Source organism: Lissotriton vulgaris, chromosome 4_1 (genome assembly GCF_964263255.1).
Source record: "Lissotriton vulgaris chromosome 4_1, aLisVul1.2, whole genome shotgun sequence".
Classification (NCBI taxonomy): domain Eukaryota; kingdom Metazoa; phylum Chordata; class Amphibia; order Caudata; family Salamandridae; genus Lissotriton; species Lissotriton vulgaris.
Window position 1 is genome coordinate 1,823,866,310 of NC_141691.1, and position 576,716 is coordinate 1,824,443,025.

A 576,716-nucleotide genomic window follows, 5' to 3' on the forward strand; every position below is an offset into this window, starting at 1 on the left:
AAGTTCGATATACGTTCTAAAGTTGTGCCATTCAGGTATATTATGTTCTTAAAGCTTCTGTGTGGCCTCATAGTCATGTAGTTTGTTTTGGTTGGATTAACCTCGAGACATTTTGCTTTACAATATTTATGGAGGCTATGAAGTAGATTCCATAGGCCACTAGGTGTTTGGGACAGCGGGATACTATAATTCGCGAATGTTAATGCGCAGACAAAATTACCTCCACGTTTTGGCGAATCACTGGAAACATTTGGGAGATGTTCAACCAAGTCATTTACGTACAAGAGGAACAGAGTCCGTAGCTACGAAACCTCCCAGCTACAATTTCTAATAGAATGGAGCTGGCTGCTATCTGAGAAGCACAGGTGCTTCATGGATCAGGCAGTTGCAGGCTTTCATATACGAAAGAACTCTGACTCTAAAGGAAACAAAGGGCCTGGGTCCATATTCCTAACCGGTGACTATATCCAATTTGTTGGCACCATTCATTCACATACTATCACCTGAGTTCAGTAAATTAACATGCCCAACTGATCTTAAATTACTCTGTTTACTCCTACCGACCAATCCTACTGAGCATCATTCCCCCTCCTAAGTCTCACGTTTCTCTTGACCACTTAAACTTTCACCATTGGCCTGGCATCTTTCTATCTTAGATCACTTAGGACCATGTGTAGGTGGCCAAATAGCGAGCGCCAATGCTGAAATTTCAGCGTTTGCGATCGCTATTTGGCAGTGAGCAAAGTAGGTAAGTTGAAACCTACTAGCAAAATAAGCAATCGCAAAATTGCGATTCCTTATTTCGCTCTTGCATTTAAGGAATCGCAAATTGCGATTCCCTAAATGCAACATAAGTAGCACTAAAGAAGTTGCCCCATGTATCTGGTCTGATCACTACCTAATTTCCTGTGAGCTACGTATTAAGGGCCAAATAATCAAACCAACATTGGAGGCTAGGAAAACCCGCAAATGGGCAGAGGTCGATTTGAGGACCCTGACCGAGGTATTCCTGCCCAGAGATTGCCCCCCGAACTTAGATCATAGTCTAGATCAGCAATACGCAGATTTAACGCATTCCCTGACACTAGCTATTGATCAGATAGCGCCAATAAAAATGAAGGCGCTAAAAGGCCCGGGTAAGGATGCCCCTTGGTTCACGCCAGCACTGAGGGACCATAAAAAGAAACTTAGAGCCCTAGAAAGAAGCTGGAGGAAAACTAAACTGGACTCAGCCAGGAACCTCTACCGTGCCTCCTTGAACGCATACAAAAAACATATCATCCTTGCCAAAGCCGAGTACTACGAATCCCGTCTAAGTAAGGCAGTCAACGTGCAGAAAGAGACTTTTAAGATCCTGTTGGAGTTGACCAAAAAACCAGACAGCGTTCAGTCTCCCATAAACTGCAATTGCTTTCAGGATTATTTCTTGGAGAAAGTAAGAACTATCATCCAGGACATAAAAAATGGGCCGCTTAATGGAATGGATACACCTATAATCCCCCAAAATCAAACTGACTGTGCTATCACACTGTTTCCAGAGATTGACATCTTGAGCCTGCAGCAGTTGATGGCCAGAATCAAATCTGGATCTCCAGCGGACCCTTGTCCACCTAAAGTTTTTCAGGCAGCCCGTCCACTATTGGAGGAGCAAGTCATCCATCTCCTAAATAGATCTCTGGAATTAGGACAACTACCAGCAGCACTTAAGGAAGCGCGGGTAAGACCGCTGTTGAAAAAACCTGGCGCAGACCCCGCAATACTAAAAAACTATAGGCCGATCTCTCAGCTACCATTCCTCTCTAAAGTACTGGAGCAACATGTATTAAAATCTTTGTCCATGTACTTGGAGTCCCACTCCCTGCTTCACGAACGACAAGCAGGGTTCCGAGCACACCACAGCACCGAGTTGGTGATGCTCTCGGTGCTGGATGAATTGAGAGGCTTGGCTGACGGTAAAAAACCGAGCGCCCTGATTTTATTAGACCTTTCAGCGGCGTTCGATACCGTCAGTCATGCGCTGCTACTGGAAAGGCTGAGTGACTTTGGCATCAAAGGCCGGGCTTTCGAGTGGTTGCAGTCCTTTCTGTCAGGAAGGACACAAAGAATACAACTCGGAGAAGAAATCTCCGCAGTGGGAGAAATAGAATGTGGGGTACCTCAGGGCTCGGCCCTATCCCCACTGCTGTTTAATCTATATCTGCAGCCTCTGATTGCCTCCCTGGCGAGTATGGGCTGCACCGTATATAACTACGCAGACGACACGCAGCTGCTGCTGAGTGTTGACAATACAAACACCGCCCAACTCCACACTCAGAATATCTTGAGACACACGGTCCAGTGGATGACAGGAAACCTCCTAAAAATCAATCCAGATAAGACTGAGGTCTTGGTTATTTCATCTACCACCTCACCATGGTGTGACCTCTACTGGCCCGCAGAGTTAGGTCCAGCCCCAAAACCCAGTTTGAACGTGAAGAGCCTGGGGATCAAACTGGATTGTGACCTCTCTATGGTCAGCCAAATCTCTTCAGTGGTGGGCAGCTGTACTAATATCATCCGACAGCTACGGAAATTAGTGCCTATCATTTCCCAATCTATGCTACGTTCCATCGTCGCAGCTACTGTGATTTCACGCATAGATTATGGAAATGCCCTCTACCTTGGCCTACCAAAAACCTTGATAAATAGACTACAGGTGGTGATGAATGATGCCGCTCGTCTTATCTTCAGACAGCCAAGACACACTAAAGCTTCCCCCCTGCTACAAAGCCTCCACTGGCTCCCTATTAAGGAGCGAGTGGAATTTAAAAATCTGTGCATCGCCCATAAAGCCATCTATGGCATGGCACCTGCTTACATCAAAGATCGCCTGGCAATGTATAGCCCAAAGAGAGCTCTTAGGTCCTCAGACTCTCAGTTATTAGTCTGCCCTCGGTACAAACTTGCCACCAAGGGCGGTAGAGCCTTTTCGGTGCTGGTTCCGCATTTATGGAACACACTACCTGAGCCACTACGAAAGGAAGGAAACCTCCTACGTTTCAGAAAGGGGCTGAAAACGCTGTTGTTCAGGAGAGCCCTGTGAGCCACGTAGGCTAGTGGATGCCCTCTGTACTGTCAAAGTTGTTGTTTACCATCGATTCCCGAGCGCTTAGAGGCCTGTAGGTGATTGAGCGCGCTACAAATCAAAAATAACAATAACAATAACAATAAAGAAACTTTAGCCTTAAGGAATCGCTAATTACCACCAACTTCAAGTTGGTGTTAATTAGCGATTTCCTTTAAAAAAGCACTTTTTTGCTTTTTTATTAAGTGCCATGTGGTACACATTCATGCCCTTAGGGCATGTATGTGCGCCACATGTGCACACATGCACATTTCAGGGGTGCAATAGGGTGTTCTTTTGGAACCCTGGCACCCTTGAAATTGCTTCCGCAATTTGCGAGTGTCTCTTGGTGATTCGCAAATTGCGAGAGCAAATCCTATTCATTCCTATGGGCCACTTGGCCCATAGGAATGAATGTGAAGGTATTCCTTAATTGGAATCTCAATTTGCGATTCACAATTAAGAAATTTTAAGGAATCGCAAAAAGTGTTGCGATTCCTACCTACACAGCATTTTGCGATTCCTTAATAGCGATTCACTAAAAATCGTTATTAAGGAATTGCAAACATGCATTTACCTACATCTGGCTGTATGTTATGAATGAATATGGGGAGGTCGTATGTTGGGGTTTCATTGTGCTTACTAAGTTAATTTTGCCTCAGTAATGCTACCAGCCCCAGGGTTCTAGGCAAACAGCTGTGTAAGTTTTTACTCTGGTGTTTAATTGACGTTGCCGGCTCACTGTTTGTGGGCAACTATCTGTGTATGTGCACGATTTGCTGTGGCTTGATTAAGTGAATTGATCCATAAATGAATCACCACATGCCATAGAACCATTAATAGTCATTGTCTCTTCTTTCTTCAAAAGCTCATTCTGCAATATCAAACTGAGGACCAGCAACGTTCTTTCAATACCACTCTCTTTTACGTATCAAAGATTTAGAGGTTATGTCATGTAGGTGGAGCTTTTTTGCACTGCTCATTGCACAACTGCAACTCATTACATCTGCCCTTGATTTTAGAAACTCAACATCTATTTGTTTAACACTCTAGGTTCGATCATAACTGCCACATAGTTCTAGCATTGTCTTTTGTCGTAATTGAGGTATTTCTTTCCATAGCTTCCACAATCCATCTGTCAGCACCACAATATCTCATGACGTTGCAATGCACTTTGCAAATCTTTATTTGTTCTCTGCTTTTTAAGAAGCAAGTTTGAGTAGAACCCTACTCAGTCTAGTCACTTATTAGGTTATTTAACATGCAGAACAAGAGATCATTTGTTGACCCCAAAGAGGTGTCCAAGGAGTGTTAAACCCGCCTTTCATTAAGATGGATAAGGTTTCATGATTACACCTAATTAAGTGTTTCTTAGAACCCTATCCTCAACCCATATACCGGCAGCATGAAATAGTGCCACACACAGTGGGACATACCTGGAGGGTGTTGTACTCATTCTTGTCAATCAACACTATTCTTAGCTGCCGAATAGCAGCAAAGAACAGCACCAACACAGGTGGACACAAGTAGCATACTCCCTACCTCTCTACAATCTGCTGCCATAACTCCTTGATCAGTGCGAGAATTGAAAGCATTCGGCTTGCTGGTTATCCCAGGTGCACGGAGATGGTGATCTGCAGTTGTTACTGACTGATGGGAGTGTTCTTTCCACTATTAGTGGTAGAGAGATGCCACCCAGGTACATTTTTGCTATCTTTTATAAACTTCGGCAGCTGCAAAACTGAAGAAAGCTGGAAAAGGTTTGGAAAAATATGCGAAGTTGTAAACTAACAATCACGTATACTGTTCTTGATGCAATGGACTGCTGCATGAAAGGTTGGAGAGCTTCTTTGCAGCAAAATAGTGCAGCAACAGATTTGGCAAAATCTGCCAATAACATCATCAGTAGAGCAAATGCTCAAAGTGGCTGCTCTGCATGATGTGCAGTATGGTGCTGTCTCACAAAGTGAACACGCAAAGTCTACATTGTATTTGTATTGAAGGGACACTCTCCAGTACAAATTCCTATGTGCAGAGCATTCACGGGAGTCAGACATGTACGATATATGTTTTAGTGTAAATCACACATTGAAAGTAGTTTTAGGCAGTACACTTCTTTGCTCCTCACTTGTACCTGGTATTTGCCCTATTCAGACTTAAACGTCCTTTTGAATACATTAAATGTGGCTGTTTAGGCCAAGAATATAGGTCAAATTGTTGTGCATAAAGTGTTAAAATTTGTCACTGCACAAGAGTCATCTTTCAGTGGGAAAAGTAATTAGCTTCTGAAAGTTGTTTGTCACTGCTGTTTGGACTGCTTTGTGTTGCCTTGTGTCAAACCAGCACAACACCTAAGAAGATTTGGGCGCAAGTGTCTTAGGGACTTCACACATTTACAACGACAGGGCAGTGCTGTAGCAACAAAATGAAATGTCAAAGACACAATAAGACACATAATTACATTAAACAGTTATAACAGGTTTAAATAAACAATATTAACAATGAATTACTAGCTGGTGCACCAACTTCAAGGACAATATGCTTCTGAAAGCGCCCCTTTCATGCAGTACCATCTTCCTAGCAGAAAATGACCTAGGACAGGAATTCCACAATGCCCTAACGGGACATGCCTCTCTAGGAGTAAGGAGTACATAAAAGTAATGCCACCTCCATCTGCCACCAGCCACTAACATGCAAAATACAAATGTATGCACAAATCACCAAAAGAGAACATTTAAAGCTGCATGGAGTGGTCACACTTTACCCCGGTATTCTTGCTCTACCATGCCACAGAAAAAAGTAAAAATAATCTAAATTTAAAAATAAAAAAGATCCACAAAACCAAATCGAAAAAATATAAGAGAAAAAAACCCAGAAATTAGTGGTGAATGGACGGAAACCAATTAGGAAGGATGTTTGGAACAAATACAAAAAAAAATGGCAGGACGCTGGAGGCTGCATAACACATGGCAGCAGCTGGTGACAGAGGTCCTCCTCTGCCTGCTCTTATTGTTCTGTAATGCTGTTGGAAAAAATGAACACAATAATGCTAGAAAGTTAAAACAAAAATACAAAAGTGAAAAACTTAAAAAAAATATTCAACAGTTTATGAAGAAAAGGGGCTGTACTAGTGAATGGGGCAAAACAAAAGTACAAAAGCAGGCTGCAGGTAAAAACAAGAGAACATTTCAACTCCAGCAGGCAAACGTACGTGTAATACAGAGGGGCATGAAGTATGCACACTTTGAGAATTTCATATATTTTATGTGGAAACAAAATCATAGTTTGAGCCTATTCATCCGGATCGTGTATGTTCTGACTGGATAATTTTGCAGAAACCCGCATTTAACACCTTTAATCCTATGTGATAGAAGCCACTTTCCATAAAAAGACCTCTTCTATCTATAACAGAGATAGTTAGCTCATCATGAACTGAGTTACAAAGACACAAATTCCCTTTTAGGACCCTGCTCTCCTTGAAAGACACGTTGGACTGTAGGAAATGGGTCCTGCCCATTTATTCCACCTTGATCCATTTAACCACAGGGTTTTAGACTTTTTCTATGGGTGAGTCTCACCAACTGAGTCTCATGATAGTGCAAATGCCAGTGTCCGCCTTATAAACTAAGGCCCCTGCTGAGCAGCTATAGTAAGGGGCTCTGGGCTGGTTATGCATGAAAACTTGAGCACACATATGTGCCCACATGTGTTGCCTGAAACTGTAAGAATACCTTACCTTCTAGCTCAGCTCGGTGTCTAAGCACGCCTTCTAATGAGAGTGAGTATACATAGTGGATATCTGTAGTGATTACTGAAAAGGCTTATTCCTGATGAGTAAAATTTGTGCTGGTGCACAGTTTTGCCACACTCAGGCTTAGAGATACTGGCAAGGCATGGGTGTTAGCATTAACATTTACCCTAAGTGCAAAGCCACTGTCACGTTTGTGATCTCTATACTCCTTATGGCACCTTAAGCATTATAATATATACATGGCCCAACCATTATCACATTTCAGACCTCTTCCCTTCAAATGTGCCAAGTGAATTACCCTGCTGGCTAACAGGAGTATCAAAGGCATCCCCACAAAGTGGAATCATCAACAGTTCTTCACCGGGTTCCTGTGAATGGAAGGTGTGGGAAGTAAATCTATATGTGTTAAGTAACTCTTCACACTGCACCTGACCGGGGAAAGCCAACCACAGGGATAAAAGCAGAAGAACCAAACCAAAAAGAGAAGCGTAGAGGTACTGACAGAATCACCCTCCAAAGCGAAACTTGTATAACCAAAGAGATTCTATCAAAAAAGTGAATAAGTGGTGTTTTTTTATTTTTTTTTAACTGTTTTGGAAGTGGTACTAGGCTCTCTCTTAAGCATGGAAAGATGGGAGCACAATGTGCTTGTTAAAATACCCCTCACACACTAAAAAACCGTTAGTGTCATGCTTCATCATAGGGGTCTTCCCGCCCCTATAACGGGACGGTGCGTGCTACGACCAGACGAAATACGTGGGAGCACTTAAGATGTGACAGAGGCTATGTGTAGGTGCATGGGTATCAGTGAGAATGTAGGGACCTAACACTAGTGAGTGTGGAAAAAGTGAAAAAAATGAAAAAAGTTTAAAATTTCCCTGGCTTAGTAGAAAATAACAGATTTATTAGCTTCTCTAGCTGGGAACATTAAGAAGGGGTTGTGTGGTAGAGCATTGGCTACTACCTAGTCGACATGTTTCGTAAGCAGTCCCCTACTGCTTACTCATCAGGACCATATAGCGATCCCTACTTGTTACTACTCAGTTCTATGAGGTTGTGCCTACTGTCTTACAAACAACCAGCAAAAATAAGCTGGCTGTTTGGGCTTCGGGGCATGAGTTGGCCCAGGTGAAGCAGAAAAAATTGACCTGATGTGGTCTTTATCTCAATAATTGTCATCGCCCCATGAGTTTGCAGGCGAGGGGTATTCTGCGCAGTTTAATGTCTGCCAGAGAAAGAAATCATTGTTCCTACCCCCGTGCTCCTCCGACGATTCATCGTCGGAGGAGCAGGTCAATTTTTTCTGCTTCACCTGGGCCAACTCATGCCCCGAAGCCCAAACAGCCAGCTTATTTTTGCTGGTTGTTTGTAGGACAGTAGGCACAACCTCATAGAACTGAGTAGTAACAAGTAGGGATCGCTATATGGTCCTGATGAGTAAGCAGTAGGGGACTGCTTACGAAACATGTCGACTAGGTAGTAGCCAATGCTCTACCACACAACCCCTTCTTAATGTTCCCAGCTAGAGAAGCTAATAAATCTGTTTTTTTCTACTAAGCCAGGGAATTTTTAAACTTTTTTCATTTTTTTCACTTTTTCCACACTCACTAGTGTTAGGTCCCTACACTCTCACTGATACCCATGCACCTACACATAGCCTCTGTCACATCTTAAGTGCTCCCGCGTATTTCGTCTGGTCGTAGCACGCCCCGTCCCGTTATAGGGGCGGGAAGACCCATATGATGAAGCATGACACTAACGGTTTTTTAGTGTGTGAGGGGTATTTTAACAAGCACATTGTGCTCCCATCATTCCATGCTTAAGAGAGAGCCTAGTACCACTTCCAAAACAGTTAAAAAATGTTAAAAAAACACCACTTATTCACTTTTCTGATAGAATCTCTTTGGTTATACATAAAAGCAGAAGAGGCCAGCCCGCTGAAGCCAAACAAAGGAGAGGCTCCCTTTTGAAGATCTGGTGGGAAGAAATTGAACAGCCCTATCAGTTGGGGGCATGGTAAGGTTCCCAGAGAAGCTCTTTTCATAGACCACTTAATGTCACTATCATTACATGTCCTAGAATGCTGTGCATGAGAGTTGTAGCAGGGGTGAAGTGGTGATGTGGCACCTTAGGAATGGGCAGTAGTGCCTACTTTTGAGAACATGTGCTGCTGTGAAGCCGGAATAAAGGCCAGCAGAAGACCCCCGAACCTCTGCAAGGGCGGACTAAGGTACTCTGAAACATCAGCCTGCACCCATGACTAGGATGGGTTTTGCTATGACCAGTGGTGATGCTCCCTTGTGTCCCCTGAGGATGCTGCAGGACCTATAAAGGTTCCTCTATGACTCCTGTTGACTGGCCCCTGACTCCATTGGCACACAGGTGACCTGCAAGAAGCCAAGAGGCTAGGGGACATGTGGATTCAGGCAGGGAGAGTGTTCTACTTGTTTAGGGGATGTGGAAGACTTCCACCTAGCTGGAGAGAGCATCAGGATCCCAGGCAGAGTGCAGGTCTATCGAAGGGAGCCATAAAGATCCAGCTACAAGAAATAAAACAAAATTTACAGGCCAGAAGCCTGAGGAAAATACTCCTTGTGGCTAGAGCTGGCTACCGAGAGCAAAACCCCTTTCCTATGAAAATCAAGACTACTAAGCTATGGACAATTAAGAAAGAAGCCTGGTCCCCTAGGGAGACTAGCCGTGAATGAAGCACAGGGTGCTCTGCCATCGGCCTGGGGTTCAGCTCCTCCTTATTTTTACCTAATTGTAATGGAAGGAGGCGTGTTTAGGGCCCCCTCTCCAAAAACATCAACAGCCCTATGTATCTCATCTCCCATGGAACAAAGACCTGAATAAGGAGGCTCCCAAAGCAAACTCCGCGGAGCACGACGGACGTGTCACCCTTCCCCAAGCATTTCTTAAAGACAAAGCACCTTCACAACTGCTGCCTACAGAATAGCCCGAATTTAGTTTGCCTTGGAATCTTCTGTCATCAGCGGGCAGGGTACACATTCATATTCACTCTAATTTCCTTGCCGGCACGGTTCGCAGCGTCTCAGAACAATCTGCACGAGACGCCGCCACAAGAAAGTGAGAGAGCGACAACGGCAGGTCAAACCACCAAGCCAGGCTGACCCCACGTTCCCTTCCCCGGCGGAGATCAATGGCCGACGGGCTTGCGATTCACGTGGCTAAGGTTAACAGCCTTTTATCATTACCTGCTTCAAAGTGATTTTTCCTGGGAATTCGAATTCCTCAGTATTTCCTGTGTCCGAGATCGTGACAGAGAGTGGAAGACTGCTCCCGGAGGAGCTCTCCTCTTGTCGCTTTTCACTTGGGCGTTTCCTTGCAGACAATTACCGGCACACTGAACAGCATCTCCTGCTGGGGCAAGGTAATTAGCGGCGCGTCTTCAGGAGTGGTAGACTGCTCCTGGAGGAGCACTCCTCTCGAAGCGCGTCATGTTTTTTCTTTACTGAATTTCGTTTTGAAATCCAATACTCGTGACTAACGGTGGCAGAAAGACAACACCACCCTGAAGCTTTATATTTCATTTTGCTTACGAACTAACTGCAAAGAAAACATACTTTGGTAACAGACCACAGATACCTTCCATAGCCTGGCTCCTAATTGTTTTCAGTTGCCAATTCGTGTTTGGATTTAAATGAACTCTAAAAACCCTTAATTGTTATATTTCCTGGAACCTGGAAGGAAAGGGGAATACAGTTTTGTACGAACATCAAAACATTACCTATGCTGAAATAGGGGTACTTTGCAAAGGTAATTATTCCTACTTTTGCCTTCTTATCTGTGATCTTCAGGAATCCTTGGGAGATTAGTTTTGTGCTTTAGTTCTGTGCACACTACGTTACTTTCATCCCTCCTGACAAAAACGCCCAGGTGAGGTAGGCGCTCCCGTCCAGGCCTGTGGTGAAACAGGATCTTTGTTCATTGTTTTTATCCACTTCCCTTCTCCTCCACCCCTGTGCATTTACCACTCTTGACAGGACAGGAGTGTAGTCCCCCCCCCTGCTAAACCGGCGACCAATACCTCGTGGGCCCGCAATGGAAAACTCCAAGCAACTTAGAAAACTCCCACGGAGGAAGGGTACTACCCTCCGCTCCGCCTCCCCCGGTGGGGTTCAACAGGAGTCGCCACCACCCCAAGAAAAAACGTCAAACACAGGCGGCCTACCTTCGCAATCGCAACCTCGGATTAGCGACTTCTTTGCTAAAACCCCTGTCCAAAAGGGCTTCTCCCCTACCCAATCATCTCAGCAGGATACAGACTTAAAAACTGATGTCCGGACCTGCCTACATTAAAAACTCAACTCCGGAGAAACCCTCTCTACCCTCACCCAAATCTTCCATCACTCACGAGACACTCCATGAGCCACTTCATGAGACACATCAGTTGCTCATCCTCTCCCAGGAGGTCGCCGTCTCGACTCATGACAGTTCTTTCATCTCACTGAGTGCCTTCTCTGCAGCTCCAGGAAATCCATCCTCACCAGTCTTCAGCTCAGACTCTACAAACATCACCATTTTAAACACCGTGACTAAGCTAGAAGTCCAAGCCCAAGTACATGGCAGTATCCCGTTTACACCGTCTGAACACACTGGCAACTGCTATATTGCAGACTTAACACCGAAGACTCTATTACAACCTAGCCCAAGCGCATGCTCAGGGGCCCCCCCAACTAGCTGGGATGACCCCCTACCTTCAACCAAGAGCCCAGAAAAAGTCAGCCCCTCATTATCTCACAAACTATCCAACTGATTCCTGGCCTCCCTAGAAAGCCGAATTGAAGAATCACTCGCCCACTCACCGGGCTTCAGCCCTTCCTCAAACTTCTTCAGAATCCCTCCAGAGGACCAGGAATCATCCGTGTTTATTTTGTCGGACCCTACAAACTCAATTTCGGTCTCACTGACATCTCTCCATGCCAAACAAGACGCGATTGCCAAGGCAACGCTATGGCAGTCGCAGAAAATGGAGCTGCAGATCGATTTAATGCAAACTTTGGCCTCAGCACTGTCGGGTCTCGGCTCCAGGATAAGTACCCTCGAAGGTTTGGCGGGGACAATGGGCAATAATCAACAGCCCAATAATCAACAAACTCTCGCCCCTCCCTGAAATCCTGGGCGCAATCTTGAACAGCGTAGGGTGCCACAGCATCAGACATGGAACATCTCAGCCCACGCCCACGCAAGAGTCTCAAACTCCATCCATCCTTGAAGAGCCTTTACGCTCCGCAACACCAGCCGGCCCATGCACTGTGAGAAAAAACAATTCCTCTTGCGCCAACCAAGCTATCAAAAGTGCGGGCAGCCTTGAAGTAATTCAGGGTTCCCAAGGCCTACACACTCCAAAGATAACCCACTTACACTCAAGAACTGTTGGCACGGAAGCTGTAAAAGGCAAAGAACAAGTTTATTAAGACCCCATGAGGTGGTGGTACACTAAAACAGCACCCTTCGGTAATGCTAGAGGTATCACACCGAACACTGGTGTGACCCCGTTTATATACAGTTTTGGGGCAATAAAAGATAGGCGGCACAAGTTAAGACACATTTAAGGACATATATGGGCATGTTTTGGAATACTGCCAGCTCATTGGAGGGGGCACAACTCCGCTGGTCAGTTTGGTGCACATTCCAGGAGGATTACGGGTCAGTGGGAACTGCGCATGTGCGACTTGACCAGTACTAAAAATAGTCTGTTGCTGGGCAGATAGGAGTGGTCAGCGGAACGGACAACGGACTAAAGGGCACGTCGGCCACGAGGCCGCTCATGATCTAAGATGGCCGCTGGAACATTCAAAATGGCGTTTTCATATACAGTCAAGTTAAGGAGGACAACGTGTAGGTTCAGCTAATCGCTAACGCGGCCGGGCCAATTACAACAGACGACCCTTTTAGCGGTTAGCTGAATCTACCTCATAGTGAACATAGTCAGAATGTTCGTCCTCGATGTCTATTAACATTATTTGTGTTACCTCCTTGTGAAGCATCACTTTGTCATGGGCAAGAGCTCGTCTTGATGGTATACAAGCTGATAAACACATTGAACATAAAGCTGGACCACATTGAATACATAAACATATGGAAAACATTGCTCCCACAAGTATACAGAGAATTGTCAACAGTTTCCAGCCCCAGGTTGCAATCGTAGACCAGAACCATCCTGAAAGTGTCCAAGTTCCATTGTCCGGGTGTATTTCAGAAGCTATTTTATGAAGCTTGGAAATAGCATCATACACAGATGGAGAATTGTCCGGGACGTATACGCAACAGCTGCTTCCGATAATTCTACATGCCCCCCCACGATCAGCCAAAACAACGTCCAACACCATTCTATTTTGGAGGGTGACAATTCTGGAAATCTGTAGTTCCTCTGTAATATTCCCCAGGGCAACGGCAGTGTCATTCGCAACAGCCTCGACAACGCGTGTCAGTCGTCTGATTTTCCGGCTGTTCAATGCAGCCCCCACAAAGGAGAATAATCCCAGATTAAAATCCACATACTGTTGTAATGCAGTGTCCGTTTGATCAATGTCCTCTAGGGCAACAGTTCGTTTAACCCTGTTCAAAACGAAATCGTGATACAATGTATAATCGTTGTGGTACATTGGAGGAGCAATGAATACAGGAGGTAGCACAAACGATACGCAGCACGTGCCCAACCACCCCACTGGAAGCTGATGGTACCCCTTCGTTCCACAGATAAAGTATGTGTTTCGAGATGCAACAAATGAAATGCCATTCGGGCTATCAAACGTGAGAGTAATGTTACATTCACTCTTCCCCACTGCAATCGTGCCCTTGTTTCTAATACATAAATCGGCTTTGGTAGCAATAACATTTATGACATGAGCACTAGATACATTAACATTCCGCTGATTGCTGTATACACGCGGGGCAGATATATTGTCAGGCCTATACTCTTCCCATTCGAAACGTGTACCCTCAGCCTGGGGAAACCCATCTTTGTCATGGAAACATACTTTATTCAAACGGAAAAGCACCCCCCCTTTAGTTGGCCATCTCAAAGTAAAAAGGAGGGTGTACCAAGCGTTGCATGACCCATTGTGTGAAAACGGAAGTGGAATAAGTGGGGTGCCCCCTCTTTTCTGGTGCCCAGGTAACATTCCACACACCCAACAATTAGAGGTATTGGTCATATTATGCGTGTGGTGAAGAATTTGAATGAAGCTGTTATTCAAATACGTTTGGCGATGGCGCTCTTCATGGAATGGCAATGTAAAATGAAAATGTTCAGACGGTGCCGGGGTAGTCGGCAGCAAATGTTCACGTACAGGAACCACAAGTTCGACTACCCAGGCTATAACAGCTATCACCACAATAGTCAAGACAAAGAGAAAGGCACCCAATATTTTCTTATCACGAGATGCCGTTGATGCCATAGCTCAAGAAAGTTAGTGCAAAGTCACAAGTGGCACAAATTGTTCACAAATTGTTCCAGATACACGTGCGTGTATACCTAAAAAAGAAAAATGCGGTGCTGAACTCCGAGGTAGCCGTTGTTTTCTTCTCCGGGCCAAGACGGGTGTCGCTACTCTGGCAGAACTGATCCCCCCCCCTTGGAATTCCCGGTTTCCGTTTCACAAACCTGGAGCGGTAACCAACCAGTCATTTAAAAAGGACACAAAATCTTCTTATCGTGGGCGTAGGTTGTAGCGCTCTCTCCCAATCGCAGTTTGGTCCGGGAAGGCTCCCTCCACTTCGGCCGACGTCACAGCTGGGCTCTTTTCTTTCTCCAAAATCTCCTTGTAATCAGTCAACACAGCAAGAGTCACCAGATCCGGAGAGACACGGCGACAATGTGTCGAATGCACCCACCGCTTCCTGTTTGTCACTCGTACTGCAGTGCGGGTCGCCAAGAGGACCTGCTCGGGACCCTTCCACCTGGGCTCCAAACTGCTTGCTCTCTCAAACGAGCGAACCATTACGTGATCACCAGGGCGAAGATCATGGCCTTCTCCAGTAGAGTTGTCAGGGAGCGCTTCTCGAACCTGTTGATGAATAGAGAGCAAATCATTTGTTAATCGTGCCAAATAATCATTCATCATAACACAAGGCACATCATGTATTAATCGCGGCTTGGGCACCCCCCAAATATTCATAGGGCGGCCAAACACCACCTCATAGGGCGTAAGGCCGGTTCGTGAATGGGGTACTGATCTAAGAGATAGTAGTGCTAGCGGCAACGCATCTGGCCACTTCAATGATGTAGACGCCACAATTTTGGCCAGCTTGAGCTTCAACGTGGCATTGTACCGCTCGACCAAACCTGCTGACTGAGGGTGGAATACAGCATGGAACTTCTGCTGAATCCCTAACCCCTTCAGTACATATTCCACAATCTTTCCAACAAAATGGGGCCCATTATCGCTCCACAAAAATTTGCAAACTCCAAAGCGAGGAAAGAATTCCTTAAGCAACACCTTAGCTGTTGTCAAAGCTGTATTGTCTTTCGTGGGGTAGGCCTCAACCCATTTGCTAAAAGCACACACCACCACTAAGACGTACTTCAGGTTGTTGCATCGCTCGAGCTGGATGTAGTCCATTTGAAGCACTTCAAATGGTGCCGAAGGTGGAACGAAACCTCCTTTCGGAGTATGGGTCCCCTTTCCAGGATTGTGTTGCAAACACACCAGGCAGGTCTGCACTACTCTCGTTGCAGTATTAGCAATCTCGGGATGTTCCCAAACTCGTGTTAAAAGCCGAGTTATTGCAAGAGCTCCGACATGAGCCAGTTTATGTGTCATCTGGACCATCGCCTGTAAGTAAGCCGCAGGCAATTTCCACTTCTCCATGTCTTTGCTTCTCCAACAACCCTCGTCATCTAGTACCCCATCTGCTGCCCAAGCCGCAACTTCAGATTCTGTGGCTGATTTTTGGATATCCCGTATCTCTGCTCTAGCATCACTCTATCGCTCAGCCTGTGATTGTACCACGTACATGGGGGAGCTAGTTCGGGACATAGCCGTTTGCCTTGCTATACTGTCTGCAAAGGCATTTCCTTGACCCACTCTATCCGTAATCTTTTTATGGGCACTGCACTTTACTATCGCTACTTTCTTAGGGCCAAGCAACGCATTTAGGAGATCGCGCACTAGCTCTCCGTGCATAATGTGCTCTCCGTGTGATGTCAGAAACCCGCGTTCTCTCCAAAGAAGCCCGAAGTCGTGGGCCACTCCAAAGGCATACCGGCTGTCCGTGTATATGTTCACACATAATCCGGCACTCAATTCACAGGCTCTTGTTAAAGCTATCAGCTCTGCTGCCTGAGCTGATTTTTGTGGTATCCTAGCTGTTTCTACCACTGTCTTAAGTGTCGTGATCGCATATGCGGCAGAAGTCGTGCCATCTGGCAGCCTAAGGCACGATCCATCAACCCACAGTTCCCCATCCACATCTGGAAGTGGCACATCCTGTAAGTCAACACGACCCTTTGTCTGTTCCTCGGTCAGGAAAACACAGTCATGATGTTTTTCTTCCTGACCCTCCTCGACCGGATAGGGCAATAAAGTGGCAGGGTTCAAAGTAGCGCATCTTTTCAATGTAATATGTGGCGCCAAGAGTGTCAGCTCATATCCTGTTAGCCGTGCACTCGTGAGATATTGGGTCTTAGTTTGGTTTAACAGGGCGTCTACTGCGTGAGGAACTAACACCAACAATTTGTGTGATAACACTATTCCCTCACTCTGTCGTATGGCTACTGCAGTTGCTGCTTCCACTCAAAAACACCCTGGCAACCCTCGTGCTACAGGATCCAAAATTGCAGAGAAATATGCACATGGTCTCTGCTTATCCCCGTGTAATTGCACTAACACTGACAACGCGCACCCATCATTCTCGTGCACGTACAATGTGAAAAGTTTCGTATAGTCTGGTGTACGTAACACGGGTGCGGAACAAAGGGCCTGCCTCAACTGCTCAAAAGCTTTCTGACATTCATCTGTCCACTCAAGAGGCATTGGTGTAGCTTTGGACAGAAATGCTCGCAATGGTTTTATGATATGCGAAAAACCCATGATCCATTGCCTACAAAAAGATGTCAACCCTATAAAAGCACGTACATCTCTCTGGGTGCGAGGGACTGGTGTGTCTAAAATTACTTGAATTCGATCAGATGTTAATGCACGCCCCTCCTTAGACAGCAGATGACCGAGATACGTCACCTGGGGTCTACAGTATTGGAGCTTCTTCTTCGAAACCTTGTGATTGTTTTGCGCCAAAAAGGAAAGCAACGCAAGTGTACTCTGTTCACATTGTGCATAGGAGTCCGCGGCAAGCAGAAGGTCATCCACATACTGGATGAGCGCTACGCCGGACTGCAATTTAAACGAATCTAGCTGCCTTTTCAAAGCCTGGCTATAGATGCTAGGACTTTCAGTATATCCTTGGGGAACACGGCAAAATCTATACGATTTATTATTGAGCGTAAAACCAAACAGATATCTGCTATCAGGATGGACAGGGATGGAAAAGAACGCATTCTTTAAATCAATAACGCTAAAGGTGGTGGCTGTCGGTGGAACTAGGGTGAGCAAAGTCGTAATATCAGACACCACCGGATATTGGGGAATGACAATTTTGTTAATCTCTCGCAAATCGATAATAAATCGATAGATCTTGCCATCAGTGTCTCTCTTAAGAATCGGTAGAATAGGGCTGTTACAAACATTATAAGGGACCTCCTCCACCACCCCTGCAGAAATCAAATCCTGAACAATATGTGTCAATGCAATTTCACCCTCTTTCGAAATCTTATACTGTGGCACTCGTGGTAGAGGGGCCCCCTCCTTAACAGTAATGTGTATCGGTGGAATACGCATCTCTCCCACATCCGTATCTGAGGTTGCCCACAACGTGTGCGGCAGAGAGGCCAAAGCGGGAATGTCTAAAATGGCATAAAATCTGTCAGGGTCAGGGCAATCATCAGGGTCAGGGTAATTGTCATTCAGAATAACCCGCACTCCCTCTGGAGCGCACCGTATTGTCGCCCGAAAATATTTAAGTAAATCAATGCCCAGGATATTGTCTGGGGTATGGGGTGATAACAAAAATTGGCCAAAACTGAAATATTTGTCAATGCATAGTGCAAGGGGCTTGGACAATGGGCTGGGAGAGGGTGTACCATCAAACCCTACACACGTAATCATTTCGCCAGACAGGGGAGCCCTCGGAACCAAGTTTTTCGACAGAGCGCTACGAGTAGCTCCTGTGTCGACTAGAAATTGATCAGTAGAACCCAAAATACCCGCTGTTACATATGGACCTTGCTGATCTACCGGCACTTCAACTGATTCCTTACCCCATCCTACGCAATCCTATGCATGCACATAATCCTGGTGTTCCACATTCGCTCCTTCCAAAATCTGATATTGATTCCGTCTATCAAACGTATTTCGTTCGTCCTGGCCACGGCCCCTCTCCTCAACCTGTCTACGATCACCTCCGCTACCCCTCGCTCCAGTATAACCTCCTCTCGACCTTCCACTTCCTCGACCACGCTGACTACGCTGTTCACGAAGTACCGGACAATCTTCGGCCCAATGCCCAAACTCCTTACAATAAGCACACTGATCTTCCGCAATATCCGTACGACCATACGATGCGTTTCCTCCACCTCGTCTACCTCTATCATTCCCTCTACCCTGTGTTCCCCGAACTTGCGCCAACATCACCTTCGTTTTCAATTCCTTCGCCTTTTTCTCTATACTTTCTTTAGCCTCCACTTCCTGCCGCTCATAATACTGAGCCATAGTTAACAAGGACGCAGGGGTCACCGTGGCCCAGGAACTTTCACTCAACTTCAATCGCTTTGCAATCTCTGGAAGGAGATTAGCTACATACTTATCTACAAACAAATGCCGACCCGTATCATCTGTTAAAGATTGACCACTGTAATCATGAAAAGCTTCCTCGAACCGTGTAAAGAAATCTGAAACCGTTTCATCGGGTTTCTGCTTGCACGATGTTAGCAAAGTCCAATCAATCTTCTTGGAGGGAACAAGCGTTTTTAATTTATTCAAGATAGCTGCCGGCAGATCTAGAATTAACTGGCAAGGCTTACAGGCTGGTTCTCTGTCTAAATCTGCAGCATTTATTTCCTTCCATGTTCCCCCCAATATCGTTTCGTCATTATTTTTACGAATCTGCCTCCACATATCAGGTGGTAATATTAGCCCAAAAAATAAATCTATGTCTACGAGAGTCATCACACAAGACGATATAGCCCCCTCCACCCCTTCATAAAATGCCGCCGGATTCTTTCGAAGATCAGGTAAAGAATTTTTCAATGCCATGACATCCGCTCTATTCCACGGCGTATATACCCAATTATACAGGAAATACCCTTTCGCATCCTTCGACAATTTATCATCATCCGTACCTTCCCCTTTTGGCGGAACATACAAAGGTGCGGCTTCACGCATAGGCATAACATGCAACGCAGAACTCTTATCTGAACCACGGAGAGAACACTCTTTGGCCTGCCCATTAGTCTCCAATTCGGACTCCTTTTGCCTCTTTTTCCGCTCCTCCCGCAATCGGGTTGTCTCATCCCGCAGCTTGATCAATTGTGCAAACAGGTCATCAACATCTGAAAGATCAAAATCACCTTTGGTCAAATTTTCACGATACACTGACAATGCTTTTGGTTCAAACGTATCAGAAAGATCACGATATGCGCCTACAACTTCATCCGCCAGACTAGACAAAAAGTACATCAATTCAAGATCCGACCACCCTTTCTTTTCTGTTAACAATTGCTCCTGAGTAATACTACGCTTATTCACTTTACGAGCCCAACTGCGCAGATGAGCGGACCTCTCCGCAGTGAACCTGAGAGCGGATATACCCTTCTTTTCCAACTTATCCCGTCCGTCGTCCCCTGAATCCTCCTTCGGAGCCGTCGGCGAAACATACGGAGGCGGTGACCGTTCTAGCAAAGAAAAATCATCTATATCATTATTAAGGACAGGATAGAGTGGTCGACGAATAGGAAATTGACCAGTCGTTTGCAAATTACGTTCCCGTTCCTCCCTTTCTTTCTTCTCCTGAGCCTCCTTTTCCTCAAGCTGTAAAGCCTTATCCCGAGCAGCCTTACGCTGCTCTTTGTCCGCCAAGGCAACTTCACGCTTCATTCGCTCACGCGCCGCTTTCTCCCACATTCGCACACAATCAAACATATTTTGTCTAGACCTACGTTGAAACAAACATTGCTCTACAAATTGTATTTTAATTAAATCAAACGACCCGTGTAGAGGCCATTGCAATTCAGGATCGGACTTGGTATACTTATGCCATATTTTACTGTACATAATAGGGGGAAGGCCAAATTTTATGTACATGTCCCTATTTGGTGTTCCCTCTGGGGGAGCCGGCTGTGATTCCGCTAACCTAATTGAGGTACTTTCTCCAAGACAGCACATTCCTCGGAGTGTGCTGAAAACAGGCATGTTCGAAAAGTATCACGAAAGCGTGACACCGGACAAAATGGCACTTACAGTTCTTCACACGATTGTGCCGCTCAAAGGAAAAAAACAAAGTTAGAGAAACATCTCTACATGCCTGCCTATGTGAAGTGCACTACACATATAAGTTCAAAGATCACAAATTCACAATGTTAGCTAACTCAAATCAAAGATCATAGGACTTCGGCAAGCGTCCGGGGACTACCTTACCGATCACAAAGCACAGATTTTTCAGTAAGCGTCCGAAGACTACCTTACCGAACACAAATCATAGGACCTCAGTAAGCGTCCAAAGACTACCTTACCGATCACGAAGCTTACCCAAATTCCCAAATGTCCAGATTCCAACTGCCAAGGTCTTGTAAGCCAAATCAGCCAAACGGCACTTTCTCAGCGATGCAGACACTTCGGAACTCAGTCGGAGACCGGCGCCACCTGGAAGGTCAGATCGGAAGGAAAGGAAAAACACCGTGGCAGCCAAGACTCGGGTCACTCGTGGCAGCGCGCGTCCATGGCGAGTTTCCAAGCCTTCGTCACGACCTCTCCTTCGGGCATCCGAGTCGCCGATGAGTCCCTTCGTGGTCGCCAATTGAAGTAATTCAGGGTTCCCAAGGCCTACACACTCCAAAGATAACCCACTTACACTCAAGAACTGTTGGCACGGAAGCTGTAAAAGGCAAAGAACAAGTTTATTAAGACCCCATGGGGTGGTGGTACACTCAAACAGCACCCTTCGGTAATGCTAGAGGTATCACACCGAACACTGGTGTGACCCCGTTTATATACAGTTTTGGGGCAATAAAAGATAGGCGGCACAAGTTAAGACACATTTAAGGACATATATGGGCATGTTTTGGAATACTGCCAGCTCATTGGAGGGGGCACAACTCCGCTGGTCAGTTTGGTGCACATTCCAGGAGGATTACGGGTCAGTGGGAACTGCGCATGTGCGACTTGACCAGTACTAAAAATAGTCTGTTGCTGGGCAGATAGGAGTGGTCAGCGGAACGGACAACGGACTAAAGGGCACGTCGGCCACGAGGCCGCTCATGATCTAAGATGGCCGCTGGAACATTCAAAATGGCGTTTTCATATACAGTCAAGTTAAGGAGGACAACGTGTAGGTTCAGCTAATTGCTAACGCGGCCGGGCCAATTACAACAGCCTTTCATTAGGGACCAGCCCCGGCTCGCTTATAGGGGGCTCGGAACTCACTGAAACCCTATAGTCGCAAGTTTCAACCACGCGACCCGATTGCTCCGACAGTACCCACACGGGCCAGACTCTCAGCGTTTCTAAGCCTCCAATGAAAACTTCACTGTCAAGGAGGGAGAGAAAAAAACTTAAAAAACAATCTAAAAAACAACGCTTAGCGTAAAGAAGACCGGGGCTTGAAGGGTTAGCGGCACCCAGTCTACCAGTCAATAAACCAAGGGGTTTCCCCTACTTCCCCATTTTCAATCCACCTCTAAAACCCGATACAAAAAACATCGAGACACATATGACCCCCGCGGGCTCAATGGTCACCAGCGAGCAGACCAGGTCATCAACCCTGGGCAGTCCCGGGATCACAAGAGCCATTAAAGCGCACACCACAACCACAGTAAACGTATTACCGCCAAACAAATCTACAGGAATAAGTATTCAAGATTACAGTGCCGGGATCCAGAATAACCCTGCACAGATCACTGAACCAACAATGGAAGACCCGAACTGTCCACCTAAATCCCAGGGAATGGTAGAAATCACGAACACGGATCTTCATAGTTCAATAGTGGGCAAGGCAACAGACCGCGGTCCGCCCCGTCCATTAGAAGACCCAACTAAAGCCTGCTGGGACATCCACATGCAGCTGCAGAGGCATTTTCTGCCTCAAGTGCCACAAGTCTTAGGAATGACAAGTCAACCGGGGGGACTATTCACCCACCTGAAGCACGCTTCCAACTGTTGATGGCGACAGATCCTTCACCTGGAACAGCCAAGAGTCCGGATCACCAGAGCCCGGTAAAGAGAGCAGAACTAGTCTTTTATCCACACTACGAGCACAAGGGCCCTCATGACACTCTTAACAGATGCAACCTCCTCCGCCTATTCAACTGCGTTCCAGCGCTGGCCGGGGTCACCTCCTCAGATCTTACATCAGTTAAGTTCTCCACAATACCTGGGAAAGGGGGCTCAGAGGCCACCATTACAATGTGGTCCTAGGAATCCATTAGGAATGCAATGTTCAATGAAGCCAATCGATTTGAAAACTGGGGCATTGAAATGTGGGTTCCTACTCAACAAAAGTACCCCCATGTTCTTCTCCCACAGGCCCCCACGAAACAGCTTACCAGCGTACTGAAGGTGTCCCGGGGCGCAACCCACGCCTGGCTCCCAGATGCGACGAAAGCTGACAATCTCCTTAACATTGCATGTTATAATAATCAACGTATTATAAGCTGCAAATTTAATTGCTCTGTCCCCCATGCCAACGACATGCGCCACGGAGACTCCATCCCAGAGCAGTCAATCAACTCAGTCCAGCAACAGCGATCCTCCTAACAAGAACACCAACTGGTCCGACTCCAAACTAACTATCACATCTTGGAACACGGGCGGGCTAAAGTCAACCCTTGCTTCAAAATCAGCCTTGGAATTCCTGAACAAAAGCGACATAATCTGTTTTCAGGAGACCTGGTCTCTATCTCCATCGCCTCTGCTTGGCTATTATGAACTCTTTCAACCGGCTGCCAAGGTAAATTCTCACGGAAGACCCTCAGGGGGCCTTTCCATTTTCATCAGTCACAGGTGTAAGATAACGGCCACACCTATCCTTCGGAACCTGATGGCAGGGCAGACGGTCCTGATCACCGGTCTATCATTTTCCGGCAGGGCACGCTCTATCCTCCTAATTAACATTTACCACAATACAGCAAAAACCGCAAAATCAACTGTAACTGATCTAATGATAAAACAACTGGAAGATCTTTTAGTGGAATTTGCATCCACGGAGGTACTGCTACTAGGAGACTTTAACATCAAAGACCTCGCAACCAACGGCCTCTTAGCAAGGAAAAATAAAGAGCAAGAAGCGATGATTACTTTTCTAAAAACTCATAACTTCCGCTCGGCTCAGCAAATTGTGCTGGAACTGCAACCGGACGTTCATTTCTTTCCAACATTCAAGATAATCTCAACTATTGATTATATTTTTCTTTCACCGCTTCTGGGAAATCATCTGGCCAGGATGAAAATTCCCTATCGTTTGGAGAGCGACCACAACCCTATAATGGCTACACTGCACCTGCAAGTGCAAGTCGCCCTCGAAACGACAGAAGTGGGGCACTCAACGCGGGCTGAATTGCACACCATGGTTAGAAGAATTAAATGGGACTCACGGGGATCTGCCAAGATGGGAACCTGGCTCAAGGGCGAAACACTTATCTTTAGACATAGCGCTCTGACAGAATCATACTACCGGTGGGATAATGCCATTGGTAGGCTACAGGATCTTCTGGCAGGGCCCGCGGTTCATCACAGAACACTCGGGCCACATCCGAAGCAAACCCATGACCCATTGTTAGCCTCCCAACGTAAGACCCTCAGGAAGGCTGTCCGCTTGCACAAACTGACTGGAACCGTACACACTGCCAACAAGGTGGCATCGCGGCGGACGACCTACAAGAAATCTTTATGGGAGACCAATAGACTCAAAGAACAGTCTGAGTGGGCAAACATTTTCGCCCTACTCAAGGGCAAAAGTCAGTCCCGGTTTTGGAATCACATGAACAAACTATGCTCCACCAACAAGACAAGAGGAAACGTAGTCTGTGAAGAAGCCTGGGCCCTGCACGTGTCCGATCATTATCGCAGTGACTTTGGGGACCCCGCGGTGACAGAATTAAGAGATCGCGCAGTTCAAATAGAAACTTTCGAACTGACCACTGTAGCCGAGGTCGCCAAGTATCTGCGAGCCATGAAAAAAGACGGAGCTCCAGGGCCCAACGGACTCCCTGCCGGGATATTAAAAAGTGCCCCGGAAGAGTGGGCGGACCTTCTGACTCCCCTATTTAACAATGTGTTTGTGACAGGCCAGCTACCAGACTCTTGGTTAGGTTCGACCCTATGCCCCATATTCAAGAAAGGAGACCCTGCGTCACCGCCTAACTACCGCCTTATTGCCCTATTAGATCTGGAGGCAAAGGCATATGCCCGATGTCTCCTTCGGTTGCTTGAAAAATGGGTCGTAGATAACAACATAATTCCATACTACCAAACTGGGTTCCGGGCTTCGGCCTCCACAATAGACAACATCACTACTCTAGCCATTCTGAGTCAAAACGCAAGACAAAAAAACCATCTTCCACTCTATTGCTGCTTCATAGACTACAGCGCGGCTTTTGACAAAGTGTCTCGGAAAATCTTGTGGAGGAAGCTGAACAAATGGGGGATTCCGCACAACCTACTAAGAGTACTAATTTCCCTACATAAGAACACGTGGGTGCGATTTAAAACCGGCCCAAAGACACTTTCTTCAAGAATTGCCGTCGAAGATGGGCTAAAGCAAGGCTGTGTTCTTGCCCCGCTGTTGTTCAACCTCTACACAGCTGATCTCGGTACATTCCTGGAGAATAGTAATCTTCTCCCGCCAAAACTAGGACCCGCCAAAAAGCCTCTTCACATATTACAATACGCAGATGATATTGTAATAATGGACCAAGCAAAATAGGATCTCCAACGGGCATTAAGAATGCTTCATATATGTAACACCGCCAATGCTCTGAAAATAAATCAGGCTAAGACGAAGGTACTGGTTTTTGGCAGATGCAAGAACAAGAAAAGGCTGGTATGAAACATCGGGCCTGCCAGGATTAACACAATAGTAAAATATAATTACTTGGGAGTTTGGTTCAATGAGACGTCCAGGCCTACAGCTCACCTAGCTGCCTTGCAAAAGAGAGCAGGTTCCATTACATACTCCCTGACCCGGCTGAACCAAACCCTGAGCAGCCTCTATGCAGAAGCCATCCTGAAGGTGACTAAAGCCATTCTACTTCCTGCATTAACCTACGGACACCAGGCCTTTCCTGATGCATGCTCCCCCAGTCTTGAGCTCGCCCAAATCTCCACCTACAAAAAATCTTTCCATCTGCCAAATTTTTTCATTCAGCGGGCAAGACTACGATTGGAGCTGGGTCTACAAAGACAATCTCTTTATTGCGAGGCCGACATCCTGAAATATTTTATAAGGACCTTAAAAGCAGGTGATAACACTCTTAAATCCCATCGGGCCCGCCAGGATTAACACAATAGTAAAATATAATTACTTGGGAGTTTGGTTCAATGAGACGTCCAGGCCTACAGCTCACCTAGCTGCCTTGCAAAAGAGAGCAGGTTCAATTACATACTCCCTGACCCGGCTGAACCAAACCCTGAGCAGCCCCTCTGCAGAAGCCATCCTGAAGGTGACTAAAGCCATTCTACTTCCTGCATTAACTTACAGACACCAGGCCTTTCCTGATGCATGCTCCCCCAGTCTTGAGCTCGCCCAAATCTCCACCTACAAAAAACCTTTCCATCTGCCAAATTTTTTCATTCAGCGGGTAAGACTACGATTGGAGCTGGGTCTACAAAGACAATCTCTTTATTGCGAGGCCGACATCCTGAAATATTTTATAAGGACCTTAAAAGCAGGTGATAACACTCTTAAATCCCAGCTAAAAGGAATCCTGTCTAGTCCTGGCAATCCATGGAACACCCAGATTGTAAAGGCCACAAGAGTGTTAGAGATTGACAAGTCATCCCTCCTCTCAGTCAATATTCCATACTCTGCCTGGAAAAGCACCATCAATAAGCAAGTCAAACGTATTTCTCAGTCTATGGATCTGCAGGGTCTAAAGCCATCAACCACTCTGCTCCCCTTGAACTCTTCGTATATTCCTGGGATCTGAAGGACAGGGTTTTCCTAACGACCCAGCGGTGCCAGGGACAACACCTGAAACCTTCGTGGGTTACCTGTTCCGGCGTATATATGACAGAGACACGGGACACTTCCTTCGGCGTCAAAGATTCAGGGTTTATTTACTGCAGGGAGCACAGAAGTCACAAGAAGTACATAGCATGTAGGTTCAAGGAGACTGCTTCAAATTGTATCTGTGGATCGCTCCTTTTATACAGTTTTTCGTCATAGGACAACATGACAAACAAAAGATTACAACCTGGTTCCCACAGTAAATTTCATAGGGGGTTGCTTTCATGTATTCAGGGCACGGAACATAATTACAGTAGCATTTGCCGGTTCCCAACTGTAAAAGTACATCTTCCCACCATTAGTGCATTCCGTTCGGCTGTAAACGAATCAAGGAAGAGTCAGAAAACAGGTGCAGAGAAAGACAAGGATAGGGAACAGATTGAAAAGAGTGTAAGGGGGTGCTATCAGAGACACGATTGCAGGGATCAAAGGAGACGTGCCTAATGAAACGCACAACTGAGACAATAGACCGGCACGGCAAGATGAGCCTTGAGCGGGGCCATCTGCCTTACAGTATCATCCCCCTCGTCATAAAGACATCCTCAAAGGAACACGTGTCTTCCGCAAGAGTTTGGGAATCCCAGGGTCACGAAGCGGACAGTGTCCGTTCGCTGGCTACTTGAGGGCAAGAAACAAAATGGATGCCGTATCTAAAATGGAACCCGTGGGTTCAGATGAAACAGAAGAACGGTTTAGGTTAGCACTGCGAAAACGCGTACACCCACTAAACTCGTCATTTGCGGTTCATAGATACCAGACTCGGCCATATTCGGGCAAGTCGAAAACACCACTTACAATTGTCACGGAACCTCAGACGCTCCTTTTGCCCTCATGTAGGCAAGCACTAGTCGTAATCAGAATCGATCTCGATATTCATCAGACCATCCAGATGCTGCTGCAACATTATTCTATCCATCAATGCTTCCTTGGTAACAGGTGGCCGTCTTATACACGTTGTGGCACAGAGGCCACATAAGGCAGGACCACACTGCACACAAAGACAACACGTGAACAGAAATGCTACAACAACCCCAATGATCATCAGAATCTTCTAACCCCACGTCGACATCAGGCCCCAAAACCACCCTAGTAGCGTCCAATCACCTACGTCCACGTGTATGGACTCGGAGATCTTATGCAACTTCGAGATGGCTTGATAGACAGTTGGAGCGTTATCAGGAATGAAAATGCAGCAACTCGAATGGATCACCTTACATACTCCACCTCTATCTGCAAGGACAATGTCTAAAACCATACGATTTTGTAACGTCATAAGCCTGTCAGCCTGAAGCTCTGCTGTAATGTTACCAAGGGGACTTGCGGTGATATTAGCGGTCGATTCCACCACTCGAGTCAACTGTCTCAGGTTCCTACTATTGATCATAGGTCCCCAAAACGGCAAGAAACCCTTAAAGAAGTCTCCCGCCTCTTGACCGGCAGTGTCCTCTTCGCTAATCACGCCTCTCACAACTCTGGTCTTGTGATAATCTGACCCAACAGTAAAGGTCGGCGGCAACAGATTCGCAATATAACATGTGCCTGAGAAGTCACAAGGCAACCATGTATATGCGCGGTCATAACAGACAAAGTATGTACCCTTGGCAGTCAAAAGAACAGGGGAAGAGGCCGTCGGCAAAACATACGTTTCGGTACAGGCACTCCTCCCGAGCTGAGCTCGCGGGCTTCGGCCAAGACCTTTCAGACAGAAATTACCGAGATGGGGTACGATCCAGATCGGAGACGAGCTTTTAAGCTGCCGATCACCCACTGACATGCTATACTCAGCCTCACTCAGATCTCTGTATGCTCGCACCTCTTCCTCTGGGATAAGCGATGCATCGAAGATATCCCTATCTAAATCGGCAATCGCTCTTGCCAAAGTCTTGTGGTACGGGCCAGGACCATGATCTGCAGTGCTTGGCACTCGATGGGGGTAGGAATCTAGTGCGCTACGAAACATTGTTTGGAATGCTCGAGCTGAACCCTGGGAACTGTAAGGAAGGACCAAGTACAGAATTCCCCTATCAGTGGTATGTGGCATTAACCCACACACCCAACAGTTGGTAGTGTTCATCACCAACTGATGTTGGTGAAGGAGCTGAACGAAGGAATTGTTCATGAATTCCGCACGTCTAAACTGCTCATGTTGGGGTAGGATATGAAAAGAATGAGGAGAAACAGTGGAAGTAGGTTTTGGTTCAGAGGAAAGAGTAGGTGAAGCAGAAGGCAATAATGATTGTATCGCATAGTATACTCCACCCACCACTAACAAGGAAACAGTTAGGAACAGTAGGAACACCTGAAACATAAAGCATTTGGTACGTACAACCCTATGCAGTTCGAATCTTTGTGCTTGAGTCTTCTCCACTTCCGACAACTTTGAGAATGCCATCCTCTAAAACCGTCCGCAACGTTCTTGACGCACTTCGTTCTGTGTAGCAATGGTCAATCCCCAGGAGTTCCCAGGAATCGACGGCCTCCGACCTAGTGTCAGGACCTACTAAACAGAAGGAAGTACCCGCACGGCCTTACGGTCAACCTGGATGTAACAAACAACATATACAAAATCTCCTAGCTGTGGAAAAGAAAACACACATGTGTGGAAAAGAACTCAGAATACAAACAGAAACCACAGTTGTTCAAAAGTGTTCAGAGTGATAATGGGGTAACGTGAATTTAAAAAAGGAAAAAGCAAAAACTGTTTATTAGTCTCTGGTATTGGAACGAAGAAAATATCTGCTTCTTCCAGGACAAGTCTGTTCTTCAAACAATTGATCGGATGGTGGAACAGAGTCCTGTCAATCAGACAATAATTCAGATCTTGAATTCTCCAATGACAAAGGTTCAACAGAGCTATCTGGCTGTACTGAAGTATCTCCCACGGGCTGAGCGCCACTGAATGGCACAAAGTTCGGCAAAGCTTCTGTTTCTGATGAGGCGATGCCTGTCCTCACCCACGAGTCCGCTGGAAAAGGTATTGGTACCTTTTTGGTGTGGGTGGCGTGCACCCAATGCTTGTGGCCCTCCAAACGAACAGCGGTTCTCGTGGCGAGTAGCACTTGGAAGGGTCCAACAAACCTCGGCTCGAGGTTTCGCTTCCGGCCAAAATTCCTTGTAACCACCCAATCTCCAGGTTGGAGCTGGTGGCCTGGACCCTCCGTCTGCGCCGGCAGTGCTTCAAAGACCTGTTGATGAAGTAACCTCAGTTTAGCAGTCAGATCATGAAGGTAATCAATTAGCATTGGATATTCAAGATTTGTAAATGAACTGGGTCTAGGAACCCCCCAAATATTTGCAGGACGGCCGAACACAATCTCATACGGGCTGAGCCCTACTCGAGAGTGTACAGTCGTCCTAGTTGACAGAAGAGCCAGAGGCAAAGCATCGGGCCACGACAGACCAGTCGAAGCCTGAATCTTTGCGAGTTTTAGTTTTAGAGTACCATTGTACCCTTCAACCAAACCTGCTGACTGGTGATGATTGGCGCTGTGGAATTTCTATGTAATTCCAAGGCCCTTACACATACTCTTCATCACACTCCCCACAAACTCACTTCCGTTATCAGACCATACAATCCGTGGCATTCCATACCGAGGAAAGTATTCCTTCAGCAGGACTTTCGCCGTGGACAGGGCAGTATTGTCTTTAAGAGGGTAAGCTTCGATCCATCGGGAGAATGCGCAAACCACAACTAAAACGTATTTTAGGTTATTACATCGCTCCATATGGATGAAGTCCAACTGAATTACCTCAAAGGGACATGTAGGAGGAGCGAAATGGCCAGGGGGTGTAGGAGTGCCCTTGCCAGGATTGTACATCATACATATCATGCAATTCTTGACCAATCTCTTAGCACACTTAGCGATGCCATCATTCTTCCATACGGGGAACAACAACTTGCAGATACCTTTCGCGCTAATATGTGACAAACCGTGTGCCATGGTCACAACAGCTAGCACATATGCATCCGGCAACATCCACCTTTTATTCTCTGACAAATCAATCCAACATCCATTCGCGTCTAACTTTCCTGTGCTCTCCTTCCACTTGGTCTTTTCAGTCTCGGTGGCCTCATTCTGAATCGCTTTCACACTTTCAACAGAAATCCTCACACATACCAGTTTCTGCAGGCCACCTTACTGAACTCGTCACATACATTCTAGTTGCAAGATTTCTCGCAGTCTCCTTAGCAATCTCATCAGCGAACGCATTGCCACGACCAACATCATCCGTCACCTTACGGTGCGCACTGCATTTAATAATCGCCACCTGCTTGGGCAATGTAAGTGCGTCCAAAAGATCGTTCACAAGCTGTCCGTGCTGGATTTTCGTACCATGCGATGTCATAAAACCTCTCTCTCTCGCCACAATCGACCAAAACTATGGGCAACACCAAAGGCATACTGACTGTCAGTAAACACATTTACCTGCTTTCCTTTCGACAAAACACATGCTCTCGTCAAAGCAATTAGTTCTGCCGCCTGTGCAGAATTCTGATTCGGTCTCGCTGTTTCCACAATCGTACTTAACGTTACCACAGCATACTCAGTCGTCACATCACCATTCGGCAACTTAAAACACGAACCGTCCACATACAAAGTACCATCGGGTTCTTCCAATGGAGTGTTTTTTAGGTCAACACGACCCTTCGTTTCTTCCTCAGTTCGCAAATAACAATCGTGTGGTGGTACCTCGTCTGATTCCATATTGGTTGGCAACAAAGTCGCCGGATTCAGGACATTGCAGCGCTTTATTTGAATGTGACTTGCCAAAAGCGTCAACTCATAACCAGACAACCTTGCACTCGTCAAGTGTTGGGTTTTCGTACGATTCAAGAGAGTATCAACTGCATGCGGAACCAGCACCGTAAGCATATTATCCATGACCAATCCTGCAAATTGTCGGATGGACACCGCAGCTGCCGCTGTCGCTCTTAGACAACTCGGCAACGCTCTAGCTACTGGGTCCAAGGTCGAGGAAAAATATGCACATGGACGTTGCTTACCGCCAAATTGTTGCGTCAAAACACTCAACGCACAACCTTCCCTCTCGTGAACGTATAGTGTAAACGGCTTGCTGTAGTCAGGAGTATCTAACACAGGGGCCGAACACAACGCATCACGCAATTCAGAAAAACTTTTCTGACACTCTTCCGTCCATGGCAAAGGAATTGGAACATCCTTGCACGTGAGGGCTACCAATGGTTTCGCTAACAATGAAAAATTTGGAATCCATTGCCTGCAGTATGACGTGATACCTAGAAAGGCACGCACATCTCTCTGAGTTGTTGGCACAGTCATTCGAGCGATCGCAGCAATTCTCTCTGGGGTCAACCTTCTTCCCTCCTTTGACAATAAGTGACCTAGATAGGTTACTTCTTGGCAACAATATTGCAGTTTAGAAGGTGAGACCTTGTGATGTAAGTCACAGAGATGTTGCAACAAAGACACTGTAGCAGTTTTGCAAATTTCTTGTGTGTCCGCGGCCACCAATAAGTCATCGACATATTGGATCAAGGCTGCACCAGCCGGCAACACAAACGCATCAAGTTGACTCTTCAGGGCTTGGCTGTATATCGATGGACTCTCACAGTAGCCCTGAGGAGCGCGTTTAAACCTGAAGCTGCGACCACCTAACGAAATGCTAAAGAAAGCATTCTTCAGATCGATCACTGAGAACCAGGATGCAGATGCTGGAATCAGAGTCAGTAAAGCCGTAATGTCAGGCACCACAGGAAACTGAGGAACCACAATTTTATTCACCTCCGGTAAATCAATGACAAAACGATAAACAGGAGGCTTAGATGGATCAGTGCGTTTCAGAATTGGTAGCACAGGACTATTAAACACGTTTCCCCGAGTCTCCTCGATAACATCTTTCTCGATCAAGTCATAGATGATCGCTAACAATGCTCGCTCACCATCAAGGGAGATACGATACTGGGGAATACGTGGTAATCGCACATTCGATTTCAATTGGACAACATAAGGGGAGATATCAAGCAGGCCCACGTCATTGGGACCTGTTGCCCACAAAGATACAGGAAGAGAACTCAATTCCGGTGGGAGCTTATCAATTGACAAATACATAGGAGAGATTACTCTCTCATCCAATGTAAGCTTTACTCCCGCAGGAGAACAATACAAAGTCGCATACAAACGTTTCAGCAAATCCAGACCCAAAAGATTTTCACCACAGCCAGTAGTCAAAATCAAAGGAGCTTTCAGCTCACGAGGCCCAATTGTGAGGGGTAAAGGGCGAGAAACCGGATTGCTAACAGGGGCGCCAGAGAAACCAACGGAAACATTTGTTAAACCAGACAAAGGTGCGCCAGGGAGTTTCGAATGCATGATGGAACTTTTCGCTGCACCAGTGTCCAACAGAAAAGGCTCAACTACGCCCGATGTGGCAACTGCGACGTAAGGCCCTCTCTGATCAACCGGAACTGATACTACTCCCTCTCCTTGTCTATGGCTGTCCTAGTAATTACCGTCATCAGTATCCTGATTGTCGTAAAAATCGTCCACGTTGTACTGTGCGGATCTACCTGACGATGACCCACGCTGATCAAAACAATTATTGGAATCAGATGAATTATTAGAACGCTCATTTTGATTTTGAGTAACCCCACGACCTCTACCTCGTGAAGCCTGTTGGGGACCACTACGACCTCCTCTAGATACATTGCCATTATTTCGATCGCGCAGCACCGGACAATCAAATTTCAAATGACCCTCACCTCTACAATAGGCACACTGATTGTATCCAAGCATAGATCTCTGCGAAGAAGAGTCATTCCGCGACTGCGACCTAGCGGGCTGCGATTGCGATCTATTCCGTTGCTGAGAATCATTTTGATTTGAGCACGGAGGATACGCTTGTTGCAACAAAACTTTCGTCTTGAGTTCTTTTGTCTTTTTATCTGAACGATCCTTCTCCTCCTTTTCTCTATTTTCATAATATTGGGCCGTAGCCAAGATCTGAGCAGCGGTCGAAACAGCCCACGCACTTTCTGAATTTTTCAATTTGTTGCTAAGTTCAGGCAACAAATTTATCCACAAACAATCTCTGACCTCCCTAAGTGCTCATATCCTGACCACTATGATCGATGAATGCCTCCTCAAATCTCGTAAAGAAATCGGAGACACTCTTGTCCTTCTTTTGCTTGCAGGCAGACAATTTATCCCAGTTAACTTTCATCGATGGCATAAGTGTCTTCATAAGGGTAATTATTCTCTGGAGAAGATCCGTAATAAGCTGTTCAGGCTTTGCCCCACCAACTTGTCGTACGTCAGCCGCCGCAAGAGCAGCCCAATCACCGCCTAACTCGGCTGCGTGATTTTCGTGACGTATTTTAGCCCAAATCGGTTGTGGCACGACATTGCCGAACAACATGTCGATGTTGGCAAGATTCATTATCGTGGCATCCACTAGTTGGGACAATTCCTTATAGTACCCTGCAGGATTTTTGCGAGGGTCAGGCAAAGTTTGCTTAACCTGCAAAACTTCCGATCGTTTCCATGGAAGGTGTATCCACACTCTCTGGAAGTGTGGCAGGATTGGAGGAGCAGCACCAGGGTTACCTGGCATCCATACTGGTGGAACTTCACGCATGGGATACTGACCAGGCGTCGACATCCATTCCTCATGTTCGTCTTTAAATAGTGCACGAGGCATCACAGTGGGACGAAAAGATAGTAGATGCTCGACAGCACGTCGAACATTGCTACCCACAATCATACCACTCGAAAACTGAAGCTGAAGTTCAGTTACAGCGGCCAATACATCATCTGCCGCGTCAACTGATATCTCGTCGCGTAAGAATTTGCACATTTCTTCAAACACGAATCTCTGTGTTGGTTCATTAAATTGGGAGAAAGTATCAACAACTATGCGTGGAGGATTCTTAAGGGGATACCTGATCCAATTTTTCACCATTTTAAATAGCGTATCACGTTCCCTACCACCAGGAAGCTGACTTCGTCTTTGGGGAGCATCAGAATCAACAGACCCAAGAATTGGTCCAAGAGGAGAGTAGAAGTTAGCAACAATATTAGGAATACGTCGCCAAACAGACGGGGAAGAGGAGAGAAGTAAAGGGGTAACAACAGGAGGAACAGGAGCAGTAGGAGTAGTCAAAAGAGTGGAAGTAGCGGGAATAGTAGGTTGAGAAGGTATAGGCAGTGGAGCAGTGGGGACAGTAGCAGGTAGAGGAATAGGAACAAGAGGATTTGCAAAGACAGGACCAGCGACAGGCTGGTTAACAGCTGCCGGAACAGCAGGTCGAGGAACAGGAGGAACCACAGGGGCTGTGGTATCCTGTGCATATGGAGGTGGCGACTTCAGTAGATAGGACAACAAAGGGTCCTCTACTGCTTCCTCTCCCTTCTTATCAGTACCCGTCGGTAAAACGGGATAACATTTATCCACTGTCATACGTTGTAATCTATCAAAAATTTCCTTTTCCTTCTCTTCTTTGTCTTCCTGAAACTGCTCTGCATTTCTCATCGTTGTAACGATACCTTCTCTCTTATTACGTTTAAGCTGTTTGATTTCTTTCTGCTTGGCATTATTACGCCATAACCGAAAGGAATCGAACATGGCCGGCCTTGCTTTCTTTTGAAACAATTTAGCTTCAAGATTATCTAGAATCGGGGTCTCAAAACTACCATGAGGTGGCCAACTAAGGACACCATCATTTTTAGTGTAACGAACCCAGCAATCATTGAATGCGATAGGACCCACACCATGGCGACTATATAATTCATGAATTGGAGTTCCAACTGGAGGTATCGGACATGAGTCCTCCAATCGGGAATCCGCACCACAACCTCTAAAGCAAATGAACAAAGTACTACGGCCAGGCATCGTGCACACTAACTGAGTTTCACAAACGTCAAGGGTTATTGGATCACAATGTCCCCGCAAAAATGCAAAAACCCTCGGTTTTTGGCGACTGCAGACGTCAAATAGAACAACTAAGAACAAAATACGAAGAACCACAAATGCAATGGAACCATGCAACAACTAAGTATCCACAACAACTAAGGATTTTGGGAGCGACCCACAAGTACTTAACTCAAAGAACAATGGCGTCACCAGGAAGGCCCGTCAATCGTCTCGCTATACCAAGGTCTACGCCAGGCGCCAAAACAGGTCGACAGTCAGGGCAGCAGTCCGTCGCAGCCGTCAGGAGGCGGGGATCTTCGCGGGAAAAGTCTTCGGGCCACTTATTTCGACAACAGGATCGATGAAGCGGGGTGCACCTTCCCTCGGAGATTTCACACGAAGTTCCTCACGATCGTCGGGCTTTGGACCGGTACCGCTGATGCCGCCCGACGTTGGGCGCCAACTGAAGGACTGGGTTTTCCTAACGACCCAGCGATGCCAGGGACAACACCTGAAACCTTCGTGGGTTACCTGTTCCGGTGTACAAATGACAGAGACACGGGACACTTCCTTCGGCGTCAAAGATTCAGGGTTTATTTACTGCAGGGAACACAGAAGTCACAAGAAGTACATAGCATGTAGGTTCAAGGAGACTGCTTCAAATTGTATCTGTGGATCGCTCCTTTTATACAGTTTTTCGTCATAGGACAACATGACAAACAAAAGATTACAACCTGGTTCCCACAGTAAATTTCATAGGGGGTCGCTTTCATGTATTCAGGGCCCGGAACATAATTACAGTAGCATTTGCCGGTTCCCAACTGTAAAAGTACATCTTTCCACCATTAGTGCATTCCGTTCGGCTGTAAACGAATCAAGGAAGAGTCAGAAAACAGGTTCAGAGAAAGACAAGGATAGCGAACAGATTGAAAAGAGTGTAAGGGGGTGCTATCAGAGACACGATTGCAGGGATCAAAGGAGACGTGCCTAATGAAATGCACAACTGAGACAAGAGACCGGCATGGCAAGATGAGCCTCGAGCGGGGCCATCTGCCTTACAGTATCATCCCCCTCATCATAAAGACATCCTCAAAGGAACACGTGTCTTCCGCAAGAGTTTGGGAATCCCAGGGTCACGAAGGGGACAGTGTCCGTTCGCTGGCTACTTGAGGGCAAGAAACAAAATGGATGCCGTATCTAAAATGGAATCTGTGGGTTCAGATGAAGAAACCCACGAAACAGACGAACGGTTTAGGTTAGCACTGCGAAAACGCGTACACCCACTAAACTCGTCATTTGCGGTTCATAGATACCAGACTCGGCCATATTCGGGCAAGTCGAAAACACCACTTACAATTGTCACGGATCCTCAGATCCCACGAGCATACTGCCAGGAAAATTTAAGTGCAGTGGCTCGGAAGAATATAATATTTATGCGACTTCTAGGCCTGCGCTCAACGGCCTTCAACAAATGGGCCCCAACAAGCAAGGGGGGGGGCTTGTAGGCTGTGCAAATACCACTCTGAATCATGGCTGCATCTCCTGTGCTGCTGCCCGGCACTAGCAGCCCCCAAAAGGTCCCTCTTGAAACCCTTGTTTTTAAAATGGGGAGCTAGGACGTGCTGGGAGGCCTCGGCCTTGTGCTTTACATCTACTGACATCCAAGTGCTCGCAAGGTTTGGTAAATTTGTGAGACTTTTGGACAATCTTCTATTACCCCCCTTGGCCGCCATGCTTCCTCCCCCTCAAAGACTTATTACAGACTTTTTCCGTCCTTTGGCCCTATACCCGCTGTCTGAATTATTTTTATCTGGCCAAGCACAGCCAAACGCTCACACAGGCAACTATAACGCTGTTCCTCAATAAGTATACCGGTCTCTAAGCCTTGAAAATTGTTTTTTTAGCCTTGTTTTTAAATGATAAATGTGCTAAAAGCTAAATTTTATAATTGTGCTAAAGTAGATTTTGTTTAGCAATGGTTTTAAGTAACTGTGCTAAATTAATAAAAACTTGAAACTTGAAACTTGAAACACTCTAATTTCCCTATCCAGAGACTGTATGAATTCCCCATTACTTCCTCATACACTTCTTTCTGTATGGTCAATGGATCACTGCACGCGTCCTTAGATAATGGTCTGATGGTCTTCCTCTGATGAGGAGTTGGTGATCATGTGACTACGCTGATGCAGGTTTTGTGCTTAAATGATGTGAAAAAATAAGGCAAAATTCACAGATAAGCATGCCTATTTATACACTAACATAAACAAAGTGGAATCCACTCAAGTGATAGTGATCCCTAGAGTGATGGGGAACACACAGTGTTGTTAAAATGCCCCTCACACACCAACAGGCCCCTTGGTGTCATGCTTCATCATCGGGGCCTTCGCACCCCTCTACGGGATGCGGCGTGCTGCGACTCGTGAATACGCAGGAGCACTTGGAGTGAACTATGTGTGGGGGTGTGTGTTATATACCAAGATGTGAGTGAGGTGAGGTGAAAAAAGTGGATAAAAAATACCTGGCACGTGGGAAGAAAAAAACTTTATTAAATCCCCGGCTGGTATTGTTAAAATTAAAAGTGCAAGGCGTGGTTTTCAAAAAGATACGTGTTAGGGTATCAAACCACTGTGTTAAAAGTCAACATGTTTCGGAGGTCAAGGCCCCCTTCTTCAGGACAAGGGTGAAAAGCACTTATCCTCGCCTTACTCACATGTAAGATGTCAAAGTGAAACTCAAAAATTACCACAATGTGTAATGTTCCTCACTATGTTTTTTATGTAAGTGAGTGTCGTTGCGCCCAGTTGGCGTAAGAACCTGTGAAAACAAAATCATAGATAAACATACAGGTCTCAAAATCACAGTTTTTGAGGAGAAGAATAATGCTTCTCTAGTGAAAACATCAGGTAGCACCCAAAAAATGATTGGAACCTGAAAAAATTTAAACAAGAAAAGGGGGACACTACAAACATACACACACGCAAACCAACACAGCTCTCTGCTCAGATGGAATGAGAGCAGAGCAGTAAGGACAGAGAGATCTTACTTTAAGTTCTCAAATACAGGACCTCATGAGCCTTTAAACGTATATTGGGGAATCCTTCCTTTCTAATCAGAAACCTAAGGGATCAATATTAGGGTTTTAGTAGGGGAATATGATCAGCAAGGTGCTGAAGTCAAAAAAGACAGGTTTTTACTCTTAGATGGTCTTATAACTCACGGTTACAGCAACAGCTAATCGCCTGCCTTCCCTCAACGCGGCTCCGATGAAGTGATCGCCACTCGGTACCAGGCATCTAGTCCTGCAACAACAGCTTCGCGTAGTTCGCTAAGCGTCTCTGCCTAGCGCAGGCGCGGTTGCGAACTGAGTCGCGCATGCGTGTAGCTGGCTTTCCTATGCGCATGCGCGGGGGATCAGCGCATATCGCTAGCGTCTTTACCGGACGCGATGAGATTTCTCTCCATATTTGGGCATACACCGGCTTGCATTATTCAATCAATCCCCACTAATTACCCCCAGGCAAGCATATAAAAGGGCCTTAGCCCTCTGGCAGCTCACTTCATCGGAGCCGCGTTGAGGGAAGGCAGGCGATTAGCTGTTGCTGTAACCGTGAGTTATAAGACCATCTAAGAGTAAAAACCTGTCTTTTTTGACTTCAGCACCTTGCTGATCATATTCCCCTACTAAAACCCTAATATTGATCCCTTAGGTTTCTGATTAGAAAGGAAGGATTCCCCAATATACGTTTAAAGGCTCATGAGGTCCTGTATTTGAGAACTTAAAGTAAGATCTCTCTGTCCTTACTGCTCTGCTCTCATTCCATCTGAGCAGAGAGCTGTGTTGGTTTGCGTGTGTGTATGTTTGTAGTGTCCCCCTTTTCTTGTTTAAATTTTTTCAGGTTCCAATCATTTTTTGGGTGCTACCTGATGTTTTCACTAGAGAAGCATTATTCTTCTCCTCAAAAACTGTGATTTTGAGACCTGTATGTTTATCTATGATTTTGTTTTCACAGGTTCTTACGCCAACTGGGCGCAACGACACTCACTTACATAAAAAACATAGTGAGGAACATTACACATTGTGGTAATTTTTGAGTTTCACTTTGACATCTTACATGTGAGTAAGGCGAGGATAAGTGCTTTTCACCCTTGTCCTGAAGAAGGGGGCCTTGACCTCCGAAACATGTTGACTTTTAACACAGTGGTTTGATACCCTAACACGTATCTTTTTGAAAACCACGCCTTGCACTTTTAATTTTAACAATACCAGCCGGGGATTTAATAAAGTTTTTTTCTTCCCACGTGCCAGGTATTTTTTATCCACTTTTTTCACCTCACCTCACTCACATCTTGGTATATAACACACACCCCCACACATAGTTCACTCCAAGTGCTCCTGCGTATTCACGAGTCGCAGCACGCCGCATCCCGTAGAGGGGTGCGAAGGCCCCGATGATGAAGCATGACACCAAGGGGCCTGTTGGTGTGTGAGGGGCATTTTAACAACACTGTGTGTTCCCCATCACTCTAGGGATCACTATCACTTGAGTGGATTCCACTTTGTTTATGTACATGACTCGGGAGACTGAATCCACCGACTCTCTCTCTCTCCCCCCTCTTGTTAAAATTTATTTATACACTAACACTGACTGATGTTGCAAATCCAAGAAGCAATAAGATAAGCAGTCTACAAAATCAACTTGCCATCTTTCCAAATTATCTTTCTGTTTCCTCTTTTACCACGCTCCATCTATTTCTCTACATCCCCCTCATGTCGCATAGTGGCGATCTGCATGCAAATCTTTGTCGTATCCACATTTGTTGATAGTCAGTTTAACTTCTTCCAAATCTTTTCAAGTGAACATCGTGTCACAGTCTTACCCATCTATTTTGATTCTTAATTAGAATATATATTCGGAAAATATTGGTCGACAGCTGACAATGACAATAAATCCCATTACAATGCGTGAACAGACAGAAAGCACATTCAACGGTAAAACGTGAAAAAAAGGAAGGCACGCCACAGACAGGAATCACTCCTGGGAAAAGAAACGGTTCATGTACCAGTGCAAACACTTCAGTAACAACGTGTGTTTTTGCATTCAATAGCTGCTGTTTTAATTAAAAAGCATGCACACGAAAGGAAAAAAAAATATGTTGATAGGCAGTGATAACAAGTATTTATTTCACACAATCCAATCAATAAAAGGATAACATTAATTTTAAAACCAGAGAAAAATAAGGAAAAACAGGGTTCTTCAGATGATTCTTCTTTTAGCCGATTATACAACTTCAAAAGGCAGTTCCGACAGAGAGAAGGAACACCACATGAAACACTGAACCATAAACAATATTTTCTCCTGGCTAAATTTGTCTTGCGCTCCTATTCTTTTTTTCTATCCAGCCACAAAGAAATGTTCCCACTGAGAGGTATGCTAAAAGATTAAATAAATACTACAAATGTAGACAAGGCATGTTCCACCATCAGACAGCTTAGGTATGCAAGTGAGTGAAAGACTTCCCCACCTCTGTAGTCAGAGACAAAGAAAATCATTTAGCATTAATTGTAAGCTGCTTTACAATAAAATCTATATTTGCTTTCTTAAATTTGCAAACACATTCGTGGGCAGTATGAAATCGTTTTATTTTGCAGTATTTTGTTCATCATTAGTTATCGTTTTTGAGTGTAATCCTGGAGTGTTCTATCGATGTCTAACACTAAAAAAAGAAGCATTGCAAAGAGGTCAGCAGTCCCAGTGCGTTTTTGTAATGTTTTTGTGGTTCTTTATTGCAAACGACGAGAGAGGATTGCAAAGATAGATAGATAGATAGATAGATAGATAGATAGATAGATAGATAGATAGATAGATAGATAGATAGATAGATAGATAGATAGGTAGGTAGGTAGGTAGGTAGGTAGGTAGGTAGGTAGGTAGGTAGATAGATAGATAGATAGATAGATAGATAGATAGATAGATAGATAGATAGATAGATAGATAGATAGATAGATAGATAGATAGATAGATAGATAGATAGATAGATAGATAGATAGATAGATAGATAGATAGACAGATAGATAGACAGATAGTTAGTTGCAAACACACAGTCACATAGACAGAGTTGCAAATATAGGCAGCGTTGAAAAGATAGTTGCAAAGGCAGATACAGTTGCATAGATACATGTCGTTGCAAAGATAGGCAACAGAACAGGAAACTGGAGTAAATCGCACAGCTTCAATTAGTAATTTAAAAGTTATGCATGTACATAAGCATAATACACAAGGCCAGGTGAAGTTTAAAGATTTAGTTAAGACATAGATTTCTTTCACACTCATTTCTTTCCCAGGAACCGGTCCAGGCACTGCTGATGGCTCTACTGTGAGGGGATGCTTTTGATGCCCATGTTGGTCAACAGAGTAATTCACATGGCCCAGTGGAAGGGCAAAAGCCTGGAAAATGATAACGCCTGAATTAGGAAATGATATGATAGTACTCAGCTTGTCATACGGAATACAGTTATCACAAAAGGGACAGCGCATTTGCATGCAGGGTATATGTATACCCTAATATTCATACCTTACGAGTTCTTCTGAGCCTAAGTGTGGCACAGCTGTGCAGCAGCATAACTCACACTCATCAGGTATAATGCAAAGGGTGCGCAGCCTTTTTAGTAATCACTACAGATGTCCACTATGTATGCCCACTCACAATAGAATGCATCGAGGGGGTCAGCACCCATGCCTCAAGGCGCACCTTTGTGCCAGCCTACCTGAACACAGATATCAAGCTGAGCTAGACGGTGGCCTTGCATGCTCAGCCCTCACAGCTACACCATTGTGCGTGTTCTCAAAAGATTTCATTTTCATAATCAATTCCCTATTAAGTGAACATAGTTTCGTAATCTGTGAAAAAGGAGAAGTCAAATTAACAAAGACAACTCAAAAAGGAATGTACAAGAACATGAGCGGCAAAGATGAGCTAATAATGTGCCCTGTGGTAACATCAAAAACAACATGAAGAGATGGCAGAAAGAGATAGCCATCACGACAGGATCTGAACACAAATGCAACGCTAAAGTAATAATAGAGTACAAATGAAAACACAGCCAACGAAAGCAACTACTTTGTGTCTGGACTGCTCTCTACGAATAAGCAGAATGATGACAGCGATATTAGCCAGCGACTGAAGTGGAGCGACCCACTGCCTGGTGCTGTGTGCAGAAGTGAGGGGAAGAACGATGTGAATGACACAACTTAAGACCAATGAATGACGAAACCTGCTGAAAACCTCTTTAATGAAATATTATATACATAAAAGTTTAGCACAATCAACTAATGCCAGACCTAAAAATATTCCATCAGTTAACAACATTGCTGCAAAGCCAGACTGGGAACCACAAGCAGCCCTTACAAATGTAGTCAGGCCAACTCATATTGTGTGTAGCAAGCCAAGCTACCACAGCATGCAGGCGCACCCACCGAGGGCTAATTTCATATTTTATTAAGTAAATGAAGGAGTTGAGAGAACATTAGTGCATGGTCATCTCTAGTCCCAGGCATGCAATAAGGGCAGTGGCATAGCAATGGGTGATAACTTCTAGAGCAAGTAAGCAAAATGGGCCCCTTAGGTCGTAAACTACAGCAATAATCAGTGTTCATTGGGCCCCTCTGGCCTCTGCACCCCAGTACTATAGCACCTGCTACACATTCATATCTTCGCCTCTAAGTAAGGGCTCAAAGTGAGGGGAGCCATGGAGCAGCGCACTATCATTGGACAACACAACCCCCAGATCAGGTGAGCGCCATGGGTCTCTGAAATGTAATTGGAAGTTAATAACAAGGTTTTTTCACCCTAGGCTACTTGGAGCTTTGGCAGGGGAAGTGGAGAGCTTTCCAGAAAAAGATGTGGAGGTAGTCATGATGTCACATCCACTTCAGAGGCGGGCACCAGGTATAAATATTGGACCTCCTGAACCACCTCTTGAGTAGCACTCATGGACCGGTGGAATATTCGGAAGGACTGCCTGTTAGCCTGCTACCAGAAGGACTGCCCTGCTGCTGGAAAGATGGAAAGACTGCCTTGCTGACCTGCTGACGGAAGGCGTACAGGACCTGCTCCTTGAACTAGGGTCACTAGAGTGAGTTCAATAGTTTGTTGGCTGAACTCCTGTGCGAGCTACATGGTTATAACAAGCAACAGAGAACTTGAACCCTGCACTCAACCTCATGCATGGAGTGGACCTAATCCCCAAAGTCTTGCCCACCAGGTTCTGGACCCTTGGAATTGGTGTTAGAGATGCTACTCGTGTCTAACCCTAAAACCTGTGACTTAGAACAACATCTAGTATAAAGTACCAGAAATACTGACAGAAGCCCAGGTCTTACCTGCTAGCCAATCCCAAATAATGTGCATCGCCGGTCACCTGACTTTGTGGTAGCTCCCACTATGTTCTTCTCTACAGCAGCAAATCAAGTTCAGCTAATCTTCTCACCGAGGTATTCAGCCCTGTGAAACCCTCATCTGCTAAAGAATGCAGCTTTGTCTTGCTGAAGGTTTTTGATTTTCAAAAAAGTAACACAATCCTAAGTTAGAAGTCTTCACCACAACTACATCTAGAAGCTCCTCAATGATGAATCCTCCTCGGACTCTGCCCATTGCCTGGCCCAGCTGAACTTTGCTTTCTTCCTCTCTTGGAGTCATTTCCTTATGTATTTTCGCATGCTCTGCTGCTGATGCAAACATTCCTAATGAGGTGGGAATTCTTTACTAACCACTCTCCTCAGCCTATGAGATCTTGTTTGCTTTTGTGCATGCTCATTTTTCACTTATGGAGGATAAATGTTAAAAAGTCAGCACACTGATATTTATGCTGAAGGACTCATTTAGACATTAGGCATCTGCCAACAATTGAGGAATGTCATGCCGCTGCTCTGGGAACAGCTATATTATTGACAACACTGCTGTTGCACTTACTCTTTGATCTTCCCATCTACCAGCATCATTCCTACAGTTTATTTGCACTCAGATAGCACCATCAACTCCACATTTGCCCTGGATTTCAATAACCCCCAAATATCCATTCACATTTAAGGACAGCTGTAAAAGATGGCTTGGAAATTTTCACTCACAATGTCCTGCAAAACTCTGATTTGGACTAAAACCATACATTTTCCTCACATTTCTGGGAACCAAAGCAATGGAATTTGTGTGGAAAAACACAACCCCTACCACACAGCATTCCCATGGGTAGTGGGGTGGCCGCCATTACAGCACATGTCCAGATTTCCATGTACTGAATTTCAGGAAAGTAATATAGGGAGACGAGGTAGGGAAACCCCGACCCCCTGACACTTCTGGAGGGAACTCAGAGGGCCAAAACAATGAAATGTTTTCACACAGTATGCCTGCATGACTCATAATGCAGGTCTATACAAACGTCACTGGATGAAGCTTGCATGGACCTGCAGTACTCTAGGGTGAAACTTGGTTGTGGTACCACAAAAGTAATGTGGTACTGCAGAAAAATATTTAAAAAAGTAAAATCCGTGATATGCATGGCCAAATGCTGTGCGCAACTGTAGAGTGATCAGCGCAATTCATGTAATTTGGGGAATTAATCCACATTAGATAATTGCTGACATTCACAGTGTCAACATATAAGAAGAGCAGGACAAGAGAAGCAGTTCTTTGTGGTGCTTTTGATTTTTGCGTGAGAAATACATCCTTGGATTAAAAATTGACAAGAGGCCACATTTCAGGATATAGTGCTAAATGTCAGATTTGCATTTTGCATAATTAAGCATAATTTCACAAAATTACACAAAATTAAAGTGCACTAATTTCTCACACCCCTAGAGAAAACTTACTAGATGCTGTGGCCAATCCTTGCTAGGGACAGCCAAAGGCCATGTGCAACTTGGGTCTGCCACTCTTTGGCAGGGTTGTGCACGGTGAGCATGTGGTGAACACATCTGTATGTTATGACAGAAATGACCAACAACAAACATTTTTTAACCAATAAAGGTGATTCTAACAAGAACCACTTTTTATCCTCAACAATTTTTTTCTAGAATTTTTCTGTTTTGGGGAATTAACTAAAAATAACAGGGAAACAAGGTGTTACAAGTTGAGTAAAAATAGTTCTTGCATGTAGCTTCATATGTATCTGCCTGCTTGCCACAATATGCAGCACTCTGTTCACTCATAGATAATATTTTGCCGCAGTCCATACATAACAGTCAAATCCTAAAGTAGGAATGGTTCAAGTCTTCTGTTAGACAAGAAGATTATTTGCTGGTAGAGTATTTCCACCTTGGAGACTCTGGAGGACCACAGACGATGGAAATGCCATCTCATGTTCTTGTTATTTCTGTTTCACTGGATTGAACTGTTTGGATTACAATGTTTTTATATGTGTTTGCATCCCGGAAGTGCTGAGAGAATATTTTTTGTCAGTCCCATGGCTAAAAACTTTCTTGCATATATTGCAAGTCAACATTTTGGCAGAGATCTTCGTCTCTCTTGCTTCACAATAGACTCAGGAATGAGAGAGTTATGCTTTATTGTTCAATTACCTAAAATCGTTACAATATACTATTATTACAATAATCTAAAAGAGAAAAAGAGTTAAAATCCCACACAACTTGCTACGAAGTATAAGAGAGTTTAAAACATTAAAAACAGCAGTTTATGCAAACTGGCAATAAAGTGCAAGTGCATAAAACTTTGTGGGAAGTATTGTCAAAGTCTCTCTTGCTTGATGGCCAGCTGGTTTCTTTTTTATGAATCCATTTTCTGTGACAGGGATTCTCTGATTAATTCTGTAAATTTCCCAAGCCGTGCAATGGTTTGAGCTGTTTTGGCAGAGAAACACAGATCTGAGACTTCTCTGCATCGTACCAGGCCGTAGGACCAACAAATGAGAAGAAGCAGCCGGTGCCGCTCGCTGGCCAGCTTTGGGCAGCAGCACAGCAGATGGCGCCAGGATTCACAATGATAACAACAAAGACGACATGCAGCTGAATTATCCTTCCGGGCCCAGGCTTGGTTAAAATTCACGATAGGCAGTACGAGAAGTCTCATGTAGGTGATTTTTTTCCTGGGCCAGGACTGTCAATGCTTGCTCAAAGTATGGCTGTGGTTTGCCCACTGTGTAGGAAGTGTCCAGTGCTGAGAGATTGGTATGATGGTGTAAGCTTTCCAGATCTCTTTCGTAGGATATTTTCTTAACTTGTGTATTCACTGTTCTTTTCCATGTGGTTACTGGACATTTTTAAATTATCCAAATTTTGAGCATCTATTTCTAGTGATTCTATGGCATCTGCCATCTGAACCTACCATGGAGATCGTCCATTCTTCAAAGATTGTTTTAATTAGCCTTTTCAGGGAGGTTACTGGAGCACGCAGGGTGCTAATGTAGTATTTTAGAATATCCCCAAAGCAGCTGATATCAGGACGAGTGAGACCCAGCTCCAACCTTATTCTTGCTTTCCTGGCCTGTCGTGGAAGTTCTAGAACCTTCTTGTAGGCAGAAGTTTAGTCGTTTATGAGAAACTTAGTGAAGGCTCCGGGGAAGGTTAGGTGTCCGTAATTGAGAGAGGGGACTCATTTTGCTTTCAAAACTTTCAAGATGGTTTAGGCAGTCGGACTCTGTAGACGTCTATTGAGATTTGTCAGGCTGTACGCGATGCTGGCCCCCTTTCTCCCTAGATGTTTCAGATGGGCAGTGGGTTTGGCCCCGTCCGAGAACCTGAGACCCAAGTAGTTATAACTTCTGCATGTTCTAATTTGCAGGCCTCCTAGGCGCCATTGTACTGTCTTCTTTCGTGGTACTTCCCTAAGATAATTATCCTGGTCTTCTCTTGATTCACCAAGAGATTGTTATTTTGGTTAAACCTTTGCAAAGCTTCTAAGGCTTTCTGTAGGCCTGTCCTGGTGTGATCCATTATGACTATATCGTCTGCGTATTGGAGGATTTGGAGTCGCTCATTCCCCAGCCTTGGTGTTAGTAGATTTGCCCCCTCCAGGGCTTTGCCGAGGTCGGCTGTATAAAGATTAAAAAGTAGAGGAGCGAGAACGCATCCTTGTTTGACACCATTATTAGTTGGAACCTAAGTTGTTACAGACGAGTGACTGGTTTTGATACAAACCCAGGGCGATTATTGCATTTAACAGTTTTTGAGAAACACCCCAGGAGTCCAGTTTTTCCCACAGCTTCCCACGGTCAACTTGATCGAAGGCTGCACTGTAATCAACAAAACAGCAAAATAGGGGTAATTGTGATGGCTGGGTCGCACGGAGTGACAGGTGTCCCAATGCTAAGATGTTATCTATAGTAGAACTTTGAGGCCTGAAACCGGATTGGAAGAAGGGGAGGATGTTGTTATCCTTTACCCAGGTTTCTAGTTCTATCAGCAGAATTCTGGCATATGCCTTCGCTTCCATGTTCAGTAGGGCAACAAGCCGGTAGTTCCCAGGTTTCGTGCGGTCCCCTTTTGTATGAATGGGAAAAAGTTTTGAGCCTTTCCATGACAAAGGAACAATAGAAGTGGCAAGTGCATACTTAAAATGTGATGTTAATTGTTCTGCCCAGAATCCTTGAGAGGCTTTGAACTATGCTGCAGGGACTCTGTTGGGACCTGGGGCACCATCTGTTCTCGTTGTTTTAATTAGGTTGACTATCTCAACCTTAGTGATGACAAGAGTCTTGACACCTTTTTCCATTTCTAAGGGAGTTTGTTGTGTTTGGGTATAAGACCTGTTCTGATGTGTTGAATATAGTTGCTTTGCGTATTTGACCCACTCCGAGGCTGCCACCCCATTTTCCTTGATCTGACTGCTATGGCTGTGTTGCTTAACGTATCTCCAAAGTTGGATATGTCCCTTTTCTTTGAGAAGATTAACATTTTCAGCCACTCAGCCTCGATTTATTTTAGTCGTATTTCCCATACTTTCTTTCTTTGCTCCCTGCGAAGCGCCGTTATTACTGGTGTTTGTGAATTTGTGACTCCTTTTCTTCTTGCCTTCAAGGCATTTGAGAGACTATGCCTGGTCTGGACTAAGGCCCTTGGTTTTATTTGTGCTGGTGGGCATTGGGGATAGGAGGCTTGTGCTTTAGAGGTTCCAGTACGTTCCCCAAGAACGGATTTTTATTAATCTAAGAGTGTTTTCCATCTCTCCAAGGGGATTCAAGGCTTGTGCCTATGGAGCTCGATCCTTTATGTTTAATCCAATCCAGGAGTTTTGGACCTAAATTTGCAGACCATTTTACTCTCCCCAAAACTTGGTGCTCTTCTCCGGTTCGAACCCCAAGTGTTTCCAATTGTTTTGCAAGTTCTCCGTTTAGCTGAAGGGATACCCTCAATGGTCTATGGTCACTCTCGTTCCTGTTTCCCACTTCGAAGTTGTTAAATAATGGTACCAGGTTATCCGCAATAAAGATGCATCAAAGAAAATACCGGGAGCAAACGGGCAGATTCTCAGAATCTGGCCGTTTGCTCCCGGTATTTTTGCATTTGGGAGGAATCATCCCAAATGCAGAAATCGCAATTTAAGGAATCTCTAAATAGCGATTCCTTAAATTGCTCTTGCATTTAAGGAATCCCAAAATGAGATTCCTTAAATGCAATGCATGAAACCCAAAAACAATAGCGATTTCGCTAATAGGGGTAGCAAATTACCATGAAGTTGAACTTCGTGGTAATTTGCTAAAACTTTGAAAAATGCACTTTTGTGCATTTTTCAAAGTTACATGTTGCGCACACACATGCCTTTAGGGAATGTGTGTGTGTAACATTTGTGCACAGGTCCATTTCAGGGGTGCAACAGGGTGTCCTTTGGACACCCTGGCAGCCTTGAAATAGCGGAACATTAGCGATTCGGTAATAGCTAATCGCTAATAAGGAATGGCTTTCCCATTCATTCCTATGGGCCTTTAGGTCCATAGGAATGAATGGGAAAGCCATTCCTTATTAGCGATTAGCTATTACCGAATCGCAAATAAGGAATCTGTAGGAATCGCTAATAACATTGCGATTCCTACATGCATCCCGTTTTGCGAGTCTTTAATAGCGATTCCTTAAAATTCGCTATTAAGGACTCGCAAAACACATCTGCCAGGTAGTCGTTTGTGGACTTGTCCCTGAAGGTGGGGAAAGGGAACCAGAGGGGATCCGCAGCTTTTTTGATTGTATGGGCAGAAATCATGTTGTGAGTGGAAAGGAGCCACGGCTGAGGGGCCAGTTTGGTCTGGGCAGTGGCGTCCATTTTTGGGTGCCCCAACTCTCGAATGTTCATGTCCCTAACAATTATTGGAAAATGTGAGACGTATTTATTTATGATGTGCTCCATTTTTATTGACAATATTTTTAGTACTTGCTTTTTTTGCTGGGAGGTAGGGTTGACGTAGCACCCAAGCAATCTTTTTATCCCAGCATTGTTCCAGAATATGATGGACAGCTGTATGTTGTTTCCCGGTGTTCCAGTGGTGATCTGATGATGAACAGCCTTAAGGCTGTTAGAGGTGCCGTTGTGGTGGCTGTCCATCTGGACCAGTACGAGTGCCATACGTGATGGAGTGCTTTGGCCCACTAATGTGGACTGTCCTGTGGTCAAGCGTACATGTTATCCTGTAGGCGTTGTAAGGTCTTGACTCTGCAACTGGGCTTTTCCCTGACTTAGGACAGAATAGACTTCCTTCGTTGGCGATGGTGCAGCTAGGAAGTGTGGATATTTCTCAGGCACTGCTTAATTTGTAAAATATGAAGTGCAGGTGCTCAAATATTCGTCGGAGGCCACACCCACTTTCACTAGGCTCCAACCACTTCCTCCACTGGCTCCACACACTCTCTATTGGCTCCACCCACATCCTCAACTGGCACTGATGAAAGGCAGATGTGATACCCGATCTGAATTTCAGCAAGGGAGCCTTGCTCCAAGTAAGGTTTTGATAGAAGGGTCCCCTGCCCTGTGAACATTTTGAAAAAGATTAAATTAAAAGTGCATTTAAAGCACAATTTTGGAATAAATGAGCTCAAATGACTAGTGCATTGAAAAGGGACATGTGAAACATTCCAGTGCTCTATGTGCTGATTTAGGGAAAGGACAATACTCACATGCATTATAATGCTTAGCCCTGGCATTATGGTGGCGTGACACGGTGGTGGCCAGTGTTCGGATATTAGCATCATTGTCAAATTAAGGTAGCCACATGTTGTATAATGGTGGCCACCATTGACAAACTGAGGGCATCCTTGAACTTATGATGCCACTCTGGTTACCGTTTTTAATATATGTTGGGCATTAATAGTATTAATGGTGTCGAGACCTGACACAAAGGTGGATTCACGCAATGGTACCCATTATTGGCCTATTGTGTGGTCCTTGGCTTTATGGTTGCTATCTCTGGCATAGCACTTTACATGCAGCTGAAACCTTTGATAACAGTTTTAATGTTACTGTAGATTAGGATTGAAATGTATGAATTGCAAGTAACAAAACAATCTAGGAGACAAAAGCAGTAACCCTCTGAGCTACCCACATAAAAATACTGTTCTGTGAAATGCGGAATAGACGTTCTTTGCATCAGGCATGTTAACTCTCTCTCTCTCTCTCTGTGCTACTGCAGAGTCAAAAGTTGCATGAGACAACTCTGATCTCTCTGCAGCAGGAATATGATAAATCATCACTTTATATTTCACTTACCTACAGAGTCACTGAGTGTTGGGAAAATAATTCCTGCTGCTCAGCTTGGTCGCTGTAGCTGGTGTCTATGGGGGCACTCACTGCAGACCGGTGATCTGACTGATAGTGTTGTGATGTGCTGGAGACAAGAGAAGACTGGCCCATCTGCAGCTTGTATGGAAAGGGGCGACCACTCGGTCCCCCCGAACGTATGGCGGAGTGCCTCGATCCCCCCGGGAAGCCATTTTTTGGCGGGAGGCGCGTCTCGGCTGGTATGCCCGAAGCGGCGTAGCCGGGGCGCGCTTTTTCCCGCTCTAGAGTGGGCTGGCCTAGACACCGACGTAACCAGCCCCGCCCCCGGGACGGGCAGGGGCGGGTTTACGCCCGCCCTGAAGACGGATAAAAAGAGACGCAAGACCAGAAGACGTCCTCTTGTTCTTGTGCTCCGAAGCTGCACCTCCTCGCTACACGTGAGCTCGGGACAGAACGAAGAGCCAATTTTGAGTGTTTTGATCTTTTTCTTTGTCTTCTAGATACTTCGTCGGTGAGATGCCAAAGAAAGTCGCAAAGAAAATGTCGACCGACCAGATGGTGCGGGCACTTTTCAAAGATATGGCAGACATAAAGAAACGGTTGGCAGAGCGAGACGGGGAGGAGGGTTCGGGCCCTGCGCCGGCTGGAGGGAGACCGAAGAGGCCGAGAAAGGTTCCAGCCGGTGGAGACATCCCGGTTCCCCCTGCACCGCTCGAGGCGCCGACCCCAGTTCCAATAGAGGGGAATCCGATCCCCGTTGTCGTCACCCCGACGTCCAAGGGAGATATGCCCCCCGAGCTGGCAGCACAGCTAGCAGCTTGGTTGGGGGATAGTAGTGATGGCGCCACGGCTGCCGAGGCACAGGCGCTGATAAAAGGGCTTCGGGAGAAGAGAGAGGCAGCGAGAGTGGCTGCGCCATTGGCGGGGATAGACAAGCCGCAAGCGGCAGAAGCTGCGTCCAGTTCAGGTAAGCGGCCATTGCCGATTGCAAGGGACGAGTCAGCACCCTCTCGTAGAGAGAGATTGGGACAACATGTGCCTTTAGCCATAAAGGAAAAGATCTGGGCAGGGGAATACGTGAATATTTTTTCCTTGCTTGTTGATCATTATGATGTGGAGCATGTGAAAAGTCAGAAGGACTTAATGCATCCGAGTGTTTGGCGCGCAAAAATGGCCGCCTTTAAGGTAAATGAGAACATTGGCAATTGGGGCAATGCCTGGGGTATTTTTACATCGATTTTGGGGGAACGTAGGCCCGAGTTGCTCCCGGAGTTTCCCGTTTATCAATCACGGATTATGGGTTACTCGACAACGTATCAAGGTAACCATTGGTTTTGTTACGACAATCTGTTCAGGAAGGAAAAGGAACATAACAAGAGTTTGACTTGGGATTGTTACGATTCTCTGACATGGGATAAAATGAAGGAATCGGGAATGTTAAGAATGCCATTGGTCGGGAGCAATGTTGTTGATTACTCCCGCCAAAATGTGGGGACGCCCTTTCGACCAAGTACGGGCACCGACGACCAGTCGAGGCCCGCGGGCAATACAGGGAGAAAGGGTTTCTGTTTTAATTTCAACAAGGGGAAGTGTACTAGGCCACCGGGGTCGTGTAAATTCAAACACGAATGTAGTATGTGTGGATCATCCCATCCTGAGTCATCGTGTAGAGCCAGAACGAGTGAGAATGGGGGTAAGGGAGGCGCCAAACAGGTCTAAGCTAGGCCGAGGGGCGCCTTTACCAACCCCGATTGATACCCTGGCAATGATTCCCTGGCTCAGCAACTACCCGGATCGGACTTCTGCCGGGGTGCTGCGGAACGGTTTTACACATGGTTTCCGCATCCCGGTAGGGGACTTTCAGGGTGTAGGGATGTGCAAAAATCAGCTTTCCGTTTTACAACATACATCTGTAGTGCAAGAAAAAATCCAGAAAGAGGTTAGCCGGGGTCGGGTCGCCGGCCCGTTTAGTGTACCCCCGGTACCAGATTTCGTTTGTTCTCCGTTAGGGGTGGTCCCCAAGAAGGACCCGGGTGAGTTTCGTTTGATCCATAATCTGTCTGCTCCCCATGGTCTTTCGGTGAACGACGCAATTGATCCAGAAGTTTGTTCGGTGCGATACGCATCGTTTGATGAGGCAGTAGCCATCTTGAATCGCCTGGGGCCCGGGACGCTGATGGCAAAATCAGACATCGAGTCAGCGTTCCGGTTGCTCCCGGTACACCCAGACGATCAACGTCTGCTGGGATTCGGGTTCCAGGGGTCATTCTACATGGATAGGTGCATGCCAATGGGTTGCTCTATATCATGTGCTTACTTTGAGCAATTCAGTACTTTTTTGCAATGGGTGTTCACTAAGAAAACGGGTTTCCGAAATGTAATGCATTACCTTGACGACTTTTTGTTCCTTGGCCCCGTCGGAAATCCCGCATGTGCACAGGCCTTAGCTGAATTCCGTGTGTTGATGGGTCATTTTGGCGTACCATTGGCACCGGGTAAAACTATGGGTCCCACGACTCGCCTCGAGTTTTTGGGGATCGAGTTGGACTCAAGGGAGGGGTGTTTCCGTTTACCAGCTAACAAAATCTTGAAATTCAGGGCAGCCCTCCAAGTATGTTTACATGTATCCAAGGTTACACTACAGCAGTTGCAACAATTAGTGGGAAAGTTGAACTTTGCCTTGAGGGTGATCCCAATGGCTCGCCCCTTTTCCCGCTCAATTGCACGAGCGATGGTTGGCCTAAAAGAGAGTCATCATCGCACGAGGTTATCGGCCGAGGTCCGCCAGGACATGCGGATTTGGTTAGCATTTCTGGCGGACTTCAATGGCCGAGTCGTCTGGAACAAGCCAGCCGTGTCCTCCGAAGAGCTTGGGCTATGGACAGATTCAGCAGGGAGCATAGGCTTTGGCGCCATCTTTGGCACAAAATGGTCGGCACAAAGGTGGCCCCTATGGTGGCACGAGAAAGGGCTGACGAGTAATATTGCCTTCCTGGAACTATTTCCCATTCTGGTGGCCCTGAGAACCTGGCCAGAAGGGTTCAGAGATCATTCTGTGGTGTTCTGGTCCGACAACATGACCGTGGTAGAATGCATCAATAGTCAGGCAGCCCGTTGTAAATTGATTTTGAGGCTGCTTAAGGAAATTGTCCTACTGTGCATGCAACTGAACGTGATATTCAGAGCAAAACATGTCCCAGGGGTGTTGAATCAGGCTGCTGATGCACTGTCTCGTTTTCACATGCAGGCTTTCTCGGGTTTCCTTCCTTCAGCGGACCCAGAGCCGGCACCCTTCCCCGAAGCTCTCTGGTCTCTCGGTGCCCCGAACTTCGTCACCTCGTGGGAGAGAGTCTAGCACCCAGGACAAGGAAGGCATATGAAGGGGCGTTTCAGGCCTATTTAGCCTTTTTAGGGGCAGAGAGAGGGGGACTTTGGGGTCAGGAAGAGTGGGTAGTACTTTTTCTGATGTCCTTACGTAGGGCTGGGAAATCGGTGGCTACGGCTCAAAGGCATCGTGCCGCCATTTCCTTTGTTGCCAGGGCCCATGGCATCCTGGACCCAACAGCGTCTTTTACAGTACAGAAAGCGCTGCGTGGGTGGCAACGTCTAGAGGGTCGCAGAGTGGACATAAGACGACCGATAGGTTTTGATAGATTGTCCCAGTTACTGGCCACACTCCCTAGCACATGCTCGTCCCCTTTCGAGACCTGTTTGTTCCGGACTGCATTTACGCTGGCATTTCACGGGGCTATGAGAGTTAGTGAGCTAGTTGCAAGAAACAAACAGGATGTGTCGGGGGGCTTGTGCAGGGAACATGTTCAGATCAGGGGTGATGCGATGGTTGTCTCCTTTCTCAGGTCCAAGACTGACCAAGATGGGAGGGGGGACTGCACGATCATTCGCAGGATCCCCGAGTCCTCCATGTGTCCGGTACAGTGCTTAGAAGATTACCTAGCACGAAGGGTGGCATCATGGGGGGGGACATTGTTGAGGCATATAGACGCCACCCCGCTGACGAGGTTTCAGTTTCAGCGGGTGCTTGCAATGGCCATTGCCGCAGCGGGCTTGGACCCGGGTGAATTTGGGACCCATTCCTTTCGTATAGGGGCTGCCACTGAAGCGACAGCCAGGGGTCTTAATGTAGAACAAGTGAAACGTGTGGGGCGTTGGTCCTCCAACTGTTATAAGAGGTACGTGCGATTGCACATGTTGTGAAGCTGTAATCATGTACTCACGCTTCTTGTCTTTTGTTTGTTTTCAGTTGCGCAAGCCTACGCGGCAGGGCGGACTGTGCAGTTGACCCAACACCAGGCCAGCGGTCACACATCACCGGCTGAGAGAAAGGAGGTGTGGGTCGTAGGCCACTCATACGTGAGACGGGCCGCAGACGTATTCAAAGCAGGTGATATGATTCATGTACCTGGGGAATACGGGTACAGAGTGTCCTTCTACGGTAGGGGCGGTCTCTGTATTGACCAGTTTAAAGCATTCTTTGAGGGTTTGTTAGAGCGGATGAGGTCACCGCCGTCCATAGTCATAGTACATGTGGGGGGCAATGATTTAGTCACCACCGGTAGACGACTTCTCCTGGAAGCTATGCTTTCCACGGTAAGTTGGTTAGCAAGGAGAGTTCCGGGGTGTATAATTGCATGGTCTCATATGATCCCACGAAAAGTGTGGCGGGGGGCTATCTCGATCCCTGCTTTGAATCATTCCGTTAAAAAATTGAATAACAAAGTGAGTAGGTTGTTCCGTTCCAAGACATTGCATTCGATCTCACATAGTTGTATTAATGATGACAGTATGTATTTGGGGGATGGTGTGCATTTGTCGAGGGTGGGCAATGAGTTACTCATAGGAGACTTCCTAGCTTGGTTAAAAACGGTAAAACATGACCTTTAGGTAGGAGTTTTGTGGGGGGTCCGGATAGCCGGTCAACTATCCGGACCTGTGGCGGTAAGGTCATGATCGGTGAGCACTAATTGGTAGATCCCTATGAGTGGGCGTCACCCAACACGGATGGGAGCGCTCGGGGGAGGTGGCCATTGGCCCCTCAATGGGGAGGCGGTCCCGTCTAAGGGCGGGTCGCCGGAAGTTAAGGAAAGGCGGTCAAGGCCCCTTCCTGTGTAGGAGGGGTTACAGCCCCCTCCTGAGGAATTTCCCGGGGCCAGTGTCATCTGCGACGGCAGATGCGGTAAGTTGTGTGGGGTGGGGGGAGGTCCACGATACCTTCTAGATACCACACACAAGTATTCGAACGACCTTTAAATGGCGTCGAGTCTTAAGTGCCCCCGACAAGTCAAGGGAAATTGTTAGTAGTTGCACTTGAGGTAAGCCTCTGTGCTGTCGCCCTTCCCAAGTGGGAGGGGTAAGTCTGGTTAGGGATCTTGACACCGGTTATGACCTTGCCGTTGGCCCTTAAACGTTAGGATGTACAATTTCAATTTTTATAGAGAATGTTTTTGTAGGATGCTAGTTCGGCTAGGAGAACCTCTGTATTAGAGAATATGTTAAGATTAGCCAAACATCGCAATGTGATAATGAAATTGTACATAACATGAAACGTTTAATGTTTAATTTTTTGTTTTAATAAATACGGCCGCGGGAGGGTCACTCCCTCCCACATCCAAAAACTTTAAGAACTGTTTCCGGTTTCCCTCCTTTTGGGATCGTGTTGAGAGGGGGTGGCGGGTATCTCAGCCATATGGAAAGGGGCGACCACTCGGTCCCCCCGAACGTATGGCGGAGTGCCTCGATCCCCCCGGGAAGCCATTTTTTGGCGGGAGGCGCGTCTCGGCTGGTATGCCCGAAGCGGCGTAGCCGGGGCGCGCTTTTTCCCGCTCTAGAGTGGGCTGGCCTAGACACCGACGTAACCAGCCCCGCCCCCGGGACGGGCAGGGGCGGGTTTACGCCCGCCCTGAAGACGGATAAAAAGAGACGCAAGACCAGAAGACGTCCTCTTGTTCTTGTGCTCCGAAGCTGCACCTCCTCGCTACACGTGAGCTCGGGACAGAACGAAGAGCCAATTTTGACCCACCCACCAGCCCCTGAGGACAGCAAGTTGTTGTGCAATAAAGTGAATTTTCTAAGTATGTTTTTGCTGTTTTCGTTTACAGGTGGTGAAAGTTTCAGTTTTGTTGTTTATCATAATAAAGTATGGTGAATATCGTTTAGGTTGTTACGATTAAAGTGACTTGATGTAGTGTTGCATTTTAAGCATGCTCTTTCGGTCGTAGCGACCAATGTTTTCAAAGGTTCGAGTAAGAATTGTCGTATTTATTTTTGGTAGGCGGTAAGGTCATGATCGGTGAGCACTAATTGGTAGATCCCTATGAGTGGGCGTCACCCAACACGGATGGGAGCGCTCGGGGGAGGTGGCCATTGGCCCCTCAATGGGGAGGCGGTCCCGTCTAAGGGCGGGTCGCCGGAAGTTAAGGAAAGGCGGTCAAGGCCCCTTCCTGTGTAGGAGGGGTTACAGCCCCCTCCTGAGGAATTTCCCGGGGCCAGTGTCATCTGCGACGGCAGATGCGGTAAGTTGTGTGGGGTGGGGGGAGGTCCACGATACCTTCTAGATACCACACACAAGTATTCGAACGACCTTTAAATGGCGTCGAGTCTTAAGTGCCCCCGACAAGTCAAGGGAAATTGTTAGTAGTTGCACTTGAGGTAAGCCTCTGTGCTGTCGCCCTTCCCAAGTGGGAGGGGTAAGTCTGGTTAGGGATCTTGACACCGGTTATGACCTTGCCGTTGGCCCTTAAACGTTAGGATGTACAATTTCAATTTTTATAGAGAATGTTTTTGTAGGATGCTAGTTCGGCTAGGAGAACCTCTGTATTAGAGAATATGTTAAGATTAGCCAAACATCGCAATGTGATAATGAAATTGTACATAACATGAAACGTTTAATGTTTAATTTTTTGTTTTAATAAATACGGCCGCGGGAGGGTCACTCCCTCCCACATCCAAAAACTTTAAGAACTGTTTCCGGTTTCCCTCCTTTTGGGATCGTGTTGAGAGGGGGTGGCGGGTATCTCAGCCATAGTGAGGGGGAGAGGTCATGGTCTGGCACGCTTTCAGACCTGTGGCCTGCATTTAGACACACAGCGCCCACTCTCAGTCTCACCATGACTGACATAGCCACCAAAGAATCGTCACAAACAGGCGAGAGGAGCACTGTTCAGGAAGTCATGCAGGTCGTTGAATTGTGAATTTGGTCGGCGGCAAAAGCAATTCTTGGTGATGGTAGGATCTTGAAATGTAAACATCATGCTGCTGCTCAGCCTGCACGGACCAGAAGCCTTTCAGTTGTAGTGGCTACACCAGACATGAAGCGGCTGCCGAAGTTCCAGCAGAGCTGCCGGCCATGAGTGTCCTTCCTGTGAGTGCAGCTCTGTCTCACCTGAGCTGACAGGAGCGCACATGTATGAGCTTGCGCCAGCCACAACAGAGCTGTAGGTGTGGTGAAACCATGATGTCCTGGGTCAGGTGCTACGATTAACGTTGCCGAGATCAGATAAAATCTGATCAGCACGCGCTGGGCCCAGGCTGCACTCGGCAAACTAAAAGCACTTGAAAATGTGTGCACATGCACCAGCGCAACAAGGTCTGAGGCCTTAACAAAGCTGAAAGCACACCGCAAGTGAAGAATGTTTACAGTGCACAGCACCATGGTACGTCGGTATATGTGTGTCTTTCACAGAGAAATAATTAGCATTTGAAAGATAGCTATTTTCTGGCGTACAGGCTTGAATGATAGTTTGTCTGTTATGCCATTCAGTCACACTGTGTGCAGTTTCACGGCTGGAACAGGTGGCACCACAGTGACGAATGAGGCAGAACACAGAACATATCCCTTACAATATTTTGCTGCATCACATTCCATTAATCAGACTGTGCTAAGATGTTGAGAGAGCGCAATTTGAATAAAACGTATATCCTAGTCATATTTAGACGCATATAGTATAAACGTAGGAATGAAATGTATATCATAACGTGAAGTTGACGTCTATAGCATGAAGGTCAATAGAAGTGACAATGTGGTATAAGAAATGTAAATGTATTCACTGTTAAACATGCATTAGATTTAGAAGGCCCGTATATATAATGGGTTAAGGTAGAAATGTTTATGAAATGTAGAACGTGCAAAGTAGAATTCATGTACGTGTGTAACTTTAAATGGAGAAACGGCGAGAAATGTAACGTGGAGAAATGTGCAGAGAGCATATATAAGTGCCGATGTAACGAACGAGAATACAACTTCGTATTCTATGTATTCTATGTAAAATGTATTCACACATGAGCAAGGGATTTGCTAAAATGCGATTATATATAAATGTATGTTAAAGGTTATACCGTGTAGAAGAAGTTTTGTAAGAATGTTAGAAGAGTTTAGGTCATATGTGATTATAACCTGACTGACCAAGGGTTCGCAGGAATGTAGTCCGCTGTTGGTAATTTAGTGGGCTCACAGGAGTCGTGAATAGTTTGATGTGGACATGAGAGCCAAGGAGTCTAGCACTTGTTAGATTTAAGGTGACAATGCCGGACGGAGTTTATTACTTAAACGTGAGAAGAGACGCTTGGAATTTGAGCTTTGTTTTGGAATGACCATTCGCAGGACCTAGTAAGGTCAAGAATCATAGTTGTAAGTTAAAGTCTTGTTTAAGTTCATTTGACTTTTGATCTGAAAAGTGTCAGTTGAGGTCGCCAACAAGAAGATGAAGATGACATCTAAGAAGAAGGGTCAACCTAACGGACGACGCAAAGAGATGAAGCAATGGAAAGAGCCAGAAACTGACATCATCGGGGAAAGTCCGTGGTGGGCGTCAAGGGGCGTTCCACCCACACTGTGATTTTGTATTTTAGGGACAGCACCCCGGGGAGAAGATAGCGATTAGCGGGAACAGCGAAGAGCTCAGGGCAAGCAAGAGAGCAGATGACTTGAGCAGATGCGCTGAGAGAGATCAGAGCGCAAGGGAGCAGTAGGCCGAGGACCCTCAGAAGAGCAGATGGGTAGGCAGAGAGGGTACTGCTTCTTAAACTTAAGTTACCTTTAGAGGCTAAGAGAGTTTGAACTTCTTAGGGAGTCAAACTGCTGACACCTTTTTAGGGTACTAGAAACTTGCGAAGTAGGGATGTCACCTAGTATAGAGTAGGGACAGATTTAACTTGATTATTTTTCTCTTTCTGTAGATGACGCAGAAGAACCACTTCATATCGATGCTTTTTAATTTACTGATTTTGGAACTAACTTTAATTGTATTCGTTTGTAGACTGAGGTTCTTTAGGGAATATATGTTCCTATTAGTTCCTGTATATTTGATGAATTTGATCCTGAGAGGATTGTATATGCAACTTTTCTTAATATTATATTAAACCTTTTAAACTTTATCAGTTGTAAGTGGTTCTTTAGAGTGGTGTCCGTATATGGGGTTTATTTTACCTGAATGAGGGTTGTCTTTTACTCAATGACAGATACCAACGGTCCAAAATTGTTGAATGAGATATGTCATCAGATTAATCATAAAAGAGATCAAAATCTCATTCCCCGCAGTTGGTAGCAGAGTAATGATGGTTATCTTCTTGAGGAAGACGACCTAGGTCAGGTTTAGTTTACCCCAAGGTCCCTAGCCATCGACGACCAGAAGAAGAATCCCTGCCGAAGACGGTGCTGACGGTACGTCGAGAGAAAAGCAGCAGAGTCGGTCGAGAGTGAGTATAAGGGTCATGCGTTGTAAGATTGCGGTGTTTTATGTTGTTCCTGTGTTATAATGTCAAGCGGAGTTGAATGCCTGTAGTGTGATTGAGGGAAGGTTGTGAGCGCGCGCAACCGGATAAAATCTTATGTCCAGAGAGGGCTTAAGTGGTTCGGGTGTATCGAACACCCAGAGTAATTTGTCTACCATTTAAAGGGGGTCATGAGGTACCATTGATCGCCCGCAGACCGATGATAGGGGGAGCGTTTGAGTGAGTGTATGAGTAAACGCATGCTGGTCGTACGTTTACTGTGTGTAAGTAACCTATCAGTTAAGGTGAGCGTCTGACCGTAAGAGGAAGACGTTTCGCCAGTTGAGGTGACAATTACAGTTAGACTGTGGCCGTACAGTCAGAGAAAAGTGATCGCTTGGACGGAAGTAGTCATTTTTCGGCGTATGAATGAAACGCATGTAAAACCGCGAGACGAGTTGAGAAACGAAGGAAACTGCTGAAGAAGGGACGAGTGACGTCAGCGTAGAGCCGCGCTGAGATTGGTCGGTTAACGTAGAACAGCATTGGGATAGGCTGATTAGCGAGAGTCGCACAGGGATTGGTGGTTTGTCATCGGGACATAAGCAAGGAAGAGAATTAATAAAGAGAAAATCGTAGATTATCAAAAATGAAGTGCTTTAAGGGTTTAAGAAAAATCTTTAGGAGGAATAGAAGAAACTTATATGCTGGAGAAGAAGCTCCACCAGAAGGCACACCAGCTTATCATATGGCAGTAAATGTCGGCTTACACTCGATATTATGGATTTCCGAGTGGAATAGGCTAACGGAAGGGGAAAAGGAACTGATGTTTCCGAGATTCGGAACATTTAAGCTAGACGCGTTGAACCAACTGAAAGCAGTAATGCTTGCAACGAGACCTCTACCGAGGCCAACACAGTTCGAAGCACTTAGTGCATGGTTTAGAGCAGCACACGAAAAGAGCGTAAAGAGGTGCCAAGAAAGAGTGAGACAATCAGTAAAGGCAGTACAGGATGCGAAATGGGATGAGGAAGCTAAGAAGTGGAGAGTACAAAAGATAGAAGCAGACAAACTGTTCACCATGATAGAAGCTACGGGAGAAAAGAAACCTCTAGAGGAAGAAGATGAGGAAAGCAAGACGGAGGAGGATCTAATAGATAGGCTGTTAACAGATAGACCACCTCCATACAGCGGTGAATCCGCAAGTCCCATATTACAGCAAGGGGACGGAGCTAGATGGGGAGAATATAAATCGATCCCAGTAACAGAGTGGGACTCCAACAAGAGTGAGGAAATACCCCAAGCTAGTTCCGAACAGAGAGTAGTGGGAAGATTCGTGGTCCAGAAGGCGCCAGAAACACAATGTGTAAGGTCGTACCAAATGCCAGATGCTCTACAAGTACCTGTTACCATAGGCCCTATAGTGTCAATCTACAACCCAGAAGGGGTCCAGCAGGAGGAACAGGCACGATGGGACAGGGAAAGGGCAGAGATGGAGAATGGGAATAATGCGGTGAATCCTCAGAGACAGAGATTAGCACCAGTGAGTCGGAGTACCCCATTAGATTCCGCAACGGGTCCCTGGATAGAACAAGGGGGTCAAAGAGGATCAATGGATCTGAGGGGACCAAAACCGAAATCCTATAAGGAATTAAGGGAATATCTGAAAGAATGGGATACTGCTGAAGAGGCTCGGAATAAAAGTTTAGAAACAGGAGCAGAGTGGAGAGACCAGGATAACAAGATCCTCTCTCATTGTGGAGCTGGCGAAAGCAGCCCGGAGTGGGAGAGAGGGAGTCAAGGAAGCAGGGGTGATACTTGCCCTACTACTAGTGGCAATAGGCAAACGTGTAACGACAGGAGTGCAGGGTGTGGGGAAGTGCCTCGCGTCACCTTTAGTGAGGGAGAACGAAGGACGCAGGAGTACCGAAACACTTTTAGATGCACACACCATACTCCGGATGAAAATGTGCAACATTGGAATCACGGGAACATGGAGAGTCGTGAAACGTCTCGACATGCCTCCGGTGATAACGGACGGAATCACGGGAACATGGAGAGCCGCGAAGGGTCTCGCCATGCGTCCGGTGAACAAGAACGAAGTCACGAGAATATAGGGAGTCGCGAAACGTCTCGCCATACATCCGGTGATCACGAACGAGATCGCGGGAGCATGGAGAGCCATGAAGGTCCTTATCGTTTGTTGAGTGATACCAGACAGCAAGCGAGTTACAGTGGTTTAGAACAGCACGGAGGATCTTATCTCGTATCTGGTGAAACTGAGCCGAAAAGACGGAATGTAGGATTAAGGGATGGAGCATTGTTCCACCACACCCCAAGGGAAGATGGAAAGGCTTGGGATTTAGAGAGGTGGGAACAAAGAGATGGAAGGAAAATTCCTCATAACTCACCTGTGCTTAGGCGTAGGGCGCATAGTGGAGGTGAGAGGGATGTAAGAGAACAACCTAGGACTGACATACTGAGAGCTGAAATAAAAGCAAGACGCATAGATGTAATGAGTTTAAAATCAGACTTAGATGAAATAATTGACGGCACAGTGGCAATTGAGAGGCTAGAGCTGTACGCACCAGATGAGATACTGTTTTTATCCAAAGACGTTACACGGAAAGCGAGAGCAGCCCATGAGAAGTTATCTGAATTGGCAGAAAAGTACATGATAGACATATCACGAACTAAGGCTTTACAGGCCAACCATAGGTTGAATTGTACGGATCAAGATCTAGATGAGCGCAGAACGATTGGGCTAAGAGTACACATAAGGGAATTGGTCATGTGTATTAGGATATGGAGAGATCTGGATAGATGGGAGGAAAGATGGTCCAAGAAAGGATCTGTTAGACGGAGTACACTTGTGAAGTCTCAGGATACAGACTTAATGCGAATGGAAGCTTTCCCTTTGCGAGAAATCGCGAACGGAAACTACGTGCATGTACCATGGAGTAGGGGGGATTTAGCGGCATTCACTAATTCCTTCCCGAAGCTGAGAGAAAATCCCGTAGAGTGGTACAAGCAGGTAGAGAGATTCGTGAAGATCTCTAAGGTACTGTGGATCGATTTGAACACACTGTTCGATATCGTGGTACCCGGAGATTTGTGGACGGCATGCAAACTTAGTATTGAATGGCCCGCTTTTGAGCCTCCGAGGAATACACAGACAGGCGGTCCATCAGACAGAGTCATGGAAAAATACGAGAGAGTAATAACATGGCTAAAAGAGAAAGTACCGGTGCAGGATATAGACTGGGTTAAGATAGATCGAACAACTCAGGAGCCTAAAGAGACAGTTCACGAGTTCTATGAGAGGTTACTGAAAGCATTCAAACAGTACAGTGGATTAGACGTAATGGATCCTAAGGACATAGGACAGTTTGTGTCGAAGTTTGTTCTCGGATTGAGGCCAGACATAAGCCTGATGATTCAACAGCATTTGATTTGCTGGCAGAACAAACCTTTAGATGAGATTCTGAGGTATGCAAGGTACTGTAGCGATGAGATAGATACAAAGGCAAAGAAGCTTAAGGAAAAGCTGATGTTAGTACAGATGCAAGCAGCCGGAAAGGGTGGACAGCGACAGCAGGGAACAGGAATGCAAGCAAAGAAACAGAATAATCAGAGCAGAGATGAGGAAGAAAGACCGAGACCGAGAATAGATATTGCGACACTGAAAAAGACAACGAGGTGTCATCAGTGTAACGAGGTGGGACATTGGAGACGCGAGTGTCCTTATAATATTGAGACAGGGGAATTAGAACAGGAGGAGGAAGAGGTACAGAATAACGTGGTTAAGGGAGCAACAGTCCAGAAGGGAAAGTTTATCAAAGGGGGGACTCAGACTCCTCGAGCCCCGTTTCCTCAACCGCCTCGCATTACAAATGGAGGGAAAACCTATAGACAAATGCCATTGTTCGTAGGAGGAGAAGAATGCTACTACGTTGATCCTCTTACAGGGCAACGAGTGAGTAGGGAAGAAGACTGTACTTTAGGAGCAGCCCTGGAAGTAGATCAGAGAGGACCATACGTAGAAGCTGAAGTAGCTGGATGTCCTACGACCTTTTTGGTGGATACGGGAGCCACTAGGTCCACGTTGAGATCAGCGGTAGTCCCAGGTCTGCCAATATCAGGAGAAATGATTCAGGTGGTAGGAGTCGCAAACAAGAGGATGACGAATCCTCTGACAGAACCAGTGTCAGTGAAAATAGGGAATTACAGTGACGAACATCAGTTTGTGATCTGTGATTCTAGCCCGGTGTGTTTGCTAGGACGAGATCTGTTGTGTAAGCTGAATTGCGCAATACATTGCACACCTGAAGGAGTAGAAGTGCAGACCAATGATGAAGATGCCGATTTTAAAGTTGTAAATTCGCAGGAATGCGTGGAATTATATCCTACCTTAACAGTGGAGGAGCTTCCACAGGATTTGAGGGAGAAAGTGTCAGCTGAGGTGTGGGATTTTACTGGAGAGGAAATAGGATTGATCAAAGGGGTAGAACCAGTAAAGATCATGGTAAGACCCAATGCCGAGTACCCAAGAACACCACAGTACAAGTTGACACCGGAGACGATTGCAGGAATAAAGCCTGTGATCGAATCCATGATCAAACAGGGGATACTGAAGGAGATCGTGGGTAGCCCATGTAACTCACCGATTATGGGTTTGCAGAAGCCTAGTGGGAAATACAGAATAGTGCAGGATCTTCGAAAGATTAATAATATTGTTGTCTCATGTTGTCCAGTGGTACCGAATCCATCAGTGATATTATTTCAGATACCGTTCCAAGCTGAATGGTTCACCGTGATAGATTTGTGCCAGGCTTTCTTTTCGATTCCTTTAGATGAAGAGAGCCAGTACCTTTTCGCTTTTAAGCTGGAAGATCGCGTTTTAACATGGTGTCGTATCCCTCAGGGGTATACAGAAAGCCCATCGATTTTTAACCAGCTTTTAAAGAGAAATCTTGAAAGTCTAGTGCTGCCCAAGAACTCAGTTCTAGTCCAGTACATAGACGACCTCCTAGTTGCGTCAGAAACTGAGGAAGCTTGCAGAGTAGACACCATCACCTTGTTAAATCACTTGGCCGAGAACGGGCATAAGGTGTCTCCAAGTAAATTGCAATATTGTCTTACCGAAGTGCAATACTTGGGCCACAGGATTGAAAAGGGGAAACGGAAGGTGTCTCCAGACAGAATAGAGGCGATTATGAAAATGAACGCGCCTACAACACAAAGAGAGGTCAGGATGTTTCTAGGCATGGTCGGTTATTGTCGACAGTGGATAGCCAATTTTTCACTGAAGGCAAAACCGTTATTACAACTGACGCACAAAGGAGTAAGTGATCCGGTGCCATGGGACAAGGATTGTTTGATGGCATTTTTGCAGCTGAGGGAGGACTTGTGTCGCGCCCCGGCTTTGGGAATGCCTGATTACACAAAACCATTTTTGCTTTACTGCTGTGAAAGAGAGGGATGCGCTTTAGCAGTTTTGGCCCAGATTCATGGAGATGCGCGTAGGCCAGTAGCGTATTTTTCGGCTACATTAGATCCAGTAGCCGCAGCGTTGCCCGGATGTCTCAAATCCGTAGCTGCAACGGGTGTCAGCATTGAAAGATCTGAAAGTGTGGTAATGGGACATCAGTTAGTGGTGTACGTACCGCATTCTGTGGAATTGTTAATGACCAGGACTAAGACTCAGCATCTGACGAATAGCAGGCTCACACGCTACGAGCAAGTCATACTGGCTGCCAAGAATGTGACCCTAAAAAGATGCTCCGTCTTGAATCCTGCAACTTTGATGCCACTTCCGAATGAGGTGGATGATGAAAATTGTACAGATCATGATTGCCTTGATGTGACTGAACTATGCACCAAACCGAGACCCGATATCGTAGATGAGCCATTGACTGACCCCGATGAAATTTTCTTTGTTGATGGTTCATGCGTAAGAGACGATATCGGTCAGCTGAGAGCAGCTTATGCAGTTTGTACAATTACCAGAGTTGTAGAAGCCGCTTGCCTGGAAGGAGTACACGCCGCTCAGGTAGCTGAAATTATTGCTTTGACGCGTGCCTGTTTAGCAGGTAACAAAATTCGAGTCACCATATACACCGATAGCCAGTATGGTTTCGGGGTAGTTCACGATTACGGGCAGTTATGGTCTCAAAGAGGTTACATGACCTCCTCGGGTTCTCCCATTAGGAATGGAGAATTCGTGAGATTATTGTTAGAGGCATTGCAAGGCCCGACAGCTATCGCAGTAGTCAAATGTGCTGCGCATACAAAAGGTATAGATTTTGTGTCACAAGGTAACCGCTATGCGGATGAAGTAGTGCGTTACTGCGCAGAGCAAGGATATTCTCACACTGATGTGAAAGTGGGGGGAATTCAAGAAAGAACTGAATTGACAATGTTGTTAGACACTGTAGATACGTGGGATGAGCTAAGGAGTGTTCAGGAAAATGCACCAGAAGATGAGAAAAAGGGCTGGGAAACAGCTGGGTGTATAAAAAGCGAGATTAATTTTTGGGTCTCTACCGATGGGAGAGCAGTTTTACCAAATGAACTTGTTAGTCCAATGGCAAGGAAATTGCATGGATCAGCACACATAGGTAGAGATGCCATGGTGAGAGTATTCAGACAAACGTGGTTTAACCCTAAGTTTAGAGTAGCGGCAGAAGCAGTATGTCAGCGATGTGCGATCTGTCAGCAACTAAACGTGGGAAAGAGAACACCAGTTACATTGAGTCACATTGGGAGGTCTGGGGGGCCTTTCAATAGAATGCAGCTTGATTTTATAGAAATGCCTAAATGCAACAAACTTAGATATGTTTTAGTGATTGTCTGCATATTTTCTAGATGGGTTGAAGCTTACCCTACACGTAGATGCGATACACTTACAGTAGCAAAACTGTTACTTAGAGAGTTAATACCGAGGTTTGGGGTGCCATCCTCTTTGGAATCGGACAGAGGAACTCATTTCAACAGCGAAATAGTGAAGATGTTGTGCTCAGCTTTAAGTATCGATCAGAAGCTCCATTGCAGCTATCGACCAGAAGCTTCAGGGATTGTAGAGCAAATCAACAGCACAATTAAGTCCAGACTTGCCAAAGTCTGTTCATCAACATCCCTGAGTTGGCCAGACGCACTTCCAGTGGTTCTTATGAGCATACGTAGCACACCAGATAGAAAAACAGGTCTCTCTCCACATGAAGTGCTAATGGGGAGAGCTATGAGATTGCCATCGGTTCCGACTGCAGCGTTATTGAACATCACAGACGACTTGATCTTGGACTACTGCAAGGGACTATCTGATGCCATTAATTCTGTGTCCCTCCAGGTCCAGGCTGCAGAGGTTCCATCAGCACAAGACTTGTGCCATGACCTGAGTCCGGGAGACTGGGTTTTGGTGAAAAAGCATGTCAGGAAGAACTGCTTAGACGTGCGTTGGCGAGGACCGTTTCAAGTCATACTTGTCACGAACACTGCAGTGAAGTGTGGAGGCCTGCCAAATTGGATACACGCTTCACACACTCGAAGAGTGCCAACACCTCTAGAAGAAACAGCTCCTCTCTCGGATGGGAGTCCAGCGGAAAGCGGAGAAGCCATAGAGGGGGAAAGACAAGCTGTAGAGGTGATCGAAGAGGCTGAGGCTGTGACAGAACAGGTCGACGAAGGTCAGGACACTAGGGAGACCGAAGTCGCCTCAGGAGAAGAAAGTAACTGGGAGAGTGAATCGGATACTGAACAAGCTGAGAGTGACCAAGAGACGGGTCCAAGAACAAGGAGCAGGAGGACAAGGAGTGACGAAGCCAGTTGGCCAGAGAGAAGAAGGAGGCCAAGCTTAAAGGCACAACCGGAGAAAACCCTTGTCCCAATTTCTGAAGAGTCAGACCAAGAAGAGGGAACTACAGACTCAGGAACTGAGAGTCCAAGAAGATCGAGAAGGGTACGTGTGCCCTGCAGAAGGTACGCCACCCCAGAGTGGACTTATCTAGCAGATGTCTTGGGGACAGAAATCTGGGAGAGTGAAGAACGTGAAAGTAATCAATCTCGATCCATTTGTGGCAGTGGAGATATGGATGTTGACGCCTGGACTCGAGACTGAGGGATTACTGACTTTCACACTTCCCATACCCCCATACTTGAGTCAGATCAAAGATTTAGTGCTAAACAGATTACAATTTCCAACATTTGGTCATCAAATACCAGAAGAAGAAGAAAAAGTCATTCGTTTTGAATTATTGGAACTTGTTGCAAGAGCTGCAGGTACGAGAATAATTGTTGATGCATAAAGACTGTTGTATATAAGTTATAAAGAAGAAGATAACCTAGCGCCGAGTGGAAAGAAGAATAAAATTAGGGATTACATGTAGAGGACGGAGAAGGGTTAGGGTTGTCTGTTGTTAAAAATAAAGAGACATTGTTGCGAAAAAAGAGACTTTGTTGATAAAGAGCACTTTACAAACTGAGAAGAAAACAAAGCAAAGCAAGGACTGGAAAGGAAAAGAAAACTTTTTTCGCAAAGGAAAGAGTTACGCTGTTTTTGACAACATGGAGAACGGCAACCCAAACAGAAAAGCTAAATGTATAATAGGTACACTTATAGCTGTAGTAATATTTCTCATAATTACAGTAGTGACCATATCATACATAATAGGACATGAAACAGATAAAGAAATAGCAGATGTAAAGCCTGTAACGACTTTGAAACCTGCTCTTGATGGGAAGAAGGAGGAGAGCAATGTTATACGTGAAAAAGCGTTATTGGCAGATGAAGCTCGTAGATTACATGTAGATGAGTCACAAGGAAACTTTAGGTCAAACGCATATGCTAAACTGTTATACGAGTATATCGATGCCATGAAGGCCAAGGATTGCTATGTATGTATGCAATTACCGGCTTCTGTAGATGAGGGCATCAGATACCATCATCTCCCATTAACTTATGGGATAACATGTAGTTTACTGCTTAGTATATTTTATGGTAGAGAAGGTTTTGAGTACTACTTTTCAAATTATGATTCGGTACTGCCTGAAGTTCCGAATTATAAGCAAATGAATAAGTGGGACTATTACAAAAAGGAGGATAGACTAGCTAAATTCTTCCTTCCTTGGGATACATTAGATACATCATACGCACGCATAAATAATCTGACTTGCAAAGTGTCAGAGATTGAGAAAAAGTTTATAGGACAAGTAGATGACCGATACAGAAGGCAGAAGATTCTAAAAATGTCAGGACAGTGGAAAACAGATTGGACCGAAGAAGAGAAGGCACATAAAAAGAAAGGTAGCAATGGTCCAATAGCATTGGATAGAACGCAGAAAGGAAAGTTATGTTTAACTCGAAGCAAGACATATTATGAGAGTGTATTTGTAGGTGAAGTTAATTGCGAACATGCTTTTCGATTAGAGTACTACACGAAGGATTTCATGAAGGAGATGCAAGTGATTCCTAATGTATATTTTGTATGCGGGAGAAATGCCTATGTAAAACTGCCTGACAATTGGTATGGTTCGTGTTACTTGGCAATTGTCTTCCCCAAAATATACCATGCAAAGGATTTAGCGATCATAGAAGGAAAGGCTTCGACAAGAACGAAAAGAGAAGTAGGAGATGCAGAAGTAGTAGGAGACGTATTTGGAGCGATGTTTCCTATGTTAGGTTTAATACTTAACGATGTTAAGATCAGGAGACTAGCTACAGTTGTAGATAGATTATCTGCAAGTACTGCAAGGTCATTAATGCTAATAGAAGGAGAGATGCAATCGATTAGAGCAATGGTTCTTCAGAATCGACTTGCTCTTGATGTGCTATTAGCAAAAGAAGGCGGAGTTTGCAAGGCTTTGAAGGTCCAGGAATGTTGTACATATATTCCTGATAATTCAAAACCACTTGAGAAGGTCATAAGAAACATTACACAAATTCATCAAGAAATCGAAGATTTAACAAAAATAAATGTTTGGGAAAAAGTAGGTAATGGAGTAGGAAAGGTTGGAAGTTGGTTTGCCAACCTTGGTAAAAGTATTGTATGGTACATATTAAAACCTGTATTAATAGTATTAATTTGTATAATTACATTGTTAGGATTAGTAAAACTATATAAATGGTATAGGACGAACCGGTTACAAAGGTCTATGAGAGAACAAGAAAGGAGATTAGCTGCTTTACAAGATCAACAGTACAAAAGCTTGAGAGCACTTGAAATGATGAAAAGAGGAAATGATGTAACTAGTTCTGTTTAAAAGTGCTATTCAAATTGCATTTAGTGATGACTCCTAAAAGTCATCAAAGGGGGGAACTGAGAGAGCGCAATTTGAATAAAACGTATATCCTAGTCATATTTAGACGCATATAGTATAAACGTAGGAATGAAATGTATATCATAACGTGAAGTTGACGTCTATAGCATGAAGGTCAATAGAAGTGACAATGTGGTATAAGAAATGTAAATGTATTTACTGTTAAACATGCATTAGATTTAGAAGGCCCGTATATATAATGGGTTGAGGTAGAAATGTTTATGAAATGTAGAACGTGCAATGTAGAATTCATGTACGTGTGTAACTTTAAATGGAGAAACGGCGAGAAATGTAACGTGGAGAAATGTGCAGAGAGCATATATAAGTGCCGATGTAACGAACGAGAATACAACTTCGTATTCTATGTATTCTATGTAAAATGTATTCACACATGAGCAAGGGATTTGCTAAAATGCGATTATATATAAATGTATGTTAAAGGTTATACCGTGTAGAAGAAGTTTTGTAAGAATGTTAGAAGAGTTTAGGTCATATGTGATTATAACCTGACTGACCAAGGGTTCGCAGGAATGTAGTCCGCTGTTGGTAATTTAGTGGGCTCACAGGAGTCGTGAATAGTTTGATGTGGACATGAGAGCCAAGGAGTCTAGCACTTGTTAGATTTAAGGTGACAATGCCGGACGGAGTTTATTACTTAAACGTGAGAAGAGACGCTTGGAATTTGAGCTTTGTTTTGGAATGACCATTCGCAGGACCTAGTAAGGTCAAGAATCATAGTTGTAAGTTAAAGTCTTGTTTAAGTTCATTTGACTTTTGATCTGAAAAGTGTCAGTTGAGGTCGCCAACAAGAAGATGAAGATGACATCTAAGAAGAAGGGTCAACCTAACGGACGACGCAAAGAGATGAAGCAATGGAAAGAGCCAGAAACTGACATCATCGGGGAAAGTCCGTGGTGGGCGTCAAGGGGCGTTCCACCCACACTGTGATTGTGTATTTTAGGGACAGCACCCCGGGGAGAAGATAGCGATTAGCGGGAACAGCGAAGAGCTCAGGGCAAGCAAGAGAGCAGATGACTTGAGCAGATGCGCTGAGAGAGATCAGAGTGCAAGGGAGCAGTAGGCCGAGGACCCTCAGAAGAGCAGATGGGTAGGCAGAGAGGGTACTGCTTCTTAAACTTAAGTTACCTTTAGAGGCTAAGAGAGTTTGAACTTCTTAGGGAGTCAAACTGCTGACACCTTTTTAGGGTACTAGAAACTTGCGAAGTAGGGATGTCACCTAGTATAGAGTAGGGACAGATTTAACTTGATTATTTTTCTCTTTCTGTAGATGACGCAGAAGAACCACTTCATATCGATGCTTTTTAATTTACTGATTTTGGAACTAACTTTAATTGTATTCGTTTGTAGACTGAGGTTCTTTAGGGAATATATGTTCCTATTAGTTCCTGTATATTTGATGAATTTGATCCTGAGAGGATTGTATATGCAACTTTTCTTAATATTATATTAAACCTTTTAAACTTTATCAGTTGTAAGTGGTTCTTTAGAGTGGTGTCCGTATATGGGGTTTATTTTACCTGAATGAGGGTTGTCTTTTACTCAATGACAGATACCAACGGTCCAAAATTGTTGAATGAGATATGTCATCAGATTAATCATAAAAGAGATCAAAATCTCATTCCCCGCAATGTCGTTTGATATTACACTATGTGGCACAACATGCACCAGTGCTGTACACAGTCACACTTGCTCACTGCCCGCGGCTGGCAACCTCACCTGCAGCTATGCCAGGGCTTCTGAACTACAGTACTGTAACACACCCGGCACCCAATGACTGCCTGTAAACAGCTGCCTGCTCGCGCGCGGCTTTTAAAGCTTTAAAGGAATAACTTAATATCTGTGTAGTTCTCATGTACTTGTTCATGTTAAAGAGGAACTGGGATTCCAAAGAAGGCAAACAGAAAAGGATGTGCTGAACAAATGACATGAAGAAAGAACATTTTCCAGAGTGAATTCGCTAATTGACTCACAGTCAGATCATTGTCAGTCTCCCAATAAACATCGTTTTCCGTTGTCCTGTCAAATTCAACAAATTGCTTTGAGCAATTTCCCATTTAGATGTGGTGTTACTGAATATTTTTAGTTTTTTATCTTTAAAAAATATATACATATGTTCATATTTAGAGTGGTTTCAATCAGCCCTCCTCTATTGATCTGTGGCATTCGTATTTTGGTTACTCTTACCACAATACTCCTTAAGCTCATCTGAGGATCAGTATGCTTCACTCGTTGGCTTCCAGCACAGTGAGTGATGGCATTTTACTTATCCTCAACCATCATAAAAGTAGTGCACTTTTGTGCCAATGCTTCAGGGACAATGTTTCCTTTTAAGATATATTTTTTAAGTTTGCGAGTGCCTGCCAGCTGCCTTCTCATTGCTTACAGGCTACTTGCTTCTTTTCTCTCTTTTTGCAGCACGTGCAGGCTATATGTTTAAGGACATAAGGCAGTGCTAACGGCTTGTGGAGAAGAATATATTATTGGGCTGACTGGCTCGCTCTTTCAGCTGAGTGCAGCATTGCACAGCAGCACTCTTTTTCACAGAGGGACTCCGGAGACAGTCTGTACAAGTGTGTAAAGTGAACAACACCGCAGTAAGGAAATTATATTTCATTTTCTCTTTGATGCATGATGTAAAGACTGCAGTACAGTTGTGCAGTTATTTTAAGTTGTAGACCCGGCCCTAATAAAAAAGTGCTAAGCACCGGAAAGCACCGTCACAAATTAAGCACTGTTCTCAGGTCTGAGGAAAGCGATGTCAATACCCCAATCAACCATTTTGGCTATTTCCTCTGTTGTTAGCCCCACCTGAGAGTGACAACTCAACCCGATTGAGGTAGACACCCCATGAGAGTCACTGGAGAGACACAGGAACTTAACCCAGGCTAGGTCGTTTGAGTGTGTTTCAGAGAGGGACAGGATATGCTGGAAAAGTCTAAGTATGTTGCCCCTGTTTAGAATGTCATGTTGGCCTTTGATGAAGTATCTCGGGTGAGGATTACCTCATGAGTGGTTTTGGTGTCGTGAGGAACTGGCAATTATTTTCATGTATACTATGTGCATAATCGATATTTTATATTTAGCATGATGTACCTAAATGTTACCTTATATGTCCGTAAACATTAGCATGAAATCATCTGTCGTATTTTAGAACTCCTCCTTGCACCACTCCCCGTATTTTACACTTTCTTAGCCTGACCGGCGCTATTTTGTGGCCTCGCTGGAAGCCATACAGTAACAGACCGCACTCATCCCTTTCCCTCTGTCAGCGTTCTCCTGGGAAATAACCCAACTGTTGCAGAATTGCTGCTTCAGCTCGTTAGGCCTGTCAAGGTTGTAGGTAGCAGAGGAAGGCCTGATAAGCACATTCCAGGAGGGAGCGGGGTGGGCTGTGTCGGAGCCGTCAGAAGGGAGTCACCCATTCGACCTTGCTAAACTGAGATGAGCTAAATCAAAAGTTCTTTGTGTGCCTTATATGGTTTTTCCTTCCTGCACCAACCTGTACCAGCTTGTATTTTTCCATGTTGGACTATGCTTTCGCCAATACAACTGTATGTATGTGATGTTCTGACAGTGTGCCAGCAGTCTTCTTGGCGGACCTCGTGGGGTTAGGTCGCAAGGAGCTCCTCTGGCAGGGTTTGTTTGTTCTAATAAATGCTTGGACCTTCTATACTGCCAACTGACTGATTATTGGTAATGGGAATGGGATTGTTTATGGGAATAACTAGAATTGGGGGTTTGTAAAGAATTTTCGGTACTTCAGTTGGCGACTCCGCCGGGACTCCGCGTTGGGGTCGTCCCTCTGTATTTCAGAGAACAATCGGGACATTGAAAGGGGTGCTCTAGATCGGGGAAATTGCAGAATAGACCAATGAAGATTTGGGGTTTTGCTCTGCCCTCCCGGTCGCGAGGACCGCAGCCGCTAGTGGCCCCACGCCGGAGTCCTTCGGGTGTGACCCGAGAACCGGCCACATTGGCCCAACCGGGAGTTGGCAGTAAAGAACGTGCAATCAGACCTGTGTGCACCAGGTGAGTGTTTTGTCCTGTTTTGTGTTGGATTACGTCTACAGATCTGGATTCGGTACTTAGCATTTGGTGGCCTGTGGTCACGGAGAAACTCTGAATAGGGGGTCTGACGGGGCAATAGTGAGATTGCACGTGCAGATGCCTCTTGTTTGCTTTGTGTAGAAATACTGGAGATAAGGATTATACGCCTTTGGGGAACTGCGGTTCTCGCTCAGCCGGACTGTTCTCGGGAATGCCGATGGTTGAGATTGGGTAGCACTCGGACAGATCTGGAGCGGCGCTTGAAAAAGCGGGCTTAGCCAGCATAGTCCGGGAGGTGAACCATGAATACTGTTGGATGGCCTGTAGGCTGGTCTGTAGTTTAAAACCTGTGTAAGACAATCTCCAGGCAGTCTAAGGACAAGACTGTGAGTTCTTTTCAGCTTTGGATATTTGCATATAGAGTTCTCCAAGGTGGGAGTCGACGGGCTCCACCTTTTTCTTTGCATTTCTTGTTCACTGTTTGTGCGGTTTCTGTATAGTTGGTGTGTCTTGTTCAGTGGTTAGTTTGCGACGTAAGGATGATTCTGAATGGAAACATGGCCATGTGTTTGAGAGAACTGTGATTGACGATATTTAAAATTGTTGATTTGAATAATAACACCTGATTCCTTTCCAGCTCACATAGGATAGAAAAAAAAAGAGAAAATGCAGTGCTTCAGCAAGTTATGCTTTGGCTGTTTTCACCGAGGGGGCGTGAGACTGGATGAAAGCCAGCCTGCCCCTCCCGAGGGAACACCCAGCCACAATATGTATTGCAAACACGGTATTGGCCCCCTTCTCTTTAAATCTTTGTGGCATAAGTACACTAAAGATAACGTAGAACTACAGTGGCCGAAAACTGGATCCTTCGATGAGAAGAAAATTCAATATTTGCAAGAGCACCTTTTTATCAAACGCAGCCGGCAGGCCATGTTTGACACTCTTAACCAGTGGCAGAAAGAGGCCAAGAGAAGACGTATTAGATCAGAGAAATTGCTTAAAATACAGCAAGGGCAAACCTTTACACAGAAAGCTATTGCCCACGACAAAAATAAAACAGAAAAGAATATTGAAAAGGAAAATAGGCGATTTCGGCTACAAGTGGATAAAAGTTATGTAACACAAAATGAAGCTGAAGATGAGATTGAGGACCTGTTAGACAAAAGACCTCCTCCCCCATATGCCCCGCAGAGCATATATCCCGTGGTCCCTGTCCAAACAGCGGCTGCACCCCAAGCATCCGCGCCGGAGGACCGTGCCTCTGCTGCCCCTACACATGACGCTGGCATTCTTTCTCCCTCTCCGGGGGACCTGGCTACCCGCGTCTTTGACCCTAGACAGTCCCTTTCATCACCCCGTGTACAATTGAGCCTCCCGAGTCCCGTAGGGGTCTCTCATTCAGCTAGCACTACGCCCAGCATGGTAGAAGAGACCCCGAGGGGGGCAGCTGGAGGGTTGGATAGAAAAAATGTATTCACTAGATCGTCTGTGGCATATGGTGAGAAAGAAGTCCTAGCGGATCAGGCTGTTAAATGGATAAGAAGTGACGTCTATACGGTAGAGGACATATGGAGTACAATGAAGGATTTGGAGCCAGTAATGCAGCAACATGTGATTTACCAAATGCCTAATTCCCTCATTTGGTCTTGGGAGGCCAGCTTCCATAATGGCAGCGCTCCGCAGATATTGTACAAGATTCGGGACTGGGCTTATAAATTTAATTTGACCCCGCAGGAGGTGTACAAAAATGTAGTCACCTTAGTCCAGTATCGAGGCAGATTATTCCTGAAAAGCCCTCAATGGACTTCGGAGAACCCCCTGCCTCAGTGGACTTCGCAGCATCCCATGCGCGAGGTCCATCCTATTTATCATCCCGAAGTTCCAGAACTGCGTGATGCTCAACAACAAGTCATCCAGGCACGAATAGATGCCCGATTCCAGGAGCAGTGGGTGTACACTCCATGGAACAGGAGTGAGGTCCTTTCCCTGAAATCCCAACTGCCCGACCCCAGAAAGAACCCTACCGCCTATTACAAAGAGTTGACCGAAGCTGCGGCCTCTGCCATAATGACATTGGCAGATGTCGAGCTATTCTTTGGACTGCTTGTGCCCGTTGATATATGGCAGCAGGTGCATGACTCTGATCATGCTGAACTGGGCGGGACATGGGACGAGTTACGATGGTGGGACCGAGATCGTAAACCAGGAGATAAGCCTAGGAATGAAATAACATCCTTGCCTGCAAGGATTATTGTCTTTATGCATACTTTGATACCTCTGAGGAAGGTTGATTGGGACAAACTGACTGCGTGCCGACAGAAGAAAGACGAAAGTGTGTCCGACTTCTTCACTAGGTTTGAAGGAGTCTTTATTGACTTCAGTGGGCAGGATTTGGCTACGGAGGGTGGAATTAGGCTGTTTGTGAATAGATTCGTTACAAACTTACCTATGTAAAAGGGGAAGTGATGGGGACTTCTGAGAATTTCCTAATTGACACGGGAGCAATGAATAGTTCTGTTGCTCGATCATTGGTTCCAAGGGAGGCTCTGTCTGGGCAAAATAATGTCTCAGTGGGATTCTTGGGAGTCCCAGTTGTCAGTCCCATCTCCAGACCTCTCCTCTTCTCGATCGGTCCCGCCACTATTGACACCCCTCTTTTGCTGACCTCACATTGTGGAGAGAACTTACTGGGTTTGGGCATGTTGAAAAAATTAAACGCGACAATACATTGTTCTGCTGATGGGGTTTATTTGACAATTCAGCCCAGCACCGAACACCTGAAACAGTGTTTTGCCAAAAATGAACCCTTTCCCCCAGAGTTTGATGGCATCCCAGCCACGCTTTGGGCAACGGGGGATGCTGATGTGGGTAAGTTGGATATTCCCCCGGTTCACATCACGCTGAAGCAAGGTGCGAAAATGCCGCTCATCCCGCAGTACAAAATAGCACCTGCTGGGGAACGGGCTTTGTTGTCAATTATTCAGGACTTGATCGACAAGGGAGTAGTTGAGGAAACAGCTGCTAACGTTTGTAATAGCCCGATTCTTCCGATTTTGAAAAGAAGTTCTGATTCTGGTGAAAAGGGTCAGGGTGCGGCTTATCGTTTTGTGATTGACCTTAGAGCTGTTAACAAAATTGTGGTACCACAGTATCCCGTGGTAACAGACATCACCACGATCCTTACCATGATTTCGCCAACTGCCCAGTACTTTTCGGTCATTGATCTGAAGAATGCCTTCTTCAGTATCCCCATTCATCCTGATAGCAGACAGATTTTCAGATTCTCGTTGTCTGGACGCAGCTTCCGCTTTTGTCGCGCACCCCAAGGCTATAATGAAAGTCTGAGTATATATAGCCAAGCTCTTAAGGCCCTATTAGACGATTTGGACTTGCCAGAGGGTAATGTCCTACTGCAATACGTGGATGACCTACTGATTGCCTCGGATACGGAAGAGGGTTGCAAAATTGCAACCGTTAAATTACTGCACCATTTGGCTACTAAGGGGAACAAGGTGTCTCCGTCCAAATTTCAATACTGTCGACAGGAGGTGACCTACCTTGGTCATCTACTATCGAAGGAGGGTAGACGACTAACACCTGAACGAGTTACTACCATTGCTAAAATGTCTATTCCTTGCACGCAACGTGAAGTTTGCGCTTTTCTTGGCATAACCTCTTACTGTCGCCAATGGATACCTAACTTTTCTCTTCTTGCTAAACCCTTGTTGCATCTGACTACTAAAGATGTGCATGAACCCCTCCCCTGGACGGATGAATGTCAGCACTATTTTGATTCTTTAAAAACTGCTTTATGTTCCACCTCCGTCTTGGGCACTCCTGACTACCGTGAACCTTTTGTACTATACGTTCATGAGGTCGATGGTTGCTCGCTTTCGGTGTTAACGCAGGACTTTGGTGGTAAGCAAAGACCCTGCGCTTATCTGTCAGCTACATTGGATAATGTCGCAAGAGCACTTCCAAGCTGCCTGAGGGCCACAGCAGCTGTTGCGGTGGCCATCCGGCAGTCAGAAGGACTCGTTCTAAATTCCAATTTGACAGTGATGGTGCTACATGCTGTGGACACATTGCTAAACAAAACAAAAACACAGCATCTCACAAGTACACGCCTCACTGGATATGAGCTAACATTATTTGTACCACATATTACTATTACCCGATGTGCAACATTGAATCCTGCCACGTTGTTACCACTCCCTACGAGTAAACTTAATGATGACATACATGATTGCATTTATCGCACTGAAGAGGAAACTAAGGGCAGGATCGACTTGACAGACACTCCTCTAGCTGAACCCCAGGGGGAGTTATATGTAGATGGGAACTGTTTTAAACTAGCAGATGGAACAACAACAGCTGCATATGCAATTACGACTTTGAAGACAGTGGTCGAAACATTCCGAGTCCCTCACCGGTCAGCCCAAGCTGCTGAACTCATGGCCTTATTGCGAGCCTGTGAGTGAAAGTGAAGGACTTTAAGTCAACATATACCCAGACAGCCAGTACGCCTTTGGCGTGGCCCATAGCTTTGGGAGGCTGTGGAGGGAGCGGGGTTTTCTTACTTCCGATGGTCAAAAGATACAGAACGGTCCCCTGGTTTTGCGGCTGCTAGATGCCCACACTTTACCCAAGAAACTAGCCATCATCAATGCAATGCGCACAAAGCAATAGTGGACGAGGTGGGGGAGGGAAATGCCTTCGCAGATCAGGTGGCCAAGCAGACAGCACAATCCCCAATGTCAACAATGTTTGTGAACTCTTCCGCAAGATGGGTGCAGGAATCTGAATTGGTTATTAACACTATGGAGAGTGTGCGAGTGATACAGAAGGAAGCTACACCCGCAGAATTAGAGAGATGGGAAAAGGAGGTAGGCAGATTGGATGAGAATAATTGTTGGGTTGATTTGACAGAGAAGCAAAGATGGCTACTGCCCAATGCACTGGTACAGGCAGTTGTGACTATGGCGCACGGCCCTGCGCACATAGGAGCAAAAAGTATCTGTGGGCTTCTGGACCCAGTTTGGAACAACCCTAACATTCAAAGGACGGCTGTCCGGTTGGTCCAATACTGCATGGTTTGTCTACAGCACAATCCGGGGAAGGGAGAGAATGTCTTGAGTGGGAATTTTGCACATCCCGACCATGCCATTTGAAGTACTCCAAATGGATTATATCCATATGGAGCGTGTCAACAATTTGAAATATGTTTTGGTAGTGGTTTGTGCTTTTAGCAAATGGGTTGAGGCCTACCCCACTAAAGAAAATACTGCCATGGCCACAGCTAAAGCCCTTCTCAAAGAGTTTGTGCCCCGCTTCGGTTTGCCCCGCTTGATCTGGTCGGACAACGGGGGGGACTTCCATGGGGCCCTCGTCAAACATATCTGTGAGGGCCTGCAGATTAAGCAGAAGTTCCACGCTGCCCGGCATCCACAATCCGCAGGGCTCGTGGAAAAATATAACGGTATTCTCAAGCTCAAGATGGCCAAAATACAGGAAAGCACAGGGTTGAAATGGCCTGATACCTTGCCTCTAGCCCTTATGTCACTACGTGTTACCCCACATTCCCGATCTGGCCTTTCTCCATATGAGATTGTCTTTGGTAGGCCGGCTAACGTATGGGGGTACCCAGGCCACGGTCCATTTCTGATATTGAATATCCTATGTTGATTGATTACCTCTATGCTTTGACTAAAGACCTTCGTTCTGTTCATCAGCAGGTAGCCTCCGTACTGCAGCCGCTGCCAGAGGGCCCCGGACATCGGCTACAACCCGGCCAGTGGTACTGGTGAAGAAATTTGAGCGAGACACCAGCCTGGCTCCAAGGTGGTCCGAGCCTCGGCAGATCCTCCTGGCTACTCGGACGGCGGTCAAAGTGGATGGGAGAAAGCATTGGATACATGTCTCCCATCTGAAAAGGCTGCCGTTTACACTTCCCTATGATCAGCAACGCTCAGGGGGAATTCTGACGCAGGAAAGTGAGAGAGCTGCTGCATTTGTGCCCTTTTCTGACGCCTGTGAGATCGAAACAAGGCTAGAGGAGGGAGTGGCGAGACCAGACGACTTAGTCTCTAATGAATCTGCAAGCGCTTTGAATCCTGTTCTCAGTACCCCTGCAAACGAAGATTTTCATGTGCAAAAAGTACCTGGTGTACTATTCCCTGATCAGGAAGTGCCGGGTAATGTGCGATACAACCTGCGGCCAAGGAAAGAGAAAAACGGTGCCTCAGACCCCAACCTCAGGAGATAAGGAAAGACTCGATTGCATAGATAGGGCTTGCTAGTTGGTCTGAGGTATGAGCGAGACACTGGACTGAACACGTTGAGAGCTGGAACTTTGATCATTGTGCTCTGTTCAGAAAGAAGACCAGCCAGTGCAACAGGCCTGGTTGTACAACGAGGTAAAAGTTCGACCACCACCTTTTGTGCTTGGATGAACGATAGGAGTCTGCCTGTGAGACTCTGACGGACACAGGGAGAAGAACCCACTGGCAGGACGGACTGCTAGGTCCGAGTTTATTTTTGGACTTTTAGCTAGGAATGTACCCTTTTGGCTGCATTATTTGAGACGAAGAAATTCCCATTGCTCCACGATATATACCGTTTTATGAGCCAATGTTTTTCACGTGGACCACAAAGGTCAAAATAGCATTTGTAGCGGTTATAGCTGTCATAGTAGCTGTGTTTATTGGGTTATTTGTATATCTGGAACATAAGTACCCTTTGCAAAATTTCCTACCGACTACTGTTGCCCCATCTGAACACTTGTACACATTAGCGCCCCACAAAGAACGACATCGCCAGACTTATGCTAAGAATGTTTTTGTTGAGATGCTGCATCAAACACACAGTGTTGCTAACACCACTGATTGCTGGGTATGTGGGCTTCTGCCCTCAGTGGTTCATAATTATGATCTATTCCTTTCATTGCCTCTGTCCTACTTAGGAAGCTGTGAAGTATGGTTTTGACTGTTTTCGCCCATATATCGTCATTGGGGTGAACAGCGTAGAGATTTCGATTACAATGAGCACAACATGGTTATGGATTATATCGATGCACACTATGGTTTCAAGAAATCGGGTAATGGGGGGGCGGGGATCAATAGACCCACAAGCCTATATGCAGAGGTATCTGGCAGTTAGGGATGAAGCCTGGATGGAGGAAGAACTTTATGATTTTAGAAATTTCAATGCCTCCCAATAGTTCCAACTTTTCATCGAACGGAATGTTACCAGAGACCGTGTTGTGCCCATTCCTATTTTGAATGTTTCCTCAGTATTCTGTGTGCAAGGGATAGGCCGTGTACATGTTGGAAACAGCATCTGCAATTACACCTATCGTCTACAAAAATGCATCAGCCCTCCATTGGTCACCCCGCCCAATGTTTATTTTGTTTGTGGTGAAAATGCATACACTTGGTTACCACGTAATTGGGCGGGACGGTATTACATGTCCTTCCTCTATCCACCTGTATACATAGCTCCTTCCGACTATCACCGAACACACCAATTACGTCCCATGGGTCCCTCGCCTTCAGCGGTACCTCAAAGGCCACGTAGACAGCTTATTAAGACTGAGGTCGACCAAACAGACACCTCTTTACAGCAATTTACAGATTTTAGCAAAGGTTTAGTGCCATTCTGGGGCCCCATCTTCAATAGCAGAGAAATAAGGAGGTTATCCAGGATAGTGGAAAATGTCATTAACATAACCACTGATATCATGACTAACCTCACGGTTGAGCTTCAGGCGACGAGGCTTGTTGCGCTCCAAACCCGTATGGTTTTAGACGTCATCTTAGCTGATCGCGGTGGAGCATGCCGCGTGATCGGCAGCTCTTGCTGCGTGTATATTCCAGACTCCGCCCCCTCCGTTCATTTGGCAATCCAAAAGTTGCATCGCATTGCCTCTGAAATGCATACCGATAATAGGTCCTGGTCATTGTCTGGGTGGTTCTCGGGACTCCTCTCCACCTGGGGTGGAAGATTTTGCTGATCCTGGGCGGAGCAGCCGGTATCCTCTTTACCTGTTGCATTATAATGCAGTGTGGTCCGGCTTGTTGCTCCTATTGTGCTTCCCGCATTACTACACTATGTGTACTCACCCCAGTCCCATCTAAAACTCAAATGCTGCAACAAGAGATCCGTGAATTAATGGCCATTAATGAAGATGTTTTTAAAGATTATCATGCCTGACCCGGGTATTTAGCTACACCACGCTAAAAGGAGGGTTTGAGGAACTGGTAATTATTTTCATGTGTACCATGTGCATAATCGATATTTTATAATTAGCATGATGTACCTAAATGTTACCTTATATGTACGTAAACATTAGCATGAAATCATCTGTCGTATTTTAGAACTCCACCTTGCACCACTCCCCGTATTTTACACTTTCTTAGCCTGACCGGCACCATTTTGTGGCCTCGCTGGAAGCCGTACACTAACAGACCGCACTTATCCCTTTCCCTCTGTCAGCGTTCTCCTGAGAAATAACCCAACTGTTGCAGAATTGCTGCTTCAGCTCGTTAGTATTTACAACAAGGGGCTTCAGCTCGTTAGGCCTGTCAAGGTTGTAGGTAGCAGAGGAAGGCCCGATAAGCACATTCCAGGAGGGAGCGGGGTGGGCTGTGTCAGAGCCGGCAGAAGGGAGTCACCCATTCGACCTTGCTAAACTGAGATGAGCTAAACCAAAAGTTCTTTGTGTGCCTTATATGGTTTTAACTTTCTGCACCAACCTGTACCAGCTTGTATTTTTCCATGTTGGGCCATGCTTTCGCCAATACAACTGTATATATGTGATGTTCTGACAGTGTGCCAGCAGTCTTCTTGGCGGACCTCGTGGGGTTAGGTCGCAAGGAGCTCCTCTGGCAGAGTTTGTTTGTTCTAATAAATGCTTGGACCTTCTACACTGCCGACTGACTGTTTATTGGTAATGGGAATGGGATTGTTTATGGAAATAACTATAATTGGGGGTTTGTAAATAATTTTCGGTACTTCAGTCGGGAATTGCTTTGGGCTGAGAACTAGGACCCTTCTGTACAATGCTTAAGTTAGAGCTTGGATCTGGGTCCCGTTCACATAGCTCAGGGCAGTAGACAGAGTTTTGGAGTAGCTACACGGTTTGATCACTAGGCCTTTGGAAGTCCAAAAGTAAGAGGCCCTGCGCTATATTGTCCCTGGTGTCAAAACACAATGAAAATTTCAAGCTAATCCCCTTATTGAGGCAGTCAAGAAAAATACACGGATTCGTATATTATATATCCTTTTGCTAGACAATTGTGAGAATGATCTTGAGGCCCAAAATCATAAATGGGATATTATTCTGGGGTGCTTTGGAACTCGGCTAGAAACCTCAATTGAATTCGCTGGGAGACTGTTTTTGTCAGCAAATCTTGCTGTCCAACATTATAAGACAGTTTTTGATCTATAATATACCCCAGCTAAAATATCTAAATAGGGGGAATCTAACGAGGGTAAGTGTTTTCACTGTGGGTGTGACGCTGCTGATGTGGTACATGGTTTTTATATGTGTAGGCACTTAAGTACTCTGTTCGGACATCTAGAAAAGTTTCTAGCGAGATTGTGGGTGGGCCTGTACAACTATCTGCCACCCAGGTATTGCTGGGGATTGCGGGGGGATCTGCAACCGATCAACTATCCCGTAAATCTCTTGATTTTTTTAGCTACAGCTGTGGCTAGACTTTGTATCGCCTCAATGTGGTTGCAAAAGGACGCTCCTTCTTTCGAACTGTAAAAAACCCAGATTCCTATCAATATTTGATATTGAGTACATCCTGTATGCTGTGAAAGGCAGACGGAAAATTAAATTAGGTCTTGAGATTTAGGGACCAGTTCTGGCCTACATGGATGCTTAAATTCTGCTAAGTTTATTCTATCTGTTTGGCCTGAATAGTCCCTTTTATAGTAGTTGTACTCTCTTTATATGTATATGTACTGGCAAATGTTTCATTGTTATGATTTTATGGTTAATATGACCAAATGCATTATAGCAAAATCGTCTGCCCTGATCCTAATATGTTTTCCTTCTTTTGCTGTATTGCATGTGTCTTCATGGATTTTTAATAAAAAAATTTAAAAAAAGAGTGATATCAATGTTTATTTGTTCTTTATTTGGCTCAAGAGGTATGCTTTAGAAAATGGATGCATTATAATTTGGTATCCCTGTTTTCGGTTTTTATTGATTTGTACAGAAAATACATAGAGAAAAAGATTTATTTTCCTCTCTGTATTTATTTTTAAAGGTGAATAAAATTGGAAATTGGTTGTTTTTTTGGAGTGATTCTAAAAGCTGTCAATCATGGCTATCAGGCCAATATCTCACTTGATCAAACGTTACAAAATTAAAGGAATTTCAGTAAAGAGCCTTATACAGCAATATATATGTACAACCTTGATATTAAAATGTGCATGTTTTCTTGTAAAAGCATATTTTATCATCTGAGTGTGTATATCCCTGAAACCTGTCAGTCGTTCAGGCAAGAGTGCATACTTATTGCTCAAATAAATGTAGAAATATACTCATTTTAAATAATTTTTTTTTCACAAAATAAATATGAATAAATACTGATAAAGTTTGCAAAAAAAATGGGTAAATACAGACGGAAATGTCCCAAAAAATTAATTCCATAAAAGAAGGAGCCCTAATATAATCCAAACATATTGTGCTCAGTGGGAATATATGGCCGGCTCCATAATGAAAATTCAAAGTACTGCAGTAGATTGAAGTTATCATATTTTGTCTAAGCCCCTTTTTCATAGAAATTGTACAATTGGATGAAATAGCATTAATAGTTTTTCATGAACACTTAGGGAGTCGATTCCGATTCGGGAAAAAGCGCTCCAATTAGCTGTACGGAGCGTTTTTCCTGTGGGAATCATACAAATTCAACGTCCCGGTACGAACAAACAAGTACGATCCGAACCCAAATTGCCACTCCGTAGACTCGTACCAAACACCATACAACTAGAAAGTACATACGGATTGTATCTGGCTGACACGGTCAACTACGTCCGAACGTAAATAGGCCGCTCTTTCCGGACCAGGAAGTACGATCCGCGTTGACGACCCTATAAACAGCGGTTTTGCTACGAGAGCTGAAAACTGCAGTAAAAGCAGAGTCTGGCCCGAACCGCACCCCGGTATGCGACATACACGACAAGAACCCCATCCTCCGTGTCATCCCATTCCTGTACGCCTACGACCTTGTACATCGAAACCGGCGATGGCGCAGACGGTGAGTACAATGTACCACAACAACCTAAGTTTACCTGTACGGTGCACCACACGCCCATGTCACTATTGCAATAGCGAAACGTGCCTCATATACGCCATCAATGTCGGGGTACCTTGCGCCACACGCACGTGCATATCACCATTGCAGTAGTGATACGTGCCGCACATACGCCAATACTGTTGGGGTACGTTGCACCACACGCACGCACATATCACCATTGCAATAGTGATACGTGCCACACAAACGCCATTAATGTCGGGGTACGGTGCACCACACACTCGCGTATATCACCATTGCAATAGTGATAAGTGCCGCACACATGTCCATAATGTATGTGTACGGTGCGTCACATCTGAGTGTTGGGTGCACAGGACTCCCAGCAGTGCCCAGACATAGGAGGGGTGACTGGATAGGATTCCCAGCAATGCCCAGACATAGGCGGGGTGGCTGGATAGGACTCCCAGCAGTGCTCAGACATAGGAGTGGGTGTTGATAGGACTCCCAGCAGTGCCCAGACATAGGAGAGGTGGCATGATAGTTTCAGCAATTGTAAAACCAAATACGTAGTCTACGGCATCACCTGTCCGTGTGGCCTACTCTATATTGGGAAGACCAATCAAGAAATCCGCACTCGAATCACTCAACACAAATCCAGGATAAAGAACGGAATTGAAACTGCCCCATTGGTTAACCATTGGAAACGTTGCAAACATTTATTGAGTGATATTAAATGGACAGTGATCTCTCGAATTGAAAAAGATCTACGAGGAGGAGATATGGATCAAAAACTCTCAAAAAGAGAGGCTTATTTAATTGTTAAATTCGATACAGCAGTTAGAGGGCTCAACGAGATATCGGAGATATATAAACTGTAAGAGGTACCATTTCCTTTGCCTGTATGAATCTTGCAAAAAACTGAAGTCACCACCTTTTTAGACTTCACGCATGCGCAATCAAGTACTACATATAGAGAAGCCGCAGCCATCACACCACACTCCACGCATGTGCGCGAGACTAGTGCTATTGGAGACGCCGATGATTCCTTCGAATACATCCTTGGCTCTATACCGGTAAGCAGCTATTTGCCTAGGTTTAACTGAAGAGTCACGTTCATCTAGACTCCGAATGCTGACCTTAGAAGCCTTCAATATTATTTTTCTTTCCCATCAGAGGCTGGAAACCAACGAAGTCTGATTCTTCTAAATTCGCGACCCTGCGCTTGGACGTGACCATTCACAATCCCCCGGTAAGAATCCTGGCTTAGTGCCCGACAAAAAAACTCAACCACCCGTCACTAGTCCATAATAAATGGATATTGTTCCTTTCCCAGGCCATCCAACTTCTTCTCGCCGCCTACTCTTCGACTGGGATTTCTGCAACAACGTGGCTTCCGCACACTCCTAAGGTAAATGTTTTGTCCGATGATAGCTACACAAAGCCCCCGACAAACATCTTCCTTTACTCATGTAGTCTTTATTGTTTTGTTGTCACACAGGTGTTACCTCTCTCTCGGATTTTCTCCTCTAGTGGTAAGCAGAAGGAACCTTGGGTGGTTCTGTACTCAAGCTTCTTGGTGTTTTAAGTTTTTAAGATGTACACTATAGAATTCTCTTCTTCTTTTCTCCCTAGAGTTACCTGGCCCTGATGAAAATCCCTTTCAACCCATAGGGATTTGAAACGCGTAGGCCCCTCCATGTCCAGTGTCTGCTCCTTTTTGGTCCTTCCCGTAGTGTGAACATATTGCCACATTACCGGCCATAAATTGTTGGATACATTGTTTTTGATTATATATTTGATTTTGTTGATTTATTTGACTTACACTTGTTCAATCACTGTAAAAATTGTATATATAATTGTACATATTGTAGCAGACCTAATACTTAGCACATTTACATATTCGTATTTAACCGTGTTGAGTATTTGTAGATGTTTGGTGTATGAATGGTGAAGGATGAATGTGATATGAATGAACTCGATATGCTTGTTGGATTTTAACATTTTCACTGTTTTCTTGTCCATAATAATTTTCCTGGTGTGTATAAAAAACTGTATTTTCTGTTCGATTGTATATGATTAATACAAATATACCCCTCGCTTTTCTTTGACCTAGACGTTAAAAATAAAAAGCAATTTATAAGCACACCCCAGTTCTGAAGATTTCTCTTTTCTGGTGGTAAAACCCCTTGAAAGTATTATCAGTATAGGCACTTGTTCTTTGTTGGTTATAGATTGGCTCAGCCTTGCTGATTTAGGGCCATCCCCATTTGTTTCCAGGTCAATAGTGTGTAGTCATGTAACAGACCAACAAACAAATGAAGCACAAATGGACTAATAAATTGTGAATGTCCAGGTGGTGAAACATGTACTCCCTCATGGAAGGAAGACGCTACAAAACCCCTAGATACAAAGCACCCAAATGTGTTTTGTGTGCACTAAGTTCTAAGTTTACAATCTGAATCATGAGGTCAAGGCGGATAACATTGTCGAGCATAGTGTGAAAAATTATGAGGGACCCCCTGAAGGCAGTACTATACATTACAAACCCAAGCACAGGGAGTAGCATGGATGGCAATGACCAACTATCTGATTTAATTTGTTAGCACACATGGCCATTGCCGAAGGGAAAGTACAATCCTAGGGGAAATCCATACAAATGTCAGTACAACAATTGTGCAACTGTCTGTAGTGAAGATCTCATGTGACACTGAGGAAGGGACTGTATGCAAACATACACACACCAATCTAGATAATGTGCTGCTACATTGGGATAGCTCAGAGATACCATGGTCCACCTCATTCCCATCAGAAAAATAGACATCTTTCACAATACCAAAACATCAACATTACACCACCTCATAGGCACACAGCACCTAAAGCAATTGCCTGAAATGCAATAGTTTAGAATTAAAAATAAAATGCTTTATTCAGCGCCATCATGTAAAACAATAAATAAATGAGTCCAGCCTCACAGAAGGCCAATGGCCAGTCCAAAATACTGTTCACAACAGTGGTGACGTTGTGGAGGTTGTCACCCCAAAACTTGCCTGCACATGGTGGAGTCAGAGGTCTGTGGACACATGAGGGGCATCATCTGAGTCAGTGTCCGGCACCGCAGGGACAGTAGAGGGAAGGGTATATGTGGTGGGTGCAGTTGGGGAGGATTCCTCCACAGTGGCAGGTGCAGCGCAAAAGGTGGCAACATATTCAGAGCTGCACACTTCTTCCAGTTCTGACAGGCTACCACCTGAACACGGGTACATAATGGGAGTGGAGGTAGAGGGCTGTGAGTCAGGTGTAGTGTGTCTGTGGGTGGGTGGGTGATGTCTGTCCCTTGTCCCTGTGGATGTGCGTACATCCCCCTGAGATTGGGTACCTGGAGGTGTGCGTTTCGACTTATGTGTGGGTGTGCTGGGTGTTCCTGTTGGGGTGTGTGATCTGGTGCGTCTGCGTGTATGTTGGACAGGTATGGGAGAGGGGTATGTGGATGGGTCGGAAAGAGGGGGGTCGACGCTGCAGGATGGCAGGTGCTGCCGTCAGTGTTGAGTCTATGGACGACAAACTCCGACGTTGGTCAGATATGCCAGATAACATGTTCTCCATGAAAGACAACAACTGTGTCATGATCTTGGTTTGTCCATGGAGGACAGTCAGCACTGACGCCTGACCAACTTGAATCTGCCGGAGTATGTCCACAGACTCAGCACTGAGGGCAGCAGCGGAGACAGGGGCAGGGGCTGCGGAGCCGGGGACGAAGGAGACACTGGGGGCAGCACGGACCAAAGGGGACCTAACAACTGGGAGGGTGAAGATGTGTCTGGAGGAGGAGGGGACAGACATAGTGGGTGCAGATGCTGTTGCTGCATATTCCCCCTCCTCCTGGGAGTCCGAAGCCGAGCCGCCCACATGGTATGAGGTGTCTTGCTCATGACGTCTGGCCGCCTGACTCCCTTTACTCTCTGTGCCACTGCCTCCTTCCAACACCTCAAAGCTGGTGGCACTGTGGTTGTGTCCCTCTATCTGGTCCGTGCTTGTGTCTCCTCCACTTTCAGGTGATGTTGCTGTTGGCAAGGAGAAAGAAAAAATATATACCAGTCACCTGTACACATCAGACATATGATCAACAAATCATTTGGGGACATTTCTAATCATGACATGCATCATGAGTAACCCTGGGCGAAGAACTACGCTCCGTTTGCGGAGTTTGCGGAGTTTTGGCAACTCCGCGTTCCGCGGAGTTCGCGTAGCTGCCGATAACTCCGCTATCCGGTGCGGAGCGTAGTTGTCGCGCGCTAAATAACATTGTCGCGCGCTAAATAACATTATCGCGTGCGCGGCAATGGCTTACCTTGGTTCTGCGTTCGCTTTTTCCCGGTCGCGTCTGCCACCATGTTTGTAAACCCTTCCGTGCAGCTGTGCGAACGCGATAACGTCATTGGAAGCGCGATAAAGCCATAAGGACGCGCGAGTATGTTTGTTGGTAAGATCGAGTTGCCGAACACGCAGAACCTGCAATCTTGCACAGAATAACTTGCGAGCATGTTAAAAGTTAAACCATAATAATAAATTACCATTTTGGTTAGCAAACAAGTGAAAAACCCCTCAAAGTTGTACCTTTGGATGTATTTTTTGGGGGGAAGGAGTCCTCTTTCTGTTTCTACTCTATTTTTGAATATTAAGGAGGAAGGGCTCTGGAGTTTACAACTTCCTGTTCCTGTCCACCAGGCTCCTCCCAGTGCTTTGTCCATGAGGTGGTCACTTTCATTTGGATTTTGAGCTGGCAGGATCACTTTCTGTGTGTGTTGGCTGCATTACTGCTTTTTTTGAATCTTACTGAGGACTTTTGGATTTTGAATTCTCTTTTTCAAGTAAGTTCAGTAATGTATGAGTGAGTATGATGTTGTAGACTTGTGTTTGTTTGATTTAAAATTTTTTAACTACAGTATTCATTCCTTGATTTAAATTATTGATGGGTGCCTACTTTTATGAGGTCCCAACTTGTATTTCTTTTTAAATTTCATCCAGGCTACATAGAGAGGTACCCATTGGTAAAATCATAATTCTGTGTTTAAATTTTTATTCAAGTTTGTAAACAAACATCATGGCTGGCATTGGATTATGGTCATCATTATGCAATAGCAATGTCTGCTGTGGAATTTCTGTTTGTGTAATGAAAAAGTTTTTTATTTTTTTAAGCCAATAGCTGACCCTAGTACTCCATGTAGTTAGTGTGTAGGCATGTTTGAGTTCATTGTAATAACTTTCTGTGGTTGGCCTGGCCATGTGTTGTTGGCGGCCATTTTATGTTTCCCAGCCACTTTGGTCTTGCCATAGGCCTCCAAACTTGTGGCCTACTCTTCCAGTAGGCCAGAGGTACTAGTCATAGGGTCATGAAAGGTAATGAACTGTTTTTCTGGTGTACCTCTAATTAGGAAATCATGGATGGACTGGTTTGATTTAGAAAATCTTATGTTTATGTGTAGGGTATGTCAGGTTTCGGGTGTCTGTCAATTTCTGCCATTAGGTAACCCTAGGAATACAGCTCGGGTAGTTTTGGTAACGTCGCACCGTGTGAGAACGCGACCTTACCTTTTTTGTCTTGTTCGCGCACTCAATGTACTGGCTCGGGAACGCGATAACGACTTTTCACTCGATTCGCGTTGCCGAACACGCCGATTTTGCATTCTCGCGAACAATATGTCCCGAGTTGCATAAAAGTTCCTCGAAAATGTTTAATGTGTCCCCTGTGCTACAAAAAAGTCCTCATTTTTGTGTTATTTACTTATTTGGTTGTAGTTTTGTCTTCCTGGAGCATGGGCCACTCCCAGTTCCTTTCTGTCCTCTATGTAATGATTTCTTGTTTATGGTTGGGGTGACCAATTTGGGGGGTGGTGTCTGGTGTGTCCATTTTGTGAAGCTAAGCATTGTCCCTTTGGCATAGGCATTTATTGTCTGTCCTCTCTTTCTTTTCATGTAGTGGTGAGGGCCATTTTGTGTGTACTTACTTCCTTTGTGATGATTCTGCTATGTTGTTGTTGGTGGGCAGGCCATGTGGTGGCGGCCATTTTGTGTATGCTTCCTTTGTGACTGATTTTGCCATGTGGTGGAGGCCATTTTGGGTGCATCCCCTTTCCATGTTGTTTTTGGGTGTCCCTGTCCTCCTGGCCCTATGGAGGCGGCCATTTTCTGTGTCCTTCCCTGGTTCTCTTCTTTTGCCATAGCCATCCAAGGCTTTTGTAGGTACTACCACTCACAGCCATAGGTGCATTCAAGTTAATCAACTATTTTTGTGGTGTAACTTTAATTACACCGTGTATGGCTTTGGATTGCTTCACATTTTTTTGTAATGGTGGTACTTTTAGTTTTTTGGATGCTTGTGTGTAGCTATTATGTCACTCCCTGCCATTAGGTAACCCTAGGAATACAGCTCGGGTAGTTTTGGTAACGTCGCACCGTGTGAGAACGCGACCTTACCTTTTTTGTCTTGTTCGCGCGCTCAATGTACTGGCTCGGGAACGCGATAACGACTTTTCACTCGATTCGCGTTGCCGAACACGCCGATTTTGCATTCTCGCGAACAATATGTCCCGAGTTGCATAAAAGTTCCTCGAAAATGTTTAATGTGTCCCCTGTGCTACAAAAAAGTCCTCATTTTTGTGTTATTTACTTATTTGGTTGTAGTTTTGTCTTCCTGGAGCATGGGCCACTCCCAGTTCCTTTCTGTCCTCTATGTAATGATTTCTTGTTTATGGTTGGGGTGACCAATTTGGGGGGTGGTGTCTGGTGTGTCCATTTTGTGAAGCTAAGCATTGTCCCTTTGGCATAGGCATTTATTGTCTGTCCTCTCTTTCTTTTCATGTAGTGGTGAGGGCCATTTTGTGTGTACTTACTTCCTTTGTGATGATTCTGCTATGTTGTTGTTGGTGGGCAGGCCATGTGGTGGCGGCCATTTTGTGTATGCTTCCTTTGTGACTGATTTTGCCATGTGGTGGAGGCCATTTTGGGTGCATCCCCTTTCCATGTTGTTTTTGGGTGTCCCTGTCCTCCTGGCCCTATGGAGGCGGCCATTTTCTGTGTCCTTCCCTGGTTCTCTTCTTTTGCCATAGCCATCCAAGGCTTTTGTAGGTACTACCACTCACAGCCATAGGTGCATTCAAGTTAATCAACTATTTTTGTGGTGTAACTTTAATTACACCGTGTATGGCTTTGGATTGCTTCACATTTTTTTGTAATGGTGGTACTTTTAGTTTTTTGGTTGCTTGTGTGTAGCTATTATGTCACTCCCTGCCATTAGGTAACCCTAGGAATACAGCTCGGGTAGTTTTGGGAACGTCGCACCATGTGAGAACGCGACCTTACCTTTTTTGTCTTGTTCGCGCGCTCAATGTACTGGCTCGGGAACTCGATAACGACTTTTCACTCGATTCGCGTTGCCGAACACGCTGATTTTGCATTCTCGCGAACAATATGTCCCGAGTTGCATAAAAGTTCCTCGAAAATGTTTAATGTGTCCCCTGTGCTACAAAAAAGTCCTCATTTTTGTGTTATTTGGTTGTAGTTTTGTCTTCCTGGACAGGCCATGTGGTGGCGGCCATTTTGTAGGTACTTCCTTTGTGCATTTATCATTGGCCTCCCTGCTTTTGGTCTGATCTGATAGTAGGCCAGAGTCCCAGAGGTGGTAGTTACTAGTTAGCGGGGCTGCTTTATGTAGCTGTTTCTATTTGGTCTATTTAATTTTTACCATCATTACGGCATGTGTGTATGCCATTGCATTTCCAAGTTTGTTGTCTGGGCAGGGGGGTAGGTAACTTTTTTGTGTGTGTAATAATTTTATGGCTTGTATGTGTTTTTGCAGTGAAGTTTTACAAACTCTTAGCCATGGGGTATTTTGATTTTCCTTGCATTAACCTGTCATGACTCATGTGTAGCAGGCATCCTCCTTTTTCTGTCCATATTGGTATATGATAGGCCTGCTTGACTTTATAATTGGTTCTTTCTGGACTTCATGTGGCTGGGAGCTGTGGTGCTGGTAGTATTAGTCTTCTTTTTTGTGTTTTATACATTGGCCTGTGTGTCTTTCAATTGTTCATGTGCTGGCTTGCTGCTTGTTTCACTGACGTGTTCTGTCTTCTTTGCTTGTAGGTGCACAGAAAAAGACTGAGGAGGTGCGGGTTGTTTTCATCCATCGCCCGTTCAACTGCCAGACGGACGTCCTTCAATTGTACGCCACGTGTGGTCTGTGACTCATCTGACCACACATCTCTGCAATTTGTGCTACTGAGTGCTGCTGTGTGCTGACATCAGAAGAAGATGGGCCCTAAGAGAGCAGGTACCAGGTCCTCCACCACCAAGAAAGTTTCTGAGAAGAAGGTACAGAAGAAGGAAGTGTCACTTAAGGCTGGTATGGACCCCCAAACCTTTTTTGGGCCCCCAAAACGTACGCCTGCAGCAGCGGTGTCCGTGGTGCAAGCTGGGGCCAGCACATCCGCATTAGCGGGGGCAAGCCACCAACCCAGGGCCAAGCACATGAGGGTCGAAGAGGTAGCCAGCCTAGTGTTACAAAGCAGTGATACTGAGCCTGAACTTAACTTATCGCTGTCTCAAAGTAGCACACAATCCACGCAAGATGAAAGTGCTCAACAACCGCTGCCAGCAGTAGATGTTCAACAACCACAACCACTTCCCGCAATAGTTGTTGAAAAACCACAACCACCGCCCGCAATAGTTGTTCAACAACAACAACCAAATCCCACAATAGTAGTTGTTGGAGAACCACAGCACGCTATAGTACTTCCTCAAGAACAACAACCACCGTCTCCACACGCAATAGTAGAAGTTGTTCCTCCCAATGTCGGGGCAGTTCAGGAAGTAGAGCCTCATTCCGAGCAAGAAGAAGAGGAAGCCACTTCTGGAGGTGATCTACTGTCTTTAAATTTACGAAAGGAAAGCAGTGTTAGTGGCAGTGCATTGAGTTCTTCGCATAGCATCCCTTCAGATGACCTTGATAACGAATGGCGTCCACCACGAGTAACTGAGCATTCAAAGGAGAGACATCCTAAGACCAGGCTTGGAAAAAGGAAGGATCCGGCAAGGCTTGAACTTCCGGAGTTCGATGTAGGTGAGCAGGATACTGATGGTGATAAAGACGGGTCTGACACTGACAATGTCATCATCACAAGCGTTATTCCTGGTGCAGAGGATGTAGAGACCAGCATTTTCACCCTATCCAGAAGGGCTACGATTAGTGATGAGCAGGTAGCACGTGTAACTCCTACACACTCAGCGCCCAAAGTAACACCAGCTCCCATTTTTGCATCAGCGAAGGCCCGGCAGCGTGCGACATCCAGCGCAAGCACCACCTCAACAGAAGGAGGTAGTGGCAGTACTAGTACTGAACTGTCACATAGGGAAATTCAACAAAAAGGCTCCAGTTCATCCAGGATTGGAAGTGGGTCCTCCACTTCCTATGGCAGGAGACAAAAGTTTAGCTCCCCAGTCTGGGATTTTTTTACGGTTCACCCACATCAGGAGAACATTGCTATATGCACCATTTGTCACACCAATGTTAGTCGTGGTAAGATTGGTACAAACTATGGTACTGGAGGCCAAACGACCCATTTGAAAAAAACACACTTAATTCAGTGGGAGAACCACCTTGCAAGCTTAAAAAATGTAAGCACTGGTGTTGGTGGGGATACAGAACTACAAGGTCCACTCATGGAAGAAGAGGGAGACGATGACCTTCTATCTGGGAGTGGTACACAAATGAGCCCTGTCACCAGCACTGGAGTGGTGCAGTCCAAATCCTCAGCATCAGCAACTTCTCAGTGGCACCAGAGTCAGCCGGAGACACCAAGGGCAAGGAGTGAAAAGTCTGCGTTGAAAGGTGGTCCGTCTAGCAGAACAGAAAGAATTACCAAGCAGCTTACCATTACTGGCATGTTTAGGCAGGAGGGAAAGTACGAGCGGAACCACCCAACAGCACGTTTGTACAATGCGAAACTTGCAAAAATGTTGGCACTGGACCTTCTCCCATTTTCATTTGTTGAGGCAGTGGGATTTCGGCAATTAGTGGCAACACTCGCCCCAAAATGGGACGTTCCCAGTCGCTACTATTTTGCAAGAGTTGCTATTCCAGCACTACACCACGACGTGCTGGGATTGATTGGGAAAGCCTTACAACAGAGTGTTGTCCATTGTATCCACCTGACAACCGACATGTGGAGCAGTCGCGAAGCCACAGCAGATTACATGTGCATCACCGCACACTGGATCTCTTTTGCAGGTGTGAAAGACAAGTTAACATCAGGCCTTCTTGACGTTGCTGGGATTTTCAATGACACTCGCAAACATGCAACTGTAGCCATGTTTGGAATGGAGAAAAATCATACTGCTGACAACATTTTGTCTGACTTTAACAGCAAGGTCTTTGAATGGCTGAAACCAAGAGGCCTTAAGATTGGTTTTGTTGCCACCGACAATGGCAGTAATGTAGTGAGGGCAATGAAAGATGGACAGTATTTCAGGGTACCCTGTTTGGCACACTGCATTAACTTAGTCGTGCAAGACTTTCTGAAAAATGAACTCCAAGTCAGCACCATACTGACCATCTGCAGAAGAATATGCACGCATTTTAACCATTCTTTCAAAGCGCGGAAGCTGCTACGCGTCATTCAGTGGGAGCATAATTTGCCAGTCAAAGCACTGATCCAGGAGGTCCCAACAGGTTGGAACTCGACTTATTTCATGCTTGAGCGTCTCTTTGAGCAGTACATACCACTGAATGCTTATGTAATGTCAAGAAGATTAGTGGATCCTACTGTTAATCTTAAAAGCCTGACCGTTGAGATGTGGCAGTGGGACATCATTAAATGCTTGACAGAGATGCTACAACCTTTTGAGGTGTTCACACGTGCAGTTAGCAGGGAGGACTGTACTATGGGCCAAGCCATCCCATTGTTGTACATGCTCGAGCAACAGCTGAAGGAGGTCTGTGAAACATACGGAGGTGACGAAGAAAAAGTTGATGCATGTACCTTGGCCAAGGCCTTACGCAACCGCTTATCTGTAAATGCAAGGCTTAAAATGATTGTGTCAGATCCAAATTACATAACTGCAACAATCTTGGATCCACGGTACAAATTGTTTGTCAGCAGTAGCGCAGTCATTCCTTTTTCAGATGGGGATGTTGCCAATTACAAAAGTTCCATAGCTGTGGAAGCTAATGATTTCGAAACTGAACGGCTGTTACTTAAAGGCCTGACAGTGCCAGCCCAGGACAGTCAAAGTACTCCAGGCCATCCTCCTGAGGCAACTCAGGCAAGTTCATCACAGCATGAGAGCGGTGCGTCCGCTTCCCAGCAGGCACCAACAGTACCAAAAGCAGCACCTACACGATCTGATTCAGCAGACACAACCAAAAGCATAACTGCTTTTTTTCTACAGAAGGGAATGGGTAAGTCCGTTGCTGTTGCAAAGGGGAAAGAGGAGCAGCAAAGCCGAGCACCAATGAACACTGAGCGGATGGTTCAGGCCTATCTGGATGACACAACAGAGGTGTTCATGGAGCAAAGCCAATTGGTCTATTGGTATGAAAGAAGGAGACAGTGGCCAGTGCTGAGCAGGCTGGCGATAAAGTATTTGGCTTGTCCTGTAGCCAGTGTCGCCTCTGAGCGGGTTTTCAGTGCTGCTGGTGCCATTGTGACATCGAAAAGGACCAGTCTCTCCCCCAAAAGCGTCGAGAGGCTGACAATGATAAAAATGAATCAACACTTCATACCACCAGACTATACTGTACGTGAATCAGAGCAGGATGAAGAAAGCGAGCCCGAAGAATTCATCACTGCTGGGTTACATGACCTACTGCTGTCCGGACCCGCAGAGTTTGAGGACGAGCACCTCTTCCCTGACCAATAGGCTGTTAAATTGTGACTTTTTCCCTTCTTTTATTTGTGTTATTTATTTTCTTATTAAAAATGACTTTCTGGTGCAAAACTGCTAATCTTAAAATAAAAAGCTCAACCAAATCCATCCCCACCACTCATTCTTTTAATGTACCTACTGGAGTTGCACACCTGTGCATTTATTTTCGCTGTATCTTTTTTAGTTACCTCCTGGAGTTGCACGCCTGTGCATTTATGTTTCATGTTGACTGCACTCCTCAGAGTCTTGCTGCATCTTCTTGACTCCCACTCAAGTCAATACAATTCCATCTTGGCAGCCATACATTTGATGTTGTAGATGGAGTATAGTACAATAACAATAATGTAGCCTCTAACAGTCCCTCCATAATAAGTGAACCGTACATGACTACAGCCATCCTCTATTTCATTTGAAATCTGCAACTCATAATAACTGCCTTGCTGAGTCTTACTGTTAAGGCTACCACCTCTGTCTGCAGGCATTCAGAGACGACTCTTCTGTGTCAAAAGAAACTTGAGCAGGCATCCACAACTGAAGTCAACTTGTTGTGATGACTCGCATTACAAAGGCTCGGCAGCATCTGTGATCAATCTTCTGACAGTGAAAGAGAAGAAGAGCAAAACAGGTATAAAAATGAATGATGCCATGCATTGCATTGGATGTATTTTTTGGCTGACTCTGAGCTAATGTGCATGGAGTTGAAGTATACTAGTAACTTCAGTTCAGACTCACGTGATAGCCAATTCTTCCATGTTATTTACTAATAATAGAAATTATTTACGCACTTGTGTTCCTACTACTACAGATGCAGTCAGGACTTAATTTATCGTAGTCACTCACTACAGACTGAGTTGCTGATGATAATGATGGTGACCACCATATCTTTGCTGTCAGGCGGTTGGATCTGAGCTGATTGATGCACGATGTTTCTTGGAGTGGAATACAAGGTAATAAATAAATACAAATAAGAGTCACAGCACAGTAGACCCAGGCTACTACATGTTTGTGCACAGTGCTGTGGTAGAGTACAATAGTGGTATGATTGATGACTGAGAATGACGCATTGATTTTGTTGATTAATTTTGTAAATGCTAGGTTGCTTTTTCAATTTCATTCACCTTTCTGTGGCTCTGAAATTTTTAGGGAAATGCAGTTTGTATAACGGCCAAACCTGTGTCGTCGTGGGCCTGTTGTTGTGTGCTGGCTCCTGTCTTTTTTTGTACTTCTACATTAAAAATGATATGCAACTAGTAGACTTATACAAATTGTATCCAAGCCGCCTCAGTCTGAAAGTCCTCTCATACGACTACTCCTCTTGTATTGTTTTTTTTATCTTCACTGTATTACAATTTGTTTAGGTCATTCACATTCTTTTGTATTTGCCTTTTCTTTTTCAGGCTGGACATCTTTCACGGTTCACCCACTGCTTTATAGTATGAGCATCAACTCTCATCCTTACCACAGATCCTCATCATCAAGCAATTGGATTGCGGGAAATCAAGAATCATATTCAGCGTGTCCTTTTCTTACGTCCATTGCTTACAATCATTAGCTAGCTGATCAACATCATAAATCATCGTCTTCATTGTTTTGCTTTTGTTGTCTCCAATCTCCATGCGTACTGTTTTTCTTTCTCAAACCTTTCCCAAAACCCCCGTACCCATCCATTAAACAATCCCTAACCCTCTTCCCCCGGGCTGCGTGGTTACATTGAGGTGTGATGTTTCTTACATTAAATATACACCAACAATTTGATCACGCGCTTGCTGGGGCAGATGTGGTCAAAGCAACAATAGTGAAATGTCAACAAGGCATGGCCAGGATCTTCTGCGGCTTCCCAACTCAAGCTCTGTGTATAACGCCAAATAATTTACCATTAACATCAAACAACGAATGCATCTAATGAATTGGCGTAATTTTTTGGGTTTAAAGTGTAAAGCATTATGATTTAGAAAAGTTTGACGTTGCCGTGAGTACTACAAGTAAAGTTGAACTTCTTATCTTCTCTTGCACTTTGTTTCCAGTCCCCAAAACCATTGTTTTGTTTCAGTTTAGCAGTTGCAATATTGGGTCACCCATGCAATGTACTGTACTTACTTATACTACCCCCACATTGTCTGTCACGCAAATGACTGTCTCTTTCTTTTTGTCGCTACTGGCAGGGTCTGTCTACTACTATCACAGAAGTTCTGATTCTGAACCACAGATTCTTCGCCATTGTCTTGGAAATCAAATGCAGCCCTTGCAGTGCCACACTTCATGATAAATCATCATCATCTCATCAGCAATCACAGGTAAGATAAGTTTGCAGTGAGGTATAACGCAAGACAGACTGGTCGTTCTTCTAATACTACAAATATAACTCAGTGAGGGTTTACTGCATCTATCTGTTTGCATGTTAAAGATGTGGGCAATATATTTTATTATTAAAAAGCACTGTCCGCCGACCTGCATGGCCAAATTAAACCTTGCGAGGTTGCACAACGTACATTATTTGGTGAAACACTCCCCCCTCCAACCCCACAAGAAACGCAAATGAACTTCAAATGTTTTCTTTTTAACATAACTTTGTGTCTCGTTTATTTTAACATAATGTAATATATAACTAAAGATGATACAAAAATAAAATATATATAAATCCTACACCAAGCTGTCCCCCTACCCGCCTCCCCTAACCCCAACCAAATTCCCACGCTCAATGTCATGTAAAAAAAAAGTAAAAACCCAACACCCAATTCCCACCCACCAACAAAAGGATTGAAAAAGGGGCAAACAGGGTCCATCTCATAGCCGGCGGGCTTTTAAGTGTTGATCCACCAGGATCTTTACACGCTCCTCTATCTGTTTTTTAGTCTGACTGCTTTGAGCCTCCAGCCTGGCTACCCGGAGGAGAATTTTTTGCTGGAACTGGCGGCACCTACATTGGCAGCCATGTTGTTGTGGGGGGGTGGACGATGCGGGGAAAATCTGGCGGCGGGCGGCTGCCTGAGCACGCCGACGTACTCCTGCAGGCTTGGGGGCCGGGGCATTGGAAGAGGCAGCAGCTGCTGCCGCCGCCTCCTCCTCCTCCTCCTCGGCCTGAGCCACCAGCCGGCGGTAGGCCTCAACGATGGCCTGCAGTTTCCGCTGACGGGCCCGGACTGCCAGCTCCTTCCTCGTTGGTTTAGAAGGAGTAACTATAAAGAAAGAGACAGAATTGTTGTAATCAAAAATCCCAGCAAATAAAGAACGCAAAATGGATCCAACACATAGTGGGCGGCACAGTACAGTAGCAATAGCAAGCAAGTTGAGTACCTAAAATGTTGTTTTATCTATCTTGAACATTCTACGCCTTATATACTTCATTTGTCTGCCTTTTTGGCACGGCATTATGCCTGCCCTAGTAACATAGCATGGGTGTACTTCAACGGTCACATACGAACACCTGTCTTTTTCATATCTCGTTTTTTTATATCATATACTCTGTGCTTCCGGGAAAAGTGACAGTCTCAAACTAACATTAAATTAACAGTGGCCAGCTAGTACTAGTAAATGTCTACTCTAGAGACTATCATTCTTTATATCGCCAACAAACGTTAGGTGGTTTGTGTTTCGCCAGCAACGACCCGGAATGCATCCAGTCATCCCCTCCTTCCCTTGCCTTTGTGTTTAACCAAAACACCGCTGCCAACACTAGTATCCACTATCCACTAACCACCAATATTGGATGTGTCTCCCACCCACGCAGGCAGCTGTGTTTTCCACTTTCTATGCTTCCACAACAACCCACGCATCCAACTGCTCTCAAACACCTGCATTGCTGATTCCAAAGTATCCTTCTATATTATATGATTAGAGCTTTTTCCTTGCACCTTTCATCATACTTGAAATCAATCTCATGTTAATCCATCGCGGTCATGTAATGTTGTGGATAAGACTTTTTTAGTCTGCCACCAACCTTTCACAGCTGAGTTGTAGTCACATAGAAGAGGCATGTATAACTAATTTTATCAATTCTGGCCGGTGGTAATGCTTTTGCTAAGCTTGGTAATGAGAACAGTGGCGTCATATATTGTCCAGTAGAACTTCAAGTTCATTATAAATATCAGAGTACAGTGAGGAAGTTTTCCCCACCCACCAAGTAATGCGGATCACTATTGAATGTAACTTACCATCGCCCACCGTTGTTGTCTCCTCCCCCGCTGCTGCCGGTGCTGCTGTAGGTGCCTCTGGTGGTCCTCCATTCCCCTCCGGGATCGCCTCTGCTGACGGCGTTGCAGCGCCGCTGCCCCCGTCGGCACTGGTGGATGGTACCGGTTCTGCAAAAATAAAAATAAGTAATTAAGTACACCTTTTTAGATGGATGCACAGCCCCCATTGTACTTGTTCACCAAGAACGGAGTTCTGCAAAACAGTTAAGTACAACGTAATCACTAGTAGTCCACATTGCCTAGTACAGCAGAGTAAGTAACACACTACACATATCAGCATTTATTTGGTATGGTATGGTACCCAAGCTCATCTCATCTATACTGCTACTCTAGTCCTTGGAAAGTTAGACTGAACCATGTAACCTAACCAGTTTACTTTGTACATCAATGACATGTCTACAGTTTTGCGCATGCTACCTCACAGATTGTTGCGCAGTACGAGAAGACGCCTTTGAGGCCACATTATAGTTCAAAGCATACACCTGAAGAGTTTGGAAAATAGAGGCCCGTATTTACTTTTTGAATGTGGATTGTGGAATCCAGTTTCCTTACAGCCTCAGGTTACACCTTTTTTTTAGCATGACAGCTAAAAAGTTGAATAAATGTATGTAATGTTTTCATACTGTCTAACGTGCACCACTTTTGTCATTATCTTTCGGCAGATGAGAAGATTTACTTCTACGAAGCAAAGATTTGCAGAGCTTACCAACAAGAGGCATATGCAACCAGTATACGTTCAATGGTGAGGGGTCTCCGACATTTCCCACATTTCCCTATCGTGCACTGGTAGCTGTACAAATGTAGAATACTTTTTATTGAGCCTTTTTTAACTCTGGATTTCTTCTGGTGGCCCTGCCCTTGACGTATTTGACAGAACAACTTAAAAACATTTATGTTACTTACTTAGTTACTTCTAACAAAATAAAGGTTTTGAAGTACCACATTGACTCGGAAGTATATTTTCAGTGTCTGTTGTCTTGTAGACTTACACGAGAGAGTGAGAAAAAGGGGGTTACTTAGGTTATGGATTGTGTAATAAAAGCATTTGGCATCTTCATATTGGGGTTCAGGAAAGGGGTAATTGAATAATTGACCAATGACTGAGCCCATATAGGTTGTCGTTCATTGAATTGTGGGTTCCTCTGAGTTCTGTGACTGAGGTGTAAGACTGTAAGTAAGTAAGGTCCAACCTGCCTATCAACAACAACATCCAATTTTGGGGTGCATACATAGTTATGTATGTCACTGCATAGAAGAATACCCGCAAGAGTAGTAGTGGTATTCATTACTAACGCTTACAAAATAGTAGACCAACATCTGCATGCATACTTGGTTGGTGTCAATTGCCAAAGAAGAGACATTACAGAGGAAAAAGCATAAGACAGGAGTGGACCCTGTGCCTTCCGCTATTCGATCACAGATTTTTTGAAAAGATTGATACCTTAACTAAACAGTTAGGTGAAATGTCATTAATCGGTTGGAAAAAAAGCTCCGTTTGAAAGTTAGGGAAATATCATTGTTCCAAAAGAAAACACTGTTGGACTTACTAGGGACAGCAGCAGGATCCTCAGTAGAGGAGCTCTGTGCCTGTGGTTCACAATCACGTTCACCGGCCGACTCGGTCCCAGCCTTCTGCTTGCCCCTGGGTTCTGTGGTTCATGTAAGAAATAATAAAGAAAGAGAAAACATTGAGTGCTGTGAAACATAGACAGCAAGCATTTCAAAAACCACTGCTACAACATTAAAAGAAACAAACATTGGTCTACCAAATGACTACTGCCTTGCATGATTCACTGACTAGTGTACTTGGTGAAAACAAATCAAATGTTCCATAAACATTCTGATTGCAGATTACTAAGTAACACAGAGGCAGTAAGACCTGAACAACACCACAGATTCAAGAATGGGGTAATCAATCAATTATCTGTAAGTAGCCATTTCTTTTTCATTTTTTGCCAGCAAAATGCATAGATCGCAAGGAGGAGACATGCTTAACTTTGTGCATACTAACTAACACGGAATTGTACGTTCATGGCATTGTACGTTCATGGCATCATATTTTGTTTTGCTACTGACTGAATGCTACTGCTGCCCTACCCACTCAATAAACAAACTACATCAGTTCTATGGAGGGCTGAGGCAGGGGCGGCTATAGGCTCATGGTGGTCCTGGACTCCTGGCCAGGGAGCGTAGGTGGGGGGCCCGGAAGAGGAGGTCGGGGCGGAGCACGGAGGCCAGTGAAGAGGGGGGAGTCAGGGTGTTTGGAAGTGGAACAGAGCCGGAGGCACCAAATCCCTGCCAGGGGCCGCCACGCAAATATGTATCCATCCTCTGAGGATTATTAAATTAAGGATATATATTGGTGGGGTGGCCCCTGGCGTTTGGTGGCCCTGTGCAGTTGCACAGCTTGAACATGCCTAAATCCGGCCCTGGCTGAGGTAAGAAGAACAAAGTAACTTTTGCATTCATTGCCAGAGGAGTATTATTCATGCAGAAGAGAAGGCCGTGAAAAAAAGATACAATATGCATTGCAAACACGTACAATTATCCATCAACGGCTATTTCACTGACGGACAAAGGAAGGACAAGACTCTATTAATAGCATTAACTAACTTCAGTTCTCTACAATAAAGAAAATCTCACACCAATAAACAGCAAAAGCTAGCGCCAAATTGAACACGCAAGAGTCAGTGAGGATGAAGAAGCGCAGCATAGAACAGTGTCATACAATTACAGTAGATATAATAACGGAATACATCGGAAATGTAACTAGGAGCACCAGTCATCGCGTTACTTATTCAGCAAAGATTTACAAAGATACAACAACAATACTTATACTACTATAGAGATATATTATACACACACTTTTTTTTTTTGGGTAGCCACTCACCAAGACCCACGACCTCGACGCCAAGCAGGTCCAACAGGTCCTGCTCCCGGTCCAAAATGTCTGCCCAACGGTGGGTCAGCTGGTGGTGGGTACGCAGGATACCGGAGCAGCGGAAGACTGCCCGGCGCACCTTCACCCACCGCCGGAGACGCTCCTCAATATGCTGGTAGCCGGAGCCGGGCCTGCCACCTGCTGCCAACATCAAGGGGAGGTAGCGCTGGATAAAGAAAACCAGGGCAGCCACCTCCTCCTCCCCAAAAAGTTGGCGGGCCTCACCCCTTGGGGGCGCATTCTGCCGCAAGGCAGCCTAGTTTTTTGGGGCACTGGCGCCTTGCCCTTTGAGCCGCCGCTGCTGCTGGCGCCCTTGACCATGGTTCTGGGTGGAGGGTAGAAGAAAACTAAAAGTTCAAGACAAAAAGGTAGGGGAAAGAAGAAGCAAGGTAAAAGAACAAGAAGGAAGAAAAAAGCAATAGAAAAGTTGTAAAAGTAGAAATAAAATGAAAAATATAAACCTAGGCACAGAGAGAAATAGGTAATAACTAAAGAAAGTTAGAAAAAGTGGGTAAAAAGACAAGGATTAAAGAGATTTTAACAGGATGCAAAAGTAGGCCCAAAACCATAGCCAGAGTGTGTGATCCAAGATGGCTGCGCCCATCGCAACCGCATGGGTAGGTTCGCGCGATATTTAGCGCGATCACGCACTTTTGTAGTGCGAACGAGAAGATGAGTTCCCGAACATGTCTTGCACAACGCGACCACGTTAATTGTGACCCGGAACAGGAAATAAGGGAACGCAAGCAGGCGGGACAAACCTCTGGGGTAATTTAGCGAGCTAGCCATCCCGAGCATGCAGGCAACGCCCCGAACACGCGCACCGCGCTCCCGAAGACGAAAAACGGCGCGCGAACGGGCCCAGCAAGCAACTCCGCATGCTTGCGGAGCTACGCGTAGTTCGCGGAGTGCAACTACGTCTTCGCGTAGCTCCGCGGAGTCCGACTCCGCGAACTACGCCCAGGGTTAATCATGAGTCACACGCCACATACCTCAGGACATATATGAGTCCAGTACTGCGCAATTTTAATGGACACAACGCTCCCTGTATACAAAGATACACGTAATAGACCAGGCCACAATTTGAATGAGAGTCACAATGATGAGCCACTGTATGTCAACAGCTCAGGTGTTGATCCATCACCGTTCTGTTGCCCACTCTGCCATCCCAGTCCATACATGGTCATGCTCAAATCTGTGTGACCCTGTGCCACATGGGAACAATCCTGTCGAAACTGCCATGTAATGCCATCCCTGGACCTGAAACAAGCTTTCTATCACCTCTCACTGGCATCACAGCCGTCTACAGCCAGGCTTGCGTGAAACACAGATGTGTATACAAACAAGCATGGCTGAAGACGGCTGTAATGCCAGAAAGTGGTCCCAGGAACCTTGTTTCCAGTCAAGGGAAGGCATGGCTTGACATTTTTGACTGGACTGTTCCCATTAGGCACATGGACAGACAGATTTGCACATGACCATGTTTGAACTTGGGGGGCAGAGTGTGCAACAGAAAGGTGATGGATAAAACCCTGACCTGTTGACTGGGTGTGAGTATATGATTGGTACAGAGACACCCTCCATCACCACACACTATTGTGACACTCCTCACAGGGACATCTATTACCAGATCATACAGTTCCAAGTACATAACACACACTGGCTGTCAAGTGAAGTAGCCCACATGTCCAAAATCCTGATAATGCCTAAACTAATCTGCCTGCAATTGTGAATATTAAAACCATCGCTGCATTGTTGACACACCCTCAACCACATGGGAAATGTGAATACAGTAGTGTGCACACCAAGACAAAACTGCGTTGCACCACCAATACATACATGTTGCACAAATCTATGTGGAACAATCATCTCTGTGAGCCAACAACATAGCCTCTAAATCCAACAATGACAGCATTGTCCAGCATCACAGGGTAAGTGCATAGTGATGAGTTCACATCAGAAATTACATACACAGAACCTCTAAAACATTGTGGAGAATTGCCGAACACTTTGGCATCCTGTACCTGCGGAGGGCGAGAAAAGGCAACAACAGCTGGGTCCGCTTCTGTCCCCCTCCCGCCGCCGCATTAATCACCTAGCGGCCGCCGAGCGGAGGGGGGCGTCTGGCACCGGAGGATTGCAGGGATCAAAGACTGCAACTCCCGCCAGCCCCAGCGGCGAGAATACCGTGGTGAGAGCGCGCCAGGCGGCGCTTTAAAGAGGCGTCACCCCGGAGGAGCAGGGGAACCTCTAAAACATTGTGGAGAATTGCCGAACACTTTGGCATCCTGTACCTGCAGAGGGCGAGAAAAGGCAACAACAGCTGGGTCCGCTTCTGTACCCCTCCCGCCGCCGCATTAATCACCTAGCGGCCGCCGAGCAGAGGGGGGCGCCTGGCACCGGAGGATTGCAGGGATCAAAGACTGCAACACCCGCCAGCCCCAGCGGCGAGAATACCGCGGTGAGAGCGCGCCAGGCGGCGCTTTAAAGAGGCGTCACCCCGGAGGAGCAGGGGAACCTCTAAAACATTGTGGAGAATTGCCGAACACTTTGGCATCCTGTACCTGCGGAGGGCGAGAAAAGGCAACAACAGCTGGGTCCGCTTCTGTCCCCCTCCCGCCGCCGCATTAATCACCCAGTGGCCGCCGAGCGGAGGGGGGCGTCTGGCACCGGAGGATTGCAGGGATCAAAGACTGCAACTCCCGCCAGCCCCAGCGGCGAGAATACCGCGGTGAGAGCGCGCCAGGCGGCGCTTTAAAGAGGCGTCACCCCGGAGGAGCAGGGGAACCTCTAAAACATTGTGGAGAATTGACGAACACTTTGGCATCCTGTACCTGCGGAGGGCGAGAAAAGGCAACAACAGCTGGGTCCGCTTCTGTCCCCCTCCCGCCGCCACATTAATCACCTAGCGGCCGCCGAGCGGAGGGGGGCGTCTGGCACCGGAGGATTGCAGGGATCAAAGACTGCAACTCCCGCCAGCCCCAGCAGCGAAAATACCGTGGTGAGAGCGCGCCAGGCGGCGCTTTAAAGAGGCGTCACCCCAGCGTCGCGGGAGCGCCCGGGGCGAAGCCCGGGCAAAGGGCGGGCCGTCTGTGGCCGTCCGGGGCCGACGGCGGCCGGGCTGGGCTCCCCCTCTAACAGTGGATTGGTCACACTCTCCAGGCACTCACCTAAGGTACCGGTGAATGAGTCATGTTCATGCTGGAAATTTGCTGATCATTGGTCTAATTCCATCGCTGTTCAGGGGTTACACAGGTCTGCTCAGCATTTCCAACTACATTGAAATACCCACGTAGGGCTGGCATAATGGCTGGCCTTGAACTGAACTCCTCGTTACCTGCAACTATTGGAGTGAGTATACTGGGCCCTCTTGATAAATTTTTTGCACGGGCAAAAAGGGACATAGACAGAGAGATAGAGTTGGCTGAGCGGAGAGCAGAGCGTCGCCTCTCTATTGAACTGCTAAAACAGAAACCCTTAACACCCGCCATAATTGAGGTTACTCCAACGCCAAATAACTCTATAGAGGGAGAGACAGATATAGACCTATTTAATACAAATGACATCCCCTTGATTTTCATAGAAGGTCTACCTGAAACAATTCACAAGGAGCTTGCTAGCCCCATCAACACCACCCAAAAACTATTGCAACTTCCAGAGGTTATTGCATTGAACTCACCAATAACTCAGGATCTAGACGTGTTATGCCACCCCTTGCCCGTAGGGATCTCTATCACAGAAGAAGGGACACAAGGAGGAAAACACATAGATAATCCACCAGTTGGAAAGACACAGAGTAAGAGAAGTCATGAAGCTTGCCATTCTCCGCCAAGGAAAAAAGCGAGAAAGGCAGGGAGTAGAAAAAGGTCCACTACTACAAAAGTAACACCGCTAGCAAAAATCTTTACCGATAAAACTAATAAGGCCACTGCGAAAGAAGTACCAAATAAGCCACAAGCAGAACTGAGCGTGCCTCTATCTAGCAAGACGCACGGGGGACTTGTAGAGGACATTGAACACCTCCTCAGATCCTTCATGCTTCCTATTTTAGAGAGGGTGAAAAGGTTGGGAGAAACTGTGGAGCGTATTCTGGAAATACAAACATCCAAGGTAACGGGACAAAGTAAAGGGAATGATAATGGCCAAGTAGATACACACCCCCCACAGAACACCTTGATTCATACTAATGACCAGCCAAAAAAAAACCCTACCTATAAGGACAAAAAGGTAACACCAAAGGGAATTCTGGTACCCCAGGAGGGAAAAGCTAACATCATGACTAAAAAGGTGCCAGAAGCGGTAGAGGCGAGGAAAATAAATAACCCGCCACAAAACCAGTACACAACAAATCAGAAAAGAAATGTAAATCTACCCCCGGAGTCACTAAACTATGTCATCATATTAACTGGGGTCCCCAAGATACCAGAGGGCAGTATAGAGCCAGACACAAGCCTAAAAAATAAAGTAAATCATTGGCTGCGGGCTAACAGACCTCTCCCGCCACACCTAAACGGGGAGATAGTATCTGTTAGACGTTGCGACTGGGTGGGAGTAAGACCAAAAGACATAGATGGCGATGTGATCATCATAAACTTCAGGGACTATAGGGTGGTTAACCATATCTCGGACTGGTTTTCAGAAAGGCAGGAGGGGACTGTAACCACTCGAAATCTGAGTTACTTTTATACCGAAGGTTTGATGAGGCCCCGTATCCATCCCTCAAAGTGGGGTCACCGCAATTCACGTGCATCAGCTAACTATAGACAACAACCCAGCCTAGTTAGGCATAGGTATCATGAGCAGCCACCGGGCATCTTGCCGCATTATTCTAATAGATTTGACCACAGCCTAAGTAGGCACAGGTACAATGATCTGCCACCTATCTCCGTGCCGCATTATCCCAATAGATTTGATCATGGCCTAGATAACAACTATCATCATATAAACCCAAATCCTTTCTGGAATATTCCACTCCATAATCTCTATGAACCACTCTCGGGTCTAGACCAAAACGATTGACTCGATATACCAAAAAATAAGCCAAAATATAACCAGGCGAGGGGAAAGGAAAGTATGTATAAGAGTCTCTCATCCGACCAAAGAGTAGGAAGTAAGAGGAATACGACCCCAGTCTATGATATAGGGATGAAGAACAAAATTTTGGGAGGTAGTCAATTCACCATTCATGAACAACAAGGTGACAGCGAAAATAGAAATTACTATTGATGGAAATGCCTGGGTGGAGTTTTTTTTTCTAAACTGTACTGTAACACTCTGACAGAGCAACAACTACCGAGTAAACATCACCGGATCCCACTAGAGTTCGAACTTGAGGAGGTTAAGGTAGCTATTAAGTCCTCTCAGAATAACAAAGCCCCGGGCCCAGATGGAATCCCAAGTGATCTTTACAAAATGAACATAGATCTTTGGGCACCTATCTGCTTATAAGTAATGGGGCTTGTTGTGATATAGGCTTCATTAAAACCTGGGCAGAATCACTGATTATCCCAATATACAAAAAGGGGGATAGGGGAAGCCCATCAAATTATAGACCAATATCACTTTTAGACTCGCTAGTAAAAATAGCAGGTAGAGTAGTCCTGACTAGGCTCCAGGACTGGGCAGAAGAACAGAATATCTTGACCTCAGTACAATATGGATTCCGGCTAGGGATGGGTACTGTGGAACAAGTGCTTAATTTTGTTCTTTTGCAAGGGAAATATACCAGCGCAAAAGAGGGGTGTTTTTATGCAATCTTCGTCGACCTTTCGTCGGCGTTTGATTGTGTTATACACGATAAACTCTGGTCAACATTAGAGGAGATGAAAGTGGATTCTTCGATAGTCCTCTTTCTAAGACAACTATACTTGAATGCCTCTGCCAGAGTTAGATACGGTTTGGGAGGGGAATGCACAGGGTCTTTTCGCATACAGAAGGGGGTGAGGCAGGGATGTGTGCTGGCCCCATTTCTTTTTTCTTTATACACTAACAGCTTGGAGAAGGAACTGGGTGCCAGCAATATAGACTCTCCTAAGGCCGGGAACATGCAGATCAGCTCCCTTTTGTATGCGGATGACGCTGTGTTGATGGCAAGAACAAAGGTTGGCGCACAAAAATTGTTGAATAGATACATTACATACATGGAAGAGAGGGGCCTCAAATTGAATGCAAAAAAGTCCTTTGTGATGGCATCTGGCAAAGGTGGAGCCAGATGTAAACAATTGAAAGTGGCAGGCACCCTACTACAAGCCACAAAAACATTTCCATATTTAGGAGTTACTATTGAGGCAACAGGGGGTTGGGGTCCCGAGGTAAAAAATAGAGCGCTAGCATTTAAACGTTCAATTGCGGCTATAAAACATTTTGCTAGCAAATTGGGCAGAAAACAACCTGGCATAATGCTCAATATATATGTCGCCAAATGCAGAAGCATTGCCCTGTATGGGGCAGGGATATGGGGGTACCATGATGTGACGATGCTCCAGATTATCGAAAATAATTTTTTTCGATATCTTTTGTCTCTCCCAAAAAGCATATCAAATTATAATTCCCATGCAGAACTAGGTATGGATTATCTGACAGATTTGATTAAAACCCAGCCAATTCTACTATGGAGGAGAATTTGGGCGTCGCAAGAACTGGGCCTAAACCGAGAAATAATCATTGATGTCAAGTCATTAGCCAATGTTAAAAGAATTAAATGGCTTGAATATGTGAGGAAAGCCCTGACGGACATGGAAAGGCCAGAATGGTATTATAAACCTGAATTAATTGGGAAAATCCCTAAGAAAGCCTTAAAAAACCTATGTATGGAACATTTTAATACCTTAAGGCTTGGGAACGAAGTCAGCAAAAGAACTGTGCTCGACCATCAGCCGCTGCTGACTACCTACAAAATGCAACCGTACTTAACTCTCATCACTTTGGGTTTTGAGCGCTTTGTCCTGACTAGATTCAGGTTTAATATTTTTCACCGACTGGTCTCATATCCGGATAAAAACGACTGGAAAAGAACTTTGGCCCTATGCTCATGTGACAATTTATCCACCCAGTCGACCTTTCATCTTGTACTTTTTTGTAAACTGTATAAAAAAGAGCGCGTGAGATGGCTGAAACCCTATCTAAGAGATGGGGATTGGAGGCAATGTAGGCCGGCTTATTTAAATCTCCAACAATTAGAAAACCCTCTTTATATTAGTTCCATGTCAATGTTTTTAAAAAGTGTTGTAAAACTAAGGAACCTATCAGGAATTTATTAATTATCGATTAATCACCTAAACTTGATTTAATATTGTTTTTATAACTATTTATTATATGTATTTGCAATGTGATTTTTGCTTGTATGAACTGCTTTTATGATTTTTTATTACTTGGTGAAAATCGAATAAAGCAATTGAATTGACATACACAGATCTCCACTGACAAGGCGAAACAGGCTGGCCCATCACACCTCCCCTGCACAACAACCCCATCACCCCGTCAATGTGAGTGATACAGCTCAAGTAGTGAAAAGTCACTATCAGGGTATCAATAACTATGCAGCAATTTAAATTAACCCAAGGTCACCTCGTGTGGTAGCCCATCCATATTAGTCACAAACAACCAGCAACATATTCTTCTGACTATGCACACACGCACTGCCCAGTGTGAGTATGCACAAGCCAAACATTGTATACATGGACATTGTGCACATGTAGCTAACACATGAGGAATACAAAGTATACCAGGTACAAATGCCACTGAGGCAGACCCGTGCTGAACTCCATGTTGAGACTCATGATCAGTGCCGAAAAATCATGAAGGGCTAACAGTGCACAGGTCGTGGAACAGGTAAGGTACCAACACGAGTCACAGACCTCCCTCCAACATGATGATGTGCTAAGCAATATGCATACTAATACATTTCATCCTAGGAGTACATGCGCAAAAATGAAATACCCAAAGCAGGTGACACATGTGGAGGAGGGGAAGGGATGTAAAAGAGCATCAGCTGAATATGGGTCATCAAAATGACAATGCATAAATTGCCTGTCTGACCACACCACCCCAACTGTAAGAGTGTTACCAGGCTTCTGACCACTGCAGGTAGCATGGGACACATATGACAACAAACAGACATGTACCTACCCCCTCCTTGCTGCTGTCCATCCTGCAACTGCCTATGGAGGTCTGGAAAAACTACTTCCAGGACCCGGAGCATGTGGGGGGTGAGGTGACGGGTGCCGCCATGCCGGCGTGGAGCTTCAAGCTTCAGCTGGACCCGAGCGATACGGCAGGTCCAGCACTGGATGTCCTTCCACCTCTTTCTGATGTTACAGATCCTTTGGCGAGGGACCCCCTCACTCTTGACAGCCCTGGCTATGTCCAGCAAGATCTCCCTCTTCTCATAGGCAGATACCTGTCAGAAAGATAAAGTGAAACAACATCAGTACACCTGGTCTATGTCCCAAAGACACACACTTATATAACATTGATGCTGACAACAGGGCATAGGATGCGGACCGGACTTGCATCATTGTCCATGTGAATGTGGCCTGTGAGCAAACACCAATGCACTACATGCCTTTGAAAGGCAACAGATGCCATAAGGGGTGCAAACCACTCACTGAGCATGGCACATACTGAACAAGATATGCTACTTCAGGGTGGTGGACAGAACGTGACATGTTGTCACATATCCTACTACACCTAAGAACCCTCAGCAGACCACACATGCACACCCTGGCACAGATCATTTGCTTGTCATTGTCAACATCACTTTGCACATGTCACACTTTAGAAAGATGTGACACAGGCGTCATGCTAGCTGTCCAAGTCATGCACATGGCACTGCATACTTGTCACATCAGATGGGTACAGCTGTGGCATACGTCATGCATCAGTGTTGCAAAACATCACATACACAATTAGTCAGGTTACAAAGAACATTCACACTCTTCAATGTCCATGACTTCAAAGAATGCATTTGTCCAACATCCACACAGGTCATGAAAAACAATCATCAACAGTGAGTACATTCATCTGTTGCTCTGCGGAGAACACTGTTACACCTCAGTAAATCATGCCAAAAAACATGCAAGTTGTGGCACAGCAGAAAGCGTGATTCACATTACATTGAATGTCACAGTTAGAACAATGCAGGTAAGCAGTAAACACTATTTAACCACATCATTCACTGCATGGGAGATACCACAATGTACACACCTGGCACTCACTCCAAACAACATTGCATCTCTGTTCCATAAATACACAATGGCTGTAGTGTCACACACACAACAGGTGCACAGTCCAAGGTAGTGCAGTCATCACTCACCTGCTCCCCTGGTCTCCCATACAGCTTGCTGTAGTTTTTGCAGTAGGGCATCCAGCAGGGCATTGTTCTCCTCCTCACTGAATGCAGATGCCCTCTCCATGCTCAGCAAAATCAGGGTCCAGGGAATGCAGAGACAGCAGCAGTGTTGTCCACTCCAATGTTGTGCAGGCAAGTGCCCTCTCACAGCCACATGCAGCCTTAAATCAGTGCTGCTGAGGGGCTGTCAGTCCAAGGAGTACAGTTTGATAGGCCAGATTAGTTTGCATCCTATGTTTCATCCAATCCCATTACACATAAGGCCATGACACACATTTGCATGATTTAAAAATTGAGCTTGAGTACCACAACAAATTTTGCAACATTGTATAGTTTTGCCCAACTGAATTTTTCCTGAACACCTATAGAACACACTCAAATCTATGTTTCCTTGACAACTAGCCTGCATTCTGGGCATTCTACTCGTCCCCTAGATGTTCCCTATGTATTTTCTGGGATCCCCACACAAGTACGGTGCATTTTCCGTCACGAATGCGACTTATTCAAAAGTGAAATGTCCCGCACACACGCACGTACTATTGGGGTATGCTCCGCTCCCCTATGGCTCAAATGCAATTGTGAAATGACCCGTACACACGCATGTACTATTGGGGTACGCTCCGCTCGCGTATGGCTTGAATGTAATAGTGAAACGACCCGTACACATGCACGTATTATTGGTAGCCGCTCCGCTCGCGTATGGCTCAAATGCAATTGTGAAATGACCCGTACACACGCATGTACTATTGGGGTATGCTCCGCTCGCGTATGGCTCGAATATAATAGTGAAACGACCCGTACACACGCACGTACTATTGGGGTATGCTCCGCTCGCGTATGGCTCGAATGCAATTGTGAAACGACCCGTACACACGCACGTACTATTGGGGTACGCTCTGCTCGCGTATGGCTCGAATGTAATAGTGAAATGACCCGTACACACGCACCTACTATTGGGGTACTGGGCGTTTGACACGCTCTAGTAAATGCATGTGTACGGTACGTTTTACGAGCTCAAGCATGACACCATTACAATAGTGATACCAGGAAAACACATGGCAGGGATGTAGGTGTAAGGTCAGAATGAGGATGTCGATGTATATATTGGCATGGCATCCTCACATCAGCAGGCCCTAGGTGTGGCAGACAGTGATATAGCACAGGGCATGTGATCATGTGGCACAGTTGAGGTGTGATGAGCTGCTGAGACATGTCATTTGTAATGGGGCACTATGTGGGTCACATGACCTTTACACTTGTCACATAAGTAACCTCATAAACATGTTGTGATGCACATCAACACTGGGATAGCACACTATTCAGTACGGGCATCTGTCACATGATGCCAGAAACAGGGGCACTGTCTCACTTGTAAAATTGACGCCCAGCATGACCCTGTGGGAATGTAATGTGTGTGCCATGTGAAAGATTAGTCATGCTGTTTGTATCCTGTATACTTAATCTGCTGTAGGTGCATCTATGATGGGTCTGTGTCGTGATTGGAAGGGTTTCCCATGTACGCACACCATGCCACAGGGCCATTTCAACTGCTCATGTGTCTGATGGCATCATAGAACTTTTGTCCACAAACATACAGGTTTGCATTCTGATAATGGCTGTGGTGTAGTTTAGTCAAATGCATACCTCATTCACAATATTCCAGATTTGTGCAATTGTTAGCAAATGTGACGTGGGTGTGTTCCGTGCAGTCAGCTGTCTGGATGTGTTGACAACCTTCTCATGAAGGTCACGTGACGTGTGTCACAGACGTGATACATTGTCCGGCTCACTCAGACCAGTCTAGCAGATCATTAATGTGCATGTCATGTCCATTTCACAGACAACAGGTGTGTAAGTTCTAATAGTGGAGTGCCAGCCAGCTGGCATATATGTCCTTGATGTACAGCCCATGCCAGACTCAATGGTGATTTAACGTGTTGAAGAATTGTTGCTTGTGCTATGTACATTGTAATAGTTGTTGGCTGACAGTTGTACACCTTTTTCCACAAACATGTTGTGCAAAGCACCCCCTCTGCCAAGGCCATTGCCAGACTTGGATGCGATGAGGGAACGTGATTGCATCCGCCGATACCAATTCACTCAACAGTTGATTCAGGACTTGACGGACAGGCTGGAACCACATCTCCTACCACGACACAGGTATCCAACTGCGCTGACACCCAAGGTAAAAGTGATGACAGCCCTACATTTCTTTGCCACAGGTACGTTCCAATTTACCATAGCTGATGTGGGGGGGATGTCACAGACCACGTTCAGCCATGTACTACGTGATGTGTTAGCTGCTATGTTGAGTCACATTGATGAATTCATCAAATTCCCTACTCCAGAAGAGTTGACAGGTGTCAAGGGTGATTTCTATGCCCTGGGTGGGATGCCACATGTAATTGGGTCCATTGATGGAACACATGTTTCTTTGGTGCCACCACAAGCTCAGGAGCAGGCCTAATGCAACAGAAAACATTACCACTCCATAAATGCCCTGGTGGTGTGTCTTGCTAACGCACTCAAAAACTGAACTCAGACCAATTGTTTGTAACAAAATATTTCTTTGTTGTATTTTATTTATAGAACCAAGAAGGACTTGGTACGGGTAATATAGCAGTATTTTTCAAGACAGATTGTTCAAAAGCAATCTGGATGAATAATGACTTTTCTTACAGGATTGTAAATTGTGCAAATACCGTTGTAGATACTTTTGGATTACTTTTGATTACTTTTTAGATTAGTTTCAGGATTACGTTTTCTACTCAGTGTGATATGTCTAGATGTCACACTGGGACATTTCCTGGATAAAAGGTAAGTAAAACAGTTTTTCTCAACACACAGTTTCAAAGGTTTCCATACAAAAACACCCTCAACACTTAAAAGTTGTTCAGAGAAAAGCAGTCAATGCAATCCTAAGGAGAAAATGGGTTCTCTTTTTTTCAGATAAGTTAACATTTTTGTCAGTTATGTTTCTGGGGTTAGAACAAGGTAACCCCCCAGGGTCAAGGATGCACTCAAAAAGCACCCTTAGCGGCACTATGGCAGTCGGGTGCTGAGTTCCAATGTTCACCTATAGAGCTATAGGGCCATTGGTTGGTCACAAGCAAGTCAAAGGGTTGAGGGTGCAAAGCTCCTAGGGTTAAGCTCAGGGCAAAGGGAGATGCAATTTAGCACATAAGGCGTCAATATTTAACAAGGACCCCCTGAGTGCATGGAAATAGAGTTCCTAGACCAGGGAAAATCAAATTATTTAGCACATAAGGTGCACTCACAGCGGCAACGGGGCAGCAGGGTCAAGGTCTTTGTCTTTTGGTGCCCTGTTGTTTTCAAAGGGAGTTGCCCGTTTTGGGTTTTGGGTACAGGCTTGGTCCAGGAAGTCATCCAGGAGGAACCAACAGCTGGGCAGGTATGTTGGAGGGCTCAGGGACATAGGTGCACCTCAGGTCCTCTTCTCCAGGGCACAGGGTGGCCGAATGCAGGGGTGCCTTCTGAGGTCACATTTCACCTTACCTGGCCACTCGCGGTTGGGGGATCTCCGTGCAGATGCTACAGTCGAAGTTGGAGAGTCCTGGAGGGGTTAACCCACGGTGAATCCAGACTCTGGGGTGCTGTGGGACCTTGCTGGGACCTGTGGGCCACTCGGACTCGGGCTGTAGGCGACGGGTACAGTGGTGGTTCCAGGCGTCGTGTTTCTTTATCTTCAGGAGGCTCGGTGCTTTGCTTTGGAGATTCCTTTGAACAGATTTGCTGTTCACAGGAGATCCAGTCTTTGTTGAAGTCACTCAGTCCTCCCAGGGGTTCTGAAGGTCACTGAATGCAAGACAAGGTAACTTTTGTAGAAACTGAAGACGGGCTATTAGGGCTGGAGCCAAGTCGGTTCTTCTCTGTAGTTTCCTCTGCTGTGCATCTTCTTTCATCCTTCCTTGTAGGTTGTGGGAATCTGCCTTCTGGGTATAATGTTGCCCCCTAAATTCTGTCTTTACGGGGCATTTCAGGGGTCTCGAGATCAGTTGTCACTGGGCTACTGACCTCAGGGTGCCTACACCCTTAGTGTGCTCAACCCACGTGGAGGAGTGGGCACAATACTAAACACCGATTGGAGAGTGCCTGCCATCTGCAAGATGGCGGGCACAGAAGAGTGGGCTTTACTTCCCCTTACCGACATGAGGGCTGGAATTGCCAGAAATTAGCACACCTTCTGGGCTGCTCTAAGTGTTCCCTCCTATCCTCCCGCAGAAAAGAGGGTGATATAGGAAGGGGGCCTGCTCCTGGGGGTCCTGTTACAATGGTGGCAAGGCTTTTGAATCTCCCCAGCCACAGATGGCTCTTCCTGACCTGGAAAAGGTGTGACAACCTGTGCCTAGGAAATACTTTTTTTTGGGCCCATGGAGCGAAGGCTCCCACTCAAGGGGTCTAGAAACATGTCGCCTGGTGGTAAGCTGCTGTTTACCAGTCAGGGAAACCACCGGAGGCTGGCCATTTATCAGTGGGCATCTTTAAGATGCCCTCTGCGTGCATGGAATAATATATCACAAACTTGCATCAGTGTGGGTCAATTATGCTTAGACGTTTCCACCAAACTTCCCAGAATTCAGTGCAGCATTATGGTGCTGTGGAGTACGTAATCTTTATGCAAATAAGGGGAGTGCCGGGGCTCGAATTTCATTAAAGGCTGCTCTTTGCAATTGTCGCCATAAGTGCGCTGGGGATGCTCAGACGTGGGTCCCAGGCACTCCACACCACTGGAGTCAAGCGAGCCGGGCTGATGAGAGGTGTTACCTCGAAACCGGTCCGGTCCTCGGATGCTTGATTCCGTTCTGGGAAGGACATGGCTTTTGTAGTTCGGACTGGACTGTTCCCATGGGGCACAGGGTCAGAGCTGATTTGCATATCGCCATTGTCTAACCCAGGGTGGTGTGGAGTGCAAAAAAACGATGGATTTGGGCCCAGATCTTTGGACTGGGGTGAATGTGGGACATTGATCCACATTCTGTCCATCGCCTGTTTTGTTTGCAATTGTCGCCATAAGTGCGCTGGGGATGCTCAGACGTGGGTCCCAGGCACTCCACACCACTGGAGTCAAGCTAGCCGGGCTGATGAGAGGTGTTACCTCGAAACCGGTCCGGTCCTCGGATGCTTGATTCCGTTCTGGGAAGGACATGGCTTTTGTAGTTCGGACTGGACTGTTCCCATGGGGCACAGGGTCAGAGCTGATTTGCATATCGCCATTGTCTAACCCAGGGTGGTGTGGAGTGCAAAAAAACGATGGATTTGGGCCCAGATCTTTGGACTGGGGTGAATGAGTGACATTGATCCACATTCTGTCCATCACCTGTTTTGTTTGCAATTGTCGCCATAAGTGCGCTGGGGATGCTCAGACGTGGGTCCCAGGCACTCCACACCACTGGAGTCAAGCTAGCCGGGCTGATGAGAGGTGTTACCTCGAAACCGGTCCGGTCCTCGGATGCTTGATTCCGTTCTGGGAAGGACATGGCTTTTGTAGTTCGGACTGGACTGTTCCCATGGGGCACAGGGTCAGAGCTGATTTGCATATCGCCATTGTCTAACCCAGGGTGGTGTGGAGTGCAAAAAAACGATGGATTTGGGCCCAGATCTTTGGACTGGGGTGAATGTGTGACATTGATCCACATTCTGTCCATCACCTGTTTTGTTTGCAATTGTCGCCATAAGTGCGCTGGGGATGCTCAGACGTGGGTCCCAGGCACTCCACACCACTGGAGTCAAGCTAGCCGGGCTGATGAGAGGTGTTACCTCGAAACCGGTCCGGTCCTCGGATGCTTGATTCCGTTCTGGGAAGGACATGGCTTTTGTAGTTCGGACTGGACTGTTCCCTAGGGGCACAGGGTCAGAGCTGATTTGCATATCGCCATTGTCTAACCCAGGGTGGTGTGGAGTGCAAAAAAACGATGGATTTGGGCCCAGATCTTTGGACTGGGGTGAATGTGTGACATTGATCCACATTCTGTCCATCACCTGTTTTGTTTGCTCTTTATTTAACAGCAGCCTTGGAACTTCGTTTTTTGGATTGCGAAGACTCCTGTATTAATTCATACATTACATTTCAATTTACATGAATTCACACATTCGCCTTAAGTCAGAGGTTTTAACACACCTATAACTTAAAACAGTTAATACAGACATAAATCATATACATAGTGATATGTGGATGCATAAATGACAACATTAAGGGGGTCATTACGATTGCGGTTTTTCCGCATCCTCGGGGCCGGCGGAAGCCACCGCCGGCCCCGAGGATGCGGAAAAACCGCTGCGGACTGACCAAAGACCCACCGCCACATTAGGATGGCTGGTTGCTCCTGGTTTCCGTCCGCAGCTTTTCCGCCGCGGTCGGATTACAACTGCGGTGGAAAAGCTCTAATACGGTGACGGTGTCTTCCAGACACCGTCCACCATATTAGGATGGCCAGTGAGTTATGCTTTTCCGCGGCGGGTTTTCTGCCGTGGAAAAGCATACGGAACTTCACTGCGGGGGCCCGTTGCGGGCCCCCTAGGTGAAGGGGGGTTGGGGGGTGCACATGGGGGGTACCTATGGTACCCCCCTGCATTTGCATGCAGAAAGCGGCAGGCACCGCGCGGTGCCTGCCTCTTTCTGCATGCAAATGCAATGCGTGCATTTTTAACATTGCCGCAGGTGCAGCTTGAAGCTGCACCCGCAGCAATGTTAAAAATAGAGGATATGACCGCCAGGGTGGCGGTCACATCCTAATTGCACAGGAGGGAACTCCGCATGCCATGCGGAGGTTCCCTCCTGCTCTGGGGTCGCGGACGGACGCAAGTCCGTCCGCGATCCTAATCGACCCCTAAATGACAATTAAACATATTGATTAAACAAAATTGTGTAAATGAAACAATTTACACAATTTTGTTTAATCAATATGTTTAATTGTCATTGAATGTTGTCATTTATGCATCCACATATCAATATGTATATGATTTATGTCTGTATTAGCTGTTTTAAGTTATAGGTGTGTTAAAACCTCTGACTTAAGTGGAATGTGTAAATTCATGTAAATTGAAATGTAATGTATGAATTAATACAGGAGTCTTCGCAATTCAAAAAACGAAGTTCCAGGGCTGCTGTTAAATAAAGAGCAGCCTTTAATGAAATTCGAGCCCCGGCACTCCCCTTATTTGCATAAAGATTCATTGTCCAGCCAGGGCCTGTAGGACAAAACCCCTTTAGTTTAGGAAGTGGAGTACGTAATGACAAACTCCTCGACCATATACTCTTTATGGTTTTACTATACTTACAAAGTCTAAGAATGGACTTGGACACTGTAGGGGTACAGTGCTCATGCAACTGTACCCTCGCCGTTTGTATAGTGCGCCCAGCTAGAGAGGTGTCTTACCTATACCATAGGCTGTGGGTTGCAGGCATGGCACACCGGTATGTTTGCCATTTCGACTCTTCACTTTTCTCTGCACCAAAACACGCAACCTGGCAGTGTGTGTTTGTTAAGGTACAGGTCCTCTAAGGGTGGCACAATATGTTCTGCAGCCTGTGGAGGTCTTCCCTGGTCACGGTGCCCTCGGTACACATGGTAACTTTGACAAGGGACTTACATGCGGCCAGAGTGGTGCCAATTCGATTTACAAATGTACAGTATGGGGAAAGAACACAGGCCCTGGGGCCTGAAAGGCAGGGACCCAGGGCACATCAAGTCAAAAGTCAAAGTGCATCATAAATCCGGCAAAAAGTGGTGGGGCGTTACTGAAACAGAAACCCACTTTCCTACATGTCATCCCTAATGCCTGCTTTAAACAGGCATAAGGATTTGATGGCATGAGGCTGTAAAAGTGGCACAGTAAAATCTCATAGATTTCACTGCAACAATTCTACGAGTCTTTTCTGCGCCAAAACTCCCACCTGGTATACATTATACCTGTTACAGGTATAAAGTAGCTCAGGGTATTTACAACGTGACACATCTGCCGAGATGGGTCACTCTGTAAATATGGCTCAGTGTGGAACATTTTTTATTCTGCTGCGCGGCGTAAGGGCCTCATAAATAGGACCCTGAAAACCACAATATGAAGAAAGTAAATGTGCATAGGAAAGTGTACACTTACTATACCTAAAGTCACAAGTATTCACCTTGATGATGAGAAACAACATGTGCTCTAGTTCCTCCTCCTAAAAAACGATTGTCATCTCAATACAAATTGCTAACCCCACAACTGATCTTCTAAGTATTCAATCGTACATGATGCTTTTAGCCTTCCTGCATTTAAATATATGGTCCTCTTTCTGTCATTTAGAATAGCCTTCTGTTTCAACAAGGGTGTAGAATTATCAGCATGTTATACTTAAAGCATCCACAGGTGTCAGTGCAAAATCCTATGACGTCATTGGACTTCTAATCACCTCATAAATGTTTGATTTGGCGTGAGTTGCTCTTGGGAGCTGGTGTGTGAGTGTATATGTGTAGTCTCTACTCTGCTACCGAACGACAAACATGACATACCTATCAAATGTGATACATGAAACCTTATTATAGGGTTTTTGGAAAACCTAATAACTGTCCATTCTCAATTGCATATCTTGGGGTGAGGGACAATGGAGCAATAGTACAATTCACTCTCCCTTCAAAAATTCAGACATTTTGAAATATTCTGATTATTCATCAATCAAAACTGTTGAAAGTGTTTGAAGAGTTGAAAGAATTTCAGGGCAGCATTGTGAAAAATTAGGGAGAGCTAACATCGATTCTAAATAGATAGTTTCAATGCTGTGTGCACTCTAAAATGTATAACTAATGAATTTGACTTTTGCGAACAACACGACTTCTGTACCTTAATACAATCACAATCTTTGTACCTTAATACGAATAATGTCATTCATACCTTGCTCTATGCAGACGATTCCATATAAGGGGAAATGGTTCCAGCAGAAACAAATGAAAAGTACATCCATTAGTTTCAATGGAAGTAGAATGTATGCTAGTTATATGACAATAATGGTAGTGTGAAATGTGAGTGATTTGGGGACCACGGAATCTGAAAATACGATTCATGCATCAGGGAGGTTGATACCCATGTGGACTGGTGGAAAGATGGTGAGGTAGAGGGCATCACTGGTTTGCAAAACGGTTAACTTACTGTGCCTGCAGAAATGCATATTTTGAGCTATTGATATACCCTGATATATTGGGTTTATGCTCTCTGTCAGATGCCAACACATCCTCCTCCTAAAGTGCTTACTGCAGAGGTCAGTGGGTACCATGAACATAGACTGATGTGAAAGATCCGGTGAAATGCAGATGCACGAATATCCCTACTTCCATCCACACTGTGTATAAAGAGTTGCAGAAGGATGCCGTTATTTGTTAGTGTGAAACCAGAAGCCGGGTGGTGGCACTGCATACATCCTTTACTGTACACTGGCATTTACCAGTTCAGGGTGGTATGTTTATGCCAGGGTGGCTATTGCTATTGCAGTCATTGCAAGTGAAAAACATTTTATAAAAGAGGGAAAACATTTCCAGCTCATCCACGTGGTAGAACGTCCCTTTTAAAATGCCAGCATGTGAAAAAATACAGAAATCAGACCTTCACTAAGGGTATTGTAAAACTAGACCAAACTGAGAAAATACCTCATGTACAAAAGTCGAAAGGAGATAAGGCAGTTTGTACTAAATGTACCTTAAAACATAAAGGAGCAGCACAGCTGAGCAGCAGCAACAATTTATAGGAATCATTGGCCAGCTGAATAAACGATTTTAGTATTCGCAAACCCTCCAGATCGGTAAATAAGGGGTTTGCAAGTGCTAAAACCCTTTTACCTATAGAGTAAGAGCATTTAGCGATTGGAAAGGTGTTTCTGAATCGCTAAGTGCGTTTATAAATGGATGCTGATTTGGTATTTGACGGACCTAATCAGTATTCTATGTATCAAAGATTTGCTGGAGTCTGGTTGCAAAACATTAATCTTTTACCCACACTTTAAAGGCGGTCATATCCCATACACAATAGTGAAGGGATCCCCATGCGACTCGTCCCCCTTCGTGATTGTTCCAAATAAGTTTGTCAAAGAGGAGGCAGTGGCTTACAGACCCCCCCCCCCCCCAAACAAGAAAATTCTTCCTGAGATGACAGGGAATTGTAGTGAGTTGCAATTTGTGCCCTACCTCATTGAAATTTGTGGGGAAGGTTGAATCGTGACCCTCTATGATTCAGTATTTTGCAAGCCAACCTGCATAGGTTAGTTTGCAAAATTGCACACTGGTCTCAAAATACTGCTTGTAAATTGCGACCAGTATTTTGCAACCAGTGTTTAGTATATCTGGCCCCATGTTCTGTAAATCAATGTAATGGAGGTCGGAAGAATTTTGCTTTGGATGGATAGTTGTGGCCAGCATAACATGGATGCACCTTATGATTATGATATATTCTCCATATTTGATAAACTTACAGATGTATTCTTCATAGCGTTTCACTATTACATATACACAAAGGCGCTAGACTTATCTGACAGTGGAGGACCAGTTGATTGCTTAAAAGTTGACTGAATTATGCAGCAAGTACAAGCAAATTATGCAGCATACAGCAGCACATCTTAGACAGTATTACTTTATTATTTTGTCATTTTAGCACCTATCAGCACAGTTTGAGTTAAGTGTTCATAACTTTTTAATTAACCTATTTGGTTAAAATCAGTAAAATATGCAGCGTGTGTTAGATTATGTGGCAGACGCAGCAAATCCCTAATTATGTTTAAAATGCTGTGGCTGAAGAAATTCATAATTCCAGTGGCCCTTAACTACGATTATATATATGTTTTCCTATTTACTTTCCTGTTTATTCTAAGAGAGTGAATTATTAGTTGAGGTGGATGGAAGCTCATCACAAGTAATGAAGTCACTGACCCCTTCAAAACCGTCATGAGAACCATACCTCACACACTAGTTATAATGTGCATGGATTCACTCTTAATGGAACAAATGCAATGGTATAAAAAACATCCTAAAAATGACCCTTCCTACCTTGTCAGAGACCACTATGACTGTAATGTCATGAATTGGATTGATTATGATGTACTTTAATTACATGTTGTGTATATGTTATGATTTTATGCGATGTACTTTAATTAAATGCCGATTTTGTTGCATTGCATTTGGTGTGTGAGTCATGGTTTGCATGGCTGTCAACAGAGTTGTACTGTGCGTGTTTTTACAGCAGTTCATCCCATTCATGGCTGCTAGAGCCATACCAGTGGCGCAACATAAGCCTCTGCAGCCCCGCAGTGCAGGAGGGGGAGGAGCTTCAGGGGGGCCCTCAGCATAGTACCCCGGCCTGAGAGCTCCTGATTGAGTCTTGAGAGGGGGGGCATGTACCTTGCAGGGGGGGCTCAAGTTCCCTTAAACCACTGAATCAGACTGTTCATGGCTACTGGAGTCATACTGAGTGTGTATGAACAAGAGCCATTAAGAAAGGAGGGCTGGGTAATTTTCCCACGTCCTCATGCTTCTAACAGGTTGAAGGAACATGATTCATTTCCAGTCTGCCAGGGCTGAAAATAGCTATTCTCCCACAACATTTATCCCATTCTCGCACAACAGTTAACATGTATAGCGATGTAGCTAAAGTAGCTCCATTTAGAGCCACTTTCAGGCGCCTCTGTATTGCATTGAATGAAAATACGAACAAGGGAGTTGAGAAGAAATCTAATTAATTCGAATAATCAAATTAATTAGAATAAATTAGAATACAAACAGAAATATATTATGCTAGAAATCCTATTTCACATAATTTAAAATCATAACTTTTATTAATTGTTAAACACCATAGCATAAACCGCACTATAGATCAACATATATCAATTAAGAATTGGGAGATTATTAAAGTTGATGTATAAGTGGGGATTTCCATGATACATTTAGCTTATCTGCAATTAATTAGGCACATCCAATTCATAGGGTTGTTCTATATTTATTTATTTGAAGAGTGTATTTATTTATCAACTGTACAAATAATTAAAATCATTGCAGTAAAAACAATCGACCTATTACAGCTAAAACAACGATACAACTTCAGTTTGTAGTAAAGATAAAAAGTTTTTGATAGAAGGGATTTGCCGCCCCTCCCCAGTTCCACCGCGATCAGCCCTCCCCAGGGTTTGTGATCATGGACGTGTGGCCTTATTCACAATTCATAATACCGCATTGCTCTGTGAAAGCGGGTAGCATTATAAAGCTGTGACTCATAACCCTTGACAACTGGTCGGTTACCCTGTAAGGCGCTATCCTTGGGGGGTACTGGAAGTGCAAAAAGGCATCATTGCTCAATAGAAACCCCCTCATCTATCTTCCTCTGGATTTATGTTGCTCTTCTCCGGAGTTTTATTGTGTTTGTTAGCCGTTTTTAAGGCCCTCCTGATGTAGTGGATACATTTCCCCAGTCTTACTAGGGTCATCTTGCTAGAATTAGAAATCCACATGGCTGATGCATCACTGCAAGATTTTATTCCATTGTCGTCACCGACGTTCGTCGATGAGATTGGGGCAAAAGCATAGAAGGTGCAGCCACGATTCTCTCTTGTAGGGGCACAGTCTACAGTTTGTGGCTTCCCCCCTTAGGGCCCATGCAGGATTGAATCCGCGATTCCTAAATAAATTAATCTCATAGACAAAATTTTTACTTGGGCCAATGGAGTGAGAGCTTCACTTATGTAAGGCTGAGCTTTGGCAGACGTGTAAGAGTTATTCAGTGGACCTAAGCGTGAGCTTGAACAGAGAGATTTGTGGTCGAGATCAAATGAGATTTCACGCACTTGTTTGTTTATGGCTCTTTTCCAAACGTTCAGGGGAATTTCCGTCCATGATATAGTCTTTTCGACTATCTTCAATGTTTCAATCGCTTTTTCAAGGCTGGTGTGCCAGGTCGTGCATGGCTCTTCAAAGATAGATCTCAGTTGGTGTTTATGGGCCATATGTATCAAGCCTTTTTCCCATTTGCAAACAGGCAGATTCTCAGAATCTGCCCATTTGCAAATGAGAAAAAGCCTTTTGGGATGTATTATCCCAAAAGACCATTGCAAATTAAAGAATCGCTAAATTTATGATCCTCTATTTTGCGAATGCAATTAAGGAATTGCAAATTGTGATTCCTTAAATGCAGTTCTGGAAGCACCAGAAATTTGCTATTTGGCCTTAAGGAATTGATGTGCGCAAAATGTGCACACATGCATATTTTAGGAGTGCAATAATGTGTCCTTTTGGCACCCTTGCAACCTTGAAATTGCATTCTCAATTTGCGATTCTCTAATTGGTAATTGCAAATTAAGAATGTCTTCCTATTCATTCCTATGGGCCTCCTAGCCTGCCTGCCTGCCTGCCTGAATTCAGCACAACTAGCACAACTAGGTTGTGCTGAATTGAGGCAGGCGTGCCGTGACCCGGGGAAGGCCAGTGTCCATAGCTTATTGCTGGTAAAAGTTTATCTTTTACAACTTTTAGTATTGGACCAGCAGTCAGACTAATTAGGTGGTGGCTTATTTGCTTTGGTAGGTCTGTGAACTTGTTAGCATTGGTGCTCTGGTGGGTCGAGTAGGCGTTCGCCTTGGCCCGTACCGTCAGCCAAACTCCTAGGTAATTGTATGACGCCGCTGTCTTAATTTGCAAATTATAATAATACGAAGAATGAAGAAATTCTTGAAAATATTGAAACATTAAATATGAATGTGAAGTAAACAACGGTATTACTCAACATTAATTGGATAGCCCAGTTGGGAAGAATGAGCTGTGACTAGGGGACGTCTCCCAGCCGGGACACGCTGTTGGTACGTTAATTTGCAAATTGCCCGTTTGCCATTGTGCTTTCTTTTTCTGGTGGTCGGTCCAAAAACTGCAACCTTGGTCTTTCCTTGATTTACTGTCAAGTTGTTGATGTGTTGAAGTGGTTTAGTAACATTAGGGTTCATGTAGGCCCACCTTCGTGTGGTCCATTATGGCTGTATTGTCTGCGTATTGGCGCACCAGCAGCCTCATGTTTCCTAGTCTAGGAGCTACTAGGCAATCTCCTTTAAGGACATCCCCCAGATCGGACGTGTATAGGTTCAAATAGATGGGTGCCAGTACACAGCCTTGCTTCAGCCCTTTCTCTGTGGTTATTTTAGGGGACACTGTGCTGGCGTTGGTTTACTCCTTACCCACGTGTCTTCATGAAGCGATCTTATTGCCTTCAGTAGGTTTGGTGGATTGCCCCAATTTTCTAGCTTCCACCATAGTCTTCTACGAACTACTTTGTCGGAGGCTGTGCTATAATCCACGAAGCAGCAAAAAAGTGGAGGGTGGTTCTTCAGGGTTGCCTGGGCTGATAAGTATGCTAGCGCCAATACATTGTCCATGGTTGATGCCTGTGACCTGAAGCCAGTCTGGTAAAAAGGTATGATGCTATCATCTTCGACTCAAGTCTCCAAGTACTTTAGTAGTAGGCCGGCGTAGGCCTTGGCTTCGAGGTCAAGTAGGGCGATAAGCCTGTAATTTGATGGCATTGAATGGTCTCCTTTTCTGAAAATCGGTACCAAGATGGAGCCCCTCAAAGAGTAGGGAGTTATGGCTGTCTGGAAAGTGTAGCTGAATAATGGAGTTAGCATTGCTGCCCAGACGTCGGGTGCCTTTTTGAAGACCGGTGCTGGAATCCCATTTGGCCCAGGGGCCCCATTGTTCTTCATGTTCTTGATGGTCTTGATGATCATTTGGGGATTTAACTGAGCTGGTGATGTGCAGTATGTTTCCACCGGAGTTCTGTTGCCCAGAGACCAGTTGCATTGGCTAGCAAACATTTCTCCTGGCTTGGTGTTTGGTTGCAATTATGGGCCCACCTCCTCCACTGGCCCTTCTGTGCTATCTTTATATATATAAGGGGGAAATTGCGTAGAGCTGCTTAACATGAATCAGCCACTCCTTTTCTGCTACTCAGTTCTCTCTAGAGATTCCTTTGCTACTGCTGGTTTATTTGTCTCCACAGATGCGCAGGGTTATTCTGCTTAATCAGGGAGAAGACTTTAAGCCATTCCCTTTCTGTGGTGGCATTTTTATGTTCCCATAGTTTCTGCCTTAGTGCTGCCCTCACTGAAGCAACCGACGGTCCCTCCGATCATCCGCCCCCTCTTTTCTTTTTTGCGAGGGACTTAAACAGGAGCCGTTTACAATCTTGTATGTCTTTGTTTGGCCCAGTGCTGCCACATCTTGATTGCCCTTTGGGCCTGGGTGTTTGTGGCTGGGAGTTACCAAGCTTTGCTTGTAGGTCCTCCATGGTATCTTCCTAGTCCTTTATGCGTGAGAGAGACAAAGGCAGGCTGCCTTCCTGTTTCTCATCCAGCCACGTTTGGAGCATGTTGCCTATCTTGTCAGAACATTTGATCCTCATCAAGACACCATATTTTTCTGTACCCAGGCCCCTTCTAAAACTATTCCCTCTTGTGAGATCTTACTATTCCCTCTTGTTGTGTGGTCGGAAGAAACGGACACAGGGGGCAGCAGCGAGCAGTGAGCAGTGAGCAAGCAGCAAGCAGCAGGCAAGCAAGCCGTGTGCCACGAGCTGCGAGCCGTTAGAGGTGGCAGGAGACCGCAAGCAAGCAAGCATCCCTACGGCAGCGGTGGAGAAAAAAATCTTGAAAACCTTTGGCTTTGCAGCAGTACCAAGGCGAGTTAGGAGACTGTGGTGCCTCTCCTTTGCCTCTCCTTTGGTGATAGAATTCACGAAAAACCCTTCGGCAGCAAGAGGCGCCTGGCAGTAGGAGACCGCGAGTAGAGGGAGTAGTGGCGGTGAAGACTCACGGGGGACGCCAGAGACCTTTGAACCGGAAACCGGACACAAGACAATGGTGAGAGCGCCGTGGCTGCGGCTGCGGTGGTTGCAGTGGGTGTTAGCAGCCCCCCCGAATAGTTGAGCTTTGTGGGGGGGGGGGGCTGCAATTACAGAACACAGCGCGCACCTCAGCTCAGCTCAGACAAATGAGAAGTGCCGAAAATAGTGCTTCACATAACAGCGGTTGAAATAAGAACAGTGAGAGTCTTAGTTGGTGCTGTTGGAGCCTCAGTTTGTGGTGCAGGGCTGGTGCAGGGTGCTTAAGTGTGTTCAAACCAGCACCAAGGCCCCCTGAACTTTCGATTCGCAGTGCTGCACTTTGGAACTGCACTTTGGAACTTTCTTTTTTTTTTTTTTTTTTTGAACAACAAACTGCTAAAACAGCCAAAGCACTAACTAAACACAAGCACATGTGATTTGCACAGGCTAATAAGCCAACAATTTGCACGACTATCCCCGTAAGGACATATACCCTGCAAGAGAACTGTGGGCGATTCGTTCTGTTGCGGCTTTGATGCTGAAAAGATGCTAAAAAAGACTCTGTAACCACGGAGAATCTGTGCTTTGGTGCTACAATACCATCAATACCATTAAGGAGCATTTAAGAACCATATAAGATCCCCGATTGCGAATAGCGAGAAGCAGGAAAGCGAGAAAGGAGAAGCGGGATTCTGCAGAGGGGTATTGTGGCCCTATAAGTGAAAGAAGTGTGCACTTGGAGTTGGAGTACCGGGTCGCAACCCATTCTCAGAATAACAGGCACCATGAGATCGGGCAAAGAAAGACGGAGCGTTTCATCACTAGTGAACAACCGGAAGAAAAAAAACAAGATTCTTAAGGTGTCCTCTGACAACAATGAGAAACTATCAAGCCAACCGAGATCTGGCCCTGAGGATGATACCCTAGTTACTTTGGCCAGGGACGCCGAACTAGTGGGATTAGTCTCAGATCAATCTAATCCACAAACCCACATCAAACAAAAACTAAAAAGACCTCTTTCCCAACCAAAAATCTATTCCAAATTTGCCCTTATAAAAGATGCTGGAGCAGGGCAAAACTACTTGAACTTCACGCAGAGGGACCTTCCCTTCCCTCTGCTTTCGGAGAAAACTGTCACGATAATACCAGAAGGCATAGGGCCAGGGAGAAGCTCTTTACCGGCAACGACATTGGCAACTCTCCCGGATAATGAAAGTCCTCTACAGGCCGGCCGGGCCCCCACCTCCAATTCATCTATGTCTATGTCTATGCTCAATTCAATTACAGCAGCTACCATTTATCAACATACTGAAAAAGATGGAGCAAGCCCCATAAAGCAACCCACACGATCAGAAGCCAAGGAAGTGAGCGCAAAAAGAGGCCTTGAAGTAGGTGAGCATGACGACCAAGGCAAAGAGTCTTCCTTCTATGAGCATCTAAAACAACCCCCATTACAAAATCAATCGCACCACTCTACACCAGTTAAAAAACCAGAGTCGGAGCCCCTCGAGCAAGCTCTGGAGAAAATAACTCCACCTCGACCTTGCCTCCTTGGCACAATTCTAACTGAGCAGGCCGCAAACTGGCAACAAACCAAAATTGCTACTCCACAGAATAATGTCCTCATCAAAGAGCAGACTCGATCCCTGGGGACAGTTGGAACCAATTCAATCTCCCTGACATCTGAAGAATGGGAGAAGATGGTGGACACATACTCCCAGGGAATAGGGGTGACGCTATCTCAAGACAAAGAAAGTAAACCTGACGGCCCAGCAAAGAATCAAAGGATAGAAGAAAGTGGTCTATGGACGTCACTTCTAAATACCATGACCCTCGTGACAAAAGCAATGGAATACCATTCAGACAAAATGGACATTCAATTAAACTTGCTAACCAGACTAACCACTCATGTCATTAACATTGACACTAAGTTACTAGATTTGAATGAGCTGATTAAAAGAGTTCAATCACAAACCACAATCAGCCCACCCAGCTGCACATGTTACTCTATCATCGACAAGTTATCCACCTTACCAAATGCAATGAGCGAACTTTTAACAGACCTCAAGTCCGTAAACAACCTGCAAAGAGAGGTGTGGGTAGCAGCAAGTAACGAGAGAAACAATCCGGTAAAGGAAAAAAGTGACATAACTGAGGTCATGACCATCTCCAACTCTACCACGGACCAAAATAACTTAATTGATCACCCTAAAGACTCGAACGAACCAAGACTCCAACAAGCAGGATGCTTATCTGATCACTGGCCAGAAGAACATCAGCAGGCCAAGACAATTGTCGAAAGCCAGGATCAACCAGGCAATAGACAACTGACTGCTAAACAAAGAAGGAAAATGAAGAGAAAAGGGAGAAATAAGACAGGTTCCATCAAAACTTATTTCCTAGAAGTAAAAAAATCCCTGGCGGAAATAAAGGAGGATCAAGGGAGTACAAACGAGGAATTAAGCCCCAGGTCTGGTGAGAACACCCTCCCTGCTCCCGATCTTAAGGGTTTAGCAACAACTTTTCCCAAGATCAATCATACAGAAGAACAGCCCACGAAGGGGACAGACGAAGAAGGGCTAAAATGTGACGAGCTGGTGGCGACAAACAAAAGTGTAAAAAAAACCCAGATGGCGGACCCACTTACAGTATACAACTCGGTCGCCCAACCGACTGGAGGCACTAATCCCTGGAATCCCACCATCAGTATCTTTTCAACAGCCAGTAAAAAAGAACTTAATGTAAAGCTTGACATGGATTCTCGGACCCGGAGAGTCCAAGTCCCTGGACCAGCTGAAAATACTGCACCCGAGATTAAATCTGGTCCATTGCCCGAGAACAACGAACATGACCCCTGTGATCCTATAGTCAACTTGTGTCCCTTGACCGAGAGAGAGCAAGGTTTACAAGCCCAGAGAGTGCCGGGCTTACAAGCCTACGATATACATCAAAGCATGGGACGGGCAGCAAATCATGAACTACCACAGGAGGCTACCACAGACGACGAGTATAAAACAATACTCTTCATTCCTGACTATAGATCCAAAGGCCATGATGACATTTTAAATCGAGGCAACATCCTCCGTGTGTTGAACTCGATCATATCCTTAAGCGCACTTACTAGCAAAAACTTGGAATCTATTGAATTTATTACCATGAAACACCTATCCGAACAGGAAATAACTAAAACAACCTGGAATACAGGAGAAATGGGGAAGAAAATGTTAAAAGAAGAAAAACAACTGAAAGAATGGGGGATTCGAAGCAAAACATACCTCATCCCCGGCTACCCGGTTCCTCTACTCCGTAACTCTCAAGAAAAGATTATATCGACCTTGAGTAAACCCCAGCCAGGGACATTCAAAATATCTATACTAAGAGGCGCACGTGGAAGCTCAGCCGAAAGAAAGGCCGGGGCATCCTCCCAGCAAAAAAACAGAAGCCCACATCAAGAATAGGACTGGATTGCAAAAACAATCAACACCAGACAGCCCGACCAATGACAACTTAATGAAAGAAACAGCACCATTCCAAACATAAGGCCGCCACTAAAACTATGTTCCTGGAACATAAATGGACTAGGAGCAAAGTCCCTTAACAAAGACCTACTATCATATTTTCAGCAATATGACTTACTTTTGTTGCAGGAAACCTGGTTAGCAGAACCATTCCATCTTCAGGGTTATAAAACATTCCACCTCCCAGCAAGAAGAACCTCAAAATTTGGTCACGAGAAAGGCGGCTTAATTATATACACCTCGATACAAACAGTAAATCACGCAAAAGAACTCCTTAACAAAAATACTTCGGGGATCGCAAACGGGATCATTGCAGTCCAGCTGGAAATATCAACATCGAGAACCATCAGGCAGGAATTAATCCTGGTTAACACTTATTTGCACCCAAAAGCCAAAAAAAGCGGGGCTAAATACCTAGTAACAGAATTAACAAAATTAATAACGGAAGCGGAAAACTCGAACCTTATTGTCTCAGGAGACTTCAACTTGTTCCTTTCGAAGTCATCTGGCGAGAATCTGCCAATGGAAGATCACCTGCTTGTCAGGGGGATTCCCCCACTGGAAGCATGTCCATGGGGCACTTCGACAAACCTATCAAAAAGGTTAATGGAAGATATATCAAACCTGGGCCTGATTTCGATAAATGGCCGGTCCCTGGGGAACAGACCCCCGGCGGCAACTTTCCACAACACCGTGGCCAGCTCGGCGATCGACTACACCTTTCTATCTTTCTCAATGTTCACATTAGTACAAGCCTTCAGAATTGGCACATTCGACTGCAGCGACCATCTCCCGCAAGAACTGACACTATGGGCTCAAGGAACAGCTTTGACATTTCCCACCAATGGCCCTAAGTTATCGACAACTACAAAATGTAAAAGAATCAAGTGCAACATCAATGACCCGGAGCGACTAGCGGAAGATGTGAAGAAGCGCTGAGAAAGTGCTGCAGACCAGAATGCTGATAACATCATTGCCTGGGAGTCCTTCTTGAAATCTTTTGCCCTCTCGAATTCCAAGTCCAAATTGCCTCAAGAAAGTGATGTACAGATAGCCCAAAAAACACCCGTCCGGCCCATCAGTGTTTCATAAAAACATCCCCAGACTCTTTTATCTCTCGATTTAGGGGCAATAGAAACGGCCATAAACAGAACACTGCACGAGCTGCGGAAAGCCGGAAGTGATAACGACCTAACTACCAAACTGAGAGTATTAAAGTGTCAAAAGAACAAAATCCTGTGGCGAATCAAGCAGGAGTCCAATGAACAAATTTGGGCGAAACTGCTCTACGATTCAAAAAACAACAACAGCGCAAGATTAGGGAAAACCATCAATAAAATAGAGAATCTGAATGCTCATGGTGTGAACTCTCATATTACTGAGGACACCTGGGCAAATTTTCTATTTAGACACTTTAACGATGATGGTCCAGGTAGAAACCTACACAGCCCTGAATTTCGTCAAGCGATACAGACGGTTTCAAAACCCTTAGCTGAGGAGTCCGTCTTCCCAGGTTCAACAGTCCAGCTGAAGGGCAGAATTGCGAAAGGCCGGAAGGAGGGAGCTCCTGGCCCAAATGGAATTCCCCCCATCCTCTACAAGCAAGATCCGACTTATTGGGCCGACCAATTGCTCCCCCTTTTTGTAGAAATCTGGAGGGCCGAACAACTCCCATCCTCTTGGAGGGGTTCAATATTTGCCCCAATTTACAAAAAAGGCAACAAGAACGAGGCGAAGAACTTCAGGCTCATAGCCCTTATAGACATAGACGCCAAATATTTTTCGGGGCTTCTCTTAGAAGAATTAACTGCATGGGCATCACAAAAAAAATTAATCCCCATTAACCAAACCGGTTTTCAAAAAAATATGGGGACCACGACAAACATTTTAGCCCTTTCCCTGATGACAGATGCTATAATCAAACACAAAAAACAACTATATGTGTGTTACATCGATTTTTCTGCTGCATTTGACAGCGTTGACAGAGAAAAATTGTGGGCAAAACTTTCACGGTGGGGAATCGACCCCAAGTTGCTGAAACATCTGATGTTACTACATACAGATACCTGGATCCAAGTAAAACTGGGGGCCGGCAACTGTCTGTCAAAAAAAATACCAACTACAAAAGGGTTGAAACAGGGGTGCGTTCTCGCACCGACCCTGTTCAACCTTTTTATGTCCGACCTCTCCAAAGATCTGGATAACTGTAACCACCATGCCCCAAGGTTAGGGGGTTTTCCGCTGTCCAACCTACTATATGCAGACGATCTGCTACTAATCAGTCAAACACCAGTCGGCCTGCAACACCTCATTAACACCACAACCAAATTTGCCGAAAAGAATGGGTTAAGTGTAAACAATGATAAATCGAAGGTGATGGTACTAAATCAAAAATCAAAAAGGCATGTTCTCCAATGGTCTCTCCAAGACAAAAAAATGGAAACAGTTCAAGAATACAAATATCTGGGCATACATTTTGATTCAAAATTATCCTTCAAGCAACAACTAACATCAATAAGGAACAGAGGGATCTCATTGGCCATAACATTAAAAAACATCAAAAATAAAATAGCGGGCCCAAATTTAATCCCCTTGCTTGACATATTTCGTGCGAAATTGCTGCCGTCAATTACATATGGCAGTGAATGTATGAGAGGGAAGGATGAGACCATCTTAGACAACGTGGTCAGTAAAACATTGCGAATATTATTTGCGCTTCCTCCATACACTTCGCCAGCACAGCTAAGGCTCGAGTTTGGCCTACAGAAGCAGCAAATCGCACGTAAAGGTGCATATGCAAAATGCTGGCACAAAGTAAAGAATGCGGAAACAGACTCTCTGAATGCCCATCTTTGGAAAGAATTGGAAACAAACAAGGACTCCCCTGCAATGGTTTACCTCCAAGCAGCCATAAACTCCCTTGCGCTAAGAGATCTTTGGGACTCGAGTTGCACAGACAAGTGTTTTAAGCGTCTGGTCAATAAATGTGTGAAAATTATTTCCTTGGAGGAGGACAAAACAGCACTAACCAAGAGGTCTCATGGGTGATTTGTGATTCAAGGCTACACCAGCGCCTCACCACAGCCATACCTTAGCACCGGCTTTTCAAGGAAGGTGAAGGAAGACTTTTTGCGGTTGAGGATGGGGGTAATACCATCCCAGCCACATCTTGCTCCCTGGAAGCGCGTGGACTGCAACCCCAAGTGTAGGCTTTGCGAAAATGCTAAGGACGACGTTCTGCATCTGCTGTGTAGTTGCAAAGCTCTAGAGAGTATCCGAAAGAGCTTACTAACAAGGCCTTGGAATCAGAGACGTATGCGAACCCGTAGACAAGCTCTGTTGATGAGCTTTAAGGGAGAAAACATCCAACTAGCATGCAGGCTAGTGCGCTTTATGAAATCAGTCAACACGGCCCTAAACTCAGCAGTTAGTAATTAAATTTGTCGTATTGTGAATGGCTTCTGCTCTCAAGACTATTTTCCTTTGATAATCAAAGTCACAATTGATCGTGAAAGACCTTTTTTCCTAACGTAAAGTACTGTACTTCCCGCAGGGTTTTTCTCTCACTTTTTAAATTTTCTAAATGTTTTGCTTTTTAAAGGCTTTATTCATGTACTTTTCTTTTTTCTTGTTTTTACTGCCTAATTGCAAAGATTTTAATTAATCATGCAATAAAGATTATTATTATTATTATCATCAAGACACCATATTTTTCGTCCCCTCTTGACACACCAATGGTTTGGTGGCAGAGAGCTGACAGAACTGTCATCTGAAAGACCACTCTCAATGGTCTATGATCGCTTTCCCTCCTATCTTCAACTTCAAAGTCATCCAATCTGGCCGCCAGCGCTTCGCTGGCCATGATGTACTCAATTCTTGAGATGTCTCTGAAGGTAGGGAGAGGGTACCATGAGTTCGAGTAGGCTTTTTTCAGTACGTGAGTTGAGATAAGCTTGTGGTATTTGAGGACGTTGGACAGGGGTGCTGCACTGCCAGATCCTGGGGGTGGCGGGGTTTGGTTGTATCCAGAACATTTAAGTTGAAGTCCTCCGCTAGGATAACCTGGTGAGATTATTTTTGCACAAGAGGTCTTCTAGTTTCCCCAGCAATCCCTCCAACTTCTCTTTCATGGTGAACTGCGCGGGGTTCTATAATGTCTTGAATGTTTATATCTACCAAAAAACCCCATCTGGCTCTGCTCCAAGTCCGTTACAGGCAAAGGTGTAACGAAACTTGAGGGGGTGCAAGGTGCATGGAGGGGCCCCTCCAGACTCAATCAGTAGCGCTCAGGATAGGGTACTGTGATGAGGAGGCCCCCTACAGCTGCCCTCCATGCTGTGGGGACTGCTGACCTGTGTTGAGCCTTTGGTTACAGGCATGGGTGGGATTTGATCACCTGCACCGAATCTGTGCGCACAGATTCTACCTCGCTAGAGCTCATCAATGCATTTGGATGTCTTTACCACTTTACCAGAAGAATTGTAATTGTTTGCAGCCCTTTAGGCAGAATATTTAGTGGGATTACCATCAGTTTTGAAGGAGCTCTCAAGGTATAAACTCAAGCCGCCAACCTGTTAGACAATGTATGCATATGTATATCTATGAGGTTATTTATAGGGCACACTGTGGGCAGAATGGTATCTAGTAACGGCATGTCCTCCTTGACGCACTTTACTAAATGTCTGTTCTTGAACAAGATAAAGTTTAGCAGAGGATAACGGTCTTTCTGGGTGGTATTTTCTCAGCCTAACCTGCACTAGTTTAGGGCCCTTGGTTTGGAAGGCTTTGAATGCAATGCACAGTGATATAAAAGTAACCTTCTGCTCAACAGGCAGCCAATGAAAATCTTGAAGATCACAGAAAAAATAAGAATTCTGGGGTCTATTTAGTGTTAATTTGGCTGTGGCTACCTGAACTCATTAGACTTTCTTGATAAGGTAATTAAGAGCTCCCAAAAGGAGGGAATTGCATTAGTCCAGCCTACTGAGCACTACACACCTGGCAATTAGAGATCTTGTTTGAGCAGACAGTTTTGAAAACAGTGCCTGAAGAAGAGCAAAACAGACCCTGCTACTCCATTCACATGTTTTTCAAGTGAGAGATTTTCATCCAGCATTACTCCAAGATTCCGAACTTCTCTGAGGTGATACCAGGCCAAATATTGGCAGGTACACATATCGGAATTGTAGCCACAGAACAGTAGAGGATCTCAGTTTCACCTCTTATTCAGCTTCAGAGAGTTTACACTCATCCACTTGGAAATGTCTATTATGCAGGCCTACAAATTACTGATTGAGTACACCTGGTTGCTTTTAAGTGAAAGAGTCAGTTGAGTATCATCTGCATAGCTAATAACATTAATCCTATAGGTTTTAGTGACCAACATTAATGGCTTAAAGTAGACATTGAACACAACTGGACTGAGTGAAGATCCCTGTTGAGCACCATTTTGAGTTATTCTGAATTTAGAGCAGAAAGGGAGTATGGTTGCAGCCTGGCAGCTGTCTTGTAAAGTTGATTTTAGCCATTCTGACACAGGACCACAAACGCCTAATGAAGATCATATAGAAAGTAGGGCGATTGTGATTCACTTCGTCATAGGCTGCTGACAAGTCCAGAAGAACAAGCACCACCAAATTACTGCTATCTATCAACCACATCAGAGTAGTGCGGTTTTGGTGCTGTGGCTAGGTCTAAAGCTGAATTGCTCCTCCTCTAACCATGATTGATCCTCAAGATGCATGGGAGGATTTTGCTGACATGTCTGTCCAGTATCTTTACTGGAGAAGGGAGAAGAGATACGGGTTTGCAGCTGGCCAAGATTGTTGGGTCCACTGAGGCTTTTTTTATTAGTGACTTGACTGTAGCCTTTTTCAAGCATCACACCAGATTCCAGGGACTAATTACAGAGTTGTAGTAATGAAGATGATAATTCAACTTCCCATTTCCTCCATTGCTTTGGAGGAAGAGGGTCTAAAGGGGGTCCAGACCTGACAGATCTAAACAATGTGTTAAAGACCTCCTGAGTGATTGGATCGAAACAGTCCGACCTTACATTGGAAAGGTACAAAGATTGTGGTATGTCATTCCAAGACTTAGTAGGCTCATTAGTGCCATTGTTGCGAAGACTGGTTTGCAGAGCTAGGCAGTTTTTGTCAGAAGTGAGGGTATCAAGTTCATGAGAGCTTTCAATATTTTTTAGGATCAACTTTATTTTATTTTCAAAAAAGTCCGATAGGTCATCACATATATTCTGTGATGCTGTAATATCTTGTTTTACACAAGATGGATTTGTGAGATCGTGAAGTAATTCGAAAATCTGTTTTGCCTTGTTAGAAGTGGCCACAATTAGCCAGTGGCAATAGTCAGCTTTCGTTTTTCTACCTTGGTTCTTAAAGTCATTTAAAGAGATCTTAAGATAATGCTTATCTTCCTCTAGGTAGTGCCGCCGCCATTTATTAAGTTGCCGTCTTTTAAGTCTGCATTGTACCAGGGAGCAGAATACCCTGAGTGAGTTAATTGGGTCACTAAAGGAATCTGCTTATCAAGTACCCCTAGGATTTCATACTCAAAGGTTTGACAATTTATTTCTCAGCCTAATCTAAAGGACTGAACGTCTTGGAAATGTTAAAGGTAGGCCCTGAGCAAGGCTCAGGAGGTTAGTGCCAAGCCCTGTTTTTAATTTTGAGCATAATAGTATTCTTGTGATGAGCCTGCTTACTCACATGCAGGTAAAAGGAAATAAGTGAATGATCTGTCAAACACAGAGGTGAAATTCCCTCCACTGACATCAGCCCCTCTGGGGAGGATATTAGATCGAGAGTGTGACCACCTATATGTGTGGGTCCTCTTACCAGCTGGTGGAGACCGAAGTTCTCACAAGAATTTATCAGTTCCCTCTGTGCTGGGGATAAGTCTTCCCCCACCCAGAGATTACAGTCTCCTAACGTGAAAAAGTTTGCATGCATCAAAGTCATGTTAGTTATGGTATCTAAACAAGGAAGAAGGGATGAGGTAAAGGTAATCAGTGACCGATAGCAAAGGCCCCTGTTGTTTCCTTAGCGTGACTCCAGCGCTGGAAACTTGCTAGTTTTGTGACCGCTCACGCTGCTTTGCAGGACCATGCTGCGCCACAGCAAAAGACACAGACTCTGGTTGTACTTTCAGAACTCCGGCCACAGTGCGTCTCCTTGACGTCACATCCGCTGGGCTCCCTTTTATTAGGAACATCACATGGTCACGGGACCACGGTATTGTAAGCCAAAACCAAGGGGTCTGAGATATGCTCTCCTCAATCAGTGGGTTGTGCCGTGCCGCACCTATTGCATCACAGGGCCGTCACCTCAGGCACCAACAGCAGCATTTTCCTTTTGTCCTTTCACCTTGAAGCCTACTATTTCGATTTCGATCAATTCATCCATGGGAAAGATAGAGAAGTTACACTTATCCTTATAAAGAAAACCAATAATGCCCCCTTTCCATATGGGCTGAGGTTTATGGAAGATTTGAAATCCTTCGGGGCAGGCTCTCTCAAAAACAATTGCAAAATCAGGGGTACTTACCATGTTGGTGATATATAGAGTATCAACATCCCACCCCCCCACTAATCATGCACTATGTTGATTTCCTCTGCATGTTTTGGAACAGATCTCGCATTCAACAATCCACATTTCAAAGGACCCACAGGCCAGCTCTAGTAGCCTTACATATTGGATTGGCTATAACAGCGGTGGAACAAAAAGAGGGCATCGTACCAATATGTGAATCTAGGACATTGTTCTGCATTCTGTCCATCAATTTTTGTTTTTGCATTTGTCACCGAGTGGGACGGGTATGCTCAGAAGTGGGTCCCCTGCTCTTCATAACACTGGAGTCAAGCTATCCTGGTTGATGAGTGCGGAAAGCCCGAAACTGGTCCTAGGATACTTGTTTCCAATCAAGGGAGGACCTGGCCTGGCAATTCAGGCTGGACTGTTCCCATTGGGCGCTGGGTCAAGACTGATTTGCATATGGCTTTGTCCAAACTGGAATGGCATGCTGAGCAAAAAAACAATGGATTTAGGCCCAGATCTCTGTACTAGGGTGAATGTATGTCATTGTTCTGCATTCTGCCCATCAATTGTACTTTTTGCATTTATGACCCCGAGTGGGACGGGTATGCTGGACGAATATGCTCAGACGTGGGTCCCGTGCTCTCTATGCCACTGGAGTCTAGCTATCCTGGCTGATTAGAGCTGAAGGCCCGAAACCGGTCCTTGGATGCTTGTTTCCTGTCCAGGGAGGATCTGGCTTGGCAGTTTGGGCTGGACTTTTCCCATTTGGCGCAGGGTCAAGACTGATTTGCATATGGCTAGGTCCAAACTGGAATTGGATGGTGAGCAAAAAAACGATGGATTTAGGCCCAGATCTATGTACTAGGGTGAACATATGACATTGTTCTGCATTTTGTCCATCAATTGTTATTTTTGTATTTACCAATATTTAGCAGTTTGTCATGGGTATAGCTAATCCAAGAGTGTTGAGATAGATTCCCACCGGCAGCATGGCTGGCGCTGAGCATGTTCGAAGCGTGGACTGGCAAAGACTGGCTTGCTTGCCTTTGGCGCACCTTTGACTAAAACATGTTACACCCAAGGAGGTGCAAATCTACACAATGATAAGGCCTACACTATGGATTCTGAGATATGGGACTACCTTTGTGAATCAAACAAGTGACTTTACACCGACTTCGGAGAACAAAACAACATTTATTTTCATGGGCCTCTTTCAATGGTGGTGGTGGTTTTGTGTGAAAAAACCCCAATAATTAATCTGAAGGTATTTCCCAAAAATTATAAATATTCCTTATTGCGTATATCATTTAGCGAGGTAGGGATTAGAGCGTGCAACATTTTTTAGAACGCCCCTATGGTGCTGATAAAACGGTTTACGGAAAGACAGAATTATTATTTCTCAAATCATGTATTGGAAACATTTCAAAACCATCCTAGTATCTTGTATTCAATTACCTTTAGAAGCCAAAGAGTCCAAGTTCACGAATGCTAAAAGTAAAAAAAAGGTTAACAAACGCTAGCGTTCCTTGTCTTATGAAAGGAGTAATTACAATTACATATAATTACATTTTACACGGCAAACATAGCAAGAGGGAAAGAGGGACGCAGTGGTGGCTACACATTAAAATAATGTAAAATTCATTGTATTGATTATTTTTGGAAGACAGCAAACGCAGAAAATGTACACGTCACTCTAGTACCCATATTTAAGACCATATCTAAAATGGCGTGCGTCAAGAGGGTTTTTCTGTAATCAGAATACTTGAAAAGATTCGCCAACCTCCCTGGCCAATATCCTCCATTATGTCCTGAAGGCAGAGCCTAATTAATGCACGATTATCTGAAAGACTTGGGGAAGCGCAGAGAGCTTCATACCGTTATTATTCCCACACGCCAGTTCAAACACACAGCATAATGTTTCTAGGCAGCCTTGAGGAATTACTGCTCACTTCTACTTTTCATCCTTTCCACACAAAAGAAGGGTTTTAACAACAAAAGACGTGTATTAGAACTTTTGAAATCGACAATCCCATGCGTGAGGAGAAAAAAATGCTGTGCAGAGCTCCAATTGATATATTCTGCACAGAGAAATATGTGCCACGTTTGTTTCATTCTGGTGACTGCTTGAAATGGCGTACTGACGGTAATGCACACCAAAATACTCCCCCCCCCCCCTTAATTGAAGTCTCAATAAACGAGGGTGGGGTGTGTGGGGGGTGTTCACACACACCCCACCCTCAGCCGTAGCCAGTGTGTCGTGACCCTGGCCCAAGGAAAGGAAATGGACTCTTTGGCCGCTGTTTGAGCTGTGAAAAACATCAGTATTCAGGGCACCGCAGGCCTTTGGGCCCCGGTGTCACTGCACCTGCTGCACCGACAAAACCTACCCCCTGTAGCAGTTGGGCACACAGCTTCAACCAGTGCATGTAATGATTCATAGAGTGATTCTGGACATGCCCACAATGCACTGATGGAGCACGGTTTTAATTTTTTTCCAAAAGGCTCCCGGCACACCGTGTACTTGGGATGTGGCAGGTGCTGCCTATTTGAACCAAGGGGTCCACCTGTAAACGTTCTGTTTGATAAAGAGGACCTCACTCCGAGCAGAGCAGAGCTTAACTCCCATCACTGACATGTGCGGAAAATGCCTCCTCGGTGCTCTTTGCCCAGCTCTACTCTCGGTGGAACTTGACGTACAAAAGCACCTCTGTACCTTATTAGATATGTGCCCCCAGGCTAGAGATAGAAGCGAACCTTTACAGGACCTTTAGCACCTATGTACCTCAGTGCTGCTTCCACAGGTGATAGGGGAGTGCGAATGGTGACACCTGTGACACCCAGGGACCCTCTCCGCCATGCTCGCGCGGTTCATGAGAGTCCCTGTTCATTAACGCAGTGGACACGTGACTGATGTTCTAATGTCCATCCTTGGAGGCCAGCCTAATTCTAGGAGCGCGGTATTTGCACTGGTGGCAAGACCCTCCATTAGAACAGAGGGCCACGGTGTGAATAGGGGCCTGCAGAAAGTGTGGGTGTATATTTTGAAGGTGCATTTTACATCCTATAAATTTGTGGTCACATTTTCATAAATCTAGTCCCAAAACTCTCTCTATATATACACACTTCCTATTCATCTTCTTTCTCCCATGGTCAGAATCATTTACAACCTTCCCGCCTATATTTCTTATTCTCTAGCTTCTTTTTTAAGCGTTTTTAATAGCCTGTGGAAATGTTTCATTATGGATCTCAAACACACCAAGCAAAGATATTTGCTATGTCATACAACTCCCAAATGATGCTGCAGAGGAATCTGTGGTGATGATGCAGGGAACTCACATCCTGCATAATTAAATGCACAGCAATAGACAGAAGACAGAGAATGTACAGTGTTCTTCAAGTTTGAAGGATTTTTTTTTATCACGATCATGCTGCTTTTGCACTTTGTTATAAAAATATCAAATGCGCACAATAAGCTGCGCTGCTCATTGATCCAAGAGATGATTCATTTGAGAAGCTGCCTCAACTGAACAATTAACCCCGCCTGATTCAACGGTGACAAGAACATTGAATGTGGAAGGCATGACAGACAGCTCCATAGTCAAAGGAGGGAAAAATGCAAACGAGCAGCAGAAAGGCAAGATCAGCTTTGTTAGAAAGTGTACAGTGCACCCATAAATGGGAAAATAGAAGAAACTCCTAGACAAGCCCTCGTATTGACTAGGAAGACAAACACTGGATTCACTGAAGACCACCGGGACCCATAGATGAGAGAAACAAAGCCTAAGAAAGCAGCTTGCACACTGTCGGTGTATATTGTGTGCTGAGTTAAAAAGATGACTTACATAAATGTGCTTTTAGCCAAATAGTGTTGGAGACTGTCTCCCACCTGGTTTGGAGAAAAGAAGTGTTCAAGGTAAAATACCTTTTACAGAAGCAGATACAACAAAGCAGGGCATGTCTTCCAAATGAAATCACGTAAAGCATTACAAGATTGCTCCCTCCGACAGATATTGAGATCATGAACTCCTGAGAGGTGCAGAATAACTTTAGCAATGATAGCATGGGACATCCTATTCCCAACCGATAAACGTATTGTTTTCAGAAAAACTGGCATAGGCCCAGAGCAATAGTTTGCGAGATTTACTGACCTTGATATTTCACTTGGGAAACACCAGCCCTGCAAGATTCAGCAAAACCCTAACGACATTAGCTTTAATGAGCTCGGAATGCAGTTTACGATTTGCACATCTAATTACAACGCTTTGCCTCTCTCTGACCTTTCTATCCAATGCTAATGTTGTCGGTTTTTTTCCTTGTCAAAGGAGCTTGGGAATAACAAGTTGGGAGTGTGAAATGCCTTAATATGCGGACATCTTCCAAAGAAGAGAACAGTGTTTTCCTAGAAAACCAGTTTTGTTCAGATGAACTGGTCTGAGGTTGGTTGTGTTTCCATAAGGATGGCTCCTGCCAGGCTGTTCCTATTGAAGCATGAATACATCTGTCTTGCATATGGTTGGTCTCTCTCTGGAGTGGTGCAGTGGTTGAAAACTAATGTGATGGAATGTGGCAAGAGCGATCACCAGTAGCTCAGATGAACCCAATAATTCCTTCCATCCCTTTGATGTTTGTTGCTTTGATAACCTAAGTGCAGTATACATAAGTCTCATGTACGCTGTAACACAGGATTTAAGTTATACCTCAATGGCGAGGCCTCAGACAGGTCAAAAGGTTGCCTCGGGATGCTTGTGGCCCAGTCTAAAGAGGGCCTGTGCTGTATGTCCTGTTGGGCTGCGATAATTACAGCAGGACCAATACTAATTTTCATTTGACTGGCCTATGTCTCAAGTGGCACAGGAGATACAAAATGATGGACTTCAATGTGGAGGTGCAATGACCTTTGGCTGATAATAATTCAAGCATTTCTTACATCACTCTGTTTATTATAATATAATCAAATAGTGCTGTATGGTTGCTAACAGTAGTGTGCCTTCCAGGGAGGCCAGTAGGAGTCACGCCCACTTTGCATAATAAAGTGTGCAGCATTGGAAGCCTTCATATTGTGCTTGAACACTAGTGACTACACAAACTGTGGTCAAGGTTGGTCTACTTTTCTCAAGTGATTGTTGGTGCATGGTTAAGGGCATAGAGGGTTTCTACAAGGACTTGTAATTTCCTTTGTAGCCTGTTGACTCATCCAGCATACCTACACAATAATGTCTTTCTCCTCAGCAGTCAGAGGTTGGAGCTCCAAGGAAGGACTGTATCGGTGGGGGTGCAAATCATGAAGCACTGTGTCTGTACCCCGGTTTTCTGACACTGGGTCGCAATTTCACATAGACAGCTGTTGTCACTGGTATTGTGGCCAGGAGTGAATTGCACATGTGCTAGTGTTTGTGTGACATCATGCATTGGCCTATTGTAGTGCTGTGGGTGCAGGGGTTCCAGGGAGATGGAGTTTAGGCCGAGGTTTATGTTTTCATGCAGAGCTGGGGATGCAGTTATGAGGCATTGTGGGAGTTCTCATGTATTGTGAACAACTCATGTTTTACCATCATGTGGGCAGATGGATGCTCATTTTCTTTGGTGGGGTTATATGCCAAAATATTGACCATGCAAATATAGTGGTGCAAACATATAAATGTGAAAATATTGACGATTATCAAAAATCTCAACTTTACACAATTTAAAAAAACAAAATATTGACTACAAAATATTGTATTATATTATATTGATATTGTATTATTTAAAATGTATATTTTTATTTGTAAATATATTTTGTAAAATGTAAAATAACATTTAAACGTTTAGCAAAAATTGTACTATATTTTGTAAAGCATGCAGAAAACATCCAAAGATGTACATTAATTGAACATATTTAAAACATTGTGAAATCCTTATTACAAATACATATATCACAATTTTTAAAACAATTTATTAAAATACTTTTAATTTTAATACGTAAATTACAATACGTTCTTTACAAATAGCATCATCTAACATGGTAGATTGATCTAAAAAAAAAATAACAAAACGTATGAATATTTATTAAACAATTCGAAAAATCATCTTTCATAGTTACACATGTTATCTCTAGTTATTAAACAATTTGAAAAATCTTTATTCATTGAACCATTCTAAAACATTTTAAAAGCAGTAATATAAAAAATAACAATTTATAAAATACTAGCGATGGTTTAGGTCAAAAAGTCCCAGGGACTTTCAGTGCCCGAGTGTCCTTAGACATTGAAAAACTCTTACCATGCAGGTTGTGGTCAGGAGGGTCCTTTAAGTTGAGGCTGCAGGTGTCAAGGAAGAGTCTGGCATGAGTCAGCCCACAGTGGACTCGAGCTCAGAAGCACTGGGAAAACTTTGCAGGACTTGTGGGCCACTTAGATTCTGCCCGTGGGCTTCGGATGCAGTGGTGGATCTGGAGGCGAGTTTGAGGTTACCCACGGCAGAGTTCTTTTTCTTTGCAGATGGATTCTTCTGGAAAGGTCTGCTGTCCGTGGGGGATTAGGAGCCTTGCTAGAAGGTAGGCAGTCCTCCCTGGGATCTGGAGGTCACTGGTCTGAGGGGTGAATCGCTCTTCTTCAGTAGGGCAGAGGCCAAGTCAGTTGGTGTCCTCAGTAAATGGTGCTGCATGGCTTCATAGATCATTGAGATCTGATTTCAGGGTACCTTCCTAATCTTCCTAAGTTTTCACACCAGTTCTCCAACCAAAAGTGGGGCTTTGACCTGGTGGCGGCGATCTGCTGCTAGCAGCAAAGTCTGAGTTTGTATTACAGTGGGTCAGATTAGTAAAGCGGGCACTCTGGCAATGTGCCAGTATCCAAGTTGCAGCTGTGGGCTGCTGTTTTTGGACAGTTTGGTCGCCGAATTGTGCAGTATCTGTGCTGTTCAGATGCTGCCTGTGGCCCAGGGGGGCCTAAGCAGCCTTTCCGCAAGCAGATATGCCTCTATTTCCTCCCTTTTACCAACAAGTTTATTTTGTCATTCCCAGTTGCTCTCTGGGCTGGCCCATAATGAGTGCAGATTGAACCCGTTTTTGCAGAGGGGAGACCAGGACCACAAGGCCCAGCCTGCCTAGCGGCCACAGTGTCCTCATCAAGCCCACTCCTTGCGCCCGGAGGCCCGAACCTCTGGTGGCTGGGCCCCGACTACGCTGGAAGGCCGATTTTGTGGAGGGGTGACCAGGACCACAAGTCTCAGCCTCCCTAGTGGCTGTCACGGCCTCAGTATGCCCGCTCTTTACACCCGGACACATGTACTTCTGCCAGCAGGGCTCCCGCTGCACAGGACGCGACCATGCGCGTACCCGGGCAAAGCCAGGTCTAAGAGCGAGCCCATCTGTGCCCGTCAGCCGCCGACAGGGGCTAGGCTGGGGCTATTCTCTTTCCAGTGACACAACAGTGCTGGCTTTGAGGTCTGAATCAAGTGTTTTCCCGGAAAAACTGAATTAGTTACAGTTTGGCTAAGTAAGCTACCATGGAAAAACGTACTGGCCCACCGCCTGCACGACCCTCTGTTACTCTTGACAGCATGTTGGAGAGGGTGGTTAACATCGTGTCCAATGGGATTGAGTTAATAGAGCATAGACTGTCTTTGGGAAGTGTGGTAATACAGACTGGCTTTGCATCTGGAGGGGTTCTAGCTGACACCAGACCTACTATTGCACCTTGTTACCTCTTGCATCCAGCGGTCGGCTCTAATAATGTGTTGATTCCCTGTGGGAGTTCCCCTGGTGCTTCAAGGCATAACCTGCCCGAGACACAGACAATTAAGGGGTGCACCGATAACTGCACCAGCCTTGGCCACCAAACGCAAAAGGATGGCAGGAAAGTCTAGCTGTAATAAAAAGAAACAATGAAATAACCCCATGTATTAACCACACAACTGAATCAGTCTCTGCCACAGAAAACAGTAACTGTTCTAATTGTTCAATATGTAACAATGTGTATATTGCGTCTTTCATGGACATTAATTTCTGTTTATCAGTCAAATCATATAGCAAAAACAGTGCAAGTGCATTCAAATGATCCCATGGCACTTTTCTATTTGTCCAAGCAAAGTGAATTACAGAACGTAAGTTATTTTAGACCATGATACAAAACAGACACTTCATGTTGGACAATGTCAATGACGGATGATACAATATTATCCAAAGTATATATGCAGGAGGACAGCATATCAATGCTGTTATCGACTACTGCAAGAACGTTTTCTAAATTAGCCTGATCAATTTGCCACAGACGCACTGCAGCTTCCATCTGTGACACTTTCCAAAATTCATTATACGCCAAATAAATAAAACGTTTTGAGCGAGGGGACTTTGGACCTAAAAGAAAATCAGCAAGATTGATGACTTCAGATGAAAGGAAAAGATGCTGTTTAACAGATGAAAATGTAGTGAGAAGTGTGGCTCAATGATTAGAGCGGCAGACCTGATGCAGAGGTCTAGCCCGGGACCAGGGTTAAATTCCCCACCTCGGTGGGTCTTGGGCTCAAAATTCCACGGACCTGATAATTTTCGCCTCGGTGCCTATTCCAATCATGGAGTCCCACTCTGCAACTCTGGGCAATAGCTTGCTTAATCTCCACAAAGGCCCCCACAACGCTAAGGATGCCTGGCCTCCACCTTGGGGGTGCCCAGAAGTGGACGCCTCACAGGGAAAGCTAGGATGGGTTCCACAGTGGTATTCGTACAAGCGCCTTGAGACCCTTGCGGGTGAGTAGTGCGCTATACAAGTATCAATTTACATTTACATAATGTAGAATGTTCCAACCATTGTTGACATAATTTACCCACATAGTATGTGGTAACTGTATGGGAGTGTGTGAAGATAGGACCAGGTCTGCTTTGTGCAAATCCTTTTGTAGTAGTCAAAAAACGTAATTTATTTTATTTTATTTTATTTTATATTCTTATATAGCGCCTGATTCGACCCCCGAAGGGGTATCTCCACGCTTTTGCCGGTGGAAGAATATAACTCATGCTGATCCATGGTCAGAGGGATAATTAGACTTTGATTATGTGGTTTAGATGTTTATGAATAAATGAGTTTTGAGGGACATTCGGAAGGTTAGGTGGTTAGTGATTTGTCTCAGTATATGAGGCAGTGAGTTCCAGAGGACAGGTCCAGTGTGGGCTAGGGCGCGGCCTCCCTGCCTGGATTTTTTAATTCTGGGTACCTGTATTAACTGCAGATTACTGGAACGTAAGGAGCGTCCAGGAACATAAGGTAAGAAAGCTTTTGTCAGATACTTGTGACCGGTACCTGACAGACATTTTTGAATAGTGCATAAGATTTTGAACTTAATGCGTTGCCACACTGGGAGCCAGTGGAGTTCAGTCAGCAGAGGGCGGGAGGGAGTCCTAGGTGGAACGTTAAGGACAAGCCTCGCTGTGGTATTTTGGACTATTTGCAATTTGTTGAGCTGTTCTTCATTAGCTGATAAGAGAAGACCATTGCAATAGTCCAATCTGCTGATGACTAACGCCTGGACCAGTGTCTTCCTATGACTGTCAGGTAAGTATGGAAAAACCCTTCTCAGCAGTCCAATGGCACGAAAACAGGTGCCAACCACTTGGTTTACATGATCTTTCAATGTTAGTGCTTGATCTAATAGCAACCCCAAGTTTTTAACGGTCTGTTTAGGACTGGGGGACAGGTCCCAGTTCCAAGGGCCACCACTCGGGGGACCATAGTGTCGCTGCCTCCCCAAACAACATTACTTCTGTTTTTCCTACATTACATTGTAGGCAGTTCTTAGCCATCCACTCTGACACTGCCCTCATTCCATCTGCAAACGATTTTTTTAGTGCAGGCGTGAAGGTCTTAAAAGGGAACAGAAGTTGGGTGTCGTCGGCATACGACACCGGGGTGAACCCAAAGGATCTCACTAAGTCAGCCAAGGGGGCCAGGTACACATTAAATAATGTGGGGCTTAGGCATGAGCCCTGTGGCACTCCCTTGGTGAGCTCCCTAGAGATGGATTTGTGGGAGCCCAACCTGACTTCTTGAGAGCGGCCTGAAAGAAAGCTCTCCATCCAGGACAGAGCCACACCCCCTAGTCCCACATCCCTCAGACGACCGAGAAGCACCTCGTGTGACACCGTATCGTAAGCAGTGGATAGATCCAGCAGCACCAGAATCATGGACCCCCCTCCGTCCAGCGTCATCCTGATGTTATTGGTCACTGTTAGGAGAGCTGATTCGGTGCTGTGGTTGAGCCTGAACCCAGATTGTGAGTAGTCCAGGCCCTCTGTTGCTTCGATATGTTTGCATAAATGGGTGTTCACATGCTTCTCGGTCATCTTACTGATGTACGGCAGGAGGGAGATGGGCCGGAGATTCGAAAGATCTGTCCATGGGGATGCCGCTTTTTTCCTTATTGGGTTCACCACCGCTTTCTTCCATTCCATTGGGACCTGTCCTTCTGTCAGTGAGATGTTCATCACAGACTGAATGGAAGGTCCTAAGAGGGTGATCAGAGGGGTGACCATTTTGGCAGGAAGGAAGTCATTGGGGGACCCAGATTTTATGTGGCTGATAAGAGGGGGAAGATCTATGTCGCAGATTGGCGGGAAGGATAATAATTGATTTTTGTTTTGTTTGGATGAGTTATGTGGGAGAAAATTCTTATTCCCAGTGCTACTAGAGGCCATTATTTTATCATAGATAAGATTGATTTTATTTTCAAAGAACACCGAGATCTCATCACAGAGGGTCTGAGAGAATTCATCGGGGCTCTCACAGGCTGTTGGTTTCACAAAGCTTTGTAGTATTTTAAACAGCTCCCTTGGGCAGTTACCCGCCTCCGCGAGTTGTTGGGTGAGACTGTTTTTCCTGGCTTGTTTTATATTTTTATAGTAGGTTGACTGGGCCTCTTGATATATTTTCTTGTTCTCCTCAGTTCTCAATTTCCTCCATACTTTTTCCGCTCGTCTGCATTTCTGCTTCTCTATTCTGAGTTCCTGTGTATACCAGGTTTCTTGCTTGGAGGAGGGATATTGTTTATGTAGCTTTAGTGGGGCCAGAGTGTCGATGGCTTGCTTAAGTGAATCATTGAATCTAGCTAGTTCAGTATCCGCTGAATCCTCATCTGTGAAAGTTGGTTGTTTCCAGCTTTCTAGCAGCTTCTCCACCGATACTTTATGCCACTGTCGACGCCAAATTGGCGGGAGTGGCGCTTTATTTAATAATTTTGTCGGGCCCGTTAAAATGAACTCTATCAGAAAGTGATCTGACCATTGAATTTCTTTAGCAGGTGAGCATCTTACTTTAGTGCAATTAGAAAAAAGTGAATCTAGAGTGTGGCCACCTATATGGATAGCACCGCTATTCTGTGCTTTTAGTCCCAAAGTGGAAAGATCTGCGATTAATGAGATTGTTTCAGGGTGTACCAGGTTGTCCATGTGCACATTAAAATCTCCTAGGAGGATGAAGTCCTCCCTGGATTTAAAATGGGAGGCTAGTAGCTCCAAAAGGGAGAGAGCAAATTCCGGATTGGATCCTGGTGGATGGTAAACTAAAGCACTTTTCCAAGAGATGTGGCCTGCCGAGGCAATTTTAAAAACCATTATTTCAAGTTGTGAACTGTACCTTTGTTCTACAATTGTGACTTTATGTGCATCTTTATATATGATGGCTAGGCCCCCACCTGTTTTATTGGCTCGATCAAAATGTAGAAACTTGTAACCTGATGGAACCCCTAATGTTATAGCTGTAACCGTGTGAGGTTTCATCCAAGTCTCGGTTAGGAAGCAAATATCTGGCTGTATGGTGTGAACTAGATCCCATACCTGATGTTGATGCTTTGGAAAAGAGCGAACATTTAAAAGAAAGCTCTTCAGTCCCTCTGGAGGTGCAATTTTAGGTGTATTTTCCTTTGTAATCGCCCTGACTAAAGACACTTCATACATGAGAAACAGCCCTCAAGACATTGACAGGGTATTTTAGTGCAGCATTCTCCAGGTGATTTTAAATCTAGTAAAGATTGAGCGGAGTATTTAATTTTGCAGATACCTGTGATAGCGGGGTCCGAAGGAATAGAGCCCATTGCCCCTAGGCCCCGTCCTGTTGCGGACGGGCGCAGACGGGCAGCTCTTTGGCTGGTCTTCGGCGTGTCTTTGGCTGCGCGCGATCGCTGCGTGCTCAGGGAGGGCGAGGGCTAAATAGCCCCAGAAGTTGAAGCACTAGAGCGCTAACCGCTCCTAGTGCTACCGGAAGTGCCTGCTCACACCTGTCCGCCCTCCGCTCAACGGTGCTAGTCACCCTGTCGGAACGAGGCGGGCAGGAAGGAAGTAGAGCCTTGGCAAATCAAAAGTCTAATAAAACAAATACAGCTACTGCTCACCCTCCTCGTGATCAGGTAGGGAAGCGGCTACATGAAGCGGCTATGTGGCGATATTAATTCCAATCCTAATAGTGCGGTGTGATGTGAATCTCAGCAAGCACAGTCAATGTGAGTTTAAAAACACAGAATATCACAATGTAATGATTAAAAAGTCTCAAATCGCATGGAGCGCAGGATAGCCAACCTTCCCCGGCAGTGTGTCGGGGACACCGCCACCGTCACCTTCCCACAGCGTCTCTCTGTTGGTGCTCCGCCTAAATAGCCCCAGAAGTTTAAGCACTAGAGCGCTAACCGCTCCTACTGCTACCGGAAGTGCCTGCTCACACCTGTCCGCCCTCCGCTCAACGGTGCTAGTCACCCTGTCGGAATGAGGCGGGCAGGAAGGAAGTAGAGCCTTGGCAAATCAAAAGTCTAATAAAACAAATACAGCTACTGCTCACCCTCCTCGTGATCAGGTAGGGAAGCGGCTACGTGAAGCGGCTATGTGGCGATATTAATTCCAATCCTAATAGTGCGGTGCGATGTGAATCTCAGCAAGCACAGGCAATGTGAGTTTAAAAACACAGAATATCACAATGTAATTATTAAAAAGTCTCAAATCTTATGGAGCGCAGAATAGCCAACCTTCCTCGGCAGCGTGTCGGGGACACTGCCACCGTCACCTTCATGCATTCAAAGTTGTCTGCCACACCAACCATCCCAAGGGGTCAATAGATGAAGAGTTGAGTGTGCCATTTTGAAACAAGACAGCTAAGGCTTCGATTGTGTAGTTAGTGTGTGTTTGCCATATATCATACGGAGCCAATAATGGAATGAAGGGAACATTTCGATTTCTGGCCGTGGCTAAACCAAAACGATGAGTCTGTTGTACCGTATCATTCTAAAATAAGATTTGGGACGGTATCAGACATGCCCAATGCAACGCTTCAGTACTCTGCACTTGTCAATCTCTAGTACCCCAAATGGATTTTAATTCAATTGCGTCATTTCAATGCGCATAAGCCTTCATGGACTAATCATTCCTGAAGGACATGAGGTAAACTTATTTAGTTTGTGTCAACATAAACTTAGTTTGGGGCAGCATCTTCAATTTATAAAAATAGGACTGTGGGCCTGACAGATTGTAACAAGATAAACACATACATTTACTTTGTTGGGTCTTTGAACTTCCCTGTAAGGGTGTTGGGCAATGCTCCCAATGGGAATAGTTAAAAAATGGTCTCTGGGTTTTGGTCTTGGGTAAAAAAGGATTGCCATATTGTTGATAACAGAATAAATGTGCTTAATTTTCCAAATTCAAATACAAATCTTCAGTGTCAAATGCAGCTTAATATTTTAAATCAGAGAACAATGAATGAATGGAATGACCATTCCAATCATCAGAATGCATGTCAGGCAAAACCAATAAGGAAATGTGGAAAACATTTGGAATGTTCGAAATTTCAGTCAGGCCATGGCTATCGAATGATGCTTTATCCCAAACAATGCCATCAACAACAGGAAATGCTGATATACTGACAAGGACTTGGTCTCTTTTCATGATATGGGGCGACGTATGAGGGGCCAGATCTCCTTTAACAAAGTTTACAGCAGAGCGTTCAGGTAAATAATTGCCATTAATCAAGAGGAAAAACACAGTCACAAACCCAATCCACATGAAAAGGAATATTATCGTAAGCACCATCTAGATATAAATCCAGGCAGGGGTCAAGTACGTTTTTTTGAACCAGAAGATGAAAAGACTGGTAGATGTAGGGGGCTCTGCCACAGAAGATGATGAGGAAGATGGGTCAGAGGAAAAGCTAATACAGTCCATATAATAACCATTGGACCCCAGCTGAAACAATAGGGGGTGTGTTGCATCGGATGTTTCAGGTATGTTACTCTCAGGAATGTTAATTATGACCTCAACTTGAGGAGAAGCATATTCAATATCCACAGATGTGGATGTAGAAGGAAAAACAGGTACTAAATCAATTGAAGATTCCATCTCCCCTCCATTCGCTTTGGAGTAGTCGAAGAAACAGAAGCCATCAGATTCAATCAAAGATCTCGGCGTGGAATGCTTGGAGGCATACTATTCAGCATCGGCCATATTGTGTAGCTTGACATGTTCGATGGAAATGTAACGATTTTCCTTTCGATCTGGTAGTAGAGGCAGAATATTTGAATGGGTTCCTTTTAAGCCAAGGACTCTGTCCCATGCACGGTAGGATGGACCAAATTCTTTTGTGTTCTCCACCTTTTCTCGGACCAGGTCTCCAACTTTTGGAAGCCAGCAAGAAACAGGAATCAGCACCCCGGGATCTTTGGAAGAGGGCAACTTGGCTTTTGCTTGTGAATCACAGGCTTTTCATAGATCCTGTAACATAGCACAATGATTATCTACTTCAAAGGTTGTAGCAGCCACCACAACGTCTAGACCATCAAGGTCTGGCACAAACATTTTAAAGCTGAAGAGCATTTTGTATGGAGTACACCCACCCAGAGATCCTCCAGGGAGATTATTTAGTGAACGTTGCACTCCCTAAAGATGAGGCAGCCAGCCCCTGCCAGTACCTAAGACTCTAGCTTTCAAATATTGCTTTAAGTCACGGTTCATCTGCTCCACAACAGAATTGCCCTCAGGCTGATATGGAGATGAGAATTTCACCTGCACCCCCAGAGACTTCATCACATCCCGGTAAGCCTTAGAGGCAAACGCAGGACCTTGGTCAGAATGGAAGGTGCCGAATGTAAATGTCCTGACAAAGACACGTAAATCTTTTGTAACAGTTCGAGCGTCAGCACTGCTTTGTGGCTAAACCCAAGGTAATCTAGTGCACGAATCCACTGCAACTATGTGTTTAAAAGCAGTGTCAAATGTCAAAGGACCACAGTGATTAAGATGAATGCAGCCAAATGGCTGATTAGAGATGTTAAGTTGAGTGTGGGGTGAACGTGCAACAGTAGAAGGCTTAATTTGTTGACAAATGTCACAAGAAAGTACATATTTACATGCCTGTTGATTTAAACCACACCACCAGAAACGTTGCTGTGAAAGTAAAATTGTTGCAGTTACTCTGACATGCGCAGAAGTCACGCCTTCATGAATGACAATAATCAACGAATTCTGCAGTCGTCGTAGGGAATTAGCCGATCCCAATGTACGTAATAGTTGCAAACAGACCTTGATCAGAAGACTTGTAACAGAGTCCCCTCTTTTGTTGCTGTGATTGCCCCCAAAATATCATAATCAATTTTCGTAATAGACCTAGTGACTGCTCCTACTGAACATGTGGCTACTGTAGATTTGGCTGCCTCGTTAGCCATCAAATTACCAACTGCGTGTGCTCCCATACGTTGATGGCCCAAATTATGGATAACATGTGTGAGCGGCAAACGCTCCTTAGGAGCGGCCACTCGAACCCAAAGCGTTTTAAGCTTTGTTGCTCTACCTTTAGAATCAGGAAAATCATTTTGAGTCCTAAAGAACATCTTGCCATTGAAGGATTGTACACAGTAAAAACAATCGCCCACTACCAGAGTCAAAACCTTGGGCTCAGCAAATTCAAGAGCTAAAACCAAAGCACGTAGCTCTGCCAATTGAGCTGTGCAATTACCAAGAGACTGTGTGTACACCAAGGAAGATTTTAAATCCCCACCAACAATTTTTCCTGTGACAATCGTGCAGGCAGCAGAGCAAGCATGCTTAGAACCAATGGCTGGCTGCCAAGAACCATCAGTGTAAATTACGCATTTGTACTGATGAAGAGGGAGTAATGATAAAGGAGGAGGAGATGAACATGTTCATATTGCAAACAACTTCATTGTTTGCAAAGAAGGGTCAAAGATAAAGTTGGCATCATCAGACATCAAAAACCTAGCCCATTGTATCCAATGTGGACCCAAGGCTTTGGAATTTGGTACACTAGCCTTTGTAACTACTTCTAAAGCAGGTACTGGCGAAACCATGAAAATGCGTTTACCCTGGGAAAGATGGCGGCCGCTTGAGTCGAGTGAGAGTCACTCCCTGTCTCACCTGTGCGTTTAGATGGTTTGGAGCTGCTAAGGAGTCGCCGAAGGAGCTGCCGTGGAGAAAGGCAGTAGCGGTAATTGAAAACGGGGCCCAGGATTCACAAAGAGACGGTCCGCAGAAGTGCAAAAGTGGCGTTTGAACACTGTTTGGCAAAATTAATGCTGAGGGAGATCCGGAGGCTGTGGTTGCGGTCTGCACGGCTCGCTTTCACCATCCTTTGGAGCCGCGCACACCTGGGAGCCTGGTGGGCGTGGTCAGCGGAGAAAGCCCAGCAGTGTTGTCTGGAGTCGACCGGTGTTCAGCTCAGCACAATGCCGCCGAGGAAAAATGGAAATGGGAACGGACCCGCAAATATGGTTAAACCTGCGGGGAAGTGTCAACCCACGGGACAAAGAAACAGCACCCCTCGGGAGAGAAAACGGAGAGGCGGGGTAAACAGGATAAATCAGACAAAGCGGATAAAGTCGACAAGAGTGGCCCCCGAGCTATGCCGGTGAGTGCAAAGAAAGTAGGTTAATTAAAGGGAAACCTCCTCCCTCCGCAGGCTCCAAAGAGAATGACATTGTTGGCACTAAAGACCATGGGAGACCGGGGATTACTGCTGCTGCTGTACCAGGGGCAATTACAGTCGCACCGGAGGGGCCAGAACAGGGGAAAGCAGTTACAGTCCCTGCTATGTTTTCTGGAAAGACAGAGGGGAAGACTGTTGGTGGTGGTAAACATCCTAAACCAGCGCTGGCACTAAATTAGCCGGTCAGTGGGAGTGCTGTTGATATCACCAGGGACCAGCGTACACCCAGGCTGCAGAAAACAGGGCCTGGGGGTAATTTGAACTCCGGTGGTGAGGGGGGAGAGAAGAGTGACAGCCTTGAAAGTGGGCCTCTCTCTCAGACAGTGGAAGAGCCATGTGCAATGGGACGACAAGAGACCGTTAACGTGGAAGAGACGGAGGGGATCAGCAATGGGACTGTGGCTATAAATCTTTTTAGTGGGCAACCACACCAGCGCACTATTCCCTCTAGCATCGCGCCAGCAGAGGAGATTAATGGTAAAGGAGCTCCCAGCTCAGTGGACCCCCTGGATGGAGACCGTTTTTTTTCCCTTGCTGAGGAGTCAGACATCGATCTCACGGCTAACTCTGAGAGCGGTAGCCTCACCTCAGAGGAGGAGGATGAGGAGGATGGCAGTCCCCCTAAAACAGCTGACACTCTTAAAAAAACCACACCCCGACATAGACGCAGTAAGGCCAAGCTAACTCCCTCGCACAGTGATGGGTCTGAGATCAGCGACAACCTTCAGTGGGACTACGCACAGGCAGCGATAATCCTAACAGGCTCAGGGGGTTCAAGGGCGCGAGGAGGTGATCGTAAGGGATCTTGGGGCGAATCTCATTCACCTCCATTAAATACCCTGATATATGAGATGCTCAAATCTATCCAAAGCGAGGCAAGACAAGAGCACAAGAGGGCACAAATGGCGACTATGAAGATACGGGGGGCCATAAGGAAGAACACAAAGGCCTGCTCAGAAGTCATTGCCAGAACTGCAGCCTTGGAAGAGAGGATTGTTGAGCTTGAGTCTGGGCTTCAGAGTACTGTCAACAAAACGACTGGGTTGCCGATGCACTCAAATATAGTATATAGATTGTTAGGTAACAATACAGCAACAGTTTAGCAAAATAAATGACAGAAGTATTTCAACAGAACTCCAATTGAAGAGTAAATCGTGGAATCTTTAATGAAGTATACAGCCAGCCGACACGTGTTTCATCGCACTTGCGATTCCTCAGGGCTGAAACAAACAGATAAGTAACAATGGAGCATGTGTCTTGTATGGATACAGTTACAAACAAGACCTTGGTATGTGGTCTGTACAGACTTTATTAGCTTCCTACTGCAGTGAACGCACAGTGATTCACCTTGCATCTTCTATGTGCCACCACAACACATTCGTGTCGAGAGTGTGTCCAATGCCGATCTTTTAAATGGACGTGCTTGTGACTGGTGAGTTTGTGATGACACGGTGAAGGAACCTAAATACCGTTCCTGAGATGAATGATATATAGCGTCATGATTGTCGCAGCGGAGAAAGTGTACTATCCGTGCACGACTCATTCATACTTCATGCTTAGTGAGTAGTGCACAGTGATAGAAACTGTGACTTAATGCACAGAATGAACACATACCTAGATGGCCGTGTCAACGTCAAAAGGTCTGTATATTCAGATAAGAAATCAACAACAAGAAAAAGGGGAAAAACCTCATCACTACATGTCCTAATTGTAATAATGAGGCAAGAAAACATAACAATAGTGAGGCTGTCAGAGAAAGTGAATGGAGGCTCACCGCTCAGCTGGTGATAATTCCGACCCAGCCGGGCCCGTGACCGATGGCACTCGGTATGAGTATATGCGACGAAGGTTAAAATTCTTGATTCTGTAACTGGACCAAATAGGATGAGTCACTACACATAAGTCGGACTCTCGTTATCAAAACTTTCACAAGTAGTCATCTGAACTATGAATCAAGTTTCCATGGCTATTATATAGAGTATGCCAATCAAAAGAAACATCGTAACCGACCGTTGACGGACATAATCCACTCGTGGACACTTTTATTTCCTAATTATCAGTTGAAAAGCATATTTATTGGGACAGAATCTAGATTATCCCTCACAAACAGGATTAAGTAGTTTGAAAAAGACTTACATATCTGCAGTGTAGCAGTGTCTGAGAGGCTCTGAGGTCACAAATATATAGTAAATCCAGTGTTGTAGACAACATCGAACAGGGTGCTGTTCTGAAAGAATTAGGGGCTCCGATAAGAGTATAACCAATATGTACTATATGTCACAGGATCGTAACTGGGGTGAAGATTAGTGCAGGCTTACCTATTCAATTGTTTCAATCCACGTTTTCTTGCCGGGTATGGCTCGAAAAACGACGAAAACCCCAGGCTGAAATAACAGCAAATTTGAATAGAGTCAAGCTCATAGTCTAATTTAACATGACAAATTCCTGGTAAGGAATATCAGTCACAATATCCATTCTGTTTTCCTGTCTTACCCGTGTGAGGCTCTGAAGCGGCGTGCAGCGCGTCCTGACTTCCGAGCTCCGTTCCTGTTTGGACACGTGACCGGGTCCCTACAGACGTTATATACGTCCTGACGTTGCGTGCCCGGTCAACTAAAGCGATTGTACTTGTTGTGGTCATCGATAACAATCACGTCATATAATAAATGCTTCAAATGACAATCTCTGGGCTCAATGGGGAACCCAACATGGATGCGACCACAACAAGTACAACCGCTCTAGTTGACCGGGCACGCAACGTCAGGACGTATATATCGTCTGTAGGGACCCGGTCACGTGTCCAAACACGAACGGAGCTCGGAAGTCAGGACGCGCTGCACGCCGCTTCAGAGCCTCACAGGGGTAAGACAGGAAAACAGAATGGATATTGTGACTGATATTCCTTACCAGGAATTGGTCATGTTAAATTAGACTATGAGCTTGACTCTATTCAAATTTGCTGTTATTTCAGCCTGGGGTTTTCGTCATTTTTCGAGCCATACCCGGCAAGAAAATGTGGATTTAAACAATTGAATAGGTAAGCCTGCACTAATCTTCACCCCAGTTACGATCCTGTGACATATAGTACATATTGGGTATACTCTTATCGGAGCCCCTAACTCTTTCAGAACAGCACCCTGTTCGATGTTGTCTACAACACTGGATTTACTATATATTTGTGACCTCAGAGACTCTCAGACACTGCTACACTGCAGATATGTAAGTCTTTTTCAAACTACTTAATCCTGTTTGTGAGGGATAATCTAGATTCTGTCCCAATAAATATGCTTTTCAACTGATAATTAGGAAATAAAAGTGTCCACGAGTGGATTATGTCCGTCAACGGTCGGTTACGATGTTTCTTTTGATTGGCATACTCTATATAATAGCCATGGAAACTTGATTCATAGTTCAGATGACTACTTGTGAAAGTTTTGATAACAGGAGTCCGACTTATGTGTAGTGACTCATCCTATTTGGTCCAGTTACAGAATCAAGAATTTTAACCTTCGTCGCATATACTCATACCGAGTGCCATCGGTCACGGGCCCGGCTGGGTCGGAATTATCACCAGCTGAGCGGTGAGCCTCCATTCACTTTCTCTGACAGCCTCACTATTGTTATGTTTTCTTGCCTCACTATTACAATTAGGACATATAGTGATGAGGTTTTTCCCCTTTTTCTTGTTGTTGATTTCTTATCTGAATATACAGACCTTTTGACGTTGACACGGCCATCTAGGTATGTGTTCATTCTGTGCATTAAGTCACAGTTTCTATCACTGTGCACTACTCACTAAGCATGAAGTATGAATGAGTCGTACATGGATAGTACACTTTCTCCGCTGCGACAATCATGACGCTATATATCATTCATCTCAGGAACGGTATTTAGGTTCCTTCACCGTGTCATCACAAACTCACCAGTCACAAGCACGTCCATTTAAAAGATCGGCATTGGACACACTCTCGACACGAATGTGTTGTGGTGGCACATAGAAGATGCAAGGTGAATCACTGTGCATTCACTGCAGTAGGAAGCTAATAAAGTCTGTACAGACCACATACCAAGGTCTTATTTGTAACTGTATCCATACAAGACACATGCTCCATTGTTACTTATCTGTTTGTTTCAGCCCTGAGGAATGGCGAGTGCGATGAAACACGTGTCGGCTGGCTGTATACTTCATTAAAGATTCCACGATTTACTCTTCAACTGGAGTTCTGTTGAAATACTTCTGTCATTTATTTTGCTAAACTGTTGTTGTATTGTTACCTAACAATCTATACACTATATTTGAGTGCATCGGCAACCCAGTCATTTAGATAAGTGGTAGTTCTTTCTACTCAATCCGAGTGGTTAAAGGTTTGTCCACTCGCCGACTTGCACCTAGGATAATATTGTTCTGAAACCTGTGTGCGTATGAACAGGCAGTGCACCCAGAGCCTAAACTGATTAAAAAGCCTTCAGACTCCACATACTGTCAACAAAACCACAGCTAATGATGATAAGCTAGCGGACATAATATGGAAACTCAAGGACTCCGAAAATAGGCTACGGCGGAATAACCTCCGCCTCCTCGGGATTGAGGAGAAAGTAGAGGGCCAGGATATTAGAGGTTTTGTCATTAAGCTGTTTCAAGCCTCGTTCCCGGAGCTCTCTCATTGGTCTTGGGAAAGCGAGATCCAAAGAGTTCATCGCTTTCCTCTAATGTTGAAAAAAAACCCGGACCACGGAGCTAAACCAAGGGCCATTCTGATTTTTTTTGGCAATTTATTGTTAAGGCAAGCCATCTTTGAGAAAGCCTGACCTGAGGCTAAGCGATCGGCAGAGGGACATTTATTTTTCGTCCGCCCGGACTTTTTCCACGCAACTGTGGAACGCAGGTGGCGATTGCGCCTCCTGATAACTCCATTCCAAAAGAAGGGCTGCGAGGTCTTCCTAATGAACCCTGCACGGTTAAAGGTCATCTTCAAGGGCAAGATCCGGGTGTTCACCTCAGAAATACAGGCCGAGGAGTACCTTAAGGAACTTCCTGATGTCTGACGTCTGATGTTTAGTGGCCTGTGGATCTCGAACTGGGGTTTGGGTGGCAAGAGCAGTCTGGGATTGAGCTCTGAGTACTTGGTATAGCTTATCTGCTACACGCTATATGCTGATATTTAATTGGCTAATTTCTTCTTTTGGTTCTCCTTTTTGCTCCTTTTTTTCAGGAAGGATATATAGACAGGGAGTGACCTTGGGGCACTCAGGAAGTGGGAGGCATCATATGGGTTGGCTGACCTATTTTGCCTGTTTTGGGGGTTGGGGATGGGTTCAGGGTGTGGTGGGGGGAGGGCGAACCAGGGTGGGGGAGGAGCTGTGGGAGGAGGCATGTGCAGGGTTTGAGGTTACCTTTGAAAACAATCGAAATGAAGCTAGATTGCTATAGGGGACTGGCTGTTTTTTTTTCTCTCTCTCTTCCTTTTCCTTGCTGTTTTTTTTTCATAGGCATATGTGTTAGGAAGTATGGCTAGTATCTGAATAGCCACTATTAACATTTGTGGACTAAATGACCCTGTTAAACAGCGCCGGGTTAGAGAAGATCTGCGTTTCTTACGGGCAGACATTATCTGCCTTCAGGAGACTCACATCGAGGCTAGCCGGCACAAACTGCTGGACATTTATGGGTATCAATTAGTTTCTTGGACCAGATTGGAGGCTAAAACCAAAGGCTCGTAGGGGGAAGATGAGTGTAATTCGATCCTCGGTGGATAGTCTCGGCCGTTGGGTTATAGTACATGGTAGATTTCTTGATAAAAATGTTACTGTGTGTTCTATTTATGGCCCTATACTTGATGACCCAGAACTATATAAGTGGCTAAGTGTGGAGCTGGTTGGCTGGCCTTCACCACTCATTATTTGTGGTGATCTCAATATTAATTTGGGGTGCGATTGGATGAATCAACCTAGGGTGTCTTACGTAAGGAGAAAACCCAAAGTCTATCAGGCCCTGCCATATCTTATGGAGCTACACAGGCTGATTGATGTATGGGCTGTACTAAAGCAGAAGGACCCGGGATTTACTTTTTTTTCGGCACCACATAAGACTTGTTCCAGGCTGTAATATTTTTTTATCTCTCCTGCTCTCATGTTAGGCTCTAGTATTACGAGGTTTCCAAGAGTCATGTCAGACCACAATCCGCTTGTGCTCGAGGTCATGGTACAAATCTGTAGAAATAAACCGGACGCTTGGACCTTTAATCGTGGTTTTTTTACGGACAGTAAATACACTGAAGTTATGGCTCCCTGGATTTCGACATTTTTAGAGGAAAATTTAAATAGTACTGGGGTCCAAAATATTTGGGATACGCTCAAGGCTAGAATCAGGAGGGAGACAACTCGGTATGGGTGGGAAAGCCAGAGAGAAGAGAAGGTGAAAATGCAGAGATTGTATAAAGACCTAGAAGAAGCCGAGATATTATTGGCTCAAGTAATACTAGGGGGTAGAGACAGTGATTCGGCTCAAACTCAGACCATCATAGTCAAGTCAGCCATCACAGAATTGTCACAGGCTAAAGTGGCTGGGAAATTTATGGGATGGCGTTCCAGAATGTTTGAAAATAGTGAAAGAGCAGGACAGGTATTAGCTGCAAGAATTAGAGAAAGAGAATCTGCCTTTCGGATTAATGCTATCCTGGATCCTGATTCGGGTTTGGGGACAGAGGAGGGGGCAATTGCGCTAGCTTTTCAAAAATACTATCAAAAATTATATCATGAAGATACTCTTGATAATGATATTTTGCAGGCTGAGATTCAGGAATATTTAAAAGATGTCGAGGTTGATGCCTTGTCCACTGAGGAGTTGAGAATTTTGGATGCCGAAATTAGAATGGACGAGCTCTGGCAAGCAATAGACTCTCTTCCGGCGGGCAAAGCAGTGGGCCTGGATTTTATACCGGGCGAATTGTGCAACATGTTTTTGCAACAACTTACTCCTGTTATGCTGTAGCTGTTTCGTAGGGTCCAAAGGGGGGAGGCACCCCCGGAATCATGGCGAAGAGCCAGAATTGTTGCCTTTTTAAAGAAAGGCAAGAATCCAATTGAGACAGGATCTTATTGGTCCATTACGCTCATAAATAGTGATGTCAAAATTTATGCCAAGATCCTCGCTAATCGGCTCTCCGGGATGATCAAGAAGCTAGTATCCCCACAACAACACAGGTTCGTCCCCGGAACAGAAACGATAGACCATATACGCCGCACTATTGCCCTTTTTGATTTCACCAAGGTTTCAGGAGACCCTATGGCTTTAATTCTGCTGGATGCGGAGAAAGCAGGGTCTCCTGGCCTTTTTTATGGGCCGTTTTACCGCATTAAGGTCTAGGTGATAGATTTATCTGCGCTATTCAAAGCCTGTACCAACAGCCCACAGCTCAAATTTCGGTCATGGGAAGACAGACAGGTATAATCCCCATTCTAAGAGGCACTCACCAGGGTTGCCCATGTTCCCCCTTATTATTTGCCATTTTTATTGATCCTTTAATTAAAAAATTCCTTTCTAATATTTTGATACAACCGGTTAGAGCCAAAAGAGGACATACTAAAATCCTTGGGTACGCGGATGACCTTGCCATATTGACTGATTCCCAACAGATTGCTTTGGCAGAAATCCAGAGTTTGACAACAAAGTTTGGTAAGATCTCAGGATACCATCTTAATGACTCCAAAACACAAATAATTTGCAACGAGAAAATCAACTTGATAGACTCACGTGTGGTTGGCAAGGCAAAATACTTGGGGATCAAGCTGAGTGCCAAACCTGAGGAGATCGTAGAGATCAATCTTGTTCCTTTATTAAGTAAAATTGAATCTGAGGCGCGTAGGATTAATAATTTGCATTTAACTCTGATGGGAAATGCAATGTGGTTAAAATGATTTTTTTTACCAAAGATTTTGTATTTTTTCAGAGCTATTCCTTTGTTAGTTGATTGGATATGGTTGAAGAAAATTGAGCGAATTATTTCTTGGTTTGTATGGGCCGGAAAAAGACCCAGACGGGCTATGAAATATTTGACGCTACCTAGGGAAAGGGGAGGCTGGGCGCTACCGAATTTTCAATGCTATTACTGGGCAATAACGTTGCGGCATATAGGTTTCTTATTAGATGGCGATGAACCAATCGGTTGATTTACGGGGAAGAAGCTAAGGGACTGCTTTTCAGACATATTGATTTTGCTTATTTTAAACGGGTAAGGTTTAAGACCTTGCTGGCAGCCTTTGAGGTGTGGACACCTGTGAGAAAATTATTTAAAATTTGAAGATTACATATATATACTCCTGTTACAGGCAATACTCTTTTGCCAGAAATTTTCAGGGATAGTTACTTTAGAGAATGGAATACGCAAGGAGTTTTGGCAATAGGGGACATTGCTTTGGAAACAGGGGTTATGTCTTTTGAATGTATTAGACAGAAATTCGGTATAAACAACCGGTACTTCTTTAAATCTTTGCAGATACATGATTTTTTGAGTCGTAAAAGGGTTAGCTGGGTCCATATTCCGCTGGTTGATGCAATCCAGGGTGGTCAATCAACTATCTCCACGCTGTATAAAATGGTAAATGAAACCAGATGTGACGATCTGGATAAACACTTTGGTCATTGGCTGAATGTCGTACAAATGAAGTATTGGAAGGGGTCCCAGTAAGGTGAGGACAATAACCAAAAATATACAAACAATCAAACAGACATAGCTTCAAGCCACATTGTTTTATTCACAATGTGGTGATACGTTGCATATGTGATGCTAATTCACATTCATTAGTCTGTAAATATTTACAGTGCCCCAAGGGTGGGAGATATGGGAGGAGGTGTGATAGTGTTGGGAGTTAAGTGAAGGAGAAGGATTCATAGGTGACAGTAAAATCAACGAATAAAACTTATTTCACAAAGTTACATATTAATGTACAAAAAACCGGACCAACAGGTTCATATGAATTCTTTTACACCCAAATCATACTCCAGATGTACAGTAAATGAGAAAAATGGGGTATGGAGTTGACAGCGAAGAACAATCTGTTGTCGACGTTTCGACCCTCGTGCTCGCAGATATAAGTGTTAATCTTGCTGTGGGGTCTTCCTCAGGACGGGGGAGTAGGGGACACGTGACCTATTTGGTATACAAATGTATATGCGTTACCACCATGGGAAAGAAATTCACCCTGAATAACTCGAAAATAGCAGTGCACACCATCCATATAATGGGAATGACTGGAGGTAAAAATATGTATCCCGCCCAGTGGGATGCGACTGAGTCGTAATGATCAACTTAAGCACATATTGGTTTATCTATAGCGCAGTGAATGCGTCCAGTTAATGTTAATGGCATGTCTTACTAAATCACTACACGGTGGAGAACAGGAGCGGTCTGAAGATAGGTTAAACACGCAGAGGTGGACAGTCAGCGATAGAATGAGAGCTACTGATAAATTCAACACAAATAATAACAATCCCGGACTGAGTTACAGGTCGGGGGTGGTGGGAAACTAGCATAGCGGATTAGTGCTTATTAGTACTGTTGTTAAATTTGTCAAGAAAAGGAGTATTAAGACTTACCACATCAGTGGTATACACCGGACCCGAATGGATGGGGGTTCAGGGTTGGTATCAAGAATGAATCTGTAATTAAATTATACAGTTCTTATTGTTTAGAGAGTGCTAAAGAGTTTAATAAAAAGACTGGCCACACAGTGAAAAACTCACCGAAATCTCACTTGAAAGCGTGGTGTATTCTGATTCTACAGGGTCCGATATGTCATCAATAGTATGTTTGCTCTAAACAGATGAAGAGCACGGGCAAGCATTAGAGACTCATTACAAAGCTAAGAAAGATTAAACCAAACACACCCGGAATAGCAGGTAGTGGACTTACCCGTCAGCCGTGATCAAATTACGTCCGGCGTGGGGTCGCATTCAATCGCGCTATGGCAGTGTTTGGTTGAAGGGCTGTGTCGGGGGACAAGAGGTTGCATCGGCGTTAAAAACCGAGCACTCAGAGGTGTGATTAGAGCGTACAAACAGGTTCAGACGTGTAATCATGCTTACCGGTCGTGGATTGAATCCTGTGCCGATCTCTGCTCGCAATCGCAATGGCGAGGCAGAGTTCCGCTTACTGAGATATCACCTTGGCAACAAGTCACATGATTGCGGGACATAATAGAAAGACTAACTTGGTTACTAAGTAACATGGGGCCTGGCTGACGCATTGCGATGCGCGACTAATCGGGTCAAAGTGCGAGACGAATTAAATTAAAAGGGTTAGACAAATTCCGAATAATTACAAATGCCGGTTTGAAAAGTCGACAAACCACGTGTGAGTGCACATACAGATGATAGCTGAGCCAATAGGGGTACAAGAGTTGACGTGTATATACAAATACAAAATAATGGCTGAGCCAATTAAGGTACCTAATTGAACACCTGGATGTCAGTTATTAGGCCACCACAATGCCTACTGTCACACTCTTAACTGGAATTAAAATGAATTAGGATTAACTGTTTGAGCCCGTGGGAGGCAGCATCTACAGGGCCACATTAGCTGTTCTGTACGTATACATAGCGGATAATATGGACAAAAAAGACCAGTAAAGATATCATTATTTAAAAGACAACCATCAAGTTGAAACAATACTACAATCGATGGCGTACCTCACACATGTGGGTAAAAGCCAATGATACTCATAATATGGCAGACTTACAGACAGGAGTAAGCATCTATCTCAATGCATGAAGTGAACAATGATAAGGGAGTTCACTGCCAAGGGTCAGAGGGTGGCTGGTTAGAGTGATTACTCCTTATAGACTGTCAGGGATATCCAATCTGTAACTGAAATTACTGAAACATTGTAATAATGGCGTACCTCACACATGCGGGTAAAGGCCATATGCATTCGGAATGAACCAAACTTCAGGGCAGAGTGGCCAATTGGGAGAATATGCATTCGGAATGAACCAAACTTCAGGGCAGAGTGGCCAATTGGGAGAATGAACTATCATGCTCATTAAGCCCAGATTCAATCGAGTTAAAGGTAAATATCCACTTTAGCTCCCGGGTGTTCAGGATGCTGGAGATGTTTCCCCCCCGGGGTCCGAGTGTGGCTTTCTCAATGATTACCCATTTTAGGCTCTCTGGTGCATGACCTGCTGTGGAGAAGTGATCCACCAGAGGTGCGCCCTGTGTCTTGCATCGGATTCTACTCATATGCTGGAGTATCCTTACTTTTGCTTTTTGTTGAGTCTGGCCAATATATGGAAAGGGGCGACCAATCGGTCCCCCCAACGTATGGTGGAGTACCCCGATCCCCCCGGGAAGCCATTTTGGGCGGGAGGCGTGTCTCGGCTGGTATGCCCAAAGCGGCGTAGCCGGGGCGCGCTTTTTCCCGCCCAGAAGTGGGTTGTCCTAGACACCGAAGCCATCCGCCACGCCCAGGGAGGCGGAAGGGGGCGGGTTCACGCCCGCCCCGAGAAGAATAAAAGGAGCCACAAGCCAAGAAAGCATCCTCTTCTTCCTGTGCTCTGAAGCTGCACCTCCTCGCTGCACGTGAGCTCGAGACGGAACGAAGAGCCATTTTTGAAATTTGTAATTTCTCTCTTTTCTCTTCTAGCGCTGCAAAGCATGCCGGGCAAGAGAGTCGCGAAGAAGGTCAGCACCGACCAGATGATCCGGATGTTGGTGAAGGACATGGCAGAGATGAAGAGGAAAATGGCGGCCAGGGACGGTGCGGGAAGGCCAAAAAGACCCAACTCGACGGAGGCCCCGGCCGGCAGAAGGAAGAGGGCCAGGAACGGGTCAAGCGAGGACGAGGTCCCAGTTCCGGAGGCTCCCCCGATGAGCCCTCCTAGACCGGCGGAGATTCCCGCGCCGGCTCCTGCCGAGGGTCAGCAAATCCCCGTTGTGGTTACCCCAGTGGACGAAGGGGACATGCCCCCGGAATTGGCCGCCCAGTTGGCGGCATGGCTGGGTAATAGCAGCGGGTGTCCCGCGGCCCCGGGGGACACGGCTGAGGAAGCCAAGCAATTAATGAGGCAGTTGCGGCAGTCTCGAGAGGCCGCGAAACCGACCTGTCCGTTTATTTCCCCGCAGGCCCCAGTAGAGCAACTCACAGCGGGCACGAGTTCGGCAGCAACGGCGGTTGCATCTTCTAGCTCAGGTAAGCAGCTAATGCCGATTGCGGGGAAGGGGTCGGTACCTTCGAGGAGGGAGAGATTGGCTCAGCATATCCCGATGGAGGTCAAAGAACGGATATGGGCAGAGAAATACGTAAACATGTTCTCCTTACTAACCGACCATTATGAGATCGAGCATGTGAAAGTTCAGAAGGAACTCATGCATCCGAGTGTTTGGCGCGCTAAAATGGCCGCCTTTAGAGTCGATGAGACGATAGGTAACTGGGGTAGGGCTTTTAGCATATTTACTTCAATTATGGGGGAACGGAGACCCGATTTATTGACCGAGTTACCTGTGTACCAGTCACGTATTATGGAATATTCGCAGACATATAGTGGCAACAAGTGGTTTTGTTATGATAATATTTTTCGTAAAGCCAAAGAGTTTGATGCATCTATGACGTGGGATTGTTATGACTCCATTTCTTGGCAAAAGATGGAACAATCAGGCATGTTGAAGGCGCCACTGGTGGGGGGGGGCGGGGGTGAACTTTCCCGCCAACCATCCGGGGCGCCCTTTCGGACAGGAGCAAGTAACGAGCATCACCCAAAGCCGAACGGCAATACAGGTAAAAAAGGGGTATGCTGGAACTTTAACAGGGGAAAGTGTACGAGGCCCCACGGGTCATGCAAGTTTAGACATGAATGTGGGGGGTGTGGACAGTCTTCGCATCCCGAGACCATGTGCAGAGCCAAAACGGGTGATAACGGCAGTAGGGGAAGCGCCAAACAGGTCTGACATAGTCCAAGGGGCGGCTTTACCTACACCGGTTGATACCATGGCAATGATTCCTTGGCTCAGCGAATACCCTGATCATGTCTCCGCTGGGGTGCTGCGAGATGGGTTTTCTTACGGTTTCCGCATCCCGGTGGGGAATTTTCAGGGGAAAGCACAGTGTAAGAACCAACTCTCGGTCCTACATAATACGGCAGTAGTGCAAGCAAAGATTGGGAAAGAGGTAGCCCGGGGTCGGGTGGCAGGACCTTTCAACACGCCACCAGTTCCTAATTTCATTTGTTCACCTTTGGGAGTGGTCCCCAAGAAGGACCGGGGTGAGTTCAGACTGATACATAATTTGTCAGCCCCGAGGGATTTGTCAGTTAATGATGCAATAGACCCAGGGCTTTGTTCGGTGAGGTACGCATCCTTCGATGATGCAGTCGCCATGTTGAATCGCCTGGGGCCCGGAACGCTGATGGCCAAATCCGACATCGAGTCCGCTTTCCGGTTGCTCCCGGTACACCTGGACGATCAGCGTCTCCTGGGCTTTATGTTTCAGGGGCGCTATTACATGGATAAATGTATGCCAATGGGCTGTTCCATATCGTGTGCTTATTTTGAAAAATTCAGTTGTTTTCTACAATGTGCATTCACAAGGATTACGGGGTTTCAGCATGTCATGCATTATCTGGACGATTTTCTGTTTCTGGGGTCAGCCGGGGACACAGAATGTGCACAGGCTCTAGATGAATTTTGTGATTTGATGAGACAGTTTGGTGTGCCATTGGCACCAGGTAAGACTGTGGGGCCCTCAACTTCGCTCGAGTTTCTTGGAATAGAGCTCGATTCCAAAGAAGGTTGCTTCCGCTTGCCAGAAGAAAAAGTGCGGAAATTCAGGGCTTCCCTTGAAGCATGTATTAGAGAAACTAAGGTGAACTTGCATCAATTACAGCAGACTGTGGGACAGTTGAATTTCGCCCTTAGAGTGATGCCAATGGCCCGCCCCTTTTCCCGTTCGATTGCACAAGCCATGGTCGGTCTTAAAGAGGGGCATCACCGCACGAGGCTCTCGGCCGAGATTCGCCAGGACATGCGCATTTGGTTGGCATTCCTGGCGGACTTCAATGGTCGGGTTGTCTGGACGAAGCCGGCGGTGTCCTCCGGAGAGTTGGGGCTGTGGACAGATTCGGCGGGGAGTATAGGCTTTGGCGCCATCTTTGGCAATCACTGGTCGGCTCAAACGTGGCCGTCATGGTGGCACGAGTGTGGACTTACAAGTAACATTGCTTTTCTTGAACTGTTCCCTATTCTGGTGGCTTTGAAGACATGGCCTGAGGGGTTTAGGGATCACTCTGTGGTGTTCTGGTCTGATAACATGACCGTTGTTGAGTGTATCAATAGTCAGGCAGCACGATGCAAGTGGATCCTGAGGTTGCTCAAGGAAATTGTTTTACTATGTATGCAATTGAACGTGCTCTTTAGAGCGAGGCATGTGCCAGGGGTACTGAATCAGGCTGCTGATGCGCTTTCTCGTTTCCGTATGCAGGCCTTCTGGGGTTTGCTGCCCACAGCGGACCCGGTGGCGGCACCATTTCCCGAAGCTCTCTGGTCTCTCGGTGCCCCGAACTACAAAACCTCGTGGGAGAGAGTTTAGCACCCAGGACAAGGAAGGCATATGAAGGGGCGTTCCGTTCCTATTGGTCCTTTTTGGGTTCAGCTAGGGGAGAGCTTTGGGGTCAGGAAGAATTGGTCATAAAGTTTTTACTGTCTCTACGCAGGGCAGGAAAATCGGTGGCCACGGCCCAGAGGCATCGGGCTGCCATTTCCTTCATGGCGCGGGCTCATGGTATCCAGGACCCTACAGCGTCTTTTGTGGTACAGAAAGCGCTGCGTGGGTGGCAACGCCTTGAGGGTCGCAGAGTAGATGAAAGACACCCGATAGGGCTGGATAGGTTGGCCCTATTATTGTCCGTACTCCCTGCTACTTGTTCATCCCAGGCGGAAACAGTGTTATTCCGGGCCGCTTTTGCATTAGCATTTTATGGGGCTATGCGGGTAAGCGAACTGGTGGCAAAGAATAAGCAGGATACGGGGGGTGGACTGTGCCGAGAGCACATTCATGTAAAGGGGGAGACGATGATTGTCTCGTTTGTCAGGTCCAAGACCGATCAAGGCGCGATCGGGGATAGTGTAGTAGTCCAGCGGATCCCCGGATCTCCCATGTGCCCGGTTGCATGCGTTGAGGAATATTTGGCGCAGAGGGCGGCATCATGGGGAGGGACCTTGCTGAGGCATGCAGATGCCACCCCACTGACGAAGTTTCAGTTCCAGCGGGTGCTTGCAATGGCAATCTCGGCCGTGGGCCTGAACCCGGCCGAGTTTGGGACTCATTCCTTCCGGATAGGGGCTGCCACAGAGGCTACAGCCAGGGGTCTGAGTGTTGATAAAGTGAAACAGTTGGGGCGTTGGTCCTCGAATTGTTACAAAAGGTATGTGCGGTTGCACATGTTGTGAAGCTGATATCATGTACTCACGCTTCTTGTTTTTGTTTGGTTACAGTTTCGCAAACCTACGAGGCGGGGCGGACTGTGCAGTCGGCCCGACATCTGGGAACCAGCGGTCAGAGATCACCGGCTGATGAAAGAGTGGTGTGGGTCGTGGGCCACTCATACGTGAGGCATGCCGAGGACGTATTCAAAGCAGGTGACATGATTCACACAGCTGGGGAATACGGGTACAGGGTGACCTTCTACGGAAGGGGCGGGCTCTGTATTGACCAGTTTCAACCTTTTCTTGAGGGTTTGTTAGGGCGGACAAGGTCACCGCCAGCTATAATCATAGTACATCTTGGGGGCAATGATTTGGTGACCACTGGTAGACGACTACTTCTCGAGGCGATACTATCCACAGTAAGTTGGTTGGCGAGGAGAGTTCCAGGGTGCACTATTGCATGGTCCCATATGATTCCACGAAAGGTGTGGCGGGGGGCTAATTCAGTGTCTGCTATTAATCATTCAGTGAAAAAGATTAACAACAAGCTTGGTAGACTGTTCCGTACCAATACTTTGCATTCGATTCCTCATGGTTGTATCAGGGGGGACAATATGTATCTAGAGGATGGGGTCCACTTGTCCCGGGTGGGAAATTCTTTACTAATAGGAGACCTCGTAGCATGGTTGAGGAGTTTGCAACATGACCTTTAGGTAGGAGTTTTGTGGGGGGTCCGGATAGCCGGTCAACTATCCGGCCTGTGGCGGTAAGGTCATGATCGGTGAGCAGTCATTGGAAGATCCCTAGGGGGGGGCGTCACCCATTACGGATGGGAGCGCCCGGGGGAGGTGGCCATTGGCCCCTCAACGGGGAGGCGGTCCCTTCTAAGGACGGGACGCCTAAAGGAAAGGGAAGGCGGTCAAGGCCCCTCCCTGGATAGGAGGGGCTACGGGCCCCTCCTGGGAATTTCCCGGGGCCAGGACATCTGCGACGGCAGATGTGGTAAGTTGTGTAGGGTGGGGAGGGGGGTCTACGCTACCTTCTAGACACCTCACACGAGTCCTCGGACGACCACGTACATGGCGTCGAGTTAACAGGGGCCCCCGTCAAGACAAGGGAAATTGGTATGGCACACGAGGTGAAGTCCTCTGTGCGACCGCCCCTCACAAGTGAGGGGGGAGTTCTGGTTTAGGGATCTGACACCGGTTACGACCTTGCCGTTGGCCCTTAACGTTAGGATGTACAATTTCAATTTGAAATGCAATGTTGTAAGGATGTTAGTATCGGCTAGGAGAACCTTTGTATTAGATATATGTTAAGGTTAGCCAAACATCGTAATGTTGATATGAAATTGTACATGATATGAAACTGTTTATTTTAATGTTTTGATTTTGTTTCATATTTTAATAAATACGGCCGGGAAGGGTAACTCCCTTCCCGCCTTCCAAAAGTTCAAGAACTGTTTCCGGTTTCCCAATTCTTGAGGATTGTGTTGAGAGGGGGTGGCGGGTATCTCAGCCATATGGAAAGGGGCGACCAATCGGTCCCCCCGAACGTATGGTGGAGTACCCCGATCCCCCCGGGAAGCCATTTTGGGCGGGAGGCGCGTCTCGGCTGGTATGCCCGAAGCGGCGTAGCCGGGGCGCGCTTTTTCCCGCCCAGAAGTGGGTTGTCCTAGACACCGAAGCCATCCGCCACGCCCAGGGAGGCGGAAGGGGGCGGGTTCACGCCCGCCCCGAGAAGAATAAAAGGAGCCACAAGCCAAGAAAGCATCCTCTTCTTCCTGTGCTCTGAAGCTGCACCTCCTCGCTGCACGTGAGCTCGAGACGGAACGAAGAGCCATTTTTGAACCCACCCACCATCCCCTGAAGACAGCAAGTTGTTTGGGTGTAAAATTCGTTTTTCATAATTGGTTTTTTCTTGCAGGTTGTTTTGAATAAAGTTTGATTCGATTGCAATAAAGTGGATAATTTTGTACGTATACTTGATTAAAGATATTCATCGGAGTGTTTTTCAAGGTTTAGATGTTTTAGGTAGAGATGTGATCCGTTTTAATTAGGTATGTCTCTTGTTTTTAGTCATTTCTCTTGTCGTATTTATTGTCGGGCGGTAAGGTCATGATCGGTGAGCAGTCATTGGAAGATCCCTAGGGGGGGGCGTCACCCATTACGGATGGGAGCACCCGGGGGGAGGTGGCCATTGGCCCCTCAACGGGGAGGCGGTCCCTTCTAAGGACGGGACGCCTAAAGGAAAGGGAAGGCGGTCAAGGCCCCTCCCTGGATAGGAGGGGCTACGGGCCCCTCCTGGGAATTTCCCGGGGCCAGGACATCTGCGACGGCAGATGTGGTAAGTTGTGTAGGGTGGGGAGGGGGGTCTACGCTACCCTCTAGACACCTCACACGAGTCCTCGGACGACCACGTACATGGCGTCGAGTTAACAGGGGCCCCCGTCAAGACAAGGGAAATTGGTATGGCACACGAGGTGAAGTCCTCTGTGCGACCGCCCCTCACAAGTGAGGGGGGAGTTCTGGTTTAGGGATCTGACACCGGTTACGACCTTGCCGTTGGCCCTTAACGTTAGGATGTACAATTTCAATTTGAAATGCAATGTTGTAAGGATGTTAGTATCGGCTAGGAGAACCTTTGTATTAGATATATGTTAAGGTTAGCCAAACATCGTAATGTTGATATGAAATTGTACATGATATGAAACTGTTTATTTTAATGTTTTGATTTTGTTTCATATTTTAATAAATACGGCCGGGAAGGGTAACTCCCTTCCCGCCTTCCAAAAGTTCAAGAACTGTTTCCGGTTTCCCAATTCTTGGGGATTGTGTTGAGAGGGGGTGGCGGGTATCTCAGCCATATATCTATTGACAGGGGCACATGATGGCGTAGATAATGTTTACAGAGTTGCAGTTGGTGTGTGACTTGATAGGAATTTTGTGCTGTCGATATACAAATTCCTTTGTTTGAATTTTGCTGGCACAAGCTTTGCAACAACCACATCTGAAGTGGCCCACAATTGGAGATAAGTTCCACAGAGTAGTGATGGTTGGATCCTCCGGTGTTTTTAGAAAGGAGCGCACTACGTGATCTTTGACACTTCTCGCTTTTTTGAATGCATGTAGTGGCAGGTCAATTTGTTGGATGTCGTCCGAGATAAGTTCCCAATGGTGGTTGATTATCCTTTTTATTTTATTGCTTGCCGTGTTGAATGTGGTGACACAGACGATTCTTTGTTCTGATTGATCTTTGTCAGTTTTAGGGACCAATAGTTCTTCTCTAGGATAAAACCAGGCCCTTTTCCGTGCACGCTTAATCAGTTGTTTGGGGTAACCTCTATTTAAAAGTCTCTGTTTGAGTTCTTCTGATTCAGTAAAAAAGTGGTCTTTGTTGGAGCAATTCCGACGTATGCGTAGGAATTGCCCGAAGGGAAGGTTGTCTCGGAGGGCACGTGGATGGTGACTGTCGTAGTGTAGAAGTGAATTTCTTTCAGCCGGTTTGCGATACAATGTGGTAAGTAATTGACCTGAGTTCTCATAAATGGTGAGATCCAAGAAATTGATCTGATGGTTGTCTGATTGGATTGTGAACTTTAGGAATTGGCACTGTTCGTTAAGCCAACCAAAGAATGCCGTTAATTCTTGCAAATCGCCATGCCATATCAACAAGATGTCGTCTATATAGCGCATCCAGAGACTGAGATGGTCTCTGAATGGGTTGATCTGATTAAGTACGGTATCTTGCTCAAAGGCTGCCATATACAGGATGGCTACATCGGGAGCAAAGGGAGCCCCCATTGCTACTCCCGACGTTTGCATGTAAAATTTGTCCTTGAAAATGAAGAAATTCTGGGTCATAGCTATACGGAGTAGTGCCACAATAAATTCGGTGGGTACTTGGACAGGGGCAGGTCGCTTTTGCAGACAACGTGTAACAACCATTAAGGCTTCCTGTTGGGGGATGCACGTATACAACGATACAACGTCGCAGGTAGCTAGCCGTTGTCGATCCGCATCAAAGTTGAGACCTTCCACAACATTTATGGTGTGCATGGTGTCACGCAAGTAGGCTGGAGTGGCCTCTGCAATAGGTTTTAAGAAGAAATCAATGTATTTGCCCAGGGGCTCAAGGATAGAGCCACATCCAGAGACTATGGGGCGGCCAGGGGGATTAGTCATCGATTTATGAATCTTTGGTATCGTGTAAATGGTTGCTAAACGTGGGTGTGGTTTATTCAGGAAATTAAACTCCAATTCCGATAAAAACCCTTGATCAAGACCCATTTGAGTTATTTCTAGGATGTCCCGTGCGATGGCTTGTGTGGGATCCGATCGTAATAGTTGATAACTCGTAGCGTCATTCAATTGACGGAGAATTTCTGATTCATAAGAGGTGACATCCTGCACCACGATGGCACCACCCTTATCTGCCGGTTTGATAACGAGTTGGTCATTTTGAGCCAAAGTTTGGAGGGCCAATTTCTCTTTTTTGCTAGTGTTGAATCTGGTATAGCATCTTGTTCCCAGAAGTTGTAATATGTCTCTTAACACAACCGATTCATAAGCCAAGATCTTGTGTGACATGGCGTTGTTGAACGGGACAAACGTAGATGGAAGTCTCAGTCCGGTAATCGATGATTGGATACTTGGTTCGGAGTTACGGAAAAAATATTTTAGCCTTATTTTGCGAAAAAATTTACACAGTTCGGTGCGAATGATGAAGGGGTCAGGTTGACTGGTGGGGACATATGATAATCCTTTTCCCAAGACCTGAATTTCCTCCTTATTCAAGGTGTATTTCGAAATGTTCACAACCGGGCTATCCGACCCAAGGGGGGCTCCTCCCAGAAGTCTCAACCAAGGGTGGGTTCCAAAGTTTGTTCCAGTCTGTGAGTTTTTAGAGTATGTTACCATCTGTAGGTTTTGTTCCGGGTGACACGTTCCCCATGTTGTGGTTCTGGCTGGAAATGTACCTGCTTCTGCGGTTGGCCACGTCCTCCATTCCAATTGCCGGTGTTTTGTTGAGATCCACGTTGTTGGCCGCGTGGCCAAGTGTTGCCTCTGCCTCGGGGTGGACGCCATGTTCCCTGGCGTTGCCCTAAAAAAGGGTTGTATTGAAATTGCTGGTTATAACCAAAGTCAGGATAATTCTGCTGGTAGTTGGGACCCGATTGGTCTTGCTCACCCTCTGAGCTATAGGAAGAATCAGAGAAAGTATAATAATTATTGCGTCTGCCTCTCGATGTTCCTCGGCCGGTAAATCTGCCTTGGTTATCTTGACGATAATAATCTTCTTGTAGATAAGGGTACGTTTTCTTCTTATCGTACAGTCTGATGTCGTGTGCCAGTTTTTCGAGTTTGCGATTTTGAGTGGTCAAGTCAAAATCCTTGAGTGTGGCCTCTAGGTTGGTGATAGTTTCTTTAGCACTGGCGAAATTGGCGTCCGCTGAAATTTCTGCCTTTAAAGTTTTAATTTCTGCAGTAATTACTTGGATTTGTTCAGCAGCTGTTTCCACGCCAAGGACCATCCAGTGACGGCTGCAATTATTCGCAACGTGGCTGAAGCCTTCCCTGAATTTTGGTACCTCCGCACACGCACACGGTGGCACGGCCATCTTCTCACTAAGTACCTCAAAGAAAACATCATCCCTATTGGATTACAAATAAAAATCGAACCAGCCATCTTTGTGGAGGTACCAAAATTCAGACTGGAACAAACTTTGGAACCCACCCTTGGTTGAGACTTCTGGGAGGAGCCCCCCTTGGGTCGGATAGCCCGGTTGTGAACATTTCGAAATACACCTTGAATAAGGAGGAAATTCAGGTCTTGGGAAAAGGATTATCATATGTCCCCACCAGTCAACCTGACCCCTTCATCATTCGCACCGAACTGTGTAAATTTTTTCGCAAAATAAGGCTAAAATATTTTTTCCGTGACTCCGAACTAAGTATCCAATCATCGATTACCGGACTGAGACTTCCATCTACGTTTGTCCCGTTCAACAACGCCATGTCACACAAGATCTTGGCTTATGAATCGGTTGTGTTAAGAGACATATTACAACTTCTGGGAACAAGATGCTATACCAGATTCAACACTAGCAAAAAAGAGAAATTGGCCCTCCAAACTTTGGCTCAAAATGACCAACTCGTTATCAAACCGGCAGATAAGGGTGGTGCCATCGTGGTGCAGGATGTCACCTCTTATGAATCAGAAATTCTCCGTCAATTGAATGACGCTACAAGTTATCAACTATTACGATCGGATCCCACACAAGCCATTGCACGGGACATCCTAGAAATAACTCAAATGGGTCTTGATCAAGGGTTTTTATCGGAATTGGAGTTTAATTTCCTGAATAAACCACACCCACGTTTAGCAACCATTTACACGATACCAAAGATTCATAAATCGATGACTAATCCCCCTGGCCGCCCCATAGTCTCTGGATGTGGCTCTATCCTTGAGCCCCTGGGCAAATACATTGATTTCTTCTTAAAACCTATTGCAGAGGCCACTCCAGCCTACTTGCGTGACACCATGCACACCATAAATGTTGTGGAAGGTCTCAACTTTGATGCGGATCGACAACGGCTAGCTACCTGCGACGTTGTATCGTTGTATACGTGCATCCCCCAACAGGAAGCCTAAATGGTTGTTACACGTTGTCTGCAAAAGCGACCTGCCCCTGTCCAAGTACCCACCGAATTTATTGTGGCACTACTCCGTATAGCTATGACCCAGAATTTCTTCATTTTCAAGGACAAATTTTACATGCAAACGTCGGGAGTAGCAATGGGGGCTCCCTTTGCTCCCGATGTAGCCATCCTGTATATGGCAGCCTTTGAGCAAGATACCGTACTTAATCAGATCAACCCATTCAGAGACCATCTCAGTCTCTGGATGCGCTATATAGACGACATCTTGTTGATATGGCATGGCGATTTGCAAGAATTAACGGCATTCTTTGGTTGGCTTAACGAACAGTGCCAATTCCTAAAGTTCACAATCCAATCAGACAACCATCAGATCAATTTCTTGGATCTCACCATTTATGAGAACTCAGGTCAATTACTTACCACATTGTATCGCAAACCGGCTGAAAGAAATTCACTTCTACACTACGACAGTCACCATCCACGTGCCCTCCGAGACAACCTTCCCTTCGGGCAATTCCTACGCATACGTCGGAATTGCTCCAACAAAGACCACTTTTTTACTGAATCAGAAGAACTCAAACAGAGACTTTTAAATAGAGGTTACCCCAAACAACTGATTAAGCGTGCACGGAAAAGGGCCTGGTTTTATCCTAGAGAAGAACTATTGGTCCCTAAAACTGACAAAGATCAATCAGAACAAAGAATCGTCTGTGTCACCACATTCAACACGGCAAGCAATAAAATAAAAAGGATAATCAACCACCATTGGGAACTTATCTCGGACGACATCCAACAAATTGACCTGCCACTACATGCATTCAAAAAAGCGAGAAGTGTCAAAGATCACGTGGTGCGCTCCTTTCTAAAAACACCGGAGGATCCAACCATCACTACTCTGTGGAACTTATCTCCAATTGTGGGCCACTTCAGATGTGGTTGTTGCAAAGCTTGTGCCAGCACAATTCAAACAAAGGAATTTGTATATCGACAGCACACAATTCCTATCAAGTCACACACCTACTGCAACTCTGTAAACATTATCTACGCCATCATGTGCCCCTGTCAATTGATATATATTGGCCAGACTCAACAAAAAGCAAAAGTAAGGATACTCCAGCATATGAGTAGAATCCTTTGCAAGACACAGGGCGCACCTCTGGTGGATCACTTCTCCACAGCAGGTCATGCACCAGAGAGCCTAAAATCGGTAATCATTGAGAAAGCCACACTCGGACCCCGGGGGGGAAACATCTCCAGCATCCTGAACACCCGGGAGCTAAAGTGGATATTTACCTTTAACTCGATTGAATCTGGGCTTAATGAGCATGATAGTTCATTCTCCCAATTGGCCACTCTGCCCTGAAGTTTGGTTCATTCCGAATGCATATTCTCCCAATTGGCCACTCTGCCCTGAAGTTTGGTTCATTCCGAATGCATATGGCCTTTACCCGCATGTGTGAGGTACGCCATTATTACAATGTTTCAGTAATTTCAGTTACAGATTGGATATCCCTGACAGTCTATAAGGAGTAATCACTCTAACCAGCCACCCTCTGACCCTTGGCAGTGAACTCCCTTAACATTCTTCACTTCATGCATTGAGATAGATGCTTACTCCTGTCTGTAAGTCTGTCATATTATGAGTATCATTGGCTTTTACCCACATGTGTGAGGTACGCCATCGATTGTAGTATTGTTTCAACTTGATGGTTGTCTTTTAAATAATGATATCTTTACTGGTCTTTTTTGTCCATATTATCCGCTATGTATACGTACAGAACAGCTAATGTGGCCCTGTAGATGCTGGCTCCCACGGGCTCAAACAGTTAATCCTAATTCATTTTAATTCCAGTTAAGAGTGTGACAGTAGGCATTGTGGTGGCCTTATAACTGACATCCAGGCGTTCAATTAGGTACCTTAATTGGCTCAGCCATTATTTTGTATTTGTATATACACGTCAACTCTGGTACCCCTATTGGCTCAGCTATCATCTGTATGTGCACTCACACGTGGTTTGTCGACTTTTCAAACCGGCATTTGTAATTATTCGGAATTTGTCTAACCCTTTTAATTTAATTCGTCTCGCACTTTGACCCGATTAGTCGCGCATCGCAATGCGTCAGCCAGGCCCCATGTTACTTAGTAACCAAGTTAGTCTTTCTACTATGTCACGCAATCATGTGACTTGTTGCCAAGGTGATATCTCAGTAAGCGGAACTCTGCCTCGCCATTGCGATTGCGAGCAGAGATCGGCACAGGATTCAATCCACGACCGGTAAGCATGATTACACGTCTGAACCTGTTTGTACGCTCTAATCACACCTCTGAGTGCTCGGTTTTTAACGCCGATGCAACCTCTTGTCCCCCGACACAGCCCTTCAACCAAACACTGCCATAGCGCGATTGAATGCGACCCCACGCCGGACGTAATTTGATCACGGCTGACGGGTAAGTCCACTACCTGCTATTCCGGGCGTGTTTGGTTTAATCTTTCTTAGCTTTGTAATGAGTCTCTAATGCTTGCCCGTGCTCTTCATCTGTTTAGAGCAAACATACTATTGATGACATATCGGACCCTGTAGAATCAGAATACACCACGCTTTCAAGTGAGATTTCGGTGAGTTTTTCACTGTGTGGCCAGTCTTTTTATTAAACTCTTTAGCACTCTCTAAACAATAAGAACTGTATAATTTAATTACAGATTCATTCTTGATACCAACCCTGAACCCCCATCCATTCGGGTCCTGTGTATACCACTGATGTGGTAAGTCTTAATACTCCTTTTCTTGACAAATTTAACAACAGTACTAATAAGCACTAATCCGCTATGCTAGTTTCCCACCACCCCCGACCTGTAACTCAGTCCGGGATTGTTATTATTTGTGTTGAATTTATCAGTAGCTCTCATTCTATCGTTGACTGTCCACCTCTGCGTGTTTAACCTATCTTCAGACCGCTCCTGTTCTCCACCGTGTAGTGATTTAGTAAGACATGCCATTAACATTAACTGGATGCATTAATTGCGCTATAGATAAACCAATATGTGCTTAAGTTGACCATTACAACTCAGTCGCATCCCACTGGGTGGGATACATATTTTTACCTCCAGTCATTCCCATTATATGGATGGTGTGCACTGCTATTTTCGAGTAATTCAGGGTGAATTTCTTTCCCATGGTGGTAACACATATACATTTGTATACCAAATAGGTCACGTGTCCCCTACTCCCCCGTCCTGAGGAAGACCCCACAGCAAGATTAACACTTATATCTGCGAGCACGAGGGTCGAAACGTCGACAACAGATTGTTCTTCGCTGTCAACTCCATACCCCATTGTTCTCATTTACTGTACATCTGGAGTATGATTTGTGTGTAAAAGAATTCATATGAACCTGTTGGTCCGGTTTTTTGTACATTAATATGTAACTTTGTGAAATAAGTTTTATTCGTTGATTTTACTGTCACCTATGAATCCTTCTCCTTCACTTAACTCCCAACACTATCACACCTCCTCCCCTATCTCCCACCCTTGGGGCACTGTAAATATTTACAGACTAATGAATGTGAATTAGCATAACATATGCAACGTATCACCACATTGTGAATAAAACAATGTGGCTTGAAGCTATGTCTGTTTGATTGTTTGTATATTTTTGGTTATTGTCCTCACCTTACTGGGACCCCTTCCAATACTTCAATTGATAACCCAGGTCCCCGTAACTTTATCTGGGTACAACCCCCCTACTAATATCCTGAATGTCGTACAGGCAGGACTAGAAATATGCAAAGTGTCATTAGGCTTCAGTCAAACAGCAACCATATCTGCAAACCTCCAGGTTCAATGTTTCAAGACCTGGTTAAATCTGTATGTTACCCCACATCGTATGTATCAATGGGGTGGGGTGGATGGAGTTAATTGCCCTAGATGTGAGGAATTTGCTGTTGATAGTGTTCACAGGTTCGCCTCATGCTCCAGTCTGACCTCATTGCTGGTTGCGGTCGAGCAACGGCTGGAACAGATGTTTGGTTACTTGATCAAACTTTCACCACTGCTGGTAATGTTAGGAATAGCGGATATGGATATGAATGTATCAGAAAGAAGGTTATTATTTATTGCGATGGCCACACTGAGATTGAGCATTGCAACGGTTTGGTTGGATCCTGCCCCCCCAAGATTTCACGAATGGTTTAGTAAATTTATAAACATCGAGAAGTGGGAATTGTTGGTCTTTAAAAGAAGAGGCCCGAGGGCTCGTAGGGAGGGGGAACGGATCTGGGAGCCCATCTCCAAATGGGTGAACTCTAGCAGTTAAGGATCGGGGTAGAATGTCAACTTTCGAGACCCAATGGGTCTAGGGTTATCTTTCTTGTGCTGGTTCTCCTGTTTTCTTTTTGGCTTTTTGATTCCTCTCCCTTATAAGCTTGATATGTATAGTCGGCTGGTTCCGCAAAGTGGTTTTTTGTCTATTTTATGTATCCTGTTCTGCGACACTCCTGCAGCCCCCGGGATGGGGGAAGGGTGGGGGAAAACTTGTGAAAAAGATGGGGAATGACAAAGATTTAATGTATGTTGATTTTTCTTTTTCTTTTTTCTATTTCTGAATATGTTCTTTTGTCATTTTTCTAATAAAAATTTTAAAAAAGAAAATGCGTTTACCCTGAGCCAAAGATAGTTCCTTAAGAATTGCAATCTGAACAGCTGTCAAAATAATTTCTGTAGAAGAGACACGCATCTCAGCTGGAGTATACAAATGCAATTTACAAGCAATGGGGACGTGTGCCCCTCATTGAACGTCTAGCATGTGTAAGTTAACATGCCTGGTACATTCCTTATGACCAAGTTTATAGAATTGTCACATATTAACAAGAAGTTTGTCGCAAGCAGATTAGATTGTAGAGACCGAAGAATTGCAGTATATTCTGGAAGCCAAAAGGAAGCTGAAAAAGAAGGTTGTATCAATGAGCAAAGAGATTTGATATGTTAGGCATGATCAGTAATGTATGTCCTCACAAAATAAAAAAAAAACAGCAAGGATTGCTATTTTTTAAGTGTAGATTTCTCCAGAAAGTGGTGGATGGCAGCCCTCTACCTTCATTATTTAGTTTGTAACCAAGAAAAAGAACCTCCAAGAAGGAGTTCTGAGACTTATTAAAATTGAATTTGTAAACAAAGTTTGCAAAATGTGTGATTATGTTGTCCACACTCAAGAGATGTGGCTGAAATTCATCATCCCTCAAGTATATGTCATCGATATACAAGAAGGCATCGGGTTGATTTCATGCAAAAGGGACACTATGCATAATGCAAACACACCAGAGCTATTCTTATATCCCATTGGCAATCACGCTTATGGCGCTGATTTTGAAAGTGAAAAATTCTTTATTGTATAGTTAATTAAAACCAAAACAATATTCCAATACGTAAAATTCATTATACTGTCATGTTAAAACTTGTAAATATCCCTGTTTTTAAACATAAACAATTTAAAAGTTAAGGGTAACAGCTGATACACCACCTTCTTTAGACAGTACATTAGAATTTGGTTAATTGTTTGTTTACAATATTATGATTGTTAAAAGGCAGAGGAGGTCCGCTGAAAGACATTCAGACAAATTTTCATTGTGATAGATTTTCTATAACAGATTAAAATATTTATCAAATGGCAGATTAATTTCGGATCATTTGAGTCCAGGCTTTTTAATAAAGCAGATCTGCAGGTGCGGATGCCTCCTTCATTAAACTGTCTCCTCATTAGATGACAGCGGTAAGAACCTAAGGTTGGGAATATACATATTAGATGTATGAAGTCCTGAATTGGTGACCCACATAGGCTGCATGCTTTTGATCCTGTGTACTTCCAGCTGGGACAGTCTGCATTGGAGGGCAGCTTCCCCATACGTAGCTCTAAAAACGTGTTTTCAGGTAAGGGGAAAAGGCAAGACCCGGATATGCTGCAGGCTCAGACTTAGTGTAGGAGTGTAATCGCATCCAAGCGTGGGCTAGCAGACTTATCATTGCTTTATCGTCTTGCAGCGAGTGCATTTTTTCCGCCTTTTTTGTAATTAGATGAATAATGCCAGGGGTAATTTCTGCTAACAGAGGTCTGCAGTCCTGGTTATTCGTAGTGAATCTTCTAAATACTTTGCGTGAACGGACTGAGGGTCACTTTGCAAGGAGTTCCAGAGCTCCTTATTGATCTCAAGACCACAATTAAGCCACATTTTATACCAGGTTTTGATTGCCTCATACCTTTTGCATAGTTGTTGTTGTTGCAGACCAAACTCTAATCGAACCTGGGCTGGCAAGGAGTCACATGAATACCCTTTTATAAACACGTGTTTGAATGTTGTTCAAGATTGCTGCGTTGTTTCCATGGTGAACAACTCTTCCTTATGCAATGATTGGGAGCAATTTAGCTTTGATGACTGCCATAGAAGGGGTAAACAGTGGACCTTTTAAGGTTTTTGATATGCTACAAAGTGCAAATGTTAGAGCGTTACCATTTTTTGGTATGGCCTCGTTCTGCGTTGAAAAGGAGAGCCTTCGATCCAGATACATCCCGATATATTTATAACTGTTCACCACTTCTAACCACGCGTTGTTGATTGTGAATGTCGTTAGGTATTTTAAACTATGAGTTATGATCATAACCTTTGTTTTTGTTGTGTTTATTTCCATTAAGTTTGTTTTAGCGGAGTCAGCTAGCTCCTGAATTGCTCTTTGCAAGTCAATTTGCGTGCGGCTTAGGAGAACGACGTCGTCCAAGTAGGACAGGTGTGTTAGTGGCATTGTGCCCAGGTGCGGTGGATGCAAATTAACCCCATCTATCCTTGGTGTTAAGTCAGCCATAAATAGGTTGAACAAGTGTGGGGCCAGGACACAACCTTGCTATAAACCCTTGTTAGTGTAGATCTTCCTGGTAAGCCTCTGACCATCAGTGATTTTGACCTGCATTCAGGTGTCAGTATAGAGATCCATCATTGGTTTCAGGATTGAATCTGATAAACCCTCATGCTTTAATTTGCCCTACAACGTGCGTCTATTGACACAGTCAAACACTGCCTTAAAATCCACAAGCATAGAGTTTTTGTTGTTGTTGTGTGCTTTTATCAGCAATTAGCCCTAATGCTAGTGCTTTTGTGATTGTACCTTTACCCCGTCCAAAAGCCCGACTGTTTGAGGGGAAGCTATTTGTTCTTGTCAGACCAATTTATCAGGTCTGCTAAGATCAGGGATGCATAGCATTTGGCCTCAGAATCTATTAATGTGATCAGATGGTAATTAGCGGGATCAGTGAGCTCTCCTTCTTTAGATATTGGATTGATTATTGTGCCTCTCCAGCTCTTCCTGATGCGACTAGATGGGCCTATCAGTTGAAACAGGCAATACATCTTACTTGCCCAATAATTGGGGTCTTGTTTGTAAATTGCTTGGGGTACTCCGTTCGGGCCCGGCGCCCCATAAAGCCTTTCTTTTTATTTGTGAAATTTCTACTACAGAATAGGGAGGATGTGGCTCTAGTGTGTCCTCATTCTGCTGCATACTATTTCCTTGTGTTTTGTAATTATGGGGAACTTCTCCTTCCTAATACTGTGCTTGTTTGAAGTCGCCCACACTGTTTGCTCTCCCTTTAGAATGGTTTCAGTGGAGTTTATCCCTCCCATGTTTGTTACTGAGAATGTGGTGATTAGGTCTTGTACTCATGCAGGCTCTGTGACACAAGTCAAGTTGATGAGTTTCGAAGTTCTGGTCAAGGAATTCACTTGCTCCCCGAAACTCTGGTGTTTGATTTCTTTGCGTTATATTGTAGCCTCAGCCAAAAGTTAATATGTTGTGTTTTTTTGTCGTCCCAAATTTGTTTTTTGTATTTTTTCTTTAATTGACATACTTGCTCCCACATTGTTGAGGATGGGCTTTGTTGATGTGCCATCCTGAGTGCCCTTCTCAGTTATTTCCTTAAAGTTCGGGCTATTTGACTAAGGTTTCTGTTGTAATTTGTCCTCTTTTTGCTTGGCTGTTTTGTGGCTGCCCTTGATTGTTATAGACTAGTCCATGTTTCAATCGTCAAATTTTTTTGTGACTCAAGGGTTGTCATTCATCACAGTCGTTTCAGATTTATTGTCGATATGGACCCCTCCACTGCTGGGGCTTCTGTGTGTTTTTGAAATGTTGTTTTAAGTTCAATGTACTGAGCCATGTGATCACTCTCGGTGGAGCATGTGATCTGGAAGGTTTCTATTTGCCCTAAGAGCGGGAGAGTTACTATTGTATAATCCAACTCTGAGCTTTAGCGAGGGCCGTTATATGTACATGCAGTGGGTCTATCCTGTTTTATTCTACCATTTAGTTCACGCATCCCTAGATGTTCGAGGTCTATCCCAAGTTGCTGTCCTACCTTGTCCACTAGTTTTGGATTAGGATAAGATTGTGTTTGTACTGCCCAGATTGCGATTGCTGCAGTAATATTATCTTCTTCTTCTTGAGTATACAGTAGATTTAAATTGAATTCTCCGGTTAGAATTATTTCCCAGGTTAGTTGTTCAAACCTGAATTCTGCGATAGTGGCGATGGGTTGTTTAAATAGGTATTGTTTTATCTTTTGTTTTGGGTGTGCGTAGATGTTGATAAAAATTATGGTGCTTACCCCTGGGTGTGAATCCAACTCCATTTTTTGTATTTGCATGGCCGATGTTGCTGTTAACAACTTGACTGAGGACATATTTAGCGCTGTTGAAATATAGACGGCTAAGCCACCTTTAGGTATTCAGTATTGCCATATTTGTGTTACATTCACATGGTGAAGGATCCTCCCTGGAACCTCTACTAGGGCTGTCAGCCATATTTCCTGAAGGGCGATGATTTTGTAATTATCCCAGTTCTCAGGAGGCCCTTTCTCCTGTAGGCTTCTCTTTGCTCCTGCTATATTCCAGGACAAGATTTCGAAAGGGGGTAGACTATGGTGTGCGTGCTGTAGTTGCACATCATTCTCCTTTCTGGTCGGGTCTATGATATGCTATTTTTTGCCACTACTGTTGTTGTGGATTTGTACCATCTGGACCTTTTGCACCTCGCAGGACCAAGGGGACTATGTTTACGCTTGGATTACTATTTGAAGGTGTATTTGATGTCTGACACCATTTCTTCCGACTTCCAAATAGCTAAGGTTTTTTCCTTTCCTGTATTATTTCAAGGCTGATGAATTCTCTTGCCAACAAGTCTGTGGTTGTTAAAAGTTTTAATGTTGGGATAACTGCCATGAGATGCATGACCTTCCCTGTATTTAAATATTCTTGTGGTCCTTGTGAGGAATAGTGTGGTGTGAAAAAGATCCTGTTGTTCAGGCTTCGTTTAGGCTCCTTTTTTTGCAGGTGCGTTGTTGATACCTGCCTTAAGCTTTGATTGGTAACCAGTTTGTATGGTTCATTCCAGTTTGCGTTTTCGCGTTGAAAGTTTATGTTTATATGTATCTGGTCTCTCTTAGCACAGCCTGATTGCTGACCTTTCCTTGGGATAACTTCCCTCTCTCCTCTCTTGTCCTTGTTATGAACTTGTAAAAGGGACCTCCTATGGGGGCAGTCACTTACTTGTGTGCTTGGGGTCATTCTCCGTTGGAGGCTTGCTGGTCCTTTAGGATTGTTTGTTTTGTTTACCTTGTCCCCTGGGCATCCCACTCTTCTCACACCAGTTTTGAGTTCTTCTATATTTCTTCTGGCTGATGGAAGGCCACTACTCTCAAAGCTCAGGTTCATCAAGGCTGGGCTGTTTGGCACTGGGGATGCCTTTTGCGATGAGTCTGATGATTTAGTTGTCTCCGATTGGTCCAAGAAGCCTGCCTCATCTTCCCCTTTGGGTTCTTGATGCAGCCTACGGTTGCTAGTAACCGGTCTTCACCATCATTAAAATTAAATATTAGAGAGTTATCCTTAACCTGTATTTTTGATGTTTAGTTTATGTGAAGAGGATTTCTCTCTTTCTTAGCCCGTATTTTTGTCTTTTTGTTAGAACAGGGGGAGGGGATTGATTATTTGATTTGCCTGGTTGGATGGTTGTTGGATCGCTTGAGATCGTGAGGTGCGGGTCTGAGTAACAGGGTGTGATGCAGGAGAATCTACGATGGATTAATTGTCACTTGATTCCATCACTTTTGACTTGTTTCCTATTGGCAAAAGGGTTATCTGTTAGGTATTTGGTAAAACCTTGTTTTGGAAACTTCTTTCCCTGATCAGTGGCTCTTTGCCATTTGCTTTGTTTATTTCAGAAGGACGAATTGCCTCTTTGCATTCATGAAGAATACTTGTTAACATTGTTGGAAGGTCCCTTAGTTTTCCCAGAATGGGACAGCAAGCATAGTTAACTGCTTGCACCCTCGTACTTTTTGTGTTTTTATTGATGAATGACAGTTGGCCCATCATGACGTCAAGTTTGGTGTTTATGCCGGAGATGTATTCCGCAATTACGTTCATTAGATTAATTTGAATGTTGAGTTTGTTTGACTGCATGTTAAGGGTACTGATTGAGGTTTGCAGTGCTTTGACTAGGGAAGCATGTTGATTTGAAAGAGCTTGCAAGTTATTTTCTGGTTCTTGTTTCAGCTCCATTAGGTGCTCAGTGATGTTATAATGTACCTGATGGTTCCACTCCATGGCATTACTGGCTAAGTAGCCAGTGCTGTTTTTGTCTACTGCAATATCCGTGTGAGTCCACTGTTCACTGATGAATTTGGTCAGTGTTCAAGGTTCCCGGGGTGGCGGCTGTACTATTGCTATGTGTTAAAACTTCATCCTCGGAATGTACTTCTGCTTTTGTGTGTACTTGTGCTTGGATGACTTGTATATTGTTGCTTCAACAGTATGATGTTTTAACCTCTTGTTCGGTAAGTTCAATCATTTGAGGGGCTTCTTTGTTCCTGGCGCTGATTGCCCAACACACTGAATTCAGTCAAATCAATGCTCTTAGGATCCAAAGAGTGACTGAAAAATTCATTGGAAATATCCAAAGTGGTTTTGTATTTTTTGAGAACAATGTTATTCACTAACGCATAGCTATGCATGTTCTGAACGACAGAGGTTTGAACATGACTGTTCAAATGTCTGCAAATCTAAAGAAATATGATATGAATGGTCCAGCCTAATTATCGAAGAAAGTGGATTATTAATTGATGAAGCACAGGGTTCAATCATGCCCTGATATTCAATTGGGACAAGATTTCACTTATGGACTCCTTAGGTCTCGTTTGATTGGATACTTTGGTTGGGGCTGAGGTGTAGAACACAAAGGAGTCACATGAACTGGAGAACCCTCATCCCAACCCATCAGGAACCTTTTGTGAAAAACAGGGAAGAATAACATCTTCCCCTCTATAGGAAGCCAGGACAAAAGGGGGAGGCCAATCGACCTCTGCCAATAAAATTTCATAAGAAAAAGTGAAGTTTCCCCAAAACACTGCTTTAAATGTTCATTTAATATCACCTTCAACTTGGAGGGTTACTTCGTAAAGTCTATCTGGAGGAGCGACTCGAGTATCTGCTGTCTGTACTGTAATAAAAATGTCAGTTGCTTTTGCCTCCAGATGCTGGTGGAATGTCTGCCACACTATGGTAAGCTCCGCTGTGCTGTCCAGGAGGGTTACCACCCAACTCCTGTCGAGGGGCAGGGTTACCTCCATCTCAGGCATACTTTACAGTCAAAGTGGCAACTTTTTTCTTCTGAAATTGGGCACAATATTGAGATGGTTCCACCTGCTTGACATTTACTTCAAACTGGCACTCTGGGCGCATATTGCTTGCACAGACTCGCCGTCTCAGCGATCATGTCATCCACCCCCGCCAAACTGCTGATCGGACGATTCCTGAAAGGAACGAGGAGAACAAGGATCAGTAAACTGGCACCTCTCAGGTGTCTCAATTTTAGAGCGGTCAAGAAAATCATATCTACGTTCAGAAGCAATAGGTGATGGTGAACCAGCACGTGAACCAGGCTTCTAATTTTGCTGCCGCTGAATATTGTTCCAAGCCTTTTTAGGAAAGACTGGACACACCTCCTTCTCAAGAGGGTGCTTGTTCTTTACCTGAGTAAAAGGTCTTACTCCCAAATGATTGTGTTCCAATGAGATATACACCTTCGCAATAATAATCGTCAACTGACGCTGCCTGTCTACATCCGCCACAGCCGATAGGCGTTGGCGCACTTGTAATCAAACTGCCTCACTTTTAATGTTGGCCAGAATCATATCGGAGACAATAGGGAACATTCTCACAAATTTTATCCCCATTTTCAGAGCTGGGCCAGCCCCGTCTTCATCCTGTATCTTCTTTAGAACACTCAGTACAACGCTTATGGAGGGGGTGCCAAAGCACAGTGTATATGCTGAAGCAAATACCATCCCCCAAGTGCTGCAATCAGCTAAAGCAGGAATAATACCACTAGGTAAAGTCATTGTGAGAATCCTGTGTTTCTCAACAGGAGAGGATGCTGAGAAATAGCTTCAAGTTGCTAAACTTCTTCTGTCAGCCAATATGGTAAATCATCTCTATTCTGAGGACATTTTCCCATCACTGAATTCACAACGACAGGGCTTATGACAAGGCCACTGCTGTGCTCAGGCGGAGGAGGCGCAGATCCAGCCAGAGCCACTTGAATTGTGTGCGACATAAACTGTATGACACTTCTGTGTATATGAATCAATGATGCATGTAGCTGACGTAATTTGGATGCGGTGTAAAACCCACCAAAACAGGCTAACTGCCCTATCAACTGATAAGGGGCCTAAACGGACCACAGAAATAAGGTGAGGATGGGCGCCATTAAAGCAGATGATGGATGCTCCCAGGCCATCAGTGGATGCGCTATCAGTAATGCATAAGGGCGATAAGCCCACGGTACTGGGGCTGATGTATATACATGAAACAAATTGCCATTCCTATCCACTGCCGGGAATGTAACCCAAGAGTAAAAGATCTCAAAGTCCCTAAAACTATTTAAAATATGTGTGACCAAGGTGACAAAATCAATGTTAGATATGTTTTTGAAAGACCCTGAAGAGGGACATCTGTCCATTGACCAAAGAATAGCAACCATAGTTGCTTTTCATAAGACAAGCAAACCCCCTCTCCAGTACAGCTCATACCATCCGTGAGATCTCGGTGTGGAATGTAAACATGTATGTTGATAAGGGCAAGACTTTCCTAGAATTTGGTAATCAGACACTCAAATGTAAACTGTCATTTAGTTCCTAATATGCTATTCTTTTACAGCTCCATTTGTTACGGAACTTAAGGAACAAATGTATGCACTGTCATGTATTGAGCATAATGATGATAATGTTAAATAAAAAAGAATTTATAAATAAAAATGAACAAAAAAAGACCTTGAAGCAGTGAGCTGCGTCCACCTCAACAATAAAGATAAACTTAGCCCCTGCATTGGGGACTCCACGTTGAGTCAAGAATGTCTTAACCTCCGTGCGGTTAGGTGCTGGAATAGCGACTGCCATAAAAAAAACAGAAAAGGATAAACCAAAAGAACGGTAGTGCAAAATCGGGTTAAAACAGAGTAACAAAACGTTTCAAGCTTCAAAAACCTAAAAAACACAAATATAGGAGGCTAAGCCCTCCCATCACGGACGTGTCCTGGAACCAGTGAGAGGGTATTATTGACAAGCACAAGCGCGAAAATGTACCACACCAAACATTGGTGGCGCCATGTTGCATGGATTCTGCACAAATACAGAAATATGCCCAGGAGTCTTCCTACCATCTTACTACCCATGAGCCAGGAACGACTAGCTATAGTGTGTCACTTGCTCTCCTATTTAACCACAGAGAAACAAATGATTCAATACCCCAGAACACAACCCTGCCAGATCTCTCAGGAATCGCGGTAAAAAACACACTCTTTCACTCACACTCTTGTACTTGTCCACAATAAGATCTGACAGAGACACGAAATTGTTTAAAATATTTATTTTAACTAACGTGCCCTAACATGCAGCATACATGTCACAACCATTAGGAAAATGCATAGTAAAATACAGTCAGCATAGCAGCTAGTCCATATAGTATGAAGGGAAATGTCATCATAGAAAGACAATGGAAAATAAACAATAGTGCCTAACCTTCCTCCCCTTGCTAAGAAGAAGTATTATTATATAATAGAAGATCTCTGGACTATGTCAGTAGACCCCAGGCTAAGGCCTATCGATGGTAGATCTACATCATAGATGCTGTCTCGCTCTTCTCTCTGGAAAGGTCCCTCTCCAAGAGTGTGCCACCTATTCATGTACCTCACTAAAAACCAACATTTTCCAATCAGCAGCAGCATTGGTATGTTTTGTCTAAGGGCTAAGATCTTGGAAGAACAAAATAACAAGGGGCATTGTTGTTCAACCTTGCACATAATGTTCAGTCAAAATCCCAGGAACATACAGAGAGTGAACACAGCGATGAGTTCTCATGTGAAAGCAGTCTTTGAAATTATTGCAAAAATAAAGACGTGTAGTAACATGTGCAAAAGCAGCAAGCAAGCTGCAACTTGCTCATGCTAAGTTAGTGAAACATGACAATGTCCCTATGGGCCACGTGACATTACCATTGGGCTGCTTCTTCAAACCAACCCCCAGATGTCCTTTTAAAGACCCTGCCCTCCTAGCCATTCAGAATAAATTTGCAGCACTGTCTGACCTACTCAGGAGTGACTACCGCTGCCCCCTCAGACTGGTGGGGTTGATCAAACACCCATATTCCCAGCACATATATTCAAGATACATAATCAAGTTGCTATAAATGCACCTAAGGCTCGTAATAATCAAGATCTGAACATACTCAGATGAAACATTGCTGGCCTGCAATCTAAAATTGATCTAGCAGATTGGCCAGAGCTGGTCGGGCAGCAGGACATCCTAATGTTCCAAGAAACCTGGGCCACTAAAGACATATATTTGGAAGGGTTCAAATGTTTTAATGCTTCATTTCCCAAATTTGGTCGTCCATCTGGTGGCCTTTCAATTTGGGGGACCATTGCTGCAGGGTGTGGCGTTAAGGTTTACACACCCAAAGTGATCAATTCCAAAAGTTACAATAAAAAAGGGGGTGTATCTTTTTCTTTGTTTAATTTTTATAACAACGATTTTTATAGCTCCGCTAACGCAAATTGTATAAATTTGATTTGACTTTGTCACCACCTTAAAGGATTTGAATGGTTCTGATAAAACAGCTGGCATCTGTCTGGTTGGCGATTTTAACGCTAAGCTGCCCAACAATGATACTGCCATCCCCAAGCCCAGCAGAAGTGGTCACACTTGTCATAGGGAAGTGGAGATTATGTAGCATTTGAGAACCCATGGTTTGAGTAATGTTATGGATTTTGCTGGCCTTACTTATAATAATAATCTATTCAAACCAATGTTTAGAGGCAAGGACTAGGAATTTGGTAGCTTCAACAGTTAAACTAAGATTTGTGTGGCAAGGGGTTAATAGCACTGATCTGTTCCTTAGGGTAGTCAGGGAAAATCTGAGAATTATCGACTCCTACCTGATAGTGCAAGAACCTAATCTTGAGGTAATTAGCGCATTTATTAAACTCTGCAAAGCTATAAAATGTGCATTATCGAAACCCATTGTCACTACACCCTATGGGCCTAGATGGTTTAACAGCGAGTGTTCAGAGATAAATATTCAGTAAAGCATGGCTCTATCCACTAAACCAAGGTGTCACCTTACAATTCAGTTGTTAAGAAAGAAGTGTAAGGTTGCTATCTCCCAAAGGAATGAATAAAACTAAATGAACAATGGGATGCCCTTGCCAGTGCTGCTAGTTTAAAGAATGGAACAACTTTCTGGGCTGCTATTAAGGATATGAGAGCAATGGGACAAACATTAACACCGATCAGTTGTAATATAACCAGTGAGGCTTGGGAAGCTCACTTTTCTATGATATATACAGCCCCCACACATGGCAAAGATTTGTTTGATTTCCCAGCCCCTACAAGGATATCAATATACATTTCCAAAGTTTAGGAAGGTATACACCAGAGTCTGGTTACTAAAGCTCCAGTCCCGGATGGGCTACCTATTGACCTCATCAAGCATAAACCTGATTTTTTTGGTTCCGCTTTTGCTAAATGTTTTTAATAATCTAAACAATGTCCCGTTACCAAGCACCTGGTCAACCAATATTATTGTTCCTATTTTTAAAAAGGGTGACCGCTCCCAACCATGTTGTTACAGACCTATTTCCATGATTTATATCACCCTGAAAATGTTAGGGAGAGTTCTAGACAATAAGATTAAAATCTGAAGAGAACTCTATACTACAACCCTGTCAACTTGGTTTCAGGAGTAAGGTAGGAATTATTGAACAATGCCTAAACCTTAACCTAAAAATCAGGAAGTATACTATTGTGCAGCCGTCACCAATATATTTGGTCTTCATGGACTTGACCTCAGCCTTTTATTATGTAAGCAGGTCACGTCTATGGACCATTTTATTGGAATATGGGCTGGGTGAGGTTTTGGTAAACTTTTTTAGCATATCTGCATGGGGAATTCAATGCTTGGGTCAGGATCAACATAGGTGGGGCAGTCTCTAATGACATCAGAGTTTGTAGAGGTGTCAGGCAGGGTTGCCTTTTGGCCCCGTTACTTTTTATCTTATATATTAACAACTTACACACATCCCTGACAGCACTCAATAATGATGTCCCTAGAGTTAATGGTCATATACTCCCATCCCTATTATATGCTGATGAAGCAGTATTAATGGGTTGCACACCTAATGCCCTTACACTTTTAGTGCAGGGTTTTGTTGATTTAGTGGCCTCTTTAGGCTTATGCACCAATCTTAAAAAATCTTTTATAATGGCTTGTGGGCAGAGAAAGCGCTCCCTAAGAATCATCTCTGTGAGTAACCAAAGTTTACTATGCACAAGCACTTCTACCTACCTGGGGCTGGTTTTTGCTGCTAACAGTGCATGGTCTGATCATATGGTACATTGTAGTGATACATTTTCCTAAGCTATTAAATTGGTTCTAAGTCTCCTCCAACCCAGGAGGTCAGGAGCTATCCTAGCTATTTCAAATAATTGAAATCTCAGTGTATACCTACGTCAACCTATGGCGCTGAGGTATGGGGCTCCTCAAAGAATTGTAACATCCAGTATGAGAATAGGTTTTGAGAGAAACTCCTAGGAGCCCATTTTATTTTAATCTCTGTTTTATATAGTGCGGACATGACCCTATTAGGGTATCAGAGTGCTTCAGAATTCCATAACCAAGAACGTTCGATGGCCGGTTTGGCACAGACCTTTAGATAACAGAAACAAGTGAAAATAATCAGATTAGGCCATTTGTGCTTACTACAAACATACATACATGTCCAAACGATTACTAGGGATCTCGGGGCCCGATGTAGATGCCCTAATACCGGTCGGAAACGGCCGAATTCGGCCGTTTCCGACCGGTATTAGGGTTTTTAGATGTAGGGCATGCATTTACAGAATCAGTATTTTACCGATTCTGGATTTACCGATTCAGTAAAATTACCGAATCGGTAAATACAGACTCGGAAAAATACCGATTCTGTAAATGCAGATGTAGCTGGCACATGTCAGAGTGCCACAGGGCTTTAAGATTCGGTATTTTACCACCCAATCCAATTGGGTGGTAAAATACCGAATACAGGTGTGCATGCAGGTGTGCATGTACAGGTGTGCATGCACATGTGTGCATGCACACCTGTGCAATGTGACACACAGACATGCCCTTAGGGCATGTCTGTGTGCCACATGGCACACAAGTCCGGAATTGGGGTGCTAGACGGTGTCAAAAATCGGCAATTACCGAATCGGTAAATACCGATTCGGTAATGACCATTGATTCTATGGGCTTCAATGCCCATAGGAATCAATGGGCTTTACCGATTCGGTATTTACAGAATCGGTAAATACCGAATCTTAACGATTCGGTATTTACTGAATCTGAAATACCTACATCCCCCCCCCTCCATTTTACCACATCTTAAATACCGAATCGGTATGATTCGGTATTTAAGAAGTGGTAAAATGAACTTACCTACATCGGGCCCTATCTGTGTTAACATAGCCTGTGATCTAGAAGGTATCATAAGTGTGTCTGGACTTTTATTTTTTATGGTAGGAACTTGCTCATAAGAAAAGTCTTAGCTTCTTTTTTGAAAACTTCTGTGAACCGGATCTTTCTGATGCTCGGGGGGAGTGAGCTCCAGATTCTTGGTGCAATGCCAGAGAATGCTTTGTCATAAGTTCTCTTCTTATGGAAGAGGGCAGGTTTCAGTAAGAGGTCTCCATTGCTCCGAGAGCATCTGCTGCCTCCTGACAATGTGATTTTCCGGGCTAGTTATAGTGGCGTTTTGTAGTGTATCGCTTAGTGTGTGATAGATACCATCTTTAGCTGGATTCTTGCCTTGTAAGGAAGCCAGATAAGCGCTTTCAGATGTGGGGTGCTGTGTCAAACTTTCTGGAGGCTGTTATGAGTCTTGTGGCTACATTGAGGCAGGAATTTAGTGGAGCTGTTGAAATCTTGGGTGGTCCTGATAAAGTTGTGCATCTGCACTCAATCCTCGAGATGACCAATGCCTATACTGACGTTTTGAGGTCTGATGTAGAAATGAAAGGTTTAAGTTTTCTAAGATAGCTCAGATGGAACCGGGTAGTTTTAGCCATCGTAGTAATGTGGGATTGCATGTTCAGGTTCTTATCAAGCGTGAATCCAAAAGACTTGGATGAGTCCGCTATCATTGGAGAACAGTTAACGCAGTGATCAACTTGGTCCATTCCAATATCCTTGCTGAGATTTTCTGGGGTGAAATCAGAAGTAACTCTGTTTTATGCGGGTTTAGCTTGAGATGATTATTAGTTAGCTAATGAAAGATCTTTTTCAATGCTAGGTACATGATGTTGATCTCTTCCAACAAAGTAATGTTGATATATATCTGTGTGTCATCTGCATACATGTGAAAGGAGATGTTTGCCTGCTGTAAAATTTCTGTTAGAGGTTCTACATAAAGATTGAAAATAGATGGGGATAGTGTTGATACCTGTGTGACTCCAATAAGATTAGGGGTTGAATCTGATAGTATTTGTTTCACCTTGAATCTTTGCGATCTGTTCTTTAGGAAGGATCTGAGCCATTCTAGGACTGTGCCTGATAATCCCATCCTTTCCTCCAGCTGGTCTAAAATTTTGACATGGTTTACTGTGTCAAACACAGACGAGAGGTCGAGTAGTACAAGGAGACAAGTTTCATTGCGGTCTAAGGCAAGAAGAGGGTCAGCTGCTATGTGAAGAATTGCTGTTTCGATACTGTGATTTGGTCTGAATGCCGATTGGCAGTCGGTCAGAAGTTTGAATTTAGAAGTGTGTTGGCTCAGTTGCTGTTGAACACATTTTTCCAGGACTTTGGCTAGCTGGAAAATGTTTGTTCCCGTTCGAAAGTTATTAGGGTCTGGGATGTTCTCTGTAGGTTTTTTTTGGGAATAACCTGCCCAAATTGGAGGCAGTCTGCTAATGAACCTTGCAATAGCGAAGCATTAATAAACTTAGTCCACAAGGAGATGAGCAAGTGGTTGATCTTAGACCAACATTTTGGTGTAAGTGGGTCATTGAAATGGTTTTATGGTCAAAAAGGTTTTAGCAATATCTTTGTGGTCATAATACTTAAGTTCTGACCAGAGAGCATTATTTTTGGGCATCGCCTGTACTGGTTGAGATTGAAGCTTAGTTGAAGTGAACTTTTGAATCGAGGGGGTCTCCGTGAATTCTTGAGCTCGATCTCCAGGAAATTGGCTTAGGCTGTAAAGAAGGATAAGAATTCTTCACAACTGATTTCTGATTGTTATTGCTTTTAGAGATGATTTAGCCATTTTGTTAGATTGATCTTTTAATAGTTCGAAGACTTTCCTCCGTATGTTTTTTGCATTATCCAATTCTCTTCTGAAGAAGTTTTTTTTATTTTAGAATACTTTTACTGTAGGCATGTCTGGCCTGTTTTAGTAGTTTTCAGTGGGTGGAGGATAGCTGTTGTCTCCATTTCTATTCTGTTAGTCTGAGAGTCCTGCTTTCTTCATTGAGGGTTCTTTTAAAACAAGGATTCTTGTCTTCAATCAGCCCCTATCTCCACGTCTCAATATGTTTGTCATAGTGAATTAAATCTATACTATATTGAAGACTATATAAAGGCTCGCCCTGCTTTACTTTGGCTAGCCATTTGGAAAACCCCAGCAGCGTCTCTCACAAGAGACATTGTAATAGATTGCTTCAAGTGTGAGAAGGTAATGGATATCCCATGGCTAGCTGGGGTGAGATCGAGTTTAAGCAGGGCTTGAGAGCCCACATAAGACAGATACTGTAAGTAAAAAAGTTCTTCGGTCAGCACTTTATATGCATTATAGCAAGGTTACGCTTGATAGGAAGTCCAGGAAACGAACTGTAGCCATTTTTTGTCTTTTAAGGAAACAAATTATCAGTTGGTCAGTTATCTTACTAAATCTATGGGCTGTTGGGAGCAGGGACTCATTTTTTCATCTAAGGGCCGGCACAGTGACATTTTTATTATGTTTTCCTCTTGGCTTTCATGCTAATCTCTATCCTATACCATGTCCGTGTGATGGCCAGACTAGGAAAACCACATTACATTTCTTATTCTTTTGCAAGTTCTATATACAAGCCACTTATAGCATTATCCTTAATTTGGAAGATGATGAATTGATATTTCGGGTGGGCGCTTTCCTGAAAACTGCTGTTCATGCCAAGCACATGATGGGTACTGTATGAATGATATTTTATTGTATGGATTTCATACATGGTAATTGAATTTAATTGAAAGGTGGCAGGCCTTTGAAGCTTTCCTCTCGAGCACTGTGCCCATCTTGGGGAAGGATGTTTGACACCTCCGCCCAGGATACCCTTTGTTTTTGGCCTCATAGAGCAGTGGCTCTCGACCCAGGGTCCAAAAACATGTCTGGTGGTAGCAGGCTGCCTAAAGCCAGTCAGAGACCAGACCTGGGTTAGTAAGTTTTTAGGGGGCACCTCTAAGGTGCCCTTTGACAATATGTTTTAATAATTCCAGCACTTGCATCAGTGCGGGTTTATTAAGAGGGCTGTTTTGGTACCAAACACTCCTGGACTCAGTGAAGCCATCATGGTGCTGGGGAACTCAAGTTGTTGAGTTTACAGCCCATGTACTGTTTATGGCTTCCCTGCCTTACAATATTAAAGAATATACGTAAATATTGTAGAGGCATATCTGCTCATGTAGATGTGCCCACACCTGAATTAAGGTACACCATGCCTTAGTACTGGTAAGGACTGCTAGAGGGCTGACTTACCTATACCTCGGACAGTGCTGTTAGACATGGCACACAGGCAGTGTGCCATGTCAACTTTGTTGTTTTTCACTGCACCAAGGCATGCAAGCTGCAGTTGCATGGCCCTGGTGAGGGGTCCGTAGGGCACTCTCAGCAGTCCCCATGCCCTAGGTACCAAGGGTACCATTTACTAGGGACTTACAGGGAAGCTGAAGCCAATAATGGTACAGTTTTAGGGAAGGAGAACTGGCACAGTGTACCTAGTTGGGAGGAACCCTCTGCACTACAATCAGAACCACATCATTTTCAAACAAAATTGGGGGGGCTAACCATGTCAAAGAGGCATGTTCTCACACCTTCTATCAGGAATGCCCAGATGTAGCTGTACCCCCTAGCACCCAGATGTGTATTTGAGACAGGCTGACAGGCACACAGAGCCACTAGCACAGAAATACCCACTTTCCCAAAGTGGCATTTCCCCATTAGTAATGTTGCACGACCAGAGAGAATTTGTCATTACTAACCCCTCGATATCAAACACTATACTGCTGCTTTTCTGCCTGTTGTAAATACAGCTCAATACCCTTTCCTCTGGTCCCCCATGTTAATCAATGTGAGAATCAGGCTCCACTGTACCAAACACACCATTCGGTGCTATTTACTGCCAATGCGCTCCAACTCCCTATTTTTCCTAGAAACTCCCCGATTTAAGCGTTCCCGTGCTGGTGGAAAAACCTTTGAGGTCTGTGCCACCAAGCACTGGAATACGCTTCCGTTAGCTCTTCGCACATGCCAGACAGAACCAACATTCCGTAAATCCCTTAAAACCCTTCTTTTTTCTTCCTAGTTTGGTACCTCTGACCTGTCCCACTAGTTCTCAGAGTCTCCCAGCGCCGGGATGCCCCGTTGGGGCCGCTGCGTGCTTTACAAAACACACTAATATTAATAATAATAATAATGCCTATATCGCACCCGCACCCATTCCCTCTCTCTTCCTGACACCACACCCTGCCCCCAGGCAGTACTCTGGTGTAGGGAGAACCTTGTAAAGTAGCTTTTAGGTACCCAAAAGGAGCAAGGCAGAGAACCACCAACCCTCAAGCACCACAGAGGTCTAAGTAGGAAAGTTTTCAGTTCTTTTTTAAATTTAGCTTCCGCAACAATAAATCTAAAGTGTGCAGGCAGCTTTTTCCACAAGCCTGCTACTTTAGCAGCCAAGGAAAAGCCACCCCTCTGCTCAAAATGAAGTGAACCACAATAAGTCCTGCCAAGCTAGAACACAGTGGCCTTCCGGGACTGTATACTCTAATGCGTCATTAAGGAATAATGGCCCCCTGTTGGCACATTAGGGTCAGTGCCTTATACATTATGCATTATCGAACTGGCAGCCAATGAAGTCTTTCTCAAAATAATAACACTGAAGTGCATTTCAGAATTTTATATAGTAACCGGACTGCAATATTCTGCATAATTTGTAGCCGTTGGATCAGATATTCTGGGAGATCTAGGTCCAGGGCATTGGCGTAATCCAACTCAGATAAAATCAGTGCCCTGACCACAATGACTTGGGCTTCATGAGGAAGAAAGTACAAGAACATCTTGCAGGGGGCAGCCGGTAACTCTGAAGGGCCAGGCAGTAACCCAACCTTGAAGTTGATCCTGCCCAAACAATAAGATTTCTGTCTTGCCTGGGTTGTACTGCAATCTATTGACCTTCAGCCAATTGAGCAGTGCCAACATACAGCATAAATGCCACCCTTGCCTTTGTGGGATCTCTATCGTACATGAGAAGGAGTTAGGTATCATCTGTGCATGAGATGATCTTGATGTTAAAGGATACGCCAAAAGAGACATAAAGATGTTGAAGTGTGTGGTACTTAGGGAGGAATTCTGAAGCCCCCCCATTCAACCTTTTGGCTACTGAGGCATACAGTTTCATCCAAACCACCTGCTCATATCTATCAAGAAAGAAGCCAGCTTAGTGGAGAGCCTGTAACTTCCAGATGTTTTAACCTGTGCAGCAGGATATTATGATCAACAGTTTTGACTGCCGCTGACAGTTCCAACAGTACCAGAGTCACATTGAGGCCAGAATCCAAAATAAACTTAATGGACTCTGAATCCTCTAGTAATGTGGTCTCAGTGCTGCGGCAGACTCTGAACCCTAATTGAGGAGAGTGGAGTAAGTTGCTATTAGACATAAAGGTGGTAAGTTGCTAGTTCTGCAACTTCTCCAACACCTTTGAAGCTACTGGAAACAGCAAGACTGGTCTAAAATTATCTAAGGATTCAGGATCAGCATTAGCCTTTTTAGGTAGTGGAATCAAATTAGCTTTTTTCCATTCATCGGTTAGAACACCAAAATAAAGGATGGCAAACAGTTCATGATATATCGGAGAGATAATATCCGCAATGGACTTCAAGATGTGAGGAGGAATGTCATCAATTGGGAACTCTGACCTACAATTCTCAAAAGAGGTCATCACATCTTCTAAAGGTGGGGCCAGAAATATTGAAAATATCAATGATGATATCGGAAGAGTTAAATCCTCCCTATAACCGCCCTCCTTAGGCATTGTTCATCCCTGACAAATTACACTGCATTTTGAGGATTTTCTACTCAAAAAGTCACAGTGTCGGGAGCATAGTGATTGATTTAGTTCCAGCTGAGGGATGTAATTTTGGGTCCATAAAGTTAGACACAATTTGAAGAATCTCCGTCCCTTTGGTTTCAGCCTCTTTGATGCAATGTGTGTAAAAAAGACTCAGTGATCCTTTTTGAGACTTTTGTGATATGTTTTCAGGGCTAATTTGTAATGAACTTTATCAGATAAGAACGTCACTGGACTCTTTCTTGAGCTAGTTTCTGTGAAAACCAGCATGATGAGGGTTTTAACAGCTTTTCTTGCAGTCGTAATTGGGTCTACAAAATCCATCACTCTCCTGAGCCTTGAACTAATAAGCCTGTTTCCTTCTGAAGGGGTGACTGGAATGACTAGTTTAGAATCCAGCAGGCTGCTCCTTAGGACAGCTATGGGCACCCTACTCCAGCATCTACTCTCATTTTGTGATAGGGAAGGTTGAAATTCATTTAAATAATTAAACTGCTATGAAAAAGGCAGTAAGGAGTAGGCTAACTGTGGCACAGGCTGGGGAGAATCCCCTTCTGCAGCCCTGCATTTGAAAAAAAATGTAATCAATAGCATGGCTTGCTGTATGGGTAGGCTCCTTAGCAATCCTTACTAAGTTGAAGGAGGCTGCAGTCTCCACAAACTGCCTTGTTAAGGGCTTCTCCCCATATCTAAGTGAATATTGAAATTACAGAGCATAATAAAATTGCCACAGGAGCTATATTAAGGCACTTGATCAAGGGAAGCAATAACATCTCCTGCATAACCAGAGGGGTGGTACATCAATATCTCCTATAAGCAGTGGTGACAATCAGTGGATAAAGTACAGCCCACAGCTTATGCTCCCATTATCCCCTCAGGTTTAAAGGACTTCCAATTATAAGTTATTTGTAAACTATTGCCACCTAACTTCCTCTTCTTCCTACCCTATTTAGGTGACATTGCAAACATAGGACTCAGGAATGGCCAAGCGTAAATCTGGGCAGGCCTCTTCATTCATATTAATTTCAGTCATGAACAGCACATCTAGTGTCTCATCTTTTAGCAAATCACATATGTCTAAAGCATGTTGATGCAAAAAACATACGTTGACCAATACTGCCTTCATTTCCTTTTAACTTTTTCTGGGGACAGCCACATTAGCGACCTGGGGGTTGAGGGGAAAAAGGCTGTGACTACATCTGCCACATGAAAAGAGGTCAACAGAGTGTAACAGAACAGGACCTCCACCTGTTTAGTCCCGCTTCATACCTATAAGTTCCCCTGAGGTGTAGGTCCTGCTAAGCAAATCCTCTGTTGTGCAACCAGCATAGTGCCTGGCACTGGATTTGGTCATGGACAGCCTTGTCATAGGCATGCCTTCGGTGCGACTGTGCTGCTGCCATGATTTTCTTGGTTAAAGCCTTCTCCTGCATAACACAAAACATTAGAGCGCACACGACAAAAGATGGAATCGCTCCAAGTCCCGATTGTCCCTCCCCACTCAAACACTGTCCGTCCCTCAAAAGTGTACGCAGGTAAATACTCCATTAAAATGATTCTATGTCCTTTTAGCAACAAAAGGTTAGTAAAAAATATAGAGGCACCCTTAAAATTAAATTTGTGTTTTTCTTCTATATTTAAAAAAATTCTAGCAGCAAGTTTCAGATGAAATCTGTGCAAATTAGTGCAAACACTCCAATGCGGAACAACTCTTACAACAAAAACACTCTCCCAACAGAATCAGCATGACAGGAAATGCCAACTTACTCCCTGTCCCTAAAGAATATCTAATAATAGTGCATCTATGCTGCCGCCATGATTTTCTCAGAGAAAGCCTCCTCCTGCCCATAAATCGGCAAAATGAACAGACCCAGACACTTGTTTAAAATAGCAAAAAATGCCACTTTTATTTTAGATCAGTTAAACTCAAATTCAGGCAATTCATCAACAGTTTAGTATAATTGGGCGAAAACCTTTAAAATTCTCATATGTTTAAAATATTAGCATTTCAGACCGAAACCATCAACCATATGTTGTAACCATTCCTTCAAACCATGTGTTTCATATCCCTTCATTTGATACCGTTACCTCTTTCCTCTTTCTTTTTCCCAACTGGAGGTTGGGTAAGCCCGCTCCAGACTTACCCACCCCAAAAACACCGCACCTGCGCTATAAAAAACGCCTGAGAGCAACCTGTCTAACAGTGGCAAAATGGATACATCAGTAAACAACATAATTTTTTCTTTTTTTACATAGGGATGGGAGGGTAGGACTTTCAAAAGAAGCGCACCTCCCGCCACCCGCCTACCTCCCTCAGAATGTCGTTAAGCAATATCTGCCTAACTAAACACCTGTGTGGGAGCGCGCCGGCCATAGTCCTCCTACCCAATCCTGTGCTGCGACCTGTCCCATCCGGGCGATAGACCCCGGGGGGAGACCGCTTGCGCTCTGCTCCCCCCTGGGGCCCCCATGGAACACTAGAGCCCGCCCAACAAAAGATTGCGCTGCTCGGTGTCCCGATCAGCCCTCCACCCTAAAACACTGTTTGTCCCTCAAAAGAGTACGCAGGTAAAACAAAACCCTATAAAATACTTATATGTCCGTTTAGCAATAAAAGATGTGAAAACAATATAGCAGCAACTTTTAAAAAATATTAGGTCTTTCTTCTATTTATTTTAAATTTCTAGCATCAAGTTTAGGACAAAATCCGTGCAAATTGGTACAAACACTCCAATGTGGCACAATTCCTAAAACAAACAAAAGACCCCAACAGATTCAGCGAGACGGAGAACACTGACTCACTCCCAGTCCCTAAAGAATACCTAATAGCAGTGTATCAGCACTGTGGCCATTATTTTAAATTTCATAAATGTTTTGTATATTTATCTGACACATTTTTAATAATAAAAGTAACAAAAAGAAAATCAACACATAAATAATAAACAAAGAAGTACCCCCAAAAAATAGACCAGCATAACAGACAAAAACATAGACAGAAAGCTCTCATTAAAAAACATATCAATGATTGGTGGTTCAAATTAAGACAAGACATACAGCAGTAACCTACTAGCAAAGAGAAAGATAGATATTTGATAGGGTTATATGTTCATTGAGAGCCTCCTGTAGCTTCAGAATCCATCATAATAGGACCAAATTGAAATCTTTTGGAGTAGAAAAGTTTCTGGATTTATCATTTTTTTGCATCTGCACTGCTGATCGATCAAAAATTCTATATGTACAACCAGCATTTTTTCAGTTTAGGTCTCAAATCTGAAAAGTGTTTACATATATTCACCGTCTCTTTATCAAAATCTTGATAGATTAATACTTTGACGGAACAGGGGCTTTTCTTTGCCATCTTTTCTGATGAGGACTCGATGATTATATCTCAGGACTATAAAGATAGTCTCTATAGGTATGGATCGGTTACCTTTCTGCTGTGAAAGATGTGATGAGCTTTATCAATCTCAGTTTTTTGGGAAACTTTGGGGCATATTACCAAGCAATAGCGATAATTATCGCTATTACTTGGTTAGAGAAATGTTTTTACAGCTGAGCAGCGTCGATTTTTATCGCAGATAAACCTTGGTATTACCAAGGTTTATCGCAAATGCGATAAAAATCGGCCTCCATGCATGAATATCGCTGAAAAGTCAGCGATATTTATGCATTACCGAGCTAATACTCTTAGCCATGTTATCCACCTCCCATTGGATTACATGGCTAAGAACTGCTCAGGGCAGGTGTTAGCTTTTGGAGCTTAGCGCGAATATCTCCAAAAGTTGGTAATAGGAGATAGCGATGTTAGCGACTGTTTCCAGTCGCTAACATCTTGGCACGCCCACTTTGCATGTCATTAGGGATAAATATCACTGACATGCAAAGTGGGGCCCAAGATGGTCGCTATCTCCTACTAGCTGTCGCTAACTGGTGTTAGCGACAGCTAGGTAATAGGGAGATCATTTTATCTCCGCTTTCTTGGCTTTTAAAGCCAAAAAAGCGGAGATAAACCCCCTTGATAATATGCCCCTTTATTTTTAATAGTTTGGCAGAAAATTCTCCAAGTAAAACCTGTAGTTTTGACATTTGATATGGTCTGGTATAGAAAATGACATAGATTACACTGTTAGTTTTTATTCTCCAAGTCTAAAACTCATTTGACTGACTAACGGGTGATGTTTTCGAGTGCTGCTTCTTGTTTTTTAATTTAATCTCATTATCAGTCACTTTAATTGATAGAGCAGCAATACCTCTCTGAATATGCTTAATGTCAGAGAGGCCCATAGGAATACATGGGAAGGCATTCACTAATTGCGATTAGCATTTTGCGAATCGCAATTTGTGAATGCATTTTCAAGGGTGCAGAGGGGGTCCAAAGGTAAAGGTCCACTGAAAGGTAACTTTAAGTGCAAGTTTCACAAACACAGGTCCCAAGGACATGCGTGTGTGTAACATGAAACTTTAAAAAATGCATTTTTGTGCATTTTTGAAAGTTTTCACAAATTAGCATGAAGGTCAAATTTATTATTATTATTGCAAATTTTGATTCCTTAAATGTATTCACACAATAGGTAATCGGAAAAATTGTGATTCCCCATTTTGCAAATGCCTTTTGAGATGATACATCCCAAAAGGCTTTTTACAGTTCGCAAACGGCCCAATTTGCGAGTAAAAACTCTTGATACATCTGGCCCTAACTGTTGTCTGCACTACAAGAAATGTTTAATGCTTCTCTTTCCCTAGGAATTATTCCTATTTCTTTTACAACTTGTTCTCTCCTCAGTGCTTCCCTTCCTTTGCAAGTGAGGTCAAACACGAAAAAATTATTTAAGCGAAGGTGTTATTTTATTGGTTAGATTATTGGCGTTTTAACTCTTCCCCTATGTTTTTCAATGGGGATTTACTAGTTTTCCAGCTTTGCAAGACACTGGTCGCCACCACTCATACCTGTACTCATGTCCTTTGCTTCCTGCACTGAACCCAGAGGGGTCTCCGAGGGGAAAAGAGGTGCCTGTCCGTCCTTACCACCCTGATATTTCTAGGTCACAAACTATACCTCAAAGGATTTTCACTGACCTTGACTTCCACTGAGGCACCTTTCTCCATAGGCAGAGACTTCAAACTTCTTACCCGCTCTTCCTTGTTACCGTTATTTCACTTTCCCCACCTCAAGTCCCCAAGAGAGGGAGACCGTTTGCTGCTATCTGCCTTCTCTGCCATTAAATGCTGCAAGCTGCTTCGTTCTGCAGCCTGACTTTGCTGCCTTTGCCACCGGACCTTACACCAGCCAATCTGCAGTGTTGCAGCTCCCTGGCCGCCTCTCTCCACCGCCGTCCCGGTGCCTCACGCCTTGGCATTTCGGTATCCTGAAACTTAGCCTGGAAGAAAACTGATCCCGGCTGTCAGCCTCTCATCGCCCAGTAAGCTGTTGAACTACGCGGTTAGGAGCATTTACAGTGCCCGCAGTTTCATTCCTCTACTAGCGCCCATGGCTGCCTTAACACACAGCCGTCATTTCCCCCCCTCTAGTGTTTCATATGACTAACTATTCCCAGTATGACTAACTATTCCCAGCTATGACTAACTATTCCCAGCTATGACTAATAATTCCCAAAGGAAGAAGTTATCTCTGCTAAGTGTGCTGGAATGGAGGCACCTAACGTGGATTTCAATGCTATCGAGAGCAGCATGAGTGGTACCTCCCCTCGACCAATGACAAATGAGGGCGCAATTAACCCCGGAAGAGCCCAAAAGAACACACTTACAGTCCCCTTCAGCAATAGGTTTGAAATGTTGGCATCACCTGACCCATGTGAGGATGCAGAAGATCTTCATATAAGAAGGGATTAAATTGGCGAAGGAGGAGGGGAGTCCCTGGAAGTGTAGAAGAATAATTGACGAGTATCATATTGGGGCTAAGTAATGACATCAAGGGTCGCTTCAAAGTCTCGGAGGCAAATCAGGTTGGCATACAAGTCTCATGCTCCAAGTTAGCACAAAAAATTCGATGAGGTTGCCTCTCGTACCAAGGCCTTGGAAGATGAAGTAGGTTTGATAAAACAATATGTGACAAAAAATGCTAATGAGATCTGTAAACTGGCTAAACAAAATCAAATGTTAAAAAGATGATTTCGAGAGATTGGAAAATCACACTCGAAGGAATAATTTAAGATTCTTGAATATCCCTGAAGCAATGAAAGGCACAGATATAAAGGCCTTTATAATCAGTCTACTTAGGAGCATGGTCTTAAAGGATATTACAGATGTCCATCTTGAGCAAGAGATCCAAAGAGCACAAAAGGAGCCTTTTCGGCGTAACCCCTAAAGGACCAAACCGAGGAAGATCTTTGTGAATTTCCTTTCTTATACTGTTAAGAATGCATTTCTTAGCAGGGCCCTAAGAGATAGGCCATATACACTTAAAGGTGTTTCTGTTACAATAAGATCAGACATCTCTAAAACTAAAGAGCAGAGGCAATGCGAGCTAGGTAACAGGATGGAGGATCTGCCGAAGCTTGGCGGTAAGGTGCAACTAAAATTTCCTGCGATGCTTTGCATAATGTGGGATAACCAAATGTGTAATTACTGTGCTGTTGACGATGTCGATGCATTAATAAATTCAATAAACAAGAAAAAGGAACCTACTAAAAAATAACCATACGACTACGAATCGATTGAGTATGGAGGACGGAAGAAGGAATTTGGAGGTGCTGATGAACTGCAAACTTGTTTATTGATATTTTGCTTACATCTATTCCCACAATAGGCAGCCCATAAGGCATATTGATGCCTACAAGATAAGGAGGGTCCCCCAGGGTTGGGTTTGGAGGGGTGGGATGGTAAGGGTGGTGATGGTACACAGGTGGGGAGCAGAGGGGTAAAAACAAAAACAAAGCCCTCAATATCACTTAGACAGAAATGTCTATGAAAGTTGAATCTGGAACAGGAGATGAAATTAGAGTGGGTGGATTTTGGCTAAACTTGGTAAAGGTATTGATATCCTCATATGGAATGTGAAAGGCCCCAGGTCTCCAGCCAGGCAGAGGGGGGTGCTGAGGAGAGTCAGACCCATATTATGGTCTTGGGGGAGACCCACTTGTGGCAAGTCAGAGTAAGGAACTATTCCGTAGGTATGGGTGGGTCCAACATTTTTTAGTTTCTGACCAAGAGCAATGCTGAAAAGGGGTAGCAATTTTAATAAGAAGGGGCTCTGAAGTGGAGGTTAAGTATTCTAGAACTGAAAGTTCTGGTAGATGGGTTTTAGCTGGAATGAAATGAGTAGACTTTGACTTCATCTGTGCCAGGTTTTACGAGCCAAATGAGGACGATCCACAGTATGTAGTGGAATTGGAGTTTAAGCTAGTGGAGGATTCGGTTCAGTTGATTTTGGGCTGGGATTTTAATATTTTGCTGGATCCCATTTTGGATCATTCCTTAAACGGAGGAATGGTGCTCCGGCACCTATAGCGCGATGAGAAAAAGATGATGCAAGACCTAGGGCTAGTAGATGTATGGAGAAATCTAAAAGGATAATCGAGTGGGTATACTTACCATAGTAAAAATATGGACATTACTCCAGATTACATTATTTTTTGGAGGAAATGGGCCTAGTGTCAAATATAAAAGAGATTATATACCTTCCAGAACAACTCAGCTGTTATTATGATGTTTCAGGTTCCAGGAATCAAGCACAATACAGTGTTGATAATGAAGTGTACCCTCCTCTCCGATGAGGAGGTGGTGTCCACCCTTAAAAAGGCTACAGCTGAGTATTTTTCAACCAATACTGGTTCAGCTTTTCCAGACGTAGAGTGGGATGCTGTTAAAGCATATATCTGGGGGGTATTAAAAAGCCATGGTTGTTCTAAGGAAGAGAAGAGAGGGCAGAAAGAAGTTGGTATTCTTCAGGCCTCTGTACAAGCCCCAAGGGGTTGGAAAGATATAGAGAGGGTGCTAAAAAGACATGAAGAGGTGCAGTTAAATTATAAAATTAAATTAGATTCCAAGTGGAAGGCAAGATGGCAGGCTGGAAGTATGACACAGTTCCAGTATGGGGAGAAAGCTGGGGCATTACTGGCTTGGAAAGCCAGGGTAGAAAGAACCGGGAATATGATCAAAGAATTGGTGGGGCCTCAGGGCAAGGTGCTAGATAACTGGGAAGATATGCAGAACCACTTGATTTCTCTTTTAACTCCATATATATGGAAAATATCTTCCCAGAACCAGGCCTGGGCGTAGTTCACAGAGTTTTGCTACACGGAGCACCGCGAAGTTTAAAAAAAACTCTGTGAAGTTCTGCAGGTGGAGGAGTGCAGTGCGAACTGCAGTTTGTGCTGGTATTCCTGACGTTCGGGTAGAAATTCTATGCAAGTAGCAGCTCCGGCTTGCAAACCTACCATTCACTGTCGCAAACTCCCTGTTCGCGATCGCGGTCGGGGAAAAGCCTGCATATCGCGGAGTGCAGAAAACTCCAAAAACTCTGTGAATGAAGCAAAGTTCACCACCCAGACCTACCCAGGACCCCAAAGGCTTAAAGGCTGGTTGGGGGAGGTAGGTCTTCCTATACTGAAGAAAGAAGGACTGGAGTGTATGGAAGCCTCGATCACTCAGAAGGAGATTAGAAGGGCCATGACTAGAGCCAAGAGAAGGAAGACTGCCAGTCTTGATGCAATTCCATCGGAGGTCTATAAACTCTTAATAGAGGAAGCACTTCCAGTTTGGGAGATCCTGTTTAATCTCGTGTATAAGGGGAGGATGTGGGTACCTGGGTGACGGAAAGAGGCTACTATAGTCTTGGTCCTAAACTTAGCAAAGGACCCTAGGAAGGCGGAATCGTATCATCCGATATCACTACGTAACGTAGATTATAAGATTTTTGTTAGTATTTTGGCAAGGAGATGGACTAAACTAGCACCCTAGCTTATACATCCCAATCAGAAAGGATTTGTACCAGGGAGGAAGATCCAGGAACTTACTCAACAATTGATTGGCAGTATAGACCTTGCTACAGCTCACTTGATCCCCTTGCCTGTAGTTACATTGGAAGCCACTAAGGCTTATCTATGGAAACTCTTGGTGATAATGGGGTTTGGCCCCTGTTTTAGGACAACATTGAGAGGACAAGTTTGTTCCACCAAGCTCCATCAGATGCAAGCTATTACTACTCATTCATGAACGGAATCTTGGTATGACTCTCAACAAGAGAAGACTGAGAGAAAAATATTGGTGGCTAGGTATGGACAGAATTTTTGATTGAGAAATAATTGTTGTGTTAAGCAAATGACTTGAACCTTACGTGTGTTACACCACCTATGGTGAAACGTGTCAGTCCAGGAAGGGTGTGGAGTAGAGTGAGTTTTGATTTTTTTCCGTCCGTGTCATCCACTCCCAAGTGTCCAAAATGTTGCTATAGTTCGGAATGATCATATCTGATGGTGGTCGCTTGGTTGGATAATTTGTCTAAAGTAAGGTCTACTTTTGATGTTAATCAACACATTGGTAAGATGCATTCAAACATTAAAAATAAGTGAAATGAATGGTAAAACCAGGTATGCTATATCTAAAAAAAAATCATTTCTCTTGAAAAAGAAGATTGGGTTTGGCTCAAACTGCCTATTGCTAAAATAGTAAAAGGCAGCGTTAATTTTGGGGAACAATGCCAGGTTGCCGAAGTGAGTCTGAATGGGTATGCTGTAAGATTGGAAAAATCACAGCTCGTTTAATGAAAGTTGCAAACATTTCAAAAAGTGATGCCTTCTTTCCTATAATTAAAAGTAGTGTGATCCAACACTCTTCCATGTACTTTTAGAGCTGATGCCTGCCACCTTAAATGAGTTTTTTTTATTTATCACATCGGTAGATCAGGCGTCTTTTATATTACTTTGGAATGAAGGCTGGCACACAGGTTTCCATCTCTTAATGCACCTTGCTGCACAGCAAACCACGAAATACCGACTGGTAAATGAATGTTGTACTACTTCAAAATGAAATGTAATTGGTAATCTTAATGATTTCATTTTCACTCCGAGCAGAAATTCAAATTTCCCAGTGAAGAGGTGACAGCTAGATGACTACAGTAAAAAATGATTCTTGGGAAAGCCTGCTCGCTTACTTATGAGATACTTTATATGGTGGAAGTTCCAAATGCCTAGATTGTCCTCTGAGTAGGTAGAGGTTCTACAAGGCACTGCTCAACGCTCCGTGTAATTTATAAGATGAATGATTTTCCCTTTGCTTCCAGCCCTGCCTCTGTTATTGCAGTTGTCTGCTGACATGGAGCCAAGATACAAGGGGGTCGTCGAAAGGTAACTACAGAACGTATGTCTGTCCTATAACATTGCATGTATGTCCACTTAGTGAGATAAATATATTTTTTTAACATCCACTACACTATATATATTTGCCTCTGTGATTTAGAGTGACAGACTTCAGGCCTGCCAATCTGCAACATTGTAATACTCTATAGCAAAAGCTAAATTAAACTCTAAACATATAACTATTATAATATGGTAGAGATTACGGTGATTTTTTTGGCATACATATGATTGATCACCTATGGTATATGCCGTCACCTATAACGGCATATACCAGCAGCTTTTTAGCCGGCATTTCAGTGAGGATTGTACTTTATTGGGAATGCCTTTATTAGCCTTCCTGTTTCTGAGTTTCTTTGGGAGGACTGTATGTGGATTTTTGACAGGGAACCATAACCGTCCACGTCAAGCACTCACCCGCACTGCCGGACACTACACTGTCAGTGCTCCATAGCCATGTTCTGTGACATGCATGCACATGTGCCATGCTCAGAACAAGACCACACACTTACTCACTCACCTAAACACTTGCGAGGTTTCCCAAAGAGTGCAGATTCAAGGATCATGTTGGACATGGCCGAGCTATAAAAGGCCAGGCCCAGCACACCATGATGCTCGTTCTATAGAATTCCCAGTGGGAGCGGGAGCTCCACGTTCAACAACAGTCAAAAAAAAAAACTCTTCTGCATCATGCTTGATAAAATGACTGACTCACCGGTGTCAATTCCAGACACCCCCACCTGCTCGGCCACAAATGTAACCTGAAAATAAATCCAAAAACAGTAAGAGCTGTTAAGGCACACACTGAAGGTAAGGGGCAGGCATCTATTTGCATGGTTAGAAATATCTACGTTAGCAACTTATCTGTCCAGCTCCAACGAGGGTGCAGAGTCCAGGGACCGTGAAGAAAAGAAAGAACACTTTAAAAAAGGAAAAAGACAAAGCGTAGCAAGCTCAGCTAGGCACACGTGGAAACTAGTCACTCTGATATGGGTGTGCATGGAAGTAGTCAGTAGGTGCATCACTGTGGTTCAGCATGGAACGCTGTCCAGGATTGTCATAGACATTGCATTTTAGGTGTGACAAACCACCTCAAGCTTTCAGGTAGAGCCCTTAATGGGAGCACAGGTACTTAAGGCTGCATGATAAGGGGGTGGGAAGCAAGCTATAGTCATAAGTAATTGTAGCAACAGGATTCAGTTGCATGTACACTCTTGCGAACTGTCAAACACATGAAACCGCAGCCTCCAGACTTGTATGTGAAGAAATAACTTGATGTTGGAAAAGGGGAACTACACAGTGGGTCCAAGCTGAGTTACTATTCACTCTAGTGGACTCAAGAGGCACACCACAGCGTAAGGAAAGGGTCTTAAGCACTACTCTACTCTGGAGAGTCAATGTATATACCGCAATGACACCCAACAAAGATGGTATCTCACCCAACACAAGCAAGGACACTAGTGCACAACTCTACTTATTCAAACACCCTTCTACTACTTGTTTTACTTCCTTTCCCCTACTTTCCTGTTATACTAGGCATCGCAGGCGGATGTGTGTCACCCCTCCAAAATAAAAAGAGCAGGTTGGTGCCTATAATAAGAGCAGGTTGGTGCCTCCTATCCATTTTTTTCTTGAAGTAGAGTATATATGTATAAGATTTAGACTCTATGTAGTAAAGACAAAAATCACCATGATGTCATGAAACATTAGGAGGTACCATGCAAGTTCAGGAATTCTATTACGTTGAATGTACCCAGTGGTTTCATGAACATTGAGGAACCATAACGACAAGAGGTGCCACTGCGCTGTGGGGGCTAACTGCGGAGTGTGCTTCTGTACCATCCTGTTGGGGCTGCCTGTCTCCCTGAGAGGTGCCTTGCTGGGGAAGAATGCCACCTTGCTCCGCGCACCTCCTGATTGCCGGGATTCTAGGACTCGAGTCCCATTAGCCCCAGTGTGTGACCCAGCGCCCGGATCACCTGAGGCTCACCTGAGGCTCGTTAGCCTCGCAGCTACATAACATCTTGCCGCACCCACTGCGGCGGGTGCGACTGCGCTGTGGGGGCTAACTGCGGAGTGTGCTGCTGTACTATCCTGTTGGGGCTGCCTGTCTCCCTGAGAGGAGACCTTGCTGGGGGAGAATGCCACCTTGCTCCGCGCACCTTCTGATTGCCGGGATTCTAGGACTACGAGTCCCATCAGCCTCAGTGTGTGACACAGCGCCCGGGTTACCTCAGGCTCGTTAAGCCCCTTCCCACTTGTTATATGATCAAGCATCCATCACGCGACGCGGGACGCGCGCAGGTGAGCGTCGGGCGAAGCCCGGGCCAAGGCGGGCCCATCTGAGTCCATCCGAGACTGTAGAGGCTGGGTTGGGCCAGAACCCCTGGACAATATTTATTGGTAAGACTTTGTAATTAGACTTGGGCGTAATTGCCATTAAAAAGGAGCCTTCAATTCACCTGGTGGATAAGACTTTTAAGGAACATTTTTCCACTGGCCTGGTTTGGTTCTCCCTCTTATGTAGTATCCTCATTATAATTTTTAAATCTGTGTGCAACAGTTAATGTGTATAGATACTTCATAAGCTTTATGATAAAAAAATTTATTTGGTCTGTTTTAATACATTTTTACATTTTCTGTCTCTCACTATGTCTCGTCGAAAGAGAAGTAAAACTCCAGCAAAGCGTGTTAACGCCTCCCTTGATAATTATCTTGTTAAGGCAGTGAGTGTTATTAACGAGCAAATAAATAGAACTGAACTGTGACTTTCGCTTGGCTTAAACAATTTGTTAGCAGCGACCCCGATCCAACTAGCAGTTGCAGAGGAAAATAGGGTGAATGTTACCATTAATATGACACCGGAACCTAATATAGTTGAACAACCGGTAGACACCCTCAGCAGATCCACACCAGGATCGCCTGTCCCTAGAACGAGAAGAGGATGCAGGAATGCCCAACCTAAATGAGGTGCAACCAATCTGAGCAAAAGAGGAAATACGCCAACTGGGGATATATCACTAGTTGCTGTCCCCCAGGATACCTACACAGTAATACTAAATGATATGCAAATAGAGCAATTGATGAATTTATTCGTTGCTAAACTAGAAGGATCGCTTAAACCCATATCTGACAGACTGGATAGCCTAAAAAATGAGGTTGAGCGGATAGGGGGCGAGATTGTACTCCATAATGAAACACTTAAAACCTGCTGAGTACTCAGGCTAGTGGCCGGGCCGATTAGGTAAATGTGGAAGATGCCAAGCCCGAAGAACAAAAAAATAACGGGAGGGTCCAATCACCTTTAGGAGAGCAGAAGAGACAAACTACTATTGCCGTATGCAATAAGACTGTCCCTGGAAAGCCAATCCCGCACTGCTCTATTTTGAGCTGGAATGTTGCGGGTTTAGCACCCAAAAGGGATTCCCTGGGATGGACGGAGTTCATGAAGTCACACAACATAATCTGTTTCCAGGAACCTTAGTGTCAAGACATGGTCAACTTTGAAGGTTGTGTCCCCTTTAACCTGCCAGCCCAAGCCTCGACGTTTGGCAGAGCTAAAGATGGACTTCTGACTCTGGTCTCTGTCGACCTCGCTGTTACTGTGAAAAAATATATGGAAGTTGGGGTCCGTGCACAAATTCTGTGGTTATCTCAGAAACAAGCCCGCAATGTTCTTTTAATTAATTTTTACAATAATATTTTTGATAGTACACGGCACCAAGTCGTTAAGGATCTGGAGGAAGTTGTAGGTGAATTGACAGCAGGCGAGACAATTATTTTAGATTTTATCTGGGTGGGAGATTTTAATATCCCTGTCTGTCCGATGTCCTCTGGGGGTCTGTGGGGTAAAAAACAATATTGATGAAGATGACTTGCAGTTTCCGCACAATACCTATGGCGAGTCATTAAATAAATTATTGGCGGACCACGACCTAGAAATACTAGCCCATGTCAAGAGAGAAAATGGAGATATTATCCCCACTTACACGGGCCGGAATGCAAATACAGTTATTGATCATGTATGTCTATCATCCAGTATCGTATCACTGTGTAATGCCCCCAAGATTGATGAGACGATGCTAAGCGATCATAACTATTATTCTAGAAGTCATTATATGGGAAACTAGTTCTGTAGCTGTCATGCGCACTGTAACGAATATTGAACCTCATAGGCCCAATGGAGTTAGAATAAGGTGGAATGGGGAAAGATCTGAGGTGGTATTAAAAGCCATTGTTAAAGGATTCTCAGATGAAATTAACGCCATTTTAAATATTGATAACAATCCAGCGGAGATTCTAAGGGTTTTTCTGTTAATTAATAAAGCTATCGACATTATATTTACCAAAACCAGCACGCGGAATTCCACCCATAAAAGGGGATTGTTTCACCATGCATGCACTGTACTGCTCAAAGAACTAAAATTGGCCCTGGCAGCCGGGCCGAGAGATACGATTCTGGTGTCTAAACTTAGACAGGACTATAAGGTGGCCTTAAAACGTAGAAAGACAGAACTCCAGCAGGAGGCCTGGGAAAAACTATCATTAGCTGCTGAAACCTCAAATAGTTCATTATTTTGGGCAACAGTGAATTCTCCTTTTCTTAGAGATGATATGGCCCCAGTACTTACCTCTAATGTTACCAGTGAGGCATGGGTTGCCCACTTTTCTACCATATTTAAGTCAGACAAATCGCAATGTGATAATTACACTCCATGGCCGATAGTGCCATTAGATTTCACTATTGCTGAGGTGGAACATGGCATTAATATTAGTAAAGGGGGGAAGGCCCAGGGGCCAGACGGGGTCGCCATGGATGTCTACAAAACGGTCCCTGCGATGTGGGGCCCCGTGCTAACTAATGTCTTTAATGCTGCGGTATGTAGTGGAGCCCCGTCAACATGGGGGGAATACATTATTATCCAAATTTACAAGAAAGGGGTTAGGGGGATGTTAAAAACTACCCCCGGTCTCCCTTTTAGATTCATCTGTGAAAATTATGAGCAGGGTTTTATTAACAAGGATTGAAGATTGGGCAGTAGAAAACGGTATTATGGCCAGCACCCAGTATGGCTTAAGGTAAGGCCGCGGAACCGAGGACCAATGCCTAAATTTTAATTTGCTTATTGGGAAGTACACTCAGGCCATTCGACCTGGGCGATCATTCTATCCTCTGGGCGAAGCTGCTAGAAATGGGGGCTCCTGAGGGTATTATTTTCTTTCTAGCTAGGCTATACGAAAATCTTCAAACAAGTGTCCGATATGGGAAAAAGGAGAGTGTACCGGTAAATTTAAAGTTAGGAGTGGGATAAGACAAGGCTGTGTATTGGACCCCCTCCTTTTTACACTTTTTATAAATGAAGTAGATGCAATTTTAAAAACAATAAATGCAGATGCTCCAAAGGTAAATGGCCTTGACATACCGGTATTGTTATATGCGGACGGTGCCGTGTTAATGTCAAGGACCCCCATCGGTCTTCAGCGGCTAATAGATAGGTTTACAACTTTTATTAAAGATAGGAAACTCCTTATACATAAAACTAAGACTTACACTATGACATGTGGGTTTGCCGCAGGAGATCTAACTCCTTTTTTATTGATGGACATAAGGTATCCCATATTGACAATTTTTGCTATTTAGGGATTACCTTTGCCAAATCAGTTCCTGAGCAAATGAAACCATTAATGTGAGGGCCAAAATGGAAAAAAGTGCCCATGGGATCTTTAGGTTTGCAGTCAAGTTCAAAATACTTTATTCGGTTAACACCATGCGCGCTAGCGGAATTCCGCTCGCACGCTGGGTTTTGCGAAAACGCACTTTGCGTGACGAGCTGGGCTCGTCATCAGCGTGCGAGGTGGCTACGCCATGACGAGCCCAGCTCGTCATGAGCGTCGAAGAGGTTAAAAACAGAGAATAACCATAAAAGTAGCATGAAAAGTACAATTTACAATGGGTCAGGTGATCATTATTTAAGATCTCAACAAAAGAACATGTTAAAAGACAGAAACATAGATACAGCATAAGAATTAATTAATGTGAAGGGTTTTACGACACTTAAAAACTAATTTAAAAAATGCTTTTATGCTACCATAAAAACAGTATCCATTTTTTGAAACTCTAGGCGACATCTATATACATTTAAGTCTTTAAGAATAGGGATAATAAGTTTTCTACGATAAAAAGTATAACATTTACAAAAGAATAAAATATGAATATCGGATTGCGGGGACACATCATCACATGGGCAGGGACATAAGTCTTTCGACCAACAATTCATCACGGGAAAAGATAATAACCTGCAAACGATGTTAAATCTAAACCGGGTTAAAAGGAAACGTTCATGGTTGGACATGTATAAAGATAGATATGGCTGTAGTTTCTCTCCAATTTTAATTGCCTGATGGGCAGAAACAGTCTTTTTTTTCACCTCCTCCATTTGTCTTTTTTCCATGAGGTGAGCAATACACAAGTTTTTTAGTCCTCTTCTTGAGATGTGTACCATAGATAATGGATCCTCAAAATATTGAGCACAGCTTAGTTCTTCAAGAAAATTTCTAACATAGCATATCCATTTAAAATTGTTAATATTATCCAGTGCTAGAACGTCCTTTAAAATGGCCCGGTTAACCACACACTCGTCATTTGTCGAAACCCTGTGCCAAAGAAGAATCAGCTGAATCTTGATTGTGTCAGTGACAAACACCAAACCCAGTTCTGCATGGCATATAAAGGTCGCAGTGCTTTCAGGGACGGACAAGATGGAACGTAAAAACTTATTTTCCATGGTTTGAATTGTACTGACATTTGAGTAACCCCATAATCCTGAGCCATAAGTAGCTACTGCTATACAAGTGGCATTATAGATGGTTAAAATTTCCCTTATGGGTTTTTTCCCTAGCTTTTTTATAAAACACTGTAAAGCCATAACAGTTTTGGAAAATAACAGGGTTCTAGCATTAATTGCAGTAGTCCATGAGCCACTTTCATGAAACAGAATGCCCAGATATGGGAAAGTAGAGGTCTTCTCTAAGGGATTGGAATTTATAAAAATAGGCTTCAAATGCCTGCTTGTTCTTGCCCCGTAGTACATAGACAGTGTCTCGGAGCAATTGATTTTCAAGTCCAAGCTAAGCATGAAACTATTAAAGGATGTAACCAGAGTTTGAAGTGCCATTGGGGTGCGTGCCATCAGGACTGCATCGTCCGCGTACAGTAGGGCAGGGACAGGCCTCTCACCCACCATAGGCATGTCCCTGCCCTCCTGCACGAGGCGATGCTCCAAACCATTTGTATACAACAAAAATAAAAAGGCACTAAAACGCACCCTTGGCGTACACCGCAGCCAATCCCAAAGTGTCTGCTACCCCCGACCCACAAAAGTTGGAACAAATGATATTGTGTGGTTGGCTATCTCATTCGTAAACCCAAAATCATAATTAAAAATCATCTCGTTTAGTGAATCTCCAAGTAGGGTATGTTCAAAGTGCGTTAAATTAATATCCTGTTCCAACATCAGGCCGCATATACCCTTTTGACCCTTTTTACACAGTGTACAATTAAAATCACCCCCCCATAATATCATTACTTCCCCCCTTTTTTTTGTCAATTTCAGACTGCATATCTACAGTTATTGAGGCGAGTACTTCCTTAATCATGCTACTTGGAAAATTAATATAGAAGTTTAAAAGGACAATCCTTGGACCCTTCCTTGTATCTATCACTATTTTCTGATAGTAACTGGATCCAGGGGAAAAGGGAATCTTATCATATACTAGCAGGTTAGATATATACATAATCAATCCACCCTTGGGTCTACCATATGAACCCCCCACCGCAGGAGTAAAATAGGTTTTGTAGCCATTTAAGTGTATCGGTGCAATGGCCCAAGTTTCTTGTAGAGCTAGTATGCCTACACCAGTAATTACATCATCCCAAGATGGATTGGGGATTTTTTGTTTTATACCTGCCACATTCCAAAAGACCACCTTACAGAATTCCTCTTTAGGCAACACCTCTACAGAAACCCCAGCTTGACCACCCAGCATCCCTTGTGTTATCCCGGCCACCGCTCGAGTTTCATGTGACACATCATGCCCTGGTAGATTAATCTCCCCCAAGTTTACAGGAGTTGATTGCCTCAGGGAGTCAATCCACCATTTCTAGGCAGTCAAACCGATTATAACAAGGAGTAATGGGAGGAAATTGCTGATTACCAAACCATCCCAGATCATACCTTTGCGGGAGAAAGTGAGGAATCCTCCCCCTATGTTTCACCACATTCCATCCATCTTCATTCCCCCCTCCCCATTGTGTGTTATACTGATTCCTATCATAATCCACACCATTTCCGCCTCTTGGATGTCGGTTGTCCCTAGTCCAGCTCCATCTATTGTCCGGATGATCCCCATCAGGGTAGAAATAGGATAATGCCCTGGCCACAATGGACAGGCCATGGTTTCTTGGGGCCCTCATTGTGATATATTCCGCAGTACGCGGATTCTCAAAAGTTATCACCACACAGTCACCCTGTGTCCTTTTTTTATTATACCCAATCCATGATACCCTTTCAACCATTAAAATGTTGCTTTTAATGGCTGGCGGGAGAGGGTAATTATTATTAAGCCAATGGATGGTCTTATTTACAAGTGCCCCGTTGTTTTCAATTGATTGTGCATCTAGTTCCGGCACTCCAGTCAAAACCACAACATATGGTGAGGCTTTTGGGGGTAAGTTTATACTTCTGCGCACTTCCCTTTTAGCTGATTGGCCTTTGTCCTGTAATAGGATAGGGGTTTGTGGAGCTAATGCCTCCTTGGCAGGTAGGGCCGAATTTTTAGGTATTGATACAGTTTTTAGCGGTTGATTGTTAGGGTGTTTTCCTTTTTCAGGATTAGTTGTACTTAAAGAAGTACTATTTGGGACACTCTTTGTCAGTGTAGGGCCAGGTTTATTAGATGTTGTTACACTAGCTTTAACCTTGGACGCGCTTACATTGACTATTTGTTTAGCCAGATTCTCATACTGCATATGTGTGTCTTTTTTCAGGTCCTGAATTTGTTTCTCCAACTCCTTGAGAAGTTCTATCAGTGGGGTTAATAAAGTTTTCATTGAGGTCTCCAACAAATATAGCATCGTACTCTTTCTTACCCTGCTAGCATTAAGACTATCCTCAGCAGAGCTATTTCTAGAGCTATTGGAGATTAAATCGGCCATCGAATCATCCAGAATGGTATCATCTGGGATGGCTAGGCACACTGTGTTGGGGGGCAGGGCATCTTCTCCTTGTGTATCATTACCATTAACAATAAGTGCATTACTTGTGTCTATTAATGGATCTTTACTGCATGCGTTAGTAAGCATATTTTGATTTGTCCTCTTTTTAGGGATTGCCCCTTCCTTTATCCCCTGTAACACAACATTTTTTGTCTTTAGGTGTGGCTGCTGTGTGTATCAAAACACTAGTCGATGCCTGAGTGGATGTTAAGGTTTGAACTAGGGGAGCCTGAATAGGATTAGGTGTTTCAAGTAGAATTTGCGAAACCGCTGTACTAGTCACATCCATAGATAATATGTTATTCTCTCCTCTGTTAGGGCTCTGTACATTAGCAAAATGGCCCATAGAAGACCATTTAGCATGTTCCAAATCCTGCGATACCCTTCTTTCCATCAAAGAAATCCCCTCATCGATCAGTATATGAGTTCTTACAATAAAATCATCTAGGGTGCCTGTTAGTTTCTACCCCCCTGCTGCTGCCCTACTTCTTGTCTCACGCATCTCCATACTATTATTAGAGTCACTTTTTGAGATGTCTGTAGGACAGAGAACCCTGGTCTATAAATGCAGTAAAAGACAAGAAGAAATAAAAGAGGGGTATTATCACACTACACGCAGCTTTTTTAGCATATAGATGGGCAAATGTCAAATGTAGGTACCCCGACAGATTTTACGGCAGAGTAACTGACCCGGTCCGTTCTCTTCTGGCCGATGAGGGCCGTAGAGCGCCCGCCCTTTGCCCGGGATTCGCCCCGGGCTTCCTGCTCGCATCCCACGACGCTGGGGGCTCAAGGATTTAACCGCCCCTCCTGGCGCTTTGCTCGCGTCAGGGTAGCGCGCCCCGGAAAGGCTGCCGGGATGTGTAGTTTCCTGGAGCGGCGGCGCGGTTGGTGGCATAAGGACCCGGTGCTGGCGCTGAAAATACCTCTGGCTGCTCTCTCCTGCTGCTAGGCGCTGCAGGTAGTTTCTCCTGTGTTTTTGGTTGTCCCACTGCTCCACGGAGGGCTCAAGGATTTAACCACCCCTCCTGGTGCTTTGCTCGCGTCAGGGTAGCGCGCCGCCGCAAAGGCTGCCGGGATATGTAGTTTCCCGGAGCGGCGGCGCGGTTGGTGGCAGAAGGACCCGGTGCTGACGCTGAAAATACCTCTTGCTGCTCTCTCCCGCTGCTAGGCGCTGCAGGTAGTTTCTCCTGTGTTTTAGGTTTGCAGTCAAGATAGGGGACAGACGCATCAGAGATATGTTACAGATATATCAATCACGCTGTGTGTCTATCGCCCTATGTGGGGCGGGGCGTGGGGACACTGTTGTTACAATTGTCTACAGATATCGGAAAATACTTTCCTGAAAAAACTTCTGTGTCTACCGACCTCCGCCCCCAATGACTTAATACACAGAGAATTAGGCATCAATTATGGGTCAGATCTGATAGCTCTGAGACCACTGATGCTTTGGCGTTCAATCTGGCTGAAAGACGAAACAGCCCTGAATAGAGATGTTATTAATAATTATATCTCCATTGACAATCACCTAAAGATTCCCTGGTTAAAATATATCATTGGCTGTTACCAGGAAGTTTATAATATTAATGTTGTGGCTGACCCTTATGCCCTTGTAAAAATGTCTAAACGGGAAATGAAAAGTATGTTTATGTCTCATATGGCAGATAGGAGGGTGATCAGCACTGGTAAATTAGCAACCTCTACGTTTTATATTACATTTGGTAGAAGCGAGGGGTTCCGACCGTATTTAAGTTCTGTGAACAGACCCTCGCACAGATTTATTCTTACCAGGCTGAGGTTTGGACTTGTACATCAGGTAGTGGCTTTTCCATCTCTTAAAATGCATACAGCAGGCCCTTGCGACGGAAAATCTGTACAGAGCGCCATGCACTTTCTCTTGATATGTACCCTTTATGGGTATTTGCGTATTGTCTATTTAAAACTTATCTTTATAAAATATGGAGTTTGTACAATTAATGATTCTATGAAACTGCTTTTAAGCATAGGTAACTTGGACGTTTGCCTTTTTACTGCTACCTTTTTATACAAATCAATTCATCTAAGACAAAGTTTAATATTTTAATACTATGAGTACAGTTGATACATATCTCCTTTATATTGTTTTTTTCCTCCAAATGTGTATAATATTATGTGCTTTTATGGTCTTTGTTTTCATATGTACCGAATAAAGCTTATGAATTGATTGATTGGGTGACCTTTTTTTGAAGAGTTTAAAGTGTCTTCCCCCAATCAGTAGAATTTTACTTTTCATCCACCAATGTAGAGTTTCTGTCATCCATCGAGTCGAGCTTAGAATTAAACATGGACATTTCTGAATTAATGTTTTTCAATTATTTCATTGTTTCAGTAAATGAGTGTTCCACCGTTTGATTGAATAATTCAATTCCTGCACTGACATTTTCATTCCCTCACAAGTGTCCCTAGGGTAATGGAGTGGTCTGACAACATGGAATGTGGTGATTTCCCTCTTGTGCCTGTTAACTCCTACGAAAATGACCCGAACGATTTGCTCCTCGACATTTAGGAGGGAGTCAAAGGAAAAGGGTGGAGAGCAGTTCAGCAGTAACCAGCAAACCAAGTAAGTTCTGTAACAAAGGTGGGTGTGGAGCAGAACAATTATTTGACTTGTGGATAGAAAGGGGAATGTAATCTTGCTCAGACAACTGTAGAGGACCTGGAGCTTAATACAAAGAAAGTAAGTCCCATTGCTGTACAGAGGAACATTGAGAGTAGCACTTGCATCATAGCATAATCCAAGATTGCTGCTGTCTATTAACAATGGTTAACAGTGAGTGTGTGAGTGATAAATGCAGTTTCATAAGAGGGCATAGATGAAGGGCAAGGTCTCAGTAATAAGATGATCTTTACAGTGGTTCTGTGATTGCTCCCTTGTCTGGTGCCAAAAGGTTACTGCACAGTGTTTCCATGCCACTGCAGTCAGCACTCGACTGCAAGGCTGTTATTAGGCCTATGTAAGATCCACCAGTCTGGAGGCAGATTATCGCGGATTCTGTGTGCAGCAGCACCAGCACCGCCAGGCTCCACTCCCCAGAAGTTGTTGAGATATCAAAGTGGCACTGTGCTCTACAACTTTCCCACAACGTGCACCTACCTGGGGATGTAGGATCAGAGTGGGATGGCTTGCTGGTTCAGCAGTAATAAAATGAAGGTTAGCATGGAGAGTATGAATTTTAATAGCTGGTGAGCTACAGGCAGCATGGTAAGTGTGCAACTCAGCATTGGTACCTTGAAGTTGGGCAGATTCAGTTAGGTTGAGGTGCATGGGAGCATGAGTGGAGTCAGACACAGAAGTGGGAGGTTGCTGGCTCAGCAGGGTGGTGGTTGCAAGATCAGAAGACAATCTCAGTGGCGATGGTGCAAGCCTATCAACACTGCATGTTCAGATTAAAAGTGCACAGCTCTCAAGTTCCCCCCCCAAAAACATATATAACTTATTCAATTCAATAATTGTATTTGAATTGTGGTATATTTATACTTAAAATTAAAACATTCTGATTGCCCCCGAGGCAGTGACACAGAGTGTGGTCATCAGCCCTTTTGCAGTGGTGATGCACTCACCTCGCATTGGGTTTTGGGTACAGCACAATGAATAACGTTTGCAAAAGATTTCAGAGCACCTTCCAGGAGGGTCACACCCACACAGTATGAATGACAAAATGTAAGAAAAGCTTTATGCAGCATGATCTAGACATAACAACACATTTACAGTGTTAAGAACCTGACAATGAACATGATCCTGCATGAGTTCTGTACAGAAGGTACATTTTACGGCCTCACTTCTGAGGTCAGAGCGAGGTAGGGCAGATGGGCCATGGGGACGGCTCATGTTGGGCCCTCAGAGTACCCTCCTTAGCTCACAGATTCCCAATTCTCCTCCTCAGTGTCTTCTCACTTTGCGGCCAAGAAGCCTGAATCTTATGACGCCAGCCATTCCTGACGTTCTGTCCAACAGCACTTTGATGGCTGAGATAAGAGAAATTGGAAGCTACAAGTCTCTGAACGCAAAGTGTGGTCAAAAAGGCATCGCTGGCTGCAGGTCTTATATGTCACACAAGAAAAGAGCCACGGGTCCGGATTGGAAGGAGGTTAATACACGGTTTGAATGTGATCTGCCGTGCAAGACAGAGGGGTTCCCTTTTCAGGTCGGTGTGGGGAGCTTGATTTCCCTCTTACAAGAAGTTAGCACGTGGGAAGCGCATTACTTGTGGCATAAGCGTGTGGAGTGCAGCTGTGGAGAGCTCTTTCCTTTTCAAAAGGGAGCACCTCTTAGTTCGCTGTGAGCGCTATTTGCTCTATTTGGCATAGCAGAGCATCCGGATTTGGGAGCGAATAACAGTTTAGTGCTTTGTCCCCCCTGAGCCTGCTGTTGTATACCCAGGGAGTTACGCATCTACCACGCAGGTGTCTGCAGGAGCAGCACGTCTGGCCTGGTGTGCTGAAGACAGGGAGAGCACTGATCTGAGTTTATTTTCAGCCCCACCTGCATCAGTGAGCCATGCAGTGGTAGTGCAATTCACCCCCTAGGGATGCGGTCCTACAGGATGACCGCGCAAGCTGGGTGACACAGGAAATGGCTATCTCGACTGCCCGCCCCAGCCCGTGAGGCCTGATTGCGACATAAGGTCCCGATGCCGTGCTGGGGGCCCAGGGGGAAATCGCCCTGTATGGCCCACAGCGGTAATCGCTACTCACTTGACATTTCACCAATCGTAACTATGCGGTACCAGCAATTTTTCTATGTTCTCACTTGAGGGTATTTTCCTTCTCTGGGTTTACCTGGGTCCCAGGGAAGCAGGTTGAGGGTAGAAGTACCCCTGTTCACCCTTAGGAATTGACTGCATTTCTTTTTGTTGGATTCACCATATCTCTGCGGACGTGAGTTCTGCCCGCAGCTGCACCATGTGTTCATGAGCAGCTGTCTCTAACTTCCCAGGCCACGGGGTCCGCCCGCTGAATCCTGAGGTGTGTGTTCCCACCTGGTGATGAGGACACGGCTTGGGGCTCTTACGCTATGGGGGAATCATCATTACCGGGCAGATCTTCGACGGAGGCCTGAGAACATTGTAGGGATACTGACATTTTAGATGTAGTAGGCCTGCAGGGGTTCCTGTAGCCTACATTTCAAGTGAAAAGTACACTTGTTGCAGGAAGGTTCACATATCCACCGTTAACCTGGTAATAGGAGTTCAGATGCGCTGGTTCCCAATTGTTCATGGCTATATGTGGACTCCATGTGCTTAGCCCTACACAAGGCTGTCTTACCTGCAGAGTATTTGTGGTCTTTCTGTGACATGGTGATTTATGCATTTCCAGCCTTGCCAAACTTCTGATGTTATGATGTATGTTGGTTTACCTATCAGGATTTGCATAGCATGCACAACAGTTAGGATTCATGTGTATCCATGCTGCATTTCATGCCCTGATATCATAATGTATGTCATGTAAGTTCTTGTCTTACTAGGATAATGTGTAATCAGTGGTATAGCTAGACCATGGGTACTCACAAACTTTCTCTCAGGGGCCAAATTTACAGTGTGGTTTGTGTCCGAGGGCTGCACCGGTGGGGGCGGGGTCAGTGAGGGAGGGTGCGGGCTAGATCAACAAAAAAAAACTATGACCATGAGGTTGATCACAGGTCCCTGCAGCGGATGCCTTCGTCCACTGAGCAACCAGACCCGGAATACACACATCTCTCTCCCTCCCTCCCTCACTCACTCCCTCTCTCGCTCTCTCTCTCTTCCTCGCCCTCGCCCTCTCTCTCTCCCTCTCTCTCTCCCTCCCTATCTCGCTCCCTCTCTCCCTCCTAGGTCCCTGTCTTGCTCCCTCTTTCCCTCTCTCTCCCTCTCTCTCTCTCCCTCTCTCTCTCTCTCCCTCACTCCCTCACGCACTCCCTCACTCACTCCCTCACTCACTTCCTCACTCTCTCCCTCTCTCTCTCCCTCCCTCACTCCCTCCCTCCCTTGCTCCCTCTCTCCCTCCCTCTCTCGCTCCCTGTTTCGCTCTCTCTTGCTCCCTCTCTCCCTCTCTCTCCCTCCCTCGCTCCCTCTCTCTCTCCCTCGCTCCCACCCTCCCTCGCTCCCTCCCTCTGTCTGTCTCTCTCATTCCCGCTCTCTCTCACTCCCTCTGTCTCTCACTCCCTCCCTATCACTCCCTCTGTCTCTTACTCCTCTCTCTCCCTCCCTTTCTCCCTCACTCCCTCTCTCCCTCACTCCCTCTCTCTCTCCCTCACCCCCTCTCTCTCTCCCTCACCCCCTCTCTCTCACTCCCTCCCTTGTTCCCTCTCTCCCTACCTCGCTCCCTCTCCCTCTCTCGCTCCCTCTCCCCTCCCTCACTCCCTCACTCCCACGCTCCCTCTCTCCCTCGCTCCTTCTCTCCATTGCTCCCTCTGTCTCCCTCCCTCTGTCTGTCTCTCTCTCTTTGTCTCCTTTCCTCTGTCTGTCTCTCTCTCACTCCCTCACTCCCCCTCTCTCACTCCCTCTCTCACTCACTCCTCCCTTTCTCACTCCCTCCCTCTCTCACTCTCCCCCTCTCTCACTCCCCCCTCACTTCCCCCTCCCCGTCTCCCTCCCTCTCTCACTCCCCGTCTCACTCACTGTCTCCCTCCCTCTCTCCCTCGCTCTGCCCCTCCCTCACTCCCTCTCTCCCTCCCTCCCTCTCTCTACCTCCCTCTGTCACCCCCTGTCATCTCACCCTTCCTGTGTGTCAGCCTGGGCTGAGACAGCTTCCAGGCCCACACACACACAGCCGCACCCAAACACTTCACAGGTCATTAAAGGCCATTTGCATGCTAATGAGGCTTTGTTGTAATTCACCTCATTTTAGGCCCCTACAGCTCCACTCGGGCTATGCGAGAATCGCCCGGCCCCCACAGACCAGCAGAGACTCTCAGAGTCGCGCTGCAGCAGACACTCTTTAAAAAAAATGAATAATACATGAGTACGATGTTTGCAAGGTCCGCGGGCCGCCAAGGAAGGCTTGCCGGGTCGTCACCGACCCGCGGGCCGTGCTATGAGTACCCATGAGCTAGACCATTTGCCTACTGGTGCGGCCCAGATGTTTACTGCCAGCTGTGGCATTCAAGAGCATGGGGGTGCTGACAGATTCTCGTGATGGGGGGATACAAATGCCAATGAAACTCGTGTCGCTTGGAGCAGTCCACCCACCCCGTGCTACCCCACCGTGTGTAATGATTCAGGATTTGTATAGGACGTACAGTACAGTACGTACGATTCATGTTGTTTTGCACTATGTTTATATGCACAATATACTACATATTTTTTATATAATCCTGGATGGGGTTTCTATTGTGGTGTATTTATTGTTTCACTGGTGTGAGCATGTTGCACAAACGCTGTACACATTGCCTCTGAGATAAGCCAGACTGCTTGTGCTAAGCTACCAAGGGGGTGAACAAAGGTTATCTTGGGTGTGTAACTCCCTTACCCTGACTAGAGGGGTTTTGCATGGCTTAGGTGCATACCCAAACCAACCAGAAACACAATTTCTAACAGAGTGTGTGCCAAAAACATACCTTTGTAGTCACAGTATACTCATATTTTAAATATGTATTTTGGAAAAAGGTCCTCTCTGAAGGGTCACCCAAAACTTTTGCCTTCCTCCTCCGATTCTTTTGACCTTCATTATGTTGTCCTTAGGACTCTGAGCACTTAACTACTACTGACCAACACTAAAGTGCATGTGCTTCTCCCCTAAACATGGTATAATTGCTGAATAGACAATTGACCTATATAGTTCACTTGTATGTCCCTTGTGTAGTATCCCTCATACCCAGGGCCTGTAACCTAAATGCGACTAGTTGGCCCGCCTCACTGGTTGTGTCCACACACAGATAGCCTTTCAAACCTGTCTCAGGCCTGCCATTGCAAGGCTTGTGTGTGCGGTTACTGTCACTTTGACTTGCCATTTAAAACCACTTATCAGGCCTTAAACTCCCCTGTTATTACATGTATCACCCCTACATGCGGCCCTTGGTAGCCCTAAGGGCAGGGTGCTGGGTACGTAAAAGGTAGTCATCTACGACTCACTAGGGAAAGTTTAACAACCAAACCACAGACTTTATCCCCTTTGCAACACTCTTAACATCAACAAATAAATCTGGTTGTCTACAATAGCCGTCTTGCTCCTCCTAATAATGATAGTCGACATACACTTTTTTCCAATGCTTTAGATACCAGCAGTCCTTTCTCAATAATATGTTGTTGCCTTCATAAAAGAGATACTCAATGTCTGTCATGATTTTGGAAAGCTTTATGAAAGGCATCAGAAGCTGACCATGTTTAAACTTATATTCAACTCTAGTCCATTGGGCAAACAGAGGGGACTATTTGAAGTTCGGAGCACTATTTTATATGGTACTATAATGCAATTCGAGACAATTGAGGTTCTTGTTTATGAATCACATTTTTTACAATACTTCATCTCATAGTGCTACCAATTTTTGTCATTCCTTTGTATGCAAGGATTTCCTCTCCTCATATTGAGCCTTTGGTTCCAGAAGCTACTGATTACTTAAATTAGTTGCTAAATGTAAGGAATTGGATTATTATTTGGGCTGGGTGACTGCTCACCTGAAGGAGTAATCACAAATCGTGCCATGTTAACCTCTTAAAGTCCATTAAATTAACATTAGGTCAATGCTCTAATAGCTAAAGCACAAAGCAGACAGGCTTAACTTGGGGCAATGTATTAAGTATTGTTTGCAGTACCAAAACAGTAATAAAGTGAAAATGCCAAAAAAATTAAAAACCCAAACTGATTCAAACAATATAGAGTACAGTCTAATAAATATATTGACACCAAAATGACAACAATCCAATAAGGAGAACTAGAGATATGGTTTTTTAAAGTTTTAAGTTGACTTAGCATCATAAGGTGCTAAGCGCCGGTGATAGTCTTTTTAATAATTTAGTTATAACGTTTTATATAATGCAAACTTGACCCTATAAGGTTATCAGAGTACTTTACACATAGTTCAATAAGTTGAAAATAGATAACCAAGAAACATAAACGCTGACACTGTCTGTTGCAAATTTGGAGTGGGACAACAAGTTATAAACCAGGACTCAGATGGGGAGTGCAAGCCCTGGTTGGAGAACTGTGTCATATCAGTATCCAGAGAACGAGTCTTTGGTAAGAGTAAAACGAGACCTAGGTGCAATTTCAGGCAAATTGGTTCTGGTCAAATATTGATCCTTTTAACTTTGAGCCTGATTAAGAGTTGGGTGGATGGGTTAGTCCATGACAAACGAGAGGAATATCCCATCTGCCTTAGTACAAATGCATTATGTCCACGTACACAGCGGTTGGGATATCTGTCATGTTTTTGATGAAGTAAGCTGTCCCCCGAACTCTAAATCAGGCCCTTGGTTTTTTAAGTCCAAACTTTTCAGGGTTTCTGGGGCAGCTCCTCTGGACCACGTCTAAACCAGCACTTAAGGGCTAGGACTTATGCCTGAAGAAGACACTAGAAAAGTCCAGTTCAGATCCAATTGCTACTGGTAAGCTGGGGTGTTGCATCCTGCTTTCATTTCTTCTCTGTCCTTCTTTAGTGTTTGTCATTACTTGCTCATCAGGCATCTATGATGTCACTTAGTGTTCCTATTGTGTATGCTTGAAACCAGGGACAGTTACATCTGAGGCTGAGCTGGAGTCCATCTGCTCCTGGTGGGGTTTCTATTATTGGATCTACTTTATTCTATTTTATCTGCCTGGCCTGAATCTTATCAAAAATAAACCTAATCTGTTTCATATACTGGACTTAAGGACTTCAATTTGTTACATGGGGGTTCCAGGGTAAAGGCCTCTTGCGGCTTGTTGTGTCACTGTAGCCACATAGAAGGTCAGCCAACTGACCCTTAAAGTCTACTTCTTTGCTCTTTGTATAAAGGGAGAAAGCCTAGTTCTTGAAGTTCTTTTCGGGGTACAGACAGTTGGTCAGTCCACTTTTGTTCTTCTCCATTTAAAGAAGTATTCTGAATTGTTGTCTAGAGGCGCCACATTTATGCTTGGCACATGCTAGTGGGTTGGGGTGACTCCTGGGTGCTTCTGAACTAATGGGTAAACTTTCCGGGCCTAAATCTGCCCACTTTTTCAATAGTTCCTGTTAGACCTAGAATCCTTAGTGTGGTTTCTCCAAATTTTTTTCCTTCAGACCTCCGATTTTTGCTGACTTTGTTTTTTGATAGTTTAAGGATTCTGCACACTTTACCTCTGCTACCCAGTGCTAAAGCGCTTGTGCCTTTTCCCTAAACGTGGTTTATCCACAATTGGCATGTTTAATGTACTTATAAGTCACTAATATGTGCACTACGTTGCTTAGGACCTGTAAATTAAATGTTACTAGTGGTCCTGCAGCACTGATTGTGCCACCCACTAAAGTAGCCAGGTAATATGTCCCAGACCTGCCATTGCATAGCCTGTGTGTGCAGTTTTAAACTGCCATGTGGAACTGGTAAGTTAAACATCTTGCCAGACTTAAACTTTCCTTTTTAATACATACAATGCCCCCCTAGGGCAAACCCTCTGCAGCCCAGAGGGCAGGGTGCAATGCATTTAAAAAGCAAGACATGTACTATTATGTTTTTCGTTTCATGGTTGCAAAAACCTATAAACTTAGTTTTTTACTACTGCAAGACTAATATTGGAATTACCTTACTACATTTTATAAGCTTAATTCCCAAATAGGAAGATGTGACTGGATCAACTTTTGTGCCTCTGGGATCCTAATGTAAAATTAGCGGTGGGAGGAACTCATGGAGTTTCACTACTCAAAATTCTGTGGAGTTACATGAAAACTCGGGAAGAAACTGTGGAGTTCCGCAAATGGGTGGAATTAGGCATGTCATGCTGGTCTTACTAAATTTTAAATCTGGTAGCTCATTCTGCACTAAAATATCAGTTCAAAAGGCATGGCGCAGCATGCTTCTTGACTTAATTTTGCTTAACTTTGCTGCTGCTCAAGTAAATTTTCTACCTGATCAGCAGCTTTCTGACCATGAGTGGTCGAAACTGACTGCATTGTAAAAATCTTGATGGGCACCCTTCTGGCACCCTAAAATGATGCTGGGGGGCACCGAATCTCGCTCGCTTTTGGCAATTTACCATTAGCAAGCTGCGTGGGAGAAAAAAGCCACACTGCAGTTGGTGGAATTTGGCCAGAAGCCCACCAACTCTCCCACTGCTATTTAAAATCCTAACTTATGGTGAAGTCAGAGTTTATATTACAATTCTGAAAATGCCACTTTGAGAAAGTAGTACAAAAGGGGGTGTTGATAACGGAGCATTTGAACCAATCAAATACTCACACCCAGTCAACAGATCTGGGTTAAATCCATCACCGTTCTTTAGCCCACTCTGCCTCCCCAGTTCAGACATGGCCATATGCAAATCAGTCTGACCCTGTGCCTCATGGTAACAGTCCAGCCCGAACTACCAAGTCATGCCTTTCCTTGCCTTGATCATTTGGTGCCTGCAGCCTGTCTCGGATCACGTCTGAGATGGGTGACAGCTGGGCTTTGTGTATTCCACCTAACTCCACACACAATAGGAGCTTATGTGTGACCTGATAGACCATCCTGGGAGGATGGAATGGAGGAGCTGAACACAGCCTCACTTACACCTGAATAGTCTGTATCCTGTTCCCACATCAAGGGCTGCATACCCGCCTGTAGAGAGTCTGGAGCAAGGCAGGGAGGGAGGTCATCTGTGCACTTCAAAGGCATCTCTTTGAAGTCTCCCTACTACAAAGGCGCCACTGGGTATAAAAAATGGGGTAGGCAGACAAAATATTGATTTTTAAATATCGTCATACAATAATGTTGATGTTAAAATATTGAAGGGACAGAATATAGAAGGTAAGTAATATCGATATTTTTTATATATCGATGGGACAGAATTTCGAATATCGATGATACTACTATCGATGTTAGTAATATCGATGTTACTAATATCGATTTTTATATAATTCTTATGTAAATTATTATATATTTAATATGTATTTTTTTTTTGTATTTTAAGTATATTTTGTATTTTAGTACCGTACCGGATTGTGGGTTTATAGGGGAATCGGGTGGGAAGTAATTTAATTATACTAAATTAATTATTATTTTTTAGGAATTATAAATTAATTTTTATTAATTGTTACTTAATTTTTATTAATTGGTAATTCATTTTAATAATGGATTATTTGATTAGTATGTTCTGTAGCGGGTAATGAGTTTATAGGGGAATAGGATGGGAAGTCATTTAAATGTAATTAAGTAATAATTGATTTTAATTAATTTTTTTGTTAATTATATTATTGTTAATTAATTGTTCATTGGTAATTCATTTTTATTGATTAATTGATAATTATTTGCTGTTGTGGATTATGAGTTTATAGGGGAGTAGGGTAGGAAGTAATTTAAATGTAATGGAGTATTAATTTATTTTTATTCATTGTTTTTGCTAATTATATTATTGTTAATTATTTATTATTTGGTAATTGATCATTAATAATTTGTATGTATTATTAATTTATTTTTACTTAATTATTCATTGGTAATTATGTTTTCTAATAATTATGTATTCGTATTTGTAAATAGTTTAGATTAATTTATTAATTAATCTTTTAATATATTTTAAAATATTAATTTATTTTAAGTATGTTATTTTTAACTTCTACGCCATCCAACACTTTCCCTACTGTTGAACTCTCTGGAGTGGGAATAGTAATTTTTACCCCTATGCTATCCAACACTTTCCCTACTGTTGCACTCTCTGGAGTGGGAATCGTAATTTGTACCCCTACGCTATCCTACACTTTCCTTTCTGCTGCAATCTCTGGAGTTGGAATAGTATTTTCTACCCTTACGCTAACCAACACTTTCCCTACTGTTGCACTCTTTGGAGTGGGAATAGTAGTTTTTACCCCTACGCTATTCAACATTTTTCCTACTGTTGCACTCTCTGGAGTTGGAATAGTAATTTTTACCTATTCGCTATCCAACACTTTCCCTACTGTTGCACTCTCTGGAGTGGAAATAGTAATTTTTACCCCTGCTCTATTCAACACTTTCACTACTGTTGCACTCTCTGGAGTGGGAATAGTAATTTTTACCTCTACGCTATCCAGCACTTTCAATACTGTTGCACTCTCTGGAGTTGGAATACTATTTTCTACCCTTACGCTATCCAACACTTTCCCTAGTGTTGCACTCTTTGGAGTGGGAATAGTAATTTTTACCCCTAGGCTATCCAACATTTACTTACTTATTGTATTGCAGCCAAATCCGAGAGAGTGCTGATCCCTTCGTGTCCTGCCTTCTTGACAGCAGAGCAGCGCCTCGCGGCCCCCGCTCCGCGGGCGCCGCTCGTAGGCTAAGGACTCTGCCTGACACCTGTTCCCGGTATCTGAAAAGTGCATAGGAGCACCAACGCGATTACGGCGACCCAACATCTGCTCCCTAAGGCTTGAGGCGGGACTGCGAGGACCAGCGTGCAGCGCGGCACTGATTGGCCACAGCTGGTCCTCTTCCCGCCCCTCCACCCATCAAAAACATCGTGGCGAGTGAGCAGCCTGGGTATTGCAGCCAAATCCTAGAGAGTGCTGATCCCTTCGTGTCCTGCCTTCTTGACAGCAGAGCAGCGCCTCGCGGCCCCCGCTCCGCGGGAGCCGCTCGTAGGCTAAGGACTATGCCTGACACCTGTTCCCGGTATCTGAAAAGTGCATAGGAGCACCAACGCGATTACGGTGACCCAACATCTGCTCCCTAAGGCTTGAGGCGGGACTGCGAGGACCAGCGTGCAGCGCGGCACTGATTGGCCACAGCTGGTCCTCTTCCCGCCCCTCCACCCATCAAAAACATCGTGGCGAGTGAGCAGCCTGGGTATTGCAGCCAAATCCGAGAGAGTGCTGATCCCTTCGTGTCCTGCCTTCTTGACAGCAGAGCAGCGCCTCGCGGCCCCCGCTCTGCGGGTGCCGCTCGTAGGCTAAGGACTCTGCCTGACACCTGTTCCCGGTATCTGAAAAGTGCATAGGAGCACCAACGCGATTACGGCGACCCAACATCTGCTCTCTAAGGCTTGAGGCGGGACTGCGAGGACCAGCGTGCAGCGCGGCACTGATTGGCCGCAGCTGGTCCTCTTCCCGCCCCCTCCACCAGACCTTCCTAGATAACCTGCGGCAGCAACGCGCAAGCGGGATGCATGCGGGGCAAATACCGGGGTGAAGACCGGGCAAAGAGCGGGCCGTTTGAGGCCGTTCGAGAACGGGAGAGTCCGGTCCGGCCCACCCCTCTAACAACTATACCCCGGTTCCCCCAACATAGGTAGTTATAAACATCTTGACCTCCTCTACAATTGGCCAAATCTAGTACCCTTTCAAGGGGTATACTCACTATAAAATGAACACGAGATCCACCAAGCAGAAAAAATCAAAAAAGAATGAAATAGGAGATCAATTACTAGGTCCGATGGATGATTTTTTGGCCAAAGCAAATACTTTCATTGACCAGAGCATAAGTTTAATCGAGGGTAGAGTTTCTACCGAACTGGCAATCGCACGTCGTTCCTCAATGGGACTACTTGCAACAGCAAAAACTCCAGAAATACAGCCAGCCCCAACACAAACGGCGGTGACCACGAACAGACTTAGTCTGCCCAATAACGTCGATCTTTCAGCATCCCAATTATCTGTAACTTTCTCAGAAACTGATCTCGAAAAAACCCCTGATATCTTTCCCGACCCTACACCTGAAGAAACCAGGCAAATGAGAGGCAGGCGGGAGGGAGCCGTAAAAAAACGGAATGCTAAGAGTAAACCAGCTCATACTGTAAACTCTATAACACCCAAGCATCCAATATTGGTCACCGATACAAACCCTTCAGCGATTCCTGACCACTCTGCTCCTCCAACTAACAACGTGGTAACAATTCATCACGTACCGCGTGACCTCCAAGACGCTTTAATGCCAGACTCGTTAAGTCCACAAAATATAGGAGGACAAAGAGAATCAGCAAGACTAATCACAGAGATAGCCTTCCTTTTAAATTCCCATATACGCCCACTAGAATCCAGACTCAGCAACATAGAGAGGCAGTTAACAAAAATCATCGGCTCTCTTAAATCTATACCTCCATTACCTTCACAACCTCATACCAAGCCCCCTTCAAACCCAGGATCCACTCTCCCTGTTCCCAAGAAAACTGCAACCGTACTTCCCCCACAGTCCAAAAAACAAACCACATTAACCCTTCCAACTAACTCCACCATTGCACAAAAGCCAACTCCCACGTCCCTGGTAATCCCCCCACAAGTTAGTTCCCAACCAACACCAACAGCAAACTCTTCATCCATAAAAACACCCGCTCCTAAAACCCCTGTCATCACAAACACTAAACCATTGCAAACAAAAAATGCCCCAAGAGGGACAACTGAACACATACCTACCCTAAACTTACCACCTGAGGCCACTCCATATGTGGTAGTTATGACGGGGGTCCCCGAACTCATAGGTGAGGGGACTGAACCCAACTGGTCATTAAAAAACAAGGTCCAGTACTGGTTGAATACAAACCGTCCCGTCCCGCCACCTTGGAAAAGTAAAATAGTATCAGTATCCCGGACCTCGTGGGTAGGCCACAGGAAAAAAACTATCCGGGGAGACTGCATAGTCATTACGTTTGAGGACCCCAGCATAGCTGAATATATATGCTCCTGGGAACGTAACAACTCCTCTGGGGGGATTGTAACAAGACCCCTGTCTTATTTTTACCCAAAAAGGTTCAATAATAATATGGCTGAGATACCCGCCACCCCCTCTCAACACAATCCCCAAGGATGGGAAACGGGAAACAGTTCTGAAGTTTTTGGAAGACGGGAGGGAGTGACCCTCCCGGCCGTATTTATTAAAATATGAAACAAAATTAAAACATTAAATCAACAGTTTCATATTATGTACAATTTCATTACCACATTGCGATGTTTGGCTAACCTTAACATATTCTCTAATACAAAGGTTCTCCTAGCCGAACTAACATCCTACAAAACATTTACTTGAAATTTTGAAATTGTACATCCTAGCGTTTAAGGGCCAACGGCAAGGTCGTAACCGGTGTCAAGATCCCTAACCCAGAAATATCCCCCTCACTTGTGAGGGGCGACCGCACAGAGGCGTACCTCAAGTGCAACTACCAATTTCCCTTGACTTGACGGGGGCCCCAAAAAACTCGATGCCACTTAAAGGTCGTACGAGGACTCGTGTGAGGTATCTAGAAGGTAGCGTAGACCCCCCCCAAACCCCACACAACTTACCACATCTGCCGTCGCAGACGTCCTGGCCCCGGGAAATTCCCCAGGAGGGGGCTGTAACCCCTCCTACCCAGGAAGGGGCCTTGACCGCCTTTCCTTTCCTTTCGGCGACCCATCCTTAGAAGGGACCGCCTCCCCGTTGAGGGGCCAATGGCCACCTCCCCCGAGCGCTCCCATCCGTAATGGGTGACGCCCACTCATAGGGATCTTCCAATTAGTGCTCACCGATCATGACCTTACCGCCCGACCAAAATAAATACGACAATGCTAACTAAATTACTAAATAACTAAATTATGAAAAAGACAGTAGAAACACAACTTTATTAACAGCATGCTTTACTGATGAACACTAAAGCAGAATTACTTTATTTCGCAAAACATAACACAAATTTACCATTCTTTATTGCATACTCAAAATCATCACGATAATAACCACAACCTGTAAACGAAAATCAGAGTTATCCATCAAACTTTATTCAAAACAACTTGCTGTCCTCAGGGGCTGGTGGGTGGGTCAAAATTGGCTCTTCGTTCCGTCTCGAGCTCACGTGCAGCGAGGAGGTGCAGCTTCAGAGCACAGGAACAAGAGGATGCTTTCTTGGCTTGTTGCTCCTTTTATCCGTCTTCAGATCGGGCGTAAACCCGCCCCTGCCAGCCCCAAGGGCGTGGCCGGCCGCGTCAGTGTCTAGGCCAACCCACTCTAGGGCGGGAAAAGGCGCGCCCCGGCTACGCCGCTTCGGGCATACCAGCCGAGACTCGCCTCCCGCCCAAGATGGCTTCCCGGGGGGATCGTGGTACTCCGCCATACGTTCGGGGGGACCGAAAGGTCGCCCCTTTCCATATGGCTGAGATACCCGCCACCCCCTCTCAACACAATCCCCAAGGATGGGAAACCGGAAACAGTTCTGAAGTTTTTGGAAGACAGGAGGGAGTGACCCTCCCGGCCGTATTTATTAAAATATGAAACAAAATTAAAACATTAAATCAACAGTTTCATATTATGTACAATTTCATTACCACATTGCGATGTTTGGCTAACCTTAACATATTCTCTAATACAAAGGTTCTCCTAGCCGAACTAACATCCTACAAAACATTTACTTGAAATTTTGAAATTGTACATCCTAGCGTTTAAGGGCCAACGGCAAGGTCGTAACCGGTGTCAAGATCCCTAACCCAGAAATATCCCCCTCACTTGTGAGGGGCGACCGCACAGAGGCGTACCTCAAGTGCAACTACCAATTTCCCTTGACTTGACGGGGGCCCCAAAAAACTCGATGCCACTTAAAGGTCGTACGAGGACTCGTGTGAGGTATCTAGAAGGTAGCGTAGACCCCCCCCAAACCCCACACAACTTACCACATCTGCCGTCGCAGACGTCCTGGCCCCGGGAAATTCCCCAGGAGGGGGCTGTAACCCCTCCTACCCAGGAAGGGGCCTTGACCGCCTTTCCTTTCCTTTCGGCGACCCATCCTTAGAAGGGACCGCCTCCCCGTTGAGGGGCCAATGGCCACCTCCCCCGAGCGCTCCCATCCGTAATGGGTGACGCCCACTCATAGGGATCTTCCAATTAGTGCTCACCGATCATGACCTTACCGCCACAGGCCGGATAGTTGACCGGCTATCCGGACCCCCCACAACACTCCTACCTAAAGGTCATGTTTTAACGTCTTCAGCCAAGCTATGAAGTCTCCTATGAGTAACTCATTCCCCACCCGAGACAAATGAACACCATCCCTCAAATACATACCGTCATCATTAATACAACCATGCGAAATAGAATGCAGTGTATTGGAACGGAACAACCTACTCACTTTGTTATTAATTTTGCTTACAGAATGATTCAAAGCAGAAACAGAAAAGGCCCCCCGCCACACTTTTCGTGGGATCATATGGGACCACGCAATTGTGCACCCTGGAACTCTCCTCGCTAACCAACTTACAGTGGAAAGCATCGCCTCAAGAAGAAGTCGTCTACCAGTGGTGACCAAATCATTACCCCCAAGATGTACTATGACTACAGACGGCGGTGACCTCGTCCGCCCTAGCAAACCCTCGAAAAAAGATTGAAACTGGTCAATACAGAGACCGCCTCTTCCGTAGAAGGACACACTGTACCCGTATTCCCCAGCCACGTGAATCATGTCACCTGCCTTGAATACGTCCGCGGCACGCCTCACGTATGAGTGGCCCACGACCCACACCTCCTTTTTCACAGCCGGTGATGTCTGACCGCTGGCCCGGTGTTGGGTCGGCTGCATAGTCCGCCCCGCCTCGTAGGCTTGCGCAACTGAAAACCAAACAAAAACAAGAAGCGTGAGTACATCATTACAGCTTCACAACATGTGCAACCGCACATACCTTTTATACCAACTGGAGGACCAACGCCCCACACGTTTAACTTGTTCAACACTCAGACCCCTGGCTGTAGCCTCTGTAGCAGCCCCTATCCGAAAGGAATGGGTCCCAAAGTCGCCCGGGTTCAGGCCCGCAGCGGTAATCGACATCGCAAGCACCCGCTGAAACTGAAACCTTGTCAGTGGGGTGGCGTCCGCGTGTCTCAACAAGGTCCCCCCCCATGATGCCACCCTTCGTGCTAAATAATCCTCTAAACACTTCACCGGGCACATGGAGGACCCGGGAATCCTGTGTATGATTATGCAATCACCCATCCCACTTTGATCGGTCTTGGACCTGACAAACGAGACAGTCAATGTCTCCCCTCTGATCTGAACGTGCTCTTCGCACAGTCCTCCCGTCACATCCTGCTTGTTCCTCGCCACTAGTTCGCTTACCCGCATAGCCCCATGAAATGCCAGCGTAAAAGCGGCTCGGAATAACACTGTCTCAAACTGATATGAACATGTTGCAGGGAGTCTGGATAATAACAGGGCCAACCTATCCAAACCTATCGGGCGCCTCTCATCTACTCTGCGACCCTCAAGGCATTGCCACCCCCGTAGCGCTTTTTGTACAACGAAAGACGCTGTCGGGTCCTGGATCCCATGAGCCCTAGCAACAAAGGAAATGGCAGCCCGATGCCTCTGGGCCGTGGCCACCGATTTCCCCGCCAGATGGAAAGACATCAGGAATTTCACTACCCATTCCTCCTGGCCCCAAAGCTCCCCTCTAACAGTCCCCAAAAAGGCCAAATAGGAACGGAACGCCCCTTCATATGCCTTCCTCGTCCTGGGTGCTAAACTCTCTCCCACGAGGTTACGAAGTTCGGGGCACCGAGAGACCAGAGAGCTTCGGGAAAGGGTGCCGGCTCCGGGTCCGCTGTGGGCAGAAAACCCCAGAAGTCCTGTATACGAAAACGAGAAAGGGCATCAGCCGCCTGGTTCATCACCCCCGGGACATGTCTTGCTTTAAATAGCACATTCAATTGCATACACAGTAATACAATTTCCTTGAGTAGTCTCAAAATCCATTTGCATCGTGCTGCCTGGCTATTGATACACTCAACCACGGTCATATTATCAGACCAGAATACCACAGAGTGATCTCTGAACCCTTCGGGCCACGTTCTCAGGGCCACCAGAATGGGGAAAAGTTCCAGGAAAGCAATGTTACTTGTCAGTCCACTGTCATGCCACCATGCCGGCCATTTTTGAGCAGACCATCGAGTGCCGAAAATGGCACCAAAACCTACGCTCCCTGCCGAATCTGTCCACAGCCCTAGCTCCTCAGAGGACACAGCCGGTTTGTTCCAGACAACTCGACCATTGAAATCCGCCAGAAATGCCAACCAAATGCGCATGTCCTGGCGAACCTCAGCCGAGAGCCTTGTGCGATGATGACCCTCCTTCAGGCCGACCATGGCTTGAGCGATCGAGCGGGAAAAGGGGCGGGCCATTGGTATAACTCTTAGGGCAAAATTCAACTGTCCCACCAACTGCTGTAATTGATGCAGCTTAACCTTAGACTCACTGATACACATTTGCAGGGATGCCCTGAACTTTAACACTTTGTCACCCGGTAAACGAAAACAACCTTCCCCGGAGTCTAACTCGATCCCCAGAAACTCGAGGCAAGTCGAGGGACCCACAGTCTTACCTGGTGCCAATGGCACGCCAAACTGATTCATTAAGACACAAAAAGCAGCCAAAGCCTGCCCACATTCCGGATCCCCGGCTGCCCCCAGGAACAAAAAGTCATTGAGATAATGCATCACATGTTGAAAACCCGTCTTCTTTGTGAAGACCCATTGTAGGAAACTACTGAATTTTTCGAAATAAGCACAAGATATAGAGCACCCCATCGGCATACACCTATCCATGTAATAATGACCCTGAAACATGAAACCCAGGAGACGCTGATCGTCTGGATGTACCGGGAGCAACCGGAACGCTGACTCGATATCAGATTTTGCCATCAGCGCACCGGGCCCCAGGCGATTCAAAATGGCTACGGCCTCATCGAAGGATGCGTACCGCACCGAACACACTTCCGGGTCTATCGCTTCGTTTACGGAAAGACCACGTGGGGCTGATAAATTATGTATCAGCCGAAACTCGCCCGGGTCCTTCTTGGGTACCACCCCTAAAGGGGAACAAACAAAGTTAGCAACTGGCGGTACACTAAACGGACCAGCGACTCGACCTCGAGTAACCTCCTTCCGGATCTTTTCCTGTACTACGGTCGTATGCTGCAAGACCGATGTCTGGTTTTTACATTTTGCTACACCCTGAAAGTCCCCCACTGGGATGCGGAAACCATATGAAAACCCGTTCCGCAACACCCCAGCGGAAGTACGATCCGGGTATTCGCTGAGCCAGGGAATCATTGCCAGGGTATCAATCGGGGTAGGTAAAGGCGCCCCTCGGACAATATTAGACCTGTTTGGCGCCTCCTCTACCCCCGTTATCACCCGTTTTGGCTCTGCACGTGGACTCAGGATGGGATGATTGCCCACACCCGCTACATTCGTGTCTAAATTTGCATGACCCCTGGGGCCTAGTACATTTACCCCTGTTAAAGTTCCAACACACCCCCCTTTTACCTGCGTTGCCGGCAGGCCTCGAGTGATTGTTGGTACTCGTACCTGATCGAAAGGGCGTCCCCGCATATTGGCGGGAGGATTCGCCAACATTACTCCCTATCAATGGCAATTTCAACATACCAGTATCCTCCATTTTGGACCAGGACACAGAATCATAACAATCCCAAGTTAAGCTTTTATCATGTTCTTTTGCTTTTCTGAAAATATTATCATAGCAGAACCAATGATTGCCCTCGTGTGATACGGAGTACCCCATGATCCGTGACTGATAAATCGGCAATTCGGGTAGCAATTCGGGCCTACGTTCACCCAAGATGGATGTAAAAACCCCCCACGCTTTGCCCCAATTGCCAATGTTTTCATTTACCTTAAAGGCGGCCATCTTTGCGCGCCAAACACTCGGCTGCATGAGGTCCTTCTGGCCCTTAACATGCTCCATCTCATAATGATCAGTAAGCAACGAGAAGATGTTTATACACTCTCCTGCCCAAATCTTCTCTTTAATAGCTAGAGGGACATGCTGACCTAACTTTTCCCTTCGAGAGGGTGCCGACTCATCCCTCGCAATCGGCAATGGCCGCTTACCTGAACCGGACGCTGTCCCTGCGACTGAACCGGTCCCCTGTGGATTCTCCACTGGCGCAGCCGGCGTGGATGCCCTTGCTGCTTCCCGTGTTTCACGCAGTTGCTTCATCAACACCTGCGCGTCGACAGCCGTGGCGCCCTCGCTCCCTTTACCCAACCACGCTGCTAATTGTGCTGCCAGCTCGGGCGGCATATCTTCCCCGGACACGGGGGTGACCACAACGGGAATCGGATTCCCTTCTTCCGGCACGGGAGTGGGTGCTTCGAGCGGGGTACTGGGATCCGGGACGCCTCCCCCAGCTGCTCCCCTCCTGGGCCTCTTGCCTTTTCCTCCCGGGGCTTCTCCTGCCAAAGGACGTTTCGGCCCCCCTTCCTCATCCTTGTCCGCCATTCGCCTCTTTAGGTCGGTCACCTCCTTCATGAGAACGCGCAGCATCTGGTCGGTAGTCATTCGCTTTCCCGCCTTCTTCGGCATTCTCCAACAGAGTATCTGGAAAACAAACAAGAACGATTATAACGCTCACAATTGGCTCTTCGTTCCGTCTCGAGCTCACGTGCAGCGAGGAGGTGCAGCTTCAGAGCACAGGAACAAGAGGATGCTTTCTTGGCTTGTTGCTCCTTTTATCCGTCTTCAGGGCGGGCGTAAACCCGCCCCTGCCAGCCTCAAGGGCGTGGCCGGCCGCGTCAGTGTCTAGGCCAACCCACTCTAGGGCGGGAAAAGGCGCGCCCCGGCTACGCCGCTTCGGGCATACCAGCCGAGACTCGCCTCCCGCCCAAGATGGCTTCCCGGGGGGATCGTGGTACTCCGCCATACGTTCGGGGGGACCGAAAGGTCGCCCCTTTCCACAATCACCCACGAAACTTTGACAACATGTGGAGGAAGCCTATCCCGCAACCATGGGAGCTAGATATTCCTCCCCCTAAACCATCAATGCGATTTACTGATCCTATTAACTCCCGGTATCCACCTAATCTGAGTTATCAGCAGAGAGAAGCACCATGGCAGATCGTGGGCCCTCAAAGCAGATTTGGAAACTGGGAGCAATGGGAGAGACCACCCCACCAATCTTTTGGCCCTAACTACGAAGACATCAGTAATGGACAACACTGGCTAGGCTTCCCGACCACGAACAGGTTTAGCGGCCTGGAAATGGTCGATTGACAAACAACGAAATCCCCGGAGGCCTCACTAACAAAAGCGGTACCTTCACACCCAATTTCATTGTCTATCCTACCTATATCACACATGAACAGCGACGTACAAGAATACGAACCTACCCAGATTTCTGTGGTGTTCTGGAATGTGGCCGGCCTCCGAAACAAGATTGAGGATGGTTCGGCAGCCGCATTCTTGAATGACTATCAAATCATCTGCATACAAGAAACTTGTGCAACGGTTGCCCTTCACCTAGTGGGATACAGAACATTTTTTTCTCCCGCCCTTCCCAGTACCTCAGGTAGACCTAAGGGGGGTTTGGTAACCTACATGGCTAATACAATTGTAGACACAAAGATCATCAAGACAGACCTCCTTTCGAACTTTCAGATCCTCACTTTTATCGTAGGGAAAAAAACTTGTATTTCAATAGTAAACACATACAATAACCTGGACCCTGATAACTTTGTGAGAGTTCTTGCTTTAATTCAAGATAAAATAACTGAACACTCTCACCTCAAACAGAAAGTGGACACTGCTCATGTAATCTGGGGTGGTGACTTCAATCTGCATCCCTGCCCCAATATTGATACCTGTGGAATAGTAGACGAGTCTGATAACCCCTTAACCCACTTTACCCATTCAGGAGTGGGGCCTGTAATGAACAAAATACTTTCGGACCTGGATTTGCAAATTATGAATCCCATTCAACAAACAACTAACAAACTAGAACCCACGTATAGAGGAAGGGGCCACGAGACCCCTGTGGACTACATATTAGTTACAGAAGGACTGAAAGCTCAAATCGGAACATTTAAAATCCTGGAAAACCGTCTCAGTGACCATTCCGCTCTAAGTCTAAGTCTTCAACTACATCATCCGAAATCTTTGATGGTAAGCATAGCCAACACTTTATCACAGAACAGGCTTGAACTGAATAAAACTAACGGCTTCACAATCAAATGGGAAAAAGTAGATCCCAATATTCTTACGAAGAGATTAGTTACTTCCGCTTATAAAAACATTTTGACTTGTCTTGATCCCCAAGCGGATGCGAATCAAATCCTGGAAAACTTCAACATCATAATAGAATTTGTCAAAACCCTGTTAACTAGAACTCCCAACCAAAATAAGAAAAACACCACAGGTTGGTTTAATCGAGACTGTGCGAAAGCACAGACTAACTTGAGGAAAGCTCTCGGAGAACCTAACAGAGATATAACAAAGATCCAAGGCCTTAGAAGAGAATACATCACCGCCAGGAAAATAAGGAAAAAAGAATTAAAAACATCCTTGTGGAAGGCCTTGCACGAGAGCGCACTCTCGAAGGATAGCCAGGCTTTCTGGAAAATAGTCAAATCCCCTTCTTTAACTGATTCCAGTGGTCCAAAAATAGATGTGGCTATAGACGAGGCCACATGGATGAATCATTTCTCGAAAATTTTTCAATCGACACCCAATAGCGATTCGTACCAGTCTACTCATAATCCAGTCACCTTCCCTATTTCCTTGGAAGTCGACTTACAAGACTTTGAAACGGCGCTATCTTTAAGTAGGCCCGGAAAAGCCCCCGGCCCTGACGGGGTCCCTGTTGACCAATTTAAATTCCTTCCTGACCTCTGGGCTCCAATAATCACGAGAGTCTGTATTGCAACTATGGAACTCGGATTGCTAGACTCATGGTCATCATCTATAATGGTCCCCATTTTCAAGAAGGGGGATCGACAAGATGTCAAGTGCTACCGCCCAATCTCGCTCCTTGACTCTCTGGGCAAAGTGGTTGGTAGAGTCCTCCTTGGCAAGTTACAACAGTGGGTTGCCGATAAAAACATTCTCTCTGACCTACAATTTGGCTTCAGGGAGGGCTTTGGAACCATCGAGCAAGCACTAAATCTCAGCCTGCTGACATCCAAATATACCCATGCCAAAACAGGTACTATTTTTATGACATATGTGGATTTGTCCTCCGCATTTGACTGCGTCTCACACTCTAAGCTCTGGTCGTTGCTGAGCGAGATGGGGGTAGATCCTCCTCTTTTGGATTTTCTAAGGGAACTCTACAGCGAAGCCACGGCAAGAGTGAGGTTCGGGACAAGAGGAGAACTAACAGCACCATTTAGGGTAGAGCGGGGAGTGAGGCAAGGCTGTGTCCTCGCCCCCTTTCTCTTCTCACTATATACCAACGGCCTTGAAGAGTGTATGTTGAGAGGGGGGAGAGACCTCCCAAAAGTAAAAAGTTCGTCTGATCCCCGCATTGCTCTACGCGGACGACGCTGTCATTTTAGCCCGAACTCCGAATGAATTGCAGAAATCATTAACTAAATATGCAGATTTTATGGCCGCCTTGGACCTGCATGTAAACGTTAAAAAAACTTTTGTTATGGTGGTTGGTGGAACAAGAAAACCTGTAAAGTCCATCTTTCTGAAAAAACAAAAAATTGAAAGAACCTCGCAATACCCCTACTTAGGTATCATGATAGATGATGCCCTAAACTGGAAAGCGGCGATAGAGGCTAGGAGACATCTTTTTAAACGAGCAATTATGGCACTAATGAAATTTTCAAATAAACTTGGAAAAAGACCTCCAGTGGAACTGCTACAAATATATGCTGCGAAGTGCCAATCCATAGCATTATACGGCGCAGGGATCTGGGGGCATACAAATACTGGCCCCATTCAAAAAGAGGAAAATATCTTTACGAGATTCCTTCTATCAATCCCACAAGGCACCTCCACCTATGCCTCACACATAGAATTGGGAATCCCATTTATCGAAGATCTGATCAAAATCCAACCTCTCATGCTCTGGAGAAGAGTCTGGCTATCCGAGGAAAACAACTTGACTAAAAGCATCCTTCGGGATATTATGGAGCTGGACCATGTCAAAAAAATACCCTGGCTCTCCTATATTAGACGTTTCCTTTGTGATCTGGAGATTCAGAAATACTACTACAACCCAGAACAATTAAAGGAAATTTCTAAAAAAGAACTAAAGCAAATGGCACTGAGCCACTTGGATTCCCTGAGACTATCAACGTTGGCCACAAGAAAATCTGTTGCGCATGCAATCATCATACAGCAGTCTCCGAAAATTCAGCCATATCTCACACTAGAGATTACCACTTATGAAAGGATGCTCCTAACAAGGTTCAGATTGAACCAACTCTTCAGACTGGTGACTTTCCCAGAAAAAAACAACTGGAGCACTCAGATGGCCTTGTGCCCTTGTGACGACCATTCCCAACAGTCCACCATCCATACAATACTTTTCTGCAAGTTCTATCATCCTTTCCGAAAGACTTGGCTTATTCCCTTATTAAAAAAATGGGGCTATAGACAATGCCGCCCAGCGATGCTAGCACTCCAATTCCTGGACTCTGAATGCACAGTATACCATGTATTAAATTTTTTAAAATGTATCATAAGACACAGAAATAATTTGTAACTGTAACTTACTATTGTTCGCTTTTCGTAATAAGACGGCAAAACTGATCTTTTGATTTTAAATATTCAATTGTAATCTTTTTTTAAACTGAATATTTGTATATCTATGTTATCTTTTATGCTTTTTTCAACTGCAAAAACCGAATAAAGATTATTATTATTATTATTACTTATTTTATGTGTTTAGATGTATTTGTAATGTATAATATTTTTAATTATTTATGAATTATTAAAACAATTATTAAAAGTTATTATTAAGGAAGTATATATTATGTATTATATGTATATGTTTAATATGTTTGTTTATTTATGTATATTAATTTTCGATTTGAAATAGTACAACATATTTTAACTATGTTTATTACATTTGTAAGTATTTTTTAATTTATTTTACTTTTTTATGTAAAAAAATGATATTTTTTAATTACGATATTTTTGGCATCAATATTTTTTTTCGAAATTTTTGTACTTACCTTGTTTGAGATATGATGTTGATATTGTTGACATCGATATTTTTGTTGCAATATTTTTGTAGGTCGATATTTTGTATATCAACATTTTGTCAGACATTCAAAAAATGGACCTCAGACACACCCCTTCAGTACACTTCTGGACCTGTGGATACTCTGCCAGGAAGAAGGTCGTCTACGCTGCTGAAAGCACTGCTGAGCTGCTACTTTGTTGCACTACTGCTTTGCTGTGCTGACCTCTTGCCTTCTTGCCATGGTGAGAAGGACTAATCCACTGGTATTCTGTAGGAGAGCCAGCTAGTCTTGCTATAGTGAAACACGACATGTAGGTTTTTATCACTGCTAGGACATGTTGAACTTAAGTACACATATCCTACTTTTTAATACCATGCGCCCGGAGCTTTTAGAGCCTAACTAAGCTTGTGGCTTTTTACTAATAAAAAGCAATTATTAGTCTTGGCAGAAGGTTTATTTTGCTAGGTGGACTCGACAGTTTAAAACTGCGATGCAGGCTGCAGTGACAGGCGTGATACATGTTTTAGAGCGCTACTTTACTTTAGCGGGGGTCACAACGAGTGCTGCAGCCCACATCCATTTCTGACCCCAGAACCCATAATGACTCCAACAGGTAATTGGCTAGACTTCTGATCTGAAGCCTCAGGGGCATAACAGGAATTCAACAACCTTGCATCTCCACCTGGACTCTGCCATCTGGGTTGTCTATCCAGCTAAGTAGTGCCATTTCAGTCCTGGACCTTTGAGAACGGGCCTGAGGTGCTTCCCAGCATACCAGATGCATCCTCTCTGCTGAGCTGCACATCCTTAGCTGAACCAATGCATCTCTTTGGCTGAGCAGCGCATCCTCGCGCAGAGCTTCTGTTGTGTGAATTGGGACTCGTGTAGGGCCTAGTGTAGAAGGTATGCATCTCAGAAACTGATGCATTACCAGTTTAGCCCAGATTCTCTTTCTCCCCATCATCAGCAGCTCGATGATGACGCCGGCCTGCGCATTGCAGCCCCACAGCTCAAATCTTAGACTTTGACTTTAGGTCTAAAAATGAAATTCAGGTCTAAACTTAGACTTCAGATCTAAGTTTACCTTTGTGAATGAGGCCCTAAGTTTCCACACTCTGTCAAGGTCAATTCTCTACTGCCCAGCCCGTCATCATCACTAGTTTAGGAAGACTGTTTATGGGCTGACCCATGGATAAGACTGTTTAAGGGTCTGTCAAAAGAGCATAAGTGCATCCGATTTCACTTTCCATACAGTGGTATATATGACTAAATACCCAAAGCCCTCAAAAAACGTTCAAGTTCCTTATGATGGAGTTCAGAAAGGTGGAAATTAGATGTAGGTGGAATGTTCTGTTCTGTCTGTGGAATTGGCTAAATTATGGCCACTCTGTGTTACTCAATGCTTAAATAGTTCTGGCCAAATTGTGCCAATCACTGCGTGCTGGAATTCTTCTCTTGTGAGGCTCCAAAATATACAAGCTGGCAAGTGAGAGCGAATTTTTTCCCCTCCTAGCATGATTTTCTAAAGCAAACATTTGCTGGCTTTTGCAAGCACTCACAGTAAGTGGGCCACATTTCGAGTAGATTTGCTACAGATAGGGAAGATTTTCTACTTGAGCGGCAGCAAAATCAACTCAAATGGCCATGTACAACACATGGTGCCATTCACACTGATTTTCATCACTTCTTGCTCTTCCAAGACTAAATTGTAGTGCAAGCTACACATTTTCCGCCTTTTGGCGAAATTCTGTGGAATGTAGCTTAGTTTCTCTATAACTCGGCTGAAATTTACAGAGTGAAAGTCTGCAAGTTCCACCCACCACCAGTTAAAATTGCATTCAGCGTCCAGGCACCATGGAGGTTATGGTTCAGTTCATATTGGATACCTGATCAAAGCATTGTGGTTGGTATCTACATCACAAGCTATTACAGCAGGTCCAAGACACATCTTTTTGAGTCCATTGAAACTAGATGCTACTAAAAAAAATCCCTTCTCTCACATTTGTAATTTCTGGTGCCAGAGCTCATTTGAGCACAACTTAAAAAGTCAGAGGAGGATAACAAGATGTTGCTGTCTTTCTAGAATCAATCTACCAGTCCTTAATAATTTTTTGTATCCTTGTAATCAACAGTCACAAAAGCATCACCAACATCAGAAATGACCCTGTCATGGTTGGGCCTATATTCAGGGGCCATGTTTGTTGACAAATCCTGAATCACCCATAAAGACCATGTCTCCTCTGTTTCTCAAAGCCTGCTTAAGCCAGATCCACTCTAGGTCCAGTGGGCGGTTGGCAAAACTCCATTTGAGGATCATTAGCAAACCCCAAATTAAGGCTGGGCATAACTTGTGTAATTTACTGTAGCGTAACTATGTATATTCATAGTAAAATTACATTAGTGTACACAATTTAGGTCTATTTTCCAAGAGCTTAAATGGACCATAGATCCATTTTGCTGTAAGAAAAAGTGCTTAATGCAGTAGCACATGAATATATCAGCAGCCAACAGCCACTCATGCTCACCGTGTTAATTGTTCCTGTACTCCTTAAGTAGGATTTTTGTACCAAATTACTCCTAATTACATGAACAGGCATATTCACATAATTATTGGTATTGTCTCATCAAAAGAGTAACACATATTCTGTGAAATGACCCTGAATACTTCAGCATAATAAAAACATAATTCTGGCCTACCCAAAACCGGATTAATGGCTACTGCAAGTGGTGTCATGGAGTTTACAGCAAGAGTTACATTACCCTCCCTAGATTCCTCCTTTCCCCATACTCCTTTACCGTGGTATTTTGGTCTGTCCTTCTTAGATAGAAAGATGCACTAGCACAGGTTCATTCAAAATGAAAGAGGGTGCTAGCATTTACTCTACCATATTGCCATAAGAAAGGTCCCAGGAAACGTTTAATTATTATTGGATTTAAAAGGAGTCAGCCAATTTCTGTCAGTGATTCATTTTGAATGTCATTCTTTGCGTCAACCAAAGAGTATTCCTGATCACTCTAGATCTATAGGATGCCTATTTTCACATTTCCATCCATCCTTCCACTGATAGGTATATGTCATTGTTATTAGGAGATGGACATTTGCTGTTCAGAGTTTTAGCCTTAGACTCTTGCACACCCCAAAGACATAAACAAGGAATTGGCTCCAGGATAGCCTTTCATCAGGTTCAGGCCAATTCAAATATATCAGTATCAGGATGATTAGCTAATGTATGCTTCCTCTATGTTAAAGGCTTTTGAAGACAAATTATCGGCTTGCAGAAGTCATCAGAATTTTGGATTGACCCTGAATCTCAGGAAGGAACAGGCAATTGTTTCAACCCAGAGTAAGGTGTGATGAATGATCTGGTGGCTCCCAGCCACGGTCCCTGGTGGGAGTTCCATGGGGCAGAAAGGCGGGGCGGGGGAGGGGCAGGGTGGGAGGTGCTAAACACCGGAATATGGATAATGTGAGGTAAGTAAACAATTTAATAAATAAAATGTATTTCGCAGCGCACCCTGCATCTCAAAGTGCGACGCAGGGCGCACTACGAAATTCATTTTATTGATTAAATTGTTTACTTACTTCACATTATCCATATTCCGGTGTATAGCACCCCTCACCCTGCCCCTCCCCCGCTTTTCTGCCCCACGGAACTCCCTCCACGGCTCTTCTCTCTTCAATATCTCATCAATATTATCTACAGACCCTGTTGAGGGCAGAAGTTTGGGGCGCAGTTCTGCCCACCCTTAATAAAAACTAATTTCTAAAAATGAAGTAAACGGTGATAATAAATAGTACACCAAAACAACTAAATTACAATAAGAAGAAGAAGATATATGAATTGTAAAGGTTTTAAAGCAAAAAAGCACAAGAAAATTAAAGCGCCAATCTAAAATCGGTATTTGCAGTTGAACGGGATCGAAGTGCAATTTGACGTCAACCATGATGGAGCGGAGTTAAGATGCCTCAAGTTTGTCATCTCCATTCCAAATAACCTTGTGATTTAGTCTTTATCAGCAGACAAATCTGAAGCTATATCTAATAAAGCGCTCTCAAAATTGTACACATTGTCACAATGCCCTGCTGAAGCTCCAGAGATCTTGAAAGTAACCATCCAAATGTTCTGAAGAAATTCCTCTTAGTCACTTCTAAAGTTTTTTTACCTCGGGGGCTGCACTTAAGGGCCAAGAAACACTCCTCAGATGCCATCAGTTATTTGCTACTTGACAACTGGTCATTCCTGGAGAAAGGTCTATTGTAGCTGATTATGTCCATGTATCCACACAAGAGGTCATACAACTAATCATTCAAACCCACTTAATAGCCCTGTGAGAGCAGTTCCAATCCTTCAGGTCTCCACACAGGTTATAGATAAATATTCAGCTCTCTTCTGTTCTTCCACATGTCCCAAGAGTGTTCTAATGAGCTGGGGCGAGATCCTACTTTTTTTCAATTCACTAGCCAATATGTAGAGTGTCTCCTGGAGATTCGCTGAACTATTAACAAAATGTTCCCAAGGGCAAACCTTCCCATATTTGTAGCACATATTTTTCCATCACTGCCACAGTGCACCATTCTCAGTAAAGTCCATTATGCCATAGGGAGCTTGTGGCACACCTATGGGTGAGGCTGAGGTAAAGATCAGTTTCCCCCACACAAGTACTCCAAACTGGTTGTAAGGCCAGGTCCCTCCTCCAGAGAGACTGAAGCCAAGAGGATAAAGGGTATTTAGGGATCCCAAACTGAGCTGGTGGGACGCTTCATGGGATCAAGTATCTCCCCTGATCTAAAATCATTGGTCATCGTCCTATTCTGGATCAGCCCTCACCCTACCCCTCTCCTGCTCACCCTCCATGACACTTGACTTGGAGATCTTTCCATCGGCAGCTGAGACCTAGACCTTTTGACTGACGCCCGGTAGAGCTACCTCGCCAGCCAAAGGGGAGATGGGCTATGGATTTCCCTCCTTAACCATCACCTACCCATCCGGTCTTTGGGCAAACTCTCCTGTGTCTCTATACTGGACCTTTCTCCCTTCTCCTCTTCACCATACCCGCAACCCCCCTCCTCTCTACTCTTCTATTCTTTCCTGCTATTAACTTTTGCCCTCACCCGTCCTTGCTCATAGTTCCCACCCTGTCTATCCACTGGACTTTCTTCTATGAACTTTCCCTCGTCAGTTGAGACCTAGCTATCTGACTGATGCCCAATGTAGCTACCTGTTTATCTACTGGGGTGATGGGCTATGGATTCCCTCCTCGGTCGTCACCTACCCAGTCGGTCTTTGGACAGACTTCCCTTCGTCTCTCCTGCCATCTTTTTGTCTCTCCTGCCGTCTTTTCCCTCATCCTCCCCCTTCACACTTCCCCCTTCCCCCTCTCTATTTGTTTCACCTTTCTTTCCTCTCCAAATTTGTTGCTTCATTTTTGACGTAATGTGTATTTGTTTACATTCTCTGTAACATTGTGTAGCCTAATGTGAAGTGCTCTGATACCTACGGGTCTAGCCAGCACCATATATAACTCATAAATAAGGTTCTTCTGAACTTCTGTTGGACCTTTGACGATGTCCCATGGGCGTCAAAACTGTTTGTACTCACCTCGATGCACGAGCAACCTTGGCCGATGCCCAGTGGAGCTGTCACATGCAGCTAAAGAGGAGTCTGGCCCTGGTTTTACCCCCTCGGCCGTCACCTACCCAGTCGGACATCTGACATTGTTTTCCTCATTTCTCCCGTTGTGTATTACCTCCCTCCCCCTCCTCCTCCCCCTGTGACTCTGATTAAAGTGATGTAACTATGTAACCTGTAACTCGCTGTAACTTATGTAAAGCGCTCTGATACCTCCGGGTATAGCCAGCGCTATATAAAACTTTTCAAATAAATAAATAAATAAAAATCCAAACTGGTTGTGGGGCCAGGTCCCTCTTCCAGAGAGACTTAAGTCAAGAGGATGAAGGGTATTTTGGGATCAAACAACACATGTTCTTAAGGCTTTCCTTATCACTAAACAATAAAAGTTCAGATCTTCACCTGATCCCTCTTGAATGAGTGAAGTTCCTGAACCCAACTTAACTGCCGATATTGGGTAAAGCTGTGTCAGTTTTCTCCCCCAAGCCATCCTGCCTGGCCAAAGCCATATCTCTGCTGTGAGAGAAGTATTTCATGCTTCACCAAAGCAGAACAGAGCTAATGATTATCCTGCAAGGTCTTCAGGGATTTTAAGTATACAATTTTAAAAGTTACTCTTCTTATGTATTTAATTCAAAATCCAACTTTAACACTAAATTGGATTTTTTTAAATAGTTACAACAGTGGTTGACCTATTCCTATACCTTTTTCCAAATCAAAGAAACAGAATTAGTAAAGTAACCTTACTTTAGATTTGTTTGCATAGAACCAACATCAGCCCTAACAGTGAAAATAATTGTTGGGGGCTAGTCACTGTAGGAACATGAAAGTATTAACTATTTACATGTGCCCCTTTTAAATACCAGCTACTCTAACTTATGAGCTACTAGGTCCACTTAGGCATGACTTATTTAAAATTTTAAATAAGGCTTCTTTCTTATAAAAAAATATTATTTTGACAAGGTTGCATGAAAGTATTTTTTCAAAACGCAAGAACAATCAATATGTCCATGCAAACTGGGTAATTAGTATTAGCTATTGACAATATTCACACGGAACTCATTTTAAAAACAGTTATAAAACATTTTCAAAACAGTTTAAAATGCGGAACAAGAGCCCTCGATAGAAGCAGATTGAATCTGCAGTGCCTAAAGTGGAATGTGGAGTCCGACATCCGCAGTCAAGTCGTAAATGTATACATCTCTAGAATCCAAGACACCGACTACCCAAATGGAGAAGACCAAATATACCTCAATATCTTGCATTCTTTTACACCGCAGGGAATCAAAACGCGGTCGTTACAACAACCGCGTTGTGATTCCGCATACCTTTACTCCGCAAGTCGGAACAACGACTTGCGGAGGAGGGGTGCTTGAAGTTGGAATAGTATAATTTACTATTCCAACTCCAGTCATTGCGGACACTAGGGAAGGTGTTGGATTTTAAATCCAACAACCCCCCCTCCACAAGTCGGTGTTCCGACTTGCGGAGTAATAGTATGCGGAATCACAATGCAGTCGTTATGGTTCGTTGTAAACATCCAACATCGAGAAGACCATTATCCTTGGCTCTTCCAAAACAACTCGAGACTTTCTGCATCCTAATTATAAAAAACAACAATTGGTTACCTAAAAGCAATTCTGACTCGTACCCACAGCAAAGCACAGTACCCCACAAATGGATATTTACACAATACCAAGGAATTCTGACCTGTGCATACTAGGAAATGCACAGCTCACCCGTAGTCCCCAGGTCATTCCTGTCCTGATGAGACCCTCACACTACAAGTCGACAACACCAAAAGGCTAGTCTAAACAGTGAAAACACCAGAGAATAATCTAGTTGATCTTCCCTTGTAGAGAGCAGAACAATTGGACATCCTTATAAATGCCATTAACCCTGTTTTAACTAAAAGTCACATGTGTCTAGAAGTTTGGTTATGTTATGTTACTTGGGGTTCTTTTATTACTCTCCTTTCCTTTTTTTTAAGAAGATCACTCACAAAATCTAATGCGTCATAAAAAATATATGTTTAGAGTTAAAAAGCAATCCCCTCTTTTTTTAGGGATTTGTTGTGCTTTAAAATCGAATAAAAATCTTGATTTGTTCTGGCTACCTGATCTAGTTATAATTAACTCTTAGCAGACATGTTCTGTTCCATTATCATTCTCTCCTGAATAAATTAACACAGAATGAACCTGTAGTGATATGAAACTGTTTTTAAAATGATTTCCATGTGAATACCTATCATTAGTTAATACGTCTGTATATCTAGGCCTGTAGTAACGTTTTTATTAGCAACTTAGGACAATTGCATAATAGGAGCTACAGTCAACAAGTGCATTAAACCTCCTATTTTCCTAATACATATACTATGGCCTTAGTGAAAAATGTAATATGCCAACTGTGAATTAGCACATTTGATCATGTTTAAGGTGCAGAGCACATACACCGCAGGCTGGACAGTAGTGTCCCAGTGCACAAAGTTCAGGAAACCAGCATCATCAGTATATAAAAATGTGGAATGAACACTAAAAAAGAAGCATTTTCTCAGAGTCAAAAAGTGTGATTGAAGAATACTTACATCTCATTTGTCTGTCCTCCATCAACAATGATATTCCAATTTCAGGTGAATTGTCTAGGTCAATCTTGGGTGCTTCCAAAGAAGATCCCTTTCTTCTAGTTTTTTCCTCAAGATACTCATCAGGTAGGGTAATGGATGTTCTATGATTACACATGCCAGTATTATTCTTTTTTGCATTCTTCCTATTCCTGTCCTTCAGAAGGTACTCAGGAAGAGGGTGAATGCACCGATTCTCGTTGGGGATCATTTTTAGCCATGAAGACTGTGATTTTGCTGCTAAATTGCCCATGTAATATTACTCTAGTTCTCATTCTAGGATTTCTAAATCTTCTGCTCTGGTCAGTAATCACACATCCTGCATTTGCTCACTCCCTTGATGGCAGCCTAGAGATGGAGTTATTACTTTTCTACCTGTGCTTCCTATGCCACTTACTGGTTGCATTTCCTGAGTTGTGTCAACCAGCAATTTATCTTGTGAACGTACTAATAGATTGGTACACAAAATGAGAAATTGGATAGGTTACTGGATGTCTTGCCTATTTAACCTTCATTAAGCAGGTCACAAATGCTCACTTCATCTAATTATGGAGAGATGGTGGTTTGCAGGGGAAAACATTCAACTATCCGCACAAGTATTTCAACATTGATTTTTCATAAAGCATCTTAAATGTATTAAAGGAAATGCGGATGTTCAGAAAACGCTTTTCTATTTTGAAAAATATTAGTGAGAATTGACAATATTACCATGTAACTACACCTTCAAAGCCAAGAACTATTCCACCACCCTAGTACTTAATATAGCATATTAAGGGGAAGAGCATAATATTGTGAATGAGCAATTGATCTACAACAATATAGAGTCAAAACAGTGTCCACTATATTGATTTCCATCATACAGTCAAGGTAAGCATATGTAGGAAAGGAAATTATTGTTACTCTTTGCTTTGACAATATGATCAGATTTGTTTCGTGGTGTAATGCTTTCATTGGTGATAGGTAAAACATGTATCCTGACTTCAAGTGTCACATGCATGTAATACAGTGCATCCATAGGCATTGGCATTATTCTGATCTACCTTATCCTATGCTGCCGGAGATCAAAATTATAGTAACCTGGGCAGTAGCGGCTATCTTAAAAAAGTAGTCTAAGGGGTTGTGTTGGTACAGAGTGTACTTCTGTCAATGAGTTTCAGTTATGACAGGTAGAAATGTGAGTAAACCAGTGCGTTCTATTTTGTTAACTGGAAAAACCACCGCCTGATAAACATATTTTGTGTGCATGCAACAGGCACAACCCTATATGTCCATGGGAACTAGGATATTCACACTCAGCAACACAATTGTCCTGTGGAACTCATTGAAGTACTTACTTATGGTAGAGCTCTAAGGTGATGGGATCAATGATGTGTGTGTTTTACTAACTTGAATCCATCACTAATTATACTAAATAATGATTAACAAATGAATAGGGTGAAAATGAATGACGCATTGTTTGTACTGTACCAAAACACAACACAAGGTTGAAAATTAATTAAACTAATATCATAGAGAGACCGTTTCATAATTGTATACATATGCTCTACATCAATTGAATATTAAAAACAATCAAGGAAGAGGGTGTCAACGTTGTTACCCAGAGATACTTGGCAGCTCTCATCAGGACCTAGTTATCTGTCTAATGCACTCAGGAGTAAAAAGAGAGACAAGGGGGTTCAGTCAAGATTAGCCTTCATAGTCAGGTCCAGTCCTGTTACCGACATCAGGCTAGGGATTCACAAGTTCCAGTGTACCAATATAATTTCACCGATCAATATATCAAGTCCTTCTACAATAAATAATAATAATAAAAGTGGATTATTCATAGATAATGACTCAATCCCTGAGTGCACTGTTGAACAAGTGTACCCCTCAATTGGACCATGAATACCAGTAAGTGAAGCTCTACACGCGTGAGAGAGGCCAATCCTTCATTATGTATGAGCTGCCACACTGTATTTGACTGTGGCATGGAAGTCTACCAGTGTCACTAAATCTCACAACAGTAGAGCTCAGAGCATGCTCTCAATGTAAGATGTAGGGAAAAATTATACCACTAACTTTGTGTATTTGGTCAAAACTGAGTGCAGACGAAGTTCTGCAATGAATATATAGTGATAATGATCCCTCGCACATGACAGCAAGCTGTCAAAGCTTTGTATTTTTTATTAAAAGACTTGCAAGTGAATTTGAAATATACCTTTTTAGGTCTCATCCAGCCCGTACTTGTGCTGTCTCTTTGAGACATGCTGTATTCAGGCATGGATGTTAAGCTTCGCCCAGTTTCCCACCCATGTTTACCATTGGTTTCTCTTCCTGTCCTTTGAAAATGGTGGTTTGTGATTCGTGAATAGACTTAGTAATCCCTCCTTAGTACCTCCCTGTCTGATGTTGTTACCTCCCATGAGGACAGCCCCTCTTACATGTGTCCTTACGCATCTCGGTGCCCTCTTCTTTTACCACACAGAGCTCACGTCCGCCCCTTCCTCTGGTAGAGGGATGAAAGTCTGAGTCAGGCAGAGAACAAATATGCAGGTTTGCAGCAGAACTAGGTGGGGTGATGGGCGCCATTGCAGGCCGCTTTGCCATTGTTCTTTACAGCGCTCAAGGTCCAGCTGGTCAGGTCCAGGAGCCTCATTTAAAAGAGTGAACCTCTATAGCTCTTTTAGAAAGTGTAGATTTTTAGAAGACAGTCACAGCCTTTACCGAATGTGTAATACATTCGCCCAGTGTGATCACCAGTGGTCGTCAGTGCCAAAGAAATTAAGTGGCATGCAACAACAGAGGCTCTCAAGGGAGGTTTTCTTTTACTAGCGCTATGAAGCCCTCGGCAGCTTTAGGGCTCCTCATCTTATTGGTTCTGTTCTGCAAAACGGGGGTAACGAAACAAAGGGATTTACAAGAGATTAACAGACATACATATGCACTGAATTTTGAAACGTTTTTTCTGGTTTGTGTAAATGGTATCAACCAGAAGTTGCCAGATTACATTACCGTGCTATGCAACGCGTTCTTGGCCATGTATCATTGTTTTGCATCGAATAATTATTGAGGGCTTTTCTGCATGCATCCTAAAAATATGTAAATTGTACTTACTTAATTTTCAGTAGAGTTTTCGCTGAAAGCTGGGTGTTCGAAATCTTTTCAGATGTGAGCTCTCTTTGTGCTTTTCAATGAAATGTGCATGTTTACTTATTCACAGATATTTTAACCCTGGGCGGAGTTCGCAGAGTTGCACTACGCGAAGTGCAAAATAAAACCCTGTCGCACTACGCAGAGCTCTGCGAGCGGCAGAGTACAATAGAAAAATGCAGGTCGCGGAGATTGCACAGTGCCGGATGCTTGTAAGCACTGTGCAATCATTGCAAACAGCACCATGACAGCGCAAGCTTACCTTTTCTGCCGATCGAGTAGATTTTTACTCGAGCAGTAGCTTTCTCAACGCGAACGGGCAGTTTCTCAATGCGAGCGGTCCCGAGCATACGCAACCACTTGCAATGAAAAACCTGACCCTCCCGCGTTGAGAAATCTCACAGGGAGGTTTATTTTCCACGCTTGCGCTCGTCAAATTGATGTTGGCAATAGCGAACAATGAAAAGTCTCACTGGGAGGTAGATTTTCCTTGCTTGCGTTCCCCAACTTGACATTGTTGAACGCAAGCGAGGGAAAAAACTACACTCCGCTGTGCGAAGTGGAGTTTTTCGCAACTCCACGAGCTGCGCATAATGCGTAGTGCGGGAAACACCGAAAACTCCATGAGTGGAGCGGAGTACACTGCCCAGGGTTAGGCTATTTCATGTTGCATTTCTTTTGGATTGGTACACAGGTGGCCAGCTGCTCTTACTTTTGTCTGTCAGTTCCAGGCTGGTTCGACCACAGGGTATGCCAGGGTTCTAACTAAGGAGGGGAGGGAGCCTTTACGTGTTGACATGGTCTTGTCTGCCAGTTAGTGACACAGATTATCATTTTGGCATAGGTTGAAAAAGCATGAGAGGAGGAGCATATTCCAACTATGACTGTTTAAAAGTTATTGAGTTTTCAGGGCTATGTACAGTGTTTCTCTGAACTGCGCCATTCTCCCTTTCAGTTTGAGGGATTTTGGCTTCTGTTGAGATGTTTGCAGACAGGGTATGTTGAACCTCAGCTCTGCTTTCAGATGATGTTTAATGGCTCACAGCTGGATTTACAGGTTGAGATGCTCTGTGTTCCATGGATGGGAAACTGTATTCACTGTTTGGAGTTTCAAACGCCACAAAGCAGTATTCTTTGAACACACTCAAGGTTAGCGGGTTAGTTTGAACAAATTACCAAATTTGGGCAGAGCACTATTCAATTTGATCATTTCTTTCCACCAGTTACAGTCAATGCTGTTTTGCTTTTGGAAGGAATGCATCAGCAATACATTTGCATTTTCTTTACCTCAAAGGTCGAAGATTTACCTCTTTTTAAAGTCACCATAATTTACATTGGGTAAAAAAGTGCTTACTTCTTCCACATTGCACTGAGAGAGTTAAGCAGTCTTTCTCTAAGACACTACACACCATGCCACATAATTCCAATCAGCATAATTTTACTCAATGCCGCACATTCTTCCATGCCACACAATTTAATTCTACACATTTGCATCCCACACCACATAATTCAACAAACCACATAATACAACCAAACAGCACAATTACACAACACACCATATACTCCCAATCCACACCACAGAATTCCACATCATGAAACAAAATTCAACAGTGCACCACATAATTAAACTCCACAACATACCACTCCACAACACAAACTACCATTTCACCTAATTACACTCTGATACACAATCCCAATCCACCGAATTCCAATACACTCAATGCCACATAATTATTATCTGCATATTTCCACTGCACACCATGACAAATAATTCCACAACACAAATCCACTCCACACCACACAATTCCACCACACAAAATTCCACAACTAACAATTCCAATCCAACCCACGTAATTCCACTTCACACCACACACATCCACTCCAAACCAAAACACATGGGTGAAAGACATTGTCATTTACAATGCCAATAGCTCTAACTTTCAGAAATGCAAGACCTATTGCCATTACAAATTTTATTTATTTATTTATTTATTTATTTATTTATTTATTTATGCAATTTTATATAGCGCGGACTTTACCCGAAGGTGTCAGAACGCTTCACAAAAGGACCAATAATGAAATACAGGAACAAAATACAAATGCATACAATACGTTACATGGATCAAAAGTGACACTAGTGAGCAACCAAAATACATGAGGTAGCAGTCGGTGCATTACATGACAAAAAAGTGAATGGGTGCAGGTTACAAAGATGTACAAAAAACAAGTCGAAGAATAGTACTGCAATAAAAGGCAGACACTCCATCACAAGAACAAATGTTATGTAGGCAATGGAGGCACTTGTGCAAGTATCTAAAACAAACAAAATGTGTGAGGTAGCGAACAGTGTGTTATAAAACAAAAGTGACGTGTGCAAGTTCCAAAAGGGTACTATACACAGGTGTAAGGATATTACTAAACATTTAAACTACCAAAACACACTGGGGAGGAAGACCATACTCCTGGCCAAAAGACTTTCCAGTAATGGGAGGTCTTCCTTCAAACGAAGGCAAGGGTGTGAGTTAGACTTGGAGGTGTCTTTGGAGGAGGAGAACTTTAAGGTCCCGTTTGAAGGCCTGAGAGGAGGAGGTAGTCCGGAGCTGAGGCGGGAGAGAGTTCCAGATTCTCACTGCGCTGCCTGAAAAGGATTGGGCCATCGATCTTTCCTTCTTGAAAGTGGGGGGTTCAAGCAGAAGATTTTCCGCATTCCGAGAAGGTCTAGAGCCTCCAGAGAGTTTCAGTTTAGTCGACAGGTAGCGAGGAGAGGAGGAGTGCAAGGCTTTGTGGGTGATACAGGCAGTCTTGTAGATAGCTCTAGCCTCGATGGGAAGCCAACGCAGGGAGGATAGCAGCGGTGTGATGTGGTCGCTTCTTTTAGCCCTATAGATGAAACGGGCTGCTGAGTGTAGGACCGATTTCAGGGGGGATAGGTGGGAGTTGGGGAGGCCAGTAAGAAGAGAATTGCAGTAGTCCAGTCTGGAGAGGACCAGCGATTGCACCAGTGTTTTAAGGTCATGCTCAGGAAAAAAGCGACGAATTCCCCAAAGAAGTCGCAGTTGGTATCGTGCAGACTTTGCAATGGAATTGATGTGAGGGATTAGATTGAGATTCTTGTCGAGTAAGACACCAAGGGATTATGCTTGTTCTCCCATTGAGTGGGGGTCATTTTTCTTTTTTTAATGTCCCTTACTGCCAGGATACACCTCCCTGTTCCAGGCATTTCTCCTAGTACCTCATCCTACCGACCGTACTGTTATACCTCACCTACCAGATATGTTTGTGAGCATTGTAATGTTAATTTTCCAGCTAATATGTGTTTTAGCATGATTCTATTTATCACTATTGCGCATACTCTTTATACTCTTCCTTTAGAATCTAGAATAACCTAAGACCATGGTAGGTTAGATTTTTATTAGTTGTATTTAACTCTCTCAATCATCTCCCATTCTGTTTATGTCCCCTTTCAAATGTTCTTGAGAAGATTCAAAGAACTCCAAATCTAACTACTCTAATAATGCACTTGAATAGCTCTGCATTCCCTAGCATACAGTCATGGTATTTGTTTATATTATTTTTAATACAAATCCCTAGTATGCATATTTCGTTTTCAATTAATTCAAATCAACACTTTCAGGATTCTCTACCTAAAACCAGCTAGATGTAGTTTGAACAATGTGCATCAATTCTGACATACAATAAATAAACAATTCATAGTCCATTCAGTGTGGTAAACGACACTGTAGATCTGGTGTGATTTTTAAACATTAGATAGTGGGTTGGGTTTACATATTTTCTTTTGCTGTGAATATTCCAAGGGATAAAGTCTTAGTCATACTTCAAAAGATGAGCACTTGAAATACTTCTGATGTGTAGCCATAGGCATGACCAGGTTAGACAAAGAATAAAAGGGCTCTTTGTACTGTTGCCAATGCATTAAACGTCCAAGTAATCTACTAGCTGCTTTGAATAAACATTGACTTCACTGAAGCTTAGAGCTCCATTACTAATATTACATCTCAAACTTTCTGGATACCTCGTGCAAAAATAGCTTTCTGACATTAGCAAAATAGAATCACTCCGACTCCTGACAGCTGGTCAATACAATTGACATAATCTCCAACCAAAGCAAAATCCCTTCTAATCAATGTTGATACTTTTATATTTGTGTTCACTCAGGTTGAAAACAGAGTAGAAATCCATAGCACTCCATACATTTGACGAATTAAAACTCTGATTACTACTGGAAGCAGCAACTTATTTCAGAATTGGTATTTACAGTTACTGTGTCATTCAGTTATATACTTCTATGTATATTAAAAATTGAAGTAAAATTCCTAAGAATGTAGGTGGAAACTGGAATTTCATACGGCCTTATTTTTTAGACCCTTCTTGGTGTGCAATGTGTATGGCGCGCAAATGAATTACAGTGTACTACAAAGATGCTGTTAATTTATTTAATTACTAATGGTCAGATTTATGTCCGACTTGCGGCACTTTTGTGCCGCCGTTGCGTCACTTCTGTGACGCAGCGGCGGCGTAAACCCTGCGCCACGTTGCGACATACTTACATCGGAACGCATCTATGGAGATGCGTCACGGTGTAAGGCCCTGCGCCATATGAAACCTGCGTAAGGTTTCATGTGGGCGTTTCCACACAGGGGGGCGTTCCGTCGCAGGAACGCCCCTGAAAAGTGACTCCGTGAAATCTACAAGATTTCACTGAGTCACTTTCCCAACACTGATGCATCAAAACCCTGCGCCTGCTTGAAGCAGACGTAAAGTTTGACGCACCACGTTAGAGATAGGGCAAGTTGGAATAGTGCTGGAGTTGCGTGCCGCACGCAACACAACTTCAGCACTGCACCAACTTTACGCCCTAGATGCGACACGCATCTGTTTATTCCTGCGCCATGGTGCGCCGCATTGTAAATGCAGCGCATCATGGGTGGCGCAAGGATAAACTTGCGTACCGTATCTTTCCTGGCGCATCTCTGCCAATTTGCAGAGATGCGTCAGGCAACATAAATCTGCCCCCTAGTGTTTGACTTTTAAAGGAATCGCAAAACCCTTTACGGCCCAGAGATAAAAGTAAATATACCTGCAAGAGTTAAACGATCTTTTCTTCATTTTCCTTCACAATAAAGTTAATTTTTATCCACTTACGCTTGTTGCTTTTTTAAAGGATTTCTACGTCAATAAATGAACGTGTTGCTTTGTTATAATCTGAATTTGTTTTTAAGAGAACCACAAACAGAATGACATTGTTACGGGAAGACCAACTTTTTGTAGCATCTTGTTTCAATCTTGTAAATACAAGTTTTCAGTTTGCTTTCACATCTCCACAGCAAGAATATATTTATCTCCTAATTGATCAGACAGCAACATGCTAAGCGCTAACAAAAGGAATACATAAATGTAAGGTCTATAGGGGCATATGTACAAAGAGTTAACGCCGCATTAGCTGCACTTTTCTAACGGTGTTGCTGCAAGATTAATATCTCCTTCTGTAAGCTGCAGTTTTCTGGTAAAAACGTAAATTATACAAATCGCTGCTACTGTTAGCGATAATGACATGCAAGGGAGGAGTTCCCATGCAAAAACGACAGCTAATCCCACTTTTCGATATTTACAAGGTAATTCTTAAGTATGGAGGACCAAAAAAACTTCCTCTAACTTTTTTAAGACCTGAAAATAGCTGGTCTTAAAAATGGAGATAACCCTTGGGGCCTCATGTCAGCAGGTTTTGTTGCTGGACCGCGCTGCAAGCAATGAAGCTGCGTTGTCCAGCGACAAAACTACAGGGCAGGACTGCCAACCATCAATAACATAGTGCGCATTCCTGAGCCGCACTCATGAAAAGTGTTGCAGCGCTGTGACAAAACAACGTTGCACCACTTTTCACTACCCCCTTCTTGCGACACCACGGATGCGCTGTATTCACTGGACAGTGCTCCATGACGCAAGTAAGGACAGATACTCTGGAATCCTGATGTACCTGTCTGCGCTAAAGTCACGTGTTGCTGCAGTCGTGTCACAACCATGACACAACTCTAGCAATGTTTGGGGTCAGCCTATCCCTGTGGCACTGCGTCACCCTTACGCCTACGACCATGCAGGCGTAAGGTACTGAGGCAGTGCTGTTCTTGAGGGGTTCCCGGGTGTCGGCGCAGTTGGAGATCCATCGTTTGCGGTTGCGCGCTGCAGTGTCATTGACTGTTAGACTTAGCGGAGTGGTGGTGATGAGGGGGTTGACGATAAGTACTTCAGTGGCCTTGATCTTGCTGCAAGGGAGGCAAGGATCGCATTGAATACAGTGGGCATGGTGAAGACGTGATGTATACATGATGTTGGATCCAGGAGAGTCCGGTGGTGTGGCTGTATTTCAAGGTCCCGCTGGCGGAGCAGACATGCTCAACTGTATGTCCTGCTATGTGGCTTACTGCAGTGATTAGCTGCTCGAGTCTGATGTTAGGGAGCTACACCAGGAGGGGGTGGTGTTCTGGGACTGGGGTTGTCCAGGTAGAACTTGAGTTTGCCGAGTAGGATGTCGTCGGTGGATGAGAGAGCCTAGTGTGCAATGAGGTCTATAATGGTATCGGAGAATCAGTGTCCATGGCCCAGGGGGCCTGCAGATGAGCTTGACTTAGAGGATGGTGTTGGTGTTGGTCCGGATCTGGAAGTTGAGGTGTTCCATGGTCACCGTTGTATCATTTGAGTGTGTTGTCAGTCAGAGTGTGCTTCTGTAGGTGATGGCAATGCCTCCTCCTGGACGGTCGGGCTGGTCCTTGAGGGTGATTTAGTAGCTGTCAATGATGGCGATGTCCTCTCCAGGGCAGATGTTGGTCCTGGCAGGCGATGTGACGTCCAGGGTTGATTGCAAGGAGGGTGCTGGTACCGTAGGGGTAGGTTGTCTGAGAGGAATGGTCCTTGGTGCTGAGCGCGGTCCAGGGGCAGGCGGACGCAGACAGGCTTGCATTTGGCATGGGAGATGTCCATTACAATGCATGCATTACGTTGTAATGCCTTTACAACACAAATCCAACAAAGCAGGTGCCTTTTCATTGCATTCCATTACAATGCATTGTGAGGTCAGTAATGGGGTACTTTTAATTTTTAGGGTGGGTATGGGTTCCGGGTGTCAGATGAAATGTGGGGGTGGATTATGGGGTGAAATTTGAGATTTGGGGTGTGCTTTGGGGTCAATCATGAAAATTGGGGTTTGCATTTGGGTTAAATATGAACATGGGGGTGTGCATTTGGGTCAAATATGATTTTTAGGGTGTGTTTTGGGGTCTCAAACAGGAATTTTAGGGTTCAGGGTTTGCTTTGGCGTGCGAGGGTTAGTTTTAGGGTTGCACTCACTGAAGTGGGTATAGTAATGTTTACATCTCAGCAATCCAACACCTTCCCTACTGTTGCAATATGGCTAGTATTAGTATGCTTTGTAATGGAGTGAGATGTAATGGTATGCATCGTAACTTCATATAAACCTTTGGTACACCAGTGGTACACCCGCTGCACATGGCTGCCATTGAGAAGTGCTGCAGGGGAGACTGGACAGCTGGGAGGTGGGAAATGCCGGAAAGAACACTGGATGGGGCCTGGACACGGCGGAGGGGGTGCTGTAATTATGATATTATAATATTTAAATGAGAGAAATCTTACCTCGAGGCCGGGTCCCGTGTCTTGGTTGCTCCTGCTCTTCTGAGTCTGCTTCCAGGAACAGGAAGTAGGCTGCCATGCTTCTTCCCCTAAGCCACTCACAACCCTGCAATGCTGCGTTGGGATTGGTCATTGGCACCAGGACGAGGTGTTCAGCCAGGGGCTGGAGGAGTGGGCATGTTCTCCATGCAGGCTGTAATGCCGCCTACATTGCGAACAGGACAGTATGCATAACTGCTGTGGGCAGCCTGAACGTGAAGAAAGTGGTCCTTAGGGGCCACCCAGGTTACTTACAACACCTGTTATGCCTTTCCAAGAATGAAGAGTCGGTCAGACAGTAGAGAATGCAAACTTACATCTTTTATTAGTAATGCACAGCAGAGGATTCCATCTTGACCTGCACCCTAAGATGTCTGCCAAGTAACTGGTCCCTGTTGGAATAGGTCCTTTTGGCAGGTTCATCCCTAAACGTTTTGCCTTTCTCCTGCCTTATTTCTGACATGGTGTTGCTGGTTGTAGTCCTCTGGGCACTTTAGCACTGCTGTCCAGTGTAAAGTGCTTGTGCTTTCTGTGTGCATTTGGTAAGGTTGGCCTGCCTCCAATAGGAATGAATTGGGGATTCCCTGATCAGTGTGTCAGTGATAATTACTGATATGGGAAGAACAGCGTGGTCGAGTTTAGTATGTATGGAATTGTAATAACAAATGCTGTGCAATGGTGGGCGCCGATTTATTATGACTATTTGAGAAATGCGCCTTTTAGAAGTTGGCATTACTGTGTGCTATGTGTCTGCCTGCCTGATGTGAATTGCATGTCTGTCTTATGAGTGACAGGGGCTGGGAGGTGTGTGTGGCTCCAGGAGGGGCAGGGTGAGTCAGCACTAGACTGAATAGGACATCTACCTTTGGAGTAGAGGGAGGAGTAATCCCCTGACTCTGAATAGGAGTGTGCCTGCCCTGTACAATTCTGGCTCTGCCCCCTTTGGTGTGTCTGATCACCTAGCCCCCATCTGACAAAGGGGAAGAGGAGCTTGGAAAACCAAGTGCTCTAAATCCCCCCTGAACCAGTAGCATCTGGTTCCCCCAAACCCTACACTGCAGACAAAGGAAGGCCTGGTATAAATATAGTGGCTGTGACTCCATGAAGTTGTTCTGTTCTGTGCTGGGGGTTGCTGCTGCTGGGGCCCAGGAGGAACCCCCACAGGGGCTTACCTCCCTGCTGGAGGGCCCTGTGTGCTGACCTCCCTGGGCCCAGCTATGCCCCATGGACCTAAAGGATGTCTGCTGCATCTAGCACCTGGAGACACTTTTATTTTTAATTTGCCCAACAAGAGAGGAGAGTGTGGGTTGAGCAGTGCTGAGCTGCTGTCTGTGTAGAGGGAATCCCGTCGTAGAATTCCCCTGGGTTACCATGGAGCGGGTGCCCACCCTGTATTCTTTTTGTGCCGAGCGGGAGCCTACCCCACATTATGAGTATTGTTTGGGTGGGTGCCCACCCCGCTTGTGTGCTGGTTGTGGCAGGTGCCCACCCCACCATTGTCTTTGTCTAAAATGGAACCTACCTAGTATTGGTAGTGAGACCCACTGCAGCCCGAGTCAAGCCGAAAGCCAAGCGGGACAACTGTATGTTGGCGGGGCCTCACAGACGGAAGCAGAAGGAGGCGCAAAGGAACGGAGTTAGCGCCTGCCCAAGCAGGGCCCCCATGTCCTGGTGGGAGCCCTGCGTGCCTGCCAAGTCCTGAAGTTGGGGTCTCCCTGAGCAGGTTCCCTATGGCCTGTGGTAGCCAGTCATGCCACCAAGAGAGGAGAGAGCTCTGCCCATTGTAGACCTGAGGTGTCTACAAACAGAGCCCGGTGGCTTTCCTTCGGTCGAAGAGAGAAGATAAGAGGTGTCCCCGAGGAGTGGGGGCTCCCCTGTTGCCTGCCACCTGGACCGGAGGAGTCCTGCCCCGAAGCCCGGTGAGTGGGGACGATCAGGAAGCAGCATTTGGCTAAGTTAGGAGACCCCAGGGGTGCTCCATGTGCACTTTTTGGTGCCTGAGCGGTACCGCCGTTGCGGGCCTCTCCAACGATGGGGGCATGTTTTTGGAGCCACATGGGGGTCCATAGGGCACCGTGTTGCCGGGCCACTTTAGAGATATGGTCACAGCCTGGTCGCCGTATTAGGCATCCGCAATATTATGGGCATTTTGATGTGGAGTTCCGGAGGGGGGATCCAGGTGGTGCCCAAAGCGATTGGCAATCCCAGCTGCCCTGCGAGAGTGCAGGCAGCTGCAACGTGGGGCACATTTGCTTATAGGGCACAGTGAGTGCCAGTGTCCCCAGTGCTTTCACAGCTGCATGGCAATTAGCGGCAACTGCAACGTTTAGGCTATAATTTCTTTGGGGGCTTTTGTCATTGAGACAGGAGTGAGATACACTCCTTTGCCCCAGTGCAGTTGCGCACTTTTGATGTTGCTGCATTGGCAGCCGCCATGACATTTTTGGACATAGGGCATTTGAGCCCTCTGAGAAGGCAGTTGGCCAGGGGGGCTGTTAGGTTAATAGGGCGCGAGGCCCTAATTTGATTTATGGGGTGCACAGGAAATGTGATTCATATACTGTGAGTTATGCACCCTGATTTATGGCTCTAAGGTGGTTTATGTTTATGAGGGTATTTGCATACTGTGGTTTACGCTTGTGAGGTATTCTTCACTGTGATTTATTCATAATGTGAATTATGATTAGGAGGTTATGGTCTAATATGTTTAGGCTCATGAGGTTGGTGCATAATGTATTTTGCGCCTGATGCGATACTTGGCATAATATGATTTATGTTGCAGGATAATGCTGAGTACAGTGTTTGCTAGTAATTACTGGTTGTGTTCTACGTTTATTATTTAGTTCTAAATTTACTATCAATACTTTGTGATGGTTCTGACAGTGGCCCAATTGGCCCTCACATGTGTATATAATTCCCTGTAAATATTGCCTAGTGCAAAGTGGCACAGTGTATATTGTGTGGCTACTATCCTAATGTGTTTATGATAATACAAAGTCTATTTTTATATATAACCTTGTGTGGAGTTCATTTTGTGGTGTGCCTAGAGTGTTGCTGCTATGTGTGTGTGGTGCAAACGCTTTACACATTGCCTCTGGAATAAGCCTGACTGCTCGTGCCAAGCTACCAAGTGGGTGAGCAGGGGTTATCTTCCTAGCCCTGACTAGAGTGGTGGTTTCCACCTGGCTTAGGCATAAGCCCTAGCCAACCAGAAATCCAATTTCCAACAGCCCCCCAACAGTCTACAGTGGATATTCATTCCTCCCGATAAGCCTCCAACCACGCCCACCAAGGAAAACTACCACTCTGGGCCGAACATGAACAAAGAAGCACAGTAGGATGAGCTAACACATGCCAGAGGGGTACATACTATCAGAAATCCAAGGCCACAGTGCTGGGTCTCAGCTTCTCCTAAAGTGAGAGCAGAAACTACACATTCAGATAGGTATGCGAGGGCAGAATAGCCAATTCATTAGCAAGTCGAGAAACAGCCTTGAACAGAAGAGAAAATAATAAAGAAATACAGTATTCTGCTGAGGCAAGCAATATGAACAGTGAGGCCTAACTCAAGCACAGTCTAAGCATCCTGTTAGGGATTATGAAATGTGAAATGGAGTCACACTCACTAACTGAGGCCTGCACATTACAGGAATAACTCAGTGGATTGCATAACGTGAATACAAATAGCATCTATGTAGCCACGCACTGCTAACCTAATATAGCATAAAACAAGTGCATAGCAGGAATGGGAATTTCAAACCTAACAAGCGGGCCGAACAAACAGTCACTGCGCACTTGAGTGGGTATGCCACTCCACCCCTGCCCTTCTACGTGACTGGAGCAGCCCTACCCACCCTCCCGCCCACAAAAGAAACATGGAACGATTACATCAGGAAGTTCTCATCATGTGATGGTTTTTCCTCTTCTTGCACTGCTTGAAAGCAGTGGGCAGACACTGGGGGTGCGTCATCTACAGGTGCTAGGCCTGGGCGACTTGACCCCCAGTCCTCCTCCTCTACATGTCCCACCTTTTCCTTACTGGTACATTGATACCATGGCGTAATCAGCTGCACTCGCTCTTAATCAGTGACACGGCCAGCAGGAGCCTCAGCCAGTGGGATTTCACAAGCTTGGGTATAGCAGTTGAAGTCAAGTCCGCTGGTGAACCTCTGCAGCAGGGCCCCCTTAGGCTTGAAGTTGCAGTGCTTCTGCCACACACGTTTGATGCAGTTCAGGGGCCACACCCTCAACAGCGTCCGGCCAGTGCAACATCATCCGACCTGTGATGCAGAGAGGTGCCACCCACCATTGGTAATCCCCTCTGTGCACCCTGGTGTAGTGGTGGATCATAGTATGGGATGCAGACCTCCCTATGTTGGTGCACAGGAGCGCCTCTACCATTCACAGCTCCAAGGGGTTCAAGGCGGTCTTCTAACACAGGTCAGAAACGTGTCACCATGCAACCTGCCAGACTTCACCACCAGATATGGGCGATTGCCGTGCCTCAATGTCTACCGCCAGGGGTCATCAACTGCACAGCTCCTCTGCATCCCACTCCAGGCTCCAGACGCAAATCCAGTGAGGCATTCATGCTCCAGATGCAGGTCCAGCGTGGCATCCAGGCTCCAGACACAGGTCCAGGCAGCATCCAGGCTCCAGGCGCTGGTCCTGCGAGGCATCCAGGTTCTCATCCTAGTCATCCTGAATGTTGGGTGGCTTGAGGGGGTTGATGTGTGCTGCACTTGGACCTGGCTGTTCCATTCTGCGTTTCATTGGGTTTTTTGCCTATTTTCTATTGGAAGTCGACTGACTAGGCAATTTTTCCAATCGATTCAAAAAACGTTGGGCTGACTAACGTGCGTTGTTTTGCCGCTTATGGACTTTTGTTGGTTTTCACCCGCTAACGCCGGAATTCCTATCGCCATCAAGCTAATGTTGGCAGCAGTTTTTGCCGGCGATCACTGAAGCTATGGCCATGTACTGATGCCTTGTACATAGGTTGCTAACATGTCAATAGCTTTCATCTGTACACAGTGGTAAGAAAACTGCCGCTAACTAGCGTTAGCAATAGTTTTTGCCAGTCCTTGTACATATGGACTGTAGTCTTTTTGCTCCTTTTAAGCATGCATGTACCAATTGAAATGTTTACTGTACTAAATACAATACAGATAATGTATTATTATAATGCATACATTGTGCCCAATTGAACAAAATGTGTTATCAGGGCCAAAGAAATGCAAAACTGAGGACCACATGTGCTGAAATCAGTGTTTGTGATTAACAAATAGAGAATTATTGCTGTTCGCTATTTGGTCATCGCAAACACTAATGAACTATAATGTGCTTCACACTATTTGTGATTCCCAGTAGGTCACAACTAGATCTAACTCATGAATAATAATGAGGTAGGTCCCAGTTTGCAGCCCATTGAGAGTCACAAAAACCACAGTATTTGTGGCCTGCTGGGAGTCACCAGACCATCATGTCTGTGATTGCTTTTAAATAAAGCAGTCTTTTTTTTAAAGTGGCCCATTTTCTTTAAAGGAAAAAAGAAAGAAAAGTTTTCTTTAAATTTTTTTTAAGAGAAGGCAGTGGTCCGTGGTGGAGTTGGTGGTAAAATGCAACTATTTTGCGACTACATTGGATTGCAAAACATTTGCACATACCAATACGAATCGGTATTAGGAAGGGACACCCTAAACACACACTGTTCAAATACTGATTATCAATCCCAAATTGAGATTCAGTGATGGGTTAGACATGTTATTGTAATTTGGGTTTGGTACTTACAAGAATCTGCCATTTTGCGACAAAAAAAAGATTTGTACATTTGGCCCTGAGAGCCCTACATAATTTATTCAGAAATACAAATTTCCTCATGGACTACCTTTTAAATTTGGAAATGATCACTAGCCTGGCGATCATTTCTGTAAAATGAAAGTAACAGAGGTGGCAGCCTCTGTATGGTTTTCTTGGACCTTCTCTCTGCCTTTGTCACGATCCCCTGAGCGCCTCAAGACGGTAGAAACTGACTGTGTGCCCTGGAGGTATGGAAAACAACTACAGGTCCCAGAATGCTTAGCGCCTACTGAGGGGCGGTTCTATATAGGAGGAAACTTCCTGTTTTCCTCATCGGATATTCTTGCTCCGTAGACCAAGTACTTGCTGTCTCTCTGACCAGAACTTTAGTGTTCATTCTGTCCACAGGTTTGCCGTCTGGATCCCGTACGGCTCACTGCTGCATTGCGTATCAGCATTCTGCCGGTTTGTTTTAACGCGTCTGCGTTCCTCCGTTGGCGAGCCTTCTTTCATCGGCTCATACGGGGGAATCCTTGTTCTTCTATTTTGGAGTTACCGTGTCGGAGTTCCTCCGTTGGCGAGCCTTCTTGCATCGGCTCATGCGGAGGACTCCTGGTTCCTTTGTTGGGAGCTTAATGCGTCTGCGTCCCTCCGTTGGTGAGCCTTCTTGCATCGGCTCATGCAGATGATCGTTGTTTCTGAAAGGGTTCTGATTGCATCCTTGCCCTCCGTTGGTGAGTCTCAATTCCGAGGCTCTTGCGGAGGACGAAATCCCGCCATATACCCTCATTGTCCTACCAGGCTTGGTAGGAGTATTTCCTGTCGGTCGAGTCTGTGTCTTGCGATTCCTGCTGGGAAGTATTGCGATATTACATTACCACAAGTACCAGTTGAGGTATTGGAAGGATTCCTATATCATTGGCTCAGGTACTGTAACTTCATTTGATCTCAACAGGGTGAAGCAACCCTTTATTGTTATTATTTCAATTCAACGTGTGTCATAGAATCACGGTGCTGACAAGACGCCATACAAGACCTTCCCCTCTAAATACAGGGGAACATAGCTACATTCGTATCCTTCTCGGGATTGGATGATAAAGAGGTGCCATACCCTTACAGTACCGTGACCTTAGTTTCCTTTACAGGTATACCTCATATTTGGTGGGTTGTTGTGGTTGTGTTTTATCTAGTGCATAGAAACTGGTACCAACGGTCTTGTTGTTTGTCTTTCAGATCTCCCTCCCTGCTGTCCCCTTCCTTCCCGGCGGTTTTTCCCTCGCTTGATCCTTCCTTGACCCATGGATATTACAGCAATCTGGGTTTGGATAGATCAGGAGGTGGCCTTGTTTTAACATCACACTGATCCTGAGGACTGAGAGGATAACAGCCTTTGATCTTGTACCAAGGGGCAAATTATGGAAAGTCCTTTAAGAGCTGGGCATCCACATTCATCTCCTCTCAGTCCTGATTAGGGTACACGAGGCAAATTTTGCCCAAGTCAGATGCAGGAAGTGTAGTACTTTGACATCCAGATTCCCCGTTGGCCGGGGGTAAGGCAGGGCTCTGTGCTCGCACCGATGCTGTTTTGCCTCTATGTCAACAGGGTAATCGCGCATCTGAATGGAGTGTTGAATAAAGATGCACCTAAGATAACCAGGAATAGGGTACCGGCGATAATGTTCGCCGATGATACCCCCCTGCTTTCTAAATCCCCTATGGGCATCCAGAGATCATTGGATGGATTTGTAGAATTCTGTAACGATCGGGATTGGAGATCAATTCACTGAAAACAAAATTCATGATCTTTAACCCACCAAGAACCACAAGACCCAATCCCACCCTGGGCAAAACAACATTGGAAAGGGTAGGTACCTTTGTCTATCTTGGGGTCACGATTAACGATGGCTTGATGTGGGGTCCCCAGGGAATCAAATCTCAGTTGAAACTTGCCCAATTATCGGGCGGTATCTTGAGGTTATCTAATGCATCAACGATCAAACCTCTTGGTCCACCACTGGAGGTCTACAAATCACAATCCAGGGGTGTAAGTATGTATGGTGGCGAATTATGGGGTCACTGCAATAAATCCAAAATTACCAGGGTTGAGAATAAGTACTTAGGGAACCTGTTAGCTCATCTGCCCAGTACCCCGCTCCTCCCATTGAGCCTTGACTTGAGGATTACACCAATTGTGGAGGAGCTAGTCTTAAGACCATTAAGGTACTGGCGTCGGCTCTGGGTTACACCGGAGCTGGTTAATTACAGGCAAGAGCTCAGAGAAATACTTAGTTGTATAAGCGCATGTAAAATACCCTGGCTTACCTTCATCAAGAAGGAATTAACTAGACTGGGTCTTTCAGTCCTATGGACTGACCCCGAGCGGGGATGTAAACAGATCTCGGCTATCACGCTCACGAAGGTATACCATGCTGAGAGCTTAAACACGGCTCTGTGAAATCCCAAACACGGCACCAGAACTGTTTCTTTTCTCATGGCAAAAGACACATATCACCTTGAAGGTTTCTTAGATGTCATCTATCCTCTCATAGCCAGAAAATTGTATGTGCAATGGTGGCACGGTGTATTACCCTTACGGGCTTTTACATGCAACTGAAGCACGTCCGCCATGAAGAATTGCCCTTTTTGTGTATGTCATTACATGTAATGGGGTGACCCTGTAACCCTCAGAACCCGGGTGGGTAATGCAATCAATAATAATGGTTCTGTCGGACAGAAATACACATTAGTATAGTATTCCAATTGTGTTATTTATATACTTCGTCCCTATGGAGGGTACAAAGACAGTGGTACCTATACCAGTATAACCAAACACACTGACCACAAAGAAAAATTCAAGTGAAGTTTTACTCATACACTTTCATATTCTCTGTATTTATATTGAAATATTAATGTTGCTGTCCAAAAACAAACATAAAACATATAAAACATAAATTCTGTGCAGGACTGGTACACAATTAAAACAACATATAAAAATGTCAATTCACAGACTTATTGGCGAAGACAACTATATATGCAATAATCCAGTAGGTAGGAATGCCGTTCTAGAGAGAGAAGGAGACAGACACGTACAACCTTTGAAAAATCGAGGAAACAACACCTTTCTCATCCCACCTCGTGTATAACTAATTATTACAGAGATCTAAGGAACGTCACTATATTGACTTAGTCGGCTGACCAGCATTACTACTTAATAAGGACCAGGTCTCCAAGAGGAGCCAAGGTCCGCAAAAGGCTGTCCTACATCTGCACAGTCCTGATGAAGGCCCGCTTCTGATGCGCAAAATCAGCGCATCGCCCCCCCCAGGGTCGAAACGTCGGTGCATTTCCTTTTTTCATGAACCAACTATACAAAATCCCCTAGGACCCAAGAATTAATTGATGTACCTCATGGATTATTACATATATAGTTGTCTTCGCCAATAAGTCTGTGAATTGACATTTTTATATGTTGTTTTAATTGTGTACCAGTCCCGCACAGAATTTATGTGTTTTATATGTTTTATGTTTGTTTTTGGACAGCAACATGAATATTTCAATATAAATACAGAGAATATGAAAGTGTATGAGTAAAACTTCACTTGAATTTTTCTTTGAGGTCAGTGTGTTTGGTTATACTGGTATAGGTACTACTGTCTTTGTACCCTCCATAGGGACGAAGTATATAAATAACACATTTGGAATATTATACTACTGTGTATTTCTGTCCGTCAGAACCATTATTATTGATTGCTTTCTGTTTATGTGACAGTGAATCAGAGCAACATGTTTTTTTCTTTTGCCCCGTATACCTAAAACCGAGGAAACAATAGCTTGTCCCACTATGTAAAAATCTTGGTTTCCGGGAGTGCATGCAAGCGCTTAGAGTTATGCGAAGTGACACTTCAGGACCCATTGTCTTCGCTGTTTCGCATTGTTTAGCAGCAATGTGGCGTACACGAAGAGTTTTAACTATTCAGCGTTAAACGTGCCTGAGTAGACAAATGATTTAATCTGCTACTGAGGTGTGCCCAACTACACTGTATAATGTGCCCTAATTTAAACATTATTTTAATGTGATTGTAATAATCAATTCCTATGTTTTAACTATGATAATATTCAATTGTACCAATGCTGTTTGTCTCTTAAATCTGTTCTTTTATGGTATTTTCTACCGAAATAAAGATTTTATGAATCAATGAATGAAAGTAACCACCATCAATGGTAAAAGGTTTGGTGGACAAACACTGTCGATTTTGACAACAGCTAAAAAACATTTACCATTTAGGTTGTTACTGAGAAATAAACTAGTAAAGACGGTGTTTATTTCAGAAAAACAAAAAAGTAATGACCCCACACACCCTGAGAGTTTTCTCTGCTGGTGTATGCGCTCATTATTATTATTTTCTGTTGCTCACAAACAGGTTTGTCCTGGTGTTGATGGGCAGGATAACAAGACTTTACACAGTCCACCCGAAATAGTCCTTCCTCCCACAGCCCCTCTCCATGAGTTGTGAAAGGAAGATTTATGTTGACAGAACAAAAGGGGACTCTGTTGTTGGACAGCTTAAGGTCCACCCTTCGCTAAGTAAGAATGTTGTATTGAGGGTTTACCATATAGGTCACTCCATCATGCTTGTGTGTACCCTGTTCACCAACTTGTAAATTGCACCCTAAGTCTATGCAGAGTATAGGGGAAGGTTTAAACTTTAAATTATGGTGCAAAACCTAACCCCAAGAACATCTCCATGAACATGTGAAAACTCAACCCTTACATTTACACGCAAACAGATATAGCATAATTGTTTTACAGTGCTGCCATTCGGTCCTGAACAGAAGCAAGAAGCATTACGAATTATTCAAGTTTGCTCTTTAGTTTATTCTTTGTAAAGCAAAGTTAGTGAAACAGAAATACAGCTAATATAAAAAATTGTACAAAACAAATGAAAAATTCCCCAAGCTACATATTCACGACTATTCTAGAAAATTGATTGAAATCAAATTAATTGTCAATATAAAATAATATTCAATCAGATTTTTACATGTATAGGCCATACGTATCTGAGATCATGAAAACAACACTTAGCCATCCTAATATCTCTGTAGCTATTCAAACAGAGAGCGAGACAAACACACACACACACACACACACACACAAAGGGGCAGATTTATGTTGTGTATGCGCCACGTTTGCGTCACGCAACTGTGGCGTAAACGTGGCGCATCCCTACGACCGATTTACAACGTGACGCATCTAGGCAGATGCGTCACGTTGTAAAGCCCTGCGCCGCTTGTGGGCATTCCGGCGCAGGGTAGGCGTTCCGGGGCAGGTGCGCCTCGCAAAAGTGGCTGAGTGAAATCTATAAGATTTCACTCAGTCACTTTTAGGCCAATGCTGCGTCAAAACCCTGCGCCTGCTTGAAGCAGGCGTAAGGCTTGATGCAGCATTGGTCAGATAGGGCACCCCCGAGCCTTGCTGGAGCTGCGTCGCGCTTGCGACACAACTCCAGCAATGCGTCACTTTTACGGCACAGATGCGTGACGCATCTGTGCCGTTTTTGCCCCATGGTGCGCCGCATCATAAATGCGGCGCACCATGGGTGGCGTAGCTGTGGCGTACTGTGGCGCATGTTAACTGGCGCATCCCTCGGGATGCGCCAGTTAACATAAATCTGCCCCAAAATACATAGGGAAGAACACTGGAGAGTGCAAAAAGGATTGCTATTCTACATATGGAAACACTTTACAAAGCCAGGATATTCAGCCCATCAGTATGCATGCACACATGCAATGATTGAACCCAGTATTTCATGCAATTGAGGAAATGATTCAATCTAAACTCCAGGAATCACTGGTCTAGATCATAGCAATTAAGAACAATAGCCCCTTTGACTAACACTAAAAGTTAAACACAATGCATTCAAATGGGAAATCAAAGTCATGTAAATTCAGAAAAGTTATGTCAGAGAAAATAACTAGGCCCCTCATGGCTTTACTAAAGGTGTCTGTGGTGAAGAAGAGAAATAAATTAATTTGACATCTTGCTAATGAATTCCTGGAGCTCAATTGTTTGGCATCTTCCAGGGTTACCACTGCCCATGGGACTCTTTATGCTTTGATTAGAATATAAATGCTTACATTAATATTTTACCAACTACGCAGAGTTCAGGGTAATTGTTCTTCCGCTGTTTGCTCATGTGGCTGCAGGAGCTGGTCCCTCCCTCCTCATGACCGGGGTGTGCCAAGCATAGTAAGATATATGTCTCTGTGTGGGAACTCGAGATAGGAGGGGCCCATCCCCAACAGCTACCAGGTTGGCAAGTTTTTAGACAATTCAAACAGAGAAAGAGAATATTTTAGATTTTATGCGTTTACTGTTTTGTGTATTTTATGCCGAAGCAGAGTTAGAAATTGACCTTATGGAAAGGGACTGAGATAGTAAGGTTAAGAGGGGTTTGTAAGGGCTTGAAAGAAGTGTGGATGCTATCCACAGATATGACCTTTCAACCCCAGACAGACATCCTAATGTATCAGAGATGTTCAGAAATGTGAAATGGATCTCAACTTTGCAATGGCACTCTGCGAGTCCCTCCATGGTTATATGACGTTACCACGAATTCCGTTGCAACGCATGCCTTTTCCACGCATGCGTTACCACGGAATTTGTTTTCCCCTCATCATCTTTACCACGTCGCTCTTACGTCGTAAAGAGGAAGCGGAAGTTTATTCCGCTTCCTCTCTTACGACGCTGTTTTCTTCTGCACATCGGGATCGTTTTTTTATGGGGGGGAGACCCCCCCAAACCCCCTTTTTAATCCTACAGTTTTTTTTATTGTTCGTGGTAGAGACATCGTTGAAGGCATACGCGTTGGAAAGACGTTTACGTGGTAAGTGCCTCGTTGTAAACGTTACGCGTAGTACTGCCTTCGTTGTTAATGATGTTTCCCCCCTCCATACAGTGATTGGAACTGCCAGAATGCAAGTCTCTGACTGAAAGTGTGTTTTCATGAACCTCCAATTTTTGGAGGGTGGAATACCTAGTTACATCTCTTTAACCCAGGTAGGGATAATGTGCATAGCTCCTTCATCAGAAATGACAGGGTCAGGTGTCCTTCACTCTTCTCTACGAGGTTCATCTATGTACAGGGGCATATTAGCAAGGAAGTGGCGGAGAGGGGCGTTAGCCATCTTGGTTTAATGCCTCTCTCCGCCACTTCGGAAAAGCGAGGCTGCACCATATTATCAAGGATATGGTGCAGCCTCGCGTTTCCCCCTGCAATGGTGCTATGTTTTACAACTTAGCGCCAACGCAGGCACCCTTGCACCAGAGTGCAAGAGTGTCTGCGGGCAGCGAGGCCTGTTTATGTTTGTTTAAGGTGTCCCTTCCTGCACATAAACAAACCTAACATGCCAATTCGTAACTTACGTGTGTGCAGCTTCATGCAGCACACATGTAAGTTACAAATTGGCATTTTTAAAAAAGGTTTGTTTATGGGACACCTTCCTGTACATAAACAAACCATGTCATTTTGGGTTTTCCATGTGTGCTACACAAGGCAGCACACATGGAAAAAGCAAAAAGGGGAGAAATAAAGCATTTCTCCTCTGTTCACCATCTGAAAACCAGGATTTTCCTGGTCTTAATTTTGGCGCTGCCAACTATTATGCCACCCTTGATCATAGGTGGCAGCATCAAATTCAATTGGTGTTGAGGTGGGACGCCCACCACAACACCCACTGCTCAAGGCAGCGTTAAGCCATTTAATGTGGCTTTAAGCCATGTTAAGTGGCTTAACGCTGCCTTGACAATAGGGAGCTGACCCTATCGCCACTCTTATAGGACTGCAGATTAATGTGGCCAGTGTTAATGATCTAATTTAAATAATTAAGAGGGTTGATACATAGGATCAGAACTATTTGAGTTTTCATAAGACTTGAGTGCAAGCCACTCAAATAATTTTGTATCAGATAGAGCTCTAAGTTAAACTTTATAGGTTAATTCAAAATTATATCATTAATGCAAGCAAAAAGAGGTTAATCAATAGCCATCAATGAGTTAACAGTAAATCAAAATGAAGTAATGTAAAAGGATAAAAATTAGGGAACTCCAAAGAATGCAATCAGCCAGAACTAAAAGTATAGTTTAGGAAGAAGACCTATATAGAATGTGCAAAGAAGAGACAAAAAGGACTGAGGGCCTGATTCTGAGGTGGTTTAGAAGGCCTTGTAACAGCATCTGCTCAATCCCAACCGGATCTGTAACGTGTCTTTCCGACTGAATCAGAAAGGTCTCCGGCAAACCGATAATGCAGCAAGATAGGTATTAGCAATATCCTAATTCAAATCCAATGGCATTCGGAATCACGGAGCCCTACGGAGCGGGCTCGTACGTCTCTACAGGCCACGTTTCAGAATGACTGATTACGGTGCTGGATTCGAACAGCCTTTCCAAATCATGCCATCCAACTGCATGTGCAGTCGGAATCAGACTTTGGGGGTCTGTAGTGGACCCCCCTGCACCCGGAGCCTTCCCATTGGGGCCCATGGGAGTACCCATGGGTCACCTCTTTCCAGTCATGCACAGAGTGGCAGGCACCAGGCGGTATCCTCCACAGGGGGCCCGATCTTCCCAAGCCACCCCTTTCTTCAATGGGAGCCTATGCATTCAGTCGGAACATAGGCTTCCATTGAAGTCAATGGGAGTCCAACCGAATCGCATCTGAAAGCATCCAGATGCATCGTACTCAGTCGATCAGACTCTCCCATTTCGAGTTGGTCAGAAACCATTACCAAACCAATTCAGGCAGAAGTGGATTTTTTTGACTCCAGATGGCCTGCTGATGATGATGTACTGCCTTTTCCTTCAATTTCCTGCTGTTCTCTTTCAAACCGACTGGCTGACACAGCTAGCCAATGTTTGTACTTTGTAACATCTGCGTCATCAAAAGTAAAGAATACTCTGCCTGCCACTGCCTTCTTGTACCATGGATCCAGAATAGTAGCACAAATGTAATGCTGTTCTGTGTGGATCTTTTCAAGATGTTCATCGCAAAGTAGGCGCTGTAATAACTTCTCCGCCAACTCAAATGCTTCTTGCTTTCCATCTTTTTGAAACGTAGAAAACACTGCCTTCAGTCGGTGCTCTAGCATGCGCACAATGGGATAGCTTTTCCCAAATTACAGTCCTCCCTGCTGACTAAACGTGTGAAGACCTCAAAAAGACGAAGCATGTCTGTCAGGCTTTTAACTAGCTTCCATTGCTCCACCTGTATCCTCAGGTCCATCATAGGTTTACCTAGTGTAAAGAAATACTGATCGACTATCGCATACTGCTCATACAGACGCTCAAGCATGTAGAAGGTTGAGTTCCAACGTTTTACCACCTCCAAATTGAGTGCTCTCACTGGCAGTTTACGTTCATGTTGCAGGCACCTCAGCTGCTTCCGGGCCTTAAGAGAATGGTTGAAATGTGTGCACATTCTTCGGCAGGTGGTCAATAACTCGCACACTGGACTTTCTTCACTCACGAATTTTTTAACAAACAGGTTTATACAGTGCGCCAAACACGGCACTCTGAAATAGTTACCCTTATCCATGGCCTTAACTACATTGGCGCCATTATCCGTGGAAACATAACCAATCATGCGTTTTCTTGGTGACAGCCATTGAAAGACCTTTGTGTTAAACTCGTGCAAAATGTTTTCTCCTGTATGACTTTTCTCCATGGCAAACATGGCTAGTGTTGCATGTTTCCGAGCAGCTTTAAAAACTTTGTTCGGGTCAACACCTGCGTTTAGCTTTGCTTTAACCCCTGAAAAAGAGACCCAGTGTGCAGTGATGCACATGTAATCAACAGCTTGGCAACTGGTCCATATGTCTGTTGTCAGATGTATAGTGTGAACAGCACTCTTCTGCAAAGCTGCCCCAATCGCCTCCAGCACATCTTCATGTAGTGCTGGAACTGCAACTCTGGCAAAATAGAACCAGCTAGGAGCCTTCCATTTAGGGCAGAGCGTTGCCACTAATTCAAGAAAACCCACCCGTTCCACAAAAGAAAAAAGGAGAAGGTCCAGCGCTAGCATTTTAGCCAGCTTAGTGTTATACAGACGTGCCGTTGGAAGGTTGCGTTCAAGTGGCGCATCTGAAAACAACATGCTTCTAATGGTGGGCTGGACCATTTTACGGGATGATGATGACTTCTTCGACCCAGTTACTTTCGGTGATGATGAACTTTTTTGTATTGGTGTCTCACTCTCTCCCACACTCTTAGTGAGGCTCATATATCTTACAGGGGGTGTGCTGCTGACAGGGGTACTGGGTGTAAGTGAAGAAATGTTTGACGCTTCTTCCTCCTCGTCATCATCGGACTGATACAATTTGTTGACGTGCAATTCGGGCTGCCTTGATCTCCTTTAGGTGCGCATGCCATTTGACAGTGTGTTGTCTCTCAAAATGACCTCTCTGGCCTCCGGTACCATAGTTGGTACCAAGCTTACCTCGACTAACTATAAGCTTACAAATGGTACAAATAGCTATGTTTTCCCTTTTTGGGCTACCACTAAATAAGTCCCAAACTGCGGACTTCAAATGTCTGTGGGGGGCGGAGGAGGCGATAATGGGAAAGCTTATGCCAGATGAAGTGGAGGACGTGTGTTGCCGAAATTTACTACGTTGTCCACTTACAGCACCACTTATTGAGGAAATGGAGGTCGAAGTGGATGGAGGTCCCTTCTGGCGAGAAAATATGGAAGCAGTATGTGGTGGTGTACTAGTTAACTGCATTGGTGGTGGTCCCATTGCCACGTCGCCAACATCACGCTAAGCAGCATTTCGGGATAGGGTAAAAATGTCTGTTTGCTGCATGCCCGCTGAGGCTGGAGTGATGTGTATGATGACTGCGTCGTAGTCGTGAGAGTCTTTATCAGCAGGAGTATACGCCACTTCGTGTTCAGCGTCATCATCAAACTCCATAACTATGAGACTTTCGGGGACCTTCCTTTTACACTTAGCTACCTTTGTCAGATCATGGTGTGCCTCACTCTCAGACGGTTCCCAATTTTCATCCAAATCATCAGAAGGAAGGAGGCTTGAAGAAGATATAGACACCATCCTTGATCTTTTCCTTGCTAGGGATCTGCAAGACAATGAATGATCAGGAGGAGTGGCTTCCTCAAATGATACCTCGGCTTGAATGTCGATTTCCTGATGTGCCCCTACTTCGGGAGCAACAACTATTGTGGGCACTTGTGCCGCTCCATGCACCTCTGCTTGCTCATCTCCTTGCACTGCCTCTCCTTCCACATGTACTTGGGCTTGAACTTGCACATGTGGTTGTTGTTGCAGCTGTGGTTGTTGAACACTCGTCAGATGAGTTACAACAACCTGTGTTGATTGAGGGATGCTGCTACTTTCTTGCGATGAGCCAACATCACTGGTCGATGGTGATTGAACAACTATACTGGCTGCCTCTGCATCACTCAAGGGCTTGGACTTAAGTTGGCATGGTGGTGGTGGCACTGAGCCCAATGGAGCGGAGGTGCTGCTCCCAGCTTGGTCCCCAGCAGACCCCGCTGCTGCTGCAGGCGTACTTTTTTTCTCAAAGAATGCGGCGGTCGGCACACCAGTTTCCTTGGTAAGTGGCGCCACTTGCTTCTTCTGCTCCTTACTGGCAACTTTCTTGCCTAGAGGAGCTACGGGCACCTTCTTTTGGGGCCATCTTCTTCAGATGTCAGAACAGCAGGCCGCAGTTGCACAAGTTGCAGAGTTGTCTGTGGCCACACATGACGTTGTGCTGCACACACCGCAGCAGGACTTGCTCATGGCACTGATGAGGAACGATGAGGCTGATGATTTGTCTTTCTGCACCTAAAAGCAAACGAAGCCAGAGGAACATCAGTTAAATAAATGTTGCATATGTAGCGCTTCAATTAAGAGTTTGCAAGTAAGCATTTTTATTATACCCACCCCCCAAAATGGAAAGACCAATAAAATGCACCACTGACAGAGTACTCCTTGGCATAATGGATGAAAGCATGGCAGACTGGGTTCAGGCCTATGGCAAAACAAAGCACACTGCCTGGCTTCAAAATGGCCCCTAGACCCCCAGCCACATGGCCAGGCCCTGCCTGTACCAGTCCTCAAAATGGCCCCCACCCTCATGGCCAATCAACACCTCAAAAAACCGAAACACACACAAAAATCACCACAATCCAATGCCATCCATGACCAAAGTCAGGTTCAAATTCAAGACACCCCACACATGGCCAGGCTCTGCCAGTACCAGTCCTCAAAATGGCCCCCACCCACATGGACAGGCCCTATCAACACACCAAAAAATAAAAAAACACACAAAAATCACCACAATCCAATGCCATCCATGCCCTCCATGATGTTTACATTAAAGAGACCCCACAGAAAGACCCAGTCCATGCACCACTGAGTACCCCTGGGCAAAAGGCCCCAACACCACCCCAAAAAATCGAAAAACACACAAAAATCACCACAATCCAATGCTATCTATGCCTTCAATCATTTTCAAATTCAAGACACGCCACAGAAAGACTAGGCCTATGCACCACTGAGTACCCCTGGGCATAATGGATGAAAGCAAGGCAGACTGCGTGCAGGCCTATGGTACAACAAAGCACACTGCCTTGCTTCAAAATTGGCCCTAGACCCCCACCACATGGCCAGGCCCTGCCTGTACCAGTCCTCAAAATGACCCCCACCCACATGGACAGGCCCCATCAACACCCCAAAAAATCAAAAAACACACAAAAATCACCACAATCCAATACCATCCATGCCCTCCATGATGCTTACATTAAAGAGACCCTACAGAAAGACTCAGTGCATGCACCACTGAGTACCCCTGGGCAAAAGGCCCCAACAAAAGCCCAAAAATCGAAAAACACACAAAAATCACCACAATTCAATGCCATCAATGCCCTCCATGATGTTTACATTAAAGAGACCCACAGAAAGACTCAGTCCATGCACCACTGAGTACCCCTGGGCAAAAGGCCCCAACACCACCTCAAAAAATTGAAAAAAACACAAAAATCACCACAATCCAATGTCATTAATGCCCTCAATCATTTTCAAATTCAAGACACCCCACAGAAAGACTAGCCCCATGCACCACTGAATACCCCTGGGCATAATGGATAAAAGCAAGGCAGACTGAGTGCAGGCCTATGGCACAACAAAGCACACTGCCTGGCTTTAAAATGCCCCCTAGACCCCCACAACATGGCCAGGCCATGCCTGTAAGCTGAGTTGTGTATACAGAAGGACTTCTGATACATCCCCTGTTAAGGCACACCGGGGGCGATCACGGAAATGATTCGCAATATAAATGAATGTATAGTTCACAGTTTTAAAGACTTTATTGGCGATTATTCACACTGATATTCACAACATATCAGTGACAGTATGGGTCCATTGAGCTGATGCATAAACCTATCCCCAATGCATTTCGGGCTCAAATGCCCTTGATCACGGAGTGCTGAAGAGGAAGCGAGAGGAGGTAGGGTAAGTAACAGTGCAAACGTATAAGAAGTGGGGGTTGGGTTTTATACGTGGTCTAGGTGGGGGGGTAGTGATTTACAAGTAACCTGAGTCAAGTGAACTAGTGCGGCGGAATTAATACGTGAGGGAAAAGGTAGTGTGGGAGTCTAATCGCGTGTGTTTAAAAACGCGGAACGCATGCTTTTCTCAAAAGGTCACGGCCGGCAGCGTTAATCGGTAAACTTACTTCATGCTACCGCGTAGCGTGGGCTGCAGTTCATTCCATTCGTAGGTCGCTTTCGGGAGTGAGTGTGAGTTAGGAATATACATGCAATGACTGAGAACGCGTCTGCGGCGTGTTAGAAATCAACAAAGGACTAAGTGCAGGTTATAATGTAAACAGGCTTTGACTGGCAGCCATGTTGTGATGGGGTGAAGTGTTACAGAGGCGGTGTGAAAAATGGTCAAAAGTGATAATAAATATCGGAGCAATGTACACAATACAATGACATGAGCAAAAGATTACAAGTAACAACTAAGTTCAATTCGATCGTTCAAACCAAAAGGCTTCAGAGTCTGTAGGCGGTAAATCCACTCAAGTTCTCGTTTCAGTAACAGTTTGTGATGGTCAATTCCTTCTTTTTTAGTGACAGTTTCCAGTACAATGAATTTCAACTGAGCGATGGTATGGCGAGATTCAAGGAAATGCATAGCAACACTGGATTTTTCAAGTTTCAATCTTATGTTGGACTTGTGTTCGTTTAAACGTGTCTTAATTTTGCGTTCAGTTTTGCCAACATATAATTTCCCGCAAGGACATTTTAGCGCATAAATCAGGTTCATTGAGTCACATGTTGCATCCACTTGCAATTGAATGTTATGGCCTTTCATGGGATGTTGTATACTGTTTACCTTAATTATGCTGTTGCAATGATTGCAATTTAAACAAGGTTGAGTACCACGATGTTGTAAGATGGTGTCACTAGGTTTGGCTAAAATCTCCTGGATGTTCCTGCTTCTTGTGTGGGCAAATATGGGGAGATTTTGAAAAATGCCCTGGAAATCAGGTTCCATCTGCAGTATAGGCCAATGTCTATGTATGATCTTCTTGTAAATGTGGCTTACAGTGGAAAATTTGGAGACTAATACCATGCGTTCTTCTTTCTCCTTGTGACTTTTTAGTAAACTGTCTTTCCTTGGTATTTGTTTAACTCTGGTTTGTGCTTCACTTAGAATATTCTCGGGGTATCCCCAATTTTGAAATCGTTCATGCATTTCTTTGATGCGTGTTTCAAACGTGGATTCATCTGACACAATGCGCTTGACTCGCAGCATCTGGGAAAAAGGTAGATGTTTCTTCAGGGAACCTTGGTGAAAGCTTGAAAAATGTAAGGTGTTATTCCGATCTGTGCTTTTCCTGTGTAAGTCTGTCACTAGACCTTGAGGTGTTATTTTAATGTGGACGTCCAAAAAAGAAATGTCTGTATCACTGATTTGCCAGGTGAGATTGATCCGTGGGTCTTTGGTGTTGATTTCTGATCGTAAGTTGTCAAGTGAATCTTTAGTGTCTGACCACAGGATGAACAGGTCATCAATGTACCGGACGTACATTTTGGTTTTTGTTTTGAAAACAGCGGTTGGTGTATATGTACTGATTCTCAAAGTTCTCCATGTATACATTCGCATACGTTGGGGCGGCGCAGTTTCCCATCGCCATTCCGGATAGTTGTAGAAACCATTGATCATCTAGTCTGAAATAGCTATGATACAAAATAAAAATCATAAGCTCCATTATGAAGGCCTGCTTGGATGCGTCTATTTCACTGTTAAGTAGGATTTGTTCAACTGCTTCGATACCCCCAAGGTGGGGTATCGAGGTGTAAAGAGAGCTTACATCCGCAGTGCAGAGGATGAGAGGTTCGTTGGGTGCCAGTTGTAGTTCTGAGAGTTTCACTAGAAAGTTGGTGGTATCCTTAATGTAGCTAGCTGATTTGATTACTAGCGGTTGTAAGTACTTGTCAATGAATTTGCCAGTTGTCTCATGTATCGATCCTTTCGTTGACACTATGGGTCTGAAGGGTGGGTCCAACAGGTTTTTGTGCATTTTAGGGCACATGTGGATTGTGGGACTTTTGGGATGTTCAACAAGTAGATAGTTTTTAGTGCGCTCCTCAATGGTGCCAGCTTGGTGAGCTTTATTGACGATGTCTTTAAAAATGTTTTGAAATTCTCTGGTAGGGTTGTTGTCGAGGGCCATATAGGTCATTGTGTCTTCAATGTGTTCATGCAATTTTTGCGTGTACATACTGGTATTGAGGATTACCAGGGCTCCTCCCTTGTCAGCTTTGACACATTTGATGAGCGGATTGTTGGCAAGTGATTTGAGGTTGTCTCGGTCTTTTTTAGTGAGGTTTTGCAAATTCCTAGAAGTTTTGAAATTAATTTTTTGTATGTCGTTACGAACTAAGGTTTCAAACAAGTCGATGCATTTATGACTGCTGGGGGCTTGAAAAGTACTAGGGGGCCGTAGTCCCATGAGTTCATCCTCTTTCTTCGTTGTGGTAGACGGAAGTATATTGTCAAAAAAGTTACGTAGTCTTAGTTTCCTAGTAAACTTGAAGGTGCTAACCTCAAGTTCCAAGAGGTTTGTGGGAGTAGTCGGAATGAAAGATGTTCCTTTCTCAAGTAAATTCATCTGGTAATTGGACATATTGATGTCAGATATGTTAATGACTAGACGGTCTTTTTCGGTTTTAGATCTTTCTTGGCCACCGTGCTCCGTGTGGCAGGAGGGCTCTTTTCTTTTTCTTTTGGTCTTGCTCCGCCTGAGTCGTCGAGTTGGTCAGGGCTTACCTCTAAAAAATGACTCGTAGAGGTTTGTTCCCGGCTGGTTGCTGATGTGCTGGCTTGTTCAGTGTTTGAGGTTCTACCTGTTGAGTCTGTGTCTGAGGATGATGTATCAGTCTGTGCATTAGGTGGTCTGCAACCGACCACCTAATGCACAGACTGATACATCATCCTCAGACACAGACTCAACAGGTAGAACCTCAAGAAGAGCCCCAACCTTCAGACCAACTTCAAACACTGAACAAGCCAGCACATCAGCAACCAGCCGGGAACAAACCTCTACGAGTCATTTTTTAGAGGTAAGCCCAGACCAACTCGACGACTCAGGCGGAGCAAGACCAAAAGAAAAAGAAAAGAGCCCTCCTGCCACACGGAGCACGGTGGCCAAGAAAGATCTAAAACCGAAAAAGACCGTCTAGTCATTAACATATCTGACATCAATATGTCCAATTACCAGATGAATTTACTTGAGAAAGGAACATCTTTCATTCCGACTACTCCCACAAACCTCTTGGAACTTGAGGTTAGCACCTTCAAGTTTACTAGGAAACTAAGACTACGTAACTTTTTTGACAATATACTTCCGTCTACCACAACGAAGAAAGAGGATGAACTCATGGGACTACGGCCCCCTAGTACTTTTCAAGCCCCCAGCAGTCATAAATGCATCGACTTGTTTGAAACCTTAGTTCGTAACGACATACAAAAAATTAATTTCAAAACTTCTAGGAATTTGCAAAACCTCACTAAAAAAGACCGAGACAACCTCAAATCACTTGCCAACAATCCGCTCATCAAATGTGTCAAAGCTGACAAGGGAGGAGCCCTGGTAATCCTCAATACCAGTATGTACACGCAAAAATTGCATGAACACATTGAAGACACAATGACCTATATGGCCCTCGACAACAACCCTACCAGAGAATTTCAAAACATTTTGAAAGACATCGTCAATAAAGCTCACCAAGCTGGCACCATTGAGGAGCGCACTAAAAACTATCTACTTGTTGAACATCCCAAAGTCCCACAATCCACATGTGCCCTAAAATCCACAAAAACCTGTTGGACCCACCCTTCAGACCCATAGTGTCAACGAAAGGATCGATACATGAGACAACTGGCAAATTCATTGACAAGTACTTACAACCGCTAGTAATCAAATCAGCTAGCTACATTAAGGATACCACCAAATTTCTAGTGAAACTCTCAGAACTACAACTGGCACCCAACGAACCTCTCATCCTCTGCACTGCGGATGTAAGCTCTCTTTACACCTCGATACCCCACCTTGGGGGTATCGAAGCAGTTGAACAAATCCTACTTAACAGTGAAATAGACGCATCCAAGCAGGCCTTCATAATAGAGCTTATGATTTTTATTTTGTATCATAACAATTTCAGACTAGATGATCAATGGTTTCTACAACTATCCGGAATGGCGATGGGAAACTGCGCCGCCCCAACGTATGCGAATGTATACATGGAGAACTTTGAGAATCAGTACATATACACCAACCGCTGTTTTCAAAACAAAACCAAAATGTACGTCCGGTACATTGATGACCTGTTCATCCTGTGGTCAGACACTAAAGATTCACTTGACAACTTACTATCAGAAATCAACACCAAAGACCCACGGATCAATCTCACCTGGCAAATCAGTGATACAGACATTTCTTTTTTGGACGTCCACATTAAAATAACACCTCAAGGTCTAGTGACAGACTTACACAGGAAAAGCACAGATCGGAATAACACCTTACATTTTTCAAGCTTTCACCAAGGTTCCCTGAAGAAACATCTACCTTTTCCCCAGATGCTGCGAGTCAAGCGCATTGTGTCAGATGAATCCACGTTTGAAACACGCATCAAAGAAATGCATGAACGATTTCAAAATCGGGGATACCCCGAGAATATTCTAAGTGAAGCACAAACCAGAGTTGAACAAATACCAAGGAAAGACAGTTTACTAAAAAGCCACAAGGAGAAAGAAGATTGCATGGTATTAGTCTCCAAATTTTCCACTGTAAGCCACATTTACAAGAAGATCATACATAGACATTGGCCTATACTGCAGATGGAACCTGATTTCCAGGGCATTTTTCAAAATCTCCCCATATTTGCCCACACAAGAAGCAGGAACATCCAGGAGATTTTAGCCAAACCTAGTGACACCATCTTACAACATCATGGTACTCATCCTTGTTTAAATTGCAATCATTGCAACAGCATAATTAAGGGAAACAGTATACAACATCCCATGAAAGGCCATAACATTCAATTGCAAGTGGATGCAACATGTGACTCAATGAACCTGATTTATGCGCTAAAATGTCCTTGCGGGAAATTATATGTTGGCAAAACTGAACGCAAAATTAAGACACGTTTAAACGAACACAAGTCCAACATAAGATTGAAACTTGAAAAATCCAGTGTTGCTATGCATTTCCTTGAATCTCGCCATACCATCGCTCAGTTGAAATTCATTGTACTGGAAACTGTCACTAAAAAAGAAGGAATTGACCATCACAAACTGTTACTGAAACGAGAACTTGAGTGGATTTACCGCCTACAGACTCTGAAGCCTTTTGGTTTGAACGATCGAATTGAACTTAGTTGTTACTTGTAATATTTTGCTCATGTCATTGTATTGTGTACATTGCTCCGATCTTTATTATCACTTTTGACCCTTTTTCACACCGCCTCTGTAACACTTCACCCCATCACAACATGGCTGCCAGTCAAAGCCTGTTTACCTTATAACCTGCACTTAGTCCTTTGTTGATTTCTAACACGCCGCAGACGCGTTCTCAGTCATTGCATGTATATTCCTAACTCACACTCACTCCCGAAAGCGACCTACGAATGGAATGAACTGCAGCCCACGCTACGTGGTAGCATGAAGTAAGTTTACCGATTAACGCTGCTGGCCGTGACCTTTTGAGAAAAGCATGCGTTCCGCGTTTTTAAACACACGCGATTAGACTCCCACACTACCTTTTCCCTCACGTATTAATTCCGCCGCACTAGTTCACTTGACTCGGGTTACTTGTAAATACACTACCCCCCACCTAGACCACATATAAAACCCAACCCCCACTTTTTATACGTTTGCACTGTTACTTACCCTACCTCCTCTCGCTTCCTCTTCAGCACTCCGTGATCAAGGGCATTTGAGCCCGAAATGCATTGGGGATAAGTTTATGCATCAGCTCAATGGACCCATACTGTCACTGATATGTTGTGAATATCAGTGTGAATAATCGCCAATAAAGTCTTTAAAACTGTGAACTATACATTCATTTATATTGCGAATCATTTCCGTGATCGCCCCCGGTGTGCCTTAACAGGGGATGTATCAGAAGTCCTTCTGTATACACAACTCAGCTTACAATTGTCTGGTGCACGGACGGATAGCACCACCCTTGAGAGCACCCTAAACCTATACAGTGAACTTTACCTGGAAACAGTGATTAAGCCCGCAGTGCACCCCCCACTCCTTACATTTTTTGTCAGGCCCTGCCTGTACCAGTCCTCAAAATGGCCGCCACCCACATGGACAGGCCCCATCAACACCCCAAAAAATCAAAAAACAAGCAAAAATCACCACAATCCAATGCCATCCATGCCCTCCATGATGTTTACATTAAAGAGACCACACAGAAAGACTCAGTCCATGCACCACTGAGTACCCATGGGCAAAAGGCCCCAACAAAAGCCCAAAAATCGAAAAACACACAAAAATCTCCACAATCAAATGCAATCCATGACCTCCATGATGTTTACTTTACAGAGACCCCACAGAAAGACTCAGTCCATGCACCACTAAGTACCCCTGGGCAAAAGGCCCCAACACCACCCCAAAAAATAGAAAAAAACACAAAAATCATAACAATCCAATGCCATCCATGCCCTCAATCATGTTCAAATTCAAGACACCCCAGAGAAAGACTAGGCCCATGCACCACTGAGTACCCCTGGGCATAATGGACGAAAGCATGGCAGACTGGGTGCAGGCCAATGGCACAACAAAGCACACTGCCTGGCTTCAAAATGGCCCCTAGACCCCCACATCATGGCCAGGCCCTGCCTGTACCATCCTCAAAATGGCCCCCACCCACATGGACAGACCCCATCAACACCACAAAAAATTAAAAAAAACACGCAGAAATCACCACAATTCAATGCCATCCATGCCCTCCATGATGTTTACATTAACGAGACCCCACAGAAAGACTCAGTCCATGCACCACTGAGTACCCCTGGGCAAAAGGCCCCAACACCACCTCAAAAAATTAAAAACACAAAAAATCACCACAATGCAATGTCATCCATGCCGTCAATCATGTTCAAATTCAAGACAACCCATAGAAAGACTAGGCCCATGCACCACTGAGTACTCCTGGGCAAAAGGCCCCAACAACAGCCCAAAAATCGAAAAACACACAAAAATCACCACAATCCAATGCCATCCATGCCCTCCATGATGTTTACATTAAAGAGACCCCACAGAAAGACTCAGTCCATGCACCACTGAGTACCCCTGGGAAAAAGGCCCCAACACCACCTCAAAAAATTAAAATACGCAAAAAATCACCACAATGCAATGTCATCCATGCCGTCAATCATGTTCAAATTCAAGACACCCCATAGAAAGACTAGGCCCATGCACCACTGAGTACCCCTGGGCAAAAGGCCCCAACAACAGCCCAAAAATCGAAACACACACAAAAATCACCACAATCAAATGCCATCCATGCCCTCCGTGATGTTTACTTTAAAGAGACCCGACAGAAAGACTCAGTCCATGCACCACTGAGTACCCCTGGGCAAAAGGCCCCAACACCACCCCAAAAAAATAAAAAAAAAACACAAATATCACCACAATCCAATGCCATCCATGCCCTCAATCATGTTCAAATTCAAGACACCCCACAGAAAGACTAGGCGCATGCACCACTGAGTGCCCCTGGGCATAATGGATGAAAGCATGGCAGACTGGGTGCAGGCCTATGGCACAACAAAGCACACTGCCTGGCTTCAAAATGCCCCCTAGACCCCCACCACATGGCCAGGCCCTGCCTGTACCAGTCCTCAAAATGGCCCCCACCCACATGGACAGGCCCCATCAACACCCCAAAAAATAGAAAAACACAAAAATCACCAAAATCCAATGCCATCCATGCCCTCCATGATGTTTACATTAACGAGACCCCACAGAAAGACTCAGTCCATGCACCACTGAGTACCCCTGGGCAAAAGGCCCCAACAAAAGCCCAAAAATCGAAAAACACACAAAAATCAAAACAATCCAATGCCATCCATGCCCTCCATGATGTTGACATTAAAGAGACCCCCACATAAAGACTCAGTCCATGCACCACTGAGTACCCCTGGGCAAAAGGCCCCAACACCACCTCAAAAAATAAAAAACACACAAAAATCACCACAATCCAATGTCATCCATGCCCTCAATCATGTTCAAATTCAAGACACCCCACAGAAAGACTAGGGCCATGCACCACTTAATACCCCCGGGCATAATGGATGAAAGCAAGGCAGACTGAGTGCAGGCCTATGGGACAACAAAGCACACTGCCTGGCTTCAAAATGGCCCCTAGACTCCTACAACATGGCCAGGCCCTGCCTTTAACAGTCCTCAAAATGGCCCCCACCCACATGGACAGGCCCCATCAACACCCCAAAAAATAAAAAAAAACACACAAAAATCACCACAATCCAATGCCATCCATGCCCTCCATGATGTTTACATTAAAGAGACACCACAGAAAGACTCAGTCCATGCACCACTGAGTACCCCTGGGCAAAAGGCCCAAACAACAGCCCAAAAATCGAAAAACACACATAAATCACCACAAACCAATACCATCCATGCCCTCCATGATGTTTACATTAAAGAGACCCCACAGAAAGATTCCGTCCCTGCACCACTGAGTACCCCTGGGCAAAAGGCCCCAACACCACCCCCAAAAATTGGAAAACACACAAAAATCACCACAATCCAATGCCATCCATGCCCTTAATCATGTTCAAATTCAAGACACCCCACAGAAAGACTAGGCCCATGCACCATTGAGTACCCCTGGGCATAATGGATGAAAGCATGGCAGACTGGGTGCAGGCCTATGGCACAACAAAGCACACTGCCTGGCTTCAAAATGGCCCCTAGACCCCCACCACATGGCCAGGCCCTGCCTGTACCATCCTCAAAATGGCCCCCACCCACATGGACAGACCCCATCAACACCACAAAAAATCAAAAAACACACAGAAATCACCACAATTCAATGCCATCCATGCCCTCCATGATGTTTACATTAACGAGACCCCACAGAAAGACTCAGTCCATGCACCACTGAGTACCCCTGGGCAAAAGGCCCCAACACCACCTCAAAAAATTAAAAACACAAAAAATCACCACAATGCAATGTCATCCATGCCGTCAATCATGTTCAAATTCAAGACACCCCATAGAAAGACTAGGCCCATGCACCACTGAGTACCCCTGGGCAAAAGGCCCCAACAACAGCCCAAAAATCGAAACACACACAAAAATCACCACAATCAAATGCCATCCATGCCCTCCGTGATGTTTACTTTAAAGAGACCCGACAGAAAGACTCAGTCCATGCACCACTTAGTACCCCTGGGCAAAAGGCCCCAACACCACCCCAAAAAAATAAAAAAACACACAAATATCACCACAATCCAATGCCATCCATACCCTCAATCATGTTCAAATTCAAGACACCCCACAGAAAGACTAGGCGCATGCACCACTGAGTGCCCCTGGGCATAATGGATGAAAGCATGGCAGACTGGGTGCAGGCCTATGGCACAACAAAGCACACTGCCTGGCTTGAAAATGCCCCCTAGACCCCCACCACATGGCCAGGCCCTGCCTGTACCAGTCCTCAAAATGGCCCCCACCCACATGGACAGGCCCCATCAACACCCCAAAAAATAGAAAAACACACAAAAATCACTAAAATCCAATGCCATCCATGCCCTCCATGATGTTTACATTAACGAGACCCCACAGAAAGACTCAGTCCATGCACCACTGAGTACCCCTGGGCAAAAGGCCCCAACAACAGCCCAAAAATCGAAAAACAGTAACACACAAAAATCAAAACAATCCAATGCCATCCATGCCCTCCATGATGTTGACATTAAAGAGACACCCACATAAAGACTCAGTCCATGCACCACTGAGTACCCCTGGGCAAAAGGCCCCAACACCACCTCAAAAAATAAAAAACACACAAAAATCACCACAATCCAATGTCATCCATGCCCTCAATCATGTTCAAATTCAAGACACCCCACAGAAAGACTAGGGCCATGCACCACTTAATACCCCCGGGCATAATGGATGAAAGCAAGGCAGACTGAGTGCAGGCCTATGGGACAACAAAGCACACTGCCTGGCTTCAAAATGGCCCCTAGACTCCTACAACATGGCCAGGCCCTGCCTGTACCAGTCCTCAAAATGGCCCCCACCCACATGGACAGGCCCCATCAACACCCCAAAAAATAAAAATAAAAACACAAAAATCACCACAATCTAATGCCATCCATGCCCTCCATGATGTTTACATTAAAGAGACACCACAGAAAGACTCAGTCCATGCACCACTGAGTACCCCTGGGCAAAAGGCCCAAACAACAGCCCAAAAATCGAAAAACACACATAAATCACCACAAACCAATGCCATCCATGCCCTCCATGATGTTTACATTAAAGAGACCCCACAGAAAGATTCAGTCCCTGCACCACTGAGTACCCCTGGGCAAAAGGCCCCAACACCACCCCAAAAATTGGAAAACACACAAAAATCACCACAATCCAATGCCATCCATGCCCTTAATCATGTTCAAATTCAAGACACCCCACAGAAAGACTAGGCCCATGCACCATTGAGTACCCCTGGGCATAATGGATGAAAGCATGGCAGACTGGGTGCAGGCCTATGGCACAACAAAGCACACTGCCTGGCTTCAAAATGGCCCCTAGACCCCCACCACATGGCCAGGCCCTGCTTGTACCAGTCCTCAAAATGGCCCCCACCCACATGGACAGGCCTCATCAACACCCCAAAAAATCGAAAAACACACAAAAATCACCACAATCCAATGCCATCCATGCCCTCCATGAAGTTTACATTAAAGAGACCCCACAGAAAGACTCAGTCCATGCACCACTGAGTACCCCTGGGCAATAGGCCCCAACAACAGCCCAAAAATCTAAACACACACAAAAATCACCACAATCCAATGCCATCCATGCCCTCCATGATGTTTACATTAACGAGACCCCACAGAAAGACTCAGTCCATGCACCACTGAGTACCCCTGGGCAAAAGGCCCAAACAACAGCCCACAAATCTAAAAACACACATAAATCACCACAATCCAATGCCATCCATGCCTCCATGATGTTTACATTAAAGAGACCCAACAGAAAGACTCAGTCCATGCACCACTGAGTACCCCTGGGCAAAAGGCCCCAACACTACCCCCAAAAATTGGAAAACACACAAAAATCACCACAATCCAATGCCATCCATGCCCTCAATCATGTTCAAATTCAAGGCACCCCACAGAAAGACAAGGCCCATGCACCACTCAATACCCCTGGGCATAATGGATGAAAGCAAGGCAGACTGAGTGCAGGCCTATGGCACAACAAAGCACACTGCCTGGCTTCAAAATGGCCCCTAGACGCCCACAACATGGCCAGGCCCTGCCTGTACCAGTCCTCAAAATGGCCCCCACCCACATGGACCGGCCACATCAACACCCCAAAAAATCAAAAAACACACAAAAATCACCACAATCCAATGCCATCCATGCCCTCCATGATGTTTACATTAAAGAGACCCCACAGAAAGACTCAGTCCATGCACCACTGAGTACCCCTGGGCAAAAGGCCCCAACAACAGCCCAAAAATCAAAACACACACAAAAATCACAATCAAATGCCATCCATGCCCTCCGTGATGTTTACTTTAAGGAGACCCCACAGAAAGACTCAGTCCATGCACCACTGAGTACCCCTGGGCAAAAGGCCCCAACACCACCCCAAAAAATCAAAAAACACACAAATATCACCCCAATCCAATGCCATCCATGCCCTCAATCATGTTCAAATTCAAGACACCCCACAGAAAGACTAGGCCCTTGCACTACTGAGTACCCCTGGGCATATTGGATGAAAGCATGGCAGACTGGGTGCAGGCCTATGGCACAACAAAGCACACTGCCTGGCTTCAAAATGGCCCCTATACCCCCACCATATGGCCAGGCCCTGCCTGTACCAGTCCTCAAAAAGGCCCCCACCCACATGGACAGGCCCCATCAACACCCCAAAAAATCGAAAAACACACAAAAATCACCACAATCCAATGCCATCCATGCCCTCCATGATGTTTACATTAAAGAGACCCCACAGAAAGACTCAGTCCATGCACCACTGAGTACCCCTGGGCATAAGGCCCAAACAACAGCCCAAAAATCGAAAAGCACACAAAAATTCACCACAATCCAATGCCATTCATGCCCTCCATGATGTTTACATTAAAGAGACCCCCACAGAAAGACTCAGTCCATGCACCACTGAGTACCCCTGGACAAAAGGCCCCAACACCACCTCAAAAAATAAAAAACACACAAAAATCACCACATTCCAATGTCATCCATGCTCTCAATCATGTTCAAATTCAAGACCCCCCACTAAAAGACTAGGCCCATGCTCCACTGAATACCCCTGGGCATAATGGATGAAAGCAAGGCAGACTGAGTGCAGGCCTATGGGACAACAAAGCACACTGCCTGGCTTCAAAATGGCCCCTAGACCCCCACAACATGGCCAGGCCCTACCTGTACCAGTCCTCAAAAAGGCCCCCACCCACATGGACAGTGAGGTTCCGTGACAATTGTAACTGGTGTTTTTGACTCGCACGAATATGGTCGAGTCTGGTATCTAAGAACCGCAAATGACGAGTTTAGTAAGTGTGCGCAGTTTCACTGTGCTAACTTAAACCGTTCGTTTCTTATGTGGGTTTTTCATCTGTACCCACGGGTTCCATCTTAGATACGGCATCCATTTTGTCTCTTGCCCTCAAGTAGCCAGCGAACGGACGTTGTTCGCTTCGCGACCCTGGGACTCCCAAGATATTTGCGGAAGACACATGTTCTTTGTAAGTGTCTTCATGACGAGGGGGATGTTACTGTAAGGCAGATGGCGCCGCTTGAGGCCCATCTTGCTGCACGGACTTATTGTCTCAGCCGTGCATCTCATTAGGCACGTCCCTTTGATGCCTGTATCTCGTGTTTCCCGATACCTCCCCTTGTTTACACCCTTTCCGATCTCCCCACTGTCTCCGTCTTCCTCTGCACCTGTCTTTGTTCCTATGTCGATCTGTTTTATTACCGATTGGAATGCACTAATGTTGGGAAGATGGGTTTTTACAGTTGGGAACCGCCAAATGTTTCCGCACTTATGTTCCGGACCTTGTGTGTTTTAAAGTGACCAAAGCGACCCCTCTGGGGGATGATGGTGGGAACCGGGTTGTAAACTTTTGTGTACCATGTTGTCTTACGGGTAAAAACTATATAAAAGGAGCGATCCACAGAACCAATTTGAAGCAGTCTCCCCGAACTACACTCGATGTACTTCCTGTGATATCTGTGTTCCCTGCAGCAAATAAACCTTGAATCTTTGACGCCGAAGGAAGTGTCCCGTGTCTCTGTCATTCGTACGCCGGAGCAGGTTACCCACGAAGGTTTCAGGTGTTGTGCCCTGGCACCGCTGGGTCCTACAAAACCCAGTCCTTCAGTTGGCGCCCAACGTGGGGCTGCATCAGTGGTACCGGTCCAAGCCCGACGATCGTGAGGAACTTCGTGTGAAATCTCCGAGGGAAGGTGCACTCCGCTTCATCGATCCTGTTGTCGAAATAAGTGGCCCGAAGACTTTTCCCGCGAAGATTCCCGCCTCCTGACGGCTGCGACGGACTGCTGCCCTGACTGTAGACCTGTTTTGGCGCCTGGCGTAGACCTTGGTATAGCGAGACGATAGACGGGCCTTCCTGGTGACGCCATTGATCTTTGAGTTAAGTATTTGTGGGTCGCTCCCAGAGTTCTTGGTTGTTGACACTTTAGCGAGTGTTTTTGGTGTTCACGCTGTGTGAGTGTTTTTGTCGGTGACACTTTGCTAGCGTACTTTGTTGTGTTGTTTGACGACTGCAGCCGCCAAAAACCGAGGGTTTTGTTCTTTGCTGGGACTTGGTAAATCCCGTAACCCTTGAAGTTTGTGAAACTCGGCTAGTGTGCAAGATGCCTGGTCGTAGTACTTTGTTTAGTTGTTTCAGACCTTGTGGTGCGGATTCCCGACTGGAGGACTCGTGTCCGATACCTCCGGTTGGAACTCCTACTTATGACCTGTACAGTAAGCATGGGCTAGGCTGGATTAAATATACGAAAAAGGACGGCGACCTTCGTTGGACACCTCATGGTAGCTTCGAGGCCCCGATCTTAGATAATCTAGAAATTAAACTGTTCGAAAGAAAATCAAGGCCGGCCATGTTTGATGCCTTTCGGTTGTGGCGCAAAGAAGCCCGACAGAAAGAGATCAGACAGAATAAACATAATCAGCGAGATAATGTTGCTACTATAGTGAAGAAAGCTGAGCAGTTTCAGCGTGATAAGGAGGTTAAGGATAAGGAAGTGTTTGATAGACTACAGCGTATGACCATAGATAAATGTTATCCCGCTTTGCCTACAGAGTCGGAAAAGAAGGAAGAGCCAGTTGAGGATCCTTTAATGTCTTATCTTATGAAGTCGCCACCTCCGTACGTACAGGGTACCGCAGCTACAGCTCCTGTGGTTCCTGCCATACCTATTCTTCCGCCTGTTCCTCAGCCTGTTCCTCAACCTGCACCTGCTCTTCCGACTGTTCCTGCTCCTTTGCCTGTTTCTATCCCTACTGCTCCTCCGCTTCCACATACTCCTGCTCCCGCTGCTGCCCCTGTTTTGTTAACTCCTGCTGTTGCTCCTGTTTCTACTCCTTCTCTTGTTAGTCCTGTATCGTATGCTTCTCCTTCTACTCGTTCTCGTACTACTCCTCTTGCTGCTAGTTTCTTCCATTCGCTCGGACCTGTTCATGGGTCCGCTGGTTCCGATGGTCCTCAAAGACGTAGTCAGCTTCCCGGAAACAGAGAACGCGTTGCGCTATATAATATGGCGATGGGTTGGATGGTAAACCCCCTTAGATGTCCACCCCGTGTTGTCCTCGATACATTTTGTCAATTCAACATACCAACCCAAAGATACGTGTTTGATGAAATGTGTAAGTTCCTTCGCGATCAGATATCGGCTGATGCGCCTGACGAGGTGCTGGCCGCTTTGTCTGATCTTCAGCTTCAGTTCTCGAACGGACTGATAGTGGATACCAATGTCCGACGTGCTGTTGAGCGGTTGCTATCTTTTCGCCCCGCTCCGATCCCTCATGCATTGTTTATCGAGGATATTGAAAGACTGCCAGATGAGTCTGGTCAGTTTCCCATGCGTGAAGTGCCACCGGTATGGATGCCAGGTAATCCCGCAGCTGCTCCACCCGTTCCGCCTTATTTCCAGAGAGTATGGATACATCTCCCCTGGAAACGCTCGGAAGTGTTACAGGTGAAGCAATCTTTGCCTGACCCTCGCAAAAATCCTGCAGGGTATTACAAAGAATTATCGCAGCTTGTAGACGCTACAATCATGAACCTTGCCGATATCGATATGTTGTTCGGCAATGTCGTACCGCAACCTGTATGGGCTAAGATTAGGCAGGAAAACCATCCGACTGAATTAGGTGGTGATTGGGCTGCCATTGTGGCAGCGGATGGTTTACAAACTGGTGGAGCTAAACCTGAGCAGATGATTACTGCCCTTCCTCAAAGAATTATAACATTAATGAAAACGCTTATGCCAGCTATGAGAGTAAACTGGGACAAATTGTCAGCCTGCAAGCAGAAGAAAGATGAGAGTGTTTCCGATTTCTTTACGAGGTTCGAGGAAGCATTCATTGACCATAGTGGACAGGATATGGGTACCGAGGGTGGTCAGAGATTGTTTGTGGATAAATTTGTTTCAAACTTATTGCCCGATTTGAGCAATAAATTGAAGAATTCGGAAAGCGCATGGGCCGTTTCTACTTCGGCCCAGATATTGGCTACGGCGCAATACTATGAAAATAGAGAAAAAGAAGAGAATGACCGTGTTGATAAAAAGACGAAAGAGCTAAAAACTAAAGTGTTGTTGCAACAAGCGTATCCTCCGCGTTCAAATCAGAATGCGTCCCAACAGAATAGATCACAGTCGCAATCGAATCGATCACAAACTCGTAATGATTCCACCTCCCAAAGATCTTCGTTGGGGTACAACCAATGTGCTTATTGTAGACAGGAGGGACACATTAAGTTCAATTGCCCTGTTTTGAATGAACGTAATAGTGGTAACTCATCTAGAGGAGGTCGTGGTGGTTCGCAGCAGGCATCACGTGGTAGAGGTCGGGGTGCTCAGAACGATTGTTTAGATAACTCATCCAATTCTAATAATTGTTTCGATCAACGTGGATCATCGCAAGGACGATCCGCGCAGTACAATGTAGACGATTATTACGTCGATCAGGGAACTGACGACAGTAATTACTAGGACAGCCAAAGACAAGGAGAGGGAGTGGTATCAGTTCCGGTTGATCAGAGAGGGCCTTACGTCGCAGTTGCTACATCGGGCGTCGTTGAGCCTTTTCTGTTGGACACTGGTGCAGCGAAAAGTTCTATTCAGCATTTGAAACTCCCTGGCGCACCTTTGTCTGGCTTAACAAATGTTTCCGTTGGATTCTCTGGCGCCCCCGTTAGCAATCCAGTTTCGCGCCCTTTGCCCCTTAAAATTGGGCCACGTGAGCTAGAAGCTCCATTGATTCTAACCACAGGTTGTGGTGAAAATCTTTTGGGCCTGGATTTGCTTAAACGTTTGTACGCAACTTTGTATTGTTCTCCTGCGGGTGTAAAACTTACGTTAGGAGATAGGGTTGTCTCTCCTATGTATTTGTCCCTCGATAAGCTCCCACCGGAATTGAGTTCTCTTCCTGCGTCTTTGTGGGCGACAGGTCCGAATGACGTGGGCCTACTTGATATCTCCCCTTATGTTGTTCAGTTGAAATCCAATGTGCGTTTGCCACGTATTCCCCAATATCGTATCTCTCTTGATGGTGAACGAGCATTGTTAGCGATCATTTATGATCTGATCGAGAAAGATGTTATTGAAGAGACTCGGGGAAACGTGTGCAACAGCCCTGTGCTGCCCATTCTTAAACGTACGGATCCTTCCAAACCGCCTGTTTATCGTTTTGTTATCGATTTACGGGAGGTGAATAAAATTGTGGTTCCTCAATTCCCTGTTGTGCCTGACATCACGGCGCTACTGACTCTGATTCCAGCTTCTGCATCATGGTTTTCGGTGATTGACTTGAAAAATGCGTTTTTCAGCATCCCGATTGCTGAGGAGAGCAGAGACCTTTTTGGTTTCTCTCTCGGTGGACGCAGCTTCCGGTTCAAACGCGCTCCTCAGGGCTACTGTGAGAGTCCATCGATTTACAGTCAAGCCTTGAAGGGTCAACTGGATGCGTTTAGGTTGCCGGTTGGTGCGGCCTTAATCCAATACGTCGACGACTTATTGGTGGCTGCCGATACTCAGGACATTTGCAAAATTGCTACGGTGTCGTTGCTGCAACATCTCTGTGACTTGAATCACAAGGTGTCCCCTTCTAAACTCCAATATTGTTGTCAAGAAGTAACCTATCTAGGTCACTTATTGTCAAAGGAGGGAAGGAGGTTGACCCCAGAGAGAATTGCAGCAATTGCGCGAATGGCTGTGCCAAAAACCCAAAGAGATGTGCGTGCCTTTCTAGGTATCACGTCGTACTGCAGGCAATGGATTCCTAATTTTTCATTGCTAGCGAAACCATTGGTGGCTCTTACGTGTAAGGATGTTACAACTCCTTTACCATGGACGGAAGAATGTCAGAAAAGTTTTTCTGAACTGCGTGATTCATTGTGTTCGGCTCCTGTGTTAGGTACTCCTGACTACAGCAAACCGTTTACATTATATGTTCACGAGAGGGAAGGTTGTGCTTTGAGTGTCTTAACGCAACCTTTTGGTGGTAAGCAACGTCCATGTGCATATTTTTCCTCGACCTTGGACCCAGTAGCTAGAGCATTGCCGAGTTGTTTACGAGCAACAGCGGCAGCTGCGGTCTCCATCCGACAATCAGCAGGATTGGTCATGGATAATATGCTTACGGTGATGGTTCCGCATGCAGTCGATACTCTTTTGAATCGAACGAAAACTCAGCACTTGACGAGTGCGAGGTTGTCTGGGTACGAGTTGACGCTCTTGGCAAGCCACATTCAGATAAAACGTTGTAACGTTCTGAACCCGGCAACTCTGTTACCAATTAGCACAGAGTCAGATGAAGTAGCAGAGCATGATTGCTACTTGAGGACTGAAGAGGAAACAAAAGGTCGAGTGGACCTTAAAAACACCCCATTGGAAGATCCTGATGGTACTTTGTATGTGGATGGGTCATGTTTTAAGTTGCCAAATGGTGATGTGACTACTGCTTATGCTGTTGTAACGTTGAGTACTGTTGTTGAGACTGCAAGGTTGAATCAGAATTCTGCCCAAGCTGCAGAATTGATTGCTCTTACTAGAGCATGTGTGTTAGCGAAAGGGAAACGTGTGAATGTGTTTACCGACAGCCAATATGCGTTTGGAGTCGCACACAGTTTTGGACGATTGTGGAGAGAGAGAGGTTTCTTGACATCGCACGGTCCGAAGATTCAGCATGGCCAACTTGTGAACGATCTTTTGGATGCACTGACGTTGCCTAAACAAGTGGCGATTGTTAAATGTAGTGCGCATCGTAAGGTGACGGATGATGTTGGTCGTGGTAATGCGTTTGCGGATGAGATTGCTAAGGAGACTGCCCGGAACCTTAGCACTCGGATGTATGTGACGAGTTCGGTTAGGTGGCCTACAGAATCGAGTATGTGTGAAGACACTATTGAGAGTGTGAAAGAAATTCAGAATGAGGCCACCGAGACTGAAAAGGCGAAGTGGAAAGAAAGCACGGGAACGTTGGATGTGAATGGTTGTTGGATTGATTTGTCGGATCAGAAAAGATGGTTGTTGCCTGATGCGTATGTGCTGGCCGTTGTGACAATGGCGCATGGGTTAGCACATATTAGCGCGAAAGGTATTTGTAAGTTGCTGTCTCCTGTGTGGAAGAATGATGGTATTACGAAATGTGCTGAACGTTTGGTGAAGAATTGTATGGTGTGCATGATGTACAATCCTGGCAAAGGAACCCCAACTCCTCCTGGCAGTTTTGCTCCCCCTTCGTATCCCTTTGAGGTGATTCAATTGGACTTCATCCATATGGATAGATCCAACAACCTGAAATACGTTTTAGTTGTGGTTTGCGCATTCTCTCGATGGATCGAGGCCTACCCTCTCAAAGACAATACTGCTTTGTCTACTGCGAAAATCCTACTGAAGGAATATTTTCCTCGGTATGGAATGCCTAGAATCGTGTGGTCAGATAACGGAAGTGAGTTTGTGGGTAGTGTGATGAAGAGTGTGTGCAAGGGCCTTGGAATTAATCAGAAATTCCATAGCGCCAATCATCCCCAGTCGGCTGGATTGGTTGAGGGGTACAACGGCACCCTTAAACTAAAGCTAGCGAAGATTCAGGCTACGACTGGTCTTTCGTGGCCTGACGCTTTACCTTTAGCATTACTGTCAACTAGGGCGACTGTACACTCCCGAGTAGGGCTTAGCCCCTATGAAATAGTGTTCGGCCGTCCTGCGAATGTGTGGGGGGTTCCTAGGCCAGGAATGTTTTCTGATCTTGAGTACCCAATGTTGATCGATTATCTACATGACTTGACTGCTAAACTGAGGTTAATTCACCAACAGGTTTACGACGCATTACCGACGCAGACGGAGGGTCCAGGCCACCAGCTCCAGCCCGGAGACTGGGTGGTGACGAGAAATTTTTCACGCAAGAATAACCTGGACCCGAGGTTTACCGGACCCTATCAAGTGCTCCTGGCCACGAGGACTGCCGTTCGTCTCGAGGGACGTAAGAATTGGGTGCATGCCACGCACACCAAAAGAGTCCCTATTCCTTTGTCGGCAGACCCGTGGGTAAGGAGAGGCATTGCATCATCTGAAACAGAAACTTTGCCGGCGTTTGTACCTTTTAGCGACGCACAGCCTGTTGGAGAATCCCCAGCGCAGCAGAAAGACACTGTTGAACAATTAGCATCAAAAGACTCAAGACCAGAACACTCAACTGATCAGCAGGACGCTGTCTCTTCAACGGATCCTTTGTTTGACGAGCAGACACGTCCTGGGAAAACCCGATACTTTTTGCGATCTCGCACTAAGGACAAATAAAAGATTCTGCTTTGTTGTATTGACAACTGCATAATCCCATTTTCCGTGATCAGTTTTGAACCTTCGTATTACTGTAAATATTCCTGTATATATATATATTGAGCTTCATTCCTTGTACTTTTTGCCTTTACAGCTGAGAGACTTTGTTTTTGCACATATACATATTGTGTATTGAAGGCCGTAGGGACGCGCGCGTACTTCCTTCTGGATAGTAGGTCTTGACGCTAGGTTAAAGGCCGTCGGTTCCTGGGAACTCCTAGGGATTGACTGTTGCTACACAGAACGAAGTGCGTCAAGAAACGTTGCGGACGGTCGTAGGGAATGGCATTCTCGAAGCTGAATGATTTGGAGGGAGCTCAGGTTCATCGATTCAAGCTGCAGCAACTCAGTCGTACCAAATGTTTTATATTCCAACTGTTTGTATTGTTTTTGACTGCTTCAGCATTATTAGCGGGTGGGGTGTATTACATGATGTCTTACTTCTTACCTTCTGCTATACCTACCCCTACTTCTGACCCTAACCTTACCTCTACTGTTTCTCCCCATTCCTTTCATATGTTACCGGAACACGAGCAGGCTAGACGTGTAGAATTCCGCAACAATTCCTTTATTCAGCTCCTTCATCAGCATCAGTTAGTGGTTAACACTACTAATTGTTGGGTGTGTGGGTTGATGCCACATACTACGGATAAGGGAATTCCATATCTGGTGTTACCGTATAGTTCCCAAGGGTCAGCTCGAGCATTTCAAACAATGTTTCGAAGCGCACTGGGTTTCCACCCCATTCGAGAACCACGTTCCCCCTACTCTGGTCCTACCTCGTATCAAAAACCTTTGTCGATAGCAATAGAGGATTTAGATAGTGATATCTATGATCCTTCGCTTATTCATGAAGAGGAGATACAAGCCTATAGGGTCCTAAGTAGAGGTGAATATAGTGCGTTCACTAGCGAAAAGCAGCTTAAAAGCTCGCCTCCAATATGGGTCGTACCCCACACTGGTAATCTTTGTCTCGTGGGTCGTGGCCGAAGATCACAAGCCCGACTTGGAGCAAGTGCTTGCACTGAAAATTACATTCTGCCAATGTTCTCGTCCCCTGTGTTTCTGGCTGCCAAGGGTACATACTTTATCTGTTATGATCGTGCATACACATGGTTGCCCGCTGACTTTATGGGCTCATGTTTCATTGCAAATCTGTTGCCTCCGACGTTTACCGTAGATGCCGATTATCATAAGACTAGAGTTGTGCGAGGCGTAATTAGCGAAGAAGATACTGCCGGTCAAGAGGCAGGAGACTTTTTCAAGGGTTTCCTCCCGTTTTGGGGACCTATGGTTAATAGTAGGAACCTGAGACAGTTGACTCGAGTGGTAGAATCGACAGCTAATATTACTGCCAGTGCCCTTGGTAATATCACCACAGAACTTCAGGCGGAGAGACTTATGACGTTACAAAACCGTATGGTTTTAGATGTCATTTTAGCAGATCGAGGTGGGGTATGTAAGGTGATCCATTCGAGCTGCTGCATTTTCATTCCAGATAACGCTCTGTACCCACGGGTTCCATCTTAGATACGGCATCCATTTTGTCTCTTGCCCTCAAGTAGCCAGCGAACGGACGTTGTTCGCTTCGCGACCCTGGGACTCCCAAGATATTTGCGGAAGACACAAGTTCTTTGTAAGTGTCTTTATGACGAGGGGGATGTTACTGTAAGGCAGATGGCGCCGCTTGAGGCCCATCTTGCTGCACGGACTTATTGTCTCAGCCGTGCATCTCATTAGGCACGTCCCTTTGATGCCTGTATCTCGTGTTTCCCGATACCTCCCCTTGTTTACACCCTTTCCGATCTCCCCACTGTCTCCGTCTTCCTCTGCACCTGTCTTTGTTCCTATGTCGATCTGTTTTATTACCGATTGGAATGCACTAATGTTGGGAAGATGGGTTTTTACAGTTGGGAACCGCCAAATGTTTCCGCACTTATGTTCCGGACCTTGTGTGTTTTAAAGTGACCAAAGCGACCCCTCTGGGGGATGATGGTGGGAACCGGGTTGTAAACTTTTGTGTACCATGTTGTCTTACGGGTAAAAACTATATAAAAGGAGCGATCCACAGAACCAATTTGAAGCAGTCTCCCCGAACTACACTCGATGTACTTCCTGTGATATCTGTGTTCCCTGCAGCAAATAAACCTTGAATCTTTGACGCCGAAGGAAGTGTCCCGTGTCTCTGTCATTCGTACGCCGGAGCAGGTTACCCACGAAGGTTTCAGGTGTTGTGCCCTGGCACCGCTGGGTCCTACAAAACCCAGTCCTTCAACAGGCCCCATCAACACCCCAAAAAAATCGGAAAACACACAAAAATCACCACAATCCAATGCCATCCATGCCCTCCATGATGTTTACATTAAAGAGACCCCACAGAAAGACTCAGTCTATGCACCACTGAGTACCCCTGGGCAAAAGGCACCAACAACAGCCCAAAAATCAAAAAACACACATAAATCACCACAATCCAATGCCATCCATGCCCTCCATGATGTTTACATTAACGAGACCCCACAGAAAGACTCAGTCCATGCACCACTGAGTACCCCTGGGCAAAAGGCCCCAACAACAGCCCAAAAATCGAAACACACACAAAAATCCCCACAATCAAATGCCATCCATGCCCTCCGTGATGTTTACTTTAAAGAGACCCCACAGAAAGACTCAGTCAATGCACCACTGAGTACCCCTGGGCAAAAGGCCCAACACCACCCCAAAAAATCGAAAAACACACAAATATCACCACAATCCAATGTCATCCATGCCCTCAATCATCAAGACACCCCACTGAAAGACTAGGCCCATGCACCACTAAATACCCCTAGGCATAATGGGTGAAAGCAAGGCAGACTGAGTGCAGGCCTATGGGATAACAAAGCACACTGCTTGGCTTCAAAATGGCCCCTAGACCCCCACCACATGGCCAGGCCCTGCCTGTACCAGTCCTCAAAATGGCCCCCACCCACATGGACAGGCCCCATCAACACCCCAAAAAATTGAAAAACACACAAAAATCACCACAATCCAATGCCATCCATGCCCTCCATGATGTTTACATTAACGAGACCCCACAGAAAGACTCAGTCCATGCACCACTGAGTACCCCTGGGCAAAAGGCCCAAACAACCGTCCAAAAATCGAAAAACACACAAAAATCACCACAATCCAATGCCATCCATGCCCTCCATGATGTTTACATTAAAGAGACCCCCACATAAAGACTCAGTCCATGCACCACTGAGTACCCCTGGACAAAAGGCCCCAACGCCACCTCAAAAAATAAAAAACACACAAAAATCACCACAATCCAATGTCATCCATGCCCTCAATCATGTTCAAATTCAAGACACCCCACTGAAAGACTAGGCCCATGCACCACTAAATACCCCTGGGTATAATGGGTGAAAGCAAGGCAGACTGAGTGCAGGCCTATGGGACAACAAAGCACACTGCCTGGATTCAAAATGGCCCCTAGACCCCCACAACATGGCCAGGCCCTGCCTGTACCAGTCCTCAAAATGGCCCCCACCCACATGGACAGGCCCCATCAACACCCAAATAAATAAAAAAACACACAGAAATCACCAAAATCCAAAGCCATCCATGCCCTCCATGATGTTTACATTAAAGAGACCCCACAGAAAGACTCAGTCCATGCACCACTGAGTACCCCTGGGCAAAAGGCCCCAACAACAGCCCAAAAATCGAAAAAAACACAAATGTCATAACAATCCAATGCCATCCATGCCCTCAATCATGTTCAAATTCAAGACACCCCACAGAAAGACTAGGCCCATGCACCACTGAGTACCCCTGGGCATAATGGATGAAAGCATGGCAGACTGGGTGCAGGCCTATGGCACAACAAAGCACACTGCCTGGCTTCAAAATGGCCCCTAGATCCCCACCACATGGCCAGGCCCTGCCTGTACCAGTCCTCAAAATGGCCCCCACCCACATGGACACACCCCATCAACACCACAAAAAATCGAAAAACACACAAAAATCACTACAATCCAATGCTATCCATGCCCTCCATGATGTGATGTTTACATTAACGAGACCCCACAGAAAGACTCAGTCCGTGCACCACTGAGTACCCCTGGCCAAAAGGCCCAAACAACAGCCCAAAAATTGAAAAACACACAAAAATCACCACAATCCAATGCCATCCATGCCCTCCATGATGTTTACATTAAAGAGACCCCACGGAAAGACTCAGTCCATGCACCACTGAGTACCCCTGGGTAAAAGGCCCCAACACCACCTCAAAAAATAAAAAACACACAAAAATCACCTCAATCCAATGCCACCCATGCCCTCAATCATGTTCAAATTCAAGACACCCCACAGAAAGACTAGGCGCATGCACCACTGAGTACCCCTGGGCATAATGGATGAAAGCAAGGCAGACTGAGTGCAGGCCTATGGCACAACAAAGCACACTGCCTGGCTTCAAAATGGCCCCTAGATCCCCACAACATGGCCAGGCCCTACCTGTACCAGTTCTCAAAATGGCCCCCACCCACATGGACAGGCTCCATCAACACCCCAAAAAATCGAAAAACACACAGAAATCACCAAAATCCAATGCCATCCATGCCCTCCATGATGTTTACATTAAAGAGACCCCACAGAAAGACTCAGTTCATGGACCACTGAGTACCCCTGGGCAAAAGGCCCCAACAACAGCCCAAAAATCGAAAAACACACAAAAATCAACACAATCCAATGCCATCCATGCCCTCCATGATGTTTACATTAAAGAGATCCCACAGAAAGACTCCGTCCATGCACCACTGAGTACCCCTGGGCAAAAGGCCCCAACAACAGCCCAAAAATTGAAAAACACACAAAAATCACCACAATCCAATGCCATCCATGCCCTTCATGATGTTTACATTAACGAGACCCCACAGAAAGACTCAGTCCATGCACCACTGAGTACCCCTGGGCAAAATGCCCCAACACCACCCCAAAAAATCGAAAAACACACAATTATTACCACAATCCAATGCCATCCATGCCCTCCATGATGTTTACATTAAAGAAACCCCCACACAAAGACTCAGTCCATGCACCACTGAGTACCCCTGTACAAAAGGCCCCAACACCACCTCAAAAAATAAAAAACACAAAAATCACCACAATCCAATGTCATCCATGCCCTCAATCATGTTCAAATTCAAGACACCCCACAGAAAGACAAGGCCCATGCACCACTGAGTACCCCTGGGCATAATGGATGAAAGAATGGCAGACTGGGTGCAGGCCTATGGCAGAACAAAGCACACTGCTTGGCTTCAAAATGGCCCCTAGACCCCCACCACATGGCCAGGCCCTGCCTGTACCAGTCCTCAAAATGGCCCCCACCCACATGGACAGGCCCCATCAACACCCAAAAAAATAAAAAAACACACAGAAATCACCAAAATCCAAAGCCATCCATGCCCTCCATGATGTTTACATTAAAGAGACCCCACAGAAAGACTCAGTCCATGCACCACTGAGTACCCCTGGGCAAAAGGCCCCAACAACAGCCCAAAAATCGAAAAACACACAAAAATCTCCACAATCAAATGTAATCCATGACCTCCATGATGTTTACTTTATGGAGACCCCACAGAAAGACTCAGTCCATGCACCACTTAGTACCCTTGGGCAAAAGGCCCAAACACCACCCCAAAAAATCGGAAAAAAAACACAAATATCATAACAATCCAATGCCATCCATGCCCTCAATCATGTTCAAATTCAAGACACCCCACAGAAAGACTAGGCCCATGCACCACTGAGTACCCCTGGGCATAATGGATGAAAGCATGGCAGACTGGGTGCAGGCCTACGGCACAACAAAGCACACTGCCTGGCTTCAAAATGGCCCCTAGATCCCCACCACATGGCCAGGCCCTGCCTGTACCAGTCCTCAAAATGGCCCCCACCCACATGGACACACCCCATCAACACCACAAAAAATCGAAAAACACACAAAAATCACTACAATCCAATGCTATCCATGCCCTCCATGATGTGATGTTTACATTAACGAGACCCCACAGAAAGACTCAGTCCGTGCACCACTGAGCACCCCTGGCCAAAAGGCCCAAACAACAGCCCAAAAATTGAAAAACACACAAAAATCACCACAATCCAATGCCATCCATGCCCTCCATGATGTTTACATTAAAGAGACCCCACGGAAAGACTCAGTCCATGCACCACTGAGTACCCCTGGGTAAAAGGCCCCAACACCACCTCAAAAAATAAAAAACACACAAAAATCACCACAATCCAATGTCATCCATGCCGTCAATCATGTTCAAATTCAAGACATCCCACAGAAAGACTAGGCCCATGCAACACTGAAGACCCCTGGGCATAATGGATGAAAGCAAGGCAGACTGAGTGCAGGCCTATGGCACAACAAAGCACACTGCCTGGCTTCAAAATGGCCCCTAGACCCCCACCACATGGCCAAGCCCTGCCTGTACCAGTCCTCAAAATGGCCCCCACCCACATGGACAGGCCCCATCAACACCCCAAAAAATCGAAAAACACACAAAAATCACCACAATCCAATGCCATCCATGCCCTCCATGATGTTTACATTAAAGAGACTCCACAGAAAGACTCAGTCCATGCACCACTGAGTACCCCTGGGCAAAAGGCCCCTACAACAGCCCAAAAATCGAAACACACACAAAAATCACCACAATCAAATGCCATCCATGCCCTCCGTGATGTTTACTTTAAAGAGACCCCACAGAAAGACTCAGTCCATGCACCACTGAGTACCCCTGGGCAAAAGGCCCCAACACCACCCCAAAAAATAAAAAAACACACAAATATCACCACAATCCAATGCCACCCATGCCCTCAATCATGTTCAAATTCAAGACACCCCACAGAAAGACTAGGCGCATGCACCACTGAGTACCCCTGGGCATAATGGATGAAAGCATGGCAGACTGGGTACAGGCCTATGGCACAACAAAGCACACTGCCTGGCTTAAAAATGCCCCCTAGACCCCCACCACATGGCCAGGCCCTACCTGTACCAGTTCTCAAAATGGCCCCCACCCACATGGACAGGCCCCATCAACACCCCAAAAAATAGAAAAACACACAAAAATCACCAAAATCCAATGCCATCCATGCCCTCCATGATGTTTACATTAACAAGACCCCACAGAAAGACTCAGTCCATGCACCACTGAGTACCCTTGGGCAAAAGGCCCAAACAACAGCCCAAAAATCGAAAAACACACAAAAATCACAACAATCCAATGCCATCCATGCCCTCCATGATGTTTACATTAAAGAGACCCCCACATAAAGACTCAGTCCATACACCACTGAGTACCCCTGGGCAAAAGGCCCCAACACCACTGCAAAAAAATAAAAAACACACAAAAATCACCACAATCAAATGTCATCCATGCCCTCAATCATGTTCAAATTCAAGACACCCCACAGAAAGACAAGGCCCATGCACCACTGAATACCCCTGGGCATAATGGATGAAAGCAAGGCAGACTGAGAGCAGGCCTATGGCACAACAAAGCACACTGCCTGGCTTCAAAATGGCCCCTAGACGCCCACAACATGGCCAGGCCCTGCCTGTACCAGTCCTCAAAATGGCCCCCACCCACATGGACCGGCCACATCAACACCCCAAAAAATCGAAAAACACACAGAAATCACCACAATCCAATGCCATCCATGCCCTCCATGATGTTTACACTAAAGAGACCCCACAGAAAGACTCAGTCCATGCACCACTGAGTACCCCTGGGCAAAAGGCCCCAACAACAGCCCAAAAATCGAAAAAACACACAAAAAGCACCACAATCAAATGCCATCCATGCCCTCCATGATGTTTACATTAAAGAGACACCACAGAAAGACTCAGTCCATGCACCACTGAGTACCCCTGGGCAAAAGGCCCCAACAACAGCCCAAAAATCGAAAAACACACATAAATCACCACAATCCAATGCCATCCATGCCCTCCATGATGTTTACATTAAAGAGACCCCACAGAAAGACTCAGTCCATGCACCACTGAGTACCCCTGGGCAAAAGGCCGCAACACCACCCCCAAAAATCAGAAAACACACAAAAATCACCACAATCCAATGCCATCCATGCCCTCAATCATGTTCAAATTCAAGGCACCCCACAGAAAGACAAGGCCCATGCACCACTGAATACCCCTGGGCATAATGGATGAAAGCAAGGCAGACTGAGTGCAGGCCTATGGCACAACAAAGCACACTGCCTGGCTTCAAAATGGCCCCTAGACGCCCACAACATGGCCAGGCCCTGCCTGTGCCAGTCCTCAAAATGGCCCCCACCCACATGGACCGGCCACATCAACACCCCAAAAAATCGAAAAACACACAGAAATCACCACAATCCAATGCCATCCATGCCCTCCATGATGTTTACATTAAAGAGACCCCACAGAAAGACTCAGTCCATGCACCACTGAGTACCCCTGGGCAAAAGGCCCCAACAACAGCCCAAAAATCGAAAAACACACAAAAAGCACCACAATCAAATGCCATCCAGGCCCTCCATGATGTTTACTTTAAAGAGACCCCACAGAAAGACTCAGTCCATGCACCACTGAGTACCCCTGGGCAAAAGGCCCCGACACCACCCCAAAAAATCGAAAAACACACAAATATCACCACAATCCAATGCCATCCATGCCCTCAATCTTGTTCAAATTCAAGACACCCCACAGAAAGACTAGGCCCATGCACCATTGAGTACCCCTGGGCATAATGGATGAAAGCATGGCAGACTGGGTGCAGGCCTATGGCACAACAAAGCACACTGCCTGGCTTCAAAATGGCCCCTAGACCCCCACCACATGGCCAAGCCCTGCCTGTACCAGTCCTCAAAATGGCCCCCACCCACATGGACAGGCCCCATCAACACCCCAAAAAATCGAAAAACACACAAAAATCACCACAATCCAATGCCATCCATGCCCTCCATGATGTTTACATTAAAGAGACTCCACAGAAAGACTCAGTCCATGCACCACTGAGTACCCCTGGGCAAAAGGCCCAAACAACAGCCCAAAAATCGAAAAACACACAAAAATCACAACAATCCAATGCCATCCATGCCCTCCATGATGTTTACATTAAAGAGACCCCACGGAAAGACTCAGTCCATGCACCACTGAGTACCCCTGGGTAAAAGGCCCCAACACCACCTCAAAAAATAAAAAACACACAAAAATCACCTCAATCCAATGCCACCCATGCCCTCAATCATGTTCAAATTCAAGACACCCCACAGAAAGACTAGGCGCATGCACCACTGAGTACCCCTGGGCATAATGGATGAAAGCAAGGCAGACTGAGTGCAGGCCTATGGCACAACAAAGCACACTGCCTGGCTTCAAAATGGCCCCTAGATCCCCACAACATGGCCAGGCCCTACCTGTACCAGTTCTCAAAATGGCCCCCACCCACATGGACAGGCTCCATCAACACCCCAAAAAATCGAAAAACACACAGAAATCACCAAAATCCAATGCCATCCATGCCCTCCATGATGTTTACATTAAAGAGACCCCACAGAAAGACTCAGTTCATGGACCACTGAGTACCCCTGGGCAAAAGGCCCCAACAACAGCCCAAAAATCGAAAAACACACAAAAATCAACACAATCCAATGCCATCCATGCCCTCCATGATGTTTACATTAAAGAGATCCCACAGAAAGACTCCGTCCATGCACCACTGAGTACCCCTGGGCAAAAGGCCCCAACAACAGCCCAAAAATTGAAAAACACACAAAAATCACCACAATCCAATGCCATCCATGCCCTTCATGATGTTTACATTAACGAGACCCCACAGAAAGACTCAGTCCATGCACCACTGAGTACCCCTGGGCAAAATGCCCCAACACCACCCCAAAAAATCGAAAAACACACAATTATTACCACAATCCAATGCCATCCATGCCCTCCATGATGTTTACATTAAAGAAACCCCCACACAAAGACTCAGTCCATGCACCACTGAGTACCCCTGTACAAAAGGCCCCAACACCACCTCAAAAAATAAAAAACACAAAAATCACCACAATCCAATGTCATCCATGCCCTCAATCATGTTCAAATTCAAGACACCCCACAGAAAGACAAGGCCCATGCACCACTGAGTACCCCTGGGCATAATGGATGAAAGAATGGCAGACTGGGTGCAGGCCTATGGCAGAACAAAGCACACTGCTTGGCTTCAAAATGGCCCCTAGACCCCCACCACATGGCCAGGCCCTGCCTGTACCAGTCCTCAAAATGGCCCCCACCCACATGGACAGGCCCCATCAACACCCAAAAAAATAAAAAAACACACAGAAATCACCAAAATCCAAAGCCATCCATGCCCTCCATGATGTTTACATTAAAGAGACCCCACAGAAAGACTCAGTCCATGCACCACTGAGTACCCCTGGGCAAAAGGCCCCAACAACAGCCCAAAAATCGAAAAACACACAAAAATCTCCACAATCAAATGTAATCCATGACCTCCATGATGTTTACTTTATGGAGACCCCACAGAAAGACTCAGTCCATGCACCACTTAGTACCCTTGGGCAAAAGGCCCAAACACCACCCCAAAAAATCGGAAAAAAAACACAAATATCATAACAATCCAATGCCATCCATGCCCTCAATCATGTTCAAATTCAAGACACCCCACAGAAAGACTAGGCCCATGCACCACTGAGTACCCCTGGGCATAATGGATGAAAGCATGGCAGACTGGGTGCAGGCCTACGGCACAACAAAGCACACTGCCTGGCTTCAAAATGGCCCCTAGATCCCCACCACATGGCCAGGCCCTGCCTGTACCAGTCCTCAAAATGGCCCCCACCCACATGGACACACCCCATCAACACCACAAAAAATCGAAAAACACACAAAAATCACTACAATCCAATGCTATCCATGCCCTCCATGATGTGATGTTTACATTAACGAGACCCCACAGAAAGACTCAGTCCGTGCACCACTGAGCACCCCTGGCCAAAAGGCCCAAACAACAGCCCAAAAATTGAAAAACACACAAAAATCACCACAATCCAATGCCATCCATGCCCTCCATGATGTTTACATTAAAGAGACCCCACGGAAAGACTCAGTCCATGCACCACTGAGTACCCCTGGGTAAAAGGCCCCAACACCACCTCAAAAAATAAAAAACACACAAAAATCACCACAATCCAATGTCATCCATGCCGTCAATCATGTTCAAATTCAAGACATCCCACAGAAAGACTAGGCCCATGCAACACTGAAGACCCCTGGGCATAATGGATGAAAGCAAGGCAGACTGAGTGCAGGCCTATGGCACAACAAAGCACACTGCCTGGCTTCAAAATGGCCCCTAGACCCCCACCACATGGCCAAGCCCTGCCTGTACCAGTCCTCAAAATGGCCCCCACCCACATGGACAGGCCCCATCAACACCCCAAAAAATCGAAAAACACACAAAAATCACCACAATCCAATGCCATCCATGCCCTCCATGATGTTTACATTAAAGAGACTCCACAGAAAGACTCAGTCCATGCACCACTGAGTACCCCTGGGCAAAAGGCCCCTACAACAGCCCAAAAATCGAAACACACACAAAAATCACCACAATCAAATGCCATCCATGCCCTCCGTGATGTTTACTTTAAAGAGACCCCACAGAAAGACTCAGTCCATGCACCACTGAGTACCCCTGGGCAAAAGGCCCCAACACCACCCCAAAAAATAAAAAAACACACAAATATCACCACAATCCAATGCCACCCATGCCCTCAATCATGTTCAAATTCAAGACACCCCACAGAAAGACTAGGCGCATGCACCACTGAGTACCCCTGGGCATAATGGATGAAAGCATGGCAGACTGGGTACAGGCCTATGGCACAACAAAGCACACTGCCTGGCTTAAAAATGCCCCCTAGACCCCCACCACATGGCCAGGCCCTACCTGTACCAGTTCTCAAAATGGCCCCCACCCACATGGACAGGCCCCATCAACACCCCAAAAAATAGAAAAACACACAAAAATCACCAAAATCCAATGCCATCCATGCCCTCCATGATGTTTACATTAACAAGACCCCACAGAAAGACTCAGTCCATGCACCACTGAGTACCCTTGGGCAAAAGGCCCAAACAACAGCCCAAAAATCGAAAAACACACAAAAATCACAACAATCCAATGCCATCCATGCCCTCCATGATGTTTACATTAAAGAGACCCCCACATAAAGACTCAGTCCATACACCACTGAGTACCCCTGGGCAAAAGGCCCCAACACCACTGCAAAAAAATAAAAAACACACAAAAATCACCACAATCAAATGTCATCCATGCCCTCAATCATGTTCAAATTCAAGACACCCCACAGAAAGACAAGGCCCATGCACCACTGAATACCCCTGGGCATAATGGATGAAAGCAAGGCAGACTGAGAGCAGGCCTATGGCACAACAAAGCACACTGCCTGGCTTCAAAATGGCCCCTAGACGCCCACAACATGGCCAGGCCCTGCCTGTACCAGTCCTCAAAATGGCCCCCACCCACATGGACCGGCCACATCAACACCCCAAAAAATCGAAAAACACACAGAAATCACCACAATCCAATGCCATCCATGCCCTCCATGATGTTTACACTAAAGAGACCCCACAGAAAGACTCAGTCCATGCACCACTGAGTACCCCTGGGCAAAAGGCCCCAACAACAGCCCAAAAATCGAAAAAACACACAAAAAGCACCACAATCAAATGCCATCCATGCCCTCCATGATGTTTACATTAAAGAGACACCACAGAAAGACTCAGTCCATGCACCACTGAGTACCCCTGGGCAAAAGGCCCCAACAACAGCCCAAAAATCGAAAAACACACATAAATCACCACAATCCAATGCCATCCATGCCCTCCATGATGTTTACATTAAAGAGACCCCACAGAAAGACTCAGTCCATGCACCACTGAGTACCCCTGGGCAAAAGGCCGCAACACCACCCCCAAAAATCAGAAAACACACAAAAATCACCACAATCCAATGCCATCCATGCCCTCAATCATGTTCAAATTCAAGGCACCCCACAGAAAGACAAGGCCCATGCACCACTGAATACCCCTGGGCATAATGGATGAAAGCAAGGCAGACTGAGTGCAGGCCTATGGCACAACAAAGCACACTGCCTGGCTTCAAAATGGCCCCTAGACGCCCACAACATGGCCAGGCCCTGCCTGTGCCAGTCCTCAAAATGGCCCCCACCCACATGGACCGGCCACATCAACACCCCAAAAAATCGAAAAACACACAGAAATCACCACAATCCAATGCCATCCATGCCCTCCATGATGTTTACATTAAAGAGACCCCACAGAAAGACTCAGTCCATGCACCACTGAGTACCCCTGGGCAAAAGGCCCCAACAACAGCCCAAAAATCGAAAAACACACAAAAAGCACCACAATCAAATGCCATCCAGGCCCTCCATGATGTTTACTTTAAAGAGACCCCACAGAAAGACTCAGTCCATGCACCACTGAGTACCCCTGGGCAAAAGGCCCCGACACCACCCCAAAAAATCGAAAAACACACAAATATCACCACAATCCAATGCCATCCATGCCCTCAATCTTGTTCAAATTCAAGACACCCCACAGAAAGACTAGGCCCATGCACCATTGAGTACCCCTGGGCATAATGGATGAAAGCATGGCAGACTGGGTGCAGGCCTATGGCACAACAAAGCACACTGCCTGGCTTCAAAATGGCCCCTAGACCCCCACCACATGGCCAAGCCCTGCCTGTACCAGTCCTCAAAATGGCCCCCACCCACATGGACAGGCCCCATCAACACCCCAAAAAATCGAAAAACACACAAAAATCACCACAATCCAATGCCATCCATGCCCTCCATGATGTTTACATTAAAGAGACTCCACAGAAAGACTCAGTCCATGCACCACTGAGTACCCCTGGGCAAAAGGCCCAAACAACAGCCCAAAAATCGAAAAACACACAAAAATCACAACAATCCAATGCCATCCATGCCCTCCATGATGTTTACATTAAAGAGACCCCCACATAAAGACTCAGTCCATACAACACTGAGTACCCCTGGGCAAAAGGCCCCAACACCACTGCAAAAAAATAAAAAACACACAAAAATCACCACAATCAAATGTCATCCATGCCCTCAATCATGTTCAAATTCAAGACACCCCACAGAAAGACAAGGCCCATGCACCACTGAATACCCCTGGGCATAATGGATGAAAGCAAGGCAGACTGAGAGCAGGCCTATGGCACAACAAAGCACACTGCCTGGCTTCAAAATGGCCCCTAGATGCCCACAACATGGCCAGGCCCTGCCTGTACCAGTCCTCAAAATGGCCCCCACCCACATGGACCGGCCACATCAACACCCCAAAAAATCGAAAAACACACAGAAATCACCACAATCCAATGCCATCCATGCCCTCCATGATGTTTACACTAAAGAGACCCCACAGAAAGACTCAGTCCATGCACCACTGAGTACCCCTGGGCAAAAGGCCCCAACAACAGCCCACAAATCGAAAAACACACAAAAAGCACCACAATCAAATGCCATCCATGCCCTCCATGATGTTTACATTAAAGAGACACCACAGAAAGACTCAGTCCATGCACCACTGAGTACCCCTGGGCAAAAGGCCCCAACAACAGCCCAAAAATCGAAAAACACACATAAATCACCACAATCCAATGCCATCCATGCCCTCCATGATGTTCACATTAAAGAGACCCCACAGAAAGACTCAGTCCATGCACCACTGAGTACCCCTGGGCAAAAGGCCGCAACACCACCCCCAAAAATCAGAAAACACACAAAAATCACCACAATCCAATGCCATCCATGCCCTCAATCATGTTCAAATTCAAGGCACCCCACAGAAAGACAAGGCCCATGCACCACTGAATACCCCTGGGCATAATGGATGAAAGCAAGGCAGACTGAGTGCAGGCCTATGGCACAACAAAGCACACTGCCTGGCTTCAAAATGGCCCCTAGACGCCCACAACATGGCCAGGCCCTGCCTGTGCCAGTCCTCAAAATGGCCCCCACCCACATGGACCGGCCACATCAACACCCCAAAAAATCGAAAAACACACAGAAATCACCACAATCCAATGCCATCCATGCCCTCCATGATGTTTACATTAAAGAGACCCCACAGAAAGACTCAGTCCATGCACCACTGAGTACCCCTGGGCAAAAGGCCCCAACAACAGCCCAAAAATCGAAAAACACACAAAAAGCACCACAATCAAATGCCATCCAGGCCCTCCATGATGTTTACTTTAAAGAGACCCCACAGAAAGACTCAGTCCATGCACCACTGAGTACCCCTGGGCAAAAGGCCCCGACACCACCCCAAAAAATCGAAAAACACACAAATATCACCACAATCCAATGCCATCCATGCCCTCAATCTTGTTCAAATTCAAGACACCCCACAGAAAGACTAGGCCCATGCACCATTGAGTACCCCTGGGCATAATGGATGAAAGCATGGCAGACTGGGTGCAGGCCTATGGCACAACAAAGCACACTGCCTGGCTTCAAAATGGCCCCTAGACCCCCACCACATGGCCAGGCCCTGCCTGTACCAGTCCTCAAAATGGCCCCCACCCACTTGGACAGGCCTCATCAACACCCCAAAAAATCGAAAAACACACAGAAATCACCACAATCCAATGCCATCCATGCCCTTCATGATGTTTCCATTAAAGAGACCCCACAGAAAGACTCAGTCCATGCACCACTGAGTACCCCTGGGCAAAAGGCCCCAACAACAGCTCAAAAATCAAAACACACACAAAAATCACCACAATCAAATGCCATCCATGCCCTCCGTGATGTTTACTTTAAAGAGACCCCACAGAAAGACTCAGTCCATGCACCACTGAGTACCCATGGGCAAAAGGCCCCAACAACAGCCCAAAAATCGAAAAACACACAAAAATCTCCACAATCAAATGCAATCCATGACCTCCATGATGTTTACTTTAAAGAGACCCCACAGAAAGACTCAGTCCATGCACCACTAAGTACCCCTGGGCAAAAGGCCCCACCACCACCCCAAAAAATCGAACAAAACACAAATTTCATAACAATCCAATGCCATCCATGCCCTCAATCATGTTCAAATTCAAGACACCCCACAGAAAGACTAGGTCCATGCACCACTGAGTACCCCTGGGCATAATGGATGAAAGCATGGCAGACTGGGTGCAGGCCTATGACACAACAAAGCACACTGCCTGGCTTCAAAATGGCCCCTAGATTCCCACCACATGGCCAGGCCCTGCCTGTACCAGTCCTCAAAATGGCCCCCACCCACATGGACAGACCCCATCAACACCACAAAAAATCGAAAAACACACAAAAATCAATACAATCCAATGCCATCCATGCCCTCCATGATGTTTACATTAACGAGACCCCACAGAAAGACTCAGTCCGTGCACCACTGAGTACCCCTGGCCAAAAGGCCCAAACAACAGCCCAAAAATTGAAAAACACACAAAAATAACCACAATCCAATGCCATCCATGCCCTCCATGATGTTTACATCAAAGAGACCCCACGGAAAGACTCAGTCCATGCACCACTGAGTACCCCTGGGTAAAAGGCCCCAACACCACCTCAAAAAATAAAAAACACACAAAAATCAACACAATCCAATGTCATCCATGTCGTCAATCATGTTCAAATTCAAGACACCCCACAGAAAGACTAGGCCCATGCAACACTGAATACCCCTGGGCATAATGGATGAAAGCAAGGCAGACTGAGTGCAGGCCTATGGCACAACAAAGCACACTGCCTGGCTTAAAAATGCCCCCTAGACCCCCACCACATGGCCAGGCCCTACCTGTACCAGTTCTCAAAATGGCCCCCACCCACATGGACAGCCCCCATCAACACCCCCAAAAATAGAAAAACACACAAAAATCACAAAAATCCAATGCCATCCATGCCCTCCATGATGTTTATATTAACGAGCCCCCACAGAAAGACTCAGTCCATGCACCACTGAGTACCACTGGGCAAAAGGCCCAAACAACAGCCCAAAAATCGAAAAACACACAAAAATCACAACAATCCAATGCCATCCATGCCCTCCATGATGTTTACATTAAAGAGACCCCACAGAAAGACTCAGTCCATACACCACTGAGTACCCCTGGGCAAAAGGCCCCAACACCACTGCAAAAAAATAAAAAACACACAAAAATCACCACAATCAAATGTCATCCATGCCCTCAATCATGTTCAAATTCAAGACACCCCACAGAAAGACAAGGCCCATGCACCACTGAATACCCCTGGGCATAATGGATGAAAGCAAGGCAGACTGAGAGCAGGCCTATGGCACAACAAAGCACACTGCCTGGCTTCAAAATGGCCCCTAGACGCCCACAACATGGCCAGGCCCTGCCTGTACCAGTCCTCAAAATGGCCCCCACCCACATGGACCGGCCACATCAACACCCTAAAAAATCGAAAAACACACAGAAATCACCACAATCCAATGCCATCCATGCCCTCCATGATGTTTACACTAAAGAGACCCCACAGAAAGACTCAGTCCATGCACCACTGAGTACCCCTGGGCAAAAGGCCCCAACAACAGCCCAAAAATCGAAAAACACACAAAAAGCACCACAATCAAATGCCATCCATGCCCTCCATGATGTTTACATTAAAGAGACACCACAGAAAGACTCAGTCCATGCACCACTGAGTACCCCTGGGCAAAAGGCCCCAACAACAGCCCAAAAATCGAAAAACACACATAAATCACCACAATCCAATGCCATCCATGCCCTCCATGATGTTTACATTAAAGAGACCCCACAGAAAGACTCAGTCCATGCACCACTGAGTACCCCTGGGCAAAAGGCCGCAACACCACCCCCAAAAATCAGAAAACACACAAAAATCACCACAATCCAATGCCATCCATGCCCTCAATCATGTTCAAATTCAAGGCACCCCACAGAAAGACAAGGCCCATGCACCACTGAATACCCCTGGGCATAATGGATGAAAGCAAGGCAGACTGAGTGCAGGCCTATGGCACAACAAAGCACACTGCCTGGCTTCAAAATGGCCCCTAGACGCCCACAACATGGCCAGGCCCTGCCTGTGCCAGTCCTCAAAATGGCCCCCACCCACATGGACCGGCCACATCAACACCCCAAAAAATCGAAAAACACACAGAAATCACCACAATCCAATGCCATCCATGCCCTCCATGATGTTTACATTAAAGAGACCCCACAGAAAGACTCAGTCCATGCACCACTGAGTACCCCTGGGCAAAAGGCCCCAACAACAGCCCAAAAATCGAAAAACACACAAAAAGCACCACAATCAAATGCCATCCAGGCCCTCCATGATGTTTACTTTAAAGAGACCCCACAGAAAGACTCAGTCCATGCACCACTGAGTACCCCTGGGCAAAAGGCCCCGACACCACTCCAAAAAATCGAAAAACACACAAATATCACCACAATCCAATGCCATCCATGCCCTCAATCTTGTTCAAATTCAAGACACCCCACAGAAAGACTAGGCCCATGCACCATTGAGTACCCCTGGGCATAATGGATGAAAGCATGGCAGACTGGGTGCAGGCCTATGGCACAACAAAGCACACTGCCTGGCTTCAAAATGGCCCCTAGACCCCTACCACATGGCCAGGCCCTGCCTGTACCAGTCCTCAAAATGGCCCCCACCCACTTGGACAGGCCTCATCAACACCCCAAAAAATCGAAAAACACACAGAAATCACCACAATCCAATGCCATCCATGTCCTTCATGATGTTTCCATTAAAGAGACCCCACAGAAAGACTCAGTCCATGCACTACTGAGTACCCCTGGGCAAAACGCCCCAACAACAGCTCAAAAATCAAAACACACACAAAAATCACCACAATCAAATGCCATCCATGCCCTCCGTGATGTTTACTTTAAAGAGACCCCACAGAAAGACTCAGTCCATGCACCACTGAGTACCCATGGGCAAAAGGCCCCAACAACAGCCCAAAAATCGAAAAACACACAAAAATCTCCACAATCAAATGCAATCCATGACCTCCATGATGTTTACTTTAAAGAGACCCCACAGAAAGACTCAGTCCATGCACCACTAAGTACCCCTGGGCAAAAGGCCCCAACACCACCCCAAAAAATCGAACAAAACACAAATATCATAACAATCCAATGCCATCCATGCCCTCAATCATGTTCAAATTCAAGACACCCCACAGAAAGACTAGGTCCATGCACCACTGAGTACCCCTGGGCATAATGGATGAAAGCATGGCAGACTGGGTGCAGGCCTATGGCACAACAAAGCACACTGCCTGGCTTCAAAATGGCCCCTAGATTCCCACCACATGGCCAGGCCCTGCCTGTACCAGTCCTCAAAATGGCCCCCACCCACATGGACAGACCCCATCAACACCACAAAAAATCGAAAAACACACAAAAATCAATACAATCCAATGCCATCCATGCCCTCCATGATGTTTACATTAACGAGACCCCACAGAAAGACTCAGTCCGTGCACCACTGAGTACCCCTGGCCAAAAGGCCCAAACAACAGCCCAAAAATTGAAAAACACACAAAAATAACCACAATCCAATGCCATCCATGCCCTCCATGATGTTTACATCAAAGAGACCCCACGGAAAGACTCAGTCCATGCACCACTGAGTACCCCTGGGTAAAAGGCCCCAACACCACCTCAAAAAATAAAAAACACACAAAAATCAACACAATCCAATGTCATCCATGTCGTCAATCATGTTCAAATTCAAGACACCCCACAGAAAGACTAGGCCCATGCAACACTGAATACCCCTGGGCATAATGGATGAAAGCAAGGTAGACTGAGTGCAGGCCTATGGCACAACAAAGCACACTGCCTGGCTTAAAAATGCCCCCTAGACCCCCACCACATGGCCAGGCCCTACCTGTACCAGTTCTCAAAATGGCCCCCACCCACATGGACAGCCCCCATCAACACCGCCAAAAATAGAAAAACACACAAAAATCACAAAAATCCAATGCCATCCATGCCCTCCATGATGTTTATATTAACGAGCCCCCACAGAAAGACTCAGTCCATGCACCACTGAGTACCCCTGGGCAAAAGGCCCAAACAACAGCCCAAAAATCGAAAAACACACAAAAATCACAACAATCCAATGCCATCCATGCCCTCCATGATGTTTACATTAAAGAGACCCCCACATAAAGACTCAGTCCATACACCACTGAGTACCCCTGGGCAAAAGGCCAAAACACCACCTCAAAAAATAAAAAACACACAAAAATCACCACAATCGAATGTCATCCATGCCCTCAATCATGTTCAAATTCAAGACACCCCACAGAAAGACAAGGCCCATGCATCACTGAATACCCCTGGGCATAATGGATGAAAGCAAGGCAGACTGAGTGCAGGCCTATGGGACAGCAAAGCACACTGCCTGGCTTCAAAATGGCCCCTAGACCCCCACAACATGGCTAGGCCCTGCCTGTACCAGTCCTCAAAATGGCCCCCACCCACATGGACAGGCCCCATCAACCCCCCAAGAAATCGAAAAACACACAAAAATCACCACAATCCAATGCCATCCATGCCCTCCATGATGTTTACATTAAAGAGACCCCACAGAAAGACTCAGTCCATGCACCACTGAGTACCCCTGGACAAAAGGCCCCAACACCACCTCAAAAAATAAAAAACACACAAAAATCACCACAATCCAATGTCATCCATGCCCTCAATCATGTTCAAATTCAAGACACCCCACAGAAAGACTAGGCCCATGCACCATTGAGTACCCCTGGGCATAATGGATGAAAGCATGGCAGACTGGGTGCAGGCCTATGGCACAACAAAGCACACTGCCTGGCTTCAAAATGGCCCCTAGACCCCCACCACATGGCCAGGCCCTGCCTGTACCAGTCCTCAAAAGGGCCCCCACCCACATGGACAGGCCTCATCAACACCCCAAAAAATCAAAAAACACACAAAAATCACCACAATCCAATGCATCCATGCCCTCCATGATGTTTACATTAAAGAGACCCCACAGAAAGACTCAGTCCATGCACCACTGAGTACCCCTGGGCAAAAGGCCCCAACAACAGCCCAAAAATCAAAACACACACAAAAATCACCACAATCAAATGCCATCCATGCCCTCTGTGATGTTTACTTTAAAGAGACCCCACAGAAAGACTCAGTCCATGCACCACTGAGTACCCCTGGACAAAAGGCCCCAACACCACCTCAAAAAATAAAAAACACACAAAAATCACCACAATCCAATGTCATCCATGCCGTCAATCATGTTCAAATTCAAGACATCCCACAGAAAGACTAGGCCCATGCAACACTGAAGACCCCTGGGCATAATGGATGAAAGCAAGGCAGACTGAGTGCAGGCCTATGGCACAACAAAGCACACTGCCTGGCTTCAAAATGGCCCCTAGACCCCCACCACATGGCCAAGCCCTGCCTGTACCAGTCCTCAAAATGGCCCCCACCCACATGGACAGGCCCCATCAACACCCCAAAAAATCGAAAAACACACAAAAATCACCACAATCCAATGCCATCCATGCCCTCCATGATGTTTACATTAAAGAGACTCCACAGAAAGACTCAGTCCATGCACCACTGAGTACCCCTGGGCAAAAGGCCCCTACAACAGCCCAAAAATCGAAACACACACAAAAATCACCACAATCAAATGCCATCCATGCCCTCCGTGATGTTTACTTTAAAGAGACCCCACAGAAAGACTCAGTCCATGCACCACTGAGTACCCCTGGGCAAAAGGCCCCAACACCACCCCAAAAAATAAAAAAACACACAAATATCACCACAATCCAATGCCACCCATGCCCTCAATCATGTTCAAATTCAAGACACCCCACAGAAAGACTAGGCGCATGCACCACTGAGTACCCCTGGGCATAATGGATGAAAGCATGGCAGACTGGGTACAGGCCTATGGCACAACAAAGCACACTGCCTGGCTTAAAAATGCCCCCTAGACCCCCACCACATGGCCAGGCCCTACCTGTACCAGTTCTCAAAATGGCCCCCACCCACATGGACAGGCCCCATCAACACCCCGAAAAATAGAAAAACACACAAAAATCACCAAAATCCAATGCCATCCATGCCCTCCATGATGTTTACATTAACAAGACCCCACAGAAAGACTCAGTCCATGCACCACTGAGTACCCTTGGGCAAAAGGCCCAAACAACAGCCCAAAAATCGAAAAACACACAAAAATCACAACAATCCAATGCCATCCATGCCCTCCATGATGTTTACATTAAAGAGACCCCCACATAAAGACTCAGTCCATACACCACTGAGTACCCCTGGGCAAAAGGCCCCAACACCACTGCAAAAAAATAAAAAACACACAAAAATCACCACAATCAAATGTCATCCATGCCCTCAATCATGTTCAAATTCAAGACACCCCACAGAAAGACAAGGCCCATGCACCACTGAATACCCCTGGGCATAATGGATGAAAGCAAGGCAGACTGAGAGCAGGCCTATGGCACAACAAAGCACACTGCCTGGCTTCAAAATGGCCCCTAGACGCCCACAACATGGCCAGGCCCTGCCTGTACCAGTCCTCAAAATGGCCCCCACCCACATGGACCGGCCACATCAACACCCCAAAAAATCGAAAAACACACAGAAATCACCACAATCCAATGCCATCCATGCCCTCCATGATGTTTACACTAAAGAGACCCCACAGAAAGACTCAGTCCATGCACCACTGAGTACCCCTGGGCAAAAGGCCCCAACAACAGCCCAAAAATCGAAAAAACACACAAAAAGCACCACAATCAAATGCCATCCATGCCCTCCATGATGTTTACATTAAAGAGACACCACAGAAAGACTCAGTCCATGCACCACTGAGTACCCCTGGGCAAAAGGCCCCAACAACAGCCCAAAAATCGAAAAACACACATAAATCACCACAATCCAATGCCATCCATGCCCTCCATGATGTTTACATTAAAGAGACCCCACAGAAAGACTCAGTCCATGCACCACTGAGTACCCCTGGGCAAAAGGCCGCAACACCACCCCCAAAAATCAGAAAACACACAAAAATCACCACAATCCAATGCCATCCATGCCCTCAATCATGTTCAAATTCAAGGCACCCCACAGAAAGACAAGGCCCATGCACCACTGAATACCCCTGGGCATAATGGATGAAAGCAAGGCAGACTGAGTGCAGGCCTATGGCACAACAAAGCACACTGCCTGGCTTCAAAATGGCCCCTAGACGCCCACAACATGGCCAGGCCCTGCCTGTGCCAGTCCTCAAAATGGCCCCCACCCACATGGACCGGCCACATCAACACCCCAAAAAATCGAAAAACACACAGAAATCACCACAATCCAATGCCATCCATGCCCTCCATGATGTTTACATTAAAGAGACCCCACAGAAAGACTCAGTCCATGCACCACTGAGTACCCCTGGGCAAAAGGCCCCAACAACAGCCCAAAAATCGAAAAACACACAAAAAGCACCACAATCAAATGCCATCCAGGCCCTCCATGATGTTTACTTTAAAGAGACCCCACAGAAAGACTCAGTCCATGCACCACTGAGTACCCCTGGGCAAAAGGCCCCGACACCACCCCAAAAAATCGAAAAACACACAAATATCACCACAATCCAATGCCATCCATGCCCTCAATCTTGTTCAAATTCAAGACACCCCACAGAAAGACTAGGCCCATGCACCATTGAGTTCCCCTGGGCATAATGGATGAAAGCATGGCAGACTGGGTGGAGGCCTATGGCACAACAAAGCACACTGCCTGGCTTCAAAATGGCCCCTAGACCCCCACCACATGGCCAAGCCCTGCCTGTACCAGTCCTCAAAATGGCCCCCACCCACATGGACAGGCCCCATCAACACCCCAAAAAATCGAAAAACACACAAAAATCACCACAATCCAATGCCATCCATGCCCTCCATGATGTTTACATTAAAGAGACTCCACAGAAAGACTCAGTCCATGCACCACTGAGTACCCCTGGGCAAAAGGCCCAAACAACAGCCCAAAAATCGAAAAACACACAAAAATCACAACAATCCAATGCCATCCATGCCCTCCATGATGTTTACATTAAAGAGACCCCCACATAAAGACTCAGTCCATACAACACTGAGTACCCCTGGGCAAAAGGCCCCAACACCACTGCAAAAAAATAAAAAACACACAAAAATCACCACAATCAAATGTCATCCATGCCCTCAATCATGTTCAAATTCAAGACACCCCACAGAAAGACAAGGCCCATGCACCACTGAATACCCCTGGGCATAATGGATGAAAGCAAGGCAGACTGAGAGCAGGCCTATGGCACAACAAAGCACACTGCCTGGCTTCAAAATGGCCCCTAGATGCCCACAACATGGCCAGGCCCTGCCTGTACCAGTCCTCAAAATGGCCCCCACCCACATGGACCGGCCACATCAACACCCCAAAAAATCGAAAAACACACAGAAATCACCACAATCCAATGCCATCCATGCCCTCCATGATGTTTACACTAAAGAGACCCCACAGAAAGACTCAGTCCATGCACCACTGAGTACCCCTGGGCAAAAGGCCCCAACAACAGCCCACAAATCGAAAAACACACAAAAAGCACCACAATCAAATGCCATCCATGCCCTCCATGATGTTTACATTAAAGAGACACCACAGAAAGACTCAGTCCATGCACCACTGAGTACCCCTGGGCAAAAGGCCCCAACAACAGCCCAAAAATCGAAAAACACACATAAATCACCACAATCCAATGCCATCCATGCCCTCCATGATGTTCACATTAAAGAGACCCCACAGAAAGACTCAGTCCATGCACCACTGAGTACCCCTGGGCAAAAGGCCGCAACACCACCCCCAAAAATCAGAAAACACACAAAAATCACCACAATCCAATGCCATCCATGCCCTCAATCATGTTCAAATTCAAGGCACCCCACAGAAAGACAAGGCCCATGCACCACTGAATACCCCTGGGCATAATGGATGAAAGCAAGGCAGACTGAGTGCAGGCCTATGGCACAACAAAGCACACTGCCTGGCTTCAAAATGGCCCCTAGACGCCCACAACATGGCCAGGCCCTGCCTGTGCCAGTCCTCAAAATGGCCCCCACCCACATGGACCGGCCACATCAACACCCCAAAAAATCGAAAAACACACAGAAATCACCACAATCCAATGCCATCCATGCCCTCCATGATGTTTACATTAAAGAGACCCCACAGAAAGACTCAGTCCATGCACCACTGAGTACCCCTGGGCAAAAGGCCCCAACAACAGCCCAAAAATCGAAAAACACACAAAAAGCACCACAATCAAATGCCATCCAGGCCCTCCATGATGTTTACTTTAAAGAGACCCCACAGAAAGACTCAGTCCATGCACCACTGAGTACCCCTGGGCAAAAGGCCCCGACACCACCCCAAAAAATCGAAAAACACACAAATATCACCACAATCCAATGCCATCCATGCCCTCAATCTTGTTCAAATTCAAGACACCCCACAGAAAGACTAGGCCCATGCACCATTGAGTACCCCTGGGCATAATGGATGAAAGCATGGCAGACTGGGTGCAGGCCTATGGCACAACAAAGCACACTGCCTGGCTTCAAAATGGCCCCTAGACCCCCACCACATGGCCAGGCCCTGCCTGTACCAGTCCTCAAAATGGCCCCCACCCACTTGGACAGGCCTCATCAACACCCCAAAAAATCGAAAAACACACAGAAATCACCACAATCCAATGCCATCCATGCCCTTCATGATGTTTCCATTAAAGAGACCCCACAGAAAGACTCAGTCCATGCACCACTGAGTACCCCTGGGCAAAAGGCCCCAACAACAGCTCAAAAATCAAAACACACACAAAAATCACCACAATCAAATGCCATCCATGCCCTCCGTGATGTTTACTTTAAAGAGACCCCACAGAAAGACTCAGTCCATGCACCACTGAGTACCCATGGGCAAAAGGCCCCAACAACAGCCCAAAAATCGAAAAACACACAAAAATCTCCACAATCAAATGCAATCCATGACCTCCATGATGTTTACTTTAAAGAGACCCCACAGAAAGACTCAGTCCATGCACCACTAAGTACCCCTGGGCAAAAGGCCCCACCACCACCCCAAAAAATCGAACAAAACACAAATTTCATAACAATCCAATGCCATCCATGCCCTCAATCATGTTCAAATTCAAGACACCCCACAGAAAGACTAGGTCCATGCACCACTGAGTACCCCTGGGCATAATGGATGAAAGCATGGCAGACTGGGTGCAGGCCTATGACACAACAAAGCACACTGCCTGGCTTCAAAATGGCCCCTAGATTCCCACCACATGGCCAGGCCCTGCCTGTACCAGTCCTCAAAATGGCCCCCACCCACATGGACAGACCCCATCAACACCACAAAAAATCGAAAAACACACAAAAATCAATACAATCCAATGCCATCCATGCCCTCCATGATGTTTACATTAACGAGACCCCACAGAAAGACTCAGTCCGTGCACCACTGAGTACCCCTGGCCAAAAGGCCCAAACAACAGCCCAAAAATTGAAAAACACACAAAAATAACCACAATCCAATGCCATCCATGCCCTCCATGATGTTTACATCAAAGAGACCCCACGGAAAGACTCAGTCCATGCACCACTGAGTACCCCTGGGTAAAAGGCCCCAACACCACCTCAAAAAATAAAAAACACACAAATATCACCACAATCCAATGCCACCCATGCCCTCAATCATGTTCAAATTCAAGACACCCCACAGAAAGACTAGGCGCATGCACCACTGAGTACCCCTGGGCATAATGGATGAAAGCATGGCAGACTGGGTACAGGCCTATGGCACAACAAAGCACACTGCCTGGCTTAAAAATGCCCCCTAGACCCCCACCACATGGCCAGGCCCTACCTGTACCAGTTCTCAAAATGGCCCCCACCCACATGGACAGGCCCCATCAACACCCCGAAAAATAGAAAAACACACAAAAATCACCAAAATCCAATGCCATCCATGCCCTCCATGATGTTTACATTAACAAGACCCCACAGAAAGACTCAGTCCATGCACCACTGAGTACCCTTGGGCAAAAGGCCCAAACAACAGCCCAAAAATCGAAAAACACACAAAAATCACAACAATCCAATGCCATCCATGCCCTCCATGATGTTTACATTAAAGAGACCCCCACATAAAGACTCAGTCCATACACCACTGAGTACCCCTGGGCAAAAGGCCCCAACACCACTGCAAAAAAATAAAAAACACACAAAAATCACCACAATCAAATGTCATCCATGCCCTCAATCATGTTCAAATTCAAGACACCCCACAGAAAGACAAGGCCCATGCACCACTGAATACCCCTGGGCATAATGGATGAAAGCAAGGCAGACTGAGAGCAGGCCTATGGCACAACAAAGCACACTGCCTGGCTTCAAAATGGCCCCTAGACGCCCACAACATGGCCAGGCCCTGCCTGTACCAGTCCTCAAAATGGCCCCCACCCACATGGACCGGCCACATCAACACCCCAAAAAATCGAAAAACACACAGAAATCACCACAATCCAATGCCATCCATGCCCTCCATGATGTTTACACTAAAGAGACCCCACAGAAAGACTCAGTCCATGCACCACTGAGTACCCCTGGGCAAAAGGCCCCAACAACAGCCCAAAAATCGAAAAAACACACAAAAAGCACCACAATCAAATGCCATCCATGCCCTCCATGATGTTTACATTAAAGAGACACCACAGAAAGACTCAGTCCATGCACCACTGAGTACCCCTGGGCAAAAGGCCCCAACAACAGCCCAAAAATCGAAAAACACACATAAATCACCACAATCCAATGCCATCCATGCCCTCCATGATGTTTACATTAAAGAGACCCCACAGAAAGACTCAGTCCATGCACCACTGAGTACCCCTGGGCAAAAGGCCGCAACACCACCCCCAAAAATCAGAAAACACACAAAAATCACCACAATCCAATGCCATCCATGCCCTCAATCATGTTCAAATTCAAGGCACCCCACAGAAAGACAAGGCCCATGCACCACTGAATACCCCTGGGCATAATGGATGAAAGCAAGGCAGACTGAGTGCAGGCCTATGGCACAACAAAGCACACTGCCTGGCTTCAAAATGGCCCCTAGACGCCCACAACATGGCCAGGCCCTGCCTGTGCCAGTCCTCAAAATGGCCCCCACCCACATGGACCGGCCACATCAACACCCCAAAAAATCGAAAAACACACAGAAATCACCACAATCCAATGCCATCCATGCCCTCCATGATGTTTACATTAAAGAGACCCCACAGAAAGACTCAGTCCATGCACCACTGAGTACCCCTGGGCAAAAGGCCCCAACAACAGCCCAAAAATCGAAAAACACACAAAAAGCACCACAATCAAATGCCATCCAGGCCCTCCATGATGTTTACTTTAAAGAGACCCCACAGAAAGACTCAGTCCATGCACCACTGAGTACCCCTGGGCAAAAGGCCCCGACACCACCCCAAAAAATCGAAAAACACACAAATATCACCACAATCCAATGCCATCCATGCCCTCAATCTTGTTCAAATTCAAGACACCCCACAGAAAGACTAGGCCCATGCACCATTGAGTTCCCCTGGGCATAATGGATGAAAGCATGGCAGACTGGGTGCAGGCCTATGGCACAACAAAGCACACTGCCTGGCTTCAAAATGGCCCCTAGACCCCCACCACATGGCCAAGCCCTGCCTGTACCAGTCCTCAAAATGGCCCCCACCCACATGGACAGGCCCCATCAACACCCCAAAAAATCGAAAAACACACAAAAATCACCACAATCCAATGCCATCCATGCCCTCCATGATGTTTACATTAAAGAGACTCCACAGAAAGACTCAGTCCATGCACCACTGAGTACCCCTGGGCAAAAGGCCCAAACAACAGCCCAAAAATCGAAAAACACACAAAAATCACAACAATCCAATGCCATCCATGCCCTCCATGATGTTTACATTAAAGAGACCCCCACATAAAGACTCAGTCCATACAACACTGAGTACCCCTGGGCAAAAGGCCCCAACACCACTGCAAAAAAATAAAAAACACACAAAAATCACCACAATCAAATGTCATCCATGCCCTCAATCATGTTCAAATTCAAGACACCCCACAGAAAGACAAGGCCCATGCACCACTGAATACCCCTGGGCATAATGGATGAAAGCAAGGCAGACTGAGAGCAGGCCTATGGCACAACAAAGCACACTGCCTGGCTTCAAAATGGCCCCTAGATGCCCACAACATGGCCAGGCCCTGCCTGTACCAGTCCTCAAAATGGCCCCCACCCACATGGACCGGCCACATCAACACCCCAAAAAATCGAAAAACACACAGAAATCACCACAATCCAATGCCATCCATGCCCTCCATGATGTTTACACTAAAGAGACCCCACAGAAAGACTCAGTCCATGCACCACTGAGTACCCCTGGGCAAAAGGCCCCAACAACAGCCCACAAATCGAAAAACACACAAAAAGCACCACAATCAAATGCCATCCATGCCCTCCATGATGTTTACATTAAAGAGACACCACAGAAAGACTCAGTCCATGCACCACTGAGTACCCCTGGGCAAAAGGCCCCAACAACAGCCCAAAAATCGAAAAACACACATAAATCACCACAATCCAATGCCATCCATGCCCTCCATGATGTTCACATTAAAGAGACCCCACAGAAAGACTCAGTCCATGCACCACTGAGTACCCCTGGGCAAAAGGCCGCAACACCACCCCCAAAAATCAGAAAACACACAAAAATCACCACAATCCAATGCCATCCATGCCCTCAATCATGTTCAAATTCAAGGCACCCCACAGAAAGACAAGGCCCATGCACCACTGAATACCCCTGGGCATAATGGATGAAAGCAAGGCAGACTGAGTGCAGGCCTATGGCACAACAAAGCACACTGCCTGGCTTCAAAATGGCCCCTAGACGCCCACAACATGGCCAGGCCCTGCCTGTGCCAGTCCTCAAAATGGCCCCCACCCACATGGACCGGCCACATCAACACCCCAAAAAATCGAAAAACACACAGAAATCACCACAATCCAATGCCATCCATGCCCTCCATGATGTTTACATTAAAGAGACCCCACAGAAAGACTCAGTCCATGCACCACTGAGTACCCCTGGGCAAAAGGCCCCAACAACAGCCCAAAAATCGAAAAACACACAAAAAGCACCACAATCAAATGCCATCCAGGCCCTCCATGATGTTTACTTTAAAGAGACCCCACAGAAAGACTCAGTCCATGCACCACTGAGTACCCCTGGGCAAAAGGCCCCGACACCACCCCAAAAAATCGAAAAACACACAAATATCACCACAATCCAATGCCATCCATGCCCTCAATCTTGTTCAAATTCAAGACACCCCACAGAAAGACTAGGCCCATGCACCATTGAGTACCCCTGGGCATAATGGATGAAAGCATGGCAGACTGGGTGCAGGCCTATGGCACAACAAAGCACACTGCCTGGCTTCAAAATGGCCCCTAGACCCCCACCACATGGCCAGGCCCTGCCTGTACCAGTCCTCAAAATGGCCCCCACCCACTTGGACAGGCCTCATCAACACCCCAAAAAATCGAAAAACACACAGAAATCACCACAATCCAATGCCATCCATGCCCTTCATGATGTTTCCATTAAAGAGACCCCACAGAAAGACTCAGTCCATGCACCACTGAGTACCCCTGGGCAAAAGGCCCCAACAACAGCTCAAAAATCAAAACACACACAAAAATCACCACAATCAAATGCCATCCATGCCCTCCGTGATGTTTACTTTAAAGAGACCCCACAGAAAGACTCAGTCCATGCACCACTGAGTACCCATGGGCAAAAGGCCCCAACAACAGCCCAAAAATCGAAAAACACACAAAAATCTCCACAATCAAATGCAATCCATGACCTCCATGATGTTTACTTTAAAGAGACCCCACAGAAAGACTCAGTCCATGCACCACTAAGTACCCCTGGGCAAAAGGCCCCACCACCACCCCAAAAAATCGAACAAAACACAAATTTCATAACAATCCAATGCCATCCATGCCCTCAATCATGTTCAAATTCAAGACACCCCACAGAAAGACTAGGTCCATGCACCACTGAGTACCCCTGGGCATAATGGATGAAAGCATGGCAGACTGGGTGCAGGCCTATGACACAACAAAGCACACTGCCTGGCTTCAAAATGGCCCCTAGATTCCCACCACATGGCCAGGCCCTGCCTGTACCAGTCCTCAAAATGGCCCCCACCCACATGGACAGACCCCATCAACACCACAAAAAATCGAAAAACACACAAAAATCAATACAATCCAATGCCATCCATGCCCTCCATGATGTTTACATTAACGAGACCCCACAGAAAGACTCAGTCCGTGCACCACTGAGTACCCCTGGCCAAAAGGCCCAAACAACAGCCCAAAAATTGAAAAACACACAAAAATAACCACAATCCAATGCCATCCATGCCCTCCATGATGTTTACATCAAAGAGACCCCACGGAAAGACTCAGTCCATGCACCACTGAGTACCCCTGGGTAAAAGGCCCCAACACCACCTCAAAAAATAAAAAACACACAAAAATCAACACAATCCAATGTCATCCATGTCGTCAATCATGTTCAAATTCAAGACACCCCACAGAAAGACTAGGCCCATGCAACACTGAATACCCCTGGGCATAATGGATGAAAGCAAGGCAGACTGAGTGCAGGCCTATGGCACAACAAAGCACACTGCCTGGCTTAAAAATGCCCCCTAGACCCCCACCACATGGCCAGGCCCTACCTGTACCAGTTCTCAAAATGGCCCCCACCCACATGGACAGCCCCCATCAACACCCCCAAAAATAGAAAAACACACAAAAATCACAAAAATCCAATGCCATCCATGCCCTCCATGATGTTTATATTAACGAGCCCCCACAGAAAGACTCAGTCCATGCACCACTGAGTACCACTGGGCAAAAGGCCCAAACAACAGCCCAAAAATCGAAAAACACACAAAAATCACAACAATCCAATGCCATCCATGCCCTCCATGATGTTTACATTAAAGAGACCCCACAGAAAGACTCAGTCCATACACCACTGAGTACCCCTGGGCAAAAGGCCCCAACACCACTGCAAAAAAATAAAAAACACACAAAAATCACCACAATCAAATGTCATCCATGCCCTCAATCATGTTCAAATTCAAGACACCCCACAGAAAGACAAGGCCCATGCACCACTGAATACCCCTGGGCATAATGGATGAAAGCAAGGCAGACTGAGAGCAGGCCTATGGCACAACAAAGCACACTGCCTGGCTTCAAAATGGCCCCTAGACCCCCACAACATGGCCAGGCCCTGCCTGTACCAGTCCTCAAAATGGCCCCCACCCACATGGACCGGCCACATCAACACCCTAAAAAATCGAAAAACACACAGAAATCACCACAATCCAATGCCATCCATGCCCTCCATGATGTTTACACTAAAGAGACCCCACAGAAAGACTCAGTCCATGCACCACTGAGTACCCCTGGGCAAAAGGCCCCAACAACAGCCCAAAAATCGAAAAACACACAAAAAGCACCACAATCAAATGCCATCCATGCCCTCCATGATGTTTACATTAAAGAGACACCACAGAAAGACTCAGTCCATGCACCACTGAGTACCCCTGGGCAAAAGGCCCCAACAACAGCCCAAAAATCGAAAAACACACATAAATCACCACAATCCAATGCCATCCATGCCCTCCATGATGTTTACATTAAAGAGACCCCACAGAAAGACTCAGTCCATGCACCACTGAGTACCCCTGGGCAAAAGGCCGCAACACCACCCCCAAAAATCAGAAAACACACAAAAATCACCACAATCCAATGCCATCCATGCCCTCAATCATGTTCAAATTCAAGGCACCCCACAGAAAGACAAGGCCCATGCACCACTGAATACCCCTGGGCATAATGGATGAAAGCAAGGCAGACTGAGTGCAGGCCTATGGCACAACAAAGCACACTGCCTGGCTTCAAAATGGCCCCTAGACGCCCACAACATGGCCAGGCCCTGCCTGTGCCAGTCCTCAAAATGGCCCCCACCCACATGGACCGGCCACATCACCACCCCAAAAAATCGAAAAACACACAGAAATCACCACAATCCAATGCCATCCATGCCCTCCATGATGTTTACATTAAAGAGACCCCACAGAAAGACTCAGTCCATGCACCACTGAGTACCCCTGGGCAAAAGGCCCCAACAACAGCCCAAAAATCGAAAAACACACAAAAAGCACCACAATCAAATGCCATCCAGGCCCTCCATGATGTTTACTTTAAAGAGACCCCACAGAAAGACTCAGTCCATGCACCACTGAGTACCCCTGGGCAAAAGGCCCCGACACCACTCCAAAAAATCGAAAAACACACAAATATCACCACAATCCAATGCCATCCATGCCCTCAATCTTGTTCAAATTCAAGACACCCCACAGAAAGACTAGGCCCATGCACCATTGAGTACCCCTGGGCATAATGGATGAAAGCATGGCAGACTGGGTGCAGGCCTATGGCACAACAAAGCACACTGCCTGGCTTCAAAATGGCCCCTAGACCCCTACCACATGGCCAGGCCCTGCCTGTACCAGTCCTCAAAATGGCCCCCACCCACTTGGACAGGCCTCATCAACACCCCAAAAAATCGAAAAACACACAGAAATCACCACAATCCAATGCCATCCATGTCCTTCATGATGTTTCCATTAAAGAGACCCCACAGAAAGACTCAGTCCATGCACTACTGAGTACCCCTGGGCAAAACGCCCCAACAACAGCTCAAAAATCAAAACACACACAAAAATCACCACAATCAAATGCCATCCATGCCCTCCGTGATGTTTACTTTAAAGAGACCCCACAGAAAGACTCAGTCCATGCACCACTGAGTACCCATGGGCAAAAGGCCCCAACAACAGCCCAAAAATCGAAAAACACACAAAAATCTCCACAATCAAATGCAATCCATGACCTCCATGATGTTTACTTTAAAGAGACCCCACAGAAAGACTCAGTCCATGCACCACTAAGTACCCCTGGGCAAAAGGCCCCAACACCACCCCAAAAAATCGAACAAAACACAAATATCATAACAATCCAATGCCATCCATGCCCTCAATCATGTTCAAATTCAAGACACCCCACAGAAAGACTAGGTCCATGCACCACTGAGTACCCCTGGGCATAATGGATGAAAGCATGGCAGACTGGGTGCAGGCCTATGGCACAACAAAGCACACTGCCTGGCTTCAAAATGGCCCCTAGATTCCCACCACATGGCCAGGCCCTGCCTGTACCAGTCCTCAAAATGGCCCCCACCCACATGGACAGACCCCATCAACACCACAAAAAATCGAAAAACACACAAAAATCAATACAATCCAATGCCATCCATGCCCTCCATGATGTTTACATTAACGAGACCCCACAGAAAGACTCAGTCCGTGCACCACTGAGTACCCCTGGCCAAAAGGCCCAAACAACAGCCCAAAAATTGAAAAACACACAAAAATAACCACAATCCAATGCCATCCATGCCCTCCATGATGTTTACATCAAAGAGACCCCACGGAAAGACTCAGTCCATGCACCACTGAGTACCCCTGGGTAAAAGGCCCCAACACCACCTCAAAAAATAAAAAACACACAAAAATCAACACAATCCAATGTCATCCATGTCGTCAATCATGTTCAAATTCAAGACACCCCACAGAAAGACTAGGCCCATGCAACACTGAATACCCCTGGGCATAATGGATGAAAGCAAGGCAGACTGAGTGCAGGCCTATGGCACAACAAAGCACACTGCCTGGCTTAAAAATGCCCCCTAGACCCCCACCACATGGCCAGGCCCTACCTGTACCAGTTCTCAAAATGGCCCCCACCCACATGGACAGCCCCCATCAACACCGCCAAAAATAGAAAAACACACAAAAATCACAAAAATCCAATGCCATCCATGCCCTCCATGATGTTTATATTAACGAGCACCCACAGAAAGACTCAGTCCATGCACCACTGAGTACCCCTGGGCAAAAGGCCCAAACAACAGCCCAAAAATCGAAAAACACACAAAAATCACAACAATCCAATGCCATCCATGCCCTCCATGATGTTTACATTAAAGAGACCCCCACATAAAGACTCAGTCCATACACCACTGAGTACCCCTGGGCAAAAGGCCAAAACACCACCTCAAAAAATAAAAAACACACAAAAATCACCACAATCGAATGTCATCCATGCCCTCAATCATGTTCAAATTCAAGACACCCCACAGAAAGACAAGGCCCATGCATCACTGAATACCCCTGGGCATAATGGATGAAAGCAAGGCAGACTGAGTGCAGGCCTATGGGACAGCAAAGCACACTGCCTGGCTTCAAAATGGCCCCTAGACCCCCACAACATGGCTAGGCCCTGCCTGTACCAGTCCTCAAAATGGCCCCCACCCACATGGACAGGCCCCATCAACACCCCAAGAAATCGAAAAACACACAAAAATCACCACAATCCAATGCCATCCATGCCCTCCATGATGTTTACATTAAAGAGACCCCACAGAAAGACTCAGTCCATGCACCACTGAGTACCCCTGGACAAAAGGCCCCAACACCACCTCAAAAAATAAAAAACACACAAAAATCACCACAATCCAATGTCATCCATGCCCTCAATCATGTTCAAATTCAAGACACCCCACAGAAAGACTAGGCCCATGCACCATTGAGTACCCCTGGGCATAATGGATGAAAGCATGGCAGACTGGGTGCAGGCCTATGGCACAACAAAGCACACTGCCTGGCTTCAAAATGGCCCCTAGACCCCCACCACATGGCCAGGCCCTGCCTGTACCAGTCCTCAAAAGGGCCCCCACCCACATGGACAGGCCTCATCAACACCCCAAAAAATCAAAAAACACACAAAAATCACCACAATCCAATGCATCCATGCCCTCCATGATGTTTACATTAAAGAGACCCCACAGAAAGACTCAGTCCATGCACCACTGAGTACCCCTGGGCAAAAGGCCCCAACAACAGCCCAAAAATCAAAACACACACAAAAATCACCACAATCAAATGCCATCCATGCCCTCTGTGATGTTTACTTTAAAGAGACCCCACAGAAAGACTCAGTCCATGCACCACTGAGTACCCCTGGGCAAAAGGCCCAACACCACCCCAAAACATCGAAAAACACACAAATATCACCACAATCCAATGCCATCCATGCCCTCAATCATGTTCAAATTCAAGACACCCCACAGAAAGACTAGGCCCATGCACCACTGAGTACCACTGGGCATAATGGATGAAAGCATGGCAGACTGGGTGCAGGCCTATGGCACAACAAAGCACACTGCTTGGCTTCAAAATGGCCCCTAGACCCCAACCACATGGCCAGGCCCTGCCTGTACCAGTCCTCAAAATGGCCCCCACCCACATGGACAGGCCCCATCAACACCCCAAAAAATTGAAAAACACACAAAAATCACCACAATCCAATGCCATCCATTCCCTCCATGATGTTTACATTAACGAGACCCCACAGAAAGACTCAGTCCATGCACCACTGAGTACCCCTGGGCAAAAGTCCCAAACAACAGCCCAAAAATCGAAAAACACACACAAATCACCACAATTCAATGCCATCCATGCCCTCCATGATGTTTACATTAAAGAGACCCCCACATAAAGACTCAGTCCATGCACCACTGAGTACCCCTGGACAAAAGGCCCCAACACCACCTCAAAAAATAAAAAACACATACAAATCACCACAATCCAATGTCATCCATGCCCTCAATCATGTTCAAATTCAAGACACCCCACTGAAAGACTAGGCCCATGCACTACTGAATACCCCTGGGCATAATGGATGAAAGCAAGGCAGACTGAGTGCAGGCCTATGGGACAACAAAGCACACTGCCTGGCTTCAAAATGGCCCCTAGATCCCTACAACATGGCCAGGCCCTGCCTGTACCAGTCCTCAAAATGGCCCCCACCCACATGGACAGGCTCCATCAACACCCCAAAAAATCAAAAAACACACAGAAATCACCAAAATCCAATGCCATCCATGCCCTCCATGATGTTTACATTAAAGAGACCCCACAGAAAGACTCAGTTCATGGACCACTGAGTACCCCTGGGCAAAAGGCCCCAACAACAGCCCAAAAATCGAAAAACACACAAAAAACAACACAATCCAATGCCATCCATGCCCTCCATGATGTTTACATTAAAGAGATCCGACAGAAAGACTCCGTCCATGCACCACTGAGTACCCCTGGGTAAAAGGCCCCAACAACAGCCCAAAAATTGAAAAACACACAAAAATCACCACAATCCAATGCCATCCATGCCCTCCATGATGTTTACATTAACGAGACCCCACAGAAAGATTCAGTCCATGCACCACTGAGTACCCCTGGGCAAAATGCCCCAACACCACCCCAAAAAATCGAAAAACACACAATTATTACCACAATCCAATGCCATCCATGCCCTCCATGATGTTTACATTAAAGAAACCCCAACACAAAGACTCAGTCCATGCACCACTGAGTACCCCTGGACAAAAGGCCCCAACACCACCTCAAAAAATAAAAAACACAAAAATCACCACAATCCAATGTCATCCATGCCCTCAATCATGTTCAAATTCAAGACACCCCACAGAAAGACAAGGCCCATGCACCACTGAGTACCCCTGGGCATAATGGATGAAAGAATGGAAGACTGGGTGCAGGCCTATGGCACAACAAAGCACACTGCTTGGCTTCAAAATGGCCCCTAGACCCCCACCACATGGCCAGGCCCTGCCTGTACCAGTCCTCAAAATGGCCCCCCCCACATGGACCGGCCCCATCAACACCCCAAAAAATCGAAAAACACACAGAAATCACCACAATCCAATGCCATCCATGCCCTCCATGATGTTTACATTAAAGAGACCCCACAGAAAGACTCAGTCCATGCACCACTGAGTACCCCTGGACAAAAGGCCCCAACACCATCTCAAAAAATAAAAAATACAAAAATCACCACAATCCAATGTCATCCATGCCCTCAATCATGTTCAAATTCAAGACACCCCACTGAAAACCTAGGCCCATGCACCACTGAATACCCCTGGGCATAATGGATGAAAGCAAGGCAGACTGATTGCAGGACTATTGGACAACAAAGCACACTGCCTGGCTTCAAAATGGCCCCTAGATCCCCACAACATGGCCAGGCCCCTCCTGTACCCGTCATCAAAATGGCCCCCACCCACATGGACAGGCCCCATCAACACCCCAAAAAATAGAAAAACACACAAAAATCACAACAATCCAATGCCATCCATGCCCTCCATTATGTTTACATTAAAGAGACCCCACAGAAAGACTCAGTCCATGCACCACTGAGTACCCCTGGGCAAAAGGCCCCAACAACAGCCCAAAAATCGAAAAACACACAAAAATCACCACAATCCAATGCCATCCATGCCCTCCATGATGTTTACATTAAATGGACACCACAGAAAGACTCAGTCCATGCACCACTGAGTACCCCTGGGCAAAAGGCCCCAACAACAGCCCAAAAATCGAAAAACACACAAAAATCACCACAATCCATTGCCATCCATGCCCTCCATGATGTTTACATTAAAGAGACCCCACAGAAAGACTCAGTCCATGCACCACTGAGTACCCCTGGGCAAAAGGCCCCAACACCACCCCCAAAAATCGCAAAACACACAAAAATCACCACAATCCAATGCCATCCATGCCCTCAATCATGTTCAAATTCAAGGCAGCCCACAGAAAGACAAGGCCCATGCACCACTGAATACCCCTGGGCATAATGGATGAAAGCAAGGCAGACTGAGTGCAGGCCTATGGCACAACAAAGCACACTGCCTGGCTTCAAAATGGCCCCTAGACGCCCACAACATGTCCAGGCCCTGCCTGTACCAGTCCTCAAAATGGCCCCCACCCACATGGACAGCCCCCATCAACACCCCAAAAAATTGAAAAACACACAAAAATCACAACAATCCAATGCCATCCATGCCCTCCATGATGTTTACATTAACGAGACCCCACAGAAAGACTCAGTCCATGAACCACTGAGTACCCCTGGGCAAAAGGCCCAAACAACAGCCCAAAAATTGAAAAACACACACAAATCACCACAATCCAATGCCATCCATGCCCTCCATGATGTTCACATTAAAGAGACCCCCCACAGAAAGACTTAGTCCATGCACCACTGAGTACCCCTGGGCAAAAGGCCCCAACACCACCCCAAAAAATCGAAAAACACACAAATATCACCACAATCCAATGCCATCCATGCCCTCAATCATGTTCAAATTCAAGACACCCCACAGAAAGACTAGGCCTATGCACCATTGAGTACCCCTGGGCATAATGGATGAAAGCATGGCAGACTGGGTGCAGGCCTATGGCACAACAAAGCACACTGCCTGGCTTCAAAATGGCCCCTAGACCCCCACCACATGGCCAGGCCCTGCCTGTACCAGTACTCAAAATGGCCCCCACCCACATGGACAGGCCTCATCAACACCCCAAAAAATCAAAAAACACACAAAAATCACCACAATCCAATGCCATCCATGCCCTCCATGATGTTTACATTAAAGAGACCCCACAGAAAGACTCAGTCCATGCACCACTGAGTACCCCTGGGCAAAAGGACCCAACAACAGCCCAAAAATCAAAACACACACAAAAATCACCACAATCAAATGCCATCCATGCCCTCCGTGATGTTTACTTTAAAGAGACCCCACAGAAAGACTCAGTCCATGCACCACTGAGTACCCCTGGACAAAAGGCCCAACACCACCCCAAAACATCGAAAAACACACAAATATCACCACAATCCAATGCCATCCATGCCCTCAATCATGTTCAAATTCAAGACACCCCACAGAAAGACTAGGCCCATGCATCACTGAGTACCCCTGGGCATAATGGATGAAAGCATGGCAGACTGGGTGCAGGCCTATGGCACAACAAAGCACACTGCTTGGCTTCATAATGGCCCCTAGACCCCAACCACATGGCCAGGCCCTGCCTGTACCAGTCCTCAAAATGGCCCCCACCCACATGGACAGCCCCCATCAACACCCCAAAAAATTGAAAAACACACAAAAATCACCACAATCCAATGCCATCCATGCCCTCCATGATGTTTACATTAACGAGACCCCACAGAAAGACTCAGTCCATGCACCACTGAGTACCCCTGGGCAAAAGGCCCAAACAACAGCCAAAAAATTGAAAAACACACACAAATCACCACAATCCAATGCCATCCATGCCCTCCATGATGTTCACATTAAAGAGACCCCCCACATAAAGACTCAGTCCATGCACCACTGAGTACCCCTGGACAAAAGGTCCAACACCACCTCAAAAAATAAAAAACACATACAAATCACCACAATCCAATGTCATCCATGCCCTCAATCATGTTCAAATTCAAGACACCCCACTGAAAGACTAGGTCCATGCACCACTGAATACCCCTGGGCATAATGGATGAAAGCAAGGCAGACTGAGTGCAGGCCTATGGGACAACAAAGCACACTGCCTGGCTTCAAAATGGCCCCTAGATCCCCACAACATGGCCAGGCCCTGCCTGTACCAGTCCTCAAAATGGCCCCCACCCACATGGACAGGCTCCATCAACACCACAAAAATTTGAAAAACACACAAAAATCACCAAAATCCAATGCCATCCATGTGGAAATTTGAGAAATTGATGTACATAAACAGCGTTCATTTTCCCATTTTCCCGCTCCTCTCCCTGCAAGCACCATGAATACCGTAAAATATTGACCGCATCACTCTGCCAGTAAAGGCCCGTACCCATATGTACATGACAGCCATTTTAGGCACCCTGGCCCTTTTTTTGCCTGCTCATTAGAATCACCGGCTTCCCTTCTGCGCGTATATGAACCCCATCCCTCTCTCACATGCATAGACTATGAAACCCTCTCCCTCTGCGCGACCCTGCCCTGAAAGGCAACCCTTCTGCCTGACCCACGCAAACCCCCCCATTCCCTCTTGAAGAGGCATCCTTCGCCTTAGCTGACATAGCCCTCCCCAGCTGCACCTGACTATCCCCGCTCTCTCACGCATAAGTCATAAGACCTCTCTCACTGTGCGACTCTGTCCCTGTGCACACCCTGGCTCCCCCTCCCTTCTCCTCACACGGGCAAGTCATAAACCTTCTTCTTCTGCAAGACCCTGTCCTTGGGAGTCACGGCCGCGCCTGACCAGCACCTCCTTTCCTTTCGTGAATAACCCCTCTGTTAGTAAACCCTCCCTCCGCGATTGACTGTCCACACATGTCTGAGGTCATCGCCTAAGCCAGGAGATACTGTTTACTGCTTATTGTATGGAATCACTCCTCTTCAAAGGACCCACTATTGATCCTGGCCACCCCACCCCCTGGGCTATGATCAGGCGCACACATCCTAAAAGTTGGCGGAACACTCAGCTGCGTGATTACCCTCCCCTCTTATCAGCAGGTCAAGGGTCCCTATTGTGAACATATGTGGGGTAGGATTGACACGAGGATCATGGGGATGTCTTTTCCGTGTTTCACAATGTCGCGATTGTAATGCTAAGTGTTTTGTAAGGTATAAAAGACGACGTTTCAGCTCACTTGTTAGAGCACCTCCCGAAAGACACTGTGTTTCGTGTCCGAAATGACAGGCTCTCCTCATGAGTAATAAATCCTGTTCTTGTGACTCCGGCTTCCAGCGCCCGTCTCTTTATTTTGGTAACTATTCAGAATGGGAACTAAGAGGCGACTTGCGCCAGCCATCCGGGCATCGATACTAGTATGGACTCACATTTTACAATTGGCGTCCCAACGCGGGGTCCATCAGTGACATGAGGTCCAGTAAGAGAGATCCAGACGATGAGGTGAATATCTAAATGATCGGAGTATACCTGCCTTGAGAGGGCCCTCGTCCGGCTGCCGATTGAATGAACTTCACCGATTCTGAACGGACCTCTCTCGAGTGACCTACTGTCCTGACTGGAATCCCACAGGAATGCTGCATAGAGTAAGAGAACGATCGGGCGCTGGAAGGGGAAGACGAAGAACTATCCGCATGGTCCGGTCCGGGTAAGATTAAGTAGGGTGTTTTTACGCCTGATTGGTAGGGTGGTTCTATCCACCTGATTGATTGATTGATTGTATTGGAATCGGTATTTGAATACTGATATTGTTGTTATTGGTTCATTTAGCTTTGGATGCTACTTGAAATATTGGTTCTCTTCTTGAGAACGAGACATTCTCTGTTTGCAAACAGCGGTGAATAGGAACGTTCCCCCCTCTTTGCAGATAGAGAAGGGTAGGTAATGCAGACTTTTGTCCCCGTTGTAATCCGTCATGCCTACTTTTCTCCCCACTGATTGTTTGAAATCGATTAATAATCGATTGTTGCTCTTTGAGATCTTCCCTGTCTACAAACAGAGACGAATAGAAATATTCTGTCTTCCTTTATGGATAGCGAAGGGCAGGTAATGCAGACGTTTGTCCCCGTTGTAGTCCGTCATGCCTGTTTTTCTCCCCACTGATTGATTGGTTGCCTGGACATTGTTGTTCCAGGAATTGTTTCGTTTGAGGTATTTTCTATTTGCAAACAACGTGGAATAGAAATTTTCTATCTAGTCTTTGCAAGTAGTAAAGGGTAGGTTATGCCCCTTTGTGAATTCGTCAGTCCTACCCACTCCCCACTGATTGTTTATTTGGGGGGTAGCTCGCATGGTCCATCCAGGAGGCTACCCTTATGGAGGACATATGCTCCCCACTCATGGGCCATTTAGTGGAAGTAGGCCATCTGGTCCGTCCAGGAGGCTACCCTAGTAAGTGGAAGTACATCATTTGGTCTGTCAAGGATGATACCCTAATGAAGGAATATATGTTCCCCTTTTGATCGATAATCTAGTTCCACCCCGGACCATTTATTGGAGGTAACTCGTCTGGTCCGCCCAGAAGTACCCCTAATGAAAAGGACACATAAAAATATGAAGTGATCACGTACCCTGTTAACAAGAAACTTTAGCTCGAAACACGCTAAGGGAAAGAAGAATAAAAATAAAAAGAAATCAGGCTAAGTCAGTAACCCCCTGATGAGCTTTCGACTTCACTAAAAATAAGAAACATTAGAAACAGTTCGTAATAAGAAATATAAAATGGCGAAAAACTTGACAGCAAGACAGCCACGAGGTAGCTAGGTTACGCTGCCTACTCCTGCTCCAAACATGTCTGCCTCATTGCCCACCACGCCCAAATAACGGTCACATGAAGTAGATACAAATCAATAGGTACCTACCCCCATTCCGGAAGCTCCCGAAGTGCAACAGGTCCGCGGTTACGCCCATCCGGAAGGCGAGGCCTCGAGGCATGCGGGGCTCGCCTGGCCGCAGTCGGAAGGGGAGGCTGTGGGGCGGACGGCCCAGAAAACCGTGATGGCCTCTCCTTCTCCCCTCTTCTGCTGCCCTGCAGGCCACGGGGGGGGGGGGGCTGTCTTGCCTCAGCCACCGACCACCCCCCCCTCTCTCTCTCTCTCGCCTGATCCGGCCCACATCGAAGGCCGAAGCCAAGGCGAGGACGGCGGCGATTACAGGTAGTCCCGCCACATGTCAACGCCTGGGAGTGACAAGTAGTCCAGCCACACGGCAACGCCTGGACAATTGCAGGTAGTCCCGCCACATGTCAACGCCTGGGAGTGACAAGTAGTCCAGCCACACGGCAACGCCTGGACAATTGCAGGTAGTCCCGCCACATGTCAACCCCTGGATAGTTTCAGGTAGTCCCGCCACATGTCAAGGGGGGGGATGTCTTGCCTCAGCCACCGACCCCCCCCCCCACCCCCCCCCCCATCTTCAATAGCCGGCACGGCCAATACCGAAGCGGTGGGGCCGAGGAACGGCGCGGGGTCGCTGGAAGGGGGAGGCGGCGCGAACGAGCCTCCCCCACCTCCCTCCAGGTGGAGGCTTCCAGCGGCACCCCAACGCTCTTGCTTAAAGAGGGTCCACATCAAAAAGCGGTCTTTTGCCCGGGACGAGCGCACGCCCCATGCCTTCTCTCCTCAACTTTGAAGATTCTATGAGAGCCGGGGGCCCCCCGACCCCTCTGCATGGGCGCCCCCGTCCCCCTCACTGGGACCCGCGACATCGACGCACTCCTGCCGGCGCCAGCCTCAGTTTGGAAATGGCTAAAATACAGCCAAGGTACAGACTTGTTCAGTTCCGGTGGAACACCAGAATGACCCAGTAGGAAAATTGTTGCCGCCCTCCCCACTCTTTGACTGATGGTCCATATTGTTAGACTGTTACCACATTGCGAAACACTTTTTGAACTGCCAACGGAAGGTTCTGGTCCAACCATGAGTCATTGGAGACATTCTGACTATACTGGAACATGCCTGACCTCGCCCAAAATGGCGCCGATACACGTAACGAAAGTTTCAACCTCCCTGTTCACCCGGATTGCTCGAATATTGATGCTCTGAGATATGTATGCATTTTTGGACAATGGAAGTCGATAAGATGGATGATGATTATGTGCTTAGAGAAAAAAGCAATGTAAGACAGAGATTGATCATGTGTTTAGACAATGAACTGATTTAGGGTGGGTACTAATTATGATTTGGAACAATGAATTGGTGTAATTTAGGCACTGAATGAGCATTCGGATAATGAATTAATGAATTAATTGAAAACGGAATTCTTGATATGCATCATGCTTGCTCTGTAGGAAAGTTCGATACGATTTTATTGCACTGCCGCACTTTATGCAATGAACTGCCTCCAACTTCGTTCTTCTTATGTACAGTTTCAATCTGCTCCGTGGCCGGTCCACTGGGTTGTAGGCCTGTATTTATACACCAGCACTTTTTATTAAAAGTATTTTGAAAAAGAAAGCATAGTTGTAGCGGTTGCATTAATGAGTTTTGAATGTATTACTACTGTGAGCAACGAGAAAGTATGATGAAGGCTGAAGGTTAAAAAGGACCCGATATTTAGCAGCTACATTATGTGTCACAGGCAGCCGGAAAAGTGTTTTAGACGCCCTTAAAACGACACCACAGAAATGCCACCTGACCGCCACCCTTGCACACAACCAAAAGGGGTCGCGACCAAGTAACTCATGTAGATACGCAGATCGTCAATGATTATCTATCTGACACTACTGGTCCCACTAGGCTTAAAACGCCGAGATGGTAAAGAAAAGCAGTACGTGGAGATAGGTCGAGTATGTGGTAGGTAAAAACATTTTCGGACTACTGCATGCTGATGTGGTTTGAATGCTGCCCCCACCCCTTCTTTCTCCTCCCTTCTGCAGGTCGCGTCGGAACGTCGGCTGAAGTATGGGAGAGCGATGATCGAACCACCGACAAAAAGGGAAGGAGGGAATATGTGCATAGTCCTTATGACGATAAGTTTTTAAAAAAGACGTAGACTTAAACATGACTGTTCCTCCTTAGAACATAGCCACTGGGAGGATGGACTGACATAGAGACTTGACGGGTACTGTATGACGAAAATTGACTCGAAATAACACGTTAGATAATGTAACTAGACGTTTGACTGGGTAGGGAAAGGGCAAAAGAAAAGTGCACGGGTAAGGGTTACCAAGGCACCACCCGTCTGGGAAGTTAGAAATGTTGCTGATGTTCAAAATGTACTGCCCCCTTCTCACACTCTTATAGATCTAGCCAAGCTGTCCGACTGTTCTCCCGATCAATACTTGCCGTTGCCTCAGCCTGAAGAACTTCCCACCAAAGGAAGAAACTGGAAAATGGTTTAAGATCCAACCATGGGTAAATAGCGCGACCAGGTTAATTTCTGATCGACTAACCGAGGTGTAAGTATTGGCAAATGAGAACGCTCGCAGAAATAACAAGCGAGAGGGAAAAGGAGGGAAAGGTAAAAAGAGCTAAGCACGTAGGTAAAGAGGATAGTAAAGATACGAAGGATATAAAAAATAGATCTTGTTGGCCAACAATTGTTTTCTGTTTTGTTGTGAATGTCTTATATATGTAATACATGTACTGTCTTCCTTCGTCTGAGTTTGTGTGTGTGTGTGTATTGTAGGGGTTTATGTTCTCCCTTTGTTTGCGTCTCTCCGTTACCTGACCCCCTGCTGTTCTGTGTTATGAACGCACTAAATGACCTATTTTTGTACACATCTCTCTCTTTCTCTATCTCTCTCCCCCCCCCTTTTTCCTATCTCTCTCTGTCTCTGTCTCTGTCTGTCTGTCTCTCTCTCTCTCTCTACATGTCATACGTGTACCAAAATGGCTCGTTTAGATTGCGGACGACTCTCACTCTCTGAGAGTCTCCCTATTTCCTCTTCCTTTTTATGGTAAAATGGTGCCTCGCTGGCACCAGTCTGATTGGATACTTATTGAACACGCAGGTGTTCAGCGAAATTGACAGAAACTAATATGATTGTATCTCGCCATATTACTACCTCTCCTTTCTGCAAAATGAATGAACTCGAATTGGCTGAGAAGGAAAGGACAGGTAAGACGACTAAGGTCCCCCAGTCTGGCCTTTTATAGGGGAACTGTATGTCAATGGCACCTTATTTTTCTGTTCATCAGAGACGAACGTCAACGTCTAGATTGACCCCCCAATGCCCAGATTGCCCCACCCCCTTTTGCACCCAAGCGCGAGCGCCCGAAGCACCCCCGCTCCATTTCATAGACCCCGGCTGCCGTCCCGGATATAAACATGATGACCATGAGTAACTGTCGTCCATCGAGAAAAAACTGTTTTACGTGACTCTCAATGATAGCGCCCCCGCCCTGGTTGAAAAAGGTTAGCCAGCCTTGAAGGGAAATGTTAGACTGTTAAAGGCTCGGGTTTGAAAGGCAAGTCTCCACTGGAGGTTCCAAAATGTTGAAATTGATGAAATGCGCAGTTGATGGGAATATTATTTCTATACATTTATGTCATGAATAGACGATGAATACACTTGGCATGAACACAGTAGGAATGTTGATATATGCACTGCTTGGTAATAGACCTCTGACTGTGACCGATGAGCGTATCTCCCAAGTGCGTAGGATTGAGGGAGGAATTCACCTGCATAAATGACTTCTTCTGTCAGTTCTCTAAAAGCTTGTTTTGTACCTATTCAAAGATTTGCGATCACCGGAGGAGAAGGGTCGGACGTGCCTGGCTGCAGATCTTGAGACACATGCGACCTCGACCAAAGGTGGAGCTGCAGAGCAACAAGATACGGGACGAGACAGCAATTTCAAACGTGGAAAATGAAAAATGACGGGCTGCCCTGAAGCCCTCCGTCTGCTAACCCACGTGTGCCTGGAGTCTCCGTCCCCCTTCTTTGGGCCCGATTGATGGGCCTGCCTGCTTGTTATACTTTGCTCCCTTGGTCCCTTTTGTGTGTCCCAGGAACTCTGACCCAACTCCTCCTCTCTCCTATCGACTATTTGAACCACACACACCCTCTTTTCCATGTGACTTCACACCAAATGGAAGAACGGCATTCAGGTGGGAATAGGGTGTTGCCACGGAAATATAGGTGCCGAACATAAGGCGCCACTAAAAGGACTGGTTAGGGAACAGGACTGTGGTCTAACAGCAGAGGACAGACCGCACCTTGCAACGCGAAAGGTTGAATACGAGCTGGACCTATAGCTCCACCGCCGGTGCTCAACAGCGCCAACTGAAGGATACGGACTAGAGCCTACCAGTGATGGCTCACTGCTAAAAAGACACTGTGACGAAGAGATCTTGTGTATTGAACTGAATTCCGCCCTCAACTACTTGGTCGAAATGTTCGTTGGTCACATTTTTAAGTCAGATACATTTATGCTATGTAGTGCGTTTGAATGTTAGGAACTCGACAAATGCAATTTCCTATGTGCTGCATTCTGCCCATCACATCAACTGTCCATGATTATATGCCAATGTTAGTATTGACAAATGCTAATTCTTCAACCACGCCTGTTTACTTGTACCCCCATCAATTACAAAAATGAACTCTGTAATGTAAAAAGGGGCGACTGTGGAAATTTGAGAAATTGATGTACATAAACACCGTTCATTTTCCCATTTTCCCGCTCCTCTCCCTGCAAGCACCATGAATACCGTAAAATATTGACCGCATCACTCTGCCAGTAAAGGCCCGTACCCATATGTACATGACAGCCATTTTAGGCACCCTGGCCCTTTTTTTGCCTGCTCATTAGAATCACCGGCTTCCCTTCTGCGTGTATCTGAACCCCCTCCCTCTCTCACATGCATAGACTATGAAACCCTCTCCCTCTGCGCGACCCTGCCCTTAAAGGCAACCCTTCTGCCTGACCCACGCAAGCCCCCCCATTCCCTCTTGAAGAGGCATCCTTCGCCTTAGCTGACATAGCCCTCCCCAGCTGCACCTGACTACCCTCGCTCTCTCACGCATAAGTCATAAGACCTCTCTCACTGTGCGACTCTGTCCCTTTGCACACCCTGGCTCCCCCTCCCTTCTCCTCACACGGGCAAGTCATAAACCTTCTTCTTCTGCAAGACCCTGTCCTTGGGAGTCACGGCCGCGCCTGACCAGCACCTCCTTTCCTTTCGTGAATAACCCCTCTGTTAGTAAACCCTCCCTCCGCGATTGACTGTCCACACATGTCTGAGGTCATCGCCTAAGCCAGGAGATACTGTTTACTGCTTATTGTATGGAATCACTCCTCTTCAAAGGACCCACTATTGATCCTGGCCACCCCACCCCCTGGGCTATGATCAGGCGCACACATCCTAAAAGTTGGCGGAACACTGCGTGATTACCCTCCCCTCTTATCAGCAGGTCAAGGGTCCCTATTGTGAACATATGTGGGGTAGGATTGACACGAGGATCATGGGGATGTCTTTTCCGTGTTTCACAATGTCGCGATTGTAATGCTAAGTGTTTTGTAAGGTATAAAAGACGACGTTTCAGCTCACTTGTTAGAGCACCTCACGAAAGACACTGTGTTTCGTGTCCGAAATGACAGGCTCTCCTCATGAGCAATAAATCCTGTTCTTGTGACTCCGGCTTCCAGCGCCCGTCTCTTTATTTTGGTAACTATTCAGAATGGGAACTAAGAGGCGACTTGCGCCAGCCATCCGGGCATCGATACTAGTATGGACTCACATTTTACATCCATGCCCTCCATGATGTTTACATTAAAGAGACCCCACAGAAAGACTCAGTTCATGCACCACTGAGTACCCCTGGGCAAAAGGCCCCAACAACAGCCCAAAAATCGAAAAACAAACAAAAATCAACACAATCCAATGCCATCCATGCCCTCCATGATGTTTACATTAAAGAGATCCCACAGAAAGACTCAGTCCATGCACCACTGAGTACCCCTGGGCAAAAGGCCCCAACAACAGCCCAAAAATTGAAAAACACACAAAAATCACCACAATCCAATGCCATCCATGCCCTCCATGATGTTTACATTAACGAGACCCCACAGAAAGACTCAGTCCATGCACCACTGAGTACCCCTGGGCAAAAGGCCCAAACAACAGCCCAAAAATCGAAAACACACATAAATCACCACAATCCAATGCCATCCATGCCCTCCATAATGTTTACATTAAAGAGACGCCACAGAAAGACTCAGTCCATGCACCACTGAGTACCCCTGGGCAAAAGGCCCCAACACCACCCCAAAAAATCGAAAAACACACAAAAATCACCACAATCCAATGCCATCCATGCCCTCAATCATGTTCAAATTCAAGACACCCCACAGAAAGACAAGGCCCATGCACCACTGAATACCCCTGGGCATAATATATGAAAGCAAGGCAGACTGAGTGCAGGCCTATGGCACAACAAAGCACACTGCCTGGCTTCAAAATGGCCTCTAGACCCCCACAACATGGCCAGGCCCTGCCTGTACCAGTCCTCAAAATGGCCCCCACCCACATGGACCGGCCCATCAACACCCCAAAAAATCGAAAAACACACAAAAATCACCACAATACAACGCCATCCATGCCCTCCATGATGTTTACATTAAAGAGACCCCACAGAAAGACTCAGTCTATGCACTACTGAGTACCCCTGGGCAAAAGGCCCCAACAACCGCCCAAAAATTTAAAAACACACAAAAATCACCACAATCAAATGCCATCCATGCCCTCCATGATATTTACTTTAAAGAGACCCCACAGAAAGACTCAGTCCATGCACCACTGAGTACCCCTGGGCAAAATGCCCCAACACCACCCCAAAAAATCAAAAAACACACAAAAATCACCACAATCCAATGCCATCCATGCCCTCCATGATGTTTACATTAACGAGACCCCACAGAAAGACTCAGTCCATGCACCACTGAGTACCCCTGGGCAAAAGGCCCAAACAACAGCCCAAAAAGTAGAAAAACACACATAAATCACCACAATCCAATGCCATCCATGCCCTCCATGATGTTTACATTAAAGAGACCCCACAGAAAGACTCAGTCCATGCACCACTGAGTACCCCTGGGCAAAAGGCCCCAACACCACCCCAAACAATCGAAAAACACACAAAAATCACCACAATCCAATGCCATCCATGCCCTGAATCATGTTCAATTTCAAGACACCCCACAGAAAGACAAGGCCCATGCACCACTGGGTACCCCTGGGCATAATGGATGAAAGCATGGCAGACTGGGTGCAGGCCTATGGCACAACAAAGCACACTGCTTGGCTTCAAAATGGCCCCTAGACCCCCACCACATGGCCAGGCCCTGCCTGTTCCAGTCCTCAAAATGGCCCCCACCCACATGGACCGGCCCCATCAACACCCCAAAAAATCGAAAAACACACAAAAATCACCACAATCCAATGCCATCCATGCCCTCCATGATGTTTACATTAAAGAGACCCCACAGAAAGACTCAGTCCATGCACCACTGAGTACCCCTGGGCAAAAGGCCCCAACAACAGCCCAAAAATCGAAACACACACAAAAATCACCACAATCAAATGCCATCCATGACCTCCGTGATTTTTACTTTAAAGAGACCCCACAGAAAGACTCAGTCCATGCACCACTGAGTACCCCTGGGCAAAAGGCCCCAACAACAGCCCAAAAATCGAAAAACACATAAAAATCAACACAATCCAATGCCATCCATGCCCTTCATGATGTTTACATTAAAGAGATCCCACAGAAAGACTCAGTCCATGCACCACTGAGTACCCCTGGGCATAAGGCCCCAACAACAGCCCAAAAATTGAAAAACACACAAAAATCACCACAATCCAATGCCATCCATGCCCTCCATGATGTTTACATTAAAGAGACCCCACAGAAAGACTCAGTCCATGCACCACTGAGTACCCCTGGGCAAAAGGCCCCAACAACAGCCCAAAAATCGAAACACACACAAAAATCACCACAATCAAATGCCATCCATGCCCTCCGTGATGTTTACTTTAAAGAGACCCCACAGAAAGACTCAGTCCATGCACCACTGAGTACCCCTGGGCAAAAGGCCCCAACAACAGCCCAAAAATTGAAAAACACATAAAAATCAACACAATCCAATGCCATCCATGCCCTTCATGATGTTTACATTAAAGAGATCCCACAGAAAGACTCAGTCCATGCACCACTGAGTACCCCTGGGCAAAAGGCCCCAACAACAGCCCAAAAATTGAAAAACACACAAAAATCACCACAATCCAATGCCATCCATGCCCTCCATGATGTTTACATTAACGAGACCCCACAGAAAGACTCAGTCCATGCACCACTGAGTACCCCTGGGCAAAAGGCCCAAACAACAGCCCAAAAATCGAAAACACACATAAATCACCACAATTCAATGCCATCCATGCCCTCCATAATGTTTACATTAAAGAGACGCCACAGAAAGACTCAGTCCATGCACCACTGAGTACCTCTGGGCAAAAGGCCCCAACACCACCCCAAAAAATCGAAAAACACACAAAAATCACCACAATCCAATGCCATCCATGCCCTCAATCATGTTCAAATTCAAGACACCCCACAGAAAGACAAGGCCCATGCACCACTGAATACCCCTGGGCATAATTTATGAAAGCAAGGCAGACTGAGTGCAGGCCTATGGCACAACAAAGCACACTGCCTGGCTTCAAAATGGCCTCTATACCCCCACAACATGGCCAGGCCCTGCCTGTACCAGTCCTCAAAATGGCCCCCACCCACATGGACCGGCCCCATCAACACCCCAAAAAATCGAAAAACACACAAAAATCACCACAATACAATGCCATCCATGCCCTCTATGATGTTTACATTAAAGAGACCCCACAGAAAGACTCAGTCTATGCACTACTGAGTACCCCTGGGCAAAAGGCCCCAACAACAGCCCAAAAATTGAAAAACACACAAAAATCACCACAATCAAATGCCATCCATGCCCTCCATGACATTTACTTTAAAGAGACCCCACAGAAAGACTCAGTCCATGCACCACTGAGTACCCTTGGGCAAAATGCCCCAACACCATCCCAAAAAATCGAAAAACACACAATTATTACCACAATCCAATGCCATCCATGCCCTCCATGATGTTTACATTAAAGAAACCCCCACACAAAGACTCAGTCCATGCACCACTGAGTACCCCTGGACAAAAGGCCCCAACACCACCTCAAAAAATAAAAAACACAAAAATCACCACAATCCAATGTCATCCATGCCCTCAATCATGTTCAAATTCAAGACACCCCACTGAAAACCTAGGCCCAAGCACCACTGAATACCCCTGGGCATAATGGATGAAAGCAAGGCAGACTGATTGCAGGCCTATTGGACAACAAAGCACACTGCCTGGCTTCAAAATGGCCCCTAGATCCCCACAACATGGCCAGGCCCTGCCTGTACCCGTCCTCAAAATGGCCCCCACCCACATGGACAGGCCCCATCAACACCCCAAAAAATAGAAAAACACACAAAAATCACCACAATCCAATGCCATCCATGCCCTCCATGATGTTTACATTAAAGAGACCCCACAGAAAGACTTAGTCCATGCACCACTGAGTACCCCTGGGAAAAAGGCCCCAACAACAGCCCAATAATCGAAAAACACACAAAAATCACCACAATCCAATGCCATCCGTGCCCTCCATGATGTTTACATTAACAAGACCCCACAGAAAGACTCAGTCCATGCACCACTGAGTACCCCTGGGCAAAAGGCCCAAACAACAGCCCAAAAATAGAAAAACACACATAAATCACCACAATCCAATGCCATCCATGCCCTCCATGATGTTTACATTAAAGAGACCCCACAGAAAGTCTCAGTCCATGCACCACTGAGTACCCCTGGGCAAAAGGCCCCAACACCACCCCAAACAATCGAAAAACACACAAATCACCACAATCCAATGCCATATATGCCCTGAATCATGTTCAATTTCAAGACACCCCACAGAAAGACAAGGCCCATGCACCACTGAGTACTCCTGGGCATAATGGATGAAAGCATGGCAGACTGGGTGCAGGCCTATGGCACAACAAAGCACACTGCTTGGCTTCAAAATGGCCCCTAGACCCCCACCACATGGCCAGGCCCTGCCTGTACCAGTCCTCAAAATGGCCCCCACCCACATGGACCGGCCCCATCAACACCCCAAAAAATCGAAAAACACACAAAAATCACCACAATCCAATGCCATCCATGCCCTCCATGATGTTTACAATAAAGAGACCCCACAGAAAGACTCAGTCCATGCACCACTGAGTACCCCTGGGCAAAAGGCCCCAACAACAGCCCAAAAATTGAAAAACACACAAAAATCACCACAATCCAATGCCATCCATGCCCTCCATGATGTTTACATTAACGAGACCCCACAAAAAGACTCAGTCCATGCACCACTGAGTACCCCTGGGCAAAAGGCCCAAACAACAGCCCAAAAATCGAAAACACACATAAATCACCACAATCCAATGCCATCCATGCCCTCCATAATGTTTACATTAAAGAGACGCCACAGAAAGACTCAGTCCATGCACCACTGAGTACCCCTGGGCAAAAGGCCCCAACACCACCCCAAAAAATCGAAAAACACACAAAAATCACCACAATCCAATGCCATCCATGCCCTCAATCATGTTCAAATTCAAGACACCCCACAGAAAGACAAGGCCCATGCACCACTGAATACCCCTGGGCATAATATATGAAAGCAAGGCAGACTGAGTGCAGGCCTATGGCACAACAAAGCACACTGCCTGGCTTCAAAATAGCCTCTAGACCCCCACAACATGGCCAGGCCCTGCCTGTACCAGTCCTCAAAATGGCCCCCACCCACATGGACCGGCCCCATCAACACCCCAAAAAATCGAAAAACACACAAAAATCACCACAATACAACGCCATCCATGCCCTCCATGATGTTTACATTAAAGAGACCCCACAGAAAGACTCAGTCTATGCACTACTGAGTACCCCTGGGCAAAAGGCCCCAACAACCACCCAAAAATTTAAAAACACACAAAAATCACCACAATCAAATGCCATCCATGCCCTCCATGATATTTACTTTAAAGAGACCCCACAGAAAGACTCAGTCCATGCACCACTGAGTACCCCTGGGCAAAATGCCCCAACACCACCCCAAAAAATCGAAAAACACACAATTATTACCACAATCCAATGCCATCCATGCCCTCCATGATGTTTACATTAAAGAAACCCCCACACAAAGACTCAGTCCATGCACCACTGAGTACCCCTGGGAAAAAGGCCCCAACAACAGCCCAAAAACTCGAAAAACACACAAAAATCACCACAATCCAATGCCATCCATGCCCTCCATGATGTTTACATTAACGAGACCCCACAGAAAGACTCAGTCCATGCACCACTGAGTACCCCTGGGCAAAAGGCTCAAACAACAGCCCAAAAAGTAGAAAAACACACATAAATCACCACAATCCAATGCCATCCATGCCCTCCATGATGTTTACATTAAAGAGACCCCACAGAAAGACTCAGTCCATGCACCACTGAGTACCCCTGGGCAAAAGGCCCCAACACCACCCCAAACAATCGAAAAACACACAAAAATCACCACAATCCAATGCCATCCATGCCCTGAATCATGTTCAATTTCAAGACACCCCACAGAAAGACAAGGCCCATGCACCACTGAGTACCCCTGGGCATAATGGATGAAAGCATGGCAGACTGGGTGCAGACCTATGGCACAACAAAGCACACTGTTTGGCTTCAAAATGGCCCCTAGACCCCCACCACATGGCCAGGCCCTGCCTGTACCAGTCCTCAAAATGGCCCCCACCCACATGGACCGGCCCCATCAACACCCCAAAAAATCGAAAAACACACAAAAATCACCACAATCCAATGCCATCCATGCCCTCCATGATGTTTACATTAAAGAGACCCCACAGAAAGACTCAGTCCATGCACCACTGAGTACCCCTGGGCAAAAGGCCCCAACAACAGCCCAAAAATCGAAACACACACAAAAATCACCACAATCAAATGCCATCCATGACCTCCGTGATTTTTACTTTAAAGAGACCCCACAGAAAGACTCAGTCCATGCACCACTGAGTACCCCTGGGCAAAAGGCCCCAACAACAGCCTAAAAATCGAAAAACACATAAAAATCAACACAATCCAATGCCATCCATGCCCTTCATGATGTTTACATTAAAGAGATCCCACAGAAAGACTCAGTCCATGCACCACTGAGTATCCCTGGGCAAAAGGCCCCAACAACAGCCCAAAAATTGAAAAACACACAAAAATCACCACAATCCAATGCCATCCATGCCCTCCATGATGTTTACATTAAAGAGACCCCACAGAAAGACTCAGTCCATGCACCACTGAGTACCCCTGGGCAAAAGGCCCCAACAACAGCCCAAAAATCGAAACACACACAAAAATCACCACAATCAAATGCCATCCATGCCCTCCATAATGTTTACATAAAGAGACGCCACAGAAAGACTCAGTCCATGCACCACTGAGTACCTCTGGGCAAAATGCCCTAACACCACCCCAAAAAATCGAAAAACACACAAATATTACCACATTCCAATGCCATCCATGCCCTCAATCATGTTCAAATTCAAGACACCCCACAGAAAGACTAGGCCCATGCACCATTGAGTACTCCTGGGCATAATGGATGAAAGCATGGCAGACTGGGTGCAGGCCTATGGCACAACAAAGCACGCTGCCTGGCTTCAAAATGCCCCCTAGACCCCCACCACATGGCCAGTCCCTGCCTGTACCAGTCCTCAAAATGGCCCCCACACACATGGACAGGCCCCATCAACACCCCAAAAAATTGAAAAACACACAAAAATCACCACAATCCAATGCCATCCATGCCCTCCATGATGTTTACATTAACGAGACCCCACAGAAAGACTCAGTCCACACACCACTGAGTACCCCTGGGCAAAAGGCCTAAACAACAGCCCAAAAATCGAAAAACACACAAAAATCACCACAATCCAATGCCATCCATGCCCTCCATGATGTTTACATTAAAGAGACCCCTACACAAAGACTCAGTCCATGCACCACTGAGTACCCCTGGGCAAAAGGCCCCAACACCACCTCAAAAAATCGAAAAACACAAAAAAATCACCACAATCCAAAGTCATCCATGCCCTCAATCATGTTCAAATTCAAGACAACCCACAGAAAGACTAGGCCCATGCACCACTGAATACCCCTGGGCATAATGGATGAAAGCAAGGTAGACTGAGTGCAGGCCTATGGCATAACAAAGCACACTGCCTGGCTTCAAAATGGCCCCTAGACCCCCACAACATGGCCAGGCCCTGCCTGTACCAGTCCTCAAAATGGCCCCCACCCACATGGACAGGCCCCATCAACCCTCCCAAAAATTGAAAAACACACAAAAATCACCACAATCCAATGTCATCCATGCCCTCCATGATGTTTACATTAAAGAGAACCCACAGAAAGACTCAGTCCATGCACCACTGAGTACCCCTGGGCAAAAGCCCCCAACAAGAGCCCAAAAATCGAAAAACACACAAAAATCACCACAATCCAATGCAATCCATGCCCTCCATGATGTTTGAATGAATGAATGAAATGATCTTTATTCGGATTTTGATAGATCCATAAAAGTACATACAGAATGAAGCATTTAAAACACATAAAAACATATATAGAAGTTAAAAACAGCCCAATTGGGCATGAGCAGCATATGTGGCATAAAGTGCATGATACAAAATATAAGACATTAAACAGTTAACAAATGCAATCATAAATTTCTGTTTAGCCAATACCAATATTCATGGAATCCATACATATAGTTAATCCTCTATACAAATTATATTTAGATTTTAAAGTGCGTTATGTGTTCATAGGCCATTATGCATGTTCCATACTTGCCCTCGATCTCACACAGGCTTTTATGAAGCAGCTTATAGTGTATATAACATCGTCAGTTGGTAACATTTGTAGAAATCTCAATGCCAATTTAAAGTCCCTTAGATTATATTTTCTAAAGATCGGCATTAGATAATGATGGATATACAATTTATAGTGGCCACAGAAAATAAAGTAATGCAATAGACTTTGTTTCCCTCCGACAGAGCACGGGCAATCCAGCTCTTCTAGATTCTTATTATAGCCGAGTGGGAAACTCAGTAAATTGACAATACTTCCTTCCCGGAACCTAAATAAAAGGCTCCGGTTCCATCTTCCAATTGGTATTGACAAGTATCTACAGGGCTTCTTTGGCTTATTTGAATTATTATTACCTGTATCAGTTAGTGGAAAATATTTAATAATAGCTGGTTTCATTAATTCAGTTCTCATACGTTCCCTTTTATATATTTCAAATAGTGCCCATTTTACATTATTCTTGTGACGGGGACAATGGTATTTGGAGAGCTAAACAAAGAGCCATGTCCCACGCTCAACAGGCTATTCTTGACAGCATTTAGCCAAGGTATGAGATGGGATCGTTCATGTAACAGGCAATCTGAGATTATACTGCGGGTCAAGGAAGCCGCTGGATTTGTCCATATTTTTATCCAAAAAAGCGTAGGCCTTGACCTAATAAAATCAGCTATATATGACAACATAAGTTCTTGGTGACAAATGAATGTGGGCGCACAGGAGGTTCCACCCAGCACCTTCCTACAGAATCTATTTTCCTCCAACTGCAAAGACATGCTGTTACAATAACCCCACACATCTGATCCATATGTCCCAGTTGGCTGACATTGGGTGCGATAAATATTTAACAGGGGGGTAATCACATCGGCCGTTTTCGGTTGACGAAGAGATAAAATTGAAAAACACACAAAAATCACCACAATCCAATGCCATCCATGCCCCTAGACCCCCACAACATGGCCAGGCCCTGCCTGTACCAGTCCTCAAAATGGCCCCCACCCACATGGACAGGCCCCATCAACACCCAAAAAAATCAAAAAACACACAGAAATCACCAAAATCCAGAGCCATCCATGCCCTCCATGATGTTTACATTAAAGAGACCCCACAAAAAGACTCAGTCCATGCACCACTGAGTACCACTGGGCAAAAGGCCCCAAAAACAGCCCAAAAATCGAAAAACACACAAAAATCAACACAATCCAATGCCATCCATGACCTCCATGATGTTTATATTAAAGAGACCCCACAGAAAGACTCAGTCCATGCACCACCGAGGACCCCTGGGCAAAAAGCCCCAACAACAGCCCAAATATTGAAAAACACACAAAAATCACCACAATCCAATTGTTACTCTGTGCCCCCAAATTCAACACCCAGCAGGTTTAGCAGGTCCTGTTCCCTATTGATAATACCCACCCAATGGTTCATCAACTGCTGTGTGGTGACATGTACCCTTGTGCTGCAGCGCACACACCAACTCACTCTCATCTACAGCAGCAAATGCTACCCCAGCGTGTACCCTCTTCCATTCCTGCCACCTGCTGCCAGCATGGAGGAAAGATTGAACTGTACAAACAGCACCCCTGAGTGACGACGGCGCCCATAGGGTGTGCTACTTGTGGCACTGGCGTCTCCACCTGGTCCTTGCTCTGTCATGGGGTCCAGTGAAAAAAATAGAACAAGACAAGACAAAGCAGAAAGGAAGAACTGAAAGAAGTGGAATGCAAGGAAAGGGAAAGAAAGTACAAGAAGGTAAGAAAAAGGCAAAAACATAAAATACACACAGAAAGAAACACACCAATAAAAAATAAGTACAAGATTGGTGGATGAGTGGAATAGGGGAAGGATTGGCACAGATTCAAAAACAGGCCGAGCACCGTGCACAGAACAGCAAAGAAAGCTGTTAAAACAAAATTCATGTGCCCATGTGCACCACTTGGTGCTTCTCCTGCTGATTTTCAGTTTGAAATGTGTTACAGGCATGAAAAAAACAGAGCAAAGAGCCCAACAGGTATTATTTCACCCATTCCCAGAGTTTTGTGGAAACTCACAGAATTTTTTTTGTAACTCTGTGGAATTCCCCAGAGCAAATCTCTGAAGGTTCTTCCCAAGTTTAGAATTTATTCTTATAAAACATTTTGAGAGCAAGGGCATGAAAATGTGCTTATAATGCATATAAACAACTTGATACAATGCCTGAGAATTTAAACTAGATTTATACAAGAAGAAACTGTATGAAACCTTTACATTGAGGCCTGTTAGACATTAGGTTGTTGGCTGACTGGGTTGTAAGCCCTGGTCATGCAGCAACCACAATCCTAGTCAGTTTAAGGGCAGGGAAATCCTAATTTAACCTGTGCTCACCCTCTGGTAGCTTGGCACAGAGCAATCAGGCTTACATTTAGAGGCAGTGTTCTAAGTATTTGTGCAACACTTCAAACAGTAAACCATCCACGGCCCATGCAGGTAAGAGCGGTGGGGCCAGGTGGTGGGGAATTGCGACAGATAATAATGAGGAAGAATTAAAGAAATAGTTAATTTTCCCTTGTTGTTGTTTGTCGAAATCCCCTCGGTATTCCGCCCCACCGCTGTTACCTGCACAGGCCGCGGATGCAGTAAACTAGTGAAAACACCACACAAAATGATTCCACACCAATTTAGGAAAATAGATCTGACTTTAATAAATAAAACAAGACCAAAACTACAAAAATCTAATTAGTAAAACTGGAGTTATTGAATCCTAATAATTGTAGTAAAAAATGTATTAAAAAACCACAAAGCTCTATTGGGGCAATTTGGTTGCGCCAGATCGGGACAAAGTCACAAGTTCAGGCCGACCGCAATGGAGAATGGTCTGCTACAGGAACTCATTGAGGCCTGCTCAATAGGGTACCTTAGATCCTGGTTGTTGCATACCACTGTGTGGAACTGCATCGAAGATGCATTACAAAGATTAGGCAATATGTCGGTTCCCAAATGCAGCGAGGGTGCGGTGCGAGGTCCTGATGCATCAACATTGAGGATCCTGTCAATGGGGCTTGTGATGCAAATTCCAGTGTTGAGGATGCAAGGCACAGCTGAGATTACATAACGGTTCCAATGAGCGGTGACGCTGCGATGTGGAGCTTCATAGTCGTCGTCAAGGCTGTTGTTCACTAGGGATGCAAGGGGTTTACGTCCTGAAATGCTCAGTGCAGCAGTGGTTCCAAAGGTGATTCATTGATCGCAACAGCAATGTATTTCTTTTGTGGCAGGTCCAATGCACACAGCAGCGGTAATGCATTGGTCCTGCTTGGTGATCCACCATCCAGACAACGAGACTCGTCTGTTCTGCTCAGCAATGTGTAGTACAGCAGATAAGATGTGTTGGTTTCACTTGAAAGCCACTAAATCCCACTTCCAAGGGTCAAGGACTAGGGTGGCAGCACTTGGCAGGGTAGACTCACAGAGTCTAGATGCAGTGGTTAGAAGCCTCTAATGTCCCCGAGGCTTCAGATCAGGAGGCCAGTTAGCTTGCCCTTGGAGTTTATCTGGGTTCTGTGGTCAAGTGATGCAGTTCCAGTCTTTCTCACCGAGGCAAAATGGCAGAAGGCAACAGTCCAGCACAGAAAGGAAGGAGTCAGGCATGAGTGCAGTCCAGCAGAGTGGAAGTCCTTCAGCAGCACAGTAGTCCTTCTGTCTGGCAGAATATCCATGGGTCCAGAAGTGTAGTGAAGTGGTGGTGTCGAAGGTCCATTACTTATACCTATTGGAGCCTTTGTAGCCTTCGAAGTTCATATAGGTCCTTTTTTCTTGCCCCGGCTCCAGACAAACTACAGGGGAAATGCAGCCCTTTGTGTGTAGATAGGACACAGTCTATTCAGGTGTTAGTGAGTTTGTGCCCAGCTCCTTCCTCCCATCCGGCCAGAAATGACACATTGAGGCACACTTAAGCTCCCATTTTGTGTGGCTGTCTAGGAGGAATACAAAAACCCAACTGCCTACTACACCCCAGGCATGCGATCAGACACAGGCTACAGCCACCAAATTGCTAAAGCAAATAAATGCCAATTGCTAAAAGTTGCATTTTCTGAATTGAAATTTAATATCCAGACTTGAAGGGTTTATCTCAATTCCCAATTGGAAATGTCACTTATAAAATGTAATACAGTAATCTCAATTTTATCATAAGGTGAGATGGGCCTTGCAGTAGTGAATAACAAATTTGAGAGTTTTACACTACCAGGAGAAGTAAAAAAATATGCAAATATCCTGTCTTTTAAATAAAATGTCACTCTGCCATCGGGGTTATCCAGGGCATCCTTTAGGGGTGACATATGTATTAAAGAGGAAGGCGTGGGTGTGGAAAAAGGTTTATTTTACCAGGTCGAAATGGCAGTTTAAACTGCACACACAGATTCTGCAATGTCTGTCCAGAGACATGCTTACAGTGCTACTGAATTGAGTGGCACAATCAGTGCTGCTGGTCCTCTAATTGCATGTAATTTACAGGCCAAGGGCATGTTTTGTGCTACTTTACTAAGGACATACAAGTAAATTAAATAATCTATTTGGCCAATGTTACTATGTTTTAGGGAAAGATCACAAGCACTTTAGCACTGGTTATCTGCCTTAAAATGTCCAGAAAGACCAGTAAAAACGATGTCAGCAAAAACAGGAGGCCTGAAGGCAAAAATGTTTGTGGGAAATCACACATTGGATGCCAGATCTAATATGTGCTCCCCCAGCTCAACGTGGGGAGAACTACCCAACCCCTAGGGACTTAGCTTCAGTAAGGTGGAAGAACCTGTAGAGACCATCAGAATTGGCAGGGTCTGTTCCAGAACAGTGTTCCACTATAAAGTCTGTTACCTGTAGGGAGATGGATCACCTGAACTGTTTGGGATTCTCACCCCTTATCTTCATTATCCATCTGTGGGTTCTGTGGATTGTCTAAACCTGGAAAGGAGCACCAAACGGTATGGTCTCAGCTACTTCAGTGCCCAGAACACCTATTTATTGCACTCTACATCTGTTCCCAGGAAAATATTAACCTTCTACTGATGAAGGATACAGGTTGATCCAGACCTTCTTCATTTAGCTGTGAGAGCACTGCCCCAATGCCATGCTCTGAGGTATCTGTCTGCACAAGGAATACTCAGGACATGTCAGGGGCCTAGAGCACTGGTCCTGTGCACAGGGTCTCCTTCAGGGTATCAAAAGCGTTCTGGGATGCCGCTGTGTACATCACCTGACATGGCTGTTTCTTAGAAGTCAACTCTGTTAAGGGTGCAGCAATGGTGACATATCCCTCAAAAAATCATCTGTAGTAACAGCTGGTGATGCTTAAGAATGTGGTCACCTTTGCATGGGTCTTGAGGGGATCCTCAGGCAGAATGGTTTGGATTTTGACCTGGAAGAACTGTCTCTTCCCACTTGGTGACCCCAGTAGCCCATGTAAACCTTCCCTATCTGGCTGCTGGTACTGGTCTTGATATTCAGCCTAGCCCTTTGCAGAGCCCAGAGCCTTGAAGCACTTCCCTGAGGTGGCACAAATGGTCCTCCCCACTAGAATTGAAGATCTCAGTGTCATCTTGCTACGTGGCACTGAAGTTCTTCAACCCAGCCAGAACCTGGTTGACCAACCTCTCAAAGGTGGCAGGGACTTTCTTGAACCCAAAGGTCATTACCATCGACTCCTCCCAATCCGGCTTCAGAAAAAACCACAGTACAGAAGCCGCCCTCCTCGCCGCAACAGACGACATCCGCACCTTACTGGACAAAGGAGAAACAGTAGCCCTCATCCTCCTCGACCTATCAGTGGCGTTCGACACAGTCTCCCACCGCACCCTAATACGCAGACTCTATGATGCAGGAATCCAGGACAAGGCCCTCGACTGGATCTGCTCCTTCCTCTCCGGCAGGACGCAGTGGGTAAGACTCCCCCCTTTCCTCTCGGACCCCACACCTGCCACCTGCGGAGTCCCCCAGGGCTCCTCCCTCCGCCCGACGATCTTCAACGTCTACATGGCTCCACTTGCCCCATCATCAGAACCTACGGACTCAACATTGTGTCATACGCAGACGACACCCAGCTCATCCTCTCCCTATCCAACGAGCCCAACACCGCCAGACGCAACTTTCGAGAAGGCATGGAAGCCATCGCCAAATGGATGAAAAACAGCTGCCTACAACTAAACACCAACAAAACAGAAGTACTCATCATGGGCCCAAACCCCGACGCCTGGAGCGACACCTGGTGGCCCACCTCCCTCGGAAACCTGCCAACCCCCACAGTCCACGCACGCAACCTGGGAATCATCCTGGACTCCGAGCTCAAAATCGACCGCCAGATCAATTCTGTCTCATCTTCCTGCTTCCACACCCTCCACCTCCTTCGTAAGACCTTCAAATGGATCCCCCTTGAACACCGAAAGACAGTCACTCACGCCCTGGTCACCAGCAGACTCGACTACGGCAACGCACTCTACGCCGGAATAAACAAAAACCTCATCTGCAAGCTACAGAACATCCAGAACACCGCCGCAAGACTGGTCCTCAACCTGCCAAAACACTGCCACATCTCCCAGCACCTGCGCACACTCCACTGGCTCCCCGTCGAGGCGAGAATCACCATTAAGATGCTCACCCACGCACACAAGGCCCTCCACGGCACCGGACCAGCATACCTGAAAAGCCGACTCAAATTCCACGCACCCCAAAGGACCCTACGATCAGCCCAGCTTTCCTACGCCGGGGTCCCTCGCACCAGAAAGACCAGATCGGGAGGCCGCTCCTTCTCCTTCCTCGCGGCCAAAGCATGGAACGCCCTTCCGCTCCACCTCAGACAGACAACATCGCTCCCCATCTTCGCAAGAAACCTCAAAACCTGGCTCTTCGACAGACCCCCTCCTTGATGGAATGGAACCTGCACCCCCCCCCTACCCTCCCACCCCTAGCGCCTTGAGACCCTCATAGGTGAGTAGTCGCGCTTTAACAAACTCCTGATTGATTGATTGATCACCCAGAACTGGAAGTGCCCTTCTGGGGTAGAAGACGCAGACCTCACTTTGGCCCCCTCGGTCAAGGCAATCTGCCTGTACCCAGAAGTTAGATCAAACAGTTCCTTCCCAATCTATGAGCTTGGGGATGGAGGTGTGTCAGTCATGGTGACTACATTGAGTCCATGGTAATCCACACAGAACCTAAGTTTTGGAGTGACAGTTGGAGAGGCAGACTATGGGACCAACACCACTGGACTAGACCAAGGGCTATTTGAGGGCTCTAACTCCAGTGTCTTAGAGACTTAATCTTTAATGATGGCTCTCACTTTATCAGACAGCCTGTACAGTTTGCTCTTCACAGGTGTGCTGCTCCCAGTGTCAATATCATGGGAACACCATGTAGTGAGTCCTGGTATAGGGGAGAATAAAGAGGCAAACTGTCCTAACAACTTTTGACAGTCTCAATATTAGTCTAGGGTAAGTGTACCAGGAAGGCTGACACCCTCCACTGACCCATTCTGCTCCTTGAAAGAAAGTAGGCCAGAGAGAGGTTTACTCTCCTCTTCCTCCCCTTCATCTGTGACCAGAAGCATGGTCAACTCATACCTCTCGAAATGGGATTTGAGGTGATTGACATGAAGGACCCTTGAAGGCCCAGACCAGTAGTCCTGCAGGGCCCTGAGCTACACAGGATTCTTTACCCACACTTTTCAGCTAGGCTGAAACTCAGCCGGAGTGACCTATGGCCATACCACTATTTCATGACCTCCTGGCTGAGTTCTAGAATGGCCTTGGCTTGCTCCCAGAAAATTTTCATCTGGGTGCAAAGTTACGGCATGTATCTAGCCCCACTCTGGGTGCACCTTCTTGGGAGCCTGCTCCCACCCCTCCTTTAACAGACTAGGAGGTCCTCTCTAGGAGTGGGAGGAATTCACAGAATTTGACTCAGCCGAAATCTGCAGTGATAAAAATATCCAACAGGCAGACATAGCCATGTTGCGCAATAATTTAGCGCCAGGAGTTCGCTTCCTGCTGACAAGTCAGCGCAAATGGCTCACCGCAGCACACCAGCCACGCAGCAACTCAAATTGATGTTGCTTCTGCTCGATTATATTTTCTACATGAGCAACAGCCTTCTGATCGGGATTGATTGCAACCTCTCATGGCTGCATGTAATGGAAAAATCATTCCAGATGTCCTCCTTTTGGCCACAAATGACAGGAGGGTATGCCAAATCTCTCACAAACTGCCAACGTAGCATTTTGGTGCAGGTGAGAGAAAATGTTCCTCTATGTGGCGATAGGCAGAATTTGGCCAGAACCTAGTGTTACAAGAGTAACGTGTAGTTGTCAAAATTCTTCTGATTTCGCCGGCAGAACAGAATATGTCACCCACCCCTAGTCCTCTCACAGGGTGCCCTTACAGAAGCTCAAAGGGTCTAAAGTCAACTCCTTTCTGTGGTACCTCCCTGTAGACAACTAAAAGGCATGACAGGAGGATGTCCCACTTCCACCGCAAGGGCTTCGACGGGCCCATGATCTTGCCCTTCAGGGTCTTTGTTGAACCTCTCAACAAACCCATTGGTTTTAGAGTGGTAAAGAGTGCAGAACATATAAGTTACCCCACACTCCTTCCACATGGCCTTCATGTACCACAACATGAAGTTGGGGGAATTGCACATGGGTAAAGATCCCCATCAGTGCAGTCACTGTTCTCTGAAGGATAGCCTCCGGGTCCCAGGTGAAATGGTCCCCGAAGACCAGAATAAACCTGTTCTTCATGGCTGTCTTGGGGCTTGAGGCCCAACAATGTTTATGTTACCCCTTTCAAAGAGGGTGCCAATAAAACAAAATGTTGCAGGGAAGCCTTGCACTACTCTCCTAACTTGCCACTGGCCTGGCAAGTAGGACAGGACCTAGAGAATGCATTTGAGGCCCTCCTCATTTCAGGCCAATAAAAGAGGGTGACAAGCCTGTCAAATGTGTGGTCCTTCCCCAAATGGCATACAAGAGGTACATCATGAGCCAGCTCTAGTAGGAAGGTCCTGTAGCACTGGGGGACCACCAACACATGTTTTGTCCCAGGCTTAGGAACCCTAGGTTTGCTATACAAGAGACTATTCTCTCAGTAGATCAGGTGATGGCCAGAGGTATCACCAGCTCCCTGGGCCTCCACCTGCTGCCATATGCAAACAAGAGTAGGGCATTTAAGCTGTGCTTTGGAGAACTTCTCCCTGGTGGAACCCCCTTTCTGCTGCCAGTTGGCCAGCTCAGGTAGTCAACATCCTTCCCTGTACTCTCTGAGGTATCCCGCTCAGCCTCCTATTAAAGTGTGAGAGTTGCAGGAGTGGGTATCTCAAGCCCAAAGCACAATGCCCCACGTTCTTCCTCTTTTTGGTGCGCACCTGTGCCATTTTAATTTTCTTCAGGTCTCTTGATCACCCTTGCGGGAAGAGAATGGACTGTGTTATCAGGCACACTCACCCAGGCAACAGTAATATCTCCAAGTGGGACCTGAGCACCAACTCCTTCCAGACGGTGTGTTCTAGTACATTGCCAAGCAGATAATTCACTGACATGGACAGACTCACAGCTGCCCTCAAGGAACCTGAGCCCCCCCACCCCCCTACATAAAGGGAACCAGAACCACTGGGTGGTGACTCTCATGTTTGTCAGCTGCAACAACATAGTGAAATACATTAGGGACTGCCTGCTCTTTGGTCACCAGATGACATTTGCTGGTTGTCATGCTGGCTCTGGGTCTCTCAGAGCCTCCACCCTTTGCCCACTGATGGTGACCCACTGCCTGTATTTTCCTAGTATTACTAAGTATGTGAGTTCTCTGCATCATCACTCTGTCACCTAGAGACAACAGGGTAACCTCTATGCTGTCCTCCCCACTTACTATGACAATTTAATCTCCAAGGGCTACACTAGCCAACCCCAGTGATTGCCCCCCTGATCGATGCCAGTTTGAGACACTTGGCATCCCCCTTGAAGTACCCTTCCTGCTAGAACTCCTAGCACTTTGCGGGTGCCTTCCTCGATGCCTATTGTCAGGGAACCATTTCTTCCTCTGCTGCTCTAGTGGGGCTTCAGAGTCTTGGCCCTTGGAACTATTTCAGGGCCCACTTGATAAATCCTTGTTTTTATGTTTATTTCCCCCTCCTTCTTCTGATGGGTCGGTGCCTACCCTTGTGGTGATTTCCCCAGATATATTTATGTGGACCCTGGTGCTGAACCAGTGATCTGCCTCCTTAATAAACTCTTTGGAGTCAGAGGGCTTACTGTCAATGAAGTGTTGGTACAGCTCTGCAAAACGGAAACTAAAGCTGTGAACCTTTGCAATACCATTGTCCTGTCCCATTTAATCCTTTACTTCACTGCTCCTCACCCAACCACCCAGTGACCTACAAAAGAAATCCACACAATCCACCCACGTCTTTTGGTCCAGCTTTTGACTGTACATACTCTTCTGCCTGTAATTCTCTGGTACACTTCCTGAAAAGGGTTTTCTTAATGAGGGGATACCTCATCCTGGTCTTTCATCTCTATGGTCAGTAGGGTGTCCCTCCCTTCACCCATCACTAGGAATATGCCTCCACAGACAAGCCTCTAGTCCTCTTAAGGGATCATGTGCATCTGTAAGGCAATATCATAAGCCTCAAACCACTTTTCAATATTATCTCCCACAACAAAGTCAAACACAAAATCTTTAGGAATATGGATTCTCCAGAGAGCACTGTGAGTATACTGCCACCATTACTGCAGGATTAGACCTGCTTTGCTCTGATATCCAGCTCTCTGAGACATAGCTCATAGGCCATTCCCCTATACTCCCTAGCCAGTCTACTCTCTTGCAAAGTCCTTTCAGCCTCAGCCTTCCCTTTACCAAGGCCCTCTCAGCTTTAGCCTTCTTTGCCTCCATGGCCAACTTCTTTTCCTCCATCTGGAGTTTGGCCATCTCCAGCCTGAATCCCCTGTCCTCCCTCTTCACCACCAGCTCCTCTGGGCACCAGCTGTGGGAATTAACACAGCTCCCTGCCCAGGTTGGGAGCTCCACTCTTGGTGCCAAGTCACCCCCTCAACTGCAAACTGGATCTCAGGGTTGCCCTCTCCTTGCTTATCAATCACATCATCTCCTTCTGTGTTTTCAACTACTGACTGATGGGCTTCTGCACAGACATTCAGCACAATTTGCGTCTCCACTGTCCTGGTGGTGCTTTTTGTAGGAATTCCACTTTTTGTGTGGAACTCCTTGAGCTGGGCCACAGTGAAAGCATCCATGTTGTCCAGCGCAAATTCCATTCTTGCAAATGTGTTTTCACTCACAACAGTCAAGGGAGGAATTTGGAAAAATCTAAAAAAAGCTAATCAAGGAGAATTTAAACTCTAATTAGTCTTAGATATGGGATGGTAGTGTACATCAAAACACAGTATTTAAGCTACCTATTTTCTACATGTATTCAAATGATGGTGAAAGACCCAAAAATGTAACAAAATATTTTGGGGCTCATTTATGAGAGGCTTGTACCACCAGAGTGTCACTTTTTTTTGAAGCTCTGGTGGCCCAAGTGTCCCAATCATATTTATGAGGCGACGCAAAGTAACCCTGTGTGACTTTGCATGGCCTTAACGATATGCAGTAAGACAAAGCAGCGCAAGTTGCTGTGATGCCTCACTCTATGTCAAGTAGGCTTTCGATTGGCATTGCAGCGTAATAAGCTCTTCCTGCACAAAAAACAATCCTTCCTACATTGGCGCTAGGCAGCAATTTGTGCGGCCAATGCAGGGGAAAAGGACAGGAATGCATCATATTCCATAAATAAGCTGCTTTCTTGCCCTTTCACATTGGCGAAGGGCAGCACAGCAAGAAGATTTGCAGCACTGTCCTATACCAATTCCTCATAAATGAGGCCCTTTGATTTTACCCACACTTTGACCATGCCTCACACTCACTGACCTTTGGTTTGCTAAGCAGTGTTCGATAATATTTCCCCACTGTAAAAATAATTTGCTGCAGGATTGGGGCGTTTATGGTTGTTGATAGTTGTCAGTGATGAGGAGTACCAAGCTCTGGAAATTGTTGTCAGGAGGGGTCATTATGCCTAAAACATTTTGACAGGGATGTTTAAATAGAGATAAAAAGACCCCACCTGCTCTTACCCTTTAACTCAGATTTTCTTCTTAACTGTTTAGCATGGAACTGACAGGTCCGGGTGCCCGTGAGCTGTATGAGCCTCATATAAACACAGGTTTTGAGTGTTTTAAAATCTACAGAAGCATCTTTGACAATCAATCTGATCTGGACTTAACAGTGGCGGCTCCTCCTCTATGACGGAGGAGCGTCACCTCACTGCTTTCTCACAGTGCGAGAAGCAAAAACATAAAATGGTAATAACCTTTAGTTATTACAATTTTATGTTTCCTTTGCCGGGGGGCATGTGGTCAGGCTGCTCTGTTTGCTGAGCAGAGGCAGGGGAGGAGTGGTTTGCCCACTCCTGAGTGTGCAATGATTGTTTGGTCGGCCCTCGCGGGCCACCAAAACCAGTCATACACACTTTCCCCTTCTCCACTGCATGGAGAACATTCCCACCTCTCCAGCCCCTGGCTTAGCACTGTGTCACAGCACTCAGACCAATCACAAACCTGCATTGCAGCATTGTGATCGGCTTAGGGGATGGAGCCTGGCTGCCTGCTTCCTGTTCCTGTCAGAGGCAAGAGGGGGGCAGGAGCAAAGAAGATGCAGTACCCAGCCTTGTGGTAAGTTTTATAAAAAAAGAAAAATGTATTATGATCCCCGCATGCAACCCCCCACAAACCTCCCATGTGCGCCCCACACCTGCGAGCCATGCCGGCCGCAACTAGGACTTAACATTCTTTGGTTACCATCCAGCCTGTGTGCTTTACATTATTTGGATAAATGTTTGTACCTCCAAATATCCCAACTATGTTTAGAATGTCGATATGCTGCATTAGTCGTAAGGTACCCTTCCAGTCACAGCACTACAAAAATACTCTAATAATGCTTCCCTGACATCATCCGATAAAAAAAACTGCACAATTTGTTCTGCATATTCTGATCAAGACAAGTCTCCTTTAAAGTAATGGTTTTGATGCATGAATTGAAAATAGGTTGTTTCTTTTTCGTAATATACAACTGATGCTATATACACAACATATCTGCTGCTTTTAAGAATTTATTTTGCCCAAGGTTTCCTGCATATGTGAACAATTTTGAGCTGATTATGAATCTGAATTTTGGAAGGAGCAGAATCTGATTGATGATCTGATGAAGGATTTTTTTTACATGTACATAGAATCATAACCAGTTTTTATAAAAAATGTGAATGAATTCGCTATATCTCTGAGTACACTAGCTCGACTAAAGCTCACTGTTAGCCTGAAATCAAGTCTTTGTCTTGTTGTTACACACCTTCTTTGGATTAACAGAATAATCACTGACTCCATTACTAAAACACGCCGTCGTGAAAACCTGTTTTCCTCTCGATTTTGTCTTTCTGAAATTCCACACTGAGCCCTCGCAGCACTTATAGACTGAGGGCCTCATTTATGATGCCTTGCGTCAGTTTTGCGCTGCGGATGCGTCACTTTTTGTGACGCATCGGCGGCGTAAAACATGCGCCTTGTTGCGCCATATTTAAAAAGTGACGCATCTAGGTAGATGCGTCACTTTTTAAACCCCTGCGCCACATTATGCCTGCGTCAGGTATAATGTATGCAAAGGGGGCGTTCCCCCGCAAAAAGCCTCGTAATAGTGACGCAGTGAAATCTATGAAAATTCACTGCGTCACTTTTAGGATGCGGTTGCGTCAAAATCTTGCGCCTGCCTCACAGCAGGCGTAAGACTGACGCAAGCCCTTTCACATGGGGCTTTCCCCATGTGAAAGGACGCATTGCTGGAGTTGCGTCACTTTTGTGACACACTCCAGCAATGCGTCACTTTTGCGCTTACAGATGCGTCAGAAATACTGACGTATCTGTAAGTCCTTGCGACATGATGCGTCATACATTAAATATGAAGCATCATTGGTGTCGCAAGGAGTGCGCAGTGAAAAGTGACGCATCGCTGTTTTCACGCAGCGATGCGTCACTTTTCATAAATGAGGCCCTGAATTTCTTGCCATCTTATTGCTGCTTTTTCACACTTTCTTCCCCGAGGGGATAACTCATATTGGTCACATACACCCAATGAGGAGTTTTGGAGCCATGAATTGATTAATTCACTCCACTTGTTAGAAAGAGAGAATTGGGTGCCCATTCACTTTCACTATATGGTGATGGTCACTTTGGAATAGTGGACCCCAATCTTAACTATCTTATTTTCATTTTTGTCCTTTTGTTCTTTACAGCTTTGAGAAAGACCAAGGCCTATTAGCCACATGGGGGCTAAACACGTGATGGCTGTTCTCACATTCTACACTATACATCAAATGGCACACTCTATTTTCTGAACATGGAATTATTCACCTTGAAATAAAGAAGTGCATGTCAATCAACAAATGGATGGTACTTTGATATATTCTGAAAGGGAAGACACTCCTACTTTGTCTTTAAATTACGTATGACTGGGATAATAAGGGTCTAAACTCCATTAGAGTGCTCACTCACATCAAATTAGGTATTTCCAAATCAACAGGAAGAGGATGCTGGGCCCTATGCATTATCAATAAATACTATATTGGCTCAGCCTGTGGGATTGGAAATCAGACCAGAATCTGCAAATCAGTGAAATAATTCCACCACATTAGGAGTTAGTTTGTCATAGTAAGCTTTACAAAAAGTTGCAATAAAGCCATGCTGGCCTTAGGCTTTATTCAATTTTAGAGATTTTATTACCTTGGATATCTCCTCTTCATTAAATGACAGATTGAGTGCTGTTTTATTATCCTTGTGTATCTGTGGCAGGTTAATTTGATCTAAATAGGCTTTACAATCATCAAGGTAGGCTTGTGAGTCATTCTTGTAAAGAGTTTCACAACATTATTTAAAAGTCTCCAAACTTTTTGGACGATTTGTTTGTGTTTTCTTTGACTTATCTTTAAGCGGGGTGAAGCTATTCTAGTTTTGTTTGTGTTTTAAGTGGGACTCAAGCATTTTACCTCCTTTGTTCATATCAGAGTTTTAGGCTTTTGGATCTGTTGACCCAGACGTCACCAATCACACTTAGTATTCTATTACATTCGTATTTTTTTAAAAGTAAGTTGAGGGTGGAGTTGTCTGGTTTTGCTATGTGGAACGTCTGAAGCTTCTTAATTTCATCATCCAATTCTGTTATTTTACTGTTATTGGTTTTATTTAACTTTGCTTGTAGGTTTATTAGTATTCCTTTTTAGTGTTGCTTTGAGTGCATCAGAAAATATAGGGGAGATTCGAATTTCAGACAATTTATTATCATTGATATAACCAATTGTAGCTTTTTCCAATGAGCCTCTATTCTCATCACATATGAGAATGTCACCATTAACTGTAAGAATTGACAGGGAAGTTTACAGCTAAACAACAACAAATATCCATTTGTGCTTGCTATTCTTTAAAAACCCACATTCACCATATAAGGAATCAATACTAGGTTCACAATTTGGGCCAGAATTAGCAATATTATTAATCAATATCCGTAGTCTCTGTCTCACTATATGTACTAAGACCTTTCATTTATTGCTGTACAAAATCTTTTTTTAATACATATGGTCATCAAGTACATAAATCATTTCCCACAATTACATTAGGTTAAAAATGTTTTTATACAAAAAAGTAATTGTCGACACAGCGTTTCTGTGGAAATCAAGATGGTTCCTACAAACTTTATCAGAACCTACATTTAAAAAGAAATACGCTTGTAGCTCTTTACCAAACATCACTTCAATCAGTGATAATAACACCAATGATGCAGAAAACTGCAGTCATCTCCGCACAAGGCAGAAACAAACAGAATTTTATTAAAAAAGAAAGTTGATAATGTAAAAAAGACATTAAGAACCTTTCCAAGGAGAACCCTTACCCCTATTTGACGGACAATTATTACACAATCAACTCACCACAGGACAGATAATACATGTGGGGTAGGTACAAAAATAAACAATCAGTCACTTTTCAGACTCCTTAGCAGGATCTGCTCACTCAGACCCCCAGTCCAGACTTTTATTTAGCTCAAGCCCACAAGGGCAGCGGAAGAAGCTGACCATGGCACCAATACCCAGTGATTGCCAGACGAGAAGGAAAAATTACAGGGACCTAAGCTCCGCTCATACAGTAAGGGGCTAATAACACACAGCAAATTCACATTTTTTGGTGTATCACACTACACTCTGCCTTCTGCAGAAATTCCACTTCTAAGCAAAGGGCTTTCCTATATTATAACAAAATGAATTGGCTTTTTTGCCTTAGAAACTAAACTATTACAGTTCTTCTGTAAATAGGACTCAAATTCTGTCTGTTAAACATTTAATCACCAAACACTGGCACACTGTTGGGAGCATTGCCCCCTTTAACCAGCGCCTAATGTGTGGCTTCAAAAGAGGTTAAAAAATCAAGGACCATTTGGTCCACTCTACTACCAAAGTAGACTAGTTCCAACACCAGGAGTACCCTAGAAGATACCTGGGGTCTCCAACCAATGAAAGAACATTATCACTGTGGGAGTTGTGTAGCCTGTAAATACAATAAAGACACACACAAATTAGGAGCATGGCACTATGAAGGTTGACCTCTAGCTGTATTTCCAAAAATTTAATTTTTTGTATGTGGTGTCCATGCAATTTGCTGTACATAGGACAAACGTCACAGCCAGTGAAGACAAGAATAGGCCAGGTTCGGAGAAGAATAAGATGCAGGTTAACCAACCCTCCATTAGTTACTCTTTTTCTGGAACATAACCATACTGCTGAAGACTTTGGAATATATTTATAATGAAATGGAATGATGCTGCATGCAATTTAGCTGTACTGCACTGCGTCTGCGTCATTTAAAAGAACAAAGGGATGTGCCGTATTTAAAAGAATAACATGCACCCCATGGGTTTTAACTTGTGCCTGCGCTAAAATAGCTACCTAGTGCCAGCACCATTGTGAAAGGGTGGCTGCATTGCGTTTGAGCAGACAGGGCTCCCTTCCTGCACAATACCAATTATTAATGGTGTTTTGCTCCTTCTATGTGTGCCAATGAATGCTTTACACATAGAAAGAGCAAAATATGAGGAGGAATAAAAGTATTTCTCCTCATTACGGCACTCTAATGCCTCCTTTTAAAAGGCCATTGTAAATCTGGTGTAGTGTCAGAAAGCAAAGGTTGTTGCATGGTAATGACCACAGCAACACCAATTGCACCACCTTTCAAAACAATATATCCAGTGAAGGATATATAAGGAGACACACACTGACCACAATGGTTCTCAAAGTAAATCTTTTACTGTAAACCTTGTAGTGAGTTAATTGTCAATTTTATGAATAGCTCTCTGAAACAAACAAACACATGGACTATGCATACATTGAGTGAATAGGTCGTGACTGGTGACAGGATGCTGTACACAGTTGAACGAAGTGACAAATAATCATACATGTAGGCAAAACATTAAATCATAAATGTCCACTTTAGAATACAATTGTCACAACTGGATACATTTTTCCCTTGTTTCGTTGAGACTCTGTATGGACGGATACATGAAAAGAACGTTGACGTTTCGTCCCTATGTAAATGCGCAGATTTGTGTGCATTCATGTCGGGTCTTCATCAGGACGAAAAGAGGAAGGTAGTACAGTCTGATTCTGCGCATATATTTGCTTAGAACGGTCCTTCAAGGGGGGAGGAGAATGTCAGTCGACAGACTCAATAGTCATGCTTGGCGTAAGGATTTCTGGTTTCTTTGCATTTGATCTTCTACACCAGCTGGTGGAATGATCGGTGGAAGGTGTCCCGCCTTAGCGATCACTTAGTGAAGCAGCAAAGACGTCTGAATCCGTCTGCCCGGACGTCCTCGCTGCTTCACTGAGTGATCGCTACAGCGGCACCCCTCCCCTGATCATTCCACCGGTTGGTGTAGAAGATCAAATACAAAGAAACCAGAAATCCTTTCACCAAGCATGACTATGGAGTCTGTCGGCTGGCATTCTCCTACCCCCTTGAAGGACCGTAATGGCCTTTTTCACACTATATGCTGGCAAAACGCTTCTGAGTCTTGTCGAGGGCAGGAAGCGCCACCCAAATGTTACATAGTGCCCTCACTCATTTCACTCTCTTCCCACACAGCCACAGGCACCTTCTCTTGTGGTGACGCTGTTTTCACTCACTCCTTGCTGTTGCGGAGAAATCTGCAGTTCTGGGGTCTTCACTTCCGGGGCTTTCCTCATCTCATACTCTAAGTTTCCCTGGCGTAAATTGCACTGAACCAGATACAAATGATTTCTCTGCAGCCTATTGCTGATATCTGAAGAACCGCTAGCAAAACTGTTCACTGGCTCACTCTTGAAAGTGTAATTTGTTGCTAATCTAATACGTGATAAAATTGTCAGATTACATTGTCACTTCCAGTTTTAAGCTGTACAAACAGCTGTAATCTAACTCCTATAGACCAATTCATAGTTAGAGTGGTGGTAAGTGACTACAACTCCCAAAATACATTTGGGTTTTAAACGGAGACTCAAGTGGAGCATGTGCATGGTGTCATTTGGTAACTATAAACTTTGCCTATTGATTTTAGTTTTTTATTATTAATTATAGTTAACATTTTCCGTTCTTTTCTAGTGGCATGAATACATTACAGTGCCGAAAACGTCATATGAACTTGTCACCAGGGTTAAGTTTGTGTGTGCTCTCTGAACAAGTTTGGGGGACTTGGCTTGGTTACTTAGGGGCAGATTTACAAGCCCCTTGTGCCACTTTTGCGTCACATTTAACATGGGAAAAGTGACGCAAAAGTGGCGCAAGGGGCTTGTAAATCTGCCCCTTAATGTAATTGTGATGTACACAGCTGGAAAATAGCATGCAACCCTTTTGGTTTTGTTGGTGTTAAGCCCTTGCTACCTAGACAATAAAATTAAGGCCAGTTACCTAGCATACTGGAATACATGAGCTAACAAAGACCGTCTTATATCAACCAGAAAAACATAAGGCCACAAATACCATAGATATATCCAAGACAACAACTAACAGTACAGTCCGGAGGGAGCCCGAAGCATGCCTCAGCACACCAAGTAGACTCTAAGTACACCAGATACCAGCACTGCCTCACCATGTCTGCCAGCACACCAGACAGAAAAAAATGCCTTGGCATGTCCCCATCGCATCACACAGCAGCACTGCCTTACCATGTTATCAAATACCCTAGACACAGCACATGCCTCACAGAGCGTTATGTGCCGTAAAAGAGTAGTGCCTTTTTCGTATCTGCTAATTTACCTGCCAGCAGCACAGTGTTGTTTTTGTCTTCCAGTGCATCAGGCTGCAGCATTACCTCACCATGTCTCCCATTGAATCCAACAGCTGCACTGCCTCGCCATGTCTCCTATTGCACGAAACAGCAGCACTGTCTCACCATGTGTCCCAGACCACTAGACTGCAGCACTGTCTCACTGTTTCTCCTTATTGTTGCAGCCTTGCCCTATCTGGGCATGAATTGCATTTCCATTGTTCAGTAAATAGCACAAAAGCCCAACCTTTGGTTTGTGTGTCTGTTCTCCAGTGGCACATGAAGTAACAGTTGATGTTGTAGCAGCCAGGATAATGTGCTACATGGCTAAACAGTTATAAGGTCCCAAAAGTGAGACCTATTGGCTATGCCAATGCTTGTTCTTTCTTGGTGATACATAACTTTGTAGTGCTCCATTGCTTTCCCCCACCACACCCTTTTGTATTGCATAAGGTTGAACACTAATTCCTTGAACTTGACATAGTGTTATGAATTGCTACCATTACGGCATGACTGCGGAACTGTAGACCTTTCTGGCTCAAGTGTGAGCCCTTGGGTCGGAAAAACATTCCTGGCCTCGTGCGGGTATTCAGTGTCTTTGGGAAGAGTGCTCAGGATCCTCCTTCTAACACTGATGATTATGGGAGACTGATGCTCACAACCTCACTTTGTATCTGCATCGTTTGGAGCTGTCTTTATTCTCCAGCATTCACCATGGATCATTTCGGCAATTGTTCTTATATAGATACCTGCTTCAAACTAATTTGGAGAACTCATTTTCACAATTGTGGGACTGCTTTCATTGCAAGAATCGACCATAGACTGGTTATTGCGCGCAATTCCCGGTGGCACATATGTCTGTGCTTCGTTCATTTTCTCGGGAGTAAAGGTTTTAACCACAATTCCTATACAAAATAATTTGAATTCTAATTTTGCTTTTTTCTGTTCTGTTTAAGTTTCTCATTCTGGGTTCCCCCAAGAAAGTAATTCATTCTTTTAAAGCACTTTGGGTGTTGCTTGTTCTTATCCTTTGCAAGCTCTGGAGGGGACGATTAAGGTACCAGTGTTGAATATTTATTAGTTTGACACATATCCTTCGGGTTATGCAGAGTAGTGCTTACTTTTCCTATTTATATTTTAGGGTCTGTTTATTTTTTGTTCCTGATGCGACTCTATATCTGAAACAAGGTCATCCATTGTTGACACAAAGCAACACAAAAAATTCAAATACTCTTAAATTCCTCAGGACACAAGAGGACCTCATCACCCCACCAGCACTGCAACAGAAGTCGCGTTTGCAGAGTGGTGTAAAAAGGGACGTGGCCTCGAACCACCTCTCTGTAATGCAGCTCTGTGGCACTTACTGGAGGTACCTGGTGGGCTAGTTGGCCCCCAGGAACCCTCAGGATTGAAGAGGACTTAATCCTCCATTTTACAAGGTGCAGGGGGTGCATTTTTAGCCTTTTTCACATGTTGGTAGTTGGATTTTAAGGGAGCCTTATAGGTCATCTTATCCTCAGTTGTGAAATGTTTGTGGCATTTTCTTTCTAGACCTTTAAATATGCGTTCACTAGCTCTCAGGGATTCATCGAACCAAGGGGTAGAGAGACATGTCCTCCCGGAGGTGCTGGAGGTCAAAGAGGCTACTGCATCAATATTTGACCGGAGCCACGATTCAAGTGCAGAGGCATCTACTTCGGGGTTACCCAGTAGAGCAGGGGCAGAAGGTTCAAGGGCCTCCACCAACACAAGAAATGGTATTTTGTGGAGGGCTCTGTAATTATGTTTCCCCCTTAACGCTTTGGGCGGGATATCTGTCCCTGAGCTAGGTGTATTAAAATTGATAAGGAGGTGGTCAGACCAGGTAATGGGGGTAGGAGAATCCGACTCCAATTCCATATTGCAGAAAATCTGGTCAAGAATATGCCCCGAGCTATGCATGGGAGAGGAGATATAAGGGAATAGACTGCATGCAGACATTGTTTTGGACGGAGAAATTACATAGGGATCCAAGGGTTTATCCATATGTAGATTGAATTCCCAAAGAGGAGAAACTGATTGTATCTGACGGCAATGGGGGTGATGACCAAATTGAGGGAGTTAGTGATTGGATCCGGGTGCTCTATGGGGCTCCCCGGGCTAAGTTTTGGCTCGATTCGGCCCGTTCCAAAGAATGGCCCCTGGAGCGGGGCACACGACAGGGGTGCCCCCTGTCGCCGCTCCTTTTCGCCCTCGCGATTGAGCCCTTGGCGGTCTCTGTTCGGACTGAGCTGGAGCAGTGGGGCATTAAGGTCGGAGATAGCGTGAACGTGGACTCCCTTTATGCGGATGACGCTCTGTTCTACCTGTCATCCCCAGAGGACTTGGTCCCCACTTTATTGCGGTTGCTAGACCGCTTTGGTGCGGCCTCCGGGCTGCGTATTAATCCAGCGAAGTCTTTGATTTTTCCTCTGGCGGGATGCGCCGTCGCTCCGGACGTGGACCTCCCATGCCTAGGGCTGCGCTGGGAACTAGAAGCCTTTCGGTATTTGGGTATTCAGGTGGCTCTCTCTGACGACCAGTTGTTAACCCGCAACGCTGAACGAGTGATCCGCTCTCTGCACCAATCCGTGTCCTTTTGGAATATGCTCCCTCTCTCTCATGGGACGGTTGGCGGTCTCTAAAATGGTGATGCTGCCTCGCGTATTGTATGTACTGCAGAATACACTATGCCCGCTCCCCCGCGAATATTTTGCATGCTCAATTCCCTGCTTACATCTCTACTCTGGGCAGGCAGACGTAGCAGAGCGGCTCTACACACCGTGGTCCGGAGCTGGGAAGAGGGAGGGCTAGAGGCCCCGAGATTTGGCCTCTACTACTACGCAGCACAGCTCCTGCAAGCTGCGAGATGGTTTGCGGCTGCTGACAACTGGGAACTACAGCTCCTGGTGGGCAGTGCAGACGAGAAGGCTCTACAAGTGGCTTTGATGCAAGGACGCGGCGCGGATGAAGCCCTACCCTATGTGGTACGCCACAGAGCAGGAGTCTGGCAGCGGTTTGTGGAAAAGATCTTGAAGCGGGCCCCCTTTCATAGGGAGCAGCCGGTGTGGATCCTGGCCCCAGTGTTGTTGATAGGGGAGAGTGTGTCCTTCCGGGAATGGCGGGACGGAGTCTGTGAGACTTTGGCAGATCTTTATCCGGATGACTCCTTCGTGTCTTTTGAGAGAGCCACAGAGGCCTTTGGCCTGCGCAGGGGACAATATTTACACTATAGGGGACTCCAGGAGGTAGTAAAGACAACCTGGCCCCAGTTCCCGGAGGCGCCACCGCTGACGCACACCCTTAACATCCTCCTTTCCTGCGGTGGGGGAAAGCGGTTGATATCCCTACTGTTTTCAGCCATGCGGTGGGATTCGGCCCCGCCGACATCGCCATCCTGGGCGGCTTGGGAGGCAGATCTGGGGATGGCTTTGGAGCCGGGACAGTGCCAACATATCGGGCTTCTGACCCGGAAAGTCTTGTGTAATGCACGGTTCAAGTTGATCCACTTTAATTTTATGCATCGCACCTACATGACCCCGGTATCCTTTAAGCGTATCTCCGCAGACAGGCAAGATGACTGCCCTAGATGTGGGACGCTGAGGGCTGGGTTCTTTCATCTGGCCTGGGAATGCCCGCAGGTCGGTTACTTCTGGAAGGAGGTGGTGGAACACGTTGGCCGTGTCACGGGCCTCCGATTAATCTGGAGCCGCTTCATTGTCTCCTGGCGTTGGTGCCCAAGCCCAAGAAGAGGAACTTGTCCTATAAGTTCCTGCAGTTGCTGTTAGTGTTGGCTCGGCGGTGCGTGGCTATCACTTGGATGGGGCAGAGGGCCCCTGCACTGCCCCTATGGCTTAAAGATGTTCGGGAGTGGTCCCTGGCTGAAGAAACACACATGCAGCGCACGCGACGAGATGAGAGACTGCAGGAGGACCTCCTGGCTTGGAGGGTGATGTGTGCTGAGGGGATGCTGGATAATGACTCGGATGCCACTAGTGCCGAATTGTTCACCCCTGAGGGTTCTGATTCCGAACAGGATGTGGTGAGAGGTACGACAGAGGGACCTATGGGCGTGCACTGATGTTCCCTATCTTGTAACCCTATAAGTTGTCTTGTGTCCCAGAGAAATGATTGTAAGTGTGAGGTCTGCATCCTATCGGGCCGTGAGAAATTAACCAGACTCTTGCATTTACTCTATTGATGATGCCGCGTTTTGGGGGGGAGTGTTTAGTTGTTGGGCGTTTGATGGGGTTCGTATTGCAAAACCACCTTTGCGGATGGGTGGTAGGTGGGCTACATGGAAGACATGTAAAAGGGAATGAATGACACGAATAAAGGGGGAAAAAAACCCCCCCAAAAAACGGAACCTGCGAATGTTAGAAATCCTGGCGTGTTTATATAATTGGTTATGTTTTTCTTTGTGGCATTCCTCAATGTTACGCTGCCCGGCCTCTGGGATGTGGGCTAGAAGGCTGTGTCTTATCCTGAATGTGGACTTTGGTCAAATTCGAATCAAAATGCCTGTGTTTTGGATGGGCCTGGAATATGTCATGTTCTTGTTTTCCGCAATGAACATATTTAAAAAAAAAAAAAATTTTTAAATTGAGGGAGTTAGTGAAATTGCTGGGCGTCCCTGGGGGCCTGTAAATCAAGATCCCTGCTATGCATTGGCGAGGGGATAGGGTACAACAAAAACCGAAGCATTCAGCATCCACAATAAGGTCTACCGTAATAGAAGTACAATCAGACTCTTGTTTAAATATGATTGCAGCGCAGCCTCCTTTCCCTATTGACTGGTCTTTTCTCAGAATTGTATATCCTGAGGGTATAGCAGAGGCCAAAGTGGGGTTAGCGGAATTGGACAACCATGTTTTTGTGAGAAATAGAAGGTCTGGGTGAGCTTCTGACAGGAGGTAATGGATTTGTGCCTCATGTTTTTGCATGGAGCATGTGTTGAGCAGCATTGCTCTATATTGCTTTCTGTATCCTTGTATAGTTGTTGACCTTTTTACTTGTGGCAAAGACCTTAGGAGGTATACCTATGACGGGCAATGAAAGTTCGCCCAATTGTCAACACTAGCCATTGCTCCAAGCAAGGACTGAAAGCTGCCTAGGTTAAGCAGTTCATCCCGCTCATATTGAAAACTGGGAATGGTACCTGGAGGCAGATGGGCAGTGTGTCCAGCGCCGGCCGCCTCCGGGACGCTGACAGGCACTGGCAGGCTTGTCTTTGATGTGGCTTTATTGCACCAGCGGCATGGCCATGGAGAATCTCCACTTTTTTTGATGTGGGACTAGAGCCCCCACTTCCCCAAAATGGTGGCACTCAATGTCCCAACTGAGAGGCAATGTCCACCACCAACTTCCTTGATGTGCAAAGTAAAGTAAAGTGCTCAAGGTAAAAGCAAATTCAAATGAAATTTTACAGTTTTTAAAACAACTTTCAAAAGGCATATCAGGAGAGTGAAAAAAAAACAGCTTGACCCACAGTGTTGCAGTCTACTGTCAGTGTGAGACTAACTGCGGCCGTGCAGCATCTCCGCATTTATTCATGTGGGGCCAAAGCCCGCACCTCCCCAAAATGGTCGTGCTCTATGTCCCAATTGAGATGATATGCCCGCTCCCTATGTTCTTAATGTGAAAAGTGCAACGTGCTCAAGGTAAAAGCAAATTCAAAATCAATTTTACAGTTTTAATAACAACTTTAAAAAGGCAAATAGGGAGAGCAAAGAAACAGCTTGACCTGCAACGTTGTGGTCTACTGTCAGCGTGAGACTTTGTCCCGGTCTGGTGTGACCATATATCCACAGTTGGCTCTATGTGCCTTTTGGTGCTATTTTTACTGAAATGTTTAAAACTGCATATTTACCGTTCTACTGATTTGAATTTTGGCATTTTGGTCTTCTTTTATTTTTTATTTGATTTTTCTAAACTGTTGTGGGATCCTTTTGTGCTGTGTTTTCACTCAATTACTGTTTGTAATGTTGCACAAATACTTTCACGTTGCCTCTGAGGTAAACCTGACTGCTCTGTGCCAAGCTACTTGAGGGTTGAGCCAAGGGTCATTTCCCTATACTCCCAATACCAGAAAAGAATCTTAGGGCTACATGTCTACCGTCCTTGATGTCCAAAATACTTTTCGCAATAAAGCGATAAACATCCAGAACGCTTTCCTTGTTCCACACAACCTGCACCATGAATGGAACTCTTTGCACTGGACTTAAGAAGATTACTTTTTCAGCTGGACTTACCTGGAACCACGCTCAACCAAAGTTGACCTGAACTTGTGACTTGCACCCGGTTTTGCATACTAAGATAGACGTGAGTGGTTCTTTGTGCTTTAAGGTGCCTGAAATCTGCAAAATTGCATATATCAGATTCTGCTGATTGGATTTTTTAAATTTTGGTTTCAAATTATTTACTACATTTTGCTCAATTGTTCTAAATTGGATTGAGATTTTTTTGTGTTGTGTTTTTATCTTTTTTTGCTGTTTAAGCAGTGCATAAATACTTTGCACATTACCTCTAAGACAAGCCTGCCTACTTTTGTGTCTAGCTACCATAGGGTTAAGCTAATGTGAATTTTGTGACTTTTTGTGGTTCATTCTGACTAGGATTGTGGCTGTTGCTCGAATAGGGTTTCATCCCTCCCCAACCAACAACCCAATTTTTCACATTGTGTAGGACGACAAAAGTGAGGCCAATGATTCATGTGCAGAGAGGGCTGGCGCAAAGTAGCATTGGGATGAGACAGCCATTAGGGGAGATCATTACATCACTTGGAAGAAAGACCATGGTTGTATCAGATAGCAAAGACATGCAGCAAAAGATGATAAGGATAACCATGGATAGAAATATATAAGAAAGGTATTTACAATGCTTTTTAATCGTTGGGGCATTTTGGCCATTGCCCGTCTCCTTTATGGTGTGGTGTTACATTATTTTTGTAGATGCGTCTAACATAATACTACATCATAAAGTCTTCCAATGAATGCTCCTACACCCACCAAATTAAATTTGTGTTCATGATCTACTGTGCCTTACACCCATCAGCTATATCTTTCTACTAGATGTTTTAAGACAAGCATGTACTGTTAATCAACATGCTTCCTCTTCCCTACTTAATTGGCCTGGCCAATGAACCTCCTTCCGGCCATTGAAGGTGGCTTGTACAAATTTATTATGGGTGTACTTGGGCATAAAGAGGTGTTATGAATGCTATGAATAGTTAGATGAACCTGATAGTGACACTTTCTATCTACTTGCCTCACATGATTCAAACTTTGAGTACAATTTGGCATACATAGAGGCTGAAATCTTGGTTCTACTTTCAAATGTAAATATTTTAGTTAATAATTATTTGTGGCTGAAACACCATCCTCTATCATTCTGAAAGTGGACCTTGGTAATTCAAAACTTCACCAAATGGTTGAAGAGGCCAAATATTAAATCTATACTACTATAATAAAGGAAGAACTTTCAGCCTTTGAGGCGGGTAAACTCGGGAACCACAGCGCCAATCCACACACCCGATACACCGTTGGAATCGTCAGGGTGTGTAGATGGTTATAGGCTGTATAAATAATAAAAAAAGTGATTAAAAAAATGTACACTAAAAAAAAAGTAGTCCCTCCGAAGTAGCGCCGGTCGCGACGTGCGTGCTCACGTCAGGAGCGCGTGGAGGAGCGGCGTCCAGGAGCGCGACGAGGAGCGGCGGACATGGTGATGGGGAAGGAGCAGTGACGTGAGGAGCAGCGGACAGGCCAGCAGCGGTGCGAGTAGCGGACAGGTGGGAGGAGCGGCCGCTGAGGTAAGGGGACCCATGTCGGGGCAGACGGGGGTCGGGGCATGGGGGGACGGGCCAGGCGGGGGCCGGGGTTGCTGGACAATGTCGGGGCGGGCGGGGGTCGGAGAAGCCTGTTGTTACCGGCCAAGGTCTGGACGGGCTGCTAGTACCACATAATTTATATTGTGTTTCTGATTATAGCATGAATATCAGCAGTTTGTTCCCAATAATTTGTTTCAACAAGTAACAATTACTTTGGCACTTCTTCCAAAGGGCTACAGAATCAATGTTAGTTAAAAACAATGTACAAAAAAGAGTGAGCTTGACAAAACCCTAATCTACAGGTTCTGGCTAATCATTCTAAAACTGATATTTCAGATATACATACTCAGTTGCGTACCCCACTAATCAAACTAATTATCATGCATATAGCACAACTACTAGATGCATTCAATTAAAAAAAGGAAGAGGATCTCCTTTCTTTAAATTTCCGATTTGGGCAGAATTGAAATCCTTTTCTAATTCAGGAATCCTTAGTAATGCAGTAATTTGGGGTGGGTGAGGAATTCCACTTCACGGGCAGAGTTCGGAGAGTTTTGCCCATTCTGTGCCTGTTAAATTTAATAAAGTTAAAATCAAAGAATATCTAATAATGTTGACTAAATCTAAGTGAAAGTACATTGTTTTTCAGAATTCTAGGTTAAAACATGTTCTGTCAAACTACATTGCACTGTTTCATAAAAACATGTAAACACATAGGGTCAGATTAAAATCTTGACAGACAAAGTAGAGTGTTATATTTCAATACTTATGTATCAGACATGCTAGTTATGGTTTCTTACTCATTCTAGTTCCATTAAAACCTTGCTTTAGAACTCAATGAATCTGAACAGCAAGTTGCACTGAGTCTCTCTGAAGATCTTACTGCTCTATGTTGCTGTGCTGCAATTTGGTGTTAAATCAATTAAATTACTTTGGATTCCTTGTGTGTTTCAATGATGATGAGGGGAGGAACGGTTCACTCAGCAAGGAGCTGCAGCACAGAAGACTTGTGCTCCTAAACCCTAGAAAAGAAAAATGTGTGGATTCTACAGCCTTCGCAGCTATTTAAAGGAAGTTAAAAGCATTTACCAACACTAATCCTGTAAGCTATGATGGTTCACGCATTGACATGGTGGGATATTTTAAAACAATGATGTGTTTTACAAACAGAATAGCCAATATACACTTAAATGTTGCTGTCAAAGGGATAAACGTACTTGGTTGGAGGATCAATGGAAGCTTAGCATAATTTTAAATCTGAGATTTAAAGAACCTGTTTTTTTGGATAAATCTATATGTTCTAATTACATTTCAGTTACAGTTTGTGATGACATGGAAAGTTTTTTAAAACTTAGCAAAACAAACCTTTTTTCGGGAAGACAGATGAGGACAGCAGCTAAGGAATCAGATTGATTTTCGAAGAAGCTCTAGCCCAGAAATCTCACACCTCTTATTTTTTAAAATGAAGACTGTCCATTGATTTAGAAATCCTATAAATATGGTTTGCAAATAGGTTGCATTCAGAGCCCCCGCCCCAAACAAAACACATATGGATGACCAGCATTATTTAAAGTTCCTAAATTCCTGGCATCAAATTTTCCTATCTGTGAGAGAAGTCCAATTTTCCAAGGATCAATCTCCTGTTCTTTACCACCACGTGGGCAGTTCGTTATGCTGAGGATTTTAAATACCTACAGCATCGTGTGAGCTATATAGACCCCCGGACCTGTCTGAAAGAAGGATATATATTTTTCTTGGTCCTGATGAAGGTGACAAACTCTTTGGTTTCACCGAAACGTACGTAGGGCATGACACGCATCTGAGAATCCTATCCAAAACTAAATCAAAAAAGAAGAAACAATCAAAACCAAATTTGATGGACTTATGTTGTTTGGTCAAACTGTGGAACTGATTATTACAATATATATTGAATTTGCTCGCAGTTTTTTTTCAGATGGCTTTTTATTATGTATGTATTTGTGTGGTATGTTAGTTGGTATGCATGAGTAGAATGATAGAAGCGAATGTAAATACACAATATTATTTGTAAAAGGTGAAGAAAAACAAATTATTTTCTTTTTTGAATAATAAAGTTATTTCAATTTATGTAACTGTCATGTTTATACAACTGAATCTTAAACATGTCTGAATAAAAATAACTATAAAAATAATCTTTGATAAATAAACAAATATAAAAAAGTCAAGTCAGATGTGTGCCAAGGTTCTATTGCTGTGATTATATGTCTTCTTAGAGTCACTACTGAGTAGGAAATAAGATAGGCCAGATAAGAGGTTACCTTGCTATGTATTGACTTCTCTTTCCCCCTCCTCTTGGGCCTTAAAGTATTAGGGGGATACCTCTTTGACCTAAGATTTTTAGAAGACACTTACAAGGAAGTATTTACTGATTCTTTGGGAAAACTGAAAGACTACTCTAATCAGATCAAACTCAAGAGTAATGTCACAACTGTTAGATAAAAAATTAGACCAGTACCCATCAACGTAAAAGAAGAGTTAAAGGATATGTTAACAGAGCTTGTATCAGAAAGCATTATTGAACCAATGAACTCCTCTGAGTGGATTTCACCCATCGTTTTAGTCCGCCAACCAGATAAAAAATTTAGATTTGGCGTGAACTTAAGAGCATTAAATTCAGGCATTATCGTGCACTGTCACCTTTTACCTAACATAAATGAGGTTGTCTCATTGTTAGAGGGCGCCAAGGTCCACTTTTGATTTGAGGTCAGCATACCATCAAGTTCCACTTACTGAAGATTCAAAAATGTTAACAGCATTTATCACTCCACAAGGTTTATATCAATATACCAGCATACCGTTAGGTTTGGACTCTGCAGCATCAGTATTTCAAATAATCATGTTCAACATTTTCAGGGACATTGATAATTTTCGTCAAATGTTTTCAGGATGATATTTTAATTTTTTCTGCAAATGAGCAAGAACATCTCAAACATCTGTCTGAGGTTTGTTATAGGTTAAAACAAAGTGGTTCGACACTTAAAGCACATAAATGCAAGTTGTTTAAGAAAAGTGTGGAATATTTAGGTCACACCCTTACAGATGATGGTATTATATCAAAGAAATCTAATGTTGACGGTATAGTAAATGCTCCTGCTCCTAAGAAAAAGGAGCAATTACTATTCTTCGCAGGCACATGTGTGTATTATAACAAGTTTGTGACTAACTTTGGCTCCAAAATAGAGCATTTGAGAAAGCTGCTAAGACAAAATGCTGTTTTTGAATGGGCTAAAGAGCACCAGGATGCGTTTTCCATCACTAAGCAAGATACTATAAATGTCCCAACCTTAAGACCTTTTTGCTTGAACAAACACTGTTATATAATTGTTGAGGCCAGTTTATATGGTTTAGGTGGGGTATTGTCATAAAAGTGTGGAAATGAAGAATGGAATGTGTGTTTTGCTTCGAGAACCTTAATTGAAACTGAAATACGGTATGCTATTATAGCGAAAGAGTTACTTGCCTGTATTTGTGCAATTGAGCATTATAGGACTTATATATGGGGAAGCAATTTTACATTGAGGACAGAACATAAACCCTTGGTTAATATACTTTCACCAGGTGGAGGTTGGGATTCCACCGCACGAATTGCTAGGTTAACTTCAAGGTTACGAGAGTATTGTTTCAAAACTGAATTTGTACCAGGAAAAAGAAATGGTACCGCTGATTTTGTCACATCATCCCTGTTAGATACAGTCATCAAAAAAAGATGATGATTCAGAAATTGTTACTACCATTCAGGATGTTGTAGTTGGGGCGTTTTCCGATATATCAGGGGAGACATGGAAATCCAGTGAAGAGGATGATTCGTTATGGCAAATGGTCAAGAGGTATAATGTGGAAGGCTGGCCTACAAATAAAAATATCAGTAAAGAACTTATGCCCATGTTTAATGTTGCAGAGGATTTAGAACTGGATGGGAGTTTTGTTTACAAAAATGGCAAATGTGTGCCACACTTTGGTGTGCGGGAGGTAATTCTGAGGTTAGCTCATAATTCCCATCTTGGGATGTCTGCTGTGAAACGTTTAATAAGATCTTATTTTTGGTGGCCAGGAATGGATTGCATGGCAGATCGTATAGTTAGAGAATGTGAGGATTGTATTTCAAGCGAAAAAACTGCTCAAAGTCAATGTGCCTCCCCTTAAGAATACGGAGTGGCCAGAAGAGCCTTGGAAGAAATTGGCTTTTGGTATATCTGGTCCATAAATGAATCTTCCATAGGATTCACAATATGCTTTAGTATTAGTTGATTACCATTCAAAATGGCCAGAGGTTAAGTTGGTGCTAATGTCTACAACTAATAGTGTTGGATTTTTTTAAGGAAATGTTTGCAAGGGAAGGTTGTCCTTTGACCATTGTAATTGACAATGGTGTTCAACTGACTTCAACAGATATGGTAGAATATCTTAAATGTCACAAAATAAAACATGTCACCACGTCGCGGTATGCACCACATGAAAACGGTTAAGTGGAACGCTTCAGTCGTGTTTTGATATTGCAGATGTTGTTAAACAGAGAGAGGATTAGAAAAATGTATTAAGGGAAAGATTACGGATGTATAGAACTACTCCACCATCCATTACAGAGGTTAGTCCCTTCTGTCTTTTGAAGGGCAGGGTTCTAGCTTCTAATATTGGTCGCTGGTGGCTTAAAGAGAAATGTAAGAATAACATAAGAATTATCACAATATGCTTAATACCATCATAAAGGTAAAGGGAAAACAAAATAAGTACATAGAATGATATGACAAGAAGTGGAATACCAAGGAGCATAACTTTAAGGTAGGAGACTGGGTGAGAATTAAGAAACCTGGGGGCATATTACCAAGCAATAGCGATAATTATCGCTATTGCTTGGTTAGAGAGAAAAATGTACCGCTGAGCTGCGGCGATTTTTACCGCAAATAAACCTTGGTATTACCAAGGTTTATCGCAAATGCGATAAAAATCGCCGCAATGCATGAATATCGCTGAAAAGTCAGCGATATTCATGCATTACCGAGCTAATGCTCTTAGCCATGTTATCCACCTCCCATTGGATAACATGGCTAAGAACTGCTTAGAGCAGGTGTTAGCTTTTGGAGATATCTCCAAAAGTTGGTAATAGGAGATAGCAATGTTAGCGACTGTTTTCAGTTGCCAACATCTTGGCACGCCCACTTTGCATGTCATTAGTGATAAATATCACTGACATGCAAAGTGGGGCCCAAGATGGTCGCTATCTCCTACTAGCTGTCGCTAACTGGTGTTAGCGACAGCTAGGTAATAGGGAGATCATTTTATCTCCGCTTTCTTGGCTTTTAAAGCCAAAAAAGGTGAGATAAACCCCCTTGATAATATGCCCCCAGGTTTTGTTGGTAAGTGTATGAGTAAATTCTCTAAACCCATTAAGATCACTAAGATTTTTAGAAATACCCTCATTACTCAGGATGGTAAGTTGTGGAATGTTAGACGTGTCTCTAAATGTCCTGAGAACTTTAGGACCATGTCTGAATCACTGAGTGCCAATATTTCTGATTTGGGTTCATATTTGGCAATGCCAACTAGGTTACATAATGTTCAACATAATTGTTCTGATACTACGTTTTAACACAATGACTCTGTTGCTAATAGTTAGGGACTCTAATCCCTCGAGATTGTTACCTGTGAAATTATTAGATTTTGTTAGATAGACTTATGTTTTTTCTGTTTTCTTCTTTTTCTTTGTTTTGTTTTCTTTTCCATATAGGGGTGATGTGTTATATTTCAATACTTATGTAACAGACATGCTAGTTATAGTTTGTTATTCATTCTAGTTCCATTGGAACCTTGCTTTAGAACTCTATGTATCTGAACAGCCAGTTGCACTTTGTCTCTCTGAAGATCCTACTGCTATATGTTGCTGTGCTGCAATTTGGTATTAAATCTTTTAAATTACTTTGGATTCCTGGTTTGTTTCATATAGTTTTTTCTGGGTGGAAGAGAACATTTTTTAAGCCAACCTGATGGTATAGTGCAAACCATAATTAGAGATCACCACTTGCCCTGCAGTGATCTCTGTACCTCGACAGGAATCATTGTCATGTTAATTCCTGTCAAGGTACAAAAGGTTTGATGGACAGCCATTGTCAGTTTTTACAGGAGTTCAATAAAGTTTTACACGGTGTTTGTTTAACTAATGATCTCTACAGGCACTAGAACATGGACAGTTATTCCTGGGTGTAGAGGGTAATTATTTGTGTTTTTCTGTTCCTTATCCCCAGGTTTTACCTGGCAGTGATGGACAGAAAAAAGGACATCACACGGTCCACCTTTTATATGGCGGTCAGTGTAATATCCTTACTTCCACAGAGCCAACCGGGACACCATCTACTGAAAGCTGGCAGTCTGCCCATCTCTACTGAGGGTTTGATGGACAGGGTACTCTGTCACGTTTGTGACAGAATATTCTGTTCACCAAGCTCTTGATCTGGCCAAACGTCTATTTTGTTTGCCTTTTTCACCAAGACAACACTGCTGTGGGTGAGACAGCCGTCTCGCAGCCCCTCCCTCACCACCACCGGGACGTTCAAAATATTCTCGCGCTTCCCGATTTGCTGGAGACGCTTTGTGGTTGCAGCGGTTGCATTCTGACAGGACTACACGCCCCAGGAGTCAGCGGGGCAGAGAGCCGTCTCGCAGCCCCTCCCTCACCACCACCGGGACCTTCAAAAACTTCTTGCACCTCCCGCTTTGCGGGAGACGCTTTGTGGCTGCAGCGGGGGCATTCTGACAGGACTACACACCCCAGGACTCAGGGGGGCAGAGAGCCGTCTCACAGCCCCTCCCTCACCACCAGCAGGACCTTCAAAAACTTCTTGCGCCTCCCGCTTTGCGGGAGACGCTTCGTGGTTGCAGCGGGGGCATTCTGACAGGACTACACACCCCAGGAGTCAGTGGGGCAGAGAGCCATCTTGCAGCCCCTCCCTCACCACCACCGGGACCTTCAAAACCTTCTCGCGCCTCCCGCTTCGCGGGAGAAGCTTTGTAGTTTCAGCGGGGGCATTCTGACAGGACTACACACCCCACGAGTCTGCAGGGCAGAGAGCCATCTCGCAGCCCCTCCCTCACCACCACCGGGAGGATTTAACAATCCTGCCAATCCCGCCTCGCGGGACGTGCGCGGACGCGCACTGGGCGAAGCCCGGGCCAAGGGCGGGCCTGTCCTAGCCCGTCATCGCCAGGAAGAGGCAGGGCAGGGCCCCCCTAACATCGAGGATACAGGACATACGGTACTCTCTTTTCACCATCGCCGCACGACCTCTTGTGAACATTTCTAGGGGGCTTGCTATTATTGCATTATTATACGACAGTGAACTGCGGGGAACAGTTAAAACACTGACTGACTGGGCACTGCCATTGAAGTCCTATCCGGATACATACTCCTATTAAATGGGCAAAAGGAAGGCAATGGAGGGTGGGGGGGGGTTGCAGGATATAAAAAGGGCAAAAAGGTAAAAAAAAAAACGATATGCGGCCAGTAATTGTGTTCTTGATAGAATAGAGAGTATAGTAAATGAATCTGAAGAAATCCTCGGAGGTGATAATTTAAGAGCCAATGTGGGTGGTGAGCACCAGGAGGCGGAGCTGGGTATTAATCCTCAAACTGTAATTCCATCTATGTTTAACAAAAAGCAGACCAAACAGCCTAACCCCAAATGTCATAGCTCATTATTAGAAGGTATCGGGGTGACTTCTGCATTTATTTTCCCAGTGCCTCCCTTGAATCCAACTGATATAGGGGGTTCAAGTTACAAGAGTACTGCTGACGAGCCCTCTCCATTAAACCCCTGTTCTTATCGATTCACAGTGCTTGACTGTTTGGAAGAGGGATTAGTAACCCCAGCTGGGAGGGTTGGCAGCACCACCAGTGCAGTGGCCCCAGTGAGTCCATGTACTTGCAGAAACTTCCATGAGAGGCTATTGCAAAAAGTGGAAACTCTACAAGAGAGGTAGACTCCCTGAGGAAAATTGTTGAGGCCATATATCTTAGGACTAATTGCTCTCCTCCTTCTCACGCTCTGTGGCCCAAACCTACCTCTGCCATAGCTGTCCCACTCAGGACTAGGCCTCCGACTGGCTCTCCCCCCCAGGGGGTCAGCTGGGGCCCTCCTGGGTTGCTTAACCGAGGAACTCCTTCCCCCTGTATGGCCCCTTCCCTCAGTTCCAAGAAGACTTATGTCAAGACATTGAAACCCCCCGGGGTTCATGGGACTGTTCACAACATCAGGGAGCCACAGGGTCACCACTCTGGGGCTTGTAATGATACTCTCAATAACAGGGGGCCACAGGGACATCAACCCATAGGTAGGATGACAAACACTAGGGCCACAGTTTATATGGTGAAAGTCCCAAAATGTAAATCCAGCCAGGGGTATGAAGGCGGTGAATCTCTTCGTAATAAGGCCATACACTGGCTGCACCATGTCAAGGGTTGCAGATCCATAATTCGGGAGGACATTGTTAGTGCAAGGAGGATTGTATTGTATAATTCTGAGCTAGACTGCATTTAGTTGCAGCTAGCCGATGCTGTTCTTGCAGAGAAACTATTAACCCTAGTATTTCGCACCTCTTCCCCAGAGTTTTCTGCTATCCAGATTAGGGGCTCACCCCTTTGGGCACCAAGGAGGATGAGTGGTCATGAAATCCCGGGGAGATCTGGAGGGGGGTCGGGCCTGAATAGGGTAGATTGACTATTACTAGGCTCAACTGAAAATTTAAATACTGCTTTACTACCATCTAGTTGTAGTGAGAATAATGCTCCAGTTGCTCCTTGTTTTCTAGGACCCTCAAGCTTTCAGAGTCAGGTGTTCGAAGGAAGGTGGACATCTTGTGATGGTTTAGTTGATACAGTTGTAGCGGCCGTAACTAATATGAACAAACTTTTCCTCCTTTCCAGGAATGTAGCAGGGCTAGAGAAGAAAATATTACTCCCCGAATGGAATAGACTTGTCGAAAAGTTTGAGATTTGTCTATACCAGAAGACGTGGAGTCTAACCCCCAGTCAAAAATATGGCTACATTACCAACTTCAGCCCGGCTATTAGTTCAGGCAAGGGCCGCCCCTCTGGGGTGCTTCAAATATGGGTCAGCATTAATTTGAACTGGAGAATTACTGCCCATAAGTGCATTTCACAGGATATCTTGCATCTATATGAAATTTGTAATGCGCTCAGCTTACCCGGGGGCATCCCGGCACAACAGACCAGAAGGAGAGACTCAGCTAATCACTACTGTGGAAACAAGTGGGTCTTACTGTGGAAACAAGTGGGTCTAACTAACTGCTAGAGGTGCCCCTAACAGCACAGCACTAGAACTTTTTAACATATACGCAAGGGGTTCCGCGGGTGCTCAGCTTTCGCCAACTGTAAGATCTTTAGAAGCATGCTATCTTGCACCATGCCTCATTCTAACATCATTGTATGGGGGGCCTTAACTGCACGTTTGAACTGCTTAGTGCTGAGGGTTTCCTGGGTACTGCTGAAGAGGATGCAAAATGGGATATTCCTGCTCTTAACTTAGTCCATATTAAGAAGTGGTCTCAGAGGGCCATCCAAATCAATCCCCTCACTCTGGAATTCAGTCTAAGAGCTGTAAACGGGAGAACAGGCTCATATTCACATGGGGCAAATACCTTTAATAGGATAAGGTCCCCATCCAGAATAGACTACATTCTTATGGATGCCTGTAACAACCGGATTTTCGGACCAGATAGAATCAGCTCACCAAGACACCACCAACCCGGCCAAAACGTAACCACCTCCCTCCTCAGGACTTACTTACCATGGTACCTGGGTACCTACCTGGGGATGGGGAATTAGCAATATACAAGCTTAGATCATCTAAAATACCACCAAATCAATAGGGATTACTAGAAACAATGTGCTACACCACACTCATACCTTATAGTCTCGCTGCAACTTATGCCCAGACAAGGCTACCCTCCTACTCATAGTGAAGGGAGCAGTTCTGATTACTTACCATTACACACTGACCACAATCAGTGCTCACACAAGCCACAATCCTGTGGGTATATGCATGTGTCCTCCCGGTGCTCTTACTCTCTCACACAAGCCACAATCCTGTGGGTATATATACCGGGTTCTCCCGGTGCTCTCACTCTCTCACACAAGCCACAATCCTGTGGGTATACACACCGTGTTCTCCAGGGGCTCTCACTAACGCCGCTACACAACGGCGATCACTGTCCTATTGATACCTTTAACTCTCTCTCTCTCTATTGGGAAGTTTCACCATATACTACTGGGAATATCTTACACATTATATAATGGATAGACAGTTCGATCCTCTCACACAAGAATGGCCAAATTACAGTATGCAAAGGGTATTCTCTGATTTAAGTGCTCCCTTGCTCAGTTACCACTTACCCAGACGGGAACCGCATCGGTCCACATAACAGCATCTGACTAGAAGAAAGGTTAACTCAATCATATAAATAACAGTTACACAATGGTTCACTAAGAACTGGGGTCCCTTTATTACACAATAACAAATTATAACAACAATATAATACTGCAATATAACATATAGCCTGAAAAGCAAAGGAAAGAATTAGAATATGTGTGCACGCTAATAAGAAAGGGTCGACGTCACCTTATGAGTACTAAGTCTGGACTCAGTTGTCCTCTGGGTTCCCTTCTCGTCTGTGCCTTGGCTCATCTTAGGATCACCCCTGCAGTCACGGATACACGTCTGCACCGCTATGCTCTGTCTCCTTTGCTCCCCTCCAAGTCACTGGAACCTCCCTCTTGTTCTCTGTTTTGTCTGTCTCACTCTCGTCGTTCTGCACTACTCCTCTCTCCTCTTGACCACGGACTATCTTCTCCTTCCGACTTCGATCTTATAAATCAGTTACTGCCGCTCTCGTATTCGTTTGCTCTGCTAACTTCTTTACTCTGCATGCTCTGATCACAATATCAAAACTCACCAGCTGCTCCGACTAAAATACTTCAGACTTCGGTCTTTTCGGACTTCAAAATGGCGACTGTCTGCTTCAAGTTGATTAACTGCAATAATGCTAACGACTAGCTGCCGTCTACTAACTGACTGAATGAACTGAACTCCTCTCTGTACTTTAACTAATATAGAACCTTGTTCATGCATGGAAATTTCCGGCCAGTAACCTGCCGCCCACCAAATTCTTGTACCACCCCGTGCCAAGGACACGTTCTCAGCCGGCCGGCCTGATGTTATGTCTTCGACACAAAGAAAAATACAGTCTTTCGATAAGGGCCAGCCCGAGCCGGTTCTCTCCAAGCGAACAACACCTTATAACTAAAACATTACATTTGACCTAAAAGCATCTCAAGCAGCCGAGGCTGAAAGAAAGATGGAGTCTCTCTCATTCGAGGCCTACAAGGCCCGAAGTAAGCATAAAGATGAATAACTCTATCAGGAATATACTAGTAACCTTGCAAAAGGACGGAATAATACTAATACTAAGGAATCTAACCCCTAAAATAAGCTTATAGGCCCTAGAATAGAGAAAAGAATAGGGAATTATGTTAAGCACCTTGTAAATAGGCCATGTCTAAGGCTCTAATCCCTCTATTAGAATGATAGCAGGCTAAAGTCACCTTCACTCAAAAAGGGGAACAAAAACCCGGTCAGAACAATGTCCGACTATGGAGAGACCTGTTAGACATGGAAGTCAAATCCTCCTTAGATAGTGACCACAATCCCCTATGCGTAGAAATTAATAATGTCTGGTGGTCTCCTGATGCAGAGGCTTGTAGCCGCCTTGTCATGTCCACTAGAGAGGTAACTCACCTTAAATGGCTTAAAGTTTCTGAGCAGGAACATAAACTGGAAAGCATTAAGGGATTTTTAGAGGTTAAGAACAAGGAACTTGTGGTGCTTTCTAGGGAAATGGAGGCCCAGTCCAACCTCCATTTGATCTTCCAAGAATCAATTGATACATTGAGCTCATTTTTTATTGTTGAGAGGAAAGTGGGCTCAAGACGTGACCAGGCAAGGCCCTCTAACCCCTGGTATTCCCAGGGCAGCAGGGAAAAGAGAGTGGCCCTATCTCTTGCAGTCCGGAGAAAATATTCCTCAGCGATCAGAATAGCAAGGAAGGAGAATTCTAGGGCACAGGTGGAAGCCAAACGAAATTGGGAAGAGAACCATTGGCAGGAATTAAAACATGCCTCTAAGAAGAGGGACTCAAAATACTTCTGGGACTTAATTAACAGTGGGACCAGAAGTAGCTCTGTCTCAACAACCAAGCGTTATTACGTCCCGACAATGGCAGGACCATTTTTCCAAACTTTATTCGGGTGATGATGAATACCCTCTGCCTCTAGCATCTTACCTCCCCTTAATTCCCACTGGTCCCGGTCACAACCTACACTGCTTCGAGCTCCAAGAGGTGGAGTTAGCAATAAACAGCATTGCTCCGGTAAGGCGGCGGGTCCTGACGGCCTTCCCGGAGACCTGCTACTGTATGATCCAAAGCCTTGGGCCTTCTTCATCATATTGATAATGAATTTAATAGCGAGGGGATCACCTGTCCCAGACTCTTGGAAAGGAGCTGAGGTTGTTCCAATGTTCAAAAAGGGGAATAGGGAGGACCCTGTCAACTATCGGCCGATTAGTTTAATCGATGTGATACAGAAGGTGGATTGCAGGGTCCTCCTCGTTAGGATTGGAACATGGATGGAGGACTGTAGTATCTTGTCCCATCTTCAAGCGGGGTTTAGACAAAATGTGGAAACAATGAAGCAGGTGTCAGAATCTTAATGATCTACTGGAAAACGGTACTTTTAGGGAAAGGTAGTTTGTACCTGGCCTTTATAGATCTGAAGACCGCATTCGACCTGGTACCCCAGGAAAAACTCTGGCATATCCTTCAACAACTAGGTATTTCTCCTCTGATTCTTGATATTATACGACGCTTGCATAACGACAACTATGCAAAAATCAGGTGGGAATCACAGGGAAAATTGACAGAGAGGATAGTGGTGAACAGGGGGGTCCGCCAGGGAAGCGTGCTGGCACCCACCCTGTTTTCTTTATACATCAACTGGGTGGTTGATTTTTTAAGGCAAGAACCATCTGACGCTCCCATTTTGGCGGGGGAGTAGACACCGTCCCTCCGATTTGCCAACGATACTCTTTTGATCTCCAAATCACCAGGGGGACTCATGAAACTTCTGAACGTGTTTGGCAACTTCTGTAATTCTTGGCGGTTGATAATTAATACGACTAAAACAAAACTTATGACTATCAACCCATCTAAACGTTTTAGAAACGGCATTACCCTGAACGATTCCCCTTTGGACGCTGTTAAGTCTTTTGACTACTTGGGAATCCGCATCTCTAAAAATATGAGGTGTGGCTCCCATCTAGCTAAGATACTCTTAAGCCACAAGCGGGTCTCTGGGGCCATCGTGAGAGAGCAACATCTATCTAGGAGTAGGCCAGTAGCCCCTGCGCTTGCAGTCTATGACGGCAAAGCACTCCCTTCGGCCCTATATGGGTCTGAACTCTGGGGCTTCGAAAACGTCAGTGAGCTTGCCAAATCTGAAAATAAGTTCATGAGAGATCTCATTTCCCTCCCTGTCTTGACCCCCTTGAAACCTTTATTTTATGATATGGGAAGGCGCTCCATCCAGGATATTTTACGATTGCGTCCCCTCCTCTTCTGGGCACGTATAAGAAGGACCGCTGAATTGTCCAAAAGTGTGGCAGCCCTTGATGAACTGATATTAGCTGACACGGGGAGCAGGATTAAATGGATAACTGACCTCCGACAGCTCTTAACAGATATAGGTCTTAGGGAGGCCTGGGCCAGCCAGGTTCCCCCCACAAAGCAGGATTTGAAGCGGGCCTACTGGGATTGGGTCCAGACACATGAGATTTTGAACCCTAAAATAGGGAAACTTACTGAGGGGTTCTTTGAACATAAATCTGTCTGTAGACTGGAACCCTGCCTGTATTTCATACAGGCCCCAAGGGATAGGGCATTGTAAGTGAAGCTGAGATTAGGGACTCTTCCCCCCAACAGTGTGAGTGTTTCCTGGAAAGGGCCAAATTCGACACCTATGGCCTGTCCAGGTTGCACCTACCATAATGACTCAACTGCGCACCTTTTATTTGCCTGTCCAGCCTACAAATTGGCCAGAGCCAAGTGGCTCAAACTGGTCTGCCAATTGATTGGCCCAATGAACCATTGTGCAGCACTCCGCATTCTGTGTACAGCTACATCTCCACTGACACTGATTTGCAGGGTGGCTAAGTTTTTAAGCTGTGCTTGGATGATAAGAAATAAGATCTTGGCAAAAAAGACAATATGCCCTACCAGTTCCGCCATGCCATGAGAATAGAGTTTGGGCTTAGAGTGCCATATGCTTAACCTAACTGCTGCTATGTATCTGTTATAGTGTTCCAGCTTATAAAATGGTCTAGTTGTTTTCACTTTTAAATGAATGGATTTTAACACATAAATTACACGTCTATAGTATAGTATGATGCAAGTCGTATCTTAAATTGTTGTAAATTCTTTTTAATATTTTAACTTTTTTTAAAAATTGTATATGCTTTTATGATATTTTATGTATCAAATAAAGCTCATACTACTACTACTACTACTAATAAGGCCACAATCATAAATAAGGTCCAGTCAAGGTCTCAATAAATTATTCCTTTGCTCAACCCTTGGTAGCTGGCTGCTAGCAGGAAGGCTTAACTTAGGAGACCTTGTGTGTAAAGCATTTAAAAACACCAGCCCTATAAATAAGTAAGGCAAAATCCAATGCCAATTTATAAAAATCAGTAATATTTTTGGGATACAAATGACAACAAAACAACAAAGAACCAATTTAGGGAAATAGAGATATGAATGTTTAAAGATTGTAAGAAAAACTTTTGGTTAAAATCAAATAGTGCTCAAAGAGTCAAAAAAGGTCTAGTTGTACTATGACAAAGCCAAGAGTCCAGGCTGCCCACAATGTAATTTTTACAATTACTTCCAGAAGTATTTCTAGATGTAGGAAAGTGGTTCACAGCACCAACCAAGGGTTTAGAAGCTCTGCTTTGTCACTTGGGGTCTGGGATACAAATCCCTTAATGCATCCAGTCAATTCAAGCAAAATCCAGGTAAAGTTTGTGAGTTAGAGTTGTCTTCATTGTTGATGTTGCAGGTAGTTCTTCCAGCACTTTTATACCTGTTGCTGATCAGGGAGTCCACTTATCCTTTAAGACAGGCAAAGTCCTTTAGTTGTGAAGCCTTGTGTGTGCAGCAGGTGCAGTCCCTATGAGTACAGTCCTCTATTTTGCAGTCCAAGGGTCTAGCAGGGCAGTCCTTCTTCTTTAGACATTTATTTTGTCTCTTTGAGGGTCCACAACACCAAGTAAAGGTTCCAGAATCTCTCTCTGGGTTACTCCTTGGGAAGTTAGAACTACAAGACTTACAATGTACCTGGCCAAATCCTTGCACATCCACTGAACACTGTCCAGCTGTTGTCTTCTTGGTGGAGATGATGCAGTGGAGCTCTTTTAGTGTGTTGCTTTAAGGGAGTCCACTCTCTCAGCTTTCAGAGCAAGGCAAAGTTATTTTTGAGCTGAAGACAAAAGTGTGCAGCAAGTATAGTCATTCAGCGTGCAATCCTCTTGGTGCAGGACAAGGTTCAAGGAGGGCAGTCCTTCTCCTTCTTGTAGTGGCAGGCATGGATCTGAGTTGCTGGGCAGCTCTCCCATATGTATCCAGTATTCTTGAGTAACAAGCAGGGGGCACCCCTGACCTGTGGGGTATAGGATGCTACCCAGATGTATGACAGCTTCCTCCAAAGTGTGGCATATTCTTGTCCCAGAAAGCACTGTACTTTAAAATCCAAAACGGAGAAACTTTCTCCTTGATGTTAGGATCTGGCAAAGCCAACCCACTGGTGTAGCCAACTTTCTCTAACACTCCTCTTACAGCCCCTCTGCTAATTCAGTTACTGGGGTCCCTCTCTGGCTGGGGGTGCAGGATGTGGGGATGAGCCTGGGTCCTGTTCTAACTGTCATTCCCTCTTTGAAGACCAGTTTGGCTACTCACCCCTATCCAGCTTTTTGCTCTGCGGCTGCTGATCTCCTCCTAGCAGATGTCCTTTGTCTCTATGAACACTTCACACCTCATCAGAGCAGTGTGGCTCAACCTGTCAAAGGCAGTCAATCAGGAGAGGCTGCCAAAACCTGGATTTTGGCATCAGAAAAAAAACTTTTATAACTTTTTTTTTTGTAATAGTTACAGTAAATCCAACCTTGGCAACTTGTTGAATTTAGTCTTTCATTTTATTACTTTGAAGTATATTTTTTACTCACTCCTGTCAATACTTTATTAAACTATTCCCATGTTAGTCTATAGAGAAAATGAGATACAATGGGGAAAAATCCAATTTACAGTTTTTCCCCTACCGGGACTTATAAAATATCCCTGAAAATGTCCCTGCTTATTTTTACATCACCCCATACCCTGGGGGCACATGGGGTATACCATTGAGGTGATTTTTATGTCAACATATGGTAGATTAAGACTTTGGAAGTACCTTTAATTCTGAATTCGAATTGCATACAGTATTATTTTAAAAGGTGGTTTGTTTTTATAATGACAGCAAGCAACACAGCAGTGCAGACATAAGTGTGTTACACCTGCTTGGCCTTTAAACCTACCCCTACCATAAACTATGAACCTACATGTAGGTTGTCAGTACCAATTGTATTCATACTTAATTACCATGTCCTTTTAAATCAGAGCCTAGGCCCTTGTTCTGGTTAGCAAAGCACAGAGCACAATCATTCAGAAAAACAGCAACTAGTAGTCAAAATGGGCACAAAAAAAGTGGGGGGACATTGCAAAAAACCCTGGTTTCTCACAATATTCACAAAGGGATTTATGAGTAGTAACTTTATGAGTTTGGAGACTCCACACTCGTAAAGTCCAATCTCTTTGTGTGCAGAGACTCTGCACTCGTAAAGATGCTACTTGTAAATCCTTTCGTGAATAGCAAACAATAGTAAACTTACACAAAACTGTGAGTTTATCTTATTGAATCAGACTCCTAATGAATATCATAGGAGAGAGAGAGAGACTCATGTAATCGCAATGTCCTCTGACAGTCAGTGTTAATTATTCATCAGTAAGCCAATAACGTGTTTGCATGAGTAATACTACCATATGCCTTTCATTCATGAAATATCTAAACTGTCATCTGTTCTCGAAAAGAATTGCTCTTGGCTGTGTTGGTGTTGTTGAAAACAAGGTGTTGATGGACACGAAGGCCCAAAGCTACAAAAGTGTGTGAACATCTGCACATCCTGTGTATTGGGACAGCTTGAGTCATATCCAATTAGTATTACACACGGTATCTGTTAGTTATGCTCATATGGCTGGCACATTCTACACAGGGCCTGATTCACAAAGGTAAACCAACACTTTTGTGTAAATTTACACTGGAATACTATTCATAAAGGGATTTACTAGTTGTATCTTTACAAGTGCTGAGTCTCAGCTCATAAAAAGATGTAGGGGCATATTACCAACAACTAGAGATAATTATCGCTATGTTGGTTTAGCGGCGACATTTTTATCGCCGAGCTGCGGGGATTTTTATAGCTTACGAACCTTGCTATTATCAAGGTTTATCTCCTAAGCGATAAAAATCGGCCGAAATGAATGAATATCGCTGAAAAGTCAGCGATATTCATGCATTACCGAGCTAATGCTCTTAGCCATGTTATCCACCTACCATTGGATAACATGACTAAGAACTGCTCAGGGGCAGGTGTTAGCTTTTGGAGATATTCGCGCTTAGCGCGAATATCTCCAAAAGTTAGTAATAGGAGATAGCGATGTTAGCGACTGTTTCCAGTCGCTAACATCTTGGCACGACCACTTTGCATGTCATTAGTGATAAAGATCACTGACATGCAAAGCGGGGCCCAAGATGGTCGCTATCTCCTACTAGCTGTCACTAACTGGTGTTAGCGACAGCTAGGTAATATGGAGATAATTTTATCTCCGCTTTCTTGGCTTTTAAAGCCAAAAAAGCAGAGATAAACCCCCTTGAATTTTTATGTGTGGAGACTCCACACTAGTGAAAATACTACTCGTAAATCCCTTCCTAAATAGCATACGATCGTAAACTTACTCAAAAGTGTAAGTTTACCTTTGTGAATCAGACCCTTTGAATCACTTTTAATCTTACAGCCCTTGTTGCAATTCTCCATTCCTTTAAACAAATATGTTGAAGATTGTCAAATGTTCCCTTGCACTCATAAACATGCCCTTCTTAGCCCTTGTCTCTTCAACCCATCAATCTTTTTCTGCTTTGAAATCACAACCACTCTGGGCACGAGGCTTTGATGAGGAAAACTGCGCTCACACATATAGTAAGTACTTTACCACCTTGTTCTATTGATCTCTAACACCAAGATGACCACACATCAAATTCGATAGACTGTAATAACGCTCCGGCCTTTTTCCACTAGACTTCAATAAAAACACATTAGTTTATAAACCATGGAACTGAAAGCGAGGAGGATGTGCAATGAAAGCTAAACAACCAGAAATCTAATGAGGCAAACAGTTTCATAAAGAGAGGTCACAGTTTCTCATATTATTTATGTGGAGAAGAAAATGACTCCAATAGAGTGGAGAGGGAAAATGAATACTTTTACTTCATTAAAAGCCCTGAACATTCCACTCCCTTCAAGAAATATGAAGTAGCTCATATTTTTTCATTTAATTAGAGTTTTGCTTTGATTCAAATGGCAAGAGTTAGCTTCTTGAAGTAAAAGATGTTTACAGCAAAAGGAAGACGCTTGAATGATGTTAGTTTTAACAAGGCAGATTGTAACAGACCTGCTTAAATATGTAGCCATAATAAAATGCCCAGACGGTTTATTTTGTTGGAACTTGAAAGAACTGTATACTAAACTAATTTGCAAAATGTTTATGAGACCTGCTACTTGCTATTTAGACTATGATTATTTTCCTACATTGAATAAGAAGTGGTTTACAAACCCATATTTCACTGGGGTGTCTATCCCATGAATTATTTTCAATTGTTCTTTGAAATTATACGATTCTAGTAAATTACGAATTGCATCAAAGAGGAGGCCTCGCCCATCTCACTGGCTATTAAGATTCTCTACTTTACAATTCACTTGGATTATAACCCTGCTGTCTGCAGTTCAGCATTATCCATTGGTTAACCTGTATCCTTTACGTGAATGTAAACAAAACAGGAGCATAATAATTAATGTCAGTACCCGTCGGTGGTAAAATCTATAACCTCTCACACAGATAAATGTGCTTCTTAACATAGCAACACTTAATTTCACTGAAACCTCACCCTGTGAACAAAATAACATTATTTTCTTTTCGCTACAGCTAACTAAATCTCTGTTCAATTATTGTTTGCAACCGCTAAAAGAGTATTTCAGAAAAAAATTGTTTTCATGTTTAGTGTGCATGTGAACCCTCTACCCCCCAACATCCTGGGGGCCTGCAAAGGGCCCCCACATGCAGACACCGCACGCCTTTGCATGGCGGCAACGGAATGGAATAGGGGCAGGATTTGTAAAGGCCTTGCAGACTCTCTATATTAATCCATCTGCCAAAATAAGGGTCAGCAGAGGACAATCAACTGAAGTCAAAATCTTTAGAGGGACAAGACAGGGGTGTCCATCTTCCCCCCTGCTGTTTGCTCTATATTTAGATCCTTATATTCGGAGACTGGAAAATGATCGACAAATCCCGCCATTAGTTATTAACGGATGCAGATTTAAAACGTTAGCGTACGCCGACGATGTGGCTATTTTGACTGCACAACCTATAGTAGCTATTAGAGCAATCGAAGCTGAAGCGGGGCGATTTGGTCAATTTTCAGGGTATAGCCTGAACAGCACTAAAACCCAAATTGTTAAAAACCAGTGGGCAATTTGTAATGACGACAGAGTGGTAGAAGCTGCAACCTATCTAGGGGTGAGAATTACAGCAGAGATTGATAACATTGTTAAAAGCAATCTTGATCCCTTGTTGACCAGCGTAAAAAGAGACTTGGAAAGAATGAACAATTTACATCTATCATTGGTGGGATGCACAAACATTATCAAAATGATGATCTTTCCTAAGTTCTTATATTTCTTTAGGGCCATACCACTGTTATTTGAATACAGTTGGTTCAAGAATATAGAAGGCATATGTAATAGATTTATTTGGGCCCACGGCAAAACTCGGAGAGCGTACAGATATATGACATTACCTAGGGAAAGAGGGGGATGGGGTGCACCTGATTTTCATCTATACTATGTGGTTACTGTATTGCAATATATACAAGGGTTAATTGGGGGGAAGGTTGATGATGTAAGAATACAAGATCTGTCTACAAAGATTTATACTGTCGTATTAGGGCCAAATGCACAGAATTGTTTTTTAAAATGTACAGAATACAGCTACTTCAAGAGAACGAGGTTTAAAACTGTTAAGGCTGCAGTTACGATATGGAATGCTTTCTTAAAAAAAGTTAAAATGGGCAGATATAATAGATATGTTCTACTGCTGAATAATAGTTCGCTCCCGGGGGAGATTTTTGCTGATCAAACTATGATAGATTGGGCAGCGAGTGGTATTACGCAAATTGGGGACTTATTTGATCAAGAAGGCTTTAAGCAATTTGCAGACCTGAGAGAGGTATATGGTATAGGAAACAGGGGCTTCTTCAAGTATTTACAGATTAGAAGTTACTTAAAGAATAAATCTGGAGGGCCAGTAGGCTTTAATAAGGTTGAAATAATGGAGAAAATTAGGATGTCAAGGGATTGCACAATTAGGTCTCTGTACGCAGCTCTGCTGAAAGAAAAGCAGGATGATTTAGAGAAATATAGTACAAAGTGGGCAGAGAAAATAGGGGTTGACTGCAATCGCTTTATCGAATCTTTAAACTTAGGTCGCACGAGCTTGAGTGCTGCCCCTTTGCAGTCTCAACACTACAATACATTATACTTTCTTTACTATACACCTGAGAAGATAGCAAAATGGGGAGGGAATACAGGTATAAATTGCCCTCGATGTAACGAGTTGGAAGCTGATAGCATTCATATCTTTGCAACATGCCCACAGCTATTCTCACTGATCAAGGAGATAGAGGGATTCTTAGAAAGATCTTTGGGGATCATAATTCGCCTCACACCATGTTGGATTATGTTAGGGGTAGCTGAACAGAACCAAGAAGAATTCGTAGATTTTCTCTTTGTAGTAATGGCGGTATATAGGCTGACAATAGCCCGGGCTTGGCTAGATAAAAATCCCCCTAAATTTCAAGACTGGTTGGCAGCCACGTTGTATGCCTTTAAGGTTGAGGAAAATGTCTATGCTCGGAAAGGAAGAAGAGGAAGAGAGTTTGGGAGGAGAATATGGGAGCCTATAAGCAAATGGAAAGAGAAGCAAAAGTAAAAAATTTGAAGGATATGTGTAATTACGGTTAGGAGTCTGATTGATATATGATTTAGTTGTATTAAAGTTTAAGTAGATATGAAGGGCTAAGGGAAAATGTGGTAATAACCAATCTACTGCAAATTGTGTAAAAGCTATGGTGTATTATTAATGTGCCTTTGTACATAAAAGAAAAATAAAAAATGTAAAAATAAAAAAAAAAAAAAAGAAACCTCACCCTGTGAACAAAATAACATTATTTTCTTTTCGCTACAGCTAACTAAATCTCTGTTCAATTATTGTTTGCAACCGCTAAAAGAGTATTTCAGAAAAAAATTGTTTTCATGTTTAGTGTGCATGTGAACCCTCTACCCCCCAACATCCTGGGGGCCTGCAAAGGGCCCCCACATGCAGACACCGCACGCCTTTGCATGGCGGCAACGCCGCCATGGAAAGGCACCTCACCGCCTGCATCTTAATATGGATGGCGGTCTTTTGCAGACATCGCCACCATAAAAAAAGCCCCTTTTCCACCCGGTGTCCTATTTGAGTGGCGAAAAACCGTCAGATAGTCTTTCTGTCCGCAGGGGTCCCACAGCCATCGTAATATGGTGGGGAATGCGGCAGGTGGCGATCCGCCCAACATACTAATAGACCCCCAAATGTTTGGACTGAGGGTCCAATATTTATACCTGGTGACATCCTTTGAAGTGGGAGAAACCCATCTGATTCTGGGAATTTCGCCCAGGAACCAAGTGGTCTAGAGTGACAGAAGACTAGTGTAAAGTTCCTTTGTGACTATTCACAGTCACGTGACTCAGGACACAGGCTACAGGTCCTAAATGGCAAGGAAAAGAAAATAGCAACTTTTTCTAAAAGGGGCATTTTCAGTATCGTGACATAAAAACTGACTTTAACATTAACGTTGATTTTAAATTACAATTCATGGGAAAGGTTGGCCTCACAGTAGTGAGTACCACCAGTGTAAGAAAGTGGGTTACTAATTATACGAGAGGCCTGAGCAAGTAATAGGTCAACAATTTCCCCCTACTGGGAACCAAGCACCTCACTGTAGAGTTTGACTCTCTCAGGCTACTTCAGCAGAGCAGTTCAAGGCTACGTCATGTGGACTAGTAATCACCATTCACTGGAACACAATAACAACACTCAATAAATAATTGTCCAATCAGTGCTTTTTCTTTATGAAAGGGAAAGTACATTTATTACAAATACACTACTAACTACTACACATTAAATTATAATTATATAGTTAAGGCAGATAGAAAAAACCTTAGGTGACATTTTGGAATCATATTTGACCCCTTTAGGAACCTCAAAATCACGGTACCCAGTCCTATACCAGATAAAAATCTGAATAATAGGGGGTATCACTTTAAAAAAAAGCATATTGGCATTATCTATAAGGTAAACATTTGGGCAGTATCAAAGATGCACCAGTAAAAAGGCGAACAAACCACATGCTAAACATCATCAATTCCCTATAGCCATTAATCATGTGTAAATGAAATTTTTAATATCAAGAAAATATTGTGAATAAAACATTTTACATTTGATTAAAATCAAGGTGACCGTAAAGGGTTAATAAAGCATTGGAAATAACATAATTTGTGTCTGCGTCTTTTTTAATACATTTTCAGACCACATACAATGCAACCATCAAATGAGCTCCTAGAGGGCAATGCACACCCAGTTGTAGAGCAAAACTTCCAACCATGGAAGTGTTTTAAATATAGCAGGACATCATAGGGAAACATACCTTTTACAATGCCCCCAAACATAGCCCCCCCACAACATTTCTGAAACTCATTGGCGGGGCCACCGCCCACTTGGGGGGCACCAGAAGAACCAGAAATATGCAAATAAAGCCCAACGTGACATTATTGGGTGCGTTCTCTGTGGAGAGCAGTGCAAATTAATTAAGCTGCTCCAGTTACATTCCTTTTTGTGATTTTCTGTTAAGAAGGGGTGCCCTTCCAAACCAGGTCATCCCAAATACATTATTTGTGGTGGGGGTTGTGTAGGAGCCCCAAGGCACTACAACCCCTCCGGCTCCTGCACTCAGCTTCATGATGGTCAGGAGCCGGCAACAACCTACCACCATAATGAAGTATTCTTCTTTGGTTTCCTGCCCACGCTTGAACCCTTCCAACCCTCAGACACCGGCAAGGAGGTGGTGAACCCTTCCAACCCTCAGACATAGGCATGGAGGTGGTAAATGTCGCCCAAGGCCCTTCTCGGGGCATGGTACCTCTCCCCAACACCTCCTTGCCTTGGTTTGTGATCTCCGGTTCACATCCTAGGCCCAAATTTGCATCTGCTCCTGGGCGAACCAAAAATGATGTGAAGGGGTTCCATTTGTGCCCTCTTCCTGGAAAAAATAAACAGATTACTCTTCCACCAACACTGGGCCCTGACCCACTCCAGGGTTACTCTTTCAAACATGTGGTGGAGAACCTCACTCTTCGACCCTCGCTGGGGATCAAAGATCCCCAACATTAAAAGGGCCATACCTCGGGCCCCCTTAAGCCAATTTGGATGATCCTTGGCTCATTCTAATCTTGGTGGTGAGATATTGCCACCAGAAACAGTTACAGCAGGCCTGTTGGACTCCACGATGGAGTAAGTTGAAGGGAGCTGGTTCTACTGGCTCCCTGCACCAGTTTTTCTCCTGTTCTTGGTCTTTGGTCCAGATCTTCTCCCATCTTGTCCTCATGGGTTGGAAATGGGCCTGCTTCCCTAGTCCTTGGAGAGACCCACTAGTCCTAGGGTTGAATGGGGCAGAGTCTTTAGTCCTTTAGGGCATGAGGAGGTTTGTCCTTCTAGTTGTCCATGGCTGTTTCCATTTCCAGTAAAAATCAAAAATCAAAAAGGCTTTATTCGATTTTAACTTTTAAAATCATAAAAGCATACAGACAAAAAATACATTGCATTTTAAAATGAACCACATATTGGCTTTAAATTACACAATTAAATTTTTTTTAAAAAAAGGCACTTTAGCCCTCCATTTAAGTGTAACAAGCTTAGGTAATAACATGCTTTCTACAGCCTTTAGGCAACATTGAAGGTAACAGTGTTCTAAAAGATTTAGTAGTTACGATACATAAAACTGTTGTATGACGGTTTGAGACAATTAACAGCCACTGAAAAACTATTGCCATTACTTCAATAGGTTCCTCTACCCACTGGGTTGTTGTCAATGCCCAGGGGTCTGGGGAAAAGCATGCAAGACGTATTGGGGTAGAAGTCATGTAGGTTCGAGGTGGAAATAATTCCATCGCCCTTTTGAGATCGCCATGTCTGCATATATGGCACAATGTGTCTGCTCCTAAAACGTATCAGGATCAGATCGCCCAAGATGTCTTTTTTGAGGGGTCCAAGCCAGCCCACCCTCCGGACGCTTATTATTCGACCATCGAGGTGGTAGGGCAGAGGTCTGTTTTTAGATAGCCAGAACTTGACCTTGTTCATAAGGTCATGTTGTCTCTCAGCTTTACCTTGTGTTAGCTCAGGGACTCCCGAGAGAACAATTACAAAAGGCGCTGCTTCTGGAGGTAAGTGTATATGGGTGGTGCGCACATGTTTTGATGGAATGTGATGCGTTGTTGTCGGTTCAGGGGGGCTTTGGGAAGATAGGCAGCAAGGAAATGGGGGTTGGTACTTGAGTAAGCACCACTTCATGAGATGTAGTCCATTTGGGTAGGTTTGAAGAAGTGGTTGTAGGCGGGCAATGAGTTGTTGCAACATGAGTTGTGGATTTCAGGAGAGATTTAATTGAGTCCTCCAGCCCCGTCAGCCTCTCCCCCAACGTAGAGATTTTGTCGATCAAGGGGTGTATTAGGGATTTGATCAGATGTTCGATCACAGGCAAAAGGGCATGATGGGAGGATGGTGATAAGTCGTCCAAGTTATCAACAGGTGGCGGGATAAAGGCCAAATTAATTACAGGTGGTATAGGACTTAGAGATGGTTTATCAAGGGTTTGTGACTTAGAAAAGCTCCCATTTTCTTTATCCCCATCGTACTTCCTTTTAGCAGGTGTAGCCCTGGGAGGTATTGTGCTAAGGGTGTTAGTTTTATTGTTTTCAGGAAAGGATATCAGCTCCCTTGGACATAATGGTGATAAGCTGCTGCATATTAACGTGGGGGAAGGTTCTGCAGAAACGTACTTTGCCTTACACAGGCTGTTTAAATCATCCAACCAAGAAAGGGTAGATGGTGGATGTGCAATTAAATAAACCCTGGGAGACCCAACCGAGGATTGACGAGATGCATTTTTACCCACGTCTCTTAACAGGGGGAACAGTTGGCTAGTTATAGTAAGGGGGGTGTTGTCGAACATATCCCCTGTTTGGGGCATAGGCATGGTTAAGGAATTTACAAGTCAGGAATTTACCTACAGTTTTGGTGCCGAACAAACAAGGGGGGTGGCCCATCCCCGTCCTCCTCAGTCCGATGAGGGCCGTAGAGCCCTTTGCCTGGGCTTAGCCCGATGCAGCCCCGCGCGCTTTCGCGACGCGGACACAGCCGGTGATTTTTCAACGCGCCTCCAGGAGCTCCGCCTTCACTTTCCTGGACCTGGGTGTGGTATCCTCGTGTGAGTGCTCGTGCTCGCTGCATGCACCTGGAACTTGAAACCCTCGGTCTAGGGGATTCCGAGTATACCAGTGCAGCTGTTGGCGTGGGCTCTAGTGGATGTCTTCCCACTTTACAAAATAAACCATCTTATCCTTTCCGTGTACCTCGTTTCTACCTTACCTGAATTCTTCACTGGCGACGAGGGAGAAGTGTACCCACGCGATCCAGGAGCCTACAGCCCCGGAACCTCCGGACCAAGATTACCGTTGCGAAGACGTATCATTGAAATTCTGTCACTAGTCTTACGGAAGCTTCATTAGCTGCTGCTTTGTGTGCCCACGAAAATCCAGCTCCTCCAAATCAAGCGGTGAGACTTTTATTCTTTTTCATAATTTTTTTTTCAAAGACGCATTAAATTTCCCTTGCGCGAGTTAACGCATGCTCACAAACGCGCGCTCAGATTCTACATAGAGCGTCCTCTTGCGTGAGTTAACGCATGCGCACAAACGCGCGCTTAGATTCTATATAGAACGCGCGAGCAATGTCAACGCTTGTGCATACTTAAGCTTCAGGATTCTCTACGAAGCGTCACTCGCATTTATGACGTCACAAGGGGCGATTTCACAGGAATTTCTGGTCTAGTTAACAAAAGGCTCTGTCTACATCATAATGTTCTACATTCTTTAATACAATTTTAAAGCAATTGACTTTTTCAGAACTCTACAATCATTTTGCTGCCACTGTTGTTTATGACATCATAATAATCACTGCAAAGATAGTTATTCTATCTAAGCCAAGGACATTATCATATTTAATCTACTTATTTTTACTATCTTTAATTTATTTTATCATAATGGAGAGTTTCAACGCTCCTCCTCCATTTTTAGCAAGTCCTGGTGAACCGCCCTTAGAGTGGAAACAATGGCGTGAAGGCTTTGAAGCATATCTAGAGGCTATAGGTGGTGAGAATTATACAGATAAACGAAAACTTGCCATTCTTAAACATTCGCTTGGTGCTGAAGGCAGACAAGTTCTTTCTCATCTTCCTCCTCTAGCTTTAGACAATTCCTCCGAAGAAGAAACTGATGTCTATGAAAACGCCATTATGCAGCTTGACAAACAATTTATCAAAAAAGTCAATGAAGTTGTGGCACGTCATAAATTTCTTAGTAGACAACAACTGCCCGTTGAACCTATTGATTCTTTTGTGAAAGACTTAAGAATTCTTGCAGCCAAATGCAATTACCAACAATTCCATGATCAGATGGTGAGAGACCAACTTGTACATAATGTTTCTGATGTGAAACTTCAAAAAAAAATACTAGATGCAAAAGATTTGTCTCTCTCCAAAGCTCTTGACATTGCACATCGTTTTGAAGATATGAAATTAGGCATCAAGGAGTTGTACGATAAGAAACCAAAACATTCTTCTATAGAAAGATCTAACGTTTCAGAAGCTCAAGTTGTCAAAAAGAAACAAACGGAAGCTGTTTCCAATAAACCAACGTTTTTTTTCTTCTATGACTCGTGGTTTTAAGAAAGATGTGGTGTGTTTCAAGTGTGGTTTTCCTGATCATGTTGCAACTGACAAAAGATGTCCTGCAATCGGACAATTCTGCAATTACTGCAAATCTAGAGGCCATTTTGCCAGGATGTGCAAAAGTCGCAACAAACATAAAAACTTTTCATCTGATCCCAGACGCACCAGATACTCGGATGTCCAAGCTGTGGACAGTGATAACGATGACTATGAGGACATTTGTGCTGTTTATGAAATTGGGGAAGAAAAGAAAGATTCACCTTTCTGTATGTTACAGATTGGTTCCAAATTTATAAAAGTCATGGCAGATTCTGGTGCAAAACACACTTTAATTGGTGACGACGTCATGATGAAAGAATTTCCTGATGTGTCCTCCTTATTTCCTTCTGGCATTAGGTTGCTAGGTTAAGGTAAAAAACCTATTGAAATACTTGGGTATTTTTGCTCGACTCTATCATTTAAAGGCAAATCCATTTCATCTAAAGTCCATGTGGCCAAAGATGATTCATGTTTGTTGGGTTGGCCACAACAAAGAGAATTGATGATTAAGCTTGATCCCAACCATCCTGATCAAGTTCTAGGGTATTCTGATTTTGTCAATTCTATTGATGTACCTTCTAGTAACAAATGGGAAACACTCTTTCCTCAGGTTTTCTCTTCCAACTTAGGTTTGCTAAAAAAATTTAAGCATAAGATCATTCTGAAACATAATGCAACTCCTAAGGTACATAAAGTACGCAATATTCCCTTAGCTTTCAGAGAATCTGTTAAAAAAGAGCTTCAAAGATTGTGTGACCTTGATGTAATTGAAGAAATTTAATCTTCTGAGTGGCTTTCACCTGTGGTCGTTGCCCACAAACCGAATGGGAAGATTCGACTTTGTGTTGATATGCGGGACCTAAATTCCAACGTGTGGGTTGATAGACATCCTCTCCCAAATATTGGAGAGATGTTCTCTAAACTTAAGGATGCATCTGTTTTGACTACGTTGGATTTATCTAGCGCATATCATCAGATAGCCCTCCACGATGATAGTAAACATCTTACGTCTTTTACAACCACTGAGGGAGCATACAGGTACAAAAGGATGCCTTTTGGCTTAGTGTCTGCTTCCTCGGTGTTCCAACGAGTCATGCATAACATGTTCAAAAATGTATCCAATGTTCTGTACTTTCAAGACGACATCTTGGTTTTTGGCAAAGATGATTGTGAACATTCTGAAATCTTATTTAAAGTTTTGTCAATTTTACAAGACAATGGTCTTACTCGTACCAAAGAAAAATGTAAATTTGGCAGGGATTCTGTAGATTACTTGGGCCATTCCATCAGCAAGAAGGGCATTTCTCCCAAGATGAGTTTAATCAAAGCTATTGAGAATGCACCTGAACCTGCCAACAAAGATCAGCTCAGGTCCTTTCTAGGATTAGCCGAATATTATGCCAAATTCATTCCTTCTTTTGCTGACAAAACCTCTCATTTAAGGAAGTTGATGAAAAATCAACAACAATTTATTTGGGATGTCAATTGTAAAGATCAATTTAATTTTGTTAAAAAATGCATTATTTCTGCTCCAGCTCTATCTCCTTTTGACACCAATTGTAAATCGTTCATTGTCACTGATGCAAGCAATATTGGCATTGGTGCGGTGTTGATGCAGAGGCAAAAAAGTGGTTTTGTTACTATTGCTTTTGCATCAAGACCGTTACGTGGTGCTGAGATAAAGTATTCCACTTTAGAGAAAGAAACTTTGGCTTGTTGGTGGGGGATTGAATATTTTCGTAAGTACGTGTACGGCACAGATTTTGTTGTACGCTCTGATCATCGTCCCCTTGTAGATCTTTTCACAACTAAAGGTTGTGGTAAGGCTACTTCCAGAATTGCGAGATGGCAGTACAAATTACAAGATTTTCACTTTCTAGTTGAATACATTCCTGGTGCGAAAAATGTTCTAGCTGACTTTCTCTCAAGGTTGCCTGTGGAAGATGACAATCTTGTTGCTCCAGATGATGATCCTGACAAGGTTGGTTCAATTTGTGAGGTGTCCAATGGATGTATCAAAGAGGATGAATGGATAGTTGCTTCTGGTGAAGATTGTGAATACTTAGATGTTTTGTCTTTTGTTAAAAATGGTTGGCCTTCCAAAACAAATTTGTCTCAAAGTGTTTTGCCTTATTTCCATGTTTCTCAAGAGTTATCTATCCAAGGTGAAACTTTGTTGAGAGGCCTACTTTTAGTTGTTCCTCAAGGTTTAAGAGATACAATTTTGGACATGGCTCATGAGGGTAACCCTGGCATGTCCAGCATGAAAAGGAGAATAAGAAGTGAATTTTGGTGGCCTGGCGTTGACAGATTTGTTGAAAGAAAGGTAAGATCTTGTGTTGAGTGTTGTGTGAGTGACAAGTCTCAAAAATTTGTGAAATATCAACGTGACTCTGTTACTAGACCTTCCAGGCCCTGGGAGTGTGTCTCTTTAGTCATTGCTGGTCCAATGAGTTTTGGTCGTTGTCCTGTTTATGCAATTGTTTTAATAGATCAGTTCTCAAATTGGCCTGAGGTGAAATTTGTTCCTCATGTGTCATCTAGAGTCATCATCGATTTTCTAAATTCTATTTTTGAAAAAGAAGGTTTCCCTATTTCCATCCTATCCGATAATGGTACGCAATTCACCTCGATTGAGATGAAGTCTTTTTGTTGCAACCATGGAATATTGCACAAACGTTCTTATGTATATTATCCTCAAGGAAACGGCATGGTAGAAAGGTGGATCAGGGTCCTTAAGGAAGGTTTACAACTGGCTGTGTGTAACGGTGAGAAGTGCTACAATGCTGTTAAGAAACTTTTATGGAGTTATAGAAACACTCCTAAGTTTGATGGTGATTTGTCTCCTTTTGAAAAAATGCGGGGGAGAAAGGGTGTTTGTAACATGAGCCAACTGTGGATGAGGGATCTTATTAATGGCAAGTACAAGAAACGTGATTCTCCTTTGGTCTGTGCTAGTGTTAGTAACCCGTTACCATAGGTTGGAGATTGGGTACGTGTGAAAAAGTCTGGTTTCGTTAGATCTGGGAAGTCACAATTCTCTGATCCCATGCTAGTTGTCAGAGTAGGCAGACAGGTTGTGGAGTTGTCGGACGGAAATGTATGGAGTCTTTCCAAGGTTGTTAAGGTTCCTTCTCTGAGTGTAAGGTCTTCTCCATCTACTGGTGGTCTATCCCATAACAGATCTGGGATCTCTCCCTTTCCCTATTTTGGGCATTCCACTACAACTGTACCTGCACCCCTGACTGTCCCCGTTCCTTCTGTTAACAAGAGTAATCCTCGGCTAAGAAAGCCTCCTTTTTGGTTCAAAGACTACAATGTTGGTAAATAACTCAGTCTTATCAAAATGTAATGTGTAACTTCTATTTGCTGTGTTTTAATTATTTGTTCTTGCTGTTGTATTATTCTTTTCTAGGAAGGAGGATGTGTGGTATCCTCGTGTGAGTGCTCGTGCTCGCTGCATGCACCTGGAACTTGGAACCCTCAGTCTAGGGGATTCCGAGTATACCAGTGCAGCGGTTGGCGTGGGCTCCAGTGGATGTCTTCCCACTTTACAAAATAAACCATCTTAAATGATATCCTTTCCGTGTACCTCGTTTCTACCTTACCTGGATTCTTCACTGGGGCACCTGGGAAACGTAGTCTCCCTCCGCTCGGCGGCCGCGTTGTTAATTGCAGCGGCGGGAGGGAGACAGGGCAGCAGCAGAACCTCTGATGGCTCCAGGAAGGGTAACAGCAGGCTCTCCCCACATAAAGCTCAGCCCCCACTCCACCGACACAGCCGGTGATTTTTCAATGCGCCTCCGGGCGCTCCGCCTTCACTTTCCTGGACCTGTGGCACCTGGGAAAGGTAGTCTCCCTCTGCTCGGCGGCCGCGTTGTTAATTGCGGCGGCGGCGGGAGGGAGACAGGGCAGCAGCAGGACCTCTGATGGCTCCAGGAAGGGTAACAGCACGCTCTCCCCACACAAAGCTCAGCCCCCACTCCACCGACACAGCCGGTGATTTTTCAACGCGCCTCCGGGCGCTCCGCTTTCACTTTCCTGGACCTGGGGCACCTGGGAAACATAGTCTCCCTCCGCTCGGCGGCCGCGTTGTTAATTGCGGTGGCGGGAGGGAGACAGGGCAGCAGCAGGACCTCTGATGGCTCCAGGAAGGGTAACAGCAGGCTCTCCCCACACAAAGCTCAGCCCCCCATTTCCAGTAAAAATCACAGCACAGAAAGCACTCTCTCTCTCCCTTGTACAAGAAACTTTAGATGGAGGTGGAAGGTTCTAGAAGCCGGTCCCCGCTGGTCAATCTTAGGGTGCCATATCACCTCTTCACCCCATCAAAACCCTCCGCACAGCAGGCTGGAACAGATCAAGATAGTGCCAACCAGAAGTCAATAGCCACATCTTGTCTGGGAGCTTTAGCTCTGGCCCTCACTGACATCACTGCAAGGGCCTGTCCCACTAAAGGTTAAAAGAGGAGCCTTCTGTGTTGGCTCAAGTTGTCTGGGCTTCCTACTTTGGTCAGTGGGCCTGGACTGTCCCATGTACATAAAGTGTACATGTATGATCTTGGGTCCAGGATATTTGAACTAGGCATACAATTTCCACTGAGTCTTTTTTTTGGAGTTTTAAATAGCGCTAGCTACACACTGAGGTATCAGAGCGCCTTACATATGGAAACAGCGTGTTATCATTTACAGAAATTTCACATTAATTACAGACAAATTACAGATTCAATACAGTTATTGGCAAGTCGAGTGTCAGAATTCAAAAAGAATAGGGGGAGCTGTCAGTCAGTTGGAAGGAGGTAGCAGCGGATAAAAAGGTGAGACAGTATGTCCGAAGTCTGGCTGGGTAGGTGACGGCCAAAGCGGTGTGCCAGGGCCAATCTCCCCTACAGCTGTCGGTGCAGCTCCACCGAGAATCGGCCATGGTGTTCGGGCTCCGCCAGACGAGTATAAGTTCAGGAAGAAACAGGGGGAGATGGGAGACCAAATTGGAAGGAGAAATCAGCGGAGAAAATGCGAGACATATGTCTGAGATTGGCTGGGTAGGTGACGGCCACAGCAGTGCGCCAGAGCCAGTCTCCTCTATAGCTGTCGAAGCAGCTCCACCGGGAATCGGCCATGCAGTTCGAGCTCCGTCGGAGTTAGAGAGATAATAAGGAGGTGACTGAAAATCAAGAGTCAAGATCCATGTGAGTGGTCCATAGCCTGGCCACGAGACTTCTCCTTGAAACTGGATGGGATCAGTGGCAGCCATTTAGGGTCAGGCGCGGGGTGGTGCTCAAGCCAGTTCCCAGGATGGGGTTTATGAGCTATCAGGAGCTTCCCTGGAGGAGAGGGAAATAGATCAGATGGAGTGGGCCTGTAGATACAGCAGCAAGGGCGCCATGGTGGAGTCAGGCGGGGATCAATATTTCTCCCGAGAAGGAGAAAGTTGGAGTGGGCCAAAGCCGTTACTGGTCCAGCCTCCCGCTCGTCGTTATCAAAAAATGTCAAAACACTGACAGAGCAGTCAACCATACTGACTTTACCTATGAGTTCCCAGTAATGACATGCCTACCACAGGTCAATATTTAACCCTGCAGAGTCCCTCCTGCACCACGCTACCTGTACATGTGTAGTCACATATGTGCAGCGCTTAATAATAATAATTCACATTTGTAAAGCGCACAATCACCCGTAAGGGTCTCTTGGTGCTGGGGGCCATCGGGAAGATTAAGTAAGCTATTGCCCAGAGTCACATGGTGCTGGACTAACCTGCCGCTGGAGCCGTGGATCGAACCGTGATCCCCAGTTACAAGTGTCCACACAAACATGTGCACACGTGTTCACATATAACCAGCCAAGTTCCTCTACGATAGGTGCATTGCAGCAGCTTTTTTTTAAAAAGTGGCCACTGGCGTTAACTGCTTAACCGTGGCGGCAATCCCGCTGTGGCGGATGCAAGGAGTAGGCGGGGCTGAGTCAGCAAACGGACGTGGAGTACATAAAGTAACATAATATTAGTTCTGTTCAATTACTACAAAATGTAATTTGCAAATCTCCATCAATCAATCACTAAATCAATCAATCAATCAATCAATCAATTAATCAATCAATCAATCAATCGGGTGTTTGTTAAGAGCGACTACTCACCAGTCAGGGTCTCCAGGTTCTGGGGGTGGGAGGGGTCACTGGTTCCAGTCCATCAAGGAGGGTGTCTGTCGAAGAGCCAGGTTTTGATGTTTCTTCCGAAGATGGGGAGCGATATTATCTGTCTGAGGTGGAGCGGAAAGTCGTTCCTGGCTCTGGCCACGCAGAAGGAGAAGGAGCGGCCCCCCGATCTGGTCTTTCTGGTGTAGGGGAACAGAGCGTAGGAGAGTTGGTCTGATCATAGGGTCCTTAGGGGTGTGTGGAGATTGATTCGGCTGTTCAGGTATGCTGGTCCGGTGTCGTGGAGGGCCTTGTGAGCGTGCGTTAGCATCTTGAAGGTGACTCTAGCTTCGATGGGGAGCAAGTGGAGTGTGCGCAGGTGCTGGGAGATGTGGCAGTGTCTTGGCAGGTTGAGGACCAGTCTTGCGGCGGCATTTTGGATGTTCTGTAGCTTCCTGGTGAGGTTTTTGTTTATTCCGGCATAGAGTGCATTGCCGTAGTCTAGCCTGAGGGTGACCAGGGCATGAGTGATGGTCTTTCTGTGTTTGAGGGGGATCCATTTGAAGGACTTTGGTAGGAGGTGGAGGGTGTAGAAGCAGGAGGACGAGATGGAGTTGATCTGGCTGTCCATTTTGAGCTCTGAGTCCAGGATGATTCCCAGGTTGCGTGCATGGTCCGTGGGGGTAGGCCGCTTCTGAGGGCGGGTTCCACCAGGTGTCGTTCCAGGCTTCAGAGTTTGGGCCCATGATGAGTACTCCCCTTTTTATTGGTGTTTAGTTGTAGGCAGCTGGTTTTTATCCATTTGGTGATGGCTTCGATGCCTCTCGAAAGTTGTGTCTGGCGTTGTTGGGTTCATTGGATAGGATGAGGATGAGTTGGGTGTCGCCTGAGTATGACACAATGTTGAGTCCGTAGGTTCTGACAATGGGGGTGAGCAGAGCCATGTAGACGTTGAAGACCATAGGGCTGAGGGAGGACCCCTGGGGGACTCCTCAGGTGGTAGGTGTAGGGTCCGAGAGGAAGGGCGGTAGTCTGACCCGCTGTGTTCTGTCGGAGAGGAAGGAGTGGATCCAGTCAAGGGCCTTGCTTTGGATCCCTGTATCATGGAGTCTGCGTATTAGGGTGCAGTGAGAAACTGTTTTGAGTGCCACTGAGTGGTCGAGGAGGATAAGGGCTGCTGTTTCTTTTTTGTCCAGTAAGGTACGGATGTCGAATGTTGCGGCGAGGAGGGCGGTTTCCGTACTGTGGTTTTTTCTGAAGCTGGATTGGGAGGAGTCGAGGATGTTGTGCTCTTCGATGAATATAGAGAGTTGGCTGTTGAAGGCTTTCTCAATGACTTTCGCTGGGAACAGGAGCAGGGAGATGGGTCTGTAGTTTTTGAGGTCGGTGGGGTCCGCCGAGGGTTTCTTCAGAGGGTGTTGATCTCAGCGTGTTTCCAGTCATCAGGGAACGAGGCTGTTGCCAGGGAGTGGTTGATGGGGTGGCAGATCATGGGTGCAATGGTGTTGGTGTCCCTGTTGAAAATGAGGTGGGGGCAGGGGCCCGTGAGGGCCCCGGAGTGGATTGACTTCATTGTCTTCAGTGTGTCTTCGGTCATGAGGGCTGTCCAGTAGTCGATCGCTGGCTTCAGGATCTCTGGGGTGGTTGGTGAGGGTTCAGTGTGCTGGTTGTCTTCGTCGAAGTTGTTGTAGGTGCTCTTCATTTTGTGGTTGAAAAAGGTGCTGAGTTTGGACTCGCTGGTGGTTTGGGCGAACTCCTTGATGATGTTGACGAGTTCTTTTCTATTGTGTGCATGAGTTGAGATTCTGTCTTCTATCGCTTTTTTCTTAGTTTTTCTCATGAGTTGGTGGTGGGCGTTGGTGGCGGCTCTGTGGATTTGGTGTTCCTCCCGGCCTTTTCAAAGTGGCAGCAAGTGCGTCTGGACTCTCGAAGTTTCGTGGTGAACCATCTAGCTTTCTTGGTGTGGGTGTTGTTGTTTTTATTGAGGGGGGCTATGGTGTTGGCGCTGTCGGAGATCCATCTGTGCAGGGCTCGGGCTGCGGTGTTTGGGTAGTCGTTTTCCAAGATGGTTGGGGTGGAGTTGCTGAGTGCTGAGGTTAGCTGGTCATGTGTGATTGTGGTCCAGTTTCTTTGTGGGAGCAGGTGCTGGTGTCTTTGAATGGTGGGAGTTCTGAAGGTGAATTGGACGCATCGATGGTCAGTCCATGGGAGTTGGGTGATGTGGCTGAAGGTGTTGGAGTTTCCTGTTGTGAAGAGGGGGTCGAGGGTGTGTCCTGCTGGGTTTGTGAGTTTGGTCACGGTCTGACAGAGTCCAATGTTGTGGAGTTTGTACTGGAGGGATGTGGTGCTGGGGTCCAATTGGTTGTCTTGGTGGAAGTTGAGGTCTCCCAGTAGGGTGTAGTTGTGGGATGCAATGCCATGCAGGGAGATGATGTCCCTGATGGGGTTGACAAAAAGTCTGCGGGATCCAGGGGGTCGGTAGATTAGGGTTCATCGGAGAGTGGAGGTAGGGCTGGCCAGTATCTTGAAGTGAAGGTGTTTGTAGTACATGGCATGTGGTAAGTTTTATTTTTATTTTATTATAATTGTAGAGTTTGGAGTTCTCTTGATGTTCTGTGTGAGGATGTCAAAGAATTCCATTGGAATGTGTGTAACGGCATTCGTGATGTACCTCCGATCTCTTTGGATGCTATTTTCATATGTCCAATAAAGACATTATATTTTTACTAAATACTGCTTCAACTAAGTTACTACATTGTTTTGGCGACGATCTGGGATCTACATTTCAACTACCTTTCTGGATGAATTTAAAAGCATTGTATTTGTGAGTACATTGCTACCTATAATTTTTTTTTAACGTATTTAACAAAAAAAGGATTTGACTTTTGGAGTATTTTGTTTGTTTAGTGTTTATCGATGAATACTAGCAGTGTGGGATACTTATCCACTGCATTGAGTAATGAGAAATCAATTCTGAGGCAATAAAGGATTTCCAATATTTAACACCTCTGCTGATTCGGAAAGATTAGAAGGAAACCCCTCTATCGGACTCCGTTCACAGTGAGTGTTGTTTTTCTTTTTATTTACTTATATGCAGTGTGGGACGTTGGTCTACTGTATAATTAAGGTTTTAATTGGCAACAAAACAGTTAATCTTACCTGCAGCATGTTTTGAACTGTAATGCGAGCACCCTCTTCACGCGTCTCGTATTCTTCTATGGAACACGGTGACGATATTCTTTGCGCAAAGCATTCTGGCTGTCTACGAGTACCTCTAGCATCGCTGATCATCACACTGAAGTCGTGCTATTTGGAATTCATAACGTTGAGGTCATGCTACGTGACCCTAGGAATCCGCCATCTTTGTTTTCATGAAGAATTGCCTCAGGTTTTTGAACAACGCTGAAATTACTCCGAAACAAATCTACATACTAATACAACGTTTACACTTCATTACCGATTTAAAGCTGTCTTCACAAGTAAGCTTATTCTTTTTTTATTTTAACCAGTTATTTTTCAGTGTTATATCAGCATGACTGATAGTGCAGCTTCTTCTTCAGCCACAAATGTTAACCCTTCAATAAACCTAAGCAATCCTAAAGCGTTCCTATCTGCAAAAGGTAAACCTATTGTGAAATAGCTTGAGTGGAAAGACTATTTATTAAATTGTATAACCAGTCAAGAAGATAATGTAGGTATTTTATCTCCAGAGAGAAGGAAAAGAATGTTACTCCATTGCTTAGGATCGGAAGGTTTAAGGTTGTATAATCAAATGCAAAAACCTGAAAAAGCTGGTGACATTGATGTTTTCAAAGCAGCAATTCTTGACCATACAGAACATTATTATAATCTAATTTTGTGCATTGGTGTTACTAGACGAGCATTCTTTAAAAGTAAACAATTGCAACATGAGTCTGCAGAGGAATTTGTCTCAGCTTTAAAAATCTTGGCTGTTTGGTCTTTACACGATGAACTTAGATCAAGTTGTCATTTGTTCTAAAAACAAAGGAATTCAAGATAGACTATGGATTGAAGTCTTAAAGATGTCATTGCTTTAGTTAAGAAAGCTAAACTTTATGAGCGAAGTTCAAAGGCTATCTCTGAACAAAATGAAGCATCCAATTCCGTCAACAATATCACAGAAGCCAAGAAAGCAAAAGAAAATTCTAGAAAATATATCTTTAATCAGAGCAAAGCTTTCAATTCTAAAAAATCACCAAACCCAAATTCAACCAATATGAATTGAAAATTCCCACAATGCTAGTTTTGAGAAATGTCCAGCAAAATCAACCAAGTGTTCCAAATGTGGAATTGTTGGACATTTTGCGAAGTCCTGCAGAAGGAAATTTATACCCACATCCAAAGTCACGTGTCTTAATGAAACTGACTCTGATTCATCCTCATGCGACTGTGATAACCAACATGATAAACATGCCTCTGAACACAGAAAATGAAATATTGTGCTTAATATTATGTGCAATGATAGAAGTAAACAGTTACGTATAGTTAAATTTGGTGGTATTCCTTTGCAGGTTGCTGTGGATTCTGAATCAGCATTCACTATCATTGCCAAAAGTGTGTGGGATACCAATTTAGTTCATTCTCGTTGTCCACACCTTAAACCTGCAGATGTACTTTCAGAAAGTTTTACTTGTGACAAAATTGATTTATTAGGATTTCGATCTTTAGGTTTTTTTTTACAAACCGATCTGCGTCTGTAAACTTTACATAGCTTCTGATGGTGCATCTGTTTTAGGTTGGAAAGACCAGAGAGCACTAAATATAATCCTGGATCGTAACAGCCCAGAACAAGTCCTTGTGGCATGTGAAAGTGAATCCATCAAGAATTAGGTTGTTAAAGAATTTCCTAAAGTATTTTCTGGAAAAATTGGTAAACTTGATGGTTTTTCTCATCTCATCGGACTTAAAACTAATGCTGTACCCAGAATACATAATTTGCGGAACATTCCCATAATTGTAAGAGATGAAGTCAAAAAAGAATTAGAAAAGTTGCAAGAAAATGGGATTATTGAGCAAGTAGAGGCTTCTGAATGGATTTCTCCATTGGTTGTGGCAAGACGTGCCAATGGAACAATCTGTCTTTATGTAGACTTAAGAAGTTTAAATGCAAACATAGTTGTTGATTAATTTCCTTTGGCTAGGATTGATGAAATGTTACCTTTTACTCGTGGTTATAAGTATTGTTCCACATCGATTTATCATCGGCATATCATCAAATTGTCTTGCATCATTCTAGCCGCAGTTTAACAACTTTCTGTTCTCCCTTTGGTTGTTTTCGTTTTAAATGTATGCCTTTTGGATTGGCCTCTGCGGCGGCAGTCTTTCAAAGGTTAATGTCCCAACTCTTTGGGGATATGCCCAGTATAACATTTTTCCAAGACGACATTCTTATTTTGGGCCGGGACACCTTTCAACATGATTCTAGACCTAAAAAAGTACTACAGGTTCTTGATTAGTATGGTCTTACAGCTGGAGCATTTAATATAAGTTTTCAGGGAATAAAGTAATTTACCTGGGTCATGAAATTAGTGGATTAGGTATTAGACCAAAAACCAAACTTGCTAGAGCAATACTAGATGCTTCTTCCCCTAATTCCAAAGATGAATTGAGATCATTTTTAGGTTTAGCTGAGTTCTATTAAAAATTCGTGAGCAATTTTTCAGGAAAAAACTCATGCTATGAGAAATGTATTCAAAAATAAAGTTTCCTTTGTAAGGTCTGATGAATGCCAAGAAGCCTTTACTTTGATCAAAAAAGCTGTTTGTAATGCTCCTTACCTTCATGGTTTTGATCCTTTGGCTCCTACATTTGTAGCCACTGATGCAAGTTCCAATGGTCTTGGTAGTGTTCTGACTCAAATTTCTGAATCTAATGAAGAGGTCGTTATTGCATTTGCATCAAGGTCTCTTTCACCTGCGTAACAGAAATATTTGGTAATTGAATGAGAAACTTTAGCAGCAGTGTGGAGTTTAGAACAGTTTAGAAAGTTTTTGTGGGGCAAAAGATTCAGCGTTAGAAGTGATCACAAACCACTTACTAAGCTACTCACTACTCATGGTTTGTATAGAGCTGCTGGAAGAATTTCTAGACTTTCAATGCGCCTTCAGGATTAATTATTTGATATTCAATACATTCCTGGAGCCAAAAATGTCACTGCAGATTGCTTAAGTAGACTTTCTTTACCTGTTACTGAAATCGATTCCAGTACTTGGGATTATTTTTCTGTAGCTAATATTCTTTTTAATGATAATTCTGACAATTGCATTTCTCAAGAACAATGGTTAGAAGCTGATAACCAAGATTCTCTTTTAACTGAAGGTAAATCTAAAATTGTTAAGGGTTTGAACATTCTTAACAACAAAAAAGATCTATCTGACAATCTAAGACCTTTTTGGGAAGTCAGGGACGAACTAACTGTCAATGACCATTTTGTTCTAAGAGGTGATAGGGTTGTCCCTCCTACATCATTAGGGAGTGTATTATTCGTTTATCTCATGAAGGGCATCCTGGTATTACTCATACAAAATCCAGAGATAAAGATCTCTATTGGTGGCCAGGTGTTGATAGCTCTGTTGAAAAAAATTGTTAGATCTTGTATTAGTTGCGAATCCTGAGATAAATCCCCAAAAACTTTCAATCCTCTCTTAGGTGTAGTTTGTTCTCCAAATGTACCATGTGAAGAAATTGCATTGGATATTATGGGTCCACTCACCTGGATTGATGGAACGAGTAAATTTATTTTGTTTTCGTTGACTTATTTTCCATGTGGTTTGAACTCAGTATTGTTGATAAAATCGACACAAAATCGGTGATTACATTTTTAGAATCTGTTTTTTGCAAGACCGATTTGCTGCTTCCATACTTACTGATAATGGAGTACAATTTAAATCTAACGAAATGTTGAACTTTCTTTCTGTCAATGGAATTAAGCAAAATGTTGCTCCTTTGTATCACCCTTCCTGCAATGGCATTGTGGAAAGGTAAAACAGAATTATTAAAGACACCTTAAAGTTATGCAGGAATTCTAAATTTTCCTGGGATGATAAACTTAAGAAAATATTATGGTCTTACAGGGTTACCCCACATCATTCTTTGGGTAAACGTCATTTTTTTCACTTATGCGCTGTAGAGTTCCTTTCTCCAAAACCAATCCTGCATGGATGAAACGGAATGGAAGGTATTTTTGTAATCTTGATGATGTTAAGAGTACATTAACTAGTTCTCAAGTAAAGAACAGATTGTATTATGATAACAAACATGGTACCCGTTCATCAAATTTACAAATTGGTCAATGGGTTTGTGTTAAAAATCCAAGAAAAGTACCTAAAGGTTTTAATACATTTTCTCAACCTAGGAAAATTTCCATAATTCATCATAACACCACTGCTTTGGACAATGGTGAGACATGGCACATGAGTCGCTTAGCTCTAGCTCACTCAGCACATAGTTACTTAAATGCCTCTTCTCAAAACTGTTCGTCATCTCCATTTTGGTGTTTTGACAATTCCCTAGAATAATCTTCTATTCCTTGTGATCCTGTAAGTGATTCTAGTGATACTCCTCCTGATGTACCTGTTATTAATAGACCTTTGTCAAATGTTCAAACTTCTTTTGGAAGAATTGGTAAAAGACCTGAAAGATACAATGAATTTATTTGTTATTAAGTTTCATTTTATTTTTTTCTTCTTCTTTTTATTTTTTTATTTTCAAAAGGGGGAAGATTTGTAGTAGATGGCATGTGGTAAGTTTTATATTTATTTAATTATAATTGTCAAGTTTGGAGTTCTCTTGATGTTCTGTGTTCTGGATGTCAAGGAATTCCATTGGAATGTGTGTAATGGCATTCTTGATGTACCTCCGATCTCTCTGGATGCTATTTTCATATGTCCAAAAAAGACATATTATATTTTAACTAAATACTGCTTCAAAGAAGTTACTACAGTGTTCCATCAGGTCTGTGGCCTCGTCGGGGAGTGTGCTTAGGTGGAGGGTGGATTTGTGGATGATGGTGATTCTTCCTCCGGGGCAGGTGGGGCGGTCCTTCCAGGAGAACTGGTATCCTTTGGGAATGGTGTTGTCTGGTCCGAGGTGGTGTTGGTCCAGGTGTCGGTAAAGCATGCTACGTCCGGGGCGGTGCTGTCGAGGAGGTCCGAGATTTTGATGGCGTGTTTGTGGAGGGATCGGACGTTGAGGAGGATGCATTGCAGGGTCTTCGATTCTGTTGTGTTCTTGCGGGCGGGTTGCGCTGGGTCTGTGGTCTTGGCGGTGCTGCAGGTGTCCCAGCAGCGGTGACAGCTGAAGGGTCCATGGGTGTTGGCTGGTGATGCTAGCTTACAGTTGTTGTGGCCTGGGATGAGGGCGTGGAGTGCCGCTGGGTCATAGCGTTGGCGGTGTAGAGATCCAGGGTTCCTGGCACTGGTCACAGTTGGGTCACGGATAGGCACAAACGGGCTTGCCTTTGGCGCGCCGGTTGCACGGCGGCTGTGCTGCTTCGTAGCAGCTGCCATTAAGGAGGGGTCAGGGAGGGCTGGACAGTTGGGAGTCGGAAGCGGGGAGGGGAGCTGGATTGGGCCTGTCGCACTGATTGTGCTGAGGGGAGGGGCCACAGGGGCTGTAGCGGCGGGGAAAATCGTCTGAAAAAGGCAAAAGGGAAAAGGCAAAAAGAGAGAGAAAAATTCAAATAAGGCAGCAAATGTGCAAGAAAGATTGGAGAAAAGACACAGAGGACACCGAAGGAGAGTGAAAGGGGGAGATTGAGATGAGGGGAAAACGACAGAAAATAGAGGAAAGACCCAGAAGGAGAGTGAAGGGAAAGACAGTAGTGAGAGAAAAAATGAGTGAAAATGGAGAGAAAAAGCTGAGCGAAAGAAGGCGCGGGTGAAACCTGTGGGTGGAGCCGGGCCTCGAACACCAACACTCGAGAGTGCAGGGACTCGGGGGAAGGCCTCACTTAATGGTGGAGCTGCAAGGGAGGGAGAGCAATTTCACTAACAATGAGTCTGTGGTTTTGCTTGCCTGTCCCCGCAGATGCCGTCATTAGGTAGGGGTCGGGGAGGGCTGGACAGCTGGGAGGCGGAGCAGGGAGGGAATCTGGATTGAGCCAGTCGCACTGGTTGTGCTGGGGGGGAAGGGGCCACTAGGGGCAGCAGCGGCGGAGAAAAATGGGCTGAAAATGGAAAAAAGTAAAAAGAGAGAGAAAAGTGCAAATAAGGCAGCTAAAGTGCAAGAAAGAGTGGAGGAAAGACACAGAGGACACAGAAGGAGAGTGAAAGGGGGAGATTGAGATGAGGGTAAAAAACGACTGAAAAACGGAGGAAAGACACAGAAGGAGAGTGAAGGGGGAACTTAAAATGAAGGGAAAACAACAGAAAATGGAGGAGAGACCCAGAAGGGGAGTGAAGGGGGAGATAGTAGGGAAAAAATTAGTGAAAAAGGAGGGAAAAAGTGGAGCGAGAGAATGGAGACAGAGGTCCACTGGACCACCAGGGATGAGGTGCAGGTGAAACCTGCGGGTGGGGGAGGGCCTTGAACACCAACACTCGAGAGTGCAGTGGCTACAGAGAAGGCCTCACTTAATGGTGGAGTTGCGAGGGAGGGAAAGCAATTTCACTGACAATGAGTCCAGACAACTCCACCTTTGCCTCTTCTATCTTTTCTTTATGAACATCTCAGTCATGTGTGCAGAAATCTCTGCTCACATAGGTATTCGTTTTTGTAGAAAATATGGGAGGGTCAAGGGGGGGTTGTAGCAAAATTGCAAATAATTAGTACTGAAAACTACTAATAAATATGGAGGCTTAGGAGGATGAAGCTGGGGCAAAGGTAGGCACATTCTAATGCCAAAATTGACCAACAAATGAGCGAAACAATTCCCATTCACAAAATACTCGTTTATTTCTAGTCCAACTCTAATGGGGAAACAACATATTCAAAAAGACTGGAGCTAAGCTTTGAATGTTACAAATTTGGATGTTGGCAGTATGACCAATGACACTCTGTCAACCCTGTTCTATCTCCATACCTTTCAACTTCTCTGCTGACAGAGTAATGGCCTAAAAGCATCTGACAGAGGTGTTTACAGCAGATATCCGTCGCCCACTTTATGGCTATGCTTACCGTTGGCATAACCATGACACTTAACCCTCCACACCTGATCTGGTGGTCTAGTACATTAATCCAAGGTTCATACACAGCCCTTTTACCTTTTCCATTCACTCTTTCTTTATGGATCTTATGCTGCTTGGCTGCAGTTCACAGTTACTTGATATGGAAGACCCGCCAAGACGTTAGCGACAGAATCACAGGTTTGACATTTTCTTTATCAAAGTTTGTTGTACTTACTGGTTTTCAAAGGCCATTGTGTTACCCACTTGTAATAAATTTGTAACACAACTTAAATTACCCTTTTATTTTTCTTTTCCAAGATTTGTAGCTGTTTTTACAAAAATAGGTAAATAAATATTGTCATGAAATAAAAATCTTGCATGTTTTGTTTGCTTTAATTTAGGTTTGGCTTTAGATAGTTATTGAAACATGCATCAATTCCCGTGTTTGACGCCGTTTAAAATCTGTTGTCACTTTGACGTACATCTCCGGCAATATGACAGAAGTGCACATCAAACAAGCAATCTTTTCCTTTTTCATTTTTTTTGCTTGTCCAGTAAATAGAATTGACCCTGTACTTTCTCAAAATGTAGGATATCTTTTCATACATGTTCATGGGAATATACCATATGTTATCAATTTTAAAAAAAAGTCTCGTAGGTTTACTGAAATTATCTTAAAATACAATGACATATATTCAATTATGAAATAATTCTTGTAAGCTACTTTCAAACTTAAGATTATCTTCTTAACTTACATTTTATTAATTCTCTTGATCTTTATGTGATGTCATCCTACGTATTTTAATACATTTAAAGCACATACACATACTTATCTTTATACCTCAATTTAATATTTTAACAATCTTGGCCTACTTATCAAACTTGTTGTTTTTGTACAATAGCGTTTTGCATCTAAAAAATAAATACGAAACCATGTGTGTTGAAGCTATATGTGTAGATAACATTTTAATAATTTCATAAAGCAAAACAATGTAAATTTCAGCCCAATCTGGTCACAAAATAAAATGTTTTATAATGTAACATAAAATATATCTGGGTACATTAATTAGTAAATGCTTCTTCCTGCCTCTTTGTAAGCGGTGCACAAAAATACCGCCTCATAAGGGTGTTTATCACACTCCTAGAGCAGGCTTTGCTCAGCGACCTCAAAGAATTTAGGATGGAGGACTGATGTTTTGTTTTATGGGTTTAAGAGTGAGCGTGTGTGAGGTAGGTGTAAGGGCAGATTGGGTTGGAGATGGTGTTGTTGAGGAGGTACTGGGTGTTGGGATGGGTGTGATTTGTTGTGAGGGTATGTGTTGTTGAGAGGGTGTGTGTTAATGAGTACGGTGGTGGTTGTGGTGCTTTGTTTGTGTTTGTATGTGTCGTGGGGCGTTAGGTGGCTGTTTGGCTGAGGTGCTTGTATTTTTTGTTTGATGTTTGAATGAGGGTGAGGTTGTTTTTGTAGGTGTGTACTAGGGTGAGAGAGTGCTTTAGGCTGCTTGCTTGGATGAGGGTGTGGAGTTTGTAGGCGGTTTGGGTGTGTGATTTGATTTGGGTTTGCTGAAGTCTGTGTGATTCTGTGTGTGTAGTTCCGATGCCTGTGGTGGTGGTATAATGGTCAAGCTTTGTGTTGGTTACTGCTATGTGGTAGATTCTGTATGGCGCAGTTGTCTGTGGTGGTGATTTGTGATGTTTGGTAGGTTGGTGTAGAGTCTGTGTGTCTGTGGAGCTAGAGTCTTGTTTGAAGTTGCTGTTTATGTGTGTTGTGCTGTGCTCTTGGGTTATGGTGGTTTGGGGAGAGGAGGTTGTTGGGGAATGGTGGCTGGAGGATGAGTGTGGGAAGAGGTAGGTTGCAGGGATAGTGGGTCAGGTGGTGGTTTGTGATAGCCATTTCTATCTGACGTGGCTTTGCTGCATACCACAATGCTCTGAATGACAAACACAGCAGAGAGTATGCGATCCAGGAGCCGCTTTTTATACTATACCTTGAGAGCACAACAGGCATGTGCACCAGCTTTGTGCAGCCCCAGAGCGCAGATATTTCTGCGACCTCTGCTGCAATAATGATAGTGGTGGTACACATGTAACACCAGCGATATCATGAGAGGGAATTCCCTCATTTTGCTTGGGGAAGTGCTCCAATTCCAATGAGACAATCACTTTGCCTCTATACCTACGCAGTATTAGGAACTTGTGAACAGACACAAACATGCCCGTAGGAGGTGCAATAAAATTCTGCAACAAAAAGGTAGCGCTCTTCCAGTGCACCTCCTAATGAGAGCCCTCTGAAATGTGTCCCCTGGACATCCCAGACATCCCTCTGCTGAAGGAGGTGTGCAGTTATTCACTGCACCTGAATGCAAAGTGATCTATCTTCAAAGTGCAGGCAGGTTGCCACCTGCACTGTAAAACACAGAGTTACTCAGTATTTCACTGATATGTGCTGACTTGGGCACAGCATATTCTTTGTAATATGGTGCACTGTCCTTGTTTGCACCAGGTGTACCTTTTTAAAGATCTGCAGTGGCGCACACAGGGAAAGTGTGAAGTTTGCATAATATGGTCTCAGGGCAGCAACTAACTGGGTGAATTGTTGGCTTATTTCCTAGATGGCACCCAACATTGTAGTCTTCGTGACAGGGGAGCTTCACAACAGACCCTCACACTCCTCAGAGAGCACAGCTTGGTGGGCATTGGCTAGAGGTAAGATGCATGGGATGACCAAGACTCCAGCCCTTTTCTGGACTGGGTATTGGCATTCACTGAGAGGAAGTAGAAGGAATGGTGCTGTTGGACCTGGCTGTGGTGGGCAAGGATTTTAGTCCTCCAAATGGTACAATATGCCAATCACCACATGGGGCTGGTTTGATGTGGAGACCTCAGAATCAGATGATGTCTTGGCCTCCTGGGCAACTTCATTACCCTCCATGCCACTGGGTCTTTCCGTGTCAGTGTTTCCACCTTCTGACTTCCAGGGGACGTCCTGTTACCTAACTTCTTGACCAACACCTCCTTTGCCTGCTCTGGAGGTTGCTTATATACGATAGAAAATGTTTTAATACTGTTTGCTATTTTATTTTTTTAATTAGTATGCTCATTTAAAAATACTTAGTAGATGAGGTTGATGGCTCACTCTGTCATAAATGTGATGGTGAATCTGCTTGTCATATTGACAGAGAATTTTAATTTACTTATTAGGTCCTAGTAAAGTGGTATAATTTATATATAACCATGGTCTTTAAATTAAATGCTACTTGTGGGCATACAACAGTTATTATCCCACCTACTTAAGTAGCCCCTTAAAGCATGTGGAAGGTCTGCCATTGCAGCCTGATTGCAATTTTAAACTGTCAGTTTGACATGGCTAAATAAACCCTTTGCCAAGCCTTAAACTCCACTTTACATATAGTTCACCAATAAGATTGGTCCTAGGTAGCCCACAGGGCAGGATGCATTGTAATTAAAAGGTTGGTCATGTCTTGGTGGTAAAACAAATATCCTAAATTAGTTTTCACAGCTGTGAAGCCTACCTCCTCCATAAGGCTAAAGTTGGTTCACCTTATGACATTCAATACATGCTAACCTTTGATTGGGAACAGGACAAGGTGTCACGTTTGGTATCTGAAAAATTGTACCTTAAAATCATCTTTAATGATGAAGTTCAATTTTAAAGTACAGTTGAGAAAATGGCACTTTTAGGAGAGGACCTGACCTGGCAGTTCGGGCTGGACTGTTCCCATGGGGAGTAGGGTCAAGACTGATTTGCACATACATGGGATTAAACTGGAATGGCATGGGGAGCAAAAACACACTGGATTTGAGCACAGATGTCTGTACTGGGGTGAATGTTTGACATTGATCAGCCTTCTGTCCATCAATTGTTCTTTTTACATTTGTCACCTCAAGTGGGATGGGTATGCCTATACATGGGTCCCCTGATCTCCATGCTACTGAAGTCAAGCTAGCCTGACCGATTAGGGGTGAAATCCCAAAACTGGCCCCAGGATCCTTGTTTCGGCCAGGGGGGGGGGGGCCTGGCCTGGCAGTTTGGGCTGGACTGTTCCCATGGGAGCAGGGTCAAGACTGATTTGCATATAAATGGTTTGGTCCTGGAATGGCATAGGGAGCAAAAAAACAATTGATTTAGGCCGAGATGTATGAACTGGGGTGAATGTTTGACATCAATCAGCATTCTGTCCATCAATTGTTCTCTTTGCATTGGTCACCCTGAGAGGGACGCTTATTCCCTGACGTTGGTCCCCTGATCTCCTTCCACTGGAGTCAAGCTAGCCTGGCTGATGAGGGGTGAAACCCCAAAAGCAGTCCCAGGAGGCTTTTTTTTCAGTCCAGGGAGGACCTGGCCATGCAGTTCGGACTGGAATGTTCCCATGGGAAGCAGGCTCAAGACTGATTTGCATATGGCTGGGTTTAAACTTGAATGGCATCGGGAGCAAAACAACAATGGATTTAGGCCAAGATCTGGGGTGAATGTTTAACATTGATCAGCATTGTGTATGTCAATTGTTCTTTTTACTTTTAGAAAGTTGCTATTTTCCTGTCATAATTATTTTGTGCTTGCATCCTGTTCCTGAGTCACAGGACTGGGTGTAGTATGCAGTTGGATTTTGTCTATGCCTCCCAGACACCCACACAGTAGAGTGATTAGGTGTGCCTGAATGGACCAGCACTGGTACAATGGGGGGTGGAACTGGTGACAGCCCCACTTGGAACTGAATAGGCTGTGTCCTGCCTTCACACAAGGATTTGTCACCACTTCATTGTTCATGCACTTCTTTAACTTCAAAGAAGGCACCAGGCATATAAATAGGACCATCAGACCCACTCTTTAGTTATTTTTCTGGAACTGTGGATGGATTCTCAGAGGACTTCCTGCACTATGGCCTGCCATCTACTTCAAAAGACTGAATTGCTGCACCTGGAGGGACAACTTTGCTACCTAAAGTTTTCATTAAACCTTCAAAGGTCTGCCTTTCTGCTTGAGCCAATTCCACAACTTCAACCCAGGACTAGAAGAGTGACAGCAATGGGTGTCTGGCTTGCCTGATCAGGGACAGAAAAGGCTTCAACTATCTTGAACCCGCACCTGGACCCAGACTGAGTGGGTCTCAATTCCCCAACTGGTGCCCCTTTAGTCCTGGACACCTGGTGGGGGACTTAAAGGTGCACAGATAGGAATATTGTTGGCTAATATCTGTTCATTGAATAAGAGGAGACTGTGACCAACCTGTTTTCTATCCGCCCAAGGTCCATCGCCGGTTGGCCAGACTTTGGGACGCTCCCTCTCCCTTCTTCTCTGCACCAGCAAACCTTGTTCAGTGGTCCTTCACCAAAGAGTTATCAAGTCTCATGAAACTCTTTTCAGCAAAATCCTCCAGCTTCGTCCAATGTAGATTTTTAACTTCCAAAAAAGAGAGTAAATTGGAACATAGAAATCTTTACAGCTACTTCTTCCTGTGGCTCCTCGACAACGACACCTCCTTTTCTAACCCTGTCTGCAACCTTGCCCCACTGAACTTCTACCTGCTCACAGCCTTTTTTCTCCAATACCTTCCAAGTCCCAAGGTTGTATCAGACTCGCGCTCTATCGTGATCAACTGCATTTTGTTTACTTTGACCCAGAGATGAGTAAATAGATGGATGTGGTTCGCGCTGTGATCTTTAGGCACTAGTTTTTACCATACTATTAAAAAAAATATGAAATTCAGTTTTACTGATTTAATTTTTGTTACTTTGGTGTCAAATTATTGTTTCAAATTAGCTGTTTTTCTAAGTTTGAGTGAGATATTGATTGTGTTGTGTTTTCATTTTATTAATGTTTGTGTCCTGCATAAATACTTTACACACTGCCTTTAAGTTAAGTCTGACTGCTTTGTGCCAAGATACCAGATTAATAGGCACAACTTATTTTAAGGACTTTAGTAATTCACCCTGACAGGAATTGTGACTGTTGTCTGGGCAGTGCTACCACCCTACTCAACCACCAACACAATTTCATAATTTCTATATACATCAATGGTAGGTTGTCCACTTTGAGATTTAAACTTGTAATAACTGATAAAACCCCACCGGAAGGGAAATAGCCCTCACCAGTGTAAACATATAAACACTGAAAAAAATCTGAAAAATCACAAACTATATGCCATTCAAAGAAAGGAAAAGGAGAGTGAAAGAGTCATTGTTATTTCTTCCTGAATGGGTGAATACAATGAATACAATGTAACTTTGTTATGTAGAAGACTGGGCTAACATTCTTCTTCTTGAGTTTCTGCACACGTTTTTCAGTTTTTGTGGTCTTTGGTCTAAGGATACATGGGTTAGAAGCATGTTTTATGTTCTAAATTGTAGAGAATCAGAAAATATCTAAATCATATTTGATATTTTGGCTACGTTTGAGTCTTTCACTGATAGGAAAAATGTAGGTTTCATAAGAATCTTTCCCAATATGTACCATCACATTTACCCACAGAGAATGGGCAAAAAACCTTGATACATCAGCCCCCTTTTCTAGTAAGTCATTATTTGTAGGCTTTAAACATTCAATACAAGATATAGTGACAGATATATGTGAAAAGAGTGCAGTCACGAAGCATACGGGATACTGGTGAAAACATGACAACAGACTTTTGGAAAACATGGAATGCAATATCACTTGGAATGCTGCTGCAAAAAAGTTCTTACCAAGTTCAACAAAGATTGGAGTGATATTGTGTGTATTTGCAGTGATTCAGCTACGTACATGAAAAGGTTGTGTGTTGACCTGTCAAAATCGATACCTGAGCTGAAGTGCTTCCCTCTAAGAGATTCTTACCACTTGTTAGATAGCAATCTGAAAGCATCTTTACAATCTTCAGAGTTAATGAAGAATGCTGTTGACTTTTTAGTCCATTCTGGTGCACTGTTTTGTTATGCGTGGGAACTAAAACACGAATATATTTCATTTTGTGCTTTGTGTGGCATCAAAGAAAGAATCATTCCAACTGTGTCACTTAGCTGGTGGTTCTCAGTCCTAGAGGCAATGAATGCTAGATTATCCACGTGACAGCCATTTACAGAATTTTTGCTGAGTGATGATAAAAACGGGAAGAAATGTGAGGATCTTTGGTCACATATTGATGGTCTACTGCATTCTTAGATTTTTACAGGAAAGCATAACTGTTGTAGTGGACATAATAAAAAAAAATAGTGTCTGAAAACACCCTTGTCTGACACTTGTTCAGCATAATTTGTGTTGATGTGAAACATCTTCTTGAGAGTGAGCTGGGTGACACTTTTAGTGACTTTGGCACTGCAATATGTTCCATGTTAGAGTGCTTGCCACTTGGCAAGCAAAGAAATTTTCAGGAACATTTATTTTACAATGTATGAGAAATAGCGCTTCACCAATCATGGCATTTGAAGCCAATGAAGCCTCACTGTGGTACTCTGCACAATATATAGATCCCTTCCATAAAGGGAGATTTTCTTCGGAGTTTCAAAAGTGCTGCTGAAAACAGGAAATACTAATCAAGGGGGATATTCTCAAGAACCAGTGATAAGTACCGCAGATTGAGCTTAATGCAACTCTTCATATCGCAGTCTATCGCTGGAAAATAACGCTGTGTTAACTAAGTATTCACAACATGGCAGTACCATGCAATAGGTGCACAATAATGCGTCAAATGTCCACGATAAAATCAACGCGACTCCGCAAAAATGCGAAACATGAATGCAAAAAAAGTTGCGATGAGGCCAATCGCGACACAAAAATCTGTAAAAACCAGCGACAGGCCTGCAATCCATACAAGTCAGATGGGAAAAATCACCATGAAAGAAGAAAAAAACAAATGCTAAACAACAGCGAAGCACAATGGATGTTGCCGGAGCAAGTACGGAGGACAATCAGAACCCCACGGAGGCCCCAGAGGCGCAGCCAGCGACCTCGGGGTCAGGGAAGGGCAAGGAGAAGAAGAGTAGAAAGAAGCGGTTCAGTCTGCAGGAAAACAGTAACCTGATAACGGAGGTGGTAGAACACCATCAACAACTGTCCGTCACACCCACTGTGTCATTGGCAAAAAAAAGTGGACTATGGCAGTCCCTCATGAACAAGGTGAATGCAGTCGGAGTGCTGAAGAGGACAATGGAAGAGGTCAAGAGGTGCTGGAATGATGTCAAGCGCAAAACCAAACTGAAACATGCCGACAACCGGAAGGAAGCAATGCAGACTAGAGGTGGGAGTCCTGCACCACAGGAGGAACTGGACGATATGGAGGAAATGTAGGGTCATTGATTCCCCCTTACATCCATGTAGCTCATGTCATTGAACTTGGGTCACTGGATGAAAAATTGCCAAATGCTGTCCGGGTGGCACCAGCACTACAAAAGGGGCACACACATTAGTTACCTCCTTGCCCAGCCCAGTACGGAACCATGGCCAGACCCCCGGGGTCATTGTTTAGACCCTTGCGCTGGACTGGCATACGTCAGGCCAGCCCACTCCACTTAAGCTCACAGGGGGGGACAACGCCATATGTCCCAGGTCTTCCCTGTAGTGTCCTGCTGGTCACAGGTCTAGTTGTCAGCGTGCCACAGCCACTCCCTCATGGATGGTTTACACCCATGGCAAAAGAATGATGATGGATTAAACCCAGAACAGTTGACTGGGGGGAGTGTTTGAGTTGCTCAAGCGCTCCATCATCATCCACTTTGGTATTGCTTTGTTCACCCTGAGTTGGCACTCTGCCATTGGATTCAAGATAACCTGGCTGATGAGGGTCATGAACCCGAAACTGGTCCCAGAATGATTGTTTCCGGTCCAGGGAAGACATGGCTTGGCAGTTTGGGCTGGACTGTTCCCATGAGGTACCGGATCAGACTGATTTGCAAGTTGTCATATGTGAACAGAGGTGGTGTAGTGAGCTAAAGAATGATGATTGAATAAACCCAGATCAGTTGATTAGGGGTACATGCTTGATTTGCTCAAGCGCTCCGTCCATCATCCCCTTTGGTATCACTTTGCTCGCCCTCAGTTGGCAGGATATGCCCAGACGTGGGTCCCTTGCTCACTCTGACAGAGGATGCAATACAGCCTGGCAGTTGAAATGAAATGAAATGAAAAGGGTATTTGTATAGCGCGGCTGCTGCCCGAGAGTGTCCAAGCGCTGAGTAGAGGGCGTAGTACTCTGAGGGGACTTGGGGTGACTAGTTTCTAAAGAGGAATGTTTTTAGTTCTTTGCGGAAGGACGAGAGGATCTGGTTGGATCTTAGGGAGGGGGGAAGGGAGTTCCAAAGTTTGGAGGCGTTGAGCTCGAAGGACCTGCCTCCTGCCCGGGACCTTTTGATTCGGGGGATTGCGGCAAGGCAAGCAATCGATGCTCGAAGTTGTTTACCGGGGCAGTAGGGTGTGAGAAGAGAGTGGTTGATCTCGGGGCCGTTTCTATAAAAAACTTGATGGGAGATACAGAAGGCCTTAAATTTTATTCTTTCCCTGACAGGGAGCCAGTGGAGAGATCAAATCCCTGCTTTGACTGATTCTCTACGAGGAATCTGGAGTAGGGTGCGGGCTGCACAGTTCTGGGTCCGCTGAAGCTTTTCCAGTACGTATTCTAGAGGGCATTGTTAAAATCGAGCCGAGTTTGAATGAGGCCCTGAATGACAACTTGTTTGGCTTCAAGGGGTAGGATTGGAAGGATTTTTTTTAGCATCCGGATTAGCCCGAAGCAGATTGCTTATGTTTTTGTTGCCTGAGTGTTGAGGGTAAGGGATTTATCGAGCCAGACTCCTAGGCTTTTGATGTCCTCCTTCGGGGAAGAGGGTGGGCCCAGGCTGGGGGGTCCTAACTGAGTGATGGTGGTTGGGGAAGGGGGACCGAGAAGAATGATCTCGGTTTTATCCCCATTCAGTTTTAGAGAGGATTCCGTCATCCATCTTCTTACCTCTTCCATACAGGCAGCCAAGTTGACTTGCGGGTGCTCGCTGTTCTTCTGTGCCAGGGAGACCACGAGCTGGGTGTCGTCCGCATATGATATGATCTTGATACCATATTTACGGACGACCCCAGCCAGCGGTCTCATGTACACATTGAAAAGCGTGGGGCTTAGGGAGGAGCCCTGAGGCACCCCACAGCTCAGAGGTTTAGTGGTGGAACAGGAATTGCCATCGAAGACCTGGAAGGTCCTTCCACTAAAAAAGGTCTTAACCAGGCGAGAGCATCTCCAGGGACTCCCAGATCGTACAGTCATTGCAACAGAGTTTTGTGGCACACCGTGTCAAACGCGGCGCTGAGATCGAGGAGGACCACTGCCACTGATCCCCCTCGATCTAAGATCCTCCTGGATTCTTCCAACACGGCTAGCAGAGCCGTTTCCGTGCCATGTTTTGTGCGGAATCCTGTTTGGGTGGCATCCAGTAGAAGGTTTTCTTCGAGGTGTTTTTTAGGTGGAGATTTACATGTTTCTCCAGTATTTTACTTGCCCAGGGTAACAAGGAGATGGGTCGGTAGTTGTTAGGGTCGTTCAGATGAGATTGGGCTTTTTCAATAGCGCTTTCACCATCGCCTGTTTCCAGATGGGAGGTACGATTCCCTTTTGCAAGGAGCTGTTCAGTAGCTCTGTAAGGGTGGGGAGAATGGCTTGGCTGGCCATGGTCATCGTAAGGGAGGATGCTGGGTCGGAGGGAGAACCTGATATTATCTGTTGTGCGAGGGGTTGAAGTGATTCTAGATCTAATGGTGGGAGGTTGCTCAAAGTTACTCGGCAGGGGAGTATTGTATCTGTTGAGAGCTGAGGCTCACTGATGTGTGGCTCGGGAGCGAAGGTCGTGAAGGAAGAGTATATTTTGTTGATTTTTTGGTAGAAGAAGTCAGCTAGATAGTTGCAGCGAGCCGTAGGGTTATCGGCCGGAACTGCAGGGGGGAGATTTTGGAAAGGCTTTTGACGATTTGATAAATTTCTCTAGGCTTGGATCTAGCGGACAGGATTTTTTCTCTGTAGTAAGTGGATTGGGCTGTAGTATACCCAAGTTTGTACGCCCTTATGGCTTCCTTGTAACTGATTTTGTCAGTGGTTGTGTATTCGAGGCGCCAGTTCCTTTCTAACCTTCTGCACTGACGTTTTTGTTCCCTGAGCTCTTCTGAGTACCAAGGGGCAGTTTCTTGTGCACTTTTTAATACTGTTTTCCTGATGGGGAGAATGGTGTCGAGAGAGTCCTCGATCCATTTGTTGAATATCCCGCTATCAAGTAGGGGGTCCCGGGAGAACGAAGGTTTAGTGGCAGTTAGTAGGTTCTCCCAATGCTCTAGAGGGAGTTTTGACCAGTTTCTCCTTTTTCGTGGGGTGGGGGTACTTAGAGTGATTTTGTTGGTGGACCAAGTGAGGGGGATGAGAAAGTGATTGGTCCAGGGGAGGTGTATGATGGACCCAACCGAAAGGTTGGGACAGTTACTAAAAACACGGTTGAGCAGATGACCTTTTTTGTGAGTAGGGGACTTAATTAGTCGCTCCAGTTGGATGGCGGCTAGGCTGGAGACTAGCCCATTAGCTGTGTTGTCAGAGCAATCGTCAAAGTGCAAGTTAAAATCGCCAAGTACTGTGAAGTTAGAAGAGGACATTGCAGAATCGGCCGCCTGCAAAGGTAGTGAGGCGTGAAAGTGGTTCAGAGGGCCTGGGGGGCAATACAGGAATATCCCAGTTAGGCTGTCGTTAGTGGTGAATTTAGGGCAAAAGGACATGTTTTCACAGTCTGGGATAGGATCCGGCGTACAGTGACACTGATATACGGACTTGTATATGACTGCAATACCTCCTCCTTTTTGCCGAGTGCGGTCCCTGCGAGTGATCTGGTAGCCAGGGGGGAGTGCTTGAATTACATCTGGATCGCAGTCAGGGGTTAACCAGGTCTCGGTTAGTAAGACGGCGTCGGGGTTTCGCTCGTCAAATAGCAAGAATATTTCTGCGCTATGTTTACGCAGGGATCTGAAATTTAGGAGGAATATGGTGAAGCTTTGCTGTTCCGATTTGTGTCGGTAAAGTTTGAGGCTAGTGTTACAATGTTGGCAGGAGATGGGAAGGTCCCGGGGGTGTTGGCGATGATGACAGTAGGCTTCCTTGGGGGGTTTAAGTTTGAGGAGTGTATTGGTGCTATATTGAGTCCTAGGAGGGGAACCAAGGGGGATGACCCCTGGCCCCTGTCGCCGCGGGCGGGCGCAGACGGGCTTGCCTTTGGCATACCATCGGCGCGCTGGCGGTGCGCCCGCTGCGCGCGTCCGCTGAAAGTCCTGGGAAGGCACATGTTTTATGTGATGTGAGGGGGCGTGGTCTCACGTTCGTGGGCATGGCTGCGGGCTTTCAGCGCGATGGCGGCAGAAGAATCTTCAACCCCTGGCAGCGTTAAAATCGGCTGCACGGGACTTATGTAGTCGGTAAGGGGGGGAGGGTGCTCAGGGAAAGTGTACAATTTAACAACAAACTGAGTTTTTAAAATTCTAAAAATGTCAATTTCGAGCGTGCTCCCGGCTTCCGCCTCAGGAGTATGTTGCTTCTAATGTGGGCTCTGGCGTCAGCTCGCCTTTTGTAGTGGTTCAGGGGGTCGTGGCCTGACGTTTGTGGGCATGGCCTGCGGGCTTTCAGCGCGATGGCGGCAGAAGAAACTTCAACCCGCGGGAGCACTAAAATCGGCTGCGCAGGACTTATGAAGTCGGTAAGGGGGGGAGGGTGCTCAGGGAAAGTGTACAATTAAACAACACACTGAGTTTTTAAAATTCTAAAAATTTCAATTTCGAGCGTGCTCCCGGCTTCCGCCTCAGGAGTATGTTGCCTCTAATGTGGGCTCTGGCGTCAGCGCGCCTTTTGTAGCGGTTCTGGGGGGAATGGCCTCATGATCGTGGGCGTGGCCTGCGGGCTTTCAGCGCGATGGCGGCAGAAGAATCTTTAACCAGCGGCAGCGTTAAAATTGGCTGCGTGGGACTTATGAAGTCGGTAAGGGGGGGAGGGTGCTGAGGGAAGTGTACAATTAAACAACACACTGAGTTTTTAAAATTCTAAAAATGTCAATTTCGAGGGTTGAGGGTTATGAACCCGAAACCAGTCCTAGGATGCTTGTTTCCGTCCAGGGAAGACATGGCTTGGCAGTTCGGGCTGGAGTGTTCCCATGAGGCACAGGGTAAGACTGATTTGCATATGGCCATGTCTGAACAGGGGTGGTTGTGTGAGCTAAAGAATGATTATGGATACAACCCAGATCAGTTGACTGTGGGTGAGTGTTTGATTTGCTCAAGTGCTCCATCCATAATCCCCTTTGGTATTGCTTTGTTCGCCCTGAGTTGGTAGGGTAGGCCCAGACGTGGGTCCCTTGCTCACTCTGCCACTGGATTCAAGATAGCCTGGCAGAAGAGGGGTATGAACCCGAAACGCATCCCAGGATGCTTGTTTCGGGTCAAGAGAAGACATGGCTTGGCAGTTGGGCTGGACTGTTCCCATGAGGCACAGGGTCAGACTGACTTGCATATGGCCATGTCTGAACTGGGGTGGTGGAGTGAGCTAAAGAATGATGATGAATTAAACCCAGATCAGTTGACGGGGGTGAGTGTTTGATTTGCTCAAGTGCTAAGTCCATCATCCAATTTGGTATCGCTTTGATCGCCCCGACTTGGCAGGGTATGCCCAGAAGTGGGTCCCTCGCTCATTCTGCCACTGAATTCAAGATAGCCTGGCTGATAAGGGTTATGAACTCGAAACCCGTCCCAGGTTGCTTGTTTCCGGTTCAGGGAAGACCTGGCAGTTCGGGCTGGACTGTTCCCATGAAGCACAGGGTCAGACTGATTTGCATATGGCCTAGTCTGAACTGGGGTGGTGGAGTGAGCTAAAGAATGATGATGGATAAAACCCAGATCAGTTGACTGGGGGTGAGTGTTTGATTTGCTCAAGTGCTCCGTCCATCATCCCCTTTGGTATCGCTTTGTTCGCCCTGAGTTGGCAGGGTATGCCCAGACATGGGTCCTCTCGCTCACTCTGCCACTGGATTCAAGATAGCCTGGCAGATGAGGTTGAGGAACCCAGAACCGTTCCCATGATGCTTGTTTCCGGTCCAGGAAAGGCATGGCTTGGCAGTTTGCGATAGACTGTTCCCATGAGGCACAGGGTCAGACTTATTTGCAAATGGCCATGTGTGAACTGGGGTGGTGGAATGAGCTAAAGAATGATGATGAATTAAACCCAGATCAGTTGACTCAGGGTGAGTGTTTGATTTGCTCAAGCGCTCCATCCATCATCCCCTTTGGTATCGCTTTGTTCGCCCTGATTAGGCATGGTAATCCCAGACATGGTTATCTTGCTCACTCTGCACACTGGATTCAAGATAGCCTAGCTGATGTCGTTTATGAATGCGAAACTCATCCCAGGATGCTTGTTTCCGGTCCAAGGAAGACATGGCTTGGCAGTTCGGGCTGGACTGTTTCCATGAGGCACAGGGTCAGACTGATTTTCATATGGCCATGTCTGAACTAGGGTGGTGGAGTGAGCTAAAGAATGATGATGGATTAAACCCAGATCAGTTGACTGGGGGTGAGTGTTTGATTTGCTCAAGTGCTCCGTCCATCAACCCCATTGGTATCGCTTGATTTATACCCACACCACACCCATCTGGCACAGTGCACGTGCTGGACACAATTTCCACTATCTATCTGGGTGTATTTAGTGTGGTGTTCATGTAGGCATGAGGGCCTAGGGCCCTGCAACATCACATTCCCCAGGCCTGGAGGTGACATGCTGTTGTCTGCCCCACTATACTCAATCATACAGGGTCCATAACTTGCGTGGCACAGACTTGATGGCACCGGATACACTGCAGCCCAAACAGGCACACCATCACGGGATGGTGACTTTCAGTGCACTGAGGTAGGGGCACCATAAGTGCTGAACGTGTGTGCAGCCTGCGATAATGCCCCGTCCTGGCGGTCCAGACTGCTCAGGATTTGTGTTCCCTGCTAGACCGCATTGTACGTCAGACTCGGCGGGCAGCGCAGGCCTACCGCCACATGGAGTCAACTCCCAGATCACAACGTTGATGGAACCAAAAGGGCTGAGAAGGTGTGCAGCCAGCAATGATGCACTGAGCAGTGATATGTCACCTGCTGTAGCGAAATAAAGACCCAGAATCAAATGTGAGGCCTGGTGGCCCGTGGAGAAGGCCTGCATGATGTGGATGGTGCCATGTTCACTGGCCATGAACTGGAGCTTGAACTGGGGTTTGAACTGGCACATGGTGGGACATCTTTGCTACACGTTGGTGATGGAAGGTGAGTGGTGAGGCCTGGGTGCGCAGGGGCGGGCATGCACCTTTGGGTGGCAGGAGGGGTTGGGGTGCAGCTGACTGGGTGCGCAGGAGCCGGCATGCACCACTGGGCAGCAGGAGTGGCTAGGGTGCAGCTGCCTGGGTGTGCAGGCGCGGACAGGCCATGATGGTGTGTGAAATTTTATGTACTCTGCCATTTATGTATCTGGACTCTGTTTCAGATGAGACACCTGCTGAACTGCAGTACATACCAGCACGTGGTTTGAGACACACCAGTGGCAGCAGGTGAGCAGGTCTTGGAGGTGGTGGCAGTGGGTGTTTTGGGCCTGTTGGTGCTCCGAGCTGCATGATCAGAGGCTCCATGGCATATTTTTCCCTTCAGGTGTGGCTCTGGCCCGGCCTCCCTTTTGTGGTGCAGGCTGTCGACCGACTTTATATCAGGTCAGGGCAGATATTAATTTCCTGCTGCTAACGTGCCTTATCCTATGTTTTATGATCTTATTGCCGATCTGGCTGGTCGTTGAGAATGTTGTGGAGTGGTGTTGTCGCTGCTTTTTGCATGGGAATGCCTTCTTTGCATAGCATTAGCGATAGTTGATGGGGCCATCTGTGGCGATGTTTTTTACGGCTGCTATTGCAGGTAAACTGGTACTATGGGCTGTTAGCACCTGCACGAGAATGGGGCGCCAAATTTATTGCCACTTTGGCTGTGATAAAGTGCCGTTAACTCGCCGATAGTTCCTTGAGAATATGCCCCCATGTTTATTAGTCCTTCATGTTAGGAGGGTGCTGAACTTCGCATCCTTTGTGTGGTATCCCCTAACTTTTTGCCTTCTGACCTCCTCTTTTTGTCTTTTTTGCTGAATTCGTTTTTGCGAGCTTTAGGAATCAGTGCACTTTTTCACTTCAAACCAGCTTTTGCTTTTTATCTAAAACTTGCTAACATTGGCTTATCCCCAATTCGCATATAGAATTTACTTATAATCCCCTAGTGAAGCGCACTTCATGTGCCTATGGCCGGTAAATGAAATGCCACTTGTGAGCTCGCAGCACTGATTAAGCACTTTATATTTGTCTTATGCCTGTTTGTGTAGTTTCAAACTGCAGTATTGTCCTGGAAAGTTAACCTACCCGCAAAGAACAAACCGTACTTTTTTATTACATATAGTTAACCTCTAAGGTAGGCCGTGGACAGCCCATGGGCAGGGTGCAATGCATTTTAGAAGTAGGACATGTATGTTTAAGTTGTCCATGTCCAAGTAGTGAAATAATCTCAAATTTGATTTTTTCTCTACTGTAAGGCCTAGCCCATCTCTCCCATAGCATAACATTGGGACTGCCTTATTATATTTTATGAGTGTAGTTTCCAAGTAGGAAAGGATAGTGTTGTAAATGAATCTAGGACCCTAGTGTAATTTTCCTGATTCATGCCCTTATATAGGTATAAATTACCCGATCCTTATATAGGCCTAGAAAACTGTACCATACTTGGACTGAGCCTATGCAGCCCAAATACGGCATGGCTACTTCCACTAAGTTCCAAAAATCAACAACAATATCTTAGAAAAACTCACTTTCAGCAGATAGGGACTTCCCCTCGCCTGAATACTAATTTATCAAGGAAATCATGGAGTTTTTAACGAACTGAGTCTTTGAGTGACGTTATTAAGTTCAATCATACGTCAAACTCGGCACCTTCAAAGAATAAATATGCCTACATTTGCCCAGACAAACACACAGTGGTTTGGAGCAGATCGACTAACTGACGCCCTGCAGCAGCAAGTGCTGAAGGAAGCCGACCCTCCAGCTGACGCTGTCTTTTCTCCTGCCGAGAAATCCAGCTCCAGTGTTTCCAGGCTACCCTTGCGGGTTGCTGGGAAATTGAGTCCTGAGAAAGAGATACAAGACATCCTTCATTCTAAACCAAGGTATGGAGCTGATTAAACACTTAGAGAATTCTTGGATAGATTCTTGGTAAAGAATACAAAATTTAAGATACACCTCACTTACTTCTTCCCTTGTACTAGACTTAGGTTAGGTACACCGGGGTAGGCGTATTTTAGAAACACCAGTTGAGTACTTTTAGTTATTATTTTATCACTGTATATATTTTATGTATTTTATGGCTTAAAAACCATATCATCCTTTTACAGTACTACTTTATAATACTTATCGTATTATATACCGTGTACTCTATAACCAGTATTACGATTGTAGCAGTACATTTCTTATGCTTGAGAAAGAAAATACTTTTTTTATTAAAAACGCCCGTCTCTCTATTTTCTCAGCACCTCTGGTGAAACAAAGCATGCACGATTGACTGAGTAAAATAGTTATCTATTGTTTCCGTGACTCTAGAGAGGGATTTCTTATTCTTGGGAAACAAAGGTGCCATGTTTATGCGGTTGTCAGAAACGAATCCCTTCTTGTTTATTCGAGAAAGTTTCTAGTGACCTCTGAGCTAGCTGGCACTCACAATTAAGTGTAATATATATGATAGAGACCTAGTCGACCTCAGTCCTAACGTCTAAACTATAGTATATGTTATTCAAATGCGCAGAGCCTATTGGGAATATAGGAACTACACTACATGGCGCCCAACAAGGCGATAATTTAACGCTAGATACTAGAGTAACTCAGTTGTGCTTTTCACACAGACCCCTTTTTCCCATAAAATACTCCAATAGATGTCTGGAGTGGGTAAAAGGTTAATATCCGCCAAAACTGAGTAGGACGAAAATCCTATGTATTAGTTTTCTGGTTTGTTCAACGTTGAAGGATGCAGTGTTCCAAAATATTGTGCACCTAAACTTTGTTTCCTTGAAACTTGCTCTGCAAACTTTCGGTCAACAAAATGACAGAGAGTGACGAAGAATTAGCTAGAGTAGCAGCTCAAGCAGTCTTAGACGACACAAATCTCCAACAAAATGACCCAAATGCAATAATCATCCCTGCGAATATAAGGAAAACCATGACTATAAAACTTATAGAAAATGGAGTATCATCGAGAGGTGGTAAACTAATCTTTGTTATAGAGGCACATGAATATCGGCACACAGAGGTATTCTATTCATGGATTCTGTTTCCTGCAGCAAATGCAGTTACACACGAGTTCCATTACTACAAAGTAGAGGAACCTCCAGCGGTATACATTCCTTTCAAGGATGTTGAAATTCCATTAACTTACCAAGAGCATTAGCTCTGGTTTAAAGACAACCTACAACATCAAAATCACATTACCAGGCTCGGTCCTAAGCGTGGGCGGAAAATCCGTTCCGCTCGCGGATTTTGCGGATTTTCGGGAAATCCGCAATCCGCGAGATTTGCGGATTTCCCGCAAAATCCGCAAATTCGCACGCAGCGGATTTTTTTGGCGGCGCGCGGCGTTGGTGATACAATTTTTGCGGCGCGCGGCGTTTATCATCGTTTGCCGAGTTGTTTTTTTCGATAGTTTGCGAGTGCTGCGCCATTTTGGATCTTGCTGTGTAATCCCGCGGGAATTGGCGAGCGCGATTACGTCATCGCGGCTTGCCAGCGATAGTTTGTGAACGCGAGTACGGCGAGATCACGTCTCGCGGTACTTCGCAATTGCGAGATTTGAGATGCGGCGCGCGAAAATATAAATTTGCAATTCTGCACAAGAAATCCACCAGCAAGCAGCATAAACCTTCTAGAAATGATGATTTTTATGTGAATAACTCCTTAGTTTGACATTTGCCTGCACTTTTTTAGCGAGGAGTCCATTTTGGGGAGGGGGGCAGGGGGGTGGGAGGAAGGAAGTGCCCCATAGTCTTCAACTTCCTGTTCCTGTTCAGCAGGCTCCTCCCAGTGCTTTGTCCATCTCCTGGTCACTTTTCATTTGGATGTGGACCTGGAAGGATTACTTTTTGTGGATGCTGCTGGATCTTTGGATTTGAGGCCTTTTTGACTTTCTTTGGATCACTGTTGGATTAGAAATTTTACAAGTAAGTTTGTTTGGGGCATTACAGTTGCTGCAACTAAAATTTTGGGATTTTCGATTTTTGGGCTGTTTTGGGGCCTTTTGCCCAGGGGTACTCAGTGGTGGGTGGACTGATTCTTTCTGTGGGTTGTCTTGAACTTAAACATCATGGAGGCCATAGATGAATTGGGATTGTGCTGATTTTTCTGTGTTTTTCGATTTTTTTTTTTTGTAAAATTTTGTGTTTTTCGATTTTTGACCTGTTGTTGGGGCCTTGACCAGGGGTAGTGAGTGGTGCATGGGCCTAGTCTTTCTGTGGGCTGTCTTGAATTTAAACATCATGGAGGCCATGGATGGAATGGGATTGTGCTGATTTTGCAGTGTTTTTCGATTTTTGGGCCTGTACTTGTGGCCTTTTCACCAGGGGTATTTGAGTCTAGCATGGGCCTAGTCTTTCTGTGGGCTGTCTTGAAGTTAAACATCATGGAGGCCATGGATGGAATGGGATTGTGCTGATTTTGCAGTGTTTTTCGATTTTTGGGGGTGTTCATGGGGAGGGACATGCCATGTGGCTGGTGGCCATTTTGAGTGCAGCTACAGGCACTGGCCATGTGCTGGCAGGCAAGTGGCCATTTTGAATGCAGGCTTTGTTGTTAGGCCTCCAACCATTTTGCCTACTTTTCAACCTTTATTTATGCCCAGGGGTAGTGAGTCTTGCATGGGCCTAGTATTTCTGTGGGTTGTCTTGAATTTAAACATCATGGAGGCCATGGATTGAATGGGATTGTGCTGATTTTGCAGTGTTTTTCGATTTTTGGGTGTGTTCATGGGGAGGGACATGCCATGTGGCTGGTGGCCATTTTGAGTGCAGCTACAGGCACTGGCCATGTGCTGGCAGGCAAGTGGCCATTTTGAATGCAGGCTTTGTTGTTAGGCCTCCAACCATTTTGCCTACTTTTCAACCTTTATTTATGCCCAGGGGTAGTGAGTCTTGCATGGGCCTAGTATTTCTGTGGGTTGTCTTGAATTTAAACATCATGGAGGCCATGGATTGAATGGGATTGTGCTGATTTTGCAGTGTTTTTCGATTTTTGGGCCTGTACTTGTGGCCTTTTCACCAGGGGTATTTGAGTCTAGCATGGGCCTAGTCTTTCTGTGGGCTGTCTTGAATTTAAACATCATGGAGGCCATGGATGGAATGGGATTGTGCTGATTTTGCAGTGTTTTTCGATTTTTGGCCCTGTACTTGTGGCCTTTTCACCAGGGGTATTTGAGTCTAGCATGGGCCTAGTCTTTCTGTGGGCTGTCTTGAATTTAAACATCATGGAGGCCATGGATGGAATGGGATTGTGCTGATTTTGCAGTGTTTTTCGATTTTTGGGGGTGTTCATGGGGAGGGACATGCCATGTGGCTGGTGGCCATTTTGAGTGCAGCTACAGGCACTGGCCATGTGCTGGCAGGCAAGTGGCCATTTTGAATGCAGGCTTTGTTGTTAGGCCTCCAACCATTTTGCCTACTTTTCAACCTTTATTTATGCCCAGGGGTAGTGAGTCTTGCATGGGCCTAGTATTTCTGTGGGTTGTCTTGAATTTAAACATCATGGAGGCCATGGATTGAATGGGATTGTGCTGATTTTGCAGTGTTTTTCGATTTTTGGGTGTGTTCATGGGGAGGGACATGCCATGTGGCTGGTGGCCATTTTGAGTGCAGCTACAGGCACTGGCCATGTGCTGGCAGGCAAGTGGCCATTTTGAATGCAGGCTTTGTTGTTAGGCCTCCAACCATTTTGCCTACTTTTCAACCTTTATTTATGCCCAGGGGTAGTGAGTCTTGCATGGGCCTAGTATTTCTGTGGGTTGTCTTGAATTTAAACATCATGGAGGCCATGGATTGAATGGGATTGTGCTGATTTTGCAGTGTTTTCGATTTTTGGGCCTGTACTTGTGGCCTTTTCACCAGGGGTATTTGAGTCTAGCATGGGCCTAGTCTTTCTGTGGGCTGTCTTGAATTTAAACATCATGGAGGCCATGGATGGAATGGGATTGTGCTGATTTTGCAGTGTTTTTCGATTTTTGGCATTGTACTTGTGGCCTTTTCACCAGGGGTATTTGAGTCTAGCATGGGCCTAGTCTTTCTGTGGGCTGTCTTGAATTTAAACATCATGGAGGCCATGGATGGAATGGGATTGTGCTGATTTTGCAGTGTTTTTCGATTTTTGGGGGTGTTCATGGGGAGGGACATGCCATGTGGCTGGTGGCCATTTTGAGTGCAGCTACAGGCACTGGCCATGTGCTGGCAGGCAAGTGGCCATTTTGAATGCAGGCTTTGTTGTTAGGCCTCCAACCATTTTGCCTACTTTTCAACCTTTATTTATGCCCAGGGGTAGTGAGTCTTGCATGGGCCTAGTATTTCTGTGGGTTGTCTTGAATTTAAACATCATGGAGGCCATGGATTGAATGGGATTGTGCTGATTTTGCAGTGTTTTTCGATTTTTGGGTGTGTTCATGGGGAGGGACATGCCATGTGGCTGGTTGCCATTTTGAGTGCAGCTACAGGCACTGGCCATGTGCTGGCAGGCAAGTGGCCATTTTAAATGCAGGCTTTGTTGTTAGGCCTCCAACCATTTTGCCTACTTTTCAACCTTTATTTATGCCCAGGGGTAGTGAGTCTTGCATGGGCCTAGTCTTTCTGTGGGTTGTCTTGAATTTAAACATCATGGAGGCCATGGATTGAATGGGATTGTGCTGATTTTGCAGTGTTTTTCGATTTTTGGGGGTGTTCATGGGGAGGGACATGCCATGTGGCTGGTGGCCATTTTGAGTGCAGCTACAGGCACTGGCCATGTGCTGGCAGGCAAGTGGCCATTTTAAATGCAGGCTTTGTTGTTAGGCCTCCAACCATTTTGCCTACTTTTCAACCTTTATTTATGCCCAGGGGTAGTGAGTCTTGCATGGGCCTAGTCTTTCTGTGGGTTGTCTTGAATTTAAACATTATGGAGGGCATGGATGGATTGGGATTGTGCTGATTTTGCAGTGTTTTTCGATTTTTTTGTGCTCTATAACTGAACTGATGTTCCTCTGTCTTCCATTTTTTTTAGGTGCACAAGACTCAAGAGAACCACCAGTGCCAGGAAGAAGTCCTGCAGCGGTGTGTGTGTGCAGCATAACGTCACGCGACGTCACGTCTGGCCTCAGACAACTCTACAATTCGTGCAACTGCGGCCTGCTGTCTGACCTGCTCTGAAGAAGATGGCCCCGCCCCCAAAGAAAGTTCTCCGTAGCTCCTCTAGCAAGAAAGTTGCTAGTAAGGAGCAGAAGAAGCAAGTTACCAAGGAGGCTGGTGTGCCACCCGCCACTTTTTTTGGGAGCAAAAAAAAAAGTACGCCTGCAGCAGCAGGATCTGCTGGGGACCAAGCTGAGAGCAGCACCCCTGCTCCATTGGGTTCAGTGCCTCCACCACCACGCCAACTTAAGTCAAAGCCCTTGAGTGCTTCAGAGGCAGTCAGTGTACTTCTCCAATCACCATCGACCAGTGATGTTGGCTCATCGCAAGAAAGTAGCAGCAATGTCCCTGAATCAACACAGGTTGTTGTAACTCATCTGACAAGTGTTGAACAACCACAGCCGCAACAACAACACCATGTGCAAGTACACGCCCAAGTACATGTGGAAGGAGAGGCAGCAAAAGGAGATGCGCAAGCAAAGGTGCATGGAGGTTCACAAGTGCCCACAATAGTTGTTCCTCCCGAAGTAGGGTCACATTTGGAAATCGACAATGAAGCTGAGGTATCATTGGAAGCCACTCCTCCTGATGATCATTCATTGTCTTCCACCTCCCTAGCAAGGAAAAGATCAAGGGGGGTGTCTACATCTTCTTCAAGCCCACCTCGTTCTGGTGCAAGTGATCTGTCTTGGGAACCACAACTGCGGTCTGACAGTGAGGCAGAGGCACACCATGATCTGACACCGGTACCTAAGCGTAAAAGGAAGGTCGTCCAAAAACTCAAACCTATGGAGTGTGATGAGGCTCAACAAGAAGTGACAGATACTGCTGGTGATGAAGCCTCTCACGATGACGACGAGCCAGTCATCACAAAGGTCACTGCAGCCCCACCGGGCATGCAGCAAAGAGACATTTTGACCCTATCCCGAGAAGCTGCTGAGCGTGATGATGATGTCGGCGAGGAGGCAATGGAAATGGAATCATTAGATTTGGAGTTAAGTAGTACACCAAAACCTACCGCTTCCATATTTCTTCGCAAGAAGGTACCCACCTCGTCCTCGACCTCAATTCGTGGTGGTGAAAGTGCAAAACGTACTGAAGTTCGGCAATCCACATCCTCCACTTCATCTGTCATTAGCAGCAGGACCACCACCACCAGTATCGCCGCCTCCTCCGGCCCCCGAAGACATTTCAAGTCTCCAGTTTGGGACTTCTTTAGTGTTTGCCCAAAAAAGGAAAACGTAGCCATTTGTAGCCTTTGTAAGCTTCGATTTAGTCGTGGTAAGCTTGGTTCTAACTATGGTACCGGAGGCCAGAGAGGTCATCTTGAGAGAAGGCACGCTGTCCAATGGTTTCCGCACCTAGAGGCGGTCAAGAAAGCCGGAATTGCACGTAATGAAAACGTTGATTTGTCATCTGCTGATGACGAGGAGGTAGAAGAAGACGATTCAAACACTTCACTTACACCCAGTTCCCATGTCAGCAGCACACCCCATGGGAGCCACACTAAGAGTGTGGGAGAGAGTGAGACATCAATGCGGAAAAGTTCATCAGCGAGCGTAACTGGGTCGAAGAGATCATCATCATCCCGTAAATCATTGGTCCAGGGCAACATTAAAAAGATGTTGTTTACAGAAGCGCAATATGAACGCAACCACCCAATGACCCGTCTGTATAACACTAAGCTGGCTAAAATGCTAGCTCTGGACCTTCTCCCTTTTTCTTTTGTAGAAGGGGTTGGTTTTCTAGAATTAGTGACAGCGCTCTGCCCTAAATGGAAGGTTCCTAGCCGGTTCTATTTTGCCCGAGTTGTGGTTCCAGCACTACATGAAGATGTTCTGAAGGTGATTGGGGCAGCTTTGCAGAAGAGTGCTGTTCACACTATACATCTGACAACAGACATGTGGACCAGTGGCGCAGGCGCTGATTACATGTGCATCACTGCACACTGGGTCTCTTTTTCAGGGGCTAAAGCAAAGCTAAACTCAGGTGTTGACACTAACATTGTTTTTAAAGGTGCTCGGAAACATGCAACACTAGCCATGTTTGGTTTGGAGAAACGTCACACAGCAGAAAACATTTTGGATGTCTTTAACACAAAGGTCCTTAACTGTCTGTCCCCACTAAAACGCAAGGTTGGTTATGTTTCCACGGACAATGGCTCCAATATAGTTAAGGCCATGAGGGACGGTTACTATTTCAGAGTGCCGTGTTTGGCGCACTGTATAAACCTGGTTGTCCAAAAATTCTTGGGTAATAAACGCAGTGCAGCGTACAGTGTATTGGAGAACTTCCGAAAAATTTGCAAGCATTTCAGGCATTCTTTTAAGGCCCGGAAGCAGCTGAGGAGCATGCTATATCAATGTCAAATGCCAGTGAAAGCACTCATCCAGGAGGTGGTAACACGTTGGAACTCAACCTTCTACATGCTTGAGCGTCTGTATGAGCAGTATACGCAACTCGATCAATATTTCTTGAAAGAGGGTATAGAGGAGCTGAGGATGGGTGGGCCGCAATGGAACATAGTTGAAAGCCTAACACGCATGCTTCGTCCTTTTGAGGTCTTCACGCGTGCAGTCAGCAAGGAGGACTCTAATTTGGGAAAAGCTATCCCATTGTTGTACATGCTGGAGGACCAACTGAAGGAGGTGTGTTCTGTGTTTGGAAAAGATGACAAAAAGAAAGACTCTTTGCTTCTGGCTGAGCAATTATTAGAGCTCCTACAAGGTGATGAACGTCTTAAAAAGATCCACTCAGAACAGCATTACATTTGTGCTACTATTCTGGATCCACGCTACAAAAAGGCGCTGGCAGGCAGAGCATTCTTTCCTTTTGGTGATGAAGATGTTACAAAGTACAAACGTTGGCTAGCCTTGTCAGCCAAGAAGTTTGAAACAGAACGGCTGGAAATTGAAGGAAATGGCAGTACATCAGCAGGCCATCCCCAGTCAAAACAATCCACTTCTGCACCTGTGGCTGTGGCACAAGTGACCTCTCAGCCGTTAAAGACACCGGCAACCGGATCATCTGCACGAAAGACAACAGAAACATTGGAGGCTGAAGAGGATTGGCTAGCTCTGCGTGGGTTTGGTTCTCAAAAGGTCAGAGGCACAGCAAGAGCTACGCAAAGTGGAGGAACCTTGGAGGAGGACCTTGAGTCGATGGTGAAGGACTATCTGAATGACTCCACAGAGGTCTATGTTAATTCTGACCCATTGGCGTATTGGCATGGGAAAAAAGAATTGTGGCCACAGCTCACCAACCTGGCTTTAAACTACTTGTCTTGCCCACTCGCAAGTGTGTCTTCTGAACGGGTTTTCAGTGCGGCTGGTGGGATTGTAACTCCCAAACGGAGCCGCCTCTCGCCCAAAAATGTGGAGAGGTTAACAATGATCAAGATGAATCAGCACCTCATACCACCAGATATAAGAGTACGAGAGAGCGTGCCGGATGAAGAGGAGGTGGCCAGCAACATAGATGAGGGAATTTCTACTCTGTCAGGTGGCACTGACCTCACCCTGGCTGAATTCGCAGAGTATGATGACGAAGCCTTATTCTTATTCCTGGACCGTGATACCGACTTCGAGCCCTGAAAATGAGACAACGAATCAATAACTTTCTTTTTCATCCTTATTCACTTTTATTCCTGTGTGTCTGTCTTTCTTTGTTGTGCACAGTTAATATAATTCAAACTTTAATCAGATAATCACAAAAACAAGCCCATCAGCAGAACTGTCTTCACTTGTTTGCTAATTTATTTGAAGGTGCCGCAGTCTGCATTCCTCAGGTTCACAAGTTCAGAAGAACATGCTCCTCTATCCTCCTCCTCCAGACTCCTATTTCCATCAAAGCAGAGGGCTGGTTTACGCCCAATGAAGAAAGACTCAGCACTTGTGGGGGTGTTGTTCTACCTCTTTGCAGGTGAGTTGACGGGTCTGGGGCCATTGCTGGGAAGCACTAAAAGTGGTTTGGACCAAATCCGAGGCGGAAAATTTTTTGTGTTTTTGATGACTTGCTTGCCTTTGAGGTGCTCTTAGGGGGGGTTCCGTCTGTTTGTGGGTGAGTTTCGTGGTCTGAGAGCATTGCTGGGACACTCTAATCTTGATTGCATTTGCTTTTCAGGAAATCCGTCGTGCCAACCCCGACTTATGGCCTAGCTACGCAGCGCGTTTGGACCGAAGGCCCAGAAATATTGCAAGTATGAGATTTTGCTTTTGGCCTGTTTGGGGGTGTTATGCTTCTTGGCGGGTGGGTTGACGGGTCTTGGGGCATTCCTGGGAAGGTCTAATACCGGGTAGATGTGGTTGGGACAAAATCCAGGCCGATTTTTTTTTGGCTATTTCTGACATTTTGCTCTATGTAGCGTTTTCGGGGGCCTGTTTGGGGGGCTTCCTGGTGTTTGCGGGTGAGTTTCGTGGTCTGGGAGCACTGCTGGGACACTCTAATCTTGATTGCATTTGCTTTTCAGGAAATCCGTCGTGCCAACCCCGACTTATGGCCTAGCTACGCAGCGCGTTTGGACCGAAGGCCCAGAAATATTGCAAGTATGAGATTTTGCTTTTGGCCTGTTTGGGGGTGTTATGCTTCTTGGCGGGTGGGTTGACGGGTCTTGGGGCATTCCTGGGAAGGTCTAATACCGGGTAGAAGTGGTTGGGACAAAATCCAGGCCGATTTTTTTTTGGCTATTTCTGACATTTTGCTCTATGTAGCGTTTTCGGGGGCCTATTTGGGGGGCTTCCTGGTGTTTGCGGGTGAGTTTCGTGGTCTGGGAGCACTGCTGGGACACTCTAATCTTGATTGCATTTGCTTTTCAGGAAATCCGTCGTGCCAACCCCGACTTATGGCCTAGCTACGCAGCGCGTTTGGACCAAAGGCCCAGAAATATTGCAAGTATGAGATTTTGCTTTTGGCCTGTTTGGGGGTGTTATGCTTCTTGGCGGGTGGGTTGACGGGTCTTGGGGCATTCCTGGGAAGGTCTAATACCGGGTAGAAGTGGTTGGGACAAAATCCAGGCCGATTTTTTTTTGGCTATTTCTGACATTTCGCTCTATGTAGCGTTTTCGGGGGCCTGTTTGGGGGGCTTCCTGGTGTTTGCGGGTGAGTTTCGTGGTCTGGGAGCACTGCTGGGACACTCTAATCTTGATTGCATTTGCTTTTCAGGAAATCCGTCGTGCCAACCCCGACTTATGGCCTAGCTACGCAGCGCGTTTGGACCGAAGGCCCAGAAATATTGCAAGTATGAGATTTTGCTTTTGGCCTGTTTGGGGGTGTTACGCTTCTTGGCGGGTGGGTTGCCGGGTCTTGGGGCATTCCTGGGAAGGTCTAATACCGGGTAGAAGTGGTTGGGACAAAATCCAGGCCGATTTTTTTTTTGGCTATTTCTGACATTTTGCTCTATGTAGCGTTTTCGGGGGCCTGTTTGGGGGGCTTCCTGGTGTTTGTGGGTGAGTTTCGTGGTCTGGGAGCACTGCTGGCTATATATACTTTACTTTGCAAGAGGTTTGAAGCAAATCCATGGTGGCAGAGGGGACTTAGGGCCTAGCTGCAGAGCGCGCGCGGAGTGATTTGGGAAATTTGTGAAAAAGTGACTAAGTCCCCATTTTTGTACTTTTGCTCTTTGGCTGTTTGGGGGTCTTCTACTCGTTTTCTCCTGGGTTGACGGCTCTGGGGCCATTGCTGGGAAGCTCTAATACCGGATAAAAGTGTTTTGGACCAAATCCCAGGCGGAATTTTTTTTGTGTTTTTGATGACTTGCTTGCCTTTGAGGTGCTCTTAGGGGGGGTTCCGTCTGTTTGCGGGTGAGTTTCGTGGTCTGGGAGCACTGCTGGGACACTCTAATCTTGATTGCATTTGCTTTTCAGGAAATCCGTCGTGCCAACCCCGACTTATGGCCTAGCTACGCAGCGCGTTTGGACCGAAGGCCCAGAAATATTGCAAGTATGAGATTTTGCTTTTGGCCTGTTTGGGGGTGTTATGCTTCTTGGCGGGTGGGTTGCCGGGTCTTGGGGCATTCCTGGGAAGGTCTAATACCGGGTAGAAGTGGTTGGGACAAAATCCAGGCCGATTTTTTTTTTGGCTATTTCTGACATTTTGCTCTATGTAGCGTTTTCGGGGGCCTGTTTGGGGGGCTTCCTGGTGTTTGTGGGTGAGTTTCGTGGTCTGGGAGCACTGCTGGGACACTCTAATCTTGATTGCATTTGCTTTTCAGGAAATCCGTCGTGCCAACCCCGACTTATGGCCTAGCTACGCAGCGCGTTTGGACCGAAGGCCCAGAAATATTGCAAGTATGAGATTTTGCTTTTGGCCTGTTTGGGGGTGTTACGCTTCTTGGCGGGTGGGTTGCCGGGTCTTGGGGCATTCCTGGGAAGGTCTAATACCGGGTAGAAGTGGTTGGGACAAAATCCGCGCGGAAAAGCCTTTAGTTTTGGCACTTTTTGTAACTTAGGGTTCGTTAGGGTTAGCCCTAGCAGCAGGATTGCATGTGTTTCGGGGTGTTCTAGATTTTTCAAACTGAGTTCTGGGGTCTTAGAGCACTCGTGAGAATGTGTAATTTTGGTTGCAAGTCATTTGAAGAAAATCCATGGTGGGAAAGGGGGGATTTGGCATAGTTAAAGAAAGCCTTTGCCACTATTCTTAACTTAGGGTTCGTTAGGGTTAGCAGTATTTCTATTGCATATGTTTGAGTGGGGGGGATTTCGAGTCTTGGAGCGATGCTGGCTCTGGCTACTTTTGCTTGGTTGCTTGCAAGTGGTTTGAATGCAATCCACGGTGGGTAATGGGTAATTAGGGTACTTCGGCCTACTTTTACTTTCAAAGTAAGTTTTGTCACCAGTTTTCTGCTAGGCCTCGTTTTTTGAGATTTGATTGGGGGTCTTCTACATTTTTGCGACTGGCTTTAGTAAGGGTCTGGGTGGGAGCACTGCTAGGAAGATCTAATTTTGTTCTAAAACACAGTTTACAGTACACCTAGCTTGAGGGGCAAGATCCGCTACATTAATTTGCCCATACTTATTTATCCTTCAAAAGGTGACTCAGAGTACGCACTTTCAAAAACATTGTACTGTCTACTAGGAAAAACAAATTGTGACTTTTTGCACTCCACAGCCTACATACCTTATATTTATTTATCAGTGGTGTTGTAATATTATATCACTTCCTGTTTTTCGTTGAATAATTACAGGCCGGGTTTCAGTCTCTGCAATGGGGAAAAAAGGATGGAGTCAGGCTTCACAGTAGCGAGCCACAATTCAGCATCAGGCAGGCAGTGGACAGGGTGTCTTCTGGTGACCAACACCGATGGACGAAGCGTCGGCTGCAATTGAGGAGTGCCGCTAATAGGAGGATTTTTTTTCTGCGGGCAACTTAGTTACCACTTCCAACAGGACCACTACAACCACATAGATACAGTATCCCTTGCCTTTTTCTCTGACTGTGACTGCATTTCTTGGCTCTCTCTCTGCTTCTACATTGATCCCTTAACACATCACTTAGTCCACTCCACTATCACATCTGCACCACACATAGTCATTTGTAAGTGCTCCTACGTAATTCGCAAGTCGCAGCACGCCCCAGGCCGTAGAGGACTGGGATGGCCCCAATGATGAAGCATGTCACCAAGGGGCAACCCTGGTGAGTGAGGGGACACCTAGAAAAAAAGCAATTTCTCCTTTTCTATCTACTATACCTTCTGTCAGGTTACGCAGCCCCTAAGCGCCTACCGTACTATGAAACTACATTTCCCATGAGTAGGCGGGAGACTTGCAGACTATTTAGTGAGACTATATGAGAGTACCCTTGTATGTTAGGACAGCACTTCACTGATGCCTGTCTTGTCTTCTGTTACAGGTATCCTTTCCCTGCTGACCCTACCTTTACCCATCCCACATTTTTTATTTTAGTTTGTTATTTTTCTCCCCCGCCTAATGCCTCGAACACCCTGTGTTTACACTTCTGGGTGTTGGTGACATTTGGAGGTGGAACCATATTTGCATCGACTGGATCACGGGGAGTAAACCTGACACCTTCCAGACCAACCCCATTGAGTGTTGTTGTGAATGGATTTATAGTGACCAGCAAGGCTCTCAGGTATCTGGCTACAGAGACCTTATGTTGAATATAGTTATCAATATTTCCACCCACGCCCTGTACTGTCGCATTCTTTCTTCCACAGTTGTCGAAAGTACTACTTACTTTTAACTGACATGCATGCAGTTACAGTAGTGTATGCACTTTCAAAGATTGATGGATAGGTTTGTACCCAAAGATTTGTTTATGTTCACAATTGTTCGTCCATGCTGTGCTACTTTTTCTTGTCTCCCAAAACCTTTCCCAAAAACCCCCATACCCATCCATTTTTCAAACCCTAACCCTCTTCCCCCGGGCTGTGTGGTTTTGATTGATGTGTGACTAAATTACAGCAATAAATCCACACACTTGCTGGGGAGGATAAGGTGATAGCAACAGGCTGGTGAAGAAATCCGAGGATATATTCTTACTCTGCTTGACAAAGACCCATGGCTAATGTCAAAGAACTTCAACCGAATTAGTTATACTTTAACATTTGTTAGGCTACAACGTGGCACTGTTCTAGTGTACTTCTGTCACCTGCTATATTCTGTATTGTACCTTTGTATTGCTCAGGAGGACAAACCAGATTTCATTTTCTTTTTTTCATAGGCAAGCAACTGCCACTGTGTCACACCACTAGTACCACCGCTATGAGGAAATTTTATCCGCCCAGGATTGCCAACCTTATTTGCTGTTTCCCGTGGAGCCAGCCCTGGGCCTAGCCCTACTTGCAAACAGAAATTACAGGTAAGATAGGCGTTTGGTTGGAGGTAGTATAATGGAGTATTAGGAGAGACGAGAGATTTGATTGACGGTAGTACTACTAAAGTCCTAGGACTATTCAGGAAAACAAACTTACTGTTATGTTAAACCCCCACCCACCAGACTCAAAAGCAGTAAAAAACAGGTATGGTCAGATAAAGTTTCAAAAAGTATATTTTTATAGCCCTAACAAAAGAATCTCCCGCAAGACCCTCCCTAACCCCAACGATTGTCCTTCAAAAGTCCCCAAAAATCACAACTCCCAATTCCCACCCCCCAAAAGTCTCTAAAAAAGGGGCAAGGGACACTATGGCAGGGTGCTGTTGGAATTAGCAGCCAGGGCATCATGCTCCTTGCGGAGGGTGGCAAGTTCAAAGCGGAGGCCCTCCACCACGTTCTTATAATTATGGACCTCCTGCTCCAGGTAGGACAGTCTGAGGGATAAGCGGCGCCGGTGTGCCTTGCAAATCCTGTGAGGGGCAGCTGCTTTCTTTGCTGCTGGGCGGTGGCGTTTGGCTTTGGTAGCCCGGCTCCGTACCGCTGGAGCACTGCGCTGGCTGGCAGCCCGCACGGAGGAGGAGGCAGCTGTCCCAGTGGACGTTGTTGTTGTTCCAGACTGCGTCTCCTCCTCCTCCAGGGCCACCAGCCGCCGATATTCAGCAACAGTGGCATCCAGCCTCCGTTGCCGGGCCATTCGAGCCAGCTCCTTCCTCCTTGATGGTGTCTTGGATTTGGAAGGAGCAACTACATGAAAAAAGAAAGACATAGTCTGTAACCAATGCTCCTTAAGATTAACACAAAATGATTGAGCAGAAAGTTGTCACAGTACAAGTAGCAAATTGAAAGCACAGTGCATAACTATTGAGGACAGTATCTATGTAACCTCCGACTTCTTCATCCTTGCTCTAACATTAGTGGGAGTTTAAGGAACAAATTCTACGAGCACTATGGACTTCTATTACAGTCGACTATGACAGTACACCACTCTTATTCTTCTTTTTCTCTCTTGTTTAGGAAAATTGGTACGTTATCTTATGCAAGCCGGCATAATGCCAGCGCAGTGAACTTGCACCCGAGAAAAACAGACGCACACCATGGTGAGTGAGACAGACTTGCGTTACTGTACCGGTCCAGTACATGCAGGTGGTGAAGCTCTTACTTTTCTATTACGGGTGGCACTGAGAATACTCTGTTAAAAGGGCTACTGCTTAATTAATTTAGCTTTCACCCTACAGTGCAAATGAGTATTAGAAAAGGAAAATGAAGAAGCTAAATTATCTGATTATCTATCACTTCACATGGGATGTATTTGATGACATATGGGATGACTTTAGGTGCTTTGCTTATTATTGAGTGAACAGTGATACCCCCACACATGAATGACGTACTACTACTAAACTAAAGTTATTAAGGGAGGTAGGGAGTGCCCACCGTAATAACTGGATATATGCTGTGCTTGCAGTTGCAATACAAACTACTGCTACTATTCATGGTAGTCTTTGGACAACGTTACAACTTCTTTTCCTTGCCTTTCCTACACTGGAACGGACGTGCGGGTGCGTTGTTACATGCTCTTCAAAGTAACACTTAGTTCATCCAGTGACCGTCTACTCTCTCTAGATTCACATATGCTATCTAAGAGTCAGATAGTACCATGAATGATCCAGGCAACCATCCATTCAAAGTATATTGCACACATACAGTTTCTGTCTCACCCACCCAGGCTGTTCTCCTTCCACCCATCCTTGCTTCATCATTCACCCAGCCATGCACCATACCATTTTCTTACCTTCCCAGCCACCTCGGGGACCAAGCAAACACATATCATTCTTCTTTGCCAGTCATCATTACATTTCTCGTGCTTCCACACTTACTTACACCCTTCTTTCGCTTTTCGTTCATCCCATCCATCAAGTTCACCTCAGATCTGATTGGGATTCTTCTCGCCAAAAACTTCACAGCTAAGTCGAAGTACATTTAGAGGAGGCTACTACCTGCTTTTTTTATAATACACCCGTGCAGAAAGCACACTCTGCAGTCTTCAATCTCAATGACTAAGGAATGTATAGCTTACCTCTGCCCGCCACCACCGTGTGAACCCTCACAGGCATGTCCTTTTCCGGCACTTGCACCGCCTCCTCCCCAGAGTTGTCCTCCTCGTCCAATGCCACCACCTCCGCGCTGGCCCCGTCTCCAGATGTTCCACCTACAAAGTACATTTAATAATGTTAGAATACACCACTCACTACTATATAATATTTGGTCTAGGAGGAAGAAAGAAATGTGAAAAAAAGTGTACAATTTAATAATTTTTGACTGTGTACTCTAGAGTAAAAATGTCCCTTTTTCCAGGGAAGGCTGTTGTCTTGCTGCACTTTTTGGCACAACTGATGAATGTTTGCTTTTTACTTTTTAACACGCACCACTTTTTCTCCTAACAGACAGAACCTTGACTTCTAAGAACACGAGCAGGATCAAGTTCAAACCAGGTGAGAGCTCGGCTCGACCACAAGAAATGTGTCCAATTAATCGTCAGCACTAAGCACTTTTCCATTTTCAGTTACACGTTCACTTTTATGACAAACTTGAATTTAATAAATGTGTTTACTTTTAATAAAGCTTTTAAACTTAAATAGACTCTGTGGTTTTTGGTCCTCCAGACTAGAGTGGATGAGCTAAAGGTTTTCGAATTTTTGCAAGCATGAGTCCGTGCCTCTGCCATCGGTGACTTTGGGAGCTAAATGACTCTGCCACACTATCTAGTCAGTAAGGAGATTGGGGGTTCAACTACAAAGTCTGTTATCACTGAGGTATGTGGAAAGTCTAACAGTTACAGCACCTATTATAATTGATAAGCTAAGCGATGCATTATTTAGTGTCCATAGTTCTGTTTGTGCAGATTTGTCCCTGCAACAGTAGTAGAATGGATTGTCCTCCTATCCAAACCAAAAGTAAAGTAGTATCTTATTATTTCTTGGTGGTGGTCATTCACCTTTTTATTGTTGGCAATGGTCAAAGCATAAACATTTAGAATACTTGAAAAGACATTATGGACAATCCCAGAGGACTACACTCAGTGCATAGAGCTATTGCTGACTAGAATGGGAGTCCAATGGAAATGCCAAATGTGCAATCTTAGTTAGCTACACAGACAGACTAATAAGAATAATCTAGTAATACCACACGGAGTCATAGTCGAGGCAGGATAAGAATTTAGATCCTGTCTACAAGAAGATCAAAGACGATTTAGAAAAAATCGAATGAGGAACGCTAGGAAAAAATAAGTACTCTATATTAAAATTAAAACTTACTGGGGCCAGCAAAGGAGCCCTCGACTGCCCGGTCCTGGCCTGCATCGACAACAGCACCCTCCTCCTCCTCCTCCTGTGTCCTCCTCTTGCCCCTGGGGGAAGCTGATGTACAACATGAAAGAAAGAAAAACAGAAAACATGGATGATATTTATTTCTCAACCAAATCAAACATTTAAAAAAGAACTAACAAAGTAACAAAATATTTTTGCGAAATAGCAAATAGGGAACGACTCCACGGGATATATTATTGACCAATCTCATGTGGTCGACTACGTCATTACTTTAGTATTGCTTGATTTGCGGACCGTCGAATTGGAAACTACCCTATGTAACTCACTAAACAAAGTACTAAAAAGGTTTGCCTAGGATTGGCAGGCAGCAGTCCGCAGCACGCAAAGTGACAGCCAAAGTCCATCATGATTGAAGATCAGCGACAACACTAAAGTTTCCTACTACATTCACCAGTCATTAAAATACTCAAACTATTAATCCACCACCACTATTTCTTCTTATCGCCATGTGTACAAAGGAAGGACTGGACTTGAGTCTGTAGGGGCTGATTTATAAGGCCCTTGCGGCTCTTTTGCTCCATTGTTGCGTGACTTTTGTGACGCAGCGACAGCACAAAAGAGGCGCAATGGTGCGGCGTATATTAACAACGTGACGCATCTGGGAGATGCATCACGTTGTAAAGCCCTGCGCCAATAGGGGTGTTCCGGCGCAAGGGAGGGCGTTCCTGCGCAGGAACGCATCCTAAAAGTGGCTGAGGGAAATCTACAAGATTTCAATCAGTCACTTTGAGGACAATGATGCGTGACTCAAACCCTGCGCCTGCTTGAAGCAGACGTACGGCTTGACGCAGCATTGGGGAGATAGGGCACCCCAGAGAATTGATGGAGCTGCACCATCGTTGCGACGCAACTCCAGCAATGCGCCACCTTTACGGCACAGATGCGTAACGCTTTGGTGACGTTTTGGGCCCATGGCGCGCCGCATTGTAATACGGCGCACCATGGGTGATGGTGGCGTGACGCACAATTACTGGCGCATCCCTGCAACTTTGCAGGGATGCGCCGGTAATTAAAAATCTGAACCTTAGTGTGTAGCATTGCGCAGTTCTTTCAACTACACTCATACATAATTTCACAGGCCAATGAAATGAACACAAAATCTAAAACAAATAAGCATAGTAGCAACACTACTGAGAAGGAGAGCAGTGTACCTGAAATGCACAGAAGATTTTGAAATAAAATGTACCTACAATGTAATGAGCAGCATTATTGCTCTTGGTAAAAAACAAAAATTTGCAATATAATAACACAGCAGGAGAAAACATAGTAGTAAAGACATAGCTACTACTACTCACCAAGCCCGGGGATCTCAAGGCCAAGGAGGTCGAGCAGATCTCGCTCACGGGTCAGGACATCCGTCCAGCGGTGGGTGGCCTGGTTGTAGGTGCGCCAGACCCGAGAGTGGTGGTAAATGGCCTGGCACACCTTCTCCCACCGCTTCCGGCGCTCCCGGGCCCCGTACCCGGCACTGATCTTGCCGCCTCCCATGATGGTCCTGGGGAGGCGGCGCTGAACATAAAAAATGAGTTGGGCCACCTCCTCCGGGGTAAAGATCTCCCGTGGCATCACTAGCTCCCCCCTCAAACGCCCGCACGGGAGCCGGACACGGGGTGCGGGACCCTTCCCCTTCTCAGGATGCTTCCCGGCTCCCTTCACCATGGTCTGGGCGGAAAGGAATAAAGAAAATAGAATAGGGAAGAGAAGAAAAGAAAAGAGTTTACAAAAGTAGTTTAAAATTAACCAAAAGTAGCAGTAAACACAAAAATATAGGGCTAGAAAAATAGAGGGATAGATAATAAGTAAAATAGATAAAAAAAACTTCAAACAAGCAAAGGATGGCAGAGATTGACAGAGGATACAAAGACCATGCCCAGAACCATAGCAATGAATGAGAAACAAGATGGCCGCGCCCGTTCACGACCGCGCGGGTAAGTTCGCGCGAGATTTTCCTTGCGAACACGCGCGAGACTGTACTGGCAAGCCGCGGACTTTGCGAGATTACACTTCGCGCCCGGAAACGGAAATACGTCAGGCAAACAAGATGGCTGCGCCCTTGAACGACCGCGAGGGTAACTTCGCGTCTTGCGCTACGAGCGGCTCGCAAAAACGCACAAAACCTTGCCAACTAACACGCCGCAAAAAAAACAAATTGCATATTCGCACGAATTTGCGGTTTCCGAATCCGATCTTGCGCGTGTTCGCACCCCGCGAACCCCGCGAAATTGCAGAAAAACGAGTTTTTCAAAAGTGAAAGCACTCGGCAGGGGCAAGAGTTCAAACTCATCATTAGTAACAATTCCCGGTAGTGCTTCCTGACTGGGGCCCCTCCAGAATTCAGTTGCTAGTTGCAACAATTGTATGACCCTGCTCTGACCCTCACAGCAGGCTCATACAATAGCTACAAGTAGGCCACAAAGAAGGTCCTGGGGAAAAAAAATGCACTGCAACAGAAAGCAAAATTACAGATAAGGAAGCAGGTGCCAGACTGGAATTTTAAAACAGTGACACATTAATAAACTAACCCCAAATTAATTCATCTCAGTTGAAGCAGGGCTGGTGTGCTTGCTTTTCCCCCCCATAATCTACAGTAATGATGAACCAGAGGGTGGCATTGATGTAACAGAGGGTTGCAGTGGTGAAACAGAGGGTGCTGGGAACCTGTGATGATGAACCAGACGTAGAAACAACATAATTCGCGACCGTTGCGCGACGAAATGTAAGTTCGCAATTGCGAACTGGTACGAAACCCTCGCGAACTGGCAGAAATCCTTGCGAACACAAAAAAAAAAAAAATCCGCAAATTCGCAAGAATTCGCGGATTTTGCGGATTGCGAGTTCGCAAATCCGCAAAATGCGCGAACGCGAGATTCGCAAAATTCGCCCATGCTTACTCGGTCCACTAGGTAGACCAGGAGCTACATGGCCGGTACTAGCCAGCTATACACCATATGCTGACATAGAAAATATGACAGGTCGAGAACTGTTAGCCCAGCTGAAACGTTAATTAAAATACACAGACAATTGGTTCAATATGTCAAGTGGACTTTAACAGTCCAACCAGCTGTAAGTATTCCACAGCACACCCCTAACCAGGGGAATACAAACAAAATTGCTTGCAAAGAGGGAACAAATTCTGTTCTGGTTAGCTCAGAAAATTACTCAAATAAAGGCAGTATTCCCTGATAGTACACCTCATGAGAAACACAGAATTCTGACAATCTGTTTACTAATGGGGATAGCACCACATATGGAGGACTGTGACACTTGGGGTACAGTCTTTGCTTCAATCTACACAAAAACGCATGGTGTACTGTCTATGGCGGTAATACCAGATGTTCTGAGGCAGATTCAAAATGAATACGGTTACAGAACAGGCTTTAAATCTAGGTATGAAATTACTGAAAGATTTCAAACAGGTCTCAGCTATATTATTAGCTAACATTAGAGGTGAAGCAGCATCCGTGGCAATCCACCAAAAGTTAAAAGAAACTAATTTAACAGACCGACCATATGAGGTTGCTAGAATTATTGAAAAATCTTATGAAGAATTAGGAGGAGATAGTTTGGGTGGGAAACCAGTAAAACCCAAATTAAAAGAAAATCCTGAAAAGGTGTTTATTAAAAATAATCTCACTACTCCTAAAAAGAGGTTGGAAAATACTAAACAGACACTTCCAAAAGAAAAACATTCTCAGTCCAGCGGAAGATCTCCCCAACGGGGAGGTAGATCTCCCCAACGGGAGCCCTCTGAAAAAAGGTATAACCTTAGGGATAAGGATACTTTAAGAAAACCTGATAGATATCAAGATACTGATACACGTTCCTCTCGTACCTTTCAGAATTCCTCGCTGAAATCCGAGAGGAGAGGACGATCAGAACAGAAAGAGGAACACGTGAAGTCCAGAGAAGAACAGCACATTCCAAAAAATAGGAAAACTCAATTCACCAAAAAGAAGGTAGCAAGCATAAAAATCAGACATGCCGAGGATCTTGAGGACACAACTCAAGAACGGTGAGTGGGCCTAGACAATGCTAGACAGCGCAGTAGAAGTCACCATAGTTCACAAGATCTTGAAGGATCATCTGGAGACAGTGGACTTGAACAAATTCATTCAAGTTGAAACTGCAGATACCAGGGTTAGTGTACCCCACAAGTTATATGAAGTGATACTTCGGATGTAGGGGGACATAACTAGAAAAATAAGAGCACTCTTTTGGGAGAAGCTCTCTAAGGGCTATGACATTCTTCTAGCTGAACAAGACTGCCCACCTGAATTTGTCAGGGAGTGCCCACATGGCGAAGAGATAATTATGCCAGCCTTCTCAAATCACATTCTAATTCATAAAAAATACACATATGCCAGAAAATGGGGGAGTAGCTCAGGCTCCAGCATTATATAAAAATCATGTAGGATGGGATGAGGACTCTCCTCACCATAAAATCCAGCTAAAACATCCGCATTCATACCCTCTAGTATTGGATTACAGACATTTAAACTCCTGTTGCAAAACCTTTGCTGTACAAAATGTACATAGTGCAGCATTGATGAATAACATCGTGCGGAAAAAATATAAAACCACATTAGATATTTCGAATGGGTTTTTCTGTCAAAACATTGCACCTGAAAACAGGCATTTGACCGCTTTCTCAATTATGGGGGCACAGCGAAAAAATTTCCGTCTCCCTCAGGGATTCAAGAATAGTCCAGGGTTATTTTCAGCCAGAATAACAGAGTTACTACAAATGTATGATGATGAGGCATTATCTTATGTCGATGACATCTATCTTACAGATGATGTTTTGGATGTACACTTGAAGAGAGTGAACACCATAATACTTGGGTTCGCATCTGAAGGGTATAAATTCAATTTTAAGAAATCACAAATTGCCCACCTCAACGTCCTATTTCTAGGCTACTAGTTATCAAGTGAAGGCAAAAGCCTGGCAGCCAACTTCTTAGAGAAATGTGCGCTGCTCCAACCTCCAAAGTTACTGAAAAACCTACAGTCAATTCTAGGTTTCCTGAGTTTCGGAAGAACTTATATTCTGAATTACGCAGAGAGGGTTAAACCTCTTTACAAACTAATCAAACCTGATTTCATCCAACTAATTGGACTCAAACACACACAGAAATTCTGCATTCAGTGCAAACAAACATTTTTGGAAAACGTACAGTTAGAAACATGCGACAATGTGCGCAACCTTGTTATCCGAATCATCCCAGGAAGATGTGGATTCACATACCTGACCTTTAATGAAGGTGAAAAGGTACCAATAGCATACAAATCACATTTGTACAAACAAGCTGAAATAAAATTAACTTCTATTGAAAAAAATCTGCAGCAGTTCAAACTGCAGTAGCGAAAGAGAGAGCTCTCGCACAGGGAAAACGAATAATGATTTTTACACCTGTATCAGCTTTAGAAACAGTGACGAAAGCAATCATTCCCAATGCAAAAGCTTTACATCAGAGATGGATACAATGGCTTAACTATTTTGCTGCAACAGACATTGAATATGTCTTTGACCCCAATCTGAAAACACAAGAATTCCTACAATACGAATATGAATGTCCTCTGCCGACCGAGATTCTGCCTCTAGAACATTACAAATGTATAATTTATACAGAAGGAGCAGCACAGCCCGCAATTGGTGGTAAGCAAGCCTATAGTGCTGCGTGCACGATTGTTAAAGGTTGCTGGCGCGAAGGTAAATTTAGACCTATGGTCACAAAAACTCAATCAGTCGAGACTTTACAGCTCAGCGAGCTGAACTACAGGCTTTCAAGATGGCGCTTGAAAATATCGATCGCGAATTCTCTACACTAACAGTGTGCGATTCGTATTACTGAATCCAGTCTTACAATGAGTATCTGCAGAACTGGGTTCAAAACGGTTTCAAAGACGCAAAAGGTGGCAGAATTAGGCATAAAATGCTTTGGGAACAAATAGTTCTTTTCCAGAAAGAACTACAAAAGACTCACGTGATTCATACACTGAGTCATCAGCGTGATGGCAATCACGGTGCAGGGAATTCATTGGCTGATGAAGCCCCGAAGGCAGCTATGCAAACAGCTTCCGTAGCTACAATTGCTCGCTCAAAAAGAGTAATAGACGGTGAAACGTTACTAGCAGTAAAAGCCTCAATGGAAAGCAATCATGCAGCGTTACCTCTAAACTATCCACTCACATATACATACATAATTGATGCAAACTCCGCTCCTTTTGCTCAAATCCCTGGAGTGGGGGACAGAGTAATTCCAAACAGGAAGTGGCCAGCTTACTTGGTTCAAGAAGCACATATGGGTGAGGGTCTGACACATCAATGGATCTTGAAATCTTTAATAGAATTAGAAGAGATGTACTGGTGGCCGGGAATGAGCATCCAAGTTTACGATTTGGAATAAACTGTGATACCTGTTACAGATACCACAGCTTTGAGGACCACCCGATACCTGACTACAGTGTAGCCAGTCCAGTTCAGATACCACTGTTAGGCAGCACTAGGTGCATCATGGTGGCCTATATAACTGGACTATCCTCTGGGGGGTTTATTTTTACTCGAGAGGATGGGACATACCCCCTCCAGAATACTAATTTCAATATTCTCCGCTTACCACCAACCCTCTAAAAGATGGCCGCCATGATCCCCGGTGATTTATACCTAATTTGCTATGCTCCTCAGAGCCAGTTTGATATAGTCCTTGCAGCCAACATTCTTCAAACCGGGAATTAGATAGTCCGATAAACTAACATATTATCTATTTACTCACTTTTTTCGAATTAACTGTATTCGACTCAATATATACGATCCTTTTCATGAGTCGCGGCCGATTACTGACACAGCGCTGCGCTTCCGATAATATTCCCCTTTCAGTATTCTAGAAGAATCGGTTAATAATCTGCATGTATCTATCTTACATTTACATCTATAACATTGGGTCGCTTCATATTTTGATATGTTGAAAGATGGCCGTTCGTGCAACTATAGGTCAACACTGAACCGGCCCCGATTCTGTCTCAACGCTGAAGGAACCACGTGACCCTATCCGGGGTCAGGTTACTTCCTTCAAAAATGGCGGGGGAACGGCAAAACATTGCTTCCACACATCCGCGGGGAGGAGCAGGAGACTACAGGGACCCTACTACAGGTATGGAAACCCATAGAGAACCAGTATTAGTGGTATCATTGAAAGTTTTTATAGTATGTTGGTAACGCTGGATTATATATTCTTATATCTAGGTCTCGCAAACCTAAGAAATACCCTCACGACTCGTTCGGACACCGGCCGACGAGTGAATTCCACCTCGCATTTGCTCAAATTGATTTTACAAGGTATTAGAGCTTTACCAGCGGCGATAAATAATTTAACGTTGCAGGGTACTGTAAGTGTATCAACTGAGCTCTTTTATTCGTCATACTGGGTTGAGGACACTAGAGATCAAACCCTTGTTGGCCATATTAGCAGGAGGAGAAAACTAGGAATAGTATTTACTCTCAGATACTCCCTTTCCGTTTCATGAGTTTTGTAGCAGTCCAAATATAGGCTACTTTTATCATGACATGGGCCACCAATCATTCTTTTAACATTTCTTTGTGACTAAAAATAAACCCTTTTTGGATCATTTTTGCATATTCTCTTAACTTGAATTCTCTGCTATAGGTGACACTTAAGACTTAAGGTGGTAGATCACTTTTATAAAAGAAGGGAGCCATATATAATAAAGTTTCCCAGAACCTTGAAGTGCAAATGATACCTTAGGCAATATATATAGAAGGGAGTAAGATACACTAAATTGTACCAGTATCTTGAAGTGCAACTATTACCTCTGGCAGTATGTGCTACCTATTATATGCATATACCAGCAGTTATAGACAGCATTACATAATTTGGTACATATAGGTTATGCATACACTAGCAGTTACAGACAGCATCATCTAATTTGGTAAATATATGTTTCACATACAGGGGGCCAGGATTTATACTTGTTCTCTTATCCACGAACTACGGTGGCTACCCTTTTGTTATTACGACCAGAAACCTCACCTGGAACGCTACTTCCATAATATCCAGGTAAAAGTTACTTTGCGAATTCCACTGTGCTAATAGACGGTCTGTAAGGGAATAGCTTTTCGTTCAATATCTGTGTCCCCTACATAATTAGACTTTTGATAGAGGAACAATTTCCTTTTGATACCTGTACCCTTGACTCTGCCGATATCTGGATTTATTATAAAATACATCCCGCTTTGTGCTCCGTTCACGATGCAGCGTGATATGATAATACCTCAGTTGGTTTGCACTTCCTTTTGATGCCCATACCCTTGATTATGCCTAGTTCTGAATTGATTTTAAATATATCCCGATCTGTGCTTCATCCGCGATGTAGCGGGACATAATACTTCATACATTAGATGTTTTGCACTTCTGACGCACCTTATTTTAAGCTATAAACAATAAACTGTTGTTAACCAACTACACCATCATATCTCATCTTTAGGAACAACTGGGACCACGTCACTGATGCTAATCCCCCAGCACCAGTACTAGGGGTGCGCATCCGTTTTGGACCATCAAATTTGTATGATCCTTTTTTGCTTGGTGAGCCCATTTTTTGATTTTTTTATTCATATTATGATAACTATAGGGGACGTTTCTGACCATCCCCTATGCGCTTTGAAGTGATTACAAGGATAGCATCGTTGACTTGATGCTGTGTTTATATCTTGATCACGGTCAATCTAACCATAGACTTTGTGACTGATCACGTCTCACACTTTGAACTATACATGTTGCATCTTTAACTTAACCTTTGGCTTTTAAGGTACTATACTTGATATGATTGCACGACTCTTTCGGGTGCCATTTTTCCCCATTTGGCACAGGTCGGTGAAATTGGGTCATGTCATCTCACACTGTTTTGGACTGGCCTTGTGAAGGCAATGTACTGGTGAGGGTGTACTTGCTTCCACAATGTACTAGTGAATGTGTCACTTGGCTTGTGAGTTTTATATGGCTAGGTCTATTGGTGTATTCTTTTAGTCCATTTTAATCTTAACCTTGTATGTTTAGTAGTTTATTGTTGTATTTATTTTAGACACAGGGCAAAAAATGCTTATGCATGTTAAAATCTTTTGCAGCCCTGACGAAATTCCCAAGGCATGAAAGGGAATGAAACGCGTTTGCTGTGCCTGTGTATTTTAAAAGAAAATAAAGAACGCATTAAAGAAAGATCAGAAGACTTACACAATCAATGAACTTTTTGTACTGTTGACTTTATCGTGTGCACCTCTCAAATTCTATTGTAAAAATGAATCTTGAAATCTCTAATAGAATTAGAAGAGATGTACTGGTGGCCAGGAATGAGCATCCAAGTTTACGAATTTGGAATAAACTGTGATACCTGTTACAGATACCACAGCTTTGAGGACCACCCGATACCTGACTACAGTGTAGCCAGTCCAGTTCAGATACCACTGTTAGACAACATTAGACTATCTACACGCAGACGTCACCATGGACAGATGCGGTCCCACAACTACTAGGACAAAATGGATGTGGCCCCAGCGCTTGGCTGACGCCAGAACTATTATAAAGGATTTGCGAGTCTTTATCGGCATATACGCAATCGGAATGCTACATTCTGACCTGGGTTCTGCGTTTAGCTCTCGAACTTTCAAAGAGGCCATGGCTAGCTTCGGCGTTACTTTGCAGTATTCTTGTCCCTTCCATCCTGAGGGTAATGCGGTAGTGGAAAGAAAAAACTGTGACATAAAGCAATCCATAACAGCTAAGATATTAGGTTCGGGTGATGGGTGGGTCAAACATCTAATAAGTGTCCAACGTAATCTTAACAATCTGACAAGAAATTCTCTGGGTGGAATCACTCCATATGAATTACTATTTGTTACTAGAATGATAATCGAAGGCCTCAATTGTCAAACTTCAGTGGTGGATCAAAAACCCTTTGATGTCAAAGATCGTTTGGCTGTTTTACAGGACTTAAATGAAACAAGAAGAAGTCTGAGTAACACGATACAGAAACCAACAACCACTGAAGTGACCACCACCTGTCCCAGCAAGACCTGTCTGGATGCCAAAGATTGCGGATCTAGTCAGGGAAAAGATCGCGGTAAAGAAGGAATTTGGGCCTTCTTACAGAAAAGCAGTACCTGTTTTGGCAATCCAAGGAACAAGATCAGTAGTACTACCACCACTTGCTGGTGAAAGGGAGAACAGAGTTGTGTCTATCGACCTGGTCAAACCACGACATGTGGCCAATAAAAAGTAGCAGGCCCAGTGCTCTCCCAAGATGTAGCAGATGACCAAATCCCACTACTATCCAAGAGGTTCAAACTGAAAGACTTATCACCTTTGATAAACTTGCAGTAAGAAAAGAAGGACTATGTAATAAAGCCATGGAACTCATGCCTCTTGAGACCCAAATAACAGTTCGTCAAGAAACTCCTTTCTACAACAAGGAGCCTCTGACTATATTACAAAGGAAGAAGCAACTCCAAAGATTAATAACAATCCTGATGCAATTGCAAACATTGACAGAACTGCTTTTGGCTATTTTATCAACTTTGATACATTTTCTGAGGATCCCAGTGAACCTGAAGAAACACCAGTAAATAAAACTCTCAAAGAAAAAATGACAGAACTCATTCATCACCTTGAATAAACATATCTGGTTTCACCATGTATTGAATTTTGGATTGTGTTTTTTTTTAAACTCTTTATTCAAGACTGATGGCATCAAGGTGACATTTCTACATATTGACACATGTAACTTCCATCAGTCCCATTTTTATCTTTTCACCCCTCCCAAGAGCTGAAGAGTCAAAACATCTTAACTGTCACTACCGTGCGTACATTCTTCCGCGCAACATGTGAGGCTGCCTCAAAGTTTATGTACCACCAAAGTCCAACATTCTCATGTTCGTGTACATTGTTGACATGTCCGTCCGGTTCCAATAGAGGTACAGCCTGCATTAGTCTTTCAGCTCCACTAAACATATCATGGAAAAACAGCCCTTGTCCCTCCCTTCCCTCCCCAACAGTCCCACCATGTCCCACCCTCGTCTCCTGGTCGTAGTGAAACAACTATAGTATAGTGCCTTCTGATTCATAACATAACCATGTATATCATAACGTAGGTATACTCGTGTCCTGTACGCTATCCTGGGTGTCAGAATAACTTGTCCCACCAACCTGAAACCCCTTTTAAGCATCACACCCTATCTCCTTGTGACAGTATAAGGTCAATCCCCTCCAAATCCATCAGCATTACCTCCCAGTCCTGTGCTATGGGACATTTCCTCTGTCCTTTCTCTTCTTCTCTCCTAAGGGCTGACCCCTCCGCTCCGCCCCATTTCACTAGGTCCGTCTACCACACGGACGTTTGGGATGCCCGGGGGGTTTTTCATCTCATTGTCAATGCCCTGACCGCTAATAAGAGTGCCAGATCAAAGAATTTCAATTTGGCCTTCCACTGTTTGGGTCATTCATGAAACCCCACTAAGCAGTATAGGGCTTCTACCAGTACCAGCATCTGAGTAACTGTCCCCAGTATCTGACATATCCCCGTCCAGTATCCCAGCAGGCGTGCACAGGCCCAGAGCATGTGGAGGAATCCGGCCTCTTCATCCCTGCAACGTGGGCATGTGTGTGGGGAGTTCGGGAACATCTTATGCGGATTCTTCGGAGTTAGATACGCCCTATGTAGCACCATTGCTTGTATGAATCTAAATTTAACATTCCGTGACACTCGCATGGGGTGCTTAATAATAGTCTGCCAGGCCTTATACGTATCTCTAAGTGTGGTGAGTGGGATGGCTGAATGTTCCCTGATCCCAGTATACAACCATCTCACCCTCATGCCTGAGATCTGTTGGAAGAACTCATGGTCCAGCAGGGTCCCATTCCCAAAGAATGCGCCCACCTCCTCTATCCCATTCTCTATCCATGGGAGCAGTACTTGCCCTGTGGTCCTACCTTCCGTGTATGGCTTTGTCGATGAAGTGTATGCCAGTGCTCTTTTCCAGCATATCAAGGCCGTGTGAAGAAGCGGGTGACTGTCTGAGAGGATCCTGCTTTTCGGCAACAGCAGGGAGTGTAACTCTCCTTGTGTCAGTCGCTCCGTTGTGACTTCAATCTCGTGAAGATTCCTACCAGCCACTCAATAGGAAAGCCACTGGAGTTGACTGGCGTAGTAATATCCTCTAAAGTCAGGGACACCCAGGCTTCCCGATCTGGTTCCCAATTGCAATTTCCGGAGACTGATACGTCGTCGACCGGAACCCCATTTAAGGTAATCAGAATGGTGTTGAGCGTATTAAATATCTGTTGGGGGACTATCACAGGCAGGTTTACGAAGTATTATAGTTCACGGGGAAGCATGACCATCTTAGAAATTGCGACTCTCCCCATAACAGACAGTGGCAAGGACGTCCAGAAACCACACTGCTCCTGAGGCGTGTTGTAGCTCGCCTAAGATTGCCATCTAAGGTATCCTCCGGTGTTCTGTATACCTGTATTCCCAGATATTTAAACATGGTCTGGGCCACTGGTATGCGGTACCTTCCAAAGTTTATGGAGGCAGGGTGTTGCGCGTCCCAGAAATAGAAGCCGTTCGACTTTGCAGGGTTGATAGCCAAGCCGGATAACTCTTCGAATCGGTTAAATATTTTATAAAGTACCGCGTGATCTGCCTCTAGGTCTTTAAGATACAATAAAATATCATCCGCATATATAGATATTAAATTATGTACGGCTCTGACCGGGATACCCATCTGAATTCCATGCGCTCGTAGAGCTATGGCCAGGGGCTCCAGGGCAAGCATGAATAGGAGTGGGCAAAGGGGGCAGCCTTGTCTGGTGCCCCTATACACCGGTAGCTATCCGATACATGTCTACCTGTTCGCGCCCTGGCTGTACGATCTGTGTATAATAACCTGATCCACTGTAGTAGGGGGGCCGGAAAACCGAACCGTTCTAAGGCAGCAAACATAAACGTCCATGACAGGGAGTCGAACGCCTGTTTTAGGTCCGGAGCTATACAGCCCGCCTGGGGATAGTCTTTTGGCGTAGTTGTCATAATTGCATGCAGCCGCCTCGTGTTCAAAGACGTACTCCTTCCGGGGAGAAACCCGCATTGGTCTCTATGCACCAGGGTGGAAAGGTGTGACTGTATACGTAAGGCTATTATGTTGCTAAGAATCTTATATTCCATGAAAAGCATAGACAAAGGCCTGCAGTTTCCCATATCCTCAGCATCCCTCCCAGGTTTAGATATTGAGGTGACTAGAGCCTGCATCATCGATGCAGGTAAATGTCCCTCCTCGAACGCAGTCTTATATATCTTTTCCAGGACTGGCACTAAGGTATGCGCACATACTGAATAAAATTCCACTGGAAGCCCATCTAAGCCTGTTGTCTTGTTGCGGTTGAGAGATCTCATGGCCACACATATTTCCTGCTGTGTTATTGGCCCCTCCAGTTCCTTTCGCACATCCTCAGACAGCGTCGGGAAGGGGAGGTCCTGCAAAAACTCAGACACCCTTTCTGGGTTCTCATGACCTAGAGGAGCATAAAGTGCTCTCAGATGGTTGTGGAATGCTCTATTAATCCCAGATTGGACCAGGTTACCCGCACTATCAATAATCCGTGTTATCACTGGGGTTTCAGGTTGGTCACGTATCAGGTGGGCCAACAGAGTGCCTGATCTGTCAGCCTTGGTATGTTGGCGACGTAGGTATTCCTTGTAATCAATGTTGTTCCTGAGTGTTTCCAGTATTTCTGCGTGCTCAATATTACCCGCCTGCAACTCCCCCCTTTTCTCCGGGACTACACTTGCCTCCCTCTCAAGTCTCTTTAAACGGTCTTCCACCTCGCATAATTTTTTGTTGACTTCCTGTCTTGCTCCCACCAGTCGGCCTATGGCTGCTCCCCTTAGTACTACTTTCATGGTGTCCCACACCACTAAATTCGAGGAAGCCGTATCCCAGTTGTCTGTAAAAATACATATTCAGAGTATCTGACAGTGTTGCTCGAAAGGGGGCATCCTCCAGGAGGAGAGGATTGAGCCTCCAAGGAGGCACCTGAGTTGGCACTCTGCCCCATAGGAGGCTGAGAGCAAGGGGTCTGTGATCTAATAAGGTCTTGGTCAGATACTCTGGGTTTTCCACCGTGTGTACTAGTGATTGTGAACACATGAACCAGTCAATTCTAGTGTGTAGGTTATGTATGTGGGAATAGTAGGAATATTCCGTATGGTCAGGGTTCAATATCCGCCACGCATCTGCCAGCCCCCAGCCTTCCAACTTTTTGGGATTGTGTTAGGTGTACTTTTCCTCCTGCTCTGGCTCATTCTGGTTTTAAGCTTGGGAAAAATGATAGATGGAAAATACAGTACAATGAACACAGCAAGTCAGAAAATCAACTTGGTCCTGAGACCTCACAAATAATCCCATCGTGAAAAAAGAGACCTCTCATCAGTGACCATCTCAGACGTTCCCATACCTGGTGGTATAGCATGGGACAGAACTGATTATGACATCTATGGCCCAGTGGAGCTGCTGAAGATTCCACACCAGTTCAAGGTTTCTTTGAGTGACTTTGTATCACCCAGCACATTTTCTGATGATTGGGACACTGAGACTATTATTAATATGATGTCAGATTTAGAAATGTCTGCAAAATTTACAGAACATGAATACTTAGAAGGTTCATCAGACTATGAACAAATGTATTGTTTTAATCACTTTGGTCACCATTATTTGCATAATTCTGCAAGCTCTAGGAATGTGTTTACTTATAATCAATGGGAACATTGTCCAACGCCGCCAAAAGCAGCTCAAAAACATTTTATGAAAAGTTTCCTTACTTCTCAGGGTTTAGTATTACAAATCCAGAAACGTTTTATTTAAAAAATATGAATAAGACAGGAATGAAAACAATGTTGACCAATACTAAACAAATTTATTCTGCAAACTTTTATGCTCAGCTGTCTACATTAGGTTTTGACTTTTGGAAAAACAATATTGAGACAAAAACTGTCTGGGGCACAAAAGACTGGCAGGTGCAAGGTTTAGGAGCACTGTTCAGAGCCTGCATTATACCAGAACAAATGTTTTTAAATGACACTGTTCAACAAACGTCTTGTCTTGGCCTGGCTGAGATAAGAAATTTAAATAAACTGTCTATACCTAAACCCACATCTGAGAATAATGATACTACAGAAAAGGAGGTAGATGTACCATATATTTTAAAACACAACAGAACTAATCCTGATTGGAGAAAATGGTTAATCTGACCCACAGACACTAATAACTGTCATGATAGATTCCTGAACAAACCACAGGGGTTCAAAATGAACAGGCCAGATCAAAGATATTCCCAGAGACAACATCCAGGGATAGTAACAACATACAGTGTAGGAGAATGATGCCTTGAGTGGCTACAGACAGCCACACTTCCAGAAATCAAACAACACTTATCTTTACTTAAAGAAGGCAATGATTTTCGAGATTTCTTAATGGGGCCTCTCAAACCACGTCAAAAACGTTTTATATATGCCGGTATATACGCTGCATACTACGAAGCTTGGAAAATAACGCAAATGGAAACTGCAGAAAGAATACGAGAAATTGATTGTATTAATTTAGAGAAATCTCTCACTGTAGTGGACAATGGGTTAACGACTCTGTCCTCCAGAATATATTCTTTGGACAGCATTGTATCCTCTGCAATTGACATAATAGAGCTAATTTTACAACATGGCCTGTCTCAATTACGTTCTATAATGCAGTTAGGCTGGACGTTGCAAAATCTTCGTTAAGGCTATGTGCCATGGCGTCTAATCAACACAACATAATCGTTTGCTGTATTTAACCTTACAGATAAACAAATATCTTTCGCACAAAGAAGAGCAGACTATACGGTGCTGAGCATTGAAATATTAGAAATATTACTATTGACAGTTTCTGAGAAGCCTGTCATTAAATGGATAATACATGGCACCATTACGATACCAGTGACGATTTTCCAATTTCAGTATTGTCTACAGCATATACCAGCGGGTCTGTATGAAAGGTTGGGTAAAGAATACATTAAGTCGACCTGGACCTTACCTTATGCACACAAATGTTGGAATAAGGGGAAGGAGGTATTCCTTAGTGGTAAAAATTGTAAGAACTTACTAAGTGGTACACTTTTGTGCCAAGGTATTAGTTTACATGGAGACTGCAAAGGTTCTGAAAAATAACCTATCTTGCCACCTGCACGGTACACCCTCCACAGTGATAGAATCAATTTTCAGGCAGCTATCCAATGGCAGCTAGTTATGCTCAATGACCACAGGTGTTGTGGAATGTTGCCAGGAAATCTTTATCTCGTTAGTGTGTCACTTGTTGTATGCAAGTATTGTATTCAAACAGCAAGACAGACAGTGGGACGGCATTATGGCCTTCAATGAATATCTCTTCTATACGAATTGATACTTTAAGCAGAATGAAAGTCATTCTTTTGTAAAAGACTGTGCCACTGACCTCGTCGAAAGAAACGTATGATCTGCAAGTTGCAAGGATTTCTGCAGATATACATGCATTATTACCAACAAACTGCCCAGTACATTTCACAGAAATGTTAAGTCAAATCTTAAACATGTCTGATACCAGTGTCATCGCATATGTATTTAAGACGATTTTTTCTGGACTGTTAACACCATTTGAAACAGTCCAAATTTCGTGCACTCTGTGTTCGGCGGTCTGCCTCTCATTTTGGGACTCGTAGCAGGATTTCTATTTTTACTCCTTCTGCTCCGATATGGCAAGTCCGGTGACCAGCGATACCCAGAATACCATGGAACAATGCCTCCTTGCCATGAGGTATCGTGAGAGGATTACAAAGATTCTTGGCTTGGCTCGTTTAAGAGATCTGAACACAACTTGGTTTCCATTGTTCAGACCAATCTGGCAAGATTGCATCTTACCTGTTCTACGATGCCTGCTTTGTGGAGAGGAATGTGTGTTGGACATTTGTTTTACACTTCCATCAGTCCTGCCATCGGATGTCGACGCCTTGCTAGGTCCGGTAACGACTCATGCATCGTGCTGTTCCCAACGGCTACCAATCCGGATGACGGCATTCATTGAGTTCTTACCAGTAAGTCTAACTGAGGGTGAGATAGGAGGATTAACAGGCACACAGGTACCATCTGATGTGTACATTGCTAAAGCGGTACTTGGCGCTGATGGCAATACTTCTCATCTGTGAACATTTGGTCTACTTGATGAAATAATTCCACTTTCACCAACTGTGGTAGACGATTTCTCTGCCAGCCTAGACAATCTGATGTTTTCTCCTGACATTAACTCTTGATTCATGCACACAGCGTTCCCTGAACTCTGAAATTCGGCCTCCCCGTTTTTAAAACAAAGACTTCTAACGTTGGAACTCTATTTTTCTCAAACGATTGCATTTTTTTTCTCCCAAAAACATTGAACTTTGTGGCGCAAACTTATCTGCTTAAAGTAGAACTATTCTTAGAGAACAAGAAATTTTTTTTGAACACTTCCTAGAGGAAATATTTGGCCTTGTCCTCAAAACTATAAACAATGATGTGTTATGTTATGAAATGGTCTCAACCTTTTTTCTGTATTTAAGAGCCATTTTTCGTAAATATAATTACATGGTTCATTCAGTTTGCATTTCAGATACGATACCTTATGCTTAGAATGACAACATTTTCCTAAAATACGTACAGTAGAAATGCTAAAATTTTCATGTACAACCATTTCAAGTGCATTTCATGTACTTTAGGGTGGGATTGTAAACACATGCCATAGATGTGTTCAGTGCTTATACATTTAGTTATTGAACTTAAGATTGTGGAGTGGATGTTGTAAATGAATCTAGGACCCTAGTATAATTTTCCCGATTAATGCCTGTTAGACTAGGCGGTCTCTAGTTGGCAGAGGTATACACTTCTGACAAATAGGGACTCACCTCCTCTAGTCAGGGCAAGGGGTTCACACACTTAGATAACCCCTGCTCACCCCCTCAGTAGCTTGGCAAAGCAGACAGGCTTATCTCAGAGGCAGTGCGTTAAGCATTTACGACCACATACAGTAATAAAGTGAAGACACTACAAATGGACACAACAAAGTAGTATTAAAAAAATACGAAGGTTTATATAAGGTTTAGCACAAGACCAAATAACGACAAAAATATACCACAATCTTAATAAAAACTCTTGGAAGGAAAAATAATAGTTCAAGCGTAGTTTCTTCTTAGCCTTTAGTGACAAAAGGCAAGTCTTTTTCTTTAGATCACAGTTCTTGGCAACAATGTAACCCACACGGGAGTCACACAACGTCGAGGCAAAGTTAATCCAAAGGTTCGGTGTCGACCGCGAGGAGCGCTACGTCGAGCCCGGAGTCACATGGACCCCCAACAACAAAGTACCTTGGAAAAGTGAAGCACATGATGATCAGCGGCGTCGAGCAATACGGCGTCGCGTCTTCGGTGTCGATCAGGCCTCAGTAGTCATCGGTGTCGATGATGATGTTGCAAGAGTGAGCAGCGCTCAAGGCGTCGGGAGGGCTCGGAGTTGATGCGTTCAGCGGCGGTGCAGACACGGGGTCACTTGGAGCTGGAGCCGAACTCACTACTCACTGGCGTTGCTACTGGCGTCGATCGGGCCCGGCGGCCGGTGTCGAGGAAGCGGGACACTGGAGCTGTTACTCACGATGTTGAGCTGGATTCGGCGGCGTCCCTCGGCGTCCAGATTGATGGATTCTTTCAGAGGTGCTGGACTCTCAGGGTCCGGCACAAGCACTTTTAGCAAACGGTGAAGTCCTTTAGCCCTGTGACTTCAACAGGAGGCTGGCACTCTTCCAGCCCTTGGAGATTTCCTTGGCAAAGTTCGAGAGTACACACTCAGTTCCTCTCTCCTGGTTCCTTGGCAAAAATAAAGAAGCAACTGCAGGATTCCCCCCAGCAAACAGCACTCTGGCAGAAGGGGTAGGCAAGTCCTTGTATCAGCAGGCTTCTTGTCCTTGGTTCAGGGTTCCTTGTCAGAATTGATCTAAAGTCTTGGTTCAGGGGTCCTTCTCTTATACCCCTTTTCGGCTTTGATCCCTTTGTCCATGCAGGGGAACTCCCCCTCATTCTAGGTCTGTGGTGGGTGTAGCCAGGTGGTGACACCTGGCCGATTCACGGTGCAGGGCTGGGTACTCAGACGCCCAGCAGGAGGTGGAGCCAGTATTGTCACTGGCAGGAACAGAGCTATCCGTCGCTCGGCAGGAGGTGGAGCCAGCAATGTATCGGGCATGGCCGGCTATCAAGAGCTACTCTTCCCCTACTCTCAATGCAAATGCACCACTCACCCCACACTGACTCATTCAGAACTCTGGAGCCAACCAGCCCCGGTCACACACATACCAAACCAGCAGAAACCAGAAATAGTTAGACAAGAAAATAGTCACTTTCTAAAAGTGCTATTTTCAAACCCAGAGTCTAAAAACCATCCATCCAAATGGATGCGTTATCAAAGCCCGAGTTCAGGGATACCAAACTCGACATTGCACCATGCTCCCCGAGCCAGCTAGGATCATACCAATAATAATCCCTGCAGCCCATTCTAACTAATGGAGAGCAGGCGACCTTACGATAGTGAAGTACGAATATGGCGGTGTTAGGACATGTCAACTTCATCAGGCTTGTCCTAGCTTATGCTTACAATGCACCCTGCCCTCGGGCCTACCATAGGGGTGACTAATATGAAGTTAAGGGAAGGTCTGGAGGACTGGCAAGTAGACGTACTCGCGCAGTCCGTGTGACAGTACAAGACTGTACGTAGGTCTCGCAATGACAGACCTGTAGACATACTTTTACCAGGCCGCTCGTGTGGGTGGCACAACACGTGCTGCAAGCCCACTAGCAGCATTTGTATTTACAAGCCCCGGCACTCCGCGTGCACTAGACTAGGGACTGACAGTAAACCAAATAAGCCAAACATGGAATTCAATCAATACAGTAATTTGACATAGGGAGCACTTGCTCCGCGGCACTGATCAGCAGTGGCACAGTGCCCAGAGCGATATACCAGCAAAAACATTGTAAACAGAGGAGGCAAACAGAAAAAATGGAGGAGAGACTCAAGCCAATGATGTCAGGTCTAACACGTGTCCCCTCCAGCTGAAATGTGGGGAGAACTACCCTTGACCTAGGGAGTCCTCATCACTAAGGCGGAAAAATCTGGACAGACCATCAGCATTGGCGTGATCTGTACCAGGGCGGTGTTCCACCGTAAAGTCCATCCCCTGTAGGGAAATGGACCACCTCAACAGTTTTGGATTCCCACCGCTCATCTGCATCAACCATCTGAGGGGCCTGTGGTCTGTCTGAACCCGAAGTGAGTCCCAAACAGGTAGGGTCTTAGCTTCTTCAGCGCCAGGACCACAGCAAATGCTTCTCGCTCTATCGCACTCCACCTCTGTTCCCTGGGAAGTAACCTCCTACTGATGAAGGCCACGGGTGAGTCTCAGCCCTCTTCATTCACCTGAGCTGGAACAGCCCCCACGCCATGCTCTGAAGCGTCCGTCTGGACAATAAATTCTTTAGAAAAGTCCGGTGCTTGGAGTATGGATGCCGTACACATTGCAGTTTTCAGGGTGTCAAAGGCCGTTTGACAGGCGTCAGTCCAAATCACATTTTGCGGCTGCTTCCTGGAAGTCAGCGATGTCAAGGGGTGCACAATGTTACCGTAATCCTTGACAAACCTCCTGTAGTAACCTGTGAGTCCTAAGAAGGCTCTCACCTGTGTTTGGGTTTTGGGCGGTGCCCAAGCCAGGATGGTATCGATCTTGGGTTGCAGGGGGGCCACCTTGCCGCTCCCTACTTGGTGCCTCAAGTACACAACTGAACCCTGCCCAATCTGGCACTTACTGGCTTTGATTGTGAGGCCTGCTCTGCGCAGGGCCAAACAACACTTCCTGGAGGTGGCGCAAGTGTTCCTCCCAACTGGCGCTGAACACTGCAATGTCGTCCAGGTAGGCGGCACTGAAATCCTCCAGTCCAGCCAAGACCTGGTTGACCAACCTCTGGAAGGTGGCAGGGGCATTCTTCATCCCAAAGGGCATAACCCGGAACTGGTAGAGCCCATCTGGTGTGGAGAATGCGGACCTCTCCTTTGCCCCATCAGTCAAGGCGATCTGCCAGTACCCAGACATCAGATCAAACGTACTAAGGTACCGGGCAGCCCTCAACCGATCTACAAGCGTATCAGCTCTGGGGATGGGGTGCGCGTCAGTCTTGGTGACTGAATTGAGTCCTCGGTAATTCACGCAGAACCGTAGTTCAGGTGAAGCACCAGGCGCTGCAGCCTTCGGGACCAAGACCACTGGGCTGGCCCAAGGACTGCTAGAGGACTCAACCACCCCTAAGGCAAACATTTTGGAGACCTCCTCCCTAATGTATGCTCTGACCTTGTCAGTCACCCTGTAAGCCTTGTGCTTCACAGGAGGGCTGTCCTCGGTGTCCACAGGAGGGCTGTCCCTGGTGTCCACGTCATGGACACACCAGTGAGTGACACCAGGAATCAAAGAGAACAGATCAGGGAATTGTCCCAACAGTTGGCGACAATCTTGCTGCTGTTCAAGGGTCAGTGTGTCAGAGAGGACAACACCATCCACTGACCCGTCTTGCTCTTTTGCGTACAGGAGGTCAGGAAGAGGCTCGCTCTCCTCCTCCATTCCAGCATCTGTAGCGAGGAGCATGCCCACTTCAGACCGGTTGACATGCAGGACCCTCAGGGGGTTCCTGGGAGATTTCAAGTCCACCAAATAGGTAACATCGCTTTTCTTCTCCACAACCTTAAACGGTCCAGTCCACCTGCCCTTGAGCGCACAAGGTTCCACAGGGGACATGACCCAAACCTCTTGACCAGGCTGAAGTTCGACCAGAGTGGCATTCCGGTCGTACCAACGCTTCATCTTTTCCTGGCTGGCCTCCAGATTTGCCTGAGCAAGATCTCTGAAGCGCCGAGTCTGGTTCCAAAAGGCCAGCATGTAACTGTATACATCCTGGGGAGGTTTCCTGGGAGATTGCTCCCAGCCTTCATTGACCAGACTCAAAGGTCCTCTTACCGGGTGACCATACAAAAGCTCAAAGGGGCTGAACCCTAGAGACTTCTGCGGCACCTCTCAGTAAGCAAACAGCAGGCATGGCAAGAGGACGTCCCATGTACGCCTCATTGGTTCTTCAAGACCCATGGTCCTGCCTTTAGGGGTCCGGTTGAATCTCTCAACCAGCCCATTACCTTGAGGGTGGTAAGGAGTGGTGAACTTGTAGGTTACCCCACACTCCTTCCACAGAGACTTCATATAATTGGAAATGAAGTTGGTGCCCGGGTCTGACACTACCTCTCTGGGGAACCCCATGTGGGAGAAAACACCCATCAGTGCCCGTCCCACCACGGGTGCCGTCACTGTTCTGAAAGGAATGGCTTCCGGGTACTGTGTGGCATGGTCCACCAAGACCAGGATGAACCTGTTGCCCAGGGCTGTCTTGGGGTCCAGGGGCCCAACAATGTCAATCCCCACCCGGTCAAAGGGGGTATTGACAACTGGAAAAGGTTGGAGGGGAGCCTTCTGCTACCTCCGCTTTTCCCTCTTGCCTGGCAAGTGTGACAGGTTTTACAATGGATGTCTACATCCCTTCTCATCTGAGGCCAATAAAAATGGGTGACAAGCCTGTCATAGGTCTTGACCTGCCCCAGATGTCCAGCTAACGGAACGTCATGAGCCTAACCCAGTAGGAAGGCTCTGAAGCGCTGGGGTACCACCAGCACACGGGCTGACCCAGGCTCAGCAGCCTTAGGCTCGCTATACAGGAGGTCATTTTCCCAGTAGACAAAATGCGATCCTGACTGATCACCTGTGGTCTGGGCTGAGGCCTGCTGCCTCATACCCACAAGAGAAGGGCACACTGTCTGTTCTGCACAAAAGTCTTCCCTGGAGGGACCACCATCCTGCTGCCAATGGGTCAGCTTGAGCAAGTATTCCAATTCAGCCACTTGTTCCCCTGTGGGCTCCAGGGCATCCCCCTCGGGGTCTACCTCCTCCTGGACCACGGGAACAGTTGGGGCCGGTTTCCCGCGCCTCCTGCCTCTTCTCTTCACAGCTGGGTCCTGGGCCATACTTTCAGGCTCCGGGACCCCATCAACACCCTTACTCGCTGTCATCAATCGAGTGGTCGCAAACACTCACTCTGGCACACCCAACATTTTCAAATGCGATGCTCGCTCCACCTTAGCCCAAGGGGAGTCTTCCAAATCATTGCCCAGGAGACAATCAACAGGCATGGCGGGCCTCACAGCAACCTGAAGAGTACCTGAAACTCCCCCCATTCAAAGACAACTTGAGCTACCTCACACTCTTTCTGGGAGTTGTCGGCATCTATCATGGGGTAGAATGCGTGGGCAACCACCTGCTCTCTGGACACCAAGTGACACTTGACAGCTGTCTCACACGCTCCGGTGTCTCTGAGAACCTCCACTCTATGGCCATTAATGGTCACCCACTGCCTATATTTATTAGTGTTACTAGGCAGAGGGGGCGGCGGGACCATTTCCATGTCTCCTAGCGAGACCAGGGACATCTTTGCGGGACCCCTCCCACCATGGGCAACCATCTCCTCCCCTCCCAGGGCTATGCTCGCCAACTGACGGGGGGTGCACGTGGTGGTGCATTCAAGTCCCTCATGGGACACTGGGCATGGTAATAACGATGTCCCACCTGCTTACAAGCATAGCAGGTCATTGGGCCCCTATGAACAGGTTTACCTGTCGGGGCTCCGGATTTCTTCACAGGGGGAGGCTGGGAACCTTTCCCTTGGTTCCCTTGGGGATTACTTTGGGGCCCCTTCTGGGACTCCTTCAGTTTACCCTTGTCTCCCCCACTCTTCTGCTGGGGACCCTGCCCACCTTTGGCTGAGTCTCCCACTGGACCCTTGTGGACCCTGGTACTGACCCAGCGGTCCGCCTCCTCAGCAAGTTTTCTAGGGTTAGATATCTTGCTATCAATAAGGTGCTGGTGCAGCTCTGTAAAACATGTATTTGACAAGTGCTCCCAAGCAAACAAATCATAAAGAGCTCCGTAACTTTCCACTTTGCTGCCCTTTACCCAACCATCCATGGCTCTGCAAAAATATGACACATACTCAACCCACGTCGTACCAGGCAATTTCTTACATTCTCTAAAAGCTTGTCTGTACTTCTCTGGGGTTAGGCCATACCTCAACATTAAAGCATCCTTCATATGAGTATACGACATCCTATCCTCCATAGGAATATCTAACAGGGTATCTCTCCCCTCATTCACAAAGCGACCCCACAACCCCGCTCCCCAATCCTTCTCAGGGACCCGGTGGGCCAACAACGCTAACTCATACACTTTAAACCATTGGCCAATATCTTCATTCTTATGATAATCTTTGATCACATCTTTGGGAAAATAAAACCTACTTTCTGCAGGCACAGATGGGATGCTGCCACCAGAGGGATTCAACTCTAAACTCTTCGCTTGGAGCTCCATCACCCTCACCATTTTCTCACGTTCAAAAGCTAACTTTTCTCTTTCGAACTCCAATCTTTTGATCTCCATATCTGCTTCTCTTCTTCCTCTTGCATTCTCTATCTCCAAGTGCCCATCTATCTTAAGTTTTGCCATTTCCATGTTGTAGGTGCGTTCCTTCGCCCTATCTTCTCTTTCTTCAGGGGAAAGACATTTGGAGGAAACACTGCTACCGGGAGAGGACACGCGCCCATTCACTGGCACCTCCTCCTCCCCTTCCACTGGCGGTACCACCACCGGATCAGTGGGATTTTTGGCCTCTAACCAGGCTTCCAAGGCTTTCAGATATTCCCCTTTCTTGGAGATGCCTGGGATAGGAACTTTAAACTGCTTGCAAAAGGATTTCAGCTCATGTAACTTGTAGTCGTTTATCTTTGCTCTATCAAATTCCTCCACAACAACAACAGGGGTAGTGACTCCGGCATCACTCATGGTCAAAACTGACAGTATTAAAAAAAATCAAGCTTCAGAAAAGCGGAGAACAAAAATAGAATATCCTACCAAAAAATAGATTGTGGCTGCGCTATGGTCTGCTTTCACTATGTAGCGTACACTAATCACTGCACATGAGTCGTAAACACAAAGTTCGAATCCCACCGCTGACCCACCAAAGTTAGACTCGGCGGTCTCTAGTTGGCAGAGGTATACACTTGTGACAAATAGAGACTCACCTCCTCTAGTCAGGGCAAGGGGATCACACACTAAGATAACCCCTGCTCACCCCCTCGGTAGCTTGGCAAACCAGACAGGCTTATCTCAGAGGCTGTGCGTTAAGCATTTACGACCACATACGGTAATAAAGTGAAGACACTACAAATCGACACGACACAGTAGTATTATAAAAATACGAAGGTTTATATAAGGTTTAGCACAAGACCAAATAACGACAAAAATATACCACAATCTTAATAAATACTCTTGGAAGGAAAAATAATAGTTCAAGCGTACTTTCTTCTTAGCACAAAGTCTTTAGTGACAAAAGGCAAGTCTTCTTCTTTAGATCACAGTTCTTGGCAACAATGTAACCCACACGGGAGTCACACAACGTCGAGGCAATGTTAATCCAAAGGTTCGGCGTCGACCGCGAGGAGCGCTACGTCGAGCCCGGAGTCACACGGACCCCCAACAACACATTACTTTGGAAAAGTGAAGCACACGATGATCAGCAGTGTCGAGCAATCCGGCGTCGCATTTTCGGTGTTGATCAGGCCTCAGTAGTCGTCGATGTCGATTATGATGTTGCAAGAGTGAGCAGCGCTCACGGCGTCGAGAGGGCTCAGAGTCGATGCGATCAGTGGCGATGCAGACACGGGGTCACTTGGAGCTTGAGCCGAACTCACTACTCACTGGCGTCGCTACTGGCATCGATCAGGCACGGCGGCCGGCGTTGAGGAAGCGGGACACTGGAGCCATTACTCACGATGTCGAGCTGGAATCGGCAGCGTCCGTCGGCATCAAGATTGCTGGATTCTTTTAGAGGTGCTGGACTCTCAGGGTCCTAACCAACAACAGAAATTGCATGTGCTGCAAATCACTTAACTCTCCTATTTCTCAGGGTCCAGCACAAGCACTTTTAGCAAACGGTGAAGTCCTTTAGCCCTGTGACTTCAACAGGAGGCTGGAACTCTTCCAGCCCTTGGAGATTTCCTTGGCAAAGTTCGAGAGTACACACTCAGTTCCTCTCTCCTGGTTCTTTGGCAAAAATAAAGAAGCAACTGCAGGATTCCCCCCAGCAAACAGCACTCAGGCAGAAGGGGTTGGCAATTCCTTGGATCAGCAGGCTTCTTGTCCTTGGTTCAGGGTTCCTTGTCAGAATTGATCTAAAGTCTTGGTTCAGGGGTCGGGCATGGCCGGCTATCAAGAGCTACTCTTCCCCTACTCTCAATGCAAATGCACCACTCACCCCACACTGTCTCATTCAGAACTCTGGAGCCACCCAACCCCGGTCAAACACACACCAAACCAGCAGAAACCTGAAATAGTTAGACAAGAAAATAGTCATTTTCTAAAAGTGCTATTTTCAGACCCAGAGTCCAAAGACCATCTACCCAAACGGATGCGTTATCAAACCCTGAGTTCAGGGATACCAAACTCGACATTGCACCATGCTCCCCGAGCCAGCTAGGATCATACCATTAATAATCCCGGCAGTCCATTCTAACTAATGGAGAGCAGGCGACCTTACAATAGTGAAGTACGAATATGGCGGTAGTTCACTATTAGGGCATGCCAACTTCATCAGGCTTGTCCTACCTTATGCTTACAATGCACCCTGCCCTCGGACCTACCATAGGGGTGACTAATATGAAGTTAAGGGAAGGTTTGGAGGACTGGCAAGTAGACGTACTCGCGCCGTCCGCATGACAGTACAAGACTGTACGTAGGTCTGGAGTTCTGGACTTTTGGTTCCGTCCAGAGGTGTCAGGGAACAACACCCAAAGACCCCGGAGTTCCACCTGCCTTGGTGCGCAAATGAACAGAAACACGGGCTTCTCGATGGTGGCGTCAAAGACCAAAGGTTTATTACTGCAGGGACACAGAAGTCACAGAAACTACGCATGGGCAGTGTCTAGGAGCCTGTTCAAATTGTACAAAGAGGGTTGCTCCTTATATACTAAATTTTAAGCTGGGGGCGAATTCTTTACATGTAATACATTCCCAAAACCTTTGTGTCTAAAACAATAAATATTTGGCGTTACACAGGAACCATTGATAAAATCTGATACAAAACATCTACGGAGAGGGGTTCCCACTAGTTCATCACAATCCCTTGTCAATATTGCATTCAAGAGCCGGTCCGCCTCATCGTAAATTTCGTTACCTCCCCCTAATAAAGGCCCAGAAGGAAAGGAGCAGAGCCAGGTGCAGAAGATAGGAAAGCGGGATAAGAGATGTTTGTGGGTTGTAAATGGGCAAGGCTACCGGCTTCGGCCGCCTAATCATGATCGGGACAATGGACACGAGAACCAGTTCAGGTGGGCTGGCCTCGGGCAGAGGAGGCAGCCTTTGTCAAGTCATGTAACTACAGCGTGCTCTGTTTTAAGGTGCACGTGTCATGAAAGAGGTGAATCTCCGGCTAAGGCTACGTGTCCTTAATCGAAATGAAGTGATCAGAGGTTATTGCATATGTGAGGGCAAGAAACACAAAATGGCGGCCATGATCTAAGATGGATGCCGTGGGTAGATCAGAAATGTGTTCATAACAGGAGTGCTCTTGCTCGTAGTATAGCGAAAACACCAGGATATGCTAAATGGATCATTTGCGGTTCGCTGATACCAATATTATGTATTTCCGACAATATTGAAAACACGGGTTCAAATCGTCACGGAACCTCAGACCCTCCTTTTGCCCTTACATAGGCAATTACTTAGTCTATGTCAGAGTCTAGTTCTATACTCATCAGGTCAGTGACATGCTGTTGTATCATCATCCTTTCTCGTGCCTTTTCTCCAACTGCAGGTTGTTTCCTAAAACAGGTTGCCGCACAAAGACTACACAAAGCGGGACCACACTGGATAATCAGGCAGCATGAAAATAGGAATACTAAGATGACACCGATGACCATTAGAACCTTCCATCCCCACGCTGAGATCAGAGTCCAAAACCACTCCATAAAGGACCAGTTTCCCTCGTCTACGTGTATAGAGTCGGAAATCTTGTGTAGCTTAGAGATCGCTTCATAGACTGTTGGAGCATTATTAGGAATAAAGACACAGCAGCTCGATTGGATCATTCTACATACCCCACCTCGGTCTGCAAGGATAACGTCTAGAACCATACGGTTCTGCAACGTCATGAGTCTATCCGCCTGAAGCTCAGCTGTCAAATTGCTAAGGGCACCAGCAGTTTCAGTAATAGTAGATTCAACTACCCGTGTTAGCTGACGTATGTTTCTACTATTGGCCATAGGCCCCCAGAACGGAAGGAAGCCTTTGAAGAAGTCTCCAGCTTCCTAACCAGCGGTATCTTCCTTGCTGAAAACACCTCTCGCTACTCTGGTTCTGTGGTAGTCAGATGAAGCAGTGTATGTTGGAGGCAACAATCGAGCAATATAACAGGAACCTGAAAAGTCAGCAGGTAACCATGTATATGCCCGGTCTCGACAGATGAAGTAGGTACCCCTAGCAGTAAGGAAAGCAGGGGAAGAGTTAGCCGGAAACACATAAGTCTCAACGCACTCACTCCTCCCTAGCTGAGCTCTTGGATTTCTCCCATTACCTTGCAAACAGACCTGACCTCGGTGAGGTACGACCCAGATTGGAGTTGAGCTTTTACGCTTGCTTTCTCCTAAACTAAGGCGATACTCTGAAGTATTCCAACTTAAATACACTCGCAGTTCGTCTCTAGGGTATGATGGAGTATTATTGACATCCTTGATCATGTCAAAAATTCCCTGGACTAAAGCTTTGTTGGCAGAGTTATATTTAGTGGAACGTGGTGGACGTGGAGGATAGGTTTCAAGGGCATAAGCAAAGATGGTTTGAAGGGCCTGAAATGATCCATTGTAGCTGAAAGGCAAAACCAGATAGGGAATACCTTTATCCATAGTGTGGGGTATCAAGCCACACACCCAGCAGTCTGTAGTGTTAACTACCAGTTGGTGTTGGTGCAAGAGCTGTACAAAAGTGTTGTTAATAAACTCTGAGCGTCGAGCTTGCTCATGTTCGGGAAACGAGTGAAAAGAGTGTATAGAGGAAACAGTAGTAATAGCAGGATCAAGGGGAGGTACTGTGGTTACTGGCACAAAAATCAAATTTATACTGAAGACAATTCCACCCACCAACGTTATCAAAACAATTAGAAATGTAATGGCACATTGCGTCAAAAAGCATTTGCTATGAAGAATTCTGTAAAGTCTGTTTCTGCGAACGTAATTCACATTTTCTCGTTGCAGCGCAGGAAGCTCCATCTTCTACAATCCGCTCGCGACCACTGATGATGTGTACGTAGATGAAAATGCCTCTATCAGCCCTGGGAGTTCCCAGAACCAACAGAAAGATCGACCTTGTGTCAGACCCCTGCAAATTCAACTAGGCACACAGCCACGACCCTACGGCTACCCAGACGGCAAGGCAATTTAAAAATAACAAAACAAATAGCAAACTTCCTGGCTGAATGTAAAAGTTCAAAATTTCAAAATATCACAATATGCAGTTGCCTGCTTTATTTGTCCATATTACGGTTTCTTAAATTATATCTCTGCTTCGCAGGTACTGTCTGATCGGCAAATAGTGTTTTACTGGTAGTTGTTGCAGTGTTCAAGTTCGCAGATGGCAGAGTTTCTTCTGATGCAGGAGACAAATGTTCAGTGTTCAAAGGAGTCTTTTCAGGAGGAGAGTCAGAGCTTGGAGTGTCAGTGATCAATTCGGCATCGCTGAAAGGGATGAACTTTGGAGTACTTTCAAATTCGGAGGAACCAATTCCCTTCTTCACCCAGTCGTCGTAAGGAAGCGGCAAAGGGACACGCTTAACATGGGACGCGTGCACCCAGTGCTTGCGTCCAGCTACACGAACTGCTGTCCTCGTTGTAAGAAGGACCTGGAAAGGACCGACGTAGCGGGGCTGAAGATTCTTTGTCCTCGCGAAGTTCCTGATAACCACGTGTTCTCCTGTTTTCAGCTGATGCCCTGGACTCTCCGGAGGCTTTGGTAAAGCATCGAAAACCTGTTGATGAATAAGACTCAATTTAGCAGTCAAGTCGTATAGATAGTCTATCAACATAGGATATTCTAAAGAACTGAACTCTTTAGGCCTTGGCACACCCCAGATATTTGCCGGGCGGCCAAAGACTATTTCGTAAGGGCTAAGCCCCACTCTAGAATGTACAGTTGCTCTCGTTGATAACAAAGCCAAAGGAAGTGCGTCTGGCCAGGCTAAACCTGTGGATGCCTGTATTTTAGCTAATTTCAGCTTGAGGGTGCCATTGTAACCCTCCACTAAACCAGCTGACTGGGGGTGGTTTGCACTGTGGAACTTCTGTTTCAAACCTAGGCCGGCACACACACTCTGCATAACTTTCCCTATAAACTCACTTCCGTTATCTGACCATACAATCCGTGGCATTCCAAACCTAGGGAAATATTCTTTGAGAAGAATCTTGGCAGTTGATAGGGCAGTATTGTCCTTCAGTGGGTATGCTTCTATCCACCTGGAAAAAGCACAGACTACCACCAGGACATATTTCAAGTTATTACAGCGATCCATGTGAATGAAGTCTAACTGAATTACTTCAAAGGGGCAGGAAGGAGGAGCGAAGTGACCAGCAGGAGTTGGAGTTTCCTTTCCAGGATTATGCATCAGGCATACCATACAATTTTTCACCACTCTCTCTGCACACTTACTGATTCCATCATTCTTCCAGACTGGAGCCAACATCTTACAGATCCCTTTAGAACTTATATGCGCTACTCCATGCGCCATTGTCACCACTGCAAGCACATACGCATCAGGCAACATCCAACGCTGCTGTTCTGTCAAATCAATCCAACACCCATTCGAATCTAACTTGCCCGTACTCTCTCTCCATACACGTTTCTCTTCCTCAGTTGCTTCCTTCTGAATTTCTTTCACACTTTCCATAGTATCCTCACACATTCCAGATTCAGCAATCCATCTTGCAGACGTTGCAACATACATTCTGCTCATCATGTCTCTAGCTGTCTGTTTAGCGGTCTCATCAGCAAAAGCATTCCCGCGACCAACATCATCCGTGATTGCTTTATGAGCACTGCACTTAACAATCGCAACTTCAGTCGGCAAGGTTAGAGATTCCAACAAGTCGTTAACTAGCTGACCATGTTGAATCTTAGTCCCATGGGACGTAATGAAACCTCTTTCTCTATGGGCCACGCCAAATGCGTACTGACTATCTGTAAAGACATTCACTCTCTTTCCCTTAGCTAAAACACACGCTCTGGTTAAAGCTATTAATTCTGCAGCCTGGGCAGAATTCTGACTCACTCTTGCAGTCTCCACAATCGTTTTCAAAGTCGTTACTGCGTAAGCAGCAGTCACATCACCATTTTCCAATTTAAAACATGATCCGTCCACATACAGCGTACCATCCGGATCTGATAATGGAGTATCCCTCAAGTCAATGCGCCCTTTTGTCTCTTCCTCCGTTTTAAAACAACAATCATGTGGCTCGGAATCACTCGACTCTTGATTAGCCGGCAACAGTGTTGCTGGATTCAATACATTACATCTTTTAATCTGAATATGACTCGCTAGTAATGTCAGCTCGTAACCAGATAGTCTCGCACTGGTAAGGTGTTGTGTCTTGGTTCGGTTCATGAGTGTGTCCACTGCATGAGGAACCATGACCACTAGCATGTTGTTCATCACTATACCAGCAGATTGTCGAATGGAAGCTGCAGCTGCCGCTGTAGCTCTCAAACAACTAGGCAACGCTCTTGCTACCGGATCTAATGTTGATGAAAAATACGCACAAGGGCGTTGTTTATCACCAAATTTCTGTGTCAGAACACTCAACGCGCAACCTTCTCTCTCGTGAACGTAGAGCGTGAATGGCTTACTGTAATCGGGTGTACCCAATACAGGAGCTGAACACAATGCTTTTCGTAACTCAGAAAAACTCTCTTGACATTCATCGGACCATGGCACCGGACTCGGAACATTTTTCCCAGTCAAAGCTACCAATGGCTTCGCTAAAAGAGAAAAATTTGGAATCCACTGCCTACAGTAAGAGGTAATGCCTAAAAAGGCACGTACTTCTCTCTGTGTGCGTGGAACACTCATTTGCGTAATTGCTTTTATTCTCTCTGGGGTCAACTTCCTTCCCTCCTTTGACAAGAGATGACCTAGGTAGGTCACTTCTTGGCAGCAGTATTGCATCTTAGAAGGTGACACCTTGTGATTCAAATTGGACAAATGATGTAATAACGAAACTGTAGCTGCTTTGCAAGTTTCCTTGTCATCGGCAGCCACTAAAAGATCATCTACATACTGTACTAGAGCAGAGCCTGGAGGAAGGACAAAGGAGTCTAACTGGCTTTTTAATGCTTGACTGTAAATAGATGGGCTCTCACAGTAGCCCTGTGGAGCGCGTTTAAATCTGAAACTGCGACCTCCTAGACAGAAGCCAAAAATATCTCTGCTTTCCTCAGCTATCGGAATGCTGAAAAAGGCATTCTTTAAGTCGATGACTGAGAACCAATTGGCCGTAGCAGGTATCAATGTTAACAAGGCAGTAATGTCTGGAACCACAGGAAACTGTGGAACCACAATCGTATTAACTTCTCTGAGGTCGATGACAAATCTGTACACTGGAGGCTTTGTGGGATCAGTTCGTTTCAAAATCGGTAATACAGGACTATTACAAACATTTCCTCTAGTTTCTTCAACCACACCTTTCTTAATCAAATCTTGCACAATTAATAAAAGTGCACGTTCACCTTCACTAGAAATTTTGTATTGCGGAATTCTTGGGAATCTCACATTTGCTTTCAAAGTTACTACATATGGTGGTATTTCTAAAAGGCCTACATCATTAGGACCAGTTGCCCAAAGAGAATCAGGGAGTGAACGCAGCTCTGGTGGAAGTGCATCCATTGACAAGTACATCGGAGAGGTGATTCTTCTACCCAATGTAAGCTGTACCCCTTCCGGAGAACAGTACAATGTCGCATATAGTCGTTTTAACAAGTCTAAACCAAGCAGGTTTTCATTACAACCCGTCGTCAGAATCAGTGGTGCTTTCAATTGACACGGTCCAACAGAAATAGACAAAGGACCAGATATAGGGTTGTAAACAGGGGCGCCTGAAAAACCTACAGAGACATTTGTTGAGCCAGACAAAGGTGCGCCAGGGAGTTTCACATGAATGATAGAACTTTTTGCGGCACCAGTATCCAACAGAAACGGTTCGACTACACCTGATGTTGCTACTGCGACATAAGGCCCACTTTGATCTACTGGAACTGATACTACTCCCTCTCTCTGTCCATGGCTGTCCTAGTACCCATTTTGCTGAAATCCCTCATCCACTTCACAATAGTCTTCAACAAGATATTGTTGAGATCTATTTTGCTGAGTAGACTGTCCATTTCGCTGATCAAAGTGGTTGGAAGGACGATCATTTATCTGTGGAGGCATAGCACCTCGTCCTCGACCTCTAGAATTCTGTACAAAACCACCACGACCTCTCTGAGCTGCTGCCGCATTATTTTGCGCTAAGATCGGACATTCATTCTTGTAGTGACCCTCTTTCTTACAGTACGCACACTGGTTCCACTGATATTGAGGCCTCGTTGAACTATAATCTGTCCTCTGATAGGGACCCTGTTGCATATTAGTCTGATTTGTGCGAGGCGGATACGCCTGCTGCAACAGAACTTTAGTCTTTAAATCTTTCGTTTTCTTGTCTGATTTCTCTTTTTCTTCTTTATCTCTATTTTCATAATATTGTGCAGTTGCAAGTATTTGCGCAGTTGTAGAAACAGCCCACGCACTCTCTGAATCCTTCAATTTATTGCATAATTCAGGTAACAAATTATGCACAAATTTATCGACAAACAGTCTCTGTCCTCCTTCAGTGCTCATATCCTGACCACTATGATCTACAAAAGTCTCTTCGAACCTCGTGAAGAAGTCGGAGACACTTTCGTCTTTCTTTTGCTTGCATGCGGATAACTTGTCCCAATTAACACGCAATGCGGGCATCAGAGTCTTCATTAAGTCAATTATCCTACCCGGAAGATTAGCAATTAGGGGTTCAGGTTTTGCACCACCCGTTTGCTGACCATCCGCTGCAGTGATAGCTGCCCAATCACCACCTAAGGCTACTTGATGATCTTCCCTACGAATTTTAGCCCAGACTGGTTGAGGAACTACATTCCCAAATAACATATCAATGTCTGCTAAGTTCATTATACAAGCCTCAACTGTCTGTGTTAGTTCCTTGTAATATCCAGCAGGATTCTTACGCGGATCTGGTAAGGCCTGTTTCACTGCTAGCACTTCAGCTCGCTTCCACGGAATGTGTATCCACACTCTTTGGAACTGTGCTGGAGCGGCTACAATACCATTAGGAGCATCAGCTTGCACAGCTTCGCGCCAAATTGGAGGAACCTCCCTCATTGGATATTGGCGACACAGTTTCATCTTACCTTTCTCTAAATCTCTCGGTGAACGAAGAGATGGATCATTCCTAAAACTTAAGATCAGTTCCATTGCTTCTTCTATATTTTCACCCACTATCATACCAGCAGCAAACTCTTTCTGAACCTTAATTAAGTCTTCTAAATTCGATTCAATATCGTCTTCTTCCATCTCCTCACGTAACAACGAGCACATCTCGTCAAAGACGTACCGTTGCGTTGGTTCCTTCCACTGCATAAATGTTTCTAGTACATCTCTCGTACTATATCTCCTACTCTTCGAAATCCATCTGAGAGCCGTGGAATCTAAAATTCCCCGTTCCTCAATGCTTGGATGCTGACTACGTCTCTGAACAGAGTCAGAAGTAGGAGTCTTAATTAAAGTTTTATAGAAAGGAGACAGCATGTTAGACACAGAATCAGTGATTCTTCGACATACAGAAAGTGGAGTCAACACACTCGCAGACGTAGAAAACACAGTGGAAGTAGGAACAGATAGCGAGGCAGTAGGAGTATCGAGAAAAATAGTTTGTGAAGTAGTAGGTGTAAGCGAGACAGTTACAGGTATAGAAGCCGGCAATCCAGGAGGAGGAGGAGGAGCCGAAGGAACAGTCACATTATTTACAGGAGGTACAGGAACTTGATTCTGAGGGGCAGCAATACCAGGTTGTCCAGCAACCGGTAATTGGACATTTGGTACAAGTGGAGCCGTAGCACCTTGTGCATACGGTGGAGGTGACCGTAACAGATAAGACAACAGAGGATCGTTTTCCGAATCCTCTAGTATCTTAGCCGTTTTCGATGGCAAGGCAGGGTAGCACTTGTCGATCGCTAAATTATGCTCTCTAATGGCCACCTCTATAGCCTTTTCGCACTCGCTATCTTGCAGCTGTTTAGTTGCTTGCTCTAGAGTCAACTCTTCTTTCTCTTTCTGTTCTTTCTTAAATTTCTTCATTTCTCTCTGTTTGGATTCTTTTCGCCAGTAACGGAAAGAATCAAACATCGCCGGCCGGGCTTTCTTCCTAAACAATTTCGCTTCTAAATTATCAAGAATTTCGGGTTCAAAACTACCATGCAGCGGCCAACTAAGGACACCGTCTTTGTTGGTGTAGCGGACCCACACCTCATTATAGGATATAGGACCCACACCATGTTTACAATATAAGTCATATAGGGGAGTCCCAATCGGAGGAACCAGACATGAGTCCTCCAACCGTGAGTCACTGTTGCAACCGAAACACGACAACATACAATTTCTCCGACTTACCATTTTCAGTCCGGAACACAAAACAAACAAAACACAAAACAAATATGTGCACTTGAACCAAGAACTTTTAAGGCCTACCAAAACCAAACTAATGTATCGATACCCAAACTGAACCAAATAGATTATCGTGACCAGAACAACCAATGATAATCCTACGAAACCAAACCAAACTAAGAACCCTTACGAAATAACTAACTAGCAACCACTAAATACTTAACTGAGGCACTGAAGACGTCACCAAGGAGAAACCCGTCACGTTTCGCTGTACTAAGGGCTGCACCTCGGGTCCAAGACAGGGCGACGGTCAAGGCAACGGCCCACTGCAGCCGTCCTGAACGGGAACCCTCGTGGAAGAGAACTTCGGGCCACTTTTGCGATATGCCGGGATCGATGAAGTGGGGCGCCTCCCTCAGGAATCTCCACACGAAGCTTCTCGAACTCTTCAGGCTTTTGGACCGGTACCGAATGACGTCGCCCCACGTGGGCGCCAATTGGAGTTCTGGACTTTTGGTTCCGTCCAGAGGTGTCAGGGAACAACACCCAAAGACCCCGGAGTTCCACCTGCCTTGGTGCGCAAATGAACAGAAACACGGGCTTCTCGATGGTGGCATCAAAGACCAAAGGTTTATTACTGCAGGGACACAGAAGTCACAGAAACTACGCATGGGCAGTGTCTAGGAGCCTGTTCAAATTGTACAAAGAGGGTTGCTCCTTATATACTAAATTTTAAGCTGGGGGCGAATTCTTTACATGTAATACATTCCCAAAACCTTTGTGTCTAAAACAATAAATATTTGGCGTTACACAGGAACCATTGATAAAATCTGATACAAAACATCTACGGAGAGGGGTTCCCACTAGTTCATCACAATCCCTTGTCAATATTGCATTCAAGAGCCGGACCGCCTCATCGTAAATTTCGTTACCTCCCCCTAATAAAGGCCCAGAAGGAAAGGAGCAGAGCCAGGTGCAGAAGATAGGAAAGCGGGATAAGAGATGTTTGTGGGTTGTAAATGGGCAAGGCTACCGGCTTCGGCCGCCTAATCATGATCGGGACAATGGACACGAGAACCAGTTCAGGTGGGCTGGCCTCGGGCAGAGGAGGCAGCCTTTGTCAAGTCATGTAACTACAGCGTGCTCTGTTTTAAGGTGCACGTGTCATGAAAGAGGTGAATCTCCGGCTAAGGCTACGTGTCCTTAATCGAAATGAAGTGATCAGAGGTTATTGCATATGTGAGGGCAAGAAACACAAAATGGCGGCCATGATCTAAGATGGATGCCGTGGGTAGATCAGAAATGTGTTCATAACAGGAGTGCTCTTGCTCGTAGTATAGCGAAAACACCAGGATATGCTAAATGGATCATTTGCGGTTCGCTGATACCAATATTATGTATTTCCGACAATATTGAAAGCACGGGTTCAAATCGTCACGGAACCTCAGGTCTCGTAATGACAGACCTGTAGACATACTTTTACAAGGCCGCTCGTGTGGGTGGCACAACACGTGCTGCAAGCCCAGTAGCAGCATTTGTATTTACAAGCCCCGGCACTCCACGTGCACTAGACTAGGGACTGACAGTAAACCAAATAAGCCAAACATGGAATTCAATCAATACAGTAATTTAACATAGGGAGCACTTGCACCGTGGCACTGATCAGCAGTGGCACAGTGCCCAGAGCGATATACCAGCAAAACATTGTAAACAGAGGAGGCAAATAGAAAAAATGGAGGAGAGACTCAAGCCAATGATGTCAGATCTAACAATGCCCTTATATAGGTATAAATTACCCGATCCTTAGATAGGCATAGAAAACATTACCATACTTGGACTGAGCCTATGCAGCCCAAATACGGCATGGCTACTTCCACTAAGTTTCAAGGATCAACAACGATTTCTTAGAAAAACCCACCTTCAGCAGATAGGGACTTACCCTCGCCTGAATACTAATTTTTCTAGGCAATCATGGAGTTTTCAAAGAACTGAGTCTTTGAGTGACGTTATTAAGTCCATTCATACGTCAAACTCGGCACCTTCAAAGTTTAAATATGCCTACATTTGTCCAGACAAACACGCAGTGGTTTGGAGCAGATCGACTAACTACTTGCCGATGCCCTGCAGCAGCAAGTGCTGTCTTTTCTCCTGCCAAGAAATCCAGCCCCAGTGTTTCCAGGCTACCCTTGCGGGTTGCTGGGAAATCGAGTCCTGAGAAAGAGATACAAGACATCCTTCATTCTAAAACAAGGTACATAGCTGATTAGACCCTTAGAGAATTCTTGGATAGATTTTTGGCAAAGAATACAAAACTTAAGCTACACCTCACTTACTTCTTTCATTGTACTAGACTTAGGTTAGGTACACCCGGATAGGCGTATTTTAGAAGCACCAGTCGAGTACTTTTAGTTATTATTTTATCACTGTATGTATTTTAGGTATTTTATGGCTTAGAAACCATATCATGCTTTTACAGTACTACTTTATAATACTTATCGTATTATATACCTTATACTTTATAACCAGTATTACGATTGTAGCAGTACATTTCTTATGCTTGAGAAAGAAGACTGTTCAATAAATACTTTTTATTGAAAACGCCCGTCTCTCTATTTTCTCAGCACCTCTGGTGAAACAAAGCATGCACGATTGACTGAGTAAAAATAGTTATCAATTGTTTCCGCGACTCTAGAGATGGATTTCTTATTCTTGGGAAACAAAGTTGTCATGTTTATGCGGTTGTCAGAAACTAATCCCTTCTTGTTTATTCGAGAAAGTTTCTAGTGACCTCTGAGCTAGCTGGCACTCACAATTAAGTTTAATATATACAATAGAGACCTAGTCGGCCTCAGTCCCACGTCTAAACAATAGTATATGTTATTCCAATGCGCAGAGCCTATTGGGAATATAGGAACTACACTACAATAGGACAACCTAATTTGATGTCTTGGGACTCACCATTTAATTTAATTTAATTAAATTTAATTGCGGGTTTATATAGCGCTAGAATCGACTCCCGGAGGAGTATCTCTGCGCTTCGACCGCTGGGGAACCCATCCTGGCTCACCCTGAGAGATGGTCCCTAATGGGTATCTCTAAGGTGCGACCAAGCATCCCCGGCGGTCTGGGGGGGCCGTTGTGAAGATGAGGCAAGCTAATGCCCAGAGTTGCCGAGTGTGGTCCCTGACTGGAGTAGGCACCGAGGCGAGAATTATCGAGCCCGCTGACCCTGGTCCATGACCCTGCCGCATCGGGAATCGAACCCTGGTCCCGGGCCGTCCTCTGCCTATGGGTCTGCCGCCTCTAACCAGTGAGCCACACCACTCCACTTAAAAACACAATTTATAGTGAATTTGCTTTTTAAATTTCAGTTCTGAAAATGACACTTTTAGAATGTTGGCATTGTCTTAATTATAACATTTGATACCTTCTGGCTGTCTTTGGAATACACATCTGGGATAGGTGACAATTGGCTTCCTGCATTCTCTCTAGACACCCACACACAAAGGAAGGGTAGGTATGACTGTGTAGCCATCTGCATGTCACTAGGAAAAGGCACAGACACATGCATTGAAGCCATCAGAAACATGGTGAGACTTACGACAGTGACAGTGGAAGATTGCTATTTTGTATTTGGCTAGGCCCAACATTCTGAGCAATTGGTGAATAGTGAAGCTGCCAGAGAAAAGTGAGTTTTAAGACATGTTGGCAGAGAGATTACGGATTAGACTACTTCGTATGAGTCTCTGGAAAGGTGCACTTGAAGTAGGCCATACAAATGTAGGTGTCTGCTTGCAGTGGGAAGTGCACTCTGTCAAGTTTAAAGGTCTGAATGCTCTCGCTAATCTGGTATGTGTCTACTTGTACATGTATTCTGACACATGCTGCATGTCTGAAGAGCTTAGTTAAAAAAACCTGTAGCCTCTCATACAGGTGCACAAATCTTCTCAGCTGTACTACACCATTCAGTCTCAGAAGCAGAGATATGTTTCCTATGTATGTGTCACAGAAGTCTAAATACATCATTTGGTCATTAACGTCTATATTATTTACCTAGGTAGCGATTATAGAACTGCTAAATATAGAGTTAAAGATCTGAGTGCCCTGCAGAATGAGAAAAAAGTAATGCATACATCTTCTTGTACAGAAATTAAAAAATTGAAAGTGTACAGTAATTTATAAATATTTTTAACCATTTACAACTTTGCTAATGTGCATAGTTAGGTATCCTACATATTTATTTGTTATGCCATTGTAATTGTAAGCAACTGCTTATTTTTTTTAATGAATATTAATATACAATTTATTTAAAATTATTAGTTGATGTAATAAAGTATTGAAACCATTCTTTGTTTTTTAGATATTTATTTTATTTGGAAGTAAAAATTCAAGGTGAAAAACAGTACTATTTAAGGAAATATGAAAAGAGCAAATTAGACGAAGCGTAAAAGGTTATACAGGAAAAAAAGACTTCTGGTAAGAGAATTAAACAGTTTCTTAATACCTTGGGTGATTGAGAGATTTTCCTCCTGTGCTGGGCTATAATGTTAATGGGTGTGTTCATGATGAGCTCAGCTCGTCATGAGCACAGCTCAACCGTGCCTCATGACGACCTGAGCTCGTCATGAGCATCGAAGGGGTTAAAACAGTTTTACAGAGATTGTAAAAAGTTGAACATGTTGAAAAGAAACAAAAAAGGTTTTACAACAAAGCAGGAGGAAAACAAGAATTGCCATGGTAAAATAACATAATTGGGCTCATTATGATGGTGGACGGACTTCCTTCCATCCGTCATCGTGCGGGGAGTTGTGAACGTCCACCTGTAATGCGGCGGCCCCGCACATCAAATTATGATGCGACCACCACGGTGGCAGTCGCATTGTGTATCTCTGACATTGTGGAGGGTGCTGCTGGCTGCACTCTCCGGCCGTAATATCAGAAATGCGCTGTTTTCGTTTCCGTGCGGTAAGTGGCAGGCACCCCACAGTGCCTGCCACCTGGTGCAAGAAAATGTAGGGGTACCATAGTTACCAGCCCAGTGCACACCCACCTCCCCCAACACAAGGGGGGCGGCTACGGGCCCCCAAATGCAATCCCCATCAGTCTGTGAATGGTGGTTTCCCCACCATACACCGGCTGGTGGGGACCCCCTATGTTTGTATTTTTTGTCAACATACTCAACATAGAAGTCAAACTAGGAATGAGGATTTATATTTAAAAAGTGAAAAAGAAACAATGATAAGTGGCAGCAATTTTGTGATTATTTGTTTGTAAAAAGTCAGTTTGACTTGGCTAGTGATCAAGTTACAACAAATTAGAAGAAAACAAAATGCGGGGTTGTTCAGTACATAATAACTTAGAGTTTGTACCTATTCCTCAAGAACTGGCAGATTTAAATGTATATGAGTCTTTTCTTATTCAATCGGTGCACCCATTTCAGGACATAGTTCGTATTGAGCCTAAAACAGGTACGCTGCCAACAACGGGTTTGCAAAAAGGTTCAAAGAAAGAGTTGCCTATTTACCTTTATATTTGAAGAAAAACATTGAAACTGTTGGTATAGAGAGAGACGAAAAGGAGCCAGTTATAATTATAGTAAATGGTGTATCAACAAAGAATAGGATAAACGGTTAGCAGTTTGTAGATGTTAATACACTTCAAAAGGCTACATTATACTTGGTACAGAATAATATTTAGTGTAAATGTTGATGAACAAGTAATATACTTACAAGATGAAAGAGTAATGTCAAGTGGCTAAATTGAAAAAGTAGCCAACTCCAGGAGTGAAAAGATTTATGAAAGTAATATAATACATTCTCTGAATTCAAAAGATATCATAGAAATAATATTGCATTATTTCAAAGGAAAGAAGCAAAGTGAACTACCATGAGTGTATGGGAAAAAAGTTTAGAAGCGTGCTGTTTTCCACAACTATTCCCCACTGGAGAAGGTGGATGATTTGATGAGCAAGCTGAATGGATTTCAGCTTCAGAATACTAATCAACAAGAATGTATTGTGAAGATCCAAGATTTTGGCAGTGCATTCCATATACATTTTACCTTTAGTTTGAAAGCAATTTCTCTACACTTTTATATGAACAGAACTATTTATTAAAAACAGGAGTTCATCTTCAACATGTTTCTGCAAAATAGTTAATGGATAAAGCTTGAGAAAGAGATGACATGTTTGAATCTCAGTAAATGATTTTGATGGTGTGCAAACATGGTACCAATTAATATTGGTATCATTGTCATGGTGAACTTTAATACATGTTAAGAAACTTAGGTACACCCACATGGTTTGTAACACTTAGCTGTGCTGAATATGCATCGGATGATATACTTGAATTACTAAGAGAAGCAAATTCAAATGTTAAAAACATTGAATTGAAGACAGCTGGGGAACTCTGTTCCTTGGATCCTGTAAACGTCTGCAGGTATTTTAACCACGGGTTTCAAGCTATGATGTAATTTATTTGCAATAAAAACATTCCACCTCTTCGAGAGGTAACTGATTTCTTTTGGTGAAAAGATTACCAAGCTTGAGGTACTTCTCCTATACAAGGCTAATATGGATAAAGAATGCACCAACATTTGGAACAGATAGTGATGAAACTGTTTTGTCTTTCATGGAACAGTATGTTACATGTGCCATTCCAAGAGAAGGAGGACATAACAGCTTGAGGCAACAAGTTTTACACTTTCAAAGTCATAGATGTGGGAAATACTGCAGACTAAAATACAAATGCAAAGGGAACATTTCTACAAAATGTTGTTTTGGATTCCCACGTCCTTTTCTTTTAAAATAAAAAAATATATATTTGAATTCAAATTTTGTCAATTTAATGAACAGCACATATTTTATATAACATATTTATCAGTGAGGTGACATCAAGACTGATTTTAACCAACAAAAGAAAAAACGATTAAGCTTTAGTTATATCCTATATACAATAAAATGAAGATTCATCATTAGCCTTAATACAATTGATACAGTTAATACTAAGGAAGAACTCAATCATATAACAAATCATATATCAAGCATTAAGCTTTCTAACATATACTAATATATATATTGCACCAAATAGTTACTCCTACCCATTTCAGCATAGAGTTCAGGGATCATTATAAAACTGTGTCTACTTCCATCGTATTAAAGGGGCCCAAATACATTGTCCCATAATTCTCGCTTTTTGCTCCTTCTCTCATATACAACTCTTTCAAGAGTGAAAACTGCGAGTAACCGCGACCATCACTGCTGAAATGTTGGGGGCAACAGATCAAGCCAGGCAGAGGCAATATTAATCCATAGCACAGCCGTAGCCAGAAAGAGAAATTGATGAGAAGGATCTTCTACCTCGTTATTGCTAACTCCAAGAAGTATAAGGGCAGGGGTTAGCGTGATTTGCAAGCCTATTGTCAAAACAAGAAACTTCGTTATTGCATTTATCAGGTTCCCAAGGGATGGGCAGAATGCTAACATATGAACCAAATCGGGCTTTGTTGCATTGCACTGTGATCACTTGGATCTTACCTGCCCACCCCACTGTGCAATCCTTGCCGGGGTATAATAAAGTGCAGAGAGAGTTTTATAATGCTGTGCTTGAAGCGCGGCAGAGCATACAACCATCTGACATAGTTCTAATGAATCCAGGAATCTCTCCGGTTCAACACCCACCCGCTCCGCCCATTTGATTGCATGTTTATCTAAATCATCTTGTTTAAGTGCAGTTAATTCACCTTATATTGACCTGATAGAGAACCTGCTATTATCTCTGATAACATTGATGACTTTGATTTTACGAAGCCCACTAATCCCCTGATCTTCTTGCTGAGGAAGCTACGCAGGTATTAAAGAAAATGACTTCGATCCACACCATACTCCATCTGGATATCCCTAAACAGGCGAAAGCCCTCCCTCTGTATTAAATCCCCAACCTTTCTAACCCCCCGCTCATCCCAGTCTGCCATAATCCCTTCAAAACATATTACGGGAAACATAGGATTTTTGTGGAGCTGGGTCTAGTAATTGATTCTTGCAAGACCGGTCTTTTTTTTGGGTGCCCCCCAGATTTTAAAGGCAGACAATAATGTCTTAAATGTTGTCCTCTTGTAATAACTGGGCTTGCTCAATTTCATAAAACAGTTCTCGGCTTGATCCCCGAGCAGCAGTTTATAAACATCAGGGAGTCCAGCTTCTTCAGCAGGTTTACCAGAGGAAGCACCAAACAGTATACTCATATACTGGAGAGCCACTGCCCAGTAATACGTTTTTAAATCAGTGACAGGAAAGCCCCCTCTTTCCCGTGGGAGTGACATGAACCTAAGGGCCCTCCTTGTATTCCACTGTGCCCAAATGAAGCGGTTGACTATACTATCCAATGTTAAAAAACAATGTTTTTCCAATTCTAGAGGTATTGGCCTAAATAAGTACATTATTTAAGGTAAAAACATCATTTTAAATAGCCTTCCTATTTACTGGTTGGATATTCCTGGCAACTTGGTTCCCCAGGTCCGACATGATAGTGATACCTAAATACACTGCTGACTCAGATACTTGCAGGTCAGCCAAACTAAGATGTCTGTTCTTAATAATCTGATTTTTGGCTTTATTTAAAGCATGCCCTGAGTATCTACCAAAATTCTGCGCTACCGCCTCAACCACCATAATTCCAGGTTGACGGATATGCAGTGACTATGGCGACATCGTCTGCGTATGCCAGTACTTTAGATTCCAGCCCCTGAGACACTATAGGCTTGATTCCATTATTGGCCTCAAATAATTGCATTAGGGGATTCATATAATATGGCAAAGAGGAGGGTCGAACATGGGCATCCCTGCCTGGTTCCTCGCTTGATAAAAAAGGATGTAGTATATCCACCATTCAATCTTAAACGGGCAGTAGGTGCCATGTACAGAACCTGGATGGCTTTAGTGAATCCTTCAACTAAACCAAATGATTCCAGAGCCGCCCACAAGAAGTCCCAGGAGACCCTATTGAAAGACTTTTCAGCATCCAAAAGCAATGCAGCCATAGGGTCCCCTGAGATTTCCGTGGCATCAAACAATGTTATTATTCGGCTAACATGCTGCGCTGTTCCACGACCAATTATAAAACGGTGTTGGCAAGGGTGAATAGATTTCCTCAGGACATGTTTTGACCTTGTTGCCAAGGCTTTAAAATAGATTTTTACATCGCTATTTAAGAGCGTTATTGGGCGATATGAACCAAGCTCCTTCGGTGGTTTATCTTTTTTTACAAAGATTACAATATCTGCCCCTGCCCATGACTCCGGAGCAGATCCACCTCCTATTATGTCTGCAAAGGTCTTATAAAACTCCACTGGGATCTGGTCTGACCCTGCAGGTTTGCTTGATGGTAAACATTGCAGAGCAGCCATTACCTCCTCTTGTGTCAAGACTGCCCTTAGGGCCTCCTTATCTACTGAATCAACCTGATGTAGAGGAATCTTCCCTAGATACTCTTGAGTTATATTCAGTTCTCTAGAGGGTTCATGGCTGTAAAGCTGTTGATAACATTTCGGAAAGCATCTCGAATACCGGGGCATCATCTACAATGTTCCTACTAATATCCAGAAATTCAGCAATCTCTCCTAAGCTAGTCTTTTGTCTGAGCCTCACCGCAAGGGTATTCCCAACCCGCTCACTAAATTTGTAGCAATGTTCTTGTTTTGCCATATACATTTCCGCAGCTTTAATAGCAAACCATTCTCCAGACACAGCCTTTTTTACGGCCAACTGTAATAATATATCCTCTATTGGGCTGCCCGAATTGATGGCACTAACCAGATCCTTTTCTATTTTAGACAAGATTTCCCTTCTTGATTCCTCTTGTAATGCCACTCTCTTTTGGCGATACAAGCTATAACTCATCATTTTCCTCTGACCCTTGTTTTAAAAGCATCCCAAGTTATCCCTTTACAAGTGCTCCCCTGATTAAAATCCTAAAATTATTAAATCCATCCCTCCATATGAGATACATAGTCAAGATCATATAGAAGGCCCCGTTCAAAAGTCCAAACCCGTTCTTGCCTTGCCCACCCATTAAAGGTACCAGTGAGAACTAATGGGTTATGATCCAATAGTATCCAGGGGTGCATCTCAAGCCTAAGTTTAGAAATAAAATGAAAAATGGTGCAAGACAAAAAATAATCTAATCGTGAAAAAACCTTATGCAGAGCAGAGAAGAAAGTACTACTGGGGTCTTCGGGATTTAAATAGGCCCATACATCAGTAAGACCATTATTCCTAACAAGATTGGTGAGGGCTACAGAGACCATTCTTTATCTACCACAATATCTGCTTCCCGAGTTACCCCAGTGTACCCCCAGCCCATTAATATTAAAATCCCAGCAGAGAATCACTGGCACGGGCCACATTACAAGTTCTGAATCCAGAAAGTCAAAAACCTCCGGGTCATCACCAGTCGATCCATAGACTGAACAGATAGTGAATGTTTCACCACCCACCGACGTTCGACCATAGCCCAGCTACCCCATTGATCAGCCACCATTCTCTTAACTGTTATGTCATTCCTGCGATTAGGAATTGCTACCAATCTTGTGCGTTTACCATGCTTAGTATTCACCATGAGCCTAAAGTGGAGCTGTTCCAGAAGATTCCCTCTAATGCCTTCTTATGGGTTTCTTGAGCACATAAAATATCAATTCGTCAAGATTTAAACAGGATTGCCATCCTTTGCCATTTGTTTTGGTAGTTTAGCCCACAAACATTAATTGACACTATTCGCAAACTCATTACATTATATTTTGCAGATTCCTACATGCAACCAGCCCAAACAACCCCATCCACATCATACTTTTTCTTTTAAATGCAACATAGCTTAATCTTACCCTTACCAAACCCAATCTCTTCACTTTTTGATTCTCAGGATTCGTCTTAATGTCTTCCCCCACCTGTTGTGTTGTGCCTGCTGTGCTGTACCCTTACAAAGTCCCCCTCTTAACCCTCTGTTGGTGGGACCAAAACCCATCCCAACCCCCCTACACCACCTACAGGCAGATAGGTCAAGCATGACCAGTGTACAGCAGCTGATCTCCCCTCTCAAACCATGCCGTTCCTCCCACCCCACCCGAGACACCCCAAATCCAGTGTTAGCTCATCCCCATATGCCTATCTTGACTGATCAAAAAAACTAAACCAATATGAAAATAAAAAAAAGAAAGACCATAGACCAGGCCCAGGGCAGATATATACTTCAAACACATCGGGTCCCCAGAGATCTACATCAAAATCAGTAGTTGTACAGCAGTTAGCCTCCCTTGCGAATTGCATTCAGTTCCGTTCCTCCCCTTTGCCTCCTTAAGCTCAGACATATGTACCTGCTCCTTGATTTCAGAGAAAAACATTCTCACCCTCCCATTTGATAACCTTAAGTCGAGCGGTAAATAGCAAAAAAAGGCCTCACAGCCTAGCCCCTCGAAGGGGGTTATCATCTGGCAGAGTCTCCATCTCCGCTCAACCGTGATATGGCAAAAATCCGGCCGAGCGAAGAAAGTGTGACCCTCATAAGATCGTTTCGAATCTGGTCTGGCCCGATCCATTATGGCCTGCCTTAAAAGGAAATTCCCAACATAAATCAAGATTGCCCTGGGTCGATCATTAGCATTAGTCTGTCTAAAAATTGGTAAGCGGTGAGCCTGCTGAACCTTCGTCTCCCAGTTTCACTGGGTGGGATCAGGGAAGGCACCTTTTCACAACGAAAGAGCAAAAGCTATACTATTCTCCCCCTCCACATTTTCTGCCAAACCAAGTAATCATACGTTATTTCTGTGATGCCGGTTTTAAAAGTCTTCAAGCTTCCCGCACATATCCATAGACTGCTTTTCTTGCATTACTTTAAATGAATGGAGCTTGTTGACCTCCACCTCCAAGGCAGCAGTTCTTTCCTCAACTTATGTTACCCATTCGGTCATATCAGTGCACAGCTTATTAACCTTTCGAATCCTCCCCTGCAATTTTTTAGTAGCCTAGAGCGATCTTCGGCTCTCTTGTCTAGCCTCCCCTGAATCGGCTTCAGGGTAGCATAGAGTAGCTCTAATGTAGGCGAGACAGTTGCAGCTACCGAGTTGTTAGGGCCGCTAGATCCATCTATTACAGCACTCACTGGGTTGGGTCCATAAGCCATTCAAGTAGCTGTGGTTGCCGAATAGTCCCATTCGAGTTTGCGAGCTATGGCCGATTCAGTTTTTGGAAGTCTGGCTTTATCCCTTGCTTGTCGCTTTAAATTAGAAGATCAGCTGAATATAATGAATAAAACTTGTACACTAGACCATCTTACCATCGAGGTATGACCGGTAATCCCAATGGGATGGCGATTTGCATTGCACCCTGGGCTATTCAGCAGTGGGGGGGTGCCTCTAGCTGTGCTTCTGGCTGTGCTTTCAATGCGTCCGCTGAAGCTCCCGTTGTGATATCGGAACGTGCCGGGGTACAAGTACCAGTCAAATCATCAGTTTGTGCCAATGCAATCACCCAGTCTCTGTTCAGGGTCCCCCCAACCAGAGCAGCTGACCCCCGATCACAGTTACTCTCCTCTCCCCACTCAAAGTCCCTGCAAACTTCTCTGTGGGTTGCAATGATTGACTACCCATATTCAACATGTCAACGTTTTCATATACATTCTTTTCTATGTCAAGGCACCCGGTGGCGCCAAACTCCACTCTGGGTTTTACAGCCAGCCCAGCCACAGTCAGAGTGGGCTGGCTGTAGTCAGCTCAGTGTGCCTGGGGCACACTGAGCTGTGCTTGCGCCCCAGGAAGCTGCATCGGTCACCGCATAAGCCGCTGAGACATCGGTTATGCCCACAACTGGGCCCCCACGATCCTGAGAGTTTTTTGAGTCTCAAGCCCGCCAGACACGCAAGGGGGCCGCTGTCAATATAAATGCCTCAGTCAGCGTTGGTTGCCGAAGGGACTCTTCCCAGACAGCTGCAGCGACACGTCCTATAATTTCAAAAGGAAGAGTAAATAGTAATTTCTCAGCAGTAAGACATGCCATAACTCGGAAATCTCCCAAGAATACATACACTTAAAAAGAACAGAAGCTTCAAAGTACATTAATAACTACAATTCAGTTATTTTGAAAATGTGGGAGGCTAACATGGATATTCAGTATGTTGCAGATAATTCAATTGCTGTTGCTAGTTATTTATATCACATATTACAAAATCTGAAAAGACAGAGATAAAAGAAATGTGGGAAGTAATTTTGACAGAAAAGAGTCTTAGCAAGAAATTTTATAGCTTCAGTTGGAAAATGCTTTCCCATAGAGAGATTGGATCCTATGAATGTTTGGATTGGTTGAGCTCGGCCAGTTTATATTCAAAATCAGGAGGAATTATTTGGATACGTCTACGTCTAACCTCCACACGAAATGGAGTATTGAAATCTTCACAAAAAATTGAACACTTAGCACAGTATGAGATAGAAACTACTGATATTGTCAACACTAATATGTTGGATACATACTATCCCAAAAGGAGTCCAAATTTTCAAAACCTACATTTGAATTAAATATTTCAGCATTATAGGTTTAAAAAGAACGTTAGAGAAAATATAAAAGAAGAAAAATATGCAGTAATAGGATGTGATGGATTTTTAGTAAAACAAGGCAACAGGAATCTTATTAACCATTGAAAACTGAGCTGTGAAAATGCAGATAAGAGAGAATTTTTCTATTTAGCACTTTTGCAACTGTTCTAGCCTTGGTGTAATGAAACAGAATTACTTGGAGATTTTGACTGCTATGAAGATTATTTTAATGCAACTAAAGTCAGCATTCAGTGCACTATTTTCCCAACTTACCCACAAATGTTAACTGATGAGATTGAACAGGAAGGTACTATTGCGGCTGCTAGAGAAAGTTCACAAAGCAGTCAAGTTACTGGTCTACTGGCTCAAGATTAACTGGGACAACACATTATTGAAAATGAAGCAGCAATAGCCATGAAGAAGGTTGAAACTGCAATGCAGCAAGCTCAACAGTATGGTATTCAGTTTGAAAAGTTAGAGGAACAACTAAATATTGAACAAAAATAAACAACAGGTACAACATGGTTCGCTGCATGAAAAAGAATGCAATGTTCATCATTTAAAACTATTCGACTGTATTGTACGTAAGGGGTCAAGCTGGAAACAAAATTGTTAATTAAACTTTTGACCAGTTACATACAAAAAACTACAGAATCACATTTATCTTGTGTTGTAACAGCTAAAAACTGAATTAGCAGCACAAAACATTAAATCGATTACATTACGTCAATTACCTATGCTTCCTGTTGTACATGATACTAAACTAGAATATCAATAGCTATACAGAGAAGCTTGTTATGAAGTCTCAAGAGTACTGAAGAAACTGAAACTTGTAATCCTTGATGAGGTGAGCATGGTCTCAAACGTAATGCTTGCCTTTGTGCACTTGAGAATGCAACAGATTTTAAAAACAGATTAAGAAGTTCTGTTTGGAGGGAAACATTTAATTGTATTTGTAGTCCTACTACAACTTATTCCAGTTAAAGGACAACCTGTTTTTAAAATGCTTATCCGCGATGACACAATGAGATCTTTGGGAAGTATTGGGTCCCTAAATATTTGATTTGACTTTGAATATAAAGAACTTGCTAAGAATATGTGACAAGCAGGTGATGAATATTATGGAAATATTCTTAAAGATATAAGAATTGGTATGTTGACATAACATGGTAAATAAGCTTTAGAAAGTAGAGTATTAAAGAAGTTATATACATCTGAAAAAATTACAGCAGAGGACATGTACAATATGCTTGTGGAAAACAAGTCTGTAGTTTGCCTAATGTCCACACTGCAACAGTATTCCATATTTAATGAAAAAGTTCTCAAACTGGAAAACCAACAAATTCATTACATTAAAGCTATTGACAAATTTGAACATCAGGGAGTAACAATTATTTTTACTGAAAAACACAGGCTGGAATTGGATTATTTGGAAAATTCTGTTCTTAAGAACTGCAGGATTTGAAAAGAGTTTACGTGTATGTAAAAACTGTCAAGTAATTGTTTTGCCTCATTTGTATGTAGAAGAAGAATTAGTAGATGTAGCAATGTGAAAAGCTTTTGATCTACCTAATTTTGAAACTAGAGATGGAACAAAAAAATGTTAATCATCAAATTTGTCCAGATTGATGAGGTAAGACAAATTGGGCATTGTGCTGTACGTTTTTGCTTGTAAAAGACTTGTTTGTTCGTAGATCACAGTTACCTCTGTCTCTAGTACATGCAGTAGCTCTTCATGAATCTCAAGGTTTAAGTACAGACAAAGCTTTAGTAAATATTGGAAGTACAGTGTTCAAACAGGTAATGGAATTTGTTGCATTTTCTTGAGTAAGAGCATTTTTGGGTTGTATTTGATAGATTTCTGAGCATACAATAACTTAAGGAGACTTTCTGCTCTTCATTTAGGTGAAAATCCAATATGTGATAAATGTATACCTTGCCCAAATCTGAAATACATCAAATATTCGAGTGAGGTTGAAAATAAGAAAACAATTGAAGAGACAGTAGAAGGCATAAAGAAAAAAAAGTGGAAAGTGATGATGAGTTTATGGGATACCAGTTGGAATATAGTTCAGGTATCATCTGTTATGCTACTGTGATTCTAAATTTTGTGTTCCTTTTATCACGAAATCATGAAAAATAGTGGAAAAAGATTCTGCTCTGCCCTACACCATGTATTTCAACAATTGGTAAGTGACAGAATGAAATGCATACTGCTTCTGGCGTTCAGCATCTTTTAGATACTTGTTCTGGTTAATTGACCCGTACATACAACAAGATGCACAAGAATTTCTAAAGGTCATGCTTGGCGTATTAGAACATGAAGGAACATAGGTTGATAACTTATTTGGACTAAGTTACAAATGGGATAATAACTGCAAAGAATGTTCAGTTTGTTTTACTACTCAAATAAATTTGAACACTACCAGACTGCAATTCAGTACCTTTCAACAAATTGATTAAAACAGCAAATCAGGATATGACATGCTCACATTGTAGATCAAAGATGTCTACATTACATATGGAAAGTCTTGGAAAATATGTAATTTTAATTTTACAACGTTGTAGAGCAAATGTAAGAACATTGGAAACAAAAATAACAGATTTTAAAAGAAGTCAAATATCTATGTAGGAAGAACTTATATAACTGTGGCTATTATTTTCTATGATGCACCTATTACAAAACCTGGACACTATACTGTTTATTCAAAGTGCAAAAAAGGATAGACACATTGCAACAATGGCCACTTGGAATTCAAACCTAGATTGCCTTATCAATTACCAAATTCTTAAATATTATTTCTCCAGTCAAACTTTTGAGTACATCATTCGGCCTATTGGGGAAGATGTCAATAGAAAGTAGAAATCACTGCAGTTTATTAGTGTTTACAATGAGGGCCAGATGTACGACTCTTTCAGTTAGCACCCCGCAATTTGCGACTCATTGCCAGTCAAACATTTCAAGGTACTAAATGAAATGCACAACAGTGTTATTACACTGTTTTGCGATTTCCAATGGGGTCGCAAATTGCGAGGCTCATTAAAGAGCCTCTCGCAAATTGAGAGCCCATTGGGAATGCCAACACACCCAGGGATGGAGGCCTGCTGGGCTCAACAGACCACCATGTCTAGGACTGCTTTTTACCAGAGCAGCTTTTTTTTAATGCCGTCCATTTTCCTTAAAGGAAAACGGGATGCAATCAAAAAAAATGAAACATTTTTATTTAATTTTTTAAGGGCTGGCAGTGGTCCGTGGGACCACTGCCTGCCCCTAAAAATGTTTGGGGGAGACAGTCACAAAGTGGCCTTCAAAATTGCAACTGCATTACCACCCAGAGGTAATTTGCAAGTGTTTTGCAACCGCAATTGCGGTCAGAAAATATTCACACATGTCATTGCGAACGCAATTAGGAAAGGAACCCGCCTTCCTAATTGTGACTCACAAATAAATTGTGACTCACTATTTAGGATTTGTACATGCGCAAATGGGTTTACAAACCTGTTGGAGCATGCAAACTCACTTCTGACCCTTAGTGTTTTGATGGTGACTCTCCTGACTCGCTAAGAAGAGGTACCTTCCCCACGCTCCCAAGGCATCATTGTGACTTGTGATACCAGAGCGCTTTGAAGCAGTTTTGCGGTATCGTAGCGCCTTGCAGCTGTCGGTCACCACCGGGTCTGCGCTCCGCTCGCTCTGCTGCCTCTCATCAACGCTATCTTACCCCCGCATTGCTGCTGCTGCCTGCATTGTATTATTGGCTTATATAGCGCTGCTCATTACAATCTGCACATTGTTGTGTTCAGATTGTTTGCATTATAAGTATTTTTTGCTCAATTGTGCCTCTGATTGTGCCCCAATCTCGCCCACTTTCACTTTGTAACTGTTGCAGCCATTTTGTTGTTGTTGTGCTTCCTAGCCCGTAGCTCCACCCCGCTCCCGCCTCCCAGCTGACCCTCCCTCCCACAGATAGTTGTTCACCAGCTCCTCCATCCCCGCGCTGTGACTCTCCTGACTCGCTAAGAAGAGGTCGCTTCCCCACGCTCCCAAGGCATCATTGTGACTTGTGATACCAGAGCGCTTTGAAGCAGTTTTGCGGTATCGTAGCGCCTTGCAGCTGTCTGTCACCACCGCGTCTGCGCTCCGTTCGCTCTGCTGCCTCTCATCAATGCTATTTTACCCCCGCATTGCTGCCGCTGCCTGCATTGTATTATTGGCTTATATAGCGCTGCTCATTTCAATCTGCGCATTGTTGTGTTCACATTGTTTGCATTATAAGTATTTTCTGCTCGATTGTGCCTCTGATTGTGCCCCAGTCTCGCCCACTTTCGCTTTGTAACTGTTGCAGCCATTTTGTTGTTGTTGTGCTTCCTAGCCCGTAGCTCCACCCCGCTCCCGCCTCCCAGCTGACCCTCCCTCGACCCTCCCCTCCACTATCCATATGTGACAGATGCATTTGCGTGCAGTGTTCGCGCGCAGCGATCGCGCCCCATGCGCGCCGAAGGTGCGCCAAAGGTAAGCCCGTCTACGCCCGTCCGTGCCTGGACCGCGCCCAGCGCCAATCCCCCTGGTCCCCGCAAACCCCTCTCCACCCGCATAACGTACGACGCCGATACCTTACTGGCCCTCAACCCCGGACGCACACCACAATGCTGTAAAGCTACCCCAGGACACACCCAGGGACCATTTGCATGCAACCCATACAAGTTTTCCTGCATCAAGACACACACCAAATCCACTTCCTCCGAACACACCTCCGACTCTAACCACATGAAATGCATCCTGCTGAACACCCGCTCGATCCACAGACACGCCACCGAACTCTGGGATCTACTCGACTTTACATCACCGGACGTCGCCTTCCCTACTGAAACATGGATGAACGCCTCATCAGCACCCGACATCGCCATAGCCATACCGGACAATTACAAGATCATACAAAAAGACCGCCCCATCCAAACAGGAGGAGGCATAGCCATCGTCCATAAGAACACCATCCGAATCACGACCAGCTCCGATGTCAACCTTGCGGCCGCCGAACACCTTTACTTCCAAATCCACACCGACCCCAGGACCACACTTAGAGGCACCCTCATCTACAGACCACCAGGAACCCGCACAAAATTCAACGAAGACATCACTGACTTCATCAGCCCACATGCCCTCTCTTTCGAGAACTACATCCTACTGGGAGACTTCAACTTCCACCTGGAAAAGAAAAACGACAGCAACACAACCACCCTTCTGGACAACCTGGCCAATCTCGGACTCAAACAACTTGTTAACACCCCCACTCACCTAGCCGGACACACGCTCGACCCTATCTTCACCTCCAGCAAACACATCTCCTTCGATCACACCACAACTCTCCACTGCACGGACCACAGCTGCGTCCACTTCAGCTACAAAAAGACCTCGACCCACATCCCCCCACAACCTATTCCTCGAAGAAACTGGAACAAAATCACCACCGACCAACTCTTCACATCACTTAACCAAAACCCTCCTGCCATATCATCGGACCCAAACCAAGCTGCCACCAAACTCACACAATGGATCACCCACAGCGCTGACAAATTAGCACCCTTGAAAAACCACCAGATCAAACATGGTAGCAAAAATGCCCCCTGGTTCAACGATGACCTTAAGAAATCCAAAAAGTTATGCCGTACCCTCGAGAAAATCTGGAGAAAAAACCCAACCACTGACAACCTGACCACCTTCAAAGACGCCACCCGCAAACACCACCAATTGATCCGATCCTCCAAGAAATCCGCATTCAAGGATCGACTCGACAACAACGCCCACAACAGCAAGGAACTATTCAACATCGTCAAAGAATTTACCAATAAAATCGCCGACATACATAACAGCTTCAAAAACCAGACCAACCAACAAACCACTCCACCACCTCCGAACCAAAACAGCACTCTCACAACCTTTACGCCTGGAACACAATCACTACAGAAGACACCATCAGCCTGATGAACTCCATCCACTCAGGCTCACCAACCGACCCTTGTCCCCACCACATCTTCAACAAAGCAGACTCCATCATCGCACCCTATCTCCGCGATGTCATCAAGTGCTCCCTCAACTCCGCAACCTTCCCGGAAAGCTGGAAACATGTCGAACTCAGCGCCCTCCTGAAGAAACCCACAGCTGACCCCACGGAACTTAAGAACTACCGCCCCATCTCACTCCTCCCTTTCCCGGCCAAAGTCATTGAGAAAGCCGTCAATAATCAGCTCGCCGCCTTCCTCGAATCCAACAATTCACTCGACCATCACAATCCGGCTTCCGAGCCAAACACAGCACCGAAACTGCACTTATCGCAGCTACAGACGACATCCGAACACTACTGGACAATGGAGAAACAGTTGCCCTCATTTTACTTGACCTCTCAGCAGCCTTCAACACAGTCTGCCATAGCACCCTCATACAACGCCTCAACAACGTCGGAATACAAGGAAAAGCTTTGGACTGGATCATCTCGTTCCTTGCAGGAAGAACCCAGAGAGTCCGCCTCCCCCCATTCAAATCAGAGGACTCCGAAGTCATCTGCGGCGTACCACAAGGATCACCACTCAGTCTCACTCTCTTCAACGTATACATGAGCCCCCTCGCATCCATTGCACGACAACACAACCTCAACATCATCTCCTACGCAGACGACACCCAGCTGATACTCTCCCTCACCAAAGACCCCAACACCGCCAAAACAATCTACACCAAGGAATGAAAGAAGTAGCTGAGTGGATGAAGAACAGCCGTTTAAAACTAAACTCGGACAAAATGGAAGTCCTCATCTTAGGATCATCCCCCTCTGACTGGGACGACTCATGGTGGCCTCCAGCCCTGAGAACCCCACGCATACATACTGAGAACGCACGTAACCTGGGCTTCATCCTGGACTCCTCCCTCTCGATGACCAGACAAGTCAACGCCGTCTCATCCTCATGCTCCAACATCCTACACATGCTCAAAAAAATATTCCATTGGATCCCCACCGAAACAAGAAAGACAGTCACCCACGCACTGGTCACTAGCTGACTGGACTATGGAAATACCCTTTACGCCGGAACCACAGCCAAACTACAGAAAAAACTCCAACGCATCCAAAACGCTTCCGCCAGACTCATACTGGATATCCCGCGTCATACCCACATTTCCGGTCACCTGAAAGACCTCCATTGGCTGCCCGTAAACAAGAGAATCACATTCCGTCTCCTCACCCACGCACACAAAGCCCTCTACGACCTAGGACCAGAATGCCTCAACAAACAACTATCCTTCTACACATCCACCCGCCAACTACGATCATCCAATCAAGCCCTCGCGGCAATTCTGCGCATCCATAGATCCACCATGGGAGGAAGATCCTTCTCCTACTTAGCAGCCAAGACTTAGAATTCTCTCCCCACTCACCTCCGTTCCACACAGAACCACTTCTCTTTCAGAAAACAGCTAAAAACATGGCCCCGTTCATCCCCTTAAGCGCCTTGAGACCCTCTGGGTGAGTAGTGTGCTATACAAATTCTTGAACTTGAACTTGAACTTGATGATCATTTGGCCTAATAGATATAACATTTTGAAAATGGTGTTTAAAAGCAAATAGTTTATATATTTGTTGTCAATATTGTACCAGATGTAAATCAGAATGTACATTTTTTCAAATGTATTTGTAATAAATAATAGAGTTAATGTAGATAAAGAAGTGATTAACTAAGTGTAGATAGGAAAATGCATAGCTACACAAATTGATAATGATGTAGTATGCTGATTTGTTTTTTGTTTAGACAATCAATTTGATTGTTTTGTTTCTCCAATGTTCATTGATGATGCCACATTGAAATCAATGTGTATGGTGAACTAATGAGCAGTCTGAGAACCACAAAAAAGGGTAACTGAAAAAGTTATCTAATTCTAAATTAATGTTGTGTGCTCAAAAAAATAATATTAAAATGTGTCTAATATATTATTATTAAATTACAGTTTTTCTTTTTCTTCTTTATAGTAGGTACTGTTCAGGACTGAAAACAGTGTTAATGCGGTTTAGGATAATACTACTCTAAAACAGATTTAGTGAATGATGTATCTAAATTACTTGACAGGTAAGAATACATAATTAGCAGCTTCATTGTTCCCTGACTGTTCACAATGTAATGCCTAGCCTAATAAAAAACATAAACTCTTCTAATGTCTCTGTTGTAAGTGTCGCAATGTTCCACAAGTCCTCAATATGTGTGTCTATGCCTCTTTGTGGTGACATGCTATATCAAAAGAAACCTACAAATACCGGAATACCTCTGTTTTACACTACATGCTCTCTAAATTTGTGTACAAGAAAGTGTATGTATTACTTTTTCTCTCTTATACGGAACAGCTGAGTATTGAAAGTACTTTTTATTATATTTGAACATTTTACAGTTTTGAAGTTTGATGTATGTTCTCATTTGAAGAAGTTTTTTAACATATAACATAGAGCTAATAGGCATAAGTTTAAAATGATAGAATGGATTGTACATCGTCCAACCCATGCACTCATCCATTCAAACACACCCTACCAGAGCACTTATGAATCACATAGAGGCACATGCATCAAAGTTCCAAAGTGCCATTACCAAATAGCGATTTTTAAGGAATCGTTGTTTGGTAGTCGCAAATGCCCATGCATCAAAACAATTGACAACATTTTGCGACTCAGTAAAAATCGACATCACTACTTTTGATTGCCAAATACTGAATCGCAAAAAGCAAATACGCAATTACCAAATCGCAAATAGAAATTCAATTTTTTGATGGAGTATGATGACATCACAACCAGGAAGTGATGCAGGATATGCTGTCACCTGTGTACTGAGATTGACAGAGGAGGAGGCAGACAGCTATAGCACAGCAGAAGGAAGCAATTTTGTGGACCAGAACACCCTGTGTAAGGCTTCTAGAACAAGTGAGAACAAGGCAGCACAGCGGAAGAGGAAGCTGAAGTTCAGCGACAAGCTTGAAGTCCTTACCAAGGAAGTTGTACATAGCCATGGCAAACTCTTTGGGGAGCATTCACTCCGTGTCCCTCAGTCAGAGAAACGCAAAATCTGGCTTGGCATCCAATCCAGAATCAATGCAGTGGGGGGTCACACACCTCTCAATAGAAGACCTTAGCAAGCGCTGGTATGACCTGCGGAGCCATGCCAAAACGAAGGTTGCCACCAGGCTTGCGGATGCCAAGAAAACTGGAGGGGGACCATCAAGCCAAACTGCAAATACACCCCTGGATGACATGGTGGAGTCAACACTTCAGTCTGAAGATGTAGAGAAGTCACTTAGACCAACACCTCAGCACAGCCCAGTACTTCACAAGATAAGATGCAAGTTAATTACAATTCAATGCTAAACCAAAAAAATACCCCTCAAATTTGATCAGGCAGAGTGTTGCAAATCCTGCTCCAATCCACATTTTACTTGGTATACACAAATGCATTATGGGATCAGCAGACAACAAACCACAATAGCAAAGGCAAGGAGGTATTTCAACTGTTTAAACATACAACATGCAAGGTAAACATCAAGACGCGGTGTGTCAGCAATATACTTTATTGAACAATACCCTGTGCAACGTAACATACATGTTCAAAATACTCTGAACTTGCACTTTTTAACCTCACAGATGCATCTGGCAGGAGTCTGATGAAGGTGAAGGTCTTGACACTGAAGAGACCCAGCCCCAGTCAGAAGGGGAGACACAAGTGGCCCCAGCAAACACAATACCTGCATCCACAAGAACCAGGACAAAAGTTGCACCAATACCCTCTTTTGAAACAGAGGACGAGAGCCAGCCAGACCCTCGCACATCACAGCCTGGGCACACCCCCACAACAATACCCCAAGTACAGATGCGGTGTATCAACGTTCACAACTGAAGCCACAGGGCAAGGGCTCATATGGGAGTTGCTGAGGATGATGCTTCTGTCGTATGAGGTGGGCTGGAGAGCCAAATGTTGAAGGTGAAGGGGACCCACAAGGACGCCTGCTTTTGCTGCTGATTGCGGACTTCACAAGGACGCCTGCTTTTGCTGCTGACCACGGACTTCTCACTACAGCTAGCGGAACCCGCTTCGCGGGTCCCGCGTCGCAGGAGGGGGTAAACCGGGGCTGTGCTTTGTTCTCTGCTGGGCGGTGAGTGTGCAACAGGGCTGCGAGCTGCAACCCGGACTCAGTCTCCCAGGAGTCCCGGGTTGCCCAGGCCGTTCCAGCTGGCCCGCTCTCCCTGACCGCCCCGCCCCGCCCAGCCCCACCCGCCTCATAATCGACAGTGATCTCCATCCGCCTTGGGACCCACAAGGACGCCTGCTTTTGCTGCTGACTGCGGACTTCACAAGGACGCCTGCTTTTGCTGCTGACCACGGACTTCTCACCACAGCTAGCGGAACCCGCTTCGCGGGTCCCGCGTCGCAGGAGGGGGTAAACTGAGGCTGTGCTTTGTTCTCTGCTGGGCGGTGAGTGTGCAACAGGGCTGCGAGCTGCAACCCGGACTCAGTCTCCCAGGAGTCCCGGGTTGCCCAGGCCGTTCCAGCTGGCCCGCTCTCCCTGACCGCCCCGCCCAGCCCCACCCGCCTCATAATCGGGCTCCTCCCCTTACTCTACCGTCAGTACATTTTCAGCTGAGTGTTCAGCTGCGCGGGAGGGCGCCGGGAGAAGCCCGGGACAAGGGCGGGACCGTCTGTGGCCGTCAGGGGCCAAAGGAGGCCGGGCTGGGCCATATCTCTTACCTTTTACTTTCAACTCCTATTCTGATCAAGGTGATGCCCTCATCGGCACCACGCGAAACTCCATCAAGAGAGGGGGGCAGCAACACAGGGACGTTGGACAATTACTTTAAATCTGCCAAGGGAGACGCGGGCAAAGAAAACTCTCTGGAGAGACGTAGGGCGGAGCGGCGGCGCTCCATTGAATCCATGAAGAGCAAACCTTTGTCTGAGATCATCCCGTACCCTATTTCCCAAGAGGAAGGTACGCCCCCCAATAGCTTAAATCCCCCGACTCTTGAGGATTTCCCCCTCTTACTTCGGGAAATTCCTAGCTCCCCTGGGTTGGTGCCTGGAAAGCTTAGAGACAGAACTCCTCCCACGACATGTGTTACCCCCGTTAATTTGGTTACCCAAACTCCCCCTTTGCATGTAACTAAGAAAAGCAAGCCAAAACAAAGTGTTGTGGTGGAGTTGCATAGGCCTCCACCTAGCAAACGCAGTAGGAAGTCAATGGGGGGGCGGGGGAAAACCAAACTATCCCATCTAGATTTTGGCAAAAAACATATAAACGCACTCCAATCTGGGAAGGATAATGAGACTGTGACTATCGCTCTTCCCTCCAAGGCCCAAAGTTCAAACATAGCTGATACCAACAACGATCCAGTGGCCAATACATCTAAGACAAACCCCCCTCTCACATCTATAGGGAGTATAGAATTCCTATTTCGTTCCCTTTTGCAGCCCATTAGCGATAGCCTGAAAAAAGTTGAGATTAGGCTCACTCTACTAGAGACATCTCTTACTACCTTGAACACCTTAGTTAGTAAGCAATCCAAAAATGTGGGACCTCATCTCCCCGCAGGAAACCCTCCTAAAATAGGAGCCCCACAGGGTGCCAGCAAAGTCCCCCCTCAGAGTGTCCCCACTGCCCCCCCCCCCTGCAGGCACTAATGTCTATTTCAGTCCAGGCACCGCGCAGTAACTCAACCAATAGGCCTTTTCAACCAATAGACCCTGCCCCTCAAAGTTCCCAGATAGGGATTAATGATGGCCACCAAGAAGCCGGCAGTGCCCCTTTACTCTCCCCGGGCCGGCCAGCCCCAAGACCACGGAGACCAGATCTGCCGCCAGAAGCTAATAGTCTAACGGTGGTCCTAGCAGGTGCCCCCCATCTAAGATCAGGGGAAAATGAAGACTACCAATCCCTAAAGAAAAAGGTCATTAAATGGCTAAATTGGAACCGACCCCTACCATCTCATTTTAACAATGAGATTATTATGGTTAGAAGGGTCCCTTGGTTAGGGAAGACCAGAAAAACAATAATAGGGGATTGTATTTTGGTAACTTTTAAAGATCCGGGCACTGTTCTGCATATCTGTGAAGGAATAAATAGATCACTGGATTCCACTATTCAGACCCTTCCAGTATCCTTATTTTTCCCCCCTATTCGCATGCATTTTGCTCCACCACATGATGAATGGATAAGGGTGGAACATAGACGCAGACACAAGGATTATGTACAACGCCCAAATCTTCAATTGCCGGACACACCCTATTTTCATTTTAACCGTTTCAATTGCTTGAATGGCTTGGATGGGGTTGATTGACTTTCCGCTCACAAGCCAGTGACCCGGGATTGTAGCTCCTACAGACTTTACGAGCCATCTACCCCGATTGTTGGTAAAACCATTGGTCCACTGAACGATCCAGTGTTTCTGGATAATGGCACCAGCAGACTTTCTGATCTATCTGCCCACAATATTGACAATGCCACCGGAATAACGAATGAGTCAATATTTGTGGAGAACGGCTCCTGTAGACTTTCTGAGCCATCTGCCCCTACTGTTGGTAATGCGTCAGAACTTCCGATTGAAGTAGAGTCTGGAACCATCTCCTCCAACCTTTCTGGCACGGCAACTGACACCCCCGAACATTTGAGGCTAATTTGCTGGAATGTTGCTGGACTGGCCAATAAACTGGGTGACCCGGACTGGGCAAATTACATCGAGACTGGAGACGTATGCATGTTCCAGGAAACCTGGGCCAGAGAGGACTATGGTCACCAAGGCTACATGTCATTCTTCATTCCAGCGAGGTGGGAAGGCAAAGGCCTTCCGTCAGGGGGGCTTACGACCTGGGTCGCATCTCATCTGGGCTGCGTGGCAACACGGTTGTTGGCTAACTCTGAAGATATCCTTGTGGTTTCATTATCATGGCCTAACCAAGCTAAACTTGTGTTTATTAACATCTATTCTAGGCCAATGGGAATTGCAAAGGAATCACGGACCATAGATGAACTCTCCAACTATATATCTGACTTACCGAGTGATTCATTCTATGTAGTGGGAGGGGATTTTAATTCTAACTTCGAGCCACTCCCTGGCCTTTTGGACGGGCTATCATCGGAAGAAGGTGCCAGATGGGCTGTGCCCTTAGTGGAAGCTCCACCTCCGAAGGCTTGGACCCCACTAGCACTACAAATTACAGCCCTCACCCTAAAGTTCGGAATCAGAGCTTGCAACGGGCGAATGAAATCCGACATACCCAGTAAAACTACCTACAACAGACCGGGAAGAGAGTCCCGTCTGGACTATGTCTTGGCCCAAATAGTGAAGTGGCCGTCAATCCAGGACTTTAGGGTGATGGAAAGGACCGATAGTGACCACAATGCACTTGAGCTTGACCTTGTCCACCCTGGCCCCCAAGCCCTCGTGACTAACGCGGAAGGGAACAATCCTGCGCTGCTCCTTGACAACAGCAGGAGAAGAATCAGGTGGGAGCACTTGGTTACAAGCAAGAATAAACTCCCCATGCTCTATGAGGGGATAACTCCCATCTTGGAAACTCTGGGGAGCTTGGATACTGAGGCAAACAACAAAGACTCCCAGGGCAAATTGTACAAGGCTCATGAGGACCTTATAAAAGCTGCGGCACCCCATTTCACCTGTAGTTCACGAAAGCCAGGAGGTGGGCGGCAAGGCAAAACATCATGGTATAACCTAGCATGCAGACGGGCAAAAACAGAACTCCTCAGACTAATCAAGGAGGGACCAGGAAGGGATAGCCTTAAACAAAGCAGGCGAGCTTACAAGAAACTCGTTGCCCACGCTAAGGCCGAATGGGAAGAAAATCAGTGGGAAGAACTCACCAAGGCCCTAGCGATCCAAAACCAACGTCTGTTTTGGAGGATAGTGAACGAGGGGTCGGGTAATCTACAATCGGCACTAGAACCTAATATTGCCCCAGGGGTGTGGCAGGCTCACTTCCAGTCCCTATACAGTTCTGAACAGGGAGAATCTCCTGCTGCCACTGAGGTGGGTTGGCGGGGCTATGAAGGGGAGCCAATAACGCTGGGCGAGGTCACTGCTGCCATTTCAGGCCTGGCTTCCGGAAAGGCGCCGGGTCTGGATGGTTTACCAGGGGATATGTTTAAACAGGAGCCCACTGTTTGGGCCCCTTACCTTGCCGCCCTTTTCAATGGAGTTCTTGGCGGCATGGAAATCCCTAGTACTTGGCTGGGGGCAGAGGTGGTCCCCATCTTTAAAAAGGGCTCGCCTCTCCTCCCAGCCAACTACAGACCAATCAGTTTAATAGACGTAGCACGGAAACTGTTTGGTAGGGTTTTGCTGAACCGGCTCCAGGACTGGATGGAGGAGGTGGGCGCCCTTAGTCCCTACCAGGCGGGATTTAGGAAGGGGGTATCCACAGTGGACCAGGTTTTCAGATTGAACCTAATTTATTGGAGGGCAGCAAAATTTGAGGGCGGTAGTCTGTACACAATTTTTGTGGACTTACGGGCCGCCTTCGACCTGGTGCCCAGGGGGAAACTTTGGAGCGTCCTGGCAGAGATGGGCGTTCCCCCGGACATCCTATCGATCTTACAGAGGCTGCACCACAATAATTACGCCCGAGTGAGGTCCTGGAGGTCGGGGGAACTGATTGATAGATTCCCCGTTGGCCGGGGGGTAAGGCAGGGTTGTGTGCTGGCACCGACCCTGTTTTGCCTCTTCGTCAACGGGGTAATCGCCCACCTAAATGCTACTGACTATACTGACGCCCCCAAACTAAATGGCAGCAGGGTGCCCGCAATTATGTTTGCGGATGACACCCTGCTGCTATCCAAAACCCCTATGGGTATACAGAGGATTCTTGATTCCTTTGTGGCCTTCTGTACTGATAGGGGGCTAGAAATTAATGCGGCAAAAACCAAATTCATGGTTTTGAATCCGAGCCCAAAATTTCGGCCAAATACGCAATTGGGAGCTGTACGGCTCGAGAGAGAGTAGCCACCTTTGAATATCTTGGTGTGACTCTTAACGAAGCCATGACTTGGGGATCTCATCAGAGTAGGGCTAACCTCAAACTCATCCAAACCACTGGAGGCATCGCCCGGATGATGACCGGTTCATCATACCGTCCACTGGGGGCATTAATCCAGATATACAAGGCCCAGGCTAGGGGAGCGATTATGTATGGGGCGGAATTGTGGGGTCACACACCTTGCCGGAGTCTGTCGCTAACGGAAAACAAGTTCATAAGACAGATAGCCGCACTCCCGCCCAGCACCCCGCTCCTCCCCTTGAGGCTTGACTTGGGTTTACCACCATTAGCTGATGAAATAAGCCTGAGACCCATAGCCTTCTGGCGTAGGCTGTGGAGCAGTAATGATCTTGCAGAATACAGGGCGGAACTGGTCGAACTTCTGAATCACCCAAAAGCGCTCAATATCCCCTGGGTCAAAAACATCCAAGTTACTTGCATGGAATTAGGGCTCCCTGATTTATGGACTGAGCCGGGGAATGCCGCACTAAACATCTCCAAAAGGTCCCTGGCTAATCTATATCACGAACACAAATTATCCAGGGCCCAAGCTACCCAGGCAGAAGGGTCCTTAGCCTCCGTGTTTTTGCAAAGCAAGGATCTTTATAGGTTTGAGAAGGTACTGGATCCTATTTTCCCTGTACTTGCCAGAAAGCTGTTTCTCCAATGGAGATACGGCACACTGCCCTTCCGGTCCTTTACAAACACCTGGTCATCGGCTGCCACCACAAAGCAGTGTCCGGTTTGTGATGCAACGGAGGAAACCGACTTGCACGTGGCCTTCTTCTGCCCAGCCTACAAGGTAGCAAGAAAATACTGGCTCCTCCCGTTGATAAGGAATATGGGTTGCAGGGAATACGCACCAATGTACAGGATTTTAAAATCTGATGCCTCTGGCCCAACTGTTTTTTGCTCTAACAAAATTTCTTATTAATGTTTGGCATACGCGTAACCGTATTTTAAAGGTGTTGGGTCCCTCTTAAAAAATTTTTTTTAGATGCATAGTTTGTATAGCATTTTTTAGCACATGCATTCCAATGGTTTTATCTTTTTATGAATTGATTTATCTGTGATTGCATATGTGTATTGTGTAGCTTTTATGGCCAAATGGCCGAAATAAAGATTGGAAAATGAAAAAAAATGAAATGAAGGTGAAGTGCCTACAATGCTATGCAGGAACAACTTTGTTCTTTGGCTACAAGTATGGCAGTGATCAGGGATAGCATGAAGGAGCTCACGACAGCAGCGGTGGATGGACAGAGGAAAACACATGACATCTTAATAAATGTCAGCCAAGCCATCCATGAGTTGTGCAGGATGATGCAGGAAAACCACTGGTCGCAACGCAAGAAGCATCATCATCTGGAAGGGCGCTTAGATAGGTACAGTAGGGCCATCAACTGCCTGAGCAGAACAACAGCTCAGCTGTTCCCTCATGCTTTGAGCATGCAGGTGGAGATGACCCATTGCTGTGGGGATGTGGCCAGGGGACTCAAACAGGTCACCAATGACGTGAAGCATTTTCAGATGGCATCAGTTTTGGGCAACAGTGGAAAGTGAGGAAGCCTCCAGCTTTGGTAGTCTCTTGGCACCAGTGACCGGTTGCAAGAGACTCAGTTCCAGGATCACCTCTGCATCATACGGCTCCACAAGGGATGTGGAACCGCCCACACAACAGCCCAAGGGGTGCGTGGCCGCAGAAAGATGTGTGGCCTTGGGAGACAAACTCCAATCTGGTGAGGGAACCTGTTTCATTCCATTTGTCTGGGCTGACATTTAAGTACCATGGCAATGTCATGTTGTCTACGTTTTGACTGTCACAATGCAAGTTTGCATATGGGATTTGTGCCTTTCCACTACCACATATATTACAAAATAAATATCACTAATAATTAAAATATGTCGTTTCTCGTCTCATCATTACCTACCTTAAAAATAATGCTGTGCAATTTCTGCATTTCTCTGTCTCCTCTCTGCTGCTCTCCGCCCATGTGCTGCTGGTGGTGGTTGTCCTGACTGATTGTCTTCCTCCGGCTCGCTGTCTGAGAGTACCAGGGGCATGCCTCTAGAATTTGCAATGTTGTGCAACATGTCACAAGTGGCCACTATTTTGCAGCAGGTATCTGGCCTCTTCTGCATTGCCCTGCCAGTCATGTGGAGGCAGCGGAACCTACTTTTAACTAAGCCAAAGGTCCGTTCAATCACATTACGTGTGGAAATATGTGCTGCATTGCATTGCTAGTCAATTGGGGCACTTGGATTCAGGTATGGTGTCAGTATGAAGGGGCACATACCGTATGTGCTGTCACCTACAAGGTAGGGAGCAATAGGTTACACACTGCTATCTATCACCATGATCAAAGGGTCTGCAAGACATGTCTACAAATATTTACCAAGCAGGTATCCTTCTACAAATTCCCCACCAAGGAGATGAGTGTGTATGCTAATGTGTCTGAAGATGTATGAATCATGTGTACTGTCAGGGAAACTAGCCACCATGTCTGTGGTAATGTGTTTGGAATTGCAGGTGACCTGTATGTTAAATGAATGGTATGATTTCCTGTTCCTATAAATGTACTCATTCTCTGAGGGGGGACAAAAGGCTACATGCGCCTTATCAATGCAACTAATTTCATGTGGAAATTGGGCTAACATTTTGTTTGCTGCAATTCCTGTGGTGTTGTAGGGAACCTTATGTGGTGGTGTATCTACTGCCACATGGCATATCGGAATGAGTTGAAAAGTGTGATAATGCACTTTGTGAGACCCCTCCAGCTGCAGCTGTTACACCCTGGAAGCCACCTGACGCTAGGGTGCGCAGTAAACATAGGAACTGCACATGAGTGAGAATGATATGTGTCCTGTGGGTCTGGCACTGCAGCTGGGGATCTAATTGAGTTATCAGATCATAGATCATGTCTGCATTCAACCTATGTTTGTCATATATCTCTTGCTCTGTCTGCCCCAGCAATGTAATGCACACTCTAGAAATACGGTCCTGTATCCTCCTTCTTCGCTCTGTTGCTGCTCGTAGCCTCATCCTCCTCGCCATGAAGCAGAGGGCTGCCATTGTGAAACGTTCTGAGGCCTTCTCGGATTGTTCAAATACTAAGCATGGGCTGAAAATTCGTTCTGCTCGCGGAATTTGCGGATTTTCCGCGATTTCACGATCTGCAAATCTCGCGAAATCGCTGTAAAATCCGCTAATCAGCGGGACAAATTTTCAGCCAAAATCTTTCAGGGTTACAGCAGCAGATGCAAAAGTTGAAGCTTATTTTTTGTAACCTTTTACAAAAGGGTTAAAAAGAAACTAACTTCAACTTGGGCACCTGCTGCTGTAAGCCTGTAAGTGCTTCCTGGTGCCTCGTTGCCTACTTGCAACTATTCTCCGACCCTGCTCTGAAACTTGAAGCAGGGTCAGAGAATAGTTACAAGTAGGCAATGAGGCGCCTGCCACGAAAATTAAACCTCAACAGTAAGCACTGACAGATATAAAAACAAGCATTTGCAATACAATAGGTGTCGCATTAGGAAAGTTGGAGCTATTGGTCTTGTAAATGACGATTTTTTTTATTTATGTGTATAAATAGCTAAATTAACAGCTTTGTCATTTACAATGCCAATAGTTATAACTTTCGCAAATGTGACACCTATAGCATTTGTAATGCAACATGTTTTGTATTTACGTAACTTAGATGTATTGATATTACAAATTACAATGGCTTTTAATTTTTTTAAATAATTAATACTTAAATAAAAGTGATTTTAATTTATAATGGCAATAGCTTAAACTTTTGTAAATAACTTTTGTGAAGATTATGTTCAGTGTATATTATTGTGACGAAAATCCAAGAACAGAAGTGAAATATTACCATCTTTTTGTGACATTTGTAATAAAGCTTGAAACATTGAGAGACATATTTAAACCAGTTGTTGTTGAATGGTTGCACAGATTGATGCTGGGGTAGCGCTGAGTGGTGCTGTAGTGGTGCTGAGTGGTGCTGTGGTGATGCTGAGTGGTGCTGTGGTGGTGCTGAGTGGTGCTGTGGTGGTGCTGAGTGATAATGTGGTGGTGCTGAGTGATACTGGGATGGTGTTGAGTGATGCTGGGGTGGTGCTGAGTGATGCTGTGGTGGTGCTGAGTGATGCAGTTGTGGTGCTGTGGTGGTGCTGAGTGATGCTAAGTGATAATGTGGTGGTGCTGAGTGATGCTGGGGTGGTGCTGAGTGATGCTGTGGTGGTGCTGAGTGATGCTGTGGTTGTGCTGAGTGGTGCTGTGGTGGTGCTGAGTGGTGCTGTGGTAGTGCTAAGTGATGCTGTGGTGGTGCTGAGTGATTTTGTGGTGGTGCTGAGTGATAATGTGGTGGTGCTGAGTGATGCTGTGGTGGTGCTGAGTAGTGCTGTGGTGGTGCCGAGTGATAATGTGGGCGTGCTGAGTGATAATGTGGTGGTGCTGAGTGATGCTGGGGTAGCGCTGAGTGGTGATGCAGAGGGCAGAAAGGCACAAAAAGAAGTCATACAAGGGTCAGAAGGGCAGAAAACCAAGGGAAAAACGAGTCTAACAGAGGGCAGAAGGGCACAAAAAACGAGTCTAACAGAGAGTAGCAGGGCAGAAAAACAAGGGAATAACAGAGGGCAGAAGGTCACAAAAAACGAGTCTCCCCAGGGATACGCCAGATATAGTGCGCCGCAGCTCCGCCACCCATATTCCACCGCATTGTAAATGTGGCGCACCATGAGGTAAAAACGGCACAGATGCATCATGCATCTGTGCAGTAAAAGCAGCATATTGCTGGAGCTGTGTCGCAAGCGCGACTCAGCTCCAGCAATGCTCTGGGGGGCCCTATCTCCCCAATGCTGCTTCAAGCCTTGCGCCTGCTTCAAGCAGGCGCAGGGTTTTGACACAGCATTGGCCTAAATGTGACTGAGTGAAATATTGTAGATTTCACTCAGCCACTTTTAGGAGGCTTTTATGCGCAGGAACGCACTCCCCTGCGCCGGAACGCCTCCTGACGGCGCAGGGCTTTACAACGTGACGCATCTCTCAGAAACGTCACGTTGTTAATACCCAGCACCATGGCGCATCTTTTGTGCTGCCGCTGTGTCACAAAAGTGACGCAACTGCGGCGCAAAAGAGGCGCAGGCGGCTTGTAAATCTACCCCATAGTGCTTTTACTACACTGTAGCTGCGTAAAGGGCCAGAAGATGTGTCTCCAGTGACCATGTGTGCCTGTGCCTGTGTTACAGGCACACATGGTCACTGGAGACACATCTTCTGGCCCTTTACGTAGCTGCAGTGTAGTAAAAGCACTATACATTTACCCAATGAGGGAGCACTTACTGGATTAGCCAGTAGTAAGTACTCCAGGGCAAATCGCAAAAAAATCCGCGATTTTGCGGGAAAATTCGGTAATTTGCAGACTTTTTTTGCTATTTTGTTGAAAAATTCACAAATTTTGCCCATTCTTATTAAATACTTGCCAGTGGTTCCCACCTGACCAAATACTTTTCACATGGTTAACACCTGTTTTGGATTTGTGCTATTTTGCAAATGCAAAATTGCGATTTCTGGCCATTTAGCAATTAGCAAATTTTCATGCATAGGTTTGAGAGTTCCAAAGAGCGATTCACTAATACAGATTGATAATTTTTGCACTTACTAAATTAGTACTCGCTATATTTTGCAAAGGCAAGTGGAAGTCTGCAATTTTGGTTGATGCATTGGTTATGGCTATTTTGCAATCGCAATGACTATTTTTTATGATTCACACTGTTTGCGATCGCAAATTACCTTGATGCATGTGCCCCTTAGTGACTTACTTTGCATTTACCCAGGCATTACCTATGCACTCATCCATTGACTCAAGCACAAGCCCAAGAACTACCTTTGCACTCATCTCAACAATCATCCACTAATGCTTCCACTTATCCATTTCTTCATGCACTTCTCATGCACTCATCCATTCACTCATGCACTACCCTTGCACTCATCCAATCACTTGTGCACTACCCATGCACTCATCCAACTGCCCAGGCACTACCCGTGCACTCATCCAATTACTCAGGTACTACACATACACTTTTGCATGCTCTCAGACATTACCCATGCACTCATTCAATGACCCATGCACTACCCTTGCACTCATCCAATTACCCAGATATTACTCATGAACTCATCCAATCGCTTATTCAGTATCCTTGCACTCCTGCATTCATTTAGGGACTATCATGTTCTCATCCCATCACACACAATATCCTTGCATTCAACCATTCACTCAGGCACTATGCATATACTCTTGCATTCTCCCAGGTACTACCCATGCACCTATCCAGTCACCTGGGCACTTCTGATGCACTCATTCAATCAGTCAGGCACTACCCAAGCACTCATCAAAAAATTCAACCATTACCCATGCACTCATCCAATCACCCATACACTAATCTTGCACTCATCCTTTCACACAGTCACTATTCCTGCATGCTCTCACATACTCCCCAGGTACTAAGCCAATGACGAAGACACTACTCTTAGTCTCATTCAGTCCCCAAGGCACTACCCATGAATTCATCCAATCATTCAAGCACTATCCTGGTGGAGGTAGAGCAGCTGGAGGGAGAGAAACGTTCATACCCCAGAGTTCTGGGTGCTGTTGTCTTGCAACTCTTGCTCTACGCAGCCATTGTGGTGTTTGGCTCATGAATATAGAAGTAGGACAACTGACACCGTGCACGCTGCATCCTACGCAGCACCTCGGTCTGTCTTCATGGAAACTCAGGCTCACTTCACCTTGGAGGAATGTGTGATCCTAATCTGTGAGGAGACCTCCCTGTTTGGGTCGGTTCTTACTGTTTGTGCTGCCGGAGGCATCCACTTCTTTCCGTGCCTCACACATGTCCCACTCTCGGTTCTCCCTTTTCCGCCCCAGGCACGCAGATTATACCGAGCCAGACAGCAGTCCTGAGGCCACACCGGAGGACGTCGACGTGCAGCTGGACCTTTTGGATGAGGGGATCAAAATAAGCAAGGTAAGGAGCTGGGGTTTATCTTTCGACGCCTCTAAAAAGTTTTTCCGTTCAATAGTAATGGGTGAAACTGTCACTCCTTTAAAGTTTAGATTTAATGTCAAACTGTTGGTTTTACTATGCATTCTGATGAGCTGTTGTCATGATAAACACTTTGTTTTGTGAGTTTGTTTCCATCTATACATCTATTTTTTTAAAGTAAAAACAATGACTGCATTATTACAATTTTCGTTGATTCCAACCTGTTGCTCAAATGTGTACTTCATTTGTGTTTGTCTTATAGTAAACATGTATTGCTGAGTGTCGCCTGCTAATAACTATAGTACATTAAACAAGCATGAGTGCCGAAAGCGGAGGAGGTAGCAGGGGGAGGGGAGAGAGGAGGGGGCCCACGCCTGTTTTCCTTGTGGGAGTGAGATTTGAGACCATCTATTAAGTACAAACAGATGGTTTCAAAGCTCGCTCCTGCAAGGGAATCACCAAACGTGCACACGTTGCCATTCAAAGCAATGCAAAGCGTGCATGTTTTTGGCCTCAAAACCAAATTGATTCCTAAAGTTCTCCTCCTATGCAGCACATGCACACTGCATAGGCGAGACCTAAAAATGAAACCTTACACCAAACCACTAGACCTCAAAACTGCAGTTCTGTCATTAGTCATCTCGAGGCATGAAAACTGATGTATTACTTTATCAGGACTACCCAAAGTCTCAACAGTACCGCTTAAAGTCTTAATGCAGCCGCAAGACTCTTAACAGCATCAAAAAAAGGTGACCACATCACCCCACATCTGAAAGCTCTCAACTGGCTGCCTTATGAAGCAAGAATCCAACTAAAGATGGCCTTCATCACTCATAAAGCTATCTATGACAAAACTCCACTGGACCTAGCACAGAAAATGGCGATTTCTGGAGGAAGTAGACTCCTATGAAGCGCTGGTAGTCTTCTTCTAAAACCTCCACTCTTCCATAAGGAAAAAACATACAACAGAGTGTCTCTGGAGCTGCACAAGAATATGGAAATTGCTCCGAACAAGCATCAGAAAATCTCATCTACTTATATGTTCAAAAAAGAAGCTAAGTGCTTCCTAATGAACAAATTCCTCCCTAAATCCACAGCAGCCCATCCACTCCATGTTCTAGAAGCCCCATTCAGACAATCTGAGTGAATGAGTAAGCCTAAGCCTGCTGAGTAAGTCTCTCTGTAAGCTCATCTGTTACCAGACTCTAGATGGAGGTCTTTACCCTATTACTAAGTGCATCCGCTTGCACTTAACTCGCACAGCGATTTCTGATTGAGGTCTGCTACAAGTACTGTCACCATTGTAAATACCCAAAACAAGTACAAATGTATTATAGGTTAATAACCTAGGCTCTTTCTAATTGTATTAGTGATTGTACAGATGTTTTTCCTCATTTAAAATTTGTATTGCGACTACAAATATTGTAAGGTTTCAATTATACTGTTTAAAACTATAATGCTATATATCTGAGAAGTGCTCTGATACCCATTTCTGGGTCTTGTTTGTGCTATATTAAACACTAAATACATAAATATAAATAAATAGAAGAATCTGTGCAAGCCATCTTTAGCTGTCATTCCGGCAGTGGATGAAAAGGAGATGCTTAAAGCTCAACTCAGAAAAGTAAGCAATGCTGTACCAGCTACCCCAACTTCCACCACCAGAAATCAGGTGATTACATTTGATAAAGAACTGTCTTTACACCCGCAAGGTCTGGCTGTCCCGGCTAAGCGGTTTTCGTCAGCTACGACCGCTGGAGACAACCAAAAAAAGAATTCCAGATTATACCCAGAAGTCCAATGTTCACACAATATTTATAGCAATTTTGGACTGCGCAAATTCCTTGTGTCTCATACTTCCAGTTACTTTAGTTTAATATTTAGAAGTTGTCCCGAACGGAGCAACCAGATTAACTTGTCATACTTCCAGATTGCAGTCATTCACTCTCCAGTTGAGACATATGCACTGAACGCCAGAACAGAAGAACATTTATTTTAAATGCCTGATGCTCACCCATTAAGCATACTGTATCAGGTCCCAGCAATATCTGTGGGACAGTCTGAACCATTATGCCCTGGAGAGCACTTCATTCCATGAACCTTTGTCTGTTGAAAGTGCCCAACATATGTTGGTCAAGAAAGGAAGGACATTTGTTTATCTTCATTGCCTCAAATATTTAGAATGATATATCTGTTTAAGTCAGATCTGTTTCTGCAGAAGACATCTTCAATAAATACTTCAAAACATTTCTTCTATATTCTGGTATATCCAGATGACCTGTCTTACTTTGGCGCTGGGATGCATTATCGGAGGCAGCTGGTCTGCTGTACAAATGTTATTCCATTCATTCATTTATTAGAAAGCTGGAAAAACACATACAGGTACATGCATCATTGGTGCCGTTTGCGATTCCTTAATTGCGAAAATTAAGGAATAGCAATTAAGGAATCGCTGACGGCATTGCATCAAAAATTCACAAATTATTTAGCGATTCCTTATTTTTCCTTAATTGCGATTCACAATTTGCGAATCGCAATTAAGGAATCCCTTCACATAGATTCCTATGGGCCAAAAGGCCCATAGGAATGAATGGGAAGACAATCTTAATTTGCGATTCGCAATTAGCTAATCGCAAATTGAGATTGCGATTTCAAGGGTACAGGGGTGTCCAAAGGACACCCTGTTGCACCCCTGAAATCAATCTATGCACATATGTTGTGCACACACATGCCCTAAGGGCATGTGTGTGCACAACATGACAGTTTGAAAAATGCACAAAATTCAATTTTTCAGAATTTTCGCAAATTACCATGAGGTCCAACCTCATGGTGATTTTTTCCTCCTAATTGCGAATTTGCAATTTGTTTAGGTGTCATGCATTGCATTTAATGAATCGCAAATTGCCATTCCTTAATTGCAATCGCATTTATAGAAATCGCAAAAAAATAGTGATTTCTTGTATTTTTGATTGATGCATCCCAAATAGTGATTTAGGAATCGCAAACGGCCGAATTTTGCGATTCGCACCGTTTGCGATTCCTAAATCACTTGATGCATGTGGCTGTAAGAATCTTGATCTTGCACTTTTATCTTCCAAACAACAATTGAAACTAAATAAATTAGAACACATGCAGGGTAAAACATGCCACAACAATGTTCAAATGTTAGTTATTAGGATCCAGACTTCTTACTTCTTATAAGGCCTGTATAATTAAATGGTGATAATTGTTCATGGTATGATCAATGCAGAATACGTTGCACATGAAGAGCTACCACAAAACTATTTAGTGCCAAATGGTGAGTGAACCATCTGAACAAACTTTGTGTTATCCCTTGTATATCATTTTTAGTCTACCAGAATATGAGGAGAAGATGGCTTACATGTCTCTTGCCCCAAAATGATTATAACGTGAATTGAAGTTCAGCCGCCAAGTATTCTGTCAACCTTCATAAAGATGAGGGTCTAAATTCTGCTGTATCTAGAATATTCTCTATTTGCACATATATGTTCTTTACAAAGACATACCAACATTAGGGATACTCCAAATACCATTCCTTGTACATCCACATCACTTTATGGTGGTCTTTCACAGAGTTGGTACAACCGCATTAATCGGCACATAAACTGCCCTATACAGGGCACCTGATCTTCACTTTTCTGGCAGTGTTAACTCTGAACCTTCCCAAAGTTGATAAAAAAGCGGGAGAAGTTTCATATAATCTCATGGCCAGCTCATAATTTGACATAACAATCCTATCAAAAACTACCTTCGCTGATGGTGCAGTTATGTTTTTTTGGAACCTTTACATAGTGCTCCAACCTCTGATGAGGTCACCAAATGTTCACATACACATCAGGTTCCTGCCACTCTATGAAGTGCATAATTTAGTGGACAGTGGATGTAGTCCAGCCTACTTGATAGGTCCTAAGTGAAGTGTATGAAGTTCAAAGTTGAACACTGACAAGACTGAAATTGTGGTCTTCAGGAAAAGCACATAACTGTGGGACTTCACATTATGGCCAACAGAGCTAGGACTGACACCAACCCCCCACCAACTACGTCAAGAACCTTCGAATCATAATCATCTGCAAACTCAATATGACCAACCAAGTCAATGCTGTCATCACTTCGTGGTTCTATACCCTGAAGATGCCAAGGAAGATTTTGAAATGGCTCCCGATCAGCACCTGAAAAACCATGACTCACTCCTTCGTCACAAACAAGATGGACTGCCGGACTGCAAGGAAACCCTCTGTACGTGGATCAGCAAATAACTGACCAGAAAGCTGCAGACCATTCAGAACTCCTCAGAAATAATAGGGGCAACCCAGTAACTCAGGGACCTAGGCTGGATAATATTTCCCAAAAATTGTCCCTATGAGGAAAGTGTAGCCCTGGACTTCCACGGCAGAGTGTTAGGGTCAAGGTATAAACACCTCTAACACAATTAGCTCAAAGTCATATATTGATTTTATTTAATTTATTCTTGGAGATTTTCTATTCAATTAATTAGATTAAAAGAATTGTAAGAGGGGCGTGGCCAAGATGGCGGGGTGAGCGGACGCTTCCTCCCGTAGCTCCTCCGGCCCGGCTCAGCTCGAGCCCCGATTCCTGCGCCTCTCTCCCCCCGCGGCTGCACTGCGGGTGAGAGAACTGTGCCGGAGTTCCTGGGGCACATTTTGGTGCCACTTTGACTTCTGGAGCCCCGGGGGAAGTTCCCGAAAAGTTTATTCGGAGATCGCTCCGAGGACTAGAGCCCGGGTCGCCCTGAGGAGAGGAGCCTGGAGGCGGAGCGTAGTGCGGCGCTGTCCGCGCGCCTTGGCTGGCCCGAGTGCTGAAAAGCGGAGCGCCGGAGATCCCGAAGGAGCGGACTAGAAGGACTCCGCGGAGCGAGGTGGCTTCCTGGCGGTGCCCTGGTGGCAAGCACCATTGCTGGGCGACGGACTTTAGCCCTGTACCGGCGATCCCCCCACTACCCGGGGTCTCGGGGGGCGACGCTTTGCGAACTCCGCGCCCGGAGGCGCTGGATGGCGGAATTCAGGCGGTGCCCGAGCCGGGCAATCGACTGGTGATGGGGGGAGGCACCGGTTTCGCACTTTCCGGACCCGTTATCATTTGAGAGTTGCCCACGGACTTGCTGGCCCGGGCTGCCTTCTTGGGTCCCACCCTCCCGCCATCTTGTCTTCGTGTGGCTGAGCCCGGTGGCCCCTGCCCGCGCCCTTCTCACATGGGAGCCTCGACTCGTTCTGGCGCCAGCTCATCTACTGCCCTCCCTGGGAACACGAGACGGAAGGCCTACTCTTCGGACATTGCTGCCTGCCCTGCTGGCCCGAGGGCCGTCTTGCCCATGCCCAGACCGCCATTTTGTCGCCTGTGACGCACTATCCTTGTCCTCGGCGAAGGCCTCACATCTGGTGCCCGCGAGCGGTGGCGCTCGCCTACAGCAACTACTCCTGGGCTTTGCCGGGCCCCAAGATGACTGGAAGACGTGGCGCGGCACGGGGTGATCGCACCTTGCCGGAAATGCTCGGCAGGTCCCAGCAACTACGCGACAGGACGCAGCCGTCCCCGGGGGCCTCCCGGGCATCAACGGACGCAACTGCGGGCGAACCGCCGGTCACGCGGTCCTTCATGGAGGACTTATTCACCTCCCTCAAGGAGGAATTTCAGACTCTTAAGACCGAAGTGGCTGGAGAGGTCCGGGAGGTGCGCAGGGAAGTTGAGGGCCTGGGCGAACGGGTCGATACTGTGGAGACGGCGGCTCAAGGCCGCGATGAGGAGATAACCCATCTCCAACAGGACGTCCTCCGCCTCCGGGAGCAATGTGTCGAGCTCCAGGCCCACTCGGAGGACCTCGAGAACAGGTCCAGGAGGAACAACATCCGGGTCCGGGGTGTTCCATCCGCCGATGAAGGTGCGGACCTAGTGGCTTATCTGCAGGACCTGTTCCGTGACATCTTGGAGGAGGGAGCGGATTTCCCCATCCGCATCGACAGGGCACACAGAGTGGGCCGCCAGCGCCAGTCATCAGCACCCCCGCCTGATATCCTGGCATTCTTGCCGGATTTCCCTCTGAAGGAGCGCATCATGACTGAGGCCCGTAGGAAGCAACCATTGACCTTCCGCGAAAGACCTGTGGCGCTCTATCAGGACCTGTCGGCCATCACACTGCAAAAGCGCAGGTCTTTCCGCATCGCTACGGACTTTCTGCGAGAGCACGAGACAGCCTACTCCTGGGGTCACCCCTTCCGTCTTATCTTTCGATGGAATGGGGTACTGCATCAGCTGCGCTCCTTACAAGATGTCTGCGGGGTGCTGGGTCTTACTGCTACGGAGGAGGACGGGGCTACACCCGCATGGAGGCGCCCCGAGCGGCGGGGCCGACGGAGGTCGAGAAGGCGCCCATCGTCAGCGCCAGTGAGTCGCCCGGACTCGCCCACCATCAGAGCTGACATGGCGGAGGCCCTGAGGACTGCGGCCAGGAACTTGCCTGAATCTACTGGTGTGGCCTTGACGGCCTAATTTTTCTCCGGGGGGAGAGGCTCTTAGCTTTCACGATGCTGGGTTGGGGGTTGGGGGGGCGGGGGGGTGGTGTGTGGCTGGACGTCCACTTGACTGTTTTCTGCAGACTCGCCCATTTGGGCTAGACTGAGACTATGGGGTGTTGTTTTTTGCTTTTTGTTCTGGCCGGTTGCCATCAATGGTTTTTGGGGGGTTTTCATTGTTGGTTTGTTGTGGGGGGGGTCCCGTCCGAAGCTGTCCGAACGAGTACGATGCCGCCTCTGGCCTTCCCTGCGCCCCTGCCCCGCGCGCCCCCTCCGCTGATCCCCCGCCTGCTGCATAGCGCGCTGTTTCCCTGGAGGCGATGCTACCCCTGAAAGTAGTGACCCTTAATGTCAAGGGTCTGAATAACCCCGTAAAGCGTAGGGCGATCCTCTCCCTATTGGAGGGGTCGCAGGCGGATATTTGCCTCCTGCAGGAGACCCATTTACTCTCCAGAGATTGCCATAGGCTGCGCTCTGCCAAGTTCCCCACTCAACTTTTTTCCTCTGCTGCGACTAAGACCGCTGGGGTGGCCATCCTTCTAGCCAGCTCCTTTAGGGGGGAGGTGCTGTATAAACATGCCGAGCAGAAGGGGAGGCTCTTAGTGTATCGCATGCGCTTAGGAGGTGTTACCTTTACGGTTGGTTCGGTTTACAGCCCAAACGATCACCAGGATCGTTTCCTGGACTCGGTGTTGGTGGACGTTACTGCCTCGCCCGATCGCCATGTCATCCTGGGGGGAGACCTGAATATGGTCTTCGACTCCACTCTAGATAGGTCTGCCCAGCGTTTTCCGCAGACAGGGGAGCTTTCTAGAGCGGTGCGGGACCAGATTGCAGAGATGGACCTGCATGACCTCTGGCGCACCATGCATCCCACCGATAGGGACTACTCCTACTTTTCCCACGCACACCGCACTTATTCGCGGTTGGATTATCTCCTGGTGAGCGGCCCACTTCGCTCGGCCGCCACGGCGGCGGACATCGGGGTCTTGTCTCTGTCCGATCATGCGCCGGTCTCCGGAGTTTTTGCGTGGCCGACGCCCCCCCCCCTCGAGAGGGATGTGGCGGCTTCGGGACACGCTTCTCCATAAGAAATCGGTGGTGAAGCGAGTGGAGGAGGTCATCCAGGACTACCTGACCCACAATAACAACTCTGACACGTCCCTGGCTACACAGTGGGCGGCTTTGAAAACAGTCGTCAGGGGAGAGTTTATCTCCATTTCCTCGGCTGAAAATAAGGAACGCCAGCGCAAGAGGGAAGAACTGACGGCGCAGGTTAGGGAGCTTGAGCAGGTCCACCGCCGGACGGGGGCACCTCGGGTTTGGAAGCAACTGAAGGCGGCACGAAAACTCCTCTCTGCGTTGGATCTAGATCGAGCGGAGTACGCAGCGCTGCGCCTGAAACATGCCTTTTACACCGGCGGAGACAGGTGCGGTAAGCTCCTGGCCCATAGGCTTAGGGTTGCGCAGCAACGCAATGTGGTGAAGGAGCTGGTGGGAGTGGATGGGATCCCGGTTTCCGGTGACGCGGAGGTGGCAGACACCTTTCGATCCTTTTACGAGTCACTGTACGCTTCAGAATCTTCCCCACCGGGAGAGGCTGAGGCCTATCTGGAATCCGTGACCCTCCCGGTCTTGGACCCCTCCCAGGCGGACCACCTAGAGAGGGACATTCACGTGGAGGAGGTCATCTCCGCGATCGCACGGCTGAAGCATGGCAAAGCCCCGGGCCCGGATGGCTACACGGCCTTGTTCTACAAGACCTTCTGTCCCACTGTCGCTCCTCTCCTGGCTCGCTTGTTCAACTCCTTCTCCGAACCGGGCGCCATCCCACCGGACCTCCTCTCGGCGACTGTGTCGGTTATCCCCAAGCCGGGGAAGGACCGGACCTTGTGCGGCTCGTACCGGCCCATTTCGCTCCTAAATGTGGACCTCAAGCTTTACACCGGAATCTTGGCGGCCAGACTGGGTCTACACTTACCAGGTTTGGTGGAGGCAGATCAGGCCGGTTTTGTACCCGGTAGGCAGACGGTCGACAACACGAAGAGAGTGACGCACGTCCTGGAAAAGGCCTCACGCGTCCCGGGGGAGTGGATGCTGCTATCGGTCGACGCGGAGAAGGACTTTGATAGGGTTCATTGGCCATACCTCGAGCTGGTCCTTGGGAAACTAGGGATCGGCGAGAAGTTCCGCACTATGGTCTTTAACTGCTATAGGAGACCGTCGGCGTCAGTGCGTGTCAATGGACACAGCTCCAGCAGCTTCACCATTGAGCGCGGCACGAGACAAGGTTGCCCTCTCTCGCCGCTCCTCTTCGCCCTTTATATGGAGCCGTTTGCGCAGAGGATCCGCGACAACCCGGACGCTATTGGGGTGAAGATGGGGCAATACACACACACTGTCAGCCTATACGCGGACGATGTCTTGTTGACCCTAGATGACCCCAGGCGGTCGCTCCCTGCCTGTGTCCAGGAGCTGAACGCTTTTGCCCGCGTTGCGGGCTTTAAAATGAACATGACTAAGTCGGCTGCACTGGATGTGTCGCTCTCTGCCGACACCAGACGGGACCTTCAAAGTCTCTTCCCTTTGCAGTGGTCCTCCTCCACGGTGCCTTACTTGGGCATTCTGCTTGCTCCCACCCTGCCTGCCATGGTCGCAGCTAACTATTCCTCTCTAGGCAAAAAGATAAAGGAGGAACTCGGCCGATGGAACAAGGGCCTACTCTCGTGGCTGGGCCGTATTGCGGCGGTGAAAATGACGATACTGCCCCAGATCCTGTATCTTTTCCGCGCTCTACCTCTTCAGCCCCCCGTGGGCTGGATACGGCAGGCGCAGGCAGACATCTCCCGCTTTGTGTGGCAAGGCCGTAAGCCTCGGATGAAGCGGGTCCTCTCCATGCTTGCCCCGGAGGCGGGAGGTCTCGGGGTCCCGGACCTCCGGAAGTACTTTCAGGCGGCGCAGCTCCGGTACCTGGTGGAGTGGAGCCGGTGGGAATCGGACAAACACTGGCTCTTTCAAGACCAGGCAGTTGCGGGCCGTACCCTCCAGGAGGTCCCGTTCCTACGGCGCATTCACCGCCCGCCTAATCTCTACGCCTCCTTTATCACCCGGGTCCCGCTAAGAGTGTGGGACGCGGTGTGTGAGCTACGGGAGCTCACCACTTTTCCGTCGCCGTTCTCTCCCATTGCTGACAACCCGGACTTCACTCCGGGCCTGGAGCCGGGGGCCTTTTCCCACTGGGTGAGTGCGGGATGTAGAGCGCTTTTCCAGATCTACGGGCCGGAGGGCGTGCTCCCCTTCCAGCAGCTCCGACAGGAGTTCGGCCTGACGGAGGAGGACAGACTGCGTTACATGCAAGTCCGCCACTGGGCTCTTCAACCCTCAGTGCGTGACGTCGCCGCCCGTACAATTACGCCCTATGAGCGATGGTTGGTGACCCGGGCCTCGGATGCCAAACTCATCACTGATTTGTATAAATTTCTCCAACCCCCGCCGTTTCACTACCATAACCCAGGGAGGGAGCGCTGGCACAGGGAACTGGGCAGGACCCTGAGCCACAAAGAATGGGACAAGATTGCGTATCGGGCGAGGCACTCTGCGTACCACACTGGGCTGACGGAAACCTTCACTAAAGTGTCCACCTATTGGTACTACACCCCGGAGCGGCTCTACGAGATGCGCAAACTAGGCGATAAGGGATGTTGGCGCGGCTGCGGACAGGAGGGCACCCTCACGCACATTCTCTGGGAGTGCCCGGTGCTGTCGGCCTACTGGAAGGAAGTCTTAGATGAGGTGGATAGGCATTTTGAGATTGAGCTCCCGCGCTTCCCCGCGTATGTCTTGCTTGGCCTCCCCAATGACTTGATGTACCCGCTGAAATCCCGCAGGGGCAGGCAGATTGCGATTGCGCTAGGCTCAGCCGTTCAGAACATACTTGTCCTTTGGCGCACCCCCACTGCCCCCTCTATCACTGGTTGGTTGCATAGGCTCTGGCAGGTACTGGGTATGGAGAAGATATCGCTAACGGTGGCTGGGAATGTTGACCAGTTTGAGGAGCTCTGGCATCCCTTTTTGGCACTGCTGTCCACGGAATTTCGCGAGCTAACGTGCCCACGGTACTTGCGCCTCCTTAGGCTGACACCGCCGGCACCAGCGGCGGAGTGATTGTGCGGATTGGGGACCGGGGGCTGGGGGTGGGAAGTGGGGTTATATGCTTCTAATGCTGCTTTTCGGACGGGGATGTTGGGGCGTTGTTTTCTTTTCTTTCCTCCTTGCCTTTCTTTCTTCTCCTTTTCTGGGGTCGAGGGGCTGGTGGTATGGTATGCTTCTCTTTTGCTGTGTCGCAGAGTGCTATTCTGGCTTGGCCTTGCCTAGGGAGTGGGGGCCTACGGGGGGTTGTTTACAGTGCCTTACTGCCTTATGTTTTTTTGCCTTGTTACCCTCTGGGGCACCCTGCCTCCCTCTTCTTCTTCTGACTCGCTGCAACGTTTTGCTTCTTGTATTGTATGTTTGCCTGACCTCCTGCTCCCCTCCCCGTGTTTTTTATGCCTTAATAAAAATACTTTAAACCTAAAAGAATTGTAAGGTTCTCCTAGAGAGTGACGGTGCATGGAAAGTGACTATTGGTGCAAACAGTGCATATGTGGGATGTACAGAAACATATACATGTGGCTGATAGGGATAGTGGGATATTTGGGGAACTCAATTAGGTAAGAAATCTGCATTCATGCAAAAATGCAACTCCTGGGGTACAGATTTCGACTTTTTAAAAACAAGGCACAGTCTTTTTAGTGCTCTATGGCTGTGCAGACTTTATTTCAAAATGCCCCCATAAAAGCATTTTCAGGTTTGTTGAAGCAAGCAATGGTGCTTAATACTGTTCAGGTTCAGTTCCCCATTCCAAGACGAAACATAGGAGCAGATTTACAAGCCCCTTTCCACACTGGTGCATCACTTTTTGAGACGTGCCAGCAGCACATTCAGCTGCCCCATATTTACAAGGGCAGGAAAAGCTACCTTGCGTGACTTTTTCTGTCCTTGTAAATACAGTCCTTTACATGCAGCACTTTGCGTGAAAGGGGCGTTCCATGGCTACTGCTATGGGTGTACCTGACACACTTCCAGTTTTGCAAGAAATCGTTAATCTGGAAATGCGTCTGAATGCTACTTCTCCCCAAGGAAGGCGTAGGGAGGCGTAACGAGGAGAAATGTATTCACTTCTTCTCGTTTTTTTCCTCTTCTATGGTTGTTGCATTCTGCAAAGAGGAAATCACCTCTGGTGATTGCTTATGTACAGGAAGGTGTCCCTTCCTGAACATAAACAATTATTAATACAATGACGTTTTGCAAGTTCCATGTGTGCTAATGCAGCACACATAGAAGTTATAAAACACACTATGGCTGAGATACCCGCCACCCCCTCTTGACACAATCCCCAAGGATGGGAAACCGGAAACGGTTCTGAACTTTTGGAAGGCGGGAGGGAGTGACCCTCCCGGCCGTATTTATTAAAATATGAAACAAAATCAAAACATTAAAATAACAGTTTCATATTATGTACAATTTCATTTCCACATCACGATGTTTGGCTAACCTTAACATATTTCTAATACAAAGGTTCTCCTAGCCGAACTAACATCCTACAAAACATTTAACTTGAAATTGTACATCCTAACTTTTAAGGGCCAACGGCAAGGTCGTAACCGGTGTCAGATCCCTAAACCAGAAATACCTCCCCCACTTGTGAGGGGCGACCGCACAGAGGCGTACCTCAAGTGTATCTACCAATTTCCCTTGACTTGACGGGGGCCCCAATGAACTCGACGCCATTTAAAGGTCGTCCGAGGACTCGTGTGAGGTGTCTAGAAGGTAGCGTAAACCCCCTCCCCACCCCACACAACTTACCACATCTGCCGCCGCAGGTGTCCTGGCCCCGGGAAATTCCCCAGGAGGGGCCCGTAGCCCCTCCTATCCAGGAAGGGGCCTTGACCGCCTTTCCTTTCCTTCCGGCGGCCCATCCTTAGAAGGGACCGCCTCCCCGTTGAGGGGCCAATGGCCACCTCCCCCGAGCGCTCCCATCCGTAATGGGTGACGCCCCTCCATAGGGATCTTCCAATTACTGCTCACCGATCATGACCTTACCGCCTGACCAAAATAAATACGACAATTTAACTAAAACTACTAATTACAAAACAACCATAACTATTTCACGTATGATTACCGATCAACACTAGTGCAAAATCACTTTATTGGAAAAACATACTGTAAATGACCATTCTTTATTGCATACTCAAAATAACACGACAATCATCACAACCTGTAAGAAATAGAGTTACCACATCAAAACTTTATTTAAAACAACTGGCTGTCCTCAGGGGCTGGTGGGTGGGTAAAAATTGGCTCTTCGTTCCGTCTCGAGCTCACGTGCAGCGGGGAGGTGCAGCTTCAGAGCACAGGAACAAGAGGATGCTTTCTTGGCTTGTTGCTCCTTTTATCCGTCTTCGGGCGGGCGTAAACCCGCCTCCGCCTGCCTCCCTGGGCGTGGCCGGCCACGTCAGTGTCTAGGACAACCCACTCCAGGGCGGGAAAAAGGCGCGCCCGGCTACGCCGCTTCGGGCATACCAGCCGAGACTCGCCTCCCGCCCAAGATGGCCTCCCGGGGGGATCGAGGTACTCCACCATACGTTCGGGGGGACCGAATGGTCGCCCCTTTCCATATGGCTGAGATACCCGCCACCCCCTCTCGACACAATCCCCAAGGATGGGAAACCGGAAACGGTTGTGAACTTTTGGAAGGCGGGAGGGAGTGACCCTCCCGGCCGTATTTATTAAAATATGAAACAAAATCAAAACATTAAAATAACAGTTTCATATTATGTACAATTTCATTTCCACATCACGATGTTTGGCTAACCTTAACATATTTCTAATACAAAGGTTCTCCTAGCCGAACTAACATCCTACAAAACATTTAACTTGAAATTGTACATCCTAACTTTTAAGGGCCAACGGCAAGGTCGTAACCGGTGTCAGATCCCTAAACCAGAAATACCTCCCCCACTTGTGAGGGGCGATCGCACAGAGGCGTACCTCAAGTGCATCTACCAATTTCCCTTGACTTGACGGGGGCCCCAATGAACTCGACGCCATTTAAAGGTCGTCCGAGGACTCGTGTGAGGTGTCTAGAAGGTAGCGTAAACCCCCTCCCCACCCCACACAACTTACCACATCTGCCGTCGCAGGTGTCCTGGCCCCGGGAAATTCCCCGGGAGGGGCCCGTAGCCCCTCTTATCCAGGAAGGGGCCTTGACCGCCTTTCCTTTCCTTCCGGCGGCCCATCCTTAGAAGGGACCGCCTCCCCATTGAGGGGCCAATGGCCACCTCCCCCGAGCGCTCCCATCCGTAATGGGTGACGCCCCCCCATAGGGATCTTCCAATTACTGCTCACCGATCATGACCTTACCGCCACAGGCCGGATAGTTGACCGGCTATCCGGACCCCCCACAACAACTCCTGCCTAAAGGTCATGTTTTAAACTCTTTAGCCAAGCTATGAGGTCTCCTATGAGTAACTCATTCCCCACCCGGGACAAATGGACCCCATCACCCAGGTACATACTGTCCCCCTTAATACAACCATGTGGAATATAATGCAGTGTACTTGAACGAAACAATCTACCCAATTTGTTATTTACTTTCTTCACTGAGTGATTCAGAGCAGAAACCGCATTCGCCCCCCGCCACACTTTCCGTGGAATCATATGGGACCATGCAATTGTGCACCCTGGAACTCTTCTCGCCAACCAACTTACAGTGGAGAGCATTGCCTCGAGAAGAAGTCGTCTACCAGTGGCCACCAAATCGTTGCCCCCAAGATGGACTATGATTATAGACGGCGGTGACCTTGTCCGCCCTAACAAACCCTCGAAAAAGGATTGAAACTGGTCAATACAGAGCCCGCCCCTTCCGTAGAAGGTCACCCTGTACCCGTATTCCCCAGCCATGTGAATCATGTCACCTGCTTTGAATACGTCCGCGGCACGCCTCACGTATGAGTGGCCCACGACCCACACCACTTTTTCCGCAGCCGGTGATGTCTGACCGCTGGTTCCCAGGTGTCGGGTCGACTGCACAGTCCGCCCCGCCTCGTGAGCTTGCGAAACTGTAAACCAAACAAAAAACAAGAAGCGTGAGTACATCATTACAGCTTCACAACATGTGCAACCGCACATACTTTTTGTAACAATTCGAGGACCAACGCCCCAAACGTTTCACTTTTTCCACACTTAGACCCCTGGCTGTAGCCTCAGTAGCAGCCCCTATCCGAAAGGAATGGGTCCCGAACTCGCCGGGGTTCAAGCCCGCGGCCGAAATTGACATCGCAAGCACCCGCTGGAACTGAAACCTCGTCAGTGGGGTGGCGTCAGCGTGTCTCAACAAGGTTCCCCCCCATGATGCCACCCTCTGCGCCAAATATTCCTCTACGCAAACAACAGGGCATATGGGAGACCCGGGAATCCTATGTATGATTATGCAGTCCCCAATCGCACCCTGATCGGTCTTGGACCTGACAAACGAGACAGTCATCGTCTCCCCCTTAACCTGAATGTGCTCTCGGCACAGTCCCCCCACCGTATCCTGCTTGTTCTTCGCCACCAGTTCGCTTACCCGCATAGCCCCATGGAATGCTAGCGCAAAAGCGGCTCGGAATAACACTGTTTCATACCGGGATGAACATGTCGCAGGGAGTACAGAAAATAACAGGGCCAACCTATCCAGGCCTATCGGGTGTCTCCGATCTACTCTGCGACCCTCCAGGCATTGCCTCCCACGTAGCGCTTTCTGCACCACGAAAGACGCTGTCGGGTCCCGGATCCCAAGAGCCCTTGCCATAAAGGAAATGGCGGCCCGATGCCTCTGGGCCGTAGCTACTGATTTGCCTGCCTGATGTAGAGACAGCAAAAATTTTACGACAAGCTCTTCCTGGCCCCAAAGCTCCCCCCTAGCAGAACCCAAAAAGGACCAATAGGAACGAAACGCCCTTTCATATGCCTTCCTTGTCCTGGGTGCTAAACTCTCTCCCACGAGGTTTTGTAGTTTGGGGCACCGAGAGACCAGAGAGCTTCGGGAAAGGGTGCCGCCACCCGGTCCGCTGTGGGCAGAAAACCCCAGAAGGCCTGTATACGGAAACGAGAAAGTGCATCAGCCGCTTGATTCAACACCCCCGGGACATGTTGCGCCCTAAAGAGCACATTCAACTGCATACACAATAACACAATTTCCTTGAGCAATCTCAGAATCCATTTGCAACGTGCTGCCTGACTATTGATACACTCAACCACGGTCATGTTATCAGACCAGAACACCACAGAGTGATCCCGGAACCCCTCCGGCCATGTTTTCAGGGCCACAAAAATAGGGAAGAGTTCGAGAAAAGCAATGTTACTCGTCAGCCCGCACTCGTGCCACCATGATGGCCATTTTTTGAGCCGACCATTGCGTACCGAATATGGCGCCAAAACCTATACTCCCCGCCGAGTCTGTCCACAGCCCCAGCTCCTCTGAGGACACCGCCGGTTTGTTCCAGACAATTCGACCATTGAAATCCGCCAAGAATGCCAGCCAAATGCGCATGTCCTGGCAAATCTCTGCCGAGAGCCTCGTGCGGTGGTGTCCCTCCTTCAGGCCGACCATTGCTTGTGCAATCGAGCGGGAAAAGGGGCGGGGCATTGGCATTACTCTGAGGGCAAAATTCAACTGGCCCACCGTTTGTTGCAATTGATGCAGGTTTACCTTAGACACTCGAATACATGTTTCAAGGGATGCCCTGAATTTTAACACTTTTTCTTTGGGTAACCGAAAACAACCTTCCTCCGAGTCGAGCTCGATCCCCAGAAACTTGAGTGAAGTCGAGGGACCAACAGTCTTACCTGGTGCCAATGGCACACCAAAATGATTCATTAAGGCACAAAATTCGTTTAAAGCCTGTCCACATTCTGGGTCCCCGGCTGCCCCCAGGAACAGAAAGTCATCGAGATAATGCATAACATGCTGAAAACCCGTCTTTCTTGTGAATACCCATTGTAGAAAGCAACTGAACTTTTCAAAGTAAGCACAAGATATAGAGCATCCCATTGGCATACATCTATCCATATAATAGCGACCCTGAAACATGAAACCAAGAAGACGCTGATCGTCTGGGTGTACCGGGAGCAACCGGAACGCTGACTCGATGTCTGATTTTGCCATCAGCGCCCCGGGCCCCAGGCGATTCAACATGGCGACGGCCTCATCGAAAGATGCGTACCGCACCGAACACACTTCCGGGTCTATCGCATCATTCACGGAAAGACCTCGTGGGGCTGACAAGTTATGTATTAGCCTAAACTCACCCGGGTCCTTCTTGGGGACCACCCCTAATGGGGAACAAACAAAGTTAGCAACTGGTGGAAAATCGAATGGACCGGCAACCCGCCCTCGAGTCACCTCTTTCCCAATCTTTACCCGTACCACTGCCGTATGCTGCAGGACCGACAGTTGGTTCTTACAACTTGCTTCACCCCGAAAATCCCCCACTGGAATGCGGAAACCATATGAAAAACCGTCTCGCAACACCCCAGCGGAGACATGGTCCGGGTATTCGTTGAGCCAAGGAATCATTGCCATGGTGTCAATCGGGGTAGGTAAAGGCGCCCCTCAGACTATTTCAGACCTGTTTGGCGCTTCCCCTACCACCGTTATCACCCGTTTTGGCTCTGCACAATGTCTCAGGATGGGAGGACTGTCCACACCCCCCACATTCATGTCTAAACTTGCATGACCCTTGGGGCCTCGTACATTTTCCCCTGTTAAAATTCCAACAAATCCCCCTTTTACCTGCGTTGCCACTCGACTTCGAGTGGTGCTCGTTACCTGCACCCGTCCGAAAGGGTGTCCCAGAGGATTGGCGGGAAGACTCACCCCCGTTACTCCCCGACAATGGTACTTTTAACATGCCTGAATTCTCCATTTTTTGCCAAGAAATGGAGTCATAACAATCCCATGTTAGAGCTGGGTCGTGCTCCTTAGCCTTCCTAAAAAGATTGTCATAACAAAACCACTGATTGCCCTCGTATGCTAGAGAATACTCCATGATATGTGTCTGGTAAATAGGCAACTCCGTCAACAATTCAGGCCTTCGCTCACCCATAATGGAGGTAAAAATGCCAAACGCTCTGCCCCAAGTACCTATGTTTTCGTCGACCTTAAAGGCGGCCATTTTTGCGCGCCAAACACTCGGATGCATAAGCTCTTTTTGGCTCTTCACATGCTCGTAATGGTCAGTAAGCAAAGAAAACTTGTTCACATACTTATCGGCCCAAATCTTTTCCTTAATTTCAAGTGGAACATGCTGGGCCACTTTCTCCCTTCGTGAGGGTACAGACCCCTCCCCCGCAATCGGCAGTAGCCGCTTACCTGAACTAGGTGCTGTACTTGCTGCCGAACTCGCGCCTGCTGCAATCTCAGCCACCGGAACCTGTGGGGGAACAGAAGATGGTGCCTTCGCAGCCTCTCTAGATTCCCGCAGTTGTCTCATTACTGCCCTGGCGTCGTCAGCCGTGGTGCCCTCACTATCTTTTCCCAACCACGCTGCCAGTTGTGCCGCCAACTCGGGAGGCATATCCTCTCCGTTCACGGGGGTGACTACCACGGGGATTGGATTCCCCTCCTTCGGAACCGGGGCAGGCTCCTCTATCGGTGTATCGGGAACCGGGGCCTCCCCCCCAGGTGCCCCCCTCTTGGACCTCTTGCCTCTCCCGCTAGGGACTACTCCCGGCAATGCTGGTCCGACGATTCGCTTTGGTCCTCCCTCCCCATTCTTTACCGCCATCTGCTTCTTCAACTCGGCTACCTCCTTTATGAGCATGCGGAGCATCTGATCGGTCCCGACCCGCTTTCCGACCTTCTTGCCCGGCATTCTCGAACGAGATATCTGTAAAACAAAGACAAAAATTACAACGCTCAAAATTGGCTCTTCGTTCCTTCTCAAGCTCACGTGCAGCGGGGAGGTGCAGCTTCAGAGCACAGGAACAAGAGGATGCTTTCTTGGCTTGTTGCTCCTTTTATCCGTCTTCGGGCGGGCGTAAACCCGCCTCCGCCTGCCTCCCTGGGCGTGGCCGGCCGCGTCAGTGTCTAGGACAACCCACTCCAGGGCGGGAAAAAGGCGCGCCCCGGCTACGCCGCTTCGGGCATACCAGCCGAGACTCGCCTCCCGCCCAAGATGGCCTCCCGGGGGGATCGAGGTACTCCACAATACGTTCGGGGGGACCGAATGGTCGCCCCTTTCCATTTGTGATTGTTTATGTGAAGGAAGGAAACCCTTCCTGCACATAAATAATTATCCCAGTGATGCAGGCATCCTTGCAGCATTGTGCAAGGGTGCCCCCTGTGTCGGCGCATGGCAGCAGTTTGTGCACCAGCACATGGGAGCGCACAGAGATGCCACATATTGTTGTGAATATGTCGCATCCCTGTGCTTCAAAACTAATGCAGCGCTGCGCAACAAAATGACTTGCTGGACCGCGCTGTGTTAATTCATTGTAAACCTGCCCTAAAATACCTACTGTAAAGCTAAATGCTGCGTCTTTAGACAGACGAGGTCTTTTTTAGACATGAGGAGCATCATCCAGGTTTGGTAGGAAATGCTAAGTGAGGAGGAGAATCCAGCAATACATATTTTTCCTGTTAACAATAACAGAGCCGTACTGCTCTGTTAGGAAAAATAAAGTTGATATAATAACAAAAATTAGCAGAAAATAGACATGTGCTACTCTTCCATCGAAATGGGAAGTGTAGGCTGTTCTTCTCGGATATGAACCAGCTTACCAAATATCTCACCAACACAGAATCTTCGCATTGGACCTGAAAAGTGTAGTTCCAAAAGCGTCATTTTCTTTGTAAGTAGCATTAAGTATGTAGCAAAATGGCAGTTGCTCCAAAGTCAAGTTCTATACAAACAGGGGGCAGACGGCTTTTTTCTGTGTTTACGTAAGTACTTCAGCAATATAAAAAAGCCTTTCAATTTCGTTCTTATCCCGTCACAATCTGTCTACATTCAAACGCAGAGGTCAAATGTTAGGCAATATCTTCTGCCAAATTGCTGTTCAATCTTTCAACATGGAAATTGGTGCTTCTTTTCCATTTTCTGACGGCAAAAGATGCTTTTGTATTCTGAGTAAAATGCAAATACATTACAAAAAATTGTACAGGTATTTCAGATATAAATTATATATATTGGTAGAAATCTGACTTCGAAACAATATTGAAAGCATGCAGTATAGTGTTATCTGTAAACCTCATGTCTGTACGAATTTAGTGACCATTTGAGTAGAAAATGTGCCTTTAGTAAATGACAGCGTGGTACCACACCATGCTCTAGTAATATGCTTGCAACACTGTGCTCCAAAATGCACCACCAGATGCACCCTACAGGGCATATTTATGAGGACCTTGCCTCATTCCTGCACCACGCTAAGTGGTACGTGCACAACACAAAGCTCCAAGTCATATTCATGAAGCCTCGCAAAGCCACTTTGCGTGGCTTTGAATGGATTCATAAATATGGATTCATCGCTGCGTTGCATTCTTCCGCACAAGAGAGTCGTTCGATGGGCGTTGTGGTCGGTCTTCCCAAGCAAATCCAATGGTTTTTGATGCATTCCCAGGTTTACCAAACATTGTAAACGTGGGAACGCTCCAAAAAGATATGCCTCACAAGGTGAGGTGTAATGAGGAGAAATATGTTTATTTCTCCTCGTTGTTTCCTCTGCAGCACTCATAGATAGAGGAAACACCTCTATGGATTGTTTTTCTACGGGATGGTGCTCCTTCCTGCACAATACACTCCTGCCTACAACATGGGCACCCTTTCACCATGGCGCAAGGCTGAAAAAACGGCACCAGCGTAGGTGGAAAACAAGGGAATGCATCATATCAGACAAATACTGTGCATTCCTGCACTTTCCCTGTGACTCTGGGTAGAGCAGCACGGTAACTGGCTGCACTGCCCTGCACCACCAGTCCCATCAGTATGCCCTCACATCCTTATCATTCACCTGAGGAATGGATGTGTGACACTTCGATGTTTTGCAATCCTTATAACTTTAGTGATATGATATTGCTGACTGTACCCCCACTCTGCAAATTGTAGATAGAATAACGCAATTCCAGTTCTCTCTTTCTTAATGAAAATTTAATTGGAGTCCTAAATAATGATTTTTAAGCAATGTGTTTGTGTTAGACCTGACATCCTCGGCATAACAGTCCCCATTGTTTGTTGTCTCCACTTCTCCTGTTTTGCTGAATTTGTGTATGTTGACTTTGGGACTCCTCATTTACACTTTACTCCTGCTAACCAGTGCTAAAGTGTTTCTGCTTTCTCCTTCAAACATGGTAACATTGGACTCCTCCTTATTGGCTCATTTTATTTACTTGTAAGTCTTTAGTAAATGGTACTACGGGTACCTAATGTCTGAAAATAAATGCTACAAGTGAGCCTACAGCACTCATTGTTTCACCTACTAAATTAGACTTTTAAAACATGTCTCAGGCATACCACTGCAGCTTGTAGTGCCATTTAAATTGCCATTTTGATATGGCAAAATACACTTTCTGTCAAGCCTAAACCTTCCTTTTTAGTACTTATAAATCACACTTAAGTTAGGTCCTAAATGTTCATAGTGGCTAGTGGTTGAGGTACTGTCGCTGCTGGGCTGATTTTTCTTTCGCTAAGACACCACTCCCCACCTGGGATATTAACAAGCACATTGACCACATTGTTTGTTCAATTGTATCTGTGTTCTAACTTTTAAACTTTTTAGGGCATTTTAACTGAAAATAGTTTTAACTGTGATCTCGCCTCTATTGTTTGGCCTCCAGCCTTGGTCCGCCCAACTGCATTGCAGTTTGTGCAGAAGACTCCGGGAGGGTAATCTGCCTACTTCCGCCCACTCACTCACTTCCGGTGCAGTGGCAGTCTAGTCTCCGCATCCCGCCACCTATTTAAATTATGGAAGAGCGAGTGCACTTCGGATAGCGGTTGATGTACTGTTACTGCTGTGCTGCTTTTCTTTCATTAACTGGGATTTAGCAAGCACATTGACCACATTAGTTGTTTAATTTTATCTGCTTTCTAAATTTTAAACTTTTTAGGGCATTTTAACTGACAATAGTTTTACCTGTGATCTCACCTCTATTGTTTGGCCTCCAGCCGTGATCCGCCCGGCTGCATTGCCGTTTGTGCGGAAGGCTGCGGGAGGGTAATCTCCCTCCTACCGCCCTCTCACTCACTTCCGTTTGGGTGCACTATCTAGTCTGTGCATCCCACCGCCTATTTAAATTATGGAAGAGTGAGCGCACTGCACATGTGTGCGCCTAAGGCAAGCCTGTCTGAGCCCGTCAGCGTCACGGAGACCGCCATGCTGGCTATACTGCCCCACTTAGCTCAACTAAAATGCTGAGGCTTCGCTACAATCATGATGAACTGCTGACACTAAATCCATGCCAGGCTTGTCATATTTTAACCACCAGTATGGGGACATGGGGTAATGTATTATGCACTTGGTGTAGCTGGAAACCTCTATGGTCCTCAGTTGAGTGCCCGTGTCTTCCTCCCTCAACAAAGATGCCTAAACATGCAAACCAGTTTAAGCTATTTTAGTGAACACTTGTTCTCTGCACAAACACGGAGATAAATATTCGAACTGTTGGTGGATGAGGGGCCGGACCTTTTGTTCCTTACCGAAACAGGGATGTCTGGGTTCTCAAACCCCTCTATCATGACGGCCAGTCCTCAGGGATATACATTTATAAGAAGAGACCGCCCAAATGGGAAGGGTGGCGGGGTGGCCATCATTTTTAAAAGGGAATTGGATTGTTTCCCTCTCTCATTAGAGCCAATGGAGGGTGCTGAACACTTAGGTTTTTGTTGTGCCCTTTCTTCTCATTATTTCTTAATTTATAGCCCTATCGTAGCTCCGAAGGCCCCTTTTTTAACTACCTCCACCCGAACAATTCTCCTTCAATGGCTGATTGAAATGAGCTGCAACAGTATAGTCAGCATACTTGTCAGCCTGCTCCCCACTCCTCAAGGATTGCTAGCCCTAACTCCCCTAGCTACATAGCTCATAGCATTGCCCAGATTCTTCCCATGATCCCTTCCCCCTGTCCTTCCCGTAATCCCAGTTGGCTCCCACTGGCGCCCAGGGGTCAATATCCATCTTCCCCTTCTTCCCCTATCCTACCCCACCCTCCGAACACCCAGCTCCAATTCCTGGAATCCCTTCTCTCTGAGCATTTACATTTGCCCCCTTCCCTTCTGTCCTCCACTCCCACTAGCTCTCTACCGCTGCAGGGTCCCCTGAACCTTGCCTCCCAAGCCCATTCCCACACCTCAGTGGAAGACAGACTTAATGAGATCTCTCATTGCCTCCTACAACTTAAGTCAGAGGTACGTAGCTTATTACATAACTCTGCGGAACTGGCTGCTAACTCCAGGCTAAGTTGCTCCACTATGCACAACCACCATCTCTGCTTGCTCCCATCTAAAGTGTGTACCTGGCTCCCAACCTTCCCCACATTTCATTGGTCTCCATCCTACATTACCCACTCTCCCCATAGTTGGGCTTCCGCTCCTTATCCAAACAACCCTTCACGGGCCTTCTGATGTTGAACCTCCCTGTCGGATAATGATATTCATTCTCTCCTACTTTCCTATGATCTGGCACATTCCTGCACCATGACTAACTTGCAACAAATTGAATCCATCCCCACTGATCCCTTCAGGGAACCTAGGCTAAACACCAGGGCATTAAATGAGAACAACCTCACGAAAGTCACCATCACACTATCTGCACCACTTGACAGCAATACAAAGCTCAAATGCATGCTCCTAAACTGTAGATCGGCAGTCAAACATCCTGCAGACATTGCCAACCTCATCCTTGCACAAGACTTGGACCTTGTAATGCTGACTGATACCTGGTTAAATGACTCAGCCACTCCCATCCTGGATCTTCTAGTGCCTCCAAACTATGATATCATTCGGTTGGACAGAGCCAGCAGACTTGGTGGAGGCATCACCTGTTTACATCGTAACAATCTAACAGTGAAAGCACTACATTCTGACTTCCTTACATCTTGCAAATACCTATGTATTGAAGTGGCTGGTAGCAACAATCTCCCATGCAAACTGCACATGTTCTACCACCCACCTTGTGACAACTTTCCCTTCACAGAACAGATCATGGACATTATATCGGCCAACGCAGATGTCCATGGCACTCAGATCTTCCTGGGAGATTTCAACCTTCATTTGAACGATGTGAATGATGTGGTGGTCAGTAGCCTCAAATCCTTCCTATTGGACTTCAACCTAATCCAAATCTGTGACAGCCCTACTAATACTAAAGGAGCTACCTTAGATCTTGTCATCTGTAAGCCCAATTCCATATTTCTGGATTTGATCCTCCAATGTGATTGGTCAGACCATCCTGCATCACCTTCCTCATCCGGGAGTCAGTAAATGCTAGCAGAGCCCAGCCAAAGAACCCTAAACAACTAAAAAGATGTCTACGAAACATCAATTTGCATGATCTGAATGCACTCTGCAAAAACATCCTGCCCCTTCCTACGAACATGTCGGATGTCCATGACCTTACAGCCCATTATAACCAGTCAAGGGCCAATGTTTTAGACTCAGTTGCACCACTACAGCTTAAAAGACTGTCCTCCAAACTCTCTAAGCCTTGTTTCAATGATGGTCTTAATTCCGAAAGAAGGAATTTAAGATTTGCTGAAAGATTATGGCGATCCTATCCCTCCCTTGAACATCTCTACCATCTGTGATCCCTAAGAAGCATCTACAATAAACGCATCAGATGCTCAAAGGCCACCTTCTTCTGAAATCAACTAGAACAAGCAAAAAAACATCCAAAAAATTGTTTGATCTCATCAAGTCCCAAGCTAACAGTCATCCCAATCTGTCGGCACTGGGTCGATGGTCACTGCTGAATTGCGATGAATTTGCTGACGTCTTCATAGATAAGACCTCTATGATCAAAGCCACTGCCCTTGAACAACTGTTGATCAATCCACTGAATGCCCTCCTGCCCACAGGGTTGGTTGTCACTGTACCAACGCATCCTTACCTCCCCAAAAACAAAGCATCCTGGAGCCTTTTCCAAACCTTGGATGATAGCACTATACGCGAAGCACTGGCCACTCTGAAACCTTCTAATCATTACAACGACCACCTGCAATCGAACCTCTTCTCAGAAGTTAGAACCTCCTTACTCCCAATGTGGACTAAGATCGTCAATGCATCACTTCAGCAAGTTGCTCTTTTGAATTGCCTAAAATCAGGTCAAGATACCCGGATTCTAAAGAAACCATCTGCAGATCCCACAGACCTTCATAACTTTCGCCCAATCTCCAACATCCCCACATTGGCAAAGCTCTTGGAGGAATGTGTGCTTGTAAACACACACACAGGATGCTAAGGGTCTAGATAAAACTCCAAATATCAATACACTCCTAAGTAATGTTTGAAGAGCTAAGGCAAGTGTTCAGAAAAGAAAGGGTAAGAACGTATAGAAATATATGCCCATCAGCCCACCCGTTGGCGGAATCTCATCATCTGGGTTTTTTGTGTTGGAAACTGGTATCTACTAGACCCTTCACTTGATTGTATTATGAAGAATACTAGTATAAGATCCACCAGTGTGAGTCAGCCAACAAGATCAAATGGTGGTGCTGGTGATAACAAGAAAAGTTGCAGTGCTCAAACAATGTGAAAAATTAGAAAAGTGATTTAAAATTGCCTGTTATGAGGTCAAAGGTACAACATTATTGGGAGGATCAACATAACAGCAAGGTTAAAAGCAGAGTGAAGATAGTATGTCAGCAAATACTACTATCAAAAGATGGAAATTATGTGGTCGACATGTTTCAGCCTCACAAGGCTTTCTTCAGGACCTATATACATTTCACTACTGCAACAGTGATAACAAATGAAAGTGAACCATGTAATAAATGACCTACCATTTGTAGGATAGGATCATGGTAAAAGAATAATCTCTTCTGAAACATAGAGAACATACCGCTAAAGATATGAAATGGTTGCTCCTTGAACTACCTTATATTACCCAACATATCAGCGACATATCTCGATATCTGTTCATTAAAGAACAGAAATGGATTTTCAGATTGAAATGTGATACAACAGGGCTAAATGACGAGATTCCTTGGATCCAGGTTTAATGGATCCTACATTCCTGGATACAGTAACCGATATCGAAATGTCCGGATTCTCTTTCTTCCTCTTCGCCCCCCCCCCCCTTTTCTGGCACTGGTGTTGTGTACAGACAACATAATGCACACACCAGGCAACTGTGGATGCCAATACTGGGGGACTCGACATTAAAGTTTAATGTACAAATAGACTCTTAGGATTTATGTAGCACCTTTGACCACTTTCTGAATCCAATTAGTTCTATATTATCATAGTCCTGTGCCCAGACCATGCTGGGGTGCTTTAACCATTCTAGAACCAAGTGGAATGTATGCCCCTTGCCTAATATTATGAAGGGAGACACACTAATAATGATACAATTTTCAACTTTTGATCAAGTTGGGCGGGTTCTCTAGAAAGGATTTTTTGACATGGCCTATTGCCAATAACGATTCAGAAAAGGGGGTGGTGATGGACAGAGTATCTGAATTAAGCAGAACACTCGTACCCAGTCAACAGATCAGGGCTTGATCCATCACCGTTTTTTATCTCACTGCACCATCCCAGCTCAGAACCTGGCTACATGCAAATTAGTCTGTCCCTGGCCCAGTGCATCATGGGAACAGGGCAGACCAAACTACCAAGCCAATTCTTTTACTGGGAAGGAAACAAGCTTCCGGGGACCGGTTTCTGGCATTACAGCCGTCTTCGGCCCGGCTTGCTTGAATCCTGATGGTGCAGTGAGCAAGGGACTCATGTCTGAGCATACCCTTCCACGCTTATGGTGGACAAAACGATTCAGAAAAGGGGGTGGTGATGGACAGAGTATCTGAATTAAGCAGAACACTTGTACCCAGTCAACAGACCAGGGCTTGATCCATCACCGTTTTTTAGCTCACAGCACCATCCCAGCTCAGAACCTGGCTACTTGAAAATTAGTCTGCCCCTGGCCCAGTGCATCATGGGAACAGGGCAGACCAAACTACCAAGCCAATTCTTTTAATGGGAAGGAAACGAGCTTCCGGGGACCGGTTTCTGGCATTACAGCTGTCTTCGGCCCAGCTTGCTTGAATCCTGATGGTGCAGTGAGCAAGGGGCTCATGTCTGAGCATACCCTTCCACGCTTATGGTGGACAAAACGATTCAGAAAAGGGGGTGGTGATGGACAGAGTATCTGAATTAAGCAGAACACTCGTACCCAGTCAACAGATCAGGGCTTGATCCATCACCGTTTTTTAGCTCACTGCACCATCCCAGCTCAGAACCTGGCTACATGCAAATTAGTCTGTCCCTGGCCCAGTGCATCATGGGAATAGGGCAGACCAAACTACCAAGCCAATTCTTTTACTGGGAAGGAAACAAGCTTCCGGGGACCGGTTTCTGGCATTACAGCCGTCTTCGGCCCGGCAAATTAGTCTGTCCCTGGCCCAGTGCATCATGGGAACAGGGCAGACCAAACTACCAAGCCAATTCTTTTACTGGGAAGGAAACAAGCTTCCGGGGACCGGTTTCTGGCATTACAGCCGTCAGACGAATTTGGATGTAGCCAGGTTCTGAGCTGGGATGGTGCAGTGAGCTAAAAAACGTTGATGGATTAAGCCCTGATCTTTGGACTGGGTAGGAGTGTTCTGCTTAATTCAGATACTCTGTCCATCACCACCCCCTTTTCTGAATCGTTTTGTCCACCATAAGCGTGGAAGGGTATACTCAGATGTGAGTCCCTTGCTCACTGCACCATCAGGATTCAAGCAAGCGGGCCGAAGACGGCTGAAATGCCAGAAACCGCTCCCCAGAAGCTTGTTTCCTTCCCAGTATAAGAATTGGCTTGGTAGTTTGGTCTTCCCTATTCCTATGATGCACTGGGCCAGGGACAGACGAATTTGCATGTAGCCAGGTTCTGAGCTGGGATGGTGCAGTGAGCTAAAAATGGTGATGGAGCAAGCCCTGATCTTTGGACTGGGTAGGTGTGTTCTGCTTAATTCAGATACTCTGTCCATTACCACCTCCTTTTCTGAATCGTTTTGTCCACCATAAGCGTAGAAGGGTATACTCAGATGCTCACTGCACCATCAAGATTCAAACAAGCCGGGCCGAAGATGGCTGAAATGCCAGAGACCGGTCCCCGGAAGCTTGTTTCCTTCCCAGTATAAGAATTGGCTTGGCAGTTTGGTCTGCCCTGTTCCCATGATGCACTGGGCCAGGGACAGACGAATTTGCATGTAGCCAGGTTCTGAGCTGGGATGGGGCAGTGAGCTAAAAAACGGTGATAGATCAAGCCCTGATCTTTGGACTGGGTAGGAGTGTTCTGCTTAATTCAGATACTCTGTCCATCACCACCCCCTTTTCTGAATCGCTTTCTCCACCATAAGCGTGGAAGGGTATACTCAGATGTGAGTCCCTTGCTCACTGCACCATCAGGATTCAAGCAAGCCGGGCCTAAGACGGCTGAAATGCCAGAAACCGGTCCCCGGAAGCTTGTTTCCTTCCCAGTATAAGAATTGGCTTGGTAGTTTCGTCTGCCCTGTTCCCATGATGCACTGGGCCAGGGACAGACGAATTTGCATGTAGCCAGGTTCTGAGCTGGGATGGTGCAGTGAGCTAAAAAAACGGTGATGGATCAAGCCCTGATCTTTGGACTGGGTAGGAGTGTTCTGCTTAATTCAGATACTCTGTCCATCACCACCCCCTTTTCTGAATCTATTGCCAATAACAGCATGTCTCCTCACTGGAGAGATCGTGAATTAATATTGGGCATTCATCAGGTGATTAGAGCTGGGCGCCTTGTGTTACGTTTCTAGGGCCACTTTACTATGGGCTCCACCATAGCCCGTCCCAATTAGTAGAACGGACTTATGAGCATACATCTTACTCGTTTTTTGACAAAACTTATCTGTTGTGATTTCCTGTTGAGATCACGACTATGGTTTCAACTTTATCGACAAACACACCTTATGTATACGGGTGTATCTGTATCATCGACACTGAACATTGCAACACATGACGAAAGGATGTTTTTTCCTATCTGGGCTGGTCATTTCGGTTGCGCATTTTGCACTATTTATAGATAGATGACAATGCCGGGACACGCCCATACCTACGTGGTAGTTCATCACGTGGTACTTGACGACGTTGCTTTGGTCCGCATTAACCTGTTGGAGGTGTTTCTTTTGTTGCTTGACAACAATATCCATGACTTTGAAGAAGTGTGCAGTGCTATCAGTGGAATCATTCTTTACTGAAGGGATCTCACTAATGCTCAAGGAGTCCCCTTCTTTGCTCCTCAAGCAGATCAGTTTTCTGACAGCTTGTCTGCTATTGCTGCAGCCATTTGGCAAACCTAGGACGTCTGGTTCTAGGTTTCACTTGGCACTCTCTGAGGTAATGGCTTTCTTCCCGCAGTATAAGCACAACCCCTGTTTCCGACTATATTCCCATTCATTGGGCCTAAGAGAGGCCCTATTGCCCCAATTCCCATCGGTTCGTAAGGAGATGATCCCTGTTCAGTGGTTCTCGACAAGTCAAAATGCGGTGATACTACGAAAGTCGCTTTTGGGTTCCTTTAGTCGACGATCCAGGCGCATGGTAAGCTCTATCAGTGCGGGATATGTCTTCGGTTGAGGATCCACTTGTGCTATAACCTCTTTTAGTCCCTCCCGAAGCCCTTAATAGACGATGGAGGCTAGTTTTGACTCTGGCCAATCCGTCTCAGTCACCAATCTTCGAAAGCAGTTCAAGTATACTAATAGATCCTTGCTACCTTGTTTTAACTCAAGTAGTTCCTTGTCCGCCAAAAAGGTTTCTACCCTGCAGTCTAAAGTTTTCTCGAATCCCCTCTTGAATGAATCCCAATCATAGAGGAGCGGTAATCTTGTTTGGCTATGGGGACGGCCCACTGTGCTGCATCCCCTGCTAGGTACAAGATAAGGAATGCTACTCTTGCCTGGTTTGTGGAAAACAATTTAGGCTTACAATGGAAATGAAGCATTACCAGGGTTAAAAACACTTGAACCTTATGCATCTCCCCATGATACCTTTTTAGGGGGGGGGCAACGGGATGTGGGCGGGAACCTCCACTACCACTGTACTACTCTGCAGAAGAGAAGAACTGTCGGCATCAAACGGATTCCTCTTTATACCCTCTACCCTTGCTTGTAGAGCGGCGGTCTCATTACACGAGGTTGCCAGTTCTGTCTGCACTAACACTAGTGCTGCAAGTACATCATCAAGAGTTGCCATCCTGAGTTCTACCCAACCAGGAGGAAAAGTAAATGTGGGCTGATTATTCTGTCACAGTCACCAGTTTATCCTCAGGATCAGGCTGAAGCTAGGTAGGGTCGCCCTCTCGACATCCCCAAGTCTGGATAGAATGAATTCTCTCGGACTCGTGGGATGGTCAAGTGAGGCGTGGACAGGATAGGAAAAGCAGGGAGGGAGATCTGGCAAGAGACAAAGAGAGACAATCATGTAAGTACTAACAGAAACAAAATCCCAAACCTGGCTATAATACTTCCATAAAGTTAGAGATAAAAGATATCACGCTCTACCTGTAAAGGAAAATAAGGATAGCTGTATATCGGGTGAGATGTGAGGGTGACCACAGAGTATCAGCACGCTCCTAGCAGCTACACGTACAGGAAACAGATATGATTAATTCATCCTGGGTTAAATACACAATCTACTGTAGTTTTTGTAAAGTGATACTTTAAAGAACAGAGTGTATCTATGTGAGGACTGCACTATTCTCAGAAGACTAGGACCACTCAGACTGGACACCCTCAACAGTTCTCCCCTTCGTAATAAGAGATGACACAAAAACCTGTATCAGCTGTAAATCAGGAAACACCACAATAGCTGCTTAATATTCAGTAATTCCTTGCTTGTAAAGCAGCAGTCTCATTACGCAAGGTCGCCAGTTCTGTCTGCACTACCGCTAGTGCCGCAAGTACATCATCAAGAGTTGCCATCCTGAGTTCCACCCAACCAGGAGGTTAAGTAAACGTGGGCCGATTATTCTGTCACGGTCACCAGGTTATCCTCAGGATCGGGCTGAAGCTAGGTAGGACCCCCCTCTCGACATCCCCAAGTATGGATAGAAAGAATTCTCTCGGACTCGTGGGATGGTCAAGCGAGGCATGGACAGGATAGAAACAGCAGGGAGGGAGATCTGGGAAGAGACAAAGAGAGACAATCGTGTAAGTACAAACAGAAACAAAATCCCGAACCTGGCTATAATACTTCCATAAAGTTAGAGATAAAAGATATCACACTCTACCTGTAAAGGAAAATAAGGATAGCTGTATATCGGGTGAGATGTGAGGGTGACCACAGAGTATCAGCACGCTCCTAGCAGCTACATATATAGGAAACAGATATGATTAATTCATCCTGGGTTAAATACACAATCTATTGTAGTTTTTGTAAAGCAA